Source organism: Diabrotica virgifera, chromosome 4 (genome assembly GCF_917563875.1).
Source record: "Diabrotica virgifera virgifera chromosome 4, PGI_DIABVI_V3a".
Classification (NCBI taxonomy): Eukaryota; Metazoa; Arthropoda; class Insecta; order Coleoptera; family Chrysomelidae; genus Diabrotica; species Diabrotica virgifera.
In genome coordinates, this window is record NC_065446.1 from 37,013,007 (window position 1) to 37,589,722 (window position 576,716).

Below are 576,716 nucleotides of genomic sequence, written 5' to 3' on the forward strand. Positions count from 1 at the left end.
GGAAACTAATTTATTGATTATTAGGATAAGCCCAGTGGATAAGCCTCTTTGTTTGAAATTTCCATAAAAATTAAACTATCGCCATCTATTCATGTTTCTTTAAATTAAACCGTAATTGTGCGTCCAGTAAACTGTAATAGCTCGCTGTCACGTCCTCTCGTCTCACCTCTGCTTACGTCACTGTCTCACAGATGAGTCTCACGTCCGTCTACGTCTAATTCCAATGTAACCAACTTAATTCATTGAAATATTATATTTTATTTTCCTAAAAAATTGGTTAGTTTTTATAATCAAAAGAAAGAGAGCTCTTGTTCAACTTTCGCTGTGTTTGCTTAAATAGTCCTTTATTAACTATTTTTTAAGAAATCATAAAGTAAGCAAAAGGAATAAAAATCAATACATTCTGCATAGAACGTGTGAATAATGTGAAGTTGAAGTTTCGCAACACGCAACATTAAAGGAAAGAGAGAGGCAGAGGAGCAGACAGTCAAAAAGTCAATCAAAAAGCAGAAACAGAAACAACCACTACAATACTGTGTTCTAAAAATAATTGATGGGTGCGTACTAATACTGTGAATTATTTTTTTTTAATGTAAGTACACATATCCTTAAATATTCGTGTTTTTGGTTTCCACCATATTCAATCGATTGTTAAACGTCATTCATCCATGAATCAGTGCTTCTTGACAACTCCTAGAAACCTCTCGGATTTCGCCAAGAAAGAAAAATGTAGCTAAATACGATAATCTTCTATATTTGTATCAAATCCTCTTTTTGTGAAACCTTGAAAGTTTGCTGTGTAGATTTCGACTGTGCGCATAAAGGTATTACAAATATTAAATTTACTCTTCCTGTTAAGCTGTTTTTATTGACTTTTTGCGGTCTTTTAATTATATGTAGCTAATTTTCACTATTTCCGAAATATCTTGTCAATTCTGTAATCGCACTTTAAATATCAACACGAAAATAGTAACCACAAGTCAGAGAATATTGGTTGTTTTTTTTTATATCTATGATTCATATTCACTAACATAATGAATGACAGTACTTACTGCATTCTGTAGAAAATGTAAAATATATCACTTTTTTAATTTTAATACAATGTAAAAAAATTACATGCACAAATTGTTATGACAGTTACTTAATTATCTTTAATTTCAAGGATTAGAAGTAAAAGGCTCATTAGGTAGTTTATGTAGTACAGTTTTAAGACAATTTGTGACAATCCTGAGACCTATCAGAAATCACAGTGTCCATTAATATTAAATTATATTATTAACCCTTAAACGCCCAACCATATATTACGCAGGTTCCATGTATGCCCAAGGGTGGGTAAAAAATGTCCACCTTGAAAATAGCTAATGTATTTATTGAGAGTTGTTACAAATGTTAGAAATGGATTAAACTTAATAATGTAATGCTTAGTAAACACAGGATCTTCTAAAATATTAATATAAATGAAGTACAAAATGAACAAAATTAAAATACCAGTAAACGCCAGTAATTCAGATTTATCGATTTTCTCCACATTCTTCCTTTCATCCTCGTCATAATATGTAGATTTCTGAAGTGAAGACTTTTCTTAGATCCCTCTGCTAATTCAGCAATTTTTTACCTAGTCCTCGTCGAACGCACGGATTTTCTTGCCTTTGAACTTGTAGTGAAATATCTAGTTCTTTGAAAATCTTTCGTCAGGCGATAGTTGTACCTGTTGTACAGCTGGTTCCAAAAAAAACTGATACGACTCTTAAAGCGTATTTTGTAGAAAATTGAGCAGTGTGCTTTCTTCTTCTTCTTCTTTTTGTTTTTGGTCTCGCTGCAAGGCAATTACCAGCACGATTTATAGGCGATCTTGATGTAGTCTGACTCTAAGCCATATCAACATCGCTGACTATGTTCTTGTACTTGTAAAAAGAATTTGATGAGGTGTGATAAATATAATGAATATGAGTTTAATTATATTTAATTTATTATATTTTGAAGGATAAATACTTATTATTTACATAGTGTCACTGTCACTGCCAAATCTTAAAATTTGTCAGATAACTTCAACCCCCAAAAAATGGCTATTTGTTTGTTTATTTTATTATTTGTCTGTCATAATAAATATAATATAATGTCAGACCAATCATACACTGCTCAAAATGACCAAATCTTACTAAGAGTCGTATCAGTTTTGTTAGGAACCATCTGTACCTGTATTATTAAATCCCCAGATCAAGATACCTGTATTTAGAAGGGAGTTAAACAATATCTTCTACTAAAGGTATCTAAAGTTAAAATATTTCCAATTATTAATCAAAACTCCCTGTATAAGCCAACTATCCAGTTGTGAATTTATGAATAATTACGAGGATTTAATAGTTTAGAAAAACTGCTTAAACCTTTTTACTTCTGACCTTGTCATTTGCAACAACTTAAAGCTTACCTTTATGAATATTTTTTAAATATTTACACAGTAGTACATTTTAATAGTTCGTAAATCCTACCTGTTTGCTTTTGATGTGTCTCTTGATATTAATCGTATATGATTAGGTAAATTACACAGGCCAACGATGACAAAACTTTTTTGATAAGATTACCTCTATCTTGTGTATTTTAGTGTGCTGAGTACGAAAATCATATTAAAAATGCTGTATCACCTACCATTCTTTCACAATTTAACATTTAAAATTGCATAATTACCTTTGAAACCAAGATGACTACTAAGGAAAAAGAAACTTGTATTGCATTCAAATAAGTTGTAACCAAGTTTTTAGTTAATGTGAAAGACCCTAAATATGAGCCTATAGTAGTTAATTTTTAAGTAGATAAGTTTTTTAAGATACCTATTAGATCCACTTTTGTATAGAAAAAATCCACTTTTTGTATAACCATCTTGACTTTTTCCCTGAAAATCTGGGTAATGTCAGTGAAGAACAAGGCGAACGATTCCACTAGGGTACCATGGTAATGTAGAAACGAGACCAGGGACGTTGGAACACCAAGATGGTGGGTGTTTACTACTGTTGGTCACTTAATTGGGAACAACAGAGTGCCTCGCATAGGTGAAGAAGCTACTTCAAAAGTTTTACATAAACAAGAGAAAGAAAATACAAAAGCATTGACTCCTGAAATAGTTGTACAGACCTATACTACAAGATAAGAATTAGATCAAAGTTATAATTCCAATAATATATCATTTTAATGTATTTCGGTATTTTGTCTTTTTCAAATTATTATAATGTAGAATAAACCAGTGTCATATTGTGGGAAAACTATGGGTGATACATAAAATCTAATTTCAGATTCTTTTTTAGCGCCCAAAAATACATAAGATTCACATAAATTTGTAAGAAAAGTTTTATAAATATTTTTTTTGTTGGCCTGTGTTATTAACATTGATAAAGAGGAATTCTTACTATCTTCCAAATTGTACACTATGCTTATCATATTTAGCTAAGAAATTAAAAAGCTTGAGAAATTTTATTGTGAATGGAATCTTATTTTTAACTAGACCAATCATTACAGTATTTTTACCTAACTTATATAATGAATTAAGAAACTAACATAGCTATACCTATTGATTTACTTATTCCAGTGAATAGCTGTATCCCAACCTTATTTTATTTAGGACTGTGAAATGAAAATGAATCCTTAGTTTTCATTATAACCAAGCATAATTTTATATGAAAAAGAGCTCTATAGCAGCAAGGTAAAATGAAATGTGCTTATTTACCTAGTTCATTCTTGTATTAAGGTGCGTACTTACTATTTTGTGCATTTTCTCCAGAACGAATCAAATGAACTGAATGAGCCGAGCGCACACGAGTAAATGCCCAGGTTATTCAAAGTGTTCATTATATTCGCTGTGTTCTCATGTTCTGCTTATTTTATTGCAGTGTTCATCCTACCATGGTAGCAGAGAATCTGGTTATATCTCCCGTACCCACTAAATATCAATGAACAAATGCTCACTTTTGATCTTTCAACGGTTACTGACACTTCTCTGTAAATGACCAGCTTGTTCGGTTCCGCAGAATTTTGCTCGTGTACATGTACTGATTAGAGCAATTTGGTATGTCTAAGAAAAATGCTAAGTCAGTACGCACCTTTAGACTTATTTGTTTTTCCTAAATTCCAAGGATTTAAAATCATTTCTCAGTTATTTATTCTACATTCAAAAGACACTTACTTGGTGAGTGAGAATACATAGAAAATTCTGTTCAAAATATGACAGCTCCATTAAATGATTCCTCCCTCTGATAGTAAGTAATTCCACATATACCTACTGCTTGGTGAGAAATAGTTTTTTTTCGGAGGCTTTAACAGTACATATATTGATTTGATTTTATACTGACTCAAAACCGAGGGTGTACATCAACAAAGTCAGCTAAAACCTTGTCAAGTGCTGGTTGCAATACTGACCACAAACTGATGGTGGTATAATATAAAAAATAAGGGTACTAGAGAGAACAATCATAAAAAATTATCAATGATAAACAAAATGATAGATTTGAAAAATGATATAAAAGGGAACTTGGCGTTAGGTCATGGCATTCCACAATAGACACAGTAAATACAGTAGGCTAATTAGTAAGATGCCATAGACCTCAAAAATGTGTTTAATATGGCATCATTGCCTCTAATTCTTAAAAAGCTCGAGGAGAATGATACTCAAGATATACAATTCATTTTGTGACTTAATATCTTCGGAAGAGATGGATTACCCTTGAGTGTAGAGTAGACTACCAGGTATATGTGGGCTTGCTACAAGATACTGTGGTTGGACCCACCCTTTGGAACATCCCCTATAATAGCCTTCTTAGATTAATTGAAAAAGACTGTATGACTTGTACACACTTCTAAGTAGGTCAAACCAGCAATCAGGTGTATGTTCTCAAAAAAATTGATAGTGTGTAAAAAAAACACTATCAATTTTTTGAGAGCATACACCTGTTTGCCGGTTTGACCTTCTTAGATTAACCCTAGGTACAGGAGCCAAACAGATTGCTTTTGGAGAACAAGATGATAATCGCAGTGGAAGCTAATAAAAATGGGGCAATGAGCGTGGGGGGAACGGGGCACTTATTGCCTGAAGAAATGGCCTAGGGCTCAAGACCTAGAAATATCCCCTGAGAAAATTGTTACAAGAATATTTCAACGGGAGATGTTTATTTACATTACAAACTCCAGATTTACATCAGTGGATACTTTCATTTGGTATATACAGAAATGGACTTTCCAAGATAAGTCTATGTTGACAAAATAACAGTCAAAGGAGAACATCGCAATATGACATATACTCCAGTCTCTATTTTCAAATATGACCATAAATATGCAAGAACGATATGAACTGTATGTCCAGTATAATGGAGGGCCAAGACTTAAATGTTAATTGATTAATATTATTAAATATTATTTTCATTAAGAAAAGTTTAAAATCTAGTAGTACTTTAAATTATTGACCCATGGCATTGCAAATACTGTTTTTAATAATTAAATGATGTCACAGTAAATGTATATAGTATTAAATTAGCTACATTCTAAGAATTAATAAACACAAAAAATTTAATTGGTAGATAACATACCAGATATAAACATGAACATACAGACTGTATCAATAATTATATTAACACTACTATTTGGTGTTCTAAATATAAACTTTAAGATGTATGTATCTAAAAATCCATATGAACCATCTGATATAAATATGTCATGAATATTGTGATACCATTAAATAAAATCGCTGCTTGACCTCTTCTAAGATTGTTCTTAAACAACTACTATAAAGTAGTTTCCACAGATTGCCCTAAGAATTTTCGACGATGCCCCTTCTCACATAAATGTTAGTAACACAATTTGATGCTTTGAAATATTTCTATCTTTTTATTTCCAGACCCGTTTGTCCAAGCAACAAATGTATCTTCAGGCTGGTCGTGTGTTCAAGTGGTAATTCAAGCTTAACTATGGCTTGTTTTCATTGAGTAGGCTTCTTCTACCTTATTAAGTTCTCAAGTCATTTGCAAGATGTTGAGCATAGTCACTTTACTACAAACAATTTGTCTACTGAAATCATTTTTGAACCTCATATTTCTCTTGTTGAATACCAAAATAACTTGTGTGATAGTATGTTGGTATGTATATGAAGTCTATCCAAGATCGTTATATCCGACATAAAATTTGATCTGACATTTTCCTATCACTGATCTCTATATCGGTCAATATTTCTCTAAAGGTATTCATTGCTTCATTTTAACCATTCGAGAGGGAGTTTTAAGTCTCCAATAGTCTAATAGCTAGAGGCGAGAAATCATCGTCATAAGTAATATGGAGTTTGGCATGTGAAATGTGTCTATTGTATGTTGATAATTATGACCCCTTTCAGGCTGACACCTCAGTGGATACAGGGAGTAGCAATAAGGGATGAAAGTTAAAAGTTAACGCAGTCGTTAAAGGTTTTCACGTCCTATTTTGTTAAACCTCCATCGATTTACATGAAAATTGGTGAGTAGTTAGAGCATACCTCAAGAAATAAAACTGATATGGTGCCAACGTGCGCTTTTACCCTGGGGGTGGATGCCACCCCTTCTCAGAGGTGAAAACTATTTTATTAAAAATAACCCCACTAACCGATAGAGGGACAAATTTTAAGCAAAATTTATTACATCTAATTATTAAAATAAATCAATACTTTTTGAGTTATTAAAGATCAAAAATTTGAATTTTTCGTGAAATAAATGCTTGATGTAAAGCGGTTTTTCGTAAATAATTCAAAAACTGTAAGTTTTATCAAAATAGTTATGATTACCAAAATTGAAGATAATAAAAAATAAAAGAGATTTGTTATTCGAAAAACCTTTGAGAATTAATAAAAAGTGAGTTATAGGTGATGGAATATATATTTTTTTTCGGCTAGTACCCAAATCTATCTATTCAAGCTCAAATAACGGGAAAACGGTGCATTTTATAAAATATATTTACTGAACACTTGTCAAAGTACTTAGAAATATGTATCAAATGAGCTCCCGGAAAAGTTGATACCATTAAACATTATGCTACAAACATTTTTCAAAGTTTAGGCTCCAAAAATTTGGAGCTTAATTATTATATTATTTATATAAGATTTTAAAATTGTTTTAAGACATTTATATAAAATATAGCAAAAATGTATTTGAATATTATGTCAAATGTGCCCATTATTGGACACCCTCAGTTTCTGTACATATTTAGTTTATACAGGGGCTGTTCTAGACCACAAAAAATTGGGGGGCAAGGGAACACAACCGGTGAATAAACAAGATAACGTGCCTTTTTAACGAAAATTATAGTACAAAAGTACTGTAAAAACTGAAGGGGGGGCAGCTGCCCCCCTGTCCCTGGCTAGAACCGCCACTAAGTTTATATCGATAGAAAAAATTCAATTAAATATCGAAATAATATAAAAATAATATTTTAGTAACATAAATTTAATTAATAATAATATGTTCTTTTTACCATTCGTAACTTCACGCATGTGCTCTTAAATTGACGCTATTGTATAGGTACTTGCTACTGTCATTTCGGAGTCGGCGTTTGTATTGAATATATTATACCTATACTAAAAAAATATAACTGTTTTTAACATGGCAACAGAATATACTTGCGTGCTTAAAATAAATTGTACAATTGATACAGATACTGCTGTGAAATTATTTAGTGAAAATTTCATATTACAGTAGAGTCTCGGTTATCCGCCATAAACGGGCCGACGGAAGGGCGGATAAGCAAAAATGGCGGATAATAGGGAGCGTTAAATGAAACACAAGTTTAGGCCTTGATGATTTCCAGTCTCCGATAGGAGTGGCACAAGAAGAAGAAGAAGATAATCAGTTTAATTTTGACGGACATTGGATAGAGTGATTTAGGATGAACGAAAAAAACTAGCGATTTTCATCTGCCTTGCCGATGTATCTCGTTTTGTTGCTGCCAATACTCGCCATATTGTAGCATCATAATATCGACAGCTCTGGCTTCTTGTTGCTCGGCGTATCTTATCTCATCTTAAAAAATTTTTACTCATTCTTTAATATTTTCAAAGTTATATAAATAAAAAAAAATTTGCTTAAATGGTGCGGCGGATAACCGAAGGGCGGATAACCGAGACTCTACTGTATTTCAAGAATATATTACTTCATATAAACTGTAAAAGAATTAAAATATCAAATAAATAAATATTACTTATTAATTTTAATGTAAGTAATGTTAAATGGCAGGTTACAAATTTTTGGTGCTGTCTATCCAATGCTTTATGTATTATGTATATTATATTGTATAATATACAGTGTGTCTACTTAAGTTGGACACATATATTACGGGACACTTTTTTATTTTTAATTTTACGAAATAAAGTTATAATTCATAAAAAGTTCTGCATCGTCTAAAACCTACGATTCAATCATCAGATAGCAAATTTTATCTATATTATAGGAGGTATTTTAAAAAATATGAATTTCGCGCAAGATTAAAGTACCTTTTTTTCACACTCTTGTAAATTATTGTTACTACGAAAAATTGTTTGGAATTAAAAACTGTGTTCTAATATATGCAATAGTTGTTATTATTATAATTAAATAATTAATAATTATTATAATAATGTAACTATTATCTACATTCTTCCAATAAAAAGAAAATATTTAATTTTTTTCTCAAATTAGAGATACTTACCAATCATCATTTTCATTTATAACTCTTTTATTATTAATTTTACGAACCAAAATTATTCTTCATAAAAAGATCTGCACGGTCTAAAATCCAAGATGCAATCATAAACATAAGATTATATAAAATTGTATCGATTTTAGTCGATGTGTAAAAAATATGAATTTCGCTCAAGAAATTCGCTCAGTAAAGTGCCTTTATAGCTCACAATATTTAAATAGTAGGATATAATTGCACATTAAACATAATTTTTAATTCTAAACAACTTTTCATAATAGCAATTTTCCATATTAGGAATTTAAATACAAAAAACAAATTTTTCGTTATATTAAATGCTCGCATTTTTAACTTGGTATATTTAAATTGTAATAAAACGAACTTGATAATAAATTATAATCCTAACTTCATTCCCGAAATTCCTTTAAAAATTATTCTGTTAACTAATTTCAAAATAAATATATAAATAGCGTATGTTTTAATTTTCACTTTTTCCTAAAAACTCGAAAGGGTTCTCTTATTTTCATTATCACTTGCTTAGCTTTGATGTTATAAACTTCATCTGGAGCTCACTTGATAGGTATTCTTGAGTACTTTGACAAGTGTTCAGTAAATATATTTTTTCTACAACCACTACTCAAAGTGCACTTTTCTGCACGGTTTTATGTTAGCAAACTTGATATTTTCTCACAGTATAAGATATTTGACATTAGTGTGCAGAAAAGTGACGTTTCTGTGCCGCAAAGTGACGTTTCTGTGCCGCAAAGTTCTTTTCTGCACAGTTGACTACCTCATTCTGAGTAACGTTATATTCTGTTTACATCCGTGGACTACCGCATTCTGAGTAACGTTATATTCTGTTTACATCCGTGGTTAAACTTTAGACAAATATATAACCTATAAGACAATTATTATATTTAACTATAGCATAGAAACTAAATTATGGATGTTACAACTGTTTTATTTTACAATTTTATTCTTATTAAACATTTTATAATTATCAAATAACCAATAAGGATTTAGCAACCTGTGCAAGAGACGTCGAATGAAGTAGGTTTTGTGTATATCCGTGACTGCATAAATATGATGTCAATAATGTGTAATAATTGTTTAAATTTAAACAAATTAAGGCAGTGCATTAATTTTTTAACTGATTTCTGTGCAATTTATTTAGGTATAAGGAATTTAAATTGATTAGTAGGTATTAATTAAATACAGTTTAAAATTTATCACATAGGTAGGTACTATTATAATTAATCGTCGTTTGGAAATTGTGATTTTTATTTTTAGGAAAAACTGTGCTTGTAGAAAAAGTATAGTGTGAAACACGTGCAGAAAGGTAATTTCTCACTCGTTTGAATTGCGGCACTCGCTTGCGCTCGTACCGCAACTTTTCAAACTCGTGAGAAATTAGTACCTTTCTGCACTTGTTGCACAATATACTATTATAAAATGCACCGTTTTCCCGTTATTTGAGCTTGAATACTTAGATTTGGGTACTAGCCGAAAAAAATATACATTCCATCACCTATAACTCACTTTTTTAATAATTCTCTTCTCAAAGGTTTCTCGGATAATAAATCTCTTTTATTTTTTATTATCTTCAATTTTGGTAATCATAACTATTTTGATAAAACTTACAGTTTTTGAATTATTCACGAAAAACCGCTTTACATCATGCATTTATTTCACGAAAAATTCAAATCTTTGATCTTTAATAACTCAAAAAGTATTGATTTATTTTAATAATTAGAAGTAACAAATTTTGCTTAAAATTTGTCCCTCTATCGATTAGTGGGGTTATTTTTAATAAAATAGTTTTCACCCCCGAGAAGGGGTGGCATCCACCCCCAGGGTAAAAGCGCACGTTGGCACCATATCAGTTTTGTTTCTTGAGTTATGCTCTAACTACTCACCAATTTTCATGCAAATCGATGAAGATCTAACAAAAAAGACGGTGAAAACATTTAATGACTGCACCAACTTTCCCTTTTCATCCCTTATTGCTACTTCCTGTATCCACTGAGGTGTCAGCCTGAAAGGGGTCATAGTTATCAATATACAATAGACACATTTCACATGCCAAACTCCATATTACTTATGACGATGATTTCTCGCCTCTAGCTCTCCGTCTACAAGTGGATACTATGTTTCTTCTTACAATAATAGGAATAGTTCCAGTATCTAGGATGATAGGGGAGCCCAAGCGGGCATTTTTGCAGTTACTCGAGCGTGTCAGATTATCACATGGGGAGAAACCTTGTACCCTGTAAATGTAGCCCTACCATATATTGGATCTTAACACAGGGGAGTTCGTTAAGGGTGGTCCAAAAAAAAATCTATCCTTAGAAAAACTCGAAATCGTCGGATTAAAATAAGCTAAGTTAAGTAAATACATGCAGAACAGTGTATATTTCAAAAATCTGACGGTTTGAGCGGGTGTAAGGAAATGGGTGAGTCACAAAGTTTCATAAGAAAAAAGTGAATATTTCGAGAAATAAACGTGAGATCGAAAAACTACAAAATACGAGTTCAAAATGTTTCAAAAATCTATCGAATGATACCGAACACGACCCCCCACGGAGAGGGATGTCGGGTAAATTTTAAATAGAAACCACGCGATATTTTGCGAAATGAACATCAGATAGAAAAACTACAAAAACAAAATACATGTATTCAGTATTTTTGAAAAATCTATTGAATGACACCAAAAACGAGCCCACACGAAGGTAGGGTGGGGGTTACTTTAAAATCTTAAATAGAAGCCCCCATTTTTTATTGCAGATTTGGATTCCTTACGTAAAAATAAGTAACTTTTGTTCGAAACATTTTTCGAATTATGGATAGATGGTGCTATAATCGGAAAAAGTGATTGTTGGAAATGGAAAACTAAATTAAAAAATGGAAAGTCCGCACTTAAATGGAAAACTTTACTTAACTTTTTTTGGTTTTAGGACCTAATCTTCACAATCCAATAGGTCCCCATAACGCTCGAGTAACTGCAAATTTAGCATATTTTCCTCCCCTACCTATATTGGGTAGTTATTTCTGTTAATTCGTTTTCCTAATACGATACTGTTTCCTCCAGCATACAGCCGGTCAGTTGAATAGGTAGGGCGTCAGAGATATGTCATGTTCTACTCCCGAAGTAGGCTCAAATATTTTCGTTTTTTCTGAATCTTTGTTGATAATCATAAATTGTAACTTCAGTAAGAGAAAAGTTACATTATTAAAGGTTACTATTGAGTAAGAACTTAATTAGATATGACCATAAAAGGACAAGTTGCATTTTATTATGACACTTAACTGTCCTGAACAAAATTTGTATATGAATATATATGTACATACCAGTTAATCACATACCAATGGGATGAAGGTTATTGCCAAACTGTAAAAGTTTTTAAATGTTTGGTATTAAGTATTATTTTGACATCTCAGAACACCATTTATATTATATTTTTGATTGTCGTAAAAAATAGTGAATGAAGTATGTAGACTTTATTTTAACAAATTATAACACATCTAGGTACCCTTACGCATATTTGTTAAGTGCGTATTTTTAATATTTTTACAGAAATTCTTTAAAATTATTGATAGATTTATAGTTATTAGTGGTAATATAACAAATATTGCTTGGTGATTTAAAAAAATTATAGCTAGTGCTACAACTATTTTATTTGACTTATGTAGGAGATAAACAATTGTATAGATTAAATACTTTTACAAATTTGTCATTCCCATACCCAGTTACTTACTGTCATTATGTAAGCATATCTTCATAGATATTTATATATCCCTTTTACAGGAAAATGGGAAAAGTGATAAAAAAATATTTTAGATGATTTTTATTTAAATTTGCATAAATCGTTCAATCTGAATATAGCTTTAGAATTATTATGTACTAACAAGATGATATCGGTGATTGATAAACTATTGAATAGGTAGAATAATTACAATACTAACAATCGTTTATGGTTGTAGAGCTTAGTTTCTAGATTTCCTTCAAGCATAAACATCATTTTCTTTTTTGTTACAAATTTATGGAGGGAAAATTAGTTACATGAGTTGTATAAAACTTGTCACTTAAATACAATTATTACAGATGTTCATCTGTCTGTTGATTTACGTAGAAAATTGAAATGTTCATTTAAATTTATAATTCACTATTATCAATGATTTACATAATAACATATAATATGTTCATGTAAATTATCATAAAAGATTAGGTATAATCTTTTAGCTTCTTGGTCTAAATTTTTCAGTGATCTATATACCAGCGGTCAGTGAACTTAGATTATTTTTCCTATCCTTTTCCAAGATGCATATGCATATTCTATAAAAGCAAGAAAATATGTGGGGACAAAATTGTTTTGGGAGAGGGGGAAATTATTTTATAAAAAATAATCTCATGAATAGATAGAGGGACAACTTCTAAGCAAAATTTGTTACATAAAGTTATTAAAATAAATCAATACTTTTTGAGTTATTAAAGATCAAAGTTTTTTTCGTGAAAAAATGCATGTTAAAGTGGTTTTTCATAAATAACTCAAAAATTATAAGTTTTTACAAAAAAAAGTTATTACGAAGATTGAAGCTAATAAAAAATCAAATAAATGCCTTACTTGAAAAATCTTTTAATATTAATTCAAAGTGAGTTCTAGGTAATGGTTTTTACATGAACCTGATATAAAAATTAACAGTTATTCTAAAAAAAAACAATAACACTTTTTTAGAAAAATTTTTGGAGCATAAATTTTAATGCTACCATTTGATAGAAATTTCTGAGTACTTTGACAAGTGTTTACTCAGTAAGTATAAAAAATACATATATATTATGTTATAAAATGCATCGTTTTCCCGTTATTTAAGTTTGATTTGAATACTCGTCGAAAAAAAAATACATTCAATTAATTACCCCTATCTCACTTTGAATTATTATTAATAGGTTTTTCAAGTAAGGAATTTATTCGATTTTTTATCTTCAATTTTGGCAAGGATAACTTTTTTGTAAAAACTTATAGTTTTTGATTTATTTATGAAAAACCGCTTTAAAATACGCATTTTTTTTTTTCATGAAAAAATAAAAACTTTGATCTTATAACTCAAAAAGTATTGATTTATTTTAATAACTTTAAATAACAAATTTTGCTTAGAATTTATCCCTCTATCGATTTTTGTAGCTATTTTTAATAAAATAATTTTCACCCCCCGAGAAGGGGTGGCATCCACCCCCAGGGTAAAAGCGCAAGTTGGCACCATGCTATTTTTGTTCCTTGAAGTATCCTCTAACCTCGGTTTTCATGCAAATCGATGGAGGTTTAACGAAATCGAAGGTAATAGCTCATATCCACCTTTAGTGACTGCACTATTATGGGAAACTTGGCTTGGCATACGCCATGTTCGGTATAAATTCAAAAATCGCATTCTTGCTTTTATTTTTTGTTATTTTTTATTGAGATATTAAATTTTATTGATAAAAATTTCCAGGAAATGAACTTGTCCTTTACAATGTCCTTGTTCAATTTATCATTAAATTGTTCGTGATTTTTAATTTTTCTCAAATTACTATTTTGTGGCTACTTAACGAATTATTTATAGATGAGTTACGTTATTAAGAGGTAATTTGCTTTTTATTATTACGTGGATAACAATATTTTTATATAATATGTTTGATTGTATTTAATATCATGTTTAGAAAATAATAATATAAAGAAAACACGTTCGAAGATTGTTAAATAAAAACATGTCTAACAAAGAAGGAGGTCTAACAAGGTTTTTCTTTTGTGGTAACTTGAACCACCTATGTGCGAGAGGATCTTAATCATTGTCCACATTCTAGTACCTGCTTTTTAAACTACTTTATTTAAAGGACACTGTGTTCTATGAATATTAGTCCTTCTTTTTAATATATGCCCACGGTTATGGTTAGATAGATCGGAGCAGGTCCATTGGATCACCCCTATTTTACGGATTAGGCCCATAAGGACCTGGTCTCCGAAATTTCTGGGGTCCAGGGTGCTTCTGTCGTTCCGAACGTCTAATAATTTAGTAACCTTGTAGCCTCACGTCTCTTTAGGGGTAACTCCCTCATTTGGCTCGGTTGCATAAAGGACGAACCCGGGATCTGCCGCCTCTGATAGGTCAGTGCCGGACACTTCCAGAGGACCTCTGAGGAGGTTTTCTCCTCGTCATCACATAGACGGCACCATGGGCCATCCGCCAATCCAAAAAGAAGTGGTGCCGTTTGAATCTACAGTGGGCGGTAAGCATGCTCACCACCAGAGAGCATCTTCTACGGTCTACAAGGAGAAATTGAGCTGCAAGACTTTTGGATGGCCCCACTATGTGGAGCCTGGCACGTCTTATACTTCCACAACTGGCCCAGGAGTCCTGGAACCTCCGCAAAAGAAGCTCCTTGAGACTACCTCGACCAGTATTGAAGAGAACTCTATTACAGGTTCGAGTCCCACAGGCAGAGTGGATGATCCTCGTCTTGCCAGGGTCCGTTTATCTCTAAAGCTAAGTGTCCACTTAAGACAAAATAGCCTTGACAGCAGTTTCGAGACTGCACTCACAAATGTATATGGGTCTGAGAGAACTCTCAAAGATAAGTTGTGACTTGTCGCCGAGACTGCGCTTGTCACAAGTGGACATGCTTATATAATATTTAGATATAGTTAAATCATTATTTCTCATAGTGGATCAATTCAATTTTTTATCAACAATTGCTAGAAACATTGCTTATACGACTCATGTAACTGAAGTAATATTTTTGTTACAGATATAAGAAAGTATTAAAAAGCTATAGTATTACTTAAAGCGACAATAGTGCTTCATAAATAATCTTAAGAATTTGATAGTTTAGCTTGGATTTGTACATTTGAATTTTTGGTAATGGTACAACCGGCCAATCGTGGATGTTTAATCAAGAGAGGTTTTTGAAACATGTCTAAAACCATCAATGCGTATAGGATGTAAGTTGATTTTATTTTTACGCTTTGTTATATTTTGTGTGTACTTTTAAATGCAAGGATTGAACGCACCGTAATTAGATATAGCATAAAGGCGGCTCCACACGTTGACCTAACGCTGGCTCCAATACTGAATCGTCAAAATTATATTTAGACGAAGCAGCGAAGCACTAATAAGCCCAAAACCTAGGAATTTTGTGCAGTAAGATGAATCGTCATGCAACTTTTTGAATTCGATTAGAGAGAATGTCAGGCAACTTTGTGAACTAAATTCATCTAGGGCAAAAATTTTTGTGCATAAGAAAATGCATTTTAAAAGTGCATCCCGAAGAGGTGAAAATGAAAAATTTAGAACTCGGGAAATATTGATGGAAATGAGTTGAATTTTTATACTCGGGGCTTTTGGGGATCGCTGAGCACGAATTTCATATCGGCGATGGTCTCCAAGGTACCTGGTGCCCACGGTGGAACTCGTCGCCTAGAGTTTTATGTTATAATCATTAAAAATCAGTCAATATCCATTACTTGGGGGGTTTTTGGGTCGCCGTGACCAGGGTGGAACTCGTCGCCTGGAGTTTTATGTTATAATCATTCAAAATCAGTCAATAACCATTACTCTGAGGGTTTTGGGGGTCGCTGAACAAGAATTTCATGTGGTCGATGGTCTTTAAGGTACCTGGTGCCCAGGGTGGAGCTCGTCGTCTGGATGTTATGTTATAATTATTCCAAATCATTTAAAACCACTACGCGGGGTGTTTTGGGGGTCGCTGAGCACGAATTTCATGACGGCGATGGTCTCCTGTTCACCTGGTGCCCAGAGTGGAACTCGTCGCCTGGAGTTTTATGTTATAATCATTCAAAAAATCAGTCAATAACCATTATTCTGAGGATTTTGGGGTCGCTGAACAAGAATTTCATGTGTTCGATGGTCTCCAAGGTACCTGGTGCCCAGGGTGGAACTCGTCGTCTGGAGTTTTATGTTATAATTATTACAACATTTAAAGCCATTACGCGGAGGGTTTTGGGGGTCGCTGAGCACGAATTTCATGACAGCGATAGTCTCCAGGGCACCATGTTCCTCGGAGACCATCGCCGTCATGAAATTCGTGCTTAGCAACCCCCAAAACCCCCGAGTAATGGATATTAACTGATTTTGAACGATTATAACATAAAACTCCAGACGAGTTCCATCCTGGGCACCATGTACCTTGGGGACCATCGCCGACATGAAATTCATGCTCAGCGACCCCTAAAACCTTCAGAGTAATAGTTATTGACTGATTTTGAATGATTATAACATAACACTCAAGACGACAAATTCCACCCTGGGCTCCAGGTACCTTGAAGACCATCGCCAATATGAAATTGGTGCTCAGCGACCCCCAAAACTCCCCAAGTAATGGTTTCAAATGATTTGTAATAATTATAACATAAAACTCCAGACGACGAGATCCAGCCTGGGCTCCAGGTACCTTGAAGACCATCGCCAACATGAAATTGGTGCTCAGCGACTCCTAAAACCTTCATAGTAATGGTTATTGACTGAGTTTGTATGATTATATCGTAAAACTCCAGGCGACGTATTCCACCCTAAGCACCAGGTATCTTGGAGACCATCACCGTCATGAAATTCATTCAGTGACCCCTAAAACTCCCCGAGTAATGGTTTAAATGATTTGTAACAATTATAACATAAAACTCCAGACGACGAGTTCCACCCTGGGCACCAGGTACCTTGGAGACCATCGAACACATGAATTTCTTGTTCAGCGACCCCAAAATCCTCAGGGTAATGGTTATTGACTGATTTTGAATGATTATAACATAAAACTCCAGGCGACGAGTTCCACTCTGGGCCCCTGGTACCCAGGAGACTATCGCCGTCATGAAATCCGTGCTCAGCGACCCACAAAACCCCCCGCTCAATGGTTTTAAATGATTTGGAATAATTATAACATAATACTCCAGACGACGAGCTCCACCCTGGCACCAGGTACCTTGGAGACCATCGACCACATGAAATTCTTGTTCAGCTACCCCAAAACCCTCAGAGTAATGGTTATTGACTGATTTTGAATGATTATAACATAAAACTCCAGGCGACGAGTTCCACCCTGGTCACCAGGTATCTTGGAGACCATCGCCAACATTAAATTCGTGGCCGGCGACCCCCAAAAACCCCCCGAGTAATGGATATTGACTGATTTTTAATGATTATAACATAAAACTCTAGGCGACGAGTTCCACCGTGGGCACCAGGTACCTTGGAGACCATCGCCGATATGAAATTCGTGCTCAGCGATCCCCAAAACCCCAGATTATAAAAATTCAACTCATTTCCATCAATATTTCCCGAGTTCTAAATTTTTCATTTTCACCTCTTCGGGATGCACTTTTAAAATGCATTTTCTTATGCACAAAAATTTTTGCCCTAGATGAATTTAGTTCACAAAGTTGCCTGACACTCTCTCTAATCGAATGCAAAAAGTTGCATGACGATTCATCTTACTGCACAAAATTCCTAGGTTTAATGCTTCGTTGCTTCGTTTAATTGTCCTAACACACCAGCCAATATTGTAGACCAGCCTATCTGTGAAAAAATCGTAAGATATCTGAAGGTTATAAAAGGTGTATGAGAGATAGATGATGACCAAATCCGTGAAGACATATAGCTGATTTTACTTGTTTTTTTTTAATAATCTTAAAAAGTGAGAACAATATGTTTTGCCTATTAAACGTTTCTTATACATTTTAGAAAAAAAACAGTCAAGATAAAAGTTGTAGATAATACAAAGTTCTTTAATTTTGTGAGTTTTGAAATTAAAATACATACACTATTGACCGATAAAATACATAATTGCTTATAAAAGCCCTTATTTTTGAATTATTTTGTAAATGGTAATAACTTTGTTTTTTGCTCAATGACATGTAGACAAGCCGAAAACGGCGGATTCGTTGGAAAAATATTCCCATGAGAATTTTTTGCATAATCACATTCGTGAGACACCACAGAATAAGGTTCAAGAAGTCGCCCACGCGAAAGGTGACCCAAATTTTTTTTAACAATTTTTTAATCAAATTGTAAAAAATCAATATTTTAGGTACGGACAAATTTTTTTAGATTTTTTGGACCATTCTGGACAAAAAAGGTCTCTTGTAATTTTTTTCTAAAGTTGATCGTTTTCGAGTTACATATAAGCAATTTAAAATTTGAAAAACGCGAATATGGCCATTTTTAAGACTTAATAAGTCGGTTAAAAATTATTATTATGAAAGTCATAAAGTGACTAAATCAAAGTTTAAAGCCCCCCTACATGATCCTGAAGAAATTTGTGTCATTAGTTTATTACTAAGCTGTTATTTTTAATTATAAACAATGAGCGGTAAGATCGTATTGACGCGGCTGTAAATGTGAGTGCGAGTAAGATGCACCATTGACTGCCGGAATGGGATCTCTCTCGCACTCACCATTGACGGCGGCCGCCTAATACGTGCATGGCGCTCATTATTATTACTTAAAAATAATAGCTTAGTAATAAAATAATGACACAATTTTCTTCAGGATCTTGTAGGAGGGCTTTAAACTTTGATTTAGTCACTTTCCGACTTTCATAATAACTTAGCCGAGTTGTTAAGCCTTGAAAATCGCCATTTTTCGTTTTTTTTTTCAATTTTAAATTGCTTATAACTCGAAAACGGTCAACTTTAGGGAAAAATTATAACAGACCTTTTCTGTCCAGAATGGTCCAAAAAATCTAAAAAAAAAAATGTCTTCTTCTTTTTGTATAGACATGACTCTGTTTTTTCAATGTTCCTCTAGTACCTAAGTTGTCGTTCCACCGTTTTCGTGGTCTTCGTCTCTCGCTGTCCTTACTACCCTATTTGTTGTCATTCGGCTTATGTGGTCATTCCATTCTATTCTTCTGTTTCTTACCCAGTTATTAATGTTATCCACCTTGCATCTCCGTCGTATATCTGTACGTCTAGCTCCGTCCCATAGAGCCTTACCATCGATTTTTCGAAGGGTTTTCATCTCCGCTGTTTCGAGCAATATTTTTGTCCTCTCTGTGTCGGGTCGTGTTTCTGCCGCGTATGTCATTATTGGTCTGATGACTGTTTTGTAAATTCTGTCTTTCATTTCTTTTCCGATATTTTTATTTCTCCATTTTGTGTCATTCAGACAACCTGCGGTTCTGTTTGGTCTATTCACTTAATCTTCCACTTCTGTTTCGAGCCTTCCGTAGTTAGATAGTGTGATGCCTAGGTATTTAAACCCCGTCACTTGTTCTATTGGGCCAAAAATATTGATTTTTGCAATTTGAATAAAAAAATGTTAAAAAAAATTTGGACCACTTTTCACGTGGGCGACTTCTTGAACCTTATTCTGGGATGTCTCGCGAATGTGATTATGCAAAAAAATCGCATGGGAATATTTTTTCCAACAAAACCCGCCGTTTTCGCCTTGTGTAATGTAATGTAACTACTCAAAATTGTGGCAGTTAATGAGTTTTAAAGTGTAGTAAATTTCAAACGGATCGACCAAATAGTTTAAAATAACCAAAAGTTGTTAAATTTCTTTATCCCCCAGAGCGATTATTTAAATAACTGTACTTGCAAAAAAGTGACTGCTTATTTTTTGGCTTATTAACATTTTTAATAACTTTGACTTTTTATGCCACATGCTTTTAACTAGGTTCGATGAAAAGCTGGTGAAAAAGACACTTTCCCAAAGAAAACAGGACCTATGACCAATGGGAAGCAAGATAACATTTTTTCTTAAAATCATATTTCCAAGGTGATACAGTAGCGATCAACAGGTAGCCAACACGCGTTCCAAGATTGCGGCTATAATTTTGAATATTTTTTCGAGATATTTGGCACACGTATTCGTAATATAATAAAGAATGGCGGTACAGAGCCCAATTTGAAAAATATATTAATATGTGGAAATTACTCTGTAATTAAATACAATATTAAAAAAACGAGCCTGTACCGCCATTAAGAAGAACAAAAAAATACACTTTCTTCAAATAAACTTTTTTATCCGATGCCTAGATTTTGTGTCATTTTGGAACTACTAAATTTTTTTATTTCATTAGTAGTTCCAAAATGACACAAAATCTAGGCATCGGATAAAAAAGTTTATTTGAAGAAAGTGTATTTTTTTGTTCTTCTTAATGGCGGTACAGGCTCGTTTTTTTAATATTGTATTTAATTACAGAGTAATTTCCACATATTAATATATTTTTCAAATTGGGCTTTGTACCGCCATTCTCTATTATATTACGAGTACGTGTGCCAAATATCTGGAATAAATATTCAAAATTACAGCTGCAATCTTGGAACGCGTTTTCGCTACCTGTTGATCGCTACTGTTTCCTCTTAAGTAGGTATATTTCTTCACCAGCTCTTCATTGAGCCGACTTACAAGCGTGTGACAAATAAGTATGAGCTAAACGTCAGGTATTTTTCAAACTACTGTTTTTTAATAACAAAGGGTCTAGCGTGCCAAGAATTGTATATTCACCATTGGCGCGCATACAGGTAATGGTCTGATTTTTTTTTAAGAAAAAGAATAGTACGCCACCGAGATATTTCGAATTAAGAATCCTTTTTTAATTTTTTCGTTCAATTTGTGACAAAATATCTATCTTCCCTTTTTTTCATAGGACGCGCTGTTTTCATACAAGTATAAAACATCTTAACGCTTACAAAGTATTATAGGAAGTTATGTCGAATAGTTTATAAACGTTAAGATTTTAATAAGTTTTATTTTTTCATAAAAACGGACCGTCGTATGAAAAAAAGTGAAGATAGTTTTTCTGTTACAAATTGAACGAGGAATTCAAAAATAATTTCTAATTTAATATATATAAATAGCGTACTATTTTTTCTTAAAAAAAATTGAGGCCATTACCCGTATGCGCGGTAAAATAATTTCTAATTTGATATATATAAATAGGGTACTATTTTTTCTTAAAAAAAATTGAGGCCATTACCCGTATGCGCGCCAATGGTGAATATAAAATTCTTAGCTGTACGTCAAAAAATGCACAATAACTACAACTACCCCTTAAAATACACCAAATTTCATTTGCATACCTCAACCGGTTTTAGATCAATAAATAAATCGTCAGTTTGTAAGAAAAATTTCAATACCTCGTATCTCGGAAACGAAGCATTTGCGAATGTACGTTTATAAAGTAAACTGTAATTTTTTTATGTAGAAATGCCCCTTAAAGTTTGTCACACCTATTTGGAAAAACGAAGTTTCTACGATGATTAGAACCGAAGATATCGTCAAAAAAGGGAAAATACGTTTTGAGATTTTTTTGAGGTTATGTTCAAGTCTAGGGGTCTAAAAAATTTTATGATCATTTTTGGGTTGTATGTATTTAAAGAAAAATAATGCGGAAAATGATTTTAAAATTTAAACAGAGTCAAAACGGTTAAAGAAAATACCGATTTCGTTATTTTGACCATGATGCCCACCCTATAAAAATTGAAAACAAAATCATGTGTTGCATGTCATTATGCAAAAAAAAAGTTATCAACATTTATAAATAATAATAATATTGCAATAATAAGGCTTTTTCGCAATTATCTCGGTCAATTGTTTATGTATTTTGATTTGAAAACTCTCAAAATTAAAGAATTATAGGCAAACAATATTTTTTAATTTTTACGATTGTTTAATAAAAAAAAACAAAGCCAAATCAGCTGTAGGTACGTCTTCACGGATTTTTCGTCAGCTACCCTCCATATACCTTTTAGAACCTTTAAATACCTATATAAGATTTTTTCAGCTTTTTTCTTCCTTGACTGTGGTATTGGCAGTTGACCGGTTTGTATGTGTTTCTTAAAAAAAACTACGTGCCAATACTAACTTTTTTTTCCAATGTTTGGAATCAAAAAACAATCACCAGCTAAAGTTAGTGACAACAACGGGGCCAACTTGTGGGGTCAGTGTAACTGGGACCAAGTTTTAAATGTTTTAATATTTTTGTCCTCTGTTATTACCACCAAAACCTGAATAAATGATGAAATGAATGATGTGCTTGAAGGTATTATAGTCGCAATTCGGCTTACCACTATAGTTTCCATTGTTTTGTTGTGTTTGTTTTGCCACAGGACCGTATAGATAATCATATTATGCAAACAATAATTATGAATACAATTGCACTTTTGTTTATCTATAATAGCGATATTGTGATATTTATCTTTGATAAACTACTTTATAACACATGTATGAAATCAATAAATACTCAAATCTACATTAAAATCATATTGCTGAATCCATTCGTTCGTTTTAAAAGTTATACATACTTAGTTTTTTGGTTTATACATTTTTTTAGAAATTTCTTAGAAAAATGGTGTACCAAATACACTAAAAATCATCCTACATTAATTTAGGATTTGCAGTAATATGACTATGTAGTAAAAATATACTCGTATCTATATCTTTAAGACGTACATGAAATAATATGCATATAATTTTTTACCGTTATTATTCATCCATATTGAGTCCACGCATTATTTTAAATGTGTGCCACGTTCCACCCACTAACACAATATTATTCAATAACACCAACGTTAATATTTCTTAACTTCTGATTGTTTTACCGGCAAGTCTTACGTAGAGGATTTTATAGAAAATTAAGATAGAAATTAAAAAATGACTATTTTTACTTCAGAGACTCTTAAATTTTAGAAATCATAATAAGTGTTTTTTTTTGTGTATATGTTATAGTCAAAGCCCGAATTTCAGGCACTCCTAGGTTTGACTAGGCAATCCTCAGGTCTGACTGACGGTCTTAGTCAAAGCCCGAAATAAATTACAGTTTCGGCCTTTGACTAGTCAAACCTAGGAGAGACTACGTTGGTCAGGCAAAGGTCGAAATTTAATTTTATGAAATCGGGGTTTGACTAGTCAAACCCCGCTCAGCTATTAAAATGTCGTAATTTGTTACATTAGGTTTAGTAGAACGTCATTTTTTAATTGTAATGTTTATTATTTTTATATTTTCGTAATTAAAATAAAAAAATTAGTGTTTATTTTCGTATGTTGAGGCATTATGGCATTTAGAGTTGCACAATACGTTATACCTTTTACACTTACATGGTTTTGAAGAGCACTTCTTCTTGCAGTGGTATTTTATAAATCCGTGTCCTCCAAATTTAGACTCTTTGTACTAATTTCTCTTAGAGACAGCTTAACGGCTGGAACATCTTTGAAATTATGAAAATTCTCTTTGCATTCTCTTATCTGATTTTTTGAAAAAAGTGTGTGTATTGTTCCGTATTTCGTACCAACTCTATATAAACCGTCAATTATTGTTTTATCCTGTATGATACCCAAAATATTTCGAGCATCTTCTTGGCACGCGTTCGAGCATGCGTTGTGCACAGACAGAAAAGATTAAAATAAATAAAGGAAATGCGATTGAAGGTCTTCATGCCCAGGCTGACGCTATGAAACAATTAAGTGAAAAAAAATTTCCTCCAATTTCGATCGGAAAAACTGTAACAATACCTATCCCTAGCTTTGATAGAGCCAAAGAGGATGCTCGAAATATTTTGAGTAGCACAAAAGATAAAACAATTGACGGTTTATATAGAGTTGATACGAAACACGGAACAATAAACACACTTTTTTCAATAAATCAAATAAGAGAATGCAAAGAGAAATTTCCTAATTTCGAAGATGTTCCATACGTTAAGCTGTCTCTGTCTCTAAGAGAAATTAGTACAAAAGATTCTAAATTTGGAGGACAAGGATTTATAAAATGATACTGCACTAAGAAATGCTCTTTCAAATTACGTAAATGTAAAGGGTCTAACGTATTGTGCAACTCTAAATGCCATAATGCGTCAACATGTGAGAATAAACACTAATTTTTTTTTATTTTAATTACGACAATATAAAAATAATAAACATTAAAATTAAAAAATGACGTTTTATTAAACCTAATTTAACAAATTACGACATTTTAATAGCTGATCGGGGTTTGACTAGTCAAACCCCGATTTCATAAAATTGAATTTCGACCTTGCCTGACCAACTTAGTCTCTCCTAGGTTTGACTAGTCAAAGGCCGAAATTGTAATTTATTTCGGGCTTTGACTAAGACCATCAGTCAGACCTGAGGATTGCCTAGTCAAACCTAGGAGTGCCTGAAATTCGGGCTTTGACTATAACATATACAAACTTACAAGGTGCTTGCATTGGCGCCCCCAGAATTATTTTCCGGGAGCTGCATCTGAACTTCCGGGGTTGCATCTGGATCTGGATTCCAGTAGGGATCTATGGAAGAGTATCACTTAGCCGCAAGCCCTTATCCCTTGCCGTACTGCTCCCCCATAGGCATCAGACACCCACATATTCCAGTAGAAGTCTCAGATTCTTATGAGTATCACTGAGCCGCAAGCCCTTATCCCTTGCCGTACTGCTCCCCCATAGGCATCAGACACCCACATATTCCAGTAGAAGTCTCAGATTCTTATGAATTTTAAAGTTCTGCTTTAGCCTTTTTGTTTCCGTTCACCGAGTCAGAAATTGAACTTGAAAATTCATCTCGGCGAAGTGATGTGCGGGCCACCTCTCGTCCCGCTAGTCCGCTAGGCTATCCAATCGACTATACATACTATTAAGCAATGTAAAATATTACCAGAGAACGGCAGTTCTCGCCAGTGGTGCACATCAACACCCCCTACACGCGACACTATATATACACGAAATTTTCGATTTTCTAAATCCGACTGATTTGAAAGATGGTCCAAGTCCCATCTTAAAGTTCAGGAAAAGACTCATCCATTCATATGTCAACCATCCATTTTGGTCCAAGGGTGTGGATTTTACGGCCCTTTCTATTTAGGGTCTGTTTTTCGTTCTCGTCCCCAAAACTCACAAAAACTTCAAAAATTTAAGTCCAACCTTTACGGCTTCTAATAGTACTGATCATTACCTTTCCAACGCATGTCTAATTTTGAAAATCGGTTATACCATTCAAAAGTTACCGAGCTCAGAAGTATGACTCAATTTTTATTTAAAAAAGGGAAAATGTTTGTGGATATGTATGTATGTGTGTTTAAAAGTTAAACCGATTTGAATTTTTTTTTCTGTGTTTGAAGAGGGGGCCAGGGCCGATTCAGAACCGGTGTAGTTTGTGACTTTTGACCACCCATAAGCCAGCTAGAGGACTTGGTAGGTACAAAACGGCATATTTTTGGGGGTATATATCTTCGGATCAAGAAGAGACAGGAGAACCGCAAATACACCAAATCAATAGTGTTGAGTTAAGCTTTCAAATGGTGTCTAAGCCGTCAGGATCAGACATACACACGGCTCAGTATAGCCGAAAAACTGAAAAACTATACTTTAAAAATTTTGGTTTTCGACAATTGCTCAAAATTTCAACCTACGAATTGCGCCAATAACTGAGCGTTTGTAGAAGGACTCTAGACGAATCTAACGGTGTATACGTCATATCCGGGAAAATTCAAATTTTTAAGTTATAGGCTTCATAAGTATGATCAAATCTATTTCCTACGGGAAAAACGGTTTCTCAAGCTCAATAATTCCTGTAATAGCTTCAGTTATCATACTTGACCTTAGATCCATCAGATACTACTGGTAAATACGTTTCAAACTCATGTTTACTGATCAAAATCGGTTAAGCCTTTTAGAAGTTATTAAGCTATAAAAGTATAATCCAATTAACGATTATTCCCGAAATGGTTTATGTAGTTGTAGTGATTACGACGCTAAATTTGATCTGGCAACGGGCAATCCGACTTCAATCCGATCTCAATATTTTGTTCAATCTATTTCGAATAGAAAAAAATCTAGTGTACATTCGATGGACACTAGATCATTTGGGAGATAATGCAACAAAGGTGACCATTTATAAAGCTTAACGAGTAATAGTTATAATAGGAATAATAGTTATAATAATAATAGGAACATTGCATTCAAATTCATACATTTAATTTATAAATAACTTTGAAAAACTCCTGATACAAGAATAAAAAACCGCTAAACGCCTTAAAAATGAGTGGCGCATACAATATTCCAGCTACAAAAGATCTGATATGAATATTACGTGGCGGGAAAATGTATTTTCATTTTGAGTGGAGTCACTGAAGGTGGATATGAGCTATTACCTCCGATTTCGTTCAACCTCCATCGATTTGCATGAAAATTGGTGAGTGGTTAGAGGATATCTCAAGGAACAAAGGTGACATGGTGCCAACTTGCGCTTTTACCCTGGGGGTGGATGCCACCCCTTCTCGGGGGTGAAAATTATTTTATTAAAAATAACCCCATAGTTCGAAAGAGGGACAAATTTCAAGCAAAAATTGTTATATAAAGTTATTAAAATAAATCAAAACTTTTTAAGTTACTAAAGATCAAAGATTTTAATTTTTCGTGAGAAAAATGCATGTTTTTAACCACTTTTTCATCAATAACTCAAAAAGTGTAAGTTTTTACAAAAAAGTTATTATTATCAAAATTGAAGCTAATAAAAAATGGAATAAACCTCTTACTAAAAAAACCTTTTAATGTTAACTAAAAGTGAGTTATAGGTAATTGAATGTATATTTTTTTCGGCGAGTAAAAAACTCTAAGTATTCAAGCTGAAATAACGGGACTTTGATGCATTTTATAACATAAACTTATTAAACCTTTGTCAAAGTACTTAAAAATATCTATCAAATGAGCCCCCGAATATGTTGATAGCGTTATAATTTATGCTAGAAAATTTATTCAAAATTTATCTTTTAAAAATTTTTCCAAAAAATGTTACTGTTTTTTTTTTTAATAACTTTGTTCGTGTTTACGATATCAGGTTCAGCTAAAAACTGTTTGAAAGTTAATTGCAAGTTTGAACCTAATCTTTTAAACCCCTTACTTTTTTAAAAATAAAAGGTTAAATGGCCCTGGTTGCATGGTTCCCACAGCAAAATTTAAGATTTAAACGTTTCTATCTCAGTTACTTTTTACCCTATAGAAATAGTAAAACAGGTAAAATATTTGGCACAGAAAAAACTAAAATTTGGTTATAATTTTTTACGTATATTGAGTATTTTTGGAGTATTATCAAAAGAATATGAGAATTACAATAATTTTAAAAATTATGATTTTTTTAAATTATATCTTTTTTTTTTCAAAAATATGCATTCTAAACCGGTCAACATTATCGAAAACATTACTTATGCTAATATAAAGAAGTTCTTGTAAGGATTACTATAAATTTTAATTTTTGTGGAAATGGCGTATGTTTTATTTTTCCCTTTTTCCTAAAAAATTCGGAGCGGTCCTTTTATTTTCATTATAACTTACTTAATTTTGACGCTATTACCTTGTTCTGAAGCTCATTTGATAGGTATTCTGAAGTACTTTGACAAATGTTTAGCAAGAATATTTTATACATTGCATCGTTTTCCCTTTATGCTTGAGTACTCGTCGAAAAAATACACATTCAATTGCCAATAACTCACTTTGAACTAACATTAATTTAGTTCTTTATATGAGGAATGTATTCAATTTTTTATTATCTTCAATTTCAGTAATAACAACTTTTTTTGGAAAAGCTTATAGTTTTTGATTTATACGTGAAAACCCGATTTAAAACATGCATTTTTTTACGAAAAAATAAAATCTTTGGTCTTTAATAACTCACAAAAGTGTTGATTTATTTTAATAACTTTATATAACAAATTTTGCTTATAATTTGTCCCTCTATCGATTTATGGTATTATTTTTAATAAAATAATTTTCACCCTCGAGAAGGGGTGGCATCCCCCCCCAGGGTAAAAGCGCAAGTTGGCGTCATGTCACCTTTGTTCCTTGAGGTATCCTCTAATTATTCACCAATTTTCATGAAATTCGATGGAGGTTCAACGAAATCGGAGGTGAAAACCTTCAGTGACTGCACTATTTGATGTAAAACAAAATTCTAGTTTTATTTTAAAAGATTTTTCCATAATATTTGCTAAATTTGAAGTAAACGCGCCACAAAAGAGTATCAAAATTCAAACTGTATCAAAGTTACTCTTTTGTGGCGCGTTTACTTCAAATTTAGCAAATGTTATGAAAAAATCTTTTAAAATAAAACTAGAATTTTGTTTTACATCAAAATGAAAATATATTTTCGCGCCACGTAATATTCATATCAGATCTTTTGTAGCTGGAATATTGCATGCGTCACTCATTTTTAAGGCGTTTAGAGGTTTTTTTATTCTTGTACAACTATACACGTATAGATATGTACTTTCTTTCCAGACGGGGCGCAATTGCTATTTTGACAGTGTATTTTTTAATCATCATCATCATCATCAGTCCATAGTCGTCCACTGCTGAACATAGGCCTCCTCGAAAAACTTCCATTCAGATCTTGCGCTGCTGTAATCCAGTTGGTACAAATTCTTTTTATGTCGTCAGTCCATCTTGTGGGTGGTCTTCCCGGGTTTCCTCTTTTTTGGTCCACCTATCATGTGGCTATGTGTTTTAGAATGTCTTCTACACCACGTCTTCCACGAATTTCTTCGTTTCTTACCCTATCTCTTAACGTTATGCTCAACAATGATCTTTCCATTCTACGTTGCGTCACTTGTAGTTTTCGTGCAGATGTTTCGTAGAGTAAGTGTCTCTGCGCCATATGTAAGAACAGGAAGGACACTTTGATTAAAGGCTCTTCTTTTTAAGCTGATAGGTATAGCACCTTTAAAAATATCACGCAGTCTTCCATATGCTGCCCATCCCAGAGTTATTCTTCTTAGCAGCTCAGCAGTTTCGATTGTCTCTGCTAATTTTTACCGTATGTCCAAGGTATATGTAGCGTTTTCGACGTTTTCTGCGTTTAAAGGTTGGCTCGGAACTAATCAACTCGTATTTTTTAATATGTAGGTATTAGAAATAAATATTCTAAAAGACAGGTTTTGTTGGCGAGTTTTTCTACCCGCTAGGTGAAAAAAAGCTATTTATAGACCACGAAATAACTTATTGACGCCCTATACAATATTCTATTACCTATTACGCAAGTATCTATACATTTTAACGTTTATTTATAGAGCACCCTGTATTTTTCAGAATGGTAAAAACAGTAATTTGTTATTTTGATTTAACAATGTTTACATTAATAATTTGACTTATATTTGACAGTTATACTATACGTACTTGTTAGCTTTAGTGCTCTAATAAATTTTGTCAGTTAGTTACATAAATAAATTATTTAAAAATGACAAAATTACTTGATATTTGAGGAAGGTGGAAAAATCATATGTATAACATGGGAGTAAAGTGCCTTTTCCTCCCTTGTTATACAAATAGTTATTATTTTGTGAAAAACACTTTGATAAAACTCAAGGGGAGTCCGACGAAAAAGAAGAAGAAAATTTCTATTTTAGCTCAGATGAAGAGTTTGAAGACGTACAAGATTCGGACACAGAATTAATTTAATTTATACTTTTATATGGATTTATAATAATAAATTTAACTTTTTCTATTCATATTTGCAAAATTTGTTTTCTAGTACCTATCATCTTATTTTAATTAATAAAAATATATCTGAGAAATCTAAAATATATAGATAATAATTACTCCAAAATTTTGAGACACAATAACATCGTCAGGTCACGTGATTTTGCTCGAGAGAGTGAAATCGCTGCGCTCAAGGACGCAAACAGCTATCGAAAATACACTCTTTCTCGCAATACAGCTTACCTATAGCGCTTTTCATTCACATGCACGCGTCAGTGTTTTGATCACCTGACAGGTAGAAAATCTCACCAAAAACCTCCTGTCTTTTTTAAGGTAAATGACCGCTACCCTCTAACCAGGCCTGCATTTTTACATTAGGTTATTATGGAAGAGTTACTTGAAAATTTTTCAGATTGCTTGAAATACCTACCCAAAAATGTCTACGAGCTCTCGTATCAGAACTTCTATTCACCGAATCGATCGCGACTAGCGACATACTGGCAAAGAAAATTATCAACCAAAACCTTGATTTCGTTATTAGGCCAGGGTAATAAGACAAAAATATACCCTGTTCGTGACACTTCAGCAGCCAGGGTACTGAAGCGTTTTTTCGACAGGTAATACCTATAGGAACAAATTGTAACTATTTCCTGCGTAGGATCTGGCGGCCATTTTTGTTTATAAACAATTAACTGTCAAAAAATGGCATTTTTTTTTAATCAACGGAAAGCAGTGAAACTTATGATTTTTTAGTACAAATATCTTCGAGATTATAGAAAGAGCTTTAAAATGACGTATTGCAAAGTTTGATATACTCATTAATTGTTAATATAATTGCGAAAAAAGGTCGGAATTGCAAAAATAGTTATTTATGAAACAGTTCGTGAAGTATGCTTTTTGCGAAGGCACGCGATTTTTAGAGCACGAGCGACAACGGAGCGAGTGCTATAAATCGCGTAAGTTCGCATAAAGTACTTCACGCAGTTTCTTACAATATTTTATCTACGATAAACAAATAAAAAAGCTGTAACTCTTCGTCACTGCAATTCATTTCTATTCTACAATTTTTAGAACTTTGACATTGAAAAATTTTAACTACTTTCAAACCACAAAACTGTCAAAACTTTTGTTGTAATTCATTGCTCATATTGTCATCACCATGACAACGCGAAAGTTAAAAACAGTGCGAAAAAGTAAATCCCATTTAAAATACATTGTTACTTCACGCTCACTTTAAATCCTTCACGCACTGCTATCTATATTGACAGTTTTCACAAACTAAAAACTTATACATAATATGACAGAGAGTAGATAAAAAATATTTTCGGAATAATTGTAAAAATTAGTGTACATCTTTGAAATTTTTGTCAAATGAGGGTTCTTTGGTGCTTAATATATGATAAAAATTTCAAAACGATTCATTTAATTGTTTAAATTTTATTCAAATTGTTTATCCCAGAGAACATTTTTTTTGCAATAACATAAGTCAGAAAAAAATAACATCAGGACCATTCCACAGGTGTCAAATGAAAGAGCATGAGCTACATTTTCAATATGGTTTAAAAAAGTTAATAAAAAATGCATTTATTAGTATGTAATAAATAATTATGCAAAAGTATCGTCAATTTTTCTTTATAAATTTTTTTAATAACTTTTTCCAAAAAAATTAACTTTTTTACCCTGTTCTAAGTGTACAACTACCGAGTAATGTTATTTATATCATAATTGATAAAAAATTGTAATAAATATATATAATTTCTTATATAACAAAATAAAAAAAGTTTAAAAGGAAAGATTTACGATACTTTTGCATAATTATTTATTACTAATAAATGCATTTTTTATTCACTTTTTTTAAACCAAATTGAAAATATAGCTCATGCTCTTTCATTTGACAACTGTGGAATGGTTCTAACGTCATTTTTTTCTGACTTATGTTATTACAAAAAAATGCTCGGTGGGATAAACAATTTGAATAAAATTTAAACAATTGAATGAATCGCTTTGAAATTTTTATCACATATTAAGCACCAAAGAACCCTTATTTGACAAAATTTCAGAGCTGTATAATAATTTTTACAACAGTTATTGCGAAAATAATTTTTTTTTGCAATTCCGACCTTTTTTCGCAATTATATTAAGAATAAATGAGTATATCAAACTTTGTAATACGTCATTTTAAAGCTTTTTCCATAATCTCGAAGATATTTCTACAAAATAAAAACATAAGTTTCCCCGTTTTCAATTGATTTGAAAAAAAAAGTGAAAAATGTCATTTTTTGACACTTAATTGGTTATAAATAAAAATGGCCGCCAGATCCTACGCAGTTTTTTTTTCATACAATTTGCTCTTATAGGTGTATTACCTGCCGAAAAAACGCTTCAGTACCCTGGCTGTTCAAGTGTCATGGAATAGCTATTTGTATAACAAGGGAGGAAAGTGTAACTTTTCCTCCCGAGAATGAAGTTTACTGCCCGACGCGTAGCGGAGGGCAGTAATCATTCAAGGGAGGAAAAGGCACTTTACTCCCATGTTATACATATGGGTTTTCCACCTTCCTCAAATAACAAGTCATTTTTTCATTTTTACTTAATTTATTTATGTAACTAACCAACAAAATCTATTAGAACTAAAACAACAAATAGGTACAATATAACTGTCAACTGTCAAATATAAGTCAAATTAATAATGTAAACATTGTCAAATCAAAATAACAATTTACTGTTTTTTACCATTCTGCAAAATACAGGATGTTTTATAAATAAACTTTAAAATGTATAGATACTTCGTAATAGAAAATAGATATTATACAGGGCGTCAATAAGTTATATTTCATGAATGAAATACCATGACGTCACTTTTACTTTTCCTCCCTAGGGAGGAAAAATATTTTCCTCCCTAGGGAGGAAAAGTACAACTTTGCTCCCTACAATCAGGTCCGGAAAGGTATACTTTCGGTAGAGGTAGGTGGAAATAGTATATTACATACCTAGCGGGAAAGTACTCTATTTCAGCCGAGCGGCAAGGTAGTTTACCGAGGTGCGAAGCACCGAGGTAAACTACAGACGCGAGGCTAGAATGAGTTCCCGCGAGGTTTGTATACTATTTTACTCACAATCGGTTAGTAGTTTATGGATTTCGAATACTCACAATCTACCAATAATAATTTCGTTTCAAATATCTGTATCCAAGCTACCCGCAGTTCTGGTGGCGTACATTCAAATTCACTATCAGACATTTTTCTAAAATAAACACAATTTGATTATATGTACAATTAATGGCGTCGTGTATCGCCTAAATGTCAGATTCAGTTGTTGTCTTACTTTAACCGTTAATAGTAATCATAATTCCAATGTAACTATTAATATTTATAATTCCAAATAGTTTTCTTTTTGTTATTGTTGTTGTTGTTTCTTAATTAAATAAATGTTGAGTGGATTCTATTCTTTCTAAACCATCTTTTAATCAAAAATGACATTGACATTTGCAGGTAGAAAAGTGACAGATGCTAGCCGGGAAAGTACTTTCCCGGCTATCTGGGAAAGTAAAGTAAGTAATAAGTCGCTTCCTGATTACTTCAAAGGTTAGAAATCCATAAATTACTAACCGATTGTGAGTAAAAAACCTTATTACTCTGGACTAAATTTTTTGCACATCATCGGATACGTCTTATAAACTTAAACTTGTTTTATTTTACAACCACTTTCCAGAAATCTATATTTCGCTGCCAGTCTTATATAATCAGCTTCAGTTTATTTGTTTTACGTTCGAACTTGAGTCGAAATTCAACAACTTGTTAATGCATTGTGCCAATTTATTTATCCGTGTTACGCTGAAAATAAACATAAAATCAAAATCGATAAATCTATATGCAAGCCGTATCTAATTCGGGACATAGTCAATTAGCCCTAAGCGTATGGCGTGATTACGGCAGGTAGTTAATATAATGGGTTGAAAGGGAAGTCGATTTATAATAATTAATGATTTTACGATACAGTGCTAGTCAAAAGTCCGTTGCCCCCCTCGAATCTTTTGAACGACTACTTATAACAGTGAAATTTGCAGGGAAGAAATAAACGGACGTAGGCTTGTCAACTAGTCATAACAGGTGACGTAATAGTGACAGATGACGTTACAGCGCCACTGTGACAAATAATTTCAAATGGGAATTTATGGCAAGTGATACCTCGTTTGAAAGGTATTGAAAATACCTATTCAATCATACTAATTTTGTCTGGGTTTAATTTGATTTTGATGAATAAATTAAATGAATATAAAATTGTAGTTTCGCATTTAAATAATAAAAATTCCAACGTCCGCCTATGGTTATTTGTCAAAAAAGTTGACGTAAATACAACAAGATAATTGAAAAACATCCGCAAATAGGGCTTTTCATCGATTGTCATTTGTTTCGAGCTTCTGTCATTATCCGTGTATATTAATATTATACACAGATTATACAACATATGACAGGAGCTCGAAACAAATGATAATCGGTGAAAAGCCCTATTGCACAGTTAAGATTGTATTCATTTTTATACATTAATTGTCACTGATCACTGCTATCAGCTGATGATTCAATAATAGAATAATAGGGCTTTTCATCGATTGTCATTTGTTTCGAGTTTCTGTCATGTGTCACATAATATTAATATATCTACGCCATACTTCTTTGGTTTGTAACATTGTTATATACCAATAACGTATGACGTAGATATATTAATATTATGTGACACATGACAGAAGCTCCAAACAAATGACTGTGAATGAACAGCCCTGTATGCACGACCTGTGAATTAGAATTTTCGTTTAAATAATAATTATTAATTCTTTTTTTTTTCAAATTAATCTTAAAAATATAGATAATTTATAAGACATCGATGTTATGTCAGACATCGATTCTGAGGAAGATTTTTGAAGTGATGTTTAATGAACATGAGTGAATGAATAATGAATGAATGTTATTATACGCCAGTCAATGGGAGCAAGAATAGGATATTACCTCCGAATTCTATCCTACTGCATGGATTTTTTAATGAAATTTTGGGCCTAGCCTCTATTATCTCCTAATGCAAAGTCTACCCTATGCCGATGTGTGCTTTTATCTTGGGGGTGGTTCCCACCCCTTCTTAGGGGCAGAAAAATTTTTGGGTAAAATTACCACGGAATTCGCTAGAGAACCTAATTCTAAGCAAAAACTGTTCTATAATTTCTTTTTGAACGCTCAATACTTTTTGAGATATTCGTGGTTGAAAATCGGCCATTTTCATTGAAACATAATATAGTCCATTCATTAACGGTAAAATATTGCAAAACCTTTAAATTTTAAGAACCGCTTGGATTGACATGAAATTTGGCATACACACAGCTAACAAGTCAAAGAAAAAAAGTGATATTGTGCCGATATGTGCTTTTGCCCTGGGGTGGTTTTCACCCCCTCTTGGGGGTTAAAAAATATACGTCCAAACAAAGTCAGGAAATGGGTAAACTGGCTAATTTAAAGTAACTTTTGTTCTATAGAGTTTTTTCACTAAGTCAATACTTTTCGAGTTATTTGGCAGTGAATGTGTTCATTTTTTCAACAAAATAACCACGCTTTTAGACGGTTTTTCGCAAATAACTCAAATTGTAAGTATTTTGTCGAAAAAGCATTCTTAGCAAAAATATAGCCTATAAAAAATTTAAAAAATAGTGAATATGTTTTTTTATTTAGTAGAAGCAGAGTTATAGCTAATGAAATATAGGTTCATATTCGTCAAATTCCAAGTGGAATACTTTAACGTGAAATAACCAAAAATGAAGCACATTTCGGGGAAAACTCATTTAAACTTATTTAAAGTGTTTAAAAAAAGCTTCATTTTTGTATTATAAAAAAAAATTCTAGCATCAAAATTAAACAAGTTACGCTCAAAATAAAGTTAGTCCCTTTTGGTTTTGGTAAAAAAATCGAGAAAATCACCCCCTAATTAGTATCTTAAATGAACTTAATCGTAACGACTTCACAAGTTTCTTGACTCGTGTATATATTGTTTATATGATCTGTAAGTTTCATCGGTTCAAAGTCCTTATTATTGAAACGGCTGTATACCCTATTCCACGAACATACGCCTGTTTTTGGATTACTTCGACAACGAATATTTTTCTGTGCAAAATAGGAAGAACGAAAGTAAATTGCAAATTACATTGTTGTTTATTGGAATAATCATTAGCGCCATTTACTTTCGTACTTCTTATGTTGCACAGTAAAATATTCGTTGTCGTATTAATCCAAAACAGGCGTATGTTCGTGGAATGGCCCATAGTTAAAAGGGGTTGAACGAGTCACTGATCACGAATGTATGCAAATTTAGAAACACCAAATCTTGATCAATTTTTGTCTAACAGAAAAACAAAAAAATACATGATATTCACAAAGCAAATCTGACTTTTTTTGTATTTCGAGACTTTTGGTATCTCTAACAATTTTTAAGTTATTTTGAAAAAAAGCATATTTTTCAAAATTTAAATTTTTAAAAATTTTACTTTGAAACCAAATTTTTTCAAAAATAAACACTTTGAATCGATGAAACTTACAGATCATATAAACACAATATAAGTAAAATAATTTATGGAGCGGCAACGAATAATTTCATTTAAGTTGCTAATTAGGGGGTGGTCTTCCCGATTTTTTTTTTGCAAAAACAAAAGGGACCAACTTTATTTTGAGCGTAACTTGCTTAAATTTAATGCTAGAAACTTTTCGTAAAAACAGAAATAAAGCTTTTTTAAACACTTTAAAAAAGTTGAAATGGGTTTTCCCCAAAAAGTGCTTAATTTTTTGGATATTTCACGTCGAAATATTCTATTTGAAATTTGGTGAATATGAATCTATATTTCATTGGCTATAACTCTGGTTCTACGAGATCCAGAGACCGTACGCGTACACCATTTTTTTTACTTTTTTATAGGCTATATTTTTGCTAAGAACGGTTTTTTCGACAAAATACTTACTTTTTGAGTTATTTGCGAAAAACCGTCTAAAAATGTGGTTATTTTGTTGAAAAATGAACATATTCACTCACAAATAACTCGAAAAGTGTTGACTTGGCGAAAAAGCTCTATAGAACAAAAGTTACTTAAAATTAGTCAGTTTACCCATTTCCGGAGTTGTTTTGGACATATATTTTTTCACCCCCCAAGAGGGGGTGAAAGTCACCCCCAGGGCAAAAGCACACGTCGGCACAATATCACTTTTTTTCTTTGACATGTAAGCTATGCGTATGCCAAATTTCATGTCAATCCAAGCGGTTCTTTAAAATTTAGAGCAAAAACCGTGAAAGAATGGACTAATACCTTTTCGAACGGTTTTTTGTGAATACCTTAAAAACTATGCATCTAACTATAAAAACTATATTAAACATTTTTGTAGGTTATAAAAAAAACAAAGAGACACTTGCCTTCATAAATCTTCTAGTTATAATACAAAAAGAGATATGGTAGGTGAAAATAGTTTGTTTTTTGGTACATTCTCAAATTGGTGTATTCAATTTGAAATACATAACAGAAACGGTCGATTTTAGGTATATAATGGTACTAATACCTTTTGTAGTGCTTGAAAAGACCTTTACAATGAGCTATATTAAAGGTCCATTACATTAAAACTAAGCGAGATATGCTGCAAACAAAATTGATAACTCATGTATTTTAAGAAAAAATGAGAAGTAATTTTAACCCCCATCCACCAAAATGTAAATGCATCGTTTTCCTTCCACAATACCTTTTATTATAGTGTTATATCTATGTTCAAAAAGTTGGACGGGTTTAAAATGAATGGTTTTTGAAAAAAAGATCAAATTATAGAGAACATTTTTCAATTTTCTTAAAAATCTTCCCTTTTCTCCATGTAACTTGAAAATGATAAGAGATAAAGTAATGAAAAATAAAAAGGAAATTTTTATCTGAAAAAGCCCTACATTTTTGTGTGGTATGTTTTTTTCGTATCTCGTTATCTTTTTCGAGTTACATGGAGGAAAAGGAAGATTTTTAAGAAAATTTAAAAATGCGCTCTATAATTTGATCTTATTTTTTTTTAAACCATTCATTTTAATCTAGTCAACTTTTTGAGCATAGAAATAATACTATAATAAAAAGTATTGTAGAAGGAAAACGATGTATTTAAATTCTGATGGATGAGGGGTTAAATATACTTCTCATTTCTTCTTAAAATACATTAGTCATCAACTTTTTTGCAGAATATTTCGCTTAGTTTGAATGTAATCGACATTTAGTATTGCTCATTTTAAAGGTCTTTCCAAGCACTACAAAAGTTATTAGTATCATTATACACCTAAAATCGACAGTTTCTCTGTTATTTCAAGTTGAATACACCTATTTGGGCATGCAGCAAAAAATCAAACTCTTCTTACCTATCATATCCCTTTTTTATTTTAACTAGAAGATTTATGAAGGAACGAATCTCTTTGTTTTTTTATAACCTACAGAAATATTTTATATAGTTTTTTTGTTAGATGCATAGTTTTTAAGGTATTCGCAAAAATCCGTCCGAAAAGGTATCATTTTTCAATGAAAATGGCCAATTTTCAACCACAAATAACTGAAAAGTATTGAGTTTTCAAAAAATAATTATAGAACAGTTTTTGCTTAAAATTAGGTTTTCTAGCCTTTTCCGTGATTATTTTAACCAAAACATTTTAACTCCCGAGAAGAGGTGGGAACCACCCCCAAGATAAAAGCGCACATCTACATAGGGTAGACTTTGTTTCTTGAGCTATTCCCTACTTACTATGAAAATAGAAGTAAATCGGTGTAGTAGGATGGAATCCGGAACCAAATACCCTCATTAACTGCCCTATTAAGAAATTAAAATTTCTAACTGTCTAGCAAACTATCAATAATTCACGTGGTACCTACTCGTACTGAAAATGGCTCAGGCGCAACTCGAACTTGAAATGGTACACAAATACGTTCCAAGAGTGTTACGTACCGGTAATCGGTTCGGGATCGAAAGAAAACCGGTCAAGGTCGATTCTGCGCATTAAAATAGTCCAATCGATTTCGTAACGGTTCAAGGGATCGTACAAATGTGTTGTCCTGGAACTTGAAACAAGGCTTAATACTGCGCATAGACGCCACCCCCACCGGCACCTTTAGAATCTGTGCACTGTAAGTGTATTACCAATGTCCTCGGTCAAACAACAAAACAATGGAGATTTAATAGGTGGTTAATAATTAATCTAAGTTTATACCTAATCTTGTTATGTGCTTTGCAAACTAACCTAAAATATATATAAAACTAAGTTAGATTATACTGATAGGAAAATTGAGCTTTTTAACATAATTTTGTTTGTGCCAATTTAACCATGAAATGAAAAATGTGTGTCCTTGTTCTTTTATGGTTTGTTGAATGACTTGAATGAAGCTACTGCTCACCTCACCTAACACTGTTTACACCACACACCCACACCTAGTAATAGTAGTTTGTGAACTATGCCTATTTGAATAATTGTACTATGCTTCTTCTTTTGCCGTTTTGTTTGTACTGAAAGATTATTTTATGCCTAAAAGATATAACCACATATAGACCAGGAGGATCTGTTTTTAGGTGGATGTGAGAGGTGGCATTCAGATTTTTGCGGATAAAGTTAGGTGACAACTTCAATAATTATAATTGACTTATGCTCCTTCTCAAATATGACCGGAACATTAATAAAAAAAATAAAATATTTAAAAATTTCAAAAAATTTCGTTTTTTTTTTGTACTTTCTTTGCTTTAAAACGATTCATTTTGGAACAAAGTCGTATAGGAATAAAACAAAAATAATTAAATTTTCTATCAGATACGATTGGTTAAAAATGTCTTAATTTAACACCCTTGCTGCAAAATAGCAATAAATATAAAATAAGGGGGCAACAAGCCTGTCCTTATTCAATGTTTTTCCATCACTTAGGTTACACTTGGAACCTTCCTAATTCGCTTAGAAAATTTTTGTAATGTGCTAAAGCCGTCCACCAAATTGCATTAAAATTGACTTACTAGATTTTGCATAATAATTTTGCAATCTAAACTTTTTTAAAAAATTAAATTTTTTTAAAATGTTGCACAACAAAAACTAGAACCAACAAAGATTTGTCAATTTTTTTACATATAAAGAAGCACTCCACCTATCTAATGCACTTTACAGAATTGAAATCGGATTATTTAAGCAGCCTCAGCAATGTTTTAAAGTTATAAACAATTGTTTGGCTTATAAACAAATTAGTGCTGTGTCCATGAGGGGGTCCTACGGGCTCCTTTATTTAGATGGACTTACCCAACTTTTTTATGTATTTTGACCCGTAGAACACGAATTTTTTGGGTAACTGTTGGTCCGGATGTCGATAAGATTGTTATAAACAAAGAACTTGAGAAATTACATAACATCGATTTTTCGCAAAATCAAACATTTTTGTATTTCTTGGGTAATTCTAAGCAAAAAATGTTCTTACAAGTTTTTTCGTAGGATGCATAGTTTTGGAGATAACCGCGGTGGAACATTCAAAAAATCGAAAAGTTGCAATTTTTGAACGAGAATAACTTTTGATTAAAAAATAAAATAGCAATTCTGCTGACAGCATTTGAATAAGTCAAATTGTACCGGTTTTAATTATTTACATTGCTAAAAATTACTTATTTTATTATTAAACAAAGCTATTTGTTTATAAGCCAAAAAATTGTTTATAATTTTAAAACATTGCTGAGGCCCCTTAAATAATCCGATTTTAATTCTGTAAAGTGTATTAGATAGGTAGAGCACCCCTTTATATGTAAAAAAATTAGCCAACTTCTAAATGGTCTACTTTTTGTTCAGAAAGATTAAAAAAAAAATTGAACTTTTTTAAAAACATTTACATTGCAAGTTTATTATGAAAAATTTATTAGTTCGATTTTAATTAAATTTGGTAGACCATTTACGTAAGTTATAAGAATTTTCTAAGCGAATTAGTAAGATTCTAAGTGCCACTAAAGTGGTTAAGAAACATTGAATAACAACAGGCGTATTTTGCCCCCTTATTTTATATTTATTGCTATATTGCAGAAAAGGTAATACCTTAAGACATTTTTGACCAGTCTTATATCATACAAAATTCAATTATCTTTATTTTATTTCTCTACGCCGTTGTTCCAAAACGGACCGTTTTATAGTTATAAGCAAAGAAAGCAGAAAAAAAGTCGATGTTTTTCGAAATTTTTAAATATTTTAATTTTTTTGTTAATGTTCCGGGCATATATGAGAAGGAGCATAAGTCAATTATTATTACTGAAGGTGTCACCTAACTTTATCTGCAAAAATCCGAATGCCACCTCTCACATCCAAAAATACACGTTTTGTACAGATTAGTCCTGGTCTAATAGATGACAATAAACGTCTGGTTATTTAAAGCTACTGGCTTGTAGATGCCACGATTTTAATTATTCGTATTTTGTTACTAAACATTGTCGACAATGAACACAACCTGATACCACTGGTATTGAACACAACCTGATACCACTGGATACTGGTACTTGTAAGGATATAGGAACACATTAAGTATACAGCCTAGGCCAGGCAATAGCAATAATTGGTCTTGAGGGTTTGACAAGTATCGGAAATCTAGATTTTTCAGTCATGATGATTTCCAAGTCCTTAAAACAAGGCAATTTGATTTTAATTTCACCTTTGGACCTTAAAATATTATATTTTTCCCTTTTATTAATACTATACAAGAGATTAAAAGTAATAGTTCCAGGTAAGATCAATTAAAAATGATGTGTTTTCATCACACATCAAGATATCAAGAAAACCATTTTTGGTTATTTCAGTATATATAAATGGTATAACCATTTATATGATTCTAATGATTCTGTTCACTTGGTAAAGACCAGGCTCTATCGTCGCCCCCGATAGCGAAATTATTCCGATTCGATTTTTTTGCACAAACTTACTCAAAAAGAGGTCTTTGATAACATATCCACAGGGTGCCGTGGTCGAAAAATTGTTTAAACAATTTTTTTAAACAAATTCACAAGAATAATTTTTTCATTTCGAACAATTTTTTCTAAGAGAAATACTATTCCCAGTCTTTAGATTTTATGCTCTGAATTGTCTTTATTCTTTTCTTTTCTCAAATTTTTTATCAATTTCCACAGTCCTACTAGATAGGCATTTATTCGTTGGCAGATTGTTCGTACGTCTGCTTGCTTTTTTTATATTTTTGGTATAGTTTTCTTTTACATTTTATTTCTTCTTCTACTTCGCTATTCCACCAGTATGGTTTGTTTACCTTGATTTTTATGTAGTATCCCATTGCTGCAAATGCTGCTTCGTGTAAACAGTTTTTTAATTGTTCGTATAATTGACGATAATTTTAGGGGCGGGAATTTGTATATTCACATCCAATCTATTTTTGAATAAGTCTTAGGTACTTTCTTCATCTAGGCTTCTGATGTTGTATCTTCGTTCCTTTAGATTTTCCTTCTTGTTTATGTCTATATGTGTTTCTCTCTGTTTTCTTCGGATTGAGAAGTGTATTTTTGAACGTCATAAATAGTGATCACTACCCATAGGCGCCCATACCCATGGGCGGGGGGGGGGACTAGCTTTTCGGGTGCTTTAAATTGTATATTGTCATCCAAAGTACAGTAGGAAAAATGAAAGAATACCCATGAACGAACATATAAAACATGCTGTACTTTCCTGTCACCGTGTCACACAAAAAATTGGCATCGCAAGTACATGTAATAATTAGTGTTACATGTACTTGCACTGGACAATTTGCTTTGTGACATGTTGACAGGAAAATACAGCGTGTTTTATATGTTCGTTCATGGGTATTCTTTCATTTTTCCGACTGTATACAAATTGTAATGTGCAAAATCTTCACGTCTGCCACACCCCTAAAATTTTTTATATGGGCGCCCATGTCGCTACCGCATTTCGCGCTTTTCTGAACTCTTACATCTTGTACTCTCAGTCGGGTTTTTTTTTCTTTTGTTACATAAAATCCATTATTGATTTTATTAAAATTCTTAGCCCAATTTACCTTGTAATTTTAAATTTTGATTCCAAATGTTATTAGACCAAGACGGATCTGTTTTGAGGTGGATGTGAGAGGTGGTATTCGGATTTTTGCAGATGAAATTAGGTGACAACTTCAGTAATTATAATTGACTTATGCTCCTTCTCAAATTTGCCCGGAACATTAATAAAAAAATTAAAATATTTAAAAATTTCGAAAAAAATTTATTTTTTTCTACTTTAATTGCTTATAACTTTAAAACGATTCATTTTGGAACAAAGTCGTATAGAAATAAAATAAAGATAATTGAATTTTGTATGATAGTTTAAAATGTCTTAAATTATTACCCTTTCTGCAAAATAGCAATAAATACAAAATAAGGGGGCAAAATAAGCCTGTTTTTATTCAATGTTTTTCAACCACTTTGGTTGCACTTAGAACTTTCATAATTTGCTTAGAAAATTCTTACAACATACTTAATCTGTCCACCAAATTTCATTAAAATCCACATATAGACGAAGCAACGAAGCATTAAACCTAGGAATTTTGTGCAGTAAGATGAATCGTCATGCAACTTTTTGCATTCGATTAGAGAGAGTGTCAGGCAACTTTGTGAACTAAATTCATCTAGGGCAAAAATTTTTGTGTATAACAAAATGCATTTTAAAAGTGCATCTCGAAGAGGTGAAAATGAAAAATTTAGAACTCGGGCAATATTGATGGAAATGAGCTGAATTTTTATAATCGGGGGTTTTGGGGATCGCTGAGCACGAATTTCATATCGGCGATGGTCCCCAAGGTACCGGGTGCCCACGGTGGAACTCGTCGCCTAGAGTTTTACGTTATAATCATTAAAAATCAGTCAATATCCATTACTCGGGGGGGGGGGGGGGTCGCCGGCCACGAATTTAGTGTTGGCGATGGTCTCCAAGATACCCGGTGCCCAGGGTGAAACTTGTCGCCTGGTGTTTTATGTTATAATCATTCAAAATCAGTCAATAACCATTACTCTGAGGGTTTTGGGGGTCGCTGAACAAGAGTTTCATGTGGTCGATGGTCTCCAAGATACCTGGTGCCCAGGGTGGAGCTCGTCGTCTGGAGTATTATGTTATAATTATTCCAAATCATTTAAAACCATTACGCTTGGGGTTTTGGGGGTTGCTGAGCACGAATTTCATGACGGCGATGGTCTCCTTTGTACCTGGTACCCAGGGTGGAACTCTTCGCCTGGAGTTTTATGTTATAATCATTCAAAATCAGTCAATAACCATTACGCTGAGGATTTTGGGGGTCGCTGAACAATAATTTCATGTGTTCGATGGTCTCCAAGGTACCTGGTGCCCATAGTGGAACTCGTCGTCTGGAGTTTTATGTTATAATTATTACAAATCATTTAAAACCATTACTCGGGAGTTTTTTGGGGGTCGCTGAACATGAATTTCATGACGGTGCCCAGGGTGGAACTGGTCGCCTGGAGTTTTATGGTATAATCATACAAAATCAGTCAATAACCATTACTATGAAGGTTTTAGGGGTCGCTGGTCTTCAAGGCGATGGTCTTCAAGGTAGGTATACAATAATCTAAAAAATACGTGTTATATTAAATGTTAGTGCACGTATTCATAATCAATTTATTTTTATAATATATGTAATGAAAAAATTAATAAAAAAGTAAAATAAAATAAAAAAATATATTTACTTACTTGAAGTTACACAAATTTCTCTCTTCCGCAATTTCGAAAACCAAAATTATAAAACAGCGCAGCTATAAACTGTAGATAATGAAAAATCCTTAAATATCAATCTTAAACGGCTTGATATTATAATATTATTATTTATTCTGTTATTAACAAAACTAATAAGTATAAAATATATGACTTTTTCAAAACACCAACATTAAAAACTTACTTTGCTTTAAATACGGTATCACTTTTTAGATGTTTTTTTTTTATAATTATTTAAATAATTTTAAAAGAACAGAACTACATAAAAGTGTAGCTTGAAGGTATTCACATATATACTATGCTTTGTTTTTAAACCAGGAGCAGTAAAATAAAAAGACAGATTCACACCCAAGACAGTCAATAGAAAAATCACCATATACATCTTCTTTTTTGGTTGATCATATCGGCCTTCGACGGTAATCCATCAACATTATATTATACTAATACGTCGCTAAAGAGTTCTAAAAACCACTGTTTTTTATATAAAAGCAGACTAGAAATCTAAAAATTAAAATAATACCGCAGAAAACACAAAAAATCGCTGATATAACTTAATTACCCTTGAAATGCCAATTATGTCAAAATTTCATAAATGTCATTAGTGTCAAAATTTAACGACAACTGCTTTAAAACGACAAAATTTTAAAATAGTTTTTAAATAACTAATTTTTTAGGATATAATATAAAAGTGTTTTAAGAAAAATTATTAATGAAAAATATATTTAGCGACCCCCAAAACACCGAAGTAATGGATATTGACTGATTTTGAATGAATATAACAAAACTGCAGGCGACGAGTTCCACCCTAGGCACCAGGTACTTTGGAGACCATCGCCGACATGAAATTCGTACTCAGAGACCCCAAAAACCCCCCAAGTAATGGTTATTGAATGGTTTTGAATGGATACAACATAAAACTCCAGGCGACGAGTTTCACCCTGGGCACCAGGTACCTTAGAGACCATCGCCGACATGAAATTCGTACTAAGCTTCGTACCCCTAAAACCCCCAGATTAATGGTTTTTCACTGATTTTGAATAATTATGACATAAAACTCCAGGCGACGAGTTGCACCCTAGGAACCAGGTACCTTGGAGACGACCGCCAACATTAAATTGTGTTTAGCGACTCCAAAAACCCTCGAGTAATGGTTATTGACTGATTTTGAATGGTTATAACATAAAACGCTAGGCAACGAGTTCCAACCCTTGGCACCAGGTACCTTGGGCACCATTGTCGACATGAAATTCGTACTCAGGGACCCTTTAAACCACCAGGGTAATAATTTTTGACTAATTTTGAATAATTATAACTAAAAACTCCTGGCGACGAGTTTCACTTTAGGCACCAGGTATCTTGGAGACCATCGCCGACATTAAATTCGTGGTCAGCGACCCCAAAAACCGTCGTGTAATGGATATTAACTGATTTTTAATTATTATAACATAAAACTCCAGACGACGAGTTCCACACTGGGCACCAGGTACCTTGGAGACCATGGCCGACATGAAATTCGTACTCAGCGGCCCCCAAAACCCCCAGGGTAATAGTTTTTGGCTGATTTTGGATAATTATAACTAAAAACTCTAGGGGACGAGTTTCACCCTGGGCACCAGGTATCTTGGATGCCATCGCCAACATTAAATTCGTGGCCAGCGACCCCAAAAACCCCCGACTAATGGATATTGACTGATTTTTAATGATTATAACATAAAACTCTAGGCGACGAGTTCCACCGTGGGCACCAGGTACCTTGGAGACCATCGCCGATATTAAATTCGTGCTCAGCGATCCCCAAAACACCCGAGTAGAAAAATTCAACTCATTTCCGTCAATATTTCCCAAGTTCTAAATTTTTCATTTTCGCCTCTTCGAGATGCACTTTTAAAATGCATTTTCTTATGCACAAAAATTTTTGCCCTAGATGAATTTAGTTCACAAAGTTGCCTGACACTCTCTCTAATCGAATGCAAAAACTTCCATGACGATTCATCTTACTGCACAAAATTCCTATATTTTGGGCTTTTTAGTGCTTCGTTGCTTCGTCTAATAATAGATTTTGCATAATAATTTTGCAATCTAATTTTTTTTAAAAAAGTTCAAATTTTTTAAAAACTTTCTGAACAAAATGTACACTATTTAGAAGTTTGCTAATTTTTTTACATATCAAGAGGCCCTCTACCTATCTAATACACTTTACAGAATTAAAATCGGATTATTTAAGCGGCCTCAGCACTGTTTTAAAGTTATAAACAATTTTTTGGCTTATAAACAAATATAGTGAGGACGTTTGAGTTGGAATAAATTCATTTTCTCGAGAGTGGGCGACTCTGGAGATAAATCCCGAAACAGGTCGATTTTTTATATTTATATTAAAATTTTTTGGTATTATATATCATACTAGTGACGTCATCCATCTGGGTGTATGACCTAATCGATGATTTTTTTTAATAAGAATAGGAGTCGTGTGCTAGCTTATTCGAAAGGTTATTTAATTTTCTATTCATTAATATAGACATTAACATAATTATTTATACAGGGTGCCCAAAAAATGTTTTTAAGTAATTGAGACAAAAAGAAGAAAGTATAATTTATTTAATTCGAAATACATTTTACTTTGTCCTAAAACAGAAAAAAAAATTTTATTTGATAAATAACTGAAAAATGAATGTATTCCAACTCAAACGTCCTCACTGTATTTGTTTATAAGCCAAGAAATTGTTTATACATAATTTTAAAAACAGTGCTGAGGCCGCTTAAATAATCCAATTTTAGTTCTGTAAAGTGTATTAGATAGGTAGAGCGCCTCTTTATATGTAAAAAATTAGCAAACTTCTAAATGGTCTACTTTTTGTTCAGAAAGTTTTTAAAAAATTAACTTTTTTAAAAAAATTTAGATTGCAAATAAGTCGATTTTAATGAAATTTGTTAAATGATTTAAGTATGTTGTAAGAATTTTCTAAGCGAATTACGAAAGTTCTAAGTGCAACCAAAGTGGTTGAAAAACATTGAATAAAACAGGCTTTTTTGCCCCCTTATTTTGTATTTATTGCTATTTTGCAGAAAGGTTAATAATTTAAGACATTTTTAACTGGACGTATATGATACAAAATTCAATTATCTTTATTTTATATCCCCACGACTGTTTTCCAAAATGAATCGTTTTAAAGTTAAAAGCAAAGAAAGTAGAAAAAAATCGATGTTTTTCGAAATTTTTATATGTTTTAATTTTTTTATTAATGTTCCGGACATATTTGAGAAGGAGCATAAGTCAATTATTATTATTGAAGCTGTCACGTAACTTTATCTGCAAAAATCCGAATGCCACCTCGCACATCCAAAAATAGACGTTTTTGCACGATTGATCATTTTTGACTGTTTACCGTGACAGATTTTACGTCAGTAGGTGACATTTACTAGCAACTCTACGGTAAGTAATCCAACTCGACGGTAAGTACTCCAACTCGACGGTAAATAATTCACTTACCGTCGAGTTAAAAAATATCTTAATTTTAATTTATTTTTTGAAAGAATAAAGAAAACTAACGAATTATTTATTAATATTGAAACTTATGGTACAATTTGTTAAATTATTTAATGAAATCCCACTTGTTTGGGCTGTGGTTTCACTTCTAACAGAAACTCCTGCAAAATCGCATACATTAGTAGTATTACTAGTATTGCACAATATTTTTTCGGCAAAATCTATTCTATTTTGAAGAGAATCTTCTACATAGCTTTCTGCCACTGTCGATGAACGAAATATGCCAATAGAGTCTTTTCTTCGATTCTTAAATTCTTGCCTTCGCACCATTTTTTAAAACTTTGGTAGGTACATATTTTGATAACGGATTTTGGATTTTTCGGGAATAATTGCGGAACACCCTTCTTCCCAAGCCCGTTCAATTTCTTCAAATTCACTTTCGCTCATATTTTAATTTATAATAATCAAAATTGTACTTAAAATTATTGACAACTAAATAAAAACTCAATTCTCCATTGTTGTTATGCACCCTAGTTACTACCTAACAACCAAAGTATCTATCTTGATAAAATGAATGAAACTAGTCAATATGACGAAAATGTTTAATTTTATAATTTATAATGGTATCAATCGTGCAAAAAACGTTATAAGCATGTCGAACGTTAAGGGTAACCGATCTCAGACAATAATTGGAGTCGTCGCGCCGCTCCTCCACCAAACAATTTTCTTCGATCGGTATAAAACCCTTACCGTTCTCCATACTTAATATACTATTTTTCACAGATCAGCCCTGGTCTATATTACTTATTATTTATTTTTCATTTTACGCTTATATTTTACAATTGGTTTGGTGATCAAACATGTTAAATAAAATATCTGTATTTTACTCCCATACGGACAACAACAACTGATCCTTTTAATCATCGAAACTGTTAACATATCTCTAGAGCTAATTATATTACAAGAACTTTCATTATTTTAAATCACGTTACGAATCCCGTTATGGTTGAAGTATTCCATTAAAAGTATAAAACCATAACTAATTATTTGACAATTCTACTGTATCTGAGTATCAGGTTTTGTACCATATGCAATATGCACCTAGAACTAATTCAGTCAATTTGTACTCTACGAGCTCCCTAGTGAGAAAGTTTTGGGGTAGTTCTGATTTCTTTCATTATACAGTATGTCCCTGTAAGTTGTATCCATATGGAAAACTTTTTTATTATTAATTTTACGAAAAAAGTTATTCTTCATAAAAAGCTCTGCATGGTCCAAAACCTAAGATTCAACCATCAGATATCAAATTTTATGAATATTATACGAGGTATGTCAAAAAGTTTGAATTTCACTCAAGAGTAAAGTAGCTTTATTTTTCACAATATTGAAAATTGCTATTATGAAAAGTTGTTTGGAATTAAAAACTATATTCTAATATGCAATTACATCCTTCTAATTGAAAAAATTTTTTTTTGAAAAATTATGGATAACAAACATTATTTTCAGTAATTTTAATTCTATAACTCTTTCATTATTAATTTTACGAAAAAAGTGATTTGTAATAAAAAGTTCTGCATGGTCTAAAATACTCTAAAACCTAAAATACAACCATCTTATGTCAATTTTATACGAGGTGTGTCAAAAAAGATAAATTTAGATCAAAAGTAAAGTACCTTTATAGTTTAATTATTTCAATAAGAAGGATGTAATTACATACTGAAACATGGTTTTTAATTCTTAATAACTTTTCATAATAACAATTTTCAATATTGTGAAAAATAAAGGTATTTTACTCTTGAGCCAAATTCATATTTTTTGACATACCTTGTATAAAATTAATAAAATTTGACATAAGATGGTTGTATTTTACGTTTCAGATCATGCAGAACTTTTTATTAAGAATCACTTTTTTTCGTAAAATTAATAATAAAAGAGTTATCAGAATTTAAATAACTGAAAATAATGTAAGTTATTCATAATTTTTCAAAAAAAAAATTTCAATTAGAAGGATGTGATTGCATATTAGAATATAGTTTTTAATTCCAAACAACTTTTTATTATAGCAATTTTCAATATTGTGAAAAATAAAGCTACTTTATTGAGTGAAATTCAAACTTTTTGACATACCTCGTATAATATTCATAAAATTTGATGGTTTGATGGTTGAAACTCAGGTTTTGGACCATGCAGAGCTTTTTATGAAGAATGACTTTTTTTCGTAAAATTAATAATAAAAAAGTTTTCCATATGGATACAACTTACAGGGACATACTGTTAATAGATTTTGGGCTGCTGAATCCGAATATGAGGTTTGCGGACAAAATTTCTTGCCGGAACATTGGAAAAATCGCGAGAAAATCGAAAAATTTCAGCTTTTTTCCGCTTTTTTGCTCAAATCTCGAAAACTATTAACTTTTAGTAAATGGTCTGTTAACAGAAATTAAAGTACTTAAAATTATCTACAAATATTACTATTTACTTTTTTTTCAGACGAACCGTTCGGTCTAAAGTGCAAGTTGAAAATTGCCAATTTTTAACGGTCTCGGCAAAACCCACTTTTTACATTCCAAAACTTTAGTTTTTATTAGAATGCTGTCATTTTATAAATTTCTCCCAGTTTTCTGTACAAATAATAAATGTTAGTTCATAATATGAATATCATATGTCTCTTCTCACAGCTTCCATGAATCCATTCCATCCTAAAATACCGAGAATGTCTCTGCTTTTCCCTTAGACCCACAGAAGATCAGGCACAGATGGAGTCACAGTTTCAGTTGGTGTGAGCATTCCCTTCGGATCTTGATTTCTGATCAACCTTTTTGTCCTTTCAAAATGTATTAGTTGAACAGTTCTCTGACTTCCATAAACCTCAGGTGCGGCTTTAGTTTTTAGCCGAGGAATGGATTGGTTAGGACCTATTGCATGTTTTGGTGCAATACAAGAAATGCCACCTATGACGTAAAAAGTGTGGTATCCGTCGATTGTATGTACGTTAACCCTTTCTGTCCCAACGCTGCATACCTATATATGTTTTTGAAAAAGTGGGTCTGTATTCCCAGCCGCCGTATATACAATACAATACCGTACGTTCAAGGTGTTATGGTCTCAATTTACCAAAGCCGAAAATATGCGTTGCTTATAAAATTTTAGACTCATTGGTGTCCCAATGCCGTAGAAATATGTCCGAAAATGGTAGATTATTGTTCCCAAAGCCTCAAAATGTTGGCACCTAAGGCAGGTCATGCGGACCCATTGCCGTATATATTTGTTCACATATTTTAGATATATGCTATATTGTAACACTGGTGGGAACGCTTATAGGTAGCTGCTAGAAGGTGAAGCGTTTGTAGCCACAGAAAAGATCAGAAAAAAAAAGAAGCGAATCGAGATACATCTGTGCAAGATGCGGAGTCGACCTTTGCGTAGTGTCATGTTTTGAGAAGTACCACACAAAAGAAAACTTTTAATGTTAATTTACATTACATTATTTTTTTTAAGTTAGTTACATTTTTTCAAGTTGGTTTTGCTCTCTGATGAGTGCTTTTGAAAAGAAAACGTTTAAGTTGGTTAAAAAAACTCATTAAAAAACATGTTTTGGTCATTTATTGGTTTATTTAAATGCGACGTATATATAAGGCATGGGACTCTAAGCATAAAAGAACCTTTGGGATTGAGGGACCAACATGCAAATTAAGGCCTACCATAGAAAGGGTTAAAATCAGCGTTTTCGTATACCTGTTGTGTAAAGCAGGGCTGCGTCAATTTTCTGTGGATCGCCTGCGATTGCTGACACGTCCAGATAAGCAACGCGCTTGCTCAAGGTCCTCTAGCGGCAGTAAGGCCCAGATAGTTGGTCTCACCATTCCTTGCAGGGTTGGCCGTTTTCTCTACAAAAAGTACGGCTCAAGAAAATAGGTTGATGTAGTTTCCTCTTTGGGGTTTTGTTCATCCTATACAGAAGCTGTTCGTCTGGAAGTGTCAGCATTTGCTGACTTTTAACGCTGATTTTAACGTACATACAATCGACGAATACCACACTTTTCACGTCATATGTGGCATTTCTTGTATTGCACCAAAACATGCAGTAGCTCCTAAGCAATCCATTCCTCGGATAAAAAAGAAACCCGCGCCTGAGGTTTATGGAAGTCAGGGAGCTGTTCAACTAATTCGTTTTAAAAGGACAAAACCTCAAGGTTTATCAGAAATCAAGATAACAGATCCGAAGGAAATGGTCACACCAACTGAAACTGTGACTCCATCTGTGCCTGATCTTCTGTGGCTCTAAGGGAAAAGCAGAGACATACCATACCTATGAACTAACATTTATTATTTGTACAGAAAACTAGGAGAAATTTATCAAATGACAGCATTCTAAAAAAAAATAAAGTTTTGGAATGTAAAAAGTGGGTTTTGCCGAGACCGTTAAAAATTGGCAGTTTTCAATTTGTACTTTAGACCAAACGGTTTGTCTGAAAAAAAAGTAAATAGTGATATTTGTAGATAATTTTAAGTACTTTAATTTTTGTTAACAGACCATTTACTAAAAGTTAATAGTTTTCGAGATTTGAGCAAAAAAGCGGAAAAAAGCTGAAATTTTTCGCTTTTTTCGCGATTTTCTCAATGTTCCGGCAAGAAATTTTGTCCGCAAACTTCATATTCGGATTCAGCAGCCCAAAATCCATATATAATGAAAGAAATCAGAACTACCCCAAAACTTTCTTAGTCAAAACACAATTTTATTGAATCAAACAGGTAATATTAAAAATCACGATTTTTATCATTTTAAAAAAAATTGTAGAAATTCTTTATAAACGGTACATTTAATTTAAAAAATCCCTTTCGGGCTACATCACATAACGTTTTCGAACTAAAGAGTTCATCGTCAGTGCTGTTAACAGGTTTTACATGCTTGATCCACCAAAATAAATGGGTGAAAACTTGGGTGATCTGCTATCTTCAGCTAAACATCATCTTTACTAACATTTTAATTTTTTTTTAGCAAGAAGATAGAAAATTACGGCAAAATGACGCAGATGACACAAGAAGAAATCGTTGCCGCTGTTAAAACAGTAGCTCAGGGTTTGGAAGCCTTAAGATCGGAACATACAGGAATTTTACATAGCCTCCATGAAGCCCCCGATCCTGTAGTTAGCGAACGAGCTGGTCTGGTGCAACAGAGTGCCGATATGATAGAATTGGGCCTCGGTGAAGCACAGGTAACTTTCCAGAACATTGATTTTTTATTATGACATACAAGGGGTGCATTTAACAATTTTTTTTTCGGAGGCCGTTTTTTGTTACAATACAGCTAATTTGTTTAATATACATCTTCCATTCGTATAACCTTCTGACTCGGGTTTTAGTATTGACTACTTACATGGTAGCCCGATCAAAGAACAATCTGACCCAAAAAAAATTAAGGAAGGATGAAAATTTGGAAATAGGTAGTTGAAATTGTCTTTTATTATATAAGAAAAAGTTTACAATTCTACATCCCCTCCATTTTACAAAAATAGAGAGGGATACCCCTCTCTCGAAGGTGAAAAATATACATTCAAAATAGGACCCGAATTGGATAAAATGACTAATTCTAAACAACTTGTTCTATAGAGTTTTTTCACTAAGTCAATACTTTTCGAGTTATTTGCGAGTGAATATGTTTATGTTTACAAAATAAAACATGTTTTTGGACGGTTTTTCGAAATTAACTCAAAAAGTAAGTATTTAACGAAAAAAATATTAAAAATGAATAACCATTTTCAATTTCGTTGCAAGATGAAACTACAGCCGCATCATTATTCCAGTTCAATCAGAGAGTGCAGCAAGCACCTCTACCGGTTTCGAAACTTATTAGTCTCTCATCAGGAGGCACATATGCTGCTCTCTCTCTGACCCAACTAGGACAAACCCCGGCGCGCAGTCACGGATTGCAACGAACGAAATGGCATGGATGCCCTAGCGGCAACTGCTATCAAAAAACTAAGTTTTCAATCTAATAGCACATAAAACATCCAAAAATGTTATTCCACATCCTACCAGACTGAAAACAATGGGAACCTTCTCTGGTAACACCTCCGAGGCTTCTACTATTTTTGAAAAAAATATTCTTAGCAAAAATATAGCTTATAAAAAATTGAAAACAATGGTGTACACATGAGGTCTGTAGACCCAGTAGAAGCAGAGTTGCAGCTAATGAAATGTAGGCTCTTCTTCATCAAATTCCAAATCGAATATATCAATGTGAAATAACTCAAAAAAGGGGCACTTTTGAGTAACGCTCAAAATATTGTTGGGCCCTTTTATTTTTTTGGTAAAAAAATTGCGAAAATCACCCCCTAATTAGCATCGCAAATAAATTTTATCATTCCCACTTTACAAGTTACCTTGCCCATCTATTATTTATATGATCTGTAAGTTTCATGGGTTCAAAGTTCATATTTTTGAAAAAGCTGTAGTTAAAATGGCTTGAACGAGTAACTAATCACGAGTTTAGGCAAATTTTGAACAGCCATAGCATAACCAATTTTTGTCTAACAAGAAAACAAAAAATCAAGAGTATTCAGAAAAGCAAAACGTACATTTTATTACTCTGAGAATTTTGGTATTTCTAATAATTTTTAAGTTAATTCCATAAATAATTCCTTTTTTTTTCAATATAAAAAAATGTTATTTTAAACTCATTTTTTTCAAAACTGAGCACTGTGAACCAATGAAACTTATAGATAATATAAACAATGCATAAGTAAAGTAAGTTGTGAAGCGGTAACGATTAATTTTATTTGACAAGCTAATTAGGGGGCGATCTTCGCCATTTTTTTACCAAAAAATAAAAGGGACCAACAATATTTTGAGCGTAACTCACTTACTTTTAACGTTAGAAGTTTTTTTAAAAAACAATAATAAGCCTTTTTTTATACACTTTAAAAAAGTTGTAATGCATTTTCCCCGAAAAGTGCTCCGTTTTTTGGTTATTTCACATTGAAATATTCGATTTGGAATTTGACGAAGAAAAACCTACTTTTCATTAGCTACAACTCTGCTTCTGCTGGGTCTTCAGACCTCACGCATACACAATTTTTTTATAAGCTATATTTTTGCTAAGAATATTTTTTCGCTAAAATACTTACTTTTTGAGTTATCTCCGAAAAACCGTCCAAAAACATGTTTTTTTTTTGTTAAAAATGAACATATTCACTCGCAAATAACTCGAAAAGTCTTGACTTAGTAAAAAAACTCTATAGAACAAAAGTTGCTTAGAATTAGTCATTTTATCCAATGCCGGACTTATTTTGAACCTATTTTTTTTCACCCCCGAGAAAATATTTTTCACCTCGTATTTCCCAATTTTTGTAAAATGGAGGGGATGTAGAATTGTAAACTTTTGCTTATATAATATAATAATAGACAATTTCAACTACCTATTTCCAAATTTTCATCCTTTATTTTTTTGGAGGTTTTCGTAAAATTTTGTGTTCACTGATCGGGCTATGTCCAAGACCGATGGAATCATACTTATGCGATTGAGTTAGGTACTAAGAATTTAGTGCTTGTATATTTCTTTTAAGTTTTTCCAATGTATGTTCTTTCTATAGGATGACGACCAAACAGTCAGAAATACGTATTTACGGTTTCCCAGAGTTGTTGTAAGTACCGACAAAAAGTACTGAAGTCTTAAGTACCAGTACCAAGATTAAATAAGTACTCAAGTATTTCGGTTAAGTAGTACTTGAAAACAGTAAATTTAAGTACTAAGTATTAAGTAACCGATTTGTGTACTTAAGTACCTACATTTAAAATATTTGGTGCTTAAATATCGAATTCAAGTACATGAACATTTGTTTTAAGTACTTGTATAAAAGTGAAGAAACTCATATATAACACGAACATTTCATTGAAATTAAGGCTTAGAACGCTTAAATATTAGATATTTGCAGTACTGTTGAATGAAATTGAGAGCTGGATGTTTAAAACAGGAACATATAAATAAATTACACACACCATACTAAATCGAAAACATTGAAGAGTATTTGCACTAATCCGTGATACTTAAGAACTTTTCGTGAAGGGTTTTTTTTTTGTAAGCATTTATTAACAATCAGAATTACATATTCTATGAGTTAATTTGATAACAAGTACAATAACTTATATCAACATGAGGTACCCAGCGGTTTCACCTCAGTTTCAGCGAAGATCTATGTGCCATAATCTTCGCAATCTCTGTTGTTTAGTGGCTGCAGTAGTGGTAATATTAATTGGTTGGGGTGGCCTTCCAATTTCTCGTGGTGTCTGTTGGCTCTTTCTTGAATTACTGTGCTGACTAACGGGATGTTTAGGTGTCTATGAAGGGTTTGGTTGGAAATGTACCACGTGGCATTTGCGATGGTTTAAGTAGATTTAATTTGTGAAGGGTTTAAGTACATTTCGAATACTTAAGTACTTTTCTAGTACTTAAGTACTTTTAGAGTACTCAAGCATTTTGTATTTTTTAAATTGCAAGTAAAAATATACTTAAAACAAATTTAAGTACCGACTAAGTACAAGTATTTGTCGGAATACTTAAAAGTTCAAGTACCAGTACACGTATTTTTTGGAGTACAGTACATTGTTTAAGTACTGTCGGTAATCAGTACCGAAGCTCTGTTTCCTTTTATCTTATATACCATGTTTTTTCCTTTTTGCGAGGTATACCAATATCTTTTAGCTTAACTAATTTACTCTCTGATCCACTCGCCTTAACCTTCTTCTCCTTCTTCTTCTTCTTCTGGTGCCGTGTCCGTATTCAGTCGTTGTACAAATTTTGCATGAAAATTCGTTCCCCTTACAATACAAATTGATGTATTTTTTTAAATTGTGAAGAAACTCTTGGTTTCTGAGTTTCTGGGGGGGGGGGGGGTCAAATTTTAGTTGGAACACACTGTATAAAGATTTCAATGATGTTGTGTTTCTGTCTCCATACCCCAATATTTAGTGTTTTTTCTATGACAAGTTGCTATTTCAGGTTATAATGGCTTTAGCAGCACACTTGCAGTTAGTAGAAGCTGAAAAACAAAAGTTGCGTACACAAGTTAGAAGATTGTGTCAAGAAAATGCTTGGTTGCGTGACGAATTAGCCTCTACCCAACAGAGACTGCAGTCCAGCGAACAGATGGTTGCTCAGTTAGAAGAAGATAAACGTCATCTAGAGTTTATGAGTTCCGTTAGCAAATACGACCAAGATGTTAATGAAGATAATGCTTCAGAACAATCGAAGAGTGAGAAACCTGATCCAGTAGTTGATCTATTCCCGGATGATGATGCTGATGACAGACATAGTAAGTTTATTGATACTATTAATTAACAATCAATATGCACTTCCTTACCAGACGTAGGTAGAATATGATTTAATAGTTAAAGAAATACGGACAATAATGCTATTTCAATGTGCTTTAAATCATATCAGCAGTGATGATAACTGATCCTTTTTTCAGATATGTCTCCTACGCCTCCAAACCAGCTACAGCTTTCTCAACAAGTAAACGCTGGATATGAAATTCCAGCACGTCTTAGAACACTTCACAATTTAGTCATACAGTATGCTTCCCAAGGCCGATATGAGGTAGCAGTTCCTCTGTGCAAGCAAGCGTTAGAAGATTTAGAAAAAACCAGTGGTCATGACCACCCAGATGTGGCCACAATGTTGAATATTCTTGCTCTTGTTTACAGGTAAGCTTTTTTTTTCTTCAGCATTTTCTTTTAAATTAACTAATTAATTTGTGAAAATCTGCCTTAACCCCATATTAGTCCATTCTTTCACGGTTTTTGCTCTAAATTTTAAAGAACCGCTTGGATTGACATGAAATTTGGCATACATATACCTTACATGTCAAAGAAAAAAAGTGATATTGTGCCGATGTGTGCTTTTGCCCTGGGGGTGACTTTCACCCCCTGTTGGGGGTGAAAAAATATATGTCCAAACTAAGTCCGGAAATGGGTAAACTGACTAATTTTAAGTAACTTTTGTTCTATAGAGCTTTTTCGCCAAGTCAACACTTTTCGAGTTATTTGCAAGTGATTATGTTCATTTTTCAACAAAGTAACCACATTTTTAGACGGTTTTTCGCAAATAACTCAAAAAGTAAGTACTTTGTCGAAAAAAATGTCCATAGCAAAAATATAGCATATAAAAAAGTAAAAAAAATGGTGTAGGCGTTAGGTCTCTGGATCTCGTAGAACCAGAGTTATAGCCAATGAAAAATAGATTCATATTCACCAAATTTCAAATAGAATATTTCGACGAAGTGTTTAAAAAAAGCTTTATTTGTTTTTACAAAAAGTTTCTAGCATTCAATTTAAGCAAGTTACGCTCAAAATAAAGTTGGTCCCTTTTGTTTTTGCAAAAAAAAATCGGGAAAACCGCCCCCTAATTAGCAACTTAAATTAAATTAATAGTTACTGCTCCACAAATTATTTTACTTATGTTGTGTTTATATGATCTGTAAGTTTTATCCATTCAAAGTGCTTATTTTTGAAAAAATTTGGTTTCAAAATAAAATTTTTGAAAATTTAAATTTTGAAAAATATGCTTTTTTTCAAAATAACTTAAAAATTGTTGGAAATACCAAAAATCTCGAAAACAAAAAAAAGTTAGATTTGCTTTTCTGAATATTATGTATCTTTTTGTTTTTCTGTTAGACAAAAATTGATTAAGATTTGGTGTTTCTAAATTTGCATACATTCGTGATCAGTGACTCGTTCAACCACTTTTAACTACAGCCCTTTCAATAATAAGGACTTTGAACCGATGAAACTTACAGATCATATAAACAATATATACTTACACGAGTCAAGAAACTTGTGAAGTCGTAACGATTAAGTTCATTTAAGATACTAATTAGGGGGTGATTTTCTCGATTTTTTACCAAAACCAAAAGGGACTAACTTTATTTTGAGCGTAACTTGTTTAATTTTGACGCTAGAAATTTTTTTTATAAAACAAAAATGAAGCTTTTTTTAAATACTTTAAATAAGTTGTAATGAGTTTTCTCCGAAATGTGCTTCATTTTTGGTTATTTCACGTTAAAGTATTCCATTTGGAATTTGACGAATTTGAACCTATTTTTCATTAGCTATAACTCTGCTTCTAATAGGTGTAGAGACGTGATATATACACCATTTTTTTTTAATTTTTTAGAGGCTATATTTTTGCTAAGAATATTTTTTCGACAAAATACATACTATTTGAGTTATTTGCGAGAAACCGTCTAAAAGTGTGGTTATTTTGTTGAAAAAATGAACATATTCACTGCCAAAAGTATTGGCTTAGTGAAAAAACTCTAGAACAAAAGTTACTTAAAATTAGCCAGTTTATCCATTTCTTGACTTTCTTTGGACGAATATTTTTTCACCCCCAAAAGGGGGTGAAAACCACCCCCAGGGCAAAAGCACATATCGGCACAATATCACTTTTTTTCTTTGACTTGTTAGCTATGTGTATGCAAAATTTCATGTCAATCCAAGCGGTTCTTTAAAATTTAGAGGTTTTGTAATATTTTACCGTTAAAGAACGGACTATATCTCGTAAGTGTTGGATAAGGAAATAAATCTAGATTCCTACAATATATGGATGTATAAAAGATGTAAAAATGTGTAAAAAGGTCGCTCCAGGAGAAAATTCATTCCGAGCCTCCAGATTCTAGATGTTGAGGAATAGCTTGTGAATCTTGTAGATCAGGAGTGGCCAAACTTTCTTAACAGTGTGCCACTATCTGTTTATGAAAAGTTAGTCGTGCCACCAAAAATTTTCTAACAAAAAATTCAATAGGTAGGTGGAATTTGTATGAAATAACAAAAAATAAATGTAGCTACAATAGTATATTATTCCACGAGCATGTAATGATGGCTATTACTCACGATGAAGTTTGCGACACGAGCGAAAGCGAGTGTCGTAATTCATCAGAGTGAGTAATAGCCATTACATGCGAGTAGAATACTATACTTTTTCTACGACCTTTTTTTATTTTAAATAGAAAAAAAATATAATTATCAACTACTCGAGATTGTTTATTAATTTATTACTAGTAGTATAGTACATGTTTATGGTTGATGTGGTTAATGTGGCTTGTGAATCTGAATTTTCTTAATTAAATCTTGAATGTTGGGGTCAATTTTTGTTACAGCTAATAAAATTAGATTTTTCAAATGATTATTGGTTAATTTTGAACGATATTGTGATTTAATAACATTCATAATTGAAAACATTTCTTCACAAACATACGTCGAACCAAAACGACAACAATACCGCAAAGCAAAATTGTGAAGATATGGAAAATCAGCTGTGGAAACGTATTTCCAAAATTCAATATAATTTGAATTACTTGTACTTGAAACAAGCTCGTTATGTTTATTTTTCAACAAAATATTACTTTGCAAATCTATTATTTCCATTTGGAATTCCGGCGGATAATTTTCAACGTCTTTAAGTGAAATGGAAAAAGGATTTCTGAAAAGTTGAATATTCTTATTTTCCTCCTGGAAATCCTGAAATCTCATAATAAATGAGCTTTGAAGACTTGACATTAAATTTTTAAACTTTTCGTAATTTGGAACATTATTTAATTTGATGGCTAATTCCTTCATGAATTTAAAATGAGTGAGTTTTTTTTCAATAAAATCTGAATAAAAAAGTGATATTTTTTTTGAACGAGCTTACGTGGCTAACTAAGGTTGGAAAAATACAATCTTTTCTTTGTAATCTTAAATTTAATATGTTCAATTGTCCCATTATGTCCGCAAGGAAAGCTAAATCCCATAGCCAGTCTTCATTTTTCAACAGAGAGCACTCGTTTGGCAATTCCTCATTCTCTTCTAAAAATTGCAAAACACACTCTTTCAAATTCCAAAATCTTGCCAGTGCATTCCCTTTGGACAACCATCGAACATTGCAATAAAGGAGTAATTCATTCTCGTGGTCATTTCGAAAACAATTGTTTTAAAAGGAAATAAACTGCAAAAACACTATCTCACAAGGCAAACAAACTTGAAGCGTCTCGCACAAAAGTTGAGAATCAACTGAGTAGAGAATAACGTGAACGTGTCTAGCGCGAGGCAGTGGCGTACTATAAAAGAGTGGCGTAGAATAAAAGACGAATTTTTAATTTTTTACTAAGTTAACTTTTCCTCGCGTGCCACTTCTAAGACACCGCCGTGCCACACCGTGGCACGCCTGCCGTGGTTTGGCCACCCCTGTTGTAGATGAATAACTGATCTGGCCAGAAAGCTTTTGCTTGATTTTAGTTTTCGTACTGTTATCTGGAGATCATTTAGTGAATATCTTCTTTTTATTTTGGTGCCTATTCGTTTCGAATATTGCGATATACAGGGTGTCCCAGACTAATTTAGCCAGGCTATATCTCTTAAACGAATAGAGATTTTCGGATGGGACAAAAACTAATCTATTCCATTTGCAATACACTGTAATATGGCCTAGAAAAATCATCCCCTAAATATTCATCCCTTAGTTACAGCCCCTAACTTTAATTTTTTTAATAGCACCCTGTACATTTTTTTTATAGTTTTGGATGTGGTCTTCGATCGTCTATTCAACACATTTTTTAAAAATAAAATCGGTTAGTAAGTAATCAAGGACAATATCAGTTTATTTTTGATAATTATGTGTCCCAGACTAATTTATCCAGGCTATATTTCTTAAACGAATAAAGATTTTCGAATGGGACAAAAACTTATCTATTCCATTTGTAATACACTTTAATATTGTGTAGAAAAAAATCATCCCCAAAATATTCATCCCTTAGTTACAACCCCTAACTTTAATTTTTTTAATAGCACCCTGTAACTAAGGGATGAATATGTAGGGGATGATTTTTTTTCTACACCATATTAAAGTGTATTACAAATGGAATAGATCAGTTGTTGTCCCATTCGAAAATCTTTATTCGTTTAAGAAATATAGCCTGGATAAATTATTCTGGGACACCTAATTAACAAAAATAAACTGATATTTTCTTGATTATTTACTAACCTATTTTATTTTTGAAAAATGTGTTAAATAGACGATCGAAGACCACATCCAAAACTATAAAAAAATGTACAGGGTGCTATTAAAAAAATTAAAGTTAGGGGTTGTAACTAAGGGATGAATATTTAGGGGATGATTTTTTCTACGCCATATTACAGTTGATTACAAATGGAATAGATCAGTTTTTGTCCCATTTGAAAATCTTTATTCATTTAAGAGATATAGCCTGGCTAAATTAGTCTGGGACACCCTGTATAGCGATCATGCTGGCTGATGCTTTAAAGAGATTAGTTGTTTTCCTCAGGTTCTTTAATCATGTTATTCTTGGGTCTTCTAGTGAATATCTAGGGTCTTAAATTTGTTTCTGTGGTTCCACATCTCTAGCTACTTCTTTTTGATATCAGGTATTGCGATACTAACAATGGGGTAGAACTAAATGATGCATGTGGATCTCAAACATCCACTAATGATTCTTTCTGGCTCGTCAGCTGCATCTACATTTTTAGTAATATACTGATGTCGCATACTAGTTTCAGCAGCTGGTGCTCTAATTGTGGAAGGATATTATGAGTCTCACTTTTGATTAATAAGAGACCATACTTCTTAAGTGTGATCAGCACAGTGTGTGTTTAAAGCAGTTTAAAAATTATGTTCAATAAAAAAGATTAACACAGTATTAAGACATGAACGCAGAAACATTAAATAATAATAAATAAAACAGTTTCAATACGCATTTTTTTATATACATATAAGCATTATATATGCAGGGCAGATCAACAACAGATGCAATTTTAATTGTAAGGCAACTGATGAAAAAATACAGGAATAAAGAGACCAACGCTCATATGGTATTCATTGATCTTGAGAAAGCATATGATCGAGTTCCTCGAGAGATTCTGTGGTGGGCACTCAATAAGAAAGAAGCTTCTGGCGAATATATAAAGATTGTGAGAGATATGTATGAGGGAGTAACGACTAGTGTTAGAACAGGTGTGGGAGAGTGAAAGACTAGAGTGAAAGTAGGATTGCACCAAGGCTCGGTGCTTAGTTCTTATTTATTCTCATTAGTTTTGGACCAGATAACAGCGAAAATACAGGGTAGCATTCCATGGTGCCTAATGTATGCTGATGATGTAGTGTTAATAGGAAATAGTGAAAGAGACAGAACAAAAACTGGAACAGTGGAGACAAGTTCTGGAGGAAAAAGGTTTAAAACTTAGTAGGACAAAGACAGAGTATTTGGAATGTTCATTTAAAGATGGAGTTACTACAAATAAAATGGTATCTTTGGATGGTGAAATGATTGTAAAAAGCAATAGTTTTAAGTACCTAGGATCGGTATTACAGAGTAATGGAGAAATAGATGGAGATGCATGCAGTAGAATTAGGGCTGGATGGATGAAGTAGAAAGAAGCGAGTGGTGTGTTGTGTGACAGAAAAATTCCAATGAAGCTGAAGGGAAAATTCTATAAAACAGCCATAAGACCGGCTATGATGTACGGAACTGAATGTTGGGCAATGAAAAAGAAAGAGGAACAACGAATGCATGTGGCGGAAATGAGAATGCTTAGATGGATGAGTGGAGTGACAAAGAAAGATAAAATTAGAAATGAGTATATTAGGGGAAGTCTAGGTGTGGCACCAATCGATGCCAAAATGAGAGAGCATAGGTTAAGATGGTTTGGTCATGTTCAACGTCAAGACGTTAATCACCCAATACGAAGAATAGCTGAAGTGCAGATTCCTGGAAGGAGTAGGAGAGGAAGACCAAAGAAGACCTGGGGGGAGACGATAAGACAGGACATGTTGGTAAAGGGGATTAACATTGATATGATCCAAGATAGAATTGTGTGGAGAAATGCAATTAGGGAAGCCGACCCTGCATAGGGATAAGGCAAAGAGAATGATGATGATAAGCATTATATTAACAAGCAGAATTAAACATTCTATAAGTTAATTTGATAACAAGCACAACTTATATAAACTATAATATTGTACACTAATATGGCATTATGAGGTACATCACCCAGCGGTTTCCCCTCAGGTTCAGCGCAGATCTATGGGCCATAATCTTCGCACTATTCTGTTGTTTAGTGGTTGTAGTAGTGGTAATATTAACTAGTTGAGGTGGCCTTCCAATTTTTCATGGTGTCTATTGGCTCTTGAATAACTGTGCTGACTAACGGGGTGTTTAGGTCTCTATGAAATGTTTGATTAGAAATGCACCACGGGGCATTTGCGATGGTGCGCAGATTTTTTATTGGGTTCTTTGGATTATTTTTGTATTTGATTTGCTGGTACAACTCCTTAGTTCGATTCCGTACGTCCATATAGGTTTGATGACTAATTTATAAACGAGCAGTTTGTTCTCAATTGATAATCGAAATTTTAGACCTATAAGCCAATTAATTACTTTCACTTTCAACTCAATTTGTTTCTTCTTATTTCCAGTTTAATTTAGAATGAAGTCCCAATTATTTGACGATATTCTGTTGGAGTATGTTGACTTGATTAAGGTTAATAGTCATTGGTCTTTCCTCAATGTGAAAGTTATATCTGTTGAATTAGTTTCATTAGCTTTTAAATTCGATTTCTTTAACCAATGTCCGATTTGGTCTAGGTCTTCTTAAAGTTTTAATGCTACAGCTGTTGGATCCTCTTCAGATTCAACTATTACTGTGTCATCAGCGAAAGTTGGATTTTTTTATTTGGATATTGTTGTGAGTTTTTTTGAAACACCCTTGTCCAGGGTCGATATATACATATATAACCTGTATAACTGTGAAGTATCCAAGTATATAAATGCCGTACGACATCGTCCACGTGTATAACATCAAAAAAAGACATAAGGTAGGATCAAACCAATTATTTTCTTAAAAGAACGTTGTTTTTGCCTGTCTAAGCCACCACACCATACAGCAGTCTGACATATCTTGGTTTTGTTTTTTTTTTCTTGTAAATAGTACCTAAATATAATATTACAGAGTTTTAAGAATTTTAATATGGATGTACGCTGAAAAGAATATTCTTAGAGGCAAACATAAACTTTATTTAAGCTTTTTACTTCTTTCTTTTGGGTTTTTTTTATATTTTCAATTGAGATTAATATGAATTTTATAGTTTTGGTTAATAAAAATAAATAGTTTGTGATTCTCCGATTTTTTTGATTTCTTATTATTATTTTTTTCCTTTGTTTGTTAGAAAATAAAAGTAGTTATTTACCTTCGCATACCTTCAATAAAAACTGGTAACATCGGCGAAGAGTAACAATATTTGTGGTTTATATTTTATACACAATTATGTGTAATTTACGTTTTTTATTAATTACAAAAATGAGGCAAGAATTTAGTAAAATCCAAGAATATTGTTTCAGGGATCAAAATAAATACAAAGAAGCGGCGAACCTGCTAAATGATGCTCTAGCGATAAGGGAAAAAACGCTCGGAGAAAATCACCCAGCGGTCGCTGCTACGTTGAATAACTTAGCTGTATTATACGGAAAACGTGGAAAATACAAAGAAGCCGAACCACTGTGTAAGAGAGCTTTGGATATACGAGAAAAAGTGTTGGGAAAAGAACATCCCGACGTAGCCAAACAATTAAATAATTTGGCTCTCCTTTGCCAAAATCAGGTAAGTTTGAGTTTGTTTTTATTTGCTTTGCGTGATTAAAACATTTTGATCTATATTGAACAATAGGGAACTTGCATAAAATTTGAATTCGAAAAACAAATGCTATAAATCACAACAGAACATAATTTAAAACATAAGTCAAAGAAAAAAAGTTTGTTTGTCTTTCGTTTGGCCCCTAAAGACGATTAAAAATTCAAATTATACCAGCCAGCACAAAGCGTGCCCTCATTGGTCGTGACGTCATATAGTTGTTGTATTGGATGTCCTCGCCATTAATTCAATAGGTTTGGCATTCGTTTTGACACTGACACTCAGTTTTATAAACAACCTCAACAAACTGGTATATATTATTACAATGACATACGATAAATGTCATTAAGATATAAATATAACCATAAACGTAAATAAGAGTTAACAGTAGCGCGCCATCAATATAACTTCGGGAGATAGTAGCACACCTTTTTTCGAAAGTTCTGCGAAATTGTGGCAATAGTGCGTCGGGATTATTTGACATAACTTGAATATTGTGACATTACACTCATAGTTGCGCTAAATGGAAATAATAGAAAACAATTTTATTATAAGTAAATAAATGTTTATAAAAATAAACCAAAATACAACGGCTATTACACTTAGAAATCTGACGCAGGTTTGTCAAAATGACAGTGACTATTTCTGTATGTTGCCTAATCAGTTATTAGTTATAATATGTTCGATTTCTTGTTAGAGATAAAAATTTTTAGTACAGTCGAACCGGCTTATTAGAGTACCGGTTATAGGAATATCCCGGTTTAAGGAATAGAAATTTGAGGTCCCGAAACGTTTCTATTTACTCCTTAATAAATTTATCCGCTTATAGGAATACGTTTTAATTAGTTAATATCGCTTAATCGAATATTATTCAAGTGGACGAACAACTTTTTATTCATATTTTCCAAAAAAATTAAAATTATGTCTGGGTTATTATATTTTTCAGATAATAAATACTTTATTACGCACCAGTTGGACCCTTTTACGAAATACAACAGGCTACTGGCTAAAATACCTACTTTTCCTTGTCTCACAAAACTTGTAAAAATTTCTATTGCGACCTACCTCGGTGCAGTTATAAATTTTATTGGTTAATGGTTTATTGACTTCGACAATACAATGGCAGACAAGAATAGAAATGTTCTCTTTTATTGATAACCGCCCTGTCCATAAACCCGACATGAGTTTGAATATTTTAACAATCCGTTTTTTGCCTGCCAATGTGCCAATTCATCAAAACACAGAATTCGACCAAATAAAGGACGAATATTTTTAAGAGTTGTTTTTTTTTGACGATAATTTATCGGTTTTCGAAGATACTGAAGATTTAGAACAAAACAATGAAACCACCCAACTCAATATTAAAGCGAAAGATGAGGCAAAAGATGAAGGTTTTTTCGATTTTTTGGATATCATCCAATTTAGCAAGTCCTAACCGTTTGTAATATTATAAGAAGATTTCTGGAGGGCCAATTAAATGTAATTTTTTCTAATTTGTATAACTTAAAGATTAAAAAAAATGATAAGTAATTTTGGCGTATGCATTTTAAATAAGATAATATATACATGTTTACATATTGCACACATTTCATGCTTATTAATGGATTTATGCACAGAAAATGTAATTTGGTTTTTTAATAAAATAAGTTACACTGCTGTATCATTGACATAAAAGGACCTGAAACCATATAAATATAATGTAAATGTAGGTACATACATAGTATGTACTATTATTATGTAGGTTTATTCAGTAGGTACACTTATTTCTACCAGCCATCAATGATCGGGTATTAGAATATCCCGGTGATAGGAATATTTTTGCTTGGCACGAAGGCTATTCCAATAAGCGGGTTCGACTGTAGTTCCTATCTGACACAAAATCTAGGCATGGGATAAAAAAGTTTATTTGAAGAAAGTGTATTTTTTTGTTCTTCTTAACTGCGGTACAAGCTCGTTTTTTTAATATTATATTTAATTATAGAGTAATTTCCACATTCTAACATATTTCTCAAATTCGGCTCTGTACCGCCATTCTTTACTATATTACGAATATGTGTGCCAAATATCTCGACAAAATATTCAAAATTAAAGCCGCAATCTTGGACCGCATTTTCCGTTTTTGATGACGCGCTACTGTAGCCTCTTAAAGAATAATAATTATGTGACGTCACGGGTCGTTTGAACTATTTTAAGATACAAAAGACTTTAAATTTGTACTTCTAAGTTATTATGAGTTTTTGAAGCGTGAAATTTTGGAAATCTCATTTTTAAATAAAACTGAACATTATTATGTAATAAAAAAAATTATGCAAGCTCCCTATTTTGTCTTGTTTAAACAAATATTTAAACAATTTTCACAAATGTATTAAAGTTGAGTATCATTTGCTTATCCAAATTATGTTCCTTAATTAAACTTACGAACAAAAAATCGACTCAACAGTAAAACTATTTTTAAATTTTGTTTCACATATACAGGGTAAAAAAAAGGGCAGGTCATAAATTAAATCATATATTCTGGGACCAAAAATAGTTTGATTGAACCTAACTTACCTTAGTACAAATGTGCACATAAAAAAAGCTATAGCCAGTTTACAAAATATATCGAAAACTATCAAAGTTTTTTTATTGAAAATGGACATGTGGCATTCTTATGGCAGGAACATCCTTAAAAAAATAAAAGTGAAATTTGTGAACCCCATAAAAATTTTGTGAGGATTTTATTCCCTTAAACACCCCCAAATTGTTGTGTACGTTCCAGCTAAATTATTATTGTTGTACCATTAGTTACAATGTTTTTAAAACGTTTTTGCCTCTTAGTACTTTTTCGATAAGCCAGTTTTTATCGAGATACATATTTTGAACATTTGTAAAATCCAACACATATTTTTAAATGGTAAAGTAAGATTATAGAATATTATTTTTATATTATTACCAGGTCTCTATAATCTTACTTCACTATTTAAAAATATGTGTTAGATTTTAAAAATGTTTGAAATATCTCGAAAAAACTGACTTATCGAAAAAGTACTAATAGGCAAATAGTTTTAAAAACATTGTGTTTAACAAACTAATTGTGTAATAATTTAATTGGAACGTACACAAATATTTGGGGGATTTAAGGGAACAAAACCCCCATAAAATATTTATGGGGTGCACAAATTTCACTTTTATTTTTTTAAAATGTTCCTGCCATAAGAATGCCACATGTCCATTTTCTATAAAAAAAATCTTTAATAGTTTTCAATATATTGGAAAAAATCGATTTTTATTTTGTAATTTCATAGGGCTGTAACCTTTTTTATGTGCACATTTGTACTAAGGTACCTAAATTAGGTCCAATCGAACTACTTTTGGTCCCAGAATGTGACTTAATTTATGACCTGCCTTTTTGTTATACCCTGTATATGAAATAAAAATACATTTTGGATTCATTTCATTATTTTCTTTTCCATCAAAGACTATTATCTTAACCGTTTTTACTAAATTTCTATTTTTATTTCGTCTATTTGTTCTACCTATACGTTTATCAAATTTTGAATTTTAATTTCTGAATCTGCTATAAGCACTTGGATCCAGTACAAGGCGGTTGTAATCTTTGGTAGCCTATTATTAGGCTATTCATTATGTATTTTAGAAAGGAACTACAACGTTAACAGGGTTTTATTGTTTCATATAGTCATTGGACCTCTATATTTGAAAAAAACGCGGAGTGCTACCATTTAAATGGGTGCGTTTTTGAGAAAGGGGTGAATTAGTCCCTAGGCACAGGGCGAATTAGAGTGAGTTCTATGCACATTTAGTGCAAATACGTCTATAGGAAAATTGTTTCAGGTTAAATTTACTATCGAAATATCACATTTTAAAGTCAAAAACATGTTTTTTACAAAAATATATCCAAAAGAAAGGCAAGAAAAAAACATGAAAGATAGCAATTTTGTTTCTTGCCCCATATCTTTTCCACGGGGATCTAGGTATTGGCATTGCCTCACAGAAAAAAAACTTCCATCCTTCCTCTTTAAACTGGTGTTGGGTCACAGTCCCTGTGATTTATAATTTCCAAAATAGGATTTTTCAAATTTCGCCACTCACATCGATTTTGGAATATTTTCCTTGTTACTTCGCAAACATTGTTCTGTAACTTTTTTCTACAAATCTCTAGGTATACGTAATGGTACATTTAGTAGAAAGAGAAGTCAATTACCTTTAAAATGTTGTATCGTAGAGGGCCGTATGGCTATATTTAAGCGAGATATGGTTTTTCAAAATTGTATACTTTTAATGATTTTTGATATATTTTACGATTATTTTTAAATTTCTCATTATAACTTTTTTTATTGTGTATGTATTTGGGTATATACATTGTCTAATAAAAAGGAAAGCTAATTTTCTTTAATTTAAAATGGTGTACTGTAAAAAAATCTAGGACTATTTTTAAACAAGATATGCTTTTTCAAAGTGTGACATAATAGGTCTGGATCCCGCGTATGAAAAAAAAGTTGATTAATAGCCAGCTGAAAATTTGTTAATAGCTTAAGGGTGTCTAGTCGGATAAACTTTGATATATGGGAACATTGTAACAGGAGTAGTTTTAATTGTGGAACAGGTTAAAAATTTGGAACGGTCAGACCACGAAAACGGCACATGTATTTTGTCCGACAAAACAGACTTAAACTCTCCGAAAAGAGATTAAACTCATTCAAAAATCAGACTGCTGTTTATCACCAAATGGGCGTTTTAATGAGTGGAACATGTAGAATATGTCAAATGACAGGAATGATGACAGGTGATAAATAGCAGTCTGATTTTTGCATGAGAGTTTAATCTCTGTTCGGAGAGTTTAAGTCTGTTCTGTCGGACAAAATAAATGTGCCGTTTTCGTGGTCTGGCCGTTCCAAATTTTTAACTTGTTCCACAATTAAAACTGCCCCTGTTACAGTGTTCCCATATATCAAAGTTTATCCGACGAGACACCCTTAAGCTATTCACAAATTTTCAGCTTGCTATTAATCAACTTTTTTTTCATACGCGGGATCCAGACCTATAATATACACATGCAATAGTTGGAACCATATGGAAAACTTTTTTAGTATTAATTTTATGAAAAAAGTTATTCTTCATAAAATGCTCTGCCTAGTCTGAAACCTAAAATGCAATCACCAGATATAAAATTTTATTAATAGTGTACGAGGTATGTTAAAAAATATGAATTTGCTCTGGAGTAAAGTACCTTTATATTTCATATTATCGAAAAGTGTTATTAAGAAAAATTATTTGGAATTAAAAATTATAATATGCAATTATATTCTTCTAATTGAAAAAAAAAATAAAAATTTTTTCAAATTACTGATACTCTTGGATATTCTACGGATATCTTGTTTAAAAATAGTCCTAGATTTTTTTGGAATACACCATTTTAAAGTAAATAAAATATGTTGTTTTCTATAATACAATGTATATCCCTAAATGTACAAGAAAAAAGTCATAATGAAAAATTTAAAAAATAATAATAAAAAATATCAAAAATCATTAAAAGTATAAAAGCTTGAGAAAGCAGAACTTGCTTCAAAATAGTCAAGCAACCTTATACAATAGACCATTTTAAAGGTAATTGACTCCTCTTTCTAATAAATGTACCATTGCATATACCTAGAAATGCGTAAAAAAAGTTACAGAACAATGTTTGCGAAATAATGGGGAAAATGACCCAAAAATGCTGTAAGCGGCAAATTTAAAAAAATCCTATTTCGGAAAATATAAATCCTAGAGATTAAATCCTATTAAACGTCATTTTAAAGAGAAAGAATGTAAGTTATTTTTTGCTGAAGCAGTGTCTATACCTATATCCCCGTTGGAAAAAAGTTATGGGGCAAAAAACAAAATTGCTTTCTTTCGTGTTGTTTTTTTGCTTTTATTTTGAATATATTTTTGTAAATAAAAACATTTTTGACTTTAAAATGTAATATTTCGATAGTAAATTTAACCAGAAACAATTTTCCTGTAGACGTCTTTGTACCAAAAGTGCATAGCACTCACCCTAATTCACCCTGTGCCTAGGGACTAATTCACCCACTTCTCAAAAACGCACCCATTTAAATGGTAGCACTCTGCGGTTTTTTCAAATTTAGAGGTCCGTTGACTATATGAGACAATAAAATCCCGTTAACGTTGTAGTTCCTTTTAGCTCTCTTATTTTGAACATAATCTATAGCCCATTTTTTAACATAACATAATTAAAAGTTGATATAAAAATTTTAAACGAAATTCTCTAATAACACCATTTTAACTATTTTAAATTTTGATTGTATAGTATCTTACTTATTAGTGCGGCCGATATGTGAAACAATTGCACATTTAATGATACAAGCATATAATTTGGACCACATATACTACACATATAAAGGTTCAAATTTAGATATGAGGCCATCTCAGATTTTGCCTTTTACAAAAATGGCGGGGGTTCAAAATGGCTGCTATACTTATGTGTTTAATAGTACCATAACTTTTGAACGAAAAGTCCGATTTCAACCAAATTTGGTATATAGGTTTTTTTATTTACAAGAGGGATGTGGTGAACCGGAAGAATCGGTTTACCAGTATTCTGTGTTTTTACTGGTTGTTTATGTAAAAATATGTTTTTTTAATTTTTTCCCTCTATATATACTAATTTTCCAAAAAGGGTAATGCATACCGAAATTGAAAAGAGCGTAAATATATTTTGTTGAAAATGTTTTGAACTTTTTAGTTATGTTAATTACCATTTAATAAATGCATAACGTATCTTCACATGTACCTTTGTGTGGCAAATTCGTGCAAACATTATAAGAATTATTGTGCATTTAATGGTAGAAGCATAAAATTTGGACCACATATACTACACACATCAAGGTTCAAATTTAGATAAAAGGCCATCTTAGATTTTACATTTTACAAAAATGGCGGGCATGCAATATGGCGACTATACATATGTTACTTATAGCACGATAACTTTTGAACGAAAAGTCCGATTTCAACCAAAGGGCCTAGCCGGGTAAGATGATGAAAAGTGCCCCCAACTCGATTCGAATTCCATATAGGTCACCGTTTAGCATATATAGTGAAACTAACTTTCTGAAATTTTTAACTCCCTAGGTGGTCATGTGACCCACCTAGAGTCTAATTAGGCTTTTTATGTTTTTATTTTTTATCTCAGCCGCATCGAGAACTAGCGAAAAACTTTAAATAAAAAATTTGTAAGATTTAAAAAGTTCTGTGCGAAAATTTTTTTTTTTTATTTTTGGCGGGAAATTAAAATTTTAGAACGATTTTAAAATTTTAAATGAGTATAAAAAAATAACTAAGACATTCGTTTTCACGAAAAAAATATATAACGTGTATTTTTGCATAATATTTCACCCTGAATTTTTTCAAATTTTTAAAATTGGTGAAACGCACCTTCAAAAATAAAAAACCGCATTTTTCGGTTTTTTTTTTCGTTTTTTGATACAATTTTATACATATTTTTCAAAAAAAGGTAACACAGTCACTTGAACAGGTAAAAAATTTAAAAATAATTTGGGTTTGCTTAATAAAAATTTTTTGTAACACCATCCATTTTCAAGATACAGGACGTTGAAGACAACAAAATTTTACACATTTTTTACGATTTTGCCGAAACTACTGGCAACATTGTAATAAAACTTGGCGGGTTTTAAGAGGTAGTTATTGTGCATGTTTTGACATACAATTAAGGATTTTATATTCATCATTGGCGCGCTTAGGGGTAATGGTCTGAACTTTTCAAAGAAAAAAAGATAGTACGCCACTGACATATTTCAAATTAACAATCATTTTTAAATTCCTCATTCAATTTGCGATAATAAAACTATCTTATCATTTTTTCATACGAGGCGCCGTTTTGCTGCAAAAAATAAAATATCTTAACGCTTCCAAAGTATTCGAATTAGTTTTTATAATGGACGTACGAGTTTACGTATGTAGATGTAGAAACAACTAATAGAAGTTCGAATACTTTGTAAGGATTAAGATGTTTTATTTTTTGAATAAAAATGGCGCGTCGTATGAAAAAATAGGAAGATAGATTTTTTGTCACAAATTAACCGAGGAATTCAAAAAGGATTGTTAATTTGAAATATGTCAGTGGCGTACTATATTTTTTCTTTAAAAAATTCAGACAATTGCCCGTATACGCGCCAATGATAAATATAAAATTCTTAATTGTATGTCAAAAAATGCACAACAACTACTTCTTAAAACTCGCCAAATTTTATTACAATGTTGCCAGTAGTTTCGGCAAAATCGTAAAAAATGTGTAAAATTTTGTTTTCGGCAAAATCATAAAAAATGTGTAAAATTTTGTTTTCTTCAACGCCCTGTATATTGAAAATGGATGGGATTACAAAAATTTTTTATTAAGTAAACCCCAATTATTTTTCAGTTTTTTACCTATCCTAGTGGCGGTATTACCTTTTTTGAAAAATATGTATAAAATTGTATCAAAAAACGAAAAAAAAAAAAACCGAAAAAATGCGGTTTTTTATTTTTAAAGGTACGTTTCACCAATTTTAAAAATTTGAAAAAATTCAGGGTGAAATATTATGCAAGAATACATGTTATATATTTTTTTCGTGAAAACGAATATTTTAGTTATTTTTTTATACTCATTTAAAATTTTAAAATCGTTCTAAAATTTATATTTCCCGCCAAAAATTAAAAAAAAATTTTCGGACAGAACTTTTTAAAGCTTACAACTTTTTCATTTAAAGTTTTTCGCTAGTTCGCGATGTGGCTGAGATAAAAAATAAAAACTTGAAAAGCCTAATTAGGCTCTAGGTGGGTCACATGACCACCTAGGGGGCTAAAAATTTCAGAAAGTTAGTTTCACTATATATGCTAAACGGTGACCTATATGGAATTCGAATCGAGTTGGGGGCACTTTTCATCATCTTACCCTGCTAGGCCCTTTGGTATATAGATTCTTTTTTCGATGTGTAAGTTCAAGGTCTTGAACCGGAAGAATCGATTTACCAGAAGTTGGGTTTTTCCTGGTTTTTATATAAAAACATGTTGTTTTTGTACCAATTCTTTCACCCTGTATATATTAATTTTTCAAAAAGTTAATGCCAGCGTTGAAAACAGCGTAAAAATATTTTTTAGGAAATATTTTGAACTTTTTAGTTATGTTAATTACCAATTAATAAATGCATAACGTATCTTAACATGTACCTATGAAACTATGTGCGGCGCATTAGTGCAAATAATATAAGAATTATTGTACATTTAATGGTAAAAGCATATAATTTGGACCACATACACTACACATACAAAGATTCAAATTTAGATATGAGGCCATCTCAGATTTCGTCTTTTACCAAAATGAAATTCACAAAATAGCATTCAACATGAATCTACCGCACATAGGTACGTGTGAAGATACGTTATGCATTTATTGAATGGTAATTAACATAACTAAAAAGTTCAAAATCTTTCCTAAAAAATATTTTTACACTATTTTCAATGGCGGTATTACCTTTTTGAAAAATTAATATATACAGGGTGAAAGAATTGAAAAAAATAATATATTTTTACATAAAAGACAGTAAAAACACAACTTCTGGTAAACCGATTCTTCCGGTTCAAGACCTCGATTTTTTTCATCAAAAAAAGAAACTTGATACCAAATTTGGCTGAAATCGGTCTTTTCGTTCAAAAGTTATCGTGCTATTAGTCACATATGTATAGCCGCCATTTTGAATGCTCGCCATTTTTGTAAAAGGCAAAATCTGAGAAGGCAAAATCTGAGAATGCCTCATATCTAAATTTGAACTTTTGTATGTGCAGTATAATATACTACATATTATGTGGTCCAACTTATATGACTCTACCATTAAATGTACAATAATTCTTATAATATTTGCACGAAACTGCCACACATAGGTACATATGAAGATACGTTATGCATTTATTAAATGGTAATTATAATTAACATAACTACAAAGTTCAAAATATTTCCTAAAGCATATTCTTACGCTCTTTTCAATAGTGGTGTTACCATTTTGAAAAACTAATATATACAAGGTGAAAAAAATTGAAAATAAATTATTTACATAATATAAAATAGTTTTACATAAAAAACCAGAAAAAACACAACTTCTGGTAAACCGATTCTTCCAGTTCACGACATCGATCTTGTAAATCACAAAACGAACCTAAGTACCAAATTTGGTTGAAATCGGACTTTTCATTCAAAAGATATCGTGCTATTAGTCATCTATGTATAGTCGCCCATTTTGAATGACCGCCATTTTTGCAAAAGGCAAAATCTGAGATGGCCTCATATCTAAATTTGAACCTTTATATGTGCAGTATATGTGGACCAAATTATAAGCTTGTATCATTAAATGTGCAACTCTTATAAAAATTTTCACGAATCTGCCGCACTATATACCGTTATACGAAGCGTAAAACATCCATATTGATACTAAAGAATATAATAAACGGTATACATTTTTAATTAATCTAATTTTGCGTGATCGTTTTTGAGGGAACCATATTTTCAGGGCAAATACGAAGAAGTCGAAAAATACTATCAACGTGCGTTAGAGATCTATGAAAAGAGGTTAGGAGCAGACGACCCGAACGTCAGCAAAACCATGAACAACTTGGCTTCTTGTTATTTGAAACAAGGCAAATACAAGGAAGCCGAAGTACTCTACAAGCAGATCCTCAACAGAGCACACGAGAGAGAATTTGGAACTATTGACGGTGAGAAGAAATAATGCGTTTAGCTACCTAAACTACTCATCACATTTTTTAAATTAAAGTTGGTAACCATTTTTGATGGACCTTGTTTATTGTTAATAAGATTCGAGAATTATGAGTTTTAACTGTTTTAGATAAAATTTATTTTGAAATGATTTATATTTAAATCTGTGAGAAGTAGTTTTGATCCGTAAGAAGTGGGATGTAGATTACATATTAACTATTTCTATCCGTGAATGACTTCCCGAATTACATGTTTCTATCTGGGAGCTAAGCAATATTTCGACGGTTAAACTGCAAAACCTCGAAGTCGATTTTTGATTCGTCATGACTTTTATACTTTGTTGGTTTATAATTTTGCATTTCTTTTAAACTACGAAAGCTTGTAAGTCAGTATTAAAATTTAATGGTATTAGCTAAATTTTAATATTGACTTACAAGCTTTCGTAGTTTAAAAGATATGTAAAATTATAAACCAACAAAGTATAAAAGTCATAACGAACCAAAAATCGACTTACGAGGTTTTGCAGTTTAACCGTCGATTGTCACATAAATGTCGTGTCTATCTGTCAGACCTTTTTCGTCCTTTTTTTTTCTACCCCTTGCGGGACCTTGATAGTCAGCTTTCTTTTGTAGTAAAGAAACGCATTGATTATTTGCAATGTTGCGAGATATAAATATTGTATGTTCGTTTCTTTAAGTTTCTTCCATTAAGGCAAATTAACAACAGATGCAAATTTCATTGTAAGGGCAGTTGATGGAAAATACGGAAATAAGGAAACAAACGCTCATTATGGTATTAATTGATGTTGAGAAAGCATATGACAGAGTTCCTCGAGAAATTCTGTGGTGGGCACTCAATAAAAAAGCAGTCTCGTTGAATATGTAAAGACATGTGAGAGACATATATGAGGAAATAACAACTAGTGCTAGGACAAGTGTGGGAAGGACTGATAATTTTTATATGAAAGTATGATTGCAATGAGGCTCGGTGTTTAGTTCTTATTTCTTTTCTTTAGTGTTGGATCAATTAGAGAAAGCGATTTACAGCAATAACTGGAACACTAGAGACTAACTCTTGGGAAAGATGGCACTAATCACAAAAAGCATCGCATACTTTTTGTGATTAGTGTATTTAAAACTTAGCAAAGTATTTAGAATGTTGATTTAAAGATGGAGTTACTACAAATAAAACGATACCTTTGTATGGTCAAATGATTGTGTAAAGAAAAGTAATACCTAGGATCGCTATAGCAGAGTAGGAATGGATGACGTGGAAGGAAGCGAATGGTGTATTGTATGAAGAAAGAGGAATAACGAATGCATGTGGCGGAAATGAGAATGCTTAGATGGATGAGTGGAGTGACAAAGAAGGATAAAATTAGAAATGAGTATATTAGGGGAAGTTTAGGGGTGGCAAATCCTCTCTCTCATTGAGACCAAAATGAGAGAGGATTTGATCATATTCATCGTCGACAAGTTTATCATCCAATATGAAGAATTGCTGATCTGCGGGACTAGAAAGAAAGACATAGAGGGAGATGCTTAGGCAGGACATGCCTGTGAAGGAGATTGAAATTGGTATGACCCAAGATAGAAACTTATGGGAAAATGTAATTAGGGAAGCTGGTTTCGCATAGGGACAAAGGCAAAGAGAATGATGATTTCTTTAAGGGGTTATCCTAGTGTAAAAGTATGAAATTCATATACTTTTTTGGAAATTTTTTAAAATAAAACGTACTGTACCAATTGTTTTGAAAATCTGCATGAGCATTTATTATAAAAAGAAGTACATGTATGGTATGTTAAACAGTAAATGGTTAAGTTCAATTAGTTACCACTATAAACAGTCCGGATTAACCGATAATTGTATAAAAGGCCCGGTTTGAAAAATTGAAAATAATTGAAAATTAAACGATTTATGCGCCATCTACTGGCAAAGTGAAAATAAAAACAGCTCCACTGCTGCAGGGATTGGGACTAATAGAGATCCTGAAACATAAAATTTCAAAGTAATTATTGAAATATAAACTATTTTCTCTGCCATCAACTAGGGTTTTTTGATCGGATAAGAAATATCAATTTGGCGGTGTTTGAAACTGAAAATGTCTTGGCTAATTTAAAAAAAAATTTCATCACTTTTTAATTTTTCAAATTTTAATATTTTTCAAAAATCCTAGTTGATGGTATTGGGACCGTGCAAGTTCGGCAAAGCGACCTCTATTTCTACGCTCTGTACTTTTATTCGCACTTTTAATTATATTGGCCAATTATATTAGTCCTGGTTGCTAGATAATTGTCAAGACCATAGTCCAAAAAAATAATAAGAAGAAAAAATAAGATGCAGGTTATGTTTAGCAAACGTAAACAATTGTATGTAGTAAATAAAATCAGTTATTAAAATGCAGTACTGCAAGCAAAATACAATTAATTAAATTTACCTTTATATAACAATTGCATATCATATCAATATTGTGGAGCAATATATAATTTATCTGCGTCAATGACAGAAGGTATGAAATATACGTCAATTTGACAATTTCAATTGACAATATGAATTATTTAAGATAGTTGCAATATTTCTCCGCGACTCGCGCACGGTCGTTTCTCGTATCCCCTCCAAGTACTTGCACACCGCGAATAGGAAATATCTTATATTTCAATAATCACTTAAAAATTTTATGTTGCAGGATCTCTATTAGTCCCAATCACTGCAGCAGTGGAGCTATGTTTTTATTTTCACGGTGCCAGTAGATGGCGCATAAATCGTTTAATTTTCAATATTTTCTTATGAAACTTGCTTTAAATATTCTTATTTTTATAGTAAATGCTCATGCGAATTTTTAAAACAATTGGTACAGTACTTTTTATTTTAGAAATTCCCAAAAAAGCATATGAATTTCGTAATTTTACACTATGATAGCCCCGTAAGTTCCAATTTGGGCAATAAAAAAATTACATTCTTACATCTTACCTTTTTTATCGTCAAACCTTTAGAATTATTTATGTCGCAAATAATGTATTAAAAAAATAAATTTTACTCCAGTTTTAAAATAAATATTGCTTTAATATAGCTCTCTATTTAATGTAATATATTATAGATTGCAGATCATTGTTCCGATAAACAGTTTTAAAGTAGCATTAGTGAGCACTTTTTGTACATAAAAAATATTTGCACTAAGCACCTTCTAAGAATAGTGTGTTCAGTCAGAATTGAGCATCTTTGGCTACATATATTTTACATATCTTATATTTTATGTCTCTAAAAGTAATCCACATTAAAATTAAACCATCAATATAACTAAGGAGTAGTTCAGTGAACCAAATTTTTTAATTTATACTTCACAGGTCGTACAACGTTATTCTTTTCAATTTCTTGCTGCCTTTTTAACCTTCTCTATTGTAACTTATTTCCATGTATTATTGACGTTTATAAGGAATGAAAGATGGTTCCTTTTTCCTCAAACTTCTATATCCAGATCGAATGGAGACAAAACCGTTCTTCAAGGCCAAAAATCTGCTGGAGAATTCTTAAGTTTTTCTGATATTTTCAGGAGTTATCAGGATTAATTTTCTGGATAAAGGTAGAACAATAACTAGAAATTACTATTCGGCATTACTGACCAGTCGACGAGAAAAAAATTATTCACAGAACAAGCGAAAAGTTGTCCAAAAGTATTTTGTGTTTGAAAGACAGTGCCCCTGCACCTACATAACATGAAATTTGTGATCTATGTTCCGAATTACTCTAACAGACCACCTTTTTCATCAAATCTAGCTCCGTCCGACGACCATCATGTTTTTCTTGAACTGAAAAAAAGTTTAAAAGATCTTAATTTTCTTCCAACGAAGGACTGAGATAAGCTGTGAAAACCTGATTTATATATCAAGATAACTTTTTTTTAAAGATCTAAAAGCCGTTGTACAAAACGGAAAGAATGTACAAAACCTTTCGAAAAATGGATAGTAAGACACTATGGGATAGAGCTGGAAGTACAGATATACTACCGATATGCAAGGTGGACAACATTACTAACTGGGTAAAAACAGAAGAGTAGAATGGAACGACCACATAAGCTGAATGACAGCAAGCAGAGTAGTAAGGACGGCGCTAGACCCCAATAGGAAGACGATCAGTGGAAAGACCACGAAAACAATGGAATGGCAACTTACTGAAGACACTTTGAAAAACAGACAGTCATGTCTACAAAAAAAGAAGAAGCTTTAGAAAACTGGGAAGGAGAAATCACCATCAATGACAAGGCTCCACGCGAAATAAATATCTTCGCTGGAGTTTAGCGCATCTACTTCTTTTCTGTTAGTAGCGTTATTTAATGGCCAGACCTCTGAATTTCTGATCTAGATTAGATTATGCGAGGTTGTTAAGGCTATGCAGCCTCTCCACCCTTCGACCTATAGAGATCTTTCGTGCATACCTTATGGTAGGGGAGCCCAAGCGGGGATTTTTGTAGTTACTCGAGCGCGTCAGATTATCATTTGGGGAGAAACCTGGTACCCTGCAGATGTACCTCTACCATATATTGGGTCTTAACACAGGGGCGTTCGTTAAGGGGAGCCCGAAAAAAAAATCTATCCTTAAAAAAATTCGAAATTGTCAGATTAAGATAAGGTAAGTTAAGTACACGCAAAAGAGTATATTTCAAAAATCTGACGATTTGAGCCGGGCATAAGGAAATGGGCGAGTCCCAAAGTTTCACAAGAAAAAAGCGAATATTTCGCGAAATGAATGACAGATCGAAAAACTAAAAAATATGTGCTCAATATTTTTTAAAAATCTATCGATACCAAACACGACTTCCCACGGAGAAGGGTGGGGGGTAAATTTAATATTTTAAATACGAATCCCGCGATATTTCGCGAAATGAACATCAGATCGAAAAACTGTAAAATACACTTATTTAATATTTTTAAAAAATCTATCGAATGGCACCAAGCACGACCCCCCACGGAGGTGGGTGGGGGGTTACTTTAAAATCTTAAATAGGAGCCTCCATTTTTTATTGCAGATTTGGATTCCTTACAAAAAAAAATAAGTAACTTTTATTCGAAACATTTTTTCGAATTATGAATAGATGGCGTTATAATCGGAAAAAACGATTGTTGGAAATGGAAAATTAAATTAAAAAATGGCAAGCGCCCACTAAAATGGAAAATGTTACTTAACTTGTTTTGGTTTTAGGACCTACTCTTCACAACCCAATAGGTCTCCAAAGCGCTCGAGTGACTGCACATTTAGCATACTTTGCTCCCCTACCATTAATCTAGTTGCCTCTAATGTCTGCCCCAGCTTGACTTTACAGTACACGAACATACGGCAATACAATCCTTATGGGAGTTTTTAGCGCGGTGATGCTGATTTTCTTCAAAAGATTTTTCAATCGGACATTGCCAAGGTCCTAAAAATGTAGGTCCCTAAAAATTTTAAATTAAAACTAACCCGTTACAGTCAAGTAAAACAATATTTTTCATTGTTTTTTGTGAGTGATAGTAATTTTCGAAAAGTAATAAACAATTTTATAATCGATATGCGTAATAACTTTTTTTGGTTAAGAATGTTAGAATATTCAACATTAAAAGTGGATGTTGTTCTATATTATGGTTGTTAATTTATGCATTGACAGTACTTACAGACAATTCTGAAGTAATGTCAAGAAAAATATAAAATAGATTGTCAGTCAAGTTTAAGTAAAGTTTTATATTGTCCTACCAGGTCCTACAGTTGAGAATAAATAAAGGATAACTGTTGATGGTCAGTTCACCTAAATTAAATTATAACAAAGAATATTAAATAAGCTTAAAATTATTACTGATAACATTGTATTGAGTAACTCATTGCTTATTTGGAAAATTTTGATCCTAATTGCAGTTTATTGTTATTCTTAACGACTGATTTCCAAGATGAAATTAATGTCATTTTAATGTGTTTACACCCTACGGCAGTGGCAGTGAAACTGAGGAAGACGGGATTATAGAAAGAAACTAAAATATATAGTTTAAATGTATTTTAATTATTTCTGCAGGTACCTACGTATTTATTAAGGTTTAACATATGTATGCGCTTAAATACATTATTATATAAATGTTTTATACAAAATTATTTTTATTTTGTTCACATAAAGGTATTTTTCGAAAAAAAAACTGTTTTAGAACCCCTGGCAGCCACAAAATATCAATAATATTAATTCCTAAGTTATTAATAGTTATCCTATACAAAAAAAGTATGTTTGCTTAAAACCTGTTTCTGATCAAATTTGGCATCACTGTTGGTCATAAGAACCTGTACTGTAAAGTCAAGGTGGGACGCAGAATAGTATGCCAATACTTCTGATGAAGTTGATTAACTTCTTCCAAGATAAAAAATTCCAAGAGGAAAATAAAATTGCTGTAGCTGGCTGCGTATACCATAAATCACAAAAAATACAAGATCCTTCGTAAAAGGTAGATTTAAAAGACCCCAATAAGGGTTGCATCACAAAACAAAACGTTTTCGGATTAATAGGTAATCCATCATCAGCCCTAAAATAGTAAGTATAACCTAATTAATAATAGACAATATTATAAAAGTTGACTAAGGTTAAGAATTATTGACAGAGGCCATACTTACAATAGCATGCATGCGTGAGCCACCAAAAAGTTATGGGTAAGAACCCTTTAAAAATTTCAAGATCTTAAATGATACTAAATATTTTTATTAAAACAGATGGATGTTGCAAATATTCCTGGATATAACCCAGGGCAACACAGGATTCTAACCCACGTGGATGTGATTGCAAGAAATGAACATCACATATTGAAAATTGAGTGTCAACTGAACTGAAAGAACTTTAGAAGTATGTCAGTGACAGATTGCCAATGCGACGTTATGAACTATTTTGTTACTTCAGCCAACGAATTTAAAGTTTATGTTGATGTTGAAAATAAAACATTACCAAATATCGATATATTGGGGTTAGAAATATTCGAACATAAATGTAAAATTGTGAAATATATGAATATTAAATATATGAACATGACAAATGATAAATAGGTACTAGGAGTTGTGCAGTCAGCAACACATTAGGATCTTACAGAAGTGGTTAGAAGAATGGTTACTTAGAATTATTAAAAAGGCCTTTTACGAAATACGTCTAGGATATCAGAATTTGTTTAATATGTACATAAATGTACAATTCTAAGTTATTCATTAATGTGTGAACTTCTCAGATTCCTAATCTAACGGAACACCATCTAATAGAAGTAGGGACTATTTATATATTGTGTGGTTTATTTTTAATGTACAATATTTATATTTTACAATTATAATTTCCCACGGAACATGATAAAAGGCATAAAATATTTAGAAATATTAGTTTGTCAAGAAATAGGTCCATCAAAAGCTATATATTTTTTACTTAAGTGAAAGTATTTCTGGTAGCTTTCTTATTAAGGCTGTTATTGTGTAGCATAGTGTATTGCATGCAGAGTGGGACTGGGAGCAATATTTGAACATAGTTCCTTTTTTACTGGTGATAAGTTTTATAACGAAAGGTTAAAGAAGAATCGTTTTGTTTTATGTGTTTTATACATAATGATCACTAGATTAAATATTTTTAACTATCTTTGTCTTTTTTATTTTTCTTTCAACCTAATGTAGTAAAACTTCGATATAACGTTTTATTTACTTATTTATTTTTTTATTTATAGCGCTTTTTTATTTAAACTTAAAACGCTTTAATTTTTGCCGTATTACAATGCCTTGTATACAGTATGGTTCAAATGAAAGGAATAGTTTCGTTATTTCGTAAGCCGCCGACTTTAAGGAAAAATCCCTAAAAATGCCGATTTCTATTTTTAAATTATGATTTTTTGGCATATTTATATATCATACTAGTGACATCATCCATCTGTAGTATGATACAATTGATCCAAAAGATGGCATAACCCAGACATCCAAAGTGAAAGTTATCCTCCAACACCAAATTGTTCTATATGGTCCACATAATGTTCAGAAAAAAAGTCACACCATTTTGAGTTTGGGGGGAAAGGGGGAGAAATCGGCAAATTCGTCAGCATGAACAACCTATACACAAATGTTCTACATACATTAAATTTGAAATAAAAAAGGCCCTATGCATAATACTTCTAAAATGAACGGTTCTAAAGTTATCAAGGGTAGTATGGTAAAATTGGTCCAAAAAAATGCCTAACCCAGACATCCAAAGTAAAAGTTTTCCTCCAGCATCAAATTGTTCTATATGGTCCACATATTGGTTCAGTAAAAAGTTACACCATTTTGAGCGCCCGGTTTGGGGATGGGGGAGAAGTCGGTAAATTATTTTGATTATTTTTTTTAAATGAGATTTTTTCGACGATTTTTTTTAAATCAAGAGGGGAGGCGTGCTAGCTCATTTGAAAGGTTATTCAATTCTCTATTTAGTAATAAAAACATTAACATAATTATTTATACAGGGTGTCCAAAAATATTTTTTTTGAATTAAATTAATTGATACAAAAGAAGAATGTATGTTATTTATTTAATTCAAAATACATTTTACTGCTGTCAAGAAATAAAAAAATGTTTATTTGATAAATAAATATTGCTTTTCGCTTTAATTCGATGTTCAAACTACCAAGAGGTAGCTTGAACATTGAATTTAAGCAAAAAGCAATTTTTGCTTAAATTTTACTTAATTTTGCTTCATTTAACATTTTTTTCTTTTTTTGACAGCAGTAAAATGTGTTTAAATTACATAAATTACTTATAAAATACAATTTAACTTAGATTAATTCTGATTTTAAAAGTTTTTATTTGATAATTTTATATATTTGGTTAAGATTATATCGAAGTTTTCCTGGTTTTTCTTAATTCTTCTTTTTCTTCCCTCAGTTTTAAGCTTAATTTTTAAGTGATTTCAATTCAGTCAATTTTTTATGTAAAAAATTAAGCTTTAAACATAGTTTTATAATCCAATTGATGTACTATACCCTGTTTTTAAACTAGAGGAGTAAATTCAAAAGACAGATTCACACCCAATAGTGTCAGTAGAAAAATCATCTTTTTTGGTTAATCATGTCAGCCTTCGACGATAATCCATAAATATTATACTAATACGTCGCTAAAGAGTTCTAAAAAACAACTGTTTTTTTTTTTCTATAAAAACAAATTAAAAATCTAAAATTTAAAGGAATAATACAGAAAACACAAAAGTCGCTGATATATAGAGCTTCATTCCCGGGAGGTTCCCGGGACAAATTTCCCGGGAAATCAGTAAAAAAGTAGAAATCCCGATTCCCGGGAGTTGTTACAGATTTCCAGGGTTTTTTTTAATATTTAATTTTAAATTATGACCGGAGATATTACTTACAATTAATAAATGATTCTGATACAATTATCTCTGTGTTTAACAATCATTTTCAACTGTTCCACTTGAAATATTTCTTTTTCAATTATACAGGGTGGGCCAAAGAAAAGAGTCCACCTCGATATTTGGCAGTAGTTATAAGATTTTAAGGGAAATGCCGAAACAGGTCTATTTTTGTTCTAAGGGAGACACATTTTTACAATACATACATCTGTCTTTTGTCAACCTCCTCCCTTCCATATCAACAAGACCTTATTTTTAAATAGGGAATAGGGGTCGTGTGGCAGGTCAGTTCAAAGGGTATTCAATTCTCTATTCAGTAATATAAACATTATAATAATTATTTATACAAGGTGTCCAAAAATTTTTTTTAATAAATTAGTTGACAAAAAAAATAATGTATGTAATTTATTTTATTTAAAATATATTTTACAGTTGTCAGAAAACAGAAATAAATGTTTATTTTACAAATAAATATTACTTTTCGCTTAATTAAATTAAATTATTCGCTTAATTAAATGTTCAAACTTCCAAGAGGCAGGTGGATGGCTGGAGCTGGCTTGAACATGGAATTTAAGCAAAAAGCAATGTTTATTTGAGAAATAAACATTATTTCTGCTTTCTGACAACTGTAAAATGTATGTTAAATACAATAAATTACATACATTCTTCTTTTTTTGTCAATTAATTTAATTAAAAAAAAATTTGAACACCCTGTATAAATAATTATGATAATGTTTATACTACTGAATAGAGAATTGAATACCCTTTCAAATGAGCGACCAAACGACCTCGATTCTCTAGAAGGGAGGGGTTGACAAATGACAGATGTATGTATCGTAAAAATGTGTCCCCCTTAGAACAAAAATCGACCTGTTTCCTCATTTCCTTAAAGTCTAATAAATACTGCCAAATATCGAGGTGGACTCTTTTCTTTGGCCCACCCTGTATATATTTTAGTAATTGCACTGAAAAAAAAAATAAAGAATTAAAAAAACAATTTCTTTTTTTTTTATTTTTAAATTTCCCGATTCCCGGAAAATCAAAAGGGGCCGGGAAAATGGAGCTCTATTGATATAACTTAATTAGCCTATGAATGCCAAGAGTGTCAAAATTTGATAAATGTCAATAGTGTCAAAATTGCATAATTTAGTAGAGTAAACTTGCCTGCGCTTGGACCAATTACAAACAAGCATTACGGCGCGGTAAATTCGAGTTACTCCTCCTAGTTTAAAAACGAGGTATAGCAAATTTGGTTTGATGGCATATTCAATGACGTGTAATCTTCATTTTAAGAAGTTTCACCAGGTAAGATATATAAATTTGACAAGGTAAATATCCTACATAATCATTACTGGTGGGTGGTGTTTATTTGAATGGGTAATAAAATATTATACACACAACCAAACTTATCTGCAATCATCTGATATTTTCTATTATTTCGTGTGAATTTAAAAAAAAAACGAATACACGAAGTCAAACAATATTTATTTTAAAGCAATTTAATAACAAATACATAACAATTAAATAAAACAATATAGCTATTTATGATATAAGTGTTAAAAGTACAATTTTAAGGCACGCATGTGAAAGTTTGCAGAATGAGCGAAGCGAATTCTGCAATTCACATGAGTGCCTTAAAAATGTACTTTTTAACACGTATATCATACAATATTTTTTCCACAAACGTTATAAATTTATAAAATACAATATTTTTGTTAATTGCTGAAACCATGAAACCTATGACCCGTAAAAGGTAGAACTGGGTGTCTACAGTCGAGGGGAATGTCTAAAAATTCTTAGCGAAAATATTATACCGTTACATAAACTTGTTTTTTCTACAAACGTGTTTTTTTTTTTGAGTGAATTTGATGGCCTTGGCCGAGCCAGTTAGCCAGACATTTTGTTATTTTAAAAACAAACAAATTTGATTTTTCAATCAGAGGAATTTTTTTTGTATTTCTAACTCTAAATACATAACAAACTAACATTATTATCTACAATTATTATCTAAATAATACTCTGTTTTGGTTGTTCATTTTTTTTGTAAATTTTTATTTTTTTTTTGTATTTTTTTGCATTTTTTTTATATTGTTAATTTGTTTTTTTTTTATTAATTTTTTTATTGTTATTTTTTATAAATTGTTTTTTTTACTACGATAAGACGTAAACCCGATTCATCCTCGCGGAGGTTTACATCTTCTTAGTTTTTTTTTGCTTTTTTTATTTATTTTTTTTTCTTTTTTTTTTTTTCTTTTCTTGTTCTCTTTTTTACAAACGTGTTAAAAATGCAATAATACAGTTTAAATTAAATTTTAAAAAACCTTTTAAACCACCTTTTTCAAATTGCGCAAGTTGTACTATTAATATTAATGTTAACAAATGAAATATAAATATTTTGACGTTTCACAATTTGACAAATCACTTTTAACTGCAGTGCCTTAAAAATTTTAAAGCACTAGTGCTTTAAAGTAGCATTTTTAACGCTCCTATGGAGTGCTAAAAATTGCATTTTTAACACGGTTGTAGAAAAAGTATTTAACAAACAAATTGAAACTAGTTGCTTTAAAGTGAATAGCATAAAAAATTCCAATGTAAAAGGAATCATGTTTAAATTGTTTAATTTTTTTTTGTTTTTATTATTAGTAAGTCTTATCACCTCTAGTCCTTATGCAAGTTTCAGTTTGCGTGGGCACGCTCCTAATCAAATTATCAACATTTTGTTGTGGTAGGTTGCTCCATCCTTCAAGAGCAGCTTGTACTAGCGGTACGGTGTTTTGTGGATTATTCCGGCGAACTCTAATTTTTTAAGCATATCCCACAAATACTCTATAGGGTTAAGCTCGGGTGAGCAAGCAGGCCACTCCAAACAAGGGATATCTTCTGCTTCAATGATGTCTCTACTCACTCTCATGGTATGTGGAGGTCCATTATCATGCAAGAAAATTAAATTTTCTCCTGTTGCACCTCTCCAGAACCTAACTATGTTATCAACATACCTGTGAGCAGTTAAAGTTGATTGGATGAAAATTAAAGGAGTTTTTTTTACGGATCACAATTCCTCTCCAGAACATTACACTCCCCCTATTTGTGAGGAAAGCTGATAGTTTCCGTTCGTGCTTGCCTTCCTCGACCTCTAAGTACACGATTTCGTGGGTCATCTGATTTTACACAAATCCTGACTTTTTCTGAAAATAGCACATTTTGTCAATTCCCAATGTTACAGTTTTGGTGATGAAGACACCAATTTAGGCGATCAATCTTGTGCTGCCTGGATACCTCGGGATCCCATAACTGTCTCCTGCTGTATTCGCGGTGTGCAAGTACTTGGAAGGGGAAACGAGAAACGACCCTGCGCGAGTCGCGGAGACATATTGCAACTATCTTAAATAATTCATTCTGTCAATGAAGCAGAAAAATTATATATTGCTCCACAATATTGATATGATATGCAATTATTATACAGGGTGTCCAGAAACTCTACCGACAAACGAAGACAGGAGATTCCTCAGATAATTTTAAGACAATTTAACCCAATTCACCTAGTCCGAAAATGCTTCTTAAGGGAGCTAGAGCTCTTTGAAGATGGCGTCATGAAATTAGTTTTTCTTAAATACCTCCAGAAGCCTTCTATTTAGAAAAACGAAAATTGGTATGCATATTTACTTTTCAGAGATGAGTCGATTCCATCCATTGCAAATTTCTAGGACCGGTCATAGGCGTCCGTTTTGGGTAGAGCAACGGGTATTTTATCGCATAACTTTTTTGCCCTTAACTTTTATGCATTTTTGACACCGGATTATTAAATTGTGAGGTATTCTAGTACTAAAAGGTGCTCCTGCTTTAAGTCGGTAGGACACACCGTTTTCTAGAAAAATCGATTTGAAAGTTTTTCGTTTTTGGAATTCGAAAAAAAATTGAAAGAACTTTTCAACAAAAAACGAAGTATTTACCAACATAAAGTAAGAGTAACTTTTAGTACTCGAATACCTCATAATTTAATCATCTAGTGTCAAAAATGCTCGGAAATTCAAGACAAAAAGTTATGCTATAAAATAACTGTTGACCTACCCAAAACGAACGCCTATGACCAGTACTAGAAATTCGCAATTAATGAAATCGATTTATCTCTGGAATATAAATAAATGCACCAGTTTTCGTCTTTCTAGACAGTTTTTTTTTTGAATTTTTTTTTTAATTCAGAAAGCGAAAAATTTTTAAACGGATTTTTCTAGAAAACGGTGTGTCCTACCGATTTAAAACAAGAGTACCTTTTAGTACTAGCATACTTCAAAATTTAATAATCCAGTATCACAAATGCATAAAAGTTAAAGATAAAAAAGTTATGCGATAAAATAACCGTTGCCCTACCCAAAACGTACGCCTATGATCAGTACTAGAAATTTGCAATGGATGGATTAGATTTATATCTTGAAGATAAATACGCGTACCAATTTTTGTTTTTCTAAATAGAAGCGTTCTAGAGGTATTTAAGAAAAACTAATTACAAGACGCCATCTTCAAAGAACTCTAGTTCCCTTAGGAAGCATTTTCGTACTAAGTGAATTGGGTCAAATTATCTTAAAATTATGTGAAGAATCTCCTGTCTTTGTTTGTCGGTAGAGTTTCTGGACACCCTGTATAAAGGTAAATTTAATGAATTTTATTTTGCTTGCAGTACTGCATTTTAATAACTAATTTTATTTACTACATACAATTGTTGACGTTTTCATAACATAACCTGAATCTTATTTTTTCTTCTTATTATTTTTTTGGACTATGGCCTTGACAATTATCCAGTAACCAGGACTAATATAACTGGCCAATATAATTAAAAGTGCGAATTTTAGTATAGAGCGTAGAAATAGGGGTCGCTTTGCCGAACTTGCACGGTCCCAATACTTCTTGGCACCGAACTCTTCTTCTTATCGTTTCAACTGAAACAGTTACACCTGTAACTTCCAAAAGCTGCCTTTGGAGCTGCAGGTGAGAAATGGTTGGGTGTCTTCCAGCTGATTGGACAATTAAACGATCGTTGAGAGCCGTTATTACTTTTTGGCGACTTTCCCTTGCTTTATTTTTGAGCTTTCCTAGTTCCTGTTACCTAGCATAGATTTCGACAGAACGCCCTGTGTTACGCCTAGCTCTACAGCTATGTCCATCTGAGAACATTACTTGTTCCACAAGACCAATAATCTTTCCCCGTTGTAAGTTATATAACCCCACATGAGGCATATTTTCGTTTTTGGACGCAAAAATTACTTTATTTATTGTCGTTCAATTTGCAACTCAAGTAAATAACCTATACTGTACCGAGCTACAATATCTGATTGTCTTATAGATTTGTTTATTTTCAATAAAAACCTTTATTCTTGGCAACAATAACATTTTTTTTAAGAAATAAATATTACTTTCAAATACATGGTGATTCCATATAAGTTTAGTTGTGTATACTGATAATGGGTAATATAACATATTATACAATGAGCAAAGCAGTAATCAAAATTTCAAAATTAATTAAATATATCACAAAGTAGAGTTACATAATAAAGTGTTAAGTTGTAGTTTTGCCCTTCTGTAAAAAAAAGCATTAAAATAAAACTACAATAAATAAAAATATTTTTACAAAACAGTTGGCATAATGTCAGAAGTTAACTTTTTCCATTCACTGATTCTGATTAAACTGTTTTCCCAGAGATTGTCAATTAGGCCATTATTACTACTGACTTTATCTACGTCTTTGATTCAGCTTCGTCTGGACCTTCAGATTTTTGTAACTGCTTTTTTTTCATGAAAGCCGTCTGTTGTAGACCGGTCGCACTACAACCGGTTGTCTTATTGTACACTTCATCATACCTATTCCAGGACATTTGCCATGTATTTCACCAAATATATTTTTTACTTTTTGGCACATCCAAGGCCGGTTTGGACCGAAAGATTTTGTAGCTGATGCCCTTCTGGCAAGCGCATTATCAGCTCTTTCATTGCCATATATTCCATTACGTAGCCTAAAATCCAACTTAGAGCTTATGACAGTTCCCATGCTTAACTATCTGTGCACATATTGATCTGCTTCAGTTCGAAAGACATCACATTAATTTCTCTTGCACACTACAAGACTTCAACCTTTAGCAAAACCTTGCAGAATTCCATTGAATACCTTTCAATATTCGTATGCCTTGTTTTGGTACCCTTCTTCTTTGTGTGTCGTGCTTGTTTTCAAGCGTTGGCTATCGCCGTATTAACAAGCTGATGAAATGTTTCTCGGTCGGCAGCTATATCAAACAATTCCTCGACCGTTCAACCTGTCCATTGTCTAATGTTACGCAGCCAGGACAGTTGTTTTCTTCCAACAATGATCAGCCGGAGTGAGCGATATTTAGGTCCTCTCATTGAACCGAAGTATTGAACCTTTCTCATTTTCATGACGTTGACCAATTCTCGCTCTTTTTGCATGGTCTGCAGCACACGTTGTTTGGATATGTGTGCTGTCCACGGGATTCTGAGCATGCGACGGTAACTTCTTCACTTTTGTTGTCCAAGTTTCACATCCATAGAACAAAACGGACCAGACGTATAGTCCAGAAAGCCACTGCGCATCCGCTAGGAAAAATATTCTGATTCGGATTTTTTGCACAACCTTACTCAAAAAGGACTCCTTTTAACAAATTTGCATGTTGCCAGGACCAAAAGGTGGTCAAAAATTTTTTAAACGTTTTTTTTTGTTTTTTTCCTAAAATTATTTTTTTTGCATGGAAAAAAGTTTTTTTAGGTTTTTTGGATCATTCCAACCAGAAAAGGTCTTTAGTGACTTTTCTCTAAAAATGATAGTTTTTGACATATAAGCGATTAAAAATTTAAAAACTGCGAAATCGGCCATTTTTAACCCTCAAAAACTCTGTGAAAAGCTGAAAATTTGAATGTTGCCAAGGTAGGTGGATATTCTTTAAAGATCGATTGATGAAATCCCGAAGAGTTTTTTGCAATACAATATTCAAAACTCCTTTGTTTTTTAATTGCTAATCAAGCGTGCGCGACACTATTTTCCACCGACACTATGGTGCAAATGAAAGGAATAAATTCGTTATTTCGTAAACCGGCGACTTTAAGGAAAAATCCCGAAACAGGTCGATTTTTATTTTTAAGTTATGATATTGTGGCATATATGGTACACTAGTGACGTCATCCGTCTGGGCGTGATGACGTAATCGATGATTTTTTTTAAATGAGAATAGGGGTCGTGTGGTAGCTCATTTGAAAGGTTCTTTAATTCTCTATTCAGTAATGTAAACATTTACATAATTATTTATACAGGGTGTCCTTCTACTTCTTTTTTTGTCAAATAATTTAATTTAATAAAAAATTTTTGGACACCCTGTATAAATAATTATGTAAATGTTTATATTGCTGAATAGAAAATTGAAGAACCTTTCAAATGAGCTAGTACACGACCCCTATTCTCGTTTAAAAAAATCATCGATTACGTCATCACGTCCAGATGGATGACGTCACTAGTATACCATATATGCCACAATCTCATAACTTAAAAATAAAAATCGACCGGTTTCGGGATTTTTCCTTAAAGTCGCCGGTTTACGAAATAACGAATTTATTCCTTTCATTTGCACCATACTGTCGGTGGAAAATAGTGTCGCGCACGCTTGATTCGCAATTAAAAAACAAAGGAGTTTTGAATATTGTATTGCAAAAAACTCTTCGGGATTTCATCAATCGATGTTTAAAGAATATCTACCTACCTTGGCAACATTCAAATTTTCAGTTTTTCACATAGTATTTGAGGGTTAAAAATGGCCGATTTCGCAATTTTTCAATTTTTAATCGCTTATATGTCAAAAACTATCATTTTTAGAGAAAAGTCACTAAAGACCTTTTCTGTTTGGAATGATCCAAAAAACCTAAAAAAAACTTTTTTCCATGCAAAAAAAAATAATTTTAGAAAAAAAAAACAAAAAAAAACGTTTAAAAAATTTTTGACCACCTTTTGGTCCTGGCAACATGCAAATTTGTTAAAAGGAGTCCTTTTTGAGTAAGATTGTGCAAAAAATCCGAATCAGAGTATTTTTCCTAGCGGATGCGCAGTGGCTTTCTGGACTAGTAGTACTTCAATACTCTTAGACGTGTGGTCAATGACAGACTTCTACTGCATAATACAGCTAATAAAGTTTTTCGTGCAAATTCTATTCTGGTCGAAATTTCCTTATCACTTTCCACCTTTCAGTCAATCCAGCTACCCAAATATCTAAAGTGTTCCACCCTTTCTAGGATTTTGTTATCTAATTTTAGTACTGAGTCTTCGATATTAATTTTTCCGACCACCATCCATTTTGTTTTCTTTGCGTCCTTTGTAATAGCCCTTTGTAATACATTCGATGTTTACAGCGATCAACAAGGTTTGGTCTTCCAGACTCTCTGCCATTATGGCGGTGTCATCTGCGTATCTGATGTTATTAACATTGTACTACTCTACCTACTCATCGATTTTAAATGGGAGATCATTGAAAACATCACTCAAACACTATGTGTTTACAGCTTTGTTTAACAATAAAAAAAAATTTTTTAGCAATGCAAATAATTAATACCGATATAATTTGACTTTAACTTTCAAATGCGGTAAGCAGAATTGCTATTTTCTTTTAAATCAAAAGTTATTTGGGTTCAGAATATGCAATATTTTGTAAGAACTACGAAAAAACTTGTAAGGACATTTTTTGCTTAGAATGACCAAAAAAAAATGTTTTGTTTTGCAAGAAATCGCTGTTAATGTAATTCCTCAATTTCTTTGTTTATAACAATCTTATCGACATCCGGATCAACTGTTACCCAAAAAATTCGTGTTCTACGGGTCAAAATACATAAAAAAAAACTTGGGTAAGTCCATCTCAATAAAGGAGGCTGTTGTACCCCCCCTGGCGGCAGGACTAAATGTTTCTTTGTAATTTAAGTTTGGTGTACAACATCGGTGCGTTCGTAATGTGAAAATTTTATATCCAATTTTAGGTGAAAACAAACCTATTTGGCAAGTAGCTGAAGAACGTGAAGAAAACAAGGCGAAAAACAAGGAAAACGTACCGTATGGAGAATACGGCGGATGGCACAAAGCGGCGAAAGTAGATTCCCCCACCGTAACAACGACTCTTAAAAATCTTGGCGCCTTATATAGACGTCAAGGCAAATATGAGGCTGCCGAAACTTTAGAAGATTGTGCTCTGCGCAGTCGAAAAGAGGTAAGTAGTCTGTTTTTTGTTTAAAATATTATCCTTTCAAGTGTCATCTTCGCGACGGAGGTCGGCAGTCATCATAGCTATTCTGACTTTAGAGACGGCTGCTTTGGAAAGTTCAGTTGATGTACATCCGTACCATTCTCACAGATTGCGCAGCCACGATATTATTCGTCTCCCTATTCTTTTCCCTTGAATCTTTCTCTGCATAATCAATTGGAGCAAGTTGTCTCTCTCCCCGTGTAATATGTCCGAAAAATTCCAATTTTCTTGTTTTAATGCTATTTTAGATTTCCATTTCTTTATTCATCTTTCTCAGAACCTCTTTGTTTGTGACGTGTTCTGTCCACGATATTTTTAGAATTCTTCTGTACACCCCCCAGCTCGAATTATTCTAGTTTTTTCATTGATGCCGCATTCAAGGTCCAAGCTTCCGTTCCATAAAACAAAGTCGAGAAAACGTAGCACCTAGCCAACCCACCCAAGTAGCACCGAACGGGTTTATTAAGTCTTTTAAGGATGCTTTAAAACTATAGAATAAAACTAAAATTAAAACCAATTGGTTTTTAAGTAAACCTTAAGGTTGCAATGAAACCGCTTTCAGCATAAAAGGGCCCTCGCTGAAAGAGGTAAAAAAAATCAAAAATAAAAACCTTCTTAAAACTTTGTTTTCTTAAGCAACTGGTTTTAAAGCTGCTGTGAAGGTGCTTTTAAAACCATGTTAAAAGACACTTTAAGTGCAGGCAGTTTTATAGCAAACTTAAAAAGGTTTCTTAAATGGAGACTTTTAAAGACAATTTACCATATTAAATTATTCTTTAAACCCATGGGTATACTCCATATAGGCCAACAAATTTTTGCATGTGTTATGATAGGTAGATACGTTTTGTAACCATAAAATAATAAAAAATACTTGGTTATTTCGGACTGTCAAGGTAGAAAAACTCTTGCGCACCCAACTTTATTGATAACGTTAACAAAAATAAGTCTAAATAACTCACGCGCCCTAAAATTGCTGACTTTTGGCGATTAAAAAAATAATAATAAAACAATTTAAATCCGAAAAATATTAATTTGAAAGAAAAATAATTGTATCTACAATTTTAATGTTTTAATGTTAAAATAAATTGAATTTATATCTTCGCTTATTTATAATTTTTATGTAATCCTTATATTGTAATGTATCATGGCTTTCAGCATCTCCAGAAAGCAATATGGCCGAAAACCAAATAAAACTATTTAGTCTATCGACAGACCATTGTTAGGATCAATAGGTTTTATTTTATACCTTTCCAAGAGCATATATCCTACATAAAAGCAAGGTTGCCTTGGAATTAAAACCGTTTGGTTTTAATGCTGCTGTCAATAATGCCACTAAGTTTTAATGTGAAACTAACCCTAAAATCGAGGCGTCGTAGTGCTGTGTGTTCTTTGAAAAATAAGCCGTAATGACCAGTTCGTTTATATTTTAAGTACTTGTGACTTATTTCTTCCATACTACCTGTACTTCCACTTTTTACAACACACTACACCACTGTTTCGCTCTAAAACAAATGGCCGACCATTTTGGACATGAAAGAAGAGGGGATGAGTTTTATTGTTCCTAACAAGAAGTATAGTTAAGTCTTTACGATAACCAAATTGATTCAGTTAAGAACGTTTGGTTTTAATATAGCCTAATAATTGCTTTTAAAAAGGCAACTTTAAAGAAAACTAAAAAATATAGTTTTAAAGCGTATGATTTACTGACATAATAGTCTAAGGGCCGGTTGTTCGAACGCTAATCAACAATGATCACTATCAAATATTTAATTACTGGTACCAAAACTGTCAATGTCAAGTTTTATTGGGTTGCTGAAAACATAATTGATTAAAATTATGAGATTAGTTAATCAATTAACATAACAATTATTAACATAGTTGATTAAGTAATTTCATAATTGTAATCAATTATGTTTTCAGCAACCCAAACAAAGTTGACATTGACAGTTGGTGACAGTAATTAAATATTTGATAATGATCATTGTTGATTAGCGTTCGAACAATCGGCCCTTAAGATCAAGTAGTTTTAATAATAGGTTTTATTAGTCATATTAGGAGAATCTTTAAAACTGCAATAAAACTAAAAGGTCACAAACTAGAATCTAATAAAACCAAACAGTCCGGAAGTTCTTCATAAAACTGATTAGTTTTAAAGTGAACTAAAAATAAACCATTTTAAAACTACAATAAGACAAATTATCTATTAAGATTAATTAGTCTTATTTGATACTTTTATTAGATACTTTAAAACTAGCGACAAATGCTTTACAGTTTTAAATTCTGGCAGTATATCTACAATGTAACTTTATAACCATTATCTTCTTATGTACCACAATAAAACCTTTATAAGCCTTAAAGAAAACTAAAATGTTTTTATTGTGCTACTTGGGTAACTCTTAGCTTTAACTTCAAATCTAACCTAACTCTAAACGTATCGAAAACTCTTAGAGTTTTCGATATTCTCATAAATTTTGTTTGCTTGACGTTCATTGTTAAACTCACTTGTAGGAGCAAGTTAGCACTCCGCTATTCTGGTCTCCAGCCTCTGAAGATCCTCAATATTTTCTTCTAAAATGACAGGCTAAAATACGCATATATTTTAAACTCCATTTACCTTTATTTCAGCTGTTTCACCCTCAAGATCTTTTTTAAGGAACTCTTCAGAGTAGGCTTAAAAAAGAACTGGCGACAACACGCATCCCTTTCTCACCCCTGATTTCAATTTCCTGTGATAGCTATTAGTTAACACGTACTTTTGCTCGCTGCTTATAGTATACGTTCGATATAATCCTGAGGTAATTATAGTCTATTCTCTTTGACTTCAGGACATGCATTAATAATAATTGTTCATGTCGTATTTTGTTGATTGCTTTACACTAGTCAATAAAACACACATATCTTGATTGAAGTCCTGGCACCTTTGTATTAGTACCTATATTAAATGAAGCTTCACGCGCTCCTAGTCCTTTGCGAAATAAAATGTTATATTTGATTTAAATAAGAGATACTAAAAAGAATTCAGGCCTTTCTAGTTATTTTCTCATGAACTCACTCCTTTAGACATTTATGTTATCACCCCTTTCGGTGTTTGTAACCAGTTATTCATTTAGAAGTACTTTTTTCAAACAGAAAAAACATTGAAGAAAATTATTTCTATTTGAAAATCTTTATTATCATACACAAGAACCATTCTTTAGAATTACTTCTTAAAGATAAGTTCTTGTAAATGTTTGCCGTGACTGTGGTTAACTTCTATTCTGAAGTTCCAATGAACATCCTAAGTCTTGACGTCACAAAATTTGGAGGATCTTATATTTGGCTCCAAACAATTTTGTTTATAATGTTAAACACTCGTAAGGAATTTTTAATTTATTGTTTACGTGTTTTGTGTGACAAAATACGACTTTTCATTTAGGTATTTAGTTAAAGAAACGTGCCAATTAAGAGATTTTTATTCGTTTTGGCCCAGGTGAGTTAATTTAATGCAATGATTAGAACGTAAACAGTGTTGAGGTTATGTTTATTTTCAATCACTAAGGAATAAAAACCACCTGAGCAAAAACGAATAAAAATCTCTTAATTAACACGTTTCTTTAACGAAATACGTAAATGAAGTCTTATTTTGCCACACAAAGCACATAAATGAAAAATTCCTTATGACCATTTAACGTTACAATCAAAATTGTTTGGAGCCAATATAAGCTCCTCCCAATTTTGTGACGTCAGACTTAGGCTGTCCATTCTCTACGACGCGTTCGAGCATTTCGATTGGTATTTGACCAATGACCCGAGTAATAATGGTTGCGTTTGGACGACCACAGCGGCTGACTGTCAGCAGAAATCGGCTGAGTGGTTGTATCCAGCGCTGATAGGGAAAGATTAGTAAATCTCTCAGCGGCTGACTTCCAGCGGTGTCGTCAAAACGCTACTGCTTACTCAGCTGTCCAGCCGCTGTGGTCGTCCGAACGCACTCATTGGCATCCAATGCCTCAATCTTGGCCGGTTTATTCATGTAGACTTTGGACTTTAGGTAGACCCAAAGGAAAAAGTCTAGAGGTGTTATGTCACAGGATTTAGGCGGCCAGTTCACTGGTGCGAAGCATGAAATAAATTATTGTATAATATATTGTAATACACTAAGCACCAAAATTAACGCACCACCTTAAACATGGGACATTATTGTTGTCTTGTATTTCCTAAACCTGTTGTCCGATTTTAGTGATTTTTTTAATATGTTATAGCTTTATTCTTGAAGAATATCGATGTAATAATATTGTTGCTAAACGGATAAGTGTCATTGTATACCGGGTGTAACAATGATAGTGTGTTTTTTCCTCAAAGTTTGGAACACCCTGTGGAATATTTTGGCGTATATAAAATATTGAAATTAAAACTCAACTGTAGCCTTATGCTTTCTTAACATTATACTTTTTGATTCATTAGCTTATGTGGGATAATAAAAAAGTTAGGCACTTTAACAACTAGCAACGTTCTTCATCAATACAGGGTGTTTCTAAATAAGTGCGACAAACTTTAAGGAGTAATTCGGCATGAAAAAATAATGACCGTTTGATTTATAAACATATGTCCGCAAATGCTTCGTTTTCTAGATACGGGATGTTAAATTTTTTCTTACAAACTGACGATTTATTTATTGCTCTAAAATCGATTGCGATATGCAAATGAAATTTGGTAGGTTTTATGAGGTAGTTATTGCGCATTTTTTGGCATACAATTAAGAATTTTATATTCACCATTGGCGTGCATACGGGTGATATGATCCGTATGCACGCCAATGGTGAATATAAAATTCTTAATTGTATGCCAAACAATACGCAATAACTACCTCTTAAAACCTACCAAATTTCATTTTCATATCTCATCCGGTTTTATAGCAATAAATAAATCGTCAGTTTGTAAGAAAAAATTCAACATCCCGTATCTTGGAAACGAAGCATTTGCGGACATATGTTTATAAAGCAAATGTTCATTATTTTTTATGCAGAATTACCCCTTAAAGTTTGTCGCACTTATTTAGAAACACCCTGTATTGATGAAGAACATGGCTAGTTGTTAAAGTACCTAACTTTTTTTATTATCCAACATAAGCTAGTGAATCAAAAATCATAATGTTAAGAAAGCGTAAGGCTACAGTTGAGTTTTAATTTCAATATTTTATATACGCCAAAATATTCCACAGGGTGTTCCAAACTTTGAGGAAAAAGCACACTATCATTGTTACACCCGGTATAAAATGACACTTATCTTTTTAGCAGCAATATTATTACATCGATATTATTGAAGAATAAAGCTATAACATATTAAAAAAAATCACTAAAATCGGACAACAGGTTTAGGAAATACGTGACATCAAAAATGTCCCATTTTTAAGGTGGTGCGTTAATTTTGGTGCTTAGTGTATATTGTAATATATTACCGTATTGTTCTCGCAGTAAAGCCATGCTTTCACGGGCAGTATGGTAAGTGGTGCCATCTAGTTGGAACCAAATGTCGTCGAGACCACGAGTTTCAATATCAGGCACCAAATAGTCTGTAATTACGGCGCAATAACAGGTAATAATAAGGAATATAGACCGACGATTCCGCCGGCCCATAAACCACACCAAAAAGTTGTTGTTCCTGGATGTTGTGGCAACTCTTGAACCTTTGAGGGTTGCTTATCACCCCAAATAGGACTTATTTATTCACGTACATATTAAGCCAAAAATGGACCTTATCGGAAAACAATTTTTTCGAAAACCGTGAATCTTCTGCAAGCTTATCAACTGAAATTGAGTTTTGCATGATTTTAAAGCAAGATCCGTACGTAAAATACACCAAGTTAATGCATACGACAAGTGAAGCTATTGAAAACGGCGACGAATCGAATCTTCATTGTTTTCGCATATAATAACTGCTGCCGCCGCTATATTTTCTTTAGTGCATGCTGAATGTAATCTAGTTGGTCGCGTGTGTTGTCCAATAATGAAAACTGGGTGTCAAACTTACTGATGGTATAGCGAACTGTGCGTTCGGTAGGCCAATTATATGGACCATAATTTGCTCTAAGCTAACGAGACACATTCCTCGTAGGAAGCCCATTTTCGTAATGCAGTTGAATAATTTTTAGAAGTTGTGCCGGGCTAAGTCTTTCCATGATGAAATGTCAAACAATATTGAACAAAAACGTAACTTCAAGTGATACGATTCATGCACGATCTCCCATCAAAAAAAGTACCTCTAAATGAATCGCATATTACATGTATTTCGCCAATTTGATATCGGATATGCTGTTTATTCTAATAAAGCGTAATTTTTTAGGAACTGACGGGCCAAGTAAGTAAAATATTCAGTGTATCGCACGATATTTTTGGATATGACATTTTTAGTTTTTTAGTAAAATTTGATATTTCTATAGACCAAATTAAAAATGATAATGAATCTCAGATGTAGATATTTTTAGCATGAATACAATTTTCAGTTGGTAATATTTTCAATATCATGTTGAAAAAATACGTACGAAGTAAATACTATACAAACTCTAACATGAAGTAAAACCACTTCTATGTAATAGGTATATTTACTAAAATTTAAAAAAAAATTCCAATGGAACGAGGTCTGCCAAGTGTCAAAAGTTTGACACTTGACAGACTTTTGAAACAAGTCTGCGAAGTGTCAAAAGTTTGAAAAACTTTTGACACTTGGCAAACCTCGTTGGCCCAAGATGGTTGGTTAGGGTTCTCGTTTAGAGTTTCACCATGTTCCTGGAGGTAATCTTTTAACATCGGCGTTTAGCCTTTTCAATTTTACAGTACTATAATGTAGATTGAATTATAAGTACAACAATTTTTTGGTTCTGGGGCTAGTTAGCAAGTACATATGAATTCACTGATGATGAACTGATAGGTCCGAAAACGTTCTGAATGAACCTATTGTATTCAATCCATTGGAATTTTTTAAAATTTTAGTAAATACCTATACCTATTACATAGAAGTGGTTTTACTTCATGTTAGAGTTTGTTTAACTATATGGTATACAGCCAACCTAGGGAACTACCCCTTTTAGTTTAAATACTATATGATCACTGAATATTTTCAAAATTGATCGGATAATATAATCTATCATCTTAAATTTCTTCATCATAAGTTTTTCTATCTTTTTCGTTTCGTTTGTATTTTCGATGATTTTGCATGTTGCTCTGTCCACTTTGCCCATTTAGTAGAGATGACATTCGAATGAGTCCTGTCCAGTGACAACTGTGATTACTATGAGTTCAGTATTCTGAAGCTCCAAGAGTATTTTTGCGTAGAGAGCGGGTTTTAATAAGAGTATTCATATTTTTACTAGAAAGGAGGCTAGACCCATATGTCTGTATGTCTTTGGTCCCTTTGTAGAAAATTTGCCACTCTTAGGACAAAAAGCTGACCCAATATGTCGCCATTTTTCGGAATGGAATGTAAGATGAAAATCATCTTAAAATATTTTTGTTAGTGAGGCAGTAGGATGTCCTTGTCTTGCAGTACTAGGGCTAGAAAGATACAATCATCCCCAGAAGACTGGTAGTGCTTAAAACTGTTGATAGGACATGGTTGGTTAAGATTTGGTCCTCTAAACTCTTTGATGTTTTTTATGATCTGTGTGTATATTCATCAAGCCCAGTCTGCTTTTCTCTATCTTATTATGTTTCTATGTCGGGTAAGATTGTTACTTCCTTATTCAATTTTTGTCACCTATGTCCACTATTTTTTATAATTCTGTCATTCTAGGCCTCCATTGTCCCCTTATCTAATGACTGCTTACTTCATCACTCCCTTTTCCAATCAGTTTTATTACTTTAACTATTATTTTATAAGCAATAGATCTTCTTCTACAACAATAGTCATTCCATCGTTTGCGGGTCTTGCCACTGATCGTCTTCCTATTGAGGAACCGTCTATTTGTTGTCATTCTACTTATGGGGTCGTTCCATTTGACTCTTCTGTTTTTTGCCAAGTTATTAATGTTGCATCTCCGCCGTATAGGTGCACTTCCAGCTCTATTCCATAGTGTCTTACCATCGATTTTTCGAAGGGTTTTCATCTCTGCTCTTTCTAGCATTCTGTCTTTCATTTCTTCTCCGATATTTTTATTTCTTCATATTGTTTCATGCAGGCAACATTCGGCTCTATTAGCTTTATTCACTTGATCTTCCACTTTTCTTTTGAACTTTCCGTAGCTAGATAGTGTGTGTGATGCCTAGATATTTAAACTCCATGACTTTTTCTATTATCTAACCTTCTAGCTCTAATTTACATCGTAGTAGATTTGCTGTTACAACCATGCATTTGGTCTTTTTTGGGGAAATTAATATGTTAAATTTTGTAGCGGTTATATTAAATTGGTGCAGCATACATTGTAAATAATCATCTCCACCTTGAGAGGTTAGTATTGCGTCGTCGTCTGCATAGCAGATTATTTTATGTTGTTTTTCTTCCATTTGGTATCCTTTTTTAGTTCCTACTTTTTTTATTATTACATCCATGATCAGGTTGAACAATAGAGGACTCAGGGAATCCCCGTATCTTATGTCATTACCAACTTCAATTGGGTCAGTTAGTTCTTTTACCTTTACTTTTATTGTGTTGTTCTGGTAGTTATATTAAATTAAGCAATAGATAAAGGAGAAAGCTTACAGTTGCTTGTTTGATTTTTTTCCATCTGAATATTATGTTTCTTCTACATATTTATTGCAAATATTACCTTTTTAATTTACCTTATTAGGTGAAACAATTCATTTATTGCGTTTAATACACTCGGGTGCAAAAAAATCGATCCACTGAAAATTTGGTGATTTTTCATGTCTCGAATTTCCTAAACCTGTTGTCCGATTTAAGTGATTTTTTTACCATGTTATAGCCTTATCCATTAACAATATCGCTGTAATAATATTGTTGCTAGACAGGTAAACCGTCATTGTATATCGGGTGTACCAATCAAACGCTGTTTTTTTCTCAAAGTTCGCGTCACCCTGTGGACTATCCTAGCATTAATAAAATACTGAAATTAAAACCCAACTATGGCCTCAGGTTTCCTTAACATTCTGTTTTTAAATTCATTCGCTTGTGTTGGATAATAAAAAAGTTAGGTAGTTTAACAACTGGCCATGTTCGTCATCAGCACAGGGTGTTTCTAAATAAGTGCGACAAACTTTAAGGGGTTATTTTACATGAAAAAATAATGAGTTTGCTTTATAATCATATGTCCGCAAATGCTTCGTTTCCGAGATAGTTCATTTTTTTTTTACAAACTGACGATTTATTTATTGCTTTAAAACCAGTTAAGATATGCAAATCAAATTTGGTGGGTTTTAAGACGTATTTATTGCACATTTTTTGACATACAATTAAGAGTTTTATATTCACCATTGTCGTGCATACGGGTAATATGATCGGTCATAATACCCGTTTGCGGCTAATGGTGAATATTAAATTCTTAATTGTATGTCAAAAAATGTGCAATAACTACGTCTTAAAACCCGCCAAATTTGATTTGCATATCTCAACTGGTTTTAAAGCAATAAATAAATCGTCAGTTTAAAAAAAAATTGAACATCCCGTATCTCGGAAACGAAGCGTTTGCGGACATATGATTATAAAGCAAACTGTCATTATTTTAATGTGTAAAATTACCCCTTAAAGTTTGCCGCACTTATTTCAAATCACCCTATACTGATGACGAACTTGGCCAGTTGTTAAAGTACCCAACTTTTTTATTATCCAACATAGGTGAATGAATCTAAAAACAGAATGTTAAGAAAACCTGAGGCTATAGTTGGTTTTTAATTCCAGTATTTTATAAACTCTAGAATAGTCCACAGGGTGATGCGAACTTTGAAAAAAAACACAGTTTGATTCGTACACCCGGTATACAATGACAGTTTAACTCTCTAGCAACAATATTATTACAGAGATATTGATAATGAATAAGGCTATAACATGGTAAAAAAATCACTTAAATCGGACAACAAGTTTAGGAAATTCGAGACATCAAAAATGGCCAAATTTTCAGTGGATCGATTTTTTTGCACCCGAGTGTATATATTTCAGATTTAATTTGAAAATTATGTTTTTGAAGAATGCTGTTTATTTTTTTCTAAATCAACATACAATTATCGTTAAAATTATAAAATTGGTTTGGACTTTTATTTATACACTATATTCAAATTAATCCATTGAATGCCCTTGATTACAGATTACTTTAAAACGTTTGTTTGTGGTACTTTTGCCATTTTTCTGTTAGATTGATTTGGAACATTACATGGTGACTAAGTTCCTATTAAGCGTGGTGTCAGACAGGGATGTGTTATGTCACCGACATTGTTCAAAGCCTACACCGAACCAGTTTTTGAGGAAGCGTTAAATAATCGTCGCGAAGGTGTTAAAATCAGTGGTAAAATAATTAATAGCATCAGATACGTAGATGACACTGCCATAATGGCAGAGAGTCTGGAAGACCAAACCCTGTTGATCGCTGTAAACATCGAATGTATTGCAAATGGCTTAACAATCAACGTAAAGAAAACAAAATGGATAGTTGATGGATTCGACCGTTACTTAATGGAAGTTCATTTTATCTAACAATAAAACGTTTTTTTTTTTCTATACTTCCACAAAATTTATTACAACTATGTGACTACAGTTGTTTCGGCAAAGTGTCTTTCTCAAGTGATTTAGATTACTATGGGTTTGTCTTTTTAAAGTCTTTAACTGAAGAGGTTGGGAGTGGGGAGCTGTTTGTCTCGAGTTGGTCATTCAGAATTATATCTCTATTTTTAAATTTATTAATTTCCATAGATTTTAATAAACTAAGCTTAAGACCTTTATTTTGAATATGCAAAATTTGAAACTGTTCATTAAAAGAATGATTATGATCTAGAAGGTGAAGTGTCTATGTAGAAGTGTCTGTTTTTCTATTGTTGAAAGCCCCTTTTGTGTTCTGCTATCCGTTTGTCAAAGGGTCTGCCAGTTTGACCGATCTAAGTTTTCGGACAGTCACCACAAGTTAGTTTGTAAACACCACTCTGTAGTTGTTTTCTCTTTCGGCTCTTACTGTTCTTAATATATTTGCTTAAGTTGTTATTAGTTCTGAAAGCTGGTGTTATTCCTTTCTTTTTTATGTATCTGGCTATTTTTGTTGTTATCTTGCCAGTATATGTGATAGAACAGAAGGTGCTGGGTTGTTTCTGTGGTGGTGGATAGACTAATTTCAGGGCTTTCTTATGTTTTTGGTTTAAAATTTTGTTAATTGTTTGTTCGTTATAGTCATTGTTTACTGTTATTTGTTTAATGATGTTCAGTTCTATCTCGAAGTTATTTTTTGACATGGGAATTTCTGTCAGTCTATGTATCATGCTATGGTAGGCTGCTAATTTGTGTTGTGTAGGATGGGATGATGAATTGTGTATAGCTGTGTCGGTATGGGTAGGTTTATGATATACGGAGAACTCATGTTTGTTGTGTAGTCTGGTAATTGTTACATCTAGAAGGTTTATGGACTTATTCTGTTCGGTTTCTATTGTAAACTCAATATTACTATGAAGTGAATTAATGTATGATAGAAATTGGTCAAGTTGCCTGTTAGTTCCTGTAAAGCATACTAGTATATCATCCACGTATCTCCACCAATATAAGAACTGTTTAAATACGGGATGTTTAGAAATTGTTGTTTCAAGCTGGTTCATAAATATATCTGATAGCAATGGGCTTATCCTCTAGGCTGGGTTATTATTCTCTAGGCTGGGTTATTATGGGTAATCCTCTAAGCCCATTGCTATCAGATATATTTATGAACCAGCTTGAAATAACAATTTCTAAACATCCCGTATTTAAACAGTTCTTATATTGGTGGAGATACGTGGATGATATACTAGTATGCTTTACAGGAACTAGCAGGCAACTTGACCAATTTCTATCAGACGTTAATTCACTTCATAGTAATATTGAGTTTACAATAGAAACCGAACAGAATAAGTCCATACACTTTCTAGATGTAACAATTACCAGACTACACAACAAACATGAGTTCTCCGCATATCATAAACCTACCCATACTGACACAACTATACACAATTCATCATCCCATCCTACACACCACAAATTAGCAGCCTACCATAGCATGATACATAGACTGACAGAAATTCCCATGTCCAAAAATAACTTCGAGATAAAACTGAACATCATTAAACAAATAACAGTAAACAATGGCTATAACCAACAAACAATTAACAAATTTTAAACCAAAAACTCCATAAGAAAGCCCTGAAATTAGTCTATCCACCACCACAGAAAGAACCCAGTACCTTCTGCTTTATCACATAGTCTTAAGCTATCTTTATTAGAATCTATGGAAATTAATAAATTAAAAAATACAGATATAATTCTGAATGACCAACTCGAGACAAGCAGCTCCCCACTCCTCAACCTCTTCAGTTAAAGATTTTAAAAAGACAAACCCATAGTAATCTAAATCACTTGAGAAAGGCACTCTGCCGAAACAGCTGTAGTCACATAGTTGTAATAAATTTTGTGGAAGTATAGAAAACAAACGTTTTCAGTGTTTTATTGTTAGATAAAATGGATAGTGGTCGAAGAATTAGTACTAAAATTAGATAACAAAATCCTTAAAAGGATGGAACACTTTGGATATTATCTGGGTAGGTGGATTGACTGCAGGGTTGAAAGTGATGAGGAAATTTCGACCAGAATAGAACTTGCACGAAAAGGCTTTATTAGCTGGCGTTCTGTATTGTGCAGTCTGTCATTGACCACACATCGAAGAGTATTGAAGTGCTACGTCGAGTACGTTTTGGTGTATGGATGTGAAGCTTGAACAACAAAAAATGAAGAATCTCAACAAATTAGAAGCATTTGAGTTGTGGTGTTACCGTCGTATGATCAAAATCGCGTGGACAGCACACATACCCGACGAACGTGCGCTGTAGATGATGCACAAAGAACGAGAATTCGTCAACGTCATAAAAATGAGAAAGGTTCAATATTTCGGTCATATAATGAGGGGACATAAATATCGCTTACTACGGTTGATCATTCAGGTCAAAATCGAAGGAAAACGCTCGGTTGGAAGAAAACAACTGTCTTGGCTGCGTAACATTAGACAATGGATAGGTCGAACGGTCGAGGAATTGTTTCATATAGCTGCCGACCGAGAAACATTTCATCAACTTGTTAACACGACGATAACCAACGCTGGAAAACAAGCACGACACACAAAGAAGAAGAAGAAGTAACTTATATGATTCATTTGTTACCGAAACATACGTTTTAAACAAGGGTGTTAACAATGTTTTATTATTAGAGGGTTTTATACGTAGTAACTATATACTATATATTTAGTGGTATTATTTTTCTTGAGGTTGCTGTAGCATGATCCACACATATACTTTTTTGTTGTAGGCTTTGGATATTGTAAAACATTCTAGAAACCTTTTAACCGACGACAGACGAAAACCCGGCAGCGCAAAAGACAAGAACTCCCGTCGAGGATCTCGAGAATCCTTAGATATGACGTATGACGGAGACGAGGTGAGTTCCAATAAGTGTGTGTAATAAGCCCAAATAAGTTCTTCAGTTAGGATTAATTTTAAATTATTCTATTGTAATAGATACTGTTCATTTTCATTATTAGTAGTAGTTTAGACAAATATTTGTTTTTGTGACGCGTCTATATTTTGCAATTCTTTTCGATATGACATGTACCACTGTCATTTTTAAAGAATTTGACGCTGGTAGTTTAAATTTTTAATTATTTATTGAATACAATTTGGTGACATATTTTCTCTTTACAAGCAAAACAAGAATTATGATTTGTCCCAGATCATTAAGTCCCAGTGTTACAAGAAGACCTGTTGTACATTGTACAATATCATTGTACAATAATATTAGTAGGCCGACCCACACGATACCATATTATTGCACAATCAATTAGTTCCCAACTGAAACTGGTGCTGTTAACATGTGGAAAAAGCCAGCGAATTGTGCGGCTATTGTATTAGTTGTATCTACAAAAAGGACGAAGGAAAATAAACGCAGGTGGATGAAGGAATAGTTTAAAAAAAGAAATAAGTACACTCATGAAAATTTATTAGGTGATAAGAATTACTGAACCGAGTGATTTTCAAAACTGTCTTCATCTGGATTATATTGTTTATATTATCGGAGCAATTGACCGTACTGTTCATTTTTTTTTTTTTTTTTTAAATTATGTTACTATAATCTTTAGTCTTGACATTCCACAGAGCCGGTAACGGCCGATACACATCGATCCACTCTATAATAAACTTTCTTTCTTCCTATTTTGCTTTGGCAGCTATATTTTTAACCGCACCACGATGTTCACAAGATTGATAAAACACCACTGAACCAATATAAGCGCAATATAGGCCACAAACGCTTCAATATTAGTATATTGCACAATAAAAATCAATATCCTGTTGATTGACGCAATATATTGGGCAATCGTTCAATGTGGTCTACAGACGATCAATATATTGTACAGTATTAAAAAATATTGTGCAGTATATTGACAAAAATATTGAGCATCTAGGGGATGCTTATGGAAAGATAATTCATTAACCATTCCTTACTGAGAATTTCTAAGAATCTTACTTCCTTCTAATATTTTCAGTAATTTCTAATCAAATCTAAATGGGAAATAAGCCACAATTTAACTAAAAAAATGATTTTATTAGCGTTTCGACGTCCACATCGGATGTCGTTGTCGAAACGTTAATAAAATCATTTTTTTAGGTAAATTGTGGCTTATTTCCCCTTTAGAATAGTTGATTACAAAAATGCCACAAGGAAATAGCTTCAGAACAACAGTAATTTCTAGTAATTAAACGGGAGCTCTAAAATTATCGATTTATATCCCGACTGAGACTTTGACAGTTTTAATTTAACAACCCGAAGGAGAGTGAAATTATGTCAAAGTGTCACGAGGGCAATACAAATCGGTAATTTTTAAGAGCTCGAGTGTAATTCGGTAAGATTATTTCATGAATAAAACGGTTTTTTAAATCATTTTAACTAATATTTTATTGATATCTTCGCCTGAATATTTGCTAAACCTCTTCATGGTGTTCTATTTGACAAGTTGTAAAACATTAATTGTCATTAATGTCACTGAATGTTCATTATTGCGTAGCAACGAAGGACTTCTTCTTCATGTGCCGTGCTCGATTATCGAGCGTTGGCTATAGTAATTTTGTTGACGGCAGCTCGGCATTCTCTCAGGTTTTTAAGCCATGACGTTCTTCTTCGACCTGGTCTGCTTCTTCCGTCTACCTTGCCTTGTATTATTAAATCGAGTATATTATATCTCTGGAGTATATTTTTAACTGTTCTGACGACTTCCGTGACTTTTTCCATCCTGTGCAAAACAACTTCGTTGCGAACTCTATCCACCCAACTTATTCGTAGGATTCTCCGGTATACCCAGATTTCAAAGCCTTCCAATTTCTTGAGAAGTGTATCTGTTAAAGGTCATCGAAGATTACGAAGATTCTGTCACATTTTCCTTTTTCGTAGAAGAAAACACAGTTTGTAAGAGAAAATATGTCATAAAATTATACTTAGAAAATTGTTTACTTAATTTTTCTAAATGCTTAATACAGCTTTAAATATTAATTTAAAAAAAGTAGATAAATTTAAACCTGATTCATTTTTATCTCGGGTTTTAATTTATCTATTAGTCAAATAGCTTATTTTCACTAACTACTTAATAACACTCTACCATATATAACATACGTATAGGTGTACAAGGTGTTTCTAAATTCGTGATATTATGGCATAATCGCAACTAACCTTTTCTAAAGCTAAAGCTTTTGCTTTCAAATTATTAAAATTATTACTATTTACATCTTTAGGTAGGTATTAGGTATCCATAAGTCGTAGATTGTTAAAGTGTTTACTAGAGTTAAAGCTTCTCGAGGATAGAAATAAAAAATCTGAGTTTACGCCATGTAGGAGTATCTGCTTTCAAAAGAAGCATCTTGTAAACTTTAAAGTAAAATTAAAAATTTTCAATCCAACTTTTATCAAAATACTCCATCAATTTTCGGTCATTACATTCAAAATTTGTTCGATGACCAACATGTTACTGCAATTTAAAGGTACCTGCCTCTCATCAGACATGCGTGGGTAAAGTTAGCTCGGGAGATATATCGCCCATCGATGGTCGATATCGATTTCAACCAAGTATGACCAGCCCGAAAAAAAAAGAGCTATGGCAATGATTTCAAGGGCGATAGATATGTGGAGTATACTGTATTATGAATGAGACAGGTAAATCTTATAAATTGCGAAATGTGTTAATTATTGAACAACTGCCGAACGTAGAAATTGGCAAAATACATGCAAATACAGTAGTTGTAATAGTAGCCAGACTGATAATTTCTGTAGGATATGCAGAGGAATCATTATTGAGGAAGGATTCATTCACTTTATTCGTTGCTACATTAATCATCATCATCATCTTGGTGCTACAGCCCTTAGAGGGCCTCGACCTTCTCAAGCTTTCTACGCCATTCTGTTCTGTCCCTTGCTTTGGTCTACCCCGTCTTCTCATTCCCACGGGTTGAGCTGTTAAAATCTTTTTTATCATGTTCGATTTAGGGGCTCGGGCTACATGTCCTGCCCACTGCAGGCGGTTTCGCTTAATTACAGTGATAATATCTTTTCCACCAAACGTATGCTTGTAGATATTCTGCAGTTCAAAGTTATACCTACGCTTCCATATTCCGTTTTTACAGACTGCTCCGAATATCTTGCGTACCACTTTTCTTTCAAAAATCGATAGAGCGGATTCATCTGTTTTAGTTAGCGTCCATGCCTCTGATCCATATGTGAGGATGGGGACTATCAATGTTCTATACAGCCTTATACAAGTTTTTTGAAACAGACGTTTGTTAGATAAGTACTTCGATAGACCATGATTACACCTGTTTGCAATTATTATTCGCCTTTTTATTTCCTCAGATGTGTTATTATTGGAGTTAACCGATGTCCCTAGATATATGAACTCTTTGACCGCTTCGAAGTTTTGGTCATTGATGATTAGATCTGCGTCAACATTTCCAGCTTTTGTGTTTTATTTGGTTAAATTTGGTTTTATTTTTTTATTTTGATTTATATGTAACCCCATTTGTTCTGCTGCTGCTACTAGATCGGTTATGATTTCCGCAGTTCCCGCCCTGGTTCTTGTTATAATATCCACGTCGTCTGCTTATGCTAGAATTTGATCACTTAAAAATTCGTTTACCAGATTTTTATCACTCGGTTGCAACCATTTCTGTAAAACGTCTAGTTTTCATTACCTTTTGTATAACTAAGTTCTGTAATTCGTTGGTTTATTTCCTTTTCATATGTAAAATTCTCATCCGCAACCAGTTTTTCTGGAAATTTAATCGAAACTGTAAAAGTGAATGTATCCATTTTACCTCACAAAGATACGGTACATGTGCTCTTGAGGCATATAGTGCCGTACATAAACTACAGAAATCTGTTTTGAAAGATTCTGCGTGTATAATAGTGCAGTCAATGGGGGTATAGTCTGTTCGCTAAACTCAGACGCAACTTTCTAGATATTTTAGTCGGTAATTTTGCCAATTTTAGTAAAATTGGCAAAATATATTTACTAAATAGTTAATAATCACTAAATAGTTAGTAATTTTGCCAATTTTTGCAAAATTGGCAAAAAACAAAAAAATTATCGACTAAAATATCTAGCCAGTTGCGTCTGAGTTTAGCGAACCGACTATATTTGGCTCCAAATTCCATCAAACTGCATCAATTTACTTGATATTTTCCCAGTAAGTAGGTAATAGATTAAGAAACAAAGTCTACCCTATACCGTGACGAGCGCAAAATGAAACTAAGTGGAGGTGGGAGATTTAGTGATAAAAACCTATAAACTTACATTCTATTTGTTTCCCAACTTTAGACGTATCAGAGGAGTATGTCAACTAAAACTGTCACTGTCAGAGTTGCAGTTAATAAACTCGTCCGATACGTCTAAAGGTAGCAAACAATAAGTAGAATGTATGTTTATAGGTTTTTATCGCTAAATCTCCCACCTCCACTAGTTTCATTTTTTTTATCTTCTAACTTAATGTATTTCCATCTTTTGCGTTATTAGCGCGTTCGTCACTGTATACTATATACCTACTATGGCGCTTTTATCTTGGGGGTGGTTCCCACACCTTCTCGTGGGTGAAAAATTTTTTTGGTCGAAATAACCACGTAAGTGGCTAGAGAACATAATTCTAAGCAAAAACTGTTCTATATTTTTTTTTTGAAAACTCAATACTTTTTGAGTTATTCGTGGTTAAAAATTTGCCATTTTCATTGAAAAATGACACCTTTTCGGTCGGTTTTTTGCGAATACCTTACAAATTATGCATCTAACGAAACTATATAAAACATTTTTGTAGCTTATGGAAAATCGAATCGATTAATTTCTTCATAGATCTTCTAGTTATAATACAAAAGAGATATGGTAGGTGAAAAGAGATTTTTTTTGTGCATGCTCAAATCGGTGTATTTAACTTGAAATAACAGAGAAATGGTCTATTTTAGAGGTATAATGCTACTAATTAGTTATATTCAAACTAAGCGAGATAAGGTGCAAAAAATTGATGACGTAATATATTTTAAGGAAAAATGAGAAATATAATTTGACCATCCACCAGATGGTCCTCATTCACCAGACTCTCATGACTCCCTCATCCACCAGACTATAGACCTCATCCACCAGAATTTAAATGCATCATTTTCCTTCTACAATAACTTGTATTATAGTGTTATTTCTACGTTCAAAAAGTTGGATGAGTTTAAAATGAATGTTTTTTGAAAAAAATAAGATCAAATTATAGAGGACATTTTTAGATTTCTTTAAAAATCTACTTTTTTCTCCATGTAACTCGAAAATGATTCGAAGAGATTCGAAAAGAAGATACACTACAAAAATTAAGGGTTTTTTCAGATTACAATTTTATTTTTCTTTCATTATTTTCGAGATACGTGGAAAATTTTAAAATGCGCTCTATAATTTGATCCTATTTTTCTCAAAAACCATTCATTTTAAACCCGTCCAACTTTTTAAACGTAGAAATAACACTATAATAAAAGATATTGTAGAAGGAAAACGATGCATTTCAATTCTGGTGGATGAGGTGTTAAGTATACTTCTCATTTTTTTTTAAAATACACTAGTCATCAATATTTTTTGCACATCATCTCGCTTAGTTTGAATGTAATCGACATTTAGCGGTACTTACTCATTTTAAAGATTTTTTCAATCACTACAAACGGTATTGCATTATACCCCTAAAATCGACCATTTCTCTGTTATTTCACGTTCAATACACCGATTTGAGCATGCACCAAAAAATCTCTTTTCACTTACCTACCTATCTCTTTTTGTATTATAACTAGAAGATTTATGAAGAAATGAATCTCTTCGAATTTTCATAAGCTACAAAAACGTTTTATTTATTTTTTTCGTTAGATGCATAATTTTTAAAGTGTTCGCAAAAAACCGTCCGAAGAGGTGACATTTTTTAAAGAAAATGGCAAATTTTCAACTACGAATAACTCAAAAAGTATTAAGTTTTCAAAAAAAATATAGAACAGTTTTTACTTAGAATTAGGTTCTCTAGCCAATTCCTTAGTTATTTTGACCAATTAAATTGGTGAAGGATTGAGAATTGAGAAAGGGTGGGAACTACCCCCAAGATAAAAGCGCACATCGATATAGGGTAGACTTTGAATTCGGAGGATACTGTTTTTGCTCTCATTGACTGGCGTATAAATATATTTTATATTTGTTAAAAAATCGTTTAATGAACATTGAAAATGGTAACGAAAATTTCATGATCGATAAATTGAGGAAGTTTTCATAATGAAAATTGGGGTATATAAATTGAGTATTATGGTTTAATTTTAATTAATTAAAATAAAGGTGAAAATAATTTTAGTCTAAATAAAATAGTGCAATAAAATTTTTATATATTCATAAAAGATTGGAATTTACGTGATTTGATTTATAGCCAAAGGGTTATTATTTTAAATAATACTGACTTGTTGATCATTTAAATATTTATTTAATTTTTAAACAATCTGTGATATTTTTTTCTCCTTCTTGGTTAATTTTAATAAAGCGGTTATAATAGACCCTTGTCTAAGATACAGTGTGACAAAGCCAAATGGAATACATTCATTCCCGAATAAAAATCCCGAAACAGGTCGATTTTTATTTTTAAATTATGATTTTTTGGCATATAGCCAAAATGAGAATAGGAGTCATGCGCTAGTTTATTTAACATAATTATTTATACAGGGTGTCCAAAAATCTTTTAATTAAATTAATTTACACAAAAAGAAGAATGTATGTAATTTATTTAATTCAAAATACATTTTACTGCTGTCAGAAAAAAGAAAAAAATTATTATTTGGGAAGTAAACATTGCTTTTCCCTTAAATTCAGTATTCAAGCTGCCACCCACCTGCCTCTTACCAGTTTAAACATTTAATTTATGCGAGAAGCAATGTTTATTTGTCAAATTAACATTTTTTTTCTGATTTCTGAGAGCAGTAAAATTCATTTTGAATTAAATTAATTACATACATTCTTCTTTCTGTGTCAATTAATTTAATTCAAAAACATTGTTTTTGGACACCCTGTATAAATAATTATGTTAATGTTTATATTACTGAATAGAGAATTGAAAAGCCTTTCAAATGAGCTAGCACAGGACCCCTTCTTCATGTGGTACTTTCTCCTTTAGTGGAGGTTAGCGACTACACTGGCAAATCTGTCTCTGTTCAATGCGGTTCTAAACAAAGATGTTGAATCAAGGCCGGTCCAGTCTCTGATATTTCTAAACCATAAAATCTGGTGCCTACCGAGACCCCATTTTCCTTCAATCCTACCCTGGATGATCAGTTGCGCGAGGCGGTACTTTTCGTTTCTCATTATGTGTCCCAGGTAGCTGACTTTTCTGACTTTGATGATTTTTATTAGCTGCTCATCTGTACCTATTCTCCTCAGAACATTTTCGTTGGTGGTGTGGGTTGTCCAAGGTATTTTCAAGATTCTTCCATAAAGCCAGAGTTCAAAGACTTCTAACTTATTCATCATTGTTACGTTGAGTGTCCAGGCCTCCGTTCCATACAAAAGTATTGGCCACACATAACAATGCAGAAAACGACAATTAAGGCTGATATTAATGCTACTGTTACAAAATAAGCTTTTCATTTTGATAAACCCTTGTCGGACTACACGACCCCTATTCTCATTTAAAAAAATCAACGATTACGTCATCACGCTTAGATGGATGACGTCACTAGTATGATATATATGCCAAAAAATCATAATTTAAAAATAAAAATCGACCTGTTTCGGGATTTTTCTTAAAGTCACCGGTTTACGAGATAATGAATTTATTCCATTTGTCTTTGTCACACTGTATAAAGTTAGCATAGTTCTGTTTATTGTTCAATTGTTTATCAGTTTAGTGTCAAACATTCCTAATATTCTTATATCTTTGATTATGCAAAGTTGACCAAAGAATATTTAATAAGTCGTGTCCTTAACTCCATGGTAATGTTGCAGAAATCGGTGCATTCTCTTGCATTCTTTTTTTGTTCGACAAGCAATACTGGCATATATTACCCTCTCTGATTTCTGCCGAGAATAAATTTTCATATTAAAGTTTCTGCAAGGCTTTTTTTGACAAAGCGTACGTACATTTAAAACTTTTGGATCAACTATTTTCAATGGGAAATAAGCCACAATTTTACAACCAAAAAATTATTTTATTAACGTTTCGTCGCCCAAGTCGGGTGTCGTTGTCAAAATACAAAATAATACTAAATTAAACAAAAATGTTGTTGCTTAGTAAAAAATTCTTCTAATAATTTATTTAATCTGACTCATTTATATCGGCAATTCGGACATGTATTATACATTTTAAAGTAGAAGAATTTAAAATGATATTGCCAATATTGATGAGTTGCGTTCCTGGGACGACTTTACTAAAAGATAGTTCATTTGATTACATGAAATCAACCCAACTCAAGAATATCCGCCACAAAAAATCATAGCATGTGATCTGTTTTTAAAAAGACAACAAAATGCAACGGTGGCAGTAAAATTCTCGCGCTAGAAACTCCATAGTAAATCACGAGGGAAAACCAGGATATTCTTGAGTTGGGTTGATTTCATGTAATCAAATGAACTATCTTTTAGTAAAGTCGTCCCAGGAACGCAACTCATCAATATTGGCAATATCATTTTAAAGTCTTCTACTTTAAAATGTATAATACATGTCTGAATTGCCGATATAAATGAGTTAGATTAAATAAATTATTAGAAGAATTTTTTACTAAGCAACAACATTTTTGTTTAATTTAGTATTATTTTGTATTTTGACAACGACACCCGACTTGGGCGTCGAAACGTTAATAAAATCATTTGTTTGGTAAAATTGTGGCTTATTTCCCATTGAAAATAGTTGATTATAAAAATGCCACAAGGAAATAGCTTCAGAACAACATTAAAACCTTTTGTTTTAGTTTTTTTAAAAATTATTCAAACTTTTCGATAAAAAATTGTTCCGATAAACAGAACATGTTCATTACAACAGTAGATTAGACATATGTTTTCCCTTTGTTAAATTAAACAAACATGACAAAATGGCTTTAAAAACCAGTATTTTTAGTTTTTGTTGTATGACGACACAAAACAATATAGAAATATTATATCTTATTTCAAGTTTAAGTAGACTCGACCGATCACGTTAGCAAATGGGATGCAATATTTTTCTGTAGTGTCAGTTGTAGTTTGTAGTTTTTATTATAGATGTTTTAACAAAATAATCTAACAGAATATAGATGATCTCGCATCGTTGACTTCAGCAATTTTCTGGTTCTTGATGTTATTTTGAAGATATTTTTTAGTGTGAAGACCGTTATGACCAGTGGTACACAAACCAAAGTATTATTCATACGAATAATGAAAATGAATAGTTCTTTTTTCCATTTTTTGTATTTTTGTATTTGAAAAATGATTTCATTTTCTAAAGTAATAGTGCATTTTGTCTATTTATTCATATTTTTATTGATATTATTTAATTTAAAATTTTTATTCCATGTGGCTAGGTACACTATAAAATGTAAGGTGAGAATGTATTTAGCACAATAATAATATTAAATCAGATTTATTCTTCACTCTATGCTTTATGTCTCAGCTTATTGTAGCACTTCTCTGTAGTTGCCTGATTTCCACCTATTCGGTTTGTTGTTATTTAAAATTAAGAAAAAATATTGGAATTGTAATTTTGTGGCTTCTGAAAAAATAAATACAGGTGAAACATTCATTGTTCGTACATTATTTTTCCACCTCGTAATCCACACTAGACACACAGACAAATAATACATAAAAAGAAACTTATTTTTAGTATTCGTGACTCTTATACCGGCGCCAGTCACAAAGTCAACAGTTCTTCCAAAATAGCATCAAGAAACAGTTTTTTTATTTAATTAAAAAGAGTCACAATTTGAATTTCAAAATATTTTAAAAGAATCATTCTTGAGCATCAATAATTTTTACGGTGCTCTTAGCGCTTGCTATACATAATAATATGCTAATTTTTTTTTTCATATAAATTACGGATTTTCGTTAAGTGCGTAAAAAAATTTTTTGTCAAATAATATAAATAGATTCAAACGTTTTCCAGCTTCTTGCACAAAAGGCATATATGTCAATTAAAATCCGACTTTTTGTTTTTTTTTATGATTTGCAAACAAATACTATAATGCACTTTCTGAAAAACAAAGAAGGAATAATTGTGGACGGTGAAGTTATCAATTATTTGCGATATGCGGATGACACAGTACTCCTAACTGCTACTCAACAAGATCTGCAAACATCATTTGACAGTGTCGTTGAGAGCTGTAAGGAATTTGGTCTAAATCTGAATAGATACAACCTATAACGCTCCCGAGGAAGCTCAAGCTGTTTTCACTTGAAGATCCTTTTTGTGGGGGATCATCCCATTCTGAGTTTGGTTTTACAGTTGCTGGTGTGACTCTGTTTCCACTACCTTTCTCCATTCTTCCCTCTCTTTGATTTTCTTTCCTATATTTCTAATTTCCTATACTTCTTAAGTCTTCTTCCACTTGTTGTTTCCATCTGAGGGCTTGTCCATATGTGGGCGATTTGCCAACGTCGACTGCGCGGTTTACCTGTTTTAGTTGATCTCGCCCTACTGCTCCTTTGAAGTTTCACCCTAATACCAAGAAAAACAAGGGGGGAAATAGGTAAACCGCGCAGTCGACGTTGGCAAACCGCCCGCATATGGACCAGCCCTGAGTTTAGATCTGCTTCTGGTTCTTTTACCTGGTAGACACCATTCCGTTATAACTCTTAACGGATTTGTTCTTCTCTCTTCTCATTATGTGTCCATACTATCTAGTTCTCTGTGCTTTTATTGCTCTATCTAAGTTCTCTTGACCCATCCATTCTTGTATTTCGTGATTCATCCATTGTCTTGGATGTCAAGACAATGGATGAATATAAATACCTGGGTAAAGAACACAAAAGAAGAGTGAAATGAATACATAAGCAGGATGTTTGAATGAAGGATAGTAAGAATAGCCAGGGACAGAAAAGATGGAATGACAACTTAAGGGCAGAATGAAGGCACCGTTGAAGAAAAACGGGCAGTATGGCCTATATAAAAGAAGAAGAAGAATCCATTGCCTTGCATTCTCTTCGTTTTCCCTCTTTGGTTCCAGTATTTTTCTCATCATTTTTTCTCTCAAAAACTTTCAGCTGTTCTTCTTCTCTTGCTGTTGATGTGAATGTCTCCAAAGCATATAGCACTATTTGGTCTTATGGTCGTTTTGTAGATTTTCATTTTTGTGTTTCGGTTTATCTTCTTATCTCTGAACATTTTTTTATTTCTGCAGAATGCTCTGATTCCCACTTGAATTCTTTTCATATCCACACTTTCATTTCTTCTGTTGACTATTACTCCCAAATATTGGAACGTTCCAACCTCTTCGAAGCTGTGTGCGTCAATTGTCATTTCTGTTAGTTATGTCTAAGGTCTAGATCTGAATATACGGAAAACCAAAATACAGGGAATAAGTACACAACAGAATATAAAACCGTGTATATATGTAAGTTGTGTCAAATTTGAGGAAGTTGATCAAATTGTTTAACTTGGATATCAGTTAAATTGGAACATCCGTCTACTTCGCTGCTACGTGTTCTTAGTCTTACTTTATGGCGTCGAGTCTTGGACTGTGAATAAAAGTGATCGAAATCGACTTGAGTCTTTCGAAATGTGGTGCTATAGAAGATATATCTGGAAGTGTGTTCACCTAGTTAGCTCTCTTCTGGCGCCCAAAGATTTATTCTATTTTATTATATTATTATATTTATTCTATCTATTTTCTGAGCATTATCTTAATATTTCCTATTCTAGCCATCAGTGTTATTTCCTTTAATTTACTGTTTTGACGGGCATGCAAACTGGCCGAATACTTCCTTGAGTGTCAAGTGGTCATTATATTGCATATCTAGCTAGCCATTCAATTTACATCTATCTATTTCTAATTTTATTATCAGTTCATATCACTTTCTTTATCAATTCTATTCTATTTGTCTTTGCATCTTCCTCTACTAATATTACTGCAAAAGTAGTATTTTTGTTACTTCGGCTTCTCAACGTAGAAGCCCCCTTAATTTTTGTCATTTTTGTTCCATTAGCTTGCATTAAGCTTTTTTTTTTCTTTTGTACGTCTGTTGGAGTATATCATTTCTCTTTACTTTCACTCCAACAGAAGTTCTTCTGTTTTTGTTACATTGGCATATGTGGTGCAATAGAAGAGAAAACTCGAAATTCCCCAATAGTAGAACGTCTCAGCAAGACTACCGAGATTATAAAAAGCACCAAGAAAAAAAGCTAGTGCACTTCGGACATGTAGTGAGAGGTCCCAAATATAAGTTGCTACAAAATATTATGCATGGGAAAATAGCAGGCAAACGCAGTCCAGGACGAAGAAAGACTTCACGGTTGAAAAACTTGCGAGATTGGTATGGTATTGATACAAGCATGCTATTCAGGGTAGAAGTGAATAAGATTAAGATAGCTATGATGGTAACCAACGGTATGAAAGGGACGGTACATGAAGAAGACGAAGACAGAAATACTAATTAATTTTGGCATTTTTTTATTTGAAAAGAAAATGTGTATAATAGCTTTTATTGACACCTAACAAATCATTAGCATCTTCAAGCACGAATTTCTGTGTACAGTCTCAGTCTCTCTCTCTCTCTCTCTCTCTCTCACACACACACACACACACACACACACACACACACACACACACACACTCTCTCTCTCTTACTCCCTCTATCCCTCTTTATCTCTCTCTCTATCTCCATCTCTCTCGAAAAAAAAAACTGGAACGATGCAGTAACCAGTGATTTACGGAAGATCGGGGTACAACAGCAATGGTAGATTATTGCCCAAGACCGGTTAAGAGTGTAGGAAAATCGTAAACGCGGCCAAGACTCAGAATTGTAGAGCCAAGAAAGAAGGAATTCCAGACCATAGCCTCTAAACCGCCAAAACAGTGTACCAATAGAGCCCGTTCACATGACAGGCACTTAACGCGCGTTTTGATAACGCGCTGTTATAACTACATACATTTTGCTTGAGACCGTTCACATGAGAATGTGAACTTTGTCATGAGAACGGGGCCTTACATTAAAATTTATGTTATTCTTTTTCTCATGATCATCTTTCAGTGCGTCACAGTTTTTCGATTTCTTTCTAACGCATTAAATTGTATGTGACAGAAAAAAAGACACGTCGGTGATTACTTTGGTAATTATATGGCGCAAAATATTTTTTTTTAATTATATAATAATATTACAAATATAATCTGTATAATTTATAAGACTATACAAATCAAAGAAAATACCATTTTATAAATGCAAGAAACACATTTGATTTGTTTTATTCCAAATTGAAAATAAAATGTGACAACTGTCAGATTTAACTAAAATGGCATGTTAGAATAAATGTCATAAATGTGTATTATCACGGACTTACTCTTTTTCCTATCATTTGTTACGCACTGAAAAATGCTCATGAAAAGGACAATAGTCATACTTGATTTTTTTGAAATTCGTACAAAAACAGTCTTCAACGAACCTAGTTACATAATTTTTGATAATTATATTATAAATGAAGATAAAAAATATGTAATTATACATTTATCCACTAGTTATTTTTACTATTTTCAACTGAATAGAGGTATGTAAACAATAAGGTAAGTGAAAAATGCTTAGATTATTTTGCTTTTACAATGTCACCATTGTCACTATTCTCTCAAAAATTATTTTCACCTTATTTGTATTGTACGCTTTAAGTTTATTTTCGTCATTGTAATAAATTAAATAATGTATTTACAAAAGCTTTCATTGTTTTTGACAGATTTGTGTCGTTTATTTGCGTGTGATTTTTAATACTTTTGATTTTAAATGTCATATTTAAATTGAAATGCAACAGATCGTAAAAACTGAAGCCAGGTAGGAATGCCAGCAATCCTATCGGAATACTACGTCCGTTTCTAATACTACTGAAAAATAATAATTATTCCCTCCTTTATCATTCAATGACACATTAGCCCTAAAATTTTGTATGGTATTGATATGGTACATATTATATTTTTCCTAATTATTTATGCTTTTATTCTCAATTAAGGGGGGAAATAGGTTTAGAGGTTTCAAAATTTCAAATTTTTGGAACTAGCATGAATCGATAGTATTACTATTCAAGAATGTGTTCTGAAAATTTCAAAGCAAAATTCGAAGTCCTTCCCAAGTTATGAGAATTATACGGAGCGCGCTCGCGTAGAGCGCAATCTATGAGATTTTTTTCAAACGCGTTTTTCTCGAAACGACTTTTTTTCGGCTTGCGTGACGTCTAGCTCAAAAAATAATGAACCAATTTTAAAAAACCAAAGTGATTATTGTTCGTTATTAAATTGTCTTCGATATGAACCTCCAATCGGAATAAAAAATGGGTCTTAAGTGCATTTTTAAGTGCAAATAACTGAAAAAAAAAACGATAAAAATTGATGTTTTTTTTTCAAACTTGCGTAATTTTTCAAATTTTTGATTTTTTTAGCCGATTTGAGGTTCATATCGAAGAGAAACTTATAATAAACGTAAAAATTTTTGGATTTTTGATTTTAGGCGGAAATTACGACCTCTACATGCTACATGTCACGCAAGCGACATGTTCGTGCGGCGAACGTCCACGGGTTGCGGCCTACAACTGCTCTATTTTTAAATATAATAACTTAAAAAAATTTGGACATATACTTTAGAATATGTATAAAATGATCCCAAAGTTGCAAAAAAAAATTTTTTTTTCTACCTAAAAAATTTTTTTAAAAAAACATGAAAAATCGGGCTCCTAAACCTATTTCCCCCCTTAACTAGGAAGGATTAGTAGTTATTACTCTTCTATTATTCTAGAATGTCATTTTTTTTCTATAAAGTTCTACTAATTCATCTACTAAGTTGTCCGATAAGTAACATCCTTTGAAATGAAAAACATGTTTTTCCAGAAAATTGTTTTATTTTATTCGATATAACGTCTCTTTTTAGCTCAATATAAATATTGTAGGAAGCTCTGCAAAATGGGCGTTTGTTTCGTCAATTAGCTCTTCGTTAGAGTTATTTTCCTTTTTTTGCGAGCCATTTCTTCAGATCTGGGAACGTATACCGGAGGGGGCCAAATCAGAAGAATAAGCCGGATGGATGACAAAGCAATTCAAAGCCCAATTCGAAAAATTCTTAACGGCGACAGTTCGTGACTACATATTACTAAATTTAATAAAATTTTCATTTTGCTTACATTCCTATACTAAAAGTAATGGTGCTTTTTTAAGACAACTTCTTTTTAGATATATTTCACACATATTTTTGCATATATTCTTTTTAATATGACCACTAAAGAATTAAAAAAAATGATCTTGAATTATCTCTTGACCGCACACTGTCACTAATAACACATGCTAGTAAAATCTTGTTACACATCATCAAAAACAGATTAAAAACCTATCTACATTACCAAATACCTCAGGAACAAGCGAGGTTTGTAAAGGGTAAAGGTACAAGGGAATAAATCCTGAACCTGAGACAATTCATTGAAAAGTCTAGAAAATTTCAAGTATCTATGATTATATGCTTTGTTGACTACCAAAAGGCATTTGATTGTGTAAGCTGGATAAATCTGTGGTCAATTTTAATAAAAATTGGCGCACCAATGCACCTGGTGAAACTTTTAAAAATCTGTACCAGTCCAAGATAGCAACTTATAGCAGCAAACGAGCAAGAAATGTTTGATCTCCTGCGAAGAGTTGAGTACGAAAGCAATAAAGTTGGTCTAAAAATCAATAAAGCTAAGAAAAAAATAATGGTGGTCGACAGATTCGACACTATTCAACTAACTAACAGGTTACAAGAATACCAGATAGTAAACACTTTTGTCTATCTCGGGTCTAGTATAACTAAAGATGGTAACTGTGAAGCAGAAGTTCGGAGAGACTTATTGGTATGGCAAAAAATGCGATGAGTCGCCTAACTAAAGTTTGGAAAGACAGATCTATCTCTCAAATATCAAGATGAGACTGGTGAATACCCTTGTATTCTCAATATTTCTATACGGAGCAGAGACTTGGACTCTTCGCGCATGCGAGCGCCAAAAAATTGATGCCTTTGAGATGTGGTGCTGGAAAAGAATGTTGCGCATACCTTGGACAGCTCATAGGACAAACGTTTCCATTCTAAACCAACTCAAGATTAAAAAAAGGCTGTCCACAATATGTCTGCAACGAATACTGCAATTCTTTGGTCACGTGGTTCGCAGAGGTGACGACAGTTTGGAGAGATTAATTGTTTCTGGAAACGTTCCGAGGAGAAGATAAAGAGGACGATCACCAACTAAATGGTCTGACCAAATAAAGAATTCAGCTGGAAACTCATTCTGCGAAGCTCTTACAGCAGCTGAAGATAGAGACCTATGGAGAAACATTGTTAAGAATATTGGAAGAAATCACGATCCTCAGTAATGGGGAAACGACAAGAGAGAGAGAGAGAGAGAGAGGAGACAGAGAGAGAGAGAGAGAGAGAGAGATTTACAGTTGTAAAACAAGTGTGAAAAATAATGAAACAAATAAAAACAGTTTAATAATAATATATTTACTTACTAGAATAATAAAATTAATACAATTTACATCACTAGATGATATTTATTTTAAGAAAATTTTAAAAATTTATTTGTGTTGATAAACGTAATTTCAGTTGTAACTGTAATAAAAGTTAGTTTCCCCGTTAAAAAAAAAATAAATAGAATAATTCAGTTTTGACGTTACGAATTGTTCTTTACAAATATGTATAGTTACGAACTGTCGCGTTACGAGATGTCTGGTCACGTATTTTTTTATATTCAAAACATCGTTCAAAATATGACTAGTGCACTCTTTACTCATTCTTGTGACCTCTGAAAATTTCCGCACCTTTAATTTGAAATCAGATAAAACCATTTTGTCTGTATGGATATACGTATCCCTGTCAGCGTATATTTCATGCGCGACATGCATAGAGGGTGTTCTGTCCAGTAATCATAGGGTACCCACGTTGTCTAATCGCAAAAATCACTAAATAAAAAAAGAAAGTTGCCGTATCCCTAAAAGGACCCCGCAACACTCCTTATGGAAAAGTGGTCCCGGTCAAATTTAACGAAAGTTCGTTTAATGATAGTTCTCAGTGCGTAGATTAAAAAAGTCCATGGGACCTAGGTCTGAAAAACTATTATTCTGAAGATATTGGATTCAGGTGCTGGTTTACGTTAAGTGCACTAATTCACGGTCAAGTGAACGAAAATATTTTTTATTATTTAAAGAAGAGAGACTCATTTTCTTCAGTGTGTTATGGTTTTTAGGCTTTGGAAGACATCAAAGAAATCAGCAAAATCTATACAGATAGTCGAAGATGACTTAAACCCGATTCGATAAACGATTGTAATTAATATTTCCCGTTTACTGACTACCATCAAATACTATAGACTGTAATACATACAACTCTTGACATTTCCCATTACATTTGAGGAAGCAAAAAAATAGCGCCATCTAGGCGGTCTACGGTGATAACTAGAGCAATCTAACCTTACATTTATAAAATTGCTTTATTATTGTTTTTGTATAAGTGTTTGAACTATTTTTATTTTAATCTAATTTAGCAAAATTAGCTTGTTATTCAAAATTTTATAAAATTAAATTTGAATGTTAAAAATTTGAAAGTCCAACTTTTACGTTGCCACAACGTAGTTTCACCGCAAGCCGACAGTGGCGCTAGTGGCAACGTGCTTCCAGATTTCTGTGGGAGTTGGATGTATTACAGTCAATAGTATTTGCTACCATGTATTTGTTTTTTTTTTCGTATTGAGATCAAGACCATGTTCTCTACTTATATCTAATATGCTGGGCATTATTCTTTGCAAACCATTGCAATGGGTTATTTTAAACAAGTTATTTGCAAAAACTGCTGCTTAGTCGGAAAATCTAATGTTTTTTAGATGCACTCTATTCTGCATGCGTGAAAACGTGAGATGTCTTGTGCTGCTTTAGCAGCACTTGTTTTGGTTCTTCCTCAGTTTTCTGAAGGTTTGCCTTGGATGAGGGCACTTCCAATAAAACACCAAACAAAAGACATAAAATAGATAAACCCAAATTACATAAAAGACATAGATAATAAGTTACAGTAGAACCCCGTAAATCCGAACCCCGCGAATCCGAACTTTCGGCAAATCCGAACCAACGAAAAGGGAAAAAAATTTAAAAATTCAAGACAAAAACTTAAAAACATGTTTATTATACAGAGTAAAGCCAGAAAATTGGACAATGTAGGATTACTAGGACTTTGACATTTAAAATTTCTTAAAAATAAATATTATACTTTAATCTATAGGTTTATAAAGGTTAAACATAAACTTACTTTGGTTCTCTCGTAGTCAACTTGAGTCCAAAAATATTGTCCACACTCTTGCGAGAACGTTTGGCTACTCAAAATCACAATGAAAGCTTTGAACTACTAGTTAAGGCTAACTTTCGGATAATCCGAACTTTTCGGAATCCGAACAGGCTGTCCCCCCCAATTAGTTCGGATTTGCGGGGTTCTACTGTATATACAATAAGTTCCCTTAATTATCCTATCTATCGAGTTAATTGACTTGAATTTGTCTGTCTGTAATTTAAGTTTCATGTCTGCTAATGTATTTTTTATGTTTTAACAATCTTTTCTTTAATTCTAGACCGTGTTATGGGGGGAATTCCTCTATCCCCCCTCGTAAATCCGCCACTGTTCAGCAGTGGCGACGCGTGACTTTTTCTAAAGTGTTACCAAACCAGATGTAAAAAAATCTTATTTAAAAAAAAATTATTTTGAACCTCCCAAATATAAGTTTTTGTTTTCAATCCTGTGGTATAAAATTAAACAAATCACTATTCCCAAATTATATGTATGTAATTATGTATATGTAACAGGTATAACAATAAATAATAAACAAACTAAACATACACTTTGTGTCAGCCAAATGGAATAAATTAAATAGTTCAAATACTAATTGTTTTTTTGAAAAATGACTAAATCTGTCGATTAGTATTTCAAATGGAAATTTTTTTCATACAATAATAATGTATACAGGGTGTCCCAATTTAGATATATGGCGTCATCATTGATTTTCTTAAATGGCAATACTGTCCTTTTGATAGCTATTTGGATAGGGTGTGTAAAGTTATACATAACTGCAAAATATCAAATTTTTATTCCTTACGATTTACAAGATAATAAAAAATAACAAAGTCGTGTCTGTAATTTGGAATAAATTCAATAGTTTAAATACTAATTGTTTTTTTTTTTTGAAAAATGACTAAATCTGTCGATTAGTATTTCAAATGGAAATTTTTTTCATACAATAATAATGTATACAGGGTGTCCCAATTTAGAGATATGGCGTCATCATTGATTTTCTTAAATGGCAATACTGTCATTTTTATAGCTATTGTGATAGGGTGTGTGAAGTTATACATAACTACAAAATATGAAATTTTTATTCCTTACCATTTACAAGATAATAAAAAATAACATTAAATCTCTAAATTGGGACACCCTGTATACATTATTATTGTATGTAAAAAATTTCGATTTCAAATACTAATCGACAGGTCTAAGCATTTTTCAAAAAAAAACAATTATTATTTGAACTATTAAGTTTATTCCACATTACAGACATAACTTTATTTTTTATTATCTTGTAAATGTTAAAAAATAAAAATTTGATATTTTGCAGTTATGTATAGCTTTACACGCTCTATCTAAATAGCCATTAAAATAACAGTGTTGCCATTTAAGAAAATTAACGATGACGTCATATTTCTAAATTGGGACACCCTGTATACATTATTAGTGTATGTAAAAAATTAAGATTTAAAATACTAATCGACAGATCTGAGCATTTAAAAAAAACAATTAGTATTTGAACTATTGAATTTATTTCATTTGGCTGACACACGCTATATTATTCTACTATTATTCTACCATAAAATAAACATAAAAAAATGAACAAGTAGGACAAAGAATAGATTTTGAAAACTATTGTTCATATTTTAATTCTTCCATTTTCAATAATATCATTTTTTTTTTTCAAAATTTTATATAAAAAATACAAGGAGAATAACTTTTCAAGTAGTTGATCAATTACGCAATACGTAGCAACACTCTTCCATGTTTAAATGCACGCACACTGTAATCTGTAATAGGTATTTAAATAGGTACTAAACTAATGTTACCAATCCTCAAAATGGTGACAATACTGATATACACAGCGTGCCCGCGCGCCGTCTCTCGTCGCTCGAACAGAGCCGTCGCGTCGCTTCTTCAATATTTTCAGAAACGAGCTAGTCCCGAGCGATAGCGAGGTTTCTCCTGCGTTACCACTGCCATTATTGGTAACAGCATATAATAAAGTGCAATGGATTCATTTATCTCGCCAATATTTTCGTGCGTCTAGTTGGCTATTTACTGAATTAGGTACTATTAACAAATATTTCTGTTGGTAAAAAATATAAATGGAATTATTTCATAACAGTCATAAAATATTTATTGCAAGATTTTTAACTGTTACCAATGGTAACAGTGGTTACACTGACGCTTCACCAGTGCTGTTCAGTAGATTTCCAAAGATAAAACGGAACTGCAGCTTGTTTTGGATAAGTGTGAAGCATTCATGAAAACATGATAATTCTTATGGCGCTCTAGCAGCACATTTTCTATCGCACTTTTTCAGTTTTCTGATTACTTTTCGGAGGTTTTCTGAAGACTAAAATATGGTGCATCTATTTTTAATTGCGAATTCATGTGTAAGACGCAAATATGCATGAAGAAAATGAGTCTCTTCTTTAAATAATGAATATTTTCATTCACTTGACCGTGAATTAGTGCACTTAACGTAAACCGAGCACCTGAATCCAATATCTTCAAAAGGCTGTAACTTCAGAATAATAGTTTTTCAGACCTAGATCCCATGGACTTTTTTAATCTACGCACTGAGAACTTTCATTAAATTTGACCGGGGCCTTTTTTCCATAAGGAGTGTTGCGGAATCCTTTATTTTTGTTAATCCTAATATTGATACATCACTTAACGAAACATTTTTTTCCACAGACTTCGACAGCAAAAACTCCAGACACAGAAAAAAGTGGCCTAAAAACAAAATTGTTCAGTGCGCTTGGAATTCATTCACCAGTAAGCAAGCCTTAGGTATTTTATATGTAACTAAATAATTTATATAAAATTTGTAAATGTTGAGCTTTTAAGTTTGAGAATGTTTTACACATAGTAATATTTACTAAACAAATAACATTCCATCTAAATGAAGGTTGTCCAGTTAAATTGTTTAGGAAAATTAATAAAATACTTGTATAAGCAAACACAAAATGATTGAAACCGTTCAACAGAATACCGTAATAATCTCATTAACCAGATTACTGCATATTATTTTTGATTTAAATTAATTTTTATTAAATAAAAACTCTTATTGTGAAAAGTGGTATATTTATTTTCTTAATTATGTTTTTATATCAGTGGTAAATAACAACTTATTCGCTATGAGCTTCGCTGGTATATGAAAAAATCAAATAAAATTGTTTCAAACTTATTATTTAATTCCTATCGTGTAGTATTTACAACGCAAAGAAGTAATTTGATTGTAATCGATAATGAATATCAGTAAGTACAGAATTTATTACTCATTATGATTATTTTTAAGATTTTGCTTATCGTTATGAAGTTATGTTGACAGCTAATATTAGAAAAAATTTATTCTGCAAAATAGTATAATTTAATATAATTATAGTATAATACTTATGTACTAAAAAGTTAAATTATGCACTTATTACACGTAAATAAATAATTAAGAGCATAAACGTAAAATTTTGGGCCAACATTTTTAAATGCATTAATTTGTTTCGAATCCTGAGAAAACTAATAAGTATTTTTGAAAAATTAAAACGCAGAATGAAATATTACAGATTTGTTCCAACACAACGAAAAACCGTCATGTAACGATTATTTTTGTTTAGACGTTTTGTTTATGACGGACTTTTGGTCTTTTTGTGTTGGAACAAACCTTATTACCGAGGGCCAAAAGTCCCTGAAATCTTCTACAATGGTTATTTTAATAAGTTAGGAAAAATAGGGGTGAAAAAGACGAGAAAATTGAGTGTTATGTTTAATTTAAAATATCTCTTTCAGAAATAATTTTTGTTTATTCTAAGGAACTTTCGGCCCTCGCAAATAATGTAACTTTATGCTTAGCGAGAGGGAATCTATAGAATAGGGCTTTTCATTCACAGTCATTTGTTTCGAGCTTCTGTCATGTGTCACATAATATTAATATATCTACGTCATACGTTATTGGTATTTACAATGATACAAACCAAAGACGTATGACGTAGATATATTAATATTATGTGACACATTGAGACTCTTTAATACAACAACTTTCGTGAGCCATTTAATAAAAATTATATGCAACTCTGATTACAGCAGAACGTCAAATTTCCAACAAAAGTCGCGAACTTTTAATTATCCCCACTACCTACGAGCTTACAACGGATAGAAGTGGCATAACGATTTATTAGATATTTTTCAAACAATCATAGTATTAAGAATTTCAACGCAATCTTAATCGCCATATAAAAATATTCATTTATTCCATAAAAGTTAACTCCGTTAAGAGGAAATTTTCTTCAATATGTAGTCCGAAACGTAGCACATCGGTACTAATGTACCTTTTTTTCCAGTTAAAATGTAATTGAGGAAGAAACCGTACGAGTAAGATTGGCCTGTTATTTTGTTCTCCTGTGCGTCCATATATTCCCCTTACCTCAATCACAAGCTTACGCAGAGGTGGCTGTGATACGTAAACCAAACTCGAATCATCATCATTCCAATTTTGATAGGGTTCTAAAACATAAGATATTTCGACAAATTACAGATAAGACTTAGGCGTAACCAGGGGGGCTGGGGGTTATAACCCCCCCCCCCCCTTGGGATGTACTTTGAGCTCTATACGCTTAACACCATACCCCTCGGAGACCTTCCAGTAGTTGTAACCCCCCTTTCCGGTAGTTTTAACCCCCCTTAGGATTGTCCTGGTTACGCCTATGGATAAGAAAATATGCCTTGGTCAATGAACACAGACCACAGTGGAAAGATGCATCAATAAACATGAAGAAAACAGACATGAAAAATAGAAAAATCAAAGAAATCCCTTATCTCTATTAAATGAAGAAAAATGTGTAGCAAATCCATCAGCAGGATACAGCAGACTTCGGTTACCAATACTTAAAGAGAAGTAAACAACAAAAACATACCAACAATAGAGGATAGGAAAATGAGAAGCACATATCTCTATCATACACTACACAATACCTACATGAAAATAGAATTCACAACCTTTTTACCCCAAAAACTCATAAACATAGAATCACATAACACACAGAATTATTGCACAAACAGGATAATCAGAATTTGATGTATCATAGGGCATAAAAAATCATCCATCCTCATATATTTTCAGCCAAAGTTGTTGCCTACAACCCTAATAAGCAAAGTACATTCAAATCCAATATTTGTTGACTTATAACATAACCTCAATAGGGCTTTTCATCGATTGTCATTTGTTTCGAGCTTCTGTCATGTGTCACATAATATTAATATATCTACGTCATACGTCTTTGGTTTGTATCATTGGTATATACCAATAACGTAGGACGTAGTTATATTAATATTATGTGACACATGACAGAAGTTCGAAACAAATGACTGTGAATGAAAAGCCCTATAACAACAGTTGGCGGTTATTCACACATTCTCAATAAATCATAATTTTTTTGATAACGATTTCCGGAGTAGATTTCGAAACGTCAAATTAGAGACCACGCGAGCACAGTCTTAGAGGAAAACCACAAAAACGATGGCTAGACGATATCAAAGCAAAAGTGGGGAGAAACTGGCACCAAATAACACAAAACAAAACAGAGAAAAGTGGAGAACTCATTGCGGATACCTTTTTCTAGGAGTGGATGCAAACAAGGTGAAGAAAAAAAAAGTTTAATTCTACATACGGTTCTAAGTGTTAGTTGCATTAGAAGTATGGTCCTTTTCATGAGCATTTTTTAGTGCGTCACAAATGATAGAAAAAAAGGTATTTCCGTGATAATACCATAGAGGTATATATTAACATAGAGGGAGCCTACCTTCCGCGCTTCCTGACGACAAGATCTCATGGACTGGTTTGCTGCATCTCTTTCTAACACATTGTATCGAAAATCTATGATGACATTCAGTGTGAATATAGGCACGGAAGAGGAGGGCAACTGTAGCAGCTTTACTATGCGTAAGAGTGAAACAGCACTAATCCAAATAAAAAAGATGGTGCCGTCACTTCGCTCTGAATGACACTCTCTCTATGCTAATATATAACTCTATGGATAATACCAGAGACATGTAAAAGGATAGACTTGGCTAGGGATATGCCACTCAATGCATCGGGGTGTAACTTCGACATATGATTAAGTGGTCTAGCCATCTTTGTCAGTCACATGCGCGGGATCGTTTGGTTAAAAGAGATAGATAGACCACCGATCGACTGTTTCCATGCTGTTTCCGCGTTACGCTTTTTTGGTGAGTATGCCGACTCTACGCTTAATATGTCAATGGATAATACACATTTATTCTAACATGACATTTTAGTTAAATCTGACAGTTGTCACATTTTATTTGCAATTTGGAATAAAATCAAATCAATTGTGTTTATTGCATTTATAAAATGGTATTTTCTTTGATTTGTATAGTCTTATAAATTGTACACATTATATTCGTAGATATATTATATAATTCGTAAATTTTATTTTCGATTATAGCGCTATCTATCGACAACTAGAATAAATGTTATAAATGTCTGTAATCACCGACGTGCCTTTTTTTGTCACATACATTTTAATGCGTTAGAAAGAAATCGAAAAACTGTAACGCACTGAAAGATGCTCATGAGAAAAGATTATCTACAGTCCGTCTAATTTACTTACTGTTGCACGTCATTATTTACGTTAGAGATCTAAGTTGACATTGCTGCCCAATTACAAAAAATTCTTGAATTTATTTTAAATCAAATACATCACACAATTTTTGCGGAAGTGTATTATACAGCAAAACAAATTAATATTCAATGTAAATAAATAAAAACTTTAGAAATAGAAAACAAGAATTAAGTTATAATCTTACGTTAAAGTACATAATAAAACAGTAAATATAATGAAACAAATACTTATAGTAAAGAATATAAACAAATATGAAGTATCATCATCATCATCATTATATCATGTCAAATAAATGTTACCAATTTATGCCAAAATATCACCTTCGTTCGATTATAGTTACAGTGTATTCCGAACAAATTTGCTTCATAAAAACGCTTTATAATCCATTTATACAAATTAAATGAAACATAATTATTGTGTATTTCTTTAAGTTAACATTAATAGAAATCTTTAAATATTATTTCTACGCGTATATAATAAAATATGCATTAGTGGCTGTAACGCCAGTGTGCTCGGCAAAGTGATTCTAAAAAAGAACACACCTACCGCCTAAATATTTAGTGTTGGTATCATGTGTCGTCTCGGGCTATGACGCGGATGACGTGCAACGGTAAGTAAATTAGATGGAGTATACTTATGTAACAACATTAAAAGAAAATTGTAATTACTTACCTTTATGTATTCTATTAGCAAATAATGCATCAAACTTAATTCTAGGATTGGTAGATACACCTAAACTAGTACAACTAAGGAAGCAATTAAACCTTTTACCGCCAAATAGTCAGAGATCGAAATAGTAATATCAGTGATTCTTTTCGAAGTTCGTGGATGATTACGGAATTTGAGGAGAAAGAGGAGGAATTTCAGTAGCGTGTAAAATTATACAATTTTACGTGTAAAATTATATAATTTTATAAGTATACTATTATTTTAGTAAGCAATAAGTAACATTTCATGCAACAATTTCACTATTTCGTTCTTTGAGTGTAGATAGGTCGAAGAAAAGTTGGTTTATGTCGAGAGTTCGTGACATATGTGTGTACGCACCTAATGGTTTCAAACATTTTGTGATTTTCTCCTAAACTAAACAAAAGCTTTCAGAAACTATTTACGAAAAAGTTCAAAAGCTTTAGTGCAATAACGATTTTAAACATTTATAACAATATTTATCCATCCGCATAAAATCTTAACGAACAAATTTTCTTGATACCATTTGAAAAGAGTTAACAATTTTTTTATTATATAAACTGATAATACATAATATTCTTATTTATTATTATTCTTAGCAGAATAGAGAGTACATGCTTACTTTATATCGTTAGTATAAAGGTGATCGATACTAGCATATATTATTGGCTTGTATACAGTACAGATTCAATAAAAGGTTCAGTTATAGTTTATTTTTTTAAACCTATTACAGTAAAACTCATTTATCTACCGCGAAGAGAAGACACGACAGACGGTTGTTGATGTGGTGCAGGTGAGGGTTTCAGTTAAATCTGTTGAGTTATACCTATACACAGAACAATCGTTGATCAAAATAATATTCATGAGACTACTCAACAAATAAAAATATGAAGCATAACTAGGCCGTGGTCGAAGAAGTCGTGCTTGAGGCCAATATACAGTCCCTGCTCAATTTATTAGACTCACCCTAGAAATATCAGTTTTTTCATTTGAACCACCTTAAAAGAAGGTTGAAAGTCATACAAACGTGCTGAATGGGTTAAATAACAATTACTTAATAATTGTGCTACATCATCATCATCATCAGTGTCGTTACAGCTCTTTATGAGCCAAAGCCTTCTTCAGAACAATCCTCCATTCGCCCCTGTATCTGGCAACTCGGTCTTCCTCTTGCTAGTTGTCCTATCGGCCCTCTTCGGTCAAAAACTTTTCTGACTATGGCATCTTCCTCTCGCCTGATTACATGACCTATCCATCTAAGGCGTGCTACCTTAATGAATTGTACAACGTCACGTTCTCCAAAATTTCTATACAACTCAAAGTTGTAACGCCTGCGCCACAAACCTTGTTCTTTTATGCCACCATATATTCGTCTTAGAATTTGTCGCTCAAAACGTTTGAGCAGTTCTTGGTCATTCTGAGTGAGTGACCAAGTTTCTGAGCCATATGTTAGCACTGGTCTTATTAGTGTTTTGTAGACAGTCAATTTAATTTTTCTAGGTATTTTTGAGGCCATCTGTCTTCTTAAGCCATAGTAGCACTTATTGGCGAGTACTATTCTTCTTTTAATTTCTTCACTGGCATTGTTATCTTTAGTTAGCAGCGAGCCTAAGTATATGAAGGTGTCGACACCTTCCAGTTCTAGGTCATCAAATATTATTCTTGCAGGTGTCGGGTTGCTTGACCTAGTGCAACACATATATTTGGTCTTTTGAACATTTATATTTAGCCCCATTCTCTGTGCAGGTGCTCTTAACGACCGAAATGCTTCAGTCAGAGATTCTTTAGATCTACCTATGATGTCTATGTCATCTGCGTATCCGACAATTTGTACTGATTTGTTAAAGATAGTACCATTCGTGTTAATTTGGGACTCTCGAATTATTTTTTCTAATGCCAGGTTAAATAAGAGACACGATAGTCCATTTTTGCAATGGAAGGGTCTTGAGAAATCGTTCTGGATCTTTACCACGCTCTCTGCTCCTGTGAGCGTAAGTTCAGTTAATTGGACAAGATAATAATAATAATAATAGAGTTTATTTGTAGCAACCTAGTACATAATAAATAAACTCAGTTTCTCACTGAAGTTGTTAGTCACATGGGCTACAACTTGTGCGTAAGGGTTAAATTTAGATTATAAAACAACATGAATTTATCTTAAAATTTACAAAAAAGGATCGAATATAGTCTTGTTCATTCTTGTTCGCTCATCTGTCTTTAAATTTGGGCTCCTCTTTTCACTAATTCAGTTAACTTTAAATTTTGTTTATCGGACCTACAAAAATCTCTAATAAAATTCAACAAAGGATTGCGAAAACTTCGGATGAGATTCTTCTGGCAGGACTTCGTTTTCTATAAGAATTTTCATGATATTGTGAAGGTGTTTTATCCATCTTCACTATAATTTTTACAATTTAAATATTTAGAAGTGACTTTTGAAATAAATCATTTTTGACATATTCTGACATACAGATAAAGCGATATTTTAAATTCTACCATAGCAAGTAGAAGTTTACCTCTATTAACTGAGTCGTATGCGGCTTTGAAGTCCACGAATATGTGGTGGGTGTCGACGCCGAACTCTAGGGTTTTTTCAAGGATCTGCCTCACTGTAAATATCTGGTCCGTTGTTGATTTATTAGGACGGAAACCGCACTGATATCCTCCTACTATTTCTTCAGCGTAGGGGAGAAGTCTTTTGTACAATACGTCAAATTGTGCTACATAATTAAGTTAAAAATAATGTGAAAGTTTTTGACTGAATTGTGAAAACTTGATAGATGGCAATAGAATGGGATAAAATGGTGCAATGACTCGACTTTTTTCAACTTTAGTTTTTTAGTTAAATTAGTGATTGGTGTTCAATTTTCGTAAAATTTGCAGTGGTGAGTGTTAATATTGTTCTAATGTTGTTCTATGTGAACGTTAGTTTTTAATTAATTTTAATATATTAATAGAAATATGTTAATTTCTAAAAGATGAATATTGTCGATTGGAATTTTTTCATACGGGTGATTGTAAAAATCTTTTTGTTGAGCAAATCTCTTCTGTTACTGCTCTTTTAGAAAATATCGCATGTTGTCAAAAAGAAATAGCAAAAAAATGCGCTGTATCTATATCTTTAGTTCGAAGATTGAGTCAAAAACCTAAAGGGAAACATCATGTTACATCGATTTGGAGGAGTTGGTATGGCAGAAAGATTTCAGTCACTCCCAGAGGGCAAAGATTTTTAACAAATTTGGCTGTAAAATACAGAAGAGTCACCCATAGCGATATACGGAATGAATTGGAAGAATCAGAGTGTTCAGTATCGAGTCCACTATACGCCGCAATTTGTACAGCATGGGATTCAAATGTCATAGGCCAGTTAAGGAACCAACTAAACAAACAACTATCACCACAAATGCTCAAAAGGGCTTAGTTTGGACCAATTTGCATTAATATTTTATAGTCATATAATATTTATGCAAATTTTCCGAAACTAAGCGTTTCTTGAGCATTTGTGGTGATGGTTTTTGTTTCTTAGCTGGCCTATGACATTTGAATCCCATACTGTACAAATTTCGGCGTACAGTGGACCCCGATACTGAACACTCTGCTTCTTCCAATTTATTCCTTATATCGCTATGGGTGACTCTTTTTTGTTTTACAGCCAATTTCATTAAAAATCGTTGCCCTCTGGGAGTGACTGAAATCTTTCTGCCATACCAACCCCTCCAAATCGATGTAACATGATGTTTCCCTTTAGCTTTTTGACTCAACCTTCGAATTAAAGATTAAGATACACCGCATTTTTTTGCTATTTCTTTTTGACAACATGCGATATTTTGTAAAAGGGCAGTAACAGAAGAGATTTGCCCAACAAAAAGATTTTTACAATCACCCGTATGAAAAAATTCCAATCGAAGATATTCATCTTTTAGAAATTAATATATTTCTATTAATATATTAAAATAAATTAAAAACTAACGTTCACATAGAACAACATTAGAACATTATTAACACTTGCCACTGCAAATTTTACGAAAATTGAACAAGAATCACTAATTTAACTAAAACACTAAAGTTGAAAAAAATCGAGTCATTGCGCCCTTTTATCGCATTATATTGGCATCTGTCAAGTTTTCACAATACAATAAAAAAATTTACCATTCTTAGCTTAATTACAGTAAGAAAAATGAAAGAATACCCATGAACGAACACATAAAACACGCTGTATTTTCCTGTCACCGTGTCAAACAAAAAATTGGCCAGCGCAAGTACATGTAATAATTATTGTTACATGTACTTGCACTGAACAATTTTCTTTGTGACACGGTGACTGGAAAATACAGCGTGTTTTATATGTTCGTTCATGGGTATTCTTTCATTTTTCCGACTGTATGTAGCACGATTATTAAGTAATTGTTATTTAACCCATTTAGCAGTTCAGTATAACTTTGAAGATACTTCAAGGTTCTTTTTTGCAAGATGCTGTTGAAAAGATAATGCATTGATCGATAGAGCACCTAACAAAAAAAAGAAGGTGGCACTTAGAGAGTGCCGACAGAAGTGAGTACTTCTTACAATTCGATTAGATTCAATTTTATTTAATTTTAAAATCAAAATTATCCAAATCGATCCAGTAATTCTCAAGTTGTTATAAAAAACATGTATATTACTGTATACCGTGACGTTACTGTATGCGTCTCCAATTTTTTAATGACGCTAAATAGGATTTCGGGCCCGTGCAAAAACATCATACCGAGCGATGTATTCACCTTCAAAAAGTATGAAATTTAAAAGAAATACAGCGCATAAGGTAAGACATTCAATTATTTTCAATGGGAAATAAGCCACAATTTTACAAAAAAATGATTATATTAACGTTTCGACGCCCAAGTCGGGTGTCGTTGTCAAAATAATACTGACTTGGGCGTCGAAACGTTAATATAATCATTTTTTTGTAAAATTGTGGCTTATTTCCCATTGAAAATAATTGAATATAAAAATGCCACAAGGAAATAGCTTCAGAACAACAATAAGGTAAGACGCTTAGAAGATGTTCAGCGTAAAAATAATATTCACCTAACGCCAAGAGGTAGGTAGATAAGAGTTACGAATATAGAAGTGTTGAGGAGAATAATAGGCAGAGAGAGAGGGAAATTGAAAACACAATAAAAGAAAGGAAGTTGCAATATTTCGGGCATGTGATCAGGGATGAAAGATATAACATCTTGAGACTCATAATTCAAGGAAAAACAGAGGGTAGGAGAAGCGTAGGAAGGACACGCGTTTCCTGGTTGAAGAACCCGAGAGAATGGTTTGATTGCAGCTCAACGCAACTGTTCAGATCAGCTGCCTCGAAGGTTAAAGTAGCCATGATGATTGCCAACCTTCGACGCGGAGATGGCACTTAAAGAAGAAGAACGCCAAGAACCGCAAGTTCCTGGAACACATTTTAGAGGAATGCTAACGTCTAATGATGGGAGATAGAAGAGAAGTCTGATTTTGTCCCGCATAGGGATCAACATAAAGGGTTACATTTTACTAATCCTTCATGGAAGCAATGTATATTCGGCCTACCAATTTACTATAACCAGAAACTTTAAGGTAAGTAAAAAATAAAAATAATTTTGTAGAAATGCGTAACATGTTTATTAAATAAATCATTAGGTGGCTGATGTGAAAATTGACATTTTATAAATTTAATATAATCTTGACTATATATCAGTACAGTCAATTATTCGAGAATAGCCTCTTAACATTCATATAAAAATACTGCCCTAAATTACCATTTAGAATAGCTATATTCTGAAAAGTGCAACTATGAAAGTTGATAATACATAAATAAATATAAATATATATAATAAATACATAATAAAATAAATTTAAGAACGTTAAATGAACTGACAACGAACGTTAATGTTGCAATCTTTAAACTAATTAGTTAACTGTTGTAAAAAATAATTTGTTGTACCTTGTAGCAGTACTGAAGGTAGAATTTTCATTCCGAAAATGTTCTGTGATGTATCCCGAAAGGGTTCTTTTATAAATATACCTTTTATAAAGGATATTTTTTAATTATAAATCGGTTTTAAAATTAGAATCATATACCTAGAGTCAATTGAGTAGTACAATATAACCTGTCCCATCCGGACCTCCCCATATCCGGATCTTCCGAGAAAGGCAGTCCTGCTATTGGACAACGCACCATCTCATCCCGATCCAGAAGAAAAGAACAAACAGATGGCGAAGTAAAGTATCTTTTTGCACCCAAATGTTACATCCCTATGTCAGCCTATGGACCAAACTGTTATAGAATCTATAAAACGTGTCAATCGATGAAAGTTATTGATGGCGTTGATTGCTGGAATGGATGAAGGAGAAAACGTTACAGAGACTCTAAAAAAAGCGGATATATCCCGATATTTTCATATATCCAGTTGATATCCGGATTTTTTCATATCCGGATCGGTCTGTCGCCACATTGATCCGGATGTGACAGATTTTATTGTATATCAATTTCGATCTAAAGTCATGCTCATCCAAATATACAAATATAACGTTCTTTCAACTTTTTTAATCTAAAAATTTTCAAAGAAAGACACTTCTAGAGTTTTTTTATAGAATATAATAATATCTAAAATAAAACTACAATATATATTCGTTGTTTGTATTGCTAAGTATGCCTGTTTATACAGTGAGCACGTAAAGGTTGGAATAAATTCATTTTCTCGAGAATGGACAATTTTGAAAAAAAATCCCGAAACAGGTCGATTTTTATTTTTAAATTACGACTTTTTGGCATATTATATATCATACTAGTGACGTAACCCATTTGGGCGTGATGACGTCATCGATGATTTTTTTAAATGAGAATAGGGGTCGTGTCATAACTCATTTGAAAGGTAATTTAATTCTCTATTATTATGTTAATATAAACATTAACATAATATTTATACAGGGTGTCCAAAAAAATATTTTTTGGATTAAATTTATTGACATAAAAAGAAGAATCTGTGTAATTTATTTAATTCAAAACACATTTTACTGCTATCAGAAAACAGGAAAAAATGTTTATTTGTTAAATACAAATATTGTTTTTTGCAAATTCAATATTAAAGCAGCCACCCACCTGCCTATTGACAATTTGAGCATTTAATTTAAGCGAAAAGCGACAAGTTTTTTCAAATTAACATTTTTTTTTTTGTTTTCTGAGAGTAGTAAAATGTATTTTGAATTAAACAAATTATACATATTCTTCTTTTTATGTCAATAAATTTTGTTAAAAAAAATTTTTTTCGACACCCTGTATAAATAATTATGTAAATGTTTATACTACTGAATATAGAATTGAATTACCTTTCAAATGAGCTGTCACACGACCCCTATTCTCATTTAAAAAAATCATCGATGACGTCATCACGCCCAAATGGGTGACGTCACTAGTATGATATATATGCCAAAAAGTCGTAATTTAAAAATAAAAATTTACCTGTTTCGGGATTTTTTTCCAAAATCGTCCATTCTCGAGAAAATGAATTTATTCCAACCTTTACGTGCTCACTGTATAAATAACATCATAGATATACTTTTTTCAGTATTAAAAAAATTTGCTACACCTCCCATTCGTCTCGTATCTTGGTTTGACTTTTTTTCTTTCTTGTCTTAGAAAGTCAAATTAGATATTTGATGTATTTTTCATTGCTATAGTCATTACCACCATACCACAAATAAAAGTAGTTATATATCTTACAAACGGCGCATTATAAATTAAATTCAGAATAACTAAAGATCCAAATAATACTGGAATAATGAAGTTGCACCTTTCAGAACCTAATCACTTAGACTTTGTTGAACATTAAAATAAATAAATACATTGTTTTTAAATAATGGCAATTTCTACACCTCCTCTTCATCCTTCAGCAAAGGCCTAATGTCTTCGTCGTCAGATTCGAATCTCTTTTCGTTGTGCCCTAAAAAAATAGCAACGTCCTGGAACTCTAAAGCCACAATGAAGAATCACTAAGGTGACAACATACTAATTTTTTCTGTGCAATGTACTACCTATTTGATGCTTGTGCTCTGTGTATGTGATAATGTAACAAAATATGTAAAAAGACATTCATTAATTATAGGTACTACTAATTCATAGTCATATTATTTCAATACTGTTACGTTAGCTACCTGACAATGACCCACTAGAGAATTCTATTCATCTATTCATATCAGCCGCACCACAACTGACTCATCTATGGTGAGATTTGTTCTGCTTAGACAAGGCGAAAACGGCGGGTTCGTTGGAAAAAATATTCCCATGAGATTTTTTTGCATAATAACATTCGTAATACACCCCAGGATAAGGTTCAAGAAGTCGCCCACGAGAAAAGTGGTCCAATTTTTTTTAACAATTTTTTTTAATCAAATTGCAATTATTATTGCAAAAAAATTATTATTTTTGGTCTGGACAAATTTTTTTGAGGTTTTTTAGACCATTTTGGGCAAAAAAGGTCTCTTGTAATTTTTCTCTGAAGTTGATGGTTTTCGAGTTGTAAGCAATTTAAAATTTGAAAAACGCAAAAATAGCCATTTTTAAAAGTTAATAACTCGGTTAAAAATTATTATTATAAAAGTCAGAAAGTTACTAAATCAAAGCTTAAAGCCCCCCTACATAATCCTGAAAGAAATTTGTGTCATTAATTTATTACTAAGCTGTTATTAGCCCAATAAATGACCGTTTTGGAGTGTAATTTCCAAGGGCAACTCCGAATTGCATGAAAATTTGGATTTAGGTTCTACTTACCCTCCACTTCAAAGTTGAATTTGTGCCGTTGGTTGCTTTTACTTGGGGGGTGACATTCACCCCTTCCCCGAGGGTGAAAAGCGCGTGTTTAAAATAAGGTCGGAAATGGATAAATTGACTTATTTTAAGCACCTTTTGTTCTATAAAGTTTTTTACGCAAGTCAATACTTTTTGAGTTATTCGCGATTTAAAATGTTGATTTTTCGACAAAAAAACTACGTTTTCAGACCGTTTTTCCCAAATAACTCAAAAAGTAAATATTTTATCGAAAAAAATATTTTTAGCAAAAGTGTAGCCTATAAAAAAAACGAAAAAAAATGGTGTACCAGTAAAGTCTACAAATTGAGTAGAAGCAAAGTTGTAGCTCATGAAAAATACGTTCTTATTCGTCTAATTCCAAATCGAATTCGTCTAATGCCAAACGCGAAATCACCGAAGAAAGAAGGGTTTTTTGGGAAAACCTTATTAACATTTTTAAAGTATCGAAAAAAAGCTTATTATTTGTTTTTTACAAAAGTTTACAGCATCAAAAATAAACGAGTTACACTGGAAAAAAAAAACGTTGGTCCCTTTTTTTTGGTAAAAAAATCGTGAAAACCTCCCTCTATTTAGCACCCTAAATGAAATTAATCGTTTGGATTTACCATCTATTTTAACTGTATGTATATTGTTTATATGATCTGTAAGTTTGATTGGTTTGAATTGCTTATTTTTGAAAACATTTGGTTTTATATTAAAAAAATTTTTCTAAAAATTTTTGAAAAATTTCATTTTTTCAAAATAATTTAAAAAGTATTAGTGTTAAGAAAAATCTTAAAGAGTAAAAAAATGTAGGTTTTGCTATTATAATTATGCCAGTTTCATTTTGTTTCTCCGTAAGACAAAAATTGGTTAAGATATGGCTGTTCAAAATTTGCATACACTCGTGATTAGTGACCCATTCAAGCTTTCTCAATTATAACCCTTTCAAAAATAAACATTTTAAACCGGTGAGACTGGCAGATCATATAAAAAATAGATCGGTAAATAAATTGTTTGTAAAGCGGTAGCGATTAATTTTATTTGGGGAGCTAAACGCGGCGAGATTTTCATGATTTTTTACAAAAAACTGAAACGTCTGAAAACGTAGTTTTTTTGTCGAAAAATCAACATTTTCAATGGCATATAACTCGAAAAGTATTGACTTAGCGAACGGCTCCACGGGCGAGAAATTGACGCTAGCAGTAGCAGTAAAATGAACTTAAGGTTCCGCGGAACGGAATGGGAATAGCCGAACTGAACCGACTACGCACAAGTCCTGTAGTCGGTACAGTTCGGCTATTCCTATTCCGTTCCGCGGAACCTTAAGTTCATTTTACTGCTACTGCTAGCGTCAATTTCTCGCCCGTGGAGCCGTTCGCTTACGTAAAAAACTCTATAGAACAAAAGTTGCTTAAAATCAGTCAATTTATCCATTTCCGGTATTATCTTGAACGTATGTTTTTTCACCCCCGAGAAGGGGTGACTGTCACCCCCCAAGTAAAAGCAACCAACGGCACAAATTCAACTTTGAAGTGGAGGGTAAGTAGAACCTAAATCCAAATTTTCATGCAATTCTGAGTTGCCCCTGAAAATTACACGGTAACGCCGAATTTCCAGTTCATTTACTGGGCTATATTTTTAATTATTAACAATAAGCCGTAAGAGCGTATTGACGCGGCTGTAAATGTGCCGGACTGCCGGAATGACATCTCTCTCGCACTCACCATAGATGGCCGCCTAATACGTGCTGGCGCTCATTATTATTAGATAAAAATAACAGCTTATTAATAAAATTATGACAAAAATTTCTTCATGATCTTGTAGGGGGGCTTTAAACTTTGATTTAGTCACTTTCTGACTTTCATAATAATAACTTTTAACCAATTTATTAAGCCTTGAAAATCGCCATTTTTCGTTTTTTTCAATTTTAAATTGTTTATAACTCGAAAACGATCAACTTTAGAGAAAAATTACAACAGACCTTTTTTGTCCAGAATGGCCCAAAAAAAAAATAACAAAAATTTGTACGGGCCAAAAATATTGCTTTTTGCAATTTGATTAAAAAAAATTGGACCACTTTTCACGTGGGCGACTTCTTGAACCTTATTCTGGGATGTCTTACGAATGTGATTATGCAAAAAAATCTCATGGGAATATTTTTTCCAACGAACCCGCCGTTTTCACCTTGTCTAACTACTACTAAGCTCTCCTGATATCTGTTTTAGTAAAACTTGATTCAAATGGAAACAGTTGATATAAGAAGGAGAATCAGACAAGGGGTGGTATGAATAAAAACGGAGTATAAACTCCGAGTATGTTCTCATGAGTATGAGCATAAAGTATGTTTATACTCCATATCATATGAATAAAAATATTTGATGTACATATTGAGTCTCTACTCACAGTACATAAGAGTACACACTCTCTATTTGATTGTTAACCTTGTAGAATGGAGTATGTACTCCAACATTTGGAATATAAACTACATGCTCATGTTTATTCATACGATCCAAGGGTGCATTTTTTATCTGCTCATACTTTACCTGTGCTTGGAAAAATGGTTGAAAATGCCTTATAGGATAATACAATTGGAATAAACGTCAACGGTGTTCCTATTATTAACAATCGACAACACGCAGATGATACGGTTTTTATCGGAGTATACGGAGACATATTGACATATATATCAATAAAATATCATTTGGCAGCATGCGACGAGCAAAACATAAAGAGATAACTAAATATATAGTAATAACTAAAACTTAAATCATTGATAGCGGCATACAAGTTAGCGATCAGCCACTTCCAATAATTGTCAATCAAACTTACCTGGGCTGCAAAATAACTAGCAATTGGGGCGCATCTTCAAAAATTCGTTGTCGCATTGCATAAGTAAGAATAGCTTTCTTTAAGTATAAGGGCCGGTTGATCGAACGCTAATCAAGAAGTTGATTATAATTAAGTCCCCTTAACAACCATCAAATGACAACACCCCTCATTCGTACGTCAATCAGTTGATCGTAATCAATTATGTTAATTATCATTATGATAATTAACATAATTGATTGATTAATTAATTATTAATTAACATAACAATTATTAACATAATTTATTAATAAATCTCATAATTGTAATCAATTATGTTTTCAGCAACCCAAACAAAGTTGACATTGACAGTTAGTGACAGTAATTAAATATTTGATAATGATCAGTCGATTCCATTTTTGATTAGCGTTCGAACAACCGGCCCTTAGAGAATTAATTTTTGTAAGCACGATTCAAGTATGGATCTAAAGATCGGAATCCTAAAATTTTGTGTTTTCCGAGTTGCTTACGGAGTAAAAAGCATGGACCACACTAGAGAGCATTTTAAAAACTAAAAGGATGCGAAATGTGGTGTTACATAAGAACATTAAGATGCAAAAAATATTCGAAAGACGTCCAGAAAGACGAACATCGTAGTAAAAAGCAAAAACAGTGGTATGCACAAACTGTTCCTGATAGTAGTTAATAAGGTGATAATCGCCATTTCAAATGACATTGCCAAATGCCTTGTTGCCAAAACATAAAAGCGAAATTTCATGTTAATGGAAATTACATACCAACCGGTCAATGGAAGTTATAAATTTTATTGATCTTATAAGAATCATAAAAAATGGCAAAAATCACGCAGTTTATTTTTGAAGTGAAAACTTCTGTAGGGACGGTGTGCGATTTTTGGATAGGGGAAAAAGCATTGAATTCGCGACCGTCATCGCTTATGCTATATATTATTTGTATGTACATATGAATTGTATAGAAGTATTTAAATTTAAAAGAAATGTAAAACCTATTTTAGGATGGGGAAAAAAGATTTATTTCGCGACCGTCATCTCTTCGACGACATAAATTTTGTACGTATATTTATTGAAGCGAAAACTTCTTGAGGGCCTTTATGCGCTTTTTGAATGGGTAAAAAATATTAAATTAGCGACCGCCATCGCTTCGACGAAATAAATTTTTGAAGTGAAAATTTCTTTAGGGATGTTGTGCACTTTTTAGATGGAAAAAAGTATTGAATTAGCGACCGTCATCGCTTCAAAGAAAAAAATAGTTTAAGTGAAAACTTCTTGAGGGACGTTGTGCACTTTTTGGATGGGAAAAAGTAATAAATTAGCGACCGTCATCGTTTCGATGAAATTGATTTTTGAAGTGAAAACTTCTTTTGAGGACGTTGTGCACTTTTTGGATGGTGAAAAATGGTTACATTAGCGACCGTTATCGCTTCGACAAAATACATTTTTAAAGTGAAAACTTCTTTAGGGACGTTGTGCACGTTTTGTATGGAAAAAAGTATTAAATTAGCGAACGTCATCACTTCGATGAAATAAATTTTTGAAGTGAAAACTTCTTGAGAGACGTTGTGCACTTTTTGGATGGAGAAAATTATTAAATTAGCAACCGTCATCGCTTCGACCAAATAAATTTTTGAAGTGAAACCTTTTTTAGGGACGTTGTGGATTTTTTTGGATGGGAAAAAGTATTAAATTAGCGACCGTCATCGCTTCGACGAAATAAATATTTGAAGTAAAAACTTCTTGAGGGACGTTGTGCACTTTTTGGATGGGGAAAAAGTATAAAATTAGCGACCGTTATCGCTTCGACGAAATAAATTTTTGAAGTGAAATTTTCTTTAGGGACGTTGTGCACATTTTGGATGGGAAAAGTATTAATTTAGCGACCGTCATCTCGACCATCATCGCTTCGACGAAATAAATATTTGAAGTGAAAACTACTTTAGGGACGTCGTGCACTTTTTAGATGGGGAAAAAGTATTAAATTAGCGACCGTTATCGCTTCGACGAAATTAATTTTGAATTAAAAATTTCTTTAGGGACGTTGTGCACTTTTTGGATGGGATAAAGTATTAAATTAGCGACCGCCATCGCGACCATCATTTCGACGAAATAAATACTTGAAGTAAAACCTCCTGGAGGGACGTTGTGCACTTTTTGGATGGGGAAAACGTATTAAATTAGCGACCGTCATCGCTTCGACGAAATAAATTTTTAAATTGAAAATTTCTTTAGGGACGTTGTGCACTTTTTGGATGGGAAAAAGTATTAAATTAGCGACCGTCATCGCGACCATCATCGCTTCGATGAGATAAATATTTGAAGTGAAAACTTCTTGAGGGACGTTGTGCACTTTTTGGGTGGGGAAAAATATTAAATTAGGGAACTTTATCGCTTCGACGAAATAAATTTTTGAATTGGAAACTTCTTTAGGGACGTTGTGCACTTTTTGGATGGGAAAAGTATTGAATTTGCGACCGTCATCACTTGAAATAAATTTTGTACGTATATAAATTATGTGTCTGTATACATAAATAGCATAGGGTATACGCATCGCGTATATGATATTAGGTATAGCACTTCTTTTTTTGTTCTGCACTACACATGTTCTTCATTGACTTTAAACAGGCTTACGACTCAGTAGACCGAGATATGCTATATGAAGCAATGAGATCCTTGGGTATTTCAGGAAAGCTGGTTAAATTAGTGAGAATGACGCTCAACAATACAAAAAACAGGATAACACTGGAAGGAAATTTTTCAAAACAATTCACAGTGAATAAAGGACTGAAACAGGGTGACCCTCTATCTACAGACTTATTTAACTTGGTACTAGAGCACATAGTAAGAAGGATAAAAATTAGTACAAGCGGTACCATATTTAACAACAGACAGGACCAAAAGTTCGAAGCGGAAGCAAAAAGGTATGGATTAAGAATCAACCAAGGAAAAACACAATACATGGTAATGAAAGGAGATATAAATAAAGAGGATAACTATATAAAAATGAAAGGAGAAGGAGATGAATATAAATTTAAGGAAGTAGCAGAATTCGAATACCTGGGAGTGACTGTAACCAGTACTGGAAGGGAAGAAAAAGAAATAGATAAAAGATTATTGAAGGGAAGTCGAGTTGTGGGTGCCTTAAACACGATATTAAAAGCAAAAAATGTATAAATAAACGCGAAAATCAGAATGTATGAAACGATAATACGGCCCACAGTGTTGTATGCGAGCGAAACGTGGGTAATGAATCAACAAGAGGAGAAGAAGATACAGATATGGGAAAGGAAGGTCCTGAGAAAAATTTTTGGAGGTATACAGATAGCGGAGAAAACCTGGAGGAGACGAACAAATGAAGAAGTAATGAGTATGTATGGGAGACCAAAAATAACGACAAAAATACGAGCCCAAAGAGTTAGATGGCTGGGACATATTACTCGAATGCCAGAAACTAGAAACGTCAAACGAATATTGAATGACAGAGCATTGGGAAAAAGGAGACGAGGTCGCCCAAGGAAGAGATGGTTAGAGGCTGCAGAGAGGGATTTGGAAGAAATCGGGGTGAAGGACTGGAGAAAGAGTGCAGAGGACCGAAAAGAATGGAGACATAGTATCCAGAATTTAGAAGCCGTAGGCCTATAAGGCCTGTTAGCGCTGTTATATATTCGCGGTATGCAAGTACTTGGAAGGGAAACGAGAAACGACCGTGCGCGAGTCGCGGAGAATATTTCAACTATCTTAAATAATTCATATTGTCAATTGAAATTGTCAAATTGACGTATATTTCATACCTTCTGTCATTGAAGCAGAAAAATTATATATTGCTCCACAATATTGATACGATATGCAATTATTATAAAGGTAAATTTAATTAATTGTATTTTGCTTGCAGTACTGCATTTTAATAACTAATTTTATTTACTACATACAATTGTTTACGTTTGCATAGCATAACCTGCATCTTATTTTTTCTTCTTATTATTTTTTTGGACTATGGCCTTGACAATTATCCAGCAACCCGGACTAATATAATTGGCCAATATAATTAAAAGTGCGAATAAAAGTACAGAGCGTAGAAATAGATGTCGCTTTGCCGAACTTGCACGGTCCCATACTTCTTTTTTTGAATGAGGAAAAAGCATTGAGCTCGTAATTTATTTACTATAAGAAGTTTTCACTTCTGTCGGCACTCCCACGAGTGCCTTCAATTTTTTTTAATAGCTTTACAGAAACGGACTTCAATTGGGACACAATTTAAAATTTGGACACGAAAGCTGCAGACTTCATTTTTTGTTTTTTATTAACATGATACTTTGATCAGATCAAAAATTAACATTCTCGGCAAAATTCAGCTTGTTCGTTTGATTTTTAGAGGTATATACAGTAACCGCCACCCTACTAGACACATAGGAACATTGAGCTATTACAGTCCTGGGCCCTTCACTTGTTGCACTGTTTATTTTTGTCTAGTGACGTTTAGAACGTCAGAAAATGTATAGAAACTGAATATTAAGTTAGAAAGTTGACAATTATTAATAGATCAGCTGTATTTGACGCTTATAGTTGTCATTTTGTTAAAGCTGTAAAAGTTTTGTAATATTCTTGGTGTTTGAATAAAGTTATTTTAAAGAAGAGTAACAATACTACTAATTAATGTATTTTTTGTATAGAAAAAGAATTATTATTGTGAATAGTTTCTTGACGGTAACATGACACAGATGAAAGTAACATCTGAGAACGGACCGGATTAGCCCATAAGCATAGCAAGTAGGTACCTACCCATGTATCTAGTAGCGTGGCGCTTACTATACAGTGCGGTGGAATAACCATAGTATATTATAGCATCAACGTTTCGAACTTTACGCGATCCCTCTTCAGGTGACAGGCATAACTTTGATTTTTTTAAATGGTAAAGTACATCATGTGACACCTTATTTAACAGCTTTTAAAATACTGATTTCAAAAATATATATTACTTTAATCCTTTTTGAGATCGCAGGTCCAAAATTTCGGTCGAACTCTTTTTAAACGCATTTATTTTTTTCGAATTCTGAGAAAACTATAAGTATTTTTGAAAAATTTAAACGCAGAATGAAAGATTAGATTATTACCGAGGGCTGACAGTCCCTTAGAATAAACAAAAAGTTTCTTTTGAATGATATATTTGAAATTAAAAATCACACTAAATTTTCTCTTTTTTCCACCACTGTGACTTATTAAAATAAACATTATAGGAGTTCTCAGGGACTTTGGACCATCGAGAATACTGTAATATTTCATTCTGCGTTTAAATTTTTCAAAAATATTTATTGGTTTTTTCAGAATTAAAAAAAAATGATTGCATTTAGAAAGAATTCGACCGAAATTTTTCGCCTACGCTCTCAAACAGGATTAAAGTATTATACATTTTTGAACTCAGTATTTTAAGAGCTTTTAAATGAGGTGTCACATGATGTAGTTTCCCATTTAAAAAAAATCAAAGTTATGGCTGTCACCTGAAGAGGGATCGCGTAAAGTTCGAAACGTTGATGCTATAATATACTATGGTTACTTTAAAAATCGACCTGTCCGAGCGTTTTGCTTATATTCTTAAAATAAACAAGTTAACAGGGGGGGGGGCAACACTTATTCCACCGCACTGTATATAGAATCTATAAAACATATTGTAAGTCTAAATTTTGACATTACATAACAGTCATTGATCGCATAGATTTTAAATTCTCTCTGAAAATTGAGTATTGTGAGTTCACTATAGGAGTAACAAGCCAATGGTGCATTGTTAAGAGTAGGTTAGGGTAAAGAATATAAGCATGTTAGGTTTGTACAATTTTATAAATAACTATACAATGTTAATAAGTTACACTAGCAGACACAGACAGATACAGTAAAAAAGAATAAGCAAATTAGTTATTATGAAAATATTGTGAGTAGCATGAAATCACAATACTACCTATTATTTACTCAGTAACAAAATCTAAAAATCTTACCCTGTACAATTATTAAGTTCTTGATATAAATTTTATTCTTGTATAAAATTACTAAGTTACTAAGAATAAACTCTATTTAGAAAACCACTATAGAATTTTCAAAAATCTTCCAGACTAAGTGAAAAAAAAAAAGATTATTTACAACCGGGTAGTGATATATATTAGGCCTGGATCCCGCGCACTAAAAAAAATTTATTAATAGCAAGCTGAAAATTTGTTAATAGCTTAACGGTGTCTAGTCGGACAAACTTTGATGTGCGTGAACACTGGAACAGGGGAAGTTTTAATTGTGGAACAGGTTAAAAATTGGAAACGTCAGACTACAAAAACGTCCCATGTATTTTGTCGGAAAGATCTTCGAATTGATTTGTTACCCTTTCATTAAATTCTCATGCAAAAATCAGACTGCTATAAATCACCTGTCATAATTCCTGTCATTTGAGATGTTCTGGACTTATTAAAATGCTAGACCAGTAAGGATCTGTGAAAAAACGTCTATTTTTGGATGTGAGAGGTGGCATTCGGATTTTTTCAGATAGAGTTAGGTGACACCTTCAGTAATAATAATTTACTTATGCTCCTTCTCAAATATGCCCGGAACATTAATAAAAAATTTCGAAAAACGTCGATTTTTTTCTGCTTTCTTTGCTTATAACTTTAAAACGATTCGTTTTGGAACAAAGTCGTAGAGAAATAAAATAAAGATAATTGAATTTTGTATGATATACGACTGGTCAAAAATGTCTTAACTTATTACCTTTTCTGCAATATAGCAATAAATACAAAATAAGGGGGCAAAATACGCCTGTTGTTATTCAATGTTTTTAACCACTTAGAACATTAGTAATTCGCTTAGGAAATTCTTTGTAGCATACTTAAACCGTGTACCAAATTTCATTAAAATCGACCTAATAGATTTTGCATAATAAATTTGCAATCTAAATGTTTTTAAAAAAGTTCAAATTTTTTAAAATCTTTTTGAACAAAAAGTAGACCATTTAGAAGTTGGCTAATTTTTTTACATATATAGAGGTGCTCTACCTATCTAATACACTTTACAGAATTAAAATCGGATTATTTAGCCTCAGCAATGTTTTAAACTTATAAACAATTTTTTGGCTTATAAATAAATAGCTTTCTTTAATAATAAAAAAATTAATTTTTAGCACTGCAAATAATTAAAACCGGTATGATTTGACTTAAACTTTCAAATGCTGTCAGCAGAATTGCTATTTTATTTTTTTTTATCAAAAGTTATTAGAGTTAAAAATTGCAATTTTTCGATTTTTTGAAAGTTTCACTGCGTTTATCTCGAAAACTATGCATCCTACGAAAAAACTTGTAAGAACATTTTTTGCTTAGAATTACCCAAGAAATACAAAAAAATATATTATTTTGCGAAAAATCGACGTTATGTAATTCCTCAAGTTATTTGTTTATAACAATCTTATCGACATCCGGATCAACTGTTATCCAAAAAAATCGTGTTCTACGGGTCAAAAAATACATAAAAATCTTGGGTAAGTCCATCTAAATAAAGGAGCCCGTAGCACAGCCTCCTGGCCACAGCACTAATTTGTTTATAAGCCAAAAAATTGTTTATAACTTTAAAACATTGCTGAGGCTGTTAAATAATCCGATTTCAATTCTGTAAAGTGTATTAGATAGGTGGAGTGCTTCTTTATATGTAAAAAAATTGACAAATCTTTGTATGTTCTAGTTTTTGTTGTGAAAGATTTTAAAAAATTTTAATTTGTTAAAAAAAGTTTAGATTGCAAAATTATTATTCAAAATCTAGTAAGTCAATTTTAATGAAATTTGGTGTACGGTTTTAGCACATTACAAAAATTTTCTAAGCGAATTAGGAAGGTTCCAAGTGTAACCTAAGTGTTGGAAAATCATTGAATAAGGACAGACTTGTTTTGCCCCCTTATTTTATGTTTATTGCTATTCTGCAGCAAGGGTGATAAATTAAGACATTTTTAACCAATCGCATCTGATAGAAAATTTAATTATCTTTGTTTTATTCCTATACGACTTTGTGCCAAAATGAATTGTTTTAAAGTTATAAGCAAAAAAAGTAGAAAAAAAACGAACTTTTTTTGAAATTTTTAAATATTTTATTTTTTTTTTATTAATGTTCCGGGCATATTTGAGAAGGAGCATAAATCAATTAATATTAACGAAGTTATCACCTAACTTAACCCGCAAAAATCTGAATGCCACCTCTCACATCCACCTAAAAACAGATCCTTACTGGTCTATGCCCAGTTGGTGATAAATACCAGTCTGACTTTTGCATGACAGTTTAATGAAAGGGTAAAAAAATCAATTGGAAGTTCTTTCCGACAAAATATATAAGACGTTTTCGTAGTCTGACGTTCCAAATTTTTAACCTGTTCCAAAATTAAAACTTACCCTGTTCCAGTGTTCCCATACGTCAAATTTTGTCGGACGAGACACCGTTAAGCTATTAACATATTTTCAGCTTGCTATTAAATCAACTTTTTTTTGGTACGCGGGTTCCAGGTCTATATATTATGATACAATTGATCCAAAAAAGGCATAACCCAGATATCCAAAGTGAAAATTTTCCTCAAACACCAAATTGTTCTATATGGTCCACATAATATGGTTCAGTAAAAAGTTACACCATTTGGGGGGGGGGGGGGGGGAGATGAGGAAAAAGTCGATAAATTGGTGATTTTTTAAGTTTTCGTCAATATTTCTAAAACTGTGGGGTTTAGCGCGAACAATGCTGTATACAAATATTCTACATTGAATTTTGAACAAAAAAGGTCCTATGCATAATTGTTCTAAAATCAACGGTTCCGGAGTTACGGAGGGTGTTAAGTGAACAAGTATATTCAAATGGGAAATAAGCCACAATTTTACCTAAAAATGATTTTATTAACGTTTCGACGCCCAAGTCGGGTGTCGTTGTCAAAATACAAAATAATTAAATAATAAATAATACAAAATGATTTTGTATTTTGACAACGACACCCGACTTGGGCGTCGAAACGTTAATAAAATCATTTTTAGGTAAAATTGTGGCTTATTTCCCATTTGAATATACTTGATTATAAAAATGCCACAAGAAAATAGCTTCAGAACAAGTGTTAAGTGAAGGTACAAAGACAGCGAGAGACGGTTCCCCCAATAGGAAGACGATCAGTGGGAAGACCACGAAAACGATGGAAAGACAACTTACTAGAGGAACATTGAAAAAACAGACAGAGTCATGTCTATACAATAAGAAGAAGAAGAAGAAGACCTTACTCTTACCATAGAAAGCACTAGTATAAGATTAAGTCTTAACAATTAAAACTATTATTAGTCAAGTTATTGTCAATGTAACTGAGATAAACGTTCATTCAAAGGACCAAAAGAAGAGAAACTGCTTTTAAATTGAAAACGTTAATCAACAGAATCACGATAACATTGAATATGATGGCAGAACTATTTTTGTCAAAAAATGGAACATGTATACTTTGCTTTCTATCTCCTAATCGTAAATGTTCACGATATAATGATAAAAAAAAATTAATCAACCGTTTAATAATATTGTTTTCACACAATTTTTAAAAAATGTGAAAACGTTGAATTATCCCCGTCCGTCTGTCCAAACACAACTCCTTAGTTATTATAACAGGTAGAATGACAATAAACGAGGTGTAGAATGATAGCTTATAACCCAAGGTTGGTATTAAAGGTGAGAAATTTGACCTAGGACTTCCGGTTTTAGAAATACAACCGGAAGTACCGTTTTGAAGTCATAGGAATAATACAAACGATATATTATTCGACGCGCTTTAGCAAGACGAGAATAAATATTTATATTTCAGGTTTCATGACTGTCTGTCCGTCCGCGAATATAACTCCTCCATTATTAATAGAGATTTAATGACAAATTAGGTGTCGAAAACTTATAACCAAGGATGGTATTAAAGATGAGAAATTTGACCCCGAACTTCCGGTTTTTTAGAGTTGCAACCGAAAGTACCGTTTTAAAGTCACCGAAATACTATAAGAAATATATTATTCGACGTGCCCTCTCAAGATGAAACAAATGTATACTTTAACGTTTTATATTTCCGGTTAAAAATTTCTAACCGGAAGTGCCATATTATAGTCGCAGAAATACATAGTATATGTGACATATCAATCGAATCGTATTGAAAAGTCGAGCTTGAATCTTTAGTTCCGGTTTTGAAGTCATTTCCGCTTAAACAATAATTATGACCGAAAGTTTAATAGTATGGTATAGTTAGACCCAAACCCAGACATCCAAAGTCAAAGTTATCCTCCAACACCAAATTGTTCTATATGGTCCACATAATGTTCAGAAAAAAGTCACACCATTTTGAGCGTCGGGTTTGGGTGGAAGAGGGGGGAGAAATCTGCAAATTCGTAGTTTTTTACGTTTTTCGTCAATATTTCTAAAACTAAGCGGTTTAGCATGAACAACCCTCTACACAAAATTGTTCTACATTAAAATTGAGATAAAAAAGGCCCTATGCATAACCCTTCTAAAATGAACGGTTCCAAAGTTACGGAGGTAGTATAGTATAATTGGTCCAAAAAAAGGCCTAACCCAGACATCCAAAGTAAAAGTTTTCCTTCAACGCCAAATTGTTCTATATGGTCCACATATTGTTCAGTAAAAAGTTATACCATTTTGAGCGTCCGGTTTGGGGGGGAGATGGGGGAGAATTCGGTAAATTAGTAGTTTTTTTACGTTTTCCGTCAATATTTCTAAAACTATGCTTTAGCATAAGGAATGTTCAATAGAAAAATGTTCTACATAAAATTTAAAACAAAAAAGGTTCTATACATAATTGTTATAAAATCAACGGTTCCAGAGTTACCGTGGGTGAAAAGTGAAGGTTTTCGATACTTTTTATATTTACCGATTTCTCCCCCTCTCACCCCCAAACCCGACGCTCAAAATGGTGACTTTTTTCTCTACATTATGTGGACCATATAGAACAATTTGGTGTTGGAGGATAACTTTCAGTTTGGATGTCTGGGTTTTGGTATAGTTTTATCATAAATATTGCCCAAAAAATATAAAAAGTGTCGAAAACCTCGACTTTCCACCCTCCGTAACTCTGGAACCGTTGATTTTATAACAATTATGTATAGAACATTTTTTGTTTTAAATTTCATGTAGAACATTTTTGTATATAACATTGTTTACGCTAGAGCATAGCTTTAGAAATATTGACGAAAAACGTAAAAAAACTCCTAATTTACCGGCTTCTCTCCCATATCCCTCCCAAACCGGACGCTCAAAATGGTGTAACTTTTTACTGAACAATATGTGGACCATATAGAACATTTTGGTGTTGGAGGAAAACTTTTACTTTGGATGTTTGGGTTAGGCCTTTTTTGGACCAGTTATACTATACTACCTCCGTAACTTTGGAACCATTCATTTTAGAAAGATTATGCATCGGGCCCTTTTTATTTCAAATTTAATGTAGAACAATTTTGTATAGAGGGTTGTTCATGCTAAACCGCATAGTTTTAGAAATATTGGCGAAAAACTTAAAAAACTACGAATTTACAGATTTCTCCCCCCTCTCCCCCTAAACCCGACGCTCAAAATGGTGTGACTTTTTTCTGGACATTGTGTGGACCATATAGAACAATTTGGTGTTGAAGGATAACTTTCACTTTTGATGTCTGGGTTATGCCATCTTTTGGATCAACTATACTATACTATAATAAAAATGACTAAAAATTAGTGAAATCGTATATCAATCGACACAAAGTTACACGAAGAGTTCAAATACCGATTTCCGGTTCTAATTTCGATCACTTTGGGTGAAAACCTAGGAGCTACGAAGTCCAATTACTTGTTTTGTTTTTCACTTTGGAAAATTCTTTTTTTGGTTTAAATAAAGATCACAAATTCTACATACAATTTATTACTTGTTTCCTTTAATCAAGTATTTCCACGTACTACATACAATTTTTTACATATATTAAATTCTAATGATCTATTAATAGATCACAATATGTACATATAAGAGGACTGGACAGTTCTAAGTAATTGGCACAAGTTCATATTATAATTTATTTTTGTAACACAGAGCATGCAGGCATCACAGATAAGACCACCAAATCATTAAACAATCCCAAAACATGTATGTTTGTCTAAGTACCGAATATATTAAGTTGTTACTAATAATGAATTGAAAGCAAAATGTATATGCAACCAAAAGTAGCAACATATAATATGTACATAATTTGAGAACTCGGAAGTTTTTTTTACAAAAATAACATATACTGGTTTATTTAATAAGTAAAGAGTAAAGTAAGTAAAAAGTAAAGAGTAAAGCCAATGAATATTCACTATTTTGATTTACTAGGCCAGGGGTTCCCAACCGGTGGTACGTGTACCACAGGTGGTACGCAGGAAAATTTCAAGCGAATTTAAGGTGCGTGAAACAAGCGAATTTAAGATTATTCTCCTTGATGTGTGAATATATGGGTGGTAGATTCAAAGCTCTTCTGTTGCATACAGAAGTGAGATGGTTATCTCGAGGAGAAATTTTCACCCGTCTCTTGGAACTGAGGTCAGAAGTTTTAATGCTTTTAACAACTAAAAAAAACAATGACATGAAAGACTTGTTCTATGATGAAGAATGGTTGTTAAGATTGGAGTATCTAGCGGGCATTTGGCATCTAGCCCAACACGCTGAAAATGGTTCTTCAGGGAGAAAATACAACACCCATCACAGCCAATGAGAAAATAAACTACTTCAAGAAAAGGTTGGTTCTTTTTTGTTCTCAAATATAGGAGAATTTCTGTATTTCCTACATCATCATCATTTTTGAAGAAAACGAAATATCTCCAATACCAGATATAGTTGCTGATATAATTCTTATATAATTCTTGACTTGGAATCTCTTCAAGAAATATTTATCGGAAGATTATTCCAAACTTGACTGGACCAGAAATCCTTTTGCAGGAACCTCACCAAATGAGTTGGAATTACAGGAAACATCCATTAATGTAACAAAAGACTATCTGGATCGGGTATAAATCCGAGTATCCAATGCTCTTTCGGCAAGCTATGCTGTTTTCGATACCATTTGTACTAGTTACTTGTGGGAGACAATGGAGAAAATAATAAATATAGAAACAGACCAACGAGTGTTGAAGAGGACTTAAGAAATAAAATTGAGTTCAATTACTTCTGCAATTGACACTTTAATCACAGGCAAACTGCAACAAGTTTCGCATTAATCTCGATACACAATGTCTAATGTTGATTTCTGTTGATTTGTATCTTTTTTTTTTTGGTTGATAGTTTGTATACTATGTTTTTTTATACATTGCACTATGTTTTTGTATAGTAATGAGCAATAAACTTATATCTGTATATATTTTTCATCCGACGCCCTAAGGGGCACTAAGGATTATGAGAAAGAAGAAGTATATATTTTTAAATAAAAATTAGAAAGCATAATTGACAGATAATTATATTTATTGTTGTCTTGATAAAAAGCTTGGAAAAGTGAATGAATAATTAAATATAAAGTTATATTAATCATTTAATTAAAATAAAACAAGCCAGCGGCCATGTTTCTGATAGTAAATATGTTTCTAACAAAATAAGGACAGGGGTGGGATTCCTTCCATCCCCCCAGTGTTTGGTGGTACGCCAAAATCTTCTAAATATTTTAGGTGGTACGCAGTTGCTAGAAGGTTGGAAACCTCTGTACTAGGCGAATGAATAATGTTAGTAGGATTTGTTAGTAAGTTTTATCCGGGAAATCGAACCAGCAACATTGTAATGATCCGTATATACCGAAATCGCACTGCCTCCACGTAGAAGAATCCAACTGTGTGCGCGTTCGATCTACGTCCCACCACGAAGCAACCAAGGTAGAAAGAGATGGCCCGCCAAGTGTATAAAAGCAAGCCATCGAGGAATAACAGTCGGTCTTGCAGCGCATTGAGCTACTAGACTCCCTGGTTAACTAACGCATCGAGTTAGTGAACCAATTGGGCTTCGATGCATTGAATTTGGCATGAAACTTCAATTGAAGGATTGCTTCGTTGGTGTTCGCGCATTGAGCGGTCGCCCGTGTCTATTGAGAAATTCACACCGAGAATGCAGTTCGGCTAAGATAGGGCAATACATTTCTAATGGGGAATAAACACACAGGGTTGTCGGTCTTCACCAGTTGTTGATTGCTCTCTCAAGAGCGTCGCACAGGAACTGTGGCAACACTGAATGCGCATTCCTATCTTAACCGTACTACAATCCCAGTGTGAATTTCACGTTAGTCGGGGGGTCAAGTCGTTGTACGAGTCTGTATGTAGTTATTAATATTTTGATTCCGCATTGAGGAATTAGCGTGATTGCTTCTTGTATTATACTAACAGTGTTATTGTATTTTTGCTAGTAGAAAATAAAATTTTGTTTTTCTTTTACAGAAAACCGCCGGGTTTGACTACATAGATGTGTAGATAGTCTAGATGCTTACAAGGGAATTTGTCACACAAAATGTTATCAATTTCATGTCAACGGCAACTGTAGCGAATCTAAATAGGAAACGTTGGGAGTTCATTACAGAATCACTTCGTAGGATCAACAATTATTGATAAGCAGACTCATGCTGGAAAACCTAGGACTGCCTAAACCTCCTAGGAAAGAGGACTGGAAATTCTCTGTAAAAACATCAAACCAGAGAATGTAGAGTGGGTCATAAACCACTTTGATCCATTTAAATCTCCAAATGAGGATGATGGAATATTTCCTGCTCTACTACAAAAAGGATGGAACAATTTGTTACTCATTCATAGCATAGCACTAGCATGTACACCAAAGACTTGTGACAATTATAAGGGTGGTGTACATACACAAAATAGAACAAGACAACGGGCTACCTAAATCCTACAGACCGATCAGTCTTCCATCATTTTTGTTGAAGGTAACAAAAAAATCTTGATGGACATATCAAGGAGGGCATTGAGGGATCAGCGTCTCAATGGCAACCAGCACGACTATCAAGAAAGAAAATCAATAGAAACAGCACCACGAGATAGTTCAGAAAATCAATAATTCCATTACTACTGGAGAGATTTCTTTAACCGCCTTTCTAGATATTATAGAAGGCGCATTTAATTGTGCACTATCAAAATTTTTTTAAGATGCACCATGAACTAAAGCAATGCTGGAAATAGGCTAAGTCTAACAAATCTGCAAGGAGAGGAGTTTGAGATCAAAACAGTGAAGGGGTGCCCACAGGGTGAGTGCTGTCTCTCCTCCTTTGGTCATTCCTAGTGGATGACGTGATCTCGCTACTTGTCACATAGGGGGTAGAAGTTCAGGTCTATGCATATTATCTAACGTGAAATTCACACTGGGATTGCAGTACGGTTAAGATAGGAATGCGCATTCAGTGTTGCCACAGTTCCTGTACGACGCTCTTGAGAGAGTAATCAACAACTGGTGAAGACCGACAATCCTGTGCGTTTATTCCCCATTAGAAATGTATTGCCCTATCTTAGCTGTACTGCATTCTCGGTGTGAATTTCTCAATAGTAATTATAATTAGAGAAAAATACGGAAATGGTCTATCCAGCACACCTTAATGAACATTAAATATTCTTACTAAGTGGTGTGACAGGGAAAACCTCTGTCAATCCTAGTAAAACAGTTATAATCAGTTCCATAAGGAGACGAAACTTAGATAACATCTGGATGCCTGTGTATGGCGAAACTGTCAAAGAGGCGAATGCGGTAAAATATATATATTCTGTCTCACCTTGACTTTACAGTATAAGGAACATAGGCAATGCAGTCCTTATGAGAGTTTTTAGGTGATGCCGATTATATCAAAAAGAATTTGTAATCGAACATTAGAGAGATTAAACTAAAACTGTTTTAGAAAGGCAATGTACAATTTTAGGATTCATAATGCGTTAGTTTGATATACTATATACATAAGTTTATTTGATATACTATAGTTATTACGCATATGAATCCTAAAACTGTAGACTGGCTTTCTAAACCAGTTTTAACTTAATCTCTCTAATATTCGATTACAAAAATTCTATTTGACAAAATCTGCATCACCGCGCTAAAAGCTTTCATAAGGACTACATCAAGGATGCGAAGGTATGAGCATATAAAAGGCGGATAAGACGCCAGGAGCAGGGCGAGAGGATACCAGGATTAAATCTAGAAAGATTACCTCCCTTACAGGGAGGCACGAATAATAATCGAATAAAGATCTAAAGTTGATAAAGAGGTTTGAGCTGGAGTAAATATATATATATACGGGGAGGGGGGAGTCTAGGTATTAATAAAAGCCTAGGTAATCATTGTGCTATCTTCCAAGCAGAAAGTGCTATAGATGTTCGTGCAGGTATTAGAAAAGAGAAACTGCAGACATGCCTAGAAAAATTATATCAGATGGCCAAACGGCATTAAAGGTACTGTAATTGAATTGGATTGACTGTAAATTAGTTTGGAACCGTGCAGAGTCTGATTCGAATCGGCAAAAATAACAAAGTAAGTTTACTCTGGGTGTCTGGACACGCTAGTATTGTAAGGAATGAAAAAGACGACCTTCTTGTCAGGGGAAGGTCAAAAGAATCATTCATATGCCCAGAAACTTTCGTTACCATGGCAAGAAGCACAGCTAAAAGAACGATTTGGGTAGAACCGATGAAACGTAACAACTGGCACGAACAAATGGGTCTTAAACACTCGAATGCTTTTATACATGATCCTTCCAATGAGAGTTCCAAAGATCTATGAGATATGAATAGATCTTTGAGAATAATATCAAAGATCAGCGAAATATTGAAGGTTTCCTAAAACTTTTACTTCTGTCTAGCGGCTGACCCACTACTTTGTCCCGTGTAATTTGGGTTGCCTATATGAACTTGAATCCGCGAAATGGGCATATAAATAATAAAGTTTTGCTGTATTAACCACTTTAAATAATCCACATTGTAAGGCATGAATGAATCAAATATGTAGTACCTTTTTTTGTAGATAGCCACAGTACCTACCTACAGGTCACTCTTTATAACAACTAACATAACTTTTCAGTTTCATTTTTAAATACATCTACAAAAAAGGCACTACATAGTACTTGATTCATTCATGCCTTACAATGTGAATTGTTTAAGTGGTTAATACAGCAAAACTTTATTATTTATATGCCCATTTCGCCGATTCAAGTTCAAATAGGCAACCCAAATTACACGGCACAAAGTAGTGGGTCAGCCGCTAGACAGAAGTAAACTTTTAAGTAAAAGATTCCATCAAAATATATGAAGATAAAAAAACATGAGAGAAGGTTTCCATTGTTTTCAGTCTGGTGGGATATAGAGTAACATTACATTGTTTTATATGCTATTAGAGTGAAAGGTACATTCCATGTCAAATCACTCGGGCAAAAAATTTTGGATCTCCGATTTGTCTGAAAATTGGTAGGTATATAGCTTCTGCGGGACGTAAAAATAAGATATTTAAGGTCAAAAAATCTTCTTCTTCTTTTTTTCTCAAAATGTTATTTTATGCGATTTTACAGTGATTTGGTGTTTATTTAAACAAATTTGCATTTTCTGTTGTAAAGTATCGACGAAAAACATAATATTTTAATAGAAAGGACTCAAAAATGTCATTATATGGCATTATAACAAGTTATTTTGAATCAAAACAAGTTTTTGATCAAATTTTATAGTGTAAAGAACGTTAAAATACCGTTTTTTGTATTTTCCTCCATTCCCAAAATACATTATCATCGATTTGGCTGAAAATTTGCCCACAGATAGCCAAAAGATAGGACGTTAAGTGGTTAGAAGGATTTGAATTATATTACAATACCAAAAAAGTTACATGCAGTAATATCAGACTGAAAAGTATATATTGTCCAGTCGGGATAGCATTTGACCTTGAACGCCGAGCTGCCCAAAATTTTATTTTTCTGATCTTTAGGGGAGTCAATAGTAGCCTAAATTTAAAACCACGAATGAATTCCTCCGTTACGTTAGCCGCCATCTTGATTTTAAAGGAGAACCTGTTTTGCTCAATATCTCCGCCATTTGTAACTTTTCGACAAAAATGGTAGGAACTGAAATTGTTCCAAATAAATCGTATTTACAATTATTACAATTTCTTTTTAACAATTTTTGTCGTGAGGTCGATATTTTCGAGTTAATTGTACTTACAGTAGACGCCTATATTTTTGACTATAATATTGCATGTAACTTTTTTGGTATTGTAATATAATTCAAATCCTTCTCACCACTTAGTACTATGTATTGTCTATCTGTGGGCAAATTTTCAGCCAAATCGATAAATGATGTATTTTGGGAATGGAGAAAAATGTAAAAAACGGTATTTTAACGTTTTCTACACTATAAAATTTGATCAAAAGCTTGTTTTGAATCAAAGTAACTTGTTATAATGCCATATAAATCGCATAAAATAACATTTTGAGAAAAAAAGAAGAAAATTTTTTGACCTTAAATATCTTATTTTTACGTCCCGTAGAAGCTATATACCAATTTTCAGACAAATCGGAGGTCCAAAATTTTTTTTGCTCCAAAATTGAGTGATTTGAAATGGAATGTCCCGAAAACTTAAGTCTTTTTTTATAAAAACATTTATTAGTTAGATAACCATAAGAACTGGGCCACAGCAGATATCACAAAATTGTCGCAATAAAAAAATGAAGAAAGCAGCAAAGTAAAGAGATAAGAAGATATTACAATCCAGTCAATAATATGCATTGATGTTATCATCGAATTATTTTAAATAAGGGGAGTTTCAAATTAAACACTCAGTTCGGTTAGATTAACAAATTTATTAAATAAATAGATTGATTCACAGTCATACATTCCTCTGCCTCGCTACAATTTTAACGGCTCGTCAATTAACAAAAAATAATTAAATTTAAATCATATTTTAACTGATATGTACAAACACAATAAAGAAGCAAAATATCTAACCTTTAAAAAATAAAAGGAGCCGAAGTTAATTTTTTGGAGCGGTACGAATTAATTTTATGATATAAGGCTGGTACCAGTGCGCCGCATGTAGGGAAATGAAGTTTCGTTACAGAAGCATCTCGACTTTTCACCAGATCACGTGTTGGTAAGTTTCACATTGGCATGTTAGAAATAAAAAATAAAGTATACAATACGTTGAGTTTTCGATCAGATATAGGCGGCTGAAGGAAGTGCTAAAATCGGCAACATTGCTTAGTCCACTATGAGGTGCATTAGCGTGGGAAGTGGGGACCATCTGATACTCGACGGAGCGCAGCTTTGCCATTTATAGGCCGTATATCTAATTTAAAACTAAACATGCTGTATATAGATTGTAACATCATTACACATTTGATAGACACGTAACTATTTAGAGTCAAACATCTTATGGAAGTACACAATAAGAAAGTAAGGTCACAAAAATCCTGAGAAATGTTATCATGTGGGATGGAAAGTTCGTAGGCTGACACATAGATGGCGCTACTGGTATTAAATCCATATGGTTTTTAGTCAGCCCTAACCTTCAAAAGATGCGTGTATAAATTTGACAGCTGTCGAACTATTAGTGTATGAGACATTTTGAGTGAAGCAACTTATGTTATTTTAAAAAAATGGATAAAGAGAAATTTCGTGTCTTAATAAAGTATTTCTTTTTGACAAAAAATACTGTTGAAACCAAAGCTTGGCTTGGTAAACATTATTCGGACTCTGCACCGGGAAAATAAACCGTTGAGAAATGTTTTGCTAAGTTTAAACGAGGCGAAATTAGCACCGAAGACGATGCATGCAGTGGACGTCCCAAAGAGTCTGTTACCGACGAAAACATCAAAAAAGTCCAAAAAATAATTTTGGATGACCGTAAAGTGAAGTTATTCGAGATAGCTGAGGCACTAAAGATATCAAAGGAACGTGTTGGATATATTGTGCATGAATATTTGGGTATACGAAAACTTTGTGCAAAATCGATCAAAAACAACAACGAATTGATGCTTCTGAGAAGTGTTTGAAGCTCTTCAATCATAATAGAACCGAATTTTTGCGTCGATATATTACGATGGATGAAACATGGCTTCATCATTCCACACCGGAGTCCAATCGACAGTCTGCCGAGTGGACTTCACGTGATGAACCGACTCCAAAGCGGGAAAAGACGCAACAGTCGGCTGGCAAGGTTATGGCATCAGTATTTTGGGATGCATATGGTATAATATTCATCGACTATGTTGAAAAGGGAAAAACCATCAACAGCGACTATTATATTGCGTTATTGGAGCGTTTGAACGACGAAATTGAGAAAAAACGGCGCCATTTAAAGAAAGAGAAAGTGCTATTTCATCAAGACAACGCACTGTGTCACAAATAAATGAAAACGATGGCAAAATTTCATAAATTGGGCTTCGAATTGCTTCCGCAGCCACCGTATTCGCCGGATCTGGCTCCCAGCGACTTCCACCTGTTCGCTGACCTCAAGAGAATGCTCGCTGAAAAGAAATTTAGCACCAACGAAGAGGTAATCGCCGAAACTGAGGCTTATTTTGAGTATTCTTTTGAGTATAAATTGTATTATAAAAATGGTATTGAAAAGTTGTATGACCGCTATAATCGTTGTATTGCCCTCGAAGGTAACTATATTGAATAATAAAATCAAATTTTATCAAAAAACAAATTCTTTCTATGTTGGCCTACGAACTTTTCAGCCCAACGATTACAACTGCAACACGCATAAATGGACCAAACTGCTGACAGTAATTGGACCAAACTGGAGAATCGAAAATGTATATTTCAATAAATCTATTTTAGATAGAACTGACTCGCACGTATACTAAGTTACTTCCAAAGTTGCTCAGGACAGAGCAGAAAACATTCGCTTACAGGTCGCACTGAACAACTTAGAAATGGTCGCTAATGATGAAAATATGCTTAACAAGTTTATCAATCGGTAAGTAGGTGTGGATGGTTATGATCCTAAAACAAGTTTGTATGTTGATTGTTTTCTTTTTCTTAACATTGTTCATTGAATCTACTCGAATCGTTCTGACGTTCACGTTTTAAAAAAAGTGCGGGACGCAATGAAAATAAAATGGACACATGTTTAGGCGAAGACTCAGTACTAAAATTAGATAACAAAATCTTGGAAAGGGTAGAACACTTTAGATATCTGTGTAGCTGGATTGACTGCAGGGTTGAAAGTGATGAGGAAATTTCAACCAGAATAGAACTTGCACGAAAAAGCTTTATTGGCTGGCGTTCTATATTGTGCAGTAGAAGTCTGTCATTGATCGCACGTTTAAGAGTATTGAAGTTCTTGAGAAGAGTAAAAGGGTCACAAAATTAGACCGACTACGAAATGAAGAGATAAGAAGTGAGTTAAAAATACCATCCACATTGGAGTATATAAAGCAAAGACAATTATGTTGGTGGGGACATCTACAACGAATGAAAGAAACTAGACCAGTTCGAAGAGTATGGGAAGCAAAAGTATCAAAAAACAGAAAGAGAGGATGACCCAGACAAACATGGGATAAAACAATAGGAACCAATCTGCAAAAGAAAAGATCAAACTGGATAGATGCCAAAGCAATAGCACAAGACAAAAAAGAGTGGAAAAAATTTGTATATATGTTACCGGCCAAACCCGAATTCAGGACAAACTTTGTCCAGAACGCGTTAGGATAAACTAGTTTGGCCTAGGCCTAACTAGTTTATCCTCATATTAATACAAACACTGCAGGATAAACTAGTAAGACCTTTAATAATATACCTACAAAACGTACCTTAAAGCAATGCAATAATTATACCTCAATTATAAAAATTACTATTTCTTCTTCCATGGAGTGTCTTGATGACACTTAGAATTGCGGATTATCATTGACTTTCTGCACTTGCATCTGTTTGTGTTATGCAACAGTTTTTGTTCTAGCTGCATTTGACAAAACCTTATCCGATCCAACTGAATCTCTCGTAGCTGCCACCCTTAACGATATTTTAGAGATAATTCATCAAACTTTTTGGGGTATTAATGTCTCTGTCTCTTTCAGATCAAAATTCGTCATCTGCTATCAAACTTTCTAGAGGTAGTAGATATACACTACGGCTCTGAAATATCGTTAAGGGTTGCTGCTACGAGAGGTTCAGTTGGATCAGGACAACGTTTTGTCAAATGTAGCAGTAACATAAACTGTTCCACAAACAGATGCAAAAGCAAGAAAGCAATGATAATCGGCCAATATAAGTGTGACCAAAACATTCCATGGAAAAATAAATAATTTTTACAATTGAGGTATAATTATTACTGGTTATTTTTTATAATATGATTGATGATTGTTTGTATTATGAATTGTCCATAAATTTTACCGACTAGTCATTATCTTTTAATAGAAATGATTATTGTCCAATTACAGAGTATTTTATTCAGTTTATCTATTTATTTTGGTTTTGTAGGTATATTATTAAAGGCTTTACTAGTTTATCCTGCATTTTTCATATTAATATCAGGATAAACTAGTTTGGCCTAGACCAAACTACTTTATCCTATAGCGTTTAGGCCAAACTAGTTTGGCCTAGGCCAAAGACCCGAGATCGGGTTTGGCCGGTAACATATACATAGATAACAGTAACTGATATTTTAGAGTATTAATGAAATTAATTAGAAATGTAAAATTAGATGTAAAAGTATAATTTGTATATTTGTAAGTATGTAAAGCTAGATATGTTAAGTTGTTAGATTAAAGGTGCAACCCTACACCATTGTATGGTAGAAGGGATACGATTATAATAAAATAAAGTGCTACGTCTGGTCCGTTTTGTTCTATGTATGTGAAACTTGGACAACAAAAATGAAGAATCTCAACAAATTAGAAGCGTTAGTGTTCTGGTGTTACCGTCTCAGGCTCAGAATCCCGTGGACAGCACACATAACCAACGAACGTGTGATGGAGACCATGCACAAAGAGCGAGAATTGATCAACGTCATAAAAATGAGAAAGGTTCAATACTCCGGTCATATAATGAGAAAACCTAAATATCGTTTCCTCCGCTTGATCATTCAGGGGTCAATCCAAGCCAAGTGGTCCAAAGGTGGTTGCTCGACTATTTTTAATATTTTTTTATTTTTCTACCTTTTAAACTTCAGTCTATAGAGACTACAAAATTGCATTCATTTTATTTTTAAAATATTTGGTTTGCCGATGGCGGCCATTTTTGTTGAAGCGTGTCGATCATTTTCACGGAAAACATGGCTTCGCTCTTTAGCCAATATTTTTACTGAGGTTTATCCTTGAACAATAAATCAAAAACCAAACTTTTTAGAAAAGTATGCTCTAAAAAAATTGCCTGTAGCATTATTTAATTTCAAACTACTCTTAAGGCCTTAAATGAACCTCAAAGTTTGAAAAGGTAAACTGATAAAATTCCATTTTTAGCATTTTTTTAATAGCATAAGGCATGCCGATAATGGTTTGTACTTTTTTTTCTGTAAAAGACATACGTACATACTTTAAATAAAAAAAGTTTGAGCTTTGAGACTTAAGTAAATTTTTTCAAAAAAATCTCAAAAATTTAATTTTTTCAAAAATCTCAAAGTTTGACCACTTATATCCCTGATGGGCACGGATGAAAAAATTTGAAATTTGGCTGAATGTTAGCCCCTAGCAAGTAGAATAAGAAGTAAAAATTTGGAGGTGCAGACTTACGTCATATAGGAGTTACAGGCCTGAAAAAATGGTCAAAAATCAAAATGGTCAAAATTTGAGCGTTTGCGTGCAGGGTAATTAAAATTCAAATAAACTGTCTAATGAAATAAAAATTAATGTATTTTCACCAGATTTCACAATGAATACAAAGTTATACAGGGTGGGCCAAAGAAAAGAGTCCACTTCGATATTTGGCAATAGTTACCTATTAGATTTTAAGGAAATGCCGAAATAGGTCCATTTTTATTTTTATTATATTGCAATTTTTTGGGATATATTTTATACTACGTGACGTCAACCATCAGAGCGTGATGACGTAATCGATGATTTTTTTTTAAATGGAAGTAGGGGTCTTTCAATTAAAAATACATTTTACTGCTGTCAGAAAATAGAAAAAATGTTTATTTCACAAATAAACATTTCTTTTCGCTTAAATTAAATCACAAACAGCCTCCCACCTACCTCTTGACAGTTTGAACATTTAATTTAAGCGAAAAGCAATATTTAGTTGCCAAATATTTTTTTTTCTATTTTATGACAGCAATAAAATGTATTTTTAGTTAAATAAATTACATACATTCTTCTTTTTGTGTCAATTAATTTAATTCAAAAATTATTTTTTGGCCACCCTGTATAAATAATTATATTATTGTTTATACTACTGAACAGAGAATTGAACACTCTTTCAAATGAGATAACATACGACCCCTATTCCCATTAAAAAAAAAATCATCGATTACGTCATCACGCCCAGATGGATGACGTTACTGACGATGACAGTCATGGAGACGTATGAAATAAATAAAAAAAATTGTAATTTAAAAATAAAAATCGACCTGTTTCGGCATTCCCTTAAAATCTAATAACTGCCAAATATCGAGATGGACTCTTTTTTTGGCCCCACCCTGTATAAATTTGTATTCATTGTGAAATCTGATGAAAATACATTAATTTTTATTTCATTAGACAGTTTATTTGAATTTTAATTACCCTGCCCGCAAATGCTCAAATTTTGACCATTTTGATTTTTGACCATTTTTTCAGGCCTGTAACTCCTATATGAGGTAAGTCTGCAACTCCAAATTTTTACTCCTTATTCTACTTGCTAGGGGCTAAAATTTCAAATTTTTTCATCCGTGCCCATCAGGGATATAAGGGGTCAAACTTTGAGATTTTTCAAAAAATTACATTTTTGAGATTGTTTTTGAAAAAATTTACTCAAGTCTCAAAGCTCAAACTTTTTTTATTTAAAGTATGTACGTATGTCTTTTGCAGAAAAAAAAAGTACAAACCATTATCTATTATCTATCTAGCCTTATGCTATTAAAAAAATGCTAAAAATGGAATTTTATCAGTTTACCTTTTCAAACTTTGAGGTTCATTTAAGGCCTTAAGGGTGGTTTGAAATTAAATAATGCTATAGGCTGTTTTTTAGAATATACTCTTCTAAAAAGTTTGGTTTTTGATTTATTGTTCTAGGACAAACCTCAATGAAAATATTGGCTAAAGAGCGAAGTCATGTTTTCCGTGAAAATGATCGATACGCTTTAACAAAAAATGGCCGTCATCGGCAAACTAAATTTTTTTAAAATAAAATGAATGGAATTCTGTAGTCTCTATAGACTGAAGTTTAAAAGGTAGAAAAATCAAAAATATTAAAAATAGTCAAGCAACCAACTTAATTTATATTGGACCACTTGGCATGGATTGACCCTCAGGGCAAAATCAAAGGAAAACCTGGGTTGGAAGAAAACAACTGTCCTGACTGCGTAACATTAGATAATGGACAGGTTGAACGGTCGAGGAATTGTTTCATATAGCTGCCGACCGAGAAACATTTCATCAGCTTGTTAACACGATAGCCAACGCTTGAAAACAAGCACGGCACACAAAGAAGATGTTTAGGCGATCTTCGGCTGGTTTCTTCATCACAATAGTGGGCCAGCACATTCAATGAAGCTTTTCAGACAAGGCGAACCACCGTTTTTGGCAAGGAGCACAAGGTAAGACAAGTCTCTGTACAGTCCATAATAGAGCCGATTCAAACGGTGTTGTAGTTACATGAGACAGTGAAACTGAAGCTCATTACAAAAATTTAATTTCAGAATTGTTTCAGTGATATAAAGCACCTAAGGGAGTGTGTAATTGGATCGTACAGAGACTACTTCGATGGATTCCATGAGCTGGATGACGAAGAATTTAGCATTGCAAAGTTATGGACGAAAGTCCGATACTTTTGGGACATACCTCGAATATGGATATGTGATGGATTACCATCAATATTTTGGAAGAAGTGTTAATTAAAAGTAATTTAGGCAGTAAGCACGTCACAAGACTACCTAAGTTAATCCTTAGTCCCCGACGGTACTTTTGAGTACCACCAAATTCTGGTATCCTTATATCCCAAGTATTGAAGTAGATCTAATTCGATAATGTTCTGTTAAATATCATTTATTAATTATCAGCTGATGTTAAATACTTCAAAAGTCATTCAAACCTCTTGGTATCAAAAACACAACAAGATTTGTAGGTACTCTAACGGTATGTTGGGAAAAAACAACGCTTTTCGCTTATTTTAGAAAGTTATAACCGAAAAAATAAGGCGGACTTAAAAGTACCGTTGGGAAGTAACTGTCAAAAAAATCTAAACGTGGTGGGAGACTAAGGGTTAACATTAAGGTACTAGTACACTTTAGAAGACCAAAAATAAGCATTTTTTTCAAGAATTATTTTCTCAGAACCTTTATTAAAAATTAACTTAAAACTTTTTACATATTAATATGTAACTCTTAGAGAGTACAAAAAATATATATTTTTTCATTTATGCACGTACATTAATATTGTAGAGGGCGCCAAACTCAAGGCTTCGAAAAAAAGTAGTTCCGATGGCGGACAGTTAATCTCATGATTGGGATCACTGAAACAAAAAACTCGTACGGCATTTGAAAAAGGAAGGTTTCTTACGTGACAATTTTCCGCAAAAAAAATTTTTTACGGAAATTTGAAAAAAATTTGTGAAAAATCGCCCTTTTTCTTCAGTTTTTCATGGTTAAAAAATATTAATTTTTTATTTTTTGGCCAAATTGTGGTAAATTGTCACGTAAGAAACCTTCCTTTTTCAAATGCCGTACGATTTTTTTGTTTCCGAGATCGCAATCCTGAGATTAACTGTCCGCCATCTTTTTTTCGAGGACTCGACTTTGGCGCCCTCTACAATATTAGTGTACGTGCATAAATAAAAAAAGATATATTTTTTTGTACTCTCTAAGAGTTAGATATTAATATGTAAAAAGTTTTATGTTCATTTTTAATGGTTCTGAGAAAAACATTCTTGAAAAAAAGCTTATTTTTGGTCTTCTAAAGTGTACTAGTACCTTTAAAGAGATATTAAACTACATTAAGTAAATAGCATAAAAACAAAAAATAAACCAGTATATATGTTCGAAGTATTCCAATATTTCTCAAATTATCACATTTTCTAATAAATATCCGAAAGTAAGGAATTTTTTAAGTAAAATTACCAGCCCTATATTATATACATAAAACGTATCAACCCCAAAAATATAGACTCATTTCACAGTCATTGAAACAATTAAGCTCATTCCGAAATATATTCAATAAATTCAAGAAATTGACCACTATATATTTGTCTCTGGTCCGTATCTGAAAAAACTGAAACACTTAACAAACGATAATCACAAAAAAGTGCTCAAACTAAATAAGTGTTTCTACTAATCAATGTTTACTTTTAGCGCGTGATTTCTGTAATCTATTAGTTACTTTGTTATTCGTACCATTTTTTTCTACTGATGCGCTACTAGAAACATATGACCTCATAGGACCTCCAGGGTACGGTATCTTGAACAGTTCTAAATGAAGTGAGTCGCAAATTTCGTGGCAGATTTGAGAGCAGTATCTGAGGAGATCGATTGCCACCCATATCTGAAAATAAATGTGAATTAATAAAACAATTTCAATAACCACCAGGTAATACAAGTCATAATTTTATTTTTGTTTTTTGTGTTTAATTTTTTTTGGGTTTTTTATTTTATAATTTTACAGTATTTTTTATTCTTTAATTAACGAGAAGACTCAGGAGAATCTGATGCTGATGGATTAACGTAGCAAACGTAAACACAAGAATGATTTTTTTTCCTGGAAGCCGTCTGTTGTGAACCGGTTGTACTGCAGCCACTTGGCTTATTGTACCTATTTTTATAATTTATTTTCTGTTGATTTCTTTTAAATTCTCTAATTTTCTCGTAAAGGACTACTTACGTGACGTCATACTTCGGTGATGGAACGTACTATATACGCCACCTATTGAGAAATATTCTTTCGTGTTCTGAGGTCGTCCTTTTGACAGACGAAAAGAACATCAGCTTTCACTTTTGGTTGGAACTTCTGAGTGAGTGGTATGGGACAAATTTAAGTCCAGTTTGGAGGTTAGCGATACCTGGTGTCAGTTAAAAATGTGAATTTCTAAATATGGATCACCAAACCTATTGAGGATTATTTGGGCGAAATAAGTAATTCTTCCAATGGGGTTTTCTGCATAAAATCATCGAGTCTCATGCCACTCACGTGAAATCTTGAAACATCGCACAACACCGAGAGCCCACCATTAGTCACTTGGGGGAACAAGTTTTTTTTGGGGTCATTCCAGCTCCTTTTCGTCTTCGCACCTGGATCTACAGTGCCGGCAAAAAAAATCTTTACATTGCCAAATAAATCACCAAATTTGAAGACAATTTGCATGCGTTCTGTCTGCACTTGGAGGGGAGGGTAGGGGAGGGGGATAGCGTATTTGTGACGGCAGTTATATGTAGTTTACGGACCGCTTGGCTTATTTAGGGTATACTGCGCATTTGCACTGTAAACAGTTGGCTTTGTGCGGGTAGTCAGGGTTAAACTTCTTCTCATTTACCGCGTAAAGTTTGAGATCGTCAAATTCTAAATTGAACTGACAAATATGGGTCGAAAGAAACTCACAAGAGAGGAGAAGGTTCGTGCTTTAACTCACTAAAGAAAGGAGACTCTGTGATTACCGTAGAACGTGAGATTGGTGCTTCAAGAGGGGCTATTTATCAACTGAAACGTTGCAGCCAAACGTTTCATTTGATAAATAGCCCCCCCTTGAAGCACCAATATCACGTGCTACGGTAGTTACAGAGTCTCCTTTCTCCAGTAATGTTAAAGCACAAATCTTCACCTTTTTTGTGAGTTTCTTTCGACCCATATTTTTCAGGTCAGTTTAGAATTTGACCATCTCAAACTATACGGGGTAAATGAGAAGAAGTTTAACACTGACTACCCGCACAAAGCCAACTTTTTACAGTGCAAATGCGCAGAATACCCCAAATAAGCCAAGCACTCCGTAAACTACAGATAATTGCCGTTACAAGTACGCTATCCCCCCTCCCCTACCCTCCCATTCAAGCGCAGACAGAACGTATGCAAGTTGTCTTCAGATTTGGTGATTTATTTGGCAATGTAAAGATTTTTTTGCCGGCACTGTACAAGAGTCATGGTTTTGCACCATCCTGTGCTCATTTCCGGGGATGCAGCAGCAGTCTCTTCCGGAGCCATTTGGGTTTGGTTTATTCATATTATATCTCAGACGTTTTGGTTTAATGCACTATGTTTATTAATTACCTTGTTTAAGTTAGTTATTACATGTTTATTAATTACCTCGTCCCAGGAACGCAACTCATCAATATTGGCAATATCATTTTTAAAGTCGTCTACTTTAAAATGTATAATACGTGTCTGAATTGCCGATATAAATGAGTCAGATTAAATAAATTATTAGAAGAATTTTTTACTAAGCAACAACATTTTTGTTTATTTAATATTATTTTGTATTTTGACAACGACACCCGACTTGGGCGTCGAAACGTTAATAAAATCATTTTTAGGTAAAATTGTGGCTTATTTCCCATTTGAATATACTTGATTATAAGAATGCCACAAGAAAATAGCTTCAGAACAACCTTGTTTAAGATTTAGCTTGCATTTATTTGGCTTTTAATATAGGTACATATAAGTTTGTTAAGTTCCCAAACATGTATGATTTTGAGGTATTGTACATTGAGCTCTGCGTATTTGCCCAAAAGGTATTACTTTTTATATTTTATTGTTTATTTAGGTTGATTTCATGTCATTATATAAATTTAGGTTGTATTAGTTGCTTGTTTCCCGAATATTTTGTGTTCATTAGCTTTTCTTCATTTGTTCGGTCAATTCAAGTCGGTTGTATATTATATTTCTTCGCTTCAATTTCATTCGTTAAGTTTACTTAATTCATTATAGTATTTTCATTAGTCAGGCTTGTGCTTGCTTATTTATAGTTTTCATATTCGTCGGTTTTTAATTTAGTTGTACGTAGCGAGCGTACTATAACCATTTGGTAAAGGAACTCGTGTGAGTTGTACCCTATGTATAAGTAAGAGGTATATATTTTTGTACATACATATAACAGGACTGTTGTTATATGATATATCATGTTTAACGATAACTTTTGTCATGTTAGAGTCACATTATATGCATTGTTTAACTCAGAGATTGTCAAAAATCTAGTAGTTATCCTGGTAAATAAATAAATGTTTATTTATTTTGCATATCATTTCTTCTTATTCCTTTATATTTACATTTATTGATATATTTAATATATTTAATATTTGACAGCAGTGTAAGATACCTGGGAGAATGATCGAAGATCATTTTCTTGGGCCCATGATTTTTTAGTGTTATTTAATTTGTTCTTCTTTAGCAATTATTCTCCTTTATTTATTTTCAGAACATTATTCTTATCTTAGTATATACCTTTTCTAGTCATTATTATCTACTTTGAGCTACTGTTCTTCGACAGGCATGCAAACGAGCCGTATCCATCCTTGAATGTCAAGTTGTTCTCTTGCGTCTCTTGCTAGCCAACTCCATTTAGTTTGCCTCTGTCTCTTCATACTTCTACTTCTATCCCTTTTAATTCCCCTTTCCTCAACTTCATTATCATTATTTCCCCCCTACATAATACCACTGCACAAGTAGTATTTTTATTACTTCAGCTTTTTCTTAATATGTTTTATTACTTCGACTTCTCAACGTTGAAGCCATTCATTTATGTCCAATAAAACACATTAATTTCTTTTCTTTTCCTTACTTCTGTTGGAGTTTATCGTCCTCTTTACTTTCACTCCAACAAGAAGTTCTTCTTCTTTTTGTTACAAAGTCTCCATGAAACAGCCCCATTGTATGCAGGTAACTCAGCCCTACTAGCACATGTCCGTATGTACATCTTGCCATGTGTTTGCCCCGGTACACTCTCCCAGTGTGAGTTGTGTTGGCTTCGGATCCAGGCTTTTTTTCGTTCGCTGACGGTTCTTTTTGGCACTCCCATGGCCGGCTCTGGACCCACGTATTTTGTAGCTGATGCTCTCTTGGCAAGTTCATCAGCTCTTTCATTGCCATATATGCTCCGATGACCTGGAACTTATACCAGTATAACACTGATATGTTGTGTCAGTCTGTCAAGTTCTTGTCGACATTCCCACACCAGCCTAGAGTTCACCTTAGGGCTTATAAGAGCCCCAATGGCTGCTTGGCTATCTGTGCATATATTAACCCGCTGCAGTTCGAATGCACTCAGGTTGTTTTCTCTTGCACACTGCAAGATTGCAAAAATCTCTGCCTGAAATACGGAGGTATATTCTCCCAGTGGAATAGAAATGTTGAAATTTCCACCACTACAGAATATTCCTGCGCCCGAACCGTCTGCAGTTTTAGACCTGTCCGTATACCAGGTAATAGTAAAATAGTAACCCTGCAGTCTGGGTCGAGAGTTTCCTCTGTACCATTCGTCTCGTGGGCAAATGTCCACTTGAAAAGGTACTTCAGGCTTGTATCTTGATGTCATATGTTCAGAAATCATCATCCATTCGGCATCATTAGTTTCATTCGTTATTCTACTATGTCCTGATTTAACTGGTACGTTGCTCAGGTTTTCTCGCAGTCTATAATATCGCATTCTCGCCTCACCTCTTATTGTTATATGTAAAGGAGGGAGATCCAGTAGTGCCTTCCTAGCTGCCGTAGGTGTGCCCCTCATAACCCCCGTGATCCCGAGACAAGCAAGTCTTTGCACCTTGCTTAATTTGATGTACTTTTGGCCACCATACCACTGATACATATCCTTGCTTAATTTGATGTACTTTTGGCCACCATACCACTGATGCATATCAACACAAGAGTGATGATCATCAACCCAAACGCATCCACTGCTCGACATAGGTCTCTATCAGCTCTTTCCATCTGTCTCTGTCCTTGCCTCCAGTTACTGATAACACTCTCCAGATCGTAGGTCCATCTGGTTGGTGGGCGTCCTCTGCTCCGTAATGCTTCTTCTCGTGGCCTCCACTCGACAATACTTTTTGTCCTTCGGTTGTCTGATAATCTGGCGACATGTCCTGCCCAATTCCACTATAGGGACGCGATTATTTCGACAGTGTCTATTGTTTTTGTTCTACGACGTGTTTCTTCGTTTGGGATTCTGTCTCTCAAGGAGACACCCAACATCTGGCGCTCCATAGCCCTCTGAGTTACGCGAATCTTATTCACTACCTTTTTGTGAGTGTTAATGTTTGCGTTCCATAAATAAGTACAAGCAAGACACACTGGTCAAAGATTTTCCTTTTGAGGCATATGTGTAAGCATTTAAATACATAGTTCAATGTACCAAGTGCAGCCCAAGCTAATCATATGCGTCGTGGGAGCTCACATGTCTGGTTATCTCTGCCCAACCGAATTTCATGTCCCAAGTATATAAGAGGCGGTCTGCTCAATATCCCTTCCATCAACAACGATATTACGATTTAGCACCAGATTAGTCATTATTTGCGTCCTGTTCATGTTGCGTCAACTTCTCTCCATTTATGTTGATACCATATCCGTTCAGATCTAGGTACCTTCTTACAAGTAGGTATGTTATAAAAGAGTCGTGAATAGCTTTGCTGAGATGGTGTCTCCTTGTCGTCCTCCTCGCTGTGTATAGAATTTATTTGTTTCTTGTTTAGATAGTCTTACGCAAGCCGTTGCATTTTGGTAGATATATTTGATCAAGTTAGTGTAGCGATGGTCTATTCGGCATTCTGTCAATGCTTTTAACATTTTTGGCTGGCTTAGGTGTCGAATGCTTTCTCGTAGTCCACGAAAATCAGTGCCAATGGTTTGTTGTATTCTGCAGACTTCTCTATCAGGGTCTTTACAACTAGTAAGTGGTCGTTGGTGCTATATCCCGATCTATATCCAGCTTGTTCTGTAGGCTGATAGAAGTATAACTTAGCCTCCAGTCTTTTTTTTTGATATTTTTTTTTAAGTTTATATATGTGTGATAGCAAACTAATAGGACGGTAGTTTTTTTTAGATCTGTTAGGTCTCCTTTCTTGTGTAATAAAACAGTGACTACATTGTTCCATTTCCATTGAGAAAAAGGGGTTTTTCCTTGGTAAATGCATTCGGTGAAAAGTTTGGCCAAAGCCTGGATAATTTTATTTCCATAAGAATGATGTAGAATACAAAAAATTCATAATGTCATTAGAAACAATATTAAGGTAGCAAAGGAAAGGTGGATGAACGAAACGAGCAATAAAATTGAGGAACTACATAGTAAATAAGACAGAATCTACAAGGAAAGAATTTTCCTGTAGCTGGCTGTATACTATTAATCACAAAATTTTTTAATTGAAAATCCTTTATAAAATATATACAATTTTATTAAAATCTCTTCAACGGCTACGTCAAATCACAGAACGTTTTTGATATAAAAATATCATCATCAGTGCTGATACAGGTTAATCACATGCAGAGCCACTAGAAATACTTGGGTATAAACCGTTTAAAAGTTATGAAAATACATAATACGTTAAATTTACATTAATAATTATAATTCCAAACGATGGATGAAATTGTTATAAATATGGCCCTTAGGCATCGCATGACTCGCCACACAACACGTGGATTGCTGATAAGAAGGATATGTCCTTATATTACTGTCCGAAATTTGAAATTTTTTTTGACATTGTAATCTTTGAAAACATGGCAAAGAAATCTTAAAACGTATGATGTCTCTAATACAGGGTTTCTCATTCTAGTTTTTTGGCCTTGTTTACTTTTTTTTGTTGTCCACCTTTTGGACATACCCTATCCACATGGGTAGAATTTTCTGAGACTCGCAGTACCCCTTTTCACTTCATCTTCTAAAAGGCCCTGTGCCTTAAACCTTATTTTGATATGTGCGCAGCAATAAAGATTTCTATATAAATAAGGGCAATGATAGCCAATTTTTTTTTGTTTCGCGCTATACTCGGTTCTGAGTACAAAATGATAGCGGTTCAGTTGGGTAAACTGCTGATGCTTTAGTGGAATAGATTCCTAGCATCGCCCGATGGCATTGATAGGCCTCAGGTTCACAGTTTATTTTAATCGTTATCGAAACTCACTTCATCTTTCCCCGTAGAGCTCGCTAAAGGCATACATAGTCTAAGATCCGAATATAGGTCGATCTGTACCCATCTGCTTGCCGGATGAAACATTTTTTTTATTAAATTTCATACATAGACAAATATTTCTAGCATGGGTTGCCTATCAAAATCCTGTCATAGCTATCCGATAGGGGGGCCGTAGGGGTTGAAATCAAATTTCAAGCACATTTTTTTTGAAAGTATGGTAGAATTATTTTATTTTTAAATTAAATAGGCATATTCAGTATAATTAATAGATTATTCAAGAAAAAACATTGAAAAATAAGCCAACGGTGGCAAATTTTTGAAGACACCTCAAAATATAATGAACTTTGCGGTGGACATCAGAACTCATCATTGGATCATGGTAAACAAAAAATTAAAACAGATTTTATTATCTTATGAGTTTTTCGAGGTAATGCTGTCGAGTTTTTTTTTAATTTATCGACTTTTGACTTTTTGATATCACTCAGAGTCAAAACAACGAATTTTTTTGCAAAAAATGGTGAAAATCAACATATTTATTATTGTTAAACAAAAAATAAGCATAATACAAAAAAGATCTCGACAACGTTACCTCAAAGAATGTCTAAAGAAAATATATACAAAATTCCAGGTGGGTCGGTCAAGTAGTTTTCGAGTTACAATGTCTACAGTCTACAGCCTTTGAAAAAAGCAGGTTTGAGGAAAAAGCGTTTTAAAGTATTGTCAACGCTTATTTTTAACTTCTTTTTTGTCTGTCAAATCGGAAAATGATGCACACCGGAATATCTTCTTGAATCGCGGAGTAATTTACAAAAGAAAATTAGAACAGCTGGTGACCGTTGTTCATTAGGTTCAAGCGTGCTGACGCGAACCTGCTGCAAAGCGAGTCGAAGGTGGTAGGGAGATAATGTTGAATATCCATATCTTCGACTATATTGAAGTCGCGACAGCATCTTCGCGCCAGCGCGCTTGAGCGTAGTTAGAAACGGTCAACAGCTGTTCTCATTTTCTTTTGTAAATTACCCCGCGATTTAAAAACATATTCCGGTGTGCATCATTTACGATTTGGCAGGCAAAACAAATTCACTCACTTGGAAACTCACTTGGAATTTCAAACTCACTTGGAATTTTGTATATATTTTCTTTAGACATATCACTGTCGAGATATTTTTTTGTTTTATGCTTATGTTTTGTTTAACAATAATAAATATGTTAATTTTCACCCTTTTTTGCAAAAAAAATTCGTTGTTTTAATTTGTGAGCGATAGAAACAGTCAAAATTGGGTAAAACTAAAAAACTTGACAGCGTTAGCTCGAGAAACTCATAAGCTAATAAAATCTTTTTGAATTTTTTGTTTACCATGATTCAATGATGAGTTCTGATGTCCACCGCAAAATTCATTGTTTCTTGAGGTGTGTTTAAAAATTTACCACCGTTGGCTTATTTTTCAATATTTTTCTTTAATTTTTTTTCTTAAATAATCTATGAATTGTACTGAATATGCCTATTTAATTTAAAAATAAAATAATTCTACCATACTTTCAAAAAAAAGTGTCTTGGTGCGTTTTGACTGAATTCAGTCTTCTTGCAAAGCCTCTTTGCAAGGACCTAGGGTAACCTAGCAAGATAACGGGTAAACCTAGGAACACGTGTCAGAGGATTGTAAGAGACTCGAACTGAAGTAAAATGAAACCGTCTATTTTTATTCAATCAATTTACTTACCAGGCATAGCCACAGCACATAGTATTCGTTTATAAAAGTATTGAAGTATTGATTTAAAAACAGCATTGCGGGTCCCATCAGAGACCAATCCATATAGTCCATCTCGCTTTTAGTCATATGAGCTACCTAAAATAAAATAAAGATTATAGACGTGGATCCCGCGTAAGAAAAAAAGGTTGATTAATAGCAAGCTGAAAATTTGTTAATAGCTTAACGGTGTCTAGTCGGACAAACTTTGATGCACGGGAACACTGAAACAGGGGAAGTTTTAACTGTGGAGCTTGATAAACGTATCGTCCTGACAAGTTTATGATTGTGAAAAATAGCAAGTTGTTTTTAAGTTTATTCGATAGCCAACGTTATCAAGACGAAATTTAATTAAGTAAATTGTTCCTTACCAAGAATGACTGTTGTCGGAAAAAAATAAGGGGTAGATTTTTTAGTCGGACAATTTAAAAAAATAATTTTTGAAATTTCAACAAGGAGTGATTATCCTATGTCAAAAGTACCTGCAATCAATTACAATCGATATCTTTCGATTTATCTCAACATCATTTAGATACCTCACTGTAATACATTTATAGTAGATCAGGCAAATTATATTATGGATTGAGTGGTCTAGCTATCTTTGTCTGCCACATGCGCGGGATCGCTTGGTTAAAAGAGATAGATAGACCACCTATCGACTTTTTGCACTGTATTCCCTGTCTACCCTTATGTCTAAGAATACATTTCCATTTAAGAAAAACTGTCACTTTTGACAATAATTCATAATAAATTGCAATCGTAACTTCAAATTTAAACTAATCTATTTATTTTGGCAGAAAATTATTTCTTGCCATGTGACATATTAATTACATTATTATTTCATTTGTAGAAATTTGATAAAAATTACGTTATACAATTTTAGTAATAATTTATTTAGGTACCCTTTTTCAACCAAGCAAAGCATTATAGCACGAAGAATGATATTTAATAGAACTTTCACAATTATCTGGCAACTGAACCTCATTGAATTGATGACCAAGTATTTTACTAACTTTGTAAAATGTTCGAAAATTACTCAAAAATGTTCCGTTGAATGGTTTCACTTTTGATTTGGCGACTTAAAATTTAAACTGTTGACACTCAAAAATAGACACAAAAACACTCCATAGTTAATATAAATCTTAATTTCAAACACACGTGGCAAACAGAAACTCAGAGACCAATACTATTTTGTATAGCACAAAGTGTCACACTGACAAATGCAGCCTTCTAATACATACTTCTAAGCATAATGTGTCATATTTACGTCTATTCTTTAAGCACCGAAGTTTTAGACTCTTAACATTTTTCAATGTCGTTTACAGGATTAAGATTTGAGTAGGGAAAAAATGTATACAACGTTTTTTGTAGGAAATTTTCCGTACTTTCTGATGCGCCTAATTAGAGAACCCTAAGATATTGCTTTCACATGTTCTTTGACATTTTTTATTGTCATTTTGAGAATATCTAGATCAAACTCCACCCAAAAAATAGTTGTTTTGCAATATATACATGCATTGATACTTACCTCACTGTTTTTGGAGTGTGCATGTATATATATATGCACATGCAAATATGTGAATATAAATAATAATATACAACTAAAATAGCTTTATCAATATGTGACCAATTCATTCTGAAAAAATGTTTTTTATTTATTTCCTTCGATTTGCCCAAACTTTTTGTCCGACATATAACTTTTTGCGTTACAAAATATAATTTGTACATAAACAAATCAAAATTAGCTTGCTATTTATCACCAACATTTTTGTCTATATCTTACATGTTTATAATGTCCGACTAGGAAAATTTCCCATTCATTTTGTCCGACAGAACTTCCAATTGCTTTTTTAACCTTTCATTAAACTCTCATGCAAAAATCAGACTGCTATTCATCACCAACGTAGTTCCTGTGATGTGACATGTTCTACGTGTCGGACTCGTTAAAATGCCCAACCTTTTTGTCGGACAAACATTTTTTCATATATTATATAACGTTGGCTATTGAATAAACTTAAAAACAACTTGCTATTTTTCACCATCATAAACTTGTCAGGACGACACGTTTATCATGCTCCACCGTTAAAACTTCCCCTGTTTCAGTGTTCCCGTGCATCAATGTTTGTCCGACTAGACACCGTTAAGCTATTAACAAATTTTCAGCTTGCTATTAATCAACTTTTTTTTCTTACGCGGGATCCAGGTCTATTATGCAATTGATCCCTTTTTAGAAACTTTATTTTCATGATTACATGTACGGATCGATATTAGATTTACCGTAATATTCTTAAAAGCCTTATGGCAATAAATTAAATCATGAAATGTATTATTTTAAATAGTGCAGTCAATGAAGGTTTTCACCTCCGATTTCGTTGAACCTTCATCGATTTTCATGAAAATTGGTGATTAATTAGAGGATACCTCAAGGAACAAAGGTGACATGATGTCAACCTGCCCTTTTACCCTCGTGGTGGATGCCACCCCTTCTCGGGGGTGAAAATTATTTTATTAAAAATAATATCACAAATCGATAGAGGGACAAATTCTAAGCAAAATTTGTTATATAAAGTTATTAATATAAAAAAATGAATAACCATTTTCAATTTCGTTGCAAAACGAAAATACAGCCGAACCATATTCTAGTCCAATCAGAGACTGCTGCAACTCTACCGGTTTCGAAACTTATTAGTCTCTCATCAGGAGGCACATAAGCTGCTCTCCCCGATCCAACCAAAACAAACCCCAGCGTGCAGTCCCGGATTGCAACGAACGAAATGGCATAGGTGCCCTAGCGGCAACTGCTAGCAAAAGACTAAGTTTTCACTCTAATGGCATATAAAACAACATAATGCTATTCTACATCCCACCAGAATGAAAACAATGGGAACCTTCTCTGGTTACACCTCCGAGGCTTCTACAATTTGCAAGCCATACCGATGCTTTTTTATTAATATAAATCAATACTTTTTAAGTTGTTAAAGATCAAAGATTTTATTTTTTCGTAAAAAAATTCATGTTTTAAAGCGGTTTTTCACGTATAACTCAAAAACTATAAGCTTCTTGAAAAAAGTTATTGTTACCGAAATTAAAGATAATAAAAAATTAAATACATTCATTACTTAAAGATTTAAACTAATGTTATTTCAAAGTGAGTTATGGGCAATTGAATGTATATTTTTTTCGACGACTATTCAAGCTTAAATAACGGGAAAATGATGCATTTTATAAAATATACCTGTTAAACACTTGTCAAAGTACTTCGAAATACCTATCAAATGAGCTTCAGAACAAGTTAATAGCGTCAAAATTGAGCAAGTTATAATGAAAATAAGAGAACCCTTTCGAATTTTTTAGGAAAAAGTGAAAAATAAAACATACGCCATTTCCACAAAAATTAAAATTTATAGTAATCCTTAAAAGAATTTCTTTATGTTGGCATATGTAATGATTTCAACAATTTTGGCCGGTTTAGAATGCATATTTTTTTAAAAAAGAGATAATTTAAGAAAATCAGAATTTTTAAAATAATCGTAATTTTCATATTCTTTGATACCTCCAAAAATACTCAATATACGTAAAAAATGATATATGACCAAATTTTAGTGTTTTCTGTATCAAATATTTTACCTTTTTTACTATTTCTGTAGGGTAAAACTAACCGAGATAAAGAAGTTTAAAGATTAAATTTTGCTTTGAGAACCATGTAACCGGGGCCATTTAACCTAATATTTTTAAAAAGCAAGGGGTTTAAACGATTATGTTTAACGTGGTTAAATAGCCCTTAGAATGAACTTTTAAACGGTTTATAGGTGATCCTGATATCGTAAAAATTAACGGAGTTATTAAAAAAAAACAATAACATTTTTTGGAAAAAATTTTAAAAGATAAATTTTGAAAAACTTTTGGATCATAAATTTTGATGCTATCAACATGCTCGGGGGCTTATTTGATAGATATTTTTAAGTACTTTGACAAATGTTTAATAAGTTTATGTTATAAAATTCATCATTTTCCCGTTATTTAAGCTTGAATACTTAGATTTGGGTACTCGCCGAAAAAAATATAGGCCTACATTCAATTACCTATAACTCACTTTTAGTTAAAACTAAAAGGTTTTTCTAGTAAAGTGTTTATTTCATTTTATATTAGCTTCAATTTTGGCAATAATAACTTTTTTCTAAGAACTTATAGTTTTTGAGTTATTGATGAAAAATCGGTTAAAAACGTGGATTTTTCTCACGAAAAATTAAAATATTTGATCTTTAATAACTCAAAAAGTTTTGATTTGTTTTAATAACTTTATATAATAAATGTTGCTTAGAATTTGTCCGTTTATCGACTTGTGGAGTTCTTTTCAATAAAATAATTTTCACCCCGAGTAGGGGTGGCATTCACCCCCACAGTAAAAGCGCAAGTTGGGACCATATCACCTTTGCTCCTTGAGATATCCTCTAACCACTCACCAATTTTCATGCAAATCGATGGAGGTTCAACCAAATCGGAGGTAATAGCTCATATCCACCTTCAGTGACTGCACTAAAAGATAATTGTTACAACTTACGTTGGCCCGATTTAATATAATTAATTTGATGAAAATGTTATTCCCCTACGGTTACTCCTATACTAAATACAATTAGGTTTTGATAGCTACTCTATACGAGGGTTGTATGATATTAAAATATAGCCTAAGTAGAAAACGTACAATTTCTCATTTGGTTTTCCGATTTTCTCATTTACAGTGCACAAAAATTGTTAAGGATCACCTATAAATTGGTTATTTTTAATGTCTCGAATTTCCTAAACCGATTTAGGTGATTTCTTTAACATGTTATAGCCTTATTCTTTAAGAATATCTACTGTTGCTAGACAGGTAAATTGTCATTGTATACCTGATCTACCAATCAAACTGTGATTTTTTTCTTCAAAGTTCACCACACCATGTCGAATATTCTAAAATTTATAAAATACTTAACATCAATAAAATACCCAACTGTAGCTCATGTTTTCTTAACAATCTGTTTTTTGATTCATTCGCTTATGTTGGATAATAAAAAAGTTAGGTACTGGCTTAACAACTGGCCATGTTCGTCATCAATACTGGGTGTTTCTAAATAAGTGCGACAAACTGTAAGAGGTGATTTTATATGAGAAAATAATGACAATTTGGTTTATAATCATATGTCCGCAAATGCTTCGTTTCCGAGATACGGGATATTCAATTTTTTTTACAAACAGATGACTTACCTATTGCTTTAAAACCAGTTGAGATATGCAAATCAAATTCGGTGGGTTTTAAGAAGTAGTTATTGCACATTTTTTGACATACAATTAAGAATTTTATATTCACCATTGGCGTGCGTACGGGTAATATTATCGGTCATAATACCCGCTTGCGCGCCAATGGTGAATATTAAATTCTTAATTGTATATCAAAAAATGCGCAATAACTACGTCTTAAAACCCACCAAATTTGATTTGCATATATCAACTGGTTTTAAAGCAATAAGTAAATCATGTGTTTGTAAAAAAAATTGAACATCCCGTATCTCGGAAACGAAGCGTTAGCGGACATACGATTATAAAGCAAATTGTCATTATTTTCTCATGTACAATTACCCCTTAAAGTTTTGAGCAAATATTTTAGAAACACCCTGAACTGATGACGAACATGGCCAGTTGTTAAAGTACCTAACTTTTTTATTATCCAACATAAGCGAATGAATCGAAAGACAAAATGTTAAGAAAACCTGAGACTATAGTTGGGTTTTAATTTCAGTATTTTATAAATGCCAGAATAGTCCACAGGATGATGCGAACTTTGAGAAAAAAACACAGTTTGATTCGTACACCCGGTATACAATGACAGTTTGACTGTCTAGCAACAATATTATTACAGCGATATTGTCAATGAATAAGGCTATAACGTGGTAAAAAATCACTTAAATCGGACAACAGGTTTAGGAAACTTGAAACATCAAAAATGACCAAATTTTTAGTGGATCGATATTCTTGCACCGCACTGTATATAATTTTTTTACGCATATTGAGTATTTTTGGAGTTATTATCAAAAGAAAATGAAAATTATGATAATTTTAAAAATTCTGATTTTTTTAAATTATATATTTTTTTCAAAAATTTGCGTTCTAAACCGGTCAAAATTGTTGAAATCATTACTTATGCTAATATAAAGAAATTATTGTAAGGATTACTATAAATTTTAATTTTTATGGAAATGTGGTATGTTTTATTTTTCACTTTTTCCTAAAAAATTCGAAAGGGTTCTCTTATTTTCAACATGATTTGCTTAATTTTAATGCTATTAACTTCTTCTGGAGCTCATGTGATAGGTAATCCGAAGTGCTTTGACAAGTGCTTTATAGGTATATTTTATAGAATGCATCGTTTTCCCGTTATTTAAGCTTGAATACTTAAATTTGAGTACTCGTAGAAAGAAAATTTACATTCAATTACATATCACCCATAAGGCCATAACTCACTTTGAATTAACATTGGTTTAGTTCTTTAAGTGGGGAGTGTATTCAATTTTTTATTATCTTCAATTTTGGTAATAATAACTTTTTTTGTAAAAGCTTATAGTTTTTGAGTTATACGTGAAAAACATCTTTAAAACATGCATTTTTTTATGAAAAAATCAAATCTTCGATCCACAATAACTCAAAAACCATTGATTTATATTAATAACTTTATATAATAAATTTTGCTTAGAATTTGTCCTTCAATCGACTTATGGTATTATTTTTAATAAAATAATTTTCACCCCCGAGAAGGGGTGTCTTCCACCACCAAGGTAAAAGCGCAAGTTTGCATCATGTCACCTTTGCCGCTTAAAGTATCCTCTAACTACTTACCAATTTTCATAAAAATCGACGGAGGTTTAACGAAATCGGAGGTGAAAACCTTCAGTGACTTCACTATTTTTATTGTCCAACATAACCGAATGAATCGAAAAACAGATTACAGTGGAACCCCGTTAACTCGGATTATCCCGAAAATCCGGATTAGCCGGAGAAAATGGTAAAAATTAATAAAATATGGTATGCTTACAGATAAACTCCGTTATAATTGTCACACAGACACTGGTAAACCACGTTCGCATTCCACACAAAACCACACATACAAAGCGTCGTCAAAAGTCTCATTCTTAGCTTTATTAGCTTTGCACCGATTAAACTGTCTTTTGTTATCATTTTGAAAAAAAAATTCTTCGATTTTAGTTCTATTTTTCTTCCAATCCGATACTGTAGATGTACCGACACCATAATATAATGCTGCAAGATTCACCTTTATCAATTCTACTTAATGCTTCTAGTTTCTTTTCCATTGTCACTACAACATTTTACGTTTTGTTGCCCTTATAGACAAAAGACACGCAAACACAAAATCTGAATACATTTACGAACGATTACAAAACGGAAGCGAACAATAATACGACTTTACTACACACAATACCGTCTCTGATGTTATGTTATTTAATAACAGTGATGACTAAGACCATTGTTAAAAAAAACTTTAATAGTCTTTTCTAAACAATGCTAACACAGACAGTTTAAAAAAAATAAAGGATAATACAGGTTCCTGTTGTTTTCGACAATGAATGTGGTGTACCATGAGTCATTTTTACTATGCTATATGTAGTTCAATCCGGTTCCATTATCTCTCAAATATTATATTACATAGAGTTGGTACAAAACCTCGTGAACCTTGAAAATGCGTATGTATAACCGAAATAAAATGAAGCCAAAAACATACGACTATTTTATTTGCTGCGAATTGCGCGACAGGGTCCCATCTGCACCCTGATATTTTCAGTAATGTCGGATTCATCAATCGTTTCGTTCGTATATTGACGTTACCAAATGAATGAATTAGGTTCACGAGATTTTGTAACAGCAATACATTTTTATTGTTGAAATGTTTGTCTGATAAAAATCGGTCCGGGTTATCGGGGGCCGACTTATCGGGGTTCCACTGTATTAAGAAAACATGAGGCTAGAGTTGGTTTTTCATTTCAGTATTTAACTTTGAGAAAAAATCACAGTTTGATTGGTACACCCGGTATACAATGACAATTTACTTGTTTATCAACGATATTATTACAGCGATATTGTTAAAGAATAAGGATATAACATGTTAAAGAAATCACTTACATCGGACAACAGGTTTAGGAAATTCTAGACATTAAAAATGACCAATTTTTAAGGTGGTTCTTATCAATTTGTTGAGCACTGTATTTTTCAACATATCCTTTTTGGTAAATACACTTGACAAGATCAGTTTACAACTTTTTTTACCCTTCCCATATTAGACCAGATGTATCGTCGCTCCCGCTAGCGAAATTATTTCGATTCGATTTTTTGCACAAACTTAATCAAAAAGAGGTCCTTATAAAATATCCACAGGGTGCCGGGCGGGGCCGTGGTCGAAAAATTGTTTAAACCATTTTTTTTAAACAGATTTACAAAAATACTTTTTTACTTCGAACAATTTTTTTATATAATTTGGGACATTTTGAGCAAAAAAGGTCTCTTGTGAATTTTCTCTAAAATTAATTGTTGTCGAGTTATACGCCATTTAAAATTTGGAAAATGAGAAAATGGCCATATAACTCGAAACAATCAATTTTAGACAAAAATCACAAGAGACCTTTTTTGCTCAGAATGCCCAAATTATCTAAAAAAATCGTTCGCAATGAAAAAATTGGGGACGACGATACAGTTGGATTATAGCGCTAATTGTTAATAATTAAAAATAACAGCTCTGTAATAAAATAATGACAAAAATCTCTTCAGGACCTTGAAGAAGGGGTTTGAAACATGATTTGGTCACTTTTTGAATTTCATAATAATAAATTTTAATCGAGTTATTAAGACTTAAAAATGGCCATTTTCGCATTTTTCAAATTTTTAATCGCTTATAACTCGACAACAATCAATTTTAGAGAAAAACGACAATTATTTATTTGTTATTTGTTATGTTATTTGTATTTATTAATTATTTATTATTTTAGAGAAAAAATTATTTTTGTGAATTTGTTTAAAAAATTGTTTAAACAATTTTTCGACCACGGCACCGCCCGGCACCCTGTGGCTATGTTATAAGGACCTCTTTTTGATCAAGTTTGTGCAAAAAAATCGAATCGAAATAATTTCGCTAGCGGGGGCGACGATGCAGCCCGGTCTATATGTAGTTTTGCACATATTAGGACTTTAGGTTGTTACCAGAATGTTTGCTTTCCCGCGTAAGAGATCTATAGTGCCTCTGTACTTTAGACTTCTGGTCCTTTAAATGGATACGTCCATTAGCAAATGGTTTCTTATTATTTTGCTTCTATACAGCTGGATTTAGTTTGGTCGAGAGCGCACCACAAAGCCGTTTTGACGACTCCTAAGTAGAGGATGAAACGTACGTAAACGAATGGTGGTGACCTCTGAAACAAATTAAATTTTAAGCTGTGTCTCACTACCTTAGTTCTACTCACATTTTGAGTAATAAGAAGCAAAAATTTGTTGGACTTTTACTTAGATAAATTTTTATGGGTTGTGGAATGCAATTGTAGATTACCTCATGTCGATCATTTATCGGTCTGTTTGCCTTGCAAATTGTAGAAGGCTCGGATTTTAGGTTGTTACTAGAATAATTTGCTTTCCGGTGTAAGAGATCTATAGTGCTTCTGTACTTTAGATTTCTCGCTGTTTACATAATTAATTATAAATAAAAATAAAACAAATACTTACTACTAATCGGTTTGTAACTTTGGCAGCAACGAGACCGAACGCCAAAATATATAACGCTGGATGGTTTTGGTAAATCTCTTGTGTGGACTTCTTATAAATTATGAATGCAGGTACCAACACCATGGAAAATGGTATCACGGGGGATAGAACACTGGTTCCCTAATGAATAACTCATATTATTTAATGTACCTATATATGATATGAGATATAGTGCTTTATTGTTTATGTATACATGTGTAAGACAAGCGACTAGAAAACAGTAATGCAGTTTTTAATATTGTATATAAAAAAGAGTAATAATTCATTTATCTTTTTTAAGCTTTGTTGAATTTATTGTTTGATGAAAAGTTTTTTACGACCACTTAAACTACATAAATACTTCATAGAGAAAAGTAAGTTCCGTAAGTAAGTACGTGAATGCAAGGACTGTAAGGTAATAGTTAGTGAGACAGTAAGCCAACAACATAAGCTGCTTGTTCTGGACATCGAAGTAAAAAGCGAAACTAAACAAAAATATCGGAGAGGACCACAAAAAATCAAGTGGTGGCTGCTAAAAGATGAGAAAGAAGGTCTATTCAGGAGAATAATAGTAGAAAAAATATGTTGGAACATGAAAGAAAGCCCTAACACAATTTGGAGAAAAATGGCCAATACTATTAGAGAGACGGCTATTGAAATTGTTAGGAAAACGTCAGGAAAGAAGTTTGAGGATAAAGAGACTTGGTGGTGGTCAAACGAAGTACAAGGAAAAATAAAAGAGAAGAGAAAATTATATAAAAAGTGGCAAGAAACCAGATCCCACACAGATCTTCAAAACTATATGGTGGCGAAAAAGGAAGCGAAAGTAGCAGTAGTAAAAGCCAAAGCAGAAGCGTATTCAAACCTATACGATCAACTTGATACTAGGGAAGGCGAAACAAAGATATATAAAATAGCCAAACAGAGAGCAAAGAAAGCAAAAGATTTTAATCAGATTAGATGTATCCGAGATGAAAATAATAAAACATTAGTTCACGAAAGGGATGTCAAAAAGAGATGGAGAAAGTACTTTGACAGCTTATTAAATGAAGAATTTGACAGACAGCCTGTAGAGTCAACGGAGACAGTAGCAGCAATGGTCACCAAAATAACCAACGAGGAAGTGGCTCAAGCGCTTCAAAAAATAAAGAAAGGAAAAGCGGTAGGACCAGATGATATTCCTGGGGAAGTATGGAGAGCATTGGGAGAGACAGGAACACGGTGGCTAGCAGGTATATTTAATAGAATTATGGAAGTTGGACAAATGCCAGACGAATGGAGAAGCAGTATACTGGTACCTGTTTACAAAAACAAGGGAGATATACAACAATGTACAAACTACAGGGCTATAAAACTGCTTAGCCACACCATGAAAATATGGGAAAGAGTAATTGATAGACGGATACGTAAAGAGACCGAAATATCCGAAAATATCAGGGTAGATCAACAACAGATGCAATTTTCATTATAAGGCAGTTGATGGAAAAATACAGGAGTAAAGAAACAAACGCTCATATGGTATTCATTGATCTTGAGAAAGCATATGATAGAGTTCCTCGAGAGATTCTGTAGTGGGCACTCAATAAGAAAGGAGTCCCTGGTGAATATGTAAAGATTGTGAGAGATATGTATGAGGGAGTAACGACTAGCGTTAGGACATGTGTGGGAGAGACTGATAAATTTCATGTGAAAGTAGGATTGCACCAAGGCTCTGTGCTTAGTCCGTATTTATTCTCATTAGTTTTGGACCAGATAACAGCGAAACTACAGGGTAACATTCCATGGTGCTTAATGTATGCTGATGATGTCGTGTTAGTAGGAAATAGTGAAAGAGACTTGGAACAAAAACTGAAGTGGAAAGAAGCGAGTGGTGTGTTGTGTGACAGAAAAATTTCAATGAAGCTGAAGGGAAAATTCTATAAAACAGCCATAAGACCGGCTATGATGTACGGAACTGAATGTTGGGCAGTGAAAAAGAATGAGGAACAACGAATGCATGTGGCGGAAATAAGAATGCTTAGATGGAGGAGTGGAGTGACAGAGAAGGATAAAATTAGAAATGAGTATATTAGGGGAAGTCTAGGTGTGGCACCAATTGTTGCCAAAATGAGAAAGCATAGGTTAAGATGGTTTGGTCATGTTCAACGTCGAGACGTTAATCACCCAATACGAAGAATAGCTGAAGTGCAGATTCCTGGAAGGAGTAGGAGAGGAAGACCAAAGAAGAACTGGGGGGAGACGATAAGGCAGGACATGTTGGTAAAGGGGATTAACATTGATATGACCCAAGATAGAATTGTGTGGAGAAATGCAATTAGGGAAGCCGACCCCGCATAGGGATAAGGCAAAGAGAATGATGAGAGAAAAGTAAGTTCCGCCTGATAAGAAAAGTAAGTAACATAAGTTCCTCCTGATATTTAAAACACAACAATCAGAAGATGTGGATCTTCGGGAAATAGATCATAGGGTTGCTACATACGAGTCTAAGGAACTGGATGTTGTAATACATTACCAGATGAACTGGAACACATTATGAATAGGCTAGGTACGGTGAGTATGGTTTGAAAATAAATATACAGAAAATCAAATGATCATCGATAGAATCAGAAACAACCAAGCAGAGATAAAAAAACATGACAGATTACGAAGTGATCAGACAATTTAATTACTTAGGCTCCGTCAACACTAACAGTGGAGGAGGCGAAGACGAAATCCGTTGATGCATCACAATGACCAGATCGGCTACAGCCAAACTCACAAAAATATGGAAGAACACTGACATCACAAAAAACAAAAAAATACCATTTGTTCAAGCATTGATATTTCCTCTTGCCACCTACGCTTCAGAAACTTGGACAATCAAAAAAGCCGATTCGAAACGTATGATGGCATTTGACATCTGGGCCTACCGTAGAATGTTGCGCATACCACACATCGCCCAAATAACTCAATTCTAGCAGAACTTAACATAAAAACTAGGCTCATCACAACCATCAACCAAAATATACTGAGATATTTCGGACATATAACTAGAAGAAGAGAAGGCATGGAGCGAATGATAGTTGAAGGCAACGTAGCGGGCAAAATATCCAGAGGAAGATCTCCAGTATGATGCTCGGACCAAATAAAGGACATGACTGGTTACTCATTATCCGAAGTAAAACAAGCGGAAAGAGAGAGATAATTGACAGAAACAAAGTACATGACGGCACTATATCCTTACGAAGTAGAAAAGGTAGAGGAGAAAGAATACAAGGGCAGACAAGGTTGAATATAAGACAACAACGTCAGAACGAGTGACCTTGAAGAACGCCAACTAAGAACGAATGCTCTTAGGGACCGCTTCAGTCCCACTAGATCAATTGGAAATCAGTTGCTGGCTGATACAGGACAACTCAGTATGAGGTCAGTTTCACAGAGAAGAGGGTCTTCAATCATACCGACGACGTCATCTTGTCGTTAACCGAAAGACTTAACGAAGCAAGACTGTAATGGTAGCAAGAACTAAATGCGTGGGATCAGTAATGGAACCGGACCGTATATAGAGACGAATCTTAGCGTTTACCAGAGGACTTATGGTTTAACACATGAAAGTATGCCTCTTTTAGAATTTCTGGAAAGAATCTGCCCTATCTACGAGAACTTGAGAACTGTATTTTCCAGCCAGATAATGCCAGGCCCCACACTGCAACTGTCACTTTAATATTTCTCCGTCAAGCTAATGTCACCGTTCTTGAATGGTCAGCAAATCTTTCGCAGATTTTTATCTACAAATAGCTACGGTACTAAAAGAAGTTTGTAGTGGTGAAGAAACGTCATTAACGTATAAAATATGTTTATATACGTAGATTGAGTGGCCCCTTAATAAACTTCTAGATCTCGTGATTGTGTTCCAAAAGTGTATTCAAATGTGAAAAAGGTGCATTTTTGTCAAGCTATGTGAATTACAATTGATTTGTTTGTGTCAATATATACAAGGCTCAAATATTGACAGTTTGTATGGAGTAACAAGAAAGCACTATATAAGTAATTTAATACATAAAAGCATTTATAAAAACAATTATAAGTATCGTAAGCAAAGTATGTAAGTAACTTTATGTAGAGTTCCTGTAACTTTATGTGGAGTTCCTGTAAGTGTAAGACGCAAAACTAGTTCTAGAGTAGTCGGAGTACAAATTTGCGGATAGAATGGTAAAAACAACCTCTCATGAGATACATACTGTATTACATTATTTTAGCTTCTTTGGTTACGATACTTGTCTTTATGTACGCAAAAACATACTTGATGTATTTATGTTCTTAAGAAATTTTTAGAAATATCTAAATATAAAGTCAAATTTTAACGAAATAACTTTCAAGTAGTCGTTGTTTACCTAAGCACTAACAATAATTGTACATTTTCTTAGACCCGTTCTGATATAAGTTGTTCTACTGATGTAAGAGTGGTAGTACTTCAAGTTCTTTTCAATGTTAGTAGCTAAGGGAGAATAAAACCATCTTTACTCAACGAACACCTAGTTTATTCTCCCTTAGCTACTTAACATTGAAAAGAACCTAAAGTACTACCACCCTTACATCAGTAAAGCAACATATCAGATGGCGATCCTGCCAGGATCGCCATCTGATATATCTTGCCACCCTGCGAGCTAAGGGTGGTAGTACTTCAGGTTATTTTCAATGTTAAGTAGCTAAGGGAGAGTAAACTTGGTGGTCGTCGAGTAAAGATGTCTTATTCTCCCTTAGCTACTGAACATTGGAAAGAACCTGAAGTATTACCACCCTTAGCTCCCAGGGGGACAATATATATCAGACCATTTTAAATATATGAGACTACTCTATTCAAAGTAAATACATAAAGTATGCTATAATATCATTCCTACTCTAAATACATACACAAAACCTAGTCTAAATTCACAATCAAGATGCAGTAGGAGTAACCAAACTATTAAGACATATTAACTGTTACAGGGAGCACTCCTGAATCATAATTTACAATGTATCTACATTGTAGATCCCAAATAATGATTTGCAAAGTTTATACATTGTAAATCATGATTCAGGAATGCTTCTTAAAGCAGTTAACGTGTCTTGGTTTGTTTACTTCTACTGCATCTTGATTTTGAATTTAAAGTAATCAAAAGCATGCTAAAACCATCCGACAAGCAAAAAAGCAAGCTAAAGCTCTAATACTACTTACATGCAAACCTTAGATTGACTAAAAGTTAGAAAAGGTTAGTAAGGTTCTAGGTAAAAACATATTTATTATTGACACCTTGGTTATTACACTATATGTATACATATAATGTTAAATCTTTAGTAATATTTTTAAGAGTTAAATCAGCTTCATAATTATTTTATAATACTATATTGTGGGACATATTTTTCATTCTATAGTAAATTTAGTATTAATTTGTTTACAGTAACCGCCACGCTACTAGACACGCGGATACACTGAGGTAATACAGTCCTGGACCCTTCACTTGTTGCACTGTTTACTTTTATGTCTAGTGACGTCTAGAACGTCAGAAAATGTATAGAGACCAATATAAACATAGAAAGTTGACAGTTTATAGAACAGTTGCATTTGAAGGTTATAGTTGTCATTGTATTAAAATTGTAAACGTTATAAAGTATTGTAATATTGTTGGTGTTTGAATAAAGCTTTTTTAAAGCAGAGTAACAATAGTATTAATAATTATAATATTATTTGTATGGACAAACAATGATTTTGAATAGTTTCATGACAGTCACATGACATAACAGGCATGAAAGTCCCGTGTGTCTACTAGCGTGGCGGTTACCGTATATAAAAATACATAACTTCACTATAAAACTTAATAATCGTTGAATTGTGAGTTGTAAACGTGTATATGTCAAGTTAAAAGATTTCCAAATAACATTTACTAAGCACGTTCTTGAGGACCACAAGTCATTGAGGCGTTCCATTTGAAGGCAACTGCAAACTCATAGTTATTTATTATGGTAATCGTATCTGAAACCGCGATCAAGCGAGCCAGTGTAGCTCAATTTTTTTTAACTACTCCCTACCTTTCATAGGGAATATATATTGAAAGAGTTACCAAAATCATTCATTCGAGTTCAAACATTCAATGTTACAACACATGTATAACCTTATAGTTTTTCAAACACTGTGCAACGGGATTTAACTTAGTAGGCATTCAGACACTTCTAAAACATCCTTTTCGTACTTCCGGGCCTAAAGTGACAACTTCACTCCCTTGTGACAGGTACTAAAGTGTCACATTTAATCCCTCCGGGATTAAATATTGACGAAACTCCCGGAACGATTAAATCACAAACAAACGAATTTAAGGGATATTTTATTGAAAAATATAATTAATTAGAATGGTAATTAACGTTAATATTCAAATTAATATTGTGACAGTTCGTCATATTGACCAGTCTTTCCTGGGTTAATGCAGCAGGTAACTGACGAGTAACAGATAGGTCCTTTTCATATTGAACTGGTGTTTGTTTCGAAGATCCTGCGGAAACAGGAAGCGAGAATGAGGACTGTGGCATAACTATAGTGGACGAATCGGCGACTTGACCAAATATTTTATCTGAAATTTTTTGTTTATTTTTAATAGACGATTCAATATATCCCTCGGCCACGTTGGAGGATTTCCATCCTCCATGTCTCTTCAGCACGTCTATTGTTGCTCCCGAATCAGCTAACAAAGACGCAGATGTGCGTCTAAAACAATGTCCCGTATAAGACGTCGCATTTTCTAATTTCAAGAAAGCTGCTATTTGCCGTGGAATTGTACCAAACATGTTTTTTCCTACTACTCGCGTAGTACATTCTTTGTTGATGTATTGAACAAAAAATTTTGAATGAGTTGTCCCTGTCTTTCGCAATGCCACATATTTCCGAAATATCGCCACAAAACTGATGGCACTGTTTTCTGAATTTTTGATCACAAAATTTCGGTCAATTTTATTTTTGGTGTTTCTAATCGCAATTAGGAAGGAATCGCCCAAATCTCTCACATCGTCGATTTCTAAATCAACCAACTCTTTTCCACGACAAGCTCCCGCAACGCCCAAAATAAGTGCAACCTACAAAAAAATTGATTTCTTAAAATTTCTGAATATAAACAAATTTCCAAATTTACCTTAAGCATTAAATATTTATCATCCGGAGCCTCCCGTAAGAACTGATCTACCTGCTCAGACGTGAGAATTCTTGACTTCTTTGGCTTAAATCCCTCATTTCTTCTCTTCAAAAAAGCTAATAATTTTGGAAATTTACTTATATCAATATCTTCTCTAATGTTAATAACCGATTTCAGCATTGAGTAATGTGCCCAGAGAGTTGAGGCACAAACCGCTTTTGATTTATCATCGAAGTAGACTAACAGCGCATTTTCAGTAGGTTGTCTCACATTTTTTAAGCGGCACCACTTTTTAAAAGCATCGTACTGCTGCTCGTATAGTTTTCTAGATTTCGGTGGTAACAATTCTTCACCTACTTCGGCTGCTCTTTTATCAATATCAGATACACCTTCTTCACTCATGATACCAATAATTATCAATAACAATGTTTCTTTACAATGACACTAGTAATGACAATGTTTCTAAATTATAACTGTCACAACGCAATGTTACTATGGTAACTTATTTTAAAGACAGTTTATTAAATGAGTTGAAGAGAGAAAAAACTGATTGAAATTATTGAAATAATTAATAAAATCATACCGGAAGTACGAAAAGTATCGTATATACCTTGCGACTGAAGTACATTTAATCCTTCAGGTAAATTATGGCCCTCCCTGCGGTCGGGCCATAAACTTTACCTTCAGGATTAAATGTACTACTTCAGTCCCGCGGTATATAATGTACTATTTTAAAAAAGAGTAACTAAAAGATTTATATTTAATACGATATTGTTTAGGTTATATAATAATAACATACCACCAATGTATTACAAGTATCTGGGGCACACGCATTTTGGTGACACAAAGAAATCCCGCCGATTCAACAGAATCGTATTATGATACCACACTTGGAAAACTGAATTTAAAGTGAAAATATAAACAAACACGCATATAAAAAAAATAAATAAACAAAATAACACAAGATCATTAATTCTAATTAGTCAGTCAGATTACGGGGAGAGTATTAACCAAGTTTATGGTTTGCTAACGTTTAGAATAAAATTTAGTCATTGTCGTCATCAGCTGGGTACAATACATTAAATATTTTATAATTTTAATGAAATTTTATATTTCACTAACATTTCGGCTCTTTTTAGCTATTTAGATTTCTAATTTTGATACAATGTACTATGGACATTTACTCAAAAAATGAGATGTTACTCTTAACTTAGAGATTATGAAAAATGCGTTTTTTGCGAAATGAAATCGTATGCTACTCGTCAGATGTTTTTTTTTTCTAATTAGAAAGGTTTATAATTCAAGTCTGTTGGAGACTGTACGAGACCTTTAAAATCAGATATGACTTTACCTAACATCATTTAAATAAAATTAAGGGATATCTCCAGTAGGGAGGGGGTGAATGTAATGTTTATGGCATTAGCGCTAAATAGTGTTTCGCTCAAGTTAAACGTTCAAGTGTTTTTTTTTTAATATTAAGGGAGGGTCCTCTTCAAAAGAACACATTTTATTGTAAAATATCATGTAAACAATATAATGGGAAGAACAGGATTCTCGATTTTTTAAAACTACCTTCTTCAATGACCAGAGACCAAGAATTTTGAAACAAAAAAATTGTACAGTGATCTAAAAATTACATAATCTTAATTTAGATATTAAAAGAGTAATAAAATAGTTTGGTTAATTTTACAGAGAAAGGTCTCCTCCCACGATGAAAATAACAAATATTTTAAAACCTGCCTATTTCATTTCAAATAAAAAGTAGGTAATCATAAAATTTTCCTTTTTGTATTCGACAAAATAACGGTATCGTGTTTATTACATATATTTACATAAAGGACGGATCTGAACAAGCAAATAACCATTATTTAAAAAAAACGTTAGTAAGGGGTCAAAGACACTTTCAATAAAAATCACTGACTCTTGTATACTCTGGTATACGGTATTCAGGAGTAAAATTTTGCAAATGTGAAAGTAAACCATTAAATATTTAATTTACAAACTGTTTTAATTTATAATAAATTTCCCATAGTAACTTATTCGTCTTTCTGTACTTTATGTATACTCAAACGTATCGATAATAAATTTCTGTCTCCCTTTAATTCACATCAATCTATTTCTATTTCATCCTAGCGCTTTTCGCCGATATATTCTTTCAATTATAGAAAGTGATCTGAAATTGTTTCCTTATCAGTCCAGTGTACCACGCTAAAAATATGGTATCTCCGATTCCCATCAACACGCAACGATTTTGATGAAATTTTGGAATTAACCTCTATTTATCCTTAACTTCAAAATCTACTCTATGCCGATATATGCTTATTATTCTGAAATAAAAACTACACATGGCAAAAATTCAACAAAATTATAACTTTTTTATTATTAAACCATTCAATACGTTGAAAAAAATCTATGGGGTTTAAATTAAGGTTGTATGATACTATAATGCTATACAGTGATGAGCGCGCTAATTACCGGAAAATAACGCAAAAGATGGAAAGCAAATTAAGTTGTGAAATAAAAAGAGATGAAACTGGTAGAGTAACTCTAAATATAGCGTAAATATGATATAGAGTAAATATAGCGATAAAAACCCATAAATTTGCATTCTATTTATTGTTTCCCAACTTTAAACGTATCGGACGAGTTTGGCAACTGCCACTGCAACAGTGACAATTTTAGTTGACATATGCCTCTGATACGTCTAAAGGTGGGAAACAATCAATATAATGTAAATTTATTGGTTAATATCGCTAAATTTCCCACCTCTCCAGGTTCATTTTGTTTTATCACTCAACCTAATATATTTTCCATCTATTGCGTTATTTTGCCGGTTATTAGTGCGCTCATCACTGTATATAATCAATGAGAGACTAAAAACATTCCTTCAAAGAAAAATTTCACAAGAACAAACTGGATTTACCAAGGGTAGAGGCACTCTAGAACCCCTGTTGAATATAAGACAGATAGTCGAAAAATCTAGGCAATTCAATATACATAGGATTCCCTATGTTTTATGGGTCATTCCATTTCAAATCACTCAATTTTGGAGCAAAAAAATTTTGGACCTCCGATTTGTCTGAAAATTTGTATATAGCTTCTGCGGGACGTAAAAATAAGATATTTAAGGTCAAAAAATCTTCCTCTTCTTTTTTTCTCAAAATGTTATTTTTTGCGATTTTACAGTGATTTGGTGTTTATTTATACAAATTTGCATTTTCTATCGTAAAGTATCAATGGAAAACATAATATTTTAATAGAAGGGACTCAAAATGTCATTATATGGCATTATAAAAAGTTTCTTTGATTTAAAACAAGCTTTTGATCAAATTTTATAGTGTAGAAAACGTTAAAATACCGTTTTTTACATTTTTCTCCATTCCCAAAATACATCATAATCGATTTGGCTGAAAATTTGCCCACATATAGACAAAACATAGGACTTTAAGTGGTGAAAAGGATTTGAATTATATTACAATACCAAAAAAGTTACATGCAATATTATAGTCAAAAATATAGGCGTCTACTCGAAAATATGAGAAATATGAAAAACTGTTAAAAAGAAATTGTAATAATTGTAAATATGATTTATTTGGAACAATTTCAGTTCCTACCATTTTTGTCGAAAAGTTAAAAATGGCGGAGATATTTAGCAAAACAGGTTCTCCTTTAAAATCAAGATGGCGGCTAACGTAACGGAGGAATTCATTCGTGATTTTAAATTTAGGCTACTGTTGACTCCGCTAAAGATCAGAAAAATAAAATTTTGGGCAGCTCGGCATTCAAGGTCAAATGCTATCCCGACTGGACTAATATATACTTTTGAGTCTGATATTACTGCATGTAACTTTTTTGGTATTGTAATATAACTCAAATCCTTCTAACCACTTAAAGTCCTATCTTTTGGCTATATTTGGGCAAATTTTCAGCCAAATCGATGTTGATGTATTTTGGGAATGGAGGAAAATGTAAAAAACGATATTCTAACATTTTTTACACTTTAAAATTTGATCAAAAACTTGTTTTGATTCAAAGTAACTTGTTATAATTCCATATAATGACATTTTTGAGTCCTTTTTATTAAATTATTATAATTGAGAAAAAAAGAAGAAGAAGATTTTTTGATCTTAAATATCTTATTTTTAGGTCCCGCAGAAGCTATATACCAATTTTCAGACAAATCGGAGATCCAAAATTTTTTGCCTGAGTGATTTGACATGGAATGTACCTTATAGATTATCGTAAAGCGTTTAACAGGGCCAAGTGGAGACACTTATGGAGAATACTACAAAAAGTAGGCGTACCACAACACCTAATTTCCCTCATAACTGAACTATACGAATACACTACTGGATCAGTTAAAGTGCTTAACACACTTTCAAACGAACTTCATCCAGAACGGGGTGTCAGACAAGGATGTAAACTATCTCCACAATTATCCAATATATCGGGAGAATATTATATGAGAAGTACACTTAAAGGATGGGAAAATGGCATCTCAATAAATGGTCATAAAATAAACAACCTACGTTTCGCAGATGACACAGCCCTGCTTGCGAATAGTCATCAGCTTGATTGATCTTATACGACTGGTCGAAAACGAAAGTCAAATATTTGGTCTGCAATTAAACATATCAAAGAAAAAAGGTCATGATAGTGGAGATACTACATAACCATAATATCTGGGATCACTTTTCACAAACACAGGTCATTACAGGAAGATATTAAACGTAGAAGTGATCTAGCAAAAGTAGCCACAGCAAAAATGACTAAAATATGAATGGACTGTCAAATTTCAAGTGCGTTAAAGATGAGGTTGATCCACCGCTTCATATTCACAATACTGTCCTACGGATGTGAATATTGGACCCTGAGATAATCGGAAAGAAGAAAGATAGACGCCACTGAAATGTTCTGTTGAAGACGAATGCTACGAATTCTAAGCCAAGCCGCACACCAAAGAAACATGAAACGAAAAACATGAAACATGAAACGAAAAACATGTTTCATGAAAAGAAAACACTGCTAAACAAATCTCAAAGTCCGCCTACCAATGAAACGAGTGTGATTCATGCTCATGACACATTTTTATTTTCGGAGAGTTTCATAAATGGACGGACATATATTTGTTTAGAAGTGGTTTATTTCCATGAAACGTAATTTACGTTTCATGTTTCTTTGATGTGCGGCCTGCCTAAGCCAAGCCGCACACCAAAGAAACATGAAACGAAAAACATGAAACATGAAACGAAAAACATGTTTCATGAAACTAAAATACTGCTAAACAAATCTCACAGTCGGCCTACCAATGAAACGAGTGTGATTCATGCTCATGACACATTTTTATTTTCGGAGAGTTTCATAAATGGCCGGACGTATATTTGTTTAGCAGTGGTTTATTTCCATGAAACGTAAATTACGTTTCATGTTTCTTTGATGTGCAGTCGGGCTAAGCCAAGCCGCACACCAAAGAAACATGAAACGAAAAACATGAAACGAAAAACATGTTTCATGAAAAGAAAACACTGCTAAACAAATCGCAAAGTCCGCCTACCAATGAAACGAGTGTGATTCATGCTCATGATACATTTTTATTTTCGGAGAGTTTCATAAATGGCCGGACATATATTTGTTTAGCATTGGTTTATTTCCATGAAACGTAATTTACGTTTCATGTTTCTTTGATGTGCGGTCGGGCTAAAAGAGCTAAAAGTCAGCCAACGACTCTCCAGTAAAGCCCATCTCCAACAACTAAAATACTTTGGACATTTTATGAGAGCATACACAGAAAACATAGACAGACTCATTAAACAAGGAAAGGTGGAAGGCCGAAAATCACGACGAAGATTCCCAACAAGATGGATCGATCAGATTACAGGAATATTGACTGAATAAATTTATTGTATTTTGAACACTTCCTTTTTTCTTTATGTTGAATCATGTGATATTAATCGTATTTATGTACATGTTATGTAAAAAATGCTTATAGCAAATAATTTCATTTTTTTCTCTAGTTTTTGTGGGTTCACTGTTGAAATCTGCTTTTTAACGTCTGAATGACAACTGTGTAAATGACCATCATGTTTTACCTAGATCCTTAAAACTAGCGTACGGGAAGTTTAATAATAGATTGGTATTAATATTAATAACGCTTACAGCTACTGTGGATCCATTTTTGCCCACTCCTCCCGTAAAAATAATGGAAAGATTAGATTGGGCAAGAAACAGCGCTATCATACACGCCAATACTATCAGTATCAACTTCATTTCTACGTTCATGGTAGTTAGCTTTAATAAAGAATCAAGAACATTTTAGTTATCGAGGTTTTCATGTCAAATATAACGACCTAATACCGACTAGGTATCTAATAATATTTGCGGAGTATCGCTATTAATTAAAAAAATTCTTGGAAACGGCGTACCTATTCATTTTTTATATACTTGGATCATTTTAATAATCACTAAAATTATTAGGCATACCAAACACTGTTATAATTACAAATAATGAGATAATTAATAGAAATACCATGACGAATAAAATATAGTTAATCAAAATGCGATTACTACACATATGGCCATATTTGTTTAATTTTTAGTAACTTAGAACCATTATATTTTAATAACGTAGAATATAACGAATGCATTTTAGTATTCTATTGAACATCTCACTCTACAATACATGTAAAATTTAAACTTTGGTTAATTTTAATAGACCAGACCAGTAGTGGGAGCACGCAATATAGAATTCTATTTGGCGTACTTAGGGCCCAGGACAATTAAGGAAAAAATAAATCGATTTTTTAAGAGGAAACAGTAGCGATCAACAGGTAGCGAAAACGCGTTCCAAGATTGCGGCTGTAATTTTGAATATTTTTTCGAGATATTTGGCAGACGTATTCGTAATATAATAAAGAATGGCGGTACAGAGCCCAATTTGAAAAATATATTAATATGTGGAAATTACTCTGTAATTAAATACAATATTAAAAAAACGAGCCTGTACCGCCATTAAGAAGAACAAAAAAATACAGTTTCTTCAAATAAACTTTTTTATCCGATGCCTAGATTTTGTGTCATTTTGGAACTACTAATGAAATAAAAAATTTCATATAAAATAAAAAATACCTCTAACGAAAGTACACTTTTCCGGACCTGATTGTAGGGAGCAAAGTTGTACTTTTCCTCCCTAGGGAGGAAAAGTAAAAGTGACGTCATGGTATTTCATTCATGAAATATAACTTATTGACGCCCTGTACAATATCTATTTTCTATTACGTAAGTATCTATACATTTTAACGTTTATTTAAAAACACTCTGTATTTTGCAGAATGGTAAAAAACAGTAAATTGTTATTCTGATTTAACAATGTTTACATTAATAATTTGACTTATATTTGACAGTTGACAGTTATATTGTACCTACTTGTTAGTTTTAGTTCTAATAAATTTTGTTGGTTAGTTACATAAATAAATTAAAATGAAAAAATGACTTGTTATTTGAGGAAGGTGGAAAAACCATATGTATAACATGGGAGTAAAGTGCCTTTTCCTCCCTTGAATGATTACTGCCCTCCGCTACGCGTCGGGCAGTAAACTTCATTCTCGGGAGGAAAAGTAGCACTTTCCTCCCTTGTTATACAAATAGCTATTACGCTTCAATTACTGCACTATATTTAATATTTTGATATGTTTTTTAAGATATGTTTTATTGGCGACCTATGATTCTGCAGTTCCTAGAATTCAGTACATAGTTCGTATTTTTTTTGTGTCAAACTGTTATCTAATTGTTGTCTATCTGTCATTTATCTATTATTTCTCTATTAGTCATATTCATATTCAAGATTGTATTTGACCTAAAATTAATTATTGTTTTATTAATAGTATGTACATTTTTTGTACATTAAGATTTATAGAGGAAATGTATCCACGTAATAATATGAGTTACTAAAAAAACTCTGAAAGGGAGTTCAAAGGTATAGTATCTATTTAAAAACAATATTATTCTACATAGGTACTTTGGTGAATGGGAAAAGACTACTCAAAAGGAAAGATAAAAATTTTTTTACATGAAATTTATAATAACCAATACAACTCACACATTTACAAGAAACTTTACAAGGAGATAAGACAAATAAAAACAAATACACATACTTTTGCCAAATACCCCAGATGTATTTCGTTTACGTCTAAAACAAAAATTTAAAAATCCGTACTACGCGTGTGACATTTATTTATGAATCAACTTTTGACCTCGAACTGTTTTTTTTTTAACTAAGAATAGTTTAAAAATTCACGTGTACACCGTTGCTCACTAAAAGTAAAAGTGTGGCATGATTTTTATCGAGATACCTAACATTACATCGATTATTATCTAAGAAAATAGTTGTGATAATCGTACTTCTATTCAAGTTCTATATGAACTGATGGATGTGCTGATGACATTATTCTAATGAAGTTCTAGTTATATGCTTGTTTTGTTCACTGTCTTATTTATTGATGATATAAGATATGGAATTGTTTCTGTATCAATCGTTTGTTTGATTGAATTGAATTAAAATTTACTATTCCCCATTAAAAACACGGCCTCTCTACAACAAAAACAGCCAACACCTAACCATCAACTACCTATTTAACAATTTAGAACTTAAAAGGGGATTTTTAAAACGGACTCATGACAGATAAACTGAAGATACTACAATAATAATTTAATTGTAACGCAAACAAAAATTTAGAGGACCTTAGGACAACTCCCTCAACTTATTAAGGTGCTCTTACCCTAAGAAAGCTACGTGTTATTTTCTTCACAAAAATCAAAGAGATCTCTAGATATTGGAAAAATGGAATTTCATTTTGTAACTTCAAAGTGGTGTATTTTGACCACTTTGAAGACTTTGTAAATCGAGAAAAATTTGGCCCTTAATACGTGGCATTAATGTACAACCCAAGGGAATAACCAGGGTGATGCTAAGGGGAGGGTTGCAACTACTGGAGGGTATGGATGTACTGGGGGTGTTAAGCGTACAGAGCTCAAAGTTCATCCCAATGGGGGGGGGGGAGGTTATAACCCCCAAAACTACCACTTGGTTACGCCGTTGGTACAACCTACAATTTTGTTACATCCTATATAATCCTTTTTAATCCTTCTCTAATATCGTTTAATGGTCCGTAAAAGTTGTGTCTATTTAATACATACATCCTCTAGTGTATTTAATACTAGATCTTCACACACCTGAACACCCACATCAAACTAAACATATTTTCATACTAATATCTATCAACTAATGCTTTACAGAAATTTCGAATTATTTAAAAAGGTCTTCCTTGTTTGGACAGTGTAGTTTTTGAGTGATCCATTAAAAAGTGACACAAAACTTTTGCATTTAAAAGTTTAAAATTTAGCTTCTTTAGGGCTGAGAACGAAAGACCAAGGACCAGGGAAGTTTTATGTCCATTCAAAACTTGAAGACTAAAGATTTCCTTTAGTCCTTAATTAATTATAAATGAACCATCCCTGGTAGTTGCTTTCCGCTTCACAGTATAATCGAAACATTGATTTTAATGGGTCATTCCAAAACTACACGATGAAATCAAAACGCAGTAGAAGAGGCACTGAAGCAATAAAGGTACCAAATTCTTTCATTTGGATGCATCTCAATGAAACTTCGATTCGTAAGAGCCTTAGGAAACTTTGTAAACTAAAGTGATGATGACGAAATGAACCTTTCATTATTGGATAAGGAAAATGCATTTTGGAAAATGCATCTCGAAGTGATTAAAAATGGTGCCTGGTGCGCAGGATAGGCCTCTGGAGGTTTATGAAAATTCGATACGAAATCAGTGCAAACTGTTTACTCGAGGACATTTGGGGTCGCTGAACACGAATATCATGTTGGCAATGGTCTCCGGGGCACTGGGTGTCCAGAAGGGGACTCGTCTTCTGGGATGTTATGGAAATATGATACAAAATCAGTGGGCCGTGTGTCTCAGAAACCATCACCGACATGATATTCGTGTTCAGCCACACCAAAACCACCTGTGTAATTACTTTGCACTGGTTTTGTATTGAAGTTTTACAAAACTCCAGGAGGTGACCCCAAAAAATCCCTGGGTATCAAAATTGAACTCATTTCCGTCATTTATTTCCGAATTACAAATATCATACGTCATCACTTCGAAATGCATTTTCCTTGTTCAATAATAGACCAGGCCGGATCTGTTTTGAGGTGGATGTGAGAGGTGGCATTCAGATTTTTGCAGATAAAGTTAGGTGACAACTTCAATAATTATAATTGACTTATGCTCCTTCTCAAATATACCAGGAACATTAATAAAAAAATTAAAATATTTAAAAATTTCGGAAAATAGACCAGTGCGGATCTGTTTTAAGGTGGATGTGAGAGGTGGCATTCGGATTTTTGCAGATAAAGCTGGGTGACAACTTCAATAATTATAATTAATTTATGCTCATTCTCAAATATGCCCGGAACATTAATAAAAAAATTAAAATATTTAAAAATTTCGAAAAACATCGAACTTTTTCTACTTTCTTTGCTTATAACTTTAAAACGATTCGTTTTGGAAGTCGTAGAAAAATAAAATAAAGATAATTGAATTTTGTATGATATACGACTGGTTAAAAATGTCTTAAAGTATTACCCTTTCTGCAAAATAGAAACTTAGTAATTCGCTTAGAAAATTCTTATAGCATACTTAAACCGTCTACCAAATTTCATTAAAATCGACCTAATAGATTTTGCATAATAAATTTGCAAACTAATTTTTTTTAAATTCAAGTTATTTAAAAACTTTCTGGACAAAAAGTAGACCATTTAGTAGTTGGCTAATTTTTTTACATATAAAGAGGCGCTCTACCTATCCAATACACTTTACAGAATTAATTTCGGATCATTTAAACGGCCTCAGCAATGTTTTAAAATTATAAACAATTTTTTGGCTGATAAAAATAGCTTTGTTTAACAATAAAAAAATTAATTTTTAGCAATGCAAATAATTAAAACCGGTATAATTTGACTTAAGCTTTCAAATGTTGTAAGCAGAACTGCTATTTTATTTTTTAATCAAAAGTTATTCGGGGTCAAAAATTGCAATTTTTCGATTTTTTGAAAGTTTAACCGCGTTTATCTCGAAAGCTATGCATCCTACGAAAAAACTTGTAAAAACATTTTTTGCTTAGAAGTACCCAACAAATACAAAAAAAAAAAAAAAAAGAAAAATGAATAACCATTTTCAATTTCGTTGCAAAACGAAAATACAGCCGAACCATATTCTAGTCCAATCAGAGAGTGCAGCAAGCACCTCTACCGGTTTCGAAACTTATTAGTCTCTCATCAGGAGGCACATATGCTGCTCTCCCTGATCCAACCAAAACAAACCCCAGCGTGCAGTCCCGGATTGCAACGAACGAAATGGCATAGATGCCCTAGCGGCAACTGCTACAACAAGATTAAGTTTTCACTCTAATGGCATATAAAACAACATAATGCTATTCTACACCCCACCAGAATAAAAGCAATGGGAACCTTCTCTGGTTACACCTCCGAGGCTTCTACAATACGCAAGACATACGGATGCTGAGACTAAGGAAGATGAGGGAATTCTACAATTTACAATTCACGTCCCATCTGCTCAGCGCGGTAAAGTTCCAACGAGAATGGTTCCCTTCGTACTCCAATCAGAGTAAATGTAAATCAAAAATGAATAACCATTTTCAATTTCGTTGCAAAACGAAAATATGCCTCCTGATGAGAGACTAATAAGTTTCGAAACCGGTAGAGGTGCTTGCTGCACTCTCTGATTGGACTAGAATATGGTTCGGCTGTATTTTCGTTTTGCAACGAAATTGAAAATGGTTATTCATTTTTGATTTACATTTACTCTGATTGGAGTACGAAGGGAACCATTCTCGTTGGAACTTTACCGCGCTGAGCAGATGGGACGTGAATTGTAAATTGTAGAATTCCCTCATCTTCCTTAGCCTCAGCATCCGTATGGCTTGCATATTGTAGAAGCCTCGGAGGTGTAACCAGAGAAGGTTCCCATTGTTTCCATTCTGGTGGGGTGTAGAATAGCATTATGTTGTTTTATATGCCATTAGAGTGAAAACTTAACCTTACAAAAAAATGTTTTATTTTGCGAAAAATTGTTGTTATGTAATTCCTCAAGTTCTTTGTTTATAACATTCTTATCGACATCCGGATCAACTGTTACCCAAAAAATTTGTGTTCTACGTGTCAAGGTTGAGGTTGCTTAAATACTCCGATTTTAATTCTGTAAGGTGTATTAGATAGGTAGGGCGCTTGTTTATATGTAAAAAAATTAGCAAACTTTTAAATGGTCTACTTTTTGTTCAGAAAGTTTTCAAAAATTTTTGAACTTTTTTAAAAAAAAATTTAGATTGCAAAATTATTATGCAAAATCTATTAGGTCGATTTTAATGAAATTTTAAGTATGTTATAAGTATTTTTTTAGCCAATTACGAAGGTTCTAAATGCAACCAAAGTGACTGAAAAACGTGGAACAAAATCAGGCTTATTTTGCCCCCTTATTTTGTATTTATTGCTATTTTGCAGAAAGGGTAATAATTTAAGACATTTTTAACCAGTCGTATGTCATACAAAATATAATTATCTTTATTTTATTTTTATACGACTTTGTTCCAAAATGAATCGTTTGAAAGTTATAAGCAAAGAAAGTAGAAAAAGTTCGATGTTTTTCGAAATTTTTAAATATTTTAATTTTTTTATTAATGTTCCGGGCATATTTGAGAATGAGCATAAGTTAATTATAATTATTGAAGTTGTCACCCAGCTTTATCTGCAAAAATCCGAATGCCACCTCTCACATCCACCTCAAAACAGATCCGAACTGGTCTATTTTCCTTGTTCAATAATGCAGCTTTCATTTCGTCATCATTACTTTAGTTAACGAAGTTTTCGAAGGCTCTAACGAATCGAATGCAACACGTTTCGTTGAGATACATCCAATTGCAAAAATTCGATAGGTTTTGGGTTTTTTACTTCTTCATTGCCTCGCCTACAGGGAGGTTTATTAAAGTCGAATTTGTTTATTAAATTGATTATTTACGACATTGAACATTTAGTAAGTTTGCTAGATTATGTACATGATTAAAATTTTAAGGGCATTTTAGTTGGTTTAAAAATTATAGGCTTTGGAATACCTGCATAAATGTTGTTGGGTAAATACGTAAAGTAAGGTAAAACAACGCATGCTTAAAAGTTTTATTGCTATACCGCAAACCGTAGCTGGTAAATAATGTTAAAAAGTTCAGATTTCATTACCAATAATTAGTTTTAATATCAAAAATGAATAGAGTCAATGAACCGCATATTTCACGCTGAATTCACCAAACTATATATGTAGTTGTTAAATTATTTAGAGTTTAATGGAAAAGTTTTTAACAAAAACTGTTAAAAATTCTTCTTCAACTATATTGTGAAAATACTGTAAAACCTCCATAGTTTTTGAATAACACTTTAAACACTGTGTTTCAAAAACATAAATTTTAACCGGTTCAGAAGTTGAAAGTCATTGCAAATTCAATCAAATCCATAGAGATTTCGGTGATTTTTTCACGAATCCGTTCCGTGACGTCACATACCCTTTAAATATAAATAAATAATAGAGAAGGTTATTTTTAGATTGCGGGTGTATGGGTCATAGAGCGGATAATACATAGAAACTCGAGGTACATGGGTAGGGGTCGACAAGACAAGAATTCTTGTTTTGACAACAACTTCTTGTCTTGTCTTGAGAAAAAATCAAGAAATTCAAAAAATCTTGTCTTGACGTTTTCTTGACATTTTATATCTTGTATTGACTCAATTACCCAGTCCGGTGATTCCCCGGCGACCTTTTTATTGCGTTGCGTGCTAACACGGCCACTGGGGGGAGTCCTGATCGAAAATGTAAATAAATGCAAAATATTAGATAAAGAATGGGTTCTAATCAGTAAATTTTGTCAGTATCTGAGAAGCTTTAAAACACTTTCTTCAATACTCAAAGGCTTGAAGGGGAAAAATATTGCACACTCCCATTGGTGGTAATTGCAGTAAACTTACTTTTAGACAAACTGGAAATATTGGGCTCATTAACTTGATAATTAAATTGATAGAGACACTACCGACGAGTAATTAATTTACTTCATTTAAGCTGCGAGAGATAAAATACTGGAACACTATAACAAAATTAATTGGATATACTGATAGTTCTTATTTTGGATCCTCGGCATAAAGTAGAGGCATTTTCCTCTTCATCTTGGAGAAAGCTTCTATAATCAGAAGCAGTACAAAAATTTGAAGAAATATTTAAAGCTTACTATTATAATAAATCCTGTAGAATGATTTACAGAATCCAATACCAGAGCCAGCACTTAGTCTGAAAAAAGAAGATAACGAATTTGATTTAGATATTACTTACCTATTTAAGAACGCTGACAATGATAACTTACAATCTTGGAAGTATGAAATTGAAAAATACATAAATGAGCCTAGGCCAGAATATATTGGTCTGAGAATATACTTGATTGGTGGAGAAGACACGAAAATATCTTCCCGTCATTATCGAAAATGGCCAAGGATTTTCCCGGAACGCCAGCAACATCTGTACCTGCGGAAAGGCTATTTTCAAGAGCAGCTTTAACAATAACAAAGCCAAGAAATCTGCTAGGCGTTGACTTCATGAGAAGTGTTATCTGCCATAATTCATGGCTTATCAATAGTTTGCAATTTTATTTCCAACCGGATTAGGTAAGTATAAATAATTATTATTTTTAATTTACATTTTTGTAAATCGTTTTAGCAAAAAAAGTGTTCAATAAATTAAAATATGTTATGTTAAAATAATGCTATCTTTTTCACAAATAAATACGTTTTAGAGTTTGCATTATTATTCAAGATATTTCAAGATTTCTTGTTTTCTTGACAAGAAATCTTGGTATTGATATAAAATTTCTTGTCTTGTCTTGAAATCTAAAATTACTTCTTGTCTTGATCAGATCTTGAAATTTTCAAGAAATTGGCGACCCCTATACATGGGGACAAAAGAATAAGGTGTTGATTAACATAGTGTTGATATAAAAAGGTCGGCCTATGATAAAAGTAAATAGATTAACCGTATATTTTTGATGCAAGAGTGAATGCATTTTAAGTGAGTACTTCTTATCGCTCGGTATGGAACTTTGACGGGACTAAAATCGCATTAGGCGTCATTCAAAAATCGTTACGCGAGTGGTAACCTTGCGGTATCGTATACCGTAATATACATATCTACACTTATTTTAACTTCCTTGGTAAATTTTTGTTCAGTTTTTCCGAAAAATATAGTGCGACACATATTCTAAAAAATTTAAACAAGCTTGGGAGAAATCATCAAATTAAATAAATAAAATCAGATAAAAGAAATAAAAATAATAATAAGGCCGGCGGGGGCATCATTCGGAAAACTGTCGTAGATACTACACTCTTTGTGTATAAGAATATGCAAAATTCCTCAGTAATTGATGAGAATCTCTTTGTTTTATTTTTCTAAAGAAATTGAAAAATTTCTGTTGTCTCTCGGATTAGCCGATACCATAGTCACTGGAAGTCACTAAGAAGAGGCTCACTAATAATATGAGCCTAATTAATATAAAACTTCTTCTAAAATTTAAAGTTTTTTCTGTGAAGAAAATTTGACATAGCGTGGCTCAAAAAACATGATTTAAGCAATTTTTTGTAACAAAATGTATTTTCCATTACTTTAATGATTTTAGTACGTACGTTTTATCTTAAAATGTAAATATAAATATTCAGAAACAATAAACTTTTATCTGTATTGCAATATAAAAGTATATGAGTACCACAGGTAGAAATGTAGATTTAAAAAGTGGTAAATATTTGCTACTATATTTTGGTGAATTAACGTAAAAATAAGCGTAACATTGAATTTTCAATAATATATCACAGATTAGCAACAAATGAAGCTTGCGATAGTAAATGTTATTGACAAATACTTTAAGAATCTAAATAGATAAATTCATTAGTGTATTTTCTATAATATTATTAGTCTGAATTGTCGATATAAATAAGCATAAATCAACAGGTTATTTTAAAAATGTTTGTTTTTTTATTAGATAAGATTTCCAAGCCAGGTGAGAAGAGAGAATTAATAATATTTAAAAAGTTTATAACTTTAATACCTTCATCATTCTAATGTATATTTAACAAATATCCAATTTTATGTATCTACAGGGTCTTATTTCTGAAGCTAATCTGAGTTGAAAAACTTCGATCATGGAAGTGAAAACTTCTGTTGCAATTGGTAATACCTAAGTATGTATTTAATTAAGAATCCAAATGGGAACGTTTTCGGACTAACCAGTCCATCTTCAGTGAACTTTGACGTACTTGCGCTGATAAACACAAAACCAAACAGTAGTTGGGTTTAAATTGAAGACTACATACTTAAAAGTATTAAATTAAACGACATAAAGTCGATGAAAATGGATATAAGTATCCAGTAACACTACGTGCCCCTACTCGAAATAGCTATTATCTGTCTTGGTCTGTAACTTGGCAGGTTAGAGTTTCCTATATCTAACGTATTGTAGCGGAAGAGAAATCTTGGCCGATCCCCGTATAACAGTAAACACCTCTATAATGACGTAATCGGATGTGCTAGGCCTCGCCGGAGAATTCTGGAAGGTACGTCACGTAGGCGGAACAAGCCGATAGCTCGAGATGGGAGTCGATTGTTCCAGAATAACAACTGGGTATAAATACGGGCATATTTTGTGAATAAGTTTAGTGTATAAGATAAATTCGTCTGTAACTTATATAAATAAAGTCGTATATAAATTACGAACCGCTAGTTTTATTGTAATTAGAAGTAATTACACTAATCACGCTACAGTTGGTGTCGGTGTTCGGTAAACTTAGTGCGATATAAATAAGTGGATTACAGAGAGACTTTAAAAGACTTTTGAACTTTATTCGTCGGGAATAACCGGAGTGCGTTAATTGTTCGGTATTCGGAAAGACTTTAAAAGACTTTTGGACTTTATTCGTCGGGAATAGTTAAAGTGCGTTGATTGTTCGGTATTCGGAAAGACTTTTAAAAGACATTTTGGAAAGTAAGTGTGTGCCGACCAAAGATGTTGCTACGAGAACTTACAGTAAAACAGCTCCGTGAACAGCTAGAGGAACGGGATCTGGACAGCAGTGGGCTCAAGATAGTCCTACAAGCACGACTCGAGGAAGTCCTAACGAAGAACGGAGATGATCCAGAGACGTTCCACTTCCAGTCAGCAGAACAAGCAATCTTATCGAAATTAAAAACTGTTTCTGAAACGATTGATGATACTTCTAAGATAAGCAACGAGAAATTTGAAAGTGTTTCTCAAAAGATCGATGAAACTTCTAGAAAAAGCGACGAGAAACTTGAAGAAGTTAGTAAAAAAAACAATGAGAAATTCGAAACCATTTCTCAAAAGATCGATGAAACTTCTAGAAAAAGCGATGAGAAATTTGAAAGTGTTTCTCAAGTAATAAAAGACGTTTGTAGACAGACCGACGAGAAATTTGAAGAAGTTTCCAGAACATTCGATAAGATACAGAAAAGTGTAGACGACAATAAAGAAATGCTAGAAGAGAAGATCAAACAACTAGAGAGCATGATAACTGATACAAAAGTACAACCATCAGTTAATGCAGTAGCTTTAGATCTTGTAGTGAAGGATGAAACACCGAGAGACGAAACATCGCATCATATGAGATTTAAATTACCACCATTCGATGGGAAGTCCTCTTGGTCCATATACCTTAGACAATTCGAAGCTATTGCGACCGCCAACCATTGGACCGAACAAGAAAAGGCTGTTTCCTTGACTGCTGCTTTGCGAGGTGATGCTGCAGATATATTAAGATCAATTCCTAAGGGTCAAGAAAAATGTTACCAGACCTTGTTCACTCGTCTAGAAAAACGCTATGGAGATGCCCATCTACAACAAGTATACAAAGCACAACTGAGAAATAGAAGTCAACGAGCAAGTGAGAATCTGCAAGAATTTGAAGCAGATGTGGCTCGTGTGGTGCGGTTGGCTTATCCAGAGGTGCCAGACAGCGTTTTAGAAGAAATTGCGGTAGACACCTTCGTCAATGGGCTGAAAGATAGTGAAATACAGAAAGCTTTACGACTAGCAAGACCGAAAGTTTTAGATGAAGCACTTGCTATTGCCTTGGAACACGAAGCAGCTAGCCAAGCTTCACGAAACAATGGAGTAATAGCCATGGAAAAAGGCGATAAGAGAAAAGATGAACGTTTGGTGGAAATGGTACGGAGGGTGATTCGTGACACGATGCCGAAGAGACGCGTGAAGAGGGCTGGAAGAGTTCGTTCAAATATAGATGCTTCCTCGATACGGCCATGCGGTGAAAGTTGTAATCACCGGCTTAGAGTAGAGGAACAGCGTTGCCCTGTGAGACGAACTATCGTAGTTAATGAACAATGGCAGCCCCAACAGTTACAACACGCCCAAGAAGATGATCCATGTATAAAAAGAGTATTGGATTGGATGCGTCGAGGTGAGAGACCTAGTTGGCAAAACATTAGTGCATGTAGTCCGGAAGTCAAGGCCTACTGGAGCCAATGGAATTGCCTGATACTAAAAGATGATCTTTTGTACAGAACCTTTGAGAACGATGATGGTACAGAATCTAAGCTTCAGTTGATTGTACCTAAAAGTAAAGTGTCAGAAGTATTGCGTCAGTTGCATGACGGTACATCAGGTGGACACTTTGGTATTACGAAGACTCTGCAAAAGGTTCGAGAACGGTTCTATTGGGTGAACTGTAAAGATGATGTAAGAAGATGGTGCCAGAAATGTGAACTGTGTGCATCCGGTAATGGTCCAGTTGGTAAAAAGAGAGCACCCATGAGACAGTACAATGTTGGAAGTCCTATGGAAAGAGTAGCTATCGACATTGCAGGTCCATTTCCAGAAACCGATGCTGGAAATAAATACATCCTGGTAGCCATGGATTATTTTACAAAATGGACTGAGGCCTATGCATTACCAAATCAAGAAGCTGCTACCGTTGCAGAGATACTTGTTAAAGAATTCTTTAGCCGATTTGGTGTTCCCTTGGAGATCTACTCCGACCAAGGGCGAAACTTTGAGTCAGCTCTTTTCCAAAACGTTTGTAAATTGATTGGTGCCAATAAGACCAGAACAACACCCCAGCATCCTCAATCAGATGGGATGGTCGAGAGGATGAACCGAACGATGGGTAAACACTTGTCCAAAGTTGTATCTGAACATCAGCGAGATTGGGACCAACACATTCATTTATTCCTGATGGCCTACCGCTCGGCCGTAAATGAAACTACAGGTCAAACACCAACCTGCCTGATGTTGGGTCGTGAAGTTCGGTTGCCCTGCGACCTAGAGTTTGGCTGCGGACCTTCCGAGGAACATGTTGCAGGCGAAGACTACGTTGACCGCCTGAAATTACGAATGAACAACATTCATGAACTTGCCCGACAACACATCCAGATAGCCAGTGACAGAATGAAAGATCAATATGATTCTCGATGCAAGAATGAAAGCTTCGAAGTAGGTGATCTTGTCTGGCTTTATAATCCGCAACGTCGTCGAGGCTTATGTCCTAAACTGCAAAGACAATGGGAAGGTCCATATGAAGTTAAGAAGAAAATAAATGACGTAATATATAGAATTAAGAAGTTGCCAAACGGTAAACCAAAAGTTATTCACATAAATCGTCTTGCACCATATGCTGGCTCCAATGAAACAGAAGAAGCCCGAGTCCTCCAACAGGAAATGAAAGATGCCGCACAGCCAAGTTTTAAGGAATTTATGTCAAATTACGCAGAAAGAAAGAGTGCTAGATTCGGCGTGACCACAGAAGTTCAGCAAGATCTGTTTGGTGTTCCAGAAAACGTCTCTCTAGCCCACTGTGTTGCCCAAGACCTCGAGATGACTAAAGGAATATCGTCCGTATTCAATAGAAAGTTCGGCCGCCTGGACGAGTTAAGAAATCAGCAGCCTAAAATTGGAAGAGTACTGCGATTGGAAGATGGTCCTCGATCTTTGCTGTATATGGTGACCAGAAAGTCTTATACGGACACGCCAAGCTACGAGAACATATGGCGTGCTCTAACTAATTTGAAGAAAATCGTGTGTAATTATGACATCAAAAATTTGGCTTTACCAAAAATAGGCCATGCAGTAGAAAATCTGGATTGGAAGATTGTGAGAAGCATGCTTGAAGTGGTCTTCAGAGGAACTGGTGTACAAATCACTGTGTGTTGCATGAACCCGAAGATGTCGTACCCTTCAAAGACAGTAGACTGTTATTTCTTCTTGAAGGGTGTATGCAGAGCTGGAGAGTCGTGTAGATTCCGCCATCCTGGGCCTTCATTTAGAGTTGCTGATCGAGACGCTCAGATCTTAAGAGGGGAGCAGTGTAGCGGAAGAGAAATCTTGGCCGATCCCCGTATAACAGTAAACACCTCTATAATGACGTAATCGGATGTGCTAGGCCTCGCCGGAGAATTCTGGAAGGTACGTCACGTAGGCGGAACAAGCCGATAGCTCGAGATGGGAGTCGATTGTTCCAGAATAACAACTGGGTATAAATACGGGCATATTTTGTGAATAAGTTTAGTGTATAAGATAAATTCGTCTGTAACTTATATAAATAAAGTCGTATATAAATTACGAACCGCTAGTTTTATTGTAATTAGAAGTAATTACACTAATCACGCTACAGTATTAACTTAGCTATAGGAAACACTAATAATATTTGAGAGGCCATTGATTTGATATTTTGATAAGCCATAAAATACAGGCTGTTTAATTCTGTCATATTTTTATTAAAGATAAATATCTCAAAAAATATAAATTTCTGATATACGCAAAATACATGATAATAAAAATAGTGTTTTATTAAAAATAACCAAGAGTTGAGTTAACAACCGGAATTGATAAAACGACTATAAATATTTTAGATGTGCAACGTACGAGTAGCGTTGTGAACAACGAGTGAAGCGTTTATTTGAAAAACAACACATGTCCATTTTTCGCAAATTCGACTTTATGTATTCTTCTCATAGAATAGTAGTTTCTTTATCCATCTGACACATTCAGTTGTGTAAAAATCTCATATGTCCGGAGTAAACTACATAGAACATTTGGATAGTTTTAGAAAAACAACAGATGTCTGGGAAGTTTTTCTTGATTTGCCAAAATTTTAATTTTTGGACAAATGTTTTTCAAATAAACGCTTTAACTGCAACTTTTCAGATTATATTCAGAGATAAGTTTAATGTGTGGGCTATATGAACCACCATTTACACTATTACAAAATGGTGAACACATTACTTTATATTCCTGTAGCAAAAATGAATAATGTTATAGTATAATGAAACATGTAATATGGTCTATTATTGATTACTCATTGTGAATGTGTCGTTTTAATTATGTATACAAGCAATGTCAGACAAATGAGTTAGTAATCTAGCTATTAAACCTGATTAACAACTGTTAAAAAATAATTAATTAGATATAAAAACAAACTCAAATTCCAAATTAATATTGTTTGACATAACCAATACGACACAAATATTTCCTCCCCCTATAACTGTTCTTATTTAAAAATGACCATTTTACTATTTTTATTTTAAGAATGATTTTGGAGCTGGAACGAAATACGCAGAAAAATATTTCCAATCACAACTACACATAATTCCAGATATTGAAAAGAACCAATACCAAAAAAGGTAAAAAGAATGTACGTTGCCATTTGTATGCCATAAAAAACCTTAATTAGAGTAGGATATGAAATGTATATGGGTAGGTAGGTATTATTAACTTTTAATAATAAATTATTAAAGTTAATGACTAAATACACATTCTAAAAATAATCAATACTTATTTGCTATATTGGAAAGACCCACATACTAATCACAAGAAAAATCCAGGCGCGGATTAACAAAAAAAATATAAAGTAATAGTGACCTTGAAACAACATCCTGTATATTGAAATTTTCAAAATCCGTTTGAACATTTGAAATGAGCACCAAAAACTAAGTTTAATGGTTCACTTCCAATTCTTGCGCAGACAATTTAATGACTAATTTCTAAATAATTTCAAAAGTAAAGTCCAAATTGCCTGCGCAAAAAATTGAAGCGACCCATTAAACTTAGCAGTTTGTGCTCTTTTCAAATGTTCAAACGGATTTTGAAAATTTCAATATCCAGGGTGTTGTTTTTTGACCTGGATTTTTTTGTGATTAGTAAATGGGTCGCTGTAATGTAGTAAATAATTAATGTTTATTTTTAAAATGAGTATTTATTCATTAACTTTATTAATTTATTATAAAAAGTGCTTTAAAAACCTACTTTTTAATTTCAGAGTTCTTAAAAATTTCAATATATTTACTATCAAAATTACATTCATTCGATTTTTTCTGCGCAAAAAAAATGAAGCGAATCTATAAACTCAGTTATTTGTTCTATTTTCAAATGTACAAACGGATTATGATAATTTCCATATACAGGGTTTTGTTTTAAGGTCACAATTACTTTATGTTTTTTTGTTAATCCGGACCTAATTTTTTCTTGTAATTAGTAAATGGGTCGTTCTAATGTAATAAATAAGTATCGATTATTTTTAAAATGAATATTTGTTCCGTAACTTTAATAATTTATTATTAAAAGTTAATAATACCTGCTTTTTCATCTCAAGAGCTCTTAAAAATTTCAATATAATTTCAAAATTAAAGTCATTAAATTAAATTAAACATAGTTTTTGTGATATTTTCAAATATGCAAACGGATTTTAAAAATTTCTATATACAGGGTGTTGTTTCAAGGTCACAATTATATTATAATTTTTTTTAGTCCGGACCTGGATTTTTACATATTTATGTGTACCAATCATCAAAAAATATACAGGGTGGTTCTAAAGTTATGGCTCCAGAAAGAAACGGGCAAATTCGATAAAAGACTCTGTAACTCGGTTATAAAAATCGGTAAGGGAATAAATGTTTTACCTACATTTAGAACCGCCTCAGTGACCTCTATTCACCATTCAAGTATTTCCGTTTCCCAATGAAACACCCTGTATATATTTTCATACTTATTTAGTCGTAACTCAATTTCAAGTAGTATCATTGTGATTCAGTATTCTACAAAATATAGAATAAAAAGCGTGCATTGTGCATCGTGTGTGACAATTCAAACAAATAATATTCAAAATGCTCTAATCTAGTTTAAACACGAGTTTTCATCATCTGCAAATGACATTTACTATGCTGTGCAGCAATGTGTGCAAGTTTTTAGACAACGTAAAAATACACACAACGGCAAAATCAACAGAACACCTTAAAAATGGGACATGTTAGCTGTCTCGAATTTCCTTTCCGATTTGAGTGATTTTTTAGTGTGTTATATCCTTATTATTTAAGAAAATAGATGTATTCTTTTTCTCATGATCATCTTTCAGTGCGTCACAGTTTTTCGATTTCTCTCTAACGCATTAAATTGTATGTGACAGAAAAAAAGGCACGTCTGGGAATACTTCGGTAATTATTCTAGTTCGGTGATTATTCTAGTTGTCGATAGATGGCGCCATAATCAAAAAAGAATTATTTATTAAATAAAATAATAATATTATCAATATAATCTGTACAATTTATAAGACTATACAAATGAAAGAAAATACCATTTTATAAATGCAATAGACACAATTGATTTGGTTTTATTCCAAATTGAAAATAAAATTTGACAACTGTCAGATTTAACTAAAATGTCACGTTAGAATAAATGTCATAAATGTGTATTATCACGGACTTACCTTTTTTTCTATAATTTGTGACGCACTGAAAAATGTTCATGAAAAGGAGAATAACGATATTGTTTCTAAACAGGTAAGTGTCATTTTGTACCGGGTGTTAACACTCAAACTGTGTTTTTTCCTTAACGTTCGGAACACTGTGTGGAATATTCTAGCATATATAAAATACTGAAATTAAAACTCAATAACTATTGTAGTCTTTCTTAACATGTTGTTTTTTAATTCATTCGCTTATGTTCGATAATAAAAGAGATAATATGTACTTTTATGTTACAAATGAGGTATGCTATTTGGTCTTGATCAATATCATTCCAAATCTCGAGAGCTACTGTTTCTACCTCTTGTAATGCCTCCTCTACATAGCAGACGCGTCTGCGGATGCATCTGCGGACGCATCTGCCGATGTATCTGATGCCTCCTCTACATATCAGCAGACGCGTCCACGGATGACATCCCCGTATGCATCCGCAGATGTGTAGATGGGGTAATTTGGTCGTCTGTTGTTTATTTTTTGCATCTGCCGACGCGAAAAATAAACAACAGACCATCAACAGACGACCAAATTACCCCATCTACACATCTGCGGATGCATCTGCCGACGCGAAAAATAAACAACAGACCATCAACAGACGACCAAATTACCCCATCTACACATCTGCGGATGCATACTAGGATGTCATCCGCGGACGCGTCTGCTGATATGTAGAGGAGGCATCAGATACATCGGCAGATGCGTCCGCAGATGCATACGCAGACGCGTCTGCTGATATATAGAGGAGGCATCAGATACATCCGCAGATGCATCCGCAGACGCGTCTGCTGATATGTAGAGGAGGCATAAGGTTCTAGGAAGCGGCAAACGCTGTCGTAGTCTTCTACCAATTATGTCACACAAATGTTCGATCGGGTTAAGACCTGGACTATGCGATGGCCAATGGACCGTGATAGTCGTGACGTCAAAACGTCAAAAAAAGTTTTCCAAACACGTTGTGTCTAGGTACACGCTAAAATGTACGCAAATAAAAAAGTTAAACTTCATCAAGCTAGTGACTATTTAGCGTGGGCAGTGACTGTATATTTTGATACACGCTATTTTGATATGTTTAGTGTTTGTTTGATAGAAAAATATTTGTTATGACGTTTAATTCTACCTAACTTTTTTATTTCCGTACACGTTAGCGTATACCTAGACACAACGTGTTTGGAAAAATTTTGACGTTTTGACGTCACACTATCACGGTCCATTCAAAGTTCGAAGATTTACCTGTTGTAAATATTCGATTACAGTTTGTGAACGTGAGCATGATTGTTACACCCGGTATAAAATGACATTTACCTGTCTAGCAACAATATTGTTACACTGATTTTCTTAAATAATAAGGCTATAAAATACTAAAAAATCACTGAAATCGGACAACAGGTTTATAGACTATTGATTTTGTATTTTAGAAAGGAACTACAACGTTAGCGGGGTTTTATTGTTTTATATAGTCAATGGACCTCTAAATATGAAAAAACCGCTACCATTTAAAGCGGTGCGTTTTTGAGAAAGGGGTGAGTTAGTCCCTAGGCACCTAGGCGAATTAGAGGAGTTCTATGTACTTTTGGTGCAAACACGTCCACAAAAAAATTGTTCCAGGGTAAACTTACTATCGAAACATCATATTTTAAAGTCAAAAATATGTTTTTTTACAAAAATATAGTCAAAAGAAAAGCAAGAAAAAAACACGAAACATTTTTTGCCCCATAAATTTTTTCTCGAAAATATAGGTATAGGTATTGCTTCACAGAAAAAAAACTGAAATCCTTCCTCTTTAAAATGACGTTTGGTAGAAGTTTATGGTTATGGTTTAAGGTTATGATTTACAGTTTCCAAATTATGATTTTTCAAAGTTCGCCATTCACAGCGATTTTGGCCCATATTCCTTGTTACTTCTCAAACATTGTTCTGTAACTTTTTTCTACGTAGTTTTAGGTATATGCAATGTTGCATATAGTAGAAACAAAAGTCAATCATAACTAAATTGGTCTATTGTAGACGGCTGTAAAACTATTTTTAAGCAAGATAGGGTTGTTGAAAGTTTTATACTTTTAATGATTTTTGATATATTTTATGCTATTTTTAAATTTCTCATTATAACTTTTTTTATTGTATATTTAGGTATATACATTGTACAATAAAAAAGAAAGCTTATTTTCTTTATTTTAAAATGTTGTATTTAAAATGTAAAAGCTTTTTCAAAATGTGACATATACACATGAAATAGGCCCCACTAAGTTGGAACCATATAGAAAACTTTTTTATTATTAAATTTGTGAACAAAATTATTCTTTATACAATGCTCTGCATAGTCTAAAACCTAAGATGCAATATTTATAATCAATTTATTTATCTATAAAATTTTATCAATAGTGTACGAGGTATGTTAAAAATATGAATTTCGCTCAAGGGCAAAGTACCTTTATATTTCACAATATCGAAAAGTGTTATTAAGAAAAGTTATTTGGAATTAAAAATTATGCTATAATATTAAATAATATTCTTCTAATTGAAAAAAAATAAAAAAAAATTAAATTTTTCTCAAACACACACTTGGATGTTGTTCTGAAGCTATTTTCTTGTGGCATTTTTACAATTTTAACTATTTAGAATGGGAAATAAGCCACAATATTATTAAAAAATGATTTTTATTAACGTTATTTTGTATTATTATTATTATTATCAATAGTATTTGGTATTTTGACAACGGCACCCGATTTGGGCGTCGAAACGTTAATAAAAATCATTTTTTAATAATATTGTGGCTTATTTCCCATTCTAAATAGTTAAAACACACTTGGATATCCTACGGATATCTTGTTTAAAAATAATAGTCCTAGAATTTTTTGCAATACACCATTTTAAAGTAAAGAAAATAGACTTTTTTATTCCACAATATATATACTTAAATGTACAAGCAAAAAAGGCACAATGAGAAATTTAAAAATAATCATTAAAAATATCAAAAATCATTAAAAGTATAAAACTTTGAAAAAGCATAACTGGCTTAAAAAGAGCCATATAGTCTTATAGAGCCTTATAGACCATTTTAAAGGTAACTGACTTCTCTTTCTACTAAATGTACCATTACATATACCTAGAAATGCGTAGAAAAAAGTTTAAGAACAATGTTTGCGAAATAATGGGGAAAATGGCCCAAAAATGCTGTGAGTGACGAACTTTGAAAAATAATATTTCGGAAACTACAAATTCTAGAGACTTTTACTAAACTTCATTTTAAAAAGAAAGAATACCTATATCCCTGTGGAAAAAAGTTATGGGGCAAAAAACAAAATTGCTTTCTTTCGTGTTTTTTTCTTGCTTTTCTTTTGAATATATTTTCGTAAAAAAAATATTTTTGACCTTAAAATGTGATATTTAGATATCAAATTTAACCTGGAACAATTTTCCTGTAGACGAGTTTGTACCAAAAGTGCATAGAACTCACCCTAATTCACCCTGTGGCTAGGGAATAATTCACCCCTTTCTCAAAAACGCACCCATCTAAATGGTAGCACTCCGCAGTTTTTTCAAATTTAGAGGTCCATCGACTATATGAGACAATAAAATCCCGTTAACGTTGTAGTTCCTTTTAGCTCTCTTATTTTGAACATAATCAATAGCCTATTATTAAATTCGAGACATCAAACATGTCCCATTTTTAAGGTGTTCCTTTAATTCTGCCACTGCGCTGTATATTAAAATCATATTTATGAAAACGAACTTTTCATATCGGCAAACATTTAAAAGAACCAGCAATATTCCATACACATTATTAAATATACGATATAAAAAAGCCAATTGTGAATTTTCTATACAAAATAATCAGAAAATTCACACTACGGTGCTTACAGCAATCGTGGATCCATTCTTTCCAATTCCTCCGATTTTTAATCTTTCGATAAACGATAAAAATACTTGCAAATAGCCTAAATAGAATGCAGTACTCATCGCATGGGCCATAAAAATGTCTATTCCTAAAAGTGTTACCTAGAAAATAGACGCAACTCAGAAAAATCTGAAATCGGTTGTTAAATTATCCCAAAATCGTTTGTATTTAAATTTTTGTTTCAAATACAAATTTCTTGTATATACATAGTTGGTACTATTATTTTAGAGATGTATCGAGTTGGCTAAAAAAATAAATATTGTTTACACAAATCATTTAAAATTCCCTTAGTTATTTATCAAGAAAATAATATCATACAAAGTTCTCTTTACAAAAACTAACGAGTCGAGAACAAAAGCAAAAGTGGAAAAGTCTTAACGATTAAGAAAAAATATGATATAAACGAGAAACATACAAATACCGGGTGTCCACTTATATTTTCCCCCATTTTAACTGGCTATAACTTCTAAACGGCTGAAGATAGAAATATGCGGTTTTCGCTGAAATATTTTATTTTAGTAAAAGTTTTGTCTGAATGGACTGAATTTCTTATATCGCTTTCAAATACGAAAAGAAAAATGGCGGATTTTTGAAAAAAACGTTGTTGACTTTTTTTTAATGGAACACCCAGTATATTTTTTTTTCAAATTGAAAGAAAGGTCATTCACCTATCCAGCAATATAAAGTTTTTCAAAATCGGTTGTCAAATCACTGAGTAATTAATTTTTAAAATGAGAGGTGCAACGTGGATATCACATACCTAAATAACATAACAAAGCAAATTGATATTATGTTATGTGACTTCCACATTGCATCTCTCATTTTAAAAATTAATTGCTCAGTCATTTGACCACCGATTTTAAAAAAAATTATATCGTTGAATTAGTCTAGGCGCCAAATAGAGGTCACCGTGTCCTTTTCAATTCTGATGGACAAACTCAACGGTTTCTTATGGATTTTGGGCTGCTGATTACGAATTTCGAGGGGGGATTTCGATCCGAGTGGTCAAAAAATTGTTATAAACAATTTAATTGTTTATAAATTGTTTATAAGGCTCTGGCTCATAAACTAAAAGAGATAAAAAAATGTTTCAAATAAAATTTGTTCCTTAATAAAAAACGAGGAAACAACCGTTTACTAATCTTGAATCCGACAATTAGAACTCAAGATATTGTAAAATTAGTGTACAATGCAAATTACAAATTGCAAAATAAGTATTTTTCGAAGCTTTACCGATCGTAACTCGGGTTCTGCGCATGCAAATGAGCCTTATAAGGTGTCTTTTTAAAGCTTGATTAAGAGGCTTCCAAACAAAGTTTGTTAAATTATTTGATCTTCATTTGTTTTAAAGTTATACCCGTTTGAAGTTATAATTTTCTTAAAAAAATTGTACATTAATTTGTTTATAAAGGTTCAAGCAAACTTGAGCTGTAAACATTTATACTTTAATTAACAATAATGATAAAACAACTCAAATGGAACAATTTGAGCTTACGAAAATGTTCGTAAGTTTATTTTTGGCTAAGATGTCGATATTTTAATGGCGCGCTATGAGGCACAAGATTGGCTCACAGTCAAGTAAGTATGTATTCTTCGACGCTTTATCGATCGTAACTCAGCTTCTACGCATGAAAATGAGCCAATATGTGATATCCATATAAAAATGGATCGTTTTCTTTTGCAGCATCATCATTGCATATAAAACTAGCATTTATGATGTGGCGGCATACACACAATTGACGGGATTTGATGATGATGCAAAAGAACTAGATCCACTTTATATGGATATCATATAAATAATTAGACTCTGAAGCCTCAAAAAGTTTTAGTTTTACTGCCTACAAGAACAGACTTGTACCACCATGTAACTGTTAAAATTTCGCTAAGAACTTATGCAGATGTAAAAAAAAGCTGATATTCCCTGTATATCTCGATTCAGATGCATGAAACACAAAGTTTGTAAAAATAATATTAATAAATAATATCAACTTACTTTTTAGTTATACTTCTGAAATATTAGTTTTTAATGTTTTTTTCTCATTTAGTGCAAAAAATAGAAGACAATGTAAATAGAATGAAAGGTGATACGAGGTACAGTATGATAATTTAATTATAAGAATTATATGATAAAATTTTATTAGGATCTTCAAAAATGAAAAATGAAGATAACGTATGTATACATAGAAATTATAATTTGACTCGAGAAGTTAGCGCGTGAACCTTTACGCGGTGAACCGATCTTGCGCCTCATAGCACGCGCCATTAAAATATCGACATCTTGACCAAAAATAAACTTATGAACACTTTCATAACCTCAAATTGTTCCTTTTGAGTTTTTCTATCATTATTGTTCATTAAAGTATAAATGTTTATAGCTCAAATTGGCTTGAAACCCTTATAAACAAATGAATGTACAATATTTTTAAGAAAATTGTAACTTCAAACGGGTATAACTTTAAAACAAATGAAGATCAAATAATTTAACAAACTTTGTTTGGAAGTCTGTTAATTAAGCTTTAATACGACACCTATTTTGCATGCGTAGAAGCCGAGTTACGATCGATAAAGCTTCGAAAATTACTTATTTTGCAATTTGCATTGTGCACTAACTTTACAATATCTTGAGTTTTAATTGTTAGATTTAAGTTTAGTAAACGGTTTTTTCTTCGTTTTTTATTAGGGAACAAATTTTATTTGAAACATTTTTTTTATCTCTTTTAGTTTATGAGCCAGAGCCTTATAAACAATTTATAAACAATTAAATTGTTTATAACAATTTTTTGAACACTCGGATCGAAATCCCCCCTCGAAATTCGTAATCAGCAGCCAAAAATCCATAAGAAACCGTTGAGTTTGTCCATCAGAATTGAATATGACACGGTGACCCCTCTGGCGCCTAGACTAAATAGGGAAATGACCATTGTTTCAAGTTTTTAGGTAAATGACCATTTTTTATGTCGCTTTTAAATAAAAAATGGCGGATTTTTGGAAAAAAAACGTTGACTTTTTTTATTGAAACACCCAGTATATTTTTTTGTAGCTTGAAAAAACGGTCATTTACCTATCCAGCGACATTAAATTTTTTAAAATCGGTTGTCAAATGACTGAGCAAATAATTTTTAAAATAAAAGATGCAATGTGGAAATCACATAACATAATATCATTTTGCTTAGTTATGTTATTTAGGTATGTGATATCCACGTTGCACCGCTCATTTTAAAAATTAATTGCTCAGTGATTTGACAACCGATTTTGAAAAACTTTATATCGCTGGATAGGTGAATGACCTTTCTTTCAATCTGAAAAAAATATACTGGGTGTCCATTAAAAAAAAGTCAACAACGTTTTTTTCAAAAATCAGCCATTTTTCTTTTCGTATTTGAAAGCGATATAAAAAATTCAGTCCATTCAGACAAAACTTTTACTAAAATAAAACATTTCATCGAAAACCGCATATTTCTATCTTAAGCCGTTTAGAAGTTATAGGCAGTTAAAATGGGGGAAAATATAAGTGAACACCCGGTATAATGCAGATACTATTTATTGATTACTAAAAAAAGACTTATATTGCAGTCACTGAATGTGGATATGAGCAGTATGGTTATTTTCAAAGAACATCGAAATGGAGAACCTTTAATCTCAAATAACTCGAATGTGGTGCAATTTTTTGGGAAAACTCAAGAGATATCTTTTAAAGTTCATTAAAAAACCTTTCAAATAAGCTCTGACAAAAGTTTTTTGCATACGAACTGACTGATTTATGACGAAAATAAAGTCGTTCTCTGCTTTTTTCTTTTTGAAATGTAAAAATTAAACCCTCGTCGTTACAATCCTAATAGCTTCCCACTTGATATTAACTTTATTTAGGTATAATTGATACGATCCATGTGATTTCACCGATTTGGAATGCTTAGTTTAGAGAAAATAGTTGAATAAATCGAAAATGACATTTTTAAAATTTAAAAAAAAAGTGCATTTTTCTTAAATAAATCTAAAAGTATTCATAATATGAAAAAATGTTCAAATATTAATTGTAGAATTTCTTTTGCTGAAAATTTTGATATTTTTTTTGTTTTTGTATCATGAATACTTTTAGGTTTATTTAAGAAAAATGGACCGTTTTCAAATTATAATAATGTCATTTTCGATATAATCAACTATTTCTTCGAAACTAAGCATTCCAAACCGGTCGAATCACATGGATCGTATCAATTATATCTAAATAAAGTTAATTTCAGTGGGAAGCTATTAATTTCTATTAAAAGTGTATTGACGAGGGTTTAATTGTTACATTTCAAAAAGGAAAAAGCAGAGAGCGACTTTATTTTCATCATAAGTCAGTCAGTTCTTATGCAAAAAACTTCTGTGAAAGATTTGAAAGATTTTTTAATGAACTTTAAAACATGTCTCATAAGTTTTCCCAAAAAATTACACCACATTCGAGTTATTTGAGATTGACGGTTCTCCACTTCGAGGTTCTTCGAAAATAACCATCCTTTAAAGAGCAATAACTCAGTCGTTATTAGGTTTACATAGGTCTTTCTGACGCGAATATCTTTGTTTTTTTATTAGCCACAATTTTGTTCTTAACGATTTTTCTATAAAATTAAATTTTTGTTAAGTTATTCATAAAAAACGGTTATAAAACGTGAGTTTTTTTAATGAAAAATGCATAGTTACAATCGCTAATAACTTGGAAAGTGTCAATTTTGTAAAAAAAAATTATCGAACAAAATTTACTCAGAATTGGTCACTCCATCTATTTCCATAGTTATTTGGACTAAAAAATTTTCATCCCCTAGGTGGGGTTGTTTTCACCCCCAGGGCAAACGCGCAGTTCGGCATATGGTAGATTTTGAAGAAGAGGGTCAAAAGAGCTTAAACCCAAATTTTCATTAAAATCAGTGTTGATTCTCAAAATTCCACGGTTTTACAGTTTTTTACCGCTGATGTGTGGTCTAATAGACCGATTTGATAAAACATGTGTTACATAAGGATTCGATACATCTCTAAATTAGTACTGTCTATTATAAAGATTACAAAAACTTATTTGTACAAGGAATAGAACAAGCAATCGGGGAAAATTTTCAGAGACAGACATATAGAATTGTATTATAATGATACCTATATAACCTAAAAATAAAATAATTTTTTGTCTAACCATTCCCCAATCATGCATTATTGTGTCTCTAAAGCCAGAGTATAGTTTGGTATCCTTTATAATTAAGATATTTATAATACTTATCCGAGTAATGGAACCTTTTTTAATTAGTGTACTTACTTTAATTAGTAAAATTCATAAGAACAAGCTTGGCAAAGTTTATAATGGTTGTAAAATGGATTTTTTACCGGTCGAAATGATTCTGTTTTGTAATTATACCAACAAAAACTTATTACAAAGCTAGAAGCTAGATACATTAGTAAAAATTTCAGGATCGCAAAGCAGAATAATAATTATTACACAGGCCAACGATGAAAAAACTTTTTGATAAAATTACCTCATCTTGTGTATTTTAGTGTGCTGAGTCCGAAAATCATATTAAAAATGCTGTGTCGCCCACCATTCTTTCACAATTTAACAATTAGAATTGCATAATTACATGGTGAAACCAAGATGACTACTAAGGAAAAAGAAGCTTGGATTGCATTCAAAAAAGTTTTTCATAGGCATTTTTCAGTGCGTCACAAATGATAGAAAAAAAGGAAAGTCCGTGATAATATGCATTTATGACATTTATTCCAACATGACATTATAGTTAAATCTGACAGTTGTCACATTTTATTTGCAATTTGGCATAAAAACAAATCAATTGTGTTTATTGCATTTATAAAATGGTATTTTCTGTGATTTGTATAGTCTTATAAATTGTACAGATTATATTCGTAGATATATTATATAATTCGAAAATATTTTTTTTGATTATAGCGCCATCTATCGACAACTAGAATAAATGGTATAAATGTCTGTAATCACGGACGTGCCTGTTTTCTGTCACATACAATTTAATGCATTAGAAAGAAATCGAAAAACTGTGACGCACTGAAAGATGCCCATAAGAAAAAGATTAACCAAGTTTTTAGGTAATCAGCCCTATTCTGTAACTTTTAACAAATCGAATAGAAATGACCAAGTCGAATCGTAATTACCCAAAATCGGAATGTTTGATATCTATCGCGACATTTTTGTGTTTGGATTGGTATTCTGTAACTCATATCGTAATCAAAATCTCTGACTTCTATTTCACGCGGTTCTGAGGAGGTGGCAACGGCGCATTAACCAGCGAAATTAGTGTTCTGTGACCTATTTGTTACTTGAAATATGACACCGTTGCCATATCCTCAATGTTTTCATACTATCCTCAAAGTTTTGAAAAGTAAATAAAATATTAGTGTAAATACTGGATGCAAAAAGATCAAAAGAGGATAAATGGTTTTAAATTAGACTTAATTAAAATTGATATAAAAAAGAAGATAAACTGATAAATAAAAAAGATAAGTGAAGATAAGAATGCTTTTAAATCAAAGATATTTAAATTGATGTTATTAGTTCATTATTATTAATAAATTATTTAAAATTGATATTACTAATAATATGCAATCTTTAAGATTTGATTCCAGTTGAAATAACTGCTAAACAACTTTTCCCAAAAATGGCATCTTTTCTATAATTTGTTCAGACTATGAGCGTTGACTGATAAATATATAAGTATACTGGTATAACATATATCAATTAACGCATAAGAAGCCTATCGTATGCTATTCTTGTGCATTATACCATTGATTGAAATTGTACAAGAAATATGCGAACAAAATATGGCAACACTGTGAATGGGAAACATTCAGACGCCAAGTAGCAAATAAATAAGGTTAGGTCCAATTCATACTCGTACAACATGTCTAAATGAAATATATATAGTTCTCTAAACAATAACACCACAGACTAAAAATTAAGCAGCTAAAAAAAGGTACAAATACTATAAATAATTATAAATAAGTAGTAATTAATTATTTTTATATATAAAATATAAACGTCAAAACAAAACAAAATGCGCTTGCGTCAACCACAATTCCGATAATCGAAATCTCATCTCGACAGGGTAAATGCTGTCGAAGTGATTTCTATTCACATTACGATTGTCAAGATTCCGAAGTAGTTATGGAATACGGATTTGGACTATTTCTATTCAACTTGGCCACTTCTATTCGATTTTACTGACTTCTATCATCGAAATGAGTTACAGAATAGGCGTGATTGTGAAAGACCCTAACTACGAGCTACGAGTAGCTAATTTATCAGAAAAGTTCCAAGATTTGGGATGTCTAATGAGCCTCAAAATCATAGCAGATATCAATAAAAATTCTATTCAACAACTTTAGAGCATTGCTTTTTAATTGTATATAACTGGATTGACTTAAATATTATTTGATGAATTTGCTTATTTTGCAAAAATACGCATATCGTGAAAAGATCCCAGAAATTGAAGATAAGCGTACAGAGAAAGTAGATAAATTTACCCATCAAGGCTCAGTGGTGAATATAAAAAACGGTAATGCTTCTGAAAAAGACGATTATCAGCATCCAACAGATGCCATTATGGACTGCATGGATGAAAAAGATGGAAACGAGAACGACGAGGTATTAGCCGCTAGCCGCTAAAACAAAATGTATGATAACATCAAGAACTAACACCTGTCAGATGTAAACGGGTCATTCCATTTCAAATCACTCAATTTTGGAGCAAAAAAAAATTTGGACCTCCGATTTGACTGAAAATTGGTATGTAGCTTCTGCGGAACGTAAAAATAAGATATTGAAGGTCAAAAAATCTTCTTCTTCTTTTTTTCTCAAAATGTTATTTTATGCGATTTTACAGTGATTTGGTGTTTATTTATACAAATTTGCATTTTCTATCGTAAAGTATCAATGGAAAACATAATATTCTAATAGAAGGGACTCAAAAATGTCATTATATGGCATTATAACAAGTTACTTTGATTCAAAACAAGCTTTTGATCAAATTTTATAGTGTAGAAAACGTTAAAATACCGTTTTTTACATTTTTCTCCATTCCCAAAATACATCATTTATCGATTTGGCTGAAAATTTGCCCACAGATAGACAATACATAGTACTTTAAGTGGTGAGAAGGATTTGAATTATATTACAATACCAAAAAAGTTACATGCAATATTATAGTCAAAAATATAGGCGTCTACTGTAAGTACAATTAACTCGAAAATATCGACCTCACGACAAAAATTGTTAAAAAGAAATTGTGATAATTGTAAATACGATTTATTTGGAACAATTTCAGTTCCTACCATTTTTGTCGAAAAGTTAAAAATGGCGGAGATATTGAGCAAAACAGGTTCTCCTTTAAAATCAAGATGGCGGCTAACGTAACGGAGGAATTCATTCGTGGTTTTAAATTTAGGCTACTATTGACTCCCCTAAAGATCAGAAAAATAAAATTTTGGGCAGCTCGGCGTTCAAGGTCAAATGCTATCCCGACTGGACAATATATACTTTTGAGTCTGATATTACTGCATGTAACTTTTTTGGTATTGTAATATAATTCAAATCCTTCTAACCACTTAAAGTCCTATCTTTTGGCTATCTGTGGGCAAATTTTCAGCCAAATCGATGATGATGTATTTTGGGAATGGAGGAAAATGTAAAGAACGGTATTTTAACGTTTTTTACACTATAAAATTTGATCAAAAACTTGTTTTGATTCAAAATAACTTGTTATAATGCCATATAATGACATTTTTGAGTCCTTTCTATTAAAATATTATGTTTTTCAGTGATACTTTACGACAGAAAATGCAAATTTGTTTAAATAAACACCAAATCACTGTAAAATCGCATAAAATAACATTTTGAGAAAAAAGAAGAAGAAGATTTTTTGACCTTAAATATCTTATTTTTACGTCCCGCAGAAGCTATATACCAATTTTCAGACAAATCGGAGATCCAAAATTTTTTTCCTGAGTGATTTGACATGGAATGTACTAAACTCGAGCTAAATGGATCGATTATCCGGTAAGGGATGAAATTTAAATACTTAGACATAGAACTATCATGCTATAGCGTGGTTGAAGCAGATGTAAAAAAAGAAAGAACAAAAGCAACTATAAGAGTTAAAATTAGAGACTAAATATGCAGAATGGAAGAAAAAAGAATGGTGAGAACAGCTCCAGAAAAATCGTCAACGGGACAGAAAAGTATAAACCTCGGAAAAGGTGGTGCAACAATTTGAACATTGATGCAGGGGGGTGAAATTTAAAGTAGAAGAAAAATATCTCTATTTATTTTGTTATGTATTCATAATAGCTGTCTAATATAGCTCCTTTGCATTAATTCACATTCTTTCGTTAAATCTGCTTTACATCTTATTTTTTTTTTGTAAGCATTTATTAACAATCAGAATTACACTGTCTGTAACAATATCGCTGTAATAAAATTATTGCTAGACAGGTAAATGCTCATTGTATACCGGGTGTACCAATCAAACTGTGTCTTATTCTCAAAGTTCACCACACCCTGTGTAATATTCCAGCATTTATAAAATATTGAAATTAAAACCTAACTATAGCCGCAGGTTTTGTTAACATACTGTTTTTTTATTCATTCGCGTATGTTGGATAATAAAAAAGTTAGGTACTTTAACAACTAGCCATGTTCTTCATTAATACAGGGTGTTTCTAAATAAGTGCGACAAACTTTAAGGGGCAAATCTGCATAAAAAAATAATGGCAGCTTGCTTGATAAACACATGTCGGCAAATGATTCGTTTCCGAGATACTGGATGTTGAATTATTTTCTTACAAACTGACTATTTATTGCTCTAAAACCGGTTGAGATATGAAAATGAAATTTGGCAGGTTTTAAGATACAGTTATTGCACATTTTTTGACATACAACTAAGAATTTTATATTCACCATTGGCGTGCATGCGGGTAATATTACCCGTCATATTACCCGTATGTGCGCCAATGGAGAATATAAAATCCTTAATTGCATGTCAAAAAATGTCCAATAACTGTATCTTAAAACCTACCAAATTTCATTTTCATATCTCAACCGGTTTTAGAGCAATAAATAAATCGTCAGTTTGTAAGAAAATAATTCAACATCCAGTATCTCGGAAACGAATCATTTGCCGACATGTGTTTATAAAGCAAGCTGCCATTATTTTTTTATGCAGATTTGCCCCTTAAAGTTTGTCGCACTTATTTAGAAACACCCTGTATTGATGAAGAACATGGCTAGTTAAAGTACCTAACTTTTTTATTATCCAACATAAGCGAATGAATCAAAAAACAGAATGTTAAGAAAACCTGCGGCTATAGTTGGGTTTTAATTTCAATATTTTATAAATGCTAGAATATTACACACGGTGTGGTGAACTTTGAGAATAAAACACAGTTTGATTGGTACACCCGGTATACAATGATCATTTACCTGTCTAGCAATAATTTTATTACAGCGACATTGTTAAAGAATAAGGCTATAAAATGTTAAAAAAATCACTTAAATCGGACAACAGATTTAGAAAATTCACGACATCAAAAATTACCCATTTTGTGGGGTGGCCATTTTTTGTGCCGCTCAGTGTACATATTCTAAGAGTTATTTTAATAACAAGTACAATAACTTATATCAACTATAGTATTGTACACTAAAATGGCGTTATGAGGTACATCACCCAGTGGTTTCACCTCAGTTTCAGCGAAGATCTATGGGCCATAATCTTCTCAATCTTCTGTTGTTTAGTGGCTGCAGTAGTGGTCATATTAATTGGTTGGGTTAAACATCTACGTTAAACTGTAGGTCCAAATTGAGTATGGCATTAAAAAAATTGAATTTTTTTTATTTCCTTATATGTATTATTTGAATCTAGCATTTCCTTTTGTTCTAAAAATCGTCCTGTTTTATCTCACTTTATTTAATATATCTTTGAAATAAATCATTAATTATAAAATAAATTGTCTATTGACGTTTAGGCCCCAACTGAAATTTTAAAAATTTGGAAAACTTTGTAACGTTATCCTTTTATCAATTATTGTTTTTGATTGTAAGTTTTTTCCAGATTTCTAGGTTATTGATAGCATCTTCGACAGCACCGAAAAACATTAATAATACGTCATTTTTAAATGGTTGTTTGAATGACGAAAAACAAATTACATAATTAACGAGATAAAAATTAACGGATTGCAACAATAATAACTCTTGCGAAATTTAATATTAAGTAGAGTAAATAAAATTTTATTTACCTACTCTACTATTGAGTGTCATCGACGTAGCAAGTTTTTATAATTTGTATATTATGTATAATATATAATTTATATGTTAAGGACGATTTCCGAGTTCGAAACGTCAGAATAAACGTTAATCCAGAAAGCCACTACGCATCCGCTAGGAAAATATTCTAATTCGGATTTTTTGCACAATCTTACTCAAAAAGGACTCCTTTTAACAAATTTCATGTTGCCAGGACAAAAAGGTGGTCAAAAATTTTTTAAAGCTTTTTTTTTGTTTTTTTCCTAAAATAATTTTTTTTGCATGGAAAAAAGTTTTTTTAGGTTTTTTGGATCATTCTAAACAGAAAAGGTCTGTAGGGACTTTTCTCTAAAAATGATAGTTTTTGACATATAAGCGATTAAAAATTGAAAAATTGCGAAATGGCCATTTTTAATCCTCAAAAACTATGTGAAAAACTTAAAATTTGAATGTTGCCAAGTAGTCCTGTCGCCAGGGGGGGTACAACGGCCTCCTTGATTCAGATGGACTTATACAAGTTTTTTTATGTATTTTGACCCGTACAACACGAATTTTTTGGGTAACAGTCGATCCGGATGTCGATAAGATTGTTATAAACAAAGAACTTGAGCGATTTTTCGCCAAACAAAACATTGTTTTGTATTTTTTGGGTCATTATAAGCAAAAAATGTTTTTAAAAGTTTTTTCGTAGGATGCATAGTTTTCGACATAAACGCGGTTGAACTTTCAAAAAATCGAAAAATTGCAATTTTTGAACCCGAATAACTTTTGATTGAAAAATAAAATAGCAATTCTGCTTACCGAATTTGAAAGTTCATGTCAAATTCTATCTGATTTGATTACTTTCATTGCTAAAAATTAATTTTTTTATTGTTAAATAAAGCTATAAACACATAGTGATTGAATAATGTTTTCAATGCATTTCTCATTTGAAATCGAACGAGTAGGCTCGCATACACACAAATTCTACGTAGATTACGTACATTAAAACGCATGCATTGGGCACGGGAAACATTATGTGTTTATGGCTTTGTTTAATAAATGAAATCTTAATTTTTAGCAATGAAAATAATCAAAACCGACAGAACTTAAATTGAATTTTCAAATGCAGTAAGCAGAATTGCTATTTTATTTTTTAATCAAAAGTTATTCGGGTTCAAAAATTGCACTTTTTCGATTTTCTTAAAGTTCAACCGCGTTTATCTCGAAAACTATGCATCCTACGAAAAAACTTGTAAGACCATTTTTTACTGAGAATCACCCAAAGAATACAAAAAAATGTTTAGTTTTGCGAAAAATCGCTGTTACGCGATTCCTCAAGTTCTTGGTTTATAACAATCTTATCGACATCCGGATCGACTATTACCCAAAAAATTCGTGTTCTACGGGTCAAAATGCATAAAATAAACTTGGGTAAGTCCATCTGAATTAAGGAGTCCGTTGTACCCCTCCTGGCGACAGGACTAAAGGTAGGTAGATATTCTTTAAACATCGATTCATGAAATCCCGAAGAGTTTTTTGCAATACAATGTTCAAAACTCCTTTGTTTTTTAATTGATAATCAAGCGTGCGCGACACTATTTTCCACGCGACAGTATGGTGCAAATGAAAGGAATAAATTCGTTATTTCGTAAACCGACGACTTTAAGGAAAAATCCCGAAACAGGTCGATTTGTATTTTTAAGTTATGATAATATTGTGGCATATATGGTATACTAGTGACGCCATCCGTCTGGGCGTGATGAAGTAATCGATGATTTTTTAAATGAGAATAGGGGTCGTGTGAAAGGTTCTTCAATTCTCTATTCAGTAATGTAAACATTAACATAATTATTTATACAGGGTGTCCGTCTACTTGTTTTTTTGTCAAATAATTTAATTTAATAAAAATTTTATTAAATAGAATAGAGAATTGAAGAACCTTTCAAATGAGCTACCACACGACCCCTATTCTCATTTAAAAAATAAATGATTACGTCATCACGCCCAGACGAATGACGTCACTACTATACCATACATGCCACAATATCATAACTTAAAACTAAAAATCGACCTGTTTCGGGTTTTTTTCTCAAAGTAGCCGGTTTACGAAATAACGAATTTATTCCTTTCATTTGCACCATACTTAGTGTGACCAACTCCAATTCAGTCGAATCCGGGACAATGCTGAAAAAAATACCTAAAATCCGGGACTTTTGAATGAAAATCGGGCCATTTGTTATTTTTTTAAATGTAGGGCTCTAATATCATCATTTTATTGGTTATTTAACATTTTTACGCCGAGTGATACGCCCAAACACCTTCCCGAGCTGCTGTCTCTAAATCAATGCTCGATGAAGCTGTTGGCTTGAAAAATTGAGTCAATTTTTTGCTGCTGGACGCGGAGCAGATACCTCTTCGGTGTTTTTCACTTTTGATGTGACTTAGTATATCCGCTTTACCACTGTGGGCGATCGAAAATTCCGATCCACAAGTATCACACTTCATGTCACTGTTAGACTTACTTTTTTTTTCAAAAATAGAAATTCTTCTTCCAATATTTTATTGAAAGTGCAATATCGTTTTCTGTTTTTACTTTCTTGTGTTGGTTCCATATTCATATTAACAATAATAATATATTGGAATGAAAAAGTCAGGTCAAAAACAATAATTCCGAGATGGTCACTAATCGATTTTCGGATTCAAACTGATTACTGTACTGACAATCAAATAAATGTTTAGATAAAAAAATCATATTGCAACGCAGCAGATTTGAATTTGGCTCAAAGCATGCAACGGTTTGGAAATTGAATCATATTTCGCTAACGAACTCAAGAGGTTTATCTACTTAAAGTGGTTGACAAAACCGAAAAAAAAAGATGCATCAGCAATCATTACATTACATCGTTCGATACAGCATGCGTGCCTAGGCATGATTCATTGTGACATGAATTATTATTGTTTTTGAATGGTCTTTTCGGAAGACGATAATTACACACAAATAAAAAAAATCCACAGTTTTCGTTTTCTTTCATAGAACTATTAAAATTTATACCACGATAAAAATTTTTTTTCCTCTCAACAATTTAATTTGATGTAAATTCTTAGAATAAAAACGAAAATATAGATTTTTACCAAAAAGTTGAAAATTCGGATGGCCCGGAAGCCTTGTCCGGGACGCCGGGACACAACTTCGTAATTCGGGCCATGTCCCGGATTTTTCGGGCTAGTTGGTCACACTAACCATACTGTATACACATGCAACGGTGGAAAATAGTGTCGCGCACGCGTGATTAGAAATTAAAAACAAAGGAGTTTTGAATATTATATTGCAAAAAACTCTTCGGGATTTCATGAATCGATGTTTAAAGAATATCTACCTACCTTGGCAACATTCAAATTTTCAGTTTTTCACATAGTTTTTGAGGGTTAAAAATGGCCGATTTCGCAATTTTTCAATTTTTAATCGCTTGTATCTCAAAAACTATCATTTTTGAGAAAAGTCACTAAAGACCTTTTCTGTTTGGAATCATACAAAAAACCGAAAAAAACTTTGTTCCATGCAAAAAAAAATAATTTTAGGAAAAAAAAAACGTTTAAAACATTTTTGACCACCTTTTGGTCCTGGCAACATGCAAATTTGTTAAAAGTGGTCCTTTTTGAGTAGGATTGTGCAAAAAATCCGAATTAGAATATTTTTCCTAGCGGATGCGCAGTGGCTTTCTGGACTACGTATTTTAAACTGAAATTGTGATTAATTTCCAATTAAGCAATTGGACTTCGCAAGTCCTAGATTTTCACCCAACGTGACCGGAAGGCGATAAATTTGAACTCTTCGTGTAACTTTGCGTCGATTGATATATGATTTTACTAATTTTAAGTAATTTTTGCCAAACTTCCGGTCATAACTTTTTTAACGGAAATGGTATCAAAACCGGACTAAATATTCGAGTTCGGCTTTTCAATCGCGATGATTGATATGTCACATTTACTATTTCTGCGACTATAATGTGGCACTTCCGATTACACCTTTTTAACCGGAAGTGATATAAGAACCGGAAGTATAACTATATTTATTCCAGTCTTGCTAAGTCGCGTCGAGTAATACAGCGCTTGTATTTTTTCGACGACTTTAAAACAGTACTTCCAGTTGTAACTCTGCAACCGGATGTCCGAGGTTAAATTTCTCACCTTTAATACCAATCTTGAGTTATAGGCTCTCACTCGACTCCTCATTTGTCATATCAGTTCTAATAACGTAGGAGTTATATTCGCGGACAGACACGCATTAAACCAGAAGTATATACACTTCTCCAATAAATTAACGCACCTCCTTAAAAATTGGTTATTTTTAATGTCTCGAATTTCCTAAATCTGTTGTCCGATTTAAGTGATTTTTTTAACACGTTATAGCCTTATTCTTTAACAAGATCTCTGTAATAATATTGTTGCTGGACAGGTAAATTGTCTTTGTATACCGGGTGTACCAATCAAACTGTGATTTTTTCTCAAAGTTCGCGTCACACTGTAGAATATTCTAGCATTTATAAAATATGAAAGTAAAACTCAACTGTAGCTTCATGTTATCTTAACATTATGTTTTTTTATTGTTAAATATTGTTGAATAATAAAAATGTTACGTACTTTAAGAGGAAACAGTAGCGATCAACAGGTAGCAAAAACGCGTTCCAAGATTGCGGCTCTAATTTTGAATATTTTTTCGAGATATTTGGCACACGTATTCGTAATATTATAAAGAATGGCGGTACAGAGCCCAATTTGAAAAATATATTAATATGTGGAAATTACTCTGTAATTAAATACAATATTAAAAAAATGAACCTGTACCGCCATTAAGAAGAACAAAAAAATACACTTTCTTCAAATAAACTTTTTTATCCGATGCCTAGATTTTGTATCATTTTGGAACTACTAAAATTTTTTATTTCATTAGTAGTTCCAAAATGACACAAAATCTAGGCATCGGATAAAAAAAATTATTTATTATATATTTATATTAATATATTTTTCAAATTGGGCTCTGTACCGCCATTCTTTATTATATTACGAATACGTGAGCCAAATATCTCGAAAAAATATTCAAAATTACAGCCGCAATCTTGGAACGTGTTTTCGCTACCTGTTGATCGCTACTGTTTCACCTTAACAACTAGCTTTGTTTTTCATCAATACAAGGTGTTTTTAAATAAGTATGGCAAACTTTAAGGGGTAATTCTGCATGAAAAAATAATGACAGTTTGTATTATAAACTGTTTTTATGTCTGCAAATGCTTCGTGTCCGAGGTAGAGGGTAATGAAATTTTTCTTACAAATTGACGATTTATTAATTGCTCTAAAACCGGTTGAGATATGCAAATGAAATTTGGTGGGTTTTAAGAGGAAATAATTGTGCATTTTTTTGACATACAATTAAGAATTTTATGTTAACCATTGGCGCACATAAGGGTCATATTACCAGTATGCGCGCCAATGGTGAATATTAAATTCCTAATTTTATATAAAAAATGCGCAATAACTAACTCTAAAAACCCACCAAATTTCATTTGCATGTCTCAACCGGTTTTAGAGCAATAAATAAATCGTCAGTTTGCAAGAAAAATTTCAACACTCTCTATCTCGGAAACGAAACATTTGCGGACATAAGTTTAAAAAAAACTGTCATTATATTTTCATGCAGAATTACCCCTTAAAGATGGCCATACTTATTTAAAAATACCTGTATTGACGAAAAACAAGGCTAGTTGTTAAAGTACCTACCGTTTTTATTATCCAACATAAGCGAATGAATCAAAAAAACAGAATGTTAAGAAAACATAAGGCGGCTCCGTGCGTGACCATGGTGGGGATACACGAAACTATGCCAGCGCCCGTAGCGGCGAAATATGACAACTTTGGCGAATAATGATTTAATACTTAATAATTTTTTTCCATAGATATTTCGCTTACCTTATTATTAGTCCATGTGGTGAGACCGCTCCCGTCTGAAAAAAATTTCTGATTCGGTTTCTTTGTGGATTCCTATTCAAAAATGTCCCCTTTAAACAAATCTGAAGGGTGCCGGGCGGAATTTTTGGGCAGAAATTGTTTAAACAATTTTTTTAAACAAATACAAAAGATCATGTTTTTTTGCTCTGGAACATATATTTTTAGATTTTTTGGTTCCATCTAAACAAGAAAGGTATCTTGTAATTTTTCTCAGGAATTGATAGTTTTGGAGTTACGGGCGATTTAAAATCTGAAAAATGCGAAAATACGCATTTTCGAGGCTTAAAAACTCATATTTAAATTAGTATTTTTGAGGTTGCCAGACACTTAGATTGAAGACTGAACATTCTGCTTCAAGATTCTGAAGAGTGATCGCGTCTAACTTTAATTTATACCGTTGTTTTTTAATTGTTAAATATGCGTGTTTATCCGATCTTTTTGCCGGTGCGGCGCGCTCCATTTCAAAAATTTCCTATTTTCCACCGAAAAATATTTTTCCTAAATTATTTGGGACATTCTAAATAAAATAAGTTTCTTGACATTTTTCTCAAAAGTTAATAGTTTTAAAGTTATAAGCGATTTAAAATCCGAAAATGCGTTTTTTGTCATTAGGATGTCCCAAAGAATCTAGATAAAATATTTTTCGGAGGAAAATAGGAGATTTTTGAAACGGAGCGCGCCGCACCGGCAGAAAAATCGGATAAACACGCATATTTAACAATTAAAAAACAACGGTATAAATTAAAGTTAGACGCGATCACTCTTCAGGATCTGGAAGCTGAATATTTAGTCTTCAATTTAAGTATCTAGCAACCTCAAAAATACTAATTTGAATATGAGTTTTTAAGCGTCAAAAATGCGTATTTTCGCATTTTTCAGATTTTAAATCGCCTATAACTCGAAAACTATCAATTTTTGAGAAAATTTACAAGATACCTTTCTTGTTCAGAATGACCGACAAAACGTAGAAATATATGTTCCGGAGCAAAAAAAGTGATCTTTTGAATTTGTTTAAAAAAATTGTTTAAACAATTTCTGCCCAAAAATTCCGCCCGGAACCCTTCAGATTTGTTTAAAGGGGACATTTTTGAATAGGAATCCACAAAGAAACCTAATCAGAAATTTTTCCAGACGGGAGCGGTCTCACCACATGGACTATATTGCCGTTTTGATTTTTATTATTTATTTTTATATTTTAATACTATTTATTTTTTATTTCCTTCCCCGATCTGGTGGTATATTCCTATCGTCATCCATTTCCATTTTGTGTTACATACACAACACAATAGATCCAGCTAATGCTAAAATCTGGTAATAATAATTCACACTGCCTAATTTCTTTCGATGTACACTTAATTAATGTTAACACCGACAACTAATCTATAACGACAAAGTGAAGAAAAACCCTTAAAATTTATATTTTCTTCAGATAACTTCCAAATATCCGTTTTTTTATTTGACGTTTATTTGATACTCGTTGAAACTTATTGTTTGTATAATAAATTTTATCAAAAATGGTAAATAAAAATATTATATTAACGTCAAATATGTCATATTTGTATAATATGTTTAACATCAAGTTGTGTTCGCCAAAAATGTCAGGCAACTACGCTAGGTGTCGTGTCAGTCATGCACGGAGCGAATAGTTGGGTTTTAATTTCAGTATTTTTTAAATGCTAGAATATTCCACAGGGTGAGAACTTTGAGAAAAAAACACAGTTTGATTGGTACACCCGGTATACAATGACAATTTACCTGTCTAGCAATAATATTATTACAGCGATATTGTTAAAGAATAAGGTACATATACAGGTCTGCGTAAATTGGAACGAAATGGGAAACTTTTTTAATATCAATTTTACGAAAAAAAGTCATTCTTTATAAAGTGCTCTGCATAGTCTAAAACTCAAGATGCAATCATCAGATATCAAATTTTGTCAACAGTATACGAGGTATGTCAAAAAATATGAATTTCGCTCAAGAGCAAACTACCTTTATATTTCAAAATATCAAAAAATTTTATTAAGAAAAGTTATTTGTAATTAAAAACCATATTCAAATATGCAATAACAGCCTTCTACTTGAAAAAAAAATTTCTGAAATTTTCCTAAATTACCGATTCCGAACATCATTTTTATTTATTAGACATGTAATAACTCTTTTATTAAGAATTTTTGGAAAAAAAGTTATTCTTCATAAAAATCTGTGCATGGTCTAAACCTCAAGATGCAATCATCAGTTATCCAAGTTTGTTAATTTTATACGAGGTGTGTCAAATAATATGAATTTAGAAAGAATGTAGAAAGAATTCTTTCTAAATTCATATTGACACACCTCGTATAAAATTAACAAACTTGGATAACTGATGGTTTCATCTTGAGGTTTAGACCATGCACAGATTTTTATGAAGAATAACTTTTTTCCTAAAATTATTAATAAACGAGTTATTACATGTCTAATAAATAAAAATGATGTTCGGAATCAGTAATTTAGGAAAATTTCAGAATTTTTTTTTTCAAGTAGAAGGCTGTTATTGCATATTTGAATATGGTTTTTTAATTACAAATAACTTTTCATAATGAAATTTTTTGATATTTTGAAATATAAAGGTAGTTTGCTCTTGAGCGAAATTCATATTTTTTGACATACCTCGTATACTGTTGACAAAATTGGATATCTGATGATTGCATCTTAGGTTTTAGACTATGCAGAGCACTTTATAAAGAATGACTTTTTTCGTAAAATTGATATTAAAAAAGTTTCCCATATGGTTCCAAGTTACGCAGACACCCTGTATATTTAATAAATATTAAAAAAATCACTTAAATTGGACAACAGATTTAGGAAATTCGAGACATTAAAAATGACCCATTTTTAAGGTGGCGCGGTAATTTCTTGGATAAGTGTATTTATTTGAGAAGTTATTTTCGCGGACAGACATACGGACTGACAAAAAAGCATGAAACCGAAAGTACTATATACTTATTTGTTTTCGTGTTGCTAAGGCGCGTCGAATAATATGTCGCTTGTACTATTTCGGCGACTATAAAACAGTAGTTCCAGTTGCAACTCTAAAACCGAAAGTCTGGGGTCAAATTTCTCACCTCTAATACCATATTTGGGTTATAATCTTTCATTCGATACCTCATTTGTCTGGTCTAATGATGGAGGAGTTATGTTTACAAAGTTTCTGGGACAGACGGATATAGATAAGTCAAGGTTTTCACATTTTTTCAAAATGGATGAAAACAAGAGAAATAATATTATTACGCCACGAGAAAATATAGCATCAGAACAGTATTTTCATATTTCGCCGCCGCCTACGAAAAGTATAATTCCGAAAAATGCCGGTAAGAGTAGAACTTTCAATGAACGCCGCGAAAAATATTATTTTCGATTATGTATATGATTGTGAAAATTATAATCCCTAATAAAGTGATAGCGAAAAAAATTATTTTTTGAGGAGTATCAGCAAAAAACATAATTTCTGTTTTTGGGTCCACGAAAATTATAATTACTAAAAAGTTCTTAGAAATAATTGTTTCGTCGGTAGAAACAGAAACAGAAAGGGAAATAATTGTTTTCGTCGGCATCTACTACGAACTACATATTTTCGTTATAAATATTTTGGGAGTTATAATCTTCGCGGACACGCATATAAAAAAGAATTGTATTGCTAACACTTATCAAAGAGTTATTATTTTCACTGGAAATGTATTAGGAATCACATTAATCATAGGTACCAGCGATTTACTTTCAATTACATCTTTCCGTTCTTGAATTCGATAGAATGACTTTCCATTTGTATTCGTAAGACATATTCAATAAGGTGGCTTTTGACATATTCCTTTAATACCAGATTACATTCTCTAGCCTGACCTTTTTTAAAAGGTCTAATAACTTCTAGACTGAACCTTCCTTGTAGCTCTTTGCCGGTGGCTTTTCTTCGCCTAATGCAAAGAACCGCACATTTGCCAGGCTGTCACAGTGACACAAAAGGTGCTCTGCAGTTTCTTCCTGTAGGTCTAGGTGACATAAACTGCATAGGTCATCGTCTGACAATCCCATCAGCTAAAACTGCCTATTCAGCTTAACTGTGCCCTGTTAAGACATCTACTATGGTCTATAGATCTCTATAGTCATCTAGATATCTTTTTTTTGTCTTCATTTTTTCTCTCCTGTCGGTCGAGTCTTCCGAACTTATCACACAAGTTAAAACTTCTCCAGTCACCATTATTTTCCCCCAAAGTATCGTACTCAATACCTTTCTTTAAAAGCATCCTAATATTTTCTCATCCTTTTATTGAAGTGAAAACTTTAGGGACGTTGTGCGATTTTTGGATAGGGGAAAAAGCAGTGAATTCGCGACCGTCATTGCGACCATCATCGCTTATGCTATATATTATTTGTATGTATACAGGGTGTTTGGTAAAGAATGGGCCATAGCTTAACCTCAAGTTCCTGAGGTTAAAATAGGCCGATTTAAGCTAACTTACCTTAGTACAAAGTTTATAATAACCGAGATACAGGGTGTCAAAGTTAAACTTTTTTTTATTTATTATTGAATATTTCCTGACAGGTATGAGATAACAACATGAAATTCGGTATGTGGGGGTTTTTGGGTGGAGAAAACTAAATTCCCTACCAAAAATTATGTATTGCCCAGAGAGCGCCACATACGCCTTTCAGCACTCATTTATTACGTTCAATTTTTTTTTATCCCTCACTCTGTATAATTTTGGCATTAAAATTTTTATTCTCCTATTAGTTTTACTTAAAAAGGTATACTTCTTTCATCTCCATAAACTCAACCGTTTTCGAGATAAACGCATTTTAAATCTGCGATACACCATCATTTTTAGCATAATATCATTGTAGTTACACCCGAAAAATAACTTAAAACCATAAAATTATCCAAAAATGTATCGCAAATTTCTTCAAATGGAATTTGCGATGCAATGACATAAATTTGAGAACTGGCACAATTATTATGGTTTTAAGTTATTTTTCGGGTGTAACTACAATATTATGCTAAAAATGATGGTGTATCGCAGATTTAGAATGCGTTTATGAATTTAGGGAGATGAAAGAAGTATTTTAAGACCTTTTTTAAGTAAAACTAATAGGAGAATAAAAATTTTAATGTCAAAATTATACAGAGTGAGGGATAAAAAAAAACTGAAAGTAATAAATGAGTGCTGAAAGGCGTATGTGGCGCCCTCTGGGCAATACATAATTTTTGGTAGGGAATTTAGTTTTCTCGGCCCAAAAAACCCCCACATACCAAATTTCATGTTGTTATCTCATACCTGTCAGGAAATATTCAATAATAAATAAAAAAAGTTTAACTCTGACACCCTGTATCTCGGTTATTATAAACTTTGTACTAAGGTAAGTTAGCTTAAATCGGCTTATTTTAACCTCAGGAACTTGAGGTTAAGCTATGGCCCATTCTTTACCAAACACACTGTATATAAATTGTATAGAAGTATTTAAATCTAAAATAAATGTAAAACCTATTTTAGGATGGGGAAAAAGGATTTATTTCGCGACCGTCATCTCTTCGGCGTAATAAATTCTGTGTACGTATCTATATTATGTGTATCTATACATAAATTGTATAGAAGTATTTAAATTTAAAATAAATGTAAAACCTATTTTTGAATGAGAAAAAGGATTTATTTCGCGACCGTCATCTCTTCGGCGAAATAAATTTTGTACGTATATATATTGAAGTGAAAACTTCTTTAGGGACGTTGTGCACTTTTTGGATCGGAAAAAGTATTAAATTGGCGACCGTCATCTCTTCGACGAAATAAATTTTTGAAGTGAAAACTTCTTGAGGGTTGTTGTGCACTTTTTGGATGGGGAAAAAGCGAAAAAGTATTAAATTAGCGACCGTCATCGCGACCATCATCGCTTCGACGAAATACATATTTGAAGTGAAAATTTCTTTAGGAACGTTGTGCACTTTTTAGATGGGGAAAAAGTATTGAATTAGCGACCGTCATCGCTTCGGCGAAATAAATTTTTAAAGTGAAAACTTCTTTTGGGGACGTTGTGCTCTTTTTAGATGGGGAAAAATTATTGAATCAGCTACCGTCATCGCGACCGTCATCACTTCGACGAAATAAATTTTTGAAGTGAAAACTTCTTTAGGGACGTTGTGCTCTTTTTGGATGGGGGAAAAGTATTGAATTCGGGACCGTCATCGCTTCGACGAAATAAATTTTTGAAGTGAAAACTTCTTTAGGGACGTTGTGCATTTTTTGGATGGGAAAATGTATTAAATTAGCGACTGTCATCGCTTCGACGATTTCGACGAAATAAATTTTTGAAGTGAAAATTTCTTTATGGGCGTTATGCACTTTTTGGATGGGGGAAAAGTATTCAATTAGGAACCGTCATCGCGACCGTCATCGCTTCGACGAAATAAATTTTGTACGTATATTAATTATGTGTATGTATACATAAATAGCATAGGGCATATACTTCGCGTATAGGAAAAAGGATTAAGCTCGTAATTTATATACTATAAGAAGTTTTTACTTCTATCGGCACTCCCACGGGTGCCTTCAATTTTTTTCATTATCCACGTTTCTGTCGCTTATCTCGTCTTAGGATTCCGCGGATATTGAAGTATGAGGATGAAGAATGAGAATAAAGTTGATGGTAGGAGAGGTAAAGGAAACCCGATGAGAAGAAGAGTGTGGCAATCGTAAGTGTGGAAACGTAAAAAAAATATCTTACAGAAGAAAAAAATACAGCAGCTGCAAAAGATTGTCACAAAGCAAATGATTGTAAAAGTCTTCACATATATGTGTTATATATTACCTATATATCTTTAAGCTTTTTAGGTAAGTTGGAAGCTAAGTATTTAGAAAATGTTAGCCATTGTATTAGCAATTAAAAGATATGTACCATTAATGTATTTCTAAATCGGTAGACTGTAAATAAATTTCTAATTAAAAATTAATATTTTTGCAAGCATTGCATGTGAATGTTACATTATTTGTTGGCTATGATAAAATTCGAACGGTTTTTGTTAATTAACAAAACAGAATCATTTCTACACGGCATTCGACTAATGCGATATTTTTACATTTGAAAAGTTTCGCTGTAAATATGAGTCGGTATAGATTTGTGGTGTATGTATCAGGTATCCCAAAAAGCCCATGGCAATATTAGAAGGAACGCCACATTCGCCTCAAACAACCCAATATTAGTTCAACAAAGTTAACGAGTAAAATTGCAGACATGCCATGTCGTTTGAGATACTCTGACTTACAGCAACTGTGGATCCATTCTTGCCAACGCCCCCAGAACAAACTGTTATTATGTGGTTGTACATTGTCAATGTACCGACTGATAGTGTACTTAAAGGAATTGCATACCACATTTCAAAAGAGTCGCTAAAAATCTAGGTTAACGCAAGTTAAAAACGAGTTTTTGAAGACTTTAAACAAAGATAGATAGTATATTTCGTTAGATACTCAATTATTTTAAATTATCATCATTAATTTAAAGTCACAAATGTTACAGTACTCATTATCTTACTCTTAAAAGTAACTCTTAAAAGAAAGAGTATACATTACTCTTACTGACTACTGTACTGTAATAGAAAATATGATAGAACTCTTCACCCCTTACTATTTATCGTTTTTTCTGTCATTCTCGAATCAATATTGACATATATAGTTGTTCCATTTTATCTTTGCCCATGCGTCATACTTAATTTTCAAACAAATTAAATCAAAACATAAAGTGAAACGTACGTCGATGTGTGTAGTATACAGGGTGTCCCGGAAAATAGTGCGTTCCTTTAAGGTATGGAGAGAATACACAATTTGGAACAAAAAAGTCCTATACCATTTTTTTCTAAAGTTAAGCGTTTCCAAAAAAAAGTTAACATTGTTTTCCATATACCTGTATTTTAATGTTTGGAAATTTTAATAAACTGGCAACATCGTACGCACTACGGCATAATAACATAATAAGAACTCGTTTGTGATTGTGATTAACAGTATTTAAAATAATCCAACCTAATAGTAGGTAATACTTATGTATTTACTATTTGTTTACTAAAATTATTTTCTTTTGAAATGTATTGAAATACCTATTGCATAATTTTAAACGAATTACACATCTTTTAACATAAAAACACATCTTTTAACTAAACTAGTATTATGTATTTAGTAAGATTTAAATGGGTTGAATGCTGAGTATTGCTGAGGGCTTTAACTGAATTACATAGTTTTAATAGTTTACAGTGGAACTTAAATACACCAGATAATGTCTCAGTAATTTGTTTACTTGTGAACTGAAATAACTAAGTTGTACTTACTTGAAAATAATTAATATACCGAATAGATGTTTCAAGTAACCTTTCACAAACACCATTCATAGGTAATAACATAATAGGTAATACACTCACTATTCGAAAACATTTTCGGCATTGACACTAAACAGGATTCTTTAAAACTATCTGTTTACTATCATCTTCTATCTATTTACATGGGACTGTCTATGCTTAAATTTGCGTACCGCACATAGTTGTCAGATTTAAATTTGGATACCAAAATACATTTTAATTTTTTGGTCAAACGGTTGCATTTAGAAAAAAATGTTATAAGAGTTTTTTGTTCTACATGGTGCCTTCTACCTATACCTTTAAGGAACGCACTATTTTCCGGGACACCCTGTATAATATATATAGCATACACAATGTGTATACATATTGACGTATGTTTTACTTTATGTTTTGATTTCATTTGTTTGAAAATGAACCATGACGCATGGGCAAAGATAAAATGGAACAACTATACCACACAACATTTAAAAAAGGTTACTTCAATTGATAATCTTAAGCTCTGGAATTGTATTGGGACCGTGCAAGTTCGGCAAAGCGACCCCTATTTCTACGCTCTGCAACTTTATTCGCACTTTTAATTATATTGTCCAATTATATTAGTCCTGGTTACTGGATAATTGTCAAGGCCATAGCCCAAAAAAATAATAAGAAGAAAAAATAAGATTCAGGTTATGTTATCAAAACGTAAACAATTGTATGTAGTAAATAAAATTAGTTATTAAAATGCAGTACTGCAAGCAAAATACAATTAACTAAATTTACCTTTATAATAATTGCACATCATATCAATATTGTGGAGCAATATATAATTTTTCTGCTTCAATGACAGAAGGTATGAAATATACGTCAATTTGACAATTTCAATTGACAATATGAATTATTTAAGATAGTTGCAATATTTCTCCGTGAGTCGCGCACGGTCGTTTCTCGTTTCCCTTCCAAGTACTTGCACACCGCGAATAGAGATTGCAGGTTATAATAGTATTCTTGATAGCACATAGTTCAAATGTAATAATGACGTCATATAAACTCGTCACTAAATCAAGCCACTGAAATGCTCGCTGTAATAGACATGGCATGTCAAAAAATCTGATTATTCCCTATATACTTTTTCAAATTTAGTTTTATTATTTCAAATCTAGTTTTTATTATTGCATCCATATTAACAGTAATACTGCAATTTAATAATTAATTTTATTTACTACATACAATGTTTACCTTTCAATAACATAACCTGAATCTTACTTTTTTCTTCTTATTCTTATTTTTTTGGCTATATCCTTGACAATTATCCAGTAACCATAGTCTAAGAGCTGGGAGCGGATTTTGTGCGTGATAAGTAATATGGAAAAACTATACGGGGATATGTTGAATTAGTTGTGTACATGACTTTCACCAACGGCCGGAAACCAGAGTGGGGGCCGAGGGTAGTTATAAGGGGACAAAGTCGCGGCTTTTATTATTTTTTTATGACGCTCATAATCGAGATAGTGCACCAAAATTTGGGAATAAGTAAGCCATGACGTACCTAAGTAAAATCTCTAGAGGCGCAACGCTGCGTGGCCGACAAAGGGGTGGGGGTAGGGGTGAATATAAAAAATATAAGGGGTTTTTTGCGACGTTCGTGATTGAGATAGTGGACCAAAATTTGGGAATAAGTAGACCATGACATTACTAAGTAAAATCCCCAGAGCCGGAAACCAGAGTGGGGGCCGAGGGTAGTTATAAGGGGACAAAGTCGCGGCTTTTATTATTTTTTTATGACGCTCATAATCGAGATAGTGCACCAAAATTTGGGAATAAGTAAGCCATGACGTACCTAAGTAAAATCTCTAGGGGCGCAACGCTGCGTGGCCGACAAAGGGGTGGGGGTAGGGGTGAATATAAAAATATAAGGGTTTTTTTGCGACGTTCGTGATTGAGATAGTGCACCAAGATTTGGGAATAAGTAGACCATGACATAACTAAGTAATATCCCCAGAGGCGGAAACCAGAGTGGTGCACGAGGGTAGTTATAAGGGGCAAAAGTCGCGGTTTTTATTTTTTTTGTGTCGCTCATGATGGAGATAGTGCACCAAAATTTGGGAGTAAGTAGGTCATGAGGTAACTAAGTTAAATCTCCAGGGATGGAGCGCTGCTTTGGGTACAAAAGGGTGGTAGGCAGGGGTGAGTATAAAAATATATGGGGTTTTTTTGCCGTTCGTGATCGAGATAGTGCACCAAAATTTGGGAATAAGTAGATCATGACATTACTAAGTAAAATCTCCAGGGGCGGAACGCTGCGTGGGGGACAAATTTTGTGCCGGGCCATAAAAAAAATAATACACACTGCGACTTTGAACCCTTAAAACTACCCTCATCCCCAACTCTGGTTTCCGGCTCTGGGGATTTTACTTAGCTAAGTCATGATCTACTTATTCCCAAATTTTGGTGTACTATCTCAATCTAGCACGTCGCAAAAAACCCCCTATATTTTTGTATGCACACCTACCGCCACCCCTTTATCGGCCACGCAGCGTTCCACCCCTGGAGATTTTACTTAGTTACCTCATGACCTACTTATTCCCAAATTTTGGTGCACTATCTCGATCATGAGCGTCACAAAAAAAATAATAAAGACGGCGACTTTGACCCATTATAACTACCCTCGTCCCCCACCTCGGGTTTCCGGCTCTGAGGATTTTGTTTAGTTATGCCATGGTATACTTATTCCCAAATTTTGGTGCACTCTCTCAACACGAACGTCGCAAAAACCCCTTATTATATTTTTTGTATTCACCCCTGCCCCACCCCTTTATCGGCCACGCAGCGTGTCACCCCTGGAGATTTTACTTAGTTACGTCATGACATACTTATTCCCAAATTTTGGTGCACTATCTCGATCATGAGCGTCACAAAAAAAATAATATAAACGGCGACTTTGACCCTTATAACTACCCTCGTCCCCCACTCTGGTTTCCGGCTCTGGGGATTTTACTTAGTAATGTCATGGTCTACTTATTCCCAAATTTTGGTTCACTGTCTCAATCAACGTCGCAAAAAACCCTTTATATTTTTTTTATTTACCCCTCCCCCCTCCCCTTTGTCGGCCACACAGCGTTCCGCCCCTGCAGATTTTACTTAGTTACGTTATGACTTACTTATTCCCAAATTTTGGTGCACTATCTCGATCATGAGCGTCATAAAAAAATAATAAAAGCCGCGACTTAGTCCCCTTATAACTACCCTCGGCCCCCACTGTGGTTTCCGGCCGTTGGTGAAAGTCATGTACACAACTAATTTAACATATCCCCGTATAGTTTTTCCATATTACTTATCACGCACAAAATCCGCTTCTATCTCTCCGGCTACCAGGACTAATATCATTATTAAAAGTGCTAAAAATCAGTAGCGGCCCGTCAGAGGAGGCAAGGGAGGCTCAGCCTCCCCATAAATTTTTTACACACTCTATACTGTTTTGTTTATCATGAATCGCGAAAACAACAATTACTCTCACTATTATACAACGTGTAAATTCCATATTATCACTAATTATCCATACGTACGGAGCAATAGCATTAGAACGCATGATCGCGTCTCAGTTTTATTACATATTATTGTAGGCAAGACCTTGGGTTATCCCGAGATGCACGAACGGAGCCGAGAAGCCCAGTATTCTCCGTTGCTAATGCTCCGTGCAGCGCAGCAGGCGTTTACGGAGACCCGGTCTCCTAACAGTGGCATCTACGGCGCCATCACACGCTGCCCGGAGATATACCAAGGGAGGCAGAATAGCTTCTCAGCTCCGTTGGGTGGTTGTGTGCGTCTCGGGACAACGAATTTTAGGGTCCTGACTAAAAATAATGAAAAATCTAAAAGTGCGAATTTTGTTATGAAATTTGGTATGTTGGGTTATAATAATATCTGGAACAACTTCCTCAAATAACTTTTTCCGATATCTCTAACTCAAAGCAAAATATCGGTAATTTATCGTGTTTTTGAATTCGCAGTAGGCCGCGTTTAGAATTAAAAAAAAATCAGTTGAGTATCTTAAAAAATTTGAAGCTTCATTATGTATGGACTGCAAAACTTCAAATCTGTATTTATTTTGATATGCATAGGTATCTATTTACAAATAGATGGAATTGTTAACAAATAAACGACACAAACTTTGGTATTAAACTTTTACTATTAGACTAACTATTTCTAAAATAATGATATCATGAAATTATGAATTAGGATGATATTATGAAATGTAAATAAAAAATGGTCAAAAGATGGGGCCTTAAATTACATTTTTTGGCGCATTTTTTTGCTAGTGCAAATTTGTCTAGATATTTTACAGTTAGGTATAGCCTCCCCTATTGTAAAAATCACGAGCCGCCACTGCTAAAAATGTTGCTGATTTATGACGCTAGGTGTCGCTTTTCCGAACTTGCACGGTCCCAATAGAGATAGACACAATACAGATATAAAAACGATAATTAATACTTTTTGTTGCGTAGAGAAAATAGATTTTTTTGTTAAAGATAGAAATTTATAACGATACTATCTATCTTTATAAAAAGCATAAATTTTGAAAAAGAGTAAAAAATGTGTCAAATTTTGAAATATACTTGTTATTGTAATATATCAAGATAGCCCTTATAACAAGATATTGGTTTCGAAAGATTGCGTAAATATAACATAAAGTATACTTTTCATATTTAAGCTCTACAGAGTCCAGAGTATATTTTAAAAATGCTTTATTATATAGGGTACTCCAGAAATAGTCGAAAAAATGAGAACATTTAATTTTTTAATTAATATTTTATTTAAACCTAAACCCAGGGTTGGAATAAGGTTTTAAGAGATTTTATAAGATATGTATATTGAATAGTTTATCAAAATACGTATTTTGGCACCGAATTCTCAATCATGAAAAAATCCTTATTAAATAGTTGTTTATTGTTTAGTTTTTTTATCGTGGTTTGACAGTTATAGAAGTCGCAATAGGACTTTTCAACGCTTCTCATTTGTTTCGAGCTTCTGCCATATGTCGTAAATCGGTGTATAACATTAATATACGACATATGACAGAAGCTCGAAACAAATAATGAGAAGCGTTGAAAAGTCCTATTGATTTATTTTTTGAAGTAAAATTAATTTCATCAGTTCTACTGTGCTAGTCAAAAGTCCCCTCGCCCCTCGTATCTTTTGAACGGTTATACTTTTATAATAGTGAAAGTTTGAAGGAAGAAATAAACTGACGTAGGCTTCCCAAATAGTCATAACAGGTGACGTAGTAGTGCAGACGTTACAGAGCCACTTTGACCGATAATTTTAAATGGGACTTTATGGCAAGTGATAGCTCGTTTGAAAGGCATTGAAAATATAATACCTATTCAATCATACTGATTTTGTTTGGGTTTAAATTGATTTTGATGAATAAATTAAATAAATACTAAAATTGTAGTTTCGCATTTAATTAGATTCAAACGTCAGCCTATGGCTATTTGTTAAAAAAGTTGACGTTGACGTAAAAACAACAAAAGGATTGAGAAAAACTTTTTTGACTTATAACTATAGAAGAACGATTGAGTATTTATTAATTAAATGCGAAACTACAATTTTTTAGTATTTATTTAATTTATTCATAAAAATCAACTAAAACCCAAACAAAATTAGTGTGATTAAATAGGTATTTTCAATACCTTTCAAACGATCACTTTCCATAAGGTCCCATTAAAAATTATCGGTCAAAGTGTGACTAGTACGTCACCTGTTATGACTATATTTGTGAAGCGTACGTCCTTTTATTTTCTTGCTCCAAATTTCACTATACATACAGTCGAACTCGCTTGTTAGAATACCGGTTATAGGAATATCCCGGTTTAAGGAATAAATGTACGAGGTCCCGAAACGTTTTTACTAGGCACCAATGATCTGTTATTAGAATATCCCTGTTATAGGAACACTTTTTCTTGGCACGAAAGCTATTCCAATAAGCGGGTTCGACTGTATATCCATTCAAAAGATACGAGGGGGAAGGAGACTTTTGGTTAGTACTGAATGTATACCAAATGTAAGTTTATACTGCCATCTACTTTCTGGAATATTCTAGTATAACTAGCCACGGTTCCCGGGAAGGGGGGTTATCGTGGGAGGTTTTGTCACTGGGAATTTTCCGGCGTCAACTTATTTTTTAATGTTTCTTTAGTCAAAATTCACTGAGAGCGAAATCGCAGCACGTTCTTTTTTTAACTAAGCGCGAAATGCATTTTTTCTACACAACGCTCTACTATTCTGTAAGTATTTTATATCGTTTGAAATTCACATTGTATTACCAATATTTTTTTTTTTTTTCAAAAACTATCAGAAGTAGTTTTGAGGACATTAATACATTAGCCTGAATTTTTTCAGATTTTTATGACTAATCTAAGGCCACTTTTTGAGGCTTTGACAATGATTTTTTCACTTTTTTGACAATTTTAAACGCTTTTGAGATAGTGCTCTTTTGCCGGGTGTGAGTAAATAAATATACTTTATTCAATTTAATGATATTATTAGTAATATAAAGACAAAATATAAACTTAAATTATGCGCCAATATAAAAAATTAACTAATATATAATAGAGGCATATTTTTGCATTACAGGTGTTAGAGGTAGAAATTCAATAACCATGTTTAAAATGCCATGAACGTATATTTAAATTGGCATTATAATATAATAATATTTTTATTAAAAAAATTGTTTTCTTTTTTAATACAAAAAATGTTGTAATACTTTGCCAATTTATTATACATCTAATATCTCTAATTGTTAATATATTTTGCAGTCAAGATATATCTGCATATTTATTTATATAATAAATAAATAATATATTACAATAATTATGTATGTTATCGAATTTCTACCTGTAATATCTGTAATGCAATTCTCACTTATATACTCTCGGAAAAAATATTGCATATGCACGTGGAATGAAATTTTTTGTGCTGCTATCCTTAGCCCCTGTATCATAGGAAAAAGAATTTTTTCCAAATGCCATTTTTAAAGTATCACATAAATGCTATAATCGGATTTAAATCTGATCTGGGCTATATACTGGCCAGTATAATTTTTAAATTGAATCTCATCAAGATAAGTATTCACTATGCTAGAGACAAGAAGAAGTACATTAGCACCAATATGTCATATCCAATATGGCTTTCAAATGGCAAAACATTATCTTCTAAAATGTTTTCAACCTACATATCAGTTGGCATTCGCCTAATCACCTTCACGTGTTCGGTATGCCCTTTCAAAGCAGTACCGCTCCATAGCACTATGTCGCCACCACCAAAACTAACGCTCTGTATGAGGTTACAACTGACATACTGTTCGCCAACTCTTCTGTAGACGAAGTCTTGTAAATATTGCTTCCATAGGGTGAACGGTATGCCAGCTGTAACCTCATACAGAGGGTTAATTTTAGTGGTGGCAGTATAGTGCTATGGAGTGGTATTTCTTGGTAAGTAGATACTGAACTTTTGGAGGTGATTGGGTGAATGACAGCTGATATGTACATTAAAAACATTTTAGAAGATCATGTTTTGCCATTTACCAGCCATATTTTATAACAAATTCGAGTACCATGACGCAGGTCTTAATGTCGGTAGAATAGTGAATACTTACCGTGATGAGATTGAATTTAAAAATTATATTGGCCACCATATAGCCCACATTAAATTTAAATCCGATTATACCATTTATATGAAACATTAAAACATCGGATTCTGAAAAGAAATCCTATTTCTATGACAATGGGGACAGCACAAAATTTTTTTATTTCACACGCTAATTTCAAAATATGTATGGAATATTTTTGTCCCTGAGTGTATATTAGTTTATTTTTCAAATTGGCGCCTAATTTAAGCTTGTATTTTGTGTTTATATATACTAATAGTATCATTAAATTGAATAAAGTATATTTATATACTCACACCCGGAAAAAGAACACTATCTCAAAAGTGTTTAAAAGGGTCAAAAAAGTGAAAAAATTATTTTCAAAGCCTCAAAAACTGGTCTTAGAGTAGTCAGAAAAATCTGAAAAAATTCAGGCTAATGTATTAATGTCCCCAAAACTATTTCTGATAGTTTTTGAAAGAAAAAAAATATTGGTAATATGGTAATACACTGTGAATTTCAAACGATGTAAAATACTTCCGGAATAGTAGAGCTTTGTGCAGAAAAAATGCATTTCGCGCTTAGTTAAAAAAAAGAACGTGCTGCGATTTCGCTTTCAGTGAATTTTGACTAAAGAATCATTAAGAAATAAGTAGACGCCGAAAAATTCCCAGTGAGAAGACTTTCCACGATAACCCCCCTTCCCGGGAACCGTGTAGCAGTACATATTGATAAAGTGTGACTAAAAACCGTAGAGCTTTTATTTCCAAAAATAATACATTTTGTCAAATTCGCGCAATGCTCCTAAACCGCGCCAACCTGTAAGAATAGCTAAAACAAAAATGTGTATACTTGTATTAAAAAAAATAAAAAAATCACATACCTTTGTGGACCACACGGTGGGGCCGAATATCGAGGATATTAAGAGGATACCTATAATGGTGAATTGTGCTTCAGTAACATCCACTTTTCCAAACCGTAACGTTCCAGAGACGTACGTCTGCCAATGGGCACAATAAAAGAGTGTCATGGCGCAAAAGCACTGAAACAAAAATAAATAACTTAAATAATGCGCAAATATTGTTAATCTTTTGCAGTTTGTAGTTTACAATGGGCACAATAAAAGAGTGTTATAGCGCAAAAGCACTGAAATAAAAATAAAGAAATTAAATAATGCGCAAATATTGTTAATCTTTTGCAGTTTGTTGTTTACGAAAAAAACAACAACGATGTTAAAACAAGAGTTTAAATCAACTTGATTTGTGAAAATTTAATTTAATTTATAGGGGACAAGCCACAATTCTTTACTGTTTTTGAAGTTATAATACTTTAGGCGCGATGTGCGCGAATTCATCAAAAATTGTTGGTGCTATGCGCAGATACGTTATACGTTTGCTCTGATTGGGTATTCCAATAACATGTCAAAAATTATCCAATATGGCGGCTGTGGTTAAAGAATGTGGTGTTGTCATTTTTATTATTATGGTTATGGTTGTTAAGTTGTGTTTTAAAAGTTGTGAGAACAGAGACAAAAGAGAGTTTATCGTTGTACTGACTTTTTAAATAGTTTTTATACATATGTATTTTTGGACTTATTATGTAATATAGAAAAAAAGAATGTGTGTGTGCTTTGTACGCACGTTAGAAGTTATACTTCTATTAAAATTGTGTAAATAATCTGACGTTTTTTAGATTTTCTACGATTCCTCAAGGGAAAAGCAATTGGTGGGACGCCCCAGTTCGTCAAAAATGACGGATTAACATTATTTTTGAGAATTTACCTTAATGATTTTAAAATTTGACGAAAATACACCAGGACCTCAAAATACTGATGTTGAAAAAGTAACTATTCGTTACAAAGTACTCGTTACTTACGAATACCGAAAGTAACGATTACTATGCAGAGAGGCAAATCGTTACTTTGATTACTTCCTACTTCGTATTCGTACCAATCGTACCAACACAGTATTGTATCTACAACCGATTGATATCGGGCGGGACCGGTATTCCACGAGTGGCGACGAGTGTTGTATCGGTATGCAGAGGGCACAGATTAAAGATGCCACCCTTGCCACAGATGTTCAGCAGATAATTTTATGATGACAACTTTAAAGATTTTGGGACTAATGTATGTACCCGAACCACCCTGAACTATTTACAAACTAAATAAAAAAATAGTTATATATATTTAAAAATCTTAAGACAGCAGAACTTAACTTATTATTTATATACCCTATTCCAAGGGTCACCAATTAGTTTCCCTGAGGGTCCGTTTCGAAAACCTATGACACTTCCGCGGTCCGGATTTATGCTGCCTGTGTCTGACTGTTCTGATACGGTTTCTTTATGGATTCTTGTTAAAAAATATCCCCTATAAACAAATCAGAAGGATGCCGGGCGAAATTTTTGGGCAGAAATTGTTTAATATTTTTTTTGACAGCGATATGTTTTTAGCAGTTTTTTGGGTCTTCTTAAATAAAAAAGATCTGTTATTTTATTAAAACTTACGAGTTTTCAAGCATCGCAAATGTATATTTTCGCATTTTTCAGATTTTAAATCGCTTATAACTCGAAAACTATCAACTTTTCAGAAATATGACAAGAGACCTTTATTGTTTATAGAAAGAAACCTAAAAATCCATTTTTCGAGGCAAAAAAGTAATTTTGAATTTGCTTAAAAAATTGTTTCACCCGGCACCCTTCTGATTTTTTTAAAAGGGACATTTTTAAACAGGAATCCGCAAAGAAATCGAGCCAGAAACATTTTTCATACGAAAGTGTCCTCACACATGGACTAATATGAAAAGGAAAACTAATAATATCTGATTGTTTTTTGGTTACTGTATACTTTTCTGTAAGTTTTCCTGGTACAATAAATAAAATATAAATTAATTGTGTATTGTAAATTGTTACTGAGAATATTTTAAAAATTAGGAATTTATATTTTGAATGCTAATGCAGTTTTTAGACATCTTCAATTTTGTAGAAAGGAAACTGAAGAATTTAAAATAAATTGCATTGAAACATTAGTTTCAATGGAAGTCAATGGAAATCTGCCCTTCTTAGGAATTAACATCTTCAGATCACCTTCAGGTTTTTCCACTTCAATATATAGAAAACCAACCTTCAACGCCTGTATATAAACGCAGTTAGCTTCATTCCCAACAAATACAAAACAAGTTTAATCAATATACTTGTTCACCGCGCTTTCACTATCTGTTCAACCTGGCAATTCCTACATGAAGAGTTAGAAAACATAAAGGTGATCTTAAGTAAAAATGGTTTTTCGTTGAACTTCTTAGAAAAATACATCAGACGTTTTTTCAATAACAAATTCCAACCAAACAGCAAAGTAGAAGAAATAAAAAAAAAGATCTATATCAAACTTCCATATACTGGTTACCACAGCTTACAAATCCGACGCAACATCCGTAGAACAATTAAAAAAGCATTTCCCTCTATAGAATTAAGATTTGCTTTCACGATTTTTGGAAAGAATAGGATTTCGTTTCCATGTGAAAGACATGATTCCTAATGATCTCGCATCTAACATTATATACCAATTCAAATGTAGTAGCTGTGCAACTACGTACGTCGGGAAGACTCGACGTCACTTTAATGTCAGATGTTGCGAACACTTAGGTGTCACTCCTCACTTAGGAAGACGATCAAGAACAATTCCAAATTCAGCGGTATTCCAACATATGACTGATTCTGACCACCCTATTAGTCGTAAGGACTTCTCAATCATTGGTCATGCAAGTTCTCCAACGGAACTCAGCATCAAGGAGGCATAATCCATATTTCTTTTGAAGCCACCCTTAAACACGCAACAAGACATGGCGTGTTTGAAATTATTGACTTAACCCAATGATTGTCAATGTCATTTTTACGTTTTCATTAATTATTGTTTGTTCCTTTAAAATTATTTTAAAGCATCCGCTCAAGAAACTTATTATTCTGACGATGATTAAAGTAATAATTGAAACGTCACCATGAATTTTAATTTAGTTATGGGTTTTATCTTTAAGTTTATTATTTTTATCAAGTTTAATGGTGTGTCCTTATCTACATATAATTTTTTTGTCGAAAAACGACGTTTCTTAGAGTTTATACGACTCCTCACGAGAAAAGCAATTTTGGGGACGCTCCAGTTCATAAAAAATGACGTATTAACGTTATTTTTAATTTTTGGAATTATTTTAAGTATATTAAAATTAGTTTAATATTTAAATAACAATACAATTAAAATGTTTAAAATATATTTGTTTTGTTGAACTCATCAAAATAAAAGTGTAACTTCTTACGTGCGTACAAAGTACGCACACTGTTTTTTTAGAAAGGACGCCCGCACTTTTCTTACGTAAAAGTAGTTTCAGTTAAATTGGTTGAACTTTGCAGAAAACTTCTTATTGCCAGAAATTAATTATTTTTGAGTTACTCAGTTACTTTCAAATTAAAAATCATTTTTGAATTCTTCGTTTTATTTGTGACAAAAAGCTTTTCTTTGTTTTTTTCATATGAAGCGCCGTTTTTATGCAAAAAAAATAAAACATCTTAACGCGTATTTTTCATTTCTTTAAGAAGAGGATATGGTTTGAAAATTTTGAAATTTTCAATTTTTTATTACTTTAAATGAAAGTACATAACTTCAAGGATACTCTCCGAAAATTTCAAATTGATCGGAGTAAAAATACAGCAACTAAAAAAAAACTCGACAGCGCTCCGTCGTGAAACACATAGGCTAGTAAAATTTTTTTGAATTTCTTGTTTCACGTGATCTAATGAGGAGTTCTGATGTCCACCGCAAATCAGTTTTTTTTTGAGGTGTCTGTAAAAATTTGCCACCGTTGGCTTGTTTTTCAATATTTTGACATAAATTTTTTTTTAATCTTCTTTGAATTGTACTGAATATAGTTACTGAATTTAAAAACAAAATAATTCTACAATAGTTTCAAAAAAATTCACAAAAATGTACATGAATGTTAATTTCAAACAATACCCCTGCCCCCCTTAATGTTATCTACAATCGCCATCCATTTATTCATTTAGTCCACTTCTACCAACTTTTTCGTGTTTTTTTTTCGTTTGTTTAAGTAAAAGAATGTACCTATTGTCTTCATTGCTGTTTCTATTAATAGTTTTTCGTAGCTTATTTGTATTGATTCATCCCAATTAACCCATTTAGCGCCAATGGTGCCAAAACGCACCAATTTTTTTAGATTTTTTTTATTGACAATTCGTTAATTTTTTTTTAAATCTTTGCATTATTTAATTAACCAGAAGATATAAGTGTAACTAAATTTAATTTTGTTTAATTTCCAAACTCATGTTTTCATCACAAACATATTTTATCTACTCTATATGTCATATTATGTATAAGTTTTTAGTTTAAGAAAACTGTCATTATAAATAGCAGTGCGTGAAGTGTTTAAAGTGTGCGTGAAGTAACAATGTATTTTAAATGGGACTTACTTTTTCGCACTGTTTTTCACACACTTTCATATAACCAAACATCCTTAACTTTCGCGTTGTCATGGTGATGACATAATGAGCAATAAATTACGACAAAAGTTTTGAGAGCTTTGTGGTTTGAAAGAAGTTAGAATTTTTAAATGTCAAAGTTCTAAAAATTGTAGAATAGAAATCAATTCCAGTTACGAAGAGTTACAGTTTTTTTATTTGTTTATGATAGAGTAGATAAAATATTGTATGAAACTGTGCGTGAAGTACTTTTTGCGAACTTACGCGATGTATAGCACTCGCTCCGCTATCGCTCGTGCTCTAAACATCGCGTGCGTTCGCAAAAAGCATACTTCACGAACTGTTTCATAAATAACTATTCTAAATGTCCGACATTTTCAATCCTTCGACACAACTTTATTTTTAGTGTTGTAATTTTATTGGCATAACACTTTTATGGTCAAATGAATTAAAACATTATTTTTTTTAATCTATTTGTACATCAATTGTTATAAAAATACGAAAAAAAATTTCTGAGTCATCAAATCTTGTGTTTGAAAATAATGGTTCGATAACGAACCATTGCATTGGCGGAAGTCGACTTATAATTCTGTCTGATCAGGGATCTCAATGTGACGCACAGGCATTAATTTGTTGGGATATTTCTTTATTTTGTGTAAAAGCATGTATGCACTATGCTTGCGCTCCGAGCTCTTGCAACTGCTCCACATAGTGAATACGTTTGGCGCTTCCGGACTGTGCAATTGTGCGCACTCTGCCTCGGCGCTCCAATCTGTGGCGGTTTATATGTAAAGGAGCGCATACCGTATCGATTGGAGCAGTTGCAGGGAGCGCAAGAGGTTCGTGAACATAGTGGATGGTTGACGCTCTCGGACCGTGCAACAGTGCGCACTCCGCCTCGGCGGTCCAATAGGTTGCGGTTTATATGTAGAGGTGCGCATGCCGTATCGATGGGAGCAGTTGCAGGGAACGCGGAGCGCAAAAGGTTCGTAAACATAGTGGATGGTTGGCGCTCCCGGACCGTGCAACAGTGCGCGCTCCGCCTCGGTGGTCCAATATTGCCAACATAGTGGGTACGTAAGTTTAGAAAGACGGGTATTCTGGTATAGTCGGTTCGCTAAACTCAGACACAACTGGCTAGTGATTTTAGCAAGTAATTTTGCTAATTTTGTAAAATTGGCAAAAAAATAATTACTAAATAGTTAGTAATTTTGCCAATTTTGGCAAAATTGGCAAAAAACAAAAAAATTACCTACTAAAATCATTAGCCAGTTGTGTCTGAGTTTAGCGAACAGACTATATTCAGTTTTGTTATAATCTAGGGATGGGGAGTTGTGTACATAAGGGAGGTTGCGTAGTGTGTAGACAATATGTCGATTTGTCGAATTTATGCAACTGGCACAGTGTGAGAAACAAGATTGAAAAGTGTAAACTGGAAACATTTAAAATTATTTCTAAAAAAAATAGAGGGCCGCTCGACTTCGTTTTTGACAAAGAGCTGAAGGTGTAGGCAATGTTCTAACCATACTATTTTTGTTTATCAAAAATGCCAGGTCCATTTACACTCTAAATGTTTTGAGACTTGACACTCACAAAAAAATAAAATTGTGTATTTCAATTTTTATATCTCAGTCCCGCCAAAGGTTCGAAAACGAACCATTTTTTTGTTGAGACACCTGCCATTATCAAAGTGTAAAACAATTTTTTTACGAATGTTTAAGTTTATTTTACTCTAGTTAATCAAATATTTTACATATTATTGCAGTATTTTTTTGCTTGGCGGTTAATGGGTTAATGACAGCAACACTAAAGAATAAAATTTTATCTTTTTCCTGAATTTTTTGCTAATCAATATTAAAACAATAACAATGGTAATGTTATTTAGCAATTATTCATAAGTTTAAATATAGAACACCGTCTGACTGATAAAAAGAAGATCAGGCCACATTGCGGATAGAAGTATGTATAAAACATTTAATCTGAACCGATTACTAAACGGTACTACTACTTATCAAGGTCAATTACTTGAAATGTTATTAAAATTGATTTTTAAAGAATAGCAAATATCATTACAAAGATATTAAAAAATAAATAAAAATATAAACTTGTGTAGTCACCAAAGTGTATTGTTATATTTTGAGAAACTACAGATCACTATTAGCTGCGAAGTATTAAATTTTAGGAAATATAATAATTATTAAGCAATTAATTATTGAAGTTATACTTATTTACGATCGAGGGTGAAATTTTATAATTCCCTGGCGCATGCGCAGACAGATAGTATGTAGTTCGTTGCTAATCTTTCAAATTATGTATGTATCAGCGCAAATAAGTCATTAAAAGAATATATTAGTGTTCTTAGTAAATGTATCTATTATTTATTATAATTTTGTGTCTTTGGATTTGTCTTCCTCGGGCGTAAGATAAAAAAATATCTATTTTTATACTTCACTTTCACCTATTTGTCACCGTGATGTGTAATTATATCCGACACGTTAATGACACGGGGCTTGATAGCTCGGTTGGTATAGCATTGGACCAGAGATCGAGAGATCGCGGGTTCAAATCCCGGACGATTCATATTCATTTTTTTTGAAGTTAAGGGTCGTTTAAACACAGCGATAAATCAAACAACTTATCAAGGTCAATCGAGTTGTTGCAACTTATCATTGTGTGTAAACGGTGCATCGCACAACTTATCAAAGTTGGAGTTGGGTTGAAGGTGGTATCGCATTGAATCGCAGCGTCTAAACAGCGTTTCAACTTGTCATCACAACTAGTTGCTGTGACTTATCGTTGTGTTTAAACGACGCTTTATGCTTCTTTAGGCACGAGGGTGAATTTTTACATTCTTCGGCGCATGCGCACACGGACAGCATCATCATCATTCTCTTTGCCTTATCCCTATGCGGGGTCGGCTTCCCTAATTGCATTTCTCCACACAATTCTATCTTGGGCCATATCAATGTTAATCCCCTTTACCAACATGTCCTGCCTTATCGTCTCCCCCCAGGTCTTCTTTGGTCTTCCTCTCCTACTCCTTCCAGGAATCTGCACTTCAGCTATTCTTCGTATTGGGTGGTTAACGTCTCGACGTTGAACATGACCAAACCATCTTAACCTATGCTCTCTCATTTTGGCATCAATTGGTGCCACACCTAGACTTCCCCTAATATACTCATTTCTAATTTTATCCTTCTTTGTCACTCCACTCATCCATCTAAGCATTCTCATTTCCGCCACATGCATTCGCTGTTCCTCTTTCTTTTTCACTGCCCAACATTCAGTTCCGTACATCATAGCTGGTCTTATGGCTGTTTTATAGAATTTTCCCTTCAGCTTCATTGGAATTTTTCTGTCACACAACACACCACTCGCTTCTTTCCACTTCATCCATCCAGCCCTAATTCTACTGCATGCATCTCCATCTATTTCTCCATTACTCTGTAATACCGATCCCAGGTACTTAAAACTATTGCTTTTTACAATCATTTCACAATTCCAAATACTCTGTTTTTGTCCTACTAAGTTTTAAACCTTTTTCCTCCAGAGCTTGTCTCCACTGTTCCAGTTTTTGTTCTAAGTCTCTTTCACTATTTCCTACTAACACGACATCATCAGCATACATTAAGCACCATGGAATGTTACCCTGTATTTTCGCTGTTATCTGGTCCAAAACTAATGAGAATAAATACGGACTAAGCACAGAACCTTGATGCAATCCTACTTTCACATGAAATTTATCAGTCTCTCCCACACCTGTCCTAACACTAGTCGTTACTCCCTCATACATATCCCTCACAATCTTTACATATTCACCAGGGACTCCTTTCTTATTGAGTGCCCACCACAGAATCTCTCGAGGAACTCTATCATATGCTTTCTCAAGATCAATGAATACCATATGAGCGTTTGTTTCTTTACTCCTGTATTTTTCCATCAACTGCCTTATAGTGAAAATTGCATCTGTTGTTGATCTACCCTGCATAAAGCCAAATTGATTCTCGGATATTTCGGTCTCTTCACGTATCCGTCTATCAATTACTCTTTCCCATATTTTCATGGTGTGGCTAAGCAGTTTTATAGCCCTGTAGTTTGTACATTGTTGTATATCTCCCTTGTTTTTGTAAACAGGTACCAGTATACTGCTTCTCCATTCGTCTGGCATTTGTCCAACTTCCATAATTCTATTAAATAGACCTGCTAGCCACCTTGTTCCTGTCTCTCCCAATGCTCTCCATACTTCCCCAGGAATATCATCTGGTCCTACCGCTTTTCCTTTCTTTATTTTTTGAAGCGCTTGAGCCACTTCCACGGACAGCATGGTATTAAAAAATAGTCGCTACATATTTTAAATTATGTAGCGCAAATAAGGTGTGCGTGAAAAGAATATAGTTACCTATTATTAGTGTTTTTAGTAAATATATTTATTATAATTTTTGTTAATGTTGTTCTGAAGCTATTTTCTTGTGGCATTTTTATAATCAAGTATATTCAAATGGGAAATAAGCCACAGTTTTACCTAAAAATGATTTTATTAACGTTTCGACGCCCAAGTCGGGTGTCGTTGTCAAAATACAAAATAATACTAAATAAATAAAAATGTTGTTGCTTAGTAAAAAATTCTTCTAATAATTTATTTAGTCTGAAATTAAAACCAGGAACGCAACTCATCAATATTGGCAATATCATTTTAAAGTCGTCTACTTTAAAATGAATAATACGTGTCTGAATTGCCGATATAAATGAGTCAGATTAAATAAATTATTAGAAGAATGTTTTACTAAGCAACAACATTTTTGTTTATTTAATATTATTTTGTATTTTGACAACGACACCCGACTTGGGCGTCGAAACGTTAATAAAATCATTTTTAGGTAAAATTGTGGCTTATTTCCCATTTGAATATACTTGATTATAATTTTTGTGTCTCTGGATTTGTCTTCCTCCTAATAAGTATTATTAAAAATGTTTATTTTCATTTAAAGTATCTGTCACCGAGATTGTAATTATGTCCTAGAAATGATCCACTGAACACAAAAGCCATGGTAAATACCTATAACTTCTTACGTGCGTACAAAGGATCTACACACACATTCTTTTTTTTTTATTTTTGGTATTGTTAAGTTTTGGTTAATTTTTGGTAATTATTGTTAATTTTTGATATTGTAAATGTTAAGTATATTTAATTCGTTGAAATTATACAGGGTGTTTCATTAATAATTGTCCATATAGTAACTGGAAAAACCTTAGCAGAAAATACGAATATTTAACTTAAAACACCTAAATAAAATTTGGTTCCTTACTGAGTTACAGGGTGTTCTATCTAAAAATTTAAAAAATATTTTTGCTCAGCATTTTAAAACTATTCGATGTATCCTTTTCATACTTGGCAAAAAGTGCGACTACTAGACATTCTAAGTCAAAGTTATGGTACTATTAAACACATAAGTATAGCAGCCATTTTGAACGCCCGCCATTTTTGTAAAAGGCAAAATCTGAGATGGCCTCATATCTAAATTTGAACCTCTATATGTGTAGTAAATGTGTTCCAACTTTTATGCTTGAATCATTAAATGTGCAATTGTTTCACATATCGGCCGCACTATTGAGAGACTGAGCTAAGCTAAGGGTGTAGCAATGGCTATCTTGGATGATTGAGGTAATATTTTCGAATATTATTTCAATTAGCTGGGATAGTCCATCGCCTAATTCGTTTCAAACATTGTGATGGCTTTTCTACCTGCAGTATTTCTTTCTCTTATGGCTTTGTCTAATGTTCCATCGAGCGAAATATTGATGCCTAGATATTTGTAGTCATAGCAGTCCTTTATCGTGGCCATTTTGTCTAATATGAGATCATTTTATTCTCCTTCAATGCACAAGTATTCGGTTTCCTTTTTATTCACTTCTAGACCCCATATATCGTACTCTTCAAATAATTTACATATAGTTTAAATCGTCATAATCTTGAGCCATTATTACTTGATCGTCTGCAACGTTGAGCGTATATACCATAGTGTTGGTGAGTGTGAGTGGTATCCCCATTGTTCTACATTTTTTGTTTCCATCTTTTTAAAGCACTTTCGAAGTATATTTTAAATAAAGTGAGGACCGGCAACATCCTTGCTTTAATCCTTTTGATGTTACAAACCCTATCGTTATTCGTGTCCCTGTTTTATTTTTATTATGGGTTTGATTGTATAGTACTTTGACTTTTATTAATTCTATTTTAACATTTGTGCTTTCCATTGATTGCCACAGCTTCTTCAATTGAATGCTGTCGCAAGCTTTCTGTAGGTCGACGAGCATATGAATTTTTTTGTATGTACACTCACCGGCACAAACTTCCGCCACCCAAAATTTTTGATTAAGTTTGACAATTTATAACTTTATTATTTGTACTCCGATTTTGAAGATTCTTGCATCAGTTTGTAGGTACATGTATTGATATCGTTTGGTATTATCCCGGTAAGAAAAAATTTTGCTTGCATGGCATTATACAGGGTGAATGGTGAATGGTATTTTCTCCTAACTTTAAAAAATTCTAAGGAAAAATGGAAGAGCTAATTTTGTTTCATAGTCTTGTCATAACTCGGAGGCATCACTAAAATTTTGTTTTTTAAATTACCCGAATATCTCATTTCTTGTAAGAGCTGTACCATTTTTTGTAAATAAAAACACTGATTGACTCATAATATAGAGGTTGGATTGATAAGATTAGAATGGCCCGCATGCAGCCCCGATCTCAATCCTATTGAGCATTTATGGGATGAATTAAAAAAGCTATTCGCCGTCATCCTAGGCCTCCAGAAAATTTGGTACAGTTATGGCCCTAGTAGAGGAATATCGGGCTATTCCCCAGACAAGCATAACACATATTTATTCGATGCCAAACAGATTGCGAACAATCGTTGCTGCAAGAGGTGGACATACCCGCTATTGAATTGTTTTGTTCTGTTGTTAATTTTGTTTTGTTAATTTTAGTGCGTTTGATATTTTTAATTAAATAAACCTTCAAAGCAGTGTTTTTATTTAGAGCTCTTACAAGAAAAGAGATATTCGGATAATTCAAAAAACAAAACCTTAGTGATACCTTTAGGATAATACAAAAGGAGTATGAAACAAAATCAGCCCAAATTTTTCCACAGAATTTTTTAAATTTAAGAGAAAATACAACGCTTCCATTCACCCCCGTATAATGCCGTCTAAGTAAAAAAATTTTGTTACCGGAATAATAACAAACGACATTAATACATGTACCTACAAACTGATGCAAGAATCTTGAAAATCGCAATATAAATAATAAAGTTATAGATTGTCAAACTTAATCAAAAATTTTGGGTGGCGGAATTTTGTACCGATGAGTGTATATTGTAGCGGTGTTCAAATAAAATCGGTATACTCTGGGCTAATTAGCAAAATTCATGGAAAAGTTATTTACCAGCAATTTTATTGCTGGAATCGAATTATAAGATCCTATATATTAATAATATAGGTATGCAAAGTCCGCAGATAGTGTGCTACTTTTTTTATAAAAAAAAAATGGCGCCGACAAATCATATTTTTTTCAATTATTGCTCTATAACTCCGAAGATTTTAACTTTACAACCAAAACAGCTTAATAAAAATTCACCGCAATTAAATTCTACATAGAGATATGTTTTTCACGATTTGCTCCGACGAAAATTTTCCTCGGAAAATTCGGGTTTTCCTAACAAAAACTCTAATTTTCAAATAAAGTTTTAGGTAAGTAATTATTAATCAATAATTAAATAACTTAGTGACATCAAAGCTTTCTTGGTATATATTGTAATTCCAGAAGCCGGTGAAAATTAAACGAATATTTTAGCAACAATTCAATTGTTAATTAACAAATTACGATCGCAATAATAAACAAAATAATCATGATACATTGATCAAACTTATAAAAATTATAAAGATGAGATGCTTATTTAATATTTTATCGACAAAATATAAATTTTTCTTTTTTTTGCATAATCTTTAAATTTTGAAAAAAAAATAGTTATAATACGCTGGTCTAATTAGTAAAGTACAAAGAAAGGTTATTTACCAGCAATTTTATTGCTGGAATCGAATTATAAGATCCTATATATTATTAATATAGGTATGCAAAGTCCGCATATATTGTGCTACTTTTTTTATAAACAAAATGGCGCCGACAAATCTTATTTTTTTCAATTATTGCTCTATAACTCCGAAGATTTTAACTTTACACCAAAAACACTCAAATAAAAATTCACCCCAATTTAATTCTGCATAAAGACATGTTTTTCCCGATTTGCTCCGATGAAAATTTTCCTCGGAAAATGTGGGTTTTCCCAACAAAATCTCGAATTTTCAAATAAATTTTTTGGGCCAGTAATTATTTATTAATAATTATATAGCTTGGTGAAATAAAAGCTTTCTTGTTATATATTATAAATTCAGAAGCCGGTGAAAATGAAACGAATATTTTAGCAACAATTCAATTGTTAATTAACAATTTACAGTCGCAATAACAACCAAAATAATCATGAGACATTGATCAAACTTAGAAAGATTATAAAGGTGTGATGCCTATTTAATATTTTGTCGACAAAATATAAATTTTTCATTTTTTTGCATAATCTTTAAATGTTTAAAAAAAATTGTTATAAACAAATTAATATTTCTCAGAAATTGTTCATTATATTCTAATTTAAAAAAATACTTAAAATGTGTATTTCATAGGTCTTGAAAATGAATGCTTTAAAAAAATTTTCAAACCATTTGCAAAAAAGTTATGAATCAGCAAAGTAAATATACGAAATCTCCGTTGTTTACAATTAGTTTTAATTGTTTCAAAGCTTAAAAGTGAGTCTATGGTACAACCTAATTACTCACAAAGAATGTAAAAAATTACTGCAACGGTTATATTTTAATCAAAGATTAAAAACACTTTTTTTTTGTAATTTTTAGCGCAAACGTAGCGCCTGATACAGAGTTGGAGCTAAAATGTTCACTCGAAGCGACTGACACGCAGCATGCATTATTTATTAAAAGTGTACATCACGCGGCCGGTCGTCGCTGCGAGTGAAAATGTTAGCTACAGTACTGTGTTACTCTACTTTCGCGCGTGTAAATTACAAAAAAATATATTTATAATCTTTAATTAAAATATAACTATTAAACTGATAATCGATATTTTTTTGTAAATAATTAGCTTGTACTTTAGACTCACTTCTACGCTTTGAAAGAATTAAAAAAAAAGTATAAACACAGTAGCAATCGTATGATAACTTTGCTGTTTCATAACTTTTTTACAAATGGTTGCAAAAAAGTTTTAAGCATTCATTTTAAAAATATTTAAAATGCCCATTTTAGCTATTTTTTTAAATTATAATATAATAAAAACTTTCTGAGAAACGTTAATTTGTTTATAACTATTTTTTTAAACATTTAAAGATTATGCAAAAAAATAAAAAATTCATATTTTGTCGACAAAATATTAAATAGGCATCTCATCTTTATAAGATTTCAAAGCTTGATCAGTGTATCATAATTATTTTGGTTATTATTGCGACCGTAAATTATTAATTTACAACTGAATTGTTGCTAAAATATTCGTTTAATTTTCATCAGCTTCTGGAACTATAATCTAAACCAAAATGGCTTTTAAGTCACCAAATTATTTAATTATTGGTAGATAATTACTTATCTAAAACTTTATTTGAAAATTAAAGATTTTGTTGGGAAAACCCGCATTTTCCGAGGAAAATTTTCGTCGAAGCAGATCGGAAAAAACCCGTCTCTATGCAGAATTTAATCACGGTGAATTTTTATTTGGGTGTTTTTGTTGTAAAGTTAAAATCTTCGGAGTTATAGAGCAATAATTGAAAAAAACACGATTTTCGTGCGCCATTTTGTTTATAAAAAAAGTAGCACACTATCTGAGGACTTTGCATACCTATAATATTAATATATAGGATCTTATAATTCGATTCCAGCAATAAAATTGCTGGTAAATAACTTTTCCCAAAAATGGCCTATTCTCCGATAATCAGCCCAGACTAGTAGTGCTGGAACAACTCAAGGTCATTACTTAAAAACTTATTAAAATTGATTGTAATTTAATAGTAGGTATTCTTCATAATCGCATAATTACAGGTCCATTAAAATAATATATTGTATTCTTATTGTTATATTTTTATGTTTTAAGGTTTTTCAAGAAAGTACAATGTAATAAAAAATAAAATCTTGCTCTCATTTTTATTCAACTGATTGTAATGAAAATTACATTTTAGATTTAATTTGATGTTTCGATTTCCAATGCGGAAATCGTTTTCAAAAAATATAAAAATAATTTTTTTTTTAATTTCTTTAAACGATTTCTGCACTAAAAATGTAACAGTCAAAGTAAATGTAAAGTGAAATTCTCAACATTAATATCACATGAGAGTGAGAATAAATTGACAATAAATGTGACAGTTTTTCGAAAACTTGTTGCCTGACATTAAACACGAGAGCCCGCAGGGCTCGAGTGATTATTGCCGAATGGCAACAAGTTTGAGAAAAAAACTGAAGCATTATTTTCTTATTTATTCTTACTATCGTGTGATATTCGCAAGATTATCTTTTAACACTCACATACAAAATGTAAGTCTTTGTAAATAAACATTCAGTGACATTTATCACAATTATTAATGTTTTACAACTTGTCAAAGTAAACAGCATGAGCTGGTTTAGAAAATATTCAGACGAAGATATCAATAAAATATTAGTTAAAATTATTTATAAATACAGTGTTATTCATGAAATAATCTTACCAAATCACACTCGAGCGCTTAAAATTTCCGATTTGTATTTCCCTCGTGACAATTTGACATTAGATGCAGAACTAAAAGTTTATTTTGGTTAATTTCCTTAAATTTGACAGTTTAGTATATTATTCTCAGTATAATAAAAATCTGATTGGACAGAATTAAACACGTGATGAACAATCTTACTACCCGATTGGAAATTAAATCATTCAAAAATAATCAAAGGTAATACCACGAGTCAAAACTTCTTTATTTGGTAAAATTACGAAAACAAACCGAATTTTACCCTAAATAAAGAAGTTTAAGTATGAAAACGAAAAAATTTATCAAGCAAAATTTAGAGGACGAGTGGTATTTGAAAAGATTATTTTGTGAACCAATATGTATTATTAGTAAATACGGGCATCTGTGAAATCTTTTTTAAGACAACTAGGATCAATGTCTTAAGTAGGTTATAGATAAATTATTTTATGATTTAAAAATGAACCAATTTATTTATTATATTGTTAATACATAAAAAACTGTTTAAATCGAAAATGAACAATTATTAAAAACACAAATTTTATAACTAATATGAGATTTTTCAATGTCGTTCGTAACGTCTAATCTGTCGTCACTTTCAGTATCATTAATTACAGTCGCAGTTGATGTACTGGCAATGCACTCAGTTGTAGTAGTTGTTCTAAGTTTATTAATAATTTTTTTATGATGTTCTTCATTAACTTGTAAATAAGGTTTTAACGAAGAAGCTGTGGCATGTCCAGTTATTTTTATTGCCTCCTGTTCTTGAATTCCTGCCTTAACAAGATTAGATACTACACTGGATCTGCTTGAATGATTTGTTATTTTTCGGTTTTGTGTGTCCAATCCCGCATTTTTGCAGAGTTCTTCAACCATTTAGCCATTTCATTTGGTCCAATGGAAGTATTTTTATACCATATTCCATTACCTGTTTGCCAGTATGGATTTGGGGTAAGGAAAAATCTATCGCTGGTAATATTTTTACCACGCTTCTCCATGATTTTTTTATATAGTCTTATTGGGCACATTTCTGGATCTTTAATGTTTGGTGTCAGCCATTTTGAATCCGAACACTTTTTTTGACCCCCCTGGCATGTTTTGGTAAAAATTGGATTATATTCAATCCTTCCTGTTTCTTTGCCGGCATTATTTATTTCATATTTGAAATAATCAATTCTACAATGAATACCCTCACCACCGTGCCATGCTAACTCGTAAGAGACAACATGAAAAAATTTCATCTCTAATCCTAGCGGATTATTTTCATCGCACGAGTCTATAATACTCAAATACTCTTTTTCATCCAGCGCTATAGCACTTTGTTTTCTTTTTTCGGGACGACTTTGTAACTCTTTCCTTTTTGCATTTCTCACGTCTCTTGCCTTCTTAAATTCAATGTCGATAAACGGGTTAAAACTTATATTAAATTCTGAAAAATATTTTTCTTGAATCATTTTGGCTGTTACATTCCAAATAGTTTTAACAGAGTATTCCTTGTAATCTTCACCATTCATTTTCTTCATATTCATTCCCCAATCTTCAAGAACTTTTGCAATTTCTTGAATACTTGTATTATCATTCAACTGATAGTTCCTTACTGTGCAAAATTGCTCAAATTGTGTCCAAAACAGACCTTTTTGTCTTAATTGAATTTTGAGGCGTATTATTTTTTAACAAATCTTTAATTTGTTCATGATTATTGTTCCAAATCTAACGCTAACGTCCATTTTGTATAAATTAAATTATGACAATGTTAAATCGCGAAAATTTAAATCGGTCAAAATTGCGCGGCCTACTTGCTTCGTGCTCTTACCGAGCTACGCTGGGTGAGTTCACCACAGTGCAGTGGTGTAATTGGTTTTGCCTAACCCCCAGGTGAATGCATTTTATTTAATTATTATTCACCCGTGTTTTTGTAATAAAAAAATAGGAGAATGTAATTTTAGAACTATTTTACTAATTCTACTAATATAATGTGTATTTTAAAAGTAACTATTGTTCCAAAATATTACGTTGTAAATATTCGAATCCTTTTATGTGATAACACTGGTTTGTTGAAATCGGCAACAAAATAGAAGAATTAGTTCTGTGTTCTGTGTACGGTTTGCATCGGTTCTGTTTGACGTTTATGAAAAGTTTAGAAATATTTATTTTGAAAATAAAAACTGTAGAAAATCTGAGTATATCGTGGTTAGTGTTTTATTAGTATAATTAAGTTAGTAAACACAGGTATGTACGTATTATGTGAAATTTAGGGTACCTTAAGTTTTATCAGGGAAGAAACTGTTTTATCAAGGAAGAGGCTGTTTTATCAGTATTACACTCAATGATCGGCTAGAACGACGCGTGGTGATTGGCTGAAAAAGCAAAAACGTCAGAATTTGACAGGTGAAAAAAATAATCATTATAATCAACTGTGGTTTAATCCCATATTAAAATAATATCAACTTCAGGAAAAAGGACAAGAACAATATAACGCAACAGAAAAATGGAGAGAGTTAGAGGAGATTCTGAGTAACATCATATACATCAACTGGAGATCGATACATGCAAACAATGGATAACACAGGAAATAAATGAATGTATGAAAGAAAAAAATACAGGAACAAAAACGAACAACAATACAAAAACGTAAATAAAACAATCCAAAAACAAATCAAAGAAGCGAAGGAATTGTGGCTATCAGAAAAATGTGCAGAAATAGAAAGATTAGAAGAACAACATAACACTTTTTACATATACAGGAAAATTAAAGAAGCAGCTGGTATAATAATATACAACAAAAAAGGTATTGGAAACATAATGGACAAAAACAATAAAATAATAATTGAAAGTACAGAGAAAATAAATAGATGGGAAGAATATAAAAAAATAGCTATGGGGCCGTTCAAGTATTACGTAACGCAGGTTGGGGGGAGGGGGGGGTCAAAAATCTTAAAAAATTACGTTACGTAATACTTGAACGCCCCATTAAAGTGCGTTACATAGGAGGGACGGGGGGTCAAAAATCTTCAAAAATCGCGTTACGTAATACTTGAAAGCCCCCTATTTGAAGACGACAAAAAATAGAGATAATGGAACCAAGAGCCACAAATGGCTTGCAACTACCAAAGTGGTAATTGAAATAGCACTACAACATATAAAAAATTATAAAGCCATGGGTCTGGATGAAATACCTACAGAAATCTTAAGACTACTAACACAGAACCACACTAATATACTAGAAAAATTATTCAATGATATCTACGATACTGTGATAAGTGCTCAGAAGAGCCGAAGCAGAAGACCTTTAATGACTTGCGTTTGTGAATTGAAATCTTTTGTATTTTACTTTGGCAAACAGTTTTCTAGATTCTTGATGCTCGGCATGCTCTTCTAGTTGTTTGCGTATTTCTATATGATGAGATTATTTTGTCTCTTCTACTCAATGATTTTATTTTATGTTTGCTACCTTTTTTCAGTTTCTGTTGGATTTAAAACATTGTTTCTCAACTTGTCTTCTAAAACACTGTCTTCAAGTAGTGTTCCCCGTTCTTCTACATTCTACTAGGTTCCCTGTTACAGAACAATCAAAAAAGGAATTTTTTCACAAACTTCTCAGTAGATTCAAATGATTGATGAATCTGTCAAAATTAATGTATATCGTATATTATAGAATATTTAAGAAAAAACATTATCAGTAGTAATTACACAATAGCTCTAAAATTATCGATTTGTATCCCGAGTGACACTTTGACAGTTTTAATTTCACGACCCGAAGGGGAATGAAATTATGTCACACAGTCACGGGGCAAAACAAATCGATAATTCTTAAGAGCTCGAGAGTAATTCGGCTATTCGGCATTTTTAAGAGCTCGAGATTATTTCATGAATAAAACTGTCTTTTTAAATCATTTTAACTAATATTTTATTGATATCTTCACCTGAATATTTGTTAAACCTGTTTCTTGGTGTTCTCTGTGACAAGTGTTGTAAAATATTAATTGTCAATAATGTCACTAAATGTATTTTTGCGTAGCAACGAGGGGTATCTAATGTAATACTTGACGATGGGAAATTATCAGTAGTAATTGCACAAGAGCTCTAAAATTCTATATTAATTTTAGAGATCGAGTGCAATTTGTTGCGATTATTTCATGAATAAAACTGTTCAAAACCAAAATTTTATTGTAATTTATTTATGTAAGTACAAATTAGTACAACTAAACACACAGTTGTTATAAACATTTTACGGTTAAAAGTCATCACTTTTATAATTTTTAAAACATTAATTGTCATTAATGTCACTGAATGTATTTTTTCGTAGCAACGAAGGGCATCTGACGTAATATATTTGACGACGGGCAATTATCAAAAATTATCAATTTAATTTAGATTTCTGTAGCTTTCTATTGGTCAGAATCTCCTATGAATGAAATAATCGAAAAAATGATCGCTTTTCTGTAGCTTTCTATTGGTCAGAATCGCTATGAATGAAATAATCACCAGTATCTTACTGCACCTGAACTAGAACAGCATTTGATAGAACAGGATTATAACAAACGTTAATGGATTTATGGATTAGATAACGTTGAAGATCTTGATTTTTTAAAGTATCTATTATTTATACATGAATCTGCTTTCCAAAATAATGATTTTATAATAAACAATTATAATTATATTATTATTCCAAAACAGTAAACTGTATTATAAGTGAGTATGATATCGACAAGTAAACTTACGTGCAGAGAAATCGGCCCACTTAAAAATTTGGTCATTTTTAATGTCTCATATTTCCTAAACCTGTTGGCCGATTTAAGTGATTTTTTGAACACGTTATAGTCTAATTCTTTAATAATACTACTGTAATAATATTGTTGCTAAACAGGTAAATTATAATTTTATACCGGGTGTACCAATCACACTGTGTTTTTTTCTCGAAGTTCGCATCACCGCGGTGAAGAACATGAATAGTTGTTAAAGTACCTAACTTTTTTATTGTCCAACATAAACGAATGAATCAAAAAACAGAATGTTAAGAAAACCTGAGGCTATATTATATGTTGGGTTTTAATTTCAGTATTTTATAAATACTAGAATATTCCACACGGTGCACCGGTGCAATAGACAGGGCCTCGATTTTTGACCCTTCGCTTCGTTATCGAAGGTATTCGTTTCGTATCTGTTTAGTGTACAGATAGCGAATTATCGATAACGAAGCGAAGGGTCAAAAATCGAGGTCCTGCACCAATAATGTAATGTTGATAACTAAACTCCACATATATACTCCTAATTGTTCAATGATATTATTAGGAGAGGGAATGAGTTTTGACCTAAATCTATCAGCTATTGCAATAATTACTCCTCCATCCCGCTTTTTAGAACTTGTTGCCATGCTCCTGTCACAACGATACATATTACAGTGGAACCAAGATAACTCGGACTAATCGGGACCACGGCCGATCCGGGTTATCGAAAATCCGGGTTAGTCGGAGAATATGGTAAAAATTAATAAAATACGGTATACTTACAGATAAACTCAGTTATAATTGAAATACGGCTGTACTAGGTACACACAATACGGTCACAATAGGAACGATGTTATGTTATTTAAGAACAGTGGAGACTAATACCATTGTTTAAAAAATAATTTTTTAAATAGTCTTTTAGTCTTTTTTAAACAATGCTAAGACAGTTTGAAATAAATAAAGGAATATCAGGTGCCTGTTGTTTCCGATAATCCGAAACAATGAACGCCGTGTGCCATGAGTCACTTTTACTATCGTATAGTTCAAATTACGCAAATACCCATTATTTCTCAAATATTATATTACATACATTTTTATTGTTGAAATGTTTGTCTGATGAAAATCTGTCCGGGTTAGCCAGACTTCCGGGTTATCGGGGGCCGACTTATCGGGGTTCCACTATATAACCACGAAATTTGATTTCATGTTCTGAAAACTCGTCACTCGGCACACATATGTGCCGAAAATTGGAAGCATTTGAGATGTGGCTATATCGGAGTATTCTTAAAAACCCGTGGACTAACCCGGTCACAAATGAGGAGACCCTCAGAAGAATAAAGAAGAACCGAGCGGTACTGACCACCATCAAATCTCGAAAGTTAGAATACTTTGGACACATTATGCGAAATGAATCCAGATATGCCCTCCTACAAGCCATCCTTCAAGGAAAGATATTTGGAAAGTGCGGTCCAGAAAGAAGAACATCCTGGTTGAAGAACCTAAGAACCTGGTCCAACACAACATCTGTGCAGAGATAGGCTCATCGCGCAGAGACGAACGTGGTTAAAGGTTCCACACAAAGGCCAGATATAAAAAAAAGAATGTGTGTGTACTTTGTACGCACGTAAGAAGTTATTCTTCTATTATATAATTTCAACGAAGTAAATATACTTAACAGGTTATTTGTATTTCATTTAAATATTAAATTAACTTTCTTATCTACCACTTTCAAAAAATTTTTAATAAAACAACCAAAAATTAAAAAAAAATGAATCGTCCAGGATTGGAACCCGCGACCTTCCGTTCTCTGACCCACCGCTCTACCAACTACACCACGGAGCTTCTTTTAAGTGACACGTAAGTTTCGGATATAATTAAAAACACGGTGACAAATAGACATATAAAAATGTTGTACCTACATAATATTTTATAATCTTACTACAGAGAAAGACAAATCCAAAAATTATAATAAATAATACATTTACTAAAAACACTAATATATTCTTTTAATGACTTATTTGCGCTGATACATAATATACATACATACCTATCTTGAAAGATTAGCAACTAAACGCCATACTGTCTGTGTGCGCATGCGCGCATATTTATGAAATTTTACTCTCAATCGCGCCAAAAGAAGAATAACTTCAAAAAGTTACATCTTAAAGAAATGAGGCTTATTTTGGTAAACAATAAACATCAATCAACATGTTTATAGAAACTTATTAATGAAATTAAAGTATGTAAATTAAAATGTTACCTATAATAAATACACGAAAACATTAAAAAAGTCTTACCTGAAAGAACATCCATCCCGGATAATATCCTAACTGAACCGCTGTGCATGCAGAAAGAGCAACAAATACTGTAGAAATTGAGTCACACCCATGGTCAAAAAGTTCGCCAAGTGGATTTGAAGAGTTTGTTCTTCTGGCTTGTTTTCCGTCTATGGCATCTAAACTCTGATAAATAAATAATCCTAGAGCACACAAGGCACAAACCCATCTAGGAGCTTCAGCTTTGGCATCAGGTGAATACCTGTAAGAATATAAATTTCAAGTAAATTTTTTGTATAAACTTTTAAGAATGTTTTTATGAAAGAAAAAAATATTTAATTGTTACGTATTACCTAATAACATGAAATGCCGGGTATTTCACAGTTTCTAAAATTCACTGTTGGTAAACCCCACATATGTTAATCTTTTCCTGGTAGGAAAGGGCTAAAACTTTTGGTGTCCAGTATGACTGAAGTCAAATAGGTACAAAGAGGACTTTTTAGGTGCCGAGAATTATGGTTAATACCAATAAATGACTCATTTTTAAAGAAGGTTTTATCAAAGGTAATAATACCACGAGTCCTCTAAATTTTATCGATAAATTTTTTTGTTTTCACGAAAACTTCTTTATTTGGTAAAATTACGAAAACAAACCGAATGATAAAATCACGAGTCCGAAGGACGAGTGATTTTATCCATTTCGGTTTGTTTGAGTGATTTTACCCTAAATAAAGAAGTTTAAGTATGAAAACGAAAAAATTTATCAAGCAAAATTTAGAGGACGAGTGGTATTTGAAAAGATTATTTTGTGAACCAATATGTATTATTAGTAAATACGGGCATCTGTGAAATATTTTTAAGACAACTAGGATCAATGCCTTAAGTAGGTTATAGATAAATTATTTTATGATTTAAAAATGAACCAATTTATTTATTATATTGTTAATACATAAAAAACTGTTTAAATCGAAAATGAACAATTATTAAAAACACAATTTTTATAACTAATATGAGATTTTCCAATGTCGTTCATAACATCTAATCTGTCGTCACTTTCAGTATCATTAATTACAGTCGCAGTTGATGTACTGGCAATGCACTCAGTTGTATTAATAATTTTTTTATGATGTTCTTCATTAACTTGTAAATAAGGTTTTAACGAAGAAGCTGTGGCATGTCCAGTTATTTTTATTGCCTCCTGTTCTTGAATTCCTGCCTTAACAAGATGAGATACTACACTGGATCGGCTTGAATGATTTGTTATTTTTCGGTTTTGTGTGTCCAATCCGCATTTTTTTGCAGAGTTCTTCAACCATTTAGCCATTTCATTTGGTCCAATGGGAGTATTTTTATACCATATTCCATTACCTGTTTGCCAGTATGGATTTGGGGTAAGGAAAAATCTATCGCTGGTAATATTTTTACCACGCTTCTCCATGATTTTTTTATATAGTCTTATTGGGCACCTTTCTGGATCTTTAATGTTTGGTGTCAGCCATTTTGAATCCGAACACTATTTTTGACCACCTTGGCATGTTTTGGTAAAAATTGGATTATATTCAATCCTTCCTGTTTCTTTGCCGGCATTATTTATTTCATATTTGAAATAATCAATTCTACAATAAACACCCTCACCACCGCGCCATGCTAACTCGTAAGAGACAACATGAAAAAATTTCATCTCCAATCCTAGCAGATTATTTTCATCGCACGAGTCTATAATACTCAAATACTCTTTTTCATCCAGCGCTATAGCACTTTGTTTTCTTTTTTCGGGACGACTTTGTAAGTCTTTCCTTTTTGCATTTCTCACGTCTCTTGTCTTCTTAAATTCAATGTCGATAAACGGGTTAAAACTTATATTAAACTCTGAAAAATATTTTTCTTGAATCATTTTGGCTGTTACATTCCAAATAGTTTTAACAGAGTATTCCTTGTAATCTTCACCATTCATTTTCTTCATATTAAGTTTTATCAGGGAAGAGACTGTTTTATCAAGGAAGAGGCTGTTTTATCAGTATTACACTCAATGATTGGCTAGAACGACGCGTGGTGATTGGCTGAAAAAGCAAAAACGTCAGAATTTGACAGGTGAAAAAAATAATCAGTGATAATATTACATTCTTCTACTTTGTCAACTGTATCGCCTTACATGCGATTTTATCACTTTTTTATGTACATATTTTGAGTGTTGATTTAGTTTATAGGGAAGCACTGTCCGCACTCGTCCAGCTGGTCACATTCTAGTAAAACGGTGCCATACTAAAAGGGTTAATAATCGATGTTCGTAAAAATCATATTTACTGACAATATTGTAATATTTATTATATAAACAAGTTTTGTGAGACAGTAACCATGAAATTGATATCTGTGATTATCATCATGGCATCTACATTCCTGGCGGAGTGATTGCTGCCCTCTTTGGACTCTTCGGATTCATTTATGGGGGGGAATCAGTCCACATTAACATTTTGTTTTTACAATTATTGGTTGTATGACTTGGCATCTTCTACAATTTTTCTCCAATCCTTTCTGTTTTTGCTTATGGTTACCCATTCTTTAACTCAAATCTTCTTAAGGTCCTTGACTATGTAGTTCTCCCATCTGGTTTTGGGTCTTCCTCGTGGTCTGCCTAATACTGGTCTCCATTTGGTAATTTTCTTGATAATGGCTTCTGGATTTCTATGTCCCAGTCATCTAAGTCTCTGTGCCTTGATAAATCTGACAATGTCTTCTCCATTCAAAAGATCAAGTTCTGAGGCAAATATTTGGTCATTTAACCAAGTTTCAGTAAATATAATTATATCATAACAAACTTCCTGCGAATTGTTTCTAATAACACGAAGTTTAGTGCGCAATCCACAGCAATTTTGATAAAAGATAGAAAAAGGAGACTTCTGAAGATGGTTAAAACTTAGTTTTTTGTAACAATTTGAGGTACACCACGAATATACTTAATTATTAAATTTTGTTCGCCCTTGGAAGTCCGGTCTTGTAGTTGCATCTTCATATTTTTCTCATAAGCTTGCTGTTTTGGAGTTAAATCAGGAGTTATGAATACATGCGAACCTTTTAATGCTGAACGGCCTTTTAATATAGTTTGGACATCATAATTACTGGGTAAGACAACTTTAAGGCTTCTGTTACCAGACTTATTTTTCTTTCCTACTCTAACAGCCTTTTGAATAGGTATGGGCTCATTGGTAATTTTCATAAAAACTGACTTTACTGCTTCCATATTGTTGTTGGATTCAGGCATATTAAAGATCATCAAATTATTTGAGCATTGTTGACGTTGATAAATTTCTGCAAGAGAATTTTCATCCGACGAACTATTCCCTTTTAAATTGCTTTTTAATAATTCAAGTTCATTTTTAGTTCCTTGGTTTCCTTATCTTTTTCTTTCCTCAACTGATTAATATCATTTTTGATGGTATTTACTTCTATGTTTAGTTTGTCAATCTGTTGCAATAAAATAGGTATTTTCTTTTAAAGGCCGATCGACATTCAAGACAAAAATAAACTACAGTCTTGTTCTGGATAACTATGGCTCTCAATTCTGATGCACATAGATGCGAATTTTGTGATGAAATTTGGTATGTGGGGTTAGAATAATATTTGTTCAAATATTGGAACAACTTGTGCAAATAACTTTTTCCGATATCTGTAATGCAAAGCAAAACATCGGTAATTTACTGTGTTTTTAGATTCGCAGTAGTAGGCCGCTTTTAGAATTAAAAAACTTCAGTTGAGTATCTTAAAAAATGTGAACCTTCAACCTGTATGGACTGCAAAACTTCAAATCTGTATTTATTTTGATATGCATATCTACTTACAGAGATTAACAAATAAACAACACAAACTTTGGTAATACACTTTTACAATTAGACTAACTATTTTTAAAATGATATGATATTATGAAATTATGAATTATGATGATATTATAAAATGTAAATAAAAAATGGTCAAAAAAATGGGGCCTTAAATTAGATTTTTTTGGCGGATTTTATTTTTTAGTTCAAAGTCTAGGATATTTTACAGTTAGGTATAGCCTCCCCTATTGTAAAAATCACAAGCCGCCACTGGTTAAATATTCAATATGTTTGAAATCTCCTATAATGTTATTGTGTATCATAAATTAATTATGAATATGACCATAGGATTATTAGCCTGATGAATCATATGCTGAAGCTTTTCCTACGAATGATATGCAATAGAGTATACAACAAAACTAGATGAACACACTGGTCAAACTCAATTTGGTTTTAAGAATGGCTTCAGAACAAGAGAAACACTTTTTTCAATATGTGTGCTAGTTCAAAGATGTAGAGATGTAGATTCTGATGTATACTTGTGTTTTATAGACTTTCAGAAAGCTTTTGATCGGGTGAAACATGAAAAACTAATAGATATTTTAAGGTCATGTAACATCGATGATAAAGACTTAAGGATCATTTTAAACCTCTACCAAGAACAAAAGGATAAAATAAGAATAAAAAGTGAAACATCTGGAAAAATCAATATTGAGAAGGGAGTAAGACAGGCATGTGTTCTGTCACCTTTGCTGTTCAATGTTTACTCTGAGAAGATATTTAAGTAAGAAAGCTTTGGAAGGTATCTCAGATGGTATAATTGGCGGGTGCATGTGAAAAGGGATATAAGTCAAAAAAGTATAAATTTGGGAAAACGGGTTTTTGTGATTTTTGTGACGTAAATGCAATACTTACATTATTATTTTTCAATAAAATGTGTATTATCTTCAGTGTATGACTTCATTATATCGCAAGAACACATTTTTGGTGGTAAATATGGAATATATCGAATATTTAAAAAAAAATAGAACATTTATACCTCTTTTCACAATCATTTTTTATTAAAACCTAGGTACAAACAAAACATCTAATTATTACTAGTAATTTATTATTGTTAATTATCCTCTGTTAGTTATCCTCGTGATCAGATGCATCTGGCAAAATATCCCTACACTATCTCACTTATATTTATTAACCCAAACGCAAATCAGAAAAATATTCGAACGCTTTTGATCATATGTGAACATATACCTCTATTCACAAAATATTTCATTTATTTTCATATCTGTACCGTGGAGGTAAACAGTCGTATATCCACAATGTATACATTTGCAAGAAAGCGCAAAACATACAGACTAGTCAATAAACTATAAAAAAAAATTTATTTCCATTACGTTGAATTCAACATTATTGGTATATTATAATATGTAAATGCAAATCTATTACTGGGTATTAGTATTGTTAAGAAATTATTTACCTGATGTATAATAATGGGAGTTATGACTTTTTACCTCTATGTCTATAAACAGGTAATATGCAAAATAAAAATCGTAAGTGATTACAAAAATAGTATATTCCGTATTTAAAAATGCAAAAACCAAATCACAATGTTTGGAACAAAAAAGAACTCTTGTTTTTCATTATCCCGTTTTAACACCCTTAAAATACCATTTAATATAAAAATGGAGCTACGATTGTTTACCACTACCGCATATGAAAGCATACTATCTAATATACGCACGTATTTATGGAGTTGCTATGGATATACTACTGTTTACCTCATCTGACTAATGGAGTTGCTATTGTTTCTAAACGCCTTATCTAGGCAACTAATAACGCTGGATGTACGATTTTTTGCCACAATATGCTATGAAAATCTGACAACAAGAGAGTGGTATTAACTCCATTTCGGCAAAAAGTGGAGTTACGACTGTTTACCTCCACGGTACAGATATATTTCACATATAAGTCTACATAAGCCCGTATTACTTTAAAAATCTCATTTTTAGTCAGTTATATCATTTTACAAATACCAAATCGCGCGTAAATATGTGTAAAATGACATATATCTCTTTTCCTCTAAGTGTAATATCCATTTTTGGAACGTATGATGTACTTAGCTCATTTTTCGCATTTTTCAACTTATATTCCTTTTCACATACACCCGCCAATTATAGACGGGCAATGTATAAATAACCTGCGATGCGCTGATGACACGGCCATTCTGGTAGATAATTCTGAAGCACTACAATGCCTAATAGACCGAGTAACAACAGCCTGTAGAGAATTTGGAATGAAATTAAACACAAAGAAAACAAAAACGATGGTCATCAGCAAGCACCAAAACAGAAGAGTGAAGGTCAATGTTTACGGAACAGATCTGGAAAGAGTAACAAGAATAACGTACCTTGGAAGTAACCTTGTTGAAACTTAAGACCACTCACTAGAAATCAGAACATGTCTGGAAAAAGCACGTAGTGTTTTACAAAATGCAAAAAGTTCTATGCAACAGCCAGCTAGATATCTCATTGAGAACTAGAATACTTAAGTGCTATGTTTTCTCTACCTTGCTCTATGGTGTTGAAGCCAGAACAATGACAGAAGCCACACAAAAAAGAATCCATGCATTCGAACTCTGGTGCTACCGTAAAATGCTCAGAATATCCTTCATGAGCCATACAACAAATGTGGAAGTGTTGCAGAGGATGAACAAGGAAAGAGAGCTTACGCTTATAATAAAAGAACAAAACACACAGTATTTTGGCCACATTGTAAGAAATCACTGCTACAACTTATAATCGAAGGCAAAATCAATAGCAAAAGAGGACCAGGAAGAAGACGCAACTCTTGGCTTAAAAACCTAAGGCAATGGACGAATATAACCTCCATATAGGATTAAATGGGCAAATGTAATGGCCAACGTCCTTAAGGATACAGCACCGTAAGAAGAAGAAGATAAATTCATTTCTTAGCAACATTTAATTACAATAGGTTTGTTCTAGCATCAGTTTCAAACAGTTTGAAACCATCAGCGAATAGTGGACCAACGCGAGTAGAGGGGATAGCACTGGTGACTGTATTATGTTCTCTCACTGACCAACTGTTTGCTGACGGTTCATGACTAGTTTGGCTGTTTGCTAGAACAAACCTAATATTTATAAAAAGTTGGCTCTGACTTTTTGTTCCCCTTGACAACTTAACAGTCATGTGGTCATTTTTATTAAAAATTTAGAGATTTGGAATATTCATTTTATTTTATAACGTTAAATAAATATGAAAGCATATAAACAGGAGAAAGTTAAAATATATCACACTGCTCCACTTACCATATCAATAATAAAGATGTAAATATGTTGACACACAGCCCTAGGACAGTAATTAAATTAGGTGCTAACCATATGGGCACTTTCAACACTAACCAACACCAATAGGGCTGTAATAATTTATCTAAAAAACTAACACTTTGGCAAGAATACTTGTGTTCTCCTAACTTTTTCAACTGTGTATCTGATAAAAGTTTTTGCTTGTACAACTTCATTTCTACACTGAACTATCAATATTAATTGTGAAAGTTTGTTCTAAATTGTTATTTTTAACTCAAGACTATTAACAAACACATGAGTTAGACATAAAAAACTTAAATTTAAATTAAAAATGTAGTGCGTTTTCTAAAGCAAATTTTAGCATTGCACAGCATGACAGTGACAGTAAATTTGTGATTTGGATCATTGGATCTGTCATGAACCAATGTTGCCAAAACAAAAAATATAAAATTGTCATTGGCGGTAAAATGAAAATAAATTTTTATGTGCATAAACTTTTAAAATGTTTGAATTTCATTTGTACGGCTGGTACAATAATAATAAATAAAATTACACTACAGAATGTTGTATACAAAGTTTGACCTAAAAATGATATATTTTAGTTAGTTTTTAGTTTTATTCATTAATTTTTCAATATGTAGCTTTGATAAATTTTAGTAAAAATACAAATCGTTTTATTAGGTAGATATGAAATAAAAATAATTTCATTAAGGGAATTTCTGACTAGTGCACAGAACATAGTGATATTCTGTCATTAAAATAATTTTTTAGAAGAAGTCTGATATGGCACACATGGCATGTTACGCATGTGACATGACCATGACACTGACACGTCCTTAGACAAGGAAAGAGAGGACACGTCAGAAAACTTAACCTCTATAAACAATAATATTTTTTAATTTTTCTTTTAAGAGTAATGAAACATTTTGCAGATAGTATTTATACAACCTTAATTTTAATATCAATTTTAACGGCATGGGCGCTTGGGAATAATACGTGTTGGAATAAAAATGAGGGCGACTGTGGAGTTAATAAAATCGATAAATACTCTAAAGGTACCTAACACTTTTATACACACTCTAAAATGTTTATTGTCAGTCACATCATTAAAATGTATCATAACCGATTTATAATTAATAATTTTGCTGGTTAAAACTATTTTTTAACTGAAGATTGTCAAACTAAAATCAATATTTCATCAGTGCCCTTAATAGGGCTTTTCAATGCTTCTCATTGGTTTGGGGAACTTATTAATTATCATTTTGATCACATGCAGTGGCGGGAATTCCCTTAAATTTGCCCTAATGGAAGTATCTAGATCCACCACTGTCTTTATGTATTTTATATGTAAAATTTTGGTACACTATAAGTACTAGATGCCTTATTGTATAGTCATACAATCTACCTAGGGAGTGATTAATATTCAGCTCAGCAGAGTGCTATTGTTTGAAATGTGTACTTACATAAACAGGTAGATCCCTTGTTTATGGAATTTCACACCTTGAACAATAGTCCCCACTGAGCTGAATATTGAAGACGGGAATCAAAGCAGTATGAAATAGCGTTATTTAACTTTATGATTTACGATCCTTGGACAAATTTGTCAGTAAATGAGGCACACTTCAAAGAAAATCGGTAGTTCAAACAGGACTCGTCCAACTTGGCAACGGAGGTAGGGTCAGTGCCTTGGTAATTTGGTGGTTTAACGACATTGTAATTTTTAATAAATAAAACAGTCATAAGACCGGCTATGATGTACGGAACTGAATGTTGGGCAGTGAAAAAGAAAAAGGAACAACGAATGCATGTGGCAGAAATGAGAATGCTTAGATGGATGAGTGGAGTGACAAAGAAGGATAAAATTAGAAATGAGTATATTAGGGGAAGTCTAGGTGTGGCACCAATTGATGCCAAAATGAGAGAGCATAGGTTAAGATGGTTTGGTCATGTTCAACGTCGAGACGTTAATCACCCAATACGAAGAATAGCTGAAGTGCAGATTCCTGGAAGGAGTAGGAGAGGAAGACCAAAGAAGACATGGGGGGAGACGATAAGGCAGGACATGTTGGTAAAGGGGATTAACATTGATATGGCCCAAGATAGAATTGTGTGGAGAAATGCAATTAGGGAAGCCGACCCCGCAAAGGGATAAGGCAAAGAGAATGATGACTTAATGTAAGCGTTTATTAATTTTCGTTCTATTTTATTCTATACCAATTCAGATGAAAAATGTAAGTTGTCATAGACAGCGCATGAATACACTAATTGCCCAGTATATGACCGTTTTGGAGTGTATTTTTACAGATATTAATTTTCTTGACAATTTGGATTAAAGTTCTACTTATTCTCCAGTTCAAAGTTGGACTTGTGCCGTTGGTTGCTTTTAATTAAAGGGGGTTACAATTAATCACCCCCTTCTCAGGTGAAAAACATACCTACCTTTAAAATAAGTCCGGAAATGGATAAATTGACTAATTAGACGCAACTTTTGTTCTATAGAATTTCTTTATCTGGTCAATACTCTTCAAGTTATTTGCAAGTGAAAATGTTGCGATTTTTTGCAAATAACTCATTTATCAAATTAAATATTATCGAAAAATATTTTTAACAAAAATGTAGCTTATAAAAAAACAAAAAACAAATGGTGTATGCATGAAGTCTATCGCCACAGTAAAAGCAGAGTTGTAGCTCATGAAAAATTGTTCTTATTCATAGAATTCCAAATCGAATATTTCAATGTAAAATAACCAGAAAATAAACACTATTTAGAGAAAACGAAAAATTAATGAATATTAAAAAATTATTTTTATTATTTATAAATTATAAATATTATAAATTTTTGGCCTTTGGCGCAAAGTTGGCCTTTTTTTTTGCTAAAAAAAACCTGAAAAAATCACTCTGTAAATTATGATTTGTAAAGTTTGATCAGTTCGCAGTTTTTATTTTTTTTTAAATTTAAATGCCCTTTTTTTAAAATAACTTAAAAAGTATTAGCAAGGACGGATACAGAGAGGGAGCTATGGGGGCCATCCCCCCACCCGAAAATTTAAAAAATTTAAATATTTGCTGTTCAAATGTTTTTAGTTTCAAACACATAGCCCGCTTGCCACGAGAAAAATGTTTTTAGCTTTATAAAAAATAGTTCATGCCCCTCCCCCCGAAAATCGGTCCTGGATCCGCACTTGAGTATTAGTGATACGAAAAATCTCAAAGAGTAAAGAAATGTAGATTTTGTTTTTATAAATATTTTGGTTTTATTCTGTTTTTTTTTTGTAAGACAAAAATTGGTTTTTGGCTGTTCAAAACTTGCATACACTCGTGATTAGTGACTCGTTCAAGCCTTTTCAAATAAAACTCTTTCAAAAATGACCGGTTAACCCTTTGAACCGGGGAACTTACAGGTTATATAACAAAAAGTAATGATTAGTTTCATTTGGGGTGCTAAATAGGGGGAGATTTTCACAATCTTTTTAACCAAAAAACGGTTTTAAATGTATTCTGAGCGTCACTCGCTTAGTTTTGATACTTGAAATTTTTACAAAAAATAAAAATAAAGCTTTTTTTAAACGCTTTAAAAAAGATTTAATGAGTTTTCCCCGAAAAGTGCTTCCCTTTTTTTTATTTTATGTTGAAATATTCGATTTGGAATTTGACGAATAAGAACCATTTTTCATGAGCTACAACTTTGCTTTTAGTAAGTCGATAGACTTCATTTTTTGTAAGCTACATTTGTGCTAAGAATATTTTTTTCAATCAAATATGTACTTTTTCAGTTATTTGCAAAAAACCGTCAGGAAACGTGTTTTTTTTTTGTTGAACAATAAACGTTTTCACTCGTAAATAACTCAAAAATTATTGATTGACCACTTCGGTCGTGACACTGAAAATTACACGGTATCGCCGTATTTCACATTCATTTACTGGGCAATAACACATATAAGTTTTTGTTACACATGTCGCATTTAGTAATTTTTAAAGGGGGCTCCGACGGATTTTGTTACGCCACTGATGTTTCTGATATCATTTTTTATTCAATTGTATTGATCCATTCATTTATTTTTTAGATGCAAATCTCTATCATAAGTACTTGGAATTGTTTAATGATGCCAAGAGGAACTATATACCATGTGAAGAAAGTAAATGCTCCTGCTATGCATCTGTAATAGGTGAAGATCTAAAACCTTTCAGTAATGGGATAACACAACAAATGATGGAACAAGTAAAGTCTAAGTATGTTATATTTAAGCTTTCTTTCAATATTAATGTTCTATTAACAAGCAGATCAGGTTTTTGAAAATATTAATGACAATAATTCCGTATTCTGTTTAGATAATAACCCCTTGATAGCACAAGTTCACATCAAATTGTGAACACCCTTGGGGGTGGTTCCCACCCTTTCTCGGGGGTGTAAAATTTTTTGGTTAAAATAACCACGGAAGTGGCTAGAGAACCTAATTCTAAGCAAAAACTGTTCAATAATTTTTTTTTAAACTCAATAATTTTTGAGTTATTCGTGGTTGAAAATTGGCCGTTTTCATTGAAAAATGACACCTTTTCGGGCGGTTTTTTGCGAGTACCTTAAAATCTATGGATCTAACGAAAAAAACTATACAAAACATTTTTGTAGCTTATAAAAAAACAAATGGATTCGTTCCTTCACATATCTTCTAGTTATAATACAAAAAGAGATATGGTAGGTGAGAAGAGTTTGTTTTTTTGGTGCATGCTGAAATCGGTGTATTCTTGAAATAAAAGAGAAACGGTCGATTTTAGTTGTATAATGCTACCAATACCTTTTGTAGTGATTGAAAAGACCTTTAGAATGAGCAACATTAAATGTCGATTACATTCAAAGTAAGTGAGATATACTGCAAAAAAAAATTGATGACTAACGGAATTTAAAAAAAAAATGTGAAGTACACCTGGTTCCAAAAAAACTGATACGACTCTTGACGCGTATTTTGTAGAAAATTGAGCAGTGTATTTTGAAGGATAAATACTTAATATTTACATACTGTCAATGTCACTGCCAAATCTTAAAATTTGTCAAATAGCTTATTCTGTTCCACGGTTATTAGACTTTATTATTAATCTTTATTATTAATACTTTCTCCGCATCTGAGGGTATCTTATCAACTGTATTGTTTTTAAACAATAGATGATAAAATAAAAATATTGACAGTTCAAAAATGTGAACATTATTGCATTGTGTGTGGCCTAAGTTTGGGCTGAAAACTGAAATGTATTACATTTTTACAAAATTTTGGAATATGTTTAATTACGTAGACCAATTTTAACAGTTGTTTTCAATACAGATTTCAATCATCTACAAATAGTTTCTAATGTCTTTTGATGTCAAATAATTAGGGAAGCTGGAATTCAACAGTTTAGAATTTTACATTGAGTTAATGCAAAATTGTGACGCATGTCAAAATTCTCAATGTATTTTAATTGTATTCATTTTTTTTTTCGAATCCTGAGAAAACTAATAAATATTTTTGAAAAATTTAAACTCAGAATGAAAGACTACATTATTACCGAGGGCTGAAAGTCCCTGAAAACTTCTATAATATTTATTTTAATAAGTTACAGGGCTGAAAATAAAAAAAGTGTGATATTTAATTTCAAATATTTCATTCAATAGAAACTGCTTGTTTATTCTAAGGGGCTTTCCGCCCTCGGTAATAATGTAATCTTTCATCCTGCGTTTAAATTTTTCTAAAATACTTATTAGTTGTTTCATGGATCAGTTGTTTGTTGTTTGTTTATTTTATTATTTGTCTGTCATAATCAATATAATGTCAGATCAATCAAATACACTGCTCAACATGATCAAATCTTACTAAGAGTCGTATCAGTTGTTTTAGGAACCGGCTGTACATTTAACCCCTCATCCATCAGAATTTAAATGCATCGTTTTCCTTCTACAATACTTTTTATTATAGTGTTATTTCTATGTTCAAAAAGTTGGACGGGTTTAAAATGAATAGTCTTTGAAAAAAATAAGATCAAATAATAGAGCGCATTTTTAAATTTTCTTAAGAATCTTCCTTTTTCTCCATGTAACTCGAAAATGATAAGAGATACGAGGAAAAGGTACCACACAAAAATGTAGGATTTTGTTGAATAAAAATTTTGTTTTATGTTTCATTGTTGTATCTCTTATCATTTTCAAGTTACATGTAGAAAAAGAAGATTTTTAAGGAAATCTAAAAATGCGCTCTATAAATTGATCTTATTTTTTTTTCAAAAACTATTCATTTTAAACCCGTCCAACTTTTTTAACCCGTCCATAATACTATAATAAAAGGTTTGTAGAAGTACAATGATGCATTAAAATTCTGATGGATGAGAGGTTAAAAATATACTTCTCATTTTTTCTTAAAATACATTAATCATCAATTTTTTTGAAGCATATCTCGCTTAGTTTGAATGCAATATACTTTTAATATTGCCCATTTTAAAGAACTTTTTAAGCACTACAAAAGGTGTTCTTAACATTATACACCTAAAATCGACCGTTTGTCTGTTATTTCAAGTTGAATACAACGATTTGAGCATGCACCAAAAAAAACAAACTATTTTCACCTACCATATATCTCTTTTTATATTATAACTAGAAGATTTACGAATTAACTAGTCTCTTTGGTTTTTTATAAGCTACAAAAAATGTTTTATATAGTTTTTTTAGTTAGATGCACAGTTTTTAAGATATTTGCAAAAAACCGTTCGAAAAGGTGTTATGTTTCAATGAAAATGGCCAATTTTCAACCACGAATAACTAAAAAAATATTAAGTTTTCAAAAAAAAGTTTTTACTTACAATTAAGTTCTCTAGCCACTTCCGTGGTTATTGTAACCAAGAAATTTTCTACCCCCGAGAAGGGGTGGGAACCACCCCCAAGATAAAAGCACACATCAGCATAGGGTAGACTTTGAATTAGGAGATAAGTAGAGGCTATTCAAAAAAATATTATTAAGATTCATGCAGTAGGATAGAATTCGGAGGTAATATCCTATTTTTGCTCCCATTGACTGGCGTAAGTGTGTCGGCGTGAGGGTTTTAGCGAGGGTACTGACGACGCACTAGTGTTGGCGGTCGTATTGTGTTACTAAATGAAACGTTATGAGCTTGGGCACCCCACTTGAGGTCTGTTTACGGTATGGACATCGAACGAGTTAATAGACCTGTATTTAGAATATGTCTCATTTTGGGAATACATGAAATAGCATATGTTTCAAATACAATTTAGTGTACAAAAAAATGTAACATTCTATTAATTTCTAGGGGCACAAAATATCAGATCATCAACAATCAACTTTACCGTGACGAATACTGCATGTTTCCTGCTCGGTGCCAAGGTGTAGAACACTTTTTATTGGAATTATTATCCAAACTACCCGATGTTGAATTTATCCTTAACACCAGAGATTGGCCACAAATACACAAGAAAGGAGGAATAGTGTCACCAGTATTTTCCTTTAGCAAGACATCAGATTATTATGATATAATGTACCCAGCATGGTCATTTTGGGAAGGGGGACCTGCTATAAGTTTATATCCCAGAGGAATAGGTAATGATTTTTTTTTATTTATTTATTTATGTATTTTTATTCACGGGCAAGCCCTATTCAGATATAAATGTTACATTGTTCTAAATTATTATAATATAACATAAGTAACAAAGTGGTTTGAGAAAAAATAATTATATGAGTAGTACAGTTACAAAAAAGAAAAAAAAAAGAATAAGATAACGTAGTTCCAAGGTATACCGACTTTTTTTATCATAAGTTGCTCAATTTTTATGCTAGAAATTTTTTATTATTTTTTTTGAAAGATCTTATTGTATGCTTGAAAAAACATCATGTAAGTTTTCCTGGAGAAATGCAAAGTTTTCCCGTTATTTGGCTTTGATTCTTTCAAATTATGCATTTGACGAAAAAAGCTAACCTTTAACATGCCGTATCTCGGTTTGTATTGGTCGTAAAATATTATAGAAAAACAGTTTCGTTTGTGTTACTAAAAGATACAATTTTGATATGTACAGTTTTTTTGATTAAATGCACATTTTTCTAGATATTCTCAAAAAACCCTCTAAAAAAGTCGATTTTTCCGTCGAAAAACTGTTACTTTCAACCACGAATAACTCAAAAAATATTAGTTTTACGAAGAAAATGTAAAAAACATTTTTTTCTTAAAATTAAACTGTAATAAAAAATTCCCACCCCCGAGATGGGGTGGCAACTACCCCAAGGTTTTAGCGTACAGCAGCATAATATAGAAAATGATCCTTGGACTATTCCCTACCTTCTGTGAAAATTTCAAGTAAATCCATGCTGGACGAAAAAATTGCGACCCAAAATGCTTCATTTCCTTGACTAGTATAGGCATTAAGTACCCTTAATTTTCCTAACTAGCGTGTTTATTTGGTTGAATTTGTCTTCCTGTGGTTTCGGTTTCATGTCAGCTAATATATTTTCATGTTTGAACATTTTTTGTTTTTTTCTTTAATTTTGGACCTTGTTAGCGGGGGAATTTTCCTCACTTTTCCTCCCGTAGATCCGCCACTGGCCAGAGGGCATCTTTAACATCTGTTTTATCGGAAACGTGTGTCGTCGTGAATAATGTTTGCAAGGCTATATCATGTATATATAAATAATCATAAACATTTCAATATTCATTTCAGTACTGTTTATTTTGCCACATACTGTATATTAAATGTTTCAACCAGTAATCAGAGGCAGGAAAAATTGTCACGTCGTCACCTACGATGCGAAATCTAGAATTAAAACAGCTCTTAATACCTTATGTATTTATTTAAATTTGTATTACTAGTGCAGCCGATTTGTAAAACAATTGTGCATTTAATGATAGAAGCACATAATTTGGACCACATATACTACACATATAAAGGTTCAAATTTAGATATGAGGCCATCTCAGATTTCCCTTTTACAAAAATGGCGGGCATTCAAAATGGCGACTATACATATGTGACTAATAGCACGATAACTTTTGAACGAGAGGTCCTACTTCAACCAAATTTGGTATATAGGTTCTTTTTTTGATGTATAAGATCGAGGTCTTGTACTGGAAGAATCGGTTTACCAAAAGTTGTGCTTTTCCTGGCTTTTATGTAAAAATATGTTGTTTTTTTTTTCAATTCTTTCACACTGTATATATTAATTTTTCAAAAAGTTAATACGACCATTCAAACGACCGTAAAAATATTTTTTAGGAAATATTTTGATTTTTTTAATTATGTTAATTACCATTTAATAAATGCATAACGTATCTTCACATGCACCTATGTGCGGCAGATTCGTGCAAATATTAAAAGAATTATTGAGCATTTAATGTTAGAAGCATATAACTTGGACCACATATACTACATATATAAAGTTCACGAGGAAAAATTTCCTGTAGTTGGCTGTATACCATTACAAAAACATAAAATCCTTTATAAAAGGTATATTTGTTAAAATCCCTATACAGGGCTACATCAAAGACAGAACTAGTTTTCGATCGGTTGACCGATCATCATCAGTGCAATCCTAAAATGTGTACAACCAGATAAAATGATGCAAAGTATTTAAAATGTTGACTAAGGTTATAAAAAGTTATAGGTTATACTCACTTAGAATCTACATGCAAGCCACCAAAGTAAAAATAACAGGGTAAAAACCCTTTACAATTGATCCGTCATCGGAACATATGACAATGATGTGAATTATAACATGGATGATTAAGATATCCAATGTTTTTCGCCCGAGGTACCAATGAGCTCTATCTGACAAGTTCACATCATGACTGTACGGAAGCAAGTGATTTTGATAACGGAAATTCTGAATGGTGACATGACAGGAATGACAGTTCCACACGAAGTTATAATTTCCCTGTTGTTTTGTGGTATTTATTGTAAAATTTGTTAAATTAATAACAATAAAAACAGTCGTTCCCACTGTGGTAGATAGTCTGTAAAAATGGAAATAGACTTGATGTAAATGTTAAAATATTGTAATGGAGGAAGTAGGCAAACCACATTACACATAATACAGAAAACTTAATAAACATTATCAAACCCTTTATATGTGATATCTAGGGCTTAGAAAAGCAGTTGTGTGTTTATTTAAAAGTTATCAATTATATTAGAATAATTGGAAGTTGTTATAGTATGTGGAAGTACCATAAAAATCACTGTGTGGGTGACAAAGGTGTAGAACTGTTTTCTGATCTGGGAGGGATATATAATACAAGCTAAGATACATGCCACCATTTCTCAAGATCCCTGCATATCGCCTGGAACTCTAAGGGTTCGACAAAACAGACCAATATATGAGATAGCTAACATAGGGGAGAGGGGTGGTGTTATAAATTTATGAGAATATAATTAAAATGTAACATGAACAGGACCCAGAAAGAGTAGTGAGACTATTAAATTTAGTTGCAGTATGATTATATGGGGTGGATATAATTATTGATGAAAATTTAGAGATGAGACGGTATGTATGTGGGTGAATTATATCCACCCCATATAATCATACTGCAACTAAATTTAATAGTCTCACTACTCTTTCTGGGTCCCGTTCATGTTAAATTTTAATTATATTCTCATAAATTTATAACACCACCCCTCTCCCCTATGTTAGCTATCTCATATATTGGTCTGTTTTGTCGAACCCTTAGAGTTCCAGGCGATATGCAGGGATCTTGAGAAATGGTGGCATGTATCTTAGCTTGTATTATATATCCCTCCCAGATCAGAAAACAGTTCTACACCTTTGTCACCCACACAGTGATTTTTATGGTACTTCCACATACTATAACAACTTCCAATTATTCTAATATAATTGATAACTTTTAAATAAACACACAACTGCTTTTCTAAGCCCTAGATATCACATATAAAGGGTTTGATAATGTTTATTAAGTTTTCTGTATTATGTGTAATGTGGTTTGCCTACTTCCTCCATTACAATATTTTAACATTTACATCAAGTCTATTTCCATTTTTACAGACTATCTACCACAGTGGGAACGACTGTTTTTATTGTTATTAATTTAACAAATTTTACAATAAATACCACAAAACAACAGGGAAATTATAACTTCCTGTGGAACTGTCATTCCTGTCATGTCACCATTCAGAATTTCGGTTATCAAAATCACTTGCTTCCGTACAGTCATGATGTGAACTTGTCAGATAGAGCTCATTGGTACCTCGGGCGAAAAACATTGGATATCTTAATCATCCATGTTATAATTCACATCATTGTCATATGTTCCGATGACGAATCAATTGTAAAGGGTTTTTTACCCTGTTATTTTTACTTTGGTGGCTTGCATGTAGATTCTAAGTGAGTATAACCTATAACTTTTCATAACCTTAGTCAACATTTTAAATACTTTGCATCATTTTATCTGGTTGTACACATTTTAGGATTGCACTGATGATGATCGGTCAACAGATCGAAAACTAGTTCTGTCTTTGATGTAGCCCTGTATAGGGATTTTAACAAATATACCTTTTATAAAGGATTTTATGTACCTACATATATAAAGGTTCAAATTTAGATATAAGGCCATCTCAGATTTTGCCTTTTACAAAAATTGAGGACATTCAAAATGGCGACTATACTTATATGTGACTAATAGAACGAAAAGTCCGATTTCAGCCAAATCTGGCATCAATGTTCTTTTTTTGATGACTAAGATCGAGATCTTGAACTGGAAGAATAGGTTTGCCAGATGTTGTGTTTTTACTGTTTTTTTTTTATGTAAAAATATGTTGCTGTTTTTTCACTCCTTTCACCCTGTATATATTAATTTTTCAAAAAGGTAATACCGGCATTGAAAAGAGAGTAAACATATTTTTTAGGAAATACATATTATGAACTTTTTATTTATGTTAATTACCATTTAATAAATGCATAACATATTTTCACAAGTACTATGTGCGGCAGATTTATTTTGAATGTTCGCCATTTTTTTTAAAAGATAAAATCTGTTCATATCTAAATATGAACCTTTAGATGTGTAGTATGTGTGGTCCAAATTATATGATTCTACCATTAAATGCACAATAATTCTTATACTATTTGTACGAAGCTGTCGCACATAGGTACATCTGAAGATACGTTATGCATTTATTAATTGATAATTAACATAACTAAAGAGTTCAAAATATTTCTTAAAAAATATTTTTACGCCCTTGCCAACGCCGGTATTACCTTTTTAAAAATTTTTATATACAAGGTGAAAGAATTGAAAAAATAAACAACATATTTTTACATTAAAAATCAGGAAAAACACAACTTCTGGTAAACCGATTCTTCTGGTCAGTTCTGGTTCAAGACCTCGATCTTATACATCAAAGAAAGAGCCTATATACCAAATTTGGTTGACATCCGACTTTTCGTTAAAAAGTTATCGTGCTATTAGTCATATATGTATAGTCGCCATTTTGAATTCCCGCCATTTTTGTAAAAGGCAAAATCTGAGATGGCCTCATATCTAAATTTGAAGCTTTGTATGTGTAGTATATGTGTTCCATATTATATGCTTCTACCATTAAATGCACAATAATTCTTGCACGAGTCTGCCGCACATAGATACATGTGAAGATAAGTTATTCATTTATTAAATGTTAATTAACATAACTAAAAGTTCAAAATATTTCCTAAAAAATATTTTTACCCTCTTTTCAATGCCGGTATTACCTTTTTGAAAAATTAATATATACAAGGTAAAAGAATTGAAAAAAGAACAACATATTTTTACATGAAAAATCAGGAAAAACCCAACTTCTGGTAAACCGATTCTTCCGGTTCAAGAGCTCGATCTTATACATAAAAAAAGAACCCATCTACCAAATTTGGTTGAAGTCGGACTTTTCGTTCAAAAGTTATCGTGCTATCAGTCACATATGTATCGTCGCCATTTTGAATGCCAGCCATTCTTGTAAAAGGTAAAATCTGAGATGGCCTCGTATCTAATTTTGAACCTTTATATGTGTAGTATATGTGGTCCAAATTATATGCTTCTATCATTAAATGCACAATTCTTATAATATTTGCACGAATCTACCGCACTATACTTGGTTAATTTTTTTTGATATACAGAAATAGCTATTTGTATAACAAGGGAGGAAAGTGCTACTTTTCCTCCCGAGAATGAAGTTTACTGCCCGACGCGAAGCGGAGGGCAGTAATCATTCAAGGGAGGAAAAGGCACTTTACTCCCATGTTATACATATGGTTTTTTCACCTTCCTCAAATAACAAGTCATTTTTTCATTTTTACTTAATTTATTTATGTAACTAACCAACAAAATTAATTAGAACTAAAACTAACAAGTAGGTACAATATAACTGTCAACTGTCAAATATAAGTCAAATTATTAATGTAAACATTATTAAATCAGAATAGCAATTTACTGTTTTTTACCATTCTACAAAATACAGGTTGTTTTTAAATAAACGTTAAAATGTATAGACACTTACGTAATAGAAAATAGATATTGTACAGGGCGTCAATAAGTTATATTTCATGAATGAAATACCATGACGTCACTTTTACTTTTCCTGCCTAGGGAGGAAAAGTACGACTTTGCTCCCTACAATCAGGTCCGGAAAAGTATACTTTCGGTAGAGGTAGGTGGAAAAATATGTTTTCTTCTCTAAGTGCTTTCTTCCAATCGGAAGTTGGATATCATCGTGTTTGAATGATCATCAAATATTGCATGTACAGTGAGCATGTAAAGATTGGAATAAATTCATTTTTTCGTGAATGGGCGATTGTGGAAATAAATCCCGAAAAAGATGGATTCTTATTTTTAAATTAGGATTTTTTGGCATGCAGATCATACTAGTATAATCATACTTTTACTTAGCAACAACATTTTTGTTTATTTTAGTAGTATTTTGTATTTTGACAACGACACCCGATTTGGGCGTCGAAACGTTAATAAAATTATTTTTTCAATTTAATTGTGGCATATTTCCCATCTAAATAGTTAATCATAAAATGCCATAAGGAAATAGCTTCAGAACAACAATACTAGTGACGTCATCCATCTGGGCGTGATGACGTAAATCAATGATTTTTTTAAGTGAGAGTAGGGGTCGTGTGATAGCTCATTTGAAAGGTTATTCAATTCTCTATTCAGTAATATAAACGTTAACATAATTATTTATACAGGGTGGCACAAATGTTTTTTTCAATTAAATTAATTGAGACAAAAAGAAAAATGTATGTAATGTATTTGAATTTGTCAGAAGACAGAAAAAAATGTTTATTCTTTGTCAAATAAATTTTTTTTCACTTAAATTCAATGTTAAAGCTGCTACCCACGTGCTTCTTAGCAGTTTGAACATTTAATTTAAGGGAAAAAAGCAATGTTTATTTTTCAAATAAACATTTTTTTCTGTTTTCTCTTTTCTCACAGCAGTAAAATGTATTTTGAATTAATTAAATTACATACATTCTTCTTTTCTTAAATTTTTTTTTATTTCCTGTATTAATTGTTATGTTAATGTTTATATTACTGAATAGAGATGACGTGACTAGTATGATATACATGCCAAAAAATCGTAATTTAAAAATAAAAATCGACCTGTTTCGGGATTTATTTCCAAAATCGCCCATTCATGAAAAAATTAGTTTATTCCAACCTTTGCGTACTCACTGTATATGTTGGACATTACGTCATCAGTGTTAGCGTAATGACGTAATCAACTTTTCTTTAAATCCAAACCGAGGTCACTGGATACCTCATTTAAAATGTCTCCTAATCGATTTTGCAACGATGCAATTATTTGAATATTTATTTCTACAAGGTTAACCAAAATTTTTGGTTTATTATTGCAATTAACTTATCAAAAATGTTTAGTAATATACAATAAAATTTTAACAAATTATTACATTGACTACCTTTAGCAATGATGCAATGATAAAGACAGGCAGTAAATTATTTACTAATGTAATTTAGTTTAGTTATTGAGGATTTATTGTAATTCCATTTTACCTAACTAAGTACATATCTTTTGTTTCGAATAATACATTGTTGCAAAGGCGATTAGAATATCTTTGAAATGGGGTGTCCAGTTTTGGATACCCTGGTTGACCAACTCAGCAAGAACGGTTTCTACACAATAGCCTATGCAGACGATATAACCGTCTTACAAAGCGGTAAGTTTGAGAACACACTATGTGAGAGATTACAAGTTGCTCTCAGACTAATAGAAACATGGTGTCAGTAACACTCACTGTCTATAAATCCAAAAAAGACAGAGATGGTCCTCTTCACCAGAAAAAGAAGGATCACGGGCTTAATACCCCCTAGGATTCTAACTGCAGTCTGAATTTCTCTGAAGAGGTGAAATACCTCGGTATTACCCTTGACAGGAAGTTAACATGGAACTCTCACTTAGATAGTAGAGGTAAAAGAGCATATATTGCCTATGAACAGTGTCGGCGAACGGTCGAACGCACTTGAGGCCTTTCGCCCAGGGTGGTCGCCTGGATCTACACTACTGTCATTAGGCCAATGCTAACTTACGGAGCTATTGCTTGGGTACCAAAAGTGCTACAGACAATAGCGATCAACAAACTAAACCATATTCAACGGATGGCTTGCCTAAATATAACAGGTGCCATGAAAACAACAGCAACTGCGCAATGGAGTTGCTCATTGGCATCACACCTTTAGACATATATGTCAGAGAGGTGGCGTTGATGACTATGATGAGATTACGCTCAGCAGGTGCAAACCTTGATTTAGGAATGGGACAATTGAGATGTAGTTTCTGACGGGGTGAGCTGGAGGCACTGCCCCAGCTACATGCGGGCCATGGATGCGACTCAATTAAACCTACGTTTGTCTTTGACAAACCCTACAAAATCGAAACAAGGCAACATAGGGACTCAAACGTGGCAATTGCATATTGCATCTACACCGATGGCTCCAAAACAGAAGAAGGCGCAGAACTTTAGTTTAGAACAGAAGAACCTTGTATAAAATGGGGTGTGGGCAAAAATTCCAGCGTAGTTCAGACTGAACTGGCTGGTATCTCCATAGCCGCAAAAGGGATAACCCAGAAAGGTATAGCCGGCAAAACCATAATAATCTGCACAGACAGCAGACAAGCACTACTAACCCTGAACAGACCACGTGTCATATCAGGGCTAGTAATGGAGTGTCATGAATCACTAGCCCAAGCTTCGGATGGTAACAACATCATCCTGAGGTGGGTTAAAGGACACAACGGAAATAAAGGCAGCCGCATTGCTGACCAGCTAGCTAGGAAGGCAGCAGGCCTAAGACTCTTAGGACCTGGTGATCTTTTTGTCTGGTCAACTGCAACAATCGCGAAAATTGTCAAATGTCACTCCCACACGCAAACCGCGAAAAGATGGGAGGAAGGGCCAGGATGTAGACTTTCCAAGGTAACATTAAGGAACCTTGGGAAGTCAGCATCAGAAAAGTACTTGATAATGACCAGGAAAAACCTACGCTTGACAGTTGGCTTTTTAAATGGCCATTGTCAACTAAGAAAACCTCTCCACACACTGGGATTAGTAGGCACACCTCTATGCAGGAGGTGTGAACAAGATGACGAAACGGTCGAGCGTGTCCTATGTGAATGTCCGGAGTTATCGTCAATACGAGAGTATGCGTTCGGCGAGCCTTGGCCTACATCTGCCGACATAGAGGAGATGTCACCTGGTTAGTTGTCCGCCTTCCTGGACATGGCAGGATGGATAATGAACTAAGGACGACAACCCCCTGGGAGGATGCACAATGTGGCCTAAATGCTGTGGGACTTGACTCACCCTCCCTACTCTACAGATACAGATGGGGTGTCCCGTGAACTCGGTTTGTATTTAAAAAAAAAAATGGTCGATTATGTCATTACGCCAACATCGATGACATAATGTCCAACAAATATATAGCAACTGATGACCATTTAAAAATTAAAATTGAAGTGTTAAGATTTTTTTTAAAAGCCGTCTGTTTCTGAAATAATGAATTTATTCCATACTTTTGCATCATACTGTATACATATTATGTATTTATAGGTAGGTGGGATATGCATAGGAACAGATTGGGGAAATTGGGAAATAGTACAAAATGGTCAGATAAGCTTTCTAAGGCATTCTTTAGAGGATCCAGAACTAGTTCTGAAAGGGATCCGCTTATTCTTTTATCCAGAGAGAATCCCGATATGGTTGATGCTTCATACACAAAGAATCAAGCATGGAAGTCAGACGCCGTAAGTTATAAATCTCATTTTTAATCGTTGTATTAAATTGTACCTATTCACGCCGTGCGTAACCATGGTGGGGATACACGAAACTATGCCAGAGTCCGTAGCGGCGAAATATGACAATCTTGGCGAATTTTTGTAATACAGTGTCATTATGTTCGTTCGCGGACCCTGTCGATGACTTTTAGTCCACGACAACGCATGCGCACTTTAATTCCATATTATATTTATTTAATATACATATTATCGTTTATTGATAAGTATACCAGTATATTAAATAATTAACAATTAATTAATAATATTAATTAATACTAAATATACCTTGTATATTTATCTACCAACGGTATTATTTATATTATTTTTAATACTCTGGGCTAATTACCAAAATTCATGGAAAAGTTATTTACCAGCAATTTTATTGCTGGAATCGAATTATAACATCCTATATATTAATAATATAGGTATGCAAAGTCCGCAGACAGTGTGCTACTTTTTTTATAAACAAAATGGCGCCGACAAATCGTATTTTTTTCAATTATTGCTCTATAACTCCGAAGATTTTAACTTTACAATAAAAACACCCAAATAAAAATTCACCGCAATTAAATTCTGCATAGAGATATGTTTTTTCCGATTTGTTCCGACAAAAATTTTCCTGGGAAAATGCGGGTTTTCCCAACAAAAACTCTAATAGTCAAATAAAGTTTTAGGTAAGTAATTATTAATCAATAATTAAATAACTTAGTGTCATCAAAGCTTTCTTGGTATAGATTGTAATTCCAGAAGCCGGTAAAGATTAAACGAATATTTAACAACAATTTACGATCGCAATAATAACCAAAATAATCATGATACATTGATCAAACTTATAAAGATTATAAAGATGAGATGCTTATTTAATATTTTATCGACAAAATATACATTTTTCGTTTTTTGCATAATCTTTAAATTTTGAAAAAAAAAAGAGTTATAATACGCTGGTCTAATTAGTAAAGTACAAAGAAAGGTTATTTACCAGCAATTTTATTGCTGGAATCGAATATTATGATCCTATATATTAATAATATAGGTATGCAAAGTCCGCAGATAGTGTGCTACTTTTTTTATTAACAAAATGGCGCCCCCAAATCGTGTTTTTTTCAATTATTGGTCTATAACTCCGAAGATTTTAACTTTACACCAAAAAGACTCAAATAAAAATTCACCCCAATTTAATTCTACATAGAGGCATGTTTTCCCGATTTGCTCCGACGAAAATTTTCCTCGGAAAATGTGGGTTTTCCCAACAAAATCTCGAATTTTCAAATAAATTTTTTCTGCAAGTAATTATTTATCAATAATTAAATAACTTGGTGAAATAAAAGCTTTCTTGGTATAGATTATAACTGTAGAAGCCGGTGAAAATTAAACCAATATTTTAGCAACAATTCAATTGTTAATTAACAATTTACAGTCGCAATAACAACCAAAATAATCATGAGACATTGATCAAACTTAGAAAGATTATAAAGATGTGATGCCTATTTAATATTTTGTCGACAAAATATAAATTTTTCATTTTTTTGCATAATATTTAAATGTTTAAAAAAAATAGTTAAACAAATTAACATTTCTCAATAATTGTTTATTATATTCTAATTTAAAAAAATACTTAAAATGCGTATTTCAAAGGTCTTGAAAATTAATGCTTTAAAAAAATTTCCAGCCATTTGCAAAAAAGTTATGAAACAGCAAAGTAAATATACGATTGCTCCGTTGTTTATAATTTGTTTTAATTGTTTCAAAGCTTAAAAGTGAGTCTGTTGTACAATCTAATTACTCACAAAGAATATCAAATATTAGTTCAATGGTTATATTTTAATCAAAGATTAAAAATACTTTTTTTGTAATTTTTAGCGCGAACGTAGGCTTGATACAGAGCCGGAGCTAAAATGTTTACTCGAAGCGACTGACACGCAGCATACATAATACTATAATTTTATTTATGAAGTGTCCGTCGCACGGCGATCGTCGCTTCGAGTGAAAATTTTAGCTACAGTACTGTATTAGTCTACTTTCGCGCGTGTAAATTACAAAAAAATATATTTATAATATTTAATTAAAATATAACCATAAAACTAATAATCGATATTTTTTGTAAATAATTAGCTTTTACTTTAAACTCACTTTTACGCTTTGAAAGAATTAAAAAAATATATAAACAACGTAATAATCGTATGTTTACTTTGCTGTTTCATAACTTTTTTGCAAATGGTTGCAAAAAAGTTTTAAAGCATTCATTTTTAAGATATTGGAAATACGCATTTTAACTATTTTTTGAAATTAGAATATAATAAAAACTTTCTGAGAAACGTTAATTTGTTTATAACTTTTTTTTTAACGTTTAAAGATTATGCAAAAAAATAAAAAAATAATATTTTGTCGACAAAATGTTAAATAGGCATCTCATCTTTATAAGATTTCAACGTTTGATCAGTGTATCATAATTATTTTGGTTATTATTGCGACCGTAAATTATTAATTAACAATTGAATTGTTGCTAAAATATTCGTTCAATTTTCACCAGCTTCTGGAACTATAATCTAAACTAAGAAGACTTTTAAGTCACCAAATTATTTAATTATTGGTAGATAATTACTTATCTAAAACTTTATTTGAAAATTAAAGATTTTGTTGGAAAAACCCGCATTTTCCGAGGAAAATTTTCGTCGGAGCAGATCGGGAAAAACATAGGTATCTCTATGCAGAATTTAATTGCGGTGAATTTTAATTTGAGTGTTTTTGTTGTAAAATTAAAATCTTCGGAGTTATAGAGCAATAATTGAAAAAAACACGATTTTCGGGCGCCATTTTGTTTATAAAAAAAGTAGCACACTATCTGCGGACTTTGCATACCTATATTATTAATATATATAATCATAAACTTCGATTCCAGCAATAAAATTGCTGGTAAATAACTTTTCCCAAAAATGGCCTATTCTCCGATAATCAGCCCAGACTATAAGTGCGCATGCTCCACTTGTCGTGGACCAGTCCCTGACTGTCTCTGCGAACCTACTTATTGTTTGTATAACAAAATTTTATCAAAAATGGAAAATAAATATTGCATATTAACGTCAAATATGTTATATGTGTATCATATGTTTAACGTCAAATTGTGGTCGCCAAAAATGTCAGGCGACTACGCTGTGTCGCGTCAGTCATGCAGGGTGCGAATACTTGTCCATGTCAGTTGTTAATATTTATTTTTGTTTTATTTTTTACAAAAAGTCAATAATGCCAAATTTTATACAATACGTTTAGTTTTCGCTTAGATAAAGGCGACTGAAGGAAAAATCGCCAACAGGGGCGCTAAAATCGGCTACATTGCTTATACCACTATCGCTGTTTAATCGCTGAATGACGGGAAGACGTAGCGACGGATTGAAAATCAGCGAGAATCATGTACATTAGCGTGGGAAGTGGGGACGGTCTGGAACTCGACGGCGTGCAGTGTTGCCATTTATAGGTCGTATATCTAATTTAAAACTAAACATGCTGTATAAGTATGAAAAATGACATTAATCTTGTAAGTTTATTTTTAAAGGATACTCTACACGCTCCTCCAGCCAAGGAAGTATCATTTGAAGAACATTGCCAGTACAAATACCTCTTTAATTTTCGAGGAGTAGCAGCAAGTTTTCGCTTCAAGCACATGTTCTTATGCAAATCTTTGGTGTTCCACGTGGGAGACGACTGGCAAGAATTCTTCTATGCCTCTCTAAAACCATGGGTTCATTATATTCCTATAAAAGCCAATGCTAGTAAACAGGAAATTCAAGAAGCGTTGGAATTCGCCATCAATAACGACGATATTGCAAAGGAGATCGCCGAAAATGGTTATAAGTTTATCTGGAATAATTTAAAAATGTCGGATGTTCGTTGTTATTGGAAAAAGTTGATTAAGAGATATGCTAAACATTTAACTTACAAACCATCACTTGATAAAAAAATGATCCACATCAAGGAAAAATAAATTACCTTGAACTAAACAATTTGAATGTTGTGTTTACTATTCGATGTGACCAGAGTAAGTCAACTTGACGAAGTAAGAGTACTGAAAGTTAACTACAGTTATATAGTGCTGTCACCAAAGGATTTCACGTCCGATTTCGTTGAACTTCCATCGATTTTCATGAAAATTGGTGAGTAGTTAGAAGATGATGACATGGTGCCAACTTCCGCTTTTACCCTGGGGGTGGATGCTACCCCTTCTCGGGGGTGGACATTATTTTAATAAAAATATCCCAATAAATCAATAGAGGGATATATATATATATATATATATATATATATATATATATATATATATATATATATATATATACTCTAAGCTAAATTTGTTATATAGTTATTAAAATAATTCAATACTTTTACAGTTATTAAAGATAAAATATTTTAATCTTTAGGTTTTCATAAATAACTCAAAAACTATAAGTTTTTACAAAAAAATTGTTGTTAACAAAATGGAAGATAATAAAAAATCGAATAAATTCCTTACTTGACAAACCTTTTAGTATTAAATGAGAGTGAGTTATAGATAATTTAATGTATATGTTACCGGCCAAACCAGATTTCAGGACAAACTAGTTTGACCTAGGCCAAACTAGTTTGTCCTGAGCGCGTTAGGATAAACTAGCTTGTCCTAGGCCAAACTAGTTTATCCTGATATAAATACATACACTTCAGGTCAAACTAGTTTATCCTGATATAATAAAGACTCACACTTCAGGATAAACTAGTACCGCCTAGTCTAAACCAATTTAACCGAGTCGGAAGTAATTTAGCGAACATGTAAGGACTTTTACATGCGAGGAATTCCCAAATCACGTCCCAACAGGAATGGCAAAAAAAATTATACATCGATATATTGTATCATCATCGTACATAGAATGAAGATATTGATACATGCTATCAATCAATGTATTCTTGTATAATTAAATAATATAAAAAATAATAAATAAAAGGATGTGGTTTTCTCAAAAAAATAAATAGTGCAGTCACTGAAGGTTTTCACCTACGATTTCGTTGAACCTTCATCGATTTTCATGAAAATTGGTAAGTAGTTAGAAGATACTTCGAGGAACAAAGGTGACATGATGCCAACTTGTGCTTTTACCCTGGGGGTGGATGCCACCCCTTTTCTGGGGTGAAAATTATTTTATTAAAAATAATACCATAAATCGATAGAGGATCAAATTCTAAGCAAAATTTGTTATATTAAGTTACTAACATAAATCAATACTTTTTGAGTTATTAAAGATCAAAGATTTTATTTTTTCGTAAAATAAATGTATGTTTTAAAGCTGTTTTTCACGTATAACTCAAAAACTATTAGGTTTTACAAAAAATTTATTATTACCAAAATTGAAGACAATAAAAAATTTAATACATTGTTTACTCAAAATACTAAACTAATGGTAATTCAAAGTGAATTATGGGTAATTGAATGTATATTTTTTTTTCGACGAGTACTCGAATCTAAGTATTCAAGCATAAATAACAGGAAAACGATGCATTTTATAAAATATATCTGCTAAACACTTATCAAAGTACTTGAGAATACCTAACAAATGAGCTCCAGAAGAAGTTAATAGCATTAAAATTAAGCAAGTTATGATGAAACTAAGAGAACCCTTTCGAATTTTTTAGGAAAAAGTGAAAAATAAAACATGCGCCATTTCCACAAAAATTAAAATTTATAGTAATCCTTACAAAAATTTCTTTGTATTAGCATAAGTAATGATTTTAACAATTTTCACCGGTTTAGAATGCATATTTTTGAAAAAGAGATATATTTTAAAAAATTATAATTTTTAAAATTATCATCATTTTCTTTTTGTTTTGATAATAACTATAAAAATACTCAATATACGTAAAAAGTGGTTAATAACAAAATTTTAGTTTTTTCTATATAAAATATTTTACCTTTTTTGCAATTTCTGTAGGGTGAAAAATAACCGAGATAGAAACGTTTAAAGCTTAGATTTTGCTGCGAGAACCATGTAACCGTAGCCATTTAATCTTTGATTTAAAAAAAATAAGTGGTTTAAAAGATTAAATTTATCGCGTTTTAATAGCCTTTGGAATTACCTTACAAACCGTTTTTAGCTGAACCTGATATCGTAAAAATTAACGGAGTTATTAAAAAAACGATAACATTTTTTGGAAAAATTCTTAAAAGATAAAGTTTGAAAAATTTTTGGAGCATAAATTTTAATGCCATTGACTTGTTCGGGATCTCATTTGATAGATATTTCTAAGTACTTTCACAAATGTTTAATAGGATTATGTTATAAAGTGCATCATTTTCCCGTAATTTAAGCTTGAATACTTAGATTTGGATACTCGTCGAAAAAAATATGCATTCAATTACCTATACCTATAACTCACTTTTGTTTAATATTGAGAGGTTTTTTTATTAAGGAGTTTATTTAATTTTTTATTAGCTTCAGTTTTGGTAATAGTACCTTTTTTGTAAAAACTTATAGTTTTTGAGTTATGTATCCATGAAAAATCGGTTAAAAACATGCATTTTTCTTACGAAAAATTAAAATGTTTGATCTTTAATAACTCGAAAAGTTTTAATTTATTTTGATAACTTTATCTAACATATTTTGTTTAGAATTTGTCCCCCTATCTAATTAATGGGTTATTTTTAATAAAATAATTTTCACCCCGAGAAGGGGTGGTATCCACCCCCAGGGTAAAAGCGCAAGTTGGCACCATGTCACCTTTGTTTCTTGAGGTATCCTCTAACCATTCACCAATTTTCATTCAAATCGATGGAGGTTGAACGAAATCGGAGGTAATAGCTCATATCCACCTTCAGTGACTCCACTAAAAAGAAAAGATACACTTTCGAAAAAATTCGAGTACGAATTAATATTGTTTTCACCAATTTTGAAAAAATGTGAAAACGTTGAATTATCCACGTCCGTCTGTCCGTCCGTCCGTCTGTCTGTCCGTGAACTCAACTCATCTGTTATTATACCAGGTAGAATGACAAATGAGGTGTCAAATGAAAGCTTATAATTCAAGGATGGTACTAAGGGTGAGAAATTTGACCTATGCTGTCTGTCCGTCCGACCGCGAATATAACTCAATATTATTGTTTGCTACGAATAATTATGATTATTTTTTCAAGAACAAAGTATTTTATTCAATTTATTATTTATATTAAGCCGTACTAGTTCACTGAATTAACTAGTTTGACCTAGGACAAACTAGTTTGGCCTACGCGCGATAGAACAAACTAGTTTGGCCTAGGCCATACTAGTTTATCCTAACGCGCTTAGGACAAACTAGTTTGGCCTAGGCCAAACTAGTTTGTCCTGAAATCGGGTTTGGCCGTTAACATATCTATATTTTTTTCGGCGAGTACTCAAATCTAAGTGTTCAAGCATAAATAACGGGAAAATGATGCATTTTATAATACTCATTCAACACTAGTCAAAAGTACTCAGGAATACCTATCAAATAAGCTCCAGAATAAGTTGATAGCATTAACATTAAGCAAGTTATGATGAAAATAAGAGAACTCTTTTGAATTTTTTAGGAAAAGGTGAAAAATAAATCATACGCCACTTCCGGAAAATTAAAATTTATAGTAATCTCTATATTTTTTTTTATTTTATCATAAGTACAGTATAACAGATGTGACTGCAACCGTCAAGGTCACTTGCACCGCATAAACGAACGTCTGTCGTCTCTTCTCCTCGCGGTTGTAGATAAATCTCCTCGCGGTTTTACTGTAATTACCTCAAAAATGTTAAACTGTTTAAAATGCATATTTTTGAAGAAAAAAATATAATTTAAAAAAATCAGAATTTTTCAAATTTTCGTAATTTTTATTTTATTTTGATAACACCAAAAATACTCGATATACGTAAAAAAATTTATAGACCCAAATTTTAGTATTTTCCTTTTTATTTATTTTTTTATTATTTTTGTAAGATAAAAAAAAATAACCGAAATAGAAACGTTTAAAGCCTAAATTTTACTGCGAAAACCATGTAACCGGAGCAATTTAACCTTATATCTTTAATAAAATAAGGGAATTAAAAGATTAAGTTTAATACGTTTGTATATCCCTTGAAATTACCTTTCGAATGGTTTTTAGATAAACCTGATATCATAAAAGTTAACGGAGTTATTCTAAAAACAAACAATAGCATTTTTTTGGAAAAATTTTTGAGCATAAATTTTGAAAAATTTTTGGAGCATACATTTTCATGCTATTAACTTATTCGGTTGCTCATTAGGTATTTCTAAGTAGGTAGTTTGACAAATGTTTAGTAAGTATATGTTATAAAATGCACCGTTTTCCCGTTATTTAAGCTTGAATACTTAGATTTGAGTACTCGCCGTAAAAAAGATACATTCAGTTATGTAAAGTCACTTTGTATTAATATTAAATAGTTTTTTAAGTAAGGAATTTATTCGAATTTTTATTATCTTCAATTTTGGTAACATTAACTTTTTTTGTAAAACTTTAGTTTTTGAGTTATTTATTGAAAAGCGCTTTTAACACATCCATTTTTTTCACGAAACATTAAAATCTTGAATCTTTAATAACTCAAAAAGTATTGATCATTTTTAATAACTCTATACAGGGTGTTTCATTGGGAAACGGAAATACTTTAATGGTGAATAGAGGTCACCGAGCCGGTTCTAGATATACTACATTTTTTGCCCTACCGACTTTTATAACCGAGTTACAGGGTGTTTTATCGATTTTGCCCATTTCTTTACTAAGCTATAACTTTAGAACCACCCCGTATATTTTTTTGATATTTGGTACACATATGTCTCATTCAGAACCCAAACGACCAACATACTAACCATAAGAAAAATCCAGGTCCGGATTAACAAAAAATTATAAAGTAATTGTGACCTTAAACAACACCCTGTATATTCAAATTTTGAAAATAGGTTTGCATATTTGAAAAGAGCACAAAAAAGTAAGTTTAATGGTTCGCTTCAATTTTTCGGCCAGATAATTTTCTGACTTTAATTTTGAAATTATATTGAATTTTTTAAGAACTCTGACATTAAAAAGCAGATATTATTAACTTTTAGTTCTAAATTATTAAATTTAATGAATAAAGACTAATTTTAAAAATAATCAATACTTATTTACCACATTGGAACGACCCAATTACTAATGACGAGACAATTCCAGGTCCGGATTAACAAAAAAATATAAAGTAATTGTGACCTTGAAACAACACCCTGTATATTGAAATTTTGAAAAATTGTTTGCGTATTTAAAAAGAGCATAAGAAACTGCGTTAAAAGGTGCATGTCAAATTTTTGCGCAGATAATTTAATTACGGCAATTTTGAAATCATATTGATTAATTCTGTCAAGGTCAGAAGAAGCTGCCAGAAAAATGAAGAACGATCCCAATGTAATTAGAAAATCAATTCGAAATCTTTTAAAACGAGCACGGAAATGCATCGAAAAAAATGGCGGACATTTTGAGCAACTGTTATAGTTCAAATATTTTTAATTTATGTTAAATTGTTGAATTGTTTAAACGAATTTTTTTGATAAATTTAGCTGTTTTTTTAATTCTTTACTAAATCATTAAAATATCCCAATTCTTGCAATTCTAATTTTTAATGATGTGCATACAGCTACAAATCCAGAGAATCCATGAAGCCAGCGTAGTAAATAAGTATTAAGTATTTTTAAAGTAAGTATTGATTCATTAACCTCAAATTATTAAAAGTTAATAATACATACCTGGTTTTTAATCTCAGAGTTCTTTAAAATTTAAATACACTTTCAAAATTGATGTAATTAAATCAACGGCGAAAAAATTAAAATGAACCTTTAATCACAGTTTTTTATGCTCTTAAAATGCGCTGGCAAATTTTCAAAATTTCAATATACAGGGTGTTGGTTCAAGGTCACAATTACTTTGTATTTTTTTTTTGTTAATCCGGACCTGGATTTTTGTTGTCATTAGTAATTGGGTCGTTCCAATGTGGTAAATAATTATTGATTATTTTTAAAATGAGTATTTATTCATTAACTTTAATCATTTGTAACTAAAAGTTAATAATACCTGCTTTTTATTGTCAAGAGTTCTTAAAAAATTCAATATAATGTCAAAATTAAAGTCATAAAATTGTCTGACCGAAAAATTGAAGCGAACCATTAAACTTACTTTTTTGTGCTCTTTTCAAATATGCAAACAGATTTTCAAAATTTGAATATACAGGGTGTTGTTTTAAGGTCACAATTACTTTATAATTTTTTGTTAATCCGGACCTGGATTTTTCTTATGGTTAGTATGTCGGTCGTTTGGGTTTTGAATAAGACATATGTGTACCAAATATCAAAAAAATATGCAGGGTGGTTCTTAAGTTATGGCTAAGGAAGAAATGGGCAAAATCGATAAAACACCCTGTAACTCGGTTATAAAAGTCGACAGGTCGGCTCGGTGGCCTCTATTCACCGTTAAAGTATTTCCGTTTCCCAATGAAACACCCTGTATAACATATTTTTCTTAGAATTTGTTCCTCTATGGAATTTTGGGTTTATTTTTAATAAAATAATTTTAATCCGCGAAAAAAGGGGCATCCAACCCAAGGATAAAAGCGCAAGTTGGCACCATGTCACTTTTGTTTCTTGGGGTATCCTTTAACCACTCACCAGTTTTCATGAAATTCTATGGAGATTCAAAGAAATCGGGGGTAATAGCTCATATCCACATTCAGTGACTGTATTAATAATTGTTCTTGTCTAGTCTCTAACATGTAGACCTGGATCCCGCGTAAGAAAGAAAAGTTGATTAATAGCAAGCTGAAAATTTGTTAATAGCTTAATGGTGTCTAGTCGGACAAACTTTGATACACGGGAACACTGGAACAGGGGAAGTTTTAACTGTGGAGCATGATAAACGTGTCGTCCTGACAAGTTTATGATTGTGGAAAGTAGCAAGTTGTTTTTAAGTTTATTCGATAGCCAACGTTATGTAATATATGCGAAAATGTTTGTCCGACAAAAATGTTGGGCATTTTAACGAGTCCGACACGTAGAACATGTCACATCACAGGAATTATGTTGGTGGTGAATAGCAGTTTGATTTTTGTCGGACAAAAGTTTTCGTAGTCGGACATTCTAAACAGGTAAGATATAGACAAAAATGCTGGTGATAAATAGCTTTCCGACAAAGACGAAATTTAATTAAGTAAATTATTCCTTACCAAGAATGACTGTTGTCGGAAAAAATAAGGGGTAGATTTTGTAGTCGGACAATTTAAAAAAATAATTTTTGAAATTTCAATAAGGGGTGATTATTCTATGTCAAAAGTACCTGCAATCAATTACAATCGATATCTTTCGATTTATGTCAACATCATTTAGATACCTCACTGTAATACATTTATAGTAGATCAGGCAAATTATATTATGGATTGAGTGGTTTAGCTATCTTTGTCTGCCACATGCGCGGGATCGCTTGGTTAAAAGAGATAGATAGACCGCCTATCGACTTTTTGCACTGTATTCCCTGTCTACCCTTATGTCTATGAATACATTTCCATTTAAGAAAAACTGTCACTTTTGACAATAATTCATAATAAATTGCAATCGTAACTTCAAATTGAAACTAATCGATTTATTTTGGCAGCAAATTATTTCTTGCCATGTGACATATTAATTACATTATTATTTCATTTGTAGAAAGTTGAGAAAAATTACGTTATACAATTTTAGTAATAATTTATTTAGGTACCCTTTTTCAATCAAGCAAAGCATTATAGCACGAAGAATGATATTCAATAGAACTTTCACAATTATCTGGCAACTGAACCTCATTGAATTGATGACCAAGTATTTTACTAACTTTGTAAAATGTTCGAAAATTACTCAAAAATGTTCCGTTGAATGGTTTCACTTTTGATTTGGCGACTTAAAATTTAAACTGTTGACACTCAAAAATAGACACAAAAACACTCCATAGTTAATATAAATTTTAATTTCCAACACACGTGGCAAACAGAAACTCAGAGACCATGTACTTTCAAATATGTACTACTTTGTATAGCACAAAGTGTCACACTGACAAATGCAGCCTTCTAATACATACTTCTAAGCATAATGTGTCATATTTACGTCTATTCTTATAAGCACCGAAGTTTTAGACTCTTCACATTTTTCAATGTCGTTTACAGGGTTAAGATTTGAGTATGGAAAAAATGTATACAACGTTTTTTGTAGGAAATTTTCCGTACTTTCTGATGCGCCTAATTAGAAAACCCTAAGAGATTGCTTTCACATGTTCTTTGACATTTTTATTGTCATTTTGAGAATATCTAGAACAAACTCCACCCAAAAAAATAATTGTTTTGCAATATATACATGCATTGATACTTACCTCACTGTTTTTGGAGTGTGCATGTATATATATGCACATGCAAATATGCGAATATAAATAATAATATACAACTAAAATAGCTTTATCAATATGTGACTGAGTCATTCTGAAAAAATGTTTTTTATTTATTTCCTTCGATTTGCCCAAACTTTTTGTCCGACATATAACTTTTTGCGTTACAAAATATAATTTGTACATAAACAAATCAAAATTAGCTTGCTATTTATCACCAACATTTTTGTCTATATCTTACATGTTTAGAATGTCCGACTAGGAAAATATCCCATTTATTTTGTCCGACAGAACTTCCAATTGCTTTTTTAACCTTTCATTAAACTCTCATGCAAAAATCAGACTGCTACTCATCACCAACATAGTTCCTGTGATGTGACATGTTCTACGTGTCGGACTCGTTAAAATGCCCAACCTTTTTGTCGGACAAACATTTTTTCATATATTATATAACGTTGGCTATTGAATAAACTTAAAAACAACTTGGTATTTTTCACCATCATAAACTTGTCAGGACGACACGTTTGTCATGCTCCACCGTTAAAACTTCCCCTGTTTCAGTGTTCCCGTGCATCAATGTTTGTCCGACTAGACACCGTTAAGCTATTAACAAATTTTCAGCTTGCTATTAATCAACTTTTTTTTTCTTACGCGGGATCCAGGTCTAATGACTCTGTTTATTATTTTTCACTTTTATCTACACTCCAGAGAAATAACCAAAATTTAACTGTGTTCAGGATATTGCAATAGCCAGGTATTTGAGTTTTTCGTTAATATATACCAATGTGTCAGGAAATGTTGAAGGGTTGGTATACAATTAACCCTTATAGTCCTTATTTAAATAATTACTACTTCATCTGCTAACTACATACTTTATTTATGTCTTCGAAGTTTATTATAAACAATAATATTAAATCAGCCGAGGCATGTCGCAATTCTACGTACAATAATATAATTGATACCTCCCGTGTTTTGTTGTCTATTTTATATTAAAAACAACACGTCTATGGGTTCACCTGCGGTCACTGTCACTCCACTAGTACATACACATATAAGGTTATTTAAAATTAACTAAAACATATTAGTCTATACAGATTGTCCTACTTATATTACATCTCCCTGTTTTAAAATGAGATATATTCATCATCGCCTTTTAGGAGATAGACCTTATATCACTTATATAGTTAAGGTAGTATATCGGCCGCTATAAGACACTTAACTTAACAAGAATCCTATTATACACAAAATTTCATCTTTTCCCTATACTAAACTGGTATTTTATAAAAACTAAAAATAATTGTTTATAAGTAATTGTCACTAAGTCACGTACGATTATTTCGTGTCTTTTAGTTTTTTTTTTTTTCGTTTACTAATTCACTTTCGTAAAACAATGAATAACACTTATTCTAATTTTTAACCTAGTCTTTAGTCTTTTTAGTGTACTACACTAATTTACGTCATATAAGCAGTGAATAATTATATAATATTTTGAATCTACCTAATAATATTTCCCAATTTAACTAAACTTAATGTTACCTAAACTTCTTAGTAAAAATTTAAAGTTACTTTATTAATTCCTATTTCAGTATTTTGATTAATTACTATTCGTCCCTTCTTTTATAATACTTAATAATAAAAAAATTAATGTCTCTTGCTAGAATAAATATTAATAAATGTCTCTCATCATATCAAGTTTAAAGAAAATTTCTTTTAGGGTTCTTTTTTTCTAATACTAACACTAAGGTAACTAACACTGTAAGATATTGTCTATCCTTAATTCAAACACTTCCATTTTCCGCGAAAATTTAACCTGAACTCATTATCTACATTTAAAATTTAAGTCATTTATAATTTACGTTACTTTAGAGATTTCAAAAAAAAATTACAACTTTAATTCTTAGACATAAATATGTAATTCAATGATTAGCTACTTATTTGATTAGTATATTATTCTCAATTCTGCTTGTTTATTTTAACATTTCTGACAAATTTTATGTCTCTTCTTTCATTTTTCCCACATATTTTAATAAAAGATTCTCTTTTTTTCTCTTCTTCTTCTTGTCTGGTACTACAGCTATATATTTCTTCATTTTTCTTCATATAATAACACTTCTACAGTATACATAGTTCATCTTCATATAACAATCATTTGTCATTTAATCATCAATATATCATTTCATAATATAACATCATAATAATCACTTCCTTTATCTATCCCTCAATGCCTACGTTCGACTAGTCAAAGTGGCTTTACTCGAGAGGACAGTTCCAATTATTCTACATATTCCATATAACAATCATAATACTCAATACTAGCCACGAAACCTCTGCATTTTACCTAAATAAAAGCGGGTATTCCTTCGTTGCATAGATCAAATTCTTCTACATATTTCACAACATCAATCTCTTGCTTTGAATCCGTTGTTTAATCACGAATAATCATGAATAAAATAGGTACCCTTCAAAACACAAAGTGGGTCTCTAATAAGCTTTCAAGCTTCTATAAATCACTTAGTACCTAGTTTGACAAGAGCAGTGGGTTTCTTATTGTCTCAAGTTGCCTCATAATATTTAGCTTATAATATTGTTCTAATCTATATAATTCTTCTCCAAATTCCTTATCTCGACTCATCAGGTCTGTTCGTTAAAAATATGCTTATAGCAATGTTTGTCTTAAAGCTGTTATATCAACGTATGTCATTACTAATCATTATTCATTAAAAAAATCATTTATATATTATTTATCACACAAAAATTATTAATTCAGGTTCATATTATACAAAATTTAACACAAAATCGATGAAAATGTATCTATATACTCAATGAAGATCAATAATAAAAACAACTGGCTAAAAAATTCAAGAATAATATACATGTTCGACAAAAATTCAATAATAGCATATGCAAAAGTTAAATAAAAATATTCAAAATCAGTTCATATTTCAAAATTCGATATTCCATAAAATATTCAAAAATAACCGTACTAAAAATCGAAATTATATAGAGATTTTTCAAATAAATTCAATAAAATTCGACAGCAAAGATAAATATTCAATGTTCAATAATAATATATAAAAACGAGGGAAGCATTTTTAATAAAGATAGACTAAATTTCTTACTTATATTTTAACACTTGTGTCTATTCCACTGGGTTCCTGTTCGGTTCCTGGGTCCTGGTCCAACTTCCATTTTCGCCGTCTCCACTTCCAAGCTGGTGCCGCCATCTTTGCTCCTTACAGAAGACCTTCCTAGTCTGCAGGATCGTCATGTAAGGAAATGTTGAAGGGTTGGTATACAATTAACCCTTATAGTCCTTATTTAAATAATTACTACTTCATCTGCTAACTACATACTTTATTTATGTCTTCGAAGTTTATTATAAACAATAATATTAAATCAGCCGAGGCATGTCGCAATTCTACGTACAATAATATAATTGATACCTCCCGTGTTTTGTTGTCTATTTTATATTAAAAACAACACGTCTATGGGTTCACCTGCGGTCAATGTCACTCCACTAGTACATACACATCTTATAAGGTTATTTAAAATTAACTAAAACATATTAGTCTATACAGATTGTCCTACTTATATTACAAATGGTAAGCTAACCTATACGTTTTTTGCAGAAATTTTGGCGTGGTCTTTTTAAGGGTTTGCTAAGCAGCACAAAATCCCCCTTTGTGAGCAATCAAAAAAGTGTGAGTAAATTTTTACACAAATTATAAACAATTATCAATTTTGCATTTTTACGCCATTTTAAAACGTTTATATTTAAATATAAATGAATACCTCTGTAATGGTAAGCCAAAATTCGAAAAAATCGCATTTTTGCAATAAATTGTTAATTAAAAAACGACGTCGAAATTTCTGCAGAAAACGTGTGCTTACTTTAGGTATTTATTAACAGAAGAACTCATGAAATACCAGGCTTATTTCACTGGAGTAATCTACATTTTCAATCGAAAAGTAAACACATATTGACAACACTAATAAGTAATTTGTTAAAAAATTTATCGACAGAGACAATATATTATCTATTATAGCACCAATGTTGATATATGCGATATATACCAGGGCGGATCTGTCTTGAGGTGGATGTGAGAAAGAGGTGACATTTTGCTTTTTTGCAGAAGTTTTATGATAACTTCAATATAACTACATTCACAATTAATTTTAAACAAATGGTCTGGTGTGAGTCAATGACCCGTTCGCATCCTAATAAGAGATGTCACGTGCCTTCGATCTACAAATGTGAATTTGTGGAACCAAGGGTTTGTAGAGTTTTAATTTCAGGACCCGAAGAGGAGTGAAATTATGTCAAAGTGTCACGAGGGCAACAAGTCGATAATAATTTTAGAGATCAAGCGTAATTCATGAGATTATTTCATGAATAAAACTGTCTTTTTAAATAATTTAAACTAATATTTTATTGATATCTTCACCTGAATATTTGTTAAACCAGTTTCTTGGTGTTTTGATAGACTTTACTGACACACAATTTTTTTTTTTTTGGTTTTTTATAGGCTACTCTTTTACTAAGGATATTTTTTTCGATAAAATATTTATTTTTTGAGTTATTTGCGAAAAACCGTCTGAAAACGTAGTTTTTTGTCGAAAAATCAACATTTTCAATGGCACATAACTCTAGAAGTATTGACTTACGTAAAAAACTCTATAGAACAAAAGTTGCTTAAAATCAGTCAATTTATCCATTTCCAGTCTTATCTTGAACGTATGTTTTTTCACCCCCGAGAATAGGTGACTGTCACCCCCCAAGTAAAAAGTTATAAAAAAGAATAGTTAGTATGTACCTACTTAAATTTTAATTATAAATTCTTTAAATTTTATAATAAATTCTTCTTAAGTTGGAACCATATAAAATGGTTCCAATTTTATAAATTTTTATATAATATATTGGCTCTGTGAAGAGAGGTTAGTGAGTTAAATTATTTTTTATGATGTATAAAGATCACACCATATTCGTTATTAGTAGAAAAATTAAGTCACTAAACATAAAGAAAACGAAATTCATGATTATATCAAAGAAAAATGTTAGAAACATAAATCTACACGTAAATAATAAGACGATAGAACGAGTTCAGAATTATAACTATTTAGGGACAAACATTAGTGAAACAGACGATTATACCAAAGAAATCCGAATTAGAATAGAAAAGGCTAGAAGTGCATTCACTAATAATATGAAACAAATATGTAGTAGAGACCTCAGCCTAAATCTTAGAAAGCGAGTACTAAAATGTTATGTATTTTCTGTTCTTTTGTATTGTGTGGAGACATGGACTCTCAATAAACAATGCCCCAATAGATTGGAAGCATTTGAGATGTGGACGTATCGAAGAATGCTGAGAATCTCCTGGACAGACAGAATAACCAATGAGGAAGTACTAAGGAGAATACAGAACAGCAGGGAGATGCTGGATTCCATCAAAATAAGAAAACTTCAATACTTGGGTCATATAACACGTGGTGACAGATATGAACTCCTAAAATTAATTATGCAGGGAAAGATTCAAGGAAGGCGCAGCATAGGTAGGAGAAAAATGTCCTGGCTGAGAAATCTCAGAGAATGGTTTGGATGCAGCTCAACTGAACTCTTTCGGGCTGTAGTATCAAAGTCGTCGCGGAGATGGCACGTAAAGAAAAAAGAAGAAAAATTATATGGATTGAGTATATTATTTGGTATAGAATATAGTTAGAATTATCAACTATTGGTCTACCGAACTTGAGCCGTCTCTTGTTTGAACGATCCATGCGTGGGTTCATCTCTATAGGTATGTTTCACTGAAATTATATTTAGCTTCTCCAGAAGCTATTATGCTTATCAATGTAAAACACGTAGTTAACGAATATTTCATAAGCGAAAAGTATCATCCGGAGGACTCACGCACGAACCCAGGGATGAAACTTGAGTCCTTTTATAACGTTTTTCGTGCTTCACGAACGTTTCTAGCATAGATGTCGGAATTAGTTTATTCACTATTGACAGTTTAAACTACAAAAACGACTAGATCGAATGCTTTAAAAAGTCCGGAAAAATTTATATTTGAATTTCCAATCGTAATTTGTTGTATTTTTTGAATGGTGTGACCTTTATAATAAATACACTTTAGTATTAAGATATGCATTTTATGATTTATTTGATGTGATATATGCGACAATAATATCAATAAGGGTAATCTTGACAATAAATATTTAACTTTTAGGTGTGATATATCTATACAATATGTATTTTTAAGAATATTTTGTGTGTCCAGCCTCCAGAAATATTTGGCTTTATGACAATAAATAATGTGTACTTAGCACTATGAGTGTGCAATTGAATATTAGCATTATTAGTTAGTCAACTATTATGCAGAAAAAATTAGGTATAATATTTTCGAAAACGGTGATCAATGTTGTGCTGTGCATGCTTTGTAGCCGAAAAGCACAGTGTGAAAGTATTAAAATTTTGATTATCTTAAGGTGCACGCGCATTTGACCCAAGCGTCCGGCAACGGAACGCACCGTTACAGCCCGGAATTAAATGACATAATGCGCATTTACCATAAAAATCGCGTCAGCTCAGTCAGTGGATTTACGTATTTCATGGATGATGGATCCCGAATTGATTATTGTTAGTTTGTTGTGCGGAAAAAGGCACAACAAAATAAACTTTCAAAAAGAAAGCATAACAAATGGGTGCATAAAATTGGTAAAAAGCAAAAAAACGGAAAATAAATTTGCTACTTTATTTCCCAATTTAATCGATCATCAAAACAAAGGGCACCCCTGCTGTTACGATAGGCAAAAGTCATCACTGCCAGAATTCAATGTAATTTAATAAATTTCACACTAACCGCGAAAATATTTCATTCGAAGTATTCGGCGTGATTCGGTGTAACTCGATGTGTGAGGTTTCCGTCAAATGCGCGCTGATTTATTTGAATACACAAATTGTCGATCGTATTGGTGCGTTCCGTTGCCGGTCTGTTCGGCCAAGTGCGGGCGTATCTTTAAGGGCATAGGCGCAAAATATCTCCTGTCAAAATGTTCAATGTGTTTTAAATGTATTCATTTTTTTTCGAATCCTGAAAAAACTAATAAATATTTAAAAAAAAAATTAAACGCAGAATGAAAGATTGCATTATTAACGATGGCCGAAAGACCCTTAGAATAACCAAAAAGTTTCTTTTGAATGAGATATGTGAAATTAAGTCACTAAATTTTCTCTTTTTTTTTTTCTCACCCCTGTAACTTATTAAAATAAACACTATAGAAGTTTTCAGGGACTTTCGACTCTCGGTAATAACGTAATATTTCATTCTGCGCTGCGTTTAAATTTTTCAAAAATACTTATTAGTTTTCTCAGGATCTGAAATAGTTATTTTCCTAACTAGTGCGGAAAGACACTTTCCGCGTGATTTAGGATCAATATTTTTTCTATGGCCGTACGTTTGGAAAAAATCCACAAAAAATAGAGTTATATCAATTTTTATTTACGAGTAAATACAACATACAAGAGTACGTAATACAAAAATATATTCAAATTTAATCATTTGGAAAAACAAGAATCTCTTATTGCTTGGTAATATTAAATGTAAACGAGTAATTCGTGGCATTTTGCAAATCTATCACTGATGCAAGCTGATCCTTGTCCTTGAATTGTTCAATACGTTCTCTGACGAGTTAGTCAAAACCATCAATAAAATAGACTTGGTTTCCATGACGACGATTCAAAACCATTGTTATTGTCTACTGATTTCACTTTTGAATATTATGTCAAAATAATTCTATTTTAACGAATTATCGAGTTAATTTCATTAAAACATGAACACAATAAAATAAATTTAAAATAAATTAGTAAATAATATCTAAATATTAGTTTATTGCATGTATTATAATATATTATAAAAAAATATATTTAAAACACAAATTTTGACAGGCGACATTTTGCGCCTATACCCTTAAATGATAATAATAATCACTGAGGTCAAAATTAAGGAAACTACGAATAATCTACATTGCCATTTATCTTACCAGTACGATTTTGTTAAATCAGACAGCACATTCGTGGGTCTACAATATAATTTAGATAAGCTTAGAAGCTAATATGTGCACTAAGCTCTCTTAAAATCAACATGCAAACGTGCTCTAGAAGTCTGTAAAAAATGCATGTTTGTGCGTTTATTCGCTCCGTGTGTAACCATGGTGGGCATACACGAAACTATGCAAGCGTACGTAGCGGCGAAATATGACAACTTTTTCGAATAATGATTGAATAATAATTGTTTCAATAGATATTACTCTTACCTTATTATTGCAGTTTTGATTTTTATTATTTATATTTTCATACTGACTTTCTTCCCTTCCCCGATCTGTTGGTAAATTCTTAACGTCATATTTTTCCATTTTGTGTTACACATACGACATACACATAAAATTAATAGTTCAATAGACCCAGCTAATGTTAAAATCGGTAATAATAATTCAGACTGCCTAATTGCTTTCGATGTACACTTAATTAAAGTTAACACCGACAACTAAACTGTAACGAAAAAGTGAATAAAACCCCTTAAAATTGATATTTTCTTCAGAGAACTTCCAAATATCCGATTTTTAATTTGACCTTTATTTGACAGTGGAACTTGTTTAAATTTGATCAAAAATGGTAAATAAAATATTACATTAACGTCAGATATGTCATACAGAGAGGGGCTAAATTATGATATAAATTAATTTTATCTAAAATGGACGACTTTGGAGAAAAATCGCGAAACAGGTCGATTTTTATTTTTAAATTACAATTTTTTTGCATATATTTCATACTAGTGACGTCATCCATCTGGGCGTGATGACGTAATCAATGATTTTTTTAAATGGGAATAGGGGTCGTGTGGCACCTCATTTGAAACGGTGTTCAATTCTCTATTCAGTAATATAAATAATAATATCATTATTTATAGAGGGTGACCAAAAAAATAATTTTTGAATTAAATTAATTGACGCAAACAGAAGAATGTATGTAATTTATTTAACTAAAAATACATTGTATTGCTGTCAGTAAATAGAAAAAAAATGCTTATTTCAGAAATAAACATTTCTTTTCGCTTAAATTAAATCACAAACAGCCTCCCACCTACCACTTGGCAGTTTGAACATTTAATTTAAGCGAAAAGCAATGTTTATTTGCCAAATAAACATTATTTCCTATTTTCTGACAGTGATAGAATGCATTTTGAGTTAAATAAATTGCATACATTCTTCTTTTTTCGTCAATTAATTTAATTTAAAAATTTGTTTTTTGGCCACTCTGTATAAATAATGATATTAATGTTTATATTATTGAATAGAGAATTGAACACCTTTTCAAATGAGGTGCCACACGGCACCTATTCTCATTTAAATAAATCGTCGATTACGTCATCACGCCCAGATGAATGACGTCACTAGTATGAAATATATGCCAAAAAATTGTAATTTAATCATCAAAATCGACCTGTTTCGGGATTTTTCTCTAAAGTCGTCCATTTTGGAGAAAATTAATTTATTCCATAATTTAGCCCTTCTCTGTATGTGTATCAATTGCTTAACGTCAAATTGTGTTCGCCAAAAATTTCAAGCGACTACGCTAGGTGTCGCGTCAGTCATGCACGGAGCGAACAGAATATGAAAAAAGTAGTGTCAAATGAAAATAAGTAAAAAGTACATTATATAAACAAAGTAAACACAAATTTCTTCAATTGTAAACGCAAATTTCTTCAATTTATAAAAAATTATTATTTCATTGTTGTGAATGATTTTTTTTTAAATGAAAATTTAAAAAACTGATTTTTTACATTTTTTTTTATTACAATTGTTATGATAGAGTTCCTTAAAAACTGTAAATTATATAATTTGTTATTCTAAATGGAAAATAAGCCACAATTTAACTTAAAAAATGATTTTATTAACGTTTCGACTTCCACTTCGGACGTCGTTGTCAAAATACAAAATATTAATAAATTAAACAAAAATGTTGTTGCTTAAAAAGGGAATCATTAAATGCTTATATGATAGAGCTAAAATTACTTGTTCTAACGAAAATTCATTCTTAGAAGAAAAACAATTGTTAACATCTGTTTTATTAAAAAATGATTATCCTTTGTCGTTTATAAATAGGGAGTTGTCAAGGTTGGATCGAATGGAACAAAACAACTTAGAACAGAATCCTATAACATTCACAAGAAATAATACGAGTAAAATATCAATACCATATATAAAGGGACTATCCGAGAAACTTAAAACAATAGGAAATAAATTCAACATTTCAACAACATTCAAGAGAACAAACGCATTGAGATCTATTTTGTCTAAAACTAAACCTAACAATGAACAAGAAAGAACAAAGAATTGTGTTTATAAAATTACCTTGTGAATGCGAACAATTTTATTTACGTGAAATATCAAGACGATTAAACGTTAGAATAAGTGAATATCAGTCTTATATTAAAAATAGAGAATTTGATAGATCTCAAATATGTCAACACGCATGGGACAATGAACATGAGTTCAGTTGAAAGATTCAAATATAGTCCTAAAAGAAACAGATAGCAAAAAGAGAAATATCAAAAAAGCGGCTCTAATTATGATAAATGAAACCAATTGTGTCGCAAATTCCTCTCTAGAATGCAGTAGGATGTGGTTACCCATACTAAAAGAGAAAGTCAATAGAAAGAAAATACCACGATGAGTAATACAATAACATATGGAGAATAGTACATATCTATATATTATTAATATTATTTATAATTTAAAATAGCATACATGTAAAATCAAACTTTTGTGTTAGTTTTGAGAGTAAACTGAATGTAAAACCAAATACTTACAATGTCGGGATAGTATCATGAGGTTTTTTCTGGTTTTTCCTCGTGATTTACTATGTAATCACTAACGCGAGAATTTTACTGTCACCATTGCATGTGGTTGTCTTTTTAAAGACAAATCATATGCTATAATTTTTTGTGACGGACACACGCAGAATCAAAGACACGTTAATCAAAATAAAAAAAAAATACAATAATTCACAAATTCTAGCAACTTAAGAAATTTATATAAATATTTATAACAAGATTTATAGGGACTACTTATATTAAAAAAAAAGCGAACAAATGCTATTTTGGACTGAGTAGACATATGAGAAGCAGAAACTTAAGCCAAAAAACAAAAATAACCATAACCATAACCTTATACAACCAGTGTTGACATATGGATCGGAGACATGGACCATCTCCTAGGCAGATGAAAACCTTCTGCTTATATTTGAACGAAGGATCCTGAGAGGAATATTCGGTGGCATCTGTGAAAATGGTATTTGGAGGAGGAGGTACAACTACGAGGTATACCACAGATATAAACATATATTTGGTGGTAAAGACGTAGTATTTCTTATAAGAATAGGAAGACTAAGATGGGCAGGACATCTAGAAAGATCACAGTATAACAACCCTCCTAGAAGAATCCTTAGGTCACAACCTGTGGGAAGTAGAAATAAGGATAGGCCAAAACTTAGATGGAAGGATGGTGTAGATGATGATGGGAGAAAAATAGGCGCAGCAAACTGGCAACGGTTGGCAATGGAAAGGACTGACTGTCAAACTTAAGTTTGACAAACTTAAGTTTGTTTACATGTCATGTTTGTTTAAGTCAAACTTACATATTATTTTGATATAACTTTAAGTACCTAGTTTAGGTTTAAGTAACGTATCTATACCGCGAAGGGTAACCGCAAGCCAATCTCTCGCGTCAAGATTTTTGAATGACGCCCAATACGATTGTAGACCCGTCAAAATTCCACACTGAACGATAAGAGGTATTCACTTCAATAATTTGTAAAATAATGTCATACATGTGCAAACAACGCATTATATAGCATTAATAGCCATTGCAATGTACAACCCATCTATTCTTACTCATAGAGTTATATATTAGCATAGAGAGAGTGTCATTCAGAGCGAAGTGACGACACCATCTTTTTTATTTGGATTAGTGCTGTTTCACTCTTACGCATAGTAAAGCTGCGACAGTTGTCATCCCCTTCCGTACCTATACTCACACTTAATGTCATCTTAGTTTCTCGATACAATGTGTTAGAAAGAGATGCCGCAAACCAGTCCATGAGATCTTGTCGTCAGGAAGAGCGGAAGGTAGGCTCACTCTATGTTAATATTTACCTCTATGTTCTTACTCTGTCCGTCCCATACTCAGTGATATTTTTCTCCTCTCGTGTGATAACCATACCATTCACACTGGATATTGTCAAATTAAAAATCTGTTTAGGTACCATGAAAACGATATGGCGATGCTAAACTGAAAACTGACTGTATAGATATAGAATATGTATCCCATATTGTCACCAACTGTTGCCCCTCATTTTAGTTTATAATATACGTTAAATTTATTTTGTCCTCAGTGATAATCAGATATTAAAAGTATTGCATTGCTAATTAAGAGAACTTTTCGAATATAGTTATATATTGTTATAGTTATATATGTAATGGAAGAAGGAAGTAAAAGTAAAATTTTCCATATCAAATGCGTCAAAATGTCAGGCATATACAATGCTACTCAAAAGTCCGTACCCCCCTCGTATCTTTTGAACGGTTTTGCCTATAATAGTGAAATTTGGAGGGAGGAAATAAACGGACATAAGCTTCTTAACTAGTCATGGCAGGTGACGCAATAGTGACAGATGACGTTACAGAACCACTGTGAACGATAATTTTAAATGGAACCTTATGGCAAGTGATACCTCGTTTGAAAGGTATTCAAATTGTTTTGGGTTTTAGTTGATTTTGATTTTGGTGAATAAATTAAATAAATATAATATTGTAGTTTCGCATTTAATTAATAAAAATTCAAATGTCCGCCTATGGTTTTTTTGTCAAAAAAGTTGACGTTTTTTAATTCTCTAGTAGTTTTTACGTCAACGTCAACCTTTTTGACAAGTAATCATAGGCGGAATTTTGAATTTTCATTAATTTAATGCAAAACTACAATTTTATATTTATGTATTTCATTGATTCATCAAAATTAGCTTAAACTCAATCAAAATTAGTATGACTGAATAAGTATTTTCAATGCCTTTCAAACGAGGTATCACTTGCCATAAGGTCCCATTTAAAATTATCTGTCACAGTGGCGCTGTAAAGTCATCTGTCATAATTACGTCACCTGTCATTACTAATTAAGAAGCTTACGTCCGTTTATTTCCTCCCTCAAAATTTCACTATTATAGATATAACCGTTCATAAGATACGAGGGGGAGTACGGATTTTGACTAGCACTGTATAAGAAATACTTGTATTACCAATCAGGAAAAACAATTCTGTAAAGAAAGTACATTCCTAACATTGTATCCCAGTAGGAGAATAGTGTTACTATAAGAACACATTTTTAGTATAACAATTTATTTATATAAAATGCACAAAACACTAACGTTTCACTTCTAAATGTTCTGTCACGATGGTTTGGGAATTGGTAAATTTCCCAAGGCTGCCCATAGAATTTTTCACTTTATAAACCATTTTGACACAGATTTTCTTAATAGGAATAATATCTGCTAATAGAATATTGAAATTCCACAATATATCATATAACGTACTGAAAAAACATTCCCATATATAAAACTATAAATTATTATAACAAATTTGTATAAGTAGAACTAGTAGAAGTGTAAGTAGTATTTTAGGCATAGACTACTTGGTGTACTTAAATAAAAATAAAACAACCCCAGTAACATTATAGTACTAAGACCAAATGTATTTATTTGGTAAGGTAGTTTTGGAACAAAAAAAGATTTAAAGAGGACTCTTCATAACGAATCAACTACAAAAACCAATTATTTAAATTAATCTTAAAAATTATGTTCTGGATGTCCAAATTGTTGATGTCATAGACTGACCTTAATAACTACAGACTATTTTTAGGGCATACTTGTCTATACTCGTATTATTCTGTAACTAATGATTAAAATTGTTAAAGAAGAATGTATGTCAGAAGTAATCTGACTATAATTAGTTTTTCTGTGTTTAATAATTTGTTAGTATGAATTTTAAAAACTTTTTGTGACTGTTAAAGTTTATTGTTTACTTTTATATATTTTTACTGTTTTAAAATATCTACGTATACGCTTATAAAAGTATAATATTGTAATCTTGTAGGCAGTAAGTATATGTAATGTGAAATATATTAATGGAAAACAAGTAATCATCTATTTATTTAACACAAGTGTAAATTGCTACTATAACCTAATTTTTAAACTGAACGAAGGAATTCAAAGTTACCGCTCCGTAATGCTTGTTTGTAATTGGTCTAACCGCAGCCAAGTTTACTCCATTAAATTAAGAAATTTTGACACTATTATCATTTATGAAATTTTGACACTATAGCATTTAAAATTCATATGTTAATTAAGTTATAGGTATTGAATACATAACATCCAAAGCATGGATTATATGCGCCGCATGTACCCCTGGCCAGTCGCCTACCAACCAAAACCTCTTTGGACAAGGCACCTCCGAATGAGTTCAATTGAGGAGCAACTGAGCAAAACGCATTAAATCCAAAATATATAATTTTGAAAAAAACCAATACAGAAGTAAAAACTTCGAGATGTATTCTGGTATAAAATCGTTTATTTAAAACTATAAAATGTCATGGATTGCAAAACGTTTTCGTTCTATACAGAACATCTTCAGTGCCTAGAATGAAGTATTTCTACGTTAGTTTAAAGCAAAAGGTTAAAATTGTGACTGTTAAAATGAAAAATGTGGGAATACTTACATCCTGCCGAGTAGTTTGAAACTAGCACACTGTAAATAGTGTTAACCTCATTGTATATGGTTTACATAATATAATATATTAAAATTTTATGACTACAAGTCGATGTTGATAGATAAAGTGGAACACATGCTAAAAGGGTGCCATGGTTCCCTGCTCGAAGATGCTAGGTACTTGCCAATTCAATGGGCACAGACCAACTGAGAAATTAGGAAGTGGATATACAATTTGACAAGAGTGACATGACATGACAAGATAAAGCCAATTTTTGGTTAAAGTTTCATTTGATTTTGGATTTAAAAAAAAATGCAAAGGTTTGTCTGCAAAAATAATTTAAATTATTTGAATAATAAAATCTACTGTAAAGTTTAAATTAGCAACTCTCTATTCCAGAATAACTTATAAATTCATTAAATTTAATGCAGATATATTTCATGGTTAAAGTTGTGACGTCATCGAATGTGAAATGACGAGATGAAAGTTGAGTTTTGTTGAAACAAGGAAATACACTACATAATAAAAGATAACACTAGTTTACAACCAATTTGCGACTGGAATGCAATATGTTGTTTTTTGTTAATTTTTGCTGTCTGAATATGATTATGATGATAAAAAGTTCCTAACACGTAAGATTTTTGAGTTATGATTTAAAAAAAATGAGTTACGATTTTTGAGTTATGAATATTTTGCTAAAATTTTTTTTAAAAGAGTCATTTGTAATATAACGGGGAGTAATGTTATCAAATTAACATTTTTTCTAAAAATTGTGCATAATTTAACAACACTGGGATATCTAATGTTTACGAATAACACATTAACATTTAAATAAAGAATAAACCAAAGGTAATCCTTAATCAGTAAACCTACCCATTTAAACTTATATAGTTCTAAACCGTTTTCACGACTGTTACTTCTGCATGACAAAAGTGTCTGTGTTTTCAATGAAAAGCAAGCATAAAATTGAATATCAGATATTATCTCAGCAATAAAGCCGGTTTTCCATGGAGAAGATTTACCAGTTCCAGGACCCACGGCAAATTGGGAGGAAGATTTGGAAATGTATGGCGGTAAAAGTAAACCCGATGATGCATCAGAAAAGAATGATTCTTATTTTCAAGAAAGCGACAAAAAGCACCTTATTGCATCCAACAAGCCGAATTACATGATTTGGTTCGAGATCTTCACTTGTCCAAAGACATGCTTAACTCTAGGATCTAGACTACAATAATGGATTTTTTTTAAATGGAATTTACTAGCCAGTAAAACTTATAATATTTAGGAACCGTAACCAGGAGCTATCCTAGATTTTTACTATGCAGGATAAAATGTGTGTTCGTGTTAATCCACATAGTGTTATGGAAAAATTGGGACATGCACAAAATTGTGTACAAAAGACTGAATATATTTTTTGTTTCTAGTTCTGAACTTATGTGTATATAGTATAAAAGAATTTTTATAATAAACAGCATTATTTGATGCATTCTATAACTCAAAATCTAACATTTCACCTGACAAGACAATGTACGCGTGGACCCCTGCGTAGAAATGCACGGCACCTTTAGAAGAAGATAACTCAAAATCTATACGTGGTGGAAAATTTTAGTGTTTGAATTTGCATTCAGGGCGCTCTAAACTCCACGGTACAGCCATTTTAACATCTGTCGCAAAATTTTTTTATTTATTTGTTGACTAGTGTAATTAGACTTGCGTGGAAAAACAAAGCTAAACAAACCAAAAAACCAGAATTTACTGGTTACTCTTACTAAATACTGGTTACTGGTTACTAAATACTCTTAAATTCTGATTTTTTGGTTTGTTTAGCTTTGTTTTTCCACGCAAGTCTAATTATCTTTTATTATGTAGTGTATTTCCTTGTTTCAACAAAACTCAACTTTCATCTCGTCATTTCACATTCGATGACGTCACAACTTAAACCATGAAATATATCTGCATTAAATTTAATGAATCTATAAGTTATTCTGGAATAGAGAGTTGCTAATTTAAACTTTACAGTAGATTTTATTATTCAAATAATTTAAATTATTTTTGCAGACAAACCTTTGAATTTTTTTTTTAAATCCAAAATCAAATGAAACTTTAACCAAAAATTGGCTTTATCTTGTCATGTCATGTCACTCTTGTCAAATTGTATATCCACTTCCTAATTTCTCAGTTGGTCTGTGCCCATTGAATTGGCAAGTACCTAGCATCTTCGAGCAGGGAACCATGGCACCCTTTTAGCATGTGTTCCACTTTATCTATCAACATCGACTTGTAGTCATAAAATTTTAATATATTATATATCGACCATATACAATGAGGCACTATTTACAGTGTGCTAGTTTCAACCTACTCGGCAGGATGTAAGTATTCCCACATTTGTCATTTTAACAGTCACAATTTTAACCTTTTGCTTTAAACTAACGTGGAAATACTTCATTCTAGGCACTGAAGATGTTCTGTATAGAACGAAAACGTTTTGCAATCCATGACATTTTATAGTTTTAAATAAACGATTTCATACCAGAATACATCTCGAAGTTTTTACTTCTGTATTGGTTTTTTAAACTATGGTATACAGCCAACTATTGGGATTTTCCCATTGATTTTTTATATAATTTTGAGTTATCGACAAAAAACTAATTTAATTAAACCTAGTTAATTGTAAATATTTTATTGATGACTACAGAAATTCTTACTGTCAAAATATTGTTAATAATAAATTTATATAGTCAATAAAATATTTACTTTTAACTAGGTTTAATTCAATTAGTTTTTTGTCGATAGCTCAAAATTATATATTTTGGAAGGTAAAGTTTGCAATCCTAATAGCAACATTAATAATATTGAAAAATATTAAAAATATTACTAAAAGATTTTTAAATTGAAAACTTATTGGTCCATTTCCCTGGTAACACATCCAAGGCTTCTAAAATTTGCAAGCCAGATGGATGTTGCAGTGAAGACAAAGGGAGGGAATTCTAAAAAGTTGCAATTCACAACCCCCGTCTGCAGCTTGGTAAAGTTCCAACGGAAAATGGACCTAGTTACTCTATAGGAGTAATACTAATATAAAATAAAAATGTATACCATTTTTATTCAGTTGCAATGCGAAGGCAAATTAATCTTATTTTTCACTTAGAACAGGGAGCGCAGTCCAGCACTCTGAATCGACGATTTTCGACTCTTAATGAAGTCATCATCGGAGAAGCGTAGGCCTTCTACTCTCTGCTCGAAGTGACCAACAATGAAAGTTTATCCCCACACTGCAACTGACGTGTATCCCCCATACACGTCAGTTGCAGTGTGGGGATAAACTTTCATTGTTTGGTCACTTCGAGCAGAGAGTAGAAGGACTACGCCTCTCCGATGATGACTCCAATAAAAGTCGAAAATCGTCGATTCAGAGTGCTGGACTGCGTTCCCTATTTTAAGTGAAAAATAAGATTGTTTTGCCTTCGCATTGCAAGTGAATAAAAATGGTATACATTTTTATTTGTTTTGTATATTTTGGATTTAATGCGTTTTGCTCAGTTGCTCCTCAATTGGTGAACGGAACATTGGGATGTCTTGGGCTGTCTCAAAACTTGAGGGGAAAACTAGAAAAGGATTCTTACCTAAAAGCGATAAGAACAACTTAAAATAACACGGCCGAGCTGTAAGGAATACACTATACAGAATAAGCCAAATAAAAACGGAACATACGCAGATAATACAGTGTATCGGAACTACGTTTGAAATAGTCGACCAATATAAAAGTTTGACAAACATAAATCATAGCAAATCAACTACCTGTCTCCTTTTAGGCTAAGGCTACGGCCAGACAAGCGACAATTTACGGCGCCATAAGAGCAGCAAAATGAAGCGCGGAAATAAAATGAAGCGCGGAAATGGGTCCTGGTAAGAAGGATCTGGGTCCAAATTTGTAGCTCATCTAACCAAAATAACGACCGAAACACTGTATTTACATCTCGCGACACGCCGTAATTTACATCCCCATCTGGTCACGCTTTTTACGGCCGCTTCATTTTACTGCTCTTACGGCGCTCTAACAGCAGTAAAAGGAAGCGGCAGTAACTGCAGTAAAAAGCATGGCCAGACGGGGATGTAAATTACGGCGTGTCGCGAGATGTAAATACAGTGTTTTGGTCGTGGTTGTGGCTAGATGAGCTACAAATTTTGACCTAGGTCCATTTGTTTGCGACATGACGCCGAAGATGGACCCGTTCGATATTGCTTCGCGATATTTTACAGCTCAGTCTGGCCATCCACTACACTCACCGCGGGACCAATTTTCGCGCTTCATTTTACTGCTCTTATGGCGCCGTAAATTGTCGCTTGTCTGGCCGTAGCCTTAGCTTAAAAGAAGACAGGTAGATGAGTTGCTATGATTTATGTGTGTCAAACTTTTATATTGGTCGACTATTTCAAACGTAGTTCCGATACACTGTATTAACTGCATATGTTCCGTTTTTATTTGGTTTATTCTGTTTATATTTTGTTACTTCATCCACCCTGTTCCTGTCTCGCTCGTTCTAGAGTCTCCTTTTCTTTATTATTTGCGTAATTAGGTCGACTGTAACATCGTAGGATTCTTTATTTTGCACCTCTTTTTGTATCAAATTGTTGGGCGTTATCGCTGCTAGCCTTGATACTAGATTATTCCGTTCTCTTTGGAAGGTAGTGGTGTCTATGACGCCACAATCTATGCACAAATCAATATATAGGTGTACGACCTAAACGAACCATGGCCGGTGAGAAATCGCGTAAAATAATAATTTAACAAGAGGCTAAGTTTTCAATCTAATCTAAAATAATACTAAAAATATTACTCTACATTCCACCAGACTGAAAACAATGGGAACCTTCTCTGGTTACACCTCCGAGGCTTCTACAATTTGCAAGTCATAACGGATGCTGAGACTAAAGAAGATGAGGGAATTTTACAATTAATAATTTACGTCCCATCTGCTCAGCGCGGTAAAGTTCCAACGAGAATGGTTCCCTTAGTACTCCAATCAGAGTAAACATGTAAATCAAAAATGAATAACCATTTTCAATTTCGTTGCAACACGAAACTACAGCCCCATCATATTCTAGTTAGATCAGAGAGTGCAGCAAGCACCTCTACCGGTTTCTAAACTTATTAGTCTCTCATCAGGAGGCACATATGCTGCTCTCTCTGACCCAACCAGGACAAACCCCGGCGTGCAGTTACGCAGTGCAACGAACGAAATGGCAGGGATGCCCTAGCGGCAACTGCTAGCAAAAAACTAAGTTTTCAATCCAATAGCACATAAAATAATACTAAAAATATTACTCTACATTCCACCAGACTGAAAACAATGGGAACCTTCTCTGGTTACACCTCCGAGGCTTCTACAATTCTTTAGTCTCAGCATCCGTGATGGCTTGCAAATTGTAGAGGTGTAATCAGAGAAGGTTCCCATTGTTTTCAGTCTGGTGGAATGTAGAGTAATATTTTTGGTTAGAGAGAGCAGCATATGTGCCTCCTGATGATAGACTAATAAGTTTCGAAACTGGTAGAGGTGCTTGCTGCACTCTCTGATCGAACTAGAATATGATGCGGCTGTAGTTTCGTGTTGCAACGAAATTGAAAATGGTTATTCATTTTTGATAATAAGCATAACCTACCTTTAAAAAACTGTCCAAAAACATGTTTTTCCTTGTTAAAAATGAACATATTCACTCGCAAATAACTCGAAAAATATCGACTTGTGAAGAAACTCTATAGAACAAAAGTTGCTTAGAATTAGTCATTTTATCCAATTCCGGACTTATTTTGAATGTATATTTTTCACCAAAAAACACAATATCTTTGCGTAGGAGGAGAAAATACTCCAGATGACCTCGACTTAAAAGATGAAACTATTAAGAAATGTGACCAATGTACATATTTGGGGGTAAAACTGACAAAGGCAGGAAGAAGTGATGAAGCCATAAAAGACAGAATAACCAAAGGAAAACAAGTTATAGGTGCGTTGAATTCAGTATTATGGCAAAAAAATATAAGACCGGAAACGAAAAAACGAATATATAATACCATATTAAAACCAGTAATCGTCTATGGCTCAGAAGTGTGGCAGTTATCACAAAAACTTAAAGGTAACCTATTGGCAGTTGAAATGGATTTTTGGAGGAGAGCAGCGGGAAAGTCTAGATTAGAACATGTGAAAAATGAGGACTTCAGGAGACAAATGAAAGTACAAAGATCAATTATAGAAGACATCGAAAAACAACAACTAATATGGTACGGACATGTTAGACGTATGGGGGAAGAAAGACTACCCAAAAAGATATTAGAATGGGTCCCAGAGAAAAGAAAACGAGGACGACCACCAACAACATGGATCCAAGGAATCTCAAAAGCAATGTCAGCAAGAAATCTATCTGAAGAAGACTGGCAGAATAGACAGGCTTGGCGAACGGGAACCCAAAGGCGTATTACGCTGTGAACGGGATATATATATATATATATATATATATATATATATATATATATATATATATATATATATATATATTCACCCCCGAGAAGGGGCTATAGCCCTTCATTTCTGTAAAATGGAGGGGATGTAGAATTGTAAACTTTTTCTTATATAATAATAGACAATTTCAGCTACCTATTTCCCAATTTTCATCCTTCCTTTACTTTTTTTTTTGAGGTTTTCGTAAAGTTTTGTGTTCTTTGGTCGGGCTATTTTCAGAATCACCAAAAACAAATTTCTAATTTACCTATGAGGATTTATGAGTCATAATAAAAAATACGAATTATTATCAGATTATGTACTAATAATCTACGGAGTTATCCAGAGCTAATACTAACTGAACAAAAATAAGTAGTAATATTTTTGTTAAGGTATTTTTGGAAGTTAAAAGAAGTCAAATTTATGTCTTAATAAAATCTATGTACCTACTCGTGTTCCTGAAATTCTCATTAATAATGTGTTAAATTCAAACACTGTATTATAGTATGCATTGTTTTATACACGTTTAGAAACAAACACATAAAAAAATAAGTTATCAATAATAATACCAACACTTTTCTGCAATATAAGGCTTTATCAGAACACAACTTTAAACAGTTCTTTTTAAAGACACCCCTATTGTGGAGGAGGTCGTGATGGTGAGGACTTTGAGCAAGATTCGCAAAAGTCACCTTGGGCGGTTGCATGCTTGCATACCTTGCAGGTAGAAAGCATATTAGTAACAATATCTTGTATCGCGCTTTTTCTTTGCAGTTGAAACTGAACTGACTCCTCTGGTGCATTCATTTCAGTTAATTGCCTTTGAAGATCACTGAAGAGATTTTCGTTTAGATCTCCAATTAAACTATCTACGTCGTCATCGAATTCGTCAGCTTCGAATATCATGTTTAGGGCAGCTACGTCACGTGGGTTGAGTTGACTGAGATTCCGTAAGCGATCAAGATTTCTATTGCGGATCATTCTCAAGCGTCTGAAAAATAACTGAAAAATAAAGAATTGACTATTAACTTTAAAATACGAACTTACTAATGGTTACTTTTTTATGAGTGGTAGCAGAATCTTCAGGCCACATCCCCCTCCAGGCCAAAACCAAATTTTTTGAGTAGTATGTACATCTATAATAATAACCTATATTATGTTTCCTGCAGCCGATTTTGATGATATACATAGGTATAAACAAATGAAGATCAAAAACGGTAAATTTTCCCTTTTTAGTCTATTACTAAAAAGTGAAGCATTCTAAACAAATTTGAGAATAAGAAACTCATAAATCATATAAAAAGCTTCAATATGGCGTTCGCTGAATATGTCTATCCTTATTTGTTGCTTAGAAAATCGCAAAATAAGTAATACATTTTGAGATTTTATAAATGTTCATAATTTATGTAAAAATTAAGTTAGAACCTTCTTATTACACGGAATGATGAGACTTCTGGTGCTTAAATCATACCCTAAATTTCAAAGCAATTGGTAAAATAGTTTAAAAGTTATTTAATTTGTTTATCCCAAATTAATTTTTTTTTGCAACACTATGTCAGAAAATTATGAGGTTACAGTAATACTTCGGCCAGTTTATGAAAGAAGAACATTTATACTATTAACTTAATTAAAAAAAAATGACAAAAAGTAATTTTAAACAGTGTAAAATTATTTTGCAAAAACATGTTGATTATTTGCTTACCTACTTATAAACAATTAGAATAACTTTTTAACCGTTACCCGTAGAAAAATTATTTTTTCATATTTAGAAATTAGAAAGAAAAACAATTGTCCTAGGACAATTAGGGACGAAGTTAGCCCCCCCCTTTTTTTAATTCACATGTTCTTGCAAAATAATTTTGCAATATTTAGAATTATTTTTTGTCATTTTTTAAAATTGAATTAATAGTGTAAATCTTCTTCTTTCATAAACTATCCAAAGTATTACTGTAACTTCATCATTTTCTGACTTACAGTGTTGCAAAATAAATTTATTTGGGATAAACAAGTTAAATAACTTTTAAACTTGTTCTGAAGCTATTTTCTTGTGGCATTTTTACAATTTTAACTATTTAGAATGGGAAATAAGCCACAATATTATTAAAAAATGATTTTTATTATTAACGTTTCGACGCCCAAATTTACTAAGCAACAACATTTTTGTTTATATTAATAGTATTTTGTATTTTGACAACGGCACCCGATTTGGGCGTCGAAACGTTAATAATAAAAATCATTTTTTAATAATATTGTGGCTTCTTTCCCATTCTAAATAGTTAAAACTTTTAAACTATTTGACCGATTGCTTTGAAATTTAGGATATGATTTAAGCACCAGAAGTCTCAGCATTTCGTGTAATAAGAAGGTTCTAAGTTAATGTTTACATAAGTTATGAATATTTATAAAAACTCAAAATTTATGATTTATTTTGCAATTTTCTAAGCAACCAATAAGGATTCAGCGAACGCCGTATTGATGTTTTTTATAAGGTTTATGAGTTTCATACTCTCAAATTTGTTTAAAATGCTTAACTTTTTGGTAATAGACGAAAAAAGCGAAAATTTACCGTTTTTGGATCTTCATTTGTTTATAACTATGTAGGTATATCATCAAAATCGGCTGTAGGAAACATATAGGTTATTAATATAGATATCCATACTACTCAAAAAATTTGGTTTCGGCCTGGAGATGGTTGTGTCACCAACAGGATATTTTTTTTCCTTATTTCTCTAAACTAGCCAGGTGGCGCAAACATAATATGTTAGGGACCACCATAAGGTTGTCCACATATGCATACGTCCCCCGATATTTACCAGATAAAAAAACTTTCCGGGAACAATAAATGTGCCAATATGACATCTCAACAATTTAATGTACATCAAGATAAACACGATAGTAGGAAGCATTATTTTTGGAGTTAGTAAAAAAAATCAAGAAGCTGGTAATGCAGGTAATACAATATGACAAACCGAAGGGACAGCATTAGGACATGTTCCTTAGATTTCACGTTAAGTACGGGGTAAGTAGCATATAAAATAGGTACATTTAGTACAGGAACTAAATGAGAATTATATGCCCGTCGTTTACAGTTTTGTGAAATGATCAGTGAGCAAGCAGTAGCAGCAGCATATAGACATGCTGATCGCCAACATCCGGAACGGATAGGCACCGTAAGAAGAAGAAGAGGTGGGGCATAAATAGGACCATACTTAAAAAAAACGTTTGCAAATATACAGAGCCATCCATATTGACAGGGTGGAACAAATTTATTATCTTTTTAAATGGAATAGGTACCCTGTATATTTTTACATTTTTGAAGTCTCCTGGATTTTCTCGTTTTTTAATATAAGATTTTGCAATATATGAGGAAGTTTATAAGATAATAATTTTTGTATTAATTTCGTGGCAATATACCCTTTAGTACCCTGTACTGATGCAACAGGGGGCACAGAACCCGACAAGCAGAGGAAGAATATAAACACCTACGCAAAGAAGAAAAGAAAACTCACCGAAGAAAAAAGAGAGAATATATGAACAAAGAACTGCAAGAACTAAGTAGATCAACAGAGACAAGAAAATTTTATCAGAAACTGAACAAAAGCAGAAAAGACTTCAAACCGAGAACAACGATGTGTAGAGATAAGGAAGGTATAATATATTGACAGAACAGCAAGAGATACTAAGAAGATGGACAGAACATTTTACGGAAAAGCTTGAAGGAGATGGGAGTGAGACGAACCCTGATATACCATTAGACCAAGCAGACAACAGAGAAAAGAGTCCACCAACAATAGCCGAGATTAGAACAGCAGTAGACAAACTAAAGAACAATAAATCAAGGGGATCGGATCAAGTAACATCGGAATTACTGAAGGAAGGAGGAGACGCACTACAGAAAACAATACATGAATTGATAACAAAGATATGGTCAAATAAACAGCTACCAGCGGAGTGGAATAGCGGTATTATTGTACCATTACATAAAAAAAGGAAATCAGTTAGAATGTGGAAACTACCGTGGAATCACGCTGCTGAATGCAGCATACAAAATGATGTCCAACGTCGGTCGTTTATGAAAGACTTAGACTACACGCTGAAAAAATAGTTGGCAAATACCAAAGTGGCTTCTGTAGACAGAAGTCAACAATAGACCAGATATTTGTTCTGCGACAGATCCTCGAAAAAACAAGTGAACATAACATCGACACACATCATCTCTTCATAGACTTCGAAAGCGCATATGACAATATAAACCGAGAATTCTTAATAAAAGCAATGAAAGAATTTAATATACCAACACAACTAATAGAACTGATAAAAGAATCTCTAAAAGTAGAAAGTAAAATCCGGATACAAAACGAACTAACGGAAACAATAGATGTGAAAAAGGGACTACGCCAGGGAGACGCTCTATCATGCATCTTGTTCAACATCGTACTCGAGAAAATAATGAGGGACACAACAGTCAATACTCGAGGAACAATCATTAATAAAAGCGTGCAAATACTAGCATTTGCAGATGATGTTGACATAATCGCAAGATCAAGAAGAGAAATGATAGAGAGAGGCATTCAATCGAATAGAACTAGCTGCACAAAATAGTGGCCTTAAAATCAACCAGAACAAAACAAAATATATGCAGGTAAGTAAAAACGCAGAAATAAGGCAGCCACAAAATATAACAATAGGAGAATACAACATTGAGGGGGTAAAAAACTTTACATACTTGGGATCCCTAGTCACGACTGATAATAACGTAGCGTAGGAAGTGAAGAGGCGAATATTTATTGCCAATAAAAGTTACCGTGGCTTAATTCGGCAACTAAGATCAGATAACGTCGCAAGAAAAACAAAATGCCAAATATACAAAACATTAATAAGACCGGTACTCACATATACGGTTCAGAAACCTGGACACTCACTAAAAGAGAGGAAACATTCCTAGCCACCTTTGAAAGAAAAATCTTGCGACACATTATATAAGGGCACAAAAGAAAACGGAATTTGGCGAAGAAGGTACAACTTTGAACTACCTATACAAAATATACCAGGATCCGGATATCATAACATTCATTAAAATAGGACGGCTGCGTTGGATGGGACATGTAGAAAGAATGGAAGAAGGCGATATACCAAACAAAATATTCAAACAGATGCCAGTAGGAAAAAGGACAAGAGGAAGACCGAAGCTGATATATTTAGAACAAATAGAAAATGTTATAATAACCTTAAAAATAAAAAACTGGAGAAAAAAAGCACGAACCAGATCAGAATGGAGAAGAATCCTGGAACAGGCCAAGACCCAGAAAGGGTTGTCGAGCCAGTGATGATGATGATGAATATACCCTGTAGAAAATGCCCTGCAGAAATTTGATATAATTTTTTTTTATTTAGCTAATGCCTCGACAACTAATGGCCATTGGCATGGTAGGTACGGTGAATTTTTGCAGTTAAGTACCTATTAGTGCCATGTGTAGTGTGTGTGTTGAGTAAGTATCTTGTTAGTTTGCAAAGTCGACGTCATTGACTTTGAAAAGAGACGCTAATTGTATCCGAACGTCTGCGGTTCCTCCGGTGAGTACCGATCCCACAAGGACAGAAACTATTTTCATTTATTAATTTATAATAAACGAAAAATTCCTGACCCTGGTGAGATTCGAACTCACGACCATTCGGACTTTTCGATCCAAAGGTAGGCGCTGTTACCACTGAGCCACAGAGGAGGTGATATAAAAAATTTATTATTGTCAAAAATTATTCACACATCGAAATATTTAATTTCGGTAGGTATAGAGGGTTGTTTGAAACTTGTAATGAGTATTTTCTGAGTTTTCTAAATGGAACACTCTGTATTTTAGTGTTGTAATAAAAAGCTGTTATAGTAAAAGGAAAGATCTAGGGAAATAGTAGACTAGGAAGGAAAATACTATCGTGGCTCAGAAACATCCGACAATGGACAGGGCTAAATTTTGAACAGCTAATAAGAACAGTTGAAGACGTGCAGAGAAGAGTTTGCATTTGTAGTAGCCAACCTTCATTGAGGAGACGGCACTTTAAGAAGAAGAAATAAAAAGTTATTTTATGGTATTTTATTATTTTTTCTTAAGCATTTCCTATACCTATTAGGGAACTTGCATAAAATTTTAAATTCGAAAAAAATGTTATAAATCACAACAGAACATAATTTAAAACATGTATCAAAGATAAAAAAGTTGTTTTTTTGTTCAGTTTGGCCCCTAAAGACGATTCTAAATTCAAATTAAAGCAGCTAGCCCAAAACGCGTCGTGACGTCATATGGTTACCTATATGTTTACATTCTGCACCAACAAAGTAAACAAAATTGTACCTATGTATATAATTTTAAATTAGACATTATAAACGTCAGTAGAAAATACAGTTATGTGACGTCACAAGTGTTTTTGATCGTTTGAACGTACTAAACAACACTTATAGTGTTTTCTTTTATTTTCCATAGTAAACCTTCTTTCCTTTCCTTCAAAAACTGTATCAAACTCCAATCTCAACAAACTGGTATATATTATTACAATGACATACGATAATAATGTCATTGGAATATAAGTATTTTTCCCTTATTCCGCGACGATGAGCTGGCCAAATACCCAAATACTGAACATTATTATGTAATAAAAAAATGTGCAAGTTCCCTATTGCTTTAATTTGTAAGTTATTCGTGATTCTTTTTGCCAAACATTAATTGCAACAACAATTAGTGACATTTTATTAGGTTGGTCATGAAAATATTGAATAAAAACTAATCTTTAGAAAAAACATACATAATAATCTAAACCTACACTGATCCGTAATTTGTTAATATTTGATGATATATCAAAATACCTACGTAGTTTAGATTGTTGGTGTGTAAAATATAAATAAAACACACAATATTCTACTTAGTTCGCTACGACTTCGACACTAAATTTGCTTAAAAGTTTGACATTAAACTATTTTTATAGTTCCTCTTTCTTTGTTAATTATTACAATATGTGCTATTACCACAGTATAATGCTAAAGAATCAGTATAGGGTCACTTCGTGAAAATCCTTTGTTCTCTATGTTCCATTTTGGTGACGGCGCGCGGCGCATCAAAATTTTAGTCCTTTGCGCAGATGAATGACAACTAACGGCATCCTACGTTTGCCGTGATTGCTGGTCGTTATGATCGCACATTCAAAATTTTGTCTCAGTGGATTGCAAAATAGGATTTTTCGTCGATTGTCATTTGTTTCGAGCTTCTGTCATATGTATAATCCGTTTATAATATTAATTTACACGGATTATACGAAATATGACAGAAGCTCAAAACAAATAACTGTTAGGGCAAAGCCCTATAGGATAGGGCTTTTCATTCTCATTCATTTGTTTTGAGCTTCTGCTTCCCATTCAACATAATATGACAGAAGCTCGAAACAAATGAATGAGAATGAAAAGCCCTATTGGAACCGTCAAAATTCGAGAGTGAATTAACTGAATCTTTAGCATTAAACTATGCTATTACTAACATGAATTTTTCTAAGAAGAAACTGATTGATCTGGGAACAGTACCTCCTGTTGTAATGTTAAGAAGATAAAAGTATAAAAGCACTTCAATTTACTTTCAGTCAACTATACCAAATATAGATGTCTTACCTCTCTTTGGCGTCTTAAAACATCAGATGGCAGGTTGGCCCTCCTTCTCCTGCATTGCTAAAAATTTCATAAAGGTAATGAGTATTATGTAATTAAGTAATATAGTTTAAAGAAGTGTCACATGCGGGATATAATACAGAGAATTGTGTCTATAAAAAGAAGAAATAACAAACTTGTGGACATATTAATACTTAGAATAAATCTAACTAAACCAAATATCGGGTCTATAAAACTCAAACTGACCAGATCAGGGCTCACCCATGGATCAAATATAGTATGCGGCAAAATAAACAGTACTGAAATGAATATTGAAATGTTTATGATTATTTATATACCTATATTACATGATATAGCCTTGCAAACATCATTCACGACGACGCACGTTCCCTATAAAACAGATGTTAAAGATGCCCTCTGGCCAGTGGCGGATCTATGAGGCGGGAAAATGAGGAAATTTACACCCTAACAAGGTCCAAAGTTAAAGACAAAAAATTGTTCAAACATCAAAAGAGATTAGCTAACATGAACCCCAAACCACAGAAAGACAAATTCAACCCAATAAACACGCTTCTTCTTCTTGTAGTTCCTTCTCCTATCGGAGGTTGGCTAGCATCACAGCTATCCGTACCTTATTGGCGGCTGCTCTGAAAAGATCTACTGAGGTACGACTATACCACTCTCTTAAGTTTCTCAGCCAGGAAACTCTGCTTCTACCTATAGATCTTTTACCCTTTATTTTACCTTGCATTATGAGCCTTAATATCTCATATTTCGCACCTCTGGTAATGTGGCCTAAATATGCTAGCTTTCTTGTTTTGATGTTCTTTATCACCTCGCAAGCCTTTTGCAGCCTTCTTAACACTTCTGCATTTGTAACTCGTTGGATCCGTGGTATTTTCAAAATCCTTCTATAGCACCACATCTCAAAGGATTCCAACTTCTTTATATTTTCTATTTTTAGTGTCCAGCTTTCCACTCCATACAACAAAGTCGAGAACACGTAGCATCTTAAGGCTCTTATCCTCAGCTCCAGAGGAAGGTCTCGATTAACAAACATCTTTTTCATTTTTATAAATGCTTGTCTTGCAATTTCAATGCGTGTCCTGATTTCTCTACCCTGGTCATTGTTTTCATTTACCCAGGTTCCCAGATATTTGTAGTTATTATAATAAACACGATATGTAATAAACACGCTAGTTAGGAAAATTAAGGGAACTTAATGCCTATAAGTTATTATTTATGTCTTTTATGTAATCTGAGTTTATCTTTTGTATGTCTTTTGGTTGGTTTTTCATTGGAAGTTCCCCCTTAGGAAAATTTCCCCTCCCGAGGCAAATTTGTAGATCCGCCACTGTCTCTGGCACGAAAAAACCTTTAATTTTAGTCCTCAATTCCGAAATGGCAGACGGTGACCCCTTCAGCATTCCCCATTTGTACGCATCTGGTGGCGTTAGTTCTGGTGAGTGGCAGCTCCAAAAATGATCGCACAGTATTCGAAGAGACTCCCTGGCAGTGTGACAGGTTATCCCGTCCTGCTGAAACCATTGTTGATTTTAAGCTTGGACCGTTTTCGTGACCTTTTCCGTATGGCCGAAAATAGTACTCCACTATAAAAAAAATTTCTGTAAAACTGAGAATCATACTGAAGTATCTAACATTAACGTGATATTGACAAACGTTATAACAACGTTCAGAAACCACTCAATACGTTTCGGCACATGACACATACAAATTTGAGGCATAAGAATTTCAGTACTGTTTATTTTGCCGCATATCGTGGGTACTTGGTTGGCTGAAAAGCTGATGAAGCTTGGCAGACCGAGAATAGGGCTTTTCATCGATTGTCATTTATTTCGAGCTTCTGTCACGTGTCACATAATATTAAGATATCTACGTCATACGTCTTTCGTTTGTATTATTGTATATACCAATAACGTATGTCGTAGATATATTAATATTAGATAGATAGATAGATAGATAGACATTTATTGTTTTTAAAAACTACAGTTTTATAACAATGAGTTTAGTAAGTACAGAATATAACTAACAACTAGTCTAGAACATAAATAACTATTAACAAATTTAAACAAAAGTTAAGCGCTATCACTAACTGAAATGGAGAACTTGGTTTTTTTAATAAACACCAATGAAGGAGAAACTGAAGTACAGAATATAACTAACAACTAGTCTAGAACATAAGTAACTATTAACAAATTTAAACAAAAGTTAATCGCTATTACTAACTGAAATGGAGACTTGTTTTCTTAAATAAACACCAATGAAGGAGAAACTGAAGCTTATTCATTTAAAACAAAAGATCTAAGTTTTATGATATTCCAAATATATATTGAAATTGCTTTCAGAGATATTATAGTTACATTATTAAGACAACCAATAAGGTCGGTGCAATTATTAAGGGGGGCCATATTAACCGGTTTCATTGAACTGTAAATGGGACATTCAAACAGTAAATGTTCAAGAGTTTCCAACTTGTTTGTGTTACAAATAGTACAGATTTCAGATGGTCGTATATGATATGTTATACCATTATAGGTAAATTTTAACACATGGCGATTAGATGTTCGAAGTTGCGCCATGGCACGAATGTATTTTATGGGAATTTGAAATTCCAGATATTTCTGTACTGAGGTATCTACGGATAAATGTTTGTAAATAGTTGAGAATGTTGACATGGAGACTGCTTGAATGTCTTCTTGATGAAGCATATCCATATACTTTTTTAACATGCTTTTCTTGTTTTTTAATAGCCAATCAGAGATGTTTTCATCCCAAGAAAATTCATAATCTAATATTTGAAAATATTGCTTAAACTGTGAAACCCAGTTGTATCTGTTCGTATTTATTGAATTATTTGCTGAAGAAATTTGAAGCTGACGCAGAAAACAAATAAGAGGAAGTCTTAAATCATGCATTTGCGATAGCTTGATAAGCCAATTTAAAGTTAGCTTGAAAATAGTAAAAGAAATTTTTACTCTTCCTGTCTCCAACCTAACAGCATAATCAGGTGTATTGATACTGAGATGTAAAAGTTTTTTAAAGAAAGTTATTTGTATTCTTTCTAACTGGTCAGCATATCTCATTCCCCAAACGGGCACACAGTTCATAACAAGGCTTTGAACTAGCGAATCGAAAAATTGCACACGAGATGTCCAAGAATTCATTTTGGTTTTAGCCATTAAACCTATCACGTTACCAATTGCGTGTTTTGCTCTTTCCACTGTTGTATCGGCCATTGCTTTAAAAAGTGATGTTGTGGTTAGGGTGACTCCAAGATATACAAATTTGTTAACAACTTCTATTTTTTCATTCTTATATAGGAACTTAACGCCTTTATTGCCAATTTGACCGCTTCGGGCAAATGGAAGAATTTTGGTTTTGCCAACATTTACAGTTAGCTGGTTTTTGTCACTGTATTTTTCTAGATAACTTAAATTTTTACCGAGTTCAACTTCCGAGTCACAAAGAATGACCAAATCATCAGCATACAATAGCATTATTATTTGATTTTGGCTATCAATGGAGATACCTTGTGATCCTTGACTAATAAAAAACTGTTCTATATCCGCAATAAATAAACTAAATAATAGTGGACTCAAAGGTTCACCCTGTAAGACTCCTGTTGAAATATCAAATGGTCTTGTGTAGCCGTTTGGAGTTTTGATGTACATCCTAGCATTATCATAAATGTTTTTCAAAATGGCTATTATTTTAGAACTCACCCCAAGGCCAAATAGCTTTTGCCACAGCAAATGATGGATAATGGAGTCAAAAGCCCGCTTATAATCTACAAAGGCAGCGTACACTTTGCGTTTTTTCAGTCGTAGTTGCAGTTGTACAGCAGAAGTGAGAGTGAATACATTATCAATGCAACCCCTTGATCCCCTGAAACCCGACTGACATTCGGGAAGAACATTATTTACTTCAACCCAATCTCTGAGTCTGTTTAACAAGATATTAGTAAATATTTTTTCAACACAATTAAGTAAGGCAATACCTCTATAGTTTGCTGGATCATCTCTGTTGCCCTTTTTAAATATCATAGTAAAAATGACTTCACTCCAGTTATGCGGCGTAATGGTTGTTTCCAGAATTCTATTAAACATGCCCGTTAAATACAGTATCCAATTATTTGGAAGATTTTTAAAGAATTCATAAGAAATATGGTCAGTTCCAGGTGCTTTACGATTGGGACAGTTATTTAGGACTCTATATATTTCGTCACTGGTTATAATAGCGTCAAAAATGGGATGTCTTGCATCAAAAAAACGGGCATTATGATATAGTTTTGGGGGATATATATTCGAATAAAATTGCTCCCATACGTCTACATCGATAAAAGAAGTATTGTGATTTTTCCGAAATTTCCTAATCACTGACCAGAATGTTTTGGAGTCCCTGCTGTTTGCAAGTTGAGAATACAGGTTATGAAAATATATATGTTTTTTCTTTTTAATTATTTGTCTATAGGCTTTTTTTGATGTCAAAAAATTTGTTTTATAGGGGTCGCGGAAGTTATTTGATTTAGCTGTTTTGAGGCTTTGTTTCATGTTGTTTTTAGCTGAGGTACATTCATGATCAAACCATGGAGGACTTTGCCTGATACACGACGGGAAAGATTTTTCTTTACAAAGTTGTAATTGCGAAGCAGTTTCTTTGATTGCTGACATTAGATTATTGTATAGTTCCTGTGCATCAATATTTATAGAAAGAGACGTTTTATTCGAATGTTGCATAGAAATTTTATAGAAAAAGGCAAGGTCAGTATTCCATTGATATATAGTTTTTTTTTGTATAGGAAGTGCTTTTTTGAAACGACTTTCTCGAAAAAAGTCGGAAACGCAAGTTACCAGTATACCAAAGTGGTCAGAAGGGCTGTTATGGTTCATTACACATAAATCTTGGATAATAGGTATTGCACTGTTCTGGATAAATGCTAAGTCAATTACACTATTTCCAGCTTTGCTAATGTGAGTAAATTGTGCCGGTGTATCAGACTCAGTCCTCCCATTAAGTAGACAGAAAGAGTTGGTGTTCATGAAGTCAATAATATGGCGCCCCTTAGTATTTAAAACCATGTCATTGCTTAGACGATACTCCGATAGATTTGTGCCCTCCAGCATCTCTGGCGGAACTTCTCCAATATCTGATATTCTACTGTTAAAGTCACCGCCAATTAGAAGCGGAACATCGAAATGGTTTTCTAGAATTTCCGACAGAGATACTTGAAAAAGTTCTAGAATATACACAATATCTAAGGACGGTTTAAAATATACTGTGCAAATAATAATAGACTCTTCCGAAGGAGAAACCAGTCTGCAAAATAGCCACCACGGTGTTTTTTATAAAATTACACAGTTGTATACATTTTTATAAAATATGTAGATACCACCGCTTGCTCTGCCCACGGATTTCTCTTTCGAAGCAGGACTACTTATAACATTATAGGATGACAAAACAATTGACAAATTATTACACTCATTAAGTAGCCATGTTTCAGTAAGACATAAAACCGAAAAATCATCGTAATCTCTAACAAATTCATCCAGATTGGCAAATCCTTGACAGTTCCAAAATACTATTTTGAATGATTGCTATTCAGGTACAGATGAGTTTGCCCCACATAAAGCAGGCTTTGAAGTCTTGAGTCCCTTTTCTCGTCTAGGTGATTCCTGTTCCTCTCTATCACGTTTGGTTGTTCCTCTTGTAGTAATTCTAGGTATTTTGTTTATGTATCTAATCGTTAAATTTTTCTCCCCATTATCTATACGACTTTGTAGCTCTGTTCGTAATTCAGCTAGATATTTTGACTGGCAAGGTGTCAGATCTTGTTTTATGTATATGTTTGAGTTTGAGTTTTGATTCAGTTTAGATTTATTTTTAAGAACAAAAAGGGCATCTTCACTGGACATCATAGTAACTTTCAGCGGCCTTGGTTTCATATCTTGGCGAGGAAAGCCAAGCCGGCGATGCGAAGCTATTTGTAAGTTAGGAGCTACCTGATTTAATATTTGTTGTGCATTAACTTCATCGGATTCTGTATTTTCTGGAACACCCATGAGCAAAACATTTTTTTCCCTTTGTTTTCTATCAGCCAGCTCTATAAGGATATTTTCGGGAGGAGAGGATTCTATTTTCTGGATTTTAATTTTTAGCTGTTCGTTTTCTCTTCTTAGAACCGCTATTTCCGAGATGCAAGCGTCAATTTTTGTCGACTGAGAATTTACTAAATTATGTAAGTCAGACATTCGAGTGTTACATGTTGCGATAGCGTTACTTAAATTAGCAAGCTGAGCCATAATTGCGTTGAAGTGCATTGTGCTAGCATCTGCTTCTGTGGTACAATTTTGACACTTCCATGTCAACAAGGTTGCAGGTGAAAAATTTAAGGGTTGAGGTTGAGCACAAACACCGTGCCATGTTGTTTTGCATCCAGAACATTCCAGTTTGCTACCATCTGTCGGTGTTATAATTTTATGGCATGCCTGACAATTTAAATCCATTATAGTAATATTAACCGTACTATTAAAGGTACCACTAATTACTTAAGTTTTTGTCTAAGGCAATACTCAAGTTTCAATTAAGTAGATCGCTGAAATGTAGATTGTATTTCTTGTTTAAAAATTGGGTTTTTCTCCTTACAGGTGTGTTTATAGTAAAAACTATTCAACTGTTCTAAGGCAATATTCTGGTTTCGATTGAGTAGAACGTTGAAATGTAAATTGTATTTCTTTTTTAAAAATTAAGTTTTTCTACTTACAGTTGTGTTTACAATAAAAACTGTTTAACTTTTAACTTATATTGGTTAAATTCACAAGCCACTATTAAACGATGTTACCTCTACGGCTGATAGAACTAAACTGATTTCTCTACCCTGGTCATTGTTTTCATTTACCCAGGTTCCCAGATATTTGTAGTTATTATAATAAACACGATATGTAATAAACACGCTAGTTAGAAAAATTAAGGGAACTTAATGCCTATAAGTTATTATTTATGTCTTTTATGTAATCTGAGTTTATCTTTTGTATGTCTTTTGGTTGGTTTTTCATTGGAAGTTCCCCCTTAGGAAAATTTCCCCTCCCGAGGCAAATTTGTAGATCCGCCACTGTCTCTGGCACGAAAAAACCTTTAATTTTAGTCCTCAATTCCGAAATGGCAGACGGTGACCCCTTCAGCATTCCCCATTTGTACGCATCTGGTGGCGTTAGTTCTGGTGAGTGGCAGCTCCAAAAATGATCGCACAGTATTCGAAGAGACTCCCTGGCAGTGTGACAGGTTATCCCGTCCTGCTGAAACCATTGTTGATTTTAAGCTTGGACCGTTTTCGTGACCTTTTCCGTATGGCCGAAAATAGTACTCCACTATAAAAAAAATTTCTGTAAAACTGAGAATCATACTGAAGTATCTAACATTAACGTGATATTGACAAACGTTATAACAACGTTCAGAAACCACTCAATACGTTTCGGCACATGACACATACAAATTTGAGGCATAAGAATTTTAGTACTGTTTATTTTGCCGCATATCGTGGGTAGTTGGTTGGCTGAAAAGCTGATGAAGCTTGGCAGACCGAGAATAGGGCTTTTCATCGATTGTCATTTATTTCGAGCTTCTGTCACGTGTCACATAATATTAAGATATCTACGTCATACGTCTTTCGTTTGTATTATTGTATATACCAATAACGTATGTCGTAGATATATTAATATTATGTGACACATGACAGAAGCTCGAAACAAATGACTGTGAATGAAAAGCCCTATAGGTCACACGGAGCGCATAGAAAACTTTGAATCAGCAAGCAGGCCCGGCCCCAGGGGTGGGCGAACTGGGCGGCCGCCCAGGGCGGCAAATTTTAGAGGAGAGCCAATTTTTGAAATTGCAGAAATAATAGCTTATGGTTTTAATATTATAAAAAACAATATTATTAACAAGAGCGGCAAAAATGCAACTGTAAAAACGAGAATTAAGTAACTGAAACAATAAAAATTGCAAGGTTTATTCGACGGAAAATCGACAACACCGCCTTCTTCTTCATCGCATAGAAATAGTAGGATCAGAACTAAACTAAATTCACTGAAATTCACTTAAAATTAACTTTACTGATATTGGATTTAATAATTAGAAACATATGGCTGAAGCTTTGTCCAGCCACGCTGTCTCCAGCTCATCTAAAGTGACAGCGACAGTGGGTAGAACTAGCAATTAGACTAGAATCAGGCAAAATCATAAATGAAGAAACACAAAAAGTTCTAAATTCAGAAACTGGCCATTTGAAAAATGTAATACAACGACTTATATCAAAAATACAGTTCTTAGCACAACAATGTCTTCCATGGATGGGCGATTCTGATAAACATTTTCATCAAAACAATGGTAATATTTTTAAGCTTTTTGAGCTCTTTAAAAATTTTGATTCTGTTTTACAAGAGCACATTAGGAGAATAACTAATGGGAGTAACAAGCAGCATCACTACATGGAAAACGTATTTAAAACGAAATTATTCAGCTCCTCCATGACCAAATCAAAAATAAGATTTAAAACTTTTTGAAATCAGCAAAGTATTATAGCATAATTTTAGATTGTATATCTGATATTGCTGGGGTGGAAGAGATGACTATTGTTGTACATTTTGTCGATTTAGGTTCTTGTTCACAAAGTGTTAAAATTGAAGAACATTTTCTTGGATTTGTGCCTGTAGTGGAAACCACTGGCTTGGAAGTTACAGAGTCCCAGAATGAACTGGGAATACCTTTGGAAGATATGAGAGGACAAGTGAATGATAATGGGGCAAACATGGAAGTGAAGAACTTTGTAGTTCAAAACAGAATTTTGAAAAGGAATCCTAGAGCATTTTTTGTCCCATGTTCTAGCCATTCACTCAACACTGCTAAAGCCTCACAGTTTTCAGTTTCTTTCTTTTCCTTATTGAAAAAATTTACAACTTTTTCTCAGCATATGTTCATCGTTGGACTATGCTGAAAAATCATATTTCTAGACTAACATTGAAACCTTTGTCCGAAACTAGAAGGGAAAGTAGAATAATTGATGAAATTGCTCTTATTAGATACCAAATTGAAGAAATTTACGATGCTCTTGTAGAAATCACTGTGAATAAAAACGACGATAAAATGGTTGCTCATGAGGCAAGCTGTTTGGCAAATCAAGTCCGTGATTTTACTTTTCTTTGCTCTGTGGTAATATGGCACGACATTTTACTTCACGTCAACGTAGTCGCGTATTCAGAGTATTGATATGGGAGCGTATCACGCTATAAGTTTATTAGAAAAATCGGAAATCTATTTTAAGTCTCTCAGAAATGACTTAAAATTCCAGTGCTATTTGACAGACGCAAAAGAGCTCATAAAAGTTAGAAATTGAGAACCCGAAAAGGAGGCACAGTAATAGCCAGAAGCAGGAAAGTGAAAAGACAATTTGGCCATGAGGCTGAGGATGAAAGTATGGACCTAGATCCAGAGACACGATATAAAGATGACTTCTGTTTAAAAATTATAGACATAACCGTTAATGCATTAAGTGATATATTTCAGCAAATGAAGAGCCATGGTGAAATTTTTGAGTTTTTGGGTATACCAAGGGGTGCGCCCAGGGCGGCAAAATCCCTAGGGCCGGGCCTGTCAGCAAGAATCATAATTCAACAACAAATGGTGGGAAAGCCGTCCAAGAGACGGCCAAAAATAAGATATATGGACAAAGTACACAAGGACTTGAGACAACTCGAAACTAGAAATCAGAGAACGAAAGTTAGAAATATGAATAAATATATAGGATTAATTGAACAGGTCAGGGGCCAAGCTGGGCTATGAAGCCAATGAGGATGATGATGCTAAAAATATACTCGTATAATATTGTCAAAAAAATTCCCCCCTGGTGAAATAGTATCTTACAGACTACTTTAAATTATACGGGGTGTCCCGAAAAGATTGGTCATAAATTATACCACAGATTCTGGGGTCAAAAATAGGTTGATTAACCTACTTATCTTAATACAAATGTGCGCATAAAAAAAGTTACAGCCGTTTGAAGTTATAAAATGAAAATCAGTTTTGTCCAATATATCTAAAACTATTAGAGATTTTTTACTGAAAATATATAGTGAAATTTGTGCACCCCATAAAAATTTTATGGGGGTTTTGTTCCCTTATAGACCGGGCTTTATCGTCGCCCCCGCTAGCGAAATTATTCAGATTCGTTTTTTTTGCACAATCTTACTCAAAAAGAGGTCCTTATAACATATTCATAGGGTGAAGGGCGATGCCTTGGTCGAAAAATTGTTTAAACAATTTTTTTGAAACAAATTCACAAAAATAATTTTTTCATTTCGAACAATTTTTTTTAATAATTTGGGTCACTCTGAGCAAAAAAGGTCTCTTGTCATTTTTCTCTAAAATTGATTGTTGTCGAGTTATATCAGAATAAAAATTTGAAAAATGGGAAAATGGCCATTTTCAAGGCTTAATAACTCAGTTACAAATTATTATTATGAAATTAAAAAAGTGACCAAATCAAGTTTCAAACCCCTTCTTCAAGGGCCTGAAGAGATTTTTGTCACTATTTTATTACAAAGCTGTTATTTTTAATTATTAACAATTAGCGCTATAGTCTAGGATGTATCGTTGCCCCCGTTAGTTAAATTATTCCGATTCGATTTTTTTGCACAAACTTACTCAAAAAGAGGTCCTTATAACATATCCACAGGGTACCGGGCGGTACCATGGTCGAAAAATTGTTTAAAAAATTTTTTTTAAACAAATTCACAAAAATAATTTTTTCACTTCGAACAAATTTTTTTAGATAACTTAGAACATTCTGAGGAAAAAAGGTCTCTTGGGATTTTTCTCTAAAATTGATTGTTGTCGAATTATACCTACGCGATTTAAAATTTGAAAAATGCGACAATGACCATATAACTCGACAACAATCAATTTTAGAGAAAAATCACAAGAGACCTTTCTTGCTCAGAATAACCCAAATTATCTAAAAAAATCATTCGCAATGAAAAAATTATTTTTGTTAATTTGTTAAAAAAAAATTTTTTAAACAATTTTTCGACCACAGCACCGTCCGGCACCCTGTGGATATGTTATAAGGACCTCTTTCTGAGTAAGTTTGTGCAAAAAAATCTAATCGAAATAGTTTCGCTAACGGGAGCTATGATACAGTTGGACTATAGCGCTAATTGTTAATAATTAAAAATAGCAGCTTTGTAATAAAATAATGACAAAAATCTGTTCAGGACCTTGAAAAATGGGTTTGAAACTTGATTTGGTCACTTTTTGAATTTCATAATAATAATTTTTAATCGAGTTATTAAGACTTAAAAATGGCCATTTTCGCATTTTTAAAAATTTTACTCGCATATAACTCGACAACAGTCAATTTTAGAGAACAATGACATGAGACATTTTTGGTCAGAATGACTCAAATTATCTAAAAAATATTGTTCGAAATGAAAAAAATATTTTTATGAATTTGTTTTAAAAAAATTGTTTAAACAATTCTTCGACCACGGCACCGCCCGGCACCCTGTGGATATGTTATAAGGACCTCTTTTTGAGCAAGTTTGTGCAAAAAAATCTAATCTGAATAATTTCGCTAGCGGGGGCGACGATACAGCCCGGACTATTAAATCCCCCCAAACTTTTTTGTACATTCCAATTAAATTATTATTGTGCTACCATTAGTTAAACACAGTATTTTTAAAACTTTTTTGCCTCTTAGTACTTTCTCGAAAAGCCAGTTTTTATCGAGATATTTCGATTAAGTACGATTATAAAGAGACCTGGTAATAATATGAAAATTTTAGTATAATTTACATTTTTAGGTATATTTTGAACCATATTAAACAAGAAGCCACATCTCGATAAAAGGTGCCTCATCGAAAAAATAATAAGATGCAGAAAGGTTTTAAAAACATTGTGTTTAACTATTGGTACCGCATTAATAGTTTAATTGGAACGTACACAAGCATTTGGGGGGTTTAAAGAAACGAAACCCCCATAAAATTTGTATGTAAACATATTAAAAAAGAAGCCGTATCTCGATAAAAACTGGATTATCAAAAAAATACTAGGAGTCAAAGAAGTTTTACAAAAATTGTCTTTAACTAATGGTACCACAACAATAATTTAATTGGAACGTACATAAAAGTTTGGGGGGTTTAAGGGAACAAAACCCTATACAATTTTTATGGGGTGTACAAATATCACTGTTATTTTTCTTAAAGATGTTCCTGCCATAAGAATGCCACATGTCTATTTTCAATAAAAAATCTCTAAGAGTTTTCGATATATGAAAAGAAATCGATTTTCATTTTTTAATTTCAAAAGGCTGTAACTTTTTTTGTGTGCACGTGAGGTTCAATCTTACCTATTTTTGATCCTTGAATCTGTGGCTCTGTGGTATAATTTATGACCAATCTTTTCGGGACACCCATAGAGTTATATATATTAGCATAGAGAGAGTGTCATTCAGAGCGAAGTGACGACACCATCTTTTTTATTTGGATTAGTGCTGTTTCGCTCTTACGTATAGTAAAGCTGCTACAGTTGTCCTCCTCTTCCGTGCCTATATTCACACTGAATGGGGAGAGATTAAATGTCCAGCAAACGACGGCACTGTTGCCAGATTTACCTTTTTCCTTTTAGCGGGAATTTTAAAATTAGTCTAATGACACTTTGGTTTTAAAAGAGAGTTCTGGTATTCTTAAATTTATAACCTTACTTTTACAAGTAATTAGGATTATTTTATTTACATGTAAATATTGAAACAAGTATTGTACTGTGTCATAATTTAAAACTCGTGTTGCAGTATTTTGAAAAAAAAAATGAAGCTCAAAAGAAATATACTTATACAGTACAAATTATTTTTTAATGGGAATGGAAATTTACGATTTCAAAGGTGAAAATGTTGGGATAGTATAGATGGACACTTTTTTATTTTAGTATTAAGTGGTTACATAATTATTCAGAATATTAATAAAATTACTAGTAATTTGAATTAGTTTTAATATGTATTATAATAGTATTAATTCTCATCATGTACCTGGCTAAATAGCTAAGCGCTAAAGCCGCAAAATAAAAAAAAATTGAAAAAAACATTCTTAGTGGCCTAGCACCTTTACTTTGCCTGGGGGCGAGGCGAGTTAATAAATTCTATTTTCTTATTGCAGTCATTTTGTGACGGCTTAAGAAGTTACATAAATGATGTCTTTAGGCTGTGCAATTTTAGCCGTAGAAAGACATCTTTATCACTTGTATTTACATGATATAGGGCTTTTCACTCAGTCATTTGTTTCGAGCTTCTGTCATGTGTTGTCTAACATTAATATATCTATGTCATATGTTATTGATATTGCCAATGATACAAACCAAAGACATATGATGTAGATATATTAATATTATGTGACACTTGACCGAAGCTCGAAACAAATGACAATCGATGAAAAGCCCTATTCAATAGGGCATTTCATTCAGTCATTTGTTTCGAGCTTATGTCATGTGTCACATAATATTAATATATCTACGTCGTACATTATTGGTATATACCAATGATACAAACCGAAGATGTATGACGTAGATACATTAATATTATGTGACTCATGACAGAAGCTCGAAACAAATGACAATCAATGAAAAGCCCTATTGGCGTCTGCATATCAGGATCCGGTAATACTATATTATTATTTATCTATGATCAGGATATTGCTGGGTGTACACAAGTAAACAACACTTTTTTGATTAAAAGGTTTATTTCATTAAATCAAAACTTACATGGATACAATTTAAATAAGATATTTTTTCTATTTAAGGCAATATAATATAAGATATATATTTTAGTATAACTCTCCTACATTAACAAGCTTTAACACATTCAGTGGCCATGACGTATGGGTAGCATCACGAAGGTTTTACGGAAGGTACTGACGACACATAAGTTATGTGAGTAGTACTGTGTAACTAAATAAATGATTTAAGTATGTGGTACCAGCCAAGTGGAGCTTGTTTGAGATGGGCACCAAACATGTTAATCTGGTCATGCACAGAGACTTATACTATAATATGTTATATCTCATATTGCTCACTATTGTAATGAGTGAGCCTGCATACACAAACTATAATATATTATTATGGTTCTGTGTATGCAGGCTCACTCATTACTACTGTAGTGAACAATATGAGATGTAATATTATGAGATATACCTATTATATATTATGGTATAGCTCTCCATGAGTGCCAAGTTTTAAACTTAACTGATAACAACTAATGGATACCCTTTTATCCAAAATTTTATGAAAATTTTGAATGGTCATATTGGTATTAATTCCACAACCCCTTCCTATAACAATACGCCCATTGTTGGATGTTATTGCAGTAGTTCTACTGGAAATACTTACTAAAATTGTATGTATCTGCATCACTTAGAAGTCTACCCAAAAAGCTATTAATACTCTCTAAACCATCATTAATACATCTTGTATACATAATAGGATTTTTTTCAGAATCAGATATTTTATTCAAGATTTACTTACCATGCCCTATTTATGTGCCAGGCACTTAACAGTCTATTAGGAGCAATACCCATTACATTTGACGAGGCATTGTAAAAGGTGTCACTTATGCCCGATATGAAAACATTTGACTATACATATAATACCAACACAGACATGTATTTAAAAAAATTGGTAAATTAAAGTAGGTATCTTTTCTATTTGAAAATAAGAAAGCAGTACAAAATCCATTCCCAAATTCATCTTTTACTAATACTGTCATAAGTTCAAAGTCATAGGAATTGAGCCCATGAGTTCCATCGATTGCGATAAAGGATTTACCAAACTTAATTAACATTTCCTTTTGGCACAGTATTAAGGAAAATAAGACAAAAATCATAAATGTTAAATTCAGAATGAATATCCATTAGTATGCCCTGTTGTTTGTAAAATAATATTGGACATGAGTCTGTAAGCATTCAACCCAAAAATAAACACTGGTTGCATCGTCATTGTACATATACCCATCTTTCAAATCAATGCCATAAGAGAGTCTAATGTTTGTGATATCTTTTCTTGTAAGTAAGTTAATTCTTTTTAATTCGCCTCCTATGCTATTATGCTATCCTGAACAGTCTGAAGTTTACTAAAAAAGTAAAATATAGGTATAGGAGAATCAAACACACTAGTTTGAATTTGTAAACTGTACTAAATATTCATGAGTAATATTTAAAAAAGTGGTTTAGTGGTAACATTCTTGTTTTAAATTATATTGTGTATATCGACGGCGGAAAGGCAGGACCTCATAACTGAAAAATTTGTATAAAATGAGTTACTTCGGTTTTCGCTTTATAATAAGTGTATCAGCACCTATTAAACAGCTTTTAGAGCTGGGAAAGCCTTTTGGAAGCCTTCCGGAAACTTTCCCAGCTGTAATCGCTGTTTAATAGCTGCCGATACACTTATTCTAAAGCGAAAACTGAAGTAACTCATGTTATAAAATTTTTTCAGTTACTACTTTTCCGCCATCGATATGCAAATATTTTACTTACATTTTTGAAGAAAGTCTCAAAATAAACTTTGAAGAGATGTTTATCTGATTTTGGTATTTATGTAAGTGCTCTATATCATCCTCGTGTCCGTAATATGTTTTAAAATAGTTTCAATATTTTTAGATACTATTATTCGACTAGTACACCAAATAAAAATTGCAGGATCCTTGGGATTTTAAAGCTCTTTCTCTATCTTGTTTTGTAAAATAATTTTTTGAGGATCACATACATATACATTCATAATAAGATGTTTCATGTTCTTGTACTCTTGTTCTCTTCCTGTGCCATCATCCATACAGTGCAAATCTAAAAAAACAACATAACAGGTGATTACATGGGCAGTTATACTACTTACAGCTTACTTTGTATCTAATCTATTATCTAGTATTACTCTATTAGTATCTACCTACATAAAACTATCTTTGAAATCTAAATTTTTGATATCAACATCAACCTTAATACCTACTTAAAAAATAATAATGTGGAAGTTACATGTACCTACCTAAAGTTTTTGAATTGCAATTTTATCAACTGGAAAAGACTGCAACATAATGAGTTTGAAATTATGACACAGCACAATATTTATTGTTTCAATTTACATGTAAATAAAATAATAATAATCCTAATCACTTGTAAAAGTAAGGTTAAGATTTTTGACTTTGACTTGAGAAAACAGAACTGTCAAATTTAAAACCATTTTAAAATTCCCGCTAAAAGGAATCTGGCAACATTGCCGTCGTTTGCTGGACATTTAATCTCTCCCCACTGAATGTCATCATAGATTTTCGATACAATGTGTTAGAAAGAGATGCAGCAAACCAGTCCATGAGATCTTGTCGTCAGGAAGCGCGGAAGGTAGGCTCCCTCTATGTTAATATATACCTCTATGGGGACACCCTGTATATAGAGTTTATTGTGAAATTATCAAAGACTTACTGCTCTTGTATTTTCCGCTGGTGTAGATGAAGATAAGCCTGTCTGGTCGCTAGATCTTTGGAACCGTCTACCAACTGGTTGTTTTTTCTCATCGGGTCTACCAAAAGATTTCGGTTTTTCGTTGGACATGATTTTTTTCGTATGTCATAATGGATATTTCGCGCTCAACGCTTTCTTCTATCAATGATTGTACACGCATCTGAAATGTCAAAACTATTTCGGCTAGTTCAATCTAGACCGCGTACACATGGCGTACACTTATGTCCTATATATTTCTTCTTATTTTGAAGTAGATTTTTAACTTGATAAACTTTGCTCAGCAGTATGTCTATTATACAGTGATGAGCGCGTAATAACAGGCAAAATAGCACAAAAGATGGAAAACGTATTAAGTTGTGAGATAAAAAGAAATAAAACTAGTCGAGCTGGGAAATTTAGCGATAATAACCTATTAATTTACATTATATTGATTATTTCCCACCTTTTATCGTATCGGACGAGTTTCGCACATAGAGGTATATATTAACATAGAGGGAGCCTACCTTCCGCGCTTCCTGACGACAAGATCTCGTGGACTGGTTTGCGGCATCTCTTTCTAACACATTGTATCGAAAATCTACGATGACATTCAGTGTGAAGATAGGCACGGAAGAGGACAACTGTAACAGCTTTACTATGCGTAAGAGTGAAATAGCACTAATCCAAATAAAAAAGATGGTGTCGTCACTTCGCTCTGAATGACACTCTCTCTATGCTAATATATAACTCTATGGTTTCGCAACTACCACTGTCACAGTGACAGTTTTAGTTGACATACTCCTCTGATACGTATAAAGGTGGGAAACAATCAATATAATGTAAAGTTACCTTTAATTTTTTTAAAAGATTTTCCTGCCATAAGAATGTCACATGTCCATTTTCACTAAAAAATCAGTAGTTTTCGATATATTAGAAAAAATCGATAATTTTCATTTTGTAACTTAAATGGAACTTTATTTATATGCACATTTGTACTAATGCAAGTTAGTTTCAATCGAACTATTTTTGGTCCCAGAATATGTGATTTAATTTATGACCTGCCTTTTTGTTTTTACCTCTATATAAACATCTTTTATTCGGTTACCCCTAATTATTGTTTCTTTTTCTGTGGTCATAGTTTAACATGTTATATTGGTTGCCTATATATGGCGAAGAGTTTGTATAGATTTGTCTTGATAATAAAAGATTAGATTCTAGATTAATGACAGCATTATTTGAGGTGGTATATTATTATTAAAGAAAATGTAAATATAAATGTCTTCTGTCTTCACCTTTCCAAAAAATTGATAAAATAATTCGTTGTTGATTGGCTGGGCCATGGCTCGCATTGACATATTAAGGGCTTTTCATTCACAGTCATTTGTTTCGAGCTTCTGTCAAATGTCGTATAATCCGTGTATATTAATATTATACACAGTTTATACAACTTATGACAGAAGCTCGAAACAAATGACAATCGATGAAAAGCCCTATACTCGGCCAAGCTCAAGGTTCATAGATAGGGGTTCATAGATAGACGCCCTAATCTATTGACCTTGGGCCAAGCTTAACGCGGATACAGCATGAAAACAAGATGGAAACAGTCGATCGGTGGTCTATACCAAGGTTAATAGATTGGGCCTCCTATCTATGAACCTTGGGTCTATACGCTGTGAGCTCGTACGTAGAGGGGATATTTACAAATTCGCGAGCGCCAGTAGTGGCAAGTCTGTAAACGTTTACCAGAAATGTGACATAAATATCAAAGTGATTAATTTAAAATTAAAATTAAAAACATAATTATAAAAAATATTAGTTGGTCAAAGCTGTGGTATATATTTTTACCTTAAATATACTTACGTTTTAAATACTGAATTTAAGTTTTTTTAATGTTCCGTAATATATGTAATTATAAATTAATCTATTAATCTTAGCGCCACCTACACGATAATTGTGAAAGTATCCGAAGTAAGAAATTCATATTTTATCAATAGAACGTCAAAATGATTAGCAAAATCTTAAAAAAATCGATTACAATTTAATTACTTTTTTGCGTTGTAAATATTAAGCGATAACAATTAAATATTAAATTTAAGAATTACCGGTGAAAGTTGAATTAGTAGTCCGCTAGGAGCGACACGAGCGAAGCTCAGAGCGTTATTATAAAAATTATCTTTTAACCAAACGATCCCGCGCATGTGACTGACAAAGATGGCTAGACCACTCAATCCGTCAAGGCCGCGTCCCACCATCAAATAATTTGATCAAACTGGTTTGAGCAAACTGAAAGTGACAGTTAGTGACGTCACATCCTGAAGGCCCCGTCTCACCATCAAATAATTGACAGTTATTTGATCAAACTTGACAGTCAAACTTGACTAGTGACACAAACTATACATACTAACTGTCACTTTGTGTCACTAACTGTCAAGTTTGATCAAATAACTGTCAATTATTTGATGGTGAGACGGGGCCTTGAGTGTTCATTGTGGATAATAATGAAAAATTTTAATTTTAAATAAAGTACAAACAAGTTAGACAACTCAATACAAAAAATTTGATCAAACTAGACTGATAGTGAGAGCACAGATTTTTAGAATTTCAAAAAAACTGCAATTGTGACGTCACTTTGACGTACTTCCGGAGTTTGCTCAAACTGTTTGATCAAATTATTTGATGGTGAGACGCGGCCTTCAAACACCCCGATGCATTGAGTGGCATATCCCTAGCCAAGTCTATCCTTAACATGTCTCTAAGGGACGACAGTTTGACAGTTGACAATTGTCGTTAAGTTTGAAGTTTGAATTGAACTGAATTTTCCGTTAAAAACGTTGTTGATATACTGAATTTATAAATTAAGCGGTTAATGTTTAAACAATAGCTTCTATACAATTTTGTGATAGTATATATTAAAAATGTGTGATACACCGTTTAAATCACCTTATCCAAGTAAGAAAGCAAAGCTTGCACGTACAGATAGTGATGAAAGTGTTACAAGTGAAACAGGCTCTACTGGTAGTGCTGGATCTATAAATGATCTTACTATTGTTGCTTTATATGATGAATTACAGCGTTTATACCACCAGAAAGTGGAAGATAGGGATAAGTTGCACGACAGCTTTTATAATTTTGCGGAGCAAACAAAACTTTTGTACCAAGAATGGACAAAAACAATCGCAGAATGCATTAGACTTAGAAATGAAGTCGATCAAAAGATTGAAGAAGGAAACGAATACAATAGACGCCTTAAAAATGCAAGAAAAATGTTGGATGAGGAGAGCAAGAAGAGAAAATTGGCTGAACAGGAAAGAGATGAATTTAAACATCAGATTGCTAAGTTTTGTAATATTTTAGTTAAGGATAGTAGAAATAAGTTAGCTGATGATGCTAAAGAACAAATTAGTAACTTATATTCAGGTAAATATTTTCTCACAATCTCTTTTTTTATAATTAATATATTTTAAATTTACAATCTGCTTCATTGAAGCTACAAGTAAATAGTTTGAGCATTTAGTACATGAGGGAGAAGCTGCCCTATTTTATGGCAACCCTCCTATTATATTTTTTTACAGTATACTTATTTAATTTATTTATTTATTTATTTATTTATTTATTTACAAGCGAACCCATTTTACAAAATAAGTACAATTTTAAAACAAGTACGATAATTAAAAAAAATACAATCAACATGTTAAAGGTTTAAAACAAAATAAAACATTTATAAGCTAAAAATTACAAGACAGTTAAACATGAAAGTACACAGACAAATAATATAAATAATATACATAAAAAGTAGGTACCTACATGTGATAATAACCATCATCAGGTGATATTTGACAATACGGCCTTGAATCTATTTAAGCTATAGGAAAAGTCGAGTTCCTGAAATTGATTTGCAATTCTTTTGCTTCGAGATAAGAACGAATAATGAGCATAATTTGTTCTATGTATTGGTACAAAAAATGAAACCAATTGTCTTGTCTGGTGGTTAGGAACTGCGAAATTAATTTTGGCTAACATATCTGGGCAGTCAATTTGTGAGTTAACCAGCTTAAATAATAGAATTAAGTCATGATGTAATTGACGGCTTTTTAATGTAGTAATATTTAGCATCTGTAAAATATCGTCATAATGCATATACTGGCCAAGTTTAAACGCAACATGTCTAAGGAATTTATGTTGCACTTTTTCAATTTTATCACTATACAACTGATAATAGGGAGACCACACCGAAGAGCAATATTCCAGATTAGATCTAACCAACGAACAATATAGAATCTTTAATGGTTGGATGGATGTAAAATCAGAAGTAACTCGTTTGATATATCCAAGAAGCCTCAAAGATTTGTTAATGATGGTTTTAAAGTGCTCATGAAAAGTTAGTGAGGTATCTAACCATATTCCAAGATCTTTGATTACAGTTTGTGATGAAAGAACATATATGTATTAATACTGTTATCATAAAGTAAAGGGTTATTAGTTCGATAAAAATGCATGACCTGACACTTACTTGTATTCAGTTCCATACCATTATTGATGCACCAACTTTGAAGTTTAGTCAAGTCGTCTTGTAATTTTTCACCATCTTCACTTGACCTTATTACAGAAAATACTTTTAAATCATTAGCAAATAGGAGTACCACACCATGGTGAAAACTTTTAACTATATCATTAATAAACAGATTAAACAATAAAGGTCCCAAGTGGGATCCTTGTGTTACGCCAGAAGTTACAGAAATTTCATTGGATTTAATACTGTTAAAACATACAATTTGTTTTCTGTTGGAAATATAATCTGCAAACCATTTTAGTAACGATCCAGTGATACCAAAACTTTCAAGTTTAGTTAATAGGAGCACTCTGATTAACTCTGTCAAATGCCTTTGATAAGTCTGTATAAATAGCATCAACTTGATGACCTGCCTCCATTGGTTGTGCTATATAACTAATAAAATATAGAAGGTTGACTTCTGTAGATCTGCCAATGCAAAATCCATGTTGTTGAGACGCTATTTTGTGCCTAAATACTAATGATAGATGTTCTGTTAATGTGGTTTCAAACAGTTTGGGAATGGTGCTTAATATAGATATAGGACGATAGTTCTTTATATCATGCTTATTACCGCTTTTATAAATTGCTGTTATATAACTCAATTTCCAGTAACTTGGGAATTGACCTGATGATAATGACTCATTGAATATATAATACCCAGGCAACCAAGTGACGTCATATAACGTTGAGGAAACGTCAGTTTTTGGTTGAATATAACACGTGTTTGAACATTACGTCATATAGACGTCTTTTGTAGGTGATTTTAAATACGTAAGATTAATGACGTTAAAATTACGTTTAAAAAACCTTTTAATTTCAGACAGCCTAAGTCTGACGTCACAAAATTGGGAGGAGCTTGTTTGTTTGTATTGACTCCAAACAATTTCGTTTGGGTATGGTATAGATGTTCATAAGAAATTTCTCATTTATTGTTTACATGGTTTGTGCCTTGTGTGATAAAATAAGACTTTTCATTTAGATATTTAGTTGAAGAAACGTGTAAATTTAGCGATTTTTATGTGTTTTTGCTCAGTGAGTTAGTTTAATGCAGTAATTCTTCTTGACAACTATTTGAGGTTATGTTTATTTGTTTTTAATTAAGCGTTAAATGAAGATATTAAGACAGCGTTAAATTAAGATATTAGTATGCTGGATAACTTGTTAATAAATTATTTATTATTTTCATATACATATATTCATTTCATATATATTACCAATATATATACCAATATATATACCAATATATATACCAATCGTACTTTGAACAGCTTATCACTATAAGCGAGCAATACGATAGAGCAAACCTTTTTCTATTGGGTGATTTTAATCTTCCATCTGCAGTTTGGGATGTCGATGATTATTGTTCCGTTGCTTCTCCTCAGCCTACAGCTACACAATCTGAAGCTGATTCTATTGAAACTATATCCAATATCTGTGCTTTTTTCAATCTCTTCCAGACCAACGAAATAACCAACGATAGAGGGGTTACGCTTGATCTCATTTTATCTCCATTGGGTATTGATGTATTGAAGGCTATCGACACTTTAATTCCAGTGGACACACATCATCCTCCGCTTGAATGCAGTTTGCCACTCAAAATCACAAATGATCATTCATCTGGTGAAGAGTATTATTATGACTTTGTTCATGCTGACTATGCAGCAATTCGTTCATCCCTTGAAGCATTTAATTGGGATGGTGCACTTCAAGGAAAAGAGCTCTCTGACATGGTTTCTGTATTTTACGACATTTTTTATTCCATCATTGATCATTTTGTTCCGCTAAAAAAAATCTGTGATAAGAAATATCCATGCTGGTACTCCTCTGAGCTGAAGAAGTTGCTTCACGAGAAGAAATCAGCGCACAAGATATATAAGAGCACAAGGTGTCCAGAAAGTTATGCAGCATTTAGTAACTTAAGAACTAGATGTAAATTTTTATCAAGACAGTGTTATGCTGATTACATTCAACGTACCGAATATTCTATTGTTAATAACGTTAAATCCTTTTGGAAATTTGTAAGTAGTAAAAGGGAAAATAACGCTATACCTAATACAATGACTCTTGGAGATCGTACTGCCTTCAATGGAACTGATATTGCTAATCTTTTTGCTAACCAATTCTCTTCCGTCTATACTAACCAATCCTTACATCCGCATGTAACCCAGATTTCACCTTTGGTTAATGTGTCTAATTATCACATTGAAATTTCAAAAATCTACGAAAAACTGTCTGAACTCAATACCAACAAAGGTCCTGGTCCTGATGGAATTCCCCCCACTTTCCTTAAAACATTCAGCTTCATTCTATCGCGCCCACTTTTTTATATATTTAATAAGTCTATATCGACAGGGGAATTTCCAGACTACTGGAAAAACTCTTATGTCACTCCAATATATAAATCAGGTCGAAAATCGGATATAGGTAACTATCGTCCCATTTGTATTCTTAGTGCTATTCCTAAAGTTTTTGAGAGCATTATTTCTGATTATTTAAGTTATGACTTCTCGCCAATTATAGGGGCCCAACAATTTGGATTTACATCCAAAAAATCAGCAGAATTGGGTCTCATAACATATGTTGATTTTTTGACAGATGCTCTTGAGAGGGGTTTACAAGTTGACTCTGTGTATACTGACTTTTCCAAAGCTTTCGACAAAGTTAATCATGAGCTCTTGATTCATAAACTTTATTTATACGGAGTTGATGGCCTTATATTGAAGTGGCTCAAGAGCTATCTTACGCAAAGATCGCAAATTGTCAGGGTTAATCATCACTATTCTCATACCATCTCTGTTACCTCAGGTGTACCACAAGGATCACACTTGGGACCTCTGTTGTTTAATATATTTATCAATGATCTAATACCCTGTTTCCAAGTAAGTGAAACTTTGTTATTCGCTGATGATTTAAAATGTTTTAAAATAATCACATGTGAGGCTGATTCACTTAGTCTACAAGGTGATATTGATCGCCTATCTAACTGGTGTGTGCAAAATGGTATGTGTTTGAATGCATCCAAATGCCATATTCTTCGTTTCCACCGAACTCATCATCCAATCATCTTCGAATATAGTATAAATAATCTGACCTTACATTCTGCCTCTGAAACTAGGGATCTAGGTGTGATCCTTGACTCCGCCCTTAGCTATAAATCACACATTTCCAGTACAATACAGAAGTCTATGAAGATGCTTGGCTTTATAAAAAGAACCACTAGAGACTTTACAAACATCTCAGCTATTAAATCTCTTTATTTCTCCCTGGTTAGATCTCATTTCGATTACTGTTCCACAATTTGGTCCCCCTATTACTTTACTCATAAACTGAAAATTGAGGCTATCCAACACAATTTTCTGAGATATACTGCCACTAAGATGCATGTATACTATGACTATTCTGTATTAGAGCGCATACTGAACTTACCTCCTCTTGAGGTACGCAGAAAACAAAGAGACTTAATTATTTTATTTAAAATTATCAACGGGCTGTGTAACTGCCCTGAACTTCTCTCCAAAATATCTCTATTTGTCCCCAGTCGTTCGACTAGGCAGGTGCAAACCTTTTATGTCTCTTTTCATAGATTCAATTATTCTTACAACACATTTATTCCTAGAACTCTTCGATTAGCTAACTCATTAAATAACCTCGAAATTTTTAATATATCAGTTTCCCGCTTTAAAAACCTAATTTCTTCCCTAACTTTTTAACTTTTTAATATTTTCGGCCAGAGCTTTTGTATTGTGATTAGTGTTACATGACCTGTATGTATTAGATAACTTAAAACCGTTATACCTTGGAACATTTCCGAATTGGTTTAGGTGATATATTTTGTTTGTAATTGTACTGACCTAATGTTATCTTATTCTTTTTTGTAACTGTATTACTCATAGAATTATTTTTCCTCAAACCACTTTGTTATGTTATATTACGATAATTTATGTTATATAATTGGTTAACATTAATGTTATATAATTGTATAATTATGTTATATAATTTAGAACACTGTAAAATTTATATCTGAATAGGGCTTGCCCGTGAATAAATAAATAAATAAATAAAATAAATAAATAAATATATTCAGTTTTGACACAGTAAGTAGGTATATATAACTAGTGAAAATTCTAAAATGTGAGGGCTGGTACAATCATGCAGATTTAATGATGCTTCTAGCCTAGCGCACAAGCGATCTTATAAACAAGTGGTAGTACTTATATCTTCGACACATGGGACGTAGGCCTACAGGTTTCATGTTATGTACCTATTTTTTATACTATTTTGAAACATCTGAAAGAGGTCACTTTTTGAAAGTATTAAAGAGGTGATTTTACCGACGTGAAAAAAACGTAGATACGATTACGTTTTAAAATAGTCACAATTATGACGTCAAATCGATGAGACAAATACACGCGATTTTCAACGTCAGTACTACGTCATAGAAACACGTCAATTGGTCATTTTTATGACGTGTTATCTACGTTATAAAAACGTCGTTTGGTTGCCTGGGGAATATGAGTAGCATATATCAAGGAGTATAAGAACTAGGGTTAAGATAAGTGTGGAAGCAAAATAAATTTAACAATAACAGAGTAATTTTTATTATTCCCAAGAAAACCATCCTGGAATTTGAAATAAATGAACCTCAGGTGTTTCCGGGCCTGATAGTGAGAAATGTTCGACCGGTCACGTTAGGTAGGGATCCAGGCCGGAGTGAAAACTATGGGACTGGTCCAAAAAGAGAAATCATTAAAGTAGCGACATGGAATGTACAACCACTGTATCAGGCTGGCAAATCAAGAAATGTGGTCAAGTAAATGAAAAGATATAAGATCAATGAGTGAAATTAGGTAGATGGCCTGGAACCGGAAGAACAGAATTTTATACTACCTATTTTGAAACATCTGAAAGAGATCACTTTTTGAAAGTATTAAAGACGTGATTTTACCGACATATAAAAGTCGTCACCTTTTTGACGTCAAATCGATGAGACAAATACACGTGATTTTCAACATCAGTACTACGTCATAAAAACACGTCAATTGGTCATGTTTATGTCGTGTTATCTACGTTATAAAAACGTCGTTTGGTTGCCTGGGTATAAGGGACGAGCTAATATAAAACTACAGTATTTCAATAAGATAGGAGGTACTGCATGAGGACCTGCACCTTTCTGTGATTTCAGATTACTTAGATGTTGATAGACTTCGGAGATGCTAACAGAATAATTAGAAACATTCTGGTCACTATCAGTTACGAGTATTTGATGTTGAGTTATATTATCCTTACAATATACGGATAGAAAATGAGAAGCAAACAGATTGGCAGATTCAGACATAGAATTGGACCTAACATTATCAAGGAACATTTCAGAAGGTAGAGAATTCTGGTCCTTATTGGCATTTGCAAATTTCCAAAACAACCTACTGTCAGCCTGTATAGAACACTGGGTATCACTCACATACTGATTATAGCATTGTTTAGAGAGTACTTTACACTGAGATCTAAGACACGAAAATTTGTTGTAACTGTCTAAATTCAACAATGTCTTGTGTTCTTGGTGTGCCATTTTTTTCCATATAACTAGTTCCCGTAATTCAGGTGTAAACCACGGAGGAAATTTCTTAGCAGAAATTTTTTTGGTGGGGACATGAATCTCGATTATTGAATATAAGACATTGTAAAATATATTAATCATTTCATCTAAAGACTTACCCAACAGCAAATCATCCCACAAAACTGCACCTAAACAATCATTAATAACTTCAAAGTATGCATTTTTAAAATCGTAGTAATATTGTTCAGGAATGTTATCAGTGTTAGTATTTTTTAAATCTTAAAGAAGTTACAAGTGGAGGGTGGTGATTATCGGGGGTAATGAGATCATCTATTGATTTTGAGACTATGAGAAGACTTTGAGAAAATACTAAATCCAATAGAACACCTCTCTCATTTACAATATTCGAGCACTGAAAAAGATTATTGAATGCAACCATATTTGATAATAAATCAATAGCATTAGTTTCAAGAAGATTCGCTTGTACATTAGGTGTAGCTTCAGATGCCAGATTATTCATTCGCCAGTCACAATTAGGAACATTGAAATCGCCAAATATATCCTATTGTAAAAGTACGAAATTCATATACTTTTTTTGGGAATTTCTAAAACAGTTGTTTTGAAAATTTGCACGAGCATTTATTATAAAAAGTAGTACACATGAAACAATTTTCAAACAAAAATATTAAAAATTAAACAATTTATGCGCCATTTACTGGCACCGTGAAAACATGGTCCCACTGCTGCAGTGATTGGGACTAATAGAGATCCTGAAACATAAAATTTTAAAGTGATTATTGAAATATTAAGTTATTTCCTATACCATCAACTAGGGTGTTTGAAAAGTATTGAAATTTGGAGAAATGACGAAGTGTTGAAAAATTTTTTTAGAATTAGGTAAAGCATTTTCAGTTTCATAAATCGCCAATTTCACATTTTTTATCCAATCAAAAATCCCTAGTTGATGGTATAGAGAATATCATATATTTCAATAATAACTTTGAAATTTTATGTTTCAGGATCTCTATTAGTCCCAATCACTGCAGCAGTGGAGCTTTGTTGTTATTTTTCTTTTTATAATAAATACCCATGCTAATTTTCAAAACAATTGGTATAGTACTTTTTATTTTAGAAATTCCCAAAAAAAGTATATGAATTTCGTACTTTTACACTAGGATAGCCCCTTAAGTCTGTTGGCCATAGTTTCTTCAGGCATCTTGCAAACTCCTATCTGAGAGGAGTGTTTAGCAGTCTTGCTTGATAATTTGGATGACTTCTCAGTCCATCAAGGTAGTTATTTGTGATTCTTCGAATTTTTTTCTCTACCAAAGGTGTAGCTGGGTCCTGGTGTAGGGTTTCATTGCTTACATACCAGGACACTTCGAATATGATTCTCAATATTTTTAATTTGACTCTTTGTATTATCTTGATATTTGATGGCTTTGAGCAGCCCCAGAGTTGGACATCATAGTTCCAAATAATTGGTTTAACAGGAGCAGTTTATTTTCAATAGTGACTAGTGAGTTTTTCATTTTCTACCCATAAACCAGCCCATTTGTCGTATTTTGATATTGATCTGGGTTTTCTTGGCTTGAATGTGTCGCTTCCATGATAATATTTTGTCGAGGGTCCCAAATATTTAATTTGTGTGATGTGTGCTGACTGGTAATTGTGTATCATTTAAATTGTTAAACATACATCTCTTTGGTTTGTAAAAGTAACTTGGGCTGACTTCGTTCCTTTTTAAGTACTTTCACCTTCCATTTGTTGAGTCATGTTCCTAATTGGTTAAGGTAGTTTTGCAGTTACTCACAATTAGTGATATTTTTCTCAACTTGAATAGTTGGGGTAATTTTGACTAAGTATTTTTAGTTGAGGAAATAAAGCTGAAAAAACGGCAAAACCTCGCAATTTTTTCGTCCAGCATCGATTTGTACAAAAATTTGGGTTTAGGCTCATTACACCCTCTAGTTCATTTTCTATATTGAACTGTTGTACGCTTTTGGTTTTTTAAGGGTGAAAATTACCCCTAATTGTAAAAAATTATAAAATAACATTTTAAACTTTAATATTGTCAACATTTAGTTCTTATTAGTTACATAATAATTGTTTTATGCTTTAAGATATACTATCATAATATTTAAACCCTTAAAACCACCCTTGTTGGAGCTATATATAACAAATTTACTTATCCTAAAAGAATAATCTCGGCTTGCATCGATTTACAAAAAAAATTGGGATTAGGATCATCTTACCCTGTACTTCATATTCTATATCATGCTTAAGGGTGTTGATTATTGTTTGGGGTGTAAACTACCCCTTGTTGTAAAAAATTATATAAAAACATTGTAAACTTTAATATGGGTAAAATTTGGTTTTGATTGGTTAAATAATGATTGTTTTATACTTTAGGATATAATATCATAATATTTCCACCCTTAAAAACCACCCTTAATAACATTACAGTTTTTATAAGCAGATATTTTAATAGATCTATACAGAAAAAAAAGTAGAATTAAAGAATTACAAAAACATTTACACAAAAATACGAATTTACAAATATGTATGTACAAATACAAATAGTTTTTTACTCATCTTTCAGTATACGAACCGGTTCTGTGGTATTATACATACATTCAAAATTCATAAGCGGTCTATCCGAATTTTTCGAAAAAAAAATCGTTTTATAAACATAGCTTCTTCATTTTTGGAGATTAAAAAGTTTTTTTCTAAAAATGACTTTGTAGGATTTTTGAAGAGTTATAAGACTGTGTGAACTATACTTCGTAAGATCCCTTAGTTTTTAATTAGGGTGGGTTTAAAGGGCTCGAATAAGGGAGTGTTTGCTCTAAAATAGAGGTTTTAAACAGCCATATCTCGCTAATTGTTCACTGCAATGAAAATCTATACACAAGGGAGTTTTAGTTATTAAAAAAGCTACAATTTAGTAGTCCATCATTTTTCCGTTTCTCCAGTATTTTCGGAGATATTTTGAAGTAAATGGTGAAAAATGGGAAATTCCAAAAAATTAATTTTTCTTTAAACTCCAATTTTTCTAAAATTAGGCCTTTTAAATAGGTCAAACTTCTTGGGTACATTTATAATACAAATTTAAAAGGGATTACAGAAAGGTGAAGACCAATTTTTAATTAGGAGGGTAGTTAGGGGATTGTTTTCACTGATTTTTTCATAGAGAAAAGCAGGTACCGACCTTTTTTTGATCATAAGTCACTTAATTTTCAGGCTAGAAACTTTTTATTATTATTTTTTTGAAAAGGCTAACTGTGTACTTGAAAAAAGATTATTTAAGTTTTCCTCGAAAAATGCAAAGTTTTTCAGTTATTTTACTTTGAATATTTCAAATTATGCATTTGACGAAAAAAGCTAACTTTTAACATGCCGTATCTCGGTTTGTATTGGTCTTAAAGATATTACAGAAAAATAGCTTGGTTTGTGTTACTAAAAGATACAATTTTGATATCTACAGTTTTTTTGATTAAATGCATATTTTTCGAGCTATTCTCAAAAACCCTCTAAAAAAGTCGATTTTTTCATCGAAAAACTGTTACTTTCAAGCGCGAATAACTCGAAAAATATTAGTTTTACGAAGAAAATGTAAAAAACATTTTTTTCTTAGAATTAATTTTTACATCGATTTACATGGTTAAATTGTAATAAAAAATTCCCGCCCCCGAGATGGGGTGGAAACCACCCCCGAGGGTTTAGCGTACAGCAGCATGATATAGAAAATGACCCTTGGACTATTCCCTACCTTCTGTGAAAATTTCAAGTACATCCATGCTGGACGAAAAAATTGCGAGCCAAAATGCTTCATTTCCTTGACTATTTCTTTATCATTCATTTCTTATTGTTGTTTTGTCTATTATTTTATAAATATTTTTTACAGGAAGAATGAGTTTTGGTGATCCAGAGAGACTTAGTGCTATAAAAGAAATAAACTCTACTGGTTCAATTCTTTCAGACTTCAGCTATTCTCGTTCAGAAGATGATTTAGACTCTTCAAGATGTATGAATAAACCTACAAAAGAATGGAAACGGCAACAAACTGATTTGATGGAAGAACCAGCTAATAAAAAAAGAAGGTAACATTAAACTGTTTAATATTCTTTTATCAATAATTGAAAATTAAAATTATTTTAAGGCAGTGATGGGCAAAGTACGGTCTGCGGGCCAACTCAGGCCCGCTAAAGTATTTAATCCGGCCCGCCGATGGTCCATCGACATGGATAGTATACATGTAGCTCTAATACGAATTGCATTTTTTTCTATAATTCTGGCCCTGCTATAGAATTTCTTGAATTTTGTGGTCCCCCTATAAAAAAGTTGGCCCACCACAATATGCAAGTCTTCTATACATCTTTTCAATATGATGCAAGTCTTCGAAATGCTGCCCCTTAAATATTATCGAAACTTAACTTTTATTTTTACTAAATGAACGAAAAACCTTTATTTTAAAAACAAAACATACTTTAAATTAAATGAAATATGTATTAACATTAAATAATATTTACAAAAATTACAATTTTACCTTTCTGACTTTAATTTTGGCAAACTCATCAATCCGATTGGTGTAGTTTAAAGCAGCGGTTCTCAACCACCGTGTCGCGACACACTGGTGTGCCGGAAGAACCGAGTGTGCCGAAGAATCAGGTGTGTCGCGAGATTTACGAATACGATATTTTTATTTATATTTTTTATTTGTTATAATATACCAATCATGCATTCAACCATTTTTTTAACTATTAGGTATATACCACGTTATACCAATCAATAAAGTGCCAATCTATAATTGTTTCCTCTCCAACTGTTTTTAAAATTTAACCGACTTGCGTTATGAATAGTTGCGCAAAGCGGGAGATCTTGTTTACTGTACTTACCTACCACTAGCAAAAATTTGTACATATAAGGGTGTCGCGAATCTGTAAGGAGTACGTTAGTGCGTCGCTGAGTAAAAAAGGTTGAGAACCGCTGGTCTAAAGTAGCAGCTAGTGAGGATTATGAATCTTTTTAAGTAGTTTTTAATAATTTTTAATTTTGAAAAACTTCTTTCCCCACTGGCTACCGAGACAGGGAGTGTTAATAAAATTCTTAGTGATACAATTACATTTGTGTATAAAGAAATAAATTATGAGTTGAATCCTGGACACTCACTGAAGCAATGGAGAAAAAACTTAAAGCCTTCGAGATATGGCTATACAGGTGAATCCTAAGGATATCATGGACGGACAAGGTAACCAATGAGACGGTACTTCGAAGAATGGGGAAAGAAAGAGAGGTGATGTATACAATTAAAAGGAGAAAGTTAGAATATTTCGGACACAATGAGAAACGGCACTAAGTACAGATTACTGAAGGTAGTCCTTCAAGGAAAAGTATTAGGAAACCGAGGAATTGGGAGAAGAAGAATATCATGGTTAAAGAACCTGAGGATATGCACAACAACTAATCTATATAAAGCATCCGTTAATAAAATAATTATAGCCAGAATGATTGCCAATATTCTAACGAATACTTAGGCACGAAAAGAAGAAGATAAAGAAATTAGGTTATTTTGGCAAAAATAGTTCAGAACCTCTAAAGATTTCAAGGAGTATTCATTTGGGATATATCGCAAAATTTTTCTAGAAGATCATTTGTCTCTATATCCGCTTCTTTTTCTATTGAAAGTATTGAATGGAGATTCATACAATATTTTTCTAGTGTTTTATCATCGATTTCCCTCAATTTAAAACTATCATATTATAATTAAAATTTTTAGAATTTCTAGACGCAAAAATCAATCAATCAAAGCATTAATGACAATGTCTAAAATATAGATGAAAAAATTTATTTTAAATTTTTCCTCCTCTGTTAAAAGCTCATCCACAGACTTGTAGTAATGAAATTGACGCTTTTTCTCCTGGCTCGAATTTTATTTTCAGCTGAAAATTCGGAACTTATATCAAGATTTTTTGCAATTTCATTTGGTCATAGCCAGATTGTCTGTAACTTTTCATTTTTTTTGCTTAGATAAAACATTGATGTAAAAACATAAATCCATAAATCATATACCTCAATGTTGGAATAACAAAGAACTTATAAAAAAAAGATAAGCGTTGTATACAATATTTATACTTTCGGCTGACACTTGGTCCTATATATTTTTAATTATTGAATGGTTCAATTTGTATTCTGATATTACTGATTATGAGGCCTCCCCTTGTGATGCCGTCTGATGCGACTGCCTCGCATCATACCGCAGCATGGCCCTGTGTTTATGCATTTGTTTTTTCAAATTATATTTACATGTGTTATTACATTGTAAACACATTATCTCCGCATAGACTTTAATTCGTTTGATAACAAATTAAAGTAATAATTATTCTACATTAAGTATTACCTATATGACAACTTATGATGGTGAATCAAAACGTATAATTCAATATGATAGGATTGAATGCTCGTATATATGAATTGCCCCAGTACTTTTGCTTCCAGAGCATCTTCAGATGCATTTGGTCAAAAATGGAGGTTATCCCGTATATCCAGGAATGTCAAACATTCTCATAAATACAAACAGTTTAAAATAATTATTCGAGGCCTACATTATGGGCAATCCCAGGAGATATAAAAATAATTATATTTCCTGCATATTAGATCTTCCCCTTGATTTGACAACGTTATTAAATGGCTAATCAACTATGTATGATAAGACAAGGGGCTCGCTAACTATTTTTTTTTGTCAAAAGGGGCCTCTTATCTAAGACTGTTTAGGAAACAGTGGTCTAGTGGATTGATGGTTTAAATCCCAGCCAGAAAACACAAAATTTAACGTAGTAGTGTAAAATCCAGATGGATTTGTGACTTAAACTAGAATAGGCTGGTGTGTTGGATCGAACTATGGATGAGCAATAGGCCAAGAGAAGGGATCTTGTGTGGCTCAGTGTTACTCATTCCTTTGATCGCTACTGGAAAGGCGTGTCAATGCTTAAAAAATATATATACTTTGATTTAAAAAAGATCACAACCTGAATTGAATTTCATCATGTATAATATCATCATGTATCATCATATATAAAAATTTTATTTGAACAATATGTGATTAATTTTTTCAGATCAACTTCAAACAAGGCTCTGGAAGTTGGCATTACAGATACTATTAAGGCAACTACAACTTTAACTTTAAATAAAGATGGCCCCATCACAGCAACATCCATCATTGAGTCAATTCCAAAATCTGATGGAGAATGTGTAGCACCTCCAAACTTGATCTTAGAATCATGGAATAGACAAGGTATTTGTTACATAATATAATAAATGTCGCTCTTTTAAAAATAACAATATTGGAAAGTTACAATTTAACAATACATCAACAATACAACAATATCATCAACAGCTGTTCCATCCATCGTCAGATGTAAGCCTCCCTTAGGTGTGTCCATTCACTTGATGTCACCGGTCCACCTTTACTTACTTATTTGAGGTCAACCTCTACTACTCTGACTTGCCATTGGTCACCATTCAAAAATTTGCTTCATCCAACAGTTGTCTTCCATTCTTCCTATGTGTCCTACCCGGTTTCAGTTTAACATGGCAATCTGTTGGATTACATCTGTTACTTTTGATTGTCTTCTTATATCTTCATTGAATTGGCGATCACTTAGCTTAAGTTGAATATTCTCCGTTCCATAGCACTCTAATGTCCAGTTGCACTAACAAATAAACGATTGATTTGGATTGCCCGTTTATTTTAAAATACACTAAGCATCAAAATTAACGCACCACCTTAAAAATGGGACATTTTTGATGTCTCGTATTTTCTAAACCTGTTGTCTGATTTGAGTGATTTTTTAGTATATTATATCTTTATTCTTCAAGAATATCGATGTAATAATATTGGTAAACAGGTAAGTGCCATTGTATACCGGGTGTAATAATGATAGTGTGTTTTTTCCTCAAAGTTTGGAACACCCTGTGGAATATTCTAGCTTATATAAAATATTGAAATTAAAACTCAACTGTAGCCTTAGGCTTTCTCAACATTTTGCTGTTTGATTCATTTGCTTGTGATGGATAATAAAAAAGTTAGGTACTTTAACAACTAGCAATGTTATTCATCAATACCGGGTGTTTCTAAATAAGTGCGACAAACTATAAGGGGTAAGTCTGCATGAAAAAATAATGACCGTTTGTTTTATAAACATATGTCCGCAAATGCTTTGTTTCCGAGATACGGGATGTTGAATTTTTTCTTACAAAATGACGATTTATTTATTGCTCTAAAACTGGTTGAGATATGCAAATGAAATTTGGTAGGTATAAACATTTTAGATACATCCCTTATGCACGCCAATGGTGAATTTAAAATTCTTAATTGTCTGTCAAAAAATGCGCAATAACTACCTCTTAAAACCTACCAAATTTCATTTGCATATCTCAACCGGTTTTAGAGCAATAAATAAATCGTCAGTTTGTAAGAAAAAATTCAACATCCCGTATCTCGGAAACGAAGCATTTGTGGACATATGTTTATAAAGCAAACGGTCACTATTTTTTCATGCAGAATTACCCCTTAACGACGTTCTACACCTTCGGCAAAGAATTAAGGATTTGCATGAAATTTTAGCATGTTATAGTTTACTTCAAAAAACTAAGACTTGATTTTTTAAAAATTGTTTTACCGTGCCGTTTAATTACTATTAAGGGTCAAACTTAAGTTTTAACATGGGCTCTTATGGGAATTCTTAAAAAGTTAATAACTTTTGACCCAAATTTACGATTTTCAATTATTTGTGCTTCAATTAAAGGTTTTATTGTAAGGAATAACATATTAAAAAATGAGGATTGTTTACCGTACCATTTATTTTTAATTTATTTATTATAATTAATTCCGTAATTTATTGCGTAATTTCCGTAATTTATTATAATTTATTTTTATAAAGTATTCAATACTGAAACATGTGATTTGAGTATTCTGATATAAATGCTTTGTTACCAACTTTCGCTTGCATATAAGTTTCCCCCCTTTCCTCTGAGAGACATACCCCGCAACGAAGGTGTAGAACGTCGTTAAAGTTTGTCGCACTTATTTAGAAATGCCATGTCCCAGATAGCACAAGTACGTTTTATGGACATCCAATGGACGTACATCTGTGTACATTGGAACGTCCAATGGACGTCCCGCTAAGGTACAATGGACATCCGATGGACGTCCAACGAATGTCCAGAGTTCACAAAATTGGATGTCCATAGAACGTCCGCTACAAACGTACATTGTAAGTTGTATTGAAGCTTTCAGTGTACACCTTATGTACATTCAATGTACGTCTTATGGACATTTGTAGGGCACTTTTCAGAAAGAAATCTAGTATCCATAATTTTGTGAATACATAGCAAAAAGCCTATAAAGGAAATATTTCCTTATAATACTAAACTTATACTTAAAAATATTACACAAAAGACCTTTTTATTTCTCTTTACTATAACTTCATTATAATATATACTTTATTATAGGAACTAGGAACTTCATTAATGCACGACTGCACTTGCATGATAAACAGAAAACACAAATATATCACAGGATGTATTTTCAAAAAGACGAGATTCAGATAATGACGCCCTAGGAAGCATGCACATTAAAAGAGGTTTAATCTCTGTTCTGTTTCTGTTCCAAACTATTTTTAGAGTCAGCACCGTTGTTGTATATTACAAGCGCGTTTGCCATTCTGTGAATTATCATAAATAAACCATCCTTCAGTATTCCACAACAATTAACAGCGATAATCCCCTAAAAGTACCTGCCTAATACTACCTTTCACGACCGATAGCGCGAAGAGCAACAACGTTGTCAAGAAGATTCTCATTTAGTTTGTATTGGGACTTAATATAATAGTCGCGTTTTGTGTAAAATATCCATGGACCACAAATGGATGTCCAATGTACGTTGAAATCCAACTTCCAATGGACGTTGTCCCATTACGTCCCGTAATGTACATACATTGTACGTCCAGTTTTGGTCTTTTGGTCCATGGACGTTTGGACTTTAAATGTACGTTATATGGACGTACATCGGACGTTGTGTGCTATATGGGGTATTGATGAATAACATGGCTAGTTGTTAAAGTACCTAACTTTTTTAATATCCCACATAAGCGAATGAATCAAAAAACAAAATATTAAGAAAGCCTAAGGCTACATAGTTTTAATTTCAATATTTTATATGCGCTAGAATATTCCACAGGGTGTTCCAAACTTTGAGGAAAAAACACACTATCATTATTACACCCGGTATACAATGGCACTTACCTGTTTACCAATATTATTACATTGATATTCTTGAAGAATAAAGCTATAAAATACTGAAAAAATCACTAAAATCGGACTACAGGTTTAGGAAATACGAGACATCAAAAATGTCCCATTTTTAAGGTGGTGCGTTAATTTTGATGCTTAGTATATAATTGTCAAAAAACTATCAAATTAAAAACAGAAATTTTAACGATTCTTCCAAAAAATATTAAATTTGAACTTTTTTCGAAAGAAAAGAAAAGTGTTCTGTTATTATATTTGATGGTAAACAATTTAATATTTTTCGGGAGAATCGCTAAAATTTCTGTTTTTAATTGACAGTTTTTATTGTCAATTATAACGGATGTCCACTTATATTTTCTAAACTTATATAACTTCTAAACGGCTCAAGATAGAAATATGGCGGTTTTCACTGAAATGTTGTATTTTAGTAAAAGTTTTGTCTGAATGGATTGAGTTGTTTATATCGCTTTCAATTACGAAAAAAGAAATGGCGGATTTTTGAAAAAAAACTTTGTTGACTTTTTTTAATGAAATACCCAGTATATTTTTCTGTAAATTGAAAGAACGGTCATTCACCTATCCAGCGATATAAAGTTTTTTAAAATCGGTTGTCAAATGACTGAGTAATTAATTTTTAAAAGGAGAGGTGTAAGGTGTATATCACATAACTAAATAACATAACTAAAGTGCACTTTACATCAACAATAAATTGAACAATAAATTGACCAAGTTATTCAAGGCCAAATTTGACGTGTTCTCAAAGCACAATTTGACATCCAAGTTTGTTCGTTATTAACTTGACGCCAATAAATTCGTGAATTTCTTGAAAGCAAAATTTTCTCGTCCTCAAAAAAATTGAAGGAACTTGGAATAAATGTTGTAAAAATGTCAATATTTTCAGTAGTACCAATGCAATGATTTTTTTATTAGAAGCTTTTGAATGTCGTTTGTTTCTTTGTTTGAGTAAAGTGTTTGATTTGAAACAGAATAGAATAGAACAGATTAATAAAATAAATAAAATAGAGAGATAGATTAGAATAGATATATAGTATAAAATAAACTGAAATAGAATAGAGTAGAATATAATAGAATAGATGTAATATATATGTAGATACTTACTAATAAAGTATTTGATTTAAAACAGAATAGAGTAGAATGTAACAGATTAAATGAAATATATAGATAGATTAGAATAGATATATAGTATAGAATAAAGTAAAATATAATATAATAGGTGAAATGATTGTGAAAAGCAATAGTTTTAAGTACCTAGGATCGGTATTACAGAGTAATGGAGAAATAGATGGAGATGCATGCAGTAGAATTAGGGCTGGATGGATGAAGTGGAAAGAAGCGAGTGGTGTGTTGTGACAGAAAAATTCCAATGAAGCTGAAGGGAAAATTCTATAAAACAGCCACAAGACCGGCTATGATGCGCGGAACTGAATGTTGGGCAGTGAAAAAGAAAGCGGAACAACGAATGCATGTGGTGGAAATGAGAATGCTTAGATGGATGAGTGGAGTGACAAAGAAGGATAAAATTAGATATGAGTATATTAGGGGAAGTCTAGGTGTGGCACCAATTGATGCCAAAATGAGAGAGCATAGGTTAAGATGGTTTGGTCATGTTCAACATCGAGACGTTAATCACCCAATACGAAGAATAGCTGAAGTGCAGATTCCTGGAAGGAGTAGGAGAGGAAGACCAAAGAAGACGATAAGGCAGGACATGTTGGTAAAGGGGATTAACATTGATATGACTCAAGATAGAATTGTGTGGAGAAATGCAATTAGGGAAGCCGACACTGCATAGGGATAAGGCAAAGAGAATGATGATGATGATAATAGGTGTAATGTGTAGATACTTATATAGAATAGGTTTGAAATAGAGTAGAATATAATAGAATAAAGATACTATATACCTACATCCCTAATAGCACAAGGATGTCCTTCACAGACTTTAGGGAGGTCCGTTTTCGTCCAAGGAACGTCCTATTTTGGTCCAAATGTCGCGCTACCGAATGTCTGTTGGACGTCCACTTAAGGTCCGAAGGGACGTACATTGGACCTTAATCGGACGTAAATTGGACCTTAACAGGACGTCCTATTTTGGTCCAAATGCCACGTTGCCAAACGTCCAATGGACGTCCACCTAACGTCCGAGGGGACGTTCAGTGAATGTCAATTGGACCTTCATAGGATGTCCCAGTTTGGTCCAATGTCTTGCTGCCGAACGTCCATCTAACGTCCTGAGAGGACCTCCGGTGGACGTCTAGCATCGATATTTAGACCTGTGGAGAATGTATGGTGGGAAATAAAAAATATATTTTTAAGGAACTTATATTACATCTTATATTAAATTACAATTATTGGATATTACATTATTTACATTAAATTACAATACACTTCTCCAAGAAATTAACGCACCACCTTAAAAATAGGGCATTTTTGATGTCTCGAATTTTCTAAACCTGTTGTCTCATCTGAGTGATTTTTTTATAATATAGCCTAGGCTATAGGTTACATCCTTAAGCTTGTCATGCACTGGTAGCTATACTGTAATATATGTATATTATATCATATCGCTCTCTATAGTAATGAGTGAGCCTGCAGACAGGGAACTAATGGTTCCGTATGTGCAGGCTCACTCATTACTATAGAGAGCGACGTGATATAATATATATTACAGTATAGCTCCCCATGCATGACAAGCATAAGGCAGTAACCTATAGCCTCAGGCTATATTATTATAAAAAAATCACTTAGATGGGACAACAGGTTTAGGAAATTCGAGACATCAAAAATGCCCAATTTTTAAGGTGGTGCGTAATGCACTGTATATATAGGTAAACTTATATACAGGCTGTAACAAAAATAAAATTTTTGTGTTTATTTAGTTGGCTATCTATTATAGTGTACAATCATCTAGAATATTTTGAACAAACTAAAAACATGAATATATCATCGAAAAAATAATAAAAAGGTCTTAAAATGCTTGGTTAGATATTAAGATCTAGTTAAAAAGAAACCAAAAACTGTATATTTTCTACAGAACGTAGATTATGAATTTTTAAGCCAGCTAATCCCATTTATTATACAGGGTGTCCCGAAAAGATTGGTCGTAAATTAAATCACATATTCTGGGACCAAAAATAATTTGAATGAACCTAACTTACCTTAGTACAAATATGCACACAAAAAAAGTTACAGCCCTTTGAAGATACAAAATGAAAATTCGATTTTTTCGAATATATCGAAAACTATTAAAGATTTTTTATTGAAAATGGACATGAAGCAATATTATTGCAGTAACATCTTAAAGAAAAATTATAGTGAAATTTGTGCACCCCATACAAATTTTATGGGGGTTTTGTTCCCTTTAACCCCCCCAAACTTTTGGGTACGTTCCAATTAAATTATTTCTGCGGTACCATTAGTTAAACACTGTGTTTTTAAAACTTTTTTACCTCTTTCTATTTTTTCGATAAAGCTCTTTTTATCAAGATATGGCTTCTTTTTAAAATGGTTCAAAATATACCTAAAAATGTAAATCATAAATAAATTTTCATATTATTAGTCTCTACAATCGTACTTAACCATATACAAATATGTGGTGGATTTGACAAATATTCAAAATATCACGATAAAAACTGACTTCAAAAAAGTACTAAGAGGCAAAAAAGTTTTAAAAACATTGTGTTTAATAGTACCACAATAATAATTCAATTGTAACTTACACAAAAGTTTGGGGGGGGGGGTTTAAACGAACAAAACCCCCATAAAATTTGTATGGGGTGTCGGGTGTCCAAATTTCACTATACAGTGGAACCTCGATTATCTGTCTCTCTATTAACTGTTAACCATTTTGTAAGAGAGACTAAAAACTTTTTTTACAGTCACCTCCTGTTTTCATATGATATTTTTTGACATGTTTTGTAGTAAATTCAATTATCTATTTACTACAAAACATGTCAAAATTTACATGTGAAAACAGATGACCCTAAAAATGGTTTTTCGTCTCCTACAAAATTCATGAAAAAGCAGATAGGAGGTATTGTCACATCACCGACGATATACCAGAAGTATATGTGGCCATACCAAATAATACATCCTTGATAAATATAAACATTTTTATTGCACAAAATATATATATTTCTATATATATATATATATTTTTTTCCATAATCATCACTACGATGATGATTCATTTGTATTGAATTGTACATTGCAATTCTCTGATGTTTGGGAAAAAGGGCTTAAGTCAGAATTGCACATCGATAATGTTTTGATGATTTCTGGACCAGAAAAATCGGCTCTTTTTATTGGTACATACAGTTTAAGTCTGCAACACTTTTTTTATGGTCCAGAAATCATCAAAACATTATTGATGTGCAATTCTGACTTCAGCCCTTTTTGCCAAACATCAGAGAATTACAATCTGGTCATAACTGACCAATGAGCAATTTTAATTTAACCTAAATTACTACTGTTCCTTAAAATGAAGAGCTTACCCTATAGCGTCTCTTATCTAATCTAACAAGATTGTGCACTATTCTAACATACACAGGCACACAAGCACTACGCTCTGCTTTTCACTATCACCTATCACTCAAACTAGTTCAAAAGGCTTTGTCCTCTTCAATCTTCTAGTTTGTCCAGTAGTAGATATCGAGGAGCTGGATTTCCTCAATATTCTCATACTTATGAAGTTGTTGTTGCTCATGACCTCCTGCTATCTTCTTGATGACTATATTATCCAGGTTCCATTCCTAGGTCTTGATATTTGTTTATAAAGTAATATCTTATTATGCATCGACAATGTGGAGTTTCTTCCAACTAGTCAATACACTTTTTATAGGTATCTTTCTTTTGCCTTTCATAGCCACAACAAGGCTATAATACGTTTCCTTCCTGGTTTTTTTGTAGACCACTTTCAGCTGATTCTAAAAAATTAAAATGAATGGTAATTTTTCTATTCTTTACAATTAAAAATCAAAAGAAATAGGAAATAGGTACTACTATTTACAGGTAATAATATGCATAAATAATTCGTTTCCTAAAGAATACAGAAAATTGAAAACGTTTTTATAATACTTACATAATTGTTTAAACAAAAGAGACCCAGCCAGAGCAAAACTAACAGACAGAACTGCAAAAAAGCCACTAATTTCCATTTTCCCACCCCCTTATCTTATATGCATTTTCCAATCAAAATTTTTAGGTTGTCATGAACATGAAAGACTCAACCTCAACAAATAATAAACAAAAAGCTCTACAGCTCTACTTCCACTTCCCGCCAAATGGACACAGGTTGGTGACACTGAATTCACGCCAAATAAATGAAAAAATAGAACAATTTTCTTTTTCGTCAATTTCTTCACGTGAAGTTTATAACGAACAAACTTAGATGTCAAAGTGTGCTTTTACACGTCAAATTTGGCCTTGAATAACTTGGTCAATTTCTTGTCCAATTTATTGTTGATGTAAAGTGGACTTAAGCAAATTGATATTATGTTATGTGATTTCCACATTGCATCTCTCATTTTAAAAATTAATTACTCAGTCATTTGACAACCGATTTTAAAAAACTTTATATCGCTGAATAGGTAAACGACTGTTCTTTCAATTTACAAAAAAATATACTGGGTGTTTCAATAAAAAAGTCAACAACGTTTTTTTTCAAAAATCCGCCATTTTTTATTTAAAAGCGAAATAAAAACTTCAATCCATTCAAACAAAACTTTTACTAAAATAACACATTTCAGCGAAAACCGCATATTTCTATCTTGAGTCGTTTAGAAGTTATAGGCAGTTAAAATGGGGGAAAAATAAGTGGACACCCGGTATTTTAAAATAAACAGGCAATTCAAATAAAAAATCAACGTTTATTTGCTGGTGCAACTAGACATAAGTCACTTGAAGTTTGTAGAATATGCTGTTGTTAAAGCTGTTTCAGTTACATATGTCAGAATCAGCAATACACACTGATTGAAGGTTCTTGATCAATTGAAAAATAGTGGACAGTAATTTTTCATCTAGTTAGAACGAAGATAGTCTCGTCTGTGTTGCCGTATTTTTACCATTTACTTGTAATACCCTAGAGAAAATTAAACAATTTATGCAATTTTGTATTACTTTTGTGTTTTTTTAATATAACGTTTTATGAATATTCGTAACTTATTTCAGAGGAAAAAATTACTGCTAGTCCATATGTAGACATAAACAGTAATTTTAGACAACATTGCTTACAACAAAAGACAATTATGATACCAATAATATGTTCAGTTTGTGAAAAACACATCCGGTTTGGAAATAAGGCCTATAAATGCAAGGAATGTCGAATGTCGTGCCACATGGAATGCAAAGACTTATTGCCTACACCATGTGTTCCAGTTCTCCATACACCAAGCGCCAGGAAATTTACAGGAACAATAGCTGACTATACACCAACTAGTGCCCCAATGGTTCCATCACTGATTGTTCACTGTGTTAATGAAATTGAACGAAGAGGTCTGACTGAATTGGGAATATATAGAGTTCCAGGATCAGAAAGGGAAGTTAAAGGTATGTTATAATTTAATAATTCTTCAACATGTTTTTTGTCATCACACAAATTTGGTTAATGATAAAATATTAACTCATTATGGATCAAGAGCTAGCAAAGTCGGAAAAAGAGTATTTTAAGACAACTGGTTCTTTAATATATTATTCCCTATGCTTCCTCGAACACCGTACCGGTCATCTGGCTACTGCTACAGGTTGCGTTCATTACTGCGCAGCACACTTGTACAGGTAAATATATCAAATTTAAAATTATTGTAAGACGAAAATTTTTTTTGTCATTACTTTTTAAACGTTATTAGAAATATGAACTATAATTGCCAGACAATTCTCTGGTTTAAAAAGTAATGACAAAAAAAAAAAAAAAAAAAGGTAAAAGTTAATAACAAAAAATGTAGCCAACTTTCAGCTTCACATTGCGAAATTAGTTATAATGTTACATGGTGTTCGATAACATAGTGGCACACCAAACTTATGTTTTTTTCAATGGAACACCCTATATTTTATTTTATATTCGAAATTCTCTAAACTTCCCCATCACAAAAATATAAAGGTTTGTTATGTTATTATATAGGGCTTTTACAAAGTTATAACCAATTTTTTATGAAAATCTTAACAAGTTCAGATCCCTGTATAAATAAGAATAAGCACAACAGTAATGGTTTATTGGTGCCATATTTTTTTGTTGATTGTGAAAATTTTTAAGAATTTTTGATATTGCTAATTTTCCTTATATCGAATACAGGGTGAGTCAAAACGCAAGTAGGTACATTCTTCTCTCAGAAATTTTAAATGGAACACCCTGTATTTTATATCACCATCGAAAAGTATCATTACCGTACTTTAATTCTTGTATAATATTCCCTATGCATAAATTTATTCGTTTTCGAGATATTTTCATTTTTCAGAGCAAGTTATTAATTAGGGTGTTCTATTTAAAATTACTGAGAAAATAATGTACTCACGTTTTGACTTACCCTGTATTCGATATAAAAAAAATAACAATATCAACCATTTTTATAAATTTTGACAATCAACAAAAAAATATGGCACCCATAAACCATTGCTGTTGTGCTTATTTTTATTTATACAGGGAGCTGAACTTATTACCATTTTCATAGAACATTGGTTATAACTTTGTAAATACCCTGTATAACATAACAAACCTTTATATTTTTGTGATAGGGAAGTTTAGAGATTTCGAATATAAAATAAAATATGGGGTGTTCCATTTAAAAAAACAAAAGTTTGGTCTGCCACTATGTTATCGAACACCCTGTAACATTTTAACTAATTTTGTAATGTGAAGCTCAAAGTTGGCTACAATTTTTGTTATTATCTTTTATTGCTATCTATTACTATAGAGGATCTACTAAGCTTTATCACACTAATCAATCACCCTGATTTTGTATTTACCTGTACAGGTGTGCTGCGCAGTAAGGAACGCAACCTGTATCAGCAGCCAGATGGCCGGTACTGTGTTCGAGGAAGCATAGGGCACAATATATGAAAGAATCAGCTGTCTTAAAATACTTTCTCGAAAATGTTGCTAGCTCTTAGACCTTTATGTTCTACTCTTTGAACTCTATGTGGTGTGGCATTGTTATCTTGAAAAATTGAATTGTGTCAAATTTTATTTCACAATGGATAAACAATTCCTACAATATTGATGTGTGAAAAATCAATCAATAAGAATTCTTTAAATTGACTATAAAGTCGAATTTTTTTTCTATATTTAAATTAAATTTTGTGATCAGGATAACCAAAATTTGTTTAATATTTATTCTGTATGAATATTGATCTCAATTTTTCAACTTGCCAAAATTATTACTTGAAAAAATTAATTGTATAAAACAGTGGCGGCTGGTCAAGGTCGGCAGTGCAGTCCCACACATTTATGGACACATTATAGATTTTTTTAAATATTTAATTTAATAAGAGTTGATAATATTCGTTTCTGTGAAATAAAAAAATATCTGTGAGATAATACAGACTGAATTTTATTCATTGTTTTTAAAAGAATTCGATCGATCCGATACGTTAAGTAATCCCTGTGCGTAAGAGACTTTTCAAATTAATGATCCTATAGCCATGCACCCGATTGCGATAGGCCCGCTTCGGCAAGCCGTCCCCAGATTGACGATTTGCTTGTAATAAGAAGCTATGGAATATTAGCCGATAGGCAACCAATTATACATTCCCCGTGTTCATTTGAATGGCAAGTCCGGCAGATACTAATCTGCCGATCGGTGATCTGCAAACGGCAGCAAGGCAAGTACCTAGTTTAATTATTGATATTGTAGTTTTTTTAAGTTGCCAGGAATTACCATTTAGGGGACAGGATGAATCAGAGCATTCGTTAAATCAAGTTAATTATAGAAAACAAATAAAATTGTTTAAAAAATACGATCTGGAATTTTCTAATTTACTTTCTGTCTCGAAGAGATTTAGCGGCGTACTTAAAACAGCACAGAATGAAAGAATCAATTAGTAGTTACATTTTGATCCTTTTCGGTAGAAGTAGACGAAACTACTGATAGAGGTAACATGTCATTCACAATTATCAATTGTTCTTCGATAAGCGTTACGTCTAATATATATGAGAGGTTTTTAGGTTTTCAGACGTGAGTAGAAGCCATAAGACAGAATATATTTTTGGTGTTTTAAAGGACAGATTAAAATTTTTTGATATCAAAAATAAATTGGTAAGGCAAACTTATGACGGCGCTGCCTTGATGTCCTGTGAATTGTATGGTCTCCAGGCAAAAGTTGAAACTATTACACCCCCGCTTTATTTACTCACTGTCATAAGTCATTTACCTTTTTGACGATTCAAAATTTAAAAGTTACGCCAAAAATTTTTCAAAATATTTATTAGAAAAGTTCATTAAAAATTATGCATCATTCTTTAATCAAATAAAATAAGAAAATTAAATTTTATATGCTGATTCAAATATTTTCGGAAGGTGGGATAAGTTACAAAATATGTATAATTTTATATACTGCAATTCATTTGGTACAACAAACTGTTCCCAAAATTAATGTCGTGGTTCTACTGTGTTTCTTTACTTCATTTAATAAATTATTGTTCTCAAATGTGGGCAAAATCTGCCTCAAATGAACGGGATTTCTCTTGTCTCATAAGAGTCAAAACGTATTGTCGAAACACCATGAAACAAGAGAGAATGTCAAGCTTGTCTCAAATGTCATAGAAAAAAACTTTTAAAATCTCTCCAAAACAATAAATTTTACAATGACGTTATAACCCATTTTGCTACTTCAAAACAACATAGACTAGAGTTAATTTATAAACAGGTTTAGGTTCTAAATTTATAGGAAAAAACAAAAAAAATAAATAAAAATAAACAAAAACCAAAAATCTCCTATGAAATTGAAGCCTTTTAATTAGATGACATACCTATCTGAGGAGACAAAACCTTGCCGACCCTGTCCCTAAAGCCACGAGCCGCCATTGGTATAAAAGCTATAAAAACTTATTAATTTTTTTAAACAGGTATGTTACCAAGTTGGCATTAACAGAAAATCAAATAAAATGCTTTGCTATATCCTTTCTCATTATTAAATCCTATTGTAAAAGTCCCCATTTAACTGTTTTACAAGGACAAAATTTGAAAAAACCACGTTTTAGTATCCTTTTCTCACTTTTTTGTACCTTACCTATAAAAATTAGACAGTTAGATGAATGGTTTTCTCATTATTGTAAAATTCCATCTGCCCACCCCTATTTTAAACTTAATTTTTCCGAAAACTATTGACGCAAACAGTGTGAAGTTTTTAATTTTTATGTGCAAACAAGTGTTGCTAAGATTTTTTCCAGGAAATGTTTTCGAGTGATAAACTTAATGGAGTTACATCGTTCTACTAAAAAAAATAAACATCTCTTCCTTTGTTTTCATTTGTATCATGCGTAGCATAAATTCAATAAAATGAAAAAACTAATATAAAATATAATACAATATCAAATATAATAAAATATAATATATTATATTATACTCCGACTGAGTACTATTACAATCTTAAGCTTTTTTTCTATTGGGACCGTGCAAGTTCGGAAAAGCGACACCTGGTTTCATAGCTCGGCAACTTTTTTCGCACTTTTAATTATATTGAATTATTATAATATTATGAATTGCCGATATAAATGAGTCAGATTAAATAAATTATTAGAAGAATTTTTTACTAAGCAACAACATTTTTGTTTATTTAGTATTATTTTGTATTTTGACAACGACACCCGACTTGGGCGTCGAAACGTTAATAAAATCATTTTTAGGTAAAATTGTGGCTTATTTCCCATTTGAATATACTTGATTATAAAAATGCCACAAGAAAATAGCTTCAGAACAACTTTAATTATATTGGCCAATCATATTGGTCTTGGTTGCTGGATAATTGTCAAGGCCGTAGCCCAAAAAAAAATTATAAGAAGAAAAAGTAAGATTTAGGTTATGTTATTAAAAGGTAAACAATTGGGTGTAGTAAATAAAATTAATTATTAAAATTCAGTACTGCAAGCAAAATACAATTAATTAAATATATTGTTCTGAAGCTATTTTCTTGTGGCATTTTTATAATCAAGTATATTCAAATGGGAAATAAGCCACAATTTTACCTAAAAATGATTTTATTAACGTTTCGACGCCCAAGTCTTAACACTTGTTAAGATTTGGGCGTTTAACATAATTTAATGTTTAAGTTAACACCCGACTTGGGCGTCGAAACGTTAATAAAATCATTTTTAGGTAAAATTGTGGCTTATTTCCCATTTGAATATACTTGATTAATTAAATATACTTTTATATAATAATTGCATATCATATCAATATTGTGAGCAACATATAATTTTTTTCTTCAATGACAGTAGGTATGAAATATACATCAATTTGACAATTTCAATTGACAATATGAATTATTTAAGAAAGTTGCAAGATTTCTCTGCTATTCGTGCGCGATCGTTTCTCGTATCCCCTCCAAATACTTGCACACCGCGAATAGATTAGACTGAACTAAATTATTATTAATGCATCAGTGATATTGCCAAGCATAATTTGTAATAAAGTGATCTAAGCATCTGAAACGAATTATATATTTGTTAAATCACAAATTCATGAATACTATTTATGGTAATACCATCTCAATTAACAATTTGGAAGTAAAATATAATATTGAAAAATATTTAATTGTTTCAGGTTTGAAAGAAAAATTTCTTTCTAGTCGTGTAGCACCCAACCTAAAGGAAATAGATATCCATGTGATTTGTGGCTGTGTCAAGGATTTCTTACGTTCTCTAACAGAACCCTTACTAACCTACACTCTGTGGAATGATTTCGTAACAGCTGTAAAAGCAAAGGACTCCAATGATATAATGCCTGCAATATACGAAACAATATCCAAGCTGCCACAGCCTAACAGAGATACTTTGGCCTTCTTAATATTACATTTACAAAAGGTTGCCCAAAGTCCTGAATGTAAAATGCCAAAAGATAATTTATGTAAAGTGTTTGGTCCCAATTTAGTTGGTTATTCGTCAAGTAATCCCGAACCAAACAAGTTAATACAAGAAACTAAGTACATTATTAAAGTGATGACATACATTATGAATATTCCCCAAGATTTTTGGAAAAATTTTATCACTGTCTGCTTGACTCCTTCTACGCACTGCAACACACTGCAACAAACCCCAAGTACAGATTCATTATTGAGACCAACTGCAACGAGATTTTTCACCCCGTCCGGCAGAAGTGAGAGTAAGTTTAGGAAGAAGAGGGAGGGTAAATTCTTTGGTACGCCACCAGCATATAAGTAAAAGTTATCATTTTTGTTGTATGTTTTATATATTTGTATTATTGTATATAACCAATGTTTAAACAGTTGTAGTCATTTTCATTTAAAGGGATCAATAGAATGATTTCTTTAAATGATCCCGCAACTAGGTATCTTTATGGACAACCAGTATCAGTCAAATTTAAAGAAAGTTTGGTGAACAGTAGTTCTCAGTGCGCAGATGAAAAAAATAAATGGGACCTAGATCTGAAAAACTATTATTCTACATTAGGTAGATGTCCTGCAAAGCCTAAAAACCATAACACACTGGTTACATGAGCACAAGCACCCACAGTTCTCGCACCAGGTACAGTAGTACCTGCTAGTCGGGTCTTATGGAGGCTCATGTTCATCATTCTCTTCATCAACCGTATAGGAACAAATATTTGGTGTACTCTGGACTAATTGGCAAAATACAAGGAAAAGTTATTTACCAGCAATTTTATTGCTGGAAACGAATGTCATGATTGTATATATTAATAATATAGGTATGCAAAGTCCGCAGAGAGTGTGCTGCTTTTTTTATAAACAAAATGGCGCCCGAAAATTGTGTTTTTTTTTTCAATTTTTGCTCTATAACTCCAAAGATTTTAACTTTACACCAAAAACACCCAAATAAAAATTCACCGTTATTAAATTCTGCATAGAGACTTGTTTTTCCCGATTTACTTCGACGAAAATTTTCCCCGGAAAATGCGGGTTTCCCAACAAAATTTTAATTTTCAACTAAAATTTTAGGTAAGAAATTGTTCTACAATAATTAAATAACTTGGTAATATAAAAGATCCTTTCGTATAGATTATAATTCCAGAAGCCCATCGAAATTGAATGAACAGTTTAGCAACAATTGAATTGTTAATTAAAAATTTACGGTCGCTATAATAACCACAATAATTATGATATATAAGAATAACTATGATTTTTGTATTAAAAAGGCACTGTACCTATCTAAGGTACTTTACAGAATTGAAATTGGACTACTTAAGCGGCCTCAGGAATATTTTAAAATTATAAACAATTTTTTGGCTATAAACAAATAGAATATCTCGGGAAATATTAAATTAAATTAAATCGTGAAAACGTTATTGGAAAAAGCGGCAGGACGCTTCTTTTAAAAGAAAAACGTTTAATTGTGATGAGGGGTTCCTGAGATACAACCGGTCAAAGTTGACCGGCATTTACGGCAAACATAAACAATAGGATCATAATTTTCGAACCATCACCTTTTTATTTTTGTCCTCTTTCTCCACATTAATTTTCATATCTTTAAAATACACATAACATATATTATTATAATAAAAACTATCGATATTACGAGTGAAAATTGCCAAAAATAGCAAAATTCCAATCAAAAATTAGGTTGGAGAAAATGTAATCTCAAAGTTCAAAATCTATATACGTTAAAAAAAATGCATTTTCTCGGCTTCCCATGAAGCAATTTCCTTCATTCTTTTTTTGTTCCCAAGTAACTCGAGTAGAGCCATCAAACTAACGCATTATTAAATGTCAAACTTGCTTTTGCTTTGTTATAATAGATTCATTTATTTATAAGAAAAGAAAACTACATATTTTTTCCAGTTGTCGGCTTTTTTTAGATAAACTTATTACGAGTGTACCTTTTAACGTTAAAAACACAAATATTCTTATTTGAAAGCTGTATAATTATTTAAACAATCTTTAAACAAATTAATAAATTTTGTTATAATAAATAAATAAATTTATTATAACAAAACAAAAGCAACTTTGACATTTAATAATGCGTTAGTTGGATCGCTCTACTCGAGTTACTTGGGAACAAAAATGAATGAAGAAAATTGCTCCATGGTAAGCCAAGAAAATGAATTTTTTTAACGTATACCGATTTTGAACTTTGAGATTACATTTTCTCCAACCTAATTTTTGATTAGAATTTTGCTAATTTTCACTCGTAATATCGATAGTTTTTATTATAATAATATATGTTATGAGTATTTTAAAGATATGAATATTGGTGTGGAGAAAGAGGACAAAAATGAAAAGGTGATGGTTCGAAAATTATGATCCTATTGTTTATATCTTTGCCGTAAATGCCGGTCAACTTTGACCGGTTGTATCTGACCACTTATCACAATTAAACGTTTTTTTTCTTTTAAAAGAAGCGTACTGCCGCTTTTTTCCAATACCGTTTTCATGATTTAACTTAATTTAATATTTTTCGAGATATTCTATTTGTTTATAAGCCAAAAAATTGTTTATACTTTTAAAATATTCCTGAGGCCGCTTAAATAGTCCAATTTCAATTCCGTAAAGTACATTAGATAGGTAGGTACAGTGTCTTTTTATACAAAAATCATAGTTATTCTTATGTATCATAATTATTGTGGTTATTATAGCGACCATACATTTTTAATTAACAATTCAATTGTTGCTAAACTGTTCATTCAATTTCGATCGGCTTCTGGAATTATAATCTATAAGAAAGGATCTTTTATATTACCAAGTTACTTAATTATTGGTAAACAATTACGTATCTAAAATTTTAGTTGAAAATTGAAGATCTTGTTGGAAAAGCCCGCATTTTCCGGGGAAAATTTTCGTCGAAGTAAATCGGGAAAAACACGTCTCTATGCAGACTTTATTTAGGGTGAATTTTTATTTGGGTGTTTTTGGTGTAAAGTTAAAATCTTTGGAGTTGTAGAGCAAAAATTGAAAAAACACGATTTTCGGGGGTCATTTTGTTTATAACAAAAGTAGCACACTATCTGCGGACTTTGCATACCTATATTATTAATATATGCAATCATAAGATTCTATTCCAGCAATAAAATTGCTGGTAAATGACTTTTCCCAAAAATGGCCTATTCTCCAATAATCTGCCCAGACTAGTGATTTGTAGCTTATCGAAGCCTAGAAAATATTCTAACTATGATGAATCCACATTCGTTATATGTGTTCTTATCAGTTTGAAACTCTTCGTCATTGTCTCTAATTATTTTGTGTTGTATGTAAGACGGTGCCAGTTTAATCTGACATATCCCAATCTTAGATGTCTTTTAGATATTCTAAATCGAGAACAGGAAAGTTGACAAAATCATCATGATGAAGCCTTCTCCACTGACCACTTATTCTAATCAGATTGTCGGTTTTAACTCTAGCTTGTACCACATTAAGGATCAATAATCTTTTTAATATGTACTTGTTGAGCAGCTGCTGTTGTAGAATCTTCCATGAGGATCCGTGGGTAATACTTATTTAATAGTGCCCCAGCAATACGGTAGAAATCATTTAGATTTTTTTGAGTGTTACATGTTGATAGGATAGGCCATTTATTCCTTCTACAATCCACTGATTTTTCGTAACAATGCGTGAATTATTAGTTTAGTCTGTTTGCCAAGACTATGTCTCCATTTGGAACCAATCTCTTAAATAATTTCCATCTCTGAATTTCATGATGAAGTATTTTAACATCGTCGATTAGAGTGCTGGGTTTGCGCTCTCTGGACTAAGTGAAAATTAAGACAGTTTTAGCTTCGCATTGTAACTGAATAAAAATGGTATTCTTTTTCTCATGAGCATCTTTCAGTGCGTCACAGTTTTTCGATTTCTTTCTAACGCATTAAATTGTATGTGACAGAAAAAAACGCACGTCGGTGATTACATTTCGTCGGTGACATTTATAACATTTATTCTAGTTGTCAATAGATGGCGCTATAATCGAAACAAAAATGATTTACGAATTATATAATATATCTACGAATATAATCTGTACAATTTATAAGACTATACAAATCAAAGAAAATACCATTTTATAAATGCAGTATACACAATTGATTTGTTTTTATGCCAAATTGCAAATAAAATGTGACAACTGTCAGATTTAACTAAAATGTCATGAAAATAGTTGAAAGACTGATAAGTTTGTACACACTTGAATGAATAAAGGAAATGAAAATGTAGTATGTCGAAGTGTGTAAATAATTTATTTCTTTTGCTGAGCGCTTTCGACATAAACGTCATCATCGGAGCTAATGGTCAAATAGTAAAAAAGTACCGCTACATTGAGGTGTAATCATGTGCATCTTATGAATATAAATATGATTTTTGATTGCAAATGTTAACTGCTTTGTCCTCCGTACAACACCAAACAGTAAAAACAAGGAAAACACGGCCACATACACGTTGCAAAAACACATAAAAACTTTTTTCATGGTATGGGTGCAGGTATCACCCATCCATTATTGGCCTAGTGGAGGTTAAAATTCAGTACACAATCCAAACCAGATACAAGCAACATTGAATTGTTATGTGTAGAGATAGATAGCATTATAAATAGTTTAGATATTTCAACATCAGTCAAAAATAACATAAACAGCATAGGTCAGTCAGCTGTCTCTACTAGGCCAAGAATGGATGGGTGATACCTACACCCATACCATGAAAAAAGTTTTTATGTGTTTGTGCAACGTGTATGTGGCCGTTTTTTCCTTTTTTCTGTTTTCTACTGTTTGGTGTTGTACGGAGGACAAAGCAGTTAACATTTGCAATCAAAAATCATATTTATATTCATAAGATGCACATGATTACACCCCAATGTAGCGGTACTTTTTTACTATTTGCCATTAGCTCCGATGATGACGTTTATGTCGAAAGCGCTCAGCTAAAGAAATAAATTATTTACACACTTTGACATACTACATTTTCATTTCCTTTAAAATGTCATGTCACTAAAATGTATATTATCACGGACTTACCTTTTTTTCTATCATTTGTGACGCACAGAAAAATGCTCATGAAAAGAAGCATATACATTTTTGAAGTTATATTTCTTTGGGCACGAGGGTGAATTTTTACATTCTCTGGCGCATGCGCACACCGACAGTATGTTGTTAGTTGCTAAATCATCTAAGTTATGTATGTATCAGCGCAACTAAGGTTTGAAAATAATATATTAGTGTTTTTAGTAAATATATTTTTAATATTTTTGTGTCTTTGGATTTGTCTTCCTTGGGAGTAAGATGATAAGTATTTTAAACATTTTTATATTTAATACTTCACTTGATCTATTTGTCACCGCCGTTTGTAATTACGTGCCAGAAGCTGTAAAAACAAAACCCTGATGGGTTATTGGTAGAGCATTCGACTACATAACGCGAAGGTCCTGGGTTCAAATCCTGACACGGACGATTGTTATCCTTTTTTTTTTAATTTTTGGTGTTGTTTTAATAAAAAATTTTTGAAAGTGGTAATATCAAAATTAGTTTGTTAATTAAATAAAATACAAATAAACTTTTAACTATCTTTATTTCGTTGAAATCATATAATAGCAGTATAACTTCTTACGTGCGTACAAAGTACACACACATTCTTTTTTTATTTTATTTTAACATCATTATTGTACAAATCAGAAAAGTATGGTCCAAAAATTAACAAAATATAGCTATCTGGTGCTACAACGAATGTTTGCTTTTAAAAGATGTCCACTTTTGTGCATTGAAGAAGATTGTTGAAGTACTTGAAAACAGTTGATTTTATGTAAGTATGAGAAAACTACTGTCACTCAATTGTATTGGATTTGTGATGCAGCAAATGCCACTGCCAAGGTTCTTATGTGTTTTTTTAATGATGATTCTGCGTTTTTTTTTGAAAATCAAATAGTGATGTTGCTATGCTGAGGTTGGGTATGTATTCTGTATGCGTGAAAACGTGGATGTGTTGTGCCGCTTTAGCAACACTTAACGTTGAGGTTGTTCCTCAGTTTTTTTAAGGAGCTTTAGTAGTTTTCTAAAGATAAGGCGGAACTGCAACTATGCTTATGTCGCTCTAGCAACTCTTTACCGAAGATAATAAATATTTTCGTTCACTTCACTGCGAATTAGTGTGCCTGACACACTGAGCACCTGAATCCAACAACTTCAGAAGGCTCTAGCTTCAAAATAATACTTTTTCAGTTCTAGGTCTCATTGACATTTTTTATCTACGCACTGAGAACTGTCATTCACCGAACTTTCGTTAAATTTAATTGGGACAGGTTTTTCATATAGTTGCAGGGTCATTTTATTACTGACCAATGAGAGAACTGAAAATACACTTTATTTCAATAAGCTGTAAAGTGAATTTGGACATAGGGATTATCATTTTGCCAAGATTATCACGGATGGCCGTAATCAATATTTCCAGCAATAGAGATTTATTGTTAAACAAGTCTTACTGATGAACATGGGAAACTTTTAATTCTCGTTTTACAGAAACAATTGAGGGGGTTAGAAGTAAAAGGGTTTAAGCGCACTTTTCTAAAAATATGCTCGAAATACAGATTCACATACTTGAATGGTATTATAACTTGGTGGTAAAAGGATTCAAGCATATTTCGCCCTACAGTCGCCATCTATCGCCATTACATTTAATTTAATGAAAAACATTGTATTTTGCATTGGTAGTAAACGGATTTGCATCACTTGAACCGTTTTACCACAAAACTATTTTTAGTATTCTGTAAAAACAAGTAGTAGCAAACGGGTTTAAGTGCGCTTGAATCATTTTATCACAAAACTATTTTTAGTATTCTGTAAAAACACATATATCGTCCTATTAGAGGTAAAACTCACTAAGTGCACTTTTTTGAGAATTTGACATTTTCATCAATTTGAACTAAATACGGTACTGCCCAGCCCTGGAGAAGTCACCTGGGGCTCTAACCCTTCTAATTGCTAAGATAATTTATGGTACAATTCACTAAGTGCATTATTGTGAATTTCGATTTCAGAGCAAAACTCATTAAAACGTATTATTGCACTTAGTGAATTTTTCCTTTCAATCTGGAGTGCAATATTGTGAATTTCGGTTTCAGGGTCTCTCTCCTGTCGTTTCCCCATTACTGAGGATCGTGATTTCTTCCAATATTCTTAACAATGTTTCTCCATTGGTCTCTATCTTCAGCTGCTCTAAGAGCTTCGCAGAATGAGTTTCCAGCTGAATGCTTTATTTGGTCAGACCATCTAGTTGGTGATCGTCCTCTTGATCTTCTCCCCGGAACGTTTCCAGAAACAATTAATCTCTCCAAACTGTCGTCACCTCTGCGAACCACGTGACCAAAGAATTGCAGAATTCGTTGCAGACATATTGTGGACAGCCTTTTTTTAATATTGAGTTGGTTTAGAATGGAAACGTTTGTCCTATGAGCTGTCCAAGGTATGCGCAGAATTCTTCTCCAGCACCACATCTCAAAGGCATCAATTTTTTGGCGCTCGCTTGCGCGAAGAGTCCAAGTCTCTGCTCCGTATAGAAATATTGAGAATACAAGGGCATTCACCAGTCTCATCTTGATATTTTGAGAGAGAGATCTGTCTTTCCAAAGTTTAGTTAGGCGACTCATCGCATTTTTTGCCATACCAATACGTCTCCGAACTTCTGCTTCACAGTTACCATCGTTAGTTATACTAGACCCGAGATAGACAAAGGTCTTTACTATCTGGTATTCCTGTAATATGTTAGTCAGTTGAATAGTGTCAAATCTGTCGACCACCATTATTTTTGTCTTAGCTTTATTGATTTTCAGACCAGCTTTATTGCTTTCTTACTCAACTCTTCGCAGAAGATCAAACATTTCTTGCTCATTTGCTGCTATAAGTGTAGTGTCATCAGCAAATCTTAAATTGGAGATTTTTCTACCAGCTACTGTCACTCCACCGGCCCATCCTTCTAAAACCATCCTCATGACATGTTCACCATAAATGTTAAATAAGTCAGGTGACAACACGCATCCTTGTCTAACACCTCTCTCGGTCTTGAATTGGTTTGAGAACTTCTGATCTAGTCGTACTGTCGCTATATTAGACTGGTACAGATTTTTAATAAGTGTCACCAGGTGCATTGGTGCGCCCATTTCTATTAAAATTGACCACAGATTTATCCAGCTTACACAATCAAATGCCTTTTGCTAGTCAACAAAGCATATAATCATGGGTACTTGAAATTCTCTAGACTTTTCAATGAGTTGTCTCAAGTTCAGGATTTGTTCCCTTGTACCTTTACCCTTTACAAACCCCGCTTGTTCCTGAGGTATTTGGTAATGTAGATAGGTTTTTAATCTGTTTTTGATGATATGCAACAAGATTTTACTAGCATGTGTTATTAGTGACAGTGTGCGGTAGTTTTCACATCTGGTAGTAGTTCATTTTTTGTGTAGTGGGATATAAATTGAGGTACACCAATCAGATGGCCATTTTCCTGAATTCCAAACAGCGACACAGATAGAATGGATGATATGTAATCCTTTGTTATCTAGTAACTGTAGTATTTCACATGGTATTGAATCAATGCCTGGGGATTTATTTCTACCCAGTGATTTAATTGCATCTTTGACTTCAGCGAGCAAGACAGTAGGCTCTCTAGGGTAGTCAGAAGGCCACTGATTTTCTGCTGATACCTCGTTATTTTTATATAGCTCGCCACAGTAGTTTCGCCATGTTTCCAATATTTCATCAGTGTCGGTCTTTAAATTACCTTCCTTATCTATTACAGACCACGTTTGAGGTTTAAACCCTGAGGTTTCAGGGTAAAATTCATTAAAACTTATTATTGCTCTTTCTGAAATTTTCCTTACAATCTGGAATGCCGAATCGGTACTTAGTGATCTTTTAAACAATACATTAGATAACATAATCTATTTTGCGATTAAGCACGCGACTTGTGTGTTTCATTATATTGTTGAAACCGTACATTATATTTGTGTGCATTATCTGTTCAGCGATTGATTAAAAAAATATGAGCTTAAATTTCTTTGTAACAATGGTAAACTATATAAAGGGTACCTAACATAATCTATTTTGCGATTAAGCAGGCGAATTTTGTGGCTGTTATAAATGCCGAAAGAATTGCATTTATTTTCGAAGAATGAAACTTATTGTTCATTTATTAAATAATAGACTGTTGTTTCTGATAGTTCGTTTGTTGTAAGTCAGCGAAATTTTATGGAGACAAATTCATTAACTTCTCAATATCCAATAATTGTGTTCAAGGAAAAACTCATCAAGTACAAAGTGTAGTTAGTGAGTTTTACCTCTAATAGGATATCAATATCCAATAATTGTGTTCATGGAAAAACTCATCAAGTACAAAAATGTATCTAAAATTGATTGTATCATAGTTGCTGTGACGAAATAAGGCTTAAAATATCTGTTTTTATTTATTCTTTAAAGTTGCATTACAAAAATTACAATATTCGAGTCAGGTGAATTTAAAAAACAATTTGTACCTTTAAATCGATTTTTCTCAACTTTCTGAAAAATGTAGTTAGTGAGTTTTACCTCTAACAGGACGATATGTTAATAAAAGATTAATTTCAAGTAAATAAATATTAGACTTGTGCCGAATTTTGAATGCTAATTAAGTATTATGCAACGTGCCAGTTGTAGCTACACTGTGGATAACAGCTGGTATAAAAATGATTAGTATAATAGTTAAAATCTGCACTTAAACCGTTTTACCAGTAACATTTGTCAACACCATGCACTGATTCAAGTACATTTTTTAATAATTGAAAAAAAAGGAAGGGTATAGTAAGAATAATAATATACCCTTATATTTTTATCATTTTATAGAACATTGACACTATTAGACATATTTTAGTTTAATGACTCCTAGAATTTATAAAACTCTAATAACTTTAAAGCTGATTATCTCAGAACTATTAACACTGCATTTAAGCCCTTTTACGTCTGACCCCCCAATTATTCACAACCAATCGATTCTGTGTGTATATTATAAATAATATTTTCAGTAATAGTTTGTAACACAACTTTGAAAAGTGGTAGCTAAATTAAATATAGTTTCAGATAAAACAAGAGTATGGATGTTTAGAATATAGTTTTATATTCGCTCTTTAGTAGTATTTTTTAAGGAATGACCAGTATTTTTAGCTTTTTTAAAACTTATGTTAGAACGATATAGTTTTCAAATGAAAATTTTTCAAATAGTTTTTGTAAATTTGAACCAAGATAAATTTAAACACAAATGATCCAAATAAAATGTTTGTTAAATTAGTGGTTGCTGTTCTTCAATTTGTTATTTTTTTAAGCAATATTTTACATGTTCTGCATATGCTGTCCACACTACTGGTAGTTGGGGATCATAACACAGTTCGATACAATAAGTTTGTTCCAACCTATCACATTACCGTTCTTGAACGGTTACGCACATGCGCAATAACGGATAATTATGCGCAGTAACACATTTTTCGTTACTGCGCATACTCGTAACCATTCAAGAACGGGTCTTGTGACGGGTTGGAACAAACCTCTTATGTTACGCAACTAGTTCCTGAGGTTAAGCAACCAAGACAATATCTTTCTGCCTATACCGTGTTTTCTCTTCTACTTGTTCTTGGAATGCTGGATCTTCTACTGCTACCCGGGTGAAATAGTTGTGCATACCGTTGTCTTAAGTTTTAAGTCATGTTTTTCTAGCTTGCTTGCTATTTACATAGCACATAAATATTGATGAAAAGAAAAAAAAAAGAAACTTGTTTCATTTGTACCTATTGTCGTTTTAATCGCATACTAAGTAATATCAATGTTGTAGCCAGAAATTGCTCAACACTGTAGCGTGTTCCAAATGTTCCATCTGGTTTATAGATTTTTGAACTGTGTTTTTCATTCAATTGTGCTTCCATCTATTGTAATGATCTCAACTTAATTTACCCTTCGCAATTATGACGATGTCTTCGGCGTACCCCGCGAGATTGGTCAAATCTCATGGAAGTTGTTTTATTATTGACACGTGTGTGGGGGCGCAATTCTCCCTTGTAGACAGCCTCTAGTAATTGGGATGGAGAGAAATTGTTCGTATATTCGTATATTGTTTCGAAATTTGTATTATCTAACTGTCGTTCAGTTGTTTCTTGACTGTTTCGTCAGAGTATTATCAAATACCCCTTATGTATGTAGAAAGCAACAGAAAATTATTTATTTTTTTGCTCAAAGCATCCTTTATTTCATTAATTAATTATTGTACTAATGCGTTTCTAACAAAAAGTACCTTAGCTTTTTCAAATATTTTTTAGCTTTCGTTTCAATTAAGTCTCAACTGCTCAAGTCAATATTTTACTTTCATGTGGAACGAGCTTTATTAGCAGCATTTTGTAGATCCTTCTTTTTAAACATATGGATATATTTTTGCGTTACACCACTAATTCGATGCATCTGTACTCTTGCTAGCGTTTTATTAGATATAACTGTGATATCCAAGCCAAGCCAAGATGAAAATTCCCAAGTTTTCTTAGGTAGTATGTTAAATCAGTGATTCAACCAAGATTATTTCAAAATACAACTTGCCACATGTTACCATCAATAATTATTTGTACCATATGCGGGATAGTTTGGTAATATCATTAATTTAAACATTATTTATTGTTCCGTTTTTACTGTTAAGTAGAAATTGATATCCCATTAGCACTATTTAGGGCTTAGGGTAATTATTTATTAAGAAGGTACTTCTCAAAAATGTCTAATTTTTTAGGACAAGGTAAAGAGAACCTCAAAACGCCAAATTTGCTGGAAATTAGTAAAAGTGGCCAAAAATCAAGAAATACAAAAAATAAATATGTACAAAAAAAATTACGTGAAAGGCCAACATATAGACGGTTCTCTAAACTCAGACACAACTGGCTAGTGATTTTAGTAGGTAATTTTTTTGTTTTTTGCCAAAATTACTTACTAAAATCACTAGCCAGTTGTGTCTGAGTTTTATCGAACCGACATATCAGTGATTCTTACTATTAACTTGTACAAATACATAATATTGTTTAAAATAATCAAGATTTTTAATCTTTCAAAACAATATGGCGGATATGCGCACGAAGTAAAAAATTTGATTTAAAAAATTTAATTAATCTAAGGTAACTAAACCTATCCTAACCCGACCAAATCTTACTTCAACCTGCTAACAAAGTAATATTTTTTTATTAAAAGTTATTACGAATAAAATGTTAAAATATTAAATCAAAAATAAAATAACTTATTTTGTATAACTATGGCAACGCTGGTTAGACTTTGTGTTAGAAAGTGATTTCTTGAGTACATATGTGAAACGGATGTCATTTGTGTGATTTCTTGTTGTTTTATGGTGTATAATGGCGGTGGCTTTTAAAAATAAGACATTTTAAATTGAAATTACATAAAAAAGAGCGTTTTCCAGACAATAAAAAGTATTGTATAATAATCAGTAACTGAAGCAGAATTCATTGATATAAATTTCATATCCGTAGAGATTGTACCCTCTTACTACACTAGTACTCTATTTTGAAATAAACTATGGCTTTGAATTTTCAATTTTTGGATAATACATATGTAATTGTATTATTTTGAAAATGGATTCGAGTAATTCACGGGATATAAATATTTTTAAGTGTATGCATGCATCACTACAAGAAGTGATATGTCTGCTATATACTATCATTGATAATCTAAACTGTTCTAAACTATTCTAATCTCATTTTAAACTTGTTTTTATTGGAGTTTCAATAATTTGAGATATTGTCAGGTACAGAATGTTATTCAGTTTGAAGGGATAATATAAATTAAAAAGCATATTATATATCTAGATATCACCTTCTCTTATTTTGAAATAAGATCTGGATAGCAAAGAGCTATCTTTTTACTCACTAACTCATAAACATTAACTGATTGCCGCTCTGCGGCACCATTGTACATATTTTTGAATACCTTTTTCAAATAGTAGACATAAAATTATCGGAAAAATGAAAAATTGCATTATTTTTATTTCTCCGAAGAATCATACTACAATTAGTCACTAATCACAAATAAATGTTCTTTAAAATTTTATATTTTAAAAATGTTTTATTATTTTTATATTATAACTATAGGCTGTTTTTTACAAGTACTTAATTAGTATATTTTGTTCGTAGTTTTATAAAGCAGTAGAAATATTGTATCTTTTAATAAAATGTATAAACTTTATTTTTGATTATCTGTTTTTCGAGATTTTCTGGAGTATAGATATCAACTAACCTATTCAGGGGGGTTAGTTTTAACTGAAACTATTAGAATGTATCTTTAAATGGTTCTTGGTTGCCCTCGAAGATTTTCACACGGCACCGAGAAAGATCTTGTGTGTATAATTGTTCTTCTGAGTGCCTTCTTTTATATCGAGCATTATTGGGTGCGTTTTGAGACAAAGAACCCTGGTTATTGTCTTATGTGAAAGTGGTTTTAGTTAAATTGGCTGAAACTTTGCAGGAAGATAGCTTTAATCAAACTGATCAAAACTCACAAATCGTATTTCACCAAAACTCACAAATCCATTGTTTTGGTGTTACAAGTATCGGTTTTTCATTTTTCAAAATTATGGATTTCGAAACGTACCTTCCCGCACATTCAATCAGTGGCGTAAACAGGGGGTTTGGGGGTGTACCCCCCGCTCCATTGGGATGTACTTTGAGCTCTGTATGCTTAACACCATTACTATTCCATACCCCCAGAGACCTCTAGTAGTTGTAACCCCCCTTTAGGATTACCCTGGTTACGCCGTAGCATAGAATATCTCATTAAACATGAATATGAATCCCATTAAACAAAAATTTGATATCAGAATGACATTTCTTAATGTACCACTGCCAAAAAAAGCGCAATATCCTGACTAGGATCTTTCTTTGGGTAACCCACTAATCATCACGGTGCTACAGCCCTTGAAGGGCCTCGACCTTTTCAAGCTTTATGCGCCATTTTGCTCTTCCCTTGCTGGGATTTTCCACTTGGCAACACCAATGTTCTCAACATCCTGTGTTACCCCGTCTATCCACCTCAGCTTTGGTCTACCCGTCTTCTCATTCCTACCGATTGCGCTGTTAGATCCTTTTTATTATGTTCGATTCCTTGTTCAGGGCTACATGTCCTGCCCACTACAGACGGTCTCGCTTGATTACGCTTGTATATATTTTCCACTAAATTTATGCTTGTGGATGTTCTGAAGTTCAAAGTTATATCTACGCCTCTACATTCCGTTTACACAGACCTCTCTGATTAGGGAGTTTTTGTTGCTACGTAACGTACGCATCTCCGTATACGTAAAGCAACTAACGTGTCGTAGAGGATGAATGTTAAAATAGGTAGTTTTTGTAACTGCCTTAACGTAACGTAAAGCAAATCGTAAAGTCACTTTTAAATTCCGTTGACATTCAAAAAAATAAAACAATGTTCACACAATATACAATTAATATACAAATGTAAAAAAAAGATAAATGAATAATGAAATTGTATGGTTTTAATTGCTTCTATTTAAATATAAAAATATTATTTTTTCTTAGGTTAAAATTTTTTTATTTTTGTTTATACCTACTTTTTAGTTGTAAATAATTATTGTATCTCTACATCAGAATTCCAGTAGGTATAATGTAAATAGTGTGGTAATATTTATTTGAAAATTTTACTGAAACTAGGTCATTTGTTTATCTAGTTATTAATTGTGGTGATCACTGTATTTCTTAAATTAATACAAGATTTGTTTGTTTTGCTTTATTAATAGACAACTAAAAACAATAAAATTTTAAATCTATTATGAAGTTCCAATTTCCAATTACAAACAGAATAATTTTACTCAAATAGACTAAACCAATAACCAATATAACCTTAAAATGTTTATAAACGGATAGTACGCTGATGAAATGTTCATTTGGTAGGTAATCGGGCAAGATCCTCGTGTGCATTCGGTGACTTTCGGCTCGATAAGGATGCGTATGAACCTAACGTACCAGCCCGTAACCTTAGGTAATACGCAAGGTTCATAAATAGACAGGTTGCATGGTAACTTTCCACCAATCAGCGTCGAGAATCTAATGGCGGGAGTGACGTCACCCAGAATGCTGCATTCAAATTCATTCACTTCACTCATTTAAATGAACTCGTAAAGTAGGAATGTATTGAAAATGTGTATATTTAAAAAAAATACGTTTGGATTTTTAATAACTATTTATTTCATATATTCGTTAAAAAATGTGGTAGATACCTGTAGAGTTACAAAAATCATAGAATATAATTGCAATTAAATATATGCAGTAGAATAGCATTACTACTTAATTAAAGCAGGAGATTCTTTCTTGTGTATATATGGGACTAAATCATTCAAATATCCTAGGTATATTAATAATGGGTTGAATACAATTTACTTTTTTAAATGATTTTGAGTAGGTATATAATAATTTTGAATTGGGGATACTGCATGTAGTACATTATTGTAAATTCCTCCTAACATGTAAACCATGGTGAAAAAGAGATTCAACTAAAGATTTATGTATCAAAATTAGTAGTTTTTCCCTTAAGTTTAACATAAGAGCATTTAGGTACTGGATTATAATATCTAAAACTATTAAAACATTATGATTCCATTCAATAGGTACCTGTGAAATTTTACATTAACAGTAAATTATAAAAAAATACAATTTCAGCGCAATAAAGGGAATTTTGCCCATTTTATATATTCATTTAGTTTATAATTGTTTATTCAAACGATCTTCAGATGGCTGCAATATTGGTTATAATTTTATATGAAACAATTACATATAATAGATCTATTATCTATAGACTTAATTAGATATATTGTTCAATAAGTCTAAGCAGATTGTAACCTACACAGATGATGTAAACTTGATGTGAAGAACCGTAAGAGACATTACAGAACTGTAATGTCTCTATACACGAATGTCCTTTACTATACAATACAGCAGAAAGAAAATCCAGTAAAGTAAGTAGGTACTTAATACAACCACATTAAAATGTATCTTAACACTTGTAAAAGAGTTTTCGGTTAAAGTTATTATACTAAAAACACTTAATAATATCTATAGATACATTATATCTTAAGATATAAACACAAATTAAAACACTAACGATATTTAATTTTTTTTTTTATGTAATTATGTTTATTTACAATCTACATTATTAAAAGAGTATTAAGTAAATTTTTTTTCATGTTTTTGGTCATGAAGAAGAGACTTCCAATGATGTCTCATCTTATTCTATTTATGTTTAAAGTTTTAAAATAGGTCCTGAGGCCAGGTTCTATCTAGTCTCCTTGTGACAGGGCCATTATGAAATAATTCCCTTACTAATTCGTTGTCATGGTGAATGGTACGCTCGTTTTGTGATTCCGAGGCTCGATGGATTTCTTCTCTAATGAAAGGTATATTTAAGTCTTCGTGAAGTGTTTGATTAGTTACATACCAGGGTGCATCCACTATTGATCTTAGAACTTTCGACTGAAATCTTTGAATGATATTCAGTGATGTTGACTTTGCACAGCCCCAGAGGTGTAGTCCGTAGTACCAAATAGGTTTGATTATTGCTTTATACAGAAGAATTTTGTTTTGGATGTTGAGTTTTGATCTGCGTCCAAGGAGCCAATACATTTGCCGAAATTTCAAGTCTAGTTGTCTTCTTTTAGTCTGTATATGTTTTTTCCAAGTAAGACGTTGGTCAAGATGGAGGCCAAGGTATTTAGCTTCTGTTACTGTTGGTATTCGTACATTTTCCATTCTTACAGGTGGGCATGTGTTGTGGTGGTTTGTAAACGTTATTTGAGATGATTTTGTTTTATTTACTTTAGTTCGCCATTTTTTGTACCATTCACTGAGTATGTCCAGATGGTGTTGCAGGTCTTGTGAGGCTTGTATGTGATCTTCATTTACTGCTAGTATTGCTACGTCATCAGCAAAGGAAGCGATCGTAGTGTTAGGAGACTCTGGTATATCGGCTGTGTAGAGTGAGAAAAGCAGAGGTCCGAGAACACTACCTTGCGGAACTCCGGAGTTAATAGGACAGAGGCTGGATTGTTGGTCTTTGAATTTTACTGAGAAATATCTATTTGATAAGTAGGATTTCATTAGGAGGAAATAGTTACTAGATAGTGCTAATTTTACTTTGTAAAGCAGTCCTCTGTGCCAAACTTTGTCAAACGCTTGTGAGATATCTAGGAATACAGCGTTGCAGTATTTCTTTTCTTCGAGAGTTTTTGATATTTCATTTACTATTCGATGGACTTGTTGTGTAGTAGAGTGATTTTCCCGAAAACCAAACTGATGTTCTGGTAGTAATGTTAGGAATTCATGATCTGCGTATATTCTTTGTAGCAGCAATCTTTCAAAAACTTTGCTAACGATTGGGAGTAGGCTGATGGGTCGATAAGATGTTACTTCATTGGGAGCTTTGCCTGGCTTAAGGATCATTATAATTTCTGCAAATTTCCATATTTTTGGAAAGTATGATAAACTTAGCATGCGATTAAATATTAATAACAAAATATAGCCTCCAAACCACGTATCCTATTATGTTTACAAACAATTCGTAAAATTGATCGTCTGGGTGACGTCACGATGACAATATTTCATTTGTCAATGTCAAAGTTACCATACAACCTATGGTATAGCGACCTTGGGTAATACGTATCGCGATACGGGAGTTCAACCATTAATGCGCAAGCGTATATGTCAAAAAGATGCGTTACGTTTACGTATTTGTGTGCACAAAAACTCCCTAATGTCTTGCGTAGTACCTTTCTTCCGACTGTCCTATATCCCACTAACCCATGGGGAAAATATCATTAATAACGGGGACATGGCTACAGAGATATTCCAGTTTAGTTTCCTAAATAGACATCTAGTTCATTTTGTGGGAGACTACATACAGTGACTCAGCTTAAATGATGCAGTTCTCTACTCAATAAAACTAGCTTGTGTCAGTAGCTCAATATTTATTAGAAAAAAATTACATACTAAAATTAAATAACTATTAGTCTTATAAAATAGCATAAGTTATATTTTGGGTTTCAAATATACCATAGGTACTTAAATAACAAAAAATATTTCATTATTTTATGTATGATTTTAATGTCACAGCTAAAATGATGCAAATACGATAAATCATTACGCAACGAATCAATTTGAAATTTGCGAAGTAGGCGTTAGATTAAATTCATAGTGCAGTTATGTCTGTTCAATTTGACATTTGACATTTCAAAATATTAGAGAGTTATCAAGTAACTCGAGGAGAATACGGTAACGTTATTTTAGCAATGGAGCATGCGCAGTATGAATATTGAATAACGGAAATGATTTTAACGTTAACGTGCTCCGTTACGGTAGGTCGGATAGCGGGCTTGAAATACGGTAACGTTAGCAGCGACTCGCACCAATTCGGCAAGACTCGGAGTGACTCGGACATGTAAGTTCTGTCATGTAATAAATATGTTGTGTTATGAAATTTTATTTCTGTATGTTAACAGGTGTTTTGTCTTTGTTTTCTTGGCTTGGTTTTGGTTGAGTTTAAAGTTTTGGTTCCTCTCAGCATTACTTACCATTACAGATGGTATGGCCAGTTTCTGTTACAATTATATCTGGTATCCTTAACCACTGTACAGGCCTTGGAATATCCTGTTTTTCAAACCGAAAATACTGTTTGGCTTGTTCAGGTTCTAAGGTATCGAAATTAAAGACAGGATGTAATTTTGATTTTGAACGTTATCATTATCATCATTTAAAACGAGATTTAGTATTAAGTACTCTATATCATCGTCATTGGCTTCAAGTAACATTGCCTGTTCTAAGATCTCTTCCATATTTTTTAGAAAAATTTGAAATCCAAATTGTACAAAGCAAGGCAAAATTACAAATTATGTATCTTGGGTGAAAGAAAACAAAACAGAAAAAAAAATTAAACAAATTTAATTATTTTGCTGTCAAATACGACATTTGACTGACAGCTGCCAACTATTAACGTGAAGCAGGAATTCGACCACTTGATAACTCTAAAATTACATATACGTTAAAACTTATACCGTAAAAAAATAGCGTTTACGTGTCAAAATAACGGATGGATAGAATTTTACTTGATAACTCTCTATTTAATTGTCAAATAACAAAATTATTTAACGTACTATGTACACTTTAGAAGACCAAAAATAAGCATTTTTTCAAGATTTTTTTTCTCAGAACCTTTATTAAAAATGAACATAAAACTTTTTACATATTAATATCTAACTCTTGGAGAATACAAAAAATATATCTTTTTTCATTTATGCAGGTACACTAATATTGTAGGGGGCGCCAAAGTCGAGGCCTCGAAAAAAAGTAGTTCCGATGGCGGACAGTTAATTTCAGGATTGGGATCTCTGAAACAAAAAAATCGTACGGCATTTGAAAAAGGAAGGTTTCTTACGTGACAATTTACCACTGTTAGTGAAAAATTCCGCAGAGAAAAGATTTTACGGAAATTTGAAAAAATTTTGTGAAAAAATTGTCAGTTTTTCTTCAGTTTTCCATGGTTAAAAATATTTATTTTTTGGTCAAATTGTGGTAAATTGTCACGTAAGAAACCTTCCTTTTTCAACTGCAGTACGATTTTTTTGTTTCAGATATCCCAATCCTGAGATTAACTGTCTGCCATCATTTTTCGAGGCCTCGACTTTTGCGCCCTCTGCAATATTAGTGTACGTGCATAACTGAAAAAATATATATTTTTTTTACTCTCTAAAAGTTAGATATTAATATGTAAAAAGTTTTATGTTCATTTCTAATAAAGGTTCTGAGAAGAAACATCTTGAAAAAAATGATTATTTTCGATCTTCTAAAATTCTAAAGTGTACTAGTACCTTAAAAATGGGCCGCGGAACTACGATTAATGAAAGAAATTTAATTATTACTCACCATAGAAATGGATATAGCCAAAGAAAGATATCCAAAATGGTAAATAAATGTTCATCAACAGTTCAGCACATTATTGAACGTTATCGAAATGAAAATAAATCAAGGCTGGCGCCTAATAAAATTTTTACCGACCGCGAGGAAAGATGGATTCTCAGAGAAATAGCAAATATTCCTAAAAAAAGTGCACCAAAATTGCGAGATGAGGTGGAAAGGCAGTTTGGAAAAAAATGTACCTAACCCCGACACAATTAGACGAATATTACGAAAAAATAATCTGCACGGCCGAACTGCTAGAAATAAACGTTTTATTGGTCAAAGAAATAGGCATATTAGACTGGTGTTCGCCAGGGAGCATGTTAATAAAGATTTGAACTTTTGGAATTCAGTAATATTTGCCGATGAAACCAAAATAAACTTGTTTGGATCCGATGGAAAAATATCAGTGTGGAGGAGGCCGAATGAAGAACTAAAATTAAAAAATATGAAAGTTACGGTAAATAAGCACGGTGGAGGTGGAGTGATGATGTGGGGGTGTACGTCGTCTGCAGGAGAAGGTAACATGCATTTTATTGAAGGGAATATGAACCAATACATATATTTGATATCAATAACAATTACCGGTTTTATCAGGACAATGATCCAAAATACACGTCATATCTGGTTCGTACTTGGTTGATGTATAATTGCCGAAATGTCATTAAAACACCAGCCCAGTCGCCAGATTTAAATGTTATTGAGAATTTGTGTTGAAATTAAAAAATAAAGTAAATAGTGCCCCAATATCAAATCGAAATGAATTAAAAGTCAAAATTACTGAAGCTTGGGACACTAATTTACCCAGAGTACACTAGAAAGTTGGTGGAATCCATGCCTATCTATGACGACTATAGACGACTACAGGCTGTAATTGATAATGAAGTAGGACCTACAAAATATTAGCCATAATTTTTCAATGCGTTAAGTTTGTTTTCTTTAATAATTGTCTTCTTTTAAAATTTGCATTATTTTAGCTGTGACATCAAAATCATACATAAAATAATTAAATATTTATTATTATTTAAGTAAGGTATATTTGAAACGCAAAAAATAGCTCATCCTATTTTAGAAGACTTATAGTTATTTAATTTTAGTATGTAATTTTTTTCTAATTAATATTGAGCCACTCACACAAGCTAGTTTTATTGAGTAGGGACTGCATCATTTAAGCTGTGAGTCTCTGTATGTGCAGACGCTTTGAAATTATTGCCAATCTCCACAGAACTGACGATTCCAATATATGTGCAGAACTTTACAGTGGTTTGCGCCAAAATGCAGATACCTGCATAGAAGGTAGTGCAGGGGAGGCACATGCACTGAAGGCTTTTTAGAGATGTATAGTAGAAACGGAAATCGGTCAGAATGTGCAACAAAGTGGCGGTATCAATGTTTGGTATACATGTTTAAGAAATTCGAGTAGCCGCTTTAAAGATAAGCACATGGCGGTATTTTAACATCGCATTAATCATTGTGAATTTGTCATTTTAGAACTTAAAGTAAACACTTGCATATTAGTAGTTAAAATAATTAGACGATGAATATTAACCAAGAGAAATTTAACTTTTTTTCTACTTTTAAGGACAAATTCATGCTTCTTCTTCTTACGGGTAGTGGGTAGACACTCTTTACGATCCCAAACGAAGGACAAATTCATTAGCGGAACCGAATTCAAAATTGTTTTGCACATCATTTTTGAAAAATAATTTAGTTTATGTTTGCCGGTAAAAAAATATATATTAATTTGTCTGGTTCTGTTGATATCCGAGAAGACTTGATATTGACAGAATGTTGCCAAACTGAATTTTGTTATATTCACATCCGTCTTCAGTAGAATGCAGTGGCGTAGCTGAATATTGCGCCCCCCCCCCGCGATAATTTTTGTGGGCACCCGTATTATAAACATAACGGCAACTAATAACAGTATAATTACTAAAATAGGTGTAAATAACAATATTTGGCCTTTCTTATAAGTCTTCATTAGTTAGTGTTAGGGAATAGACATGAAAACCTATTATACATGTAACTTAATCCGACAAACAAATGTAATGGTCTTGGTGTATGGTTAGCCATAAAAGAAGAAAAAAAAATCCGACAAACCTATTAGTAAGTTGTTGCAATATTATATCTAACTTTACATTGAAAACATTAACTACAAAACTTTTTTTATTAAAAAAGCTGAGCAGCTGAGCTCATCATAAAAATTTTTTTATACGTTTTATCCGTTTAATTTAAATTCCGGTATAATACTCCACTATTCTGCTATTCCTGCTGCTTTTGCTAAAGTTTTGGAAAACAATTTTCTCATCTCTAGAAGATTATCACCGAGTTTTTTCAAAAAGTTGAAGGGCGATCGTTAACTCCCGAAGGGTCGTTTCAGATTGCAAAAGTGTTGATGTTAGATTAATAAAGTTAAGTATTTTAGATTGAATAGGAATGTTAACGACAAATTCAAAATTATGCATATGCTCTAATAATGCATTAACTTATAATTTTTCATCGTTTTTTAGATAGCAATAAAAATTTTCGTTAAATATGTCATTACTTGTCGGAAAGCTCGACTCAAAGCCATAACAGCATCAGGTCTGGATGACCACCGGGTTTCACATATCCTTTTAAGTGTTGGCAAACGCGATGGATCCAAAGTCATAATAGTACATAGTATAATAATAATATCGTATGGCATTTTTTGCCAGGGAGATCCTTTCGGACAGTTCCGGCGCCATTTACATCTTTAACTCTGTTTGAAGTAACTAGTGCCGATGTACCTACACTAGCCCAGGGGGACCGACGGCTTAACGTGCTCTCCGAGGCACGGTGAGACGGCTCGTGTCATTATTGGAAATGAAAATGGTTTGTCTTTGGCAGGGCTCGAACCCACGTGTACTGGAGTATGAGGCCAGCGATTATGCCGTTACTCCACGGCCGCTCACATAGTACATAGTACCTACATCCTATCTTTTAACACTTGCACTAAAAAACATAATCTGTTTAATTATATCCTAAAAAAACCAACTCCTGTACACCAACAACGGCATCATTAAACACTAGGTTCAGATTATGGGATGCACAATGAACACAGGAAGCTGTTTTTCAATATCAGTTAATACGCCTTTGTAAGCCTGAATATACACCACTCATAACGCTTGCCCCATCATACCCCTTTCCTCTGCAGTTGTGTGCGGAAAGGTGCCTTGATTGTATAAATTTTAAAATTTCATTTACAAGACCTTCTGCACTTTGGTCTAACATGCGAATAAATCACAAACAACTTTCAACAACTTCTGCTTTAGAAGATAAGTTATTTTCATCGCAAGTTATATACCGGAAAATAAAATTAAGCTGATCGTGTTTCGAAATATCTTGAGTGGTATCAAGAATTATTAAATAAAAACAATTTTTTTTAATTAAATTAAGTAATCAATTTGTTTTCAGTTTCTGGAGCCAGCAAATTTAGGCTTGTTCGTAGTACGATCCAAACGATCAGCAACCATCAGACGCATGCGCAGTTAACTGTTAGCGCTGCGCAGTTACCAGTTAGAGATCGTAGACTACGAACACGCATGCGTCTGATAGTTGGAAACGGTTGCTGATCGTTCTACGAACAGACCTTTTATAACTTCGTTTTGTATTTGGGGGCTCAAGTAATTTGTTTTTTTTTTAAGTTATTGTTTTTATTGATTAATTTAGCTAAAACAGGATCATATTTAGCTAGTAAAAGAACCACCGACAAAAATTACCTTTTTGGGATTCATTTTCATCTAAACTACCAACATGTCCACGAAAGTACGAAACGCTAAATTGCTCCCGAAAAGAGAAGAGTTACGTCAATTACCCGCTTCATTATTTCCTTCCAAATTCCCTATATTGATACTTATTAGAAAAATATGTTTTGGTCCCCAATTTAAAGAAAGTAGAAGTATTAAGCTTGAAGGCTTTAAGGGGCCCCTCCTAACGTCGCCCCCCCCGCCTTGCGGGCCTGTCAGCTACGCCACTGGTAGAATGTCGGCCTCCGAAGAAGTCACTGAAGGGGCCGAGCACGGCGGAATCTTTCAACTCTAGGATAGAAGTCGACTAGCTGTCTACTGATACCTACTATACGACTCTATCGTTCAAATATAGATATTCTATAGTAGGATCTATTTAATACATTATTTATTATGAATATCTTTCTGTAATAAAATTTATAAATGTTGATAAAATGTGTGTTGTTTCATGTGACTTGCCTTCCACGGAAGCACTTATTACCAACATTATGTTCTGTTTCTATTTTGTCTCACAACTTAGTTCGTTTAGGAATGTGTCTTATTTTTAACTGTATTTCTAAAAAAGGTATATAAATAAATTATAGATTGTTGTTCGATCGTTTATTACGTATTTATTTTCAAATTTTTACAATACAATCATGGTATACATGTCATTCCATTGCAAAAATCCAAACACCCTATAATCTAAATTACGATATCTTCGCACCAAATAAATAAATATAAATAGATTCAATGTGTAATTAAAAATGATCGCCTGTGTATTAAAGAAGACACTAACAACGATGCATGTAATAATACAAATACTTTTTTTTTCATTTGGAGGATAGTAATCAAACATTTTAATTTCTCCACATTATAAAATTGATCAAATTAACTAAGTGATCAATCCTATAATATTAAGGCGACATAGTAATTACAAACATTTTTGCAATAATGTTTAAAATAATCCATCAAGATCCATTCCACTATCACTAGCGTATAAAAACTCGTATATCGAAGATTCTAGGCTATCAATTTCCTTTTCCTGGTCAGTTTTGGGAAATTTCATGTCCTTTCCTGCCCTTCTCAAATCCAAATCGCTGTCGAACTCTTCGTCCGAGACTCCTGAGAACTTTTCCCTGACATCTTTCATAATACAGGCTTCGAGTTTTTTGTGTTTGTAGCATTTGAAGAAGAACATTGGCCGGATCAGTTCTCTTGAGAGTGGTGATTTATCTTTTTTAACCTCAGGTACACATTGCTGAAAAATAAAACAGAAGAAAATAAGTATGAAATATTAATTAAAAAGTAAAAGAGCGTAGCAATGTAGTGAATTAGCTACTTTATTCAGCATAATGTTAGCGAGTGTGTCTATTAAGAATATGTATACCTGGAAACTAAAGTAGTTTGCCTGTTTGTACATAGGTATATTGGAAACCGCGCCACTTGCTACATGCTACGCAACTTACACTCTGTTTCAAACGTTAGAATCCGTATGGTTGTATATTGCTAGCGGGTTTGCCATTCTGTGAATTATCATAAATAAATCCTTTAGTATTCCACAGCAGTTAACAGGGATAGTTCTCTACAAGTACCTGCCTAATACTACCTTTCACGGCCGCTGCCGTGAAGAGTGGCAACGTTATCAAGCTGATTTTCATTTAGTAGGCGCGGGCTATCCTTGTAAAATGCATCGCATGTTTGAAATACGCTGTAGGTTAGTTTAAGTTATGCTCATAGACACTACCTAGACATACAGTGTGGTGGAATAAGTGTCCCCCCCCTGTTAACTTGTTTATTTTAAGAATATAAACAAAACGCTCGGACAGGTCGATTTTTAAACTAACCATAGTATATTATAGCATCAACGTATCGAACTTTACGCGATCCCCCTTCAGGTGACAGCCATAATTTTGATTTTTTTAAATGGGAAAATACATCACGTGACACCGCATTTAATAGCTTTTGAAATACTGATTACAAAAAGTATAATCCTTTAAACCCATTTATTTTTTTCGAATCCTGAGAAAACTAATAATTATTTTTGAAAAACTTAAACGCATAATGAAATATTACCGTGTTATCGAGGGTCAAAAGTCCCTGAGAACTTCTATAATGATTATTTTAATAAGTCACAGGGGTGAAAAAAGAGAAAATTTAGTCTTATGTTTAATTTCAAATATATCATTCAAAAGAAACTTTTTGTTTATTCTAAGGGAATTTCCGCTCTCGGTAATAATGTAATCTTTCATTCTGCTTTTAAATTTTTCAAAAATATTTATTAGTTTTCTCAGGATTTGAAAAAAATAAATGCGTTTAAAAATAATTCGAACGAAATTTTGCGCCTACGCCCTTAAAAAGGATTTAAGTATTATACATTTTTGAAATCAGTATTTTAAGAACTTTTAAATGAGGTGTCACATGATGTACTTTCCCATATAAAAGTCAAAGTTATGGCTGTCACCTGAAGAGGGATCGCGTAAAGTTCGAAACGTTGATGCTATAATATACTATGGTTAGTTTAAAAATCGACCTGTCCAAGCGTTTTGCTTACATTCTTAAAATAAACAAGTTAACAGGGGGGTAACACTTATTCCACCGCACTGTATAATACCTAGACTGCCCGCTGCAATCTAAAACTGTTCCTCCAGCCAGTGCGACAGAGAAAAGTGTTTATAAACAGGGTATGCATCTTTCTTATCAGCGGCGTTTATCAACCACGTGACTTTTCCACTGCCGCGGATTTGATGAACCCCTCCGGATAGAAAGAGATGCATACCCTGTTTACAAACACTTTTCTCTGTCACACTGGAGGAACAGTTTTAGATTTAGTCCAGGGCGCATCTGTTTTGAGATGGACGTTGAGAGGTGACTCAAATTTTTTTGCAGAAATTGCTTGAAAATAATTCATATAATAATATTTGAGTTATCCTCCCTCTCAAAAAGGTCCGGAACATTGTTTAAATAATCAAAATGTCAAAAATTAAAGGAAGAATTCGATTTTTTTCTTCGTTTTTTGATTATAACTTTAAAAGTATTCATTTCCGAGAAAAGTTGTACTGAAATAAAAGTTGCGTAATTAAATTTCCGACAACATACAATTGGTTAAAAATTTAAAAAATAGTCACCCTAGTTGCAAAATAGCAATAATTGCGAAAAAAACCATACAAAAACAAGTATTCGCATTTTACGTTTTTCAACCATTTATGCAACAATTAGGACCTTCATAATTTACCCAGAAAAACTTTATGATACAGTAAAACAATACTGTATATTTCATTAAGATCGGTTCAATAGATTTTGCAAAATAAATTTTGCAATCCAGCTTTCGCAAAAAAAAATTCATTTTTCAAAATGTTACAGGACTGAAAATAAAGCAGATAGCAAGTTGAATTTTTTTTTGCTTATAGAAATGTACCGTACCTTTCATTTGCAATTTTCAAAATTAAAATCGATTAATTACCACGGCGTCAGAAATTTTTTGAAATAAACAATAATTTTTGGTGCTACGCGCAGGACTGCGGTGTTCGATTCACACAAGTTGATTTCCACCAAAATTTCTTCCAATCTTTATCTAATATATTATTTTCTTACTCTATATTTTGTTGTATTTTAATATTTTAATTCCACAAAAATTAAACTAATTTTATTATTGTTTGTGAAATATTGTTTAAACAATTGCATATGCTTAAAAATAATAAAAATTTATTATTTAAGTTAAAATATATGAACAACGAAAGTTTTTGCTAATAAAAGTGTTATTTCAAAGGATAGAGTATGTGTTTTTATTTTGCAATAAACTAATTTATTTATTTATATCGAAATGTAATAAAAATTAAAATGTATCAATCATTATCAAAGGTCATTGGAATGCCCAATCAGAGCAAACTATCCGCTGTCCTGCGCGTAGCACCAATATAATTAATGTTTATTTAAAAAAATCCTGACGGCGCGCCGTGGTGTTAATCTATTTTAATATTGTAAAATTGCAAATGAAAGGTACAGTACACTTCTATACGCAAAAAAATTTTCAACTTGCTATCTGCTTTATTTTCAGTCCTGTAACATTTTGAAAAAATAAATTTTTTTTACGAAAGCTGGATTCCAAAATTTATTTTGCAAAGTCTATTGAATCGATTTTAATGAAATTTACAGTGTTATTTTACTGTATCATATAGTTTTTCAGGGTGAAATATGAAGCTCCTAAGTGTAGCATAAATGGTTGAAAAACGTAAAATGCGAATACTTGTTTTTGTATGTTTTTTTCACAATTATTGCTATTTTGCAACAAGGGTGACTATTTTTTAAATTTTTAACCAATTCTATATTGTATGAAATTTAATTACGCAACTTTTATGTTAGTACAACTTTTCTCGAAAATGAATACTTTTAAAGTTATAATCAAAAAACCAAGAAAAAAATCAAATTTTTCCTTCATTTTTTGACATTTCGATTATTTAAACAATGTTCCGGACCTTTTTGAGAGGGAGGATAACTCAAATATTATTATTTGATTTATTTTCAAGCAATTTCTGCAAAAAAATTTGAGTCACCTCTCAACGTCCAAATGTACTAATATTTTTACAGATCCGCCCTGGTCTAATTATAATATCACTAAGTATGTCTCCTAGCACCATAGATCATAATATAATATAAGTAATAAGAACACTGATCGAAAAATCAAACGAATACAATATAGTACTCTGGATAGATATGGTAGATTACGAGAAGGCTCCATAAAAGACTCCGTAGGCTCCATAGAATAGAAGAAATTTGGGCAATCCTTAATGCTTTAAGCAACAATAGAGTTGATAACAGATGTACAAAAGTCATTAAATATATGACAAACAGTGCCGGATTTACCAATTTTCCGTCCTACGCCAGTTAAAAAATGCCGCCCTTAGGTTAGCTAGGTAAAAACAGCAATAAAACCAGAATTTTAAATTTAAATATTTATTTTCACAACTATATGAACTATAATAATATTATATTAGTTTTCGCCGGGATTTCATAGCCGCAAACGAGTTTATAATATTATCAAAATCTAAGCTTGTTGTCAAATCAGATTCTATCGTCAAAATTGTCAATGCATTTAATCGCTCTTGTTCCATTGTTGATCTTAAATACGTCTTTAATCGTTTAAGGGTAGAAAATGAGCGCTCCGCCGAACAAACTGTGACAGCCATAGCAACAAATATACGTAGGGCGATTTCAACGTTGGGGAAAACTGCTTCCAAATTGTATTGTCGAATGTACGAAAGCATATTTGATAAAGTGCATTTTTCGTATTTTATGTCTGTTTCTTTTAACAGTTCCGAGAAATGCAAACATTCTGTTGGAAACGCATCCTCCAGATCGTCCTTATAACATTCCTGTAGGTACCTGGCACTTTTGATTAACTGTTCTTGCGAACTTTCTTTTATAACGTAAAAGAATCCAAATTTTTTGAAAACACTGTCATATGCTTCATATCTTTTGTTCAGTTCCATTGAAACCCTATATCAAGTATAGAAAAATATGTGTCCACTTTTAGCTGTTCCCTTCCTGTCAGAATTGTGTCACCATCCCTATTTTCATCTGGGAAAAGTTTACGTCTCCGATTTCTTTGATGGTCATCATCGTATCTTTCATCCATAATATTTTTGGCTTTGTCAATGTACGTTTCAAACATGGCAGTATTTCGCAAAGATTTGACAAAATTTATCAATGATAAAAAGAGTCTAGTTACGTCGCCAGTATCGATATCGACGCCCTGAAGAGTTTTGTTGGTTTTATGGAAACGCTCTAATATCACTTCCCAAAAAACCGACATGAAGGCACATTCGAAACGGTTTAAGCGACGTTTAATCCCAGCTGCCTCCGTTCGAACCGTTGGTTTTTCTGAAACCGCTTCTTCAATTGTTGTCAAAGCATTTAAATAATTGCTCCAGCTCCCGCGTAAGCTCATTAAAGCATCATGGCGTGCAGACCATCTTGTTCCGTCGACCCGTTTTGGAACTTTAGCGCCGGGTTTTAAATTGGAAAGTAGAATTTCCCAACGACGAGTAGACGCCGAGAAAAAAGTATATAGGCTCTGCACCGTTTCAAAAAACCTTACAGCCTCTCCGGCACATTCGGCAGCGCAGACGCCAACCAAATTCAATGAATGGGCGGCACATGGTAGGTAATCAGCGAGCGGGTTGCGTTTCAAAATCCTTGCTTGTAAACCACTGTAACAGCCGGACATATTACTAGCGTTGTCGTAGGACTGACCTCGACAATGTTTTAATTCCAAATTGTGCTTCTCCAATTTAGAAATTACAGCATTTTCCATATCTTCAGATTTATGTCCCACATTTGGCAAAAAGCCAACGAAGCGCTCTACTGGTTTTCCATTTTCTGTAACATATCTGATGATTACGGATAATTGATCAATATGTGCCATGTCGGGTGTTGAGTCAATTATAATTGAATAGTATTTTGACTTTCCAATTTCGGACATAATGTGATTCAGAACCTCAGTCGACATTAAATCGATACATTCTTCACATATTGTAGATGAGAGGTATGACGTTTTACCACTTCCCGGATTTCCGTGCCGAGATACATGCGTGGCTAAAAACGGATCAAATTCCGCTATGAGCTCCAGACACATCATGAAGTTTCCGTTGTTTGGATTGCCGAATTTTTCAACTGTTCCTCTAAACGGTAAACCTCTGGAAGCCAATTTTTTAGTCACTGCAACCACCCGCTTTAACACTTTTCGCCAGTAATCTTCTTCGAGTCTTATTTGCTGACACAGCAATGAATCAATTTGGTTTTGCTTTTGTTGACGCCGCAATAAGGTTACTTGGGATTTGGCGTGTTCGTGGGAGTTTTCATGTAAATTCAAAATTTTATTTACATTACTCCAATCATTTACGCCATCAGTGGCCATTTTTGAGGTTCCTCCGAAAAGACGACATGGAATGCAAAACAGGGATTTCTTTGATGGTGAATATATTAAGTATCTACGAGGTTGTTCTTCCTCATTGGCAAGTTTCCGACGGAAAACGTTCTTAGTAAGATACCGTGTCTTATTGCCAATAACAGTTTTTGTTAGTGAAAAATCCTCATCTGTATTTTGGCATATTTCATTTGGTAAGGACAACAAATAATCGATAGTAGCATCGTTGGCCTTCCATTCGGCAGGGTCGTTACTGATAACTGCTTGTAAACATTGTGGATTTACTGAAGCTGATGCACATGCAGATGCTTCTATTTTAGATTCTGACCCTAGAACAATAAAATATGCGAATATGCGAATATGCCTCTAAACTAAAAATTTGCATTTTGATAATCGAAGATGGTATAATATTGTAAAACTTTCATAAACAAAATTTTACATCAAACATTTTTTTGTAACTCTACTAGTTAAGGATTTATGAAGTCATTTCAAAATTGTAATTTTTTTATTTTCCCCCATATCATAAACGAGATGGTAATTTTAAAATTTGTGTTTACCGTTTTAAAGTTACCCCCAATGATTTTTTTTGATAGGACTAACAATTATTAACAGTTACGTACGAAGAAACGAAGATACCATATAAGTGTCGAAAATTGAGAAAATGATGTTTCATTTCAGCCCAAAATATACAGGGCAATCAGAATCAGGGCATTCCATTTAAATGAAAATTTAAAATATGCCAAAGAGCCAAAGAGATGCCCAAAGAGTCAAAGAGTAGCAATGTAGTTAAAAAACACATTTATTCACATAATGACATAATCGATACTCACTCTCACTTGGCTCCGTGTCCATCGCTTCCACATTATCTGGTGGTATAGGTACAGCAGACACAGCAGTAACAGTCTCCGATTCCGAATCCGAATCATGTGTTTGCGCTTTCGAAGTTGTAGTTGTAGGTTTAATTAAAAAATAGTTGTTTAATTTTTTTGTTTTGTCTAAAACTGCATGAAGTTTTCTCCGCTTTTCCTCAGCAAGCGTCTTGTATTGCGCTCCACTTAATCGTTTTCGGCCGTCACTCATAGTGTTGAAAATTTTGCGACACTGGACTCGACACTTTAAACAGTTTAAACTAACTGACTGGGATGAACAATATTGAATATTGTTACGACTTTTACCCGTCGTATTTTCCGTGGGTTCTTCGTTCTTCAATAAACCAACAACTCACTTTAAAACTTTGAACTACTACTTTATTTCAACAAGTTCACTTATAAGTATAACAATACTTGCACTATTTACCTACTAATATTTACAGATTTCTAATACTCAATACTCTTCCCTCTTCTACTTCTTTACAAATAATAACTAATAACACTTACTTAATACTATCTCACTACTAAAACCACTCTGTCTAGCCAATCTGTCTGCTAGTCACTCTCTCACTCATATCTTCAACTGTCTGGTGATAGCACACAGCACACAAGCAAGCAAGCAATTTGATTTAACCCGACCTGTGGGAATGTCCACCCTCTCGAAAGAGTACATTCGGGTGTAACAATTCATTGAGGCCAGGTGTTTTGACCCGAGTATATACAGGGATCACCCCACCTCGCTCCAATGCCCCAGGCCATCCCTTTCCCCCCATAGCACGCTGATGCGTGATGGGGGCACAACTATCGTAGCCAAATGCTCTTCACAATGGAATCCTGGGTAATAAGATTCCATTGTGGTACCCTAATCGAATGCAAAAAACTAGACCAGCGTGATGCGCTCTATGCCTTTCACAGCACACAGCTGTAACTGTTCGCTTTATATACCTACCGGCAGGGTTTCCTGAATGTTCTAGGAATTTCCAGTAGTTAAGTAGTTTACTAGAAAAATCGAGACGTTCACTTACGACTTCCTTTGACTACTATCAGTAGCGCGGCTCTTATCTAAAGCGGCTTCTTTGCGGCAATCGCGCGGCAGATAAGCGGTATCCTTTTGTTACAGTCAGATAAAATAATCATTCCCAACAATTGTACTTCTGCCCGACCATGTTACGGCGGGGCGGAGACTTTAGATTTCATTGGAAACCAACCAAACATTCATTCATTTTTAGCTGTATTATACGTAAAATAGATTTTGGGTGATGGCCCCGTATATAATTTCAGTTTAAGAGTTTTCCTGATAATTGTTTGAAATTTTGCCGCCTCCCCAGTTTTGCCGCCTTACGCCTAGGCGTAATTTGCATCTGAGCATCTGAGATTTGCCGATGATGTTGCGCTAATAGCAAAAGACAGAAGAATTGCAGGAAATGCTATTAGACCTAAATACAAAATCAAAAGAAATAGGATTAAAAATAAATCTAGCAAAACTAAATATCTAACCAATGAACCTCTATTTTTTTTTATAGATATAACTGAGGATATAACTCTGGACGATAATAATATAGAAAAGATTGATTCCTATTTGCATTAGAGGGGGGTTGATTCCTATTTGCATGAGTATGCCCTAGAGGGCATACGCATTAATGGCGTGCTTATGGACAATATCAGATATGCAGATGACACATTGTTAGTGACAGGATCAATTGAACATCTTCAAGCGTTATTGAACCGAATGATGGCGTTCTGCGCAATATACGGTCTCAAACTCAACGCTAGAAAAACAAAGTTTATGGTTACTAGTAAAGAGGCAGCCGTAAATAATAATAACTATAACGTAACAATTGGTAATGACTCAATTATATGATAGCTGACTTAATATTAGTGAAAGCTGGAACCCAAGTACAGAAAAAAAAGTAGATTTGTCAAAGGAAGAACAAGTTTTATGAAATTTAAGAAAATCCTGTGCAGTCATGATCTCAATTTGGAACTTCGCCTAAGAATGGTTCGATGTTATATATTCCCAGTACTACTTTACGGGGTTGAAGTATGGACCCTGACAGAATCGCTTTTAAAAAACCTAGAAGCATTTGAGATGTGGGCCTACTGCCGTATTCTGAAGATCAGTTATGTAGAAAGAGTCACAAACACAAACGAAAGGGTTTTGCAACGTTTGAATAAAAGTTGTGAAGTAGTGAACACGGTTAAAAGGCGTAAATTGGAATACTTTGGTCATATTATAATGCATCACCCAGAAAAATATGGCATACTTCACCTTGTCATGCAAGGTAAAATAATGGGAAAAAGAAGTGTGGGCCGCCGTACAGCTTCTTGGCTTAAAAACCTACGCCAATGGTTTGGGAAAACTAGCACTGAACTATTTCGTGCGACTGTAAATAAGACAATGATTGTTAATATGCTGAGCAACATGAGAGCCAACGATCGACAAGCGGTCTCGGCACCTTAAGAAGAAGAAGTAACATTAAACACTGCTTTATCACTGAAAACTTTATTAAAACACACACTGTATATTCGAGGATATGAATATATACATACTGTATATTCGAGTATCCCACTTACCGAAAATTGTTGGCAAAATCCGACCCCTTCTTGCATGTCTTTTTTCAATTCTTCGGATATTGGGAGGTTGCTAATCCTTTCATTTATTCTAACATAATTTGGTTCCAAGTTTTCATCTAAGTAACCCAGTTCTTGCATAACACAGGTGATGTTTCGTACTCTTCCACTCATTCTGGCAGTCAAAATTTCTAACTGGTTTCGAACATCCATGTTTCTCTAAAAAATGTGTTTAATGAAGACTTTCTAGTATTGCAATTCATTATAGTAGGGGAGGAAAGTATGCTAAATTTGTAGTTACTCGAGCGTTATTAGATTTTTTTTTAAATATTGAACATGTATTTTATAGTTTTTCGATCTGACGTTCATTTCGCGAAATATTCGCTTTTTTGTGAAACTTTGTGACGCCCATTTCCTTACGCCCCTCAAATCGTCAGATTTTTTAAATATACTGTTTCGCATGTACTTAACTTACCTTATCTTATAATCTGACGATTTCGAGTTTTTCTAAGGATAGATTTTTTTTCGGACCCCCCTTAACGAACTCCCCTGTATTAAGAGCCAATATATGGTAGAGGTACATTTACAGGGTACCAGGTTTCTCTCCATATGCTAATCTGATGCGCTCGAGTAACTGCAAAAGGCCCCGCTTGGGCACCATTAGAACAGAATTATTAATTCTTGTGAGAACTCTTGCAATTATTGACACTAAAGAAAACTTACCGATAATCTATTTCCATACAGTTGCTGGCCAACTGATGCTGGAAGTTGGTATGGAGAAAATGGCACCTGTGGATATCCTGGGTAGAAGAATGGCATTTGTACTGGTGAAATCTGTGGATTGCCGTAAGGTGATCCGTAAAATGTAGCTGGACTGTTGCCATATCCTGGATAAAATGGTTTAAATTGTTGAGGTGTTGGATTCTAAAACAAAATAATAGATTAAAATTGTTTAATAGTTATGAATTTTTTTCTATTTAATTATTCTTTTCTGAATTTTGGACTCCTCATGAAAGAATAAGTAACGTTTGTTCAAAACATTTTTTTAGAATTGTTGATAGATGACGCTAATAAATTTTATTTTTCAGATTATATCGCCATCTATCAACGATTCTAAAAAATGTTCCGAATAAATGTTACTTATTTTTTCTTGAGAAATCCAAATCTGCAATAAAAAATGGGGATTCCTATTTAAAATTTTAAAGTTAACCCCAACTTCACCTCCAGGGTGTGGGGAGGAAGGTCATGATTGGTTTCATTCGATACGTTTTGAAAAATTATTAAACACGTGTTTTTTGGTTTTTCATTTGAAAGTGTATTTCTCGAGATATTAGACCGTTTCTATAATTTACCTATGGTATCACGATGAATCGTTTTTTCCGATTATAGCGTCATCTATCCACAATTCGAAAAAATGTCTTGAATAAAAGCAGTGATGTGGGAGGGAGGGGATGCGGCATACGGTGAAGTAGATGGGCTCGGTTTCACTCGCAAAAACGCTCCATCCAATATGACGGAACAACTCTTTGGTAGTATATTCTGCTCTATATAAAATATATAATTATAAAATTATAATAGATTATATTAATATATAAATAATTAATAATTTTGATAACTAATTAATAACATATTCCATATATAACGTATAAAAATTGCCCGTCGCCATATTGGATGTAACACAAAAGTGTAAATCAAGTGGTCCCATTTAGTAAATACAAAATGATCCCTTATGTCGTATCCCCTCTCTCTCACATCACTGAATAAAAGTTACTTACTTTTACGTCAGAAATCCAAATCTGCAATAAAAACTGGTGGTTGTTTCCATGGGTCGCCCATGTTTCTCCAACTGTCATCAATACGACTAACTTCACGCGTAACTTTGATACGAGAATTATAAAAAAAAATGCGTTGAAATCTAAATCCCGTAATTTTTTGAGCGTTATAAAGTGAGTACAAAGACATACATATTTCTTTTTTTTTTTGTAATTACAGCTTCAATTTACCGTACACTTAGAGTCTACATACTCGTAGACTCTGCCGATAAGGTAGAGTCGTGTTGAGGAAACCTGGCGTGCCCGTTTCCATTTAAGATTTTAAAGTTACTCCCACCCCACTTCTAGGAGTGGAGTAGAGGGTCGTGTTTAGTGCCATTCGACAAGATTTTTGAAAAATATTGAACACGTATTTTTCAGTTTTTCGATACGATGTTCATTTCGCGAAATATTCGACCGTGCCGCTACTTTTATGACACCCGTACTGAACATTGATTTTCTTAGTGTTTTCTTCCCAAAGAGTGACTATTTTTACTTGCTGTTATTAAAAATTGTTTCGGAATTATTTCATTGATTAATAGTCGTGGTGAAATTTTTTTGAAAGTTTAATTTTTTGAAATAATCAAGTACTTACCGGCCTGAAAGCTAAAATAGCTTGGTGTAATTTTTCTGCTTCGAAAGAAGGTTGTAAGGGATGTTGTCCGGCGGTCTCTTGAAGTGGATGTGGATGTAGAGGTCTTTCTTCTGGTACAGAAGGCACAGGGAGAGGCGAGCTTGGCGGAGCTTCTAAACTAGAGCACTTCGCGCATGCCTTTTTTAATTCCTGTCGTATTTGTCGCACTACTTCTTCGCCAAAACAACTTTCATATATCTAAAAGTAGAAATGAAATACATATTATTATACCTTATACTTTTGGAGTAGGTATGTTTAAAATTTTGGAGTAGGTAATATCTAAATACTACTAAAAAATGCGAATGAGACTATAAGGAAATAGTAAGGCTAAAAATGGATCTTACAAATACTAACAAAAGAAACCAGACTTGAAAATACTAAAAAATGCAGAAATTTAAAAACACTACCAAATAGAACTGAAGAATAGATTCATAGCTATAGAATACCTCGATAGCATTGATGGCTAGAAACGAAACAAACACTCTAGTCAGACAAATAAAAAGAGAACACTGGGAGAGTTTCTCAAAACAGATGGAACACGACTTCTACGGAACACAAAAGGAAATATGGAGAATGATCAGAGGACAAAGAAAAGATGAAGAGATGAACGAACTAATAAAAACGAAACACACAAACTTGGGCAGACTATTTTCGATCTCTGTTTGCTTAAGATAAGGATAACGAACCACCAACACCTGAAGTGACAACAAACGAAGAAACAAATATTAAAGAAGCAGAGGTAACGGAAGCATTAAGAAAATTAAAAAATAGAAAATCACCAGGAGAGGACAGAATATCGAATGAACTCCTAAAGTATGGGGGACAAGACCTGATCAAACAATTATTAAAACTAATCCAAAAAATAATAGAACAAAAGAGAATACCACAAGAATGGAGATCAAGCATCCTAATACATCTCTTCAAAAAGGGAGAAAAATCGGACCCGGAGAATTACAGAGGAATTAATTTATTAAACACAACACTAAAATTAACGACCAAAGTGATAACAAACAAACTGAATAAAATTATAACATTAGCAGAAGAACAATAAGATTTTAGGTCGGGAAGATCATGCACCGACGCTATATTTATAATGAGGCAGATTCAAGAAAAATCGTTAGAATACAACAAACCGGCATACTTATGTTTCGTGGACCTTAAGAAGGCATTCGACAGGGTCAAATTAAAGGACGTTATCCATTTATTGTACGCAAGAGAGGTACCTATAGGAATAATTAAAACGATCGAAAATATCTACCAGAACAACACAATAAAAGTAAAAGTAGATGAAGAACTAACTGACCCAATTGAAGCTGGCAATGGGATAAGACAGGGAGATTCCCTGAGTCCTCTGTTGTTCAACCTGATCATGGACGAAATAATAAAAAAAGTAAGAACAAAAAAGACATTGCGAAAAATCGATGGTAAGACGATGTGGGATAGAGCTAGAAGTGTAGATATACGAAGGAGATGCAAGGTGGACAACATTAATAACTGGGTGAAAAGCAGAAGAGTAGAATGGAACGACCACATAAGCCGAATGACAACAAATAGAGTAGTAAGGACGGCGAGAGACGGTTCCCCAATAGGAAGACGATCAGTGGGAAGACCACGAAAAAGATGGAATGACAACTTACTGGAGGCACATTGAAAAACAGACAGAGTAATGTCTATATAAAAAGAAGAAGAAGAAGCACTGATGGCGTGGGCAACAGGTGGTACAACATTGCGACCAACATCAAGAATGTAGCCTTGTAAGTTCTAGGGAAAACAAAAAGAGTAAAGGACAAGCAATGGGTTGACGACGAATGTCGAGAGTAAATTAATAGACAAAGGATGTAAGAATAAAGTGGTTAGATAACTCCAATCAATATTAATATAGCTACCAAGAAGAAAAGCGAGCGGCCAGAAATATCATAAGATGAAAGAAAAGAGAGCAGTATTAAACAACTAGAAGAAAAGTACAGTTAAATAAAGACAACAGTTTCGTTCCAAGAAAAGCGGAACTTAAAATATGTAAAACAGAAAAGGAAGAGATAATAGAGCGATGGAAAAACATTTTGAGGAACTCTTTAATTTCCCAGACAGTCAAATAGAGAGCTAACAGAGTATGAAACAGTGGAAGAGGAGGTGACGTCGCCGAAACTAGACCAAGTTTGTAAAGGTATACAGAAGCTGAAAAACAATAAGGCTCCCATATGTCCTTAAACGTATTGCATGACTCTAAGGGTAAGAACAGAACAAGTGGGTCGAGGTGGAGGTGTAGGTCGCGGTGGATGCTACTAGTTAAGTCGCGGTCGATGTCGACTGCACATAGCAAGGAGGTCACTTGCGCTCAGTGGCGGTTTCTCCATAAGTGCACATGTGCACGTGAACCCCCAAAACTATTTTCACACCAACATACATATAATGTAAAATTTATCATTCTATAAATAACATTTTAATCTAACTACACAGTAATTGAAATTCGAAATAACAGATCCAAGGAGTTTATAAGAAGTATCTAATAGGTAACATTTAATTATTTTTATTCTATTTCAAAGGAGAAACTTCACACTTCACGGATGCGAGGCCTTAGACAGAACCCCTCGTTCACCGCTCTTACGGTGGTTCCTATCCCAATGACTTTTCATAGGGCAAAATACAACTCACCACCCGCCTCGCTACCCGCTATAACCCACAAGTTTTGATGGCCACAAGAGCACAAGTTGGATGTGATCTTATGGTGTTTTTAACGTGCACGGCACACGTACGTTTAAATTTTGCTTTCGTGAAGTTCGAATTTCGGAACAATATTAAGAATGGAAGGATTTATGGATGTGAATGTTAGCGTGGAATATTTAAAATCAATTAAATTTTCTTCATTATATTTAGAAGAAAAATTAAAAATGCCGAAACCAAATTTGTTAATTAAGAATGTACCAAAGTGCAAAGGTCGGGATTATAAATGATTATTTAAAATGGAGATTTGTGTAAAAAATTGTGTAGGTGTGAAGCACATATTTGGAGAAGAGGAAGCATAATGAATAAAATAGAAGATACGATTTTTAACTATCCGGCGCAGTCCACTTAACTAAATTTTTGATTAAAAATAATTTACAAGACGATTTTTCTGAAATAATTGAATTCTTCAATTACTCGTTACGATGCCAGTGACAACTGCAGAAACAGAACGATGTCTCTCTGCATTGAAACGTATCAAAACTTTCCTTAGAATAGCTATGGACCAAGATCGATTAACTGCATTCGCAATGTTTTCAATTAAAAAAAATGATTCAAGAAATTCCAAATTTTACTGAATTTGTTTGTGAATAATTTATCTAAAAAAAAAGGTGACTGACTTTCGTTACAAAACTTGCTTGTAATATTTAAACACTAAATTATAATTTTAAGTCAATAAAATACATTATTTACTGTAATTTTTAATAAGGTCTTTTTATATATTAATATTATGTGTGCACCCCTAATATTTTACAACAGGCGCCGCCACTGCCTGCGCTGTCAGTCGAGCTAGAACCACTATCAAGTGATGTAGTTTAATGAAATTTGAATGACAAAAAGACTGTGCTTTTGCGATGTTGTGTCAGTCAAGTGATGATAGTGATGAACTGTCAGCTGTAAATAATCAGATCCTCCTTCATATTTCAAAAATTTACTGTATTTAAGTGCTTCAGAAATTCAAAAATAAACTGAATACAAAAAAGGGATTATATAAAAAGTATCAACTCAGATAGCGCAGGTAATGACAACTTGTCTTCGAACGGACCAATCACAGGGAAGCATCCTTGTAGGCCGCGCAGTAGACATCCATGTAAAACAAACTCATTTTATTTTTAAAAGCATCGATGTAAACCTCCTGGATGGCATCGCGCTAAACCTCCACCGCGACTTACCTGCTCTGTTCTCTTCCATTCACTACAATGTGTTTGTTTTACATGGATATCGACATCGACCGCGACTTCCACCTCCACCGCGACCCACTTGTTCTGTTCTTAACCTGTAAGATCCCGTAGATTAGCCTGGATAGGTGATATACTAAGAGAAGCAATAACAGAGATACGAAAACCATCTTTTCGGCACAATCTATAGGAACGTTCCCCTTCTGAAATTGAGTGACAATGTGACGAGAGACTTGAAAGAGATAAATGTTAACATACCTATCGAAACAGCAACACAGAAGAGAAAAAATGGCGAGGCTTTGTAGAAGAGGTCAAAACCCTCAAAGGGTTATTCGGTCATCTAAAGTAAGTAGTAAGTAGAACTAAAATGTATACAGTGTATTCCAACGAAAATTTTACCCCCCCCCCCCCCAGAAACCAAGAGTTTCTTCACAATTAAAAAACACGTCAATTTGTATTGTATCGGAAGGGGGATGAATTTTCATGCAAAATTCATGCCCTCACATCTCACATGTAACCCCCTACTGCCCCTCATCAACCCCCAGTTTTTTTTAATAGCAAGTGTAGTCGAGTGGCACATCATTTGAAAGGTATTTTTTTTCTCTACACGACCCTCTATTTTTTTTTAATTTGCGGAATAACTTAAGAAAATTTTGGATTTAACTAATTTATAAAAAAAGTTATTTTCAGTAGTAATAACCCAAGGACATTGATAATTGTTCGAAAAAATTTTATAACAGATTTCGAAAGCTTGTTGCTTGGAAACAGACCGATGCCGTAGGCGGAGGTCTGTTGCCTGTAAGCAACAAGCTTGAGAAAGTTGTTAAAAAATTTTTGAGCATTTATCAATGTTCGAGGGTTATTCGGATAGAAAATTTTTTGCTGGTTATGAAAAAAAAAATACAGAGCAGAAACAATTTATTTAAATGCGCAATTAACAAAGGAACAATTAGAAAAATTTAATGAAGATCCAGACATGTTAGTTAAATTTAAATTACATTTAAACAGTATTCTTTGGTATATTTGATTCGATAATTTCATTAATATTCTCATCAGTATTACAACCAAATCGTGACATTTTGAAATATTGAATATTTGAAATGTCAAAATCGAAATGAAACGAAATGAAGGTATCCATAGCTACATGATTGAGTGAAAACAGCCCATGGGATCTGTTTTCAGTATAATGTTGGTTTTATTGGTTGTATTCAATCAGATGACCACAAATTAATTGATTTCATTGGATTACTAATTGAGCAAAAAATTTTATAACAGATTTCGAAAGCTTGTTGCTTGGAAACAGACCGACGTCGTAGGCGGAGGTCTGTTGCCTGTAAGCAACAAGCTTGAGAAAGTTGTTAAAAAATTTTTGAGCATTTATCAATGTTCGAGGGTTATTCGGATAGAAAATTTTTTGCTGGTTATGAAAAAAAAAATACAGAGCAGAAACAATTTATTTAAATGTGCAATTAACAAAGGAACAATTAGAAAAATTTAATGAAGATCCAGACATGTTAGTTTCTATAACTGATGAAGATATATTTCCACTACGCATGCTGTTAATAATTTTATTATGATGTTCTTCGTCAATGTTCAAGTACGGTTTTATTGAATTCTTCCACCGTCCGATTTCCATCTAATTCATATTTTCTATCATTGCAAAAGTCCATAAACGCTTTCCATACAAATTTTTTACTGTAAACAGTATTCTTTGGTATATTTGATTCGATAATTTCATTAATATTCTCATCAGTATTACAACCAAATCGTGACATTTTGAAATAATGAATATTTGAAATGTCAAAATCGAAATGAAACGAAATGTAGGTATCCATAGCTACATGATTGAGTGAAAACAGCCCATGGGATCTGTTTTCAGTATAATGTTGGTTTTATTGGTTGTATTCAATCAGATGACCACAAATTAATTGATTTCATTGGATTACTAATTGAGCAAAACATTTTATAACAGATTTCGAAAGCTTGTTGCTTGGAAACAGACCGACGTCGTAGGCGGAGGTCTGTTGCCTGTAAGCAACAAGCTTGAGAAATGCGGGAGTTAATGCGGGGCAGTAGGGGGTTACATTTGAGGGCATGAATTTTGCATGAAAATTCGTCCCCCTCACAATATAAATTGTCGTATTTTTTTTAATTTCGAAGAAGCTCTTGGTTTCTGTGTTTCTGAGGGGGTCAAATTTTCGTTGGAACAGACTGTATATTAATAATACACTCAATAAAAATTCAGTCACTCAACGACTCCACAAACAATTGCAAAAATTATAGACTGTGCTATATAATTAGATAATGATCAGTTGAATAGTTAATTTCTTAATCATGGTTCTCCTGCTGAGATTCATGTGAGCGTTAAAAATTATTATATTCGTGTTTTTTTATATGTCAGATACCTTTTGCCGTTATATTCGATTATTTGTGTAATTGTAGTGCGAGTTGAAGAACAGTTCACGGAAATGAATTAAAAATTGTCCAATCTGTTTAAATGCCACAACCAGTCTGATCGAATGGGTTGAAAAAGCAATTCAAATGTTCTTGATTCTTCCAAATAATAATTATCGATCCTCAGTTATATCATCGTTAGTTAAAACGGCACAATGTATTCTTTGGTACGCCTTAAGGTAAGAAGGCAAGTACATGGGATGGGAACGTGTAATTACATTGTCTGCCTTTAAAGGTGATCTATTGTGAATACAGTTTTTATTAAATTATTTCATATGACCGCACACGTTATGAGAACCAGGTAATTTTAATACCATTAACTCCTGTAATTTAAGCTAAACTTATAAGAAGATGATTTATGATGATTTCTTCGTAATATTTTCTATAAATAGTAATTTACTTTTAATACCTGCATAGTGTAGTAAAAATAACTCATGCGCGAAATACATAAATATATTCCATTACAAAATATATCCACGTAAGTTTTGGTAAGACAGATGTATCGTTTATGCTCCTTTTCATTTTTGATTGGGACTTTAAACAAGCTTTTGATAGTGTGAAAAGAGACAAAATGCTGGAAGACCTCCGTAATATAGGTACCTATACCAACAAATATATCAGCCTCATAAATATGACGTTGGAGGATTCAAAAGCCGCAGTTAGAGTAGATGGAGAACTGTCTCCCCTGTTTGACATCAACATGGGGTTAAGACAGAGAGACGCACTTTCAACCATGCTGTTCAACCTAGTTCTTGAAGCAGTCATCAGAAAAACCAATGTAACCGGCCATATAAATACCAAAAACAGTACAAATTACTGCATATGCAGATGATCTCGCCATTATTAGTAGAAGCAAGACACGACTAATGGAAACGTTCACGGAAATTGATCCTGAAGCACAAAAAAGAGGGCTTAAAATAAACGAAACAAAAACTAATTACATGACCATCAAGTCGTAGAGAAATAAATTAAAGATAATTGAACCACATTGGTGGCACTTAGAACCTTAGTAATTCGCTTAGGAAATTATTTGTAACATACGTAAACCGTGTACCAAATTTCATTAAAATCGACCTAATAGATTTTGCATAATAAATTTGCAATCTAAATGTTTTTAAAAAAGTTCAAATTTTTTAAAATCTTTCTGAACAAAAAGTAGACCATTTAGAAGTTGTCTAATTTTTTTACATATAAAGAGGTGTTCTACCTATCTAATACACTTTACAGAATTAAAATCGGATTATTTAAGGGGCATCAGCAATGTTTTAAACTTATAAACAATTTTTTGGCTTATAAACAAATAGCTTTGTTTAATAATAAAAAAAATTAATTTTTAGCAATGCAAATAATTAAAACCGGTATAATTTGACTTAAACTTTCAAATGCTGTCAGCAGAATTGCTATTTTATTTTTTAATCAAAAGTTATTCGCGTTCAAAAATTGCAATTTTTCGCATTTTTTGAAAGTTTCACTGCGTTTATCTCGAAAACTATGCATCCTACGAAAAAACTTGTAAGAACATTTTTTGCTTAGAATTACCCAAGAAATACAAAAAAAATGTTTTATTTTGCGAAAAATCGATGTTATGTAATTTCTCAAGTTCTTTGTTTATAACAATCTTATCGACATCCGGATCAACTGTTACCCAAAAAAATCATGTTCTACGGGTCAAAAATACATCAAAATTTTGGGTAAGTCCATCTAAATAAAGGAGACCGTAGCCCCCCTCCTGGCCACAGGACTAATTTGTTTATAAGGCAAAAATTGTTTATAAGTTGAAAACATTGCTGAGGCTGCTTAAACAATCCGATTTCAATTCTGTAAAGGCATTAGATAGGTGGAGTGCTTCTTTATATCTAAAAAAATTGACAAATCTTTGTATGTTCCAGTTTTTGTTGTGCAAGATTTTAAAGAATTTTAATTTTGTAAAAAAAGTTTAGATTGCAAAATTATTATTCAAAATCTAGTAAGTCAATTTTAATGAAATTTGGTGTACAGTTTTAGCACATTACAAAAATTTTCTAAGCGAATTAGGAAGGTTCCAAGTGTAACCTAAGTGATGGAAAATCATTGAATAAGGACAGGCTTGTTTTGCCCCCTTATTTTATATTTATTGCTATTTTACAGCAAGGGTGATAAATTAAGACATATTCAACCAATCGCATTTGATAGAAAATTTAATTATCTTTATTTTATTCCTATACGACTTTGTTCCAAAATGAATCGTTTTAAAGTTATAAGCAAAAAAAGTAGAAAAAAACGAAATTTTTAAATATTTTATTTTTTTTATTAATGTTCCGGGCATATTTGAGAAGGAGCATAAATCAATTATTATTAACGAAGTTATCACCTAACTTTATCCGCAAAAATCTGAATGCCACCTCTCACATCCACCTAAAAACAGATCCTTACTGGTCTAAACTCAGGAGATTCGAGAGAAATATACTGAGAAAAGTATATGGCCCGGTGCAAGAGGAAGACGGCACATGGAGAATCAGCAGAAACGACGAGGTTAATCAACTGAATGAAGGATATGATATTCTAAGATTTGTGAAAGTCAAAGACTGTCATGGCTGGTTGACATGTTCAGCGACAAGAAGATACTAAAACGACAAAAAGGATATTACAGTAGAAACCGGTAGAAAGGCGAAAAAAAGGAAGGCCCCGGACGAGATGGTTGGATGACGTGTAAGACGACCTGAAAACCGTGAATATAAGACAATGGAGTAGAAGAGCACAAGAGAGATCTGAATAGAAGGACATAGCCAGACAGGTAAAGACCCATCCAGGGTTATGATGCCAAAAGAAGAAGAATAATCTTTTTAGATAAAAATCAAAGTGGAGTGCCTCTTCACAGGTACTCCGATGAGGCTAAGCTAAAGCTGAAATACGTTCAAGCACATAGAAGAGGCCCTGTTCTAGAATCAAATCTGAATCATCTTTATTTTCATTTTATTTGTATTTACTTTTGTGAGTATAAAAGGAACTAGTTTGCTAAAGATTGATATCACGGTGAACGACAAGTCGTGGATGAAATTATACATCCCCTTGTCGACTAATTGACCACTCTGTTCTGCTTTGTAGTTTCCATCTTAAAAAGCGCAGAGGATAACAATTCGAATTTTAGTTCAAAACCAAACTGGAACAGTTTTTAGAACAAAATCTGACATGAAGAATTTACAAGACCCAACGGCGAAGGAAGTGATCTATTCGATATGTGTAGGGAAACTAAAAAGTTCTGTTACAAAGAGAACCAAATAGCGATTCCAGTTAAAAATAAATCAATAGAAAACAACATACTATTTTTACAAAAGCAGACAACATGCTATAATATGCAACAAAGTACCAAAAACAAATTCAAAATCAATGTAAAATTGAACAGATCAGAAAATACTTTATTATTATGAATCCACAGCCTCCTAAATTATACACCCCTGTTGAGATGCAACCCCCGGTGCAGAAATTAAAAAACAAATAGCGCTCAATTACGACCTATTTATGAGCTTTCATATCTCGCAGATTAAAAATTTTGAGCTTTACACACTGGGCAGGAATTTAATATTTTTTGCGGGGGGTTGAGTTTATTTAGACCAAATATAAACTAATATTCTATAAGTATAACTTATAATTTTTTCTTACATCAAGTATATAAAATATTCCTACAAAAAATTGCAATTCAGTAATCGAAATGCGCGTATTTTGCGAGCTCATAAATTGGTAAACTAGTCACAAAATAATTAATTTTATTCATTTTAAGTACAAATCTCTCTTAAACCGAGAAGATGGGGAGGTTTTCTTGTCAAGGGGTTGTAGCTCAATAATCTAAATGCCCGTATTTTAAGAGTTTATTCGTAGAATTTATACTCTATACGAATTATATCAGCGATAAAATATATTTTAATTTTTCTCAACATTTTTTTTTCTTGAGTTGAATTAATTAAAGGGTTGTTTAGGGGTTAAGGGGATGAGCTCAAAAATCCAAACTATATCGATTCAATATCTCTATTTTTAAGTTGCTGAGTCAGGCCCCACCCCCCACAAAAATTATTAAATTCCTGCCCAGTGTAAGGAGCTCAAATCTAGCGGGATAATGTGCGGGATTTGAAAGCTCATAAATAGCTCGTAGTTTAGCGCTATTTGCTTTTTAAATTTCTGCAAGGTAGGGGGACCAGGGGCCAGCACAACAGGGGTAAATTATACTCTTTTATTAAACTCCTTAAATATGACCACCCAATAAGACCTGTAGTTTCTTTTTATACAGCTCCATCATATAAATTAAAAAAACTGTTTTAGAATATACTTTTCACCTTAATTTATAGTAAAGAATACAATAGAAATAGTTAATAAAATACAATGTTTTTAACTACCCAAAAATTCCAGATTAATTTACTTTGACGTAAAATGGCAACCAGAAGGCACAAGAAAACAAGGTAGACCGAGAACAAGGTGGAGAGAAGGAATAGACAAAGAGGTGAGAGAAAGAAACCAGAAGAGGACCTATGGAACTACCAGAAGAAATTGCGATTGGAAGTAGGAAAACAGCGAAGAACGTTATAAACCGACATATAGTAGTAGTAGTAGTAGTAGTAGTAGTAGTAGTTGAAATGAGCAAATTCAAGGAATAGATATTATAGAAATATTTTCGCTAAAATCTTTCAATATAAGTAGATATTCATGAAGCAAAACCGTAAGATACCCAAGAAAGCAATACGTACCGTAAGAAGCGACAGTGCCTAATACATGAAGCAAAGAAGAAGAAAAAAGGAAAATTTTTGGGAAATAATATGAATATAAAAAATGAATAACCATTTTCAATTTCGTTGCAACACGAAACTACAGCCGCATCATATTCTAATTCAATCAGAGAGTGCTGCAAGCACCTCTACCGGTTTCGAAACTTATTAGTCTCTCATCAGGAGGCACATATGCTGCTCTCTCTGACTCAACCAGGACAAACCCCGGCGTGCAGTTACGAATTGCAACGAACGAAATGGCATGGATGCCCTAGCGGCAACTGCTAGCGAAAGACTAAGTTTTCAATCTAATAGCACATAAAACAACACCAAAAATGTTGCTCTACATTTACATCCTACCAGATTGAAAACAATGGGAACCTTCTCTGGTTACACCTCCGAGGTTTCTAAAATTTGCAAGCCATAACGGATGCTGAGACTAAGGAAGATGAGGGAATTTTACAATTTATTATTCACGACCTATCTGCTCCGCGCGGTAAAGTTCCAACGAGAATATGAATATACTTAAGAGCGTAGGCGCAAATTTTCACGCCAATGTGTTGTAAGTTGATTCATTTTTTTTTCGAATCCTGAGAAAATTAATAAGTATTTTTGAAAGATTTAAACGCAGAATGAATGATTACATGATTATCGAGGGCCGAAAGTTCCTTAGAATAATCAAAAAGTTTCTTTTGAATGAGATATTTGAAATTAAAAATCACACTAAATGTTCTTTTTTTTTACCCTTGTAACTTATTAAAATAAACATTAGAGAAGTTTTCAGGGACTTTCGGATCTCGGTAATAATGTAATCTTTCATTCTGCGTTTAATTTTTTTTAAAATACTATCAGTTTTCGTAAGGATTCGAAAAAAAACTCATCGGCGCGAAATTTTGCGCCGACGCCAAAAGAATCACCGCTAATATAAGGGTTTTAATATAACAACCTATGATAGCAGAACTTGTCAAGGTAGCATGATTATGATGACCAGAATATTTAGAATGGATGAATGAGGAGAAAGTAAAGAAATAAGAATGAAAACCTAAGGAACGCAAACAACAGAAAGCAACTGCCGATCTGCGCCTATAACGTATGCATCAGCAGTTATATAACTAGGGGAGTGCATATAGATTTTTACTTCGGAAAAAATCAAACAAGATAGAACTTTTTGTAATTTCATTAATGAATGTTTAATAAACAACATATCAAAAATTTCTACTCGAGAAGTGGGTGCTTCATTTTTTGTTAAATAAATGAACTGCGAAATTAGATGTTTTTTTAATAACTCCGAAAATATAAACTGACTTAAACATGGAAAAATTCAGAAAATTATACAAAAAAAACCTTATATAAAGATTTTTCTAAAATTAAATCTGTAGCTTCTATAATTTTTTATTTATAACGCTAAAGTCACCCTTCTCACAAACATTGGCGCACTGTAAACTAGCGTTCGGAGAAGTGCACAATTGAGTTATTTTAAAGTAATTCTTCAACTGATGGATCAAATGAAATTTTACAAATTGGACATGAAAGAATAATTAAGCTATCTTAACTAACACAATTTTTCTTATAAAACTCTCAATTTTGCACAACTTACATTTCAAACATCTTACTAAACGATGTTTCATCCAAAAAAAAATCTCAAAAATTTAATTCAAATGATACGACGCGACGTCTCAAAAAATGTAATTTTTGAAAATTTCGTAATTTTACAGAATTACCACCATTTTAAGACGGTATTACTCAAGTTTGAACAGATTTATTACAATTTTATAGATGCTTTTTTAAAGCTTAGTATGTAATCTTTAAAATGCACCAAATTATTTTACTTTAGAAATGAAATAAACTATTTCTTTTTGAGAAAATTAAGAAAGATAACAAAAATGTACCTAATACAAAAACCGAAAATTACCAGCTAAAAAAATGTTTATACAAAGTGATCACAACTTTTTTCTGCAAAACTTACCTAAAATACATTTAATAATAAATGTTCAGTAATAAATATTATTATAATTATTATTATTATAATAAATTTTCAACCCTTCAGCAATAATAAATGTTCAACAAAAAAATTGTTTTTAAGTTCTTATACAGTATGTCTTGAAACCTATTGATAACTCCATTGTATATGTATAATCTAAGATGCAACCATCAAATATCAAATTTTATTAATTTTATACGAGGTATGTCAAAAATATGAATTTCACTCAAGAGTAATGTACCTTTATATTTCACAATGTCGAAAATTGTTATTAAGAAAAGTTATTTCTAATTAAAAAATAAGTTTCAGTGTTCAATTACTTCCTTCTAATTAAAATGTTGTGAATAATAAAGGCACTTAACTCTTAAGAAAAATTCATATTTTTTACATACCTTACATACCAATAAAATTGATGAGTTTGATATCTGATGGTTGTATCTTAGATTTTAGACCAGGTAGAGCATTTTATGAAGAATAACTGTTTTTCGTAAAATTGATTATAAAATAGTTATCATACCTAATTGTAATAAAATGATGATGGATATCCGTAATTTGAGAAAAAATTGAAAATTGTTTTTTGATTAGAATAATGTAATTGTATATTAAAACATCGTTTTTAATTTCAAACAACTTTTCCTAATAGCACTTTTTGATATTCTGGAATTTTACTTTACTCTTTAATGGAATTCATATTTTTGATGACTCGTAACTCTTATAAAATTGATAAATTTTGATATCTGATGGTTGAGTTTTAGATTTTCGACTATCCAGAGCATTTTATGAAGAATAACTTTTTTTCGTAAAATTGATACTAAAAAAGTTTTTCATGTGATACCTAGCTACGCAGACGTACTGTATAAGAGCTTCTGTATAAGAATTTTCAAATTGCAATGCCATATTCGGATTCAGCATAATCAAAAACAAAATAGAAACATATTTGATCAAAGTAAAATAATGAATTTATCGATATTTTTAAAATTATTTATACAAAACAATTGTTATTGTTTAAACAATTAATAAACAATTAGCGGCCAAATCTGCGAGTAGAAATTTTTACTTTAACATGTAGTTATAAACTAACAAAAAGTTTTAGAAAAATATAAGCTTGTTTGAATTTTTCCGAAACAATGCATGTTTTCGTTCTAATTGCACTCCCCTAAACCAGCGCCGAACCTACCGTCTCGGCGCTATGATATAAGGTGCCTGCCTGCAAAACTAGCATAGGCGCCCTTCAGTTTTTTAAATTAGTATTTTGGATAACAACAGCAGAAAAAAGCTCATGCTCAAGCGCCTGCAGTGCATCCCTCGCAGGTCCGTTATCGCCGGCCCTGTATATAACTACAGGAGGCAAATATTTTTAACAAGAAAAAATAATTTTCTTACCTTCATCATTGCATATTTCTTTAAAAACTTTTCATCGTTGCCTCCAAATGAAGAAACACTGGCTACAAATACTGTAGCCAGGACGTAAATTAAAAATTTCATATTGAGGATACTGAAACAAAAAAATAACAATTAGATAAGGATGAACAATTAATTATTATGACTTTGTAAACACTAAATTATAATAGTAACTACTTAGTCATTAAATGAAGGTTTTTATTAGTTTAAAATTTTAGTTTATTAACGCATCATATAATTCTTCTATTACTAAAGTCTATTTCTATTCTTCTTCTTTTTCCTCAGCTTTTCCCTTATTTCTTCGCCACTCATTTTTGTCCATCGCGTCTTCTTCATTTAAGCCTTATTAAATTTGTATCCATATTTCCCATTTTAATAAGATTGAGAATGTTAATACCATAATATACGGTCTATACGTTCCTTAAGGAGTTTGATTATCTTCAAGTTGTATTAGAAGGTAAGGTCGCAGGAAAGAATAATATAGGAAGAAAGAAAAATTCATTAAATAAGAGATTAAGGCCTAGTTGCACCAACAAATCTTAAGCTCCAGATTAGCCCAGCTCAGCTTATAGATATGGCCGCCTTAAGTATCACTTACGTTGCACTATAATTTTCGATTCTTACCTTATCAATTATATTCTATTTATTATTACATTTTAATATTCTTATTATGTTATATTATATTTATATTATATTAATTATTATGTTATTGTCGTCTTAAGCTTAAGAACTGTTGGTGCAACCAGGCATAAATAACAGAGATTAAGAAAATAATCGGAATGAACTCAGATATACCTAATAAATTACATAGGACAGAAGAGATTAACCTGGTACGGACATGTCAGAAGAGCAGATCAAAAACGTTGGATAAACAGAATAACAGAGTGGAGCCCGATAGGAAGAATGAAGGGAGACAGACCCCGAAGATCTTTCAGAAATGAAGTAGGCGAAGCAATAGAAAAAAGAAGTCTGCAGGAAGGGGACTGGCAAAGCAGAAAGAACAAGAGAGAACGGTTCACGGAAGGAGTGGGTACAGTAAAACTGGAAAAAGTCATGATATCTCTAATAAAGGACTCACGCAACATGAAAGTCTTAATTCATCAAGCTTAAAATTGAGAAAAATTTATACCTCAATAAAAGAAGCACTTAATAAGAGCATGAAATAGGTAGCTCATAGTTTAAAATAAATATCACTTCTATGTGAGGCTTTATCGAACGGTTAGGATCAATTATTATCGTATTATTAATTAACGGAAGGTTTATTAACAACATAGATATGCACATATAGTCCAGAGAAATAAGATTTTTCTCGTGACACATCCCCCTCCAGGCCTAAACCAAAGTTTTTGAGTAGTATGGACATCTATGTTAATATCCTTTATGTTTCCTGCAGCCGATTTTGATGATATACATAGTTATAAACAAATGAAGATCAAACAACGGTAAATTTTCGCTTTTTTCGTCTATAACCAAAAAGTTAAGCATTTTAAACAAATTTGAGAGTAAGAAACTCATAAATCGTCTAAATAATTTCAATATGGCGTTCGCTGAATATGTCTATCCTTATTGGTTATAAAGGTCTATCCTGCAAAATAAATCATAAATCATAAAGTTTTTATAAATATTCATAACTTATGTAAAAATTAACTTAGAACCTTTTTATTACACGAATTGCTGAAACTTCTGGTGCTTAAATTATATTTTAAATTTAAAAGCAATTGGTCAAATAGTTTAAAAGTTATTTAATTTGTTTATCCCAAATTCATTTTTGTTGCAACACTATAAGTCAGAAAATTATGAGGTTACAGTAAGACTTCTGACAGTTTATGGAAGAAGAACATTTTTATACTATTGACTTAATAAAAAAAATGACAAAAAGTCATTTTAAACAGTGTAAGATTATTTTGCAAAAACACATTGATTTTTTGCTTACTTATAAACAATTAGAATAACTTTTTAACCGTTACCCGTAGAAAAATTATTTTTTCATATTTGGAAAGACTGAATTTTTATACACATTTAGAAAGAAAAACAATTGTCCTAGGACAATTAGGGACGAAGTTACCCCCCCCCTTTTTTAATTCACATGTTTTTCCAAATAAAATTTTGCAGTATTAAGAATTATTTATTTTTTGTCATTTTTTTAAATTAAATTAATAGTATAAATCTTCTTCTTTCATAAACTATCCAAAGTATTAGTGTAACTTCATCATTTTCTGACTTATAGCGTTGCAAAAAAAATTAATTTGGGATAAAAAAAATAAAATACCTTTTAAACAATTTGACCAATTGCTTTGAAATTTAGAGTATGATTTAAGCACCAGAAGTCTCAGCATTCCGTGTAATAAGAACGTTTTAAGTTAATTTTTACATAAATTATGAATATTTATCAAACTCAAAATTTATGACTTATTTTGCAACAACCAATAAGGAAAGACATATTCAGCGAACGCCATATTGATGTTTTTTATACGATATAAAATGAAAACAATTTTCTACCATAAAGACTTTCGATTAGAACTGAGAGTAAGAGCTATGAAATGCTATGTGTTTTCGATACTGCAATATGGACTTGACAGCTGGACATTGAAGCAATAACACATAAATAAGTTATAGTCATTTGAAATGTGTTACAAAAGGATGCTTAGAATAGCATGAACACAGAAGAAAACGAACACAGAAGTACAGTGGAACCTCGATAAGTCGGACTAATCGGGACTGCAGCCGATCCGGGTTATCGAAAATCCGGGTTAGCCGGAGAATATGGTAAAAAGTAATAAAATGTGGTATACATACTTACAGATAAACTACGTTATGTTTAGGTGAATACAAAAGATATTTTCAAAAAAGTATCCAAATCATATAATGGGATCATTGTTTAAATAATTAAAAAGGGGCCATTTTTGCACAATATTTACTTTTTTAACTGCTGAGGTAATTTACATTTCAATAAAGGCCTTTAGGATTTCTTTCTGCGAAGTAGAAGAATAAATCTTTCACCTGAAACTTACTAAATTTATTTTGACCCCCTATTTATTTAAATAATTATATATAAAATTTAAAAATCAAATTAGCAAAAAATTATTTTTTTGCGTTTTAAATATTTACTATAAATTATTTTATTTAATAGGGGAGGTTGCACTATGTTACCAGTATTAAGCAAAAAAAATTGGTTAAAAAATATTTAATAAGTTATGAGATATTTAATTTGCTTATTAAATGTTATATTTTCAATTGCAAAAACGCGGTTGTTGCCAAAAGAATATAAATCTGCTTGAGGTCTCATGACTTTTATTTTTATGTATGTTTTCAATAAATGTATTGATAAATTCATTTTTTAATTTAACTCCCCTCTAAAATGGCATTTGAAAAGTATTCTAATTTGTTTATAATTTGTTTTTTTAATAACGTCGCGGGGATTAAAAATTTTGAAATGCCGTTTCGATATTCGGGTTCTTGCGAATTTTCACCAATTATCCAATTTTTTTGTCGTTTTTTCATCTTCTTTTTTTTTCGTTATAGCAAAAGATATAGTTTTGCTTATACAGGTTGTTTCATTAAGAATGTCCAATCTCTGAGTTGTAGATTCTAGACCTCAAAATATTAGAATTTAACCAAAATTGCTTAAATAAAATATGGCTCCTTTTTGAGTTAAAGGGTGTTTTATTTAAAAATTTAAAAAATATGTTTGCTCAGTATTTTAAAACTATTCGACGTATCCTTTTCATACTTGGTAGAAAGTGTAAGTACTATAAACGCTATGAAATTATGTTAAATACACGTTTAAGGCAATTACCAGAGGCGTACGACAGGAAACAGTAAATGGTTGACCCTTCCCAAATTCTACGTCACTGGTGGAATTGCCATTTTAGTGCAATTTTTAGATTCTCCAATACTCTTTATGTAAATAACGTACATAACGTTTTCGAGATATTTGAAGTTAAACATGTAACGGCACAGTTATTTTAATTAATGTATTGTGCCGCTTAATTTTTAGCTTCAAATATTTCGAAAACTAATGATTTTATCGTTAAGGATGAATAATATACTCTTCAGTCTATATGATTAAATCATTATTTTTGAGATATTTGAAATTAAAAATTAAGCGGCACAAAACATTAATCAAAAGAACTGTGCCGTTACATGTTTAACTTCAAATATCTCGAAAACTAATGACTTTATCGTTACGAGTATGTAATTTACATAGAGAGTATTGAAGAATCTAAAAATTGTGCTAAAATGACAATTTCGCCAGTGACGTAGAATTTGGGAACAGTCAACCCTTTGCTGTCCCCCTTCGTTCGCCTCTGGTAATAGCTGGAAACGTGTAGTTAACATATTTATATAGGGTCTATAGTGCTTACACTTTCTACCAAGTATGAAAAATAAACGTCGAATAGTATTAAAATACTGAGCAAAAATATTCTTTAAATTTTTAAATAAAACACCCTGTAACTCAATAAGGAGCCATATTTTATTTAAGTGATTTTGGTTAAATCTAAATATTTTGAGGTCTAAAATCTTCAACTCAGAGATTGGACATTCTTAATGAAATAACCTGTATAAGCAAAACTATGTTTTTTACTACAAGGACAAAAAAAAGAAGAAAAACGACAAAAAAATTTGTTAATTAGTGAAAAATTCCCAGGAACCTGATTATCGAAACGGCATTTCAAAATGTTTAATCCCCGCGACGTTATTAAAAAAATAAATTATAAACAAATTAGAGCAATTTTCAAATGCCATTTTAGAGGGGAGTTAAATTGAAAATTGAATTTATCAATACACTTATCGAAAATATACAAAAAAGTAAAAGTAATGAGACCTTACATAAAACATTTTCTTTTGGCAACAACCGCGTTTTTGTACTTGAAAATAAAGTAATATTTGGTAATATTTGATAATTTTAACATAAATTATTAAATATTTTTTAACCAATTTTTTTTTCGCTTAATACAGACATCATAGCCCAACTTCTATAAAATAGAATAATATATAGAACTTATTTAAAACGCAAATAATCATTTTTGCAAATTTGATTTTTAATTTTTATATATAATTATTTTATTAAATAGGGGGTCAAATTGAATTTAGTAAGTCTTAGGTGAAAAACTTTTCCTTCAACTTTGCAAAAAAAGTTCTAAAGACCTCCATTAAAATATAAATTACCTCAGCAGTTAAAAAAGTGAATATTGTGCAAAAATTACCCCTTTTTAATTATTTAAGTAATGATCCCCTTATATGATTTGGATACTTTCTTGAAAACATCTCTTGTACCCACCTTTAAACGTTGATATAAAATTTGTTTTCAACAACCCCAACCTGTACGAATTTACATTTGGATTTACATGTAGTGTAATCTTATTTTACTAGACTATATTATAGTACCTATTGTTTATTTCTTGTTAAAAAACTCAGCCAAAGTGAAAAAATGTTTGTTTTGTCTGATGAAAATCGGTCCGGGTTATCGGAGGCCCACTTATCGGGGTTCCACTGTATTGCGAAAAATGGGCAAAGCATACGAAATAATCAACACAATAAAAATAAGAAAGTTACAATAGCTGGAACATGTAATGAGCATAAATATGAGAGTGACAGCGATATGAAATGCTAAGACTGATACTACAGGGGAAAATAAGAGGAGGAGGAGTATAAGACGAAGAAGAGTCTCATCTCTTCAAGAGAGAAAATTTTAAGGGACTGGTTTAAATGCTGTTCCTAACCTACGATTGCGGGACGGCACTTGAAGAAGGAGAAGGATCAATTATATTAGCTCAATTAGTAGGAAATAACGAGAGACTTGTAAGACTGGTATGGGAGGAGATTCCTACAGGCAACAGACCACTCGGACGTCCCAGAATGCGATGGAGAGATAACATCCAAGCAGATCTCCGGAAAATGAACATGCATTTGACCCTATAGGTTGATGGAAGACAGAACAAATTGGAAAAAAGTTGTACAGTTCGCCAAGACCCACCCAGGGTTGTAGCGCTACGTGATGATGAATTAGTAGGAAATGAAGAAACAATGAATGAATCAAAAGATTATGAGAAGAAGTTCGGTGCTAAGCAGAATAATAAATATTAATAAACAAGAAAATTAATAAACAAGAAAAACTTACTAAAATAAAGGACTGCAGATTGATAGTACCTACACTATAACTTTTTATTTTTATTGTTGTATAAAGTACGGGGCCGAAACAAATGTATGTAAACTCTCAAAAATAAGATCCGGAACAATATTTATAACAAAATCTAACCTTGAAGTATACTGTATACTAACAGAAGTTCATTGAGAAAATAATTAATGAATGGATTTGTTTTATTTTCATTACCTAATAATATTTAATGTTATTAATGAAAGGTGTATACGCACGTGATTTTTCATTGATCATTAGATGTTTAGATAAGGGAACATGAATTAAAAGACTTGCTAAATAGTTTTTTGAATGAACTTAGAGGTTTTATGTATTTTATTAAATTTTGAATGATTCTGTACCTATAATGTGATGGTTTTATATTGCGATGATTAAGTTTTGTAAATAATTCTTTTTCTTGTAGTGCCTATCCGTTTCGGATGTTGGCGATCATCATGGCAATATATACTTTGCACACTGTTGCTCTGAAAAGGTTTGTGGTTGTTGTGTTGAACCACGTACATATATGTAGATTTTCCAGCCAGGAAATCCTTCGCCTTTCTGGTCCGCGTTTTCCTTCTAGTTTTCCCTGTCAGATTAGTGCAGCAACCCATATATCTCTCGCTGTTACTCATGATGAGGTATTGGATTTTGGCTATTTTTATTGTGGTTAACACCTCTTTTTCTTTTTGTATTCTTAATAAAACACCCTGATTAGTAAAATGGTCGATATAAGATATCTTCAGGATTCGAAGATAAAGCCACATTTCGAAAGCCTTTTTGCAGGTGGCGTCTCTAAGAGTCCACGACTTAAGAGGAAACAGTAGCGATCAACAGGTAGCAAAAACGCGTTCCAAGATTGCGGCTGTAATTTTGAATATTTTTTCGAAATATTTGGCACACGTATTCGTAATATAATAAAGAATGGCGGTACAGAGCCCAATTTAAAAAATATATTAATATGTGGAAATTACTCTGTAATTAAATACAATATTAAAAAAAACGAGCCTGTACCGCCATTAAGAAGAACAAAAAAATACACTTTCTTCAAATAAACTTTTTTATCCGATGCCTAGATTTTGTGTCATTTTGGAACTACTAATGAAATAAAAAAATTTAGTAGTTCCAAAATGACACAAAATCTGGGCATCAGATAAAAAAGTTTATTTGAAGAAAGTGTATTTTTTTGTTCTTCTTAATGGCGGTACAGGCTCGTTTTTTTAATATTGTATTTAATTACAGAGTAATTTCCACATATTAATATATTTTTCAAATTGGGCTCTGTACCGCCATTCTTTATTATATTACGAATAGGTGTGCCAAATATCTCGAAAAAATATTCAAAATTACAGCCGCAATCTTGGAACGCGTTTTCGCTACCTGTTGATCGCTACTGTTTCCCCGTAACACCGTACAACAGTATAGGAAAGATATAACATCGTAGTAACCTTGGATATTGATAAATCATGACATTTGAGTAGCCTATTCAGCCTATTCATTTGAGTAGCTTCATTTAATTTCTGGGGAATAGTCCCCAGAAATGGAAATGGTACATTTGTTGACCGTTCACACTGATTCTTCCAAATTGCAGTTCCTTCTGAGTCTGAGAGGAAATAATTAGTTGTAGGTCATTTTTAAATAATAATTGGCTAAAGGATCAGTTTCTATATTTTCTAGAAAGAGCTAATCAAGTTGATCGATGAGGTCTCTGAATTTTTTAACCAGTTTTTAGCTGTATCACTTCAAAGCTACCTTTTTGACTTCCCTTTTAATTGTACGGTTACTTATTCTGTTTACATGAACTTCTACCAATTTAACAATAAAACACGAAAACGTTTGTTTTCTATACTTCCACAAAATTTATTATATCTAAGTGACTACAGCTGTTTCGGCGGAGTGCCTTTCTCAAGTAATATAGTTTACAATTTGTTTGCCTTTTTAATCTTCAACTGAAGAGGTTGAGGAGTGGGGAGCTGTTTGTCTCGAGTTGGTCATTCAGAATTATATCTGTATTTTTCAGTTTATTAATTTCCATAGATTCTAAAAAAGATAGCTTAAGGCCTTTATTTTGAATATGTAGAATTTGAAACTCTTCATTGAAAGAATGATTATGATCTAGAAGGTGAAGTGCGTATGTAGAAGTGTCTGTTTTTCTATTGTTGAATGCCCTTTTGTGTTCTGCTATCCGTTTGTCAAAAGTTCTGCCAGTTTGACCGATGTACGTTTTCGGACAGTCACCACAAGTTAGTTTGTACACACCACTCTGTAGTTGCTTTCTCTTTCGGCTTTTATTGTTCTTAATATATTTGCTTAAGTTGTTGTTAGTTCTGAAAGCTGGTGTTATTCCTTTCTTCCCCATGTATCTGGCTATTGTTGTTGTTATCCTGCCAGTATATGTGAGAGAGCAGAAGGTACTGGGTTCTTTCTGTGGTGGTGGATACACTAATTTCAGGGCTTTCTTATGGAGTTTTTGGTTTAAAATTTTGTTAACTGTTTGTTCGTTATAGCCGTTGTTTACTGCTATTTGTTTAATGATGTTTAGTTCTATTTCGAAGTTATTTTTTGTCATGGGAATTTCTGTCAGTCTATGTATCATGCTATGGTAGGCTGCTAATTTGTGTTGTGTAGGATGGGATGATGAATTGTGTATAGTTGTGTCAGTATGGGTAGGTTTATGATATATGGAGAACTCATGTTTGTTGTGTAGTCTGGAAATCGTTACATCTAGAAAGTTTATAGAGTTATTCTGTTCTGTTTCTACTGTAAACTCAATATTATTATGAAGTGAATTAATATATGATAGAAATTGGTCAAGTTGTCTGTTAGTTCCTGTAAAGCATACTAGTATATCATCCACGTATCTCCACCAATATAAGAACTGTTTAAATACGGGATGTTTAGAAATTGTTGTTTCAAGTTGGTTCATAAATATATCTGATAGCAATGGGCTTAGAGGATTACCCATAATAAGTCCTGCACTGTTGTTTGTGTATATTTGATTATTGAATTCAAAATAGTCTTGATTTATGCAAATTTCAAGAATTTCTAGTATGCTTTACAGGAACTAACAGACAACTTGACCAATTTCTATCATATATTAATTCACTTCATAATAATATTGAGTTTACAGTAGAAACAGAACAGAATAACTCTATAAACTTTCTAGATGTAACGATTTCCAGACTACACAACAAACATGAGTTCTCCATATATCATAAACCTACCCATACTGACACAACTATACACAATTCATCATCCCATCCTACACAACACAAATTAGCAGCCTACCATAGCATGATACATAGACTGACAGAAATTCCCATGACAAAAAATAACTTCGAAATAGAACTAAACATCATTAAACAAATAGCAGTAAACAACGGCTATAACGAACAAACAGTTAACAAAATTTTAAACCAAAAACTCCATAAGAAAGCCCTGAAATTAGTGTATCCACCACCACAGAAAGAACCCAGTACCTTCTGCTCTCTCACATATACTGGCAGGATAACAACAACAATAGCCAGATACATGGGGAAGAAAGGAATAACACCAGCTTTCAGAACTAACAACAACTTAAGCAAATATATTAAGAACAATAAAAGCCGAAAGAGAAAGCAACTACAGAGTGGTGTGTACAAACTAACTTGTGGTGACTGTCCGAAAACGTACATCGGTCAAACTGGCAGAACTTTTGACAAACGGATAGCAGAACACAAAAGGGCATTCAACAATAGAAAAACAGACACTTCTACATACGCACTTCACCTTCTAGATCATAATCATTCTTTCAATGAAGAGTTTCAAATTCTACATATTCAAAATAAAGGCCTTAAGCTATCTTTTTGAGAATCTATGGAAATTAATAAACTGAAAAATACAGATATAATTCTGAATGACCAACTCGAGACAAACAGCTCCCCACTCCTCAACCTCTTCAGTTGAAGATTAAAAAGGCAAACAAATTGTAAACTATATTACTTGAGAAAGGCACTCCGCCGAAACAGCTGTAGTCACTTAGATATAATAAATTTTGTGGAAGTATAGAAAACAAACGTTTTCGTGTTTTATTGTTAGATAAAATGAACTTCCATCAAGTAACGGTCGAATCCATCAATTATTCTACCAATTTGTTTCTTGTTATAACTGTTGTCCGACTCTAATTTTCTCTAGTTTAACGTAGATAAAACAGTAGCATTATCTTATAAAGGGGCTCTTCAACCCTTACTTCTTAATAACAGCCAGATCAGTACCGTTGTAAGAATTGTTGTTCTGTAAAATTTCTTGGTATTTTTTTAGACAGCAACCTTAAATTGTCCCTTCATATCGATGTGTTAAGGAAGAAATTATCTTCATCTTGCTATGCTATAAGATCTGTTTCGAAGGAACTCAATTTAGCATCTTCCAAAATAACATATTTTTCTTTGTTCGAGTCGCATCTTCGATATGGTATTCCTTTTTGGGGTTCTGGTACAGTTGCCCAATCCGATGTTATTTTTAAATTACAAAAAAGAGCAATACGATATCTGTTTGGCCTCAGAAGAATAACACATGGTAGAAGCTACTTCAAAGATCACAGGATTTTAACTCTTCCTTTTTTATATATTTTAGAAAGTGTTTGCTTAATTCGTAAACATATACATGTCTTTCCAGCAAGACCGAATTATGACTATTTCACGAGAAATTCTACCTTTGACGTCTATTTACCGACCCCGTCCTCTGAGTTAGTAAAGAAATCTATATTATATTCCTCAAAAGAACTGTACAATCATCTCCCTCTACAACTTAAATCTGCAACATCTTTCTCAAAATTCCGTAAAATGACAAAATCCTACCTATCTGAAAGATCATATTATTCAGTTGAAGAATTTCTTAATCAATAACTAAGAAATTACAGTACCCTTTGTACAAGTAGATTTTTTTATCTATATTTGGGTGTCATATGCAGCAGCCTAACTTTTAAACTTATTAGTTACCAAAGTGGCTGATACACACGCAATCTTTAAGTACGCGGGTTTAAAGATCGCGGACTTCTCGGCTCGCCGTCGGTGATACACGGCAGACTTAAAGTACGCGGTTTTAAAGATCGCGGTCGCCGACACGGCAGACTTACTCATAACTCATTGCAATGTCGTCGAGAGAAGATGCTTTGTGCTATTTAGGAATTTTGTCATATTATATTTTAAATACTAATAAAAAAAGACGAAATCGAAAAGTGTGGGTAAAGCACTGGCTTACGCAAAGAGAGCGTTTATCACATGTGAATTTAGTTTTAGGTTTATTCAAAAACAAATAATCAAAAATAATTTAGTATACCTTAAAATAGTGTTTTACGGTTTTCTCAAAACTTATAAAATGTAACTTGTCTCCTTTCAACAATCAACGATTGCATTATTTCTAGGCAATTTGCTTAATTAGTGAAAATATAAGTGTAATTTTAAACGCAATAACATGATGGCTCGAGGCTCGTGGCTCGCGGCCGTGATACACATACGGGTTACGAGTAAGATTTCAAACTTGTTGGATCGACGGCGTACTTACTCGGTGGACTTAAAGTACGCGTACTTGCAGTGATACACGTGCGAAAAAGGTCGCGAGCCATAAGTTCGCCTACTTTATCGCGTGTGTATCACCAACTTAAGGTAGACTAGGCAATTTGTAATTTATTTAAATTTTTAAATTTTGCAATTGATTGTTTCTGTTTACTTCATTATTATTAAGTATATATTTTTTATTTAATTGATGATTTATGTAATTTTAGTAAATAATTGTATTGTTATTGTTTTGTTTTCGTGACTTTTCATAAGGTTTGTCGATAAAATTGTACAATTTTTCATGACAATATAGTTATTTTCCTAACTCTTGCAGAAAGTCATACTCTTCCGCACGCGACTGCAGTTTGCCGAACAACGCGAAGCGGGAGTTCGGCAAGCAGTCGAGTGCGGAAAAGAGACTTTCTGCAAGAGTTAGGAACAATATTTTTTCTACGGGTCTTTAAAAAATGGCCAAATCTTAATCAATTAATTTAATTAATATGAAAATAAATAAACAAATTAATTCTTTGACAAGGTTGTCAAAACCAAACTTTCAATATACTAATTAGTTAACATGACGACGATCTTGGTTTCCATGACGATGATTCAAAACGACTGTTATTGTCTACCGATTTGACTTTCGAATATTATGTCAAAATCATTTTATTTCATCGAATTGTCGCGTTAAAACAGGAACACAATAAGATACATTTGAAATAAAATAGTAAATAATAACTAAATATGAGTTTATTTCATGTATTATAGTTATTTTAAGGCCATATTAAAATATCTACACGCGTGCGGAAAATAAAACTTTCTAAACTAAAACGCGTGCGCGAAAGCAGACATTTTTGCACGCTCGTAGAAAAAAGCATATTTCTAATTTTTAATTCTAATTCTAGTTTCCCTGCCGCAATTATATGTTGTCTTGTAACTTTCCAGTTTCATTACAACGTGTAACAATACGATGAATCGTCGATTTTGATTTACTGTTGACAACATCACTATCAAATCAACCATTTTCGATCATCCCTACAGCATTTGCGATGTCAGGCGGTGCTAAATAATACATTACAGATCAGGCGGTATACAATGTTTTAATTTTGGTAGGATGTATGTAGTATGTTCTCTAAACGGACCTTAGGAGCAACTTAAATTTAGGTATATACCTCTAATCTCAAATGTGGTCATTTTAAAACAGATAATGCCTGGTCTATTATTGCATTATGTTGCAAGCAAGGTGGTAAAAATCAATAAAGTCAAGCTCAAATTAAACGTTTACCCAATTTAGTATGATAAAATTGATCCATATAATGGCATAACCCAGACATCCAAAGTGAAAGTTATCCTCCAACACCAAATTGTTCTATATGGTCCACATAATGTTCAGAAAAAAGTCACACCATTTTGAGCGTCGGGTTTGAGGGGGAGAGGGGGGAGAAATCGGTAAATTCATAGTTTTTAAGGTTTTTCGTCAATATTTCTAAAACTATGCTGTTTAGCATGAACAACCCTCTATACAAAAATGCTCTACATTAAATTTGAAATAAAAAAGGCCCTATGCATAATCCTTCTAAAATGAACGGTTTTAAAGTTACGGAGGTAGTATATTATAATTGGCCCAAAAAAGGCCTAACCCAGACATCCAAAGTAAAAGTTTTCCTTCAACACCAATTTGTTCTATATGGTCCACATATTGTTTAATAAAAAGTTACACCATTTTGAGCGTCCGGTTTGGGGGGGAGATGGGGGAGAAGTCGGTAAATTAGTAGTTTTTTTACGTTTTTCGTCAATATTTCTAAAACTATGCTTAAGCGTAAACAATGTTCTATACAAAAATGTTCTACATAAAATTTAAAACAAAAAAGGTCCTATACATTATTGTTATAAAATCAACGGTTCCAGAGTTACGGAGGGTGAAAAGTGGAGGTTTTCGATACTTTTTATATTATTTGGGCAAGTAATGATGATTTTGGGTGGTGAGGTTGACGTCTCTTCAAGGGCTTATCACTAACATACCATCGGCTACTGAAATAGCAAATTTTATTTACAAAACCCAATCCTGTTAAAGAAAATTTCTATAAATTGCCCAAAGAATATAAAAAGTATCGAAAACCTCCACTTTTCACCCTTCGTAAGTCTGGAACCGTTGATTTTATAACAATTATCTTCTTCTTCTTCTTTAAGTACTGTGCCCAAATTTTTAGGCGTGGGTAGCTTCCGTAACAATTTGCCGATATCGTTCTCGATCTTGTGCGGCATGTAACAATTGATCTGCTGATAAGCCAGTCCATTGACGAAGGTTTCGGAGCCATGAATATTTCTTTCGACCAATTCCTCTTTTTCCGTCGATCTGTCCATTGAGTATTAACTGCAGCATCCTGTATCTGCTACCTCTCATTATATGCCCCAGATATTCAAGTTTTCTCTTTTTATCATCTTCATTAAGTCACCTTCGCCTTGACCTACTCTGTTTAAGATTTCTCTGTTTGAAATGCGTTGAACCCAAGATATTCTGAGCATTCTACGATACGACCACATCTCAAAGGCTTCTAATTTGTTCATCATGTTAACCTTCATGATCCAGGTTTCACATCCATATAGTAATACAGGATACACATAACATTTTAGGAACTTGATTCTTAGTTGTAAGTTCAGCTGAGAGTTGGTCAGAATAGATCTAAGTTTCATAAATGCTCCTCTTGCAATTTCTATACGAGTTTTAATTTCTTCATCCGGATTTAGTGTCTCGTTTATCCAACATCCTAAGTATTTAAAATGGTTAACTTTTGTTATTGATTCATCACTGACAATTAGTTGCATAGGGCCGACGTCTTGTTTACTAACCACAAGTAACTTTGTCTTTGTTGCATTTATGTTAAGTCCGTTATTGGAGCATTCTCTAGTGAGTCGATCTATAAGGAATTGAAGATCTTCGATATTTTCAGCGATGATCGCGGTGTCGTCTGCATATCTGATGTTGTTAATAGTTTCTCCCCCGATTCGAACTCCACATTGTCCTTCCAAGGCTTCATTAAAAATTATTTCTGAGTATACGTTAAACAAAGTTGGGGATAACACACAACCCTGTCTGACACCTCTTTGAATGCAAATTTTGTCTGTTTCTTTGCCGTCTACCAGAATAGAAGCTTCTTGATTCCAATATAGATGTTGTAAAAGTCTCAGATCTTTATCATCTATTCCAATCATTTCTAGATATTCAAACAACCTATTATGTTGAACTCTATCAAACGCCTTCTCAAAATCTATAAAGCAGACGTAAATTGGTTTCTGTACTTCCCATGATCGTTGAAGTAATGTTAACATTGAGAACAAAGCTTCTCTTGTTCCCATTCCTTCTCTGAAACCGAATTGTTTGTTTCCCATTGTCTCTTCACATTTCTGCTTGATTCTATTAAGAATTGAAGACACGAGTGGATGAAGGTGCTATGTAACATTTTTCTAAAAACGGTTTTTTTGTATGGATGAAGGTGTTATGTACCTGTTTATCACGTGGCCACATTAGAATTCTAAGATTCGTAACAGAAGTCTAGGTTTTTTAAAGGATGAAGGAGTTATGTTACATTATTTTCCAGTGAATAATGGAAGAAGGTGTTATAGGCACAAAATACCTTCATCCACATTCATGTAATATTTTGTATACCTTCGTCATATGAATGATGGTGTTAAGTGACACACATAACCCCTTCATCCACTCACTGGCCATTTTGTTTTACTTGGTGAGTTGGTATTGCGCGCATGTGTTCTGTGTCATTGTTACAGTTTTTTGCAGTAATATCATAATATTAATGCTAGTTAACATTTATAATGAGTTCCAGAGGTAAACAAATGTTAAAACTAGTGCAGGAACAAATAAACTGTGAACAAAATTTGCCAAATGATGAAAATGAATTCACAGCAAGTTCTAACCTCAACATTGAAATTTCAAATGTAACAGGTAAGTGCAATCCTGTTGTTATGAAATAATTAAGTTTTATTATATTTTGGGCAATAGGTATTTAGATCATAATATTTATATAAAAGTGTAAATGAGCTGGTTGAAATACATAACCCAACTATCATCTGTTATAAATATTTACACTTGATTGCTCCGGGGATTTCCCTATCTTTTCAAAAGTAATTTTTAAACAATAATAATTAGGAAGAATTAAAATATAAGTATAAGTAAATAGCTGTTTTTATTTTCAGATTTGGAGGGGACCCAACCATTCTTGTCAGACAGCAGTGGTGATGCTGAATACTTTCCGAGTAATGAAGGAAGCAGTTCTTCAGGAACTAGTGTCACGGAGGACGAAGAAAGAGCGGACCACAGTCATGTAAAAAACCTTGTTGGAGGTACATTCATTTCTGGAGACAAAGAAGGAGCTGTAAGAAGTAAATAGCTGTTTTTATTTTCAGATTTGGAGGGGACCCAACTATTCTTGTCAGACAGCAGTGGTGATGCTGAATACTTTCCGAGTAATGAAGGAAGCAGTTCTTCAGGAACTAGTGTCACGGAGGACGAAGAAAGAGCGGACCACAGTCATGTAAAAAACCTTGTTGGAGGTACATTCATTTCTGGAGACAAAGAAGGAAGCGGGATTATTCAAAAGCCTATAATTAATCCTTCTAACGGGTCTAACGAGGTTGACCAAGAAAATGAAAAACAAAGAAAGCAAAAGATTTTTTCAACGACAGCAAAAGTTTCCAAAAAATGAAAACGAGATCCAAATACGTGGAAGAAACACAAAGCAGCTTTAGATAGAGCAAAAGGTGAAGAATATTTGTCTTACAAAAACATTCCCGTTCCAAGAAAGGAGCCAGAAAAAGGTATTCTTTGTAGACAAGGCTGTAGATTTTCTTGTAGCACTAAATTTTCAGCAGATGACAGGAAGGCATTTTTGGATGAATTTTATAGACTTGATATTAATGCAAAAAATGCTTTACTATTTAAATCAATCATTAAAAAACCAGTGTTGAGGGAAAGAAAAGATGCTGTTAAACATAAAACTGCGTCATATACGTATAACGTTACAAAAAATGGATTTACCGTAAAGGTGTGCAAAGAAGCGTTATGCGCTCTATACCAAATAGGCAGAAAAAAACTTGATGTTATAAAGAATCGTATAAATAGTAGTGTAGCAGCACCTCCTCCAGATCGCAGAGGTAAGCACTCCAATAGGCCACACAAAATAGGCCAAGACGTTAGGGATTTTGTGATAGAGCACATAAATAAATTTCCTGTCGAAGAGTCGCACTATTCCAGAAATAGAAATCCTCATAAAAAATATCTTTCTCCCCTACTAAATGTGAGCAAAATGTATGAGTTCTATCTTGAGGAATGTAATCTGGCACAACTTCCTGGAAAATTTAGAATTAAAAAATGTTCATATTCCAACATTTTTTCGCGAGAGTTTAATTTATCATTTGGGTATCCGAAAAGTGATACGTGTAGTATCTGTGATGGAGGTGAATCTAACGATGGACATAAAGAAAACTACACAGCATCAACTAAAGCGCTCAAAGTTGACAAGGAAAAAGCAAAAGATTCAGACAACTTGGTCTATATTACAATCGATATGCAACAAACAATGCCACTGCCAAAAATAACAACGTCCAAAGCATTTTACCTTAGGCAAATGTGGTTTTATAATTTTGGGGTGCATATTACTACAAAAGGCCTAGACAAAGCATGTTTTTGTACCTGGACCGAAGATCTTGCAAACAGAGGAAGTGCAGAAATATGCAGTTCTCTACTCAGATATATTGAAGTCGACGAAAGCATCACCAAAAAGGATTATCTGATCATCTGGTCCGATTCATGTGCAGGCCAGAACAAGAACTTCCACATGATTTGCCTTTATCAGTATCTTATTTTGAAGGGATACTTCCGTTGTATTGACCACAAGTTTCCTGAGGTTGGCCATACTTACTTAGATTGTGACAGAGACTTCGGAAGAATCGAGAAGGTTTTACGAAAACACGACACGGTATATGTACCAGATACGTACCGGGAAATAATTTCAAAGGCTAGCCGAAAAAATCAAGTCATCGACATGGCTCAACACTTTAGAAGGATTGCTGATCTACCGCAAAAACTTCATCTTACTAACAGAAAAAAGGACGAACTAAATGAAACAGTCAGATTTAGAGACGGTATTAAATGGATAAGAGTGGAAGAGTATGGTTCCTATTTGTATAAAGAATCATATGACGAAACAGTTCCTTTTAGAAAAGTAAATATTCTTCAAAATAAGAATAGAACAGCAGCGCCAGAGAATATTGAAATCGAAAGAATTCGGGAGAAATATGGAACTATCTCTGAAGAAAAAAGAAAAAATCTCCAAGAACAGCTTAAGTTTGTAAAACCAGAATATCGATATTTCTATGAACCAATCTTAGAAAAAAAATAATGTATTACGTTATATTACTGTTATTACCTTATATTAAGCAATACCATCTTGTTAGCTGATTAGATAAGTTTTTCTTTAATACATGATTCTTCCATAAAACAGTAGTTGTTTTAATTTCTTTAGAATTATACAGTGGATGAAGGTGTTATGTACTGTTTTTTTCAAATTTTGGTAAGACACATTTTTTTTTGTTGATATTTTTTTCCGTGAATAAGATATTCCATATACTAGTAACGACATAGAAAAGTTTTTACCTAATAAAAGTGAATGTGAGAAAAGTTTACAATGAAAAACTTTAACCTTAATTTTCTCAAAATCTAAATTTTGTAACATAGCACCTTCATCCACTCGTGTCTTCAATTATCTTAAGAAGTAGCTTGAGAGAGTGGCTCATGAGACTAATTAGTCTAAAGTCTTTACATGATGATGTATTAGGTTTTTTTGGGAGTGGAATAAATGTAGACTCTAACCATATCTGTGGCATCATTCCAGTCTCGTATATATGGTTATAAATGTTTGTTAGTTGTGAGACATTGTCGTCATCCAGAAGTTTGAGCCAGTCTGATGGTATTTGGTCAGGGCCTGGAGATTTCCCATTTTTGCTCTGTTTGATGGCTTTCTCTACTTCCGCTTTTAAAATACTAGGACCAGTATTTGTATACTTTGTGGTGTTAAGTGGTGGCCTCGTATCCAGGAAGAGCTCTTTTATGTAGTTAGTCCATTCTTCCTTTTCTTCATCCAAGTCGAGAATTATTTTACCTTTGGAGTTTCTCATAAAGTGAGGAGTTCTTTTTCTCTGAGTGTAGGTAATTTCTTTAAGCTTTTTATGTATATTAAACTCGTCATGTTTTCTTTGTAGTTCTTCCATTTCACGACATCTTTGTTCCATCCAGTCCTCTTTTGCTCGCTTAACCTCGTATCTTATTTGTCGATATATCACTCTATACCGAATCTCGTCTTTGTTTTTCCAATTTCTTCTTTGTTGAATAAGGTCTAGTATTTTATCGGTCATCCAATCCTTTTTCTTTATTGGGTCTTTTTCTGGTTTCAAAACTTCGTTTGCTATGGTGACCATGGCGGAATTCATGATATCTAGATTTTGACCGATATTTTCTTGTTCAGATCTTTCTAACTGTTTTTTAATCTCACGATTTATCTTATTTCCGAACTCATCTGCTATTACGGCATTTCTTAGGAGTCGAGCATTAGGTTTCTTCTGCGTTGTGAGGGCTTTTATTCTTTTTAGTATTAGTTTGAATCCAGCACAGAGCAGATTATGGTTAGTTGCTGCGTCTGCACTTGGGTATGTTTTTGCAGATAACAATTATGTATAGGATCTTTTTTGTTTTAAATTCCATGTAGAACATTTTTGTATAGAACATTGTTTACACTAAAGTATAGTTTTAAAAATATTGACGAAAAACGTAAATAAACTACTCATTTACCGACTTTTCCCCCAAATCCCCCCCAAACCGAACGCTCAAAATGGTGTAACTTTTTACTGAACAATATGTGGACCATATAGAACAATTTGGTGTTGAAGGAAAACTTTTACTTTGGATGTCTGGGTTAGGCCTTTTTTTGGACCAATTATACTATACTACTTCCGTAACTGTGGAACCGTTCATTTTAGAAGGATTACGCATAGAGCCTTTTTTATTTCAAATTTAATGTAAAACATTTTTGTATAGAAGGTTGTTCATGCTAAACCGCACAGTTTTAGAAATATTGACGAGAAACCTAAAAAACTACGAATTTACCGATTTCTCCCCCCCCCTCTCCCCCCTCTCCCCCCCCCCCAAATCCGACGCTCAAAATGGTGTGACTTTTTTCTGAACATTATGTGGACCATTTAGAACAATTTGGTGTTGAAGGGTAAGTTTCACTTTGGATGTCTGGGTTTGGGTCTAGTTATACCATACTAATTAAAGACTGTGAACTTTAATGGATAAAAAACCGTTTCAAAAGTATTACGGCAACTTACTTTATACATAGAGTTCAAGTTTGTGATTAATTACCCAACATAATTAGCAGAAAAATATATTTCACTAGGTATTTTAATATATTAAATCTTGTCCTGTCAGGCCTCTAACTATTTGCATTTCTATTTTTTTCCACCTGATATGTCGGAACATTATATGAAATATATATTGCAGGTCTATTTTAAAGAATACAGTTATAACAGTTCATGAAATATTATCTAGTTTAGTTGAACAGGTTTATCGTAGCCTAGTATTTCCTTTTAAACATTGAATGTTGGTCCATTTATCTTACATAAAACATCTTCGGAGATTAAGAATTATGAAACTTTAAAACTCATAACAACCATTAAGTATTATTTATCAATCTTGTGTGGTAATGATCTCGTAGAAAAGATTCGTGTTTTCCCTTTGATCTAAATTCTTTCATTTTATGATCTTCCTCTTCGTACGGTTTTTTGCGAGATTTTGCTTCATCTAAAGTACGTTTTGACGCTCATGCAATTTGCGCAAGTTAATTTGTGCATGCCAATTTGTGCAAATTAAACTGAAGGATTACATCCATTTTCACGGTCAAGTCTCGTGCATAATTTATGTGCACTACAAGTACAATTTAGATTGTCATTATTGAGCAACAATGAATAACGAAGACGAATTATTATCAGCATTAGATGTTGTTTGTTTAATTAAAAAGTTAAAAGTGATAAATGACAAAAAACCAAGAAGATCGCAGAAGAGTTTGATTAAAAAAAAAAGAGATATTAGATACTCTCATATTAATGTAATAAAAAAATTAACAAATGCACCAGACTATTTTCGTAATTACCTGCGCATTGATGAGGCAACTTATAGACATTTATTAGATTTAGTTACACCGTTACCGCTAATAAAAAATAATGATATGTACTGTTAAGAAGTGTTCAATTACACCACATGATCGCTATCTACAACTTTGAGGTTTTTAGCGACCGACGGGAAAAATATAATTATGAAGATCTCAAATTTTGCAAAAATTAAATTTAAAGCCATTTCACTACGTCAGAACAACCATTCTGTTTACTATAATCCACCCAGTACGCATGCGTGGAATTGGTGTGTCATTTACACTTTCATGCATCTGCGCCAACCACATGCAAATTATCTGACCATCCAGATTTTCCTGAAGCCAAACTTTGTGGCTTGTGAGTGAACAAATTTCGTTTTCATGCACCAATTTACTTGCACAAATTGGAATGCACAAGTCAATTTGCGCAAATTGCATGAGAGTGAAACGTACCTTTACAGTTTGAATATAAAGGCGAGAGGACATTCATTTCAAATTACATAAGGATTACAACAGTGTGATAGGCTGGCACCAACACCTTTTAATTTAGCACTGAAATACGTAGTTAAAAGAACCTAAAATATAGAAACAACATATCAGTAAAAAGTTCAACCGGTAGCATATGCAGATGACATAAATATCATGAGCAAAACCAAAGCAACGCGAGAATACGTATATGGAGTTTAAATCACATGCTATAAACACCAGGTCTGTCAATAAACGCAATAAAGAGTAAAATTCTAGTATAAAGCCGATCAGAGAGAGCAACACGACTCTACCTGAGAGATGACAACTTAAGAAAAATAGATAGCTTTACCTATTTAGGAGTCACAAATGATGTTGTCATCTTCTTTGTCATGAAGACAAAGTTTATGAGAATCTAAAACTCAAAGAAATAACGAGAATCTCTTCATAAACGGATCCAATGTCGAACGAGTCGATCAATATGCATATCTTGGAACAATGATCGGCTCCACAGGTGATTACTTCCAGGAAATCAAAATCGGAATAGAAAAGGCTAGAGCAAATTTTAACAAAATGAGAAAAGTGATCAGCACAAGAGATCTGAAGTTGGAGCTAAGAGTTAGGTTTGCTAGGTGTTACGTTTTCTCGACTTTGTTTTATGGGATGGAAGCTTGGTTCTTGAATGCGGCATCAATGAAAAAACTAAATTTCTATGTAATTCGAGGTATTTCTTTGAATTGGTTCCAATCCTACTCGAATAATAGGAAACAACTGGTTAGAGCAAATGATACTGACTCTAGTCTCAAAAACATTGTATGTGGAGTACCACAAGGTTCAGTATTGGGTCCTCTACTGTTCCTTATCTTTATAAATGACATCACTAATTTAAAAATCGATGGAAGACTTTTCTTTTTGCTGATGATACCAGTATCACTTGGAGCAACTCGACTATTGCAACTCTTCATGCAACTATAACTTCTGATCTGCTTATGAAAAAAACCTAGTCTGACTCTAATTTACTCTCTTTTAACGTGGATAAAACAAGTAGCATTATCCTATAAATATGCTCTTCAACCCCTGCTTGTTAATAGCAGCCAGATCTCTACCGTTGATTCTGTAAAATTTCTTGGTATTTTTTTAGACAGCAACCTCAAATAGTCCTTTCATATCGATTTGTTAAGTAAGAAACTCGCCTCAGCCTACTATGCTATAAGATCTGTTTCGAAGGAACTCAATTTAGCATCTTCTAAAATAACGTATTTTTCTTTGTTTGAGTCTCATCTTCGATATGGTCTTACTTTTTGGGGTTCTAGTACAGCTGCCCAATTAGATGTTATTTTTAAATTACAAAAAAGAGCAATAAGATATCTGTTTGGTCTCAGAAGAACAACACATTGCAGAAGTTACTTCAAAGATCACGGAATTTTAACCCTTCCATCTTTATAATAATATGTTTTAGAAACTGTGTGCTTAATTCGTAAACACCTGCATTTCTTTCCAGCAAGGCCTCATCATGACTACTCCACCAGAAATTCAACTTTTGATGTCTATTTACCGATCCCGTCCTCTGAGTTAGTAAAGAAATCTATCTATATTACCTATATTCCGCAAAAAAAAAACTGTACAAGCATCTCCCTTTACAACTCAAATCTGCAACATCTTTCCTTAAGTTCCGTAAAATGACAAAAGCCCATCTATGTATCTAAAAGACCATATTATTCAGTAGAAGAGTTTCTTAATGACTAACTAAGAAATTACAGTAATAATAAAGAAATGGAAATCTTAAATACCATCAAAACAAGAAAATTAGAATACCTGTAGATGAGGACAACAGGTGACGAATCAGATAAAATTATTAAAAATATAGATATATAGAACCACGGTTATCTTAGTACGTTCGCCTACGCCCTACAGTGTCTTCAATGGGCAGACTATGTATTTAGAATTGAAGAAAGCAGGCTCCTAAAAATACTGTTGAATGCAAAAATGCAGAGGAAGAGACCTATTCGGAGAACGGTGAAGAGATGGGAGGATGACGTGGATAAGGATGCAAGACATCTCCTTAGCAGTCGATCCTGGAGCAGAATGGCTACAGAATGGAGAGGTTTGCTGAGGGAGGCCAGGGCTCAAATTGGACTGTAGACGTAGAGCCATAGGATGGATGAAATTTTTGCAATGATAAATATGTATCAAATCATCAATTAACAATACAATTTGCTCTATATTTTTTAAATATTAGTCCAAATAGCATATTTAAACAAAGTTTGAAGTACACATTTTATTTTTTGATCAGAGGATGAAACGGAAACACCTTTTTACTGTAGCCTCTATTTTATTATTTTTTTATCTATATTTGGGTGTCATATGCAGCAGCTTAACTTTTTAACTTTTGAACCTTTTTTATTAATTATTAGGTACACTATGCATTTGCAATTTATTTAAATTTTTGCAATTGATTATTTCTGTTTTAACTTCATTTAGCCATACGGCTCACACTCCCTCTGAGGGGAAAATTGACTCATCCCAGATACCTACGGTATCAAAAGGATTGAGCTCTGGTGGGACTCTTTCCGTGTTATCGAGCCCTAGGTGACTTGGAATGCAGGTGTATCTCCCAAAAATTTTCTTACACTTCTGGCCGTCGCAAGTAGTACAGCTTTCTGCATGGTCTTATAAATATGTTCATTGAGACCCAGCTTTTTTATGCTTTCGAGGAGGGTCTTCGGAATGACTCCAGTAGTAGACATAACAATAGGTATCGTCTGGGTACTTTGCATTCTCCATTGTCTCCGTATTTGAATTTCCAGATCTCTATACTTGGCGATCTTTTCAGTAAATTTACTACGTAGATTATTGTTGTTAGGTATCGCCACATCAATTAGTGTTGTTTGTCTTGTTAATTTATTAACTAGTACGAGATCTGGTCTATTATGTGCCACTGTTTGGTCTGTGAGCACACTGCGGTCCCAGTATAGCTTGTAGTTGCCATCCTCAAGCATACTCTCAGGAACGTATTGATAATATGGGAGATGGTCCGTTTGGAGAAGTCCCAGCTTGCTAGCTACCTCTTGATGAAGGATTTTTCCCACTGCGTCATGCCGTTCCTTGTATTCAGTTGCAGCAAATGCCTGGCAGCCCCCTGTAATATGTTGGATGGTTTCTTGGGCTTGACATCCATATCGGCATCTGTCATTTTGAACCTGAGGGTCTTTGACGATATATTTCAGGTAATTTCTGGTTGGTATAACCTGATCCTGAATGGCCAGTAATGAACCCTCCGTTTCAGGGAACATCTTTCCTGATGTCAACCAATAGTTCGACGCTGTATTGTCGACATAGTCTTGGCTAACCTCATTGGGATGTCGCCCGTGCAGAGGTTTACCCATCCAGGTGCGCAGTTTTTCGTCCTTAGTAAGGTGGTTTATGCGCATTTCTGGTTCCCTCAGTTTGATCGGTGTTGTGTCATCTACTGCGCAAATTGCGCGGTGTAGAGTAGATGTCTCAGCCTGCATCTGAAAATAAGTTCTTAAATTAGCAATTTGTTTATCTAATTGCTCACCTATATCCATAAGTCCTCTTCCTCCTAAATACCGGGGTAATGTTGTTCGTTCTACTGCACTTTTAGGGTGGTGTTTTTGTGCCTTTGTGAGGTGTGTTCGTACTTTTCGCTGAAGATTTTCTATATCCGTTTTTGTCCACTTAACAATACCAAATGAATAGCTAAGCGCGGAACAAGCGTAGGTGTTCAGTGCCTTAAACAAATTTTTACTGTTAAGCTGTGAACGAAGCAGTTGTTTTACCCTTCTTATAAACTCAGTTGTTATCTCAGTTTTCATTTGCTTATGGTCAATTTTCCGCGCCTGCTTTACTCCAAGATATTTGTACATATCGTTATCGCCCATGGCCTCGATGTTCTGGCCATTTTGCATATCGAATCCACCGGGCTGTACCTTTCCTCTGACTATATTCAAAACACGGCACTTGTCTAGACCGAACTGTATACTAATATCATTAGAGAATGTTTCTACAGTTTTTAGCATCTCTTCTAGGTGTTCTCGAGTGGAAGCCATTAATTTCAAATCATCCATATACAACAGATGATTGAGCTTCGCTACTACAGTATTATTGCTTTTAATGCTAAAACCTGAGTCAGTGGAGTTTAATAGTTGGGAAAGGGGGTTCAAAGCTAAACAGAACCACAGTGGACTCAACGAGTCTCCTTGAAACAGGCCCCGGTTGATTGCGATATTTTCGGTTTCGATATTGTTTTCACCAGGTATTTGGAGGTGAATTTTAGTCTTCCAATCTCTCATTATATGTCTTAAAAAGGTCACTATGTTATCATCGACTTTGTATATTTTCAATATATCTATTAGCCATTCATGCGGTACTGATTCAAAGGCCTTTTTATAGTCAATAAAAGCAGTAAAAAGGTTCCTTTTTTTAGTGAATGCCTGGTTAGAAATGACTGAGTCGATGATAAGCTGTTCTTTGCAACCCATGGAACCCTTAGCGCATACTTTCTGTTGAGGCTCTATGATATTGTTTAGAGCACAGTGTTGGTAGATACGCCGGGTTACACAGGATGTGACCAATTTATACAAAGTTGGAAGACAAGTAATTGGGCGGTACTTGGATGGATCTTGGGTGTTACTTTGATCCTTGGGTATTAAATAAGTAGTTCCCTGAGTTAGAAATGATGGTAATTCTTGCTGATTAGAAATAACATAATTAATTAATGTTGATAAGCACTCATGAATACTCCAAAACTTTTTAAGCCAAAAGTTCTGAACTCTGTCTGGTCCAGGATATTTCCAGTTATGAAGCTCTTTGATGACATTTGAGACTTCTTCTGTCGTGAATGGTTCGTAGTTAGCAGTGACGTAGTGGTGACAGTTGTGCGTCGTATCTTCTATCCAGCCAGCATTGTTGTTAAGAGCAGCTGGTGTGGAAAGTTGATTTCCCCAAAACTCATGAATTTCTTCTTGGCTTGGGTAAGACTTGTCGACACTTTCTACGGTGGAATTGAGTTTTCGGTAAAACGCCTTCTCAGAGTTCTCAAAAAGTGCATTGTCACATTTTCGGTTGTTACTAACTTTATACCTTCTTAATCGTCCTGAATAGACGGAGAGTTTTTGTTTTAATGTATCCAGACACTGTTGAGCTGTGTTATTTTCTGGATCGTATCTAAGATCGTATCTGGATCGTATATAACTTCATTATCCAGACTTAGCCATACGGCTCACACTCCCTCTAAGGGGAAAATTGACTCATCCCAGATACCTACGGTATCAAAAGGATTGAGCTCTGGTGGGACTCTTTCCGTGTTATCGAGCCCTAGGTAACTTGGTATGCTGGAGTTTCTCCCAGAAATTTTCGTACGCATCTGGCCGTCGCGAGTAGTACAGCTTTCTACATGGTCTTATAAAGGTGTTCATTTAGACCGAGCTTTTTTATGCTTTCGAGGAGGGTCTTCGGAATGACTCCAGTAGTAGACATAATAATCGGTATCGTCTGGGTACTTTGCATTCTCCATTGCCTTCGTATTTGAATTTCCAGATCTCTGTACTTGGCGATCTTTTCAGTAAATTTACTACGTAAATTATTGTTGTTAGGTATCGCCACATCAATTAGTGTTGTTTGTCTTGTTAATTTATTAACTAGTACGAGATCTGGTCTATTATGTGCCACTGTTTGGTCTGTGAGCACAGTGCGGTCCCAGTATAGCTTGTAGTTGCCATCCTCAAGCATACTCTCGGGGACGTATTGATAATACGGGAGATGGTCCGTTTGGAGAAGTCCCAGCTTGATAGCTATCTCTTGATGAAGGATTTTTCCCACTGCGTCATGCCGTTCCTTGTATTCAGTTGCAGCAAATGCCTGGCAGCCCCCTGTAAGATGTTGGATGGTTTCTTGGGCTTGACATCCATATCGGCATCTGTCGTTTTTAACCTGAGGGTCTTTGATGATATATTTCAGGTAATTTCTGGTTGGTATAACCTGATCCTGAATGGCCAGTAATGAACCCTCCGTTTCAGGGAACATCTTTCTTGATGTCAACCAATAGTTCGACGCTGTATTGTCGACATAGTCTTGGCTGACCTCATTGGGATGTCGCCCGTGCAGAGGTTTACCCATCCAGGTGCGCATTTTTTCGTCTTTATGGTTTATGCGCATTTCTGGTTCCCTCAGTTTGATCGGTGTTGTGTCATCTACTGCGCAAATAGCGCGATGTAGAGTAGATGTCTCAGCTTGCATCTGAAAATAAGATCTTAAATTAGCAATTTGTTTATCTAATTGCTCACCTATATCCATAAGCCCTCTTCCTCCTAGATTCCGTGGTAATGTCGTTCTTTCTACTGCACTTTTAGGATGGTGTTTTTGTGCCTTTGTGAGGTGTGTTCGTACTTTTCGCTGAAGATTTTCTATATCTGTTTTTGTCCACTTAACAATACCAAATGAATAGCTAAGCGTGGAACAAGCGTAGGTGTTTAGTGCTTTAAACAAATTTTTACTGTTAAGCTGTGAACGAAGCAGCTGTTTTATCCTTCGTATAAACTCAGTAGTTATCTCAGTTTTCATTTGCTTATGGTCAATTTTCCGCGCCTGCTTTACTCCAAGATATTTGTATATATCGTTTTCACCCATGGCCTCGATGTTCTGGCCATTTTGCATATCGAATCCACCGGGCTGTATCTTTCCTCTGACTATATTTAAAACGCGGCACTTGTCTAGTCCAAATTGCATATTAATATCATTAGAGAATGTTTCTACTGTTTTTAGCATTTCTTCTAGATTGTCTCGAGTAGAAGCCATTAATTTCAAATCATCCATATACAACAGATGATTAAGCTTCGCTACTACAGTATTGTTGTTTTTAATGCTAAAACCTGAGTCAGTGGAATTTAATAGCTGTGATAGAGGGTTCATAGCCAAACAGAACCATAATGGACTCAGCGAGTCTCCTTGAAACAGGCCCCGGTTGATTGCGATATTTTCCGCTATATTGTTTTCACCAGGTATTTGGAGGTGAATTTTAGTCTTCCAACTTGTCATTATATGCCTTAAAAAAGTCACTATGTTATCATCGACTTTGTATATTCTCAATATATCTATAAGCCATTCATGCGGCACTGAATCAAAGGCCTTTTTGTAGTCAATAAAGGCAGTAAAGAGGTTCCTTTTTTTGGTGAATGCCTGGTTAGAAATGACTGAGTCGATGATCAGTTGTTCTTTGGAACCCATAGAACCCTTAGCGCATCCTTTCTGTTGAGGCTCTATGATATTGTTTAGAGCACAGTGTTGGTAGATACGCCGGGTTATACAGGATGTAACCAATTTATACAAAGTTGGAAGACAAGTAATTGGGCGGTACTTGGCTGGATCTTGGGTGTTATTTTGATCCTTCGGTATTAAATAAGTGGTTCCCTGAGTTAGAAATGATGGTATTTCCTGCGGGTTAGAAACAACATGATTAATTAATGTTGACAAGCACTCATGAGCACTCCAAAACTTCTTAAGCCAGAAGTTCTGAACTCCGTCTGGTCCAGGAGATTTCCAGTTATGAAGCTCTTTGATGATATTTGAGACCTCATCGGTATTGAATGGTTCGTAATTAGCTGTGACATAGTGGCGACTGTTGTGCGTCGTATCTTCTATCCAGCCAGCATTGTTGTTAAGAGCAGCTGGTGTGGAAAGTTGATTTACCCAAAACTCATGAATCTCTTCTAGGCTTGGGTAAGACTTGTCGACACTTTCTACGGTGGAATTGAGTTTTCGGTAGAACGCCTTCTCAGAGTTCTCAAAAAGTGCATTGTCACATTTTCGGTTGTTACTAACTTTATACCTTCTTAATCGACCTGAATAGACGGAGAGTTTTTGTTTTAATGTATCCAGACACTGTTGGGCTGTGTTATTTTCTGGATCGTATCTCGCGTGTCTTGCAGTGCTCCGCATTATTTCTTCAGCTCTCTTAATGACTTTTCTACTTGTTACACCTCTTATATATTCTGTTACTTGACCAATATCCATACGCAGTAATTCAATTTTTCCGAGAAGTCTTTTTTCCCAAGGAGCAGTTCTGTTACAAGTCCTTCCGTTATTAGTACCCCGTCGTGTTCTGATCTTAACGCCCATTACATTAGCAATTGCTGTTGCTGCACAGTAGATTAGCATATGCAGATATTCCAATGAGTGGGCTTCTACGACATAGACTTCATTATTATTATTATTATTATTATTTAAATATATTGACGATTTATGTAATTTTAGTAAATTGGATTGTTACTGTTTTGTTTTTTTGACTATTTATAAGCTTTGTCGATAAAATTGTAAAACTTTCCATGGCAATAAAGCATATTTCTATTCTATATAACGATATTCTTCTCATCATTTTTTCATATTGTCGAATATTACAATATGACTTCATACATACATGAGTTTTTATTTTTAAGTTTATTTCTTATTTGCCTTCAATGTTTCCTCTTGCACTTACCTCCTACACGATCTAATACTGATACCCGCAATAGGCGTGAATTGCTTTTTTTGCATGAATCCTCTGACGGTATAAAAGCCATTTCAGCATTGCCGATGCGTAGAATCAGTAAATGCTTATAGGGCAGTCAATGAGGGTGTTTGGCTCCGAATTCCATCCTACTACATCGATTTACTTGATATTTTCACAGTAAGTAGAGAATAGCTCAAGAAATAAAGTCTATCCTATATACTATGGCGCTTTTATCTTGGGGGGCGGTTCCCACATTCCCACCCCTTCAAGCGGGTGGAAAATTTTGTGGTCAAAATAACCACGGAAGTGTCTAGAGAATCTAATTCTAAGCAAAAACGGTTCTATATTTTTTTTCTGAAAACTCAATACTTTTGAGTTATTCGTGGTTGAAAATTGGCCATTTTCATTGAAAAATGACAACTTTTCGGACGGCTTTTTGCGAATATCTTAAAAACTGTGCATCTAACTAAAAAAACTATATAAAGTATTATAGCTTATAAAAAACAAAGAGATTCTTTCCTTCATAAATCTTCTAGTTGTAAAACAAAAAGAGATATGGTAGATGAAAAGAGTTTGTTTTTTGGTTCATGCTCAAATCGGTGTATTCAACTTGAGATAACAGAGAAACGGTAGATTTTAGGTGTATAATGCTACCAATACCTTTTGTAATTCTTGAAAAGACCTTTAAAATGAGCAATATTAAATGTCGATTACATTCAAACTAAGCGAGATATACTGCAAAAAAATTGATGACTAATGTATTTTATGAAAAAATGAGAAGTTTATTTACCCCTCATCCACCAGAATTTAAATGCATCATTTTTCTTCTACACTATCTTTTATTATAGTGTTATTTAACGTGATATTTCTATGTTCAAAAAGTTGGACGGGTTTAAAATGAATGGTTTTTGAAAAAAAAAGGAACAAATTATAGAGCGCATTTTTAAATTTTCGTAAAAATCTTCCTTTTTCTCCATGTAACTCGAAAATGATAAAGAGCTACAGTAATGAAAGACAAAACAAAATTGTTATTTGAAAAAACCCTACAATTTTGTACTGTATCTTCTATTCGTATGTCTTATCATTTTCGAGTTACATGGAGAAAAAGGAATATTTTTAAGAAAATTTAAAAATGCGCTGTATAATATGATCTTATTTTTTTCAAAAACCATTAATTTTAAACCCGTCTAACTTTTTGAACATAGAAATAACACTATAACAAACGGTAGGTACTGTATAAGGAAAACGACGCTTTTAAATTCTGGTGGATGAGGGGTTAAAAATATACTTTTCATTTTTTCTTCAAATACATTAGTCATCAATATTTTTTTTCAGAATATCTCGCTTAGTTTGAATGTAATCGACATTTAATATTGCTCATTTTAAAGGTCTATTCAAGCCCCACAAAAGATATTGGTGGCATTGTACACCTAAAATCGACCGAATCTCTGTTATTTCAAGTTGAATACACCGATTTAAGCATGCACCAAAAAAAAACAAACTCTTTCACCTACCATATCTTTTTGTATTATAACTAGAATATTTATCAAGGAATGAATCTCTTTGTTTTTTATATGCTACAAAAATGTTTTATATAGTTTTTTCAGTTAGATGCATAGTTTTTAAAGTATTCGCAAAAAACCTTCCGAAAAGATGTCTATCTTTCAATGAAAATGGACAATTTTCAACCACGACTAACTCAAAAAGTGATGAGTTTTCAAAAAAAAATATAGAACAGTTTTTCCTTAGAATTAGGTTCTCTAGCTACTTCCGTGGTTATTTTGACTAAAAAATTTTCCACCCCCTTGAAGGGGTGGGAACCGGCCCCAAGATAAAAGCGCCATAGTATATAGGGTAGACTTTGAATTAGGAGATAAGTAGAGGCTATTCCCAAAATTTCATTAAAATCCATGCAGAGAATTCGGAGGTAATATTTTGTTCTTGCTGACTGGCGTATTATAATATATACAGTATTTTCTTTATAAAAAAATCTCATTTGTTCCGCAATAAACTTTGGCCATTATCTCAGCTTATTGCTTTTAACGAATATCGTAGTAGTTAATGAAGCAATGTTTTTGTACTAGAATCATTATACAGCGTGTCCCAAAAGTAGCGGAACGGTCGAATATCTCGCGAACTAAACCACGGATCGAAAATCTGAAAAATACGTTTTCAATAATTTTTAAAAATCTATCCAATGACACCAAACGCGATCCCCACTCCACCCCCTGAAGGTGGGGTGGGGGGTAACTTTAAAATCTTAAATAGAAACCCCTAGTTTTTATTGCAGAGTTTGATTCCTTGTGTAAAAGTAAGTAACTTTTATTTGAGACATTTTTTCGAATTGTGGACAGATGGCGCTATAATCGGAAAAAACAATTTATTGTAATAAAACGTTAGTAGTAGGAAATAGTGAAAAGGACTTAAAACAACAACGGGACTGTGGATACAGGCTCTTGAAGAAAAGGTTTAAAACTTAGTAGGATAAAAACAGCATTTAAAGATGGAGTTACTACAAACAAAATGACATTTTTATATATGTAGTGACATGATTGTATTACAGAGTAATGTGGAAATATATGGAGATGTATGCATTATAATTAGGGTTGGATGGACGAAGTGGAAGGAAGCAAGTGGTGTGTTCTGTGACAGAAAAAGTCCAATGAAGCTGAAGGGAAAATTTGAAAGTTCTATAATACAACCATAAGATCAGTTGTGGAATTGAATGTTGGACAGTTAAAAAAGACAGCGAATGCATGTGGTGGAAATTAGAATGCTTAGATGGATGAGTGGAGTTTTTAAAAAGAATAAAATTAAGAATGAGTATATTAGGGGAAGTTTAGGGGTAGCAGCACCAATTGATGCCAAAATTAGATAGCATAGGTTAAGATAGTTCAGGCATGTTCAACGTCGAGCCCTTAACACTCAATACGAAGAATGACTAATTTGCTAGTTCACGGTATTAGGAATAAGGAGAAAGACCAAAGAATACCTGACGTCCATCAAGTTAGCAGAACAAAGTCAGCAGAACACAGTTATTCTTATACCATAATTAAGTGTAAATTAAATGCTAATTTAATGTTCCAAGAAAAAATTTATTGCTCTTCTTCTTTAAAAGTTATCGCATGTTCTGCTAACTTGATAATCAAGCTAGCAGAACACTAGTTCAAAAATTTGATAAATCATTTATAATTGAATGCCAAAGTATTCTCTAAATTAAATGCTAATTTAATGTTTCAAGAAAAAAATTATTGCTCTTCTTCTTTAAAAGTTATCGTATGTTCTGCTAACTTGATAATCAAGCTAGCAGAACACTAGTTCAAAAATTGATAAATCATTTATAATTGAATGCCAAAGTATTCTCTGAATTAAATTCAAAATTAATGTTCCAAGAAAAAATTTATTGCTCTTCTTCTTTAAAAGTTATCGCATGTTCCGCTAACTTATAATCAAGCTAGCAGAGCAGTAGTTCAAAAATTGATAAATCATTTATAATTGAATGCCAAAGTATTCTCTGAATTAAATGCAAATTTAATGTTCCAAGAAAAAAGTTATTCCTCTTCTGCTTTAAAAGTTATCGCATGTTCTGCTAGCTTGATTATCAAGCTTGATTATCAAGCTAGCAGAACAGTAGTTCAAAAATTTGATATATCAGTTATAATTCAATGCCAAAGTATTCTCTGAATTAAATGCAAATTTAATGTTCCAAGAAAAAATTTATTCCTCTTCTTCTTTAAAAGTTATCGCATGTTCTGCTAACTTATAATCAAGATAGCAGAACAGTAGTTCAAAAATTTGATAAATCAGTTATAATTGAATGCCAAAGTATTCTCTGAATTAAATGCAAATTTAATGTACCAAGAAAAAATTTAATCCTCTTCTTTTTTAAAAGTTCTGCTTCATCTCATGTTCTGCTAGCTTGATTATCAAGTTAGCAGAACATGCGATAACTTTTAAAGAAGAAGAGCAATACATTTTTTCTTGAAACATTAAATAAGCATTTATTTATTTATTTATCGTATGGCATAGATATAACAAGAACACATAATTTTAAAAAAAGTATATAAAACATTACATGAAGTATCACAAACGAACAACTAATGTATTAAATATACTGTAAAACATTTTCGGTCGCATTCAGGAACTCATCGAAAACTCCAGGGTACCGCCTTCGGGGGCATTCCTCAATAATGTGGCGGACGGTCTGCCGTTGCGCACCACAATCACACTCAGGAATAAGGGCCTTTCCCCATCTATGCAAGCTGTCAGCACATCTACCGGTCCCTGTTCTTATTCTGTTCAGCGCCGTCCATGTATTGCGGGGCAGTTCAAAGCCTGGCGGTTTCTGATCGATACAGGCCATTTGGTGTGATTCCTGTGGTGAGTCGCTCTCCCCTTGTCTTCTCCAAGCGTTGGTGAGGTCGAAATGTTCCTGATGTAGGGAGGTGGCCCTTAACAATGGGGGATATCTGAAGCGCAGTCTGTTCATTTCGATATCAAGCTTATCATGGTGGATGGGTAGTTGATGGTTAGCCTCGATTTTTCGATATTCTCTAAGAAGAGAATGACTTCTTCTTAGTTTAGGCGGTGGAATGTGACTCAGAATGGGAAGCCAATAGTTCGGTGTTGGTCGAATTGTACCTGAGATCATTCGCATTGTCTGGTTTAATTGAGTGTCAATGATCTTCGTGTGTTTGCTATTGAGCCATACCGGCGAAGCATATTCAGCCGCCGAGTATACGAGTCCGAGAGCGGATGATCTGAGTACGGAGGCTGAGGACCCCCACGTGGTGCCACATAGCTTTTGGATTATATTATTTCGCGTCTTCAGTTTTTCTGCCGTTCTTTGTCGGTGTTCCTTAAAACTTAAGGTTCTGTCAAGAGTCACTCCAAGATATTTTGGTGTTGAGTTATGAGTGAGTAGTCTGTTTTCAAAGTGAACGGAGAGTTTTTTGTTGGCTTGGGCATTATTCAGATGGAAACAGCACACTTCAGTTTTCGTTGCATTGGGCCGTAGCCTCCATTTGCGAAAATATTTACCCATAACAGCAAGGTCATCCGTCAGTATTGTTTCTGTAACATTCATGTTATTATGTCTTGCTGCAATGGCCCAATCGTCAGCGTACCCAAATTTCTGCGAAGTTGTCCTAGGTAGGTCCGCGATGTATAAATTAAAGAGTAAGGGTGCCAAAACAGATCCCTGTGGCAGTCCATTGCTGAGCTTCATTTGGACACTTCTTAAGTTGCCCATTGTGACGTGAAAAGGTCTGTCGGTGAGCATGCTATCAATGAGTTTGGTTACCTTTTGGCACGGGATGGCACGGATCAGTTTGCAGATTAGTCCTTGTCTCCAGACGGTGTCGTATGCAGCTGATAGGTCAATGAAAGCAACGGATGTTTTTTGCTTTCTTTGAAAACCTGCTTCGATATGTGTTGTTAGGGATAGGATCTGATCTGTGCAGCTGCGGTTAGGTCTGAACCCTGCTTGCTCAATAGGTATCACCCCCAATATGGTGTTACTAATTCTGTTGTGGATTAAGCGTTCCAACAGTTTATAGACACAGCTCAGCAATGCAATCGGTCGGTAGTTTTGGGGTTGATCATTTGCTTTTACTGGTTTCAGTATGGCTATAATGGAGGCCTTTTTAAGGAAATGGGGGATTTGTCCTGATTTTAATATGCATTTAATTCAGAGAATACTTTAGCATTCAATTATAAATGATTTATCAAATTTTTGAACTTGTGTTCTGCTAGCTTGATTATCAAGTTAGCAGAACATGCGATAACTTTTAAAGAGGAAGAGTAATAAATTTTTTCTTGGAACATTAAATTAGCATTTAATTCAGAGAATACTTTAGCATTCAATTATAAATGATTTATCAAATTTTTGAACTTGTGTTCTGCTAGATTGATTATCAAGTTAGCAGAACATGCGATAACTTTTAAAGAAGAAAAGCAATAAATTTTTTCTTGGAACATTAAATTTGCATTTAATTTACACTTAATTATGGTATAAGGATAACTGTGTTCTGCTGACTTTGTTCTGCAAACTTGATGGACGTGAATACCTGGGCGGAGACGCTTAGGCAGGACGGACATGTCGGTAAAGGGGGTTATATTGATATTACCCAAGACAGAAACTTTTCGTACATATTTTTCGTACGCGACTCTATTATCTGCTGATATTTTTTGTCAATGTTTCGATTATAAGTTTCTTTTTAAATACGTTTACGCTAATTTTAAAAAATTGATATCAAATTCAGGTAACAGCTTTAAGGAATCGTTTGTTTTATATTTCAGTGGACCAGGGTTGAGAGTGTGGGACATTTTTATGCTTATCTATAATTATTTTGATTAAAAAATAATGTGTTCCAATATACATAACACTATAATATTGACAGCCCAGTTTTTGCTTTAACTAATGTAACACAGTTTTTACTGCACGACCTAGTGGAATACTTAGTTATTAAACAAAGCATCTTCCTCCTATATAGTGAATAGCATACTAAGCAGGCTTAGAATGGCACGTTTGCAAAAAGTTTTACAATAGTAATTGATTAATCGCTTCTTGAAGAATAACCTAATAAATAACATTTCGCTATTCCATCGGTATTCAAATTAGGAAAGTATGCATCACTACTAAGAAGCAACGGTACATTTGAGGAATGACTAAGATGAGACTCAAGATACAATTTGCAGGGATATTGTTAAAATACCGTTTTTATTTTTGAATAAACTGCTAAATATATTACGTTAACTGTAAAAAAATAGAATATTTTATTTGATACATATTTTGTTTGTTAACAAAGACACTCTGCATTTTTAAGTCATCCACATTGAATATGATTTTTACTACTAGATTACTAAACCAATATACAGGGTGTGTCATGAAGAACTGTACATAGTCGTACCTCCTATGGAGGTCCCTATAAGGAATAACAAATGACCTACAGTGTTGCCAACAATCGAGTAAGCTTTTTCCCTCAACTTACCTTCCCACTTTTATGAAAAAATTCGCTCCTCTTTACAAAATCTGAGAAGATATGGTGAATTATTTTCAAATATTTTGATTTTTTTTAAATATTTTACAATTTTCCTGGACTGGAGCAAAAATTCCTTTTTGAGTTAACTTTTTCCCTTTTATCACCTTTTATGTTTAAATTTCCCGCAAAAAGGGAAGTTTCCCTCCGGATAGCAACACTGAATGACCATAAAAAATATCTGTCCCCATTGCTTAATAATATACAGGGCGAGTTATGAATTTTGACTAAAATTTTTTGAACGGTTAGTTCGATGTGTATCACATGTAGGGCTTTTCATCGATTGTCATTTGTTTCGAGCTTCTGTCATGTGTCACATAATATTAATACAGTAGAGCGTCGATAATCCGAACCCTGGTAATCCGAACAATCGCTAATCCGAACGCAAAAAAAATTATAAAATTAAAAAATATGATCGCTGGCCGAATTTTTGGGTTAAATATGACAATATGGACAAAATATGACCACGGATTTTTGTTTTGTTTATGCAGAAATACATACAATATATTTGTTTATTATGCAGGCGTTTTATTCCTTGTAATTACAACGTATGTATGTAATGTACTATGTTAATGAGCTTTGTATGTATTTTAAACATATGTTCGATAATCCGAACAATTTGATAATCCGAACTACCCCTGTACCAATTAGTTCGGATTATCGACGCTCTACTGTATACCTATCTACTTACGTCATTCGTCTTTGGTTTGTATCATTTTTTTTTGGTATATACCAATAACGTACGACGTAGATATATTAATATTATGTGGCACATGACAGAAGGTCGAAACAAATGACTGTGAATGAAAAGCCCTATTGGTCAAACTTTGCACTACTACCACCACAGATTTATTCAAACTAAAAATAAATTAGGTCCGGTTTAAAAAAATAGTTCGTTTTGTTCACAGAAAAAATTTCACCCTGTATACAGTTTTTTAAAACTCCAATCAGAATTTTACAAATTTGACAAATAGGCTATTAAAATGGTGTATACAGGGTGTTTGGTAACGAATGGGCCATAGCTTAACCTTAGATTCCTGAGGTTAAAATAGGTCGATTTAAACTAACTTACCTTAGTACCAAAGTTGATAATAACCGAAATACAGGGTGTCAAAGTTAAACTTTTATTTTATTTATTTTTGAATATTTCCTGACAGGCATGGGACAACATCACGAAATTTGGTAAGTGATGCTGGTTATGTATACCCTACTAAATTATGTTAAACAAATGTTTCTGGCTACTACCAGAGGCGTACGACGGGGGAACGTGAATGGTTGACCCTTCCCAAATTCTACGCCACTGGCGGAATTGCTATGTTAGTGCATATTTTTGATTCTTCAATACTGTCTATCTAAATAACATACTCTTTATTCGTAACGATAAAGCCATTAGTTTTCGAGATATTTGAAGCTAAAAACAAAGGAGCATAATACATTAATCAAAATAAGTGTGCCTTTTCATTTTTAACTTCAAATAACTCGAAAACTAATGACTTTATCGTTACGAATGAAGAGTATATTATTTGCGTAGAAAGTTTTCGAGAATCAAAAAATTATGCTAAAATAGCAGCTTCGTGATTGGCGTAGAATTTGGGAAGGGTTAACCATTCACTTTCCCCTGTCGTACGCCTCTGGTAATAACCAGAAACGATTATTTAACATAATTTAGTAGAGTATATAGTACCTACACTTTTTACCAAGTATCATAAGGATATGTCAAATAGTTTTATAGTACCGGGCACACATAGTTATTAAAGTTTTAAATAAAGAATAAATTATTAAAAAAAAAGAATACTTTAAAATAATTTGACATATCCGTGTCATACTTGGCAACAAGTGTAGGCACTGTACACCCTACTAAATTATGTTAAATAATCGTTTCTGGCTACTACCAGATGCGTACGACAGGGGAAAGTGAATGGTTGACCCTTCCCAAATTCTACGCCACCGATGAAGCTGCTATTTTAGCATAATTTTTAAATTCTCCAAAATACTTTCTATGCAAATAATATACCGTTCATTCGCAACGATAAAGTCATTAGTTTTCGAGATATTTGAAGTAAAAAATGAAAAGGCACACTTATTTTGATTAATCTATTATGCTCCTTCGCTTTTACCTTCAAATATCTCGAAAACTAATGGCTTTATCGTTACGAATGAAGAGTATGTTATTTACATAGAAAGTATTGGAAAATCAAAAAATTGCACTAAAATAGCAATTCCGCCAAGGGTTAACCATTCACGTTCCCCCGTCGTACGCCTCTGGTAGTTGCCAGAAACGTTTGTTTAACATAATTTTGTAGGGTGTACAGTACCAGCATCACTTACTACCAAATTTCTTGTTGTTGTCCCATGCCTGTCAGGAAATATTCAAAAATAAATAAAATTAAAGTTTAACTTTGACGTATTTCGGTTATTATCAAATTTTGTTCTACGGTAAGTTAGCTTAAATCGACCTATTTTAATCTCAGGAATCTAACGTTAAGCTATGGCCCATTCTTTACCAAACACCCTGTATATTTTTCCCCATACGATTGCTTAATTTTTAATAAAAAAAAAGTCAAATTGGAGTATGAATAAAAAGTTTGTCAAATATTTAAAAAATCTGTAACTTTTATTGCAAAAATTAAATTTTTTGTACAAATAATACAACGCTTTTGTCAATTTCCCGAATTTCAGAGGGTATAATAAGTTGAGTTTTAAACTGTTTTCTTGTGACACTAAGTTAAATATTGTGTTCATATGGTATTAGCTACAGTTGGTATTAATGACAATTAAATTTTTACCTAAATAATTTGACGTTTCGATTTCCACTCCGGAAATCGAGTAAGATTCAAAGATCCATCTTCTGTATAATAGAGAAGTTCCCCTAAATATCATAAAAACATCTACCAAAACAAAAAAAATGTAAGTCAAAATAGATGGACAACTTACAGAACCTATAGACATAGGCAGCTGGGGACTCATTGGGACCCTTTCACAAGTATATAAAACAATAATACGACCCGTTGTGATGTATGGAAGCGAAACGTGGACGATAACAAAGGCAAGCGAAGAGAGACTATGTGTTTGGAAAAGAAAATCCTAAGGAAGATCTTTGGGCCTATGCTTGATGAAGCAGCAGAATAATATAGGATAAGAACAAACAAAGAGCTCGAAGAACTTTACCCAGACGTCAACATAATAAAGGAAATAAAGTCCAAAAGACTCCAATGGGCGGGACACCTCAGAAGACATTCCGACCAAAGAACAGTAAGGCTGGTATGGGAGGAAGCCCGGAAGAAGACCACGCGGACGCCCTCGACTCCGGTGGCGAGATAATATAGCAGGATTAGTGATGAGCGAGACTGGTCTTGGTCTTGTGGTCTTGGTCTTGGTCTTGGTCTTGCAGCAAGACCAAGACCAAGACCAAGACCACCTTTTGGTTGCAAGACCAAGACCAAGACCAAGCTTGCAAGAATAAGACCAAGACCAAGACCGAACCTTGCAAGACCACGCAAGACCAAGACCAACCTGCAAGACTCTTGCACTTTTTTGAGAAAAATTGGTTTTTATTATTTAACTTTATTTTTTTAGTTCAATAATATATACTGACATTGTAAGAAACCTTAAACAATATCGAATTTTTAAAATACATAATATTTTGGTTATATTTTTAAGTCGTTTTGATTAAGTCAAACGGTTTGCATTTTCTCAACCTTTAAAGTATCCAGAAGGCAAGTTTTCAAACGGCGACAGTTCAAGGACAATTGAAATTACTTGTAAGACAAAAAAATGTAATTATAGATAGGGTAATCCATTAAAAAAATGCAATTAAAAACGGTTTTTATGTACCAGTAGTTTTCGCTTTTTTGTCTAATAAAAATACTGACACTTATTTCAATTCTTTTCGCATAATCGAGGAAAAATGTAGGTCGTTAAATTTAAAATTAATACAAAAAATATCATAATAGATTTTGAAAAGGGATTCACAATGCTGTGAAAGCATTGTGGCCTAAATAAAAAAATAACTGGTTGTCGACTGTAATGTGTCAAGCTTGGTATCGCAAAATCCAAAGCTTAGGTTCAGTTTCTGAATATAATGACAAAAATTCCGATACTGGGAAATTTTTAAAATTATTTTTTGGATTAATTTTTTACAATCAACGAAAGTCGGAAGTTGAATTATTTGTGAAAATCCCGGATGACAAACGCGTAAAGAATTTTACTGATTTCATAGTTGAATCTATGTTTTCCCCAAAAAGGGCCAGTACTACAAATAGTATGTGCCGCACCTGAAATGCATGCGCATCATTTCAGTGTGTTTTAAATTCTAGTTTTTACTACCCACATCCGAATATTTTTAACTTTTTAAATGTCATAATGGGTATTCAATCCAGAAATATGTAAAAATAAAAAGTGCGAATAACTCGTGTTACTAAATAAAATTAAAGAACTGCAAGATAACAAATTACAGAATTAAGCGTTTATAACTCCCCATTAGGTTTAGTTATTATGTTATAGCAACCCAACCGGTGGGTCGCGACCCACTAGTGGGTCGCGGGCAGATTTCAGGTGGGTCGCGGCGTGGCTCTCTTAAGGCTGTATGACACTATACATTTTCTTGTATCATTTCTAATATCGTTTCTGATATGTCAAAAAAATGCATAGTGTCATACACAGATACAAGAAACGATATCAGAAACGATACAAGAATTTGTGTCAGGCACAGATTATTGTACAAGAACTGCGCCAATTTCTGCGCAAAGAGCAAAAACGTAAACCTGCTGGTAAAACATCTAAAATGTCATAATTACTTACTCATAATGGCGGCTGAAATGAAAATGGGATAATGTATTGATGAATTTATTTGTGTTTTTGTAGGTATTATTTATAAATCTTTTATTGATACTTAATATACCGTTTGGTATGGACTACTGTTCTACTAATAACCATATATTTAGCTCCTAGTAAAGTTCAAACTATAAATTTAGGTTTCATGGTGCATAATTTTTTAATAGACGAAAATACAATAGTTCCTAATTTGGATCAAACTGAAGATAATTCTAATGCAAATATTTTAGCACAAATATCAAAACAAAATAAAAACACACATAATCAACCTCAGTCAACGTAAAATTCTGGTTAACATTAAAATGTTAATTATATAAAAATTTATAAATTTTATAAAATATTTAAAATCAGCTGTGTCTGTAGGTAGATGCAGTACTACCATAACGTGACACAGGGTGACAAACAAAATTTCGACCAATCACGTGCCGAATTTCATACAATTTTCGATACAAGAACTTGCATAGTGTCATACAGGGCACAAATGTACGTACAAGAAATGATACAAGAAAATGTATACAAGAAACGATATCAGAAACGATATTAGAAATGATACAAGAAAATGCATAGTGTCATACAGCCTTTACAGTAGCTGAGTAGCGTATCCTAGTAGCCATCATGGGTGAGGCATGGGTCGCGAATATGAAAACACATCAGAAGGTGGGTCGCCAGCCAAAAAAGGTTGGGAACCAATGTGTTTAGTATTAGGTCTATAAATAGGTATGGTAAATATGTAAGTATTTACTAAAAAGTATGTTTTAGTTAGTTTATAAAAAAAGTTAATTATATTAAATAATGATTAAATAGAGTAAAAATATTTGATTTATGTGTTCTCTTAAAAAAATTTAATTTATGTTCTTAAATTTGAGCCTCGTAGGATAAATACTACAGTGTTCGAGTGAAAGGAGCAGATCATTATCTGTTAACAACTATAAACCGTTTATCCCTTTTCGTAAAATCCCTGAATTGAAGGTCCCCAACCATTTGTGGCACCTTTAAGAAGCTCTTTTTCTTTAACATTTTATTAAAATACAGGGGCAATAAACAGTAAACCAGACTCAAGACGTGGTCTGAAGGCAGGCGGCAGGTATCTGAAGACAGCATGTAAAACACAACGCGACACAACCGAAGGCCGGCAATTGCAACAAGGATTGTAAATGCAGGTTTTTCCTACTGATAAACATTACCATTATAAAAATATACTCTAATCTCTTTATATAGAGAGAAATAATTAGGTCATTAGGTGAATGTATAATGTTAAAATTGGTATCCGTTTGAAACTACATTCTACATTCTGTTAAAATTTTAAAGCAAAAAATATAGTTTCATTCTTCACATTTTTATTTATTTCAATGTACATTTTATTCGAAATTGTTTGGTTCAAATTATTACTACCAAAAAAGCAAGACCAGCAAGACTCTTGCAGCAAGACCAAGACCAAGAACAAGACCGGCTAGTGCAAGATCAAGACCAAGACCAAGACTAGCCTGGTCTTGGTCTTGTTCTTGTTTTGCTCATCACTAAGCAGGATTCTACTGCATAATACTTTTCTCATCTTGTTAAATGTTGCTCTAGCTTGTCCAATTCTCATTTTTATTTCTTCTTTATACTCGTTATTTTCATTAATAATAATAAATAAGATTAACTGAGATGTAAGCCACATAATAAATGGGAAATAAGCCACAAAATAGATGGGAAATAAGCCACAATTAAATTGAAAAAATAATTTTATTAACGTTTCGACGCCCAAATCGAGTGTCGTTGTCGAAATACAAAATACTACTAAATTAAACAAAAATGTTGTTGCTTAGTAAAAAATCCTTCTAATCATTTATTTAATCTGACTCATTTATATTGGCAATTCAGACGTATATTATACATTTTAAAGTAGAAGACTTTAAAATGATATCGCCAATATTTATGAGTTGCGTTCCTAGGACGACTTTACTAAAAGATAGTTAATTCGATTACATGAAATCAATCCCAACTCAAGAATATTCGCCACAAAAAAATCATAGCATGTGATCTGTCTTTAAAAAGACAACCAATTGCAACGATGACAGTAAACCTCTCGCGTTAAAGATTCCATAGTAAATCACGAGGGAAAACCAGGAAAACCTCGTGATACTATCCCGACATCGTAAGTATTTGGTATGTATTATTAATATTATTTATAATTTAAACATATTAAAGTCAGAATTTGGTATTAGTTTTTGAAAGTAAATTAAATGTAAAACCAAATACTTACGATGTCGGGATAGTATCACGAGGTTTTTTCCTGGTTTTCCCTCGTGATTTACTATGGAATCTCTAACGCGAGAAGTTTACTGTCATCGTTGCATTTGGTTGTCTTTTTAAAGACAGATCACATACTATGATTTTTTTGTGACGGATATTCTTGAGTTGGGATTGATTTCATGTAATCGAATGAACTATCTTTTAGTAAAGTCGTCCCAGGAACGCAACTCATAAATATTGGCGATATCATTTTAAAGTCTTCTACGTTAAAATGCATAATATACGTCTGAATTGCCAATATAAATGAGTCAGATTAAATAAATTATTAGGAGAATTTTTTTACTTAGCAACAACATTTTTGTTTAATTTAGTAGTATTGTGTATTTTGACAACGACACCCGATTTGGGCTTCGAAATGTTAATAAAAGTATTTTTTCAATTTAATTGTGGCTTATTTCCCATCTAAATAGTTAATCATAAAAATGCCACAAGGAAATAGCTTCAGAACAACAATAAATAAGATTACAGAATATTATTTTCATAATATTATTACCAGGTTTTTACGAGTATAATGTTACTTAACCATTTACAAATACGTGGTGGATTCTACAAATGTTCAAAATATCTCGATAAAAACTGGCTTATCGAAAAAGTACTAAGAGGCAAAAACGTTTAAAAAACGTTGTGTTTAACTAATGGTACCACAAGAATCATTTAATTGAAACAAAAATTGGGGGGGGGGGGTGGGGGGTGTTTAAGGAAACAAAATCCCCATAAAACTTTTATTGGGTGCACAAATTTCAATGTTATTTTTTTAGATGTTGCTGCCAAAAGAGTATCACATGTCCGTTTTTAATAAAATATCTCTAATAGTTTTCGATGTATTGGAAAAATCGATTTTCATTTTGTAACTTCAAAGGGCTATAAATTATTTTATGTGCATATTTTTGTACTAATGTAAACTAGGTTTAATCGAAAAAACTCATACAGAAGTAAAAACTTCGAGATGTATTCTGGTATAAAATCGTTTATTTAAAAACTATCTAAAATGTCATGGATTGCAAAACGTTTTCGTTCTAATATAGAACATCTTCAGTGCATCCTGCCGAGTAGTTTGAAACTAGCACACTGTATATAGTGGTAACCCCATCATATATGGTTTACATAATATAATTTACTAAAATTTTATGACTACAAGTCGATGTTAATAGATATAATGGAGCACATGCTAAAAGGGTGCCATGCTTCCCTGCTCGAAGATGCTAGGTACTTGCCAATTCAATGGGCACAGACCAACTCTTCAGTTGGGCCCAACCAACTCTTCAGTTGGGACCAACTCTGTGCCCAATTCAATGGGCACAGAGTAGGTCTGTGCCCATTTAATTGGCAAGTACCTAGCATCTTCGAGCAGGAAAGCATGGCACCCTTTTAGCATGTGTTCCATTATATCTATTAACATCGACTTGTAGTCATAAAATTTTAGTAAATTATATTATGTAAACCATATATGATGGGGTTACCACTATATACAGTGTGCTAGTTTCAAACTACTCGGCAGGATGCACTGAAGATGTTCTGTATTAGAACGAAAACGTTTTGCAATCCATGACATTTTAGATAGTTTTTAAATAAACGATTTTATACCAAAATACATCTCGAAGTTTTTACTTCTGTATGAGTTTTTTAAACTATGGTATACAGCCAACTATTGGGATTTTCCCATTGATTTTTTTTTAATCGAACTATTTTTGGTCCCAGAATATTATGTGATTTAATTTATGATCTGCCTTTTTGTTACACCTTGTATTTTAAATAATCTTGCTAAAAATGTCAAATCAAGAGGGTGACACAATAGTTATTTATGATATAAGTGTTAAAAGTACACGTTTAAGGCACGCATGTGAAAGTTTACAGAATGAGCGATAGCGAATTCTGCAATTCACATGAGTGCCTTAAAAATGTACTTTTTAACACGCACATCATACAATATTTTTTCTACAAACGTAATTACAGGACAATATCTACAAAAACTTTTACTTGAACTTGACTGACATTCGATTTTTATATTTTTTTTGACATTACATCAAAATTGTCTATACGGTCAATACGAATTGCAGTGCCTTAAAAATATTTTAAAGCACTAGTGCCTTAAAATAGCATTTTTAACGCACGCATGGAGTGCTAAAAATTGCATTTTTAACACGGTTGTAGAAAAATATTTTTAAAAACAAATTCTAAAAAATATTGCGTTTTTATTCATAATTTAATTTAATTGATTTTTTATATATTTTTGTTTCCATTTATGTTTTTTTACGAAATGCAGACTACATTGAAAATGTATTCTAAATGTTAACATAATAAATATATTATAATAATAGAAAATAGTAGCTCTACCTTTTAAGTTTTTCGTAGATCTTTCAAATACCGGCGGTCACTCACAATCTTCCACCGTGAACCCCGAGGTACTTCTTCAGATTATGATCTTCGCTCTTCGCGTTTTATATTCCACCACCTCCTCGAAGATGACTCTTCGGCTTCGCATACACCAAACACACACGCAAACTACACCGTGAAAGATGTTGATGGGCAAGTTCATGGCTTTCAGAGAAATGTGTGTCTGTAACTATATGTGTTTGTCTTCTTCGACTTCCTCGAGGGTCAAGTACGTTTATGCAACGGAGTTATTACATCGGAAGGTCGCTGGAATGTATATCGTGATAGAACAAATTCTTTACCATAAAATAGAATTAGTATTTATTTATTTATACGCACAACAGGCCGTTATGATTAACTAATTACAATTATTTCAAACAAAACTCAAACTTAAGAGGAAACAGTAGCGATCAACAGGTAGCAAAAACGCGTTCCAAGATTGCGGCTGTAATTTTGAATATTTTTTTCGAGATATTTGGCACACGTATTCGTAATAAAGAATGGCGGTACAGAGCCCAATTTGAAAAATATATTAATATGTGGAAATTACCCTGTAATTAAGTACAATATTAAAAAAACGAGCCTGTACCGCCATTAAGAAGACAAAAAAATACACTTTCTTCAAATAAACTTTTTTATCCGATGCCTAGATTTTGTCATTTTGGAACTACTAAATATTTTTTATTTCATTAGTTGTTCCAAAATGACACAAAATCTAGGCATCGGATAAAAAAGTTTATTTGAAGAATGTGTATTTTTTTGTTCTTCTTAATGGCGGTACAGGCTCGTTTTTTTAATATTGCATTTAATTAAAGAGTAATTTCCACATATTAATATATTTTTCAAATTGGGCTCTGTACCGCCATTCTTTATTATATTACGAATAAGTGTGCCAAATATCTCGAAAAAATATTCAAAATTACAGCCGCAATCTGTTGATCGCTACTGTTTCCTCTTAAGTATATACAAAATTCTTAACTATTCTGAAGGACCTCTTCTTCTTCTTAAATTTGTTGTAGATCTGTCGATCTGTTAATTCCAAAAAGTATTTCTTGAGAGGTAGACTGCCAACTATCTCTCCATATTTTTGGTGGTCTCCCCGGTGGACCCTTGCCAGCTGGTTTTCCTTCTAGCGCAATTCTTGGTAGTCTGTGTTCCTCCATTCTTTTTACATGACTAAACCATTCTCTTCGTCTTTGTCTACCCCATTTACTACATCTTGAACGCCACATTGTTCCCTGATGATGTTGTTTCGTATTCTATCCCTTCTTGTCTTCCCTGCAATTGCTCTTAGTGTCTTCATTTCGGTTGTTCGTAGCATGATTTTGGTTTTATTGGTGTCTTTTTTAGATTCAATACCATAGGTCATAACAGGTCTGAGGCAAGTTTTATAAATTCCAACTTTGCTGTCCATTCCCATATATGGGTTATTACAGACCACATCTCTCAAACATCCAGATATGACTACGGCCCAGTGGCGGATCCAGCAGGATAAAATATCGTCAAGAGGGGGGCCGATTGGCTAAATTTCGATGAAAAATAAATGAATAAATGAATGTTTTATAATCTTTATATATAACTTGGTTTGAGAGGGGGGCCGATCGCCCCATCGCCCTCCCCTGGATCCGCCACTGCTACGGCCTTATTTAATTTGTCCTCTTAGGTCTCTGGCTGGGTCATGATAGCTTGATAAATCTACACCTAGATATTTGAACTGGTTTAGCTGTTCGAGGGGTTTCCCCTCTATCACTAGCTTGCATCTAATTGGATCTTTCGCAATGGTAATGCATTTTGTTTTCTGCGTGGATACGTTCATTATAAGCAAAAAATGTTTTTAAAAGTTTTTTCGTAGGATGCATAGTTTTCGACATAAACGCGGTTGAACTTTCAAAAAATCGAAAAATTGCAATTTTTGAACCCGAATAACTTTTGATTGAAAAATAAAATAGCAATTCTGCTTACCGAATTTGAAAGTTCATGTCAAATTCTATCGGTTTTGATTATTTTCATTGCTAAAAATTAATTTTTTATTGTTAAACAAAGCTATAAACACATAGTGATTGAATGATGTTTTCAATGCATTTCTCATTTGAAATCGAACGAGTAGGCGCGGATACATACAATTTCTACGTATATTACGTACATTAAAACGCATGCATTGGGCACGGGAAACACTATGTGTTTATGGCTTTGTTTAACAAATAAAAACTTAATTTTTAGCAATGCAAATAATCAAAACAGATAGAATTTGACTTGAACTTTCAAATGCAGTAAGCAGAATTGATATTTTATTTTTTAATCAAAAGATATTCGGGTTCAAAAATTGCACTTTTTCGATTTTTTGAAAGTTTAACCGCGTTTATCTCGAAAACTATGCATCCTACGAAAAAACTTGTAAGGTCATTTTTTGCTGAGAATCACCCAAAAAATACAAAAAAATGTTTTGTTTTGCGAAGAATCGCTGTTATGTGATTCCTCAAGTTCTTTATTTATAACAATCGTATCGACATCCGGATCGACTGTTACCCAAAAAATTCGTCTTCTACGGGTCAAAATACATAAAAAAACTTGGGTAAGTCCATCTGAATTAAGGAGGCAGTTGTACCCCCCCTGGCGACAGGACTATGAGGCCTATAACTTAAAAATTCGAATTTTCCCAGATATAAGGTATACACCGTTAGACGCGTCTAGACAGGGCCGCCGCTACCATGTGTGCAAAGTGTGCATCGCACACGGGCGGCCAAAAGCAGGCCACTGATGATAATACTTTTTTTAAACGAAAATAAATTCAAAAAATTAAATAGAAATTATTCAGATATTTTTATATACTCTAATATTCCAAACAATCTAAAATCTAAACTAAAATGCCAGAAAATTTATTTATTATATGAACTGCCCTTTTGCAGCTGTAGTCATAAAGTAGTTCCGGGAATGCTTTTTAATTCAAAGTCAAAGTAGCTGGCGGCTTTCGGTAAGACATTTTTATCTACGTGGTTCATATGCGATTTTTTCAAATTCTGAACATTTATGATTTGTTAAGAGAGTACGATACGACAATAGGATACTTTGCGAGAATTTAGATAAGTGCTTGTTAAGTTGCTCTCATTGAGTAATAAAGAAGTCTTTTTTATTACTCGATGGTTTAAAAAAATATTTTGTATTACTCGATGGTTGCTCTGTTATAATATTGTTCCTTTATGCTTATGTATGGTTATAGATGGGTTATAGTTCAGTCTAAGTTGAAAATTTGATGATTTTAGACACGATTTTGATAAACGATTTTTCCCGTTTCTTTTGCACACTACTGTATTTCAAATAAGCCTGGATCCCGCTTACCAAAAAAGTTGATTAATAGCAAGCTGAAAATTTGATAATAGGTTAACAGTGTCTAGTCGGGCAAACTTTGATGTACGGGAACACTGGAACAGGGGAAGTTTTAATTGTGGAACAGTTTAAAAATTTGGAACGTCAGATTACAAAAAACTCCCATCTATTTTGTCGGACAGAACATCCAATTGATTTGTTACCCTTTCATTAAACTCTCATGCAAAAATCAGACTGCTATTACTAACCAATATGATTCCTGTCATTTGACATGTTCTTCGTGTTCCACTCATTAAAATGCCCGTTGGTGATAAACACCAGTCTGATTGTTGCGTGAGAGTTTAATGAAATGGTAACAAATCAATTGGAAGTAATGTCCGACAAAAAACATGGAACGTGTTCGTAGTCTGACGTTCCAAATTTGTAACCTGTTCTACAATTAAAACTTCCCCTGTCCCAGTGTTCCCATACATCAAAGTTTGTCCGACTAGACACCGTTAAGCTATTAACAAATTTTCAGCTTGCTATTAATCAACTTTTTTTGGTATGTGGGATCCAGGCTTATATATTTAAATATATTAGTAAACCATTAAGCATGCCAAATGCTGTAAGTAGTCTTGTAAACAAAACTTACACATGTAGGTATTAGTGCAAGATTGCAGTTCTTTATATTATTATTGACATAATAATAATAACTTTTTTGATACGCGGGATCCAGGTCTAAAAGTAACGTCGAGATCAGAGCAATTATTATTATTCAGATACCCGTTACGGTCTCCTGCACATTTCTCTAAATGCTAGTACCTATGGTGAAACGACTAAAGTGTTGGAAGGGGGGCGGCAAATATTAAGTTGCACACGGGCGGCCAACACTTTAGCGGCGCCCTGCGTCTAGAGTTTCGTAGGAATTCGTAGGTTGAAATTTTGAGTAATTGTCGAAAAACCAAAAGTTTCAGTTTATTTTTTCCGTTTTCCGGCTATACTGAGCCGTGTGTATGTCTGATCCTAACCGCTTAGGCACCATTTGAAAGCTTAAATCAACGCTCTTGATTTGGTGTATTTGCGGTTTTCCTGTCTCACTGTCTCTCCTTGAACCTATGATATATACCCCCAAAAAGTATGCCGTTTTGTACCTACCCAGTCCTACAGCCCAATAGCCCCAACCCATGGTATGGGTGGTCGAAAGTCACAAACTACACCGGTTCTGAATCGTCCCTGACCCCTCTTGAAACACAGAAAAAAAATTCAGATCGGTGTAACTTTTCCACAAACATACACACATACAAACATTTTCCCCTTTTTAAATAGAAATTAAATAAAATTTCTGAGTTCGGTAACTTTTGAAATTTTGAATGATATAACCGATTTTTAAAATTAAACATGCGTCGGAAAGGTAATGATCAGTACTATCAGAATCCGTAAAGGTCGGACTCAAATTTTCGAAATTTTTGTGAATTTTGGGGGCGAGAACGAAAAATAGACCCTAAATGGGAAGGGCCGTAAACTCCACACCCTTGGACCAAAATGGATGGTTCACATATGGATGGCGAGTCTTTTCCTATACTTTAAGATGGGATATGGCCCAATTTTCAATTCAGTTAGATTTAGAAAATCGTAAATTTCGTGTATATAATATCTATATATTATAGTGTCGCATGTACGGGGTTTGTGCGCCACTGGCGGGAACTGCCGTTCTCTGGGATAATTTAACCGATAACTACCAAAAAATACTTATTATTTCTATTTCTTTCTTTCTGTTTTCAAATTGATCTGAACTGATACCAAAGAATTGAATCATATTGAAATAAATACATAATTTTATATTTCCATCGATAATATTGAAAAGAGTTTATTTTGTCTAGATCCTAACTCTTCTGCTTTCTTAGAACCCACATGCCATTAACACGCAAAAAATATAAAGGCATAATTCATATCTCACAATAACTGTACCTTTTAATGCCTTTCTGCTATAAGATTTTAAGTAGTAAATGTAAAAAGTAAAAATTATGGAAGCTATTAGTTACGTTATTATTTATTAGCATGTTAAATTTTCATCCGAAGAGTTATGACTAATAAATTAATAAAAATGCATCTTTCTCTTCAGTGCAAAACAATCGACTCAAAAGTGAGATTTAAGATTACAGCTCCTGTTTGCATGTAAAAAGTATGAAAATAAAAATATGTAATAGTCAAATATTAACTTTATTATTGAAGTTACAATAACTACTATTGCATTATTAGTCCGTTCTTTAACGGTAAAATATTGCAAAACCTCTAAATTGTAAAGAACCGCTTGGATGGACATGAAATTTGGCATACACATAGCTAACAAGTCAAAGAAAAAAAGTGATATTGTGCCGATATGTGCTTTTGCCCTGGGTGGTTTTCACCCCTTCTTGGGGGTGAAAAAATTTTCGTCCAAAGAAAGTCAGGAAATGGATAAACTGGCTAATGTTAAGTAACTTTTGTTCTATAGAGTTTTTTCACTAAGTCAATATTTTTCGAGTTGTGAATATATTCATTTTTTCAACAAAATAACCACGCTTTTAGACGGTTTTTCGCAAATAACTCAAATAGTAAGTATTTTGTCGAAAAAACATTCTTAGCAAAAATATAGCCTGTACAAAATTTAAGAAATGGTGTATACATCACGTCTCTACACCTAGTAGAAGCAGAGTTATAGCTAATGAAAAATAGGTTCATATTCGTCAAATTCCAAATGAAATACTTTAACGTGAAATAACCAAAAATGAAGCACATTTCGGGGAAAACTTATTACAACTTATTTAAAGTGTTTAAAAAAGCTTCATTTTTGTTTTATAAAAAAATTTCTAGCATCAAAATTAAACAAGTTACGCTCAAAATAAAGTTAGTCCCTTTTGGTTTTGGTAAAAAAATCGAGAAAATCACCCCCTAATTAGTATCTTAAATGAACTTAATCGTTACGACTTCATAAGTTTCTTGACTCCTGTATATATTGTTTATATGATCTGTAAGTTTCATCGGTTCAAAGTCCTTATTATTGAAAGGGCTGTAGTTAAAAGGGGTTAAACGAGTCACTGATCACGAATGTATGCAAATTTAGAAACACCAAATCTTAATAAATTTTTGTGTAACAGAAAAACAAAACAATACATGATATTTAGAAAAGCAAATCTAACTTTTTTTGTTTCTCGAGATTTTTGGTATCTCTAACAATTTTTAAGTTATTTTGAAAAAACGCATATTTTTCAAAATTTAAATTTTTAAAAATTTTACCTTGAAACCAACTCTTTTCAAAAATAAGCACTTTAAATCGATGAAACTTACAGATCATATAAACACAACATAAGTAAAATAATTTGTGGAGCGGTAACGATTAATTTAATTTAAGTTGCTAATTAGGGGGTGGTCTTCCCGATTTTTTTTTGCAAAAACAAAAGGGACCAACTTTATTTTGAGCGTAACTTGCTTAAATGTAATGCTAGAAACTTTTTGTAAAAACAGAAATAAAGTTTTTTAAATAATTTAAAAAAGTTATAATAGGTTTTCCCCAAAAAGTGCTTAATTTTTTGGATATTTCCCGTCGAAATATTCTATTTGAAATTTGGTGAATATGAATCTATTTTTCATTGGCTATAACTCTGGTTCTACGAGATCCAGAGACCTAACGCGTACACCATTTTTTTTACTTTTTTATAGGCTATATTTTTTCTAAGAACGTTTTTTCGACAAAATACTTAATTTTTGAGTTATTTGCGAAAAACCGTCTAAAAATGTGGTTATTTTGTTGAAAAATGAACATATTCACTCGCAAATAACTCGAAAAGCGTTGACTTGGCGAAAAAGCTCTATAGAACAAAAGTTACTTAAAATTAGTCAGTTTACACATTTCCGGACTTATTTTGGACATATATTTTTTCACCCCCAAGAGGGGGTGAAAGTCACCCCCAGGGCAAAAGCACACATCGGCACCATATTACTTTTTTTCTTTGAAATGTAAGCTATATGTATGCCAAATTTCATGTCAATCCAAGCGGTTCTTTAAAATTTAGAGCTAAAACCGTGAAAGAATGGACTATATTTGGAAAATGAATTATATAAATAATATGCAATACGAACAGAGATTCCTAAATATTTATCACTGGAACGAACGTAAGAAAGACGTTATGGACAGAGTAATTACCAGTTACAAAATGAATTTTATTTATTTTTCAGTATTTGATATTATCACCTTTTTTCTTTTCTTCATGTGCCGTGCTCGATTATCGAACGTTGGCTATCAAATTGGCTATAGTAATTTTGTTAACGGCAGCTCGGAAAAGGGATGCAGAGGATCTGTTATACCATTCTCTCAGGTTTTTAAGCCATGACGTTCTTCTTCTACCTGGCCCTCTTCTTCCGTCTACCTTGCCTTGTATTATTAAATGGAGTATATTATATCTCTCTGGGTGTCGCATAACATGGCCAAAATATTCAAGTTTTCGATTTTTAACTGTTCTGACGACTTCTGTGACTTTTCCCATCCGATGCAAAACAACTTCGTTACGAACTCTATCCACCCAACTTATTCGTAGGATTCTTCGGTATACCCAAATTTCAAAGGCTTCCAATTTCTTGAGAAGAGTATCTGTTAAAGTCCAACCTTCGACACCGTACAAAAGAGTAGAGAACACATAACATCTCACTAATCTAATTTTAAGATTCAAAGTAATGTTGTTTCCACATAAAAGTTTCTTTATCTTAAAGAATGCAGCTCTGGCCTTCTCTATACGTATTCTAATTTCTTTGCTCATGTCCCAGTTCTCATTTAGATTACAACCAAGGTAGGTGATACTGTTAGTTCTTTCTAATTGTTCACCATAAGCTGTTACTACTTCCGGTTGTATTGGCGTCTTACTGACAACCATCACCTTGGTCTTTGCGGTGTTTAGCTTGAGTCCATATTCATCACACGTTGTGGTAATCCTATTAATCAGATGTTGAAGTTCTTCATAATTGCTCGCAATTAACACCGTGTCATCCGCATATCTCAAATTATTAATATTGACGCCATTCATTTTGATACCACATTGAGCATTATCCACTGCTTTATTGAAAACAAACTCAGAATAGATGTTAAATATAAGTGGGGACAAAATGCAGCCCTGCCTTACTCCTCTTCGTATTTGAAGTTCTTCAGACGTGTCCCAGCCAATCCTGATGTTTGCACGTTGATGCCAGTAAAGATTTTTGATAATGCGTAGGTCTTTATCATCAATACCCACTTTCTGAAGAATAGTAATCATTTCCGTGTGTTTTACCCGATCAAAGGCCTTCTCAAAGTCAATGAAACACATATAAACCGGATGTCCGACATCTCTGCATCTCTGTACCATAACCTGAATACTAAACAGTGCTTCTCTGGTCCCAAGGTTATTGCGGAATCCAAACTGTGTATCACCAAGCTGTTCTTCTATTTTTTGGTACATCCTAGAGTGCAAAATTCGTAGAAATATCTTTAAAACATGACTCATCAAGCTAATGGTTCGGTAGTCACTACATCTTTTCGCGTTTGCTTTTTTAGGTATCGTCACACAAGTCGACAGCAGCCAATCCGTTGGTATATAGCCAGTTTGTTAAACTTTATTAAAAAGATGAAGGAGAGATCTTTTACCTGAATTTTCGAAGAGCTTTATTATTTCATTCGGTATTTCGTCTGGTCCCGTCGCTTTTCTGGTCTTTGCTAATCTTATTGCTTGTTCAATTTCGTCCATAGTTATGTCAGGTCCTGTAACTACTTCGTTAATTTCAAGCTCGGGCCTTTCATCCTTAAACAGTTCCTCAATGTATTCTTTCCATCTGTCTATTTTATCCAAATCAGTGATAATCAGTTTTCCGTCTCTATCAACGATGTTATTTGCATGTTTTTTGTTCTGACCGGTGAGTTCTTTTATTTTTTTATACATATTAAATGAATCATGTTTTCTCTGCAACTCTTCAATTTCTAAACATTTTTTTTCAAAGTATGTTTCTTTTGCCGCTCGTATTTTAGTCCTTATCTCTTTATTAATGCGTTTATACATTTCGATGTTTTGATTCTTAAATTTGCGTCTTTTTTCCATCAAATTCAAAATCTCATCGTTCATCCACTGTTGCTTCTTTTGATTTTTCTCTTTGAAGTTTGGAGTTGAGTTGCTTATAATCGTTTTGATTTGGTTCCAATGATCCTCGATGGATTCTTGTTGTTCGCTATTCTCAAAATTGCTCTCTAAATTGTTTGAAATCCCCTGACTGTTGTTTCTAATAAAATCGGTATCCAGTTTGTTAGAGGATCGTGGTTGTTTTATCCGTTTAAGTTTTAATTTTATTTCGGCTAACAATAGATTGTGATCAGATGGCACATCGGCGCCAGGATAGGTTTTTACAGACTTTACTGCATTTCTGTAACGCTCACTGATGGTTATGTAGTCAATTTGGTTTCTTACGATATTATTGGGGGTATCTGCTGGAGATTTCCACGTATATAATCTCCTTTTAGGTAATTTGAAAAAGGTATTCATTATACATAGATTATGTTCTTTGCAAAAATCTGCGAAATAGTCTCCCCTTTCATTTCTATCGCCCAGTCCATGACAGCCAATAATATTACTTTGTCTGCCTTTTCCTATCTTAGCATTAAGGTCACCCATCAGAATGGTGAGATCTCTAGTCTTGAGTTGGTCGGTAACAGTTTTTACATCGGCGTAGAACTTGTCAAGTTCTTCCAGTTCACTTTCCGCTGTCGGTGCATACACTTGTATTAAATTTATGTTTCTGGGTTTCGCGTTCAACTGAATCATTATGACTCGTTCAGATACCTGGCATACCGCTCTAACACATTTGCTAACCTCGTTTGAGACTATGAATCCTACACCATGACGATGGTAATTACTCTCTTCTCCTGCATAATATACTTCATGATCATCCACATGGCATTGGCCAGATCCGGGCCATCGCATTTCACTGATACCCAGAATTGATATTTGCAGCCTTTTCATCTCATTTATGGCATTGTGTGTTTTTCCTGGTTCATATAAACTCCGCACATTCCATGTGCCTATTTTACAACTTCTCTGTATATCAAATTTGGCCAAGCGGGAGATTCTTCGCACCCCTGCCCCATTTAAGAAGCGCCCGTACGCGGGGCCATCGTTTATTTCCTCAGCCATATTGATTAACCTGGGAAAAATAGTGTAGTAGTCATTCCCTTGGCTTTCTACACCGCTGTGTACACGCTGTTTAAGTGGTTGCCACCGCACCGAGTACTATTCTGTATTGACCGTTCTGGCCTAAATGACTTCCGCTCAATACAGATACTGAAAAACCAGCTGCCGATTTCCAGGTTCGATTTTATACAAGCCCTAAAACCAGGGGGCTGCCACCTCCGTCCTCCAGACCGTTGTGAAGACCTTCTTCTCCGCCCTGGATGCCGTTGTGGGCTTCATCCGTGACCCTGGACAGGGGACCCTTAGTAGGTACTAGTTTCCCGGGTCAGGAAACACCTGGAATCTGCAGAAGGCAGGGATTGATTCAATTTCCCTGATAGGACTATCCAAAAGGAGTTCCTACCTGCTACCCCCTGATATTATCACCCCTACTCCTAATTACAAAAGGCAAAATAGAGGGCCGTAGAGGTGTAGGAAGAAAACAAGTTTCGTGGTTGAAAAATATTCATGAATGGTCTCAGATATCAAATACAGGACAGTTATTCCATATTGCAGAAGATCGAGAAGCCTTCAGAAGGGTGGTCGCCAACGTCGGATAATTCTGATATGGCACGTGAAGAAGAAGAAGAACAAATTTCAAGACCACAGGGAAAGAACTTGATAAGTCCACTTTTTAACATTTTTTGTTTTTAATACCACTTTGTAGCTTTAATTACATAGTATCTAAGAGTAACACAATACAGAGTATTAACTTGATAAGACAAAAGATATAAGCGTTTAAAAAAACCCTGTACAGGAAAAGAACGAAGAAGAAAAGAAAGAATGTACAGGGTTATTCATTATATTTTGAGCCCCCTGTAAACTGCCTCATTTACAGTATTAGAAAAAAAAATGTTAAATACAAAAGTTATTCGATTTTTAAATTATGATTTTTTGACATATATATCGTTTTAGTGACGTCATCCATTTGGGCGTGATGACGTAATCGACTATTTTTTTAATTGGAATAGGGGTCGAGTGCTAGCTCATTTGAAAGGTTAATTAATTCCCTGTTTAGTAATATAAACATTAACATGATTAATTATACAGGGTGTCCAAAAAATGCTTTTTTTAATTAAATTAATTGACACAAGAAGAAGAATGTATGTAATTTCTTTAATTTAAAATACATTTTACTGCTGTTAGAAAACAGAAATAAAAGTTTATTGCACAAATAAACATTGCTTTTTGCTTAAATTCACTGTTCCAACTGCTAAGAGGCAGATGGGTGGCAGCTTGAACATTGAATTTAAGTGAAAAGTAATGTTTATTTGTTCAATAAACATTTATTTCTGTTTTCTGACAGCAGTAGAAAGTATTTTGAATTAAATAAATTACATACATTCTTCTTTTTGTGTCAATTAATTTAATTAAAAAAAATTTGAACACCCTGTATAATTAATCATGTTAATGTTTATATTACTAAATAGAGAATTGAATAACCTTTCAAATGAGCTAGCAATCGACCCCTATTCCCATCTAAAAAGTAGTCGATTACGTCATCACGCCCAGATGGATGACGTCACTAGTACGATATATATGTCAAAAAATCATAATTTAAAAAATCAAATAACTTTTGTATTTTACATTTTTTTCTAATTCTGCAAATAAAGCAGTTTACAGGGGGTCAAAATATAGTAAATATCCCTGTACGTTCCAAACAGGGGAAAATGTTGATAAGTCCAGGTACTCCTAGTAGTCTGCAACAATGGCATGCGACATTGCGTAACCTGATTTCTACAGTTTCTGTGTTTTATTATTATTATGTATACAGGGTGACAAAAAAAATAATTTGAGAATTAAATGAATTGACGCAAAAAGAAGAATGTATGTAATTTATTTAACTCAAAATACATTCTACTGCTGTCAGAAAATAGAAAAAAATGTTTATTTGGCAAATAAACATTGCTTTTCGCTTAAATTAAATGACCAAACTGCCAAGAACTAAACATTTCTCTCAATTTTCTTACAACAGTACAATGTATTTTGAGTTAAATAAATTACATACATTCTTCTTTTTGCGTCACCCTGTATAAATAATGATATTAATGTTTATATTACTGAATAGAGAATTGAACACCCTTTCAAATGAGCTATCACACGACCCCTATTCCCATTTAAAAAAATCATCGATTAAGTCATCGCGGTCAGATGGATGACGTCACTAGTATGAAATATACATACATATGCCAACCAATTTAAATATAAAAATAAAAATCGACCTGTTTCGGCATTTCCTTAAAATCTAATAACTACTTCCAAATATCGAGGTGGACTGTTTTCTTTGGTCCACTCTGTATTGTAAAATGTTTTTTACTACAGTGTTTCAGTTGATACTTTTTGCAGTAAAAATATATTTGCTCTATTTCTGTTTTATTTTTGACAAAAAATAGATAGCCAATGATTTTATAGCAAAAGAAATTGTTAAGTCCTTCTTTAGGTATAGGGGAAAAACTTGTTAACGCCCGGTTTCATAATCAGTTAAAGTGGAATTTAAATATTAAGTTGGTACCTTTATCAATGCAATTCTTATGGGTAAATGTCAACTTTAAAGTGAACTTTAGTTAATGTTCACTTTAAGTTGATTATGAAACCGGGCGTAACTCCATGTAGACGAATAAAAACCAATTAATACCATGAATATGCAATATAAATAAAAAAAAAACTAAAACTTAAACCAACAACCAATATATCAAATTTTTTTCTTTTTATTACTAATTAATTGTAAGATGTATTTTAACATAATCACAGAGTTTTAAACTATAAAAATGTTCTCCTGAACAAAACTAAAAATCAAACTGGAACATGAAGTAAAAACCACTTCTATGTAAAAGGTATATTTACTAAAAATTTTTAGAATCCCTAAATGTGACTCAACGATGACTACTAAGATGACTTAGTAGTCATCGTTGACCGAAGATGGTTGATTGGGTCCTCGGGTAGAGTTTCACCATGTTCCCAGAGGTTTAATCCTTTAACATCGGCGTTTAGCCATTTTAAATTTATTTCAACATAATGTAGATTTATTTATAATCACAACCATTGTTTGGTTCTGGGGCTATTTTGCAAGTATTCAAATCACTGATGATGGACCGATAGGTTTGAAAACGTTCTGATGAACTCATTTTATTGAATCCATTGGGATTCTAAAAATTTTTAGTAAATATACCTTTTACATAGAAGTGGTTTTTACTTCATGTTCCAGTTTGTTTAACTATAAGGTATACAGCCAATCCAGGGAACTACCCCTTTTTAGTTTAAAACTAAAAATGTAACTTATCTAGTTATTTTCCTGTGGTCTTCATTTTGCTTAGAATTTGTCCCTCTATCGAATTCTGGGGATATTTTTAATAAAATAATTTTCACCCCCGAAAATGGGTATCCGTTTGTCTCGGCGATTAATGCGGCGTCGTCTGCATAACAATATTTGGATTTCTTTGGTCCCTATTCTGTAACCATGACCTTTACGTACTGCTTCTATTATTTCGTCCATTATTATATTAAAGAGCAGTGGGCTTAACGAGTCACCTTGTCTGACTCCGCTTTGTACTGGTATAGTTAAACTGGGTTAGTTTTCCATTTACCTTTACCTGCGATTTCCATTTACCTTTGCTTTGGATGCGATCGAAAGCCTTTGTCAGATCTATAAAACATTGATATGGTAGTTTATTGTACTCGATGGCCTTTTCTGTGATTTGTCTTAGTAGAAATACGGCGTCTACGCAGGATCTTCCGGATCTGAATCCTTGTTGTTTATCTGATAAAGTTGTTAGTTTATTGATTTTGTTGGTTAGGACTTTTATCGTTACCTCTAATTGTCGGGGTGTTCTTTATCTCCTTTCTTGAACATTGGTATCATTATGCTGTTTCTCCATGCGTCTGGTAACTTAATTTGAAATATTAGTTTTTGTATAAGTTTTGTCATCTCTAGGGTTATACTTTCTCCTCCGTATTTTAGAAGCTCGTTGGTTATTCCGTCTCGTCCTGGTGACTTTCTATTTTTGAGTGAATTTATGGCTATCTCTACTTCCTGAAAACTGATTTTTATTTCGTGTCTTAATTCGGGTACCTACTTTATTGTGTTGATTATTATTTTCCTTTCCTTTAAACTTAAACAGTTCCGTCACGTATCTTTCCCATTCGTCTGCTGGTATGTTATTGTATTCCTTAAATTCTGCCATTTCTTTCCGTTGGTTTCCGTAGACGTCGCTTTACATCCTTTTTGTAAACTGTGCCCAGTGTTCATTTTTTGTTCTTTTTACCAACTGCTTTGTTTCATGTCGTATTCTTCTATAGATAGGTGTCTTTGGATTCTGGAGTATTTAATGTTTTACACTATATTATGTCAAGAAGTAAATGATATGATGTAAACACATAAAGAACAGGTTAGAGGATTCTCTTGTGAATGAATATCAGTAATAAACATTAATTTCGAGTCTTTGAAAATTCATTACCATGGTTTATTCCATTCCGGAATGAGTAGATATCGTTTCGTTGTATTTTATAAACAATAAATACTCCAACATAACAGATCAATATATTATAACGACATTAAGGTAGGGAGTAAACAGAAGAGAGTAAAAAAATGTCAGGAAACTGGGAATGTACGTAAAAGAAAACGGGGAACTGAAGGGCCTGTAGTTAATGAACCTAGTGAAGTTGCAATATTAGGACAAATTGACCTATATCTCATGTTAGGTACGAGGAAATGTAGTAGGTGTATCTGGAATCAACCGAACTACCGTTCAAGCTATTTTGAAGAAGACCAAATTCCATCACTTGGGTCAGGAACTTAATGAGGAAGATTATAAACAGTGAGTGAGTAGTAACCGATCCACAGTGGGGAACTTGCACATTTTTTTTTATTACATAATAATGTTCAGTTTTGTATAAAAATGAGATTTCCAAAATTTCCCGCTTCAAAAACTCATAATAACTTAGAAATACAAATTTAAAGTCTTCTTTATTTTAAAGTAGTTCAGACGACCCGTGACGTCACATAGTTTTACACATGTTTTACATTAGTTTTTTATATGGTTATATCAGTGATGTGGGAGGGTTGTAAGTATATTCTTCTTCTTCTTCTTTAGTTTATTGGCCTCCACCTACTTGGGTATTTGGCCACAGCATCGTCGCGAAATATGGGAAAATATTTATATTGTAATGATATTTTTTGATCACTATACTTAATAAGAAGTGTGTACCTACTAAGTTTTATCGTTAAATACTTATGAGAATAATAATCAGAATAAAATCACAGTATAAAATTAGTAGGTATAATGGGAGTATAATATACATAATATATGTACTTACTTATCTGCTTTAACTCCCCGAACTTCTCCGACGGAAAAATTTTCACTCTTTTGAAAATATGTAGCCACCATACACATATCAACTATAGGTAAGTTATCAGACTGCCCTTTACAAAAACCCTCTTCGGTCATTTTAAAAAATATATCTTAAAAACACTCAAATATATCAGAAATAGAAATTATCAAATATATTTATAAAACTTAGTGTCAGTGTCAAAACGAATGCTAAACCTATGAGGGAACTTACACATTTTTTTATTACGTAATATTATTCAGTTTCCTTTAAAAATAATATTTCCAAACTTTCACGCGGTAAAACCTCATAATAACTTAGAAGATAATTTAAAATCTATATATTTTTTTCTGTTTTCTGGCCTTGGTTTAGAAGAACCCTTAGCCAATGTAAAATAGTTCAAACGATCAAAAACGCTTGTGACGTTACATAACTGTATTTGCTACTGACGTTTATAGTGTCTAATTTAAAATTATATACAATTTTGTTTACTTTGTTGGTGCAGAATGTACAGCTGGTTCCTAAAAAAACTGATACGACTCTTAGTAAGATTTGATCATTTTGAGCAGTGTATGATTGGTCTGACATTATATTATATTTATTATGACAGACAAATAATAAAATAAACAAACAAACAGTCATTTTTTTAGGTTGAAGTTATCTGACAAATTTTAAGATTTGGCAGTGACATTGACAGTATGTAAATAATAAGTATTTATCCTTCAAAATATAATAAATTAAATATAATTAAACTCATATTCATTATATCACACCTCATCAAAAGCTTTTTACAAGAACATAGTCAGCGATTTTGATATGGCTTAGAGCCAGACTACATCAAGATCACCTATAAATCGTGCTGGTAATTGCCTTGCAGCGAGATCAAAAACAAAAACAAAAAGAAGAAAAAAGTACACTGCTCAATTTTCTACAAAATACGCTATAAGAGTCGTATCAGTTTTTTTTGGAACCAGCTGTACATGCACAACTATATGACGTCACTATGCGTTTTGGACCACCTGTTTTAATTTGAATTTTTAATCGTCTTTAGGGGCCAAACGAAAGACAAACAAAACTTTTTTTATCTTTGATACATGTTTTAAATTATGTTCTGTTGTGATTTATAACATTTTTTTCGAATTTAAAAATTTATTCAAGTTCCCTGTTTCGCTTTAATATTTTTTTCTCCGATGAATGCAATTTTTTCATAAATGGAACTCTAAATCGGCGTTAACTTCATGTGCTGTTATTTTTGGTGATCGACTCGAGAGACCAAAAAGGTCAATTTTTCAACAGGACGATCCTCCGCATTATGCTTTACTTGTTTGTTAATATTTAGACCAAAATTTTTTACGGCATTGGATTGGGAGGAGAAGCAGTGTCGAAGGGCCTCCTTGGTCACAAGGTTTGTCTCCTCTGGAAGTTATTGTGGGCACCTAGAACACCACCACCCTTCTTTCGAGTCACTCCATAAATGCTTCGGAAAGCCTAAGAAAGTTTCGGACAAACTTTTATGTAGATCGGAGGTCATCAGTTTTATCATTTTTACAAGAAATAAGTAACAGTATTTTTTAGATAAATTAAGTAACCGAATTTAAAAATTTAAAGACTTATATATAGGGAATGGGAAGGGCTTTCAAATTATGTCTTATTTTATGCCTAATAATACCTAATAATACCTCTGTTTCGTTTTCGACCGGCTACCCTCTATATAACAAAAATATTAATAGGGCAGTCAATGAGGGTATTTGGTCCGAATTCCATCCTACTACATCGATTTACTTGATATTTTCACTGTAAGTAGCGAATAGCTCAAGAAATAAAGTCTACCCTATGCCGATGTGTGCTTTTATCTTGGGGGGTGGTTCCACACCTTCTCGGGGGTGAAAATATTTTTGATTAAAATAGCCACGGAATAGGCTAGAGCAGAGGTCGGCAACGCGGCGCCCGCGGGCGCCACTGCGCCCTTCAATAAATATTATTGCGTCCTTAAACTATTGTTAATTTAGACAAGAAATTCAAAACGTATATTTTTTATACGTTTATATTTATATATTTGTTATGTCAAAAAATAGTTGGCGCCCGCCATGAATTTTTAATTTAGTATTTCACTCTTTACATTAAAAACGTTGCCGACCTCTGGGCTAGAGAACCTAATTATAAGCAAAAACTGTTCTATAATTATTTTTTTGAAAACTCAATACTTTTTGAGTTATTCGCGATTGAAAATTGCCCATTTTCATTGAAAAATGACACCTTTTCGGACGGATTTTGGCGAATACCTTAAAAACTATGCATCTAACAAAAAACTATATAAAATATTTTTGTAGCTTATAAAAAACAGAAGAGAGTTACATGGTACAAAAGTCCGGACCTGGCAGAATCCCAACCAACACCTGCAGCTTACTCTGCAGTTTCCACCAGAAGTTTGTTAGATTGTTTCATTATATTTGCATCGTAAAATTCATTATTATTCTTGGTCTTGTCGAGTTCAGTCATATTTAAAATTGTAGTTTAGAAATAAAAATATTTTTTAAAAACCGATTTCATTTTTCGAAATCCAAAATTGGCGCAGTCAGTAGGATTTGTGCGAGTCGCGAAACTGTGAATTTCGTATTTATCGGAAAACAGAACTTTTCGGGACTTTGGCGTTTTAACACCTTAAGTGCAAATCCAAACGAACATTCCGTTTTGTGGAAAGCAGCCCCAGTGGAAAGCAGCCCTTCAGTGACAGCAGACCTTCATTTGGGTAGACGAATTTGGAGAAGTAGTTGGCAAAGACTATCGAGGTGAGTGCCAAGTTTCCTTCTTGCCTTCCTTATTTATTTTTCATAAATTCGGAAGATAGTTTTGTTAAGACATTGTTTATGAAACGATATTTTAATTTTTATGATTGATGAAGATTCCTTGGTAGAATCTCTTAAGAATTTAAAAGTAAGCTTTAAAAGTAAAAAGAGTAAAGATAAGAAAAATATTAAAATGGCAACTAGTCAAGCTGAACGTCGTCCTATTAATTGGGAATTATTTAAATCAAAAATTTCAAATATTAGACCTTATGATGGCGATACTAATACCTTAAACAAATTTATTTCTCTTTGCGATAATTTAGTTATTACATATAGAGCATATAATGACCAAGAATTAAATAATCACATTTTTGAATGTATTCAAAATAAACTTGTAGGAAAGGCTGAGCTTATGGTAGGAAATAGGGTAGAATTAAATGATTGGACACTTTTAAAAGCCGCGCTTATACAATGTTTTTCTGATAAACGTAACTTAGAATGTTTAACACAAGAACTGACTAGAACTAGGCCACAAAGAAATGAAAATTTAATAGAATTTGGAAATAGATTACAATTATTGAGAAGTAGTATAGTACAAAGAATTAGCAATGATACTAATCTTGATGCAAATCAAAAAGTTGTTTTCATACAATTTTGCGAAAATACAGCACTAAATACTTTTATTGCGGGTTGTACCGGCACATTAAGAAATAATATGCATTTAAAAGCACCAGCTTCTTTAGAACACGCCATAGCTTATGTAAATGAATTCGAGAACTTCGAAAAACTCTATTCCGATATTAATGACAATAAATCACACCAAAATAGAAACAATTTCAGAAAGCAGAATTTCCCTAATCCAAACAGGCAATTTTATAATCCTATGAGCAATCAATATTTTCAACCAAACTCTTCTATTCCCCCAAATCCAAACTTTAATACAAATAATAGTTATTTTCAAAATCCCCCATGGCCTCGCCAACCTATTAACGTACAGCCTCAACAGTTACCCACTAAAAATCTCCCAACGAACTCAGAAGTCTTCGGACCTTCCCGAAATACGAATATTTTCAGACCAAATCAAATTCCCCAGCATCGCCTTCCGAAGCCGGAACCGATGAATATGTCTACAAATTCTAGATTCCCGTCAACGTTCAATAGAAGAACAAATAATTTTAGGAGAAACTATTTTCAAAATAATGGGCAAAAGCCAAATATAATAGCTGAAGAATTATATAATAATGATTACGATGGACAGGAATGCGAACAGACGCATAGCGACGTCGACGCAGATATCCATTCCAGTGAGCAAGTAGATTTAGATTATTTTTCTCAGAATTTTCAGGAAGCCGCCTCAGAAAACCAAATAACTTAATCGAATTGAATTTAACCTCTAATAACCCTTTACCTTATATTACTATTTCTAATCCTCCATTAAAATTATTGGTAGATACCGGTAGTACTAAGTCAATCTTAAAACCAAGTATTGCTGAACAATTTTATTCAGATTGTATATTTCATTCCAACGTTTCAATTTCCACGTCTCTCGGTACGAAAAATATCAAATACCAAGCTGCGATACCAGCGTTTCAAGAATTTAACCGCGACAATATCTTAAATTTCATATTATACGACTTCCACGAATTTTTCGACGGCGTGGTCGGTATAAATGACCTATTATCAATGAGGTTTAATATTGACCTTAATAATAAATGTCTTGTTAGCACTAACGCAATAATCCCTATTAAATTTAGAAAACCATCAGACATAAAGTTTGAAATATCTGTTGGCCCTTATGAAAAGATTTTAAAGGAAGTGCCTGTGACCGTACCAAACGGTGAAATATTAATTGATAAGATAATTTTAGGTGATATGTATGTACCAGAAATGCTAACTGTAGCAAATAATGGTTTAGCTTTAGTAGAATTTGTCAATGAAACAAATAAAAATTTATCTATAACTTTATTAAAACCCCTATACGCTTATCCATATAATTCTAATGTTTATCAATGTTATAAATTTGAATTTTCTAATAGACAAAATAAACATAAAATAGATAAAATGCAAATACAAAATCTTGTTAGAACGGATCATATGAACGCAGAAGAAAAATCCGAAATTATCAAATTATGCTCTCAATATAAAGATATATTTTTGAAACCCGGTGACCCACTTACATTTACGTCAAAAGTAAAACATGTTATTAAAACAACCGACGAAGAACCTGTACATGTAAAGTCGTACAGATATCCGTATGTCCACAAGGAAGAAATTAAAAAGCAAATTGACAAAATGTTAGACGACGGGATTATTAGACCCAGCAGCAGTCCTTGGGGATCGCCGCTTTGGATCGTAAAGAAGAAACTCGATTCTTCCAATCAACAAAAATTTCGTTGCGTTATAGATTATAGGAAACTTAACGATAAAACCATTAGTGATCGATATCCGATACCCAATATTACCGAAATATTGGACAAATTAGGACGAGCACAATATTTTACTACTCTTGATTTAGCTAGCGGTTTTCATCAAATCGAGATGAGCCCCTGCTCCATAGAAAAAACAGCATTCAGCGTTAATAATGGACACTACGAATTTTTAAGAATGCCTTTTGGCTTAAAAAACGCACCATCCACCTTCCAAAGGGTAATGGATGAAATATTAAAGGATTTACAAAATAAAATCTGTATGGTATATATGGACGATATAATTATTTTTAGCACAAGTCTCCAAGAGCACATTCAAAATTTAAAATTAGTGTTTGCAAAACTAAAAGATGCACAATTAAAAATACAAATTGATAAATGCGAATTCCTCAGAAAGGAAGTTGAATTTTTAGGGCATATAGTGACCCCAGACGGAGTTAAGCCTAATCCAAAAAAGATTAAAGCTATTAAAAATTTTCCTATCCCTCGTACACAGAAGGAAATAAAATCATTTTTAGGTTTGTTAGGATACTATAGAAAATTTATTAAAAACTTTGCAGCTATAACTAAACCTATGACCATGTGTTTGAAAAAGGATCAGAAAGTTATCCACAATAAAGAATTCTTAGACTGTTTTAATATTTGTAAAAATCTTTTAACTTCAGAACCTATTTTAGCTTATCCTGACTTTAATAAAACTTTTCAATTAATAACAGATGCCTCTAATTTCGCAATAGGCTCTGTTCTAATGCAAGATAACCATCCTATATGTTACGCCTCACGTACTTTGAATTCAGCCGAAATTAATTATTCAACCATAGAAAAAGAGTTATTAGCGATTGTATATGGTTGCAAATATTTTCGACCTTATCTCTTCGGTCGCAGATTCCAAATTTTAACTGATCATAAACCCCTTCAGTGGTTGTTCTCACTTAAAGAGCCAAACTCTCGCTTAGTAAGGTGGAGACTTAAGCTCGAAGAATTTGATTATAATATTCAATATTTAAAAGGAAAAAATAATAAAGTAGCCGACGCACTTTCTAGAATTAAAATAGATTCCGACTTGAATGCTATCGAGACAGAATCGATGGATGTTAATTTAGGCGACATAAATGAAATAATAGATAATGAACTAAGCAACTTAGACGATTTACCGCAACTTTCAGAAGGAGACCTTGACTCCTTACTAAATGATGGATCAACAAATAAAATAAATATTATTTCGGACATACAAGTTCGACCCCCTTTCGAAAATCCAGAAACAGAAGACTCAGATTTAGAAACGTGTCATACTTCTTTAGAAAATCCAATTCTAGGTATACCCATAACCGAAAGAGCTTTAAATACTTATAAAAATCAAATTATAATAATAGGTGGAGAAATAAATAAAATAAAATGCAAAAATGAAAAAATATTTGATAATAATAGATTTTATGTTACTTTACCCCAAAGAAATATTGAAGAAAGTATTTTTAAATTTGTAAAAGAATATATAGACCCCAAAAAGATTTATGCATTGTATTTTAGAGAAAATATTTTACCAGAAACATTTGTAGTAATAGTTCAGAATTATTTTAAAAATTCTGCTTTTAAATTTGTACATTCCACAAAATTTTTAACTGACATAATAAATACGCAGGAACAAAAAGAAAAATTAGAATATTATCATGTACACAAAAAAGGACATCGTGGTATAAACGAAGTAAAAATGTCTTTAGGATCACGTTACTATTGGCCAAAAATGGCAGAAGATATCGAACAATTTATAAATAATTGCGAAACCTGTCTTAAAAATAAATACGATAGAAATCCTCCAATTATAAAATTTAGTTTAACTCCCACTGCATCAAAACCCTTTGAACATATTCATGTAGATGTCTTTAAAATTTCTAATCAATCATATTTAACGATCATAGATTCATTTTCGAGATATGCCCAAGCATACCCTTTACCTAGTGTCAATGGCACCTCTGTAGTGGAAAATTTACTTCTCTTTGTAAGCCACCATGGTTTACCATATAAAATTACCGCCGATTGTGGCACAGAATTCAAAAATAATGACCTTAAAGATTTTTGTAAACTTCACCATATAGAACTACATTTCACAACTTCTAAAAATAATAATTCCAACTCTCCCGTAGAAAGGTTTCATTCTACATTAATAGAATGCTTTCGCTGTCTTAGAGAGGAAAATAAAGAATTAACCCCTAATCAATTAATAAAACATGCTATTCTAAGTTATAATAATTCAATTCATTCCATCACTAAATTTACCCCATTTGAAATCATAAAAGGACATATTAATAGTCCAGATCCTTTTGACTTGGACGATAACCTTATATTATCTTACTATGTACAAAATCATAAAAAAGCAAGTAAACAGTTATATGAAATAATAAAAACTAGAAACGAAGAAACAAAAGAAAAAATAATTAATAAATTAAATGAAAATCGAAATGACCCTCCAGATTTTTCTAACCAAGACGTTGCATACGTCAAAACAAAATTGCGCGATAAAAAGGCACCCAAATTTAAAAAGACTGAAATTGTTCAAGATTCAGGTCTTATATTACAAACTAATAAAGGAAATTACCATAAAAATATAATCAGAAAACCCAAAATAAAACCAAAAATATCTTTTCAGGAAAATGAAAATCCGGACAACGTGTTTGCTCCTGATATTCCTGGCACTTCAACATAGATGTGAAGGAGAAGATGTAAAAATTACTCCTATATCGAACCCTTTGTTACCCATATTGTTAGGACCCTGTAAAATTATTTACACTAAGCATACTTTTATACACTATCTAGATTTAAGAGAAGTAACTAAACAGATAACTAGTTTAACTAAACATTTTTATAGCCTTAAGAATAGTCTAATAGTAAGTAATGCTTCTAACCCTATATCTTTTCATAACTTAGCTGAACAAATGACAAAAAGAACCGAATTCTTAATAAAAATTCTTGAAAGAAAATTTGAAAATTTAAATCCACATATTCGCTCTAAAAGAGGTTTAATAGATGGAATAGGCAAAATTAATAAATGGGCTTTTGGAACTTTAGATGCCGACGATGGAGAACGATACGATAAAGCAATCAATATTTTACAATTAAATCAGAAAAATGTAATTCATGAACTTAACCTTCAGTCAACTTTGTACAAAAAGCTTGTTAATCATTATAATCAGTCTTTATCAACCTTGTGGCAAAATCAACAAAAATTGCAAGACAATATTGAAAAATTTAAATATTCATTAGAAACCAAAATAATTACTTTGGATAACTACATAACTTATCAAAGTATCCTTTACCAAATTAATCTCGATTGCCAAAATTTAATAACATTTATTGACAATATTGAAAATTCGATCGCTTTCTCTAAATTAAATACTCTTCACAATTCAATAATATCTACCCAAGAAATCTCAGAAATGATGTCATATTTATCACATATATACAAAGAAGAACAAATCGCAAAATTTAACAATGTGCTAACATACTATCTCTTTCTCAGTACCCAAGTAACCTTTTATGAATCCAAGCTTATATTCGCTATCCATGTTCCTATATTCAAAGCAGAAAATTACGACTTCTTCCATGTTTACCCCGTAATACAAAATCATCAAACATATATTCCTTTATATCCCTACTTGGCAAAAGGAGAAAAATCACTATCGATAAAAGAAGAATGTCCCATCCTCGAAACCAGATACTACTGTCAACAGGACTACACCCAAATAGATACCTGCACCTATAAATTGATTGATGGACGTAATCCAGAGAAATGCTACGCCACTGAAATAAATCTACAAGAACCCATTATTGAACACGTTATGGATAACCAAATCTTGATAATTCCGTCCAGTACTGTCAAATTCATCTCAAAATGTGTGTCCAATTCGTTTTTGGAAATAAAAGAACCTTCGTTAATAGAAATCCCACCAAAATGTGAAATAGAGGTTGGAACCTTAAAATTTTCAAACAACCCACGTATTCAATCTGGAAAAATCATTATATTACCAAAATTAGAACATTTTTCGACTGAAAAGGTAAATTATCAAGTAACCAATTTAAGCAAAATCGATATGGAAGGACTATACGAAATTAGCAGAATCACCAGAAATCTTTCACCTGTAGAAGAAATTGGCTATCCAACTACATCCATTATCAGCACTGGTTCAGTCATCCTAACTATATTAATACTAATCGTTACAATTTATGTCATTACTAGATGCCGAAAATATTACAAAAATAAGAAGGTTCCTGACGAAATCCCATTGGAAGAAAGATGTCCCCAAAATTTGGAATCCAAAAATACCTCCGTTATTTTTTCCTCTTAAGGACGGAGGAGTTACATGGTACAAAAGTCCGGACCTGGCAGAATCCCAACCAACACCTGCAGCTTACTCTGCAGTTTCCACCAGAAGTTTGTTAGATTGTTTCATTATATTTGCATCGTAAAATTCATTATTATTCTTGGTCTTGTCGAGTTCAGTCATATTTAAAATTGTAGTTTAGAAATAAAAATATTTTTTAAAAACCGATTTCATTTTTCGAAATCCAAAATTAGAGATTCGTTTCTTCACAGATCTTCTAGTTATAATACAAAAAAGGATATGGTAGGTGAGGAGAGTTTGTTTTTTGGTGCATGCTCAAATCGGTGTATTCAACTTGAGATAACAGAGAAACGGTAGATTTTAGGTGTATACTGACACCAATAACTTTTGTAGTTCTTAACCCGCCAGTGGTCGCTATATGAGATTTTCTCTCACGGTTTCAGAAAATTGCGCACAACTTTTTTTCTGGGAAATTATACGCGCTGTAGTTCCTTCTAGTCTCATAACTATCCTCCCTCGGCAATCTAATAGACTCGTCCGCTCAGATAGTGACTCAGTTTACTTAGTATCACCATATTGTTGAGTCAGTGCACTTCATGTGAGAGATTCTCTCATCAAGCGACCACCCACGTCACCAACTCTGTATAAAAATTAATTTTATTTTTCCCCTTAAAACCTAAAATAATATGCTTTTATGATGTAATAAAAGGCGCCGTGGATGTGTTCGATGATATGAAAATCCTATATTCTGTTTCACAGGTTAGTTGTAGATGGTCACTTACCATATATTTTTCAATTTTAAATATTGGCGGCATCAATAGTCACATTTTATATAAAGATATCTAATAATAAAAAAACAGAAAAACGTCGTGTCTTTTTAAAGCAAATGGCTTTATCGTTGATGAAACCTCGGCTTTTTTGTAAAATTTTGTAAGGAAAGGCAAAAGTTGGATATGTGAGAGAAAATTTCACGCGCGACCACTCGCGTAACAACCTACCTAGCGACCAATGCCGGGTTAAAAAGACCTTTAAAATGGGCAATATTAAATGTCGATTACATTCAAACTAAGCGAAATATACTGCAAAAAATTGATAACTAATGTATTTTAAGAAGAAATGAGAAGTACATTTAACCCCTCATGCATCAGAATTATTTAAATACATCGTTTTCCTTCTACAATACTCTTAACTATAGTATTATTTCTACGTTCCAAAAGTTGGATTGGTTTAAAATGAATGGTTTTTTAAAAAAATAAGATCAAATTATAGAGCACATTTTTAAATTTTCTTAAAAATCTTTCTTTTTCTCCATGTTACTCGAAAATGATAAGAGATACGAAAAAGAGATACCACCCAAAAATAAAGGGTTTTTTAGTTAAAAATTTCGTTTTTATATTTCATTTCTGTATCTCTTATCATTTTCAAGTTACACGGAGAAAAAGGAAGATCGTTAAGAAAATTTAAAAATGCGCCCTATAATTTAATCTTATTTTTTTCAAAAATCATTCATTTTAAATCTATCCACCTTTTTGAACATAGAAATAACACTATAATAAAAGGTATTGTAGAAGTAAAACGATGCATTTACATTCTGGTGGATGAGGGTTAAAATTACTTCTCATTTTTTCTTAAAATACATTAGTTATCAATTTTGTTTGCAGCATATATCGCTTAGTTTGAACATAATCGACCGTTAATATTGCCCATTTTAAAGGTCTTTTCAAGCACTACAAAAGATATTATACAAAAAAAAGATATATAAAAAAAGATATTATACAAAAGAGCATTATACACCTAAAATCGATCGTTTCTCTGTTATTTCAAGTTGAATACACCAAATTGAACATGTACCAAAAAAACAAACTCTTTTCACCTACCATATCTCTTTTTGTGTTATAACTAGAAGATTTATGAAGGTAAGTGTCTCTTTGTTTTTTTATAACCTACAAAAATATTTTTCCATCTACCTCTACCGAAAGTATACTTTTCCGGACCTGATTGTAGGGAGCAAAGTTGTACTTTTCCTCCCTAGGAGGAAAAAATTGAAAACATTTTCCACCCTTGAGAAGGGGTGGAAACCACCCCCAAGATAAAAGCGCACATCGACATAAGGTAGACTTTGAATTAGGAGATAAGTAGAGGCTAGGCCCAAAATTTCATTAAAATCCATGCAGTAGGATAGAATTCGGAGGTAATATCCTATTCTTGCTCCCATTGACTGGCGTATAACGAGTATATTTGTTCAAAAATTTAATTTGTATTTTAACCAACGAACTGTCAACACTGATGGAATCGCCATAAAACGAAGTTAATGGCGCCAGGATGAGATAGAAGATAATCAGGTAAAGGAGGGAAGATAATCGGACAGTGCTAGTCAGGTACGTTGTAGTTGTAACAAAATTTTACCTGAAAATTCTCTGTCTCTCTCATGTCTCTCTAGAAGTGCTAGAACCTCTCTCTTGTATGTTGGCGCCTATCTGGCTTCACTGTTGGAATGGGACGGGGCCATTCCATCAGTGTTGACAGTTCATTGATTTTAACAGACATTATATTATTTTTGCTTTTAACGATCTGCTTTTAACGATCTAGAGTTTCATGGATTTTGTTTATTTTATTTATTTTTATTATTAGGGATTTACACGAACAAGTATAATTAGCCCAGTAAATGATCGTTTTGGAGTGTAATTTTCAGGGCGCAACTCCGAATTGCATGAAAATTTGGATTTAGGTTCTACTAATCTCCACTTTAAAGTTGAATTTGTGCCATTGGTTGCTTTTACTTGTGGGGGGGGACAGTCACCCCTTCCTGGGTGTGAAAAAACGCGTGTTTAAAATAAGCTCAGAAATGGATAAATTTATTGATTATAAGCAACTTTCATTCTATAGAGCTTTTTACGTAAGTCAATACTTTTCGAGTTATTTGCGATTGGAAATGTTTATTTTTCGACAAAAAACTGCGTTTTTCAGACGGTTTTTCGCAAATAACTCAAAAAGTAAATATTTGATCGAAAAAAATATTCTTAGCAAAAGTGTAGCTTATAAAAAAACGAAAAAATTAGTGTATCAGTAAAGTCTATAAACCGAGTAAAAGAAAAGTTGAAGCTCATGAAAAATACGTTCTTATTCGTCTAATTCAAAATCGAATATTTCAACGTGAAATCGCCGAAAAGTTAAGCAATTTTAGGGAAATACTTTTTAACATGTCTTAAAGTGTTTAAAAAAAGCTTTATTTTTATTTTCACAAAAGTCTCTAGCATCAAAAATAGACGACTTACGCTGAAAAAAAAGTTGGCCCCTTTTTATTGGTAAAAAAATTCGTGAAAATCTGCCTCTATTTAGCCGCCTAAATAAAATTAATCGTTACCGCTTTACCATTTACTTTAAATGTATGTGTATTGTTTATATGATCTGTAAGTTTGGCCGGTTTAAAGTGCTTATTTAAAAAAAAAATTGGTTTTATAGTAAAAAAAAAATTTCTAAAAATTTTGGAAAATATTTCTTTTTTTTAAATAACTTAAAATATATTAGTGAGACGAAAAATCTCAAAGAGTAAAAAAATGTAGTATTTGCTGTTATAAATATGCTAGTTTCATTTTGTTTTTCTGTAAGACAAAAATTGGTTAAGATATGGCTGTTCAAAGTTTGCATACACTCGTGATTAGTGACTCGTTCCAAGCCCTTTCAAAAATAACACTTTAAACCGGTGAAACTGAAACTGACACATCATATATAAAATATAGATAAGTAAAGTAAATTGTTTGTAAAGAGGTAACGATTAAGTTCATTTGGGGAGCTAAACAAGGGTAAATTTTCATGAATTTTTTACCAAAAAAAAAGGAGGCCAACTTTATTTTGAGTCTAACTCGCTAATTTTTAATGCTAGAAACTTTTGTAAACAATTAAAATAAAGCCTCTTTTAAGCAATTTAAAAAAGTTAAATGGGTTTCTCCCGAAAAGAGCTTCATTTTTTGGTTATTTTACGATTAAATGTTCGATTTGGAATTGGACGAATAAAAACGTATTTTTCATTAGCTACATATTTGCTTTTGCTGGATTTATAGACTTCACGAATATGTACACAACTCTTTTCGTTCTTTTCTAGGCTACATTTTTGCTAAAAATATTTTTTTCGATAAAACATTTACTTTTTGAGTTATTTGCAAAAAACCGTCTGAAACGCAGTTTTTTTGTCGAAAAATAAACATTTTCAATCGCCCATAACTCGAAAAGTATTGACTTACTTAAAAAACTCTATAGAGCGAATGTTGCTTATAGTCAGCCAATTTATCAATTTCCGGGCTTATCTTGAACGTATGTTTTATCACCCCCGAGAAGGGGTGACTGTCACCCTCAAGTAAAAGCAACCAACGACACAATTTCAACTTCGAAGTGGAGGGTAAGTAGAACCTAAAACTAAATTTTCATGCAATTCGGAGTTGCCCCTGAAAATTATACGGTATCGCCATATTTCCCGTTCATTTACTGGGCTAAATACAGTATCACTTAAGTTTTTAGGTACTACTTTCGTTATATAGGCACTACGATGTTGTTAAGCTTTTTGCCATGAACATATTATAAGCTTTTTGCAGACAAGGGAAATAAATTTTAAATGAACAATTTAGTTTTACTGTTTTTTGTCGGGCAGCAGCTAAAGGGTTCCGGATATATGCCTTAAAATAAAATATATTTTATTATTATACAGGGTGATTCCCGCAAGCCTAGCGTAGTCGATAACCTATATGGTTAATGGAACACCCTGTATATTTTTATATTTTTAAAAACTTCTCAAGGGAGTATTGCCAAAATCTTGGGCCAATGATATTTAAATGCATTCATTTTTGGAATCCGGATAAAACTTACTTAATCCAGAACTCGTCTACCTTTCGGTGTCAGTTATTACGGAGTTAGGTTCTCCGTCGTTTTCTTCCACATTTTCTTCCATTTCCTTCTATCCATGGCCAATGCTTTTGTTTCCTCCCATTTTATTCTTCTTTTGTCAGCCGCTTCCTTCACTTCTTCTGTCCACGTCTTTCTTGGAGGTCTTCCTCTCTTCTTTCTTCCCATATCTCTCGCTTCATATATTTGTCTTACTATTTTTTCTTCTCCTCTTATCAGTACATGTCCGAGCCATCTAAGTTGTCCTTGTTCGATTGTTGTTGTAACTGGGTGTATTTTCAGATTTTCTCTAAAGGTTTGATTTCTAATTTTGTGTGTGTGAGAGAGATCCTGGCATCAGACAAAATCTATTTGCCACAAAACATGTAAATTCTTAATTACTTTAAACAGGGGCGTCATTTGGGCGTCCAGACGGGGGCATTTGCCCCCCCTGGCCCTAAAAAATGACTGAAATTTACAAAAAATACATCAATATTCATCATAACATCATATATAATGTATTGTATATATATAGTGCTTGCCCCCCCCCAAACAAAATTTCAAATGACGCTCCTGACTTTAAATGATTTCATATTGTCTATTTCTAAACTATACCGCTATTTTTGAATTTCTGATAAAATTAATGATGGAATCTAGTACCGCTTTATCTGAGGAAGAAAGGAGAGCTGTAATATTTAGTGGCAATGGACACTCGTGATGAATTAGTTCTTGATACAGAATTGAAGAAGATTGAGAGTTCAGAGAACATTCTAGAAATATATGATTTAAATCACCAATGAATATATTGTCACAACTACAGACAGGAGAGTTAAGTATTCCAATTTTATATAAGTGAGATGGAAAGCGAGCATGGTTCAATTTTAAACGAGTCAATACTGACATGTGTGCTCTATTATAATTAAAGGTGGAATGAGGAATGTTTCTTGGAAGTGTAGGGTGAATTCTGAAATAATGGTTTGTAGATTTATTTGCAATTCTTTTGTAATCAGTTTCCCATTTCCTATCTTTCCTTGTTTTCCCCTCTATTGTTCTCAAAAATCTCATTTCTGTGCTTATTAGTCTATTCTTTTGCCTTTTTGCTAATGCCGGATAAAACTAATACCTAAGTATATTTGAAAAATTTAAATGCAGAATGAAAGATTACATTATTACCGAGAGCCGAAAGTCCCTTATCATAAACAAAAAGTTTCTTTTGAATGAAATATTTGATATTAAAAATCATAATAAATTTTCTTAAATAATTTTCTGTAACTTATTAAAATAAACATTATAGAAGTTTTCAGGGACTTTCGGCACTCGGTAATAATGTAATCTTTCATTCTGCGTTTAAATTTTTCAAAAATACTTATTAGTTTTCTCAGGATTCGAAAAAAAATTAATGCATTTAAACCATATTGGCGCGAAATTTTGCGCTTACGCCCTTCACCATTTACAAATAAGTAGTGGATTTTATAAATCTTCAAAATATCACGATAAAAACTGGCTTATTGAAAAAGTATTAAGACTTAAAAAAATTTTTTTTAAAACATTGTGTTTAACTAATCGTACATACCACAATATTAATTTAATTGGAACGTACACAAATATTTAAGGACGTTTAAGGGAACAAAACCTCCATCAACTTTTTGTGGGGTTCACTTTCACTGTTATTTTTTTTAAGATGTTCCTGCCATAAGAATGCCACATGTCCATTTTCAATAAAAAATCTCTAATAGTTTTCGATATATTGGAAAAAATTGATTTTCATTTTGAAACTTCAAAGAGCTGTAACTTTTTTATATGCACATTTGTAGTAAGGTAAGTTAGATTCAGTCGAACTATTTTTGGATCCGGAATATGTGATTTAATTTATGACCTGCTTTTTGTTACACCCTGTATAATGTTTCATTTTGTCATAGCTACCACCAAGAAAACCTCACAATAAAAAACAGAAAACCAGGAAAACAACACAAATTACTGATATCTAGGTACATCACAAGTTTGAACAAGTGCTCTACAATTTCATGTAGAAAAAAAGAACACTTCTGAAAATTGTACTGAAGCGTACTTAGCTAGATTCGTGTAGAAATACAGGTCTTTTACTTACCTACCAATGTAAACATCTTCAGGAAGTAAATAGAACCTTTATTATCTAATAACAGTGGAATTATTTGTTTAACAAACTAACCGTTAACAACGAAAATTATTGTTTGCCTTTTCAGAAATTACAGAAACCCAAGTAAAAACCTATTAAAAGTTACCTCACCGTTACTCTTGAGCGTGATGCTAGATTTAAGAAACTCATAGCCGTAGTGAAAAATATTATAGGGATATGGATATGGATATAGTAGTGTGTCACATAATATTAATATATCTACGTCATACGTTATTGGTATTACCAATGATACAAATCGAAGACGTATGACGTAGATATATTAATATTATGTGACACATGACAGAAGCTCGAAACAAATGACAATCGATGAAAAGCCCTATAGAAAGCTACAGAAATACAAATTAAGGTGATAATTTTTGATAATCTCCCGTCGTTAAGCATATTACGTCAGATGCCCTTCGTTGCTACGAAAAAATACATAAATTAATGTTTTAAAAATTATAAAAGTGATGACTTTCAATCGTCATACTATATTTATAAAAACTGTGTGTTTAATGGTACTTTGTACTTACATAAATAAATTACAATTAAATTTTGGTGTTGAACAGTTTTATTCATGAAATAATCGCAACAAATTGCACACGATCTCTGAAATTAATATAGAATTTTTGCTCTCGTGACACTTTGACCTAATTTCACTCGCCTTCGGCTCGTGAAATTAAAACTGTCAAAGTGTCACTCGGGAAAAATTCAATAATTTCAGAGCTCTTGTGCAATTACTACTGATAATTTTACTCTTTCATCTAATTTTTTTTGGGAACTAGGAAAATAAAAGTATTTCACATCACTAGTTTTCCATGTATTTTTTTACAGTGTTTCCATGTATTTATTTTTACAGTAAACAACACAACAAATAGGTAACGTGATATGGCATTTTTTTTTAAATGTCCCATTTAAACATACAATAAAGCGTCCTTATAAAGATTCAAGCAACCGCCACCATGAGCAGGTCGGTCGATTTTGCTTTGACACTTTGTTAACGCTCGGAGCGAATAACGTTTGGATCTATGCAAACGATAAAATAGTCTTGATATATTAAGGCACGTTAAAAAGAAGAATATGTATATGCATTTTGTCTTGAAATTTGTAAATTACAATCGTACATATTGTTGACAATTTTCATGGGCTCAAAATGAGACTTCTTCTTCATTGCCCAAAACTTATCAGTGCTCTATTATTATCATAATGTTTTCTGGAGGTAAATAAATAAGTACAATATGACCTTCTATTATCCAATCCGTTTTGTTTTATTTTTTCAATTACAATTGTTAGTGATCCGCTGCGGATATCTTCTTCTTCTTCTAATGGTTCTTCTTCTTCTAATGGTTCTTCTTCTTCTAAATGGCTAAAACTCTTTGTGAGTGTTGGCTAGCTTAACAATGTTCTTCCATTCTGCCTTGTCGGATACTTTCCTTCGCCACTAAGTACATTCATCATTTACGGTGCCTTTCTCTTTCTGTTCTATTTCCTTGGGACTTTCATCTTTAGTCCAGAGAAATAAGGTTTTTGTCGGGACACTTGAGCAGCCAGGTTGCAAATGGGTTTTTTGGGTACTATATACCTAATACATTCTAAACACAAAAATGCCCGTCACAGTTCGGACGAGAATTTTAGTTATTAACAAATAAGAGTCAACAATTGCAGTTTTTCGTTTAAATCGCTACAGGTAAAAATAGGGTTATTAAATATCTTATTTAGAGTATTCATCTTTTAGTAGATGAGCAAAGGTGTAAAATGGCAGTTCTGAGTGCTGAAGAAATGAAGTGCTGAGATAAGGGCAAATAAATCAGGATGAACATGACTAATGAAGAAATTATGCAATTTAAGGAAATTATCAAGGAATTAATAAACGAGACTACAGCTGAAATTATGAAAGATACGAAGGAACTGATTAACGAGGTAAGAGAAATGAATAAAATATACAGAGAAGAAATAAAACAGCTAAAAGAGGAAAATTTGAAGATAAAACAGGAAATGAAAGAATTGCGAGTTAAAATGATTAAAATTGAAGAAATAGAAGAAAGGCTAGAAGTAGCTGATAGGAAAGACAGAAAGAACAATATTATTATAAGCGGTCTGGAAATTCCAAATGCTACAGAAAAGGAAATGGAAGATAATGTAAAACATTTTTTCGAAGACCAGTTAAAGATAAAAATTTCTGTCCCAAAAATAAAGGAAATAAAGGAGAAGACATACCTGATTAAAGTAGAGAATTTTACACAAAAATTGGAGATAATGAAAAACAAATCTAAATTAACTAGGGGGAAATATAATCAAGTATATATAAATAACGACTTGACCCAAAACGAAAGAAAAATTCAACAAAAACTGAAGGAAATTGCGAAACAAAAAATAGAAGAAAGGAAAACAGTAAAAATTGGATACCAAAAACTTATAATCAATGGGCAGAAATGGACTTGGAATACAAAAAGCAGCGAATTGGAAAGGGATAATGCCAATACAAAAAACTGGACAAATTAACTGCAAGGAAAAGCAAGTGCAAGGACAATGAGGAAACGACAAGGCAAGAAATAGGTAATGACAATGGCAAACAGGATAAGAAAAATATTTGGAGACTAGCAACGTGGAATATCAGAGGACTAAATGGTAAAGAAACAGAATTGAGCTACGAGTTCGATAAAAACAAAATAGAAATATTAGGTATTACAGAAACAAAAAAGAAAGGAATTGGTGAAATATACCTAGAAGGCGGTCATTTGCTTATATATAGCGGGGTTCCACCGGAAAAGAGAGCAGCTGCAGGAGTAGGTACTATAATTAAAAAAGAAAAAGTAATAAATATACAGGACTGGAAAGGCTGGTCAGAAAGAATAGTCGCTCTTGAGATGAAAGATGAACAGGGAGAGCCACAGACAAAATGAAAAATGAGAAAAAAGAAATCAAAGAAAAATTCTGGACAGACCTAAATATAGCAATAGAAAACAGTAAAGGGCGGATTTACGTCATTGGAGACTTCAACGGAAGAGTAGGAATCAAAGATGAGACAGTAACGGATGTAATTGGAAGGTACGGTGAAGAAGTGAGAAATGATAATGGAAAAAAGTTAATAGAATTCTGCGTACTAAATAATTTAATAGTAACAAAAACACACTACCAACACAAAGACATACATAAATTTACTAGGCAAGGACCAAGAGAATCAGAAAAGTCAATAATTGATTACATACTAGTAGAACGCGACAATCGAAAGGTAATCCAAGACGTTAGAGTCAGAAGAGGACCAGAAATAAGTAGTGACCATTATTTGTTGGAAGCTAGAATAAAGAATAAAAACAAAAAACCCCAGGAACATACAAAAGAAAACAAAAGAAAAATTGAATACGAATCAATCAGAACTTACAAGCTCAGAAACAAAGAGATTGCCCTAAGATACAAAGAAATGGTTGATTTAGAAATAGCAGCTCTGGAAAATGCAAATGATAGTAACAACCTAGAACAAAAATGGCAATCATTTAAAAATATATTACTGGAAACGGCGAAAAAAGTATGTGGCATTAGTAAAAGGAATGACAAGGTGAAACAAACAAACTGGTGGAATGCCGAAATAAAACAACAAGTGAAAACTAAGAAAAAACTTTGGAATAATTATTTAGGAAACAAAACAATAAACAATTACAACAAATACAAAGAAGCAAGAACTGCAGTAAGAGATATGATAAAAACAGAAAAGGAAAAGAGTTGGCATCAATTTGGACAACAGCTGGAACACAATAGCAAAGAAAATCAAAAACTTTTTTATAGAACATTAAAATCTCTGAGAACAGACAAACCTAGTAAGGATATGAGAATTAAAAACAAAGAAGGAAAAATAATCACAGAAGAAAAAGAAATTATTGAAAGATGGCGACAACACTTCCAAGAATTATTAACTATCACAAAAGAGGATAGGAATAAAGAAAACAGTAACGCGACAGGTAGTGAAGAACAGAGAACAAGCATCGAGATAACAATCGAAGATACAATAGAAGCAATAGGCAAACTTAAAAACGGAAAGGCACCTGGACACGACCATATACCACCGGAAATGCTGAAGTACATGGGAATGAAAGGCGTAAAACAATTAGCTGAAATATTCAAAGAAGCAAGCAAAAAAGAAACAATACCGAAGGACTGGGAGATAGGAGTAATAGTGCCGATATATAAGAAAGGAGACCACAAAGATTGTAACAACTATCGAGGAATTACACTGTTATGTTCTTCTCTCAAAGTCTATGAAACAGTACTAGAAAAAAAGCTGAGAAACATTACAGAAACTACTTTAAACGAAGCACAGAGTGGCTTTAGAAAGGGACGAGGAGTGCAAGACCATATTTTCACGGTAAAACAAATAATTGAAAAAACGTTACTGTCTAAAAAGAAAGCATATATGGCATTCATAGACCTGGAAAAGGCATTCGACAGGGTGAAACGACAAACTGTGTGGGACAGCTTGATAAGAAGAGGGGTTGACGATAAACTAGTTGAAATCATCAAAAGTCTTTATAAGAGAAATAGGAACTACATAATACATAAAAACATGAAATCAACAGAATTCGAAACAACTGAAGGACTAAGGCAAGGAGGTGTCATGAGCCCAACCCTCTTCAACATCTTTATGGACGAAATCATGATAGAGTGCACACCACAACTAAAGAAATTGCATGTAGGCTACAGGAATCTCCATAGCGTAACCATTTCGGAATGTGCATTCGCAGATGATGTAGTAGTTATCTCAGAAAAAGAAGAAGACCTGCAAAATAACCTGCAAGCATGGAATCACGCATTATGTAAACAGGGTATGAAGATAAATACACATAAGACGAAGACCATGGTAATATCGCAAGAACCAGTCGTAATAAATATGCAAATTAATGAGGAGGCAATAGAACAAGTAAACCATTTCCAATACTTGGGCGTTACAATCGAAAATAATGGAAGGCAGGACAAAGATGTTGAAGAGAGGATAAGTAAAACATCAAAACTATTTCATGCAATAAAAAATAGCTTCTTAAACAAAAAGAAAATCACAAGAAAAACCAAACTAACCGTATTCAACACCATATATAGACCAGTGCTCACATACGGCTGTGAATCATGGATACTAACTAGAAAACTAAAAAGCAAGATACAAGCCCTAGAAATGAAGTATTTACGAAGAGTTAGAGGAGTGACAATGAGAGACAGAATAAGAAGCACAGATATACGCACAGATCTTAAGACGAAATCTGTACTTGAGTATATTGAAGAAAAACAACTAAGTTGGTGGGGACACATGAAAAGAATGAAAGACAATATACCGGTGAAGAAAATATGGGAAGCCAGGATACAAAAGAAAAGAAGTAGAGGAAGACCTAGAGAAGATTGGGATACAGTAGTCGCTAAAATCATCCAAAGGAAGGGGAAAACAATAGCAGAAGCAAGCCGATTAGCATACAATAAGAAACAATGGTCAACATTTGTACACACGTGAAAGGATGTACCAGTCCCGACACTGAAAAGTAAAAGGGACTCAAAAGACTATATATATATATATATATATATATATATATCTTTTAGTAGATGAGCAAAGGTGTAAAATGGCAGTTTTTGAATTTTGATCCGATCATTTGTTGCTTCGCTAATTGCAAAAAAGACTAAAATTTCGAAAATTAAAAATTTGCTATAACTTTTGTGAAAATGAACTTAATACTTTGATATTGCCCGAAAAGTTGATTCAACCAGAACATATAATGCACTAAAAATTTCAAGATTATTCGGCGATTAGTTTAAATTTTATTCAATTTGTTTATCCCAAAGAGCTTTTTGTTTGCAATGTTATTGTTCAGAAAATAATAATTATACAGCAATTCTGTGGAAACCTCTTTAAAGAAGAATACTTATATTTTAAAACAGTTTAAAAAAATCAATGAAAAGTCATTTTTATCATTCCGAAAACATTTTATTAAAGTAGAGTCATTTTTGGCTCCTAAACAATTTGAATAACTTTGTTAATATTGACTGTAGAGTAAATCCACTTTGGGATTTCAAAGGCTAGTATTTTTACACGAATTAAAAAAAAACTTTTTGCGTAGGTTAATTACGGTCAAAGTTAGCCACTTTTATTATTTAATTCACAGTTACTTCTGTGTACATAAAATTCTCCTGTAACAGTGCTAGTTACCATACTCCTCCGAAACGGCTTGACCGATTTTGATAAAATTTTACACATATATCCTGTAGGACTAAGAATAGGTTTTAACCTATTTTTCATACCCATAAGTGGTAAGGAGGGTTGCCCCCCTAAATTTTTTTTTATTTTTTTGGACAAAATTGTCTATCTTAATTTTGTATTATGTAGCATTAAAAAATACATACAACCTAATTTTCACTCTTCTATCCCCAACCACTATTTTTTAATAGCCATCTATATATTTACATCTATAAAATTCTCCTGTCGCAGTGTTAGTTGCCATACTCCTCCGAGACTGCTTAACGGATTTTTATAAAATTATATATGTATATTCGGTAGGTCTTAGAATCGGTCGTAATCGATTTTTCATATGCCTGAGTGATAAGGGGGTTCTCCCTAACATTTTGTAATGTTTGGTAGGGGTATGTATACATAACGTACTCTAAAGGACTACGAGTACATGCAAATTAAAAAAATTATGATCAAAATCCATCAACAACCTCCGGAGATATTAATCGTAGCATACGTTTGAAGAATCAATTATTTTATTTTTTGAGTGCACGGATTTTAATATTTCCCCTCCACCGACCACGAATCGATTTCGTTAGGACGTCATTTTTAAAGCTTTAATAACCACTCTGTTGAAGATCAAAGTTTACTCAAAATTTTAAACATAAACTATATACCTTTAACTTCAAAACGGCGCTAGTAAGGTTGCTTAATTGTTATAAACAAAGTAGCTATGAATTAAATAAAAAAAAATGGATAACTTTGACCGCAATTAACCTAGGTAAAAAGTTTATCTTTGAAAATTCGTGTAAAAATACCATCTTTTCAAATCTCAAAGTAGTTTTAATCTACAGTCAATATTAACAAAGTTATTCAAATTGTTTATCAGCCAAAAATTAGTCTTCTTTAGTAAAATGTTTTCGGTATGATTAAAATGACTTTTAATGATCTTTTTTAAATATGTTGAAAATATAACTATTTTTCTTTCATGTGGTTTCCACAGAATTGCTATATCTTTATAATTTTCTGAACAATAACATTACAGAAAAAAAGCTCTTTGGGATAAAGAAATTGAATAAAATTTAAACTAATTGACGAGTAGTCTTAAAATTTTTTGTGCATTGTACGGACTATTTTACTCAACTTTTCATGTTATTTGAAAGTCTTAAGGTCATTTTCGCAAAAGTTATAGCAAATTTTATATTTTCGAAATTTTAGTTTTATTTTGAAATTTCCGAAGCAACAAATGATCGGACCAAAATTAAAAAACTGCCATTTTATACCTTTAGTCATCTACTAAAAGAAGGATACTATAAATAAGATATTGAATTACTCTATTTTTACCAGTAGCGATTTAAATGAAAAAACTGCCATTTTTGACACTTTTTGTTAATAACTAAAATTCTCGTCCGAACTGTGACGGGCATTTTTGTATTCATAATGTATTAGGTATATAGTACCCAAAAATCCCATTTGTAACCTGGCTGCTCAAGTGTCCCGAACATGGTATATTTTTGCCTTATTTCCCTGTGTACTTTGGATTACTTTTACAACTCAATTGGCTGAAGAAGATATAGAAATAAATAATACTATCCTCAACTAGCGACGCCCATGCGAAGTCAACATAACTACTCCATCGTAAGCTCGTAAAAAATGTTGGAATGAAAATACTATTAAAATTAAGAATCAATATTGGTTCTACATTTTTTAATGGCGATAATGTTTTTGAAGTAGTTTTTAAACGCAGCTCAAGATCAATAAACCGTAAAGGTGAAGGTAAGAGAATAAGTACTCGTAGTAAGTTTTTACTAAGATTGTTGAACTACCTACCATAAAGAAATGAGAAATTAAACTCGATAGAGATTAATGTGACTAGATGATTAACTTCTGCATTCACTAATTAATTTATTTAAACAAAGTTCTTAATAAATATGTAAATTATGACTAGATACTAATAGTCCAGAGAATTAGACTTTTTAAATTATTACCTAACAATTATTATTATTTAATGCTAAAATGCACCCTTTTCAGAACTTTCGTCTATACTCTGGGCTAATCAGCAAAATTCATGGAAAAGTTATTTACCAGCAATTTTATTGCTGGAATCGAATTATAAGATCCTATATATTAATAATATAGGTATGCAAACTCCGCAGATAGTGTGCTACTTTTTTTATAAACAAAATGGCGCCGACAAATCATTTTTTTCAATTATGGCTCTATAACTCCGAAGATTTAAATTTACAACAAAAACACCTTAATAAAAATTCACCGCAATTAAATTCTGCATAGAGATATGTTTTTCACGATTTGCTCCGACGAAAATTTTCCTCGGAAAATGCGGGTTTTCCTAACAAAAACTCTAATTTTCAAATAAAGTTTTAGGTAAGTAATTACTAATCAATAATTAAATAACTTAGTGATATCAAAGCTTTCTTGGTATAGATTGTAATTCCAGAAGCCGGTGAAAATTAAACGAATATTTTAGCAACAATTCAATTGTTAATTAACAAATTACGATCACAATAATAACCAAAATAATCATGATACATTGATCAAACTTATAAAGATTATAAAGATGAGATGCTTATTTAATATTTTATCGACAAAATATAAATTTTTCTTTTTTTTGCATAATCTTTAAATTTTGAAAAAAAAAATAGTTATAATACGCTGGTCTAATTAGTAAAGTACAAAGAAAGGTTATTTACCAGCAATTTTATTGCTGGAATCGAATTATAAGATCCTATATATTAATAATATAGGTATGCAAAGTCCGCATATAGTGTGCTACTTTTTTTATAAACAAAAGGGCGCCGACAAATCGTATTTTTTTCAATTATTGCTCTATAACTCCGAAGATATTAACTTTACACAAAAAACACTTAAATAAAAATTCACCCCAATTTAATTCTGCATAGAGACATATTTTTCCCGATTTGCTCCGAAGAAAATTTTCCTCGGAAAATGTGGGTTTTCCCAACAAAATATCGAATTTTCAAATAAATTTTTTGGGCCAGTAATTATTTATCAATTATTATATAGCTTGGTGAAATAAAAGCTTTCTTGTTATAGATTATAAATTCAGAAGCCGGTGAAAATGAAACGAATATTTTAGCAACAATTCAATTGTAAATTAACAATTTACAGTCGCAATAACAACCAAAATAATCATGAGACATTGATCAAGCTTAGAAAGAATATAAAGGTGTGATGCCTATTTAATATTTTGTCGACAAAATATAAATTTTTCATTTTTTTGCATAATCTTTAAACGTTTAAAAAAAATTGTTATAAACAAATTAACATTTCTCAGAAATTGTTTATTATATTCTAATTTTAAAAAATACTTAAAATGCGTATTTCATAGGTCTTGAAAATGAATGCTTTAAAAAAATTTTCCAACCATTTGCAAAAAAGTTATGAAACAGCAAAGTAAATATACGAATTCTCCGTTGTTTATAATTTGTTTTAATTGGTTTAAAGCTTAAAAGTGAGTTATGGTACAATCTAATTACTCACAAAGAATGTCAAAAATTAGTGCAATGGTTATATTTTAATCAAAGATTAAAAATACTTTTTTTTGTAATTTTTAGCGCGAAAGTAGGCTTGATACAGAGCCGGAGATAAAATGTTCACTCGAAGCGACTGACACGCTTAAACTCGCGCGAGTTGTGTATGTGGGCGGGTAGCTACGGTACTGTATTATTCTACTTTCGCGCGTATAAATTACAAAAAAATATATTTATAATCTTTAATTAAAATATAACCATTAAACTGATAATCGATATTTTTTTATAAATAATTAGCTTGTACTTTAAACTCACTTCTACGCTTTGAAAGAATTAAAAAAAATTATAAATACCGTAGTAATCGTATGTTTATTTTGCTGTTTCATAACTTTTTTGCAAATGGTTGCAAAAAAGTTTTAAGGCATTCATTTTCAAGATATTTGAAATGCGCATTTTAACTATTTCTTAAAATTATAATATAGTAAAAACTTTCTGAGAAACGTTAATTTGTTTATAACTATTTTTTTTAAACATTTAAAGATTATGCAAAAAAATAAAAAATTTATATTTTGTCGACAAAATGTTAAATAGGCATCTTATCTTTATAAGATTTCAAAGTTTGATCAGTGTATCATAATTATTTTGGTTATTATTGCGACTGTAAATTATTAATTAACAATTGAATTGTTGCTAAAATATTCGTTTAATTTTCACCAGCTTCTGGAACTATAATCTAAACCAAGAAGGCTTTGAAGTCACCAAATTATTTAATTATTGGTAAATAATTACTTATCTCAAACTTTATTTGAAAGTTAAAGATTTTGTTGGGAAAACCCGCATTTTTCGAGGAAAATTTTCGTCGGAGCAGATCGGGAAAAACACGTCTCTATGCAGAATTTAATCACGGTGAATTTTTATTTGGGTGTTTTTGTTGTAAAGTTAAAATCTTCGGAGTTATAGAGCAATAATTGAAAAAAACACGATTTTCGGGCGCCATTTTGTTTATAAAAAAAGTAGCACACTATCTGAGGACTTTGCATACCTATATTATTAATAAATAGGATCTTATAATTCGATTCCAGCAATAAAATTGCTGGTAAATAACTTTTCCCAAAAATGGCCTATTCTCCGATAATCAGCCCAGACTACTACCAGTAAAATGTAAATCATTTTGAACGGATTTGGAAGTTATTATTTAATAAAATATGTAGGGGAGTCAATATAGAACGAAAACATGCATTGCTTCGGAAAAATTCAAACAAGTTTATATTTTTCTAAATTTTTTTTGTTAGTTTATACAGAGTGGGCCAAAGAAAACAGTCCACCTCGATATTTGGCAGTATTTATTAGATTTTAAGGAAATGAAGAAACAGGTCGATTTTTGATCTAAGGGGGACACATTTTTACGTTAGGTACATACATCTGTCATTTGTCAACCCCCTCCCTTCCATTTCCCCCACCCCTTATTTTTAAATAGGGAATACGGGTCGTGTGCTACCTCATTTGAAAGGTTATTCAATTCTCTATTTAGTAATATTAATTGATTTAATTATTTATATAGGGTGTCAAAGAAAAATTATTTTGAATTAAATTAATTGACACAAAAAGAAGAATGTATGCAATTTATTTAACTCAAAATACATTCTACTACTGACAGGAAACAGAAAAATGTTTATTTGACAAATAAATATTGTTTTTCGCTTAAATTCAATATTCAACCTATCAAGAGGCAGATGGGTGGCAGCTTGAACATTGAAATTAAGCGAAAAGCAATGTTTATTTATAAAAAAATATTTTTTCTGTTTTGTGACAGCACTAGAATGTATTTTGAATTAAATAAATTACATACATTCTTCTTTTTGCGTCAATTAATTTAATTAAAATATTTCTTTCTTCGACACCCTGTATAAATAATTATGTTAATGTTTATATTACTGAATAGAGAATTGAATATCCTTTTAAATGAGCTAGCACACGACCCCTATTCCCTATTTAAAAATAAAGGGTGGGGGAAGTGGAAGGGAGGGGGTTGACAAATGACAAATGTGTGTACCGTAAAAATGTGTCCCCCTTAGATCAAAAATCGACCTGTTTCGTCATTTTGGACGTCAACGTGGACTGTTTTCTTTGACCCATTCTGTATACATGTTAAAGTATAAAGTTCTACTCACAGAATTAGCCGCTAATTGTTTATGGTAGGGGAGCACAAGCGGGGATTTTTGCAGTTACTCGAGCACGTCAGATTATTACATGGGGAGAAACCTTGTACCCTGAAAATGTACCTCTACCATATATTGGCTCTTAATGCAGGGGATTTCGTTAAGGGGAGCCGAAAAACTAACGAAATAAAAAATTTTAGTAGTTCCAAAATGACACAAAATCTAGGCATCGGATAAAAAAGTTTATTTGAAGAAAGTCTATTTTTTTGTTCTTCTTAATGGCGGTACAGGCTCGTTTTTTTAATATTGTATTTAATTACAGAGTAATTTCCATATATTAATATATTTTTCAAATTGGGCTCTGTACCGCCATTCTTTATTATACTACGAAAACGTGTGCCAAATATCTCGAAAAAATATTCAAAATTACAGCCGCAATCTTGGAACGCGTTTTTGATACCTGTTGATCGCTACTGTTTCCTCTTAATGCGAAGATATATTTTTGTAGTCCTGTATAATTTTAATAAAGTGTACTTAATTTTAACGTGAACCTTACTACTTTGTCGACATTTTCCCATACAAAAAAAGACTCACACATAGTTGTTATAACAGTACTTAACAACTTACTATTATTCGCAGGTATTATTAATATTACCCAGCAATTAACAATATAATTAATATATGCGCCGAGCATTGTTATACTTTTTCAACGTTACCATCTTTATAATTTCATTTGTTTCCTGTTGGTAATGTTAACATCTTTCGGGTGAAAGAGTTGATAGCATCGATACATTTTTTTACATAACGGGAATCAGTGTTAATTCTGAAAAGTACATGTAAGTGAATACATTATTAAGAAAATTGCTAAGAAATGAACCTGCATTACATTACATTTTGTTCAGTTTTGTCTATTATAAAGCCACGCAATGTGTAAGCAAAAACGCTATTTTCACTAAGAGCTGTGTTTTGTTCCCGTGTTCAATCAAGAATGCATTCAAAGTTTCAATTTTTTGCTTACAAAGATTTCTTGTACTTATTACTGAACATAATTTCTGCGCTGCAATAAAGATGGTAAACAAAAAAAAAACAGCTGAATAAATATCTTATATAGGTTTTTGAAGGTTCAAAAACATTTTTTGTCTATAAAACGTTTCGGACGAGTTTTAGAAAAAAATGGTGCAAATAAAAAATGTAGAAAAAAAAACTAAGTTTTCAATCTAATAGCACATACCTAAAACAACATTAAAAAATGTTACTCTACACCCTACCAGATTGAAAACAATGGGAAACTTCTCTGGTTACACCTCCGAGGCTTCTACAATTTGCAAGCCATAACGGATGCTGAGACTAAGGAAGATAAGGGAATTTTACAATTGATAATTCACGTCCCATTTATTTTTATGTGCTATTAGATTGAAAACTTAGTTTTTTTGCTTGCAGTTGCCGCTAGGGCATCCCTGCCATCTGCCATTTCGTTCGTTGCAATCCGTCACTGCACGCCGGAGTTTGTCCTGGTTGGGTCAGAGAGAGCAGCATATGTGCCTCCTGATGAGAGACTAATAAGTTTCGAAACCGGTAGAGGTGCTTGCTGCACTCTCTGATTGAACTAGAATAATGATGCGGCTGTATTTTCGTGTTGCAACGAAATTGAAAATGGTTTATTCATTTTTGTTTACATGTTTACTCTGATTGGAGTACGAAGGGAACCAATCTCGTTAGAACTTTACTGCGCTGAGCAGATGGGACGTGAATTATAAATTGTAAAATTTTGTAAAATTCCCTCATCTTCCTTAGTCTCAGCATCCGTTATGGCTTGCAAATTGTAGAAGCCTCGGAGGTGTAACTAGAGAAGGTTCCTATTGTTTTCAATCTGGTAGGATGTAGAGTAACATTTTTTGATGTTGTTTTACGTGCTATTAGATTGAAAACTTAGTTTTCCTGCTAGCAGTTGCCGCTAGGGCATCCCTGCCATTTCGTTCGTTGGGATCCGTCACTGCAGGCCGGGGTTTGTCCTGGTTGGGTCAGAGAGAGCAGCATATGTGCCTCCTGATGAGAGACTGATAAGTTTCGAAACCGGTAGAGGTGCACTCTCTGATTGAACTAGAATAATGATGCGGCTGTATTTTCGTGTTACAACGAAATTGAAAATGGTTTATTTATTTTTGAAAAATGTAGATTTTAAAAAGTTCTTTAATTTGCGGGTTTCTAAATTAATTGCAAAAAAACCTTACTTTGCAGTAATTTCTAAAAATGATATACTTCTACTCACTACAGTAGTGCAGTGAGTAGTGAAGAGTGTAGTGACTGTAGGGTCTAGGGGTTTGAGAGAGGAATGAGAGCCCTCGGAAACTCTGAAGAAGACATCAGAGAAGATGTCGAATGCTCGGCACAGTGAAAATCGATACATTTCAATCAGGAAGCCTTGGACTAGTAAATTATATGTAGTAAGGAGACCACGAGCAGACAGAAGAAGCAGTGGCTTAGTGGCACACCAACTACACGATGGACCATATACATAATAAGAATATACTATTTATAGTAAGATATGGGCCGCTCTGTGAATAGAGGTGAAACGCCTCTGTAAAGCCTCTTGCTGTAAAGAAAGATAGATCTAGTCATATTGACTTGTGACGATAATATAATTTTATTTTCTAGAGTACGCCAAATAATTAAGTAAAACGTGCTTTTGTACCGTCTCGGACGATATAAAAGTCGGAACGAAAAGCCTAGTTATGATTATTATTCTTGGAGCGTTGATCGAAGAATAATAAACAGCAACGAGGTATAAGAGGTGAGTTTAAGTAGTACATATATCCCGACCATTTTCCGCAATCCTACAACCCTCGTCGTTATTGGTGCACTGAACGAATTTCGACGGTTTTTTTCCTTTTACCTATCCTTGTCTCACATGTCTTTTCTTCTGGCTAGCTGAGCGAGATATACTATCCTTATACGTCCGTTTCATATTATTAAATGTAATCCCTAATCCACGCGATCGTCGGTAGTATTCGTTCATTTACCAGATATCGTCACATCGACCCGAACCTAATGTTCGATATGTAGGTTATAGATATAATTTTATTAACGAAATTAACGAGTAGTAATTAAGGCCAATTATCTTATCATGTGTATGTTTTGATTCTAAATAAATATGTCTTAAAAAGCGAACCTTTGTCTTCGGCTGAATTTTGTTACCTGGAGCATCGAATACAACGACCAGAGATATGTAAAGAAAATAGATCAGGCTAGTCATATGCCACTTAATGCATCGGGGTGTAACGCCAATAACAAGTACAGTGTTCTAGCTATCTTTGTCTGTCGTGCGAGTGTGAGCGTATCTACCAAGAGGTGGGAATAACGGAACGACAGTGACACACAGGCGGCGGCCATCATATGCTAGAGAGAGAAAGCTAAGCGCCGGTAGAGAGAGATAGATAGACCACCGACCCGAACTGTTCCGCGTTACGCTATTTTTCGAACTGGCCTAATCTATTCTGTTATATCTATGACAACGACAGACGTTACAGACTAAAGCTAAGTTTCAATATGACATTCTCGAGAAAATGAATTTATTTCAACTCAAACGTCCTCGCTGTATGTGATTTTTTCCTCAATTTAACAAGACAGCTGGAATAGAGAACTTACATAAAATTTTAAATTCGAAAAAAATGTTATAAATCACAACAGAACATAATTTAAAATATATATCAAAGAAAAAAAAGTTTTTTGTCTTTTGTTTGGCCCCATTGGTCGTGACGTACCATCATTGTAGTATTGGATGTTCTCGCCATTAATTCATTAGGTTTGGCATTCGTTTTGACACTCAGTTTTATAAATATTTTGATAGTTGACACAACACTCAAATATTTCCGACTAATATTTGAGTATTTTTGTTAAGAGGAAACAGTAGCGATCAACAGGTAGCGAAAACGCGTTCCAAGATTGCGGCTGTAATTTTGAATATTTTTTCGAGATATTTGGCACACGTATTCGTAATATAATAAAGAATGGCGGTACAGAGACCAATTTGAAAAATATATTAATATGTGGAAATTACTCTGTAATTAAATACAATATTAAAAAAACGAGCCTGTACCGCCATTAAGAAGAACAAAAAAAATACACTTTCTTCAAATAAACTTTTTTATCCGATGCCTAGATTTGGTGTCATTTTGGAACTACTAAAATTTTTTATTTCATTAGTAGTTCCAAAATGACACAAAATCTAGGCATCGGATAAAAAAGTTTATTTGAAGAAAGTGTATTTTTTTGTTATTCTTAATGGCGGTACAGGCTCGTTTTTTTAATATTGTATTTAATTACAGAGTAATTTCCACATATTAATATATTTTTCAAATTGGGCTCTGTACCGCCATTCTTTATTATATTACGAATGCGTGTGCCAAACATCTCGAAAAATATTCAAAATTATAGCCGCAATCTTGGAACGCGTTTTGGCTACCTGTTGATCGCTACTGTATCACCTTAATTAAAAATTGTCTTAACAAAAACACTTAAATATTAGTTCAAAATTGTCTTAAGGTGATACAGTAGCGATCAACAGGTAGCCAAAACGCGTTCCAAGATTGCGGCTATAATTTTGAATATTTTTTCGAGATGTTTGGCACACGCATTCGTAATATAATAAAGAATGGCGGTACAGAGCCCAATTTGAAAAATATATTAATATGTGGAAATTACTCTGTAATTAAATACAATATTAAAAAAACGAGCCTGTACCGCCATTAAGAATAACAAAAAAATACACTTTCTTCAAATAAACTTTTTTATCCGATGCCTAGATTTTGTGTCATTTTGGAACTACAGTGGAACCTCGATAACTCGGATTAATCGGGACCGCGGCCGATCCGGGTTATCGAAAATCCGGGTTAGCCGGAGAATATAGTAAAAATTAATAAATAACCTCCATTACAATTACAAAAACATGAAACACATATGCACAGTACACATCTAAATTACGTATAGTTGTATAGAGTGTAGAGTTTTGTTCATTTCTTGGTAAAAAACTCAGTCATACTGTAGAGATGTACCGACAACATAATATGGTAGGTCTGGATCCTGCGTACAAAAAAAATTGATAAATAGCAAGCTGAAAATTTGTTATTAGCTTAAGGGTGTCTAGTCGGACAAACATTAATATATGGGAACACTGGAACAGGGGAAGTTTTAACTGTGGAACAGGTTAAAAATTTGGAACGGTCAGACCACGAAAACGGCACATGTATTTTTTCCGACAGAACAGACTTAAACTCTCCGAACAGAGATTAAACTCTCATGCAAAAATCAGACTGCTATTTATCACCAAATTGGCGTTTTAATGAGTGGAACATGTAGAATATGTCAAATGACAGGAATTATGACAGGTGATAAATAGCAGTCTGATTTTTGCATGAGAGTTTAATCTCTGTTCGGAGAGTTTATGTCTGTTCTGTCGGACAAAACAAATGTGCCATTTTCGTGTTCTGACCGTTCCAAATTTTTGACCTGTTCCACAATTAAAACTGCCCCTGTTCCAGTGTTCTCATATATCAAAGTTTATCCGACTAGACACCCTTAAGCTATTAATAAATTTTTAGCTTGCTATTAATCAACTTTTTTTTCATACGCGGGATCCAGACCAGACCTATGGTAGCATAATATCATATTATGATGCTGCAATAAATTTATTTTAAAGATTCGTCTTTATCAATCCTACCTAATGTTTCTAAGTTTCTTTTCCATTGTCACTGCAACATTTTTACGTTTTGTTACCATTACGTAGACAAAGCAAACACAATCTGAAGCACGATTACATTACAGAACGGAAGTGATTAATAGGCTGTACTACACACAATACAAGAATTTTTAAATAGTCACGTCTTTTTTAAACAATGCTAAGACAGTTTGACATAAATAAAGAAAAAGGAATACAGACAGGTGTCTGTTCTTTCCGATAAGCTGAGACGGTCGCTCTGGCTGCCGCCGTGTGCATGAATCATTTTTACTATTGTAGGTACTTATGTGTTCAAATTACACAGATACACATTATCTCTGAAATATTATTTGGCCTACATACATTTTTATTTGATAAAATTGTTAAATTGTTTATTTGTTAAATTTTTGTCTGATGAAAATCGGTCCGGGTTAGCCGGACTTCCGGGTTATCGGGGGCCGACTTATCGGGGTTCCACTGTACTAATGAAATAAAAAATTTTAGTAGTTCCAAAATGACACAAAATCTAGGCATCGGATAAAAAAGTTTATTTGAAGAAAGTGTATTTTTTTGTTCTTCTTAATGGCGGTACAGGCTCGTTTTTTTAATATTGTATTTAATTACAGAGTAATTTCCACATATTAATATATTTTTCAAATTGGTCTCTGTACCGCCATTCTTTATTATATTACGAATACGTGTGCCAAATATCTCGAAAAAATATTCAAAATTACAGCCGCAATCTTGGAACGCGTTTTCGCTACCTGTTGATCGCTACTGTTTCCTCTTAATAGTTGAGTGTTGTACATATAAGGCGAGCGGCAGCAACCCCTAAAATTACGTTATACCGACCACGAAAATCAACTTTAAGGTGAATGACCAATTTTGGTGATTCTTTATGTTTTCAAGATCGCTGAATCCGAATATGAAGTTTATTTTTATCTAGAGTTGGTGAGACATGCTCAAAAATCAAATTTTATGCAAAAATGCGAAAAATCAATTTTGATGATTTTTCAACTTTACCTCGCTCTATCTTTGGTCGCTGTAAATATTTCCTTTTGAAAATTTTACTGTGTCATCTCTGAGGTAATCAGATAACAACGAGCTTTGTCCAAAATGTTCAGACAAATTAAAAGAGAAGTTGTTAATTTTTAAACATTCTGTCGTCAGATTTAGTTAGTTTCATGTTTACTTAAAGAAGTTGAGTGACAAACTTTTTGGTTTATAATTTTAACCAACACAGCAATAAAGTATAATTCATGAAGAAGTTTTTTTGGAAAATTTAAGTCAAAATATGCAATAGGAGAAACGTTATGAGACTTTATAGACGAACGGCACACTCCAAAAAATAGCTTATTTGGCTAAATAAGCTATTTGGTTAAATAATATAGGTGAATGGCTAATTTTGGTCATACTGTATGTTTTTCATGGTGCTGAATACGATACGAAAATTAGGTTTATTTTGAATTTTACGTGGGGGAACATTGTCAAAATCGCAATTTTGCCCTAAAAATACCAAAAAAAAAATGAAATCACATTTTTCTGCGTTTAACTCGCTACGACTCTGTTCCATTTTAATATTTTTTTCTGAAATTTTTACAGTATATATTTCTTACCTTTCTGAAGACAATTAAACTTGTTTCAATCTTTCTGTCTTATTCTAGTATAAGTTATGAATTGTTTAAAGTAAAAGTGCAGATTCCTGAATTGCAAAGTTTAACCGCAAAAGTAGAGTGACAAAATTTGAAATTTAACTTTTTAATCAAGTTTATGTTAAAATATAGGGTACGAAGAGCAACGGCGGATCCAGCAACCTTGCAAGGAGGGGGCAATGAAATAAAAATTTTCTCGTCACTCGCGGACGCAGGATTCTTTTTCGGTATGGGCTGTTACTTTATTTTTCTTCATGTACCATGTCCTGTCAGAACGTTCATTACTATCATAGCTACCTTAATTTTATTCACTGCCACCCTAAATCAACCACGAAGTGCTTTTTCGTCCTGGACTGCGTTTGCCTTCTATTTTCACTTTCATAATATTTTGTAGCAACCTATATTTGAAACTTCTCATTATATGTCCAAAATACTTCACTTTTCTCTTCTTGATGCCTTCTATAATCTCAGTAGGCTTGCTGAGACGTTCTAGTATTGTGGAGTTTCGAATCTTCCTCACCCAAGATACTTTTAAAATTCTTCTATAGAACCACATTTCGAAAGCCTCAAGGCGATTTAGGTAAGTAGATCGATTTTATTTACAGTCCAAGACTCGACACCATACAGTAAGACCGAGAACACGTACTTTGGAGAAGGAATTCTGTTTTATGTTTGATTCCGTTATTCAGTTGTCAACAGGACACAAAACTCACTATTTATTTTCAATAGTAATTATCTCTTTCTTAAAAAAAGGCGACACCAGGCGAAGTCTCAAGCAGGGGGCAATTGACCCCATTGACCCCCCTTGGATCCGCGCCTAACGAAGAGTAAATTGTTTTATAGAAAAAAAAATGGCGCAACTTTTAATTTTAAGAAAAACGTGATTTCATTTTTTTTTTATTTTAAAGGTAAAATTGCGATTTGGACAATGTTCCTCCATCTAAAATTCAAAATAAACCTCATTTTCGTTTTCAGCACCATCAAAAACATAAAGTAAGACCAAAATTAGCTATTCGCCACACCGTGGTCAGTGTCTCGAGAAATAAGCGTTTTTTTTGTGGGAGTGCCACTCGTCTATAAAGTCACATAACTTTTTTCCTGTTGCATATTTTCACTTGAAATTTTCCATAAAACTTCTTCATGAATTATATTATATTGCTGTCTTGGTGAAAATTATAAACTAAAAAGTTTGTCACCCAACTTTTTTAAGTAAACATGAAACTAACAAAATCTGACGACAAAATGTTTAAAAATTAACAACTTCTCTTTTAATTTGTTTCAACACTTTGGACAAAGCTCGTTGTTATCTAAATATGTATGTACAGTGGAACCCCGATAAGTCGGCCCCCGATAACCCGGAAGTCCGGCTAACCCGGACCGATTTTCATCAGATAAACATTTTGATTTTCATTACATATTTTGTATTTTGACAACGACAGCCAATCTGGGCGTCGAAATGTTAATAAAATTATTTTTCAATTTAATTGTGGCTTATTTCCCATCAAAATACATAGTTAATTATCAGACAAACATTTCAACAATAAAAATGTATGTAATATAATATTTGAGAGATAATACGTATTTGTGTAATTTGAACTACATAATATACCATAGTAAAAATGACTCATGGCACACAACGTTCATTGTCGTGTTATCGAAAACAACAGGCACCTGTAAGTATCCTTTATTTATTTGAAACGGTGTCGCGAAAAAAGGTCGCCAACAATTGGTCGAGCGAAAAAATGTCGCGCACATTTGAGCGCGTATCAAAAGGTCGCCGGCGAAAAAACAGCGCCGACGAAATAAGGTCGCGTGCAATTGATCGCGCGAAAAAAGATCGCGTCATGTTTTACATTATTAAAACCATTCAATTGGTTTTCAAAAAGGTTCTAAAGAAATTCTATTTGCATACTTTAACTTTATGCATTATGAGCCGATTAGTCTTGGAATTCCATCTAATTACTTTTTAATGTATTTTGGATGTATAAGAAGATGGGAAAAATAACGTATATCTAAATACTTTTTAATGTATTTTGGATGTGTAGGAAGATGGGAAATATAGGAGAATGGGAAATTATTTCATATGGTATTTTCAGGTTATTCAAGTGAATATACTTGAAAATTGAACAATTTTTAACATGAAGAAAGTATTTTTTTTTGTTCTACGTGAATAATTTTAATATATGGATCTAAATTCAGAAAGGTACTTTCCTTCACACTTTTTACAGGCTTAGGACTGTCAGCAAAAAACTGGCGTGTTTAAAAGTGTTTGCTCTTCCTAATCGGATATCGTTAAAAATGTACAGTAATAATAGTTCTATTTACAGTATATATTACATACAAACGAATACCAGGTACCAGTTTACCTATTTTTGGTATTTTCAGAGACCGGTAATTAGCATAATTGGTTCTTAGTAGAAAGTCGTTATGCAGATTAGTGAAGAATAAGTAGTTTAGATAAGGGCACCTTATTGTGTAGGTATTTATTAGGAATTCCATGAAGTCATTACGATAAGACATTATTGGAAATGCTAAAATAAATATTGTACAAAAGTTCTTTGTCTAATTGTGCGTTATTCACTAATGTGGTAATTATTATTCCATATTCGTGAAACGTACTTTTATTACTTTTTAATGTATTTTGGATGTATAAGAAGATGGGAAAAATATCGTATATCTCATTATTCATTAGCTTGTCGATTTGTCAAGATGGTCTTAACTTACGTAAAGAGTCAAAAAGGTGCCAATATGTTGGTGTATAATGGATATATCCATAGAAAGGAAAAAACGATTGATCAAAAGACAATTTGGAAGTGCGCTCAGTACAATAAGCATAAATGTACCGGGAGAGTTCACACAGTGGGAGATGAAGTAGTGAAAAGTACAAGTCACAACCACGTTGCCGATGCGTCAATATTAGAAGCAAAAAAGGCTTGTAACAGAATGAAAGAACTGGCTCATCAAGTTGAACTAACAACACAAGGAATCATAGCTACCGTTTCACAAGAAGTGTCTGTGGGTGCAACTGGGCAGCTACCTTCTATTTCATCCCTAAAGCGAACTATTCAGAACACACGCCAAAGAGTGGAAGCTATTCCGGCAAATCCAAGAAGCTTAACAGAGCTTATTATTCCGGAAGAATACACCAGAAACAATAACGGCGAACCGTTTCTTTTATTTGACAGTGGTCCAAACGAACAGAGAATTTTAATATTTTCCACTGAAAGAAATTTAACTTTGATGGCGAGCTGTGAACACTGGTATGCCGATGGAACATTCACATGTACTCCTCTATTGTTTGGTCAGCTGTATACAATACATGGCGTACAGTATAGCAACGTTATTCCAACTGTTTTTGCTCTACTTCCTAATAAAACTCAGGCAACATACACTCGACTCTTCCATGAATTAAAAACGTTACGACCAGGTTTACGTCCTACAACAATAATGGTGGATTATGAAAAAGCAGCAATTAATGCTTTACAACAAGAGTTTCCTGAAGTCAGAATCCGTGGATGTTTCTTTCATTTCACACAATGTTTGTGGAGAAACATGCAAGGTACAGGACTGCAACAAGTTTATACAGAAGACGCGAATTTTGCTCTACATCTGCGACAATTGGCAGCCCTAGCCTTCGTACCTGAAGTAGATGTTGTTGCAACATTCGGAGAGCTACTGGACAGCGAGTTTTACACTCAAAATGAAAATTTACTAACACCTTTAATAAACTACTTTGAGGATGTATGGATAGGCAGATTGGATCGACGACAACAAAGAAGACCGCCAATGTTTCCAAGGAATCTTTGGAATTGCTTCGAATTTATAGAGGAAGATCTACCGCGTACTAATAATGCTGTCGAAGGTTGGCACAACAGCTTCTCCTCGATATTAAATGCAGCACACCCAAATCTATGGAAGTTTATTACGGGGCTAAAGAAAGAAGAGAGTTTAAATCGATTAAAAGTGGAGCAATACATAGCTGGAAACCAACAACCTCAAAAAAAAATTTATAAAGATACAGCGCGGCGAATAAAAACGATTTGTTTGCAATACGGGAACCGGCCAAATCTAGAATATTTAAGAGGAATTGCCCAAAATTTTCAACTGCAAGTATAAAAAACTAAAAAACAATTAAAAAAAAAATTTTTTAAAAAACAAAAAAAAAAATAAAAATTAAAAAAACACAAAAAAATAAAAATAAAAATAAAAATAATAAAAATTAGAAAAAAATACAAAAATTAAAATTAAAAAAACTTTTAAACACGCCAGTTACTAACTGCCAGTCCTAAGCCTGGATAAAGTGTGAAGGAAAGTTAAAGTATGCAAATCTGTTATTAATATAAATGTATTCTTTAACTATGATATCTTCAATAAGTACTCACCAGTGACAATGTATTAATGAAATTGTGCCTGTTATATAATTTTTAACCACAATATCATTATTTTATTTGGGAAATTTTATTTTAATAAAGATGGTAGCCCTTAACCTACCCTATCTATATGTAGTATATACCCTGTAAAATATATTAAGCTTATATTAAAACTTACTCTTAAATAACCAAGGGTAAATTTTGCGACACTGCCAAGTCGTGAAATAATACCTCTAGGTACTTTCCCTACAACATTTACAGTTAAAATTACCTTAATTCGACCATTAAATTGGTCGAACATTTTACATGATCAATTTCAAATAGGATTATTTACTTCCAATTATTTTCCTATTATTTAAAGTGGAAAATAAAACTAAAGTCATTTAGAAGTCAATATTGGGTTGACGAAATATTTTTTACCAATAGGTTAAAATGACTAATAAGAAAATATTTAACTGTTTGGGTCATTATTTAACAGCAATCCTTTAGTTCTATTGCATCATCTAAATCTGACCTAAGCCTGGATTAAGTGTGAAGGAAAGTTAAAGTATGCAAATGAAAACATATTTTCTGACGCGATCTTTTTTCGCGCGATCAATTGCACGCGACCTTATTTCGTCGGCGCTGTTTTTTTGCCGGCGACCTTTTGATACGCGCTCAAATGTGCGCGACATTTTTTCGCTCGACCAATTGTTGGCGACCTTTTTTCGTAGATCCATTTGAAACTGTCTTAACATTGTTTAGAAAAGATTAAAAGACTATTAAAATTCTTTTTCAAACAATGGTCTTAGTCTTCACTGTTATTAAATAACATAAGTTCCTTGCGATTGAGACGGTATTGTGTGTAGTAAAGTCGCATTGTTCGCTTCCGTTCTGTAATCGTTCGTAAATCTATTCAGATTTTGTGTTTGCGGCAATAAAACGTAAAAATGTTGTTTTTGTTTCAAAATGATATCAAAAGACAGTTTGGACAATCGGTGCAAAGCTAATAAAGCTAAAAATGAGACTCTCGACGACACTCTGTATGTTTGGTTTTGTGCGGAACGCGAACGTGGTTTACCAGTGTCTGTGTGCCAGTTATAACGGAGTTTATCTGTAAGCATACCATATTTTATTAATTTTTACCATTTTCTCCGGCTAACCCGGATTTTCGATAACCCGGATCGGCCGCGGTCCCGATTAATCCGAGTTAACGGGGTTCCACTGTACTTTAAAAATGACCCAGTAAAATTTTCAAAATGAAATATTTACCGCGACTACAGATACAGGTAAACAGTGCCGGCGCTAAGGTATAAGGTGCCCGCCTGCAAAACTAGCAGAGGCGCCCCCCACGCCACACACATACACACAGATACTCATATGCTTCTTTTAATGAGCATTTTTCAGTACGTCACAAATGATAGAAAAAAATGTAAGTTCGTGATAATATAAATTTTAGTGACATGACATTTTAGTTAAATCTGATAGTTGTCAAATTTTATTTGAAATTTGGCATAAAAACAAATCAACTGTGTTTATTGCATGTATAAAATGGTATTTTCTTTGATTTGTATAGTCTTATAAATTGTACAGATTATATATATTCGTAGATATATTATATAATTCGAAAATAATTTTTATTTCGATTATAGCGACATCTATTGACAACTAGAATAAATGTTATAAATGTCACCGACGAAATGTAATCACCGACTTGCGTTTTTTTCTGTCACATGCAATTTAACGCGTTAGAAAAAATCGAAAAACTGTGACGCACTGAAAGATCCTCATGAGAAAAAACATACAACCCCAGCCTCGGGAACATTATGTGTGTTCAAATGGAACAGTGAGACTCACATGTCCGAAGATCAAACCGGTTACACTGCGTAACCTGACCCTGTATCTATCTGACCCCCAAGCTGTACCACCACCCCTCACCATCGCAGTACATAACGAATAAGGAAGCTTTGTACTGAACGTTACCTTGGTTGCCCTGGGTAATGGAACGTCCTCTGTATTACTTTATGTGGTTAAACCACCTGATTTTAGGGGTAGCTAGAAGAGCTTTTCTCCCTATTAATGACGTGATTTTGGACTTGTGTCCTAAAAATGTGTGTTCCGGGCAGCGAGGCACCGACTAAGTCGGTGTCCCGCTATCCACAAATGTCCCCGGTAAATAAAGTTCAGTTACAGTTTTATTGGACCCATCATCTGACAAAACAACTTAACTTTAACGTTTTTAAGAAATTGGCTAAGAGAACTAAGATTGTTTTTTGTGTCATTTCTTCTTTTTCTGCTTTTCTTTTTCGATTTGTGCCCCAGATAATTTTTTTGAATCCTTTTTTATTTAACTAAATAAAAATAATAACTTAACCGTAAATTAATAATGGTACTGAGTACTTAACAAATATAATTTTATAATCATTGAATGCTATAGATTCTTTAACTGCAGAATACATTTGACAAACTATTCTGTATTATAATCACATGAAATAATACTAAATCTAAAGCGGGCTCCACACTCTCGGCGAAGTTACGTCGCCAAAGTTGACCGAAGTCCGTAGTACCTCTCTACCATTAACTGGTTTTGAAGGGAAATAAGCCACAATTTGACTAAAAAAGTGATTTTGTTACCGTTTCGACGCCCAAATGGGGTGTCGTTGTCAAAATACAATTTTTTTTTGTATTTTGACAACGACACCTGATTTGGGAGTCGAAACGTTAATAAAATCATTTTTTTAGTAAAATTGTGGCTTATTTCCTATCAAAACTAGTTAATTGCAAAAATGCCACAAGAAAATAGCTTCAGAACAACATACCTCTCTACACACTCGTTCTACTTCGCGAGGAACACATTCAAGCGGTGCGATACCGACAAAGATCCCTTTGACTCGGACGCGCCAGACCGACAGAGAACGAAAGTAGAACGAAGAGAGGCAAAGTTGCACAAGGTGGCCGTCTACACTCTCGTACTTTTTGAACCTCAATCGACTTCGGCGAGAGTGTGGAGCTCACATAAGGAGCTCTAAACTAAATTTTATGTAAAATGTTTATTTTAAATATTATGTTTTTATGGGATTAATATTTAACTCGATACCTATTAATAGGTATTACATAATACTTAAATTAGACACGCGCAGTCGGCAAGAAAACAGTATCACAATCTTGTTTATTTTACTAGAAATCATTCCTATTCCTCTCATAACTGCTGATACAAATACAAAACTAACACCTTGCAAGGAATTTGAAGAACATAAACAAAGCATCCTCATTATTAACATTATTACTACATGGTAAAAATTCTATGCGACATTGCGTATTTTTGTATATTATGTGATATATTATGCAAAACTAACAAACACAGATTAGGGTATTATGACGAATTTAAACAACATTTAAAAAATGAATTTTTCTATTTTAATATTTTAGATAATACCAGCAGAAAAAAGCTCATTCTGGCGCCCCCCCAACAGGGGCGCCCGCCTGCAGTGCATCCCTTGCAGGCCCGTTATCGCCGGCCCTGCAGGTAAATATGAAAAATCATCAATATTGATTTTTCGCATTTTTGCAAAAAATTTGATTTTTGAACATGTTTCACCAAATCTAGATAAAAATAAACTTCATATTCGGATTCAGCGTCCTCGAGAATATAAAGAATGACCAAAAATTGCCATTCACCTATCATGGCCGCTCGCCTACTAGAGTAAATATGTGTACTATATAAATATGTGCCTCATATTTTCAAAAGGGTGAAAATTTTTCCGTTTGAGAAGTTCGGGGAGTTAAAGCAGATAAAAGTAAGTACATAATATAATATGTATATTATACGCCGTTTTTTATAGGCTGGTAATCCAATAAATATTTTATTGGGGTTTTTAATAGTTGTACTTTTACAAAATGGCACTAAACAACACTTATAGTGTTTTCTTTTATTTTCCATAGTAAACTTTCTTTCCTTTCCTTCAAAAACTGCAATCTCAACAAACTGGTAAATATAGGGCTTTTCATCGATTGTCATTTGTTTCGAGCTTCTGTCATATGTTGTATAATCTTATTATACACGGATTATACGACATATGACAGAAGCTCGAAACAAATGACTGTGAATGAAAAGCCCTATTACAATGACATACGATAAATGTCATTAAGATAAACATAGACATAAATAAAATATAATGATGTGACGTCACGGGTCGTTTGAAATGGTTAAATAGATTTTAAATTTGTACTTCTAAGTTATTATGAGTTTTTGAACGTGAAATTTTGGAAATCTCATTTTTAAACAAAATTCAACATTATTATGTAAAAAAATGTGCAAATTCCCTATTTTTGAATTGTGTCACTTTTCTTCCGGATGAGCGATGTATACTTTAAGCGTTGAGGACATTACGAATAAGACAAAGAAGAAGAAGCAAATGTTAAATTAACCTAACCTTAAATTTAAGTGTTAGAGATTGTTTTGTTTTTGTTAAGTGTTTAGACTTTTATACTTTGAAATGTACATTATTTATATAACATAATAATGATTCATTTAATTTTCAAACTTCTGTCTTTACTAGTAAGTAACACTTAATGTGATTTTGTACAAACTATAAATTTGATTTGCAGATTTTTTCAAGAGCTGATCTTGAAGATGGGACCAATGCTTATTCGAATTCAGAGGTATTAGGGTATACTGAAGGTGTAGTTGGAAACGAAAGTTTTGTTTACTACTATATTCATCATTCTGGAAATATAGTATTATCTTTAAGCTCAAGGTATATTATCTCTAACCCCTAACTACTACAGACAAAAAGTCATCTTGCACCTGCTATTGCCCCTCATGGTGGCCCAGTTTTAAAATTATGAAATAAACTAAAAATATTAACTACTACATATTTCAAGTTATAAACACTTTTTTATAGAATGCTAAACTAATTCAATGGGAAATAAATTGTTATTTACAACTTTGGCATATTTTCAGAGCACATTGTAAACATCTACAGTCAGAAAAATGAAAGATGACCCATGAACGATCACATCAATCACATATTTTGTATTTGCTGTCTTTTTCCATAAATAGCAAAACGAGAGAGAGATTATTAATCATCTGAATAATATGTGATTGCTATAAATGTTCATGGGTAATCTTTGATTCTTCCGACCGTAGATAATTTGCACACAAAACAGTATGTACTATCAAACTTAAATGGGTAAGGCATAAAAAAACTAATGTCAAGTCACACTGACTCTGTCCGTAGCAGTTAGGGGCTAATAGGCAACATTTGATAAATTCGTAGCAGTTAGGGGCTAATAGGCAACATTTGATAAATTCATTTTTTTTACATTACATTTCTGTCATAGCACTAATTGAACTAGGTACATTTGTGATGTAATGATCATATTATTGTTATCCTGGTATAATTCAAATAAGAAGTATACTAATAAATTCCTTGGAATCTATTGAAGAATGTATAGAATATTATGAATGAATAGAATTATGAACATTGGGATTTCCCATTCCTTATTTTATCCGTCTTCTTAGAGCACCCTCTCCTCAATGGAGGTGGCTACTACAATAATTACAATCTCTTCGCTATCTTCAGCTGTTCAAAATTGAGCCCTGTCCATTGTCAGATGTTTCTTAGCCACCATAGTTTTATCATTCATAGTCCTCTCTTTCCTACCTTTCACTATTAGTTAAGCATATTGGTACAGTGGAACCCCAATAAGTTGTCCTCCAATAACCCGGAAGTCCGGCTAACCCAGACCGATTTTCATTAGACAATAAAATAATTTTTTCAGTTTGACTGAGTTTTTGCAATTATAATGGAGTTTATCAGTAAGTATAGTGTATTTTATTAATTTTTACCATATTTTCCGGCTAACCTGGATTTTCGATAACCCGGATAGCCGCAGTCCCGATTAATCCGACTTATCGAGGTTCCACTGTACTTATTATTTCTCAGTGTGTGGCCTAGGTATGATGTTTTTCTAACTTTTACTGTGTTGAAAAGTTCTCGTTCCTTGCCTATTCCATGCAGCACTTCTTCGTTTGAGGTATGCGATGTCCATGAAATTTTGAGGATTCTCTGGTAGATCCAAATTTCAAAGGCCTCCAATTTATGTACGATTTATGTTTTAAGGATCCACATCTCAATAATAGTAGGCCAGACGTAGCATTTTGATAAACATAGTTGAATTTAGAGTTTTATTCGAGAATCGCAAAGCAGTCTTTTGATTTTTTCGAAAGATTTTCTGGCCTATTCTATTCTTTATCTTATTTCTAGATCAGGATTTAGGCTGCTAACGATCCAACATCCCAGGTACTTAAATCTATTGACTTGTTCTAAAATGTGCCAGTTTATTGTGCTGGGTTGAGGTACATTATTTTATTTATTTTAAAAATACATACTACAATAATTGATCCTCCAAAGGTTCATTTCTATTTAATTTATTTTATTTCTATTTATTTTTTTTTAATTCAAATATTCTGCAATGTATATCTAGATAGACAATGCAAAATTAGTAAAAATGACTAGGGTGGAGGAATTTCTGCGGTGTTGTTAGATACACGAGGATATGCTATGCATACATATTCTATAAAATTGGAAATTAGTTTTGTAATACAGTTTTGCTTGTCCCATTTAAGTTTTGATATCTTTTTGTGTTGTGCTTTCTTTGTTCTTTATATATTATTAATTTTAAGTAATTTTGTATTTTTTTTTAAAGGGCTTTCATTACTAGGTTTTATTAATGTTGTACCCTACCTGCTAAGCTAGCTTTGAAAATAAAGTATAAATACTTTTTGGTGTGGTTTATTCAATTGTGCTTTCAGTAAGAAGTAGCAATTTCAAATGCATTTAATTAATAATTCTTATTCATATTATCAATAATAATTATTAATATGTTTTAGTGTTGGGGATGCTGATATGTACATATCAGATACTCAAGTATTTCCCACATATTATCCAGATACATATGATTTACATTCAGCTACTTGTGGAACTGATAATGTAGAAATTCCTCTAAAGTAAGTAATCAGTGTTTAAGTATGTTTGAATGTTTATTCCTAAATATAGAAATACTTGTTAGACTAGAAGGTAAAGAAATCCTGTATGGTGAAAAAGCAGCTTGCAAAATATTATTTTTAGGGGAGTGCATATATAGTCCTGTCGCCAGGGGGGTACAACGGCCTCCTTAATTCAGATGGACTTACCCAAGTTTTTTTTATATACTTTGACCCGCAGAATACGAATTTTTTGGGTAACAGTTGTTGATCCGGATGTCGATAAGATTGTTATAGACAAAGAACTTGAGGAATTACATAACAGCGATTTCTCGCAAAACAAAACATCTTTTTGTATTTTTTGGGTCATTTTAAGCAAAACATATTCCTACAAGTTTTTTCGTAGAATGCATAGTTTTCGAGATAACCGCGGTTGAACTTTCAAAAAATCGAAAAATTGCAATTTTTGAACCCGAATAACTTTTGATTAAAAAATAAAGTAGCAATTCTGCTTACCGCATTTGAAAGTTTAAGTCAAATGATATCGGTTTTGATTATTTGCATTGCTAAAAATTTATTATTTTATTGGTAAACAAAGCTATAAACACCTAGTGCGTGAGTGATGTTTTCAATGATTTCTCATTTAAAATCGAACGAGTAGGTAGAGTAGCTACAAGTGCAAGCGAGGCAATTTCTACGTAGCATGCGTTAAAACGCATGTATTAGGCACGGGAAACACTGTGTTTATATATAGTTTTTTTTAACAATAAAAAAATTAATTTTTAGCAATGCAAATAATCAAAACCGATATAATTTGACTTAAACTTTCAAATGCGGTAAGCAGAATTGCTACTTTATTTTTTAATCAAAAGTTATTCGAGTTCAAAAATTGCAATTTTTCGATTTTTTGAAAGTTCAACCGCGGTTATCTCGAAAACTATGCATTCTACGAAAAAACTTGTAGGAATATTTTTTGCTTAAAATGACCCAAAAAATACAAAAAGATGTTTTGTTTTGCGAGAAATCGCTGTTATGTAATTCCTCAAGTTCTTTGTCTATAACAATCTTATCGACATCCGGATCAACTGTTACCCAAAAAATTCGTATTCTACGGGTCAAAATATATAAAAAAAACTTGGGTAAGTCCATCTGAATTAAGGAGGCCGTTGTACCCCCCTTGGCGACAGGACTAATAGATTTTCACTTCGGAAAAAAATCAAACAAGATAGAACTTTTTGTAATTTCATTAAGAAATGTTTAATAAACAACATATCAAAAAGTTCTACTCGAGAAGTGGGTGCTTCATTTTTTATTAAACAAATGAACTACGAAATTAGATGTTTTTTTAAGTAACTCCGAAAATATAAATTGACATATAGATATAAAAAAAACTGACCTGACCATTGAAAAATTCAGAAAAATTTACAAAGAAAAACCTTATATCAATAATTTTCTATTAATTATAACGCTAAAGTCGCCCTTCTCACAAACATTGGCGCACTGTAAATTAATGTACGGCGAAGTGCGTGGTTGAGTTATTTTAATGTAATTCTTTAACTAATGGATCAAATGAAATTTTACATATTGAACATGAAAGAAGAATAATTAAGCTATCTTATGGTTATAATAGAAAGAAATAAAATGTATGGGCATAACTACGGTGTGGGCGGAAAATGAGCCTTAGATGAATTTTGTTTAAAAATGTATAACTAATACAGTTTTTCTTATAAAAACTCTTATACTCAAAAATTTAATTCAAATGATATGACGTCTCAAAAAATGTAATTTTTGAAATCTTCGTAGTTTTATAGAATTACCACCACTTTCAGACGGTATTACTCAAGTTTGAACAGATCTATTACAGTTTGATAAGTGCTTTTTTAAAGCTTAGGATGTAATCTCTAAAAGGCACTAAATTATTTTACTTTAGAAATGAAATAAACTATTTCTTTTTAAGAAAATTAAGAAAGATAACAAAAATACAAAAACCGAAAATTACCAGCTAAAAAATGTTTGTGCAAAGTGATCAAAACTTTTTTCTGTAAAACTTACCTAAAATACATTTAATAATAAGCTTCAACAGTAATAAATGTTCAGCAAAAAAAATTTTTTTTGTTCTTATACAGTATGTCTGCGTAACTTGGAACATATTGATAACTTTTTTATTATCAGTTTTACGAAAAAAAGTTATTCTTTATAAAATACTCTGCATCGTATATAATCTAAGGTGCAGTGGCGGCTTTTCTTTATGTGCTGCTGAGCTGCAGAACTACCAAACAACCATAGCAAATCTTAATTATTAAAGAATAATTAATATAGTTTTATTTCAAATCTGCCATATTATCATATTAAACATCAACTGTTAATAATAATTCACCAACAACGATGATTAATATTATTCTTTTTACGTATTTACTCCTCTAGTGAAACCGTATAATTTTTTTACGTATTTGGTGCTCCAGTGAAGCAATCTTTTTACGTATTTGCTGCTCCAGTGAAGCCGCGTCGATAACAACCGAAACACTGGCAGCGGTAAAATGCATTTATTAGGCAAACGGCGATCTTAGCCGATGTGCTTCGGCAATCGGCTGATTAACGGCCTCGGAAATGTGTTTGCGAGCTGCAATTCACGACAGTTATTCGTGACCGTTGCATCTGTGCCGTGTTTAGAAATTCTTAGGTTACAATTTTGTTTAATTTGTTTTGTTCGAGCGTGTTTAAAACAATGGAGTTTCAATTTAAATTAGGTGTAAATAAATTTCAAAAACTTCACTATCAACAACAGTTGATTATAAAAGAACGTGGCCGTCCTATGCCTGATCTTAATATTGAAGTGTCCGGTAAAAGCCGTGGAAAAACATATACGCGTAAATTTAATAAAGACATGTATCTACGAAATCAGTGGATTTGTGGATGTTCCGAAAAAAATGCTTTTTTCTGTTTTCCGTGTGCATTATTCGGCGCAGATAAAGAGGAAAAATTGTGGCGCGAGACAGGAGTGCGGGATCTAGTGCATTTAAGTGAAAAAATAAAGAAGCATGAAAACACGCAAACTCATATGAACAATGAAATGCGATTTGCATTATTTGGGAAACTTAATATACAGGCCCAACTTGACTCTGCTTATTGGATAAATATACAAAAACACAATGAAGAGGTGACGAAAAACAGGTATGTTTTGTCAAAAATAATTGACTGTATAAAATTCTGTGGGGCTTTTGAGCTCGCCTTACGAGGACACGATGAATCTGAAACATCAGATAACCCTGGAATTTTTCGTGGTTTAGTGAATTTTTCTGCTGAACTTGATAAAACACTTAGTGAACACCTTACAAATGCGACAATTTTCAAAGGTACCTCAAAAACAATACAAAATGATATTTTGGATTGCATGCTAGAAGTATACGCTGAGGAGATTTTAAACGAAATCAATGAAGCCCCATTTTTAGCAGTGATAGCTGATGAGACAACGGATGTTTCTATGAAATTTCAAATGGTCATTGTTTTTCGTTATGTAAAAAACGGTGCTCCAGTTGAAAGGTTTTGGACTTTTTTGCTTCCAGAAAAACATGATGCTGAAACCTTAGCTAACACAATTTTGAATTTTTTAGACCCAATATTAAAGAATAACAAAAATAAGCTCATTGCACAAAGTTATGACGGAGCAGCTGTTATGAGTGGGATACATGGCGGAGTGCAAACAATAATTAAGAGAAAATATGAAACTGCTCATTTTGTGCACTGTTACGCCCATCAATTGAATCTAATAATGTCAAGAGCATGTTCTATTAATTCCCAAGTACGCGTATTTTTTGGAGATTTACATGATATACCTGGATTTTTTAGTCATTCACCTCAAAGAATAGCTGTCTTAAATCAAATAGTTGGAAAAAATATTCCTCGTTCAATCCCTACACGCTGGAATTTCAATATTCGTACAGTAAATGTCGTTTACGAATATAGAGACTTTATTATTGAGTGTATGGAGCAACTAGAAGAAGAGTCAAATGCTATTACTTCCAAGGAAGCAAGAGGACTTAGACGTATTCTGGAAGATCAAAATTTTACTTTCTGGCTGACTGTTTTTCATTATATTATGCCACATGTTGACGTTTTGTACAATAATCTTCAAAAAAAGAACATGGACCCAACCGAAGCACAGAAAGCTATACATGTTTTTGAGCAAAGTATTAACAATGTCCGAAATAAAATAGACCCTATCATACATCAAGCTTCAAATTTAAATGCGGCGCCTAGTGTCCAAAAAAGGAAACGCCCAAATAACAGCCAACAGGATCACCGTATTGCCTGTCTAGAAGTTTGTGATGTTATTATAAACAATGCAAAAGAACGGTTTGCATATACAAATCATCTAGTTGCCGCAACACTTTTATCTTCAGAACATTTCGAAAAATATAATAATAAGTTTCCTGAAAATGAATTGGATTTAACTTGTACAGCTTATAACTTCTTTGATAAAAACCGTTTGCGAACAGAACTGTCAGTTTTGTATTCCAATATCGAGTGTAGAACATTAAAAGGTGCAGTGCCTTTACTAAAATTTATAATTTCTAATAATTTAGAGGACACATTAACAGAAACCAAAAAGTTGATACAAATTCTGGTGACTACGCCAATGACCACAGCAGAAGCTGAACGTAGTTTTTCAACTTTAAAACGGATCAAAACATTTTTAAGAAATTCAATGCGCGAAGACAGATTAACAGCCCTTTCCACACTCTCGATAGAAAAAAAGTTCATCGCTTCAATACCGAACTTTAACGATAAAGTAATCGAAAAGTTTGCGACAAAAAAGGACCGGCGTATTAATTTCCAATTTAGAAAAATGCAATAAATGTAAGTTAATCAGATTTTTATAGCATGTCGTTATTAGTTACTATTAATTAGTATTAAAGCTAATTTTTTTGTTTTCGTATGTTATTCTATTTCTATTATTTTATATTGGCCGTGGTTCATGCAGCACACCCTATAGCAGATGTCACGAGCCGCCACTGCTAAGGTGCAATCATCAAATATCAAATTTCATTAATGTTATACGAGTTATGTCAAAAAATATGAATTTCACTCAAGAGTAAAGTACCATTTCATTTCACAATATCAAAAATTGTTATTAAGAAAAGTTGTTTGGAATTAAAAAATTTGTTTTAGTGTTCAATTACATCCTCCTAATTAAAATATTGTAAATAATAAAGGCACTTAACTCTTAAGAAAGATTCATATTTTTTACATACTTACCTCGTATAAAATTAAAAAAGTTTGATGTCTGATGGTTGTATCTTAGATTTTAGACCAGGGAGAGCATTTTATGAAAAATAACTTTTTTTTCGTAAAAGTGATAATAAAATAGTTATCATAATTGTAATAAAATGATGATGAGTATCCGTAATTTGAGAAAAAAATTAAAATTTTTTTTTTTCGATTAGAATGATGTAATTGTATATTTAGACATAGTTTCTAATTTCAAACAACTTTTCATAATAGCATTTTTTGATATGCTAGAATATAAAGGTACTTTACTCCATAACGAAATTCATATTTTTGACATAACTCGTATAAAATTGATAAAATTTGATATCTGATGGTTGAGTTTTAGATTTTTGACTATTCAGAGCATTTCATTAAGAATAACTTTTTTTCGTAAAATTGATAATAAAAAAGTTTTCCATGTGGTTCCTAGCTACGCAGACACACTGTATAAGAGCTTCTGTATAAGAATTTTCAAATTGCAATGCCATATATTCGGATTGAGCATAATCAAAAACAAAATAGAAACATATTTGATCAAAGTAAAATGATGAATTTAACGATATTTTTAAAATTATTTATACAAAACAGTTGTTATTGTTTAAACAATTAGCGACCAAATCTGCGAGCAGAACTTTTTACTTTAACATGTGTATAAACTAACAAAAAAAGTTTTAGAAAAATATAAGCTTGTTTGAATTTTTCCGAAATAATGCATGTTTTCGTTCTAATTGAACTCCCCTATTTAATAAAGTTAAAAACAGTAAAAATGTTAGCATTTCATTAGATTCTCCATACATCTCATTCTCTGTGCCTTTATGAAGCGACTGATGCTTGGTTCATTATACAGTTCCTGTAGCTCCGTTTGTTCGTTGCCCCCCCAACCTTCCACCATGTTTTTGTCTCCATATACAGCTCTGAGCATTTTCCTTTCCCATCTTTCCAATTTTTCCGTATTTGCTGCCGTATTTGGAATTTCATTGTCCATACTTCGCTACTATATGGCACTGTGGGCCTTATTATAGTTTTATATGTATATTCTTAACTTTGTTTTTTCAATACATACACTGCGCGTCATAGAAAACGGGCACCCTAAAAAATGGGTCATTTTTGACGCCGCGTATCTCCTTAACCTGTTGTTTGATTTAAGTGATTTTTTGAATATGTTATAGCCTTATTCTTTGTCAATATCCCTGTAATAATATTTTTCCTAAACAGGTAAATTTTCATTGTATACCGGGTGTACGAATCAAACTGTGTTTTTTTCTCAAAGTTTGCAACACCCTGTGGAATATTCTAGCCTTTATAAAATACTGAAATTAAATCCCGACTATAGCCTCAGGTTTTCTGAACATTCTGTTTTTTGATTCATTCTCTTATGATGGATAATACAAAAGTTATGTACTTTAACAACTATAGTATTTTTACTACAAAAGCGATATTACGTAGGTCAAAATTTTTGACGTAAGAGAACTGTCAAAACATTAGAATGTGACTTTTCATTATTGCCATGTTTATTATAAACATGGCAATAATGAAAAGTCACATTCTAATGTTTTGACAGTTCTCTTACGTAAACATGGCAATAATGAAAAGTCACATTCTAATGTTTTGACAGTTCTCTTACGTCAAAAATTTTGATCTACGTAATATCGCTTTTGTAGTAAAAATACTATAGTCATGTTCTTCATCAGTACAAGTTGTTTGTAAATAAGTGCGACAAACTTTAAGGGGCAATTCTGCATGAAAAAATAATGACCGTTTGCTTTATAAACTTATGTCCGCAAATGCTTCGTTTACGAGATACGGGATGTTGAATTTTTTCTTACAAACTGATGATTTATTTTATTGCCCTAAAACCGGTTGAGATATGCAAATGAAATTTGGTAGGTTCTAAGAGATAGTTATTGCGAATTTTCGACTTGCAATCAAGAATTTTATATTCACTATTGGCGTGCATACGGGTAATATGACCGATCATATTACCCGTATGCACGCCAATGGTGAATATAAAATTCTTATTGTATGTCAAAAAATGTGTCTAATGTCTTAAAACCCACCAAATTTCATTTGCATATCTCAACCGGTTTTAGGGCAATAAATAAATCGTCAGTTTGTAAGAAAAAATTCAACATCTCGTATCTCGCAAACGAAGCATTTGCGGATATACGATTATAAAGCAAACTGTCATTATTTTTTTAATTCAGAATTACCCCTTAAAGTTTGTCGCACTTGTTTAGACACCCTGTACTGAAAAAGAACATGGCTAATTGTTAAAGTACCTAACTTTTGTATTATCCAACATAAGCGAATGAATAAAAAAATAGAATGTTATATATTACCCGTATGCACGCCAATGGTGAATATAAAATTCTTAATTGTATGTCAAAAAATGTGTCTAATGTCTTAAAACCCACCAAATTTCATTTGCATATCTCAACCGATTTTAGGGCAATAAATAAATCGTCAGTTTGTAAGAAAAAATTCAACATCCCGTATCTCGCAAACGAAGCATTTGCGGATATACGATTATAAAGCAAACTGTCATTATTTTTTCATGCAGAATTGCCCCTTAAAGTTTGTCGCACTTATTTACAAACAACCTATACTGATGAAGAACATGACTAGTTGTTAAAGTACATAACTTTTGTATTATCCATCATAAGAGAATGAATCAAAACATAATGTTCAGAAAACCTGAGGCTATAGTCGGGATTTAATTTCAGTATTTTATAAATGCTAGGATATTCCACAGGGTATTGCGAACTTTTGGGAAAAAAACACAGTTTGATTCGTACACCCGGTATACAATGAAAATTTACCTGTTTAGCAAAAATATTAGTACAGGGATATTGACAAAGAATAAGGCTATAAGATATTCAAAAAATCACTTAAATCGGACAAGAGGTTTAGGAGATACGCAACCTCAAAAATTACCCATTTTTTAGGGTGCCCGTTTTATATGACGTGCAGTTTATTTGGATTCCATCAGTGTTCTTAGGCTTTCCATCTTTTTATTTTTATTTGCCAATCTGTTATTTAGTTCCCATTCTTCCTGACCTTTCTCCCCTTTCTATAATAACCCCCAGATACCCCAATGGACCACTCTCTCGAAATTATATTCCTTGATTCATTAGTTATGAAAGTAAACTATCCCTCTTCTTTTTGCTCTGTATTTCCGATTATCATGTATTTTGACTTTTCCTGGTTTATTTCTAGGTCAAAATATTTTTTGTCCTTTTCTAATCTTTTTATAATATCTGTTTATTCTCTTCATGTTTTCGTTAGAATAGTAAGATCATCAGCGAAGGCCAGACATTTATATTCATTGTTGAAGATGATTCCGGTCGTTTTAACTCAAGTAAATTCTTCTGATGAGAGTCCTCTCCATACTAACTTCATTTCGTGTGCTATTCAGAGTCATTTGAACTAATCTAATCAGTTTTGTGGGTATGCCCAAGGAGCTCAGTGCTTCATAAATTTTATTTCTTTTTATACTATCATCTGCTTGTTTAAAATCTATAAATGCATGAAAGGATACCTTATGTTCATATAGAACAGAATAGAATAGAAATATGCTTTATTGTCACTGAAAAATACAATTTTATGGACAAAGCTTAACATAGAGTCAAAAAAAAAATAACAATAACAAATACAATTTTCTGAAATTACATAAATCGTCAATATAAAAAAATATACAAGTTAAAAAAGTGAAGCAAAAAACAAAACCAGTATACATATTGCAAATTGAACATACAACATATAACAAAATACAAACATAGGAACTGATAAGTTTATGCTGCTGTATGTGACACCCAAATATAGATAAATATACTTTAGTTACTTGTACATTACTGTAATTTCTTAGTTAGTCATTAAGAAACTCTTCTACGGAATAATATGATCTTTTAGATAGATGGGCTTTTGTCATTTTACGGAACTTGGGGAAAGATGTTGCAGATTAAGTTGTAAAGGGAGATGGTTGTATAGTTTTTTTGCGGAATATAATATAGATTTCTTTACTAACTCCGAAGACGGGATAGGTAAATAGACATCAAAAGTTGAATTTCTGGTGGAGTAGTCATGTTGAGGCCTTGTTGGAAACACATGCAGGTGTTTACGAATTAAGCAAACAGTTTCTAAAATATACAAAGATCGAAGGGTTAAAATTTCGTGATCTTTAAAGTAACTTCTGCAATGGGTTGTTCTTCTGAGGCCAAACAGATATCTTATTGCTCTTTTTTGTAATTTGAAAATAACATCAAATTGGGCAGTTGTACTAGAACCCCAAAAAGGAAGACCATATCGAAGATGAACCTCGATGAACAAATAGCATTCATTGCATTCATAGCAGGTAGTCTATATTTCTTTTAGTGTAAAATATGTAAGATGTTTACCTAGCTAGTATATCTTCAGCAAATCTGTTGATTTTACCTGTTGATTTCTCTTAGCATCGTGGCTAATACCTTGTAACAAGTATCCATTATAGCAACACCTTTGTAACTTTCCTATTCCAATATATCCCCCTTTTTGTATATCGGGCATAATAATGCTTTGGTACAATTTTTGGGCATATTTTCCTGTTCCTCTATCGTCTTGATAAGGATACATCCTTTTTTGTAGTTCTTTCCCTCCATTCTTTAGCATTTCCGCAGCTATTTCGTTTTCTTCCGGTCTTTTATTATTTCTGAGCCCATCTATTGTACATTTAATCTCTCTTTCACTAGTCAGTTCTATTATTATTCCGTCATCCTCTATAAGGACATTTTCATTCTCATCGTTTTGCGAATTACATGTAATACCATAATTAATTAATGAAATTTTAGTCATGATAGTTAGTAATAGACTTTAATCAACTTATTAATTATGTATTTTTTTCTTTTTAGTTTTAAAAGTCCTATTGCAGTTGGAGTCTACGGACACTCGGCACACGAAGTTAGTAATTTTATTTTGCAAGTTTTAAAAAATCCAGAAGCAGATAGAGCATTTGCTATAATAGAAGACGAACTTCCCCAAGAAATGAAAGATTCTATACAGGTGCCAAATGAAATTAAATTCAAAAACGTTAAACAGAAAATTAAGAAAAAACATCATCAATCAGCACAGCGACCTAGTGGATTTGAATCGTTATTCGAAATTATAGGCTTAATATTTTTGTGATATATAAATTTTAAGAAAATAATTTGTGTAATTATCTAGTCAACCAAATATTAAAATAAAGAATGATTTGAAAAATTGAATTTATTATTTACAATATTAGGTTTGTTCCAACACAACGAGAAACCGTCCATGTAACGATCGCCGTCCTGCGCAGTAATCAAAATAAACCATGGAACGCACGATATACAGACACAGAACGCATGGAACGTATTATTTTATAATAACGTAATCGATATACATGACGGTTCTCGTTGTGTTGGAACAAACCTTATATACTTGATTTGAAAATGCATGTTAGTTTAGTGTTGTTCTGAAGCTATTTCCTTGTGGCATTTTTATAATTACGTATTTTTTATGGGAAATAAGCCACAATTTTACTAAAAAATGAATTTATTAACGTTTCGAAACCCAAATCGGGTTTCGTTGTCAAAATACAAAATACTATGTCAAAATACTACAATTGTATTTTGACAACGAAACCCGATTTGGGTTTCGAAACGTTAATAAATTCATTTTTTAGTAAAATTGTGGCTTATTTCCCATAAAAAATGTTAGTTTAGTTTTATGGCAGAAGATTAAAACTGTCTTTATACAGATCTGTTCAAAACAGAAATATGAATACCCCAGTGTAGCAGTGGCGGATCTACGAGGAGGGAAAATGGGGAAATTTCCCTTCTAACAAGGTCTAAAATTTAAAAACAATTGTTGAAACATAAAAATGTAACAGCTGACCTGAAACTTATCATAGCTAGTCTGTCTAGACAGACAAATTTAACCCAATAAACACGATAGTTAAAAAAAATGAAGATAACTTAATGCATATAAGTTATTATTTATGTAGTTTGGGTTTTTCTTTTTTATTTCTTTTGGTTGGTATTTCATTAGAAGTTCCCCCTCTAAGGCAAATTTCCCATTCAAGACAAATGTCTAGATCAGCCACTGCAGACTGCAGTCTAGAAAAACAAATAGGTAAAAAATATAAAGACTGAAAAATTAAACGCGGTACTTCAAAAAGGCATGAACTAACTAAATATCTTATTAAGTAATTATTGAACTTTGTATAGGTACTATTATCGGTTTACAGCAGTCTCTGACTCCTAACCACCATTCTTCTCTGTTTAACAATAGACCTGGAGGGATTTGTCTTTCCTCTAGTTCTTTTTCAATTCCCTACCTCCAGATTCTTCTCGGTCTTCCTCTTTTTCTTCTCCCTTGTGGTGTTCATGCCAAAATCTGCTTATGAATCCTGTCATCTGGCATTCTCTGTACATGGCCGTACCATACAAGTTGTTTTGTTTTTATGTCATCAATTATTGTATGTGTGACTCCCATCATTTCTCGTATTCTTGCATTTGGTATCAGATCTCTTCTTGATTTGCCTGCTGCTCTTCTCTAGAAGTCCATTTCTGTTACTAGTAACATTTTCTCCGTTCTTAATTGGTTCAGTGGCCAAACTTTACTGCCATATATGTGATTATACTTTTAAGTATGCTATTGTATATGAGCTGTTTGTTCGCTTTAGATATTGTCTGGTCCCACAGAATGCCGTTCATCATGGATATGGCTTTTCTACCCTGTGTGTTTCTATCTTTTATAGCAGCATTAAGTGTTCCATCTTGAGTTATCTTCATGCCCAGGTACATACTTGTATTCATTGCAGTGTTTAATTTCTACCCCATCGTCTAATGTAATGGACTGCTTTGTTCCTCCAATACACATGGCTTCAGTTTTCTTAATCTTGACTTCGAGACCCCATTTGTTATATTCTTCTATTAGCTTCCGCGTCATGTAACTCAAGTCGTCATGATCCTTGTGATCAATTAGAATTTGGTCATCAGCGAAACATAAAGTGTATTTGTGTTGTGTCGTCATTGAGAGGGATTCCCTTGCCATTACATTTTCTTTTCCACAGCTTGAGTGCTTGTTCCAGATACATTTTAAAAAGGGTAGGCGACATACAACAACCCTGCTTCAATCCTTTCGTGACCTTAAATCCCTCAGACATCCTTGATCCAGTTTTAATTTTTGCGGTCGTTCCATTATACAGACTTTGGACTGCTTTGATAAGACCATGTTTAATGTTGGTTTGATGTAAGGTTGACCATAGTTTGCTGAAGGGCACACTGCCATATGCTTTTTGTAAGTCTACAAGGCTTGTGTATAAAAAACGTAAATTGTGTAGCTAATACTTACTCGCTACCTACATTATTGTAATAATACAAAAAAAATAATAAATATTAAAATTCAACAATTCTTTTTTTCTCCTCTTAAAATTTATTTGCTAAATTGTGTTGTAAAATGAATTTTAAAAAGCTGCTTGATGAACACTTGGAAGCTTGAAACAGTGCCGCCGTGGTCTGTCTGTCCAATCACAAAAGTTTTTGTCATCGCTGAGTTTTGAATGGACTCAATCATGTGTGTGAAAAATGAAATAATGGATCGATGGATGTACTAGTCATTGATTGTTAAAGTTATTATACACATAAGCAAGTATATACAGGGTGTCTGCGTAACTTGGAACCATATGGGAAACTTTTTTAATATCAATTTTACGAAAAAAAGTCAATCTTTATAAAGTGCTCTGCATAGTCTAAAACCTAAGATGCAATCATCGGATATCAAATTTTGTCAACAGTATACGAGGAATATAAAAAAATATGAATTTCGCTCAAGAGCAAACTACCTTCATATTTCAAAATATCAAAAAATTTTATAATGAAAAGTTATTTGTAATAAAAAACCATATTCAAATATGCAATAACAGCCTTCTACTTGAAAAAAAAAAAATTTGAAATTTTCCTAAATTACATACCGATTCCGAACATCATTTTTATTTATTAGACATGTAATAACTCTTTTATTAATAATTTTAGGAAAAAAGTTATTCTTCATAAAAATCTGTGCATGGTCTAAACCTCAAGATGCAATCATCAGTTATCCAAGTTTGTTAATTTTATACGAGGTGTGTCAAATAATATGAATTCTTTCTAAATTCTAAAATTCTTTCTAAATTCATATTATTTGACACACCTCGTATAAAATTAACAAACTTGGATAACTGATGGTTGTATCTTGAGGTTTAGACCATGCACAGATTTTTATGAAGAATAACTTTTTTTCCTAAAATTATTAATAAAAGAGTTATTACATGTCTAATAAATAAAAATGATGTTCGGAATCGGTAATTTATGAAAATTTCAGAACTTTTTTTTTCAAGTAGAATGCTGGTATTGCATATTTGAATATGGTTTTTAATTACAAATAACTTTTCATAATAAATTTTTTTGCTATTTTGATATTTTGAAATATAAAGGTAGTTTGCTCTTGAGCGAAATTCATATTTTTTTATATACCTCGTATACTGTTGAAAAAATTTGCATCTTAGGTTTTAGACTATCCAGAGCACTTTATAGAGAATGACTTTTTTTCGTAAAATTGATATTAAAAAAGTTTCCCATATGGTTCCTAGTTACGCAGACACCCTGTATATACGCAGTAATTAATTAAATAAAAGCTTTCAGTCGTGAGAGAAAATAAAGAAGGAAAGTTCCTAAAAGGCAACCCATCTAGACCTATGTAAGTGTAATATAAAATATACATTATTACAGTGTAATATACATTAAACTCGTGGATGTGTATCTTTTTCATAATTGGATTTAACATAAAACACTCGGTTTGCTTGCTTACAATTTTAATTTGATAAAGTGAGTCCTAAACTTCATTATTCAATGATAAAAAATCTTAAATAAAGCTAACATAAGCGATACCTTTCAAATTTTGCCCCCTTATTTTTTTCTCCGCAATATAGCGCCCTCTAACCGCCGTCGATTCTGTCGTAATACGATCATAGGGATCTTAACTCATCATTCCTTAAGTAACATATAGATGGCGCCACTAATAACGAATTCGTATAATTTAGAAAGTTGTATATCTTCAAAAGTCAGTTATAGGGGGTAGGGGCAAAATCACCACATCACTGGGCAACATAGGCGTAACCAGGATGATCCTAAGGGGGGGTTACAACTACTGGAAGGGGGGGGTTACAACTACTGGAAGGGGGGGGGGGGTTACAACTACTGGAAGGTCTCCGAGGGGTATGGTGTTAAGCGTATAGAGCTCAAAGTACTTCCCAATGGGGGGGGGGGTTATAACCCCCAAAACCCCCCCTGATTACGCCTATGCTGGGCAAAATCTAGTGTCCGTGTCCAATGCTATTTAAATGTTGTTCTGAAGCTATTTCCTTGTGGCATTTTTATAATTCAGTATTTTCTATGGGAAATAAGCCCCAATTTTACTAAAAAATTAATTTATTAACGTTTCGAAGCCAAAATCGGGTTTCGTTGTCAAAATACAAAATACTATTAAAGTAAACAAAAATGTTGCTAAGTAAAAAAATTCTTCTAATAATTTATTTAATCTGACTCATTTATATTGGCAATTCAGACGTATATTATACATTTTAAAGTAGAAGACTTTAAAATGATATCGCCAATATTTCTGAGTTGGGTTCCTGGGACGACTTTAATAAAAGATAGTTCATTAGATTACATGAAATCAATCCCAACTCAAGAATATCCGTCGCAAAAAAATCGTAGCATGTGATCTGTCTTTAAAAAGACAACCAAATGCAACGATGAAAGAATCAGATAGTAAAAAGAGAAAAATCAAAGAAGCGGCTCTAATTATGCTAAATGAAGCCAATTGTGTCGCAAATTCCTCGGTAGAATGCAGTAGGATGTGGTTACCCATACTGAAAGAGGAAGTCAATAGAAAGAAAATACCACGATTAGTAAGTCAATAACATATCGAGTTAGTACAAATTTTATATTTTAGTATTACTTATTGTATATCTATGTAGTATTAATAATATTTATAATTTAAACATATTAAAGTCAGAATTTGGTATTAGTTTTTTAAAGATAAATTAAATGTATGACCAAATACTTACGATGTCGGGATAGTATCACGAGGTTTTTTCCTGGTTTTCCCTCGTGATTTACTATGGAATCTCTAACGCGAGAATTTTACTGTCATCGTTGCATTTGGTTGTCTTTTTAAAGACAGATCACATGCTATGATTTTTTGCGACGGATATTCTTGAGTTGGGATTGATTTCATGTAATCGAATGAACTATCTTTTATTAAAGTCGTCCCAGGAACGCAACTCATAAATATTGGCGATATCATTTTAAAGTCTTCTACTTTAAAATGTATAATATACGTCTGAATTGCCAATATAAATGAGTCAGATTAAATAAATTATTAGAAGAATTTTTTTACTTAGCAACAACATTTTTGTTTATTTTAATAGTATTTTGTATTTTGACAACGAAACCCGATTTGAGCTTCGAAACGTTAATAAATTAATTTTTTAGTAAAATTGTGGCTTATTTCCCATAGAAAATACTTAATGCTATTTAAATTTTCCTGCGTCTTTCGTTCTGCGTTTAAATTTTTCAAAAATACATTTCATGTATTCGAGCATTAAACATTCTCCTATCTTACCATTTTTGTCGAGAAGTTGAAAATTATGGAGATATTCAGCAAAAAACCCTTGGTTTTCTCTTAAAATAAAGATGGCGACTAACGCAACGGTGGAATTCAGTCGCGATTTTAAATTTACACTATTATTAACTCCCTCTAAAGGTTCTTCTTCTTCTTCTTCTTCTTATTCTTCTTCTTTTTGTGTAGACATGACTGTCTGTTTTTTTAATGTGCCTCTAGTAAGTTGTCGTTCCATCGTTTTCGTGGTCTTCCCACTGATCGTCTTCCTATTGGGGAACCATCTCGTAAAGGTTAAAATAATAAAATTTTGGGCAGCTGGCATGCAAGGTAATGACTTTTTTTTGTCTAACCCGACTGGACCATACGATACATACCATACGATAATCAGTCGCGTGATCCTTCAGTTATATTTTTCAATTGCTGTCATGCACGTATTAGTATTTCAATAATTACTTAGTTTTTGTGATAAATGTTAGCGTTAAATGTTAAATGTTAGGGGTATATCTCTTATCAAGCTACTGGCTTCATCATCATCAATGGTGTCACAACTCTTCGTGAGTCTTTGCTGCGTTTACTATTACCTTCCATGTGTGTCGGTCCTGCGCCACTAATTCCCATGTCCCATTGTCTCACTCCCATTTTCTTCTGCATCTTTCCACCTTTTTCTAGGCCGTCCTACCGACCTTCCTACATCTCTCCTTTCCCAGAAAACATTGTTTATAAGGCGATTGTCGTTACTGCGTATTACATGTCCTGCCCATTTTAGTCTATTTGCCTTTATATATCAACTAGATTTTCCTACTCTAACTCGTTATTGTATCTGCGCCTCCATTCGTTTGTCACGCTGTCTCTGCAAGGGCCATATATCAGTCGAAGAAATTTACGTTCCCACACCAGCAATTTATTTACTTTTCTTTTTGTTAGCGTCCACGTTTCGCTTCCATCCGTGACTGCTGGTCGTATTATGGTCATATCTGGATTTTTGCACCTCGTGAAAGAAGTTTTGACTTCATTAGACGTTGCATTGTAAAAAAAGATCTGTTTCCTGCCATTATTCGCGTTTCAACTTCTCGCTCTATTTTGTTGTCATTTGTGATTGTTGTTCCTAGATATATAATTCTTTAACCACTTCGAAGTTATGATCGTTTATTTATAGTAATGTTTTGCCTTAATTGCCATCGTTCTCGTTTTGAGAGACGACCATATATTTTGTTTTGTCTTCATTTATTTTTAGACCGATGCGATGTTTAATGCAGCTTCTTCAAAGCTCGAGAAAATATCTTTAACTTCTAATGTTGACTGTGCCACTGCATCTACATCTACACCGAGCAGTTATGTCTGGAATGATTTTTGGATAAGTTTATCGCATGACATATTCTAAGGCCAGGTTAAACAAACAACAATGGGGACAACGATCTCCCTGTCTCAGTCCAGAATTTACGCAGAAAGCATTTGATATTCCCCCCCCCCCCCCTATTCTAACTTGTGCAAAGGAGTTACTTGCACACATTTGTGTTACCGCAGTTAGTTTCTTGGGTACGCCGAGCTCGATCTTTGCCTTCCATAGTGTTGCACGATTAATTGAATCATATGGGTTTTCTTTAAAATAAATA

General features: G+C 32.8%; 7 protein-coding genes and 1 long non-coding RNA gene across 17 annotated transcripts; 4 read left to right on the forward strand and 4 right to left on the reverse strand.

Annotated features, from left to right (window-relative positions):
* Nucleotides 1-230: 230 nt before the first annotated feature.
* LOC114329938 (kinesin light chain) lies at nt 231-135,652 on the forward strand. Of its 6 annotated transcripts, none has more exons than XM_028279221.2 (10): nt 231-592; nt 15,458-15,650; nt 53,372-53,588; nt 57,371-57,683; nt 57,840-58,074; nt 65,760-66,018; nt 76,605-76,809; nt 95,187-95,413; nt 108,902-109,030; nt 130,317-135,652. In XM_028279221.2, the coding sequence occupies exons 2-10, from the start codon at nt 15,622-15,624 to the stop codon at nt 130,410-130,412; spliced, it is 1,710 nt and encodes a 569-aa protein (XP_028135022.1). In that variant the 5' UTR covers nt 231-592; nt 15,458-15,621; the 3' UTR covers nt 130,413-135,652. The 6 variants fall into 6 exon arrangements, with proteins under 6 accessions (XP_028135022.1, XP_028135023.1, XP_050504109.1 ...); XM_028279222.2 differs by having other exon boundaries at nt 231-557; XM_028279223.2 differs by lacking the exon at nt 231-592 and adding an exon at nt 683-824.
* A 4,905-nt stretch (nt 135,653-140,557) lies between these two features.
* Nucleotides 140,558-291,391, reverse strand: LOC114329940 (choline/ethanolaminephosphotransferase 1). 5 transcript variants are annotated; one of them, XM_050648155.1, is made up of 8 exons: nt 291,005-291,391; nt 283,888-284,128; nt 261,440-261,598; nt 205,621-205,752; nt 192,308-192,466; nt 182,525-182,650; nt 174,093-174,240; nt 140,558-142,929 (listed from the first exon to the last, which is right to left on the reverse strand). In XM_050648155.1, the coding sequence occupies exons 1-8, from the start codon at nt 291,214-291,216 to the stop codon at nt 142,829-142,831; spliced, it is 1,278 nt and encodes a 425-aa protein (XP_050504112.1). In that variant the 5' UTR covers nt 291,217-291,391; the 3' UTR covers nt 140,558-142,828. The 5 variants fall into 5 exon arrangements, with proteins under 5 accessions (XP_050504112.1, XP_050504113.1, XP_050504110.1 ...); XM_050648156.1 differs by lacking the exon at nt 205,621-205,752 and adding an exon at nt 227,250-227,387 and having other exon boundaries at nt 140,558-142,902; XM_050648153.1 differs by lacking the exon at nt 205,621-205,752 and adding an exon at nt 227,250-227,387.
* Nucleotides 291,392-291,861: 470 nt separating this feature from the next.
* On the forward strand, nt 291,862-312,526 carry LOC114329931 (O-glucosyltransferase rumi homolog). The gene is made up of 5 exons (XM_050648158.1): nt 291,862-292,056; nt 295,066-295,231; nt 298,289-298,575; nt 308,079-308,272; nt 311,853-312,526. The coding sequence occupies exons 1-5, from the start codon at nt 291,918-291,920 to the stop codon at nt 312,279-312,281; spliced, it is 1,215 nt and encodes a 404-aa protein (XP_050504115.1). The 5' UTR covers nt 291,862-291,917; the 3' UTR covers nt 312,282-312,526.
* A 29,989-nt stretch (nt 312,527-342,515) lies between these two features.
* Nucleotides 342,516-366,416, reverse strand: LOC114329933 (uncharacterized). The gene is made up of 3 exons (XM_028279209.2): nt 366,188-366,416; nt 349,665-349,721; nt 342,516-343,018 (listed from the first exon to the last, which is right to left on the reverse strand). The coding sequence occupies exons 1-3, from the start codon at nt 366,314-366,316 to the stop codon at nt 342,653-342,655; spliced, it is 552 nt and encodes a 183-aa protein (XP_028135010.2). The 5' UTR covers nt 366,317-366,416; the 3' UTR covers nt 342,516-342,652.
* LOC126883493 (uncharacterized) lies at nt 363,279-366,016 on the reverse strand. Its single transcript, XR_007697671.1, has 4 exons — nt 365,754-366,016; nt 365,252-365,557; nt 363,883-364,845; nt 363,279-363,810 (listed from the first exon to the last, which is right to left on the reverse strand). It is a non-coding gene; the product is annotated as an uncharacterized LOC126883493 (long non-coding RNA).
* A 2,571-nt stretch (nt 366,417-368,987) lies between the features above and the next one.
* Nucleotides 368,988-399,076, forward strand: LOC126883494 (rac GTPase-activating protein 1-like). Its single transcript, XM_050649087.1, has 5 exons — nt 368,988-369,622; nt 380,219-380,414; nt 383,427-383,605; nt 392,809-393,186; nt 398,394-399,076. Exons 1-5 carry the CDS (start codon nt 369,121-369,123, stop codon nt 399,008-399,010), a joined length of 1,872 nt encoding a protein of 623 aa, XP_050505044.1. The 5' UTR covers nt 368,988-369,120; the 3' UTR covers nt 399,011-399,076.
* A 24,023-nt stretch (nt 399,077-423,099) lies between these two features.
* Nucleotides 423,100-496,285, reverse strand: LOC126883004 (uncharacterized). Its single transcript, XM_050648159.1, has 6 exons — nt 496,130-496,285; nt 449,754-449,865; nt 435,265-435,501; nt 433,582-433,782; nt 432,862-433,077; nt 423,100-423,754 (listed from the first exon to the last, which is right to left on the reverse strand). The coding sequence occupies exons 2-6, from the start codon at nt 449,853-449,855 to the stop codon at nt 423,452-423,454; spliced, it is 1,059 nt and encodes a 352-aa protein (XP_050504116.1). The 5' UTR covers nt 449,856-449,865; nt 496,130-496,285; the 3' UTR covers nt 423,100-423,451.
* A 60,293-nt stretch (nt 496,286-556,578) lies between these two features.
* Nucleotides 556,579-569,673, forward strand: LOC126883005 (UPF0669 protein C6orf120 homolog). Its single transcript, XM_050648160.1, has 4 exons — nt 556,579-556,743; nt 556,794-556,942; nt 559,081-559,197; nt 569,325-569,673. Exons 1-4 carry the CDS (start codon nt 556,708-556,710, stop codon nt 569,596-569,598), a joined length of 576 nt encoding a protein of 191 aa, XP_050504117.1. The 5' UTR covers nt 556,579-556,707; the 3' UTR covers nt 569,599-569,673.
* Nucleotides 569,674-576,716: the final 7,043 nt, after the last annotated feature.

What these genes read in the sequence shown, in the direction of transcription:
- LOC114329933 (XM_028279209.2), bottom strand. Translation starts at nt 366,316, where the DNA reads ATGTCCAACGAAAAACCGAAATCTTTTGGTAGACCCGATGAGAAAAAA. An exon ending in CAGCGGAAAATACAAGAGCA is followed by an intron (nt 349,722 to 366,187) that starts GTAAGTCTTTGA and finishes TGAAATTTTTAG; the next exon opens with CAATGCAGGAGAAGGAGGGC. An exon ending in TTTTAAGACGCCAAAGAGAG is followed by an intron (nt 343,019 to 349,664) that starts GTAAGACATCTA and finishes TTTATTTTTCAG; the next exon opens with TTATTTTTCAGACGCTTGAG.
- LOC114329938 (XM_028279221.2), top strand. Translation starts at nt 15,622, where the DNA reads ATGTCTAAAACCATCAATGCGTATAGGAT. An exon ending in CTCTCCTTTGCCAAAATCAG is followed by an intron (nt 66,019 to 76,604) that starts GTAAGTTTGAGT and finishes CCATATTTTCAG; the next exon opens with GGCAAATACGAAGAAGTCGA. An exon ending in CTCTGCGCAGTCGAAAAGAG is followed by an intron (nt 95,414 to 108,901) that starts GTAAGTAGTCTG and finishes TTTTTGTTGTAG; the next exon opens with GCTTTGGATATTGTAAAACA.
- LOC126883494 (XM_050649087.1), top strand. Translation starts at nt 369,121, where the DNA reads ATGTGTGATACACCGTTTAAATCACCTTATCCAAGTAAGAAAGCAAAG. An exon ending in CCAGCTAATAAAAAAAGAAG is followed by an intron (nt 380,415 to 383,426) that starts GTAACATTAAAC and finishes TAATTTTTTCAG; the next exon opens with ATCAACTTCAAACAAGGCTC. An exon ending in ATCAGAAAGGGAAGTTAAAG is followed by an intron (nt 393,187 to 398,393) that starts GTATGTTATAAT and finishes TAATTGTTTCAG; the next exon opens with GTTTGAAAGAAAAATTTCTT.
- LOC114329940 (XM_050648153.1), bottom strand. Translation starts at nt 291,216, where the DNA reads ATGAAGTTGTACAAGCAAAAACTTTTATCAGATACACAGTTGAAAAAG. An exon ending in ACATCTTTATTATTGATATG is followed by an intron (nt 284,129 to 291,004) that starts GTAAGTGGAGCA and finishes ATATTCTTACAG; the next exon opens with GTATTCACCTGATGCCAAAG. An exon ending in CCACCGTGTGGTCCACAAAG is followed by an intron (nt 227,388 to 261,439) that starts GTATGTGATTTT and finishes TCTATTTTCTAG; the next exon opens with GTAACACTTTTAGGAATAGA.
- LOC126883005 (XM_050648160.1), top strand. Translation starts at nt 556,708, where the DNA reads ATGATTCATTTAATTTTCAAACTTCTGTCTTTACTA. An exon ending in GTATTATCTTTAAGCTCAAG is followed by an intron (nt 556,943 to 559,080) that starts GTATATTATCTC and finishes AATATGTTTTAG; the next exon opens with TGTTGGGGATGCTGATATGT. An exon ending in AATGTAGAAATTCCTCTAAA is followed by an intron (nt 559,198 to 569,324) that starts GTAAGTAATCAG and finishes TTTTCTTTTTAG; the next exon opens with TTTTAAAAGTCCTATTGCAG.
- LOC126883004 (XM_050648159.1), bottom strand. Translation starts at nt 449,855, where the DNA reads ATGAAATTTTTAATTTACGTCCTGGCTACAGTATTTGTAGCCAGTGTT. An exon ending in TGTATGGAAATAGATTATCG is followed by an intron (nt 433,078 to 433,581) that starts GTAAGTTTTCTT and finishes CACATTTTTTAG; the next exon opens with AGAAACATGGATGTTCGAAA. An exon ending in GATTTTGCCAACAATTTTCG is followed by an intron (nt 423,755 to 432,861) that starts GTAAGTGGGATA and finishes TTTATTTTTCAG; the next exon opens with CAATGTGTACCTGAGGTTAA.
- LOC114329931 (XM_050648158.1), top strand. Translation starts at nt 291,918, where the DNA reads ATGAAACATTTTGCAGATAGTATTTATACAACCTTAATTTTAATATCA. An exon ending in ATGGAACAAGTAAAGTCTAA is followed by an intron (nt 295,232 to 298,288) that starts GTATGTTATATT and finishes ATTAATTTCTAG; the next exon opens with GGGCACAAAATATCAGATCA. An exon ending in TTTATATCCCAGAGGAATAG is followed by an intron (nt 298,576 to 308,078) that starts GTAATGATTTTT and finishes ATGTATTTATAG; the next exon opens with GTAGGTGGGATATGCATAGG.